The sequence below is a fragment of the Aythya ferina genome (genome assembly GCF_964211825.1).
Source record: "Aythya ferina genome assembly, chromosome: 1".
Classification (NCBI taxonomy): domain Eukaryota; kingdom Metazoa; phylum Chordata; class Aves; order Anseriformes; family Anatidae; genus Aythya; species Aythya ferina.
In genome coordinates this window covers 131,915,155-132,447,093 of record NC_140296.1, presented here as the reverse complement: position 1 = coordinate 132,447,093, position 531,939 = coordinate 131,915,155, and the positions used below count along the sequence as shown (strand labels likewise).

Here is a 531,939-nt window from a genome sequence, read left to right as displayed (position 1 = left end):
AAATAAAAAGAGGGTATTTTATTAGTGAATGTGTAGAGATAAGCAGCTCCATATGCATATTCCAAAGTAATATTAAAGTTCCTCTTAATTTGTTATTTCTGAAGCTTTTAAAGCTTGACACCAAAATTATGAGCTCTTTTGTTGTCAGGCTGCGTCTTAATTTCCTTGTGTTTTTATACTGTAGTTTACGAGATAAAAATCTGTATACATATGCAAGATTCTAAAAGCAGAGGTATACTCTGCGTAATCATGTTATTGCCCTTACTTTGTCAGTTGAACAAACCAATCCATTGCTATTATCTCTTGCTGAGATGTCTGTAGAGTTGGTCTGATGTACTAAAACTGTTTTTTGCCATGGCTGAGCTGATAATTTTGAAAAAAAAAATCATTTGAAAAGCTAAGAATTAAAGCAGGCTTCACAACTGGAGATAGGTAGAGATGCTGGGTCTTCTAATTGGAAACCACTGTAGATAGGTGAGATAGCTTTGACCTAATCTGTTGATCTGGGTTGTTTTAAAATAGCTGTAGATTATTGTAAAACAAAGGAGAAAAGGGAGAGAATGGTATACTGAAGGGTATATGCAGCAGTACCTCCTGTTCTCCTAGAATTGTCTCAAAAAGAAAAAAAAAAAAAAAAAAAAACCTCTAAGATTACATAATCAATTTTTAAACCTTTTTCCAGCTTTTTCCAACCTTTCTGGTTTGGCAGAAAGTTATTCACCTCAGAACATCAGGGAGCTTGCTAATTGTGGATGAAAGCATACCTAGTGGTCAGTTTAATATTTCAGCCTGCTTTACCTCTTTTCTCCTGTTAGAAATTCAGATTCCTGTGTGATATGACATTAATCCTCTAACAAAAAGTTTCAAAAGTACTTTACAGGGTTCTTGAACCTTCCATTCAGGAAATAGCACCTATGTACACTTGAAGTTTTACTGAGCACCTGTCTACGTTGCAGAAGGTGTAACCTCTTCTCTGTAGAGAAGACTGACTGTAGAATGTTAAATGAGGTCGGTGCCAGTGGCATGTAGTGGGTACCTTGGGAAGTATATAGAAACAGGACAATACATAGTGATGCTTCTTTCAGCTGTCAACAATCTGTATCTTTGATCTATGAGGTAAGAAACTAAATTTTCTTCCTAATTTTGAACACTCAATTTACTGCATTGGCAACAACTGAACAGCAAACTACTCTCAAGAAACCTTGCCTGTGTATGAACTGATTGTTTCTTGATGTTATCAGTACAAACAATGCATTTTAGTACTAAATAAAAGTGTATTATTGATATGGTGAACTGGTTTCGAGTGGTTTTTAATGTAGTTAACATTCCTAAGCTTCATTCCCACGTTGTGGAAGTAGGCATTTGGATGCTTGCTCTCTCTACTCCAGAGAGATTTGCTGGATGGATTGTGCATACTGGAAAGATAGGTGTCTGGGACTATGTTGTATGTTTAAGGATATTTGCAGGAGAGAAGGTAACCTAAAATTTCTAGAGGTGTAGTTGGCATGAAGCAGCATGTTACCATTATGCACTATGTATGTGAGCAGTGACAAATCTTGCTCGGTGTGACCAAATTTTTCAAAGGATGTGAAGCACAGGCAAGGGAGCATAGGGTATGGAGGGTATTTCCAAATTATTTTGAACAAATCAGCATTCTTTCTCAAGGACAAAGTGACAGTGCAACTTACTGTGTATAATGGGGTCAGAGAAGGAATATGTGCTTAGACTTATGGTCTTAAACATTTTTTGTTAATGTGTCTTTTTTTTTTTTTGGCAGGGATGGTGTTAATTTTCTTCATAGTAGCTCATATGGGGCTGTGTTTTGGATTTGTGATGAAAATAGTGTTGATAACACACTGTTTCGGTTGTTTCTGAGCAGTGCTTACATGGTGTTTACCAAGGTCTTTTCTGTTTCTCTCACTGCACTGCCAGTGAGGAGGCTAGGGGTGCACGAGAAGCTGGGAGGGGGGGCACAGGCAAACAGCTAACCCAAACTGACCAAAGGCACAACCTATACCATATGGCATCATGCTCAGCAATAAAAGCTGGGGGCTATTCACCAGGCCTGCTGTTGCATGGGGACTGGCTGGGTGTTGGCTTGTGGTGAACAATTGCTTTTTTTTTGGTATCATTTTTTTTTTTTTTTTTTTTGTTTAACTGTCTATCTCAACCCACTAGTTTTCTACGTTTAGCCCTTCCAATTATCTTCTCCCATCCTGCTGGGAATGGGGAGTGGTCAAGTGGCTGGGTGGTGCTTAGCTGTCTAGCAGTGTTAAACCACAACAGTGAAGATGAAAATCAGCTGAGGGTTGAGAATGTGAGCAATGTCTGATGGGGGGAGTCAGTCTTGCTCACAGTGCTGGTCTACTACTGGTTCTGGTTAAGGACCTGCATTGCATCTAACAGCTGCTCACCAAAGTAGAGGACACTCAGTGCCCAATCTACAGGCACCCTTGAACAGTAGGTGTTTTTTTTTTTTTTTTTTTTTTTTTAATTATTATTATTTTTAATTTACTCAACATGCAAGAGCAGCTAGTGAATTATGAGTACTACCTTTTCTCTGGCAGAGCTCAGCCATTCTTTTTACTGTTACCTCCATTCATTCATTGTATATCACCTTTCTTCCACAACCATGAGGCTGGTCTTAGGACTGCTTCCAGGATGTGCTTATCTCCCCCAGGTTCTTAAGTGTGTGCTACATGTTTTTCATGCATTTGGTCTAGAACTCATCTCCTAGCAATCAGCTGAGCTTGCAATTTGCAACAGGAGTCTGTCTAGCCTGCACACCCATGTAGCTGAATTGCAAGGTGTGGCCTTAGGATAGAGGCACAGTGAGAGATACAAACAGCGTAGAGCGTTTCTGAACACTGTCAAGAATCACAGAACTGTAGGGGTTGGAAGGGACCTCGAAAGATCATTGGGTCCAACCCCCCTGCCAAAGCAGGTTCCTCAGAGCAGGCTGCCCAGGTAGGCGTCCAGACAGGCCTTGAATATCTCCAGAGAAGGGGACTCCACAACCTCCCTGGGCAGCCTGTACCAATGCTCCATCACCCTCTGTCACTCTCACCGTGGAGAAGTTCTTCTGCGTGTCAGTGCAGAACTTCCCATGCTCCATTTTGTGGCCATTGCCCCTTGTCCTATCCCCACAAACCACTGAGAAGAGTTTGGCTACATCCTTCTGTCCCCCACCCCACAGATACTTATATACACTGAGGAGATCCCCTCTAAGTCTTCTGTTCTCCAGGCTGAACAGACCCAGGTCTCTCAGCCTTTCCTCATAAGGAAGATGCTCCAGGCCCCGTATCATTTTTGTGGCCCTCTGCTGGACTCTTTCCAGGAGATTCCTGTCCTTCTTGTACTGGGGAGCCCAGAACTGGACACAGTACTCCAGGTGAGGCCTGACCAGGGCAGAGTAGAGGGGGAGGATCACCTCCCTTGACCTGCTGGCCATGCTCCTTTTAATGCACACCAGGATCCCATTAGCCCTGTTGGCCACAAGGGCACAGTGCTGGCTCATGGTCAACCTGTCGTCCACCAGGACCCCCAGGTCCTTCTCAGAGCTCCTCTCCAGCAGGTCATCCCCCAGCCTGTACTGATACATGCGGTTGTTCCTTCCCAGATGCAGGACTCTACACTTGCTCTTGTTAAATCTCATTTGGTTTCTTCCTGCCCACCTCTCCAGCTGGTCCAGGTCTCGCTGAATGGCAGCACAGCCTTCTGGTGTGTCAGCCACTCCTCCCAGCTTTGTGTCATCGGTGTACTTGCTGAGGGCAAACACTATTCCCTCATCAAGGTCGTCAACTAAGATGTTGAACAAGACCAGAAGATGTTGAACAAGACCGGACAGGTACATTTTTACTTCATGGATGGAGATTTGTGTGTTCTCTGTTCAAAGTGGCTCTGAATAACTAGCAGAGTTAATTTTTACATCCTGACTCAAGGGCTGAGACATGCCATTTCCTGAAATAGGAGGCCAGTGAAAGAACCAGCATCCCACAGTGTTATTTGCACTTCACAAGTTGTATGCTGATTTACCAGGGCTGCTGTAGTGGCAGGAGCTATCTGCCTTTGTGTGTTGCTTGGGGGTGGGCAGTAGTGCAGCTAAGAGAGTACAGGACAATAAGTAAGATCATCCTTTTCTGGGATTGTGCCAGACAGATAAACCTTCAAGATTGCCTTGTTTTTCTGATGTTAATTGTTTTTGATAATGGCAAGATCATACCTCTCCTGCTTTTTTTTTTTTTTTTTTTTTTTTTTTTTTAATAGTACCTTAGCTTTATAAGTATAGTAACGATAAAGCTGAAGTAATGGACTCTTTCTCCTTTGTGGAAATTTCTTGGCAACTCTTTCTCCCTCTGAGGCCAGTGGCAGCCCTCATGCAGTCAGATGGGATTTGGTAAGCATCTCTGGACAGGAGTGTGCTGTAGGGCTCCTATGACTCACAGGCTGTCTTCCTGAAATGTGAACTTCACTCATAGAGTGAAGACATATCTCTTGTTAGGCATTCCTGATCCCAGGTGACTGCCATGGGGTCTGATTATGTTTGCTGGTATGGAGTTATGCGTATACAGGCTCAGTTATTTTAAGTCTAGTCCCAGTGTTATTTGGCTATATGCATACAGATGTTTTTTGGACTGCTATCCTATAATATAATCAATCCCACCATCTGTGACATAGTGTCAGCCTGAACAAAGTTGATCTGTAGTGGAGGCTGCTGGCCTGCTGCAGGAATTGTCAATACCTCAAAAACGAGTGAAATGTTCGTGTGTTCAGCTGCCTGTCAGGATAACAAACAACTGACTTGTACTGATCAGCAAAGGCACTATTGGTTCATGTGCCTCTGATTCGCAGTGCTGAGGGCCTGGTGCAGGGGACAGCAGGCAGCAGGTGTTCCAGCAGTGATTCCCAAACCTATGCCTCCCCCAAGACTGCTGGTGGCTTGCAGCAACATGCATTGTGTGGATGTTTTGTGCAACATTGCCACAACCCTGATTGTAATGGCTTTCATCACCCTGGACTATTTCCTCATTGACAGGTAAGAATGGGGGGCTGTTAGCTGCTGTGGAAGAGAGTGAAACGAGGTGCTGAAGTTAGACTGTCATGGAAGGACTTGAACATGGCTATTTTGGGCCCTAGATAATCTATGGTGCTGCTATTAGCAGAAGGCTAGAGCAGCCACTCTCCAGAACACCCTCCAAATTGAAAGAAAATGTATTATAGAAAATTTGTCCAAACTCTGGTTGTTCCTTACATGGCCAATTACACCTCAGAAGAGTAGGGGAGATGGGGGTGTAACACCTTGAGACCCCGGTGCTCTCTGATGAGTAGGAGTGCTGAGGGGCCAAGCTCTGCCACAAGCACCCTGTCCCTGGTCACATAGTTCAGTGCTAATGCTGAGCGGGAACGATGGTTTCACAAGAAATTTTTACAGAGCGCTTGAAACCTACTCATTGGATAAAGCATGTTATCTAAGTAGGCACGTTATCACCTGCCCCACGTCATTTTTTTCCCAAACCAGCCACCAGCACAGCTGTTGTCCTTCCATGTTTAATTTATTTTTCGCCCCGAGGCGCTGGGGCTCCTCAGGCGCAGGCCCCCTGCCCGCTATCTCAGGGAGCCCGGCCCCCCCCGCCTGTACCCACGGCAACCGCCGCCTCCTTTCGCCACGCCGGCGGCCGCAGGCGGGCGGCTCCCCGAGGTCCCGCCCTGCGCGGCGGGGCGGGGCGGCCGGCGGCGGAGCGGGCGGCAGCGGCGGCGGTTTCTCCGTGGCGGCCCTCCAGCCTCGCCCGCCGCCATGTGCGAGCCCAGCAAGCAGGACATCGCCGCCATCTTCAAGCGGCTCCGCTCCGTGCCCACCAACAAGGTGAGGGCGGCGGGAGGACGGGGCGCCGGAGAGCGGGGGGAGGCGGCGGCCGGGCTCCGCCGTGGCGGTGACACGTCGCACTGCCCGAGGGCGGGGCGGGGGGCGGGCGGGGAGCCCCGGGGCCCGGCGGGGCTCCGCTGTCCGCCAGCCGCTCCCGGAGGGGCGGCTGGGGCTTGCCGTGGCCGCGGAGGCCTGCTCCTCGTCCCACCGAGCCCCGACACATACACACCTGTATATATACATACATATATATACACATATACGCACCTCTGTGCTGCGCTAGGTGCATGGTGGTAGCTCCCAGGGCACGTGAGGCTAGGGAAAACGATTCTCATTTAAATAAGCGTGCAGTTTAACGTGTGGATTGTAGCGTGTTTGAGTAACTGTCTTGAAAATAGCGTACCTGTAATTCGTCCTCTGGTTTCCTTTGGTTAGCATGAGAAACAGCTTTTTGGAATTTTCATGTCTTTGTGTACAGGATCGCCTGACAAGGTTTAACAAATGCTTTACAGTTATTAAATGGGATGTATTTTGTACACATAAAAGACATTCATAGTCCTTAAGGTACCCAATATTGTTTAAACGTTTGTAAAGCTCACCAGTTGTGATAACTTGTACCCTGAGACTGTGGTATATAGACTCTTTTAGTTTGCACAAATCTGTTCCTCTGAAACAGGTAGTTTTTGGTTCCTGTTCTCTGGTTCATTCTCTTCTCTTGTTGAAGATAGCATTCGTGTCTCTGCTTGGAGACCTAAATCAAGGATCTGAACTGGCTGAAAACCAAGTAGGCGTGCTGTGGTGGTGGTTTATTAGTTCTGCAGTTTTGTTATTACAGTGCGAATTGTGGGGTTTGTGTGTCTGTTGGGAAGTGTTGTGGTCATGTTCCCTCCCTCCCCCCACCCCAGCAGAATATACTATAGTACATCTCACTCAAGTCATTTTAAGTTTACAATGCTTCTAGTCCAGCTTCCAGTCCAGTTTCCTTCTGTTGGCAAATGCTTCTTCTCCCTCCCTTACACTGGTATTGCTGATGATGTGGCCATGATGTGAGTTGGACCTACCTTTGCTCTGAGTCAAAGCGCTTTTGTAGTGTTGGTTTCCAGTAGGATCAACAAGACAGATTATTACTGCTGATGCAAGAAAAGAAAGCATATCAGGATACAGCGGTTGGAAAGGAACAGAGTGGCTGCTCGGATGAAGATTACCTTTGACCAGTCGCGAAACTGCCACCTGAGTAGCAGTGGGTCCAGCATTCAGGCAGCTGTGTGCTGGTCTTGCACAACAGGGATAGCGAGCATGGAGATATGAAACTATCTGTGGCAGCAGCAACACTGCATGGTTAAAAGTGCCTTTGTAACACTGACCTCAGTGACAGGTGATTGCTGAGCCCCACCAGCTCTTTGGAAGTGTCAAAGCTAGCATTTCCAGAGGCTGTATATTACCATGTTGCCATATCCAACAACAACGTGTACTATGAACTTATTTACCAACAGGCATAAAGGATCTGTTAACTTCAACCTCTCATACAAGATGAATCCTGTTTGTTTTAATGACTTGCTGTGGACCTGTCTTTTTGTTCATTCTGGTAAAAACATCTTGATTGCAACTTTTACTCCTTTTTTTTCTCCGAAGTGACTGTTCCCGAGTCTAGACTGTCCTGAAATGCTTGAACACTAAAAGAGCAAAAATAATACAGGTGTAGTTAAAAAGAAATAGATTATTTAGGTGTATCCTTCAAATTAGTTTTTTATGAAGACTTTCATATCTTAGTTGTACCTAACTCACTCCAATAAACACAGTTGCCATATTTAAAATGGAAATGATTTCATAGGTAGGCTCTGAAATCCCTTTTAATTTTGTTTTAATTTCTTGTTACAATTTATGTGGTGGAAAGCACTCTAAAATGAGGAAGCCAAGCAACATGAGTGTAAGTTAACTTATGCTTATTTGTTTCAGTAAGTTAACTTGATAAAATGTTTCTATTTCTGTCACATAACATGATGGAAATGATAGTTCTTACGTTACTTTCACAAGAAAACTAGTTGTCATTCTGAGTTGCATCACAATCCTTAAAGCTACAATTTTTGAATAATTTTCACAGGTGTCTGATAGATGGTTGATAAGGTCCTGGATATGTGAAGCCAGTGAGCTATGCTGCTTTGTGGCAGCTAGCTTCCAAGGTGATGCAATTAACTTTTAAGAAGCTGAAATTAAGAAGCACTTATATTTGTTCCAGGAAAGGGATGTTAATAACAGAACCTTTTTAACCGTGGGATTTTTTTAACCACCTGGTAATGCTTAAGATTCTCTTTTCCAATTTCTGCTCTGAGGAATTTCAATGAAACTTACAGCTCTAAGTCTGCTCTTCTCTCTTGTGTTAGAAGCAGGACCAAGGCTGTTGTCTTGGCTTTGATCTCCAACAATCTTGTCTTATTTTGTTGTCTTCATCCTACTTTTGGCCTAGTAAGAAACTGTTTGAATACAGCCAATTTAAAGTGAAGATGAGGTAATTTATTTATTTATATTGGAATTAGCTCAAAGAATGGAGGGAATTGAGGAAAAGCGGATGAATTCTGACTACTTCAGGCTGTATGTTCTCTTGTGATGTGGCATACATGAAGAGTTACTCATTCTTTTTCCCTAACTTCCTGCATATCATTCTCCTACCTGTGCTTACTTCAGGGCATCTCTCCAGTCCCTCCTTCTATCCTTCATTCTGTGTGGATTTTCTCTTATTTCTTCTTTCTGCTGTATGTCAGTGGATGACCCTGTTTGCACAAACAGTACTGGGACACATACATGCTTTCCAGACTCCTTTCCTTCCAGTAGTGCACTGTTAAGCCTCCATAGAGAGAGAAAGAGTGGACTTGCATATGCAGAAACTGTAACCTCCATGCTTTCCATTTGTGTTGCAGGTTATTGGTCTAACTGAAGCCCAGACTTAAAAATGTTTTTATTGAGGATGAGTCGGTGTTGAATCTGATGGTGAACTTGTGCCTGATAAATGCGCACTGCGTAAGATACAGAGACCCACAGTAAAGCTAGGAGTTTAGCCTCAAAGTGCTCTTGGGCATCTACTTGAAATTAATTTGGTTGGTGATAGGTTAGCTGACTTGAATGTAAACTCAGGGCTTGTTTGATTGGGTATGTAGACACAAATCTCTAGTTACATCAGTGTAGTTTCTAGCAAGGAGACTTGTTAGTGTTTCTGTTTGTTTGTTTGTTTGTTTGTTTTTTTCTTCCCAGCCTGTCAAGGAAGTGAAAACATTTCTTAAAAGCTTTTGTATATCAGTAGTGTTGGAAGTGTGTACTTAAGTTGGAAGTGTTAAATGTGTACTTGAACTAGATTGATGTGGGTTCTCTGCCCCACTGTTTTTCAACCTGTGATCTATGTATAAACTGATGATGGACAGAAACCAGGAGTTTGTGTTGTCCTGTCTAGTTTGGGTGAAGGCATATGAGTTTGGGCAGGTTGTGCAACTACTCTTTATAAAATTAGGGTTATGTGAAGTTGTCATGTAATCTGTGCTGGAAGGATGACATCCATGCTACAAGGATGAATTCATTAAATTCTGATCACTACAAGGATGTTAGAATGACCTATAATACAACTTTAACAAGTGGTTATGCATAAGTCACATTAATGATTTTTATTTTCTTAAAGGTATGTTTTGACTGCGGGTCAAAAAACCCTAGCTGGGCAAGCATAACATACGGAGTTTTTCTTTGTATCGATTGTTCAGGGACCCATCGATCCCTTGGTGTTCACTTAAGTTTCATTCGGTAAGTAGTTTGTATACTTTTTACATTAAAAATGGTATTTTTTCAACTTCTGATGTTTTTTATTTTGTTGAGATGGCTGTTCAGAGAGGAAAATGCATTCTTAATTTCTGATTGAAAGTTTTTAATGTTTGTAAAAGCTTTGATTTATCTGATAGCTACTTGGGAATGAGGTAAATAGGTAGGCTTCGGTAGAATTTGTACCTTGCATACATTCCCATTACCTGCTTCTAGTATTTGTTAGTAGCGCATATTTGTTGGCAGATTTGTTTGTACATTGAAGATTATGGCTTCTATAGGTAGGTCAGTGATAAAAGGAAGACTAATGGAATTGTGGGCCCTCTCCAGAAGGAAACAGGAGACCTGATCACCCAGGATATAGAGATGGCAGAGGTACTTCATGACTTTTTTGCCTCAGTCTTCTCTGACAAGAGCTCCAACCATATAGCCCAAGCCCCAGAAGAAAAGGCAGGGACTGGGATAATGAAAAACCACCCATTGTAGGAGAAGATCAGGTTCAAGACCAGCTAAGGAAGCTGAAGGTGCACAAGTCCATGGGACCTGCTGAGGTACGTCCACGGGTCCTGAGGGAATTGGCAGATGTAGTTGGTAAGCCACAGTCCACCATATTTGAGAAGTCGTGGCAGTCCAGTGAACTGGAAGAGGGGAAATAAAACCCACATTTTTAAAGAGGGGAAAAAAGGAAGAGCTAATGAACTACAGGCCAGTAAGTCTCACCTCTGTGCCTGGCAAGATCATGGAGCAGATTTTCCCGGAAACTATGCAAAGGCACCTGGAAAACAAGGAGGTGATTGGTGACAGCCAACACAGCTTCACTAAGGGCCAATTGTGCCTGACAAATGTGGTGGCCTTCTCTGATGGCGTTACAGCATTGGATAGGGGAAGAATAACTGAAAAATAACTGACAAATGCAACGCATTTTATGCTGTCCCCAATGATATCCTTGTCTCTAAATTGAAAAGACATGGATTTGATGAATGGGCCCACACGGTGGGTAAGGAATTGGATGGTTACGCTCAGAGTTGTAGTCAACAGCTCACTGTCCAAGCAGAGATCAGTGATGAGTGGCGTTCCTCAGGGGGTAAGTACTGGGACCAGTGCCATTTAACATTTTTGTCGGTGACATGGAGAGTGGGATTGAGGGTACCCTTGGCAAGTCTGCTGATGACACCAAGCTGCGTGGTGCAGTCAACAGGCTTGGAGGGAAGGGATGCCATCCAGAGGGACCTGGGCAGGCCTGAAAGGTAGGCCCGTGAGGATCTCGTGAAGTTCAACAAGGCCAAGCATGAGGTCCTGTACCTGTGTTGGGGCAATCCCCAGCACAGATACAGGCTGGGTGGAAAATGGATTGAGAGCAGCCCTGAGGAGAAGGACCTGGGGGGGTGATGGTTGATGAGAAGTTTAACGTGAGCCAGCAATGTATGCTTGCAGCCCAGAAAGCCACCCATATCCTGGGCTGCATCAAAAGGAGCATGGCCAGCAGGGTGAGGGATGTGATCGTTGCTCTCTGCTCTGCTCTCGTGAGACCCCACCTAGAGCACTGCATTCAGCTCTGGGGCCCCAGCACAAGAAGGACATGGACCTGTTGGAGCAAGCCTAGAGAAGGGCAATGAGAATGATTCAAGGGCTGGAGCACCTCTCCTGTGAAGATGGGTCAAGGAAGTTGGGGATGTTCAGCCTGGAGAAGAGAAGGGTCTGGGGAGACCTTATAGCAGCCTTCTAGTACCTAAAGGGGGCCTACAGGAAAGCTGGAGGGTTGTTAGGGCATGTAGTGATAGGACAAGGAGTAATGGATTTAAACTGAAAGAAGGTAGATTTAGCTTAGATATTAGGAAGAAATTCTTCACTCAGAGGGTGAGGCACTAGCACAGGCTGCCCAGAGAAGCTGTGGATGCCCCATCCCAGGAGGTGTTTGAGGCCAGGCTGGATGGGGCCTTGGGCAACTTGGTCTGGTGGGAGGTGTCCCTGCCCATGACAGAGGGGTTGGAACTGGATGATGTTGGAAGTCCCTTCCAACCCAAACCATTCTGTGAGTCTGTGATGAAAACAAAGAAGTGAGTAAGCACGTTGAAGCGTTCTATCATTTTTCCAGTCAAGACTGAGGCAAATACTACTTTATTATTTACTACTTATCTTCAGCAGTGCTACAGTATATTGATCATAATGATAATCTGACAGTCTAGCAAGCCAGTTTAGAGACCTAAATATTTTTTATTTTTTTGCCAACTGTGCTTCCTGAAGTAGTTCAGTACTAGCACTGTGGTGGCAACATAATGGGGTAGGAAGTGAGGGGTTTTGTGTAAAGGACTATACTCCCCTTTGGTGGCAGCACTTGGATAGGCTCAGTCAGTTGGTGCAGTTTTAATGAGCTTCTCGTATTTCAGGTGAGTAACCCAATTTATGTCCTATAGGTGTATTTGTCCTATTAAATAGAACCTTCCATTTCATATATGTAACTGCTGGAAGTGTGTGAGAGCAATGCATCTAAGAATGGACTGCAGATAAAAGCAGCTGTTTTTTATCAACTAAAATCTGTATTTTTCCTCTGTTGCTTTGTCACTGTATAAAAGAATGTTACAAAGGGGTCTTTCAAGAATGCATTCCTGATGATCACAGTATTATGACTGTTAGAATTCTCATATTCAGTGCTCCCTCTACCACCCCCAGATAATTTTGGAAATAAACTCTTTACACAAACAAGGTAGATTTTAAATGTCTGTGAAGATAACATTAAAAATATTTCCTTCTCTTCAGATCTACAGAACTGGATTCCAATTGGTCTTGGTTTCAACTGAGATGCATGCAAGTTGGAGGAAATGCAAATGCTGTATGTACTCTTGAGTGTTTGCCGTGCACATTGAAGCTTGTTAGGTTTGGAAGCTATTGTCTTTCCTTATTGGCTCACATCTTTTAGAATATTTTTATTTCTCCAATCCATTTCTCTACTTCTTCTTGTTTTTAAGAATTCTTTTGAGTGCTGATTTCACTTTCCATACTTCTTGCAACTTTTTCATGTAGGTATAGTCTGCAAAAGTTTTTTTTCTTAGAAGTCATTAATAAAAATCACTGAAAAGACTAGACCAGATTCCTTGAAAATGCATCTAATTTAACAGCAAAACATTGATAACTGATGAAAGATGGCCTTACATCTGCTTGTAAACCTAGTTAACAAGTGTTTTCCTGTGACCTTATTTCTGTATGTAGTTCATGAACATGTCTTGCCAAAGGTCATGTCACTGCTGAAGTCAAGATATGACTTAGGCTTTAGGTACAGTTAAAGTCAAGATAAGATGTGCTACACTGTCAGAGAGAGGAAATGGCAATGTTTTGGCTAATTGATATAATCTGTTACTTTTGATTTAATTCTTTTACATACTCAAAAATAAGTTTGTTTCATAATATTTTCTTTTAAACTAAGGTTTTGTGTTGACTGCTGTATTGTCCTCAATTTCCTTTTAAAAAGACAATACTTTCTTCAGTCAGCTCCTCTGGAATCTTACCTCTTTTCCCATATGTTTTTTTCAAAGATCAACCACTGGTAGTTAAGATTGCTTCCCTAAGCTGTATTACTCTGTGTCCAAACATGTAACTTTCATAAGAAACTTCTACTTTTCTTCCAGTGCCCTGGAAACTTACCCCTTATCTTTCTTCATGTGTTTTTAGTCCTTAAACGTTGTTTAAGAAACTGTAAGTCTTGAGCTTCTTTGTGTTCCATCTCAACCAAGCTTTAATTCCATTTACAATTTCTTAGTTTGCTTTCTTAATCTGCTTTCCTTGAGTCTTGTCATTGTAATATTCTCCTAAATCTTACCATCTCTGAATTTAATATTTAATGTTTTAAATATTTCAGTATTAGAATATTTTAAATATTTCCATACAAAGAACGATGAATTGAGCAAGGATCATTATTATTTATCTTCCCCTTCTGCATTTTCCAGTCAAACCATCTTCTTTGAATTAGGCATTCAGCATGTCACTGTCTCTGGTTTGCAGATCTGAGCGGTTGTGTAACTTCAGAACTAAAGTGGTGTTTTTACCCTATTTTTTCTGCCTATCCTTTCTAAGTTGTATCTTTCTGTATAATGCAGTGTCCTGGTTTCAGTTAGAACAGAATTAATTTTCTTCCTAGTAGCTGGTGGAATGCTGTGTTTTGGCTTAGGATGAGAAGAGTGCTGATAACACCCCGATGGTTTAATTGTTGCAGAGCAGTGCTTATACCAAGCCAAGGACATCTCAGCCTTTTGCTCTATCCTGCCAACAGGCAGGTTGGGGGTGCAGTAAGAGCTGGGAGGGGACAGACCCAGGACAGGTGACCCAAACTAGCCAAAGGGGTATTCCATACCATCTGACGTCATGCTAAACAATATATAGGGGTGGCTAGCCGGGGGGAGGGGGCCGGACTGCTCGGGGTTAGGCTGGGCATCGGTCAGCGGGTGGTGAGCAATTGCATTGTGCATCACTTGTTTGTACATATTATTATTACTTTCCTATTATCACCATTGTAACATTATTATTATTATTATTGTTATTATTATTTTGTTATTATTATTTTCCTGTCTTATTAAACTGTCTTTATCTCAACTCACGGGCTTCACTTTCCATTTCTCGCCCCTGTCCCAGAGAGGGAGGGGGGAGGGTGAGCGAACGGCTGCGTGGTATTTAGCTGCCAGCCGGGTTAAACCACGACATGCAGTTATATGAATTTGCTCATCAAGTTTCTCTTACGCCTCTTAATAGATAAAGATCATAGTTTTAACTAATCAGAAGAGGTAGATTCTGCATGAAAAATACTTTCCTTTTTTAGCCGTAGATTTAAAGGCAATTGGTAGGAAGGAAGTGCAAGTTTTGAAAAGTACATCAGATAATTTCAGAAAGCATATTCACAGAAGATTAACAGTAAACATTTATTATTTAATTTTATGGATTTTTGTCTTTCTGCTTGGATGTCACTGTTTCCTATCATGCATTGTACCAGTAGGTCTAATATACCCACATCTCTTACACCTGAAATTCATAATGACCTCTTTTGGATTACCTAGCAGGATAAACAGCTGAAACTTCAAAGACCATCTTAGTAAACTGCTTCAACATTTAAAAAGTAAAAGCAACATCTTCCTTCTAATTGCATTAAAAAACAATTTCCTTTTTGTTCCAATAAAATGCTGAATTCTATTTTTACCAACTAGTGCTTAGAAATACTCTCAGATTAATGTTTAGTATTTCTATTCTGTAATTTCCTGGTGATACTGAATCTTGAATCAGTTATGAGCTTTATAGCTGTGTATGAGATTGCTAGAAAATTTGGTGATGTGAGTTCCTTTTGCTTTCAGAATAAACACTTAAAATGATTAGAATTAGGGTTTACAAAGAAAAGCTCTGAATGTCAGCTCCATAGGGGTGTGTGTGTATATATATATACACACCTAAATGCAAATATACGCAGTTCTTTTGACACTTGTTATGTTTATAACTGTTTTTGTTGTAATTACAGAAATGTATGGTGGCTTAACTTTTATATGAAGTCTGGTACTTATGTATTAGATTTACATTTGAGGTTATAGGCTTCAATTGTCTGGATTTGCTGACCCTATCGGAAACTTGTTTACTATGTTTTACTGTAATAGTCTATTAAGTTCTTCTGTGCAAGAACATGTGACATCATTTGCTAGTTAATTCTAGGTACTAAAAAAATGCCCAGCTTTTCCATTTCTTAATCTTTCAAACAAAGTTTTTATTTGTATGTGAATACACACATATAAATAGTGTGTGTATGTGAATATATATATATTCACATATGTATATGTGAATACACACATATGTATATGTGAATACACACATGTACCTATATATAGGTACATACATATATATGTGGATATACACTTTAAGGAAGACCATTTTTATATAGCCATTTTGATCAAGCATACATTGTTCTTTCTAGCAAGCTCGAGATGAAAGCAAGTGATACCTTTTAGAATATCAGAAATGTCCTTTGAAGCACAGGTGTTGGCAGTTAGTTAACTCATCCTTTCCTTGTTACATTCAAAACTACAAATCTTTGTATATGATTGGAAGCTTGTATCTCTATGTGCTTTTGAAACATACCACTAATCTATTTTTTTTTAATTTAATGTTGTTGTTTTACATGTACATATGTTGCCATAATGGAGTTTTCTTCTTATTTTGGAAATTTACACAGACTTCATAATTTAAAATATTTAGATACAGGAGGAGAGTAGTTTGCTGCATTGCGATATATTTTTATGTTAAGTGGTATTGATTTTAAATTTGTTTCTCGTTGCATCTTGTTCTTCATAGTCTGCTTTTTTCCATCAACATGGATGCACAACAAGTGATACCAATGCAAAGTATAACAGTCGTGCTGCTCAACTTTACAAAGAGAAAATTAAATCTCTTGCAATGCAAGCAACAAGAAAGCATGGTACTGATGTGAGTAATGTGTGTCTTATGTAATTTAGATTTTTCAAAAACTTTCTGTTCTTTACCATCTAGAGCAATTTTAAGCTTCTAGTTAATGTGAAAGATTATCTGCCTATTGGAGGTACTGGTACACGTTGCAGTGAGGTTACAAGCTGTGGAGTAAACTATTTGCAACTTTGTTATTTTTTGAAAAAAATTATTGAGGGTAGAGCTGAACCTCATATTTTGGCTTACTCAAAACACCATTTGCAGGATTTACAATAACTTACAGGAATTCTAGGCAGAAACTTCAGGTATTCTTCAAAAAGGAAACTACTTTGTTTCTCAAACGTGCTGAAAAATTGTTTGTGCTACTGTATAACAAAAACACCAGCACTTCTCTGTGAATTATATATTGTATTTATTTTTGCTTCTCTGTAACTGAATTATTCCTGAGAAGTACAGCATATAAAAACATAAAAGTGCCAATAGCGTTAACTACAAACTAGTTGAGATTTAAGTGGGTTTTAATTTGAACAGATAAATGTTTTTTTCCTTTTTTCTACAAAAAATATATTTGAAAAACTAGCAAGTTTTATATATACATATATATATATATATATGTATATATAAAACTTGCTAGTTATATATATATATGTGTGTATATATATATATATATATATATATGTCCTGAACATGCTTTTCTGTTAAAAATGCAGGCATGCTGTCAAAGCTTTGAAGTTAGGTTGCTGACAGGAAGAAGTTGTTAGCGAAGTACACGTTATTTAGATCTGCTGAGGTGTTAAATAAGTTTGACATTGGCCCTCTTCTATATATGCAGAATGAATGTCTTGATAGTTTAATTCAATGTGTTTAAGTCCATGGCTAATTCATTTGAAGTTGATCAAATGAGTGAGAATTTTAAATAAATTAATTAAAATGTCTTGCTTTTCTTTCTTCTAATCTGTTCATCAAATACTATGAAATTTAATTATTATAATTTTGTATGGCAGATATAGTTAATGTGGTTCTCATCACTAACTTAAGAGAATATTTCTTTTTACTTACTAGACAGCTTTAGATGTAAAACAAGTTCAAGTAAAGCTCTAGTGATATTAAATTTTGACAATATTACTGCAGCAGAGCTTATACTGAGTATTTTGTTAGGAAGAAAATGGGTAATTTGAGGGAAGACATCATGAGACATTGAATCTAAAAAGGAATATTTTTAACTTGGGGGGAAAAAAAAAAGTTTTAAGGTAAGTGCATTTTTTAGGATGCATTCATGCAGTTATCTGGTAAAATTAATAATCTCCCTCTCTTCCTTCTTTCCTTTCTACCTCTCCCAAAATACTTCTAGCTGTGGACAGATGGATGTGGAATGCCACCTGTGTCACCGGAGCACAAAGAGGAAGACTTTTTTGCATCCCATGTTTCTCCTAAGGTATAGATTGCCTGTATTTAATTCTTGTTTGCTTTCTGACTTCTTAAGAGAGCTGTGTGCTCTGTGATTAATTTTAAACTCTGTAAGAAAATCTAACAGAGAAAGGATAAGTCAGTGAGTTAACGTTTACCTGCTTTTCCTTCTGTGGGTCTCAAAATTCTTCCTGGATGTGAACCACTTTCTAAGATGATAATTTAGAATGACCCAAATAGTAGCTAAATGTGAAATGAAGCTGTGTTTTTCTTAGGCGTGCAATTCTTGGCTCATGATTCCTGTCTTGGGAATGCCCTAATCTAAACTTAATATGTGATAACTGTTTTTTTGATGAATAAAGTTGAATGGAAAAAAATGCTATTTGTTAAGCAGGTGCTTTTTTTCTTCCTCCAGAATTTCTCCGTCCTCTTTGAAAAAGTTAAAATAACTTTCTGAAAGCTATTGCTATTTCTGGTTTTCATTTATTTGTTCTCACCTCTGCTCTGCTTTCTCAGTGCATTATAGTGACAGATGCTGTGTTTATTTCAGAGAACAGTGTTTCAGAGACTCTCTTGTGTCTTAGATTAAAAAATACCATTAAAAACAACTTCAGTAGTTGTGATCTTAAACTTGGAATAATTAAGTTACTGCTGTGCCTAGTATTCCTAAATATTTCAACAATATTAAGTGTTCTGACATGATTGCTTTCTAGTATAGTTGCAATCAGTGAATACCTACAACTAAGTATCATCATGAGGCATATTTTGGGATAGAGAAGAATGCAAAGAACTTGGCATATCATATTAGGCCTTGTGAATATTCTTCAACACTTTGTAAACATTCATTGCGTTCATTCCCCAGTCATGATGTTGTGGTGATCCATATATATCATCATCAGTAATAAAAAGTATAAAAAATATGCGAGCTCATATCTGCGACCTGGTAAGGAACACAGTAAAAATAGCAGGTTTTTAATTGACTTTCTAATATATCTAGGGTGCTTAAGAATGGGAAAAGCTGTAATTTAAAGGAAAAAACTCCCCTCTCCTTTAGTTATTCAATTGTGACATTTTAAAATAATAACTTTTTTGTTGTTTTTGTAATGTTTCAAAAACATATTTTAAAGGAAATTTCAGCCTTTTATCAGTTTGTTTTATTTTAGGAAATTCTACTATGGTCAATATTTGAATGTCTTATAAAAATGAATTTTGACATCTTTGAACCAGGGAAAGAATATTTATGTTTTACAGTTTGGGAAGAATGCTGTATTACTCAGAAATGCTTGTTGCAAAGAAAAAAATAAATTAGTTTTTGTGAGTTGTAGTCTAGTATTTTCATCAGATGATCATCTGTTCTGATAGTAGAAAAGTAAACAGTATTTGTTTACAAAAGGCAATATGGAAGAATACTTGAAAGTGAGTTGGAAAATCATAAACTGCAGTAAGCTAGAGAGAAAGAGTTAAGCAGAGAAGTGTTGTAAATATTTTTAGGCTGAAGTATGAGAAGTAGCAACTTGTTACAAAACCCCTTGAGAAAATTTATCAATATATAATATATATAATACATATTATATATATAATTTATATTATAAATAATAATATGTAATATCTATATATTATATATAAAATTTATAAATATATAATATATATTATATAATTTATATTATATATAATAATATGTAATATATATTCTATTATATATAAACAATATATATATAATATAATGTAAATTTTCAAAGCAGAATTTTTGGATAGCTGCGAAAGTAGGGGATCAGAGACAAGCAGTCTGTGTGCTTCAGGGCAAGAGATTCTTTAGTATGGTTATGAGAGAGAAATATCGGGAGTTTATGAGATCGAGGTTTTAAGGAAGAGAAGCATGGACTGGCAGTGGCACAGCATAGGTGGAAAAGCTAATACTAAGTGGGTATTATTGTGAGCAGGTCACAGACTTGCCTAGTGAGGAGGATGTGTTTGAGGGTTATTTCTGAGAGAGGAATACAGGTGCTCAGCAATGCTTTTTAGTATAGGTAGACATTTCCTGTAACAGGTTTTAAACATAGAAGCTGTAGTCATAGGAATCCAATTTTAGCTAATTAGTGGTCTTTGAGCACAGTGCTCATATTTATTAGATGTATTCTATGTTGTGTGCACTTTTGATCTTTGTGTTTTTTTTTTTTTCAATGCAAAGAATACTGAATGGGTACTATCAGAGCCACAGCCAGTTTCTCTACAGCAGAAAGCTTCAGAAAATGTTCCAGAATGCTATGAAGGTATGACTGATTCTTTGTTAACAATAAGCTACATTTTCTGATAGTCTCTTTGTTTAGACTCTCTTTACCTTACTTAATAATTAAAATAACCTTATGCTAATAACTTAAGTATTTGGGGGAGGAAGGAGTTTCTAGAAGATTTTAAGTCTAGAAGTTTCTAGACTGCGTGGGACTACATATTCCTTTAATAATGTTTAATATGAATCGAAATTGGAATCTGATTCAGAAGATTTCAGATGAATCTTTGGGTGCATGCTGCTCTGTTAGTAACGGGAAAAGCTGTGACAGAAATAGCACATTGTGGTATCTGTATCGAGCAGTATCCTGAGGACAGTGAGTTGTGTTTTGGTATTTTAATTTAGATATTTTAAGCATTCAAATGAGCCTTCTGGTATTCTTAACTTTGTTACTCGTCATCCTTTCAGGTGGACTGGAACATGGACCAAGTGTTGATTACCTTAGTACATCACCAAAAGCTGCTTTAGGTAATGAGTGTAAGCAGAAGATAGCAGCCAGTATAGTGTACTTCTATATTCATACTTACTAAGAATTTAGGGAAGACATGAAATTCTTAGTTTAATAGCAGTGTGCATGAGTTACTTTTATACATCTTAATTTGTATTACAACTTCTTTTCTTAAACAGTATCCATCAGTTTTAGTCAATTGCATTCTGGTTTTATCTATCTTGTCCTAGCTGACTTGATGAATTTAAATATTATGGGTATCAGACCTGAAATAGGTGACCAGTAATGCTTTACACCTTCCGTTACGCTGCTTCAGGTTGTGTATCTAATAGAGCGTTGTGCTGTGATTATTCTGGGGTGTCCTCATTGCAGCTTTTCAATGCTTAAAGAGGGCTTATAAAAAAAAGATGGAGAACAACTTTTTACTTGGTCAGATAATGGTAGAGCAACATGGAATGGTTTTAACCTAAAAAGGTGGAGATTTACATTAGATATTGGAAGAAATTCTTTATCATGAGGGTGGTGAGGCACTGAAACAGGTTGCTTAGAGAAGCTGGGCATGCCCCATCCATGGAGTTGTTTGAGGCCAGGCTGGATGGAGCCTTTGTCAACCTGATCTGGTGGGAGGTGTCCCTGCCCATGGCAGTGGGGTTGGAATTAGGTGATCTTTAAGGTGCCTTCCAACCTAAACCATTCTGTGATGAATGGCTTGCTATTTAAGCTAAGGAAGCACATTAGGTCCCTATTTAGATAGATTTTGCTTCCTTTTCAGAAAACTAAACATAAAAATTTAGTTTACAAATCTTGTATTTGTAATACAAAATCTCCAGTGTCCAGAATTTTAATTTACTTAACAGTGAGGAGTGTGTCATATTGCTTCATCACTGTTTTGTTTTTTTTTTATTCACTGTTTAGTTTGTTTTTTATGAGACGGAGGCAAGTGTATTGAAAAAGTGTCATTAAAAATACCAAGTTTAGGAGTTCTGTCAGATTTCATAATGAGCAGAATGTAGGTTCATTTACTGTGTTTCAGTATTTAATACAAAGCATTAAGGCTGGAACTTTCACACTTTGTGTGTTTATGATGATACAGGTATGTTTTATCTGTATCATTGCTTATTTTAAGTATAACCAATATCTTTCTATCCAGAAAATAATTTATCCTGGAAGTGGTATGGAAACAAGTGGACCTCTAGTGTGATTTATAATGGCAAGTTTGTGTACTAGTTGGTATCCACAACTGGAAACTGAGCCATAATTTTATTCCTATTAAGAATTGGCAATAGGTACCTTACCCTCAGAGTCTTTTTCCTACCTTTTCTTAGTGATATTCATCACTCTGTTCTATGTAACTCTGTTTAGTTTTTTAACCTCTTCATGTAGAAAATGTAATACTTAAGGCATTAGAAACAAAAAAAAAAATAGAAAAACTGTTTTGAGGCTGAAATTATGGAAATCCACTTTTGCAATTCTGAAATTAATGAAATTGTATGTCAAGTAATGTATGTTTAATCATTGTAGAGAATACCACCTTCATAAAAAAGAAGCCAAATCAAGTTAAGAAGGGGGTAAGTCTATATAGTTAATGCATATTTTTCTCTGTATTATAAATCACTGGAAATATGTAGATTGTAATTTGGAAATGTATTGTGTACATTAATACTAAATAGTACACATCAGTAACAATAGATGAAAATAAAAAGCAATAGAAAATCTGTTCTATATCAAACAGCCAATGATCTGTTTCAAAATGGATTATTGTTAAGATGAATTTGTCTAATAAATTGCTATTACTCTGTAGTAGAGTACTTAAGATTAATTGGTTGTTCTCTGACCTCATATAAATTCTAAGTGAGTTTACGTGTATACAGCACACTGAACTGTCTAGACTTCCACATGTATATCTGAGCATTTTTTTTGGTGCTGTCTGGACCTGAATAGCAGATTTGTTTAGATTGAACAGTATTATTCCTTGCTCTCACTAGAGGGCCCTAATATGCAAGAAGAATTTCATTTTTATTCTAAATGGCTTATGCAGATATGTTCCCTTACAGTATGAACATAACTGGGTTCACAAGTGCATGTACAGTTTGTGAACTCTAGTGTCAGAGACTAAAACTGTACAACTCTGTGTACATAGACCAGAGCTCTTACATGAAGCCACTAAAGTGCTAACAGATTAAGATAAAAATATTGTGAAAATTCATATTGCTGCAGTGTTGCAGATGACAAATTAAATGCATGGGAGACAGAGAACAGCAGGCTGAGGGCTTTGCCACATCTGAATCTCCATCATTGTGTTGATTCATATTTGTAGTATTCAGTTGTTTTGTTTTGTTTTGTTTTGTTTTTTAAGTAATCAATAATCAGAATGAAAGAATATGTTTTCCTGTATTGAAGTAATGAGCTAGAAGTAGAATTGTTTTAAAAGAACCAGCACAAAACTGTAACCTCTCAGATGACATATTTATCTAAAAATATTTACTGTGCTTTGTCACGTGCAAAAGCTAATCATTGTGTGTTGTGAGTTTTGCATACACGTATGTAATAAATTTGTATATTGCTGTACTACCTTAAATCATTAAATACTTGTGTAACATTTATTAAAAATATGAATAAATCCTTAATAGTAAGATAAGAGACTAGCACTGGCTGGTGAGAACTAATATAATAAATAAGAAAAAAAAATTGTTGCCACTTCTAAGTATAAATTGTGATTTAAGTGAATGAGAAACAAATGGTTCAGTTGCCACAAATTTGATTATGTTACTATACAACATAATCATTATTAAAGTTGTGCCGTATACTCCCTAACGGTATGTAGTGTTTGCTATTGCTTTCAAAGTTGACTCTTAAATCATTTGAGGTGATTATCTCAGTTATAATGTTGGGACTTCTATTTTTTGTTTTCTAATAAATCAAGCTTGGAGCCAAAAAAGGTGGTTTGGGGGCACAAAAAGTCAGCAGTCAAAGCTTTAATGAGATTGAAAAACAAGCACAAGCTGTAGATAAAATGAAGGAACAACAGGATCTTCATAGCAGTAAGCAAACTGGGAAGGAAGAGCCACTGTAAGTATGAATTGTATGTACAGCAGTAAACCATGATGCCTAATTTCACGTTAATGAAGTAATTGTCAACATTTTAAATGAAATGTTACCATAGACTAGTTAATGCAAATAAAACTTCAATTCTTGCTTAATAATCTTGCTTAATAAAAATCCCCAAACGTGGATGAGGTGGGCCAAAAAGTAATCGCTCTATTTCTGCCCTCCCCCCTCCCTGTTAGGTATATGTTTCTACAGTTGCTCTTTTACTGCAGAAATAACCTTAATGTTATTTCTATTTAAAGCAGAAAATAAGGAGACATTCCACTGATACATATGAATAATGTAAAATAAATGATAAAATATGCTAAGATTAATACCACAGAAGGTTTTTCTTCTTGAACTTTTCCAGTCTCTCTAAGAGCTCAGGAAACATGCAAGTACTCGGTTTTATTAATATACGTTGGGTAAGAGTTTCACTGCTGAAAGCAGATGGTAGTTTAAGTATGACTAGAAGTGTCTGCTCAAGTTTCTACTCTTTTATACTGGAGCCGCTTTCACCCTTTGAATGCTTTTGTTGGTGTCCTCAAATCTGTTAGTCCATTCTCAATAAATACTCAGGGTATGGTTCTTTGTTCTCGTCATTCTATTTCTCTGCTACATGTTTTTGGTTTCTAGTGTTATCATAGTTGTCATCAAAATTAGATCATTAAAGAGTTGGTTATGTACTCTTTTACTGTTGTAAATTTTATCATCCTCTCTTAAGTGCTAACGTATATTTTTTATAACCTATTAAAGACATTTCTGAATTTAAATGTAATTATAGAATTACAGGATCACTTGGAACTCATGGTACCAAGTTTTTAGGCCTGCTACTTTTGACCACGTTACGTGTCCTCTGCAGAAACGGATGTTTTCGGTGCATCAGAACTATTAAATGCAAAGAGATCGGTAATTTTTCGGAGTACTTTTACCACAGAAATTGCATTTCTCACCGATTGCCAAACCTGAACATGCTGCTAAATTAAAAAAAAAAAAAAAAAAAAAAAAGTATCGTTCATGAGTTATGATTTTTCATAAGTTTTCATCAGTTAAGAGATTTTTGATATTCATAAAATAGATTTCATAAAACAGGCTGCAAATCATTTTACTTAAAGTGCTGGGTAAATTTCCTTCAGTAGCAGCTTTAAGCTGAGCTTTAGAAAACATTTTCAACTTTCTCTGTAAGAGTTGGTCTTAAACTGTAATAATTGGTTAAAATCTTCTCTGGAAATATTCTGTGATTTGAAGATGTATTTTTCGTTTTTTTTTTGTTTGTTTGTTTGTTTTTTGTTTTTTTGTTTGTTTGTTTGTTTGTTTGTTTTTTAATTTATTTCAAAAAACTTTCAGTGGATGACTGACTTTTATTGTAAGCATCTGAATGTCAGACAATGAACTTTTGGTTCCCAAGTTCTAAGTTCTAGAACCCAAGTTCTAGGTCCCTCTAAACACACCAATTAGAGGATATCCAGTCATCACATGATTGAGATCACTCTCCTTTTTGAAACGCCTCTTCAGTGGAGGAGCGATGTCCCACTCCTTACAGGAGGATGGTACCTACATCCCTATCCGTTAAGGAAGATGACCAAATGCTGTGCCCTTCTTGTCCTAACTGGTTCAGAAACACACCCCTGCCTTGCAGGAGAGTGCACTAACCATCAGGGTGTGAACTTTGGTAGGGGCATCTTGTACTCTTGTTTAAAGTTAGGTATGGATGGGGCCAGAAGAAGAGCAAGCCAGGAGAAGCCTGTGTTGGTAATCAAATGGTTAGGACACACACTAGAAGAAAATACTCTTTGGTCCAAAACTTTATTTTCATTCCTGCTTCTGTACAAAATGGATGGAAAGTTACAAGGGAAATGTCTTGTTTTCAGTCTTATGTACTTCTCATCTACTGAAGAGCATGAGGTCTACAAGCAGCATCTAAATCTTGTTTACCATGATTCTAATAATGTTAATTGCACTTTTTACCAGCCACAGTCTGTGAATTAAATATTGCCGTATTCCTCGTTAAAATTACTATTTGTATCCCTTTTAACCTACCAAATTAAATTTTAAGCAGTGTTTCTACAATTCTGTAATCAGGATTAAAAATCTCTGTGTCTCCTACATTGGTACTGCTGGAAAATAATAATTAAGATATTGTCTGAGATATAGGAAGGCCTATGGCATCTCTGAGCATTTACTATATTTGAATTAGGAGGATGTTTCAGGTGACAGAATGTGTTGCTAGCTGTGCAGAAAATAGTAAGTTGTGAATGCTTCAAAGGTTTTATAATACAGATTGTCATATCAAATATTTGATTTTGTAGGTACAAAGATTCTCTTCCCCTCTTCTGAGACACTTTTTCTGGGACAGAGGGGAGCAGTATTGATTAAAAGAAAGCATAGTCTACTCCTAGTAAATATCACTCAAGTATATGTAACACATGACAAAACCATTAGGAGTAGGGGTGGAGATGTAGCGAGGCCAAGGAGTGAATTAGAGGAACACATTACTAATATTGTATTATGGATGACACAGTATTGTAGTATATCAGAACTGGGTAATTTTGATGATCGTTTGGTAGCACATAAAACTATGACAGTGGGGGGAAAAAACACAAAACTTTTAGGTTGACTTAATAGCGATGCAAAACCATGTCTTGAACTGTAATAGTACGTTTTATTTTGAAAAACGAAAACAAAGCAAGCAAAAACAAACAATGTGCTCCTATTAATAATGAATATTTTCAGTAAACATAGAAAACAAAATACAGTGCTACATTAGATACTAATTTTCTACTAATATGTTTTGTTCTAGTGTATCATCTTTACGATTGGCCTACAGAGATCTAGATATTAAAACAAAAGAAAAAAAGCTAAATCTATCTGGTAGGAAGAAAAATGAATTCGAGAGGCTTGGCATGGGATTTGGCAGCAACAGAAGGTATGTGAAGTTCTATAAACTATTTAAGATGCTCTTTAGTTTTATGCAGATATTCTTGATTTTGATTGGGAATTGAAAAAGTATACAGAAGTGTGAAGTGTTATGGAAACTTAATCATCAAAGATTCAAGTATTTGTTAGGGAAGAGGACAGGAGTGCTTCTGATAGATTTCAGTTTTAACCTGCCAGACAGGTACTAACTTAGATCACAGATGCATGTAGATTTTTTGCTTCTGTTAGCTGACTATGAAAAAGGTAGCTGGAATGTTTTTAATGAACAGTGCAGACATAAGTGTAGCTTATCTACTACTTATCTACTACAAGCCAAAACTCTGAAAAATCACATGATTGTTTAACTGTTGTTGGAAATAGTCTGTGTGTTCAGAAGTCTTGTCACTGCTTCAGAGAGCTATAGCTGAGCTTTCCAGGGTTTTTTCTTTTCTTTAAAATTCCACTCTTTCTTAGATGTTTGCATTTAAAAAAAAAAAAAAAAAAAGCTTTTAAAACACTGTAAGAGCTTTGGCATTGTCATCAGGCTTCAGAAACTAGGTTAGGCCTTTCATTTTTATTTTTTTAGGGTGTGGACTTTGTCATCTCTTTACATACTTATTTTCTTCCTGTCCCCAGTGGTATTTCTCACTCAGTCGTCTCAGATATGCAGACAATAGAACAGGAAACACCAACAATTGCAAAAACGAAGAAAAAGTACGCTGATGAGGTAGAAGACTCATATATCGCTTCATCTAGTTCAAGGTAATACATCAGCTTTTTGTTTTGGGTGAGACAGAAGTATATGCAAGTTATGTATTCAAATCTGTGCAATATATTTGAAACAGGATAAAACCAGAAGGCAATTCCACAGGTCTACATACATATTATATTTTCAGGTTACATCTGAATCAGGAAAGTTGTGAAATAGTTGATGTTATTCTATGATTATCTCAATGACATGAATGTATTTAGAATCACAGAATCATAAAATGGCTTGGGTTGGAAGGGACCTTAAAGACCAGCTGGTTCCAAGGCCCCTGCCATGGGCAGGGGCACCACCCACCACACAAGGTTGCTCAAAACCCCATCCAACCTGGCCTTGAACACCTCCAAGGATGGGGCATCCACAGCTTCTCTGGGCAACCTGCTCCAGTGCTTCACCACCTTCTGAGTGAAGAATTTCTTCCCAATATCTAATCTAAATCTACTCTCCTTTAGTTTAAAGTCATTACCTCTTGTCCTGTCAGAACACTGCCTGATAAAGAGTCCCTCCACATCTTTCCTGTTGGCCCCCTTTAAATACTGGAATGCTTCTATAAGGTCTCCAGGCTCAATAACCCCAACTTTCTCAGCCTGTCTTCGTAGGAGAGGTGCAGCAGTCCCTCAGATCATAGTTGTGGCCTTCCTCTGGACCCTCTCTAACAGGTCTGTGTCTTTCTTATGTTGGGGACCCCAGAGCTGATTACAGTATTTCTAGATGGGGTCTGAGAGAGTAGAGGAAAGTGAAAGAATCACCTCCCTAGATGTACTGGCTACACTTTTGATGCAGCCCAGAGTAGGGTTAGCTTTCAGCGCTGCAAGCTCACATTGCTGGCTCGTTCAGTTTTTCATCTACCAATACCCCCAAGTCCTTCTCTGTAGGGCTGCTCTCTATCTGCTCATCATCTGGTCTGTATTCATGTTTGGGATTGCCCTGACCCAGGTGCAGGTCCTTGCACTTGTCCTCATTGAACTTCATGAGGTTTGTATGGGTGTACCTCTCAAGCCTGTCAAGATCCCTCTGGATGGCATCTCTTCCATTCAATATGAGGAAAAGGAGACACTTGTTCTGAGAAACTGCACCTTGAGTACTATGTTCCGCACCTGGAGTACTGTGTTCAGTTTTGGGCCCCTCGCTACAAGAAGGACATGGAGGTGCTCGAGCGAGTCCAGAGAAGGGCGAGAAGCTGGTGAGGGGTCTGGAGAACAAGTCCTACAAGGAGCGGCTGAGGGAGCTGGGGTTGTTCAGTCTGGAGAAGAGGAGGCTCAGGGGCGACATTATTGCTCTTTATAAGTACATTAAAGGAGGCTGTAGTGAGGTGGGGGTTGGTCTATTCTCCCATGTGCCTGGTGACAGGATGAGGGGGAATGGGCTAAAGTTGTGCCAGGGGTATTTTAGGTTGGATATTAGGAAGAACTTCTTTACTGAGAGGGTTGTTAGGCACTGGAACAGGCTGCCCAGGGAAGTGGTGGAATCACCATCCCTGGAGATCTTTAAAAGATGCTTAGATGTTGAACTTAGCGATATGGTTTAGTGGAGGACTTCTTAGTGTTAGGTCAAAGGTTGGACTCGATGATCTTGAGGTCTCTTCCAACTTAGACAATTCTGTGATTCTGTGAAAATAGTCTGAATTATTTGCTATTTGTGTTTTGTCTAATTCACTGTCCAGGACTGTACTATGTAAAAAGCATTGGTATATCAGCCTTCATTGGCCATATCAGGGAATCTAGTGTATTTTTTGACATAATGACTTCTGTTTTTTTTTTTTTCATTTCTTTTCTGGCACTTTGATGTGTCTTCAGTGTTGAGTTTAAAATTAAACAAGTATCAGTCTGATGCTAGATTTACTGCTGTCTGCATCATTCTATTACCTAGACGCATGCCAAATACAAAAGCATAAATCTTAATATGTAAGATGAATTGTGTAGATGTCTGTAGTCTTATTTTGTAGACTTTGTCTTTAAATATAAAATTTATGCAAAAACGTAGGCAATTTTTTTTTTCTGTCAGAGCACAAATGCAATGCAAATTATGAAATACTGATGTTGGAAAGGAGACAGAAGAGTGCCTACAGGCATTAATTGGGATGAAACAGCTGTTTCTGGACTGATAGAAACAGGTGGTGCTTTTGTAAACTATGTTTTCTTGGATTGCTGCCAAAGAAACATGGAAAATTGTACCTAATTACTTTAGATAGGCAAATAGAAACATGGAGGCTTTTATGTCATTACTTGGTTGTGTAATCACTAGTGACAGAATTGCAAATATACCAAGTAAACTAGCAGCAGACTTCTAAAATAGAAATGTATCATCTCAGTGTTCCCCTGTTTATACCTTGAAAAGAACTGCTACTGCTCTCAAATGATTTGTAAGTCTACTAGCAGACGAATTATGGAAGAGGTTTTTTTAATTTGTTTCAGATCAATAATTAGAAGATAAATTCACCTAGCTGTTCCTGACTCTTGCTCTTCTAGTTGTAGCAGCACTATTATCTAACGGATTTGATGCACACTTCCATTATCTTTAAATAAAGTAATATTGTTGGACTTGGTAAGGTTTATAAGGTGGTTATTGTCTTTTCTTCCAAGCTGTAACTTTGAAATAGAGGCAAAGTAACTTTAGTATCATGTTAGTATATACCAAAAAGCAAATAATCATGCTGGATGCTAGAGTACTGATACATATCTGTAACTGTCTAAATGTTTAAATATATAGAATCAGAATTATTTAGGTTGGAAAAGACTTTCAAGATCATCAAGTGCAACCATCGGATTCAACTGACAAGTCCCATCACTGAACGATGTCTCTTACTGCCATGTCCACAGGGATGGTGATTTTGCCACTTCCCTGGGTAGCCCATTCCAATGCTTGATCACTCTTCCTGTGAAGAAATCCTTCCTATTGTCCAATCTAAACCTCCCTTGATGTAACTTGAGTGTGTTTCCTTTTTTTGTGTGTGTACTATGTTTTAAAAAAAGTTTATTAACATAACAATGTAACATTTTATGTTTTATTACATGCTGCCTTTTTTTTTTTTTCCCCTCCACGAATACTGAAGAAGTCTTCTGTAAATTTAGGAAAATCTGAAAAGGAAAGATGGAGAGCATAAGCCATTTTATTCAAATCAGGTCTTGTAGCCCTCTCTCCATCCTGTGGTTTTGATGGTAATTGTGAGATTAGATTGCTTCACATCCTACCCCACCTCACCACTTGCTTGTAATCCTGCATCCATACGGAACTCCTGAAAATTGCTGTTGCTTGTTGGTAGGCAAGAATAACAGCCTTGCTACGTAATGGCTTCCTCACAGGTTTTTATACTATGCTTCTACATTATGCTACCAAAGGAACATAGGACAAGCTGAGCAGTCAGGCAAAAGAAAATGACCCTGGTTGTAAGAAAGCATATAGCACCTTGCCATATTTCTAAGCTGTTATAAGAGAGATTGTCAGCTGAGATAAGCACTTTAGAAGACAGAACTACTTTTTGATGCTGTACCACTTTAGTCTGGGAGTTTCTCCCTTCCTTTTGTTTATTTTACACGTCGTGTTGCAGTGAAAACAACCTAAGCTCACAGGAGCAGGAGAAGATTTAATTGGTGTAATGACTTAGTATCAGCTTATATCTGTGACTCTTCCTTCAGATTTTCCACCTGTATCCAAAAGGTGGAGAGCGTAAAAAGCCTCTCTTAGCGGAAAAAAATCCCTTCAAGAACCTACTGCAGGTAACATCCACTCTGTGGGGTGGTAAGATTGTGAAATGAAGATTGCATTGCAGTGAGTCTCCTTTGCTCAAAGCACTAAATATACTCCCCTTTGTCTGTTGGGAAAGAAGAGGAGAGATTCTTTTTGCAGAAGTTCATTCCAGATCTCTGTCTTTACATGTACAGTGACAGGAGATGGCAAATGAAAATTGTGTTGGCTTTTTTCATAGCTGATACCTTGTTGTCACAATGTGAAAACCTTGTTCACAGGGTCTATCATGAAGTTTTCTCAGGGTTGCTCTTAAATCAAGCAGCTGTCCTGACAATGTTTTTCCCAGTGCTTTGCCTGACACTAAAGAAGTTGTAATATTTCAAAGTAATGAGAACTTTGCCGTGCTTTCTTTGATGGGATAAGACTTTTGGGCAGTCTGCTGCATATTCATAACCATATCCAGCCTGAAGAAAGGTTGAACTTTCCAGTTGGTTAAATATAGATAAGAGTTCCTGCTATTTCAATATTTTTTTTTCTTCTTTTATTTTAGGTACTGTGATTCTTCAGATTTGAAAAGCAGCACTTTCTCTAAATGGGATGACAATTCAGATTCTTTTTGGAAGAAAGAAAATAATAGTGGAGAAGTTGATGTAATGCTAACTTCAAAAAGTACAGGATTTTCAGACAGGTATGCCAAGATAGATGATTTCTGTATAGAAAGTCCAAGGACGTTAATAGAATTTGAATCCTGGTCAGAGTAGTGGGATTTTTTTTTCAGACTAGAGTGAGAATTTGGTCATAGCTTTGATCAGCAGGCAAGAAACTTACTTCCTAGCTGATTTTTTTTTTTGTAAGCTGACTTTCCTGTTCAGTTTCTTACATATAAACACTGTTTTGCTTATTGCTGTGCAGTGTATCTGCTGGAGGCAATTTCCAAAATTTTTTTCAGCAAAAGAAATAGTAGATAAAAGATATTTGAGGTTCTCTCCATATTTGTACTGCTTTGAGAATTTGCTTTCTTTACTTGCTTTGTTTGTTGTCTGATGAACTAAGTAGAATCCAGTTACCAAATGAATGAAACTGTAGGGTACTCGGCTCTCAGGATTAGGATATTGGGTATGCATGCAAACAGCAGGTCTACTTGTGATGATAAAAGACGAGTGTGTTTCTTCTAGTGACAACGGTGTTTTTATCTTTGTAATGAGCTGGAAGAATGTAAGAATATGGGGTTTTGCATACTTCCCTGTCTTATTTGCCTCTGTTCTTATTTAAAAGGGTATTCTTCATTTACCTGTATGCTTCAGTACAAATTTTTACTACAAACATCCTCTACTGTTTTCTAAAGATTTGACCAGTAATACATGCAGCACAAAATTGGTGTTGATGTCCATAGTGCTATTACTTCCTTATTTGAGCATGTTTGTTAAAAAATAAATAAATTATTGAACATGCATGTTTGTTTAGATAGAAGGAAATGATACTTCAGAGGATGCTGAACATTTGTACTGTTAGGTTTCAATACGAATTCTGCTTTGGGGTGTTTTTTTTGAAGCTTTGTAGGAATATTCTACTCTAGTTGATATAATTTTGGCTTGCTTTTTAAATGAACTCTAAAAATAAAGATACAGGATTAACAAATTTTAAGTACTGTATGTTTATTGTCTTGTAAAACTGTCACTGAAATTTTATTTCCTCCATATAGGATAAATTATCTGAATTTCTTTGTCTTATCTTCATACTGATCTAATTTCAACTTCAAAAAAAAAAATCCCAAAGGCTTCACAAAACGAAGATGATAGTAGAAAAAATTCTTGATTTTTTTGCATTGTTGTGATATAAATGTTACACTGGTAATGTGGGTTATTTTGTTCTTAGGCCTGCATCTTGTCGTAAGCCTGAATATGAGCCATCTTTAAGCACAGATGAGGCACAAAAAAAATTTGGCAATGTAAAAGCAATTTCATCAGACATGTATTTCGGAAGACAAGATCATGCTGATGTAAGTAGAAAGCAATTATAAATATTTGTGAATGGGAAAATATTCTTTGGCTTTAGAGCATGGTATTGTGTAAAGTAGTAGCCAATAAATGCTACAAACTTACTATTTTTACAGATTTTAAGAATTTTATCTGCATATTTGTTTGATGGAAATGTACCAGTCTGCAATAACTGATAGTTCAGTATGTCCTTTCAAGGAGTTAGGGCTGCTGGTAGAACCTTACCTCCAACATCATTCTTCTCTGATAGAGATGGTAGGTTATGATTGAGTAATCTTTTTTTTTTTTTTTTTTTTTTTTTTAAAAAGAAACAGTCTGATTTTGGACAAAGGGTTACTTCTTCCATTCTAAATAACTAAACTGATGCAAACAAACTATTGATAGAAGTAGCTGTCCCCTATGTATTTAAGTGGAAACATTATTACTACTGTAAGACAAATTAAGCAAATCGTTCAGCAAATGGCATGTAATTGGATCAGCCTGGAAATAAAAAAAAAAGCATAAATATTATTTAGAATTTTGAAGGCAAGGGATCGCTTAAAAAAATCTATTTTCAATGAAAAAACTCACAATATAAACAGTGATGTAAAAAAAAATATAATTACTAAGAACTTGCAAAAAGTTTATGTAAAGGCATCATGTGATTAGAAAAGTTAACATGATGCTAAAATGGTGTGGTTTTCCCTAACCCTACCTAGCCACTATTTCACATTTTTTGTTGTTGTTTTTAATGGTTGAATTGTGCATTATTCTCTGCATAGTCATCAACAGCTGGTTTTAGGGGAGCTAATAGTGAATGGGCCTCTTGGTGTTGCAATGGTAAATGCCACATCATTTGATGCATTCAAAAATGAGTTGAGAGGACAAGCTCATGCTGCATAAGTTATGTGAAAACTAATCGTAACAGCTTTCAGAATGGTCAACTTCAGATGGATTTGTGTATTTTAAAACTGAATCTGTAATCTCATTGTTAATTATCTGACATAAACTCAAAAGATTGAAACATATCGTTACAATACTTTTTTCTTCTCAATTCTTTTCTAGTATGAAGCTAGGGCACGCCTAGAAAGACTTTCTGGAAGTTCCTCTATAAGTTCAGCTGACTTGTTTGAAGATCAGAAAAAACAACCAGCTGGTACGTATTTAACAGAGAGACTCTGGCGTGCTGTGGGATACACTCCAGTACTCTGCCTCTAGTCACAGTATCAAAAGTTATCTGTTTCTGTAACATTACATTTATGTAAGATAATACCTAAATTCACTATCAGGTAGTCTTAATAAGTTACCATAAGGAACATAAGTGTATGTACATTTGTGTGAAAATAGCTGCAATAATTTTATTGAATCTAAGAGGATCTTTATTGAAATGTTAGATAAAAATATTGGCTAGTAGAGAAATAACTCCTGTTACTAGTTATTTAAGCTGGATTTTAGTCAATTTATTTAAAAAAACAAAACACCGTTCAAAAAAAAAAAAAGGCAAGGAGAAGAGGAAACAAAGCAGAAATTGCAGCAATTTTCTTAATCTAGTTGAAAGCATATTTGCAGCATGGTGTCATACCTGTGCTTTAAGAAAAGGTGTAGGGGAAAAAAGAAACGTTTCATTCTGAATTTGTAAACTATAATATTTTCAGTACTATATGTCTAAATATTAGATAGTAGTACTTCCTTTTTATTTTTTACATATACATTATTTTATATGGAATTATATTTTTGTTACAATTTGTGTAGTCTGTGTGGGGTTTTTACACAGTAGTTAATAATAGACTGGGAAAAGGTAAATACAACTTAAATATGGGGCAAATTGTGTTAGTGTTTTAGATATATATTTTTTTATCAGGTTAAGCTCAAGTAGAATTTCAACTATACTGTGTCATTTCAAAACAGGCTGTAAATATCCTTACTCAGAATGTGGAATTTGAGGCTTCTGTAGCATATATGTGTATATATGCTGTACATACATATGTATATATAGGAATGAGCCTTTCTATGTGCACATGATAAAATTCTGACCATATTCTGAATAAGGGTACTTATATAAAGCTTAATATGTGCACACATTTTTTCACTACTGACCAACTGGAAAGTCTCTTAGGGCTTGGGGAATACGAAGATATATAAAGGAATTAAAAATATTTTCCTATGTTTGAAGGTAAGTTACTGTGACTGGCAACCATGTTACATAGTCCAACAGTAAATTTGAAGTAATATTACAAAGACCAAACTCTGAGTAAATTTCCTGGGCTGTTACTTGTCTGAAATGATAGCCAGTAAATAATACACCAGGAATTACTAGTTCTTGTGTTTTAAGTTCACATTCTATTCAGGCTATAGAATTTGCCTTTCCTGCGTGTTTTTCCTGTTACAACCCCTGTATTTTTTTATGATGACCATTCTTTGAGAAATTTTACTGCACTGATAGCTTGTCTGGTGTCGAATTAATGCCAAGGCCATCATCAGTTCCGTAAAATGAATGTAATCAGGAGACCAGTGGTTGGCAACAAATACGCTGCTGTAATTCTGGAGTCCTTGTCAGTGTAAAATGTCCTTTGAAACTGAAGTTGTTTTCATGAGATTTTACATTGGAACAGTTTCAGGGTGTCTGCCCTTATTTGGAATGCTATAGGATCTATTTACCAAAATGAGAAAACTGCAAGAAAAAGCCTTTATTTTTTTTTTAATGTATTGCTTATGAAAGATGGCATGTCAGATAGCTAACTTCTAGATGCTGATTTTGAAGGAAATCACAAGAAAAGTTGTTTTCCTATATAATTTACAAGAAGTTTTTCAGATAACTGTACAAAACCAGAAACAGGAGAAAATTCATTTGTTTGAGAAAAGAGTAGAGCTTTACCCAGCTTACTTATATCTGTCGTTTTTTTTTTTTTTTTTTTAATTATTATTTCTATTATTTGTACTTTAATTGCAAAAATGCTGAAGCATTTATTAAATGGAATGGATCATAAGAAAGTCAAAATTACAATTCAGAAATAGGGATACCTCCTTAATAATGAGGCTTTGAATAATAATTTTGAAAAGAATCTATGGACAAGTGTGCCCATCCTACTAGCTGCTTTAGAGAATGGGGTGGGAAGCTCACTGACAACAGTGCGTCTTTCACTATGAACCATCCATTTAGTTTACTCAAATCACTCTAGCCACAGTAATGTCTGTTTCAGCCTGATGTTAACTTAAATTGCAATGAGAAGTGGAGCTGCAGGTCTCCCTTGGAGGGAAAAAGAAAAGGAAAAAAATGAAAAAAGGCAGTCAGTGTATAGTAATGCTGTCAAAAGGAGTTACAATTCAGAAGAGTGCAGTGTCTGTGGTTGGATGAGCTTGTGTGCAGTTTGATAACTGTGTCACTTACAAGAAGTGTTCTGGCTGATCATGACTACCAGTTGACTGCATGCCTAAATTAGGGCTACAGATTGCAGTCTCTGTTTTGAACATGTTCTGCTTTGGTATGCTTCCTATCAGGAACTTCATTTATTTCCAAGATGATAGTTCTGCAGTACTCTTTCACTGACATTTGTGTTCTTTACAATATCAGGCATTTAGCGTATTTCCAAATAGTTGGCAGTATTCAGGCATGCCAGTAATTCTTTTCACTATTGAGTGGTTGATTGTAATTGTTAGTATGTTAATACTTACAATGCAGTTAGTTTTGAAACACCTTTGCCATCTGTCATTTTTGGGCCTGTACTTCTTATAATAGCAGTAGAAGTAGTACCTCACTGGCCAAAAACCTACATTGTTTTAAGGAAGGGTGGATTGCCAGATTTGTTTTGGAGTCTTAATCGTGCTATGTAAATGACCTTGACTATAATTCTATGAAATTTTCCAAGCCTTTGATGTAGTAATGCAAAATATGTGTGTATGTACAGCAAGCAAATGACCATATGCACACAAATAGGGTTCATTACTTTAGCTACCAGTAAAATGCGTTCATGTTTAAATTGCAACATAAGAACAGCTATTGAAGATACAAGACAAATGTCATTGCAGCAGGTTGAAAATGCAGAGTAAATCATCTATTATCCGAACATAATTTGCTCAGCTGGGAATACGAAGTGTAGAAAATGACAGGGTGGGTAGAAATATGAGGAAAAAAAAAAAAGCAAAATGGATTTAAGAAATGTGAGATTTAGGCCTACTGTTTTTATAGTGATTATCTTCATGGGGGTAAAAAAAGAGACTGCTTTTTACAGAAAGTTTTCTTTTTGTCTTCATGTGTATTCTTCCTTTAGGAAGCTACAATATTACGAATGTCTTGCCTTCAGCTCCTGATATAGCGCAATTTAAACAAGGAGTGAAATCAGTGGCTGGAAAACTTTCTGTACTTGCTAATGGAGTCATGACATCTATACAGGTTAGTGAAAAATAATATGATTTATTATACATCAATTAAATTATTTTTATAGGGATTTAGTGTCATAGATCTTCCTAATGATTCACTGGCAGGAAAAGAATTAATTTGGTTTTGAGTTTTATAGACCTGTTATGATAGACAGTAGATCTTTATCTTTTTAAAAGTAAATCTGGAGCTGATAGCGCACCTTTCTTAGAATATCTTTTTGTTTTTTCCTTACCAAGTTTTTTTTCTTAGAATCCAAACAGAAAATCTAGCATGGGAAGTTACTTGCTCTCATCTTCTTGTTATAGTTCCTAGCTCTTGTATTGGTTCTTGAACTGATTTGACAGTAATACCTTAAATCCATATTTGTGCACACAATTAATACATCCTGTTCTAAATAGTGTAAAGCTTGCCTCCAGTTTACATTTCCCATATGAGGGAAGTGGGAGCTCTTGTATATTTGAAAGCGAGGCTGATTATCCCTATTAAAAGTTGAGCTTTAAGCTCCAGTTTTTTGAAGCAATGGTCTGTTTTTGTAAAGACTTCAATAATTAAGCTACTATTTATTGTACAAATATAAACTGATTTCTTTCAATGGAAACAATATTCATGCCTGTTTTTTGTTTGTTTTTGCTTTTCTAGGATCGATATGGCTCATAACATCTTGTATATCAATTAAGTACACTAAAGAAGAATTTCATTTTGGATACACAAGTAATCACACTGCTGATTTGAATGAAGGTTGCCTTAAGACTGTTGATATTTTCAATTGTTCCAGCATATTTGTTGTGGAGCTTTCTGTCTCGGCCTCTTTTTACTGTTATTTCATCTTTACAGAGCAGAAATCTTGTAGAAACTTGTTACATTGAATATGCTTTTTTTTTTTCTCCCTGTTACAGTCTTGTATTTCTCTTAGTGACCTTAATGATGTTGGGATCTGTCTTTTATTACTGTTTTTGGCTGTGAGGCAGGGAAGAGAAAGAAGGATGAACGTGTGCTTTGAAAATGAGACTTTGTAATAGAAACCTCTGTGCAGTTGCATCCTTAGTTGCCAGACATAACTTGTCTTCTGACTGTCTTATGAAATGCGGAGAAAATTTAGATTAAGCATATGCTGAGATGGTGTTTAGTGGACTGTAGCAAAACATAGAATTAAATTAAACCTATGCTTTTCAGGAGGAAAAAGCTCTTGCAGTCGTAAATTGATGTGCATTAAAATGATGGGGACTTAGTGTTTTAAAACAATATTACTACTAAAAAATGTTATGTTTAATGTGAAGTATAAAGGAGAAAAGATATCTGATATATTGAATAATAGATTTCATCTTGTCATGGGAACAATCTATTTATTCCTAGTTGTGAAAGTTTTTAAAAAATTGCAATATAGAATCCTTAAGTGCTTTAAAAAATAATCTGTATTGTGTACGAATTGAAAAAAAAAATAAAAAATATAAAGGGCCTAATATAAAGTAGTTAGTAAAATACTTGTTAAAATGTTTAGAACAATCTTAGTTTTTTGATAAATTATGAAGTATTGAATGAGAAAATCTAGTGGGGCTGTGTTTTAGACAGTCTAGAATTTTTGTTGATGACATCTTGTATAAAATAATTAGACCTTAAAGAAAAATCCTCACAACCAAGAATGAGGTCAAGCTAATTCTGTTCTGTAACTTTATTTCTTAATTCAAATTTGTAAACTGATGATATCTAATAAAAACAATTGATATAAACCGATTTTTTAATTAAATTTATATGTGCAGATGCCAGTCTCCAGCTTTCTAAATACTGCCATCTGTATTCTGTCTGTACAATGATCTGGTAAAATTAGCCTTTAATTTCAATTAGTGAAACTAGCTTTCTTATTAAATTGCTATCGTGGTTTAGAAATCAAAGCACTAAGAGTGGGATAGAAAAGCAAGCTACTGTATTGAAATACTATGTGGAAATACAGTTCACATAGTATAGCTGTATTTCTTTTTTTGCGCTTCTTATAACTAACTCTCACTTCTGGTAACTTTCTCTTGTGTCTTTTCATAGAATCATAATATATCCTGAGTTGGAAGAGACCAGCAAGGGTCATGGAGTCAATCTCCTGGCTCCACACAGGACCACCCAAAACCAGACCCTGTGTCTGAGAGTGTTGTCCAAATGCTTCTTGAACTCCGGCAGGCTCGGTGCTGTGACTGCTGCCCTGGAGAGCCTGTCCCAGTGCCTCTGGGTGCAGAACCTTTTCCTAACACCCAGCCTGACCCTCCCCTGTCGTGAGGGAGCTGCAGGCCACCATGAGGCTTCCCCCTCAGTTTTCTCTGGGTTGAACAAACAAAGCGTCCTCAGATGCTTCTCACATGTCTTCCCCTCTAGACCCTTCTCTATCTTTGTAGCCCTCCTTCAGACACTCTAACAGTTTGTGTCCTTCTTACATTGTGGTGTCCCAGACTGCACATAGTACTCAAGGTAAGGCCTCTCCAGCGGAGAACAGAGCAGGACAGTCACTTCCCTTGACTGACTAGCAATGCCATGCCTGTTGCACCCTAGGACACAGCTGGCCCTCCTGGCTGCCAGGGCACAAGTTACTATTGACCAGAACCCCCAGACTCCTTTCTGCGGGACTGCAGCCCCAGACTCCAACCTCTTGTCAGCCTGTGATTGGAGGTAGGGGATGATGCCGCTACAAGTGTCACAGATTTTAGAACAGATGATGAAACTATATATCGGGTCTGGTTTTCCCGCAAGTGGAAGTTGGCATTGGTACTCAGCTGCATTTTGTTTCAGTTGCTCTTCCCTTAATCCTCTCTTAACACCATTGCACTTCTTGCTTTTCAAAGCTGGAACTGAATGATGGCAGCAGCGAGTCTGAATCATTAAACTTCCCTCTTCTTCTGAAAGAATATATCTCTCTGCATATAAGGGGAGGGGAAAGAGGATTATTTAATACTTGACATTTCAGAGAGTTTATTTCTGTATATTAAACTGCACGGCTTAGAACAATGTTTAAAGGTAGTTAGAACACCAGAGCCAGCAATAACTCAGTGCAAAGAAAGACCTGTACTGTTTGATGCAGACATGTACAGAGATGCTTCCATGAGTAAACAGTGAAGGGGAATCTTGTTACCATCTGTTTTTCTTGCTTCTCTTTGCAAAACGAGAAGTACTCAATTTTGTCATTCTGGTCTGCTTAGCATCAATTTGCTCCTTTGGGAGTGGCAATACCAGAGCCACTTGCATGCTGATTTCAGCTTTTTGTTTTAGAAAGATTTTGTAGTATAAGAGTTGCCTGAATGACTCCATAGCATAGGAGTTTGTAAATATTACTTTAGATGCATACACTTTCACATTGCTCTTGTCCTGCTCTTGAGTCAGTCTACCTGTCATTGTGAATCAAGGCTGAAGCTGTAGACCATATAAAAAAAGGTTATGTGCCTGATTCCATTTTTGAGGACTTCTACACAAAATAGCTTGTTTTGCATATGTAACTCATGCATGTGAGACTGGACTCTCTTTGATCAGTTATGGCCAAACCAGTGTCCTACAGACCTGATCACGGCTTCAAAGACAAACAGCATCACTGCCTTTACCTTCTTACAAGGTCAGCTACAATGGTCAGAGTACATTACTTCCAACTTTGATGCTTCCATTTTTAATTCACTCATAAAGTCTCTTTTTTAAAAACCTTCAAAAGGAACCTAGCAATGTAAGCAATTCCCACACGAAGCCATATGATCTCATGGTTCATTTTAGACTTTGATTTCTGAGAGATATTCCCTTTACATAGTAAGCACTGTTGTTGTACCAAGATGTGAAAAAAGAGAAGTATAGCCCTGAGGAAGCCTTGTGTTGTTTGTGTCCTGTTTTCAAACCATGCAAGAATAGTTCTGCATCCACTCTGTGAAACTTTTAAGAGTCTTCAGTAGCCCCATGGTTTTTAGAGAGAAAAGAAGGAAAGGAACAGTACTTGGAAATTCTCTCCACCTTCAATTTTGCTTGCTGCTCCATACTCAAGCTCCACAGCACTTCTTTAGATTTGTAGCTTTGAATTTTGTGTGGCTAGTCTTACCTTCCAGTTCTCTTTGGTTGTCTCTAAGAGCTCTTATGAGATCTTGAAAGTAGCTGTTTCTGTACCTTAGCTAACAAGTTCAAATCAGTTACCGACTTGTATCTGTGGCTGTTTGAGAAGTCTTACCTTGCCTATTTGCAATCTGCAACACCAAAAGGTGCAGGTCTTTGTAGTGCTGTATCATTAATCACGTACACAAGGACATCTAAAGTATCTGCAAGTGGGCTACTCTTATTTTTAGCAGTACAGGTATCTACTCCCCAGCATTTGTACTGAAACTCCGTATGTTTACAGCAAGGATGTTTTCTCTTAGCTGGGAGATTGGTATGGTATTCCTTGATGAAGGGTGGAGAAAATTGTTGTTGACAGGCTGGTTTAAGAAGGCATACAACAGGAGTGTCCATAATGTGCAGACAGTGTGGAGTGCGTAAGCAGGAGGGAGATACGGTGATGGGAATGTGGAGATCCTACACTGCAGGATCCTATAGTATGAGAATAAAGGATTCTGCTGTCTGAAGTTTGTAAGTCATGTTCTTAACTGGTTCATCAACTTAGGGGTCAGTCAATACAACAGCATTTATATCTGTATTTATGTTGATAGGGTATTCTCTTGGTTTCTATAGCTGAAATGATCTCCTTAGGGAGAATAACATGGTATACAGTGCTTTGAGGCCTGCTCATGGAACAGCTTGATCAGAAATGCTATATATACCAGAATGAAATTATATTGATAAACATGTAGTTGTTCTGTTACTTCACCTCCACTCAAAGATTTGCACATAGAAAGGGAAGATGCAGACACAGTAATGTTGCTAGAAGCTCCTTTTTCACTATCTGTAAAGACCAGCTGCATGATAAAACATGTGACCACAGCAGGAAAAGAAATAGGAACTATTACTGAATATTAAGAAAGGGGAAGGAAATTGAAGTTGCTTGTGTTTTTTTAAAGAAAGATTTGATTTGTTATCCAGATGCTCTGACTGAGCAATGGGTTCTGTCAATAGGCAGCCCATGAAGCTCACAGTTCTTGGGCTCAAGATTACACTTTCAATTCTGCGTAGTAATTCATTTGAGAAACTGATTTAGAGCTGAATTTTTAATGTAGAGTGGCCAGCCATTGAAAAGGCACCTGCTCTCCTTTTCCATTTTCTTGTTATATGGGTATGAATTTCTACATTGCTTTCTGGTAATACAAAATGTGCTCATCATGTATCCTGTTTCCTGTTTATCTCAAAATTACTTGGTGCTGTAATAACTCATGACTGATACAATTACAAATGTGAGTAATGCTGGGAGATCCAGAATCATTAATAGGGTGTGTTTGAGATGCACAATTCATTGTAGGTTTGACAGTGCAGAAGTGAATTGGGCTGTATTTTATTGATAACTGTCTGGATTGCATATATTTTCCACTCCACATTTGCAGGTACTTGTTTTCAATACCTGAAGGTGGCTGCTGTGTAAAAATAAACACCACCCTTTTCTCTCTCCAGTGCATACTAACATCAGAAAACACAGGAAATGCAAAGCTGTAGGTGAATTTTCTAGATGAAGTCTTAATTCAGACCAAACATCCACTGAGGAGGAGTGAGTTTTTAATACCTGATAGCAACAGGGAAAAACTGATATCAAACTGAAAGCTGGTATGGTGCCATGGTTTGGATTTAGGAGGAAAATGGTAACGGGGATGTTTCAGCTGCTGCAGAGCAGGGCTCACACAGAGCCAAGGCCTTTTCAGCTCCTCACGCTGCCCTGCCAGCGGGAAGGCTGGGGGTGCACCAGGAGCTTGCAAGGGGAACAGCCACCACAGGTGACCCAATTGGCCATCACATCCCAGCAGGCATCGTGCTCAGCAATAAAACGGGGGAGTTGGCTGGGGCAGCTGCTCTTTCTTAGGGAGTGGCTGGGCATTGTTCAGTGGGTGGGGAGCAATTGTGTTGTGCATGGATTACTTTGTGTATTTTTATTTTTATGCTCTTTTCTTTTTTTGCCCTGTTCCACTGTCTTTATTTCAACCCATGGGTTTTGCTTTTTTGTTATTATTACTATTTCATTTTTCTGATTCTCTCTCCAGTCCTACTGGAGGAGAGTGAGTGAGCAGCTGTGTGGTGCTTAGTTGCCCGCTGGGTTAAAGCACAACAGTCCTTTCTGGTGTCCAATGTAGGGCACAGAGGCTTGGGATAAGAATAGATCTGACCAGAGAGTGTCAGAGAGAACACATTGGTTTATTGTATTTGTTTAATAGCTGCTGGCTGTGATGTTGATTTATTGACTCTCAAAGTTACGTATTGTAACCCCTTACTTGCTATATATGCTATATGCTCCCAGTTGTGCTTTTTATCATCTCTGGGGCCTGGTTTAAGGTTGCTTTTAATTTTATCACTTTGCTGTACAGTGTAACACTGGCTCATGATATGGTAAAATTTCCAGTCATGAGCCTAATCTGGCATTTGTATTCAGCATTGCCGTCATCTTCATCCTTTGAGAACAATCTCTTGGAAACTATTAACAATTACACTCTTTACCTTTTCTCCTTGGAGGGCCAATCTATGGAGGGAGACAAAGGAGGACACTTTGCTCTGCTCTTTCACCTTCCCTTACTCCATCTCTCTACTCCAGGTTAGTTGAAAATTTTGAATATCCTTCAAAGCAGCATGATTATATTGCTATGTCTCCAGAATATGTTTTTGTTTTTGTCTAAGGTTAAATAACTATTTAAGAATACCACCTAGAGATCTGCCCCAAGGCTGGATGGTTATGGCAAGGTATATGTGAGAGTATACATGTAGGCAGATACATATCACAGTTGTCACCTCTGATGGTTTGGGAATTTACCCCTGAACAATTGTGGAATTATAAAAAGCTGGTAGAATGTTTAAAAAAGGTGTGCCCCAACCCCAGCAACGACAGGGATTCACAGCTCTCTGCATTGTGCTGAGATTTGACCTGTGCCTATCAAACAATAGTCACCACTATTACTTCTTCTGATCTTGATAAAGGGACCTCTGATTTGCATTTACAAGAACTGAGTAACAAATACTGTGAGCAGGACTAGAGGGGCCCTGCCTCCAGCCAGGCAGAGGAAAGGGATGACCGGATTTACTGGACGGTGTGTGTTCGTTGACCTGTCACATCAGACCCACAGGGAGTACAAGGCTCTAGTGGACACTGGTGCACAGTGTACCCTGACACCACCAGGACACTGAGGGGCAGGACCCATCCTGTTTAACGGTATTGGAGGCCGAAGTGAGCCTAACTGGGAATGAGTGGCAAAAGCACCCCATTGTGACTGGCCTGGAGGCCAGTCATCCATGCATCCTTGGCATAGACTACCTCAGGAGAGGGTACTTCAAGGACCCGAAGGTACTGGTGGGCTTTTGGCATAAAGCCTTGGAGACAGATCAAACAGCTGTCTGCCTTGCCTGGTCTCTCGGAGGCTCCTTCTGTTGTGGGGTTGCTGAAGTTCGAAGAAGAACAGGTGCTGATGACTACCACAGCAGTGCACTGGTGTCAATATCACACGGAGACTCTCTGATTCCCAACCTTAAACTGATTTGTGAAGGCTGGTGTGCCTCTTCTGCTGGCATGAAGAGCAGTTCATGTCTGTGCTGCTGGGGCCTCCTCTAGCCAGCAAAGGAGGTTTGATGCTGGTGCCTTTGTTGGCACACAAGTGGGAATGTCTTCTCCTGGAAGTGAAGTTCCCTCCCTGTGTCCTGGTGGTGTGAACTTCTGCACCAACAGCCATGCTTTGTGTTTGGTGCCCAGTGCCATGGCTCTGCCTGGCAGGAGTCCCCACTGCTATGTCTCCAGCAGGGCTTTTGCAGCCTCGTTGTGGGGGAAGAAAGGCTTTACTGGGAGGACTTAGGGTTTTTTAAGTGCTTTTCTGGGCTGAACCCAATAGTTATCCACAAGAGTGTCATTTTCAGCACTTTGTTGTGCTCAATTAGCTGCATCTTCAGAGAGGCCTCACCATAAAACCTCAGGAAGCTCTCAGAGAGCTGAGTGTCTTCCTGTACAGCCATTAGCTTGTGTGGCTTTGAATAACAAATGTTTGCACAAGGTAGCAGGCATAAAATCATGTGGGGTGCCTGGTGCTCACCCATTTTTAGCCATGGTGAGACTGAGCATGGGCCTGTGCACAGCCAGGGCATCCCACAGCTTCCAAACCTGCAGCTCACTGCATCATACATTATTTTGGGGAAACATCAGAATTGCAATGTAAGTGCTGATAATGAGTGAATGCAGGCTCACATGGAGACTCTCTCCCACTCCCTCCCCCCCACTTTTTATCCATCAGAAGCATGGCCTGATAGAGTGTGGTTTTTCATCTTTGTATCCTGAGCCTCCAGGTCAGAGGATGAGTAGCTCTGGCCCCGGCTAATTACAGGGACATGGCCACCATATCTGGGCTGAGACACTCACACTTTCTCTCACTCTCTTTTCTCCCCAGGAAGAAGCCAGAGAGTTAAGCACAATGACTTTTTGGCCAAACCTACTTGTCTCCTCCAGGTGAGGTGTAGGGAGCTTTAGCCACCTACCTGCAGCAAGGTGGGTCCCACCTCACCACGGGTGGGACATGATTTTGAGCAGCTCCTGGCAAAAGGTGGTGGCATGGACAGAGCTGTGTGAGACAGGAAAGTTTTGCTGGAGCTCCAAAAACAGGGGTTGGTGACAGGCAGGCCCAGGTGGGTTTTCTGTGTGCTTAATTTTCTGGAGAGTATTTGGGAAGGTTCATGCACATGGTTGATTGCAAGTCTGCCAGGAACATATACATTAACACTGTAGTGCCTTGTATAAGATGGCTTGCTCTTTTACTTTTTTTTGTTGAGGTTTTGAAATATTTCTGCAAAGCCTGTTGATGCAGCTGCAGCTTCCTATTTCCTTCTCTTGATAAACCATTGGAACTTTGCACAGAAAGCATCTGTGTAGTATAGCCACAGAGACGACCAAAACTCAGGGGGATTAATCAGGTAAAGCATGTGACTTCCCTTGAATGAAGATGAGAGAACTTATTGTCTGCTGAGTAGATGCAACTTCATCTGTAGTTTCTTAAAACACAAGCCCCTGACAGCCTGCTTTCACCTGTGTTAACTCAAGACTTTCCTTAATCTGTCATAGCCCCTCCTACATCCAATGATGTTCACCTCTGTTTCTGTGCAACGTGTGAAGCATCGTGTCCCAGTGACTACATTTTATTCATCAAGCACTCAAATGTTATGTCAGTGTTTTTGGGTAAAACCAGGTATTCTTGGTTTGTGTGTCTGAGAAATAAGACTTTCAGGTGATTGTGGAAGCTGTGTGCATTTCATCTTGGTCTGGTGGACTTTCCAGTGTGGAAAAGTGTTTTCTATTCATCTCTTACTCCCATTTTCCATCCTGGTCCCCTCTGTGGTGCATCTGACATTGGTACCAGATGTGATTCACAATAGCTTATTTCTGCGGTGTAGGTGACCTGGCTTGAGGTAACCTTCCCCACCCATTGCCCATAGAAGTGGCCAAGCTTTTCATGAGGTGGGAGGTTGGCTAGGTTATGGTATTGTTTTGCCTCTGCTCTGTAGTGCTGAAGTTTCCACTCTTGCTGAAGTTTAATCATTAACCTGCCCAGTACCATGCTTGCCGGCTGTTTGCTTTACTCTCTCCATACTGAAATGCAAGGCTTCATTGCATGCCATTAGCACTCACCTGGGCTGGGGGCTAGGCTTGACAGGCTCTGCTCTTGCTTACAGCTGTAGCTGTGGAGAAGACCATGGAGAAGAGACTGACATCTTCAGCTGCTTGCTCCTGTCCTCCTAGGCTCTGCCAGCCTGAATCCCACATATCCATGTCCCTGCTGAGCTGGGACAACCAGGCCTGGGACAACCAGGCCTGGGACAACAGGAGTGGCTGGGCTGATGGGTGGAACAACTGGGGGCTGCAGCAGGGCTTGTGCCTTGGGTGGGAGCCCTCAGTGCCACTGGGGCAGTGATGGTGGTGTGTCAGAAGTTACCTGTGGTGGCACTGGGGTTAGCCAGCCACACCCCACCACAGCAAGCTCTGGGTGGTTGTTCCTTGTTGTGATCATCCAGTGCACCTCTTTTTCCAGGGGACCCTCCCTTTCCACCTGCTTTCCTCCCATTTTGTTGGGTTTCCCATCTAGGACTGCAGTGGACACATCTTGTTGTTACCCATTGGCCTTACTGCTTCCATCTCTCACTCACTGTGGCCTCCTCAAGCAAAGATGGCCCCATTCTGAAAAACGGGGTCTTGGGGAACAGTGGGTGCTAGTGGCACCCAGCTTATATGGCCATCAGTATCTGCCCATCTTCCAAAAAAGTTGTATGGCCTTTCTATTCCTCTTTGCCTCCCATATGGGTTTGCACTGAAGTTTTCTACCCTATGGCTATCTTGCAGCACAATGTCCTATGCTTATGGAAATGAGATAAAGCCTCAACAGAAAGGAAATACAGGTTAAATAGCTGCCTGGTGGTCCTCAGGTAACCACAGATGCCAAGAGCCATGGGTGTTTGGGGAGACCTGGCCTGGTTGTTGTGGATTAGTGGTGTGTTCTTCAGATTGTTTCCATGGCCATAACGTCACATTATGGAGCTGCTCTGGGCAGCACTGCCCAGTGAGTGGTATTGATAAGATTCACAGCAGGCCTGATACCATTTTGGCAATTTAGATCTGCAAACATCTGTCTATCTAAAGCACATGTTTGTTTTTCCATGAATAAATTTAGGCAGCCTGTAACAAGAGCTGGCCTGAACTCAAAGAATTGTGCTTTCCAGAAGATGAAGGTGGTGTTTCGTTAGATTTGTTATGTTAAATGTTTAATAACTTCAGACTGCTCAGATAAGGGGAAATGATCTTGTTTTTGTGAGAAACTTCTTAGAAATTAAGTTAATGTCCAAAATACACAGCCTTCTGGGTGGTACAGGGTTGGCTAGCCCAGCTGGTGCAAATATATGTGAAATATAGCGAATTTGGGCAATGAAGTAAGGTGAGGTCTGGATGAGGTGGGGACGCCCAGCCCCTGGATGGGCCGGGCAGGTGGCACCACGCTGTCAGCAGGATCCCCACATGGCGCAGATTCTGCAGAGCCAGAGAGATGCTCTGCTCCCGTGGGTCCTCTCTGATGTGTCTTGATCATGACAACAGGATTTATGGTCTCTATAAATATCCCTCTGGCAGAGGAAATAATGCACTGGATGACATTTTCCAGGCGGCCTTAGGCTTGCTGGTAAGATGCTCCCCTGGCATTATAGGGAAAGGAAAGAAAACACAGTCTGCAGACCCATATGGGGTTTTACAAGTGACTTCAAAGTCACTTTGTGCTGATCCCTGTTCCCAGGACATAGCAGAAAGAGGTGGATCCCCCTCCTGCTTCCCGTGCATGTTGCAATCCCCTGGCTGAAACCCAACACCCCTTGAAGCCCACATACCGGAGAACCACAGCCATGCTGCATAAACAGAGGGGAAAAAAAAAAAAAAAAAAGTAAGGATGTGAAGTCCTTACTTTTCTTCAGAAAACTTCTTCTTAAAGATGTGGGGAGTGGGACTTGGGGGTGGAGGGGAGGTATGAGAAACTGAAAACTTTGCTGGTGTTCCTGAGTATGGTATTTTTTTATTTGCTTTGATTTGCAGAAATCAGACTCTATAACCTCAGAATAGTTATAAAGCAGGTATGTTTATTCAGTGCTGTGCAACATGCCGGGCGCAAGGGGGATAGCTCCACCTAATTTGCATCCCAACAGTTACTGGCAGTGTGCTTATATTTGTAGTATATATATACATATTCCTTTCATTTCCTGTAAGTCTCTTGCATCAGGTCTCTGAAGAATCAGTAACGTAGGTTCTGTCTCTGTTTGTATGCATACTGGTGTCCTTGAGTGGTCATCCAGTGTAGTCTGGTGGTCTTTTGTTGAAGATCAGAAGTCTTCCTCCCTGCTAATATTCTGACTTTTCCTGCCTTTGACAGGCTTCAGCAGTCAAGCCAGTTCTTGCTGGTTCCATTACCTATGCATACAGTCTTTTACTCCCTTGTCTTTGGGGTTATTAACATACAATTGTGCTAGCTAAGACCTAGGAGTCAACATCCTTTATCTTGTTCCCTATCTCAGCTTCTTACACTTGCTGCAAGATTCAGGACTAAGGAAGGAAGGCATTTAAAAGATATCACAGGCAGAAATGCCTTGTGTTTCCCCGAAGCCCTTGACAGGAGTGTTCTGGCCAGATTGGCATGACGGCCCCTCTGCAGTGCACTGCTACAAAGCTGCTGAGCGGAGCCACCTGCCTGCTGCAGTGCAAAGCAAGAGGGTGCATGGTGGGTGAGCCCTGGGCTGCAGTGTGTTGGAGGGACAGGCAGGCAAGAGATTCCTTCCTTGTCCTCCTGTGCCCAGCAAGCAATGGTGTTTTTACCCCCTCATCCCAGTGCAGTGCCAAGGGTCAAAGCCAGACCTGCACAGTGCTTTTCAAAAACAAACAAAACCAAACCAACCAACCAACCAAACGAACAAAAAAAACCCACACAATCCAGACTGAAGCCCAACACAATGCATGGAGAAGGCACTGTGGTTATTGGAAGACCACCAAACTTCAAGGAGAGGATGAGATGCAGAAAATGCTGCCAAATCCCAAGCAGGTCATCTGCTGGAGACCAGGAAAACCTCGACTAAGGCAAGCAGTTTTGCGTAGGAACAAAAGGGCTCTGTTTTGCTAATTAAATACTTACCTTAAACTTGATAAGTGCTCTCTGTTAGCATTGTTTGCCTCAGGGGGAGAAAATGTCTTCCATAATGATGTTTTCCCTGGCATTTCGGCAGGTCTTTCTGCAATGCTGACATGCCTCATCCCATGTCTGGGTCTGTTTCACCAGGGGCAGGTCCGTCCTGGTTGTTTTTGGTGATGTGGGGGTTCTGGCTTGCATGGCACTGCCAGCACGTGGCTAGGGCAATGCTTAAACACCTGCTGGTCTTTAAGACCAAGGTCCTGAACTTGTGCTCAAGAGGCCTGGGCATCATCCCAGCTGCTGCAGGGGGGGCTGAGCAGGGATGCTGTGAGCAGGAAAAGTGGGCGGCTCATCTGGAAGTGGCAAACACCAGAAAGCCTGTATGGCTCCTAGGAATTCAGCTTGGCAAAAGCTCTTTTCATACCAAAATGGTGCATCTGCTTCAACCTGAAAGCAGCAGTTGATCAGTGAAGAGCCAGGCTGATCTTTGAAAATGGATCTTCTGCATCCACCTAGTTACATAGTCCTAAATATATTTTACTTCTCAATAGCCTGAGTAAAGAGTAATTTGCATTCTAAGCGTAACAAAAATCCTTAAATTATATATCCAACAAAAGGCTTCATCATTCATCACTGGCCTTTCTGCCTGGGGGGGGGGGGTGGGAAGCAGGAACAAAAGCATCATTTGTCCTCATTGTATTATGTGTTAACCCTATCTACATCCCAAAGAAGTTTAAGCTGTACAGTTCAACAGGAGTGCTTTATTGCTTGCAGTACTGGGTATGGAAGATGCTTCTGCTCCTTTTTGCAAATTCAGAAAAGCCCCATGTTCTGCCCCTGGGACAAGGTGTCCAGCGAGCGGTGGGTGGCAAATACTGACCCTGGCAGCTCTGTGACAACCATACAGCTTCACAGCTTTGGACACTTGTTATCAGCTGCAACATTGGTGGAGTCAGTTTGGGATTTTCTGTCAATTTTGGCTTTTATGACTTTTTTTTTTTCAAAGTGGGCTGCTAGTGTGATAAATTAGTAGGGGTTTGTTCATTGTCCTTGAGAATTTAAAGAATCTACTGAGGAGATAAGGTTTCACAACTCACGGCATTGTAACATGGGGACAAATGGGGAAGGGGAGTTGGGTGAACATCCTTGTTAAAACAAAGATTTTGTAAGATACCACCCACCCACCGCAAGACATCCTGTTTTGCCCCCACCTGAACACAAGCACAACGCATGATCACCGGAGGAAGAATAACGACCCCCAACAACAGACTGCGCAGTCTCAGGACAGGTGTCGACAGGTCTCGACAGGTCTCGACAAGTCTCGACAAGCCAGAACTTCAATGCTATAAAACAGCGACACTGGAAAGGGGAAGTTGCATGCCATGGTGGAGCGGAGACTCCCCAGCTGCCCAGCGCTGTTTTGCTCGTGTCTGCTTACTTGATTAATAAAATAATTTCAATAGACCAGTAAATAGTGTGGTCCAACTTATAACAATTTGGTGCCGTGACTCGGATGAAGGCAATCTGATTGAAAGACCTTCGGAGGGGGCGCCCCACTGATTTCAGCGGCCTTCTCTAGGACTACTTTCATTCAAATCCTTCACCGACGAACCCAAAATTAGACACAAGCAAATAAAACCGGTAAACCCCAGGCAACCTTTGTGCACGAAGCCCGAACGAAGACCCGCGGGGTGGGTAAGTATAGGCCGGTGATCCGTTCGGTTGGGGTTGGGTATCCCGGAACATAACAAACGAGACGTCCAATTGCGGACGAAGCGAGTGTGGACCCCTCGGTAGTGCGGTTCCCACATCCCGCGAGGGACTGGGCCACGAAAAGGGGGAAGCGATCCATGCATGTGTGTGTGAAGGTGTTCCGGAAGATGGGACAGAAGAAGAGTAAGCCTTCTGGTCTCATGGGTGGGGTAACGTCTGATGTTAGGTTACCCCGGGATTAATGATTAAAAATTGGCAGGATTCCCTTTTTAGGCGGGGAAGGAATAAAGTAAAAATGATACATTATTGTGTTGAAGTTTGGGGTGGTAAGCAGATTCGAGGAGACCACCTTTGTTGGCCTGTATTTGGGTCTTTTGAAGATTGGGTTTGTCAGGCCTAAATATTTATGTAACTCAAAGGAACTCTTTAGTCTGGAAGAAAGTGAGTATGCGCACCTCTGGATAAATTCAGATACGAGGATGCATCTATATCCTCTAAAAGAAAAAGGAAGGTAGGATAAAAAGAGAAAGGACTTGGAAGTCCCGACACCGCCCCCGCCCTATATTCCACCGCCCGCATCAACGGCTCCCGTCCTTAATGGACTCCCCGAATTAGCTAATCCAGGAGAATTGGAATCGGATCATGAAACACAGGGGCCGGTAACCAGAAGCAGGGCAAGAAATCAGAAATCTGCTTTAAGGGAGGGATTACATCCCCTACGAGAAATAGCGATGGGGGGACCCCAGCCAGGAATGGAATATGTGGCCATCCCCATTAACTCCGGGGATGTCTGAGATTTTAAGAAAAGGACAGGAGGAGGGTAAGTGAGCTTTAATGGCAACTGGCATAATGTTTGCAGCTGCTGAGGAATAATTCTAACTGGAATAATAACTGTACATTGTATATTGTATATATAAAAGCCTGGGCATTTTTGTTAAAGTATTCTTTTATACATATGTTAATATGTAAATATAAGAACTGCCATTGAGGTGTATGTCTAAGGGAACAAAATTTGCCCATGCATATTATCGGCTCATCAGGTTTAAATGTCCTCAGTATAATTGTCAACAGGCAGTTAATTTACAGTGGTCTGATTTTACTTGTGTATCTATATATTGTGGATTTTGGAGGGATTGGGATTGACTAGTAAAGAGCTTCTAGGAAAACAGTGGAATATTAACCACTGTAGATTACAATAGGAAAATTCAAAGCAAAGAAATCCCGAGGAAAAGCCCTCTAGGATGTATACTAACACATTGGAGGGATATAGTGGGGTGAGAGGGTACAGAAAGTAAAGAACTCTTATCAAATATTGTAATCAATGGTGGCCACTTTATAAACTAGAGGATGGAGTGGAGTGGCCCCTAAATGGAACTATTAATTATAACACCATATTACAGTCAATGTTGTTTTTGTGGAAAGAAGGAAAATGGGATGAAATATAGTATATTGATTGATATGTTGTTTCAGTATCTTGGAGGGAAAAGGTATGGAATTAAGTTGGACTCTGACTGAGCCTTTGGTGTTGGTATTAGAAAAGTACGGGCTGGAGAAAGATAAAGGAAGTGTTAAAAGGGTTGCTGAAGGTGTTAAAGGTGTGGCATGTAGTATTTAACAGAGCTGTTTGAAGTTGAATGAGCAGGGAAAGAGGATGTAGGCATTATCTAAGTAACAGTCTAGAAGTTTTGGTATATTTGCATATTTGCTGTGGTGTTTGGTCAGTTTCCCAAGCATCGGGGAGGGGGACAGGAGGGGGGAACAGCCCGCTCCACCAGGGGCCTCTCCAGCGGCCGCAGGGGGGCTTCGGCTCCAGCGCCTGGAGCGCCTCCTCCCCCTCCTTCTGCACTGACTTTGGTGTCTGCGGGGAGGTTTCTTGCTCTCCCAACTGCTGTTGAGCAGCAGGTTTTTGTTTGTTTCTTTGTTTGTTTGTTTTCGTGGATGTGCTCTCACAGAGGCACGGACTGTATTGCTCATGGCTTGGCTCTGGGCAGCAGTGGGCCCCTTTGGGGCCAAATGAAATTGTCCCTTATCTGCCACGGGGAGGTTTCTGGGTTTTTCTCACGGGGGCTGCCACTGCAGTTTCCCACCCCCACACCCCTCACACCCCCCCTGAACCCTGCCATCAAACCCAATACACTGGGGCAGTTAAGTCATTACTGACCTGTAAAGTATCAGGGATTAAATTAACTAATGAAACCCTAAATGTGATGGGGGTAGAAGGTACTGGGATAACAGTGCCATTTTTGGGGAATACTAAGCTGAGACCAGGGGATAAAATGATCACTGGGCAATTATTGTATGTATCCAAGGTGGATACTAACTTGTTGGGAAGGGATTTGATGATTAAATTGGGCATTCAAATAGTAAATTGTTAGACTGGAATAACAGTGTTATGAATGGAGTGCTCTCTGGCCTGAGAGCAAACATACGTGTATATTCACCTCTGACTGGAAAGACCCTGAAATGGGGGCGGAAGCAACAATATAGGTGGACAATTTTACCTCAGGGGTTTACAGGGCCACCTATCTATTTGGGTAAATTCTAAAAAAGGTTTTGGAGCAATTACAACCTCCCAAGGAGGTATTAATGTTACAAATATGTGGATCATTTTAAGGAAAATCGATACTCCCTGATGGGAGAGAAATGCTGAATAAAGTGATAATGAGGCAAATATTAACTGTTTTACATCAGAAGAGTCATTGGGAGGTGCAAGCAACGTGTGATGTTGTTCTAAGAAAGCATGTCTGTGTAGAAATATATACTTTAGGGAAGCACACATGCAGAGGATGTACTATATGTCAAAGGGTAAATAAAAAGGTCTTCTGTAACCTATCTAGAGGGGGACGGGAGCCAGGGCTTTGACCTTTCCAAAGTATACAGGTAGACTTCACTGAGTTACTTGTTTGTCCTAATTGACCACGTGACTGAATGGGATTTTCACAGCCCCTGGCACCCCTCCTCTTCTGGAAAGGTAGAGCGAATGAATGGTGAAATTAAGAAACAACTAACAAACCTTATGCTGGAAACTAAGGCTTCTTGGCTAAAATGCTTACCCCTTGCACTGTTAAACATATGGACGCAGCCCAGAACTGATGTAGGAATTTCTCCTTTTGAAATGCTATATGGTATGCCCTATGACTTGGAATTGCCACTTGATCACCCTCAATTCTAATTAAGACTTGGAAAGAGACTTTTTTTTAACACCACGATGGGGAAGGCCCCTATGTTGTTTTGCTTACTACAGAAACAGTCATCTGGACTATGGAGAAAGGATGGACACATGCCAGCCGTGTTAAAGGACCCATCTGTGATGAGAAGTGGGAGATCGCTCCAGGAAACAAAGACCTGAAGCTCACATTGCGACGAACTCGATAGGTACCGTGGGTTAAGGTAGAGGCTCTCCCCTGAAGAACACTACTGCTGCCGAGAAGAACTAAAACCTCGTAGTTGGCTGCAACCCAACTGACGAGTGAGGCAGAGGAGTGAATAAGTGGGGAAAGAAATGGGCCTCAGCCATTCCTATCGGTATTTGGGGGTTCTCGCAGTGATTTCATCCTGCATAGCGACTCAACACCACCCCCACCAACCTTTTAAATGGACTTTAAGTCGATTCGAAGATCAACAGGTTATTGCAACCCGGATAACATCGGGGGGGGCAAGCTTTACTTCTACACTATGTCGGCTGATCTTGAGGCCCTGATGCTGGGAATATATGGGATTTTATTTCTGCCCAAGTTCTAACCCGGGAAAGGGGTACTGTAAATGCCTGAACGTGTATTATTGTGCATACCGGGGGTGTGAAACCATTGCTACAGACTGGACACTCGGGGCTGGTCGGGATAAATTCTTACGAGTAGGATATGGGCTGCAAGGTTGTAACCGACAATTGGATCCCCGTTACAGGTGGCGAGGGCATGGTATAGGATATACAGGAACCTTCCACGGAAATAAAGAAATATGCAAGGTTCTATATATAAATATAACAAACCTGGATGATACTAGCTGGGTACTAGGAAACATGTCAGATTTTACGAACACGGAACAGATAGGGGAGGACTCATACTAATAAAGAAGGAAAAACCCGAGACTTCCAAGGTAGTCGGGCCCTAATAAAGAGTTAATAGGGGAAGGTTTGGTTGTCCAGACTGTAAAGATACCTGGGACTGCCCAACCTACTACAGTGTTTTCTAATAAGTTGACAGTTATCCTTTCCCACACTGCTTCCAAGCATTGTGAAAAAAGAAAGGGGTTGTACCCGAGGAGATAACTGAAGGGTACTGGCTATGTGTAAGTGTTAAGCCCCCATATTCAAATTCTTCCAAGTGCAGTTGGGGTCAGGAAATCGGGATAACTTTGACCCAAGTTACGGGAAAAGGTAGATGTATCGGCACAGTTCCAAGAGATAAAAATGATCTGTGCCATGCCACTGAAAAAAAAATGTGTACCAAACACACAAATGGTTAATTCCTGCAAATAACACTAGGTGGGTATGTTCATTGTTGGGAGTCACTCCTTGCTTATCTTTAAAATTGTTTAACACATCTCATGATTTTTGTGTACAGGTGGTCATTATACCAAGGATTCTATACCACACTGAAGAGTATACGTATACCCATCACACAGTGGCTGAATACCATCTGGTAAAGATCATACTGGGGTGGTAAGAGATACAATGACTAAATTGCGGGAAGGATTAGAAAAACGCAAAAGGGAAAATGAGGCTCGTCAGAATTGGTATGAATCCTGGTTTAATTACTCACCTTGGCTTACTACCCTGCTATCAACCATAGCAGGGCCCCCTTGTTGTTACTTATATTAACACTGACTTTTGGACCATGTATATTCAATCAAGTAATCACAATTGTGAAAAGTCGATTAGAAGCTGCTCATCTTATGCTTGTGCGTGCTAAGTATGAATCTCTTGAGCAGGAGGAGGACAACGCAGAAACTTTGATGCTCAGCAAGCAGATATTGCAAAAATTCATTGAACAAAATATGTTAGAAAAAGAAAAAGGAGGGATTGTGATAAATTAGTAGGGGTTTGTTCATTGTCCTTGAGAATTTAAAGAATCTACTGAGGAGATAAGGTTTCACAACTCACGGCATTGTAACATGGGGACAAATGGGGAAGGGGAGTTGGGTGAACATCCTTGTTAAAACAAAGATTTTGTAAGATACCACCCACCCACCGCAAGACATCCTGTTTTGCCCCCACCTGAACACAAGCACAACGCATGATCACCGGAGGAAGAATAACGACCCCCAACAACAGACTGCGCAGTCTCAGGACAGGTCTTGACAAGTCGACAGGTCTCGACAGGTCTCGACAAGCCGGAACTTCAATGCTATAAAACAGCGACACTGGAAAGGGGAAGTTGCATGCCATGGTGGAGCAGAGACTCCCCAGCTGCCCAGCACTGTTTTGCTCGTGTCTGCTTACTTGATTAATAAAATAATTTCAATAGACCAGTAAATTGTGTGGTCCAACTTATAACACTAGTAAGAAAGAGTAAATTTTAGTGAATATCCAAATTAAAAGAAAGCATGATGTAGGCAAGTAAAGGTTGGCCAACAAAAATATAATAGTATATATATCCAAATTTGACTCCTCCTAGCCAAAAATTTTCCCTGCAACTGAAAACAATTATTCCTTTTGAAACATTTCTTCATTTTTGTCATTTAAATGTTACACAATTTGAAGTTTTTTGATGCAATTGGCAGAAAACATTCTAGTATGATTCAATGCAATTTGGTGCAGATTATTAATTCAACTCTTTGGTTTCAGGCCAGGGAAACCTTTTGCAATCTCAAACTCTCACAGCCGGAAAGCATCTGTGATTTCCACACATCCCATCTATTTCAGCTCTTCCTGCAGCTCCTCACAGCCAAACATAGATGCATTGGTGTTGCTCATATTTATTCCTGTCCTGAGTGAGCGTACCAGGGTAAAAGCTGAAACAGATATGCACTTGGGCCATTTTTGTGGAAGCTAGAAGGCTTCTGGCTGTTAGTCCAACTGGAGGCTCTTATGCTTGCAGTACCAGAGCTCCCTTTGGGTTTAAATTATGCAGCAGACATCCTGCCATCTTTCTGGAGGTAACATGTTGTTCCAGTTCCCCTCTTATCATGTTTTCATTTCTAAGCTGCTTGCTGGACACATTGCTTCTAATTGCAGTTGACTCAACTAGCAAAATTTATCTGGCAAGCACCGATCAATAAATCTGATACCACCCTAAGGGCACTGAGTTAATGCTTCTAAAAGGTTTTCTTCTTATCTGCCAACTCTGCTTCTCTCTGCAACTTCATTTCGAGGGGGTGAGCACCTGCTAGCTGAGACATTCAACTCATTTCTTCATTCCTTTCCACAGAAATCTGATCGTGAAAGCCTGGCAGTGGGGTTGCACTCCAGTTCCTGTCCCGTTGTGGCCAAGCAGGATGGTGGAAATGGGTGGCATGGTTTGGGCCTGCTGCCTGGAGAGGCGCTTGTGGCTGGTCCCTCAGCTACAGTCCATCCCTTGAGGTGAGGTACCTATAGCAGCAGTGATGTCCATGACCAACACTGCAAGGGCTTAATGACCCCACTGGCCACCTTCCATGCCCTCCATGCATTTTTCCCCACCTTTGGCAAGTTGATGACTTTTGGTGCATGCTGAGAGGCCAGGGCCGTGACTACTTCCACAAGGACAGACTTGGCGCAAGCCCTCCATGAGGTTGGACCTCTCTGCCAGCAGGGCTAGCACTGGATCAGTGTGCTGGTTCTGAATGAGGCATGAGGGTGAAGCCAACTGTTTTGCTGTGCCTGTCCCCTCCCTTCAAACCCAAGCCACCAAACTGGCTGGCAGAGGAGGCAGGAAACTGAAGTCAAGTCAAAACCAGGCTGAAAACCCTCAAAAACTGTTGTGTTCATGCAGGTGAGTTACGGTTCTGAAATGAGCTCACAGGAAGCTATCTGCTCCTGTCCTGCGATGTGCTTTGGGAGGGTTATTTGCATAGTCTCACACTGTTTGCAGTGGATGTGGGGGTGGTAATTTGCCTTCTGCAGACTCTATTGTCTCTCTGAGACATGGCCAGGCTCTCAGTTGCATCCAGGCCTGGGCTGGATCATGACCCCCTCCGAGCATATGGGCAGCTCTGTCCCTTGTGTGTTGGCACAGGGAGGCGATCACAGGAGAGTGAACATCCATTGTGACTCTGTCTCCTTAAGCCTAAATTCTGCCCAGTGAAGATGGTGAAAAATATCTTGAAATCCATTTTAACATCAATTTAATTTCAGGCCTGCTGTTATGAAAGAAAGGGTTTAATGTTACCTCTGGGGGGAAAAAAAAAAAAAAAAAAAAGAAGCAGTTTCAGTTTACTTGACTGTGGGTAAATTTTATTTTATTTTATTTTATTTAAGGACAGCATCATAATTTATTTTGTTGAAATGTTTCTAATGGGTAAGCTTTTGTAATGCATAACTAGTGTGCTGTATCATGGGAGTCATGAAAAACAGGGCTAGGAGGCATCTCTAAAGGATTTGTGTCCAAACCCTGTTCCAGGTAGGATCACCTCTATGTAAACCATTCATGCTTATTGTCTAACACATTTCCTAAAATCTCTGGTGATCTTCCCACACAGGCTGTTCCATAACCTTGCAGTCAAGCTATGAAACTCCCTTGCAACTTGCAAGCAGCTCATCCACAGGCTACATTTTTTATTTATTTATTTATTTATTTAACTGATTGTTGCAATTTCATCATTTTTTGTTGATTTGCGTTGCTTTGCAATCATTTCCCATGGCAGTGGGTGGCACGGGAAACTCCCATCCGCCTGGGTTGCAGCCCCCGCCCGACAGGCACGGCGATGCGTTGCGGCTGCTTTACCCAAAATCGAGGCGAACACGGGGATAGGATTACGGGTGAGAGGAAATAAAATAAATAATAAAAGAAAAAATAATAAAAGAAAAAGATGATAAAATAAAATAGTAAAATAAGATATTAAAATATATTTTTTTTAAATCCAGAGGTGGGGCTGAAAAAAAAAAAAAAAAAAAGAAAAGAAAACGCGAATTCAGCGGCTCTGCCCGCCGCTTTCTGGTGGGACCCGAAGGGTCGGCCCCGCTCCGCCCGGAGGCGGCCCCGGGGCGGGGCAGCGGCGGGGGTCCCGTCCCCAGTCCTGTCCCCGGTCCCACCCCGGTGCCGGCCCCGTCCCGGCCGCGCTGCCCAGCGGCAGAGAGGTGAGCGGGGTAAAGGGGGGACCGGGCCTGGGAGGGCTGCCCGAGGGTCTCGTCCGGAGGAGGGGAATTGAGGGAAAAGGGTTTTTTTTTTTTTTTTTTTTTTTTTTCCGCGGAAGACTTTTCCATGAGCAGCTTCCCGTGGGCTGGAGCCGAGCTGCTTTTGGAAATTCGTCTCCGTGGGGCTCGGAGCAGGGAAGAGCTGGCCTTGGACCGTAGGGGAGAGCCGCGGAGGGTCCGGCGGGAATGGATGGCTCCCTTCCCGCTGCGGCACGTCCTTCTGGCTGGGCTTTCTGCAGGGGAGCACCCCTTGGTTCCCTGCGTGGCCTCCTGCGCAGGCATCGGCTTCTGAAGGGAGCTAGGGGGGGTGCCGGGGGCCGCACGTAGGGTGCCCGCCTGTACCACAGCCTGAAAAGGCTCTGTGCAACGTGAGAAGGGAGAGGTGAGCGCTGAAGCCCTGGGTCCAGGTGAACGACAGTAGTGTAACAGGAGGATGCGGAGAAAAGGGTGAGCTGGAGCGCAGGGATGCACCGATCCTGCTGCCAGCAGCGATGGGCTGGCTTGGAGGCGAGTGGAAAGGCGGAAGAGCCAGTGTCAGGAGGGAGCATGGCTGGCCGTCATGTTTCTCGCAGACATGCCTTGAAAAAGGTCAGAGTTTGAGCCGGGGTAAGGGTTGAGGTCTGAGGGAGAAGGATGGACACTCACAGTGGAGCTGTGGAAATGCTCGCTGTGGTAGCAGGGGGAAGAAAGACCCAGTGAAATAGTTGAAAGGAACCACATACATGTAACTCCTGTAACTGTAGCAATCTAAACCCAGTGAACTTGCTGAAAGGTGGTGAGTCCCACAGCCTTGGCTAAAAATGACTTAAATCAGCACGTGTTTCCTAATGCATGAGAAGCTGCTTACCACAGGCTCGTTGCTTCTGCACCCTGATGCATCCCCCACCAGCTTCTGCTGAGATCCTCTGCCTTTGCACTGCTGCTGCTATTTTTGTTACTGTGGAAGCCTGAGGAGCTAATCTTATGGGGCTCAAATTCCCCTTTTTATGGTTCTTGTAGAAATTCCAGCTGTCTCAAGGCAGCAGCTCTGTGGGAAGAAGTGATGGCCCTTTTTTCATTCTTGTGCCCCTCCTTTAGCAGCACAAAAGTGATAGTCATCCTTGAGGAACAGCAGGTCTGATGCTGGGTGAAAGGCAATCTGCCTGGTTTTAGGTGTGCAGCTCACTGCTGTGAGCCAGATTTGTCTTCTCACAGGATTCCCACCGCTTCTCAAGGCATTGATCAGTGACACTGATGAAGCCTTTCATGCTCAGGGTTCTTGCAGGGCCAAGGGATCTCACAGCTGGGGACCGTGAAGTTGTAGACTGTGCAATTTGATGTTGCTACTGAGATGAGTTACGTGCTACCACTACAATGATGCAGCCTCCTGGTCACCTCTTCCTGCATCTCTCTTTGTGCCACTACCTGTGCCTGTCTCACCCTGCAGTGGAGCAAAACTGGCTGTGGGAGCTAAACGAGTAAGAAGGTGAAATCCTTCAGCAGAATTAGCTTTTTGGTGCTTGAGCTTTCAGGGCTGTTTACAGCAGGGGCAGAGGAGCATTAAGGAAGAGTCTGAGGAGGACGGGAGTGGGCTTAGCAAAAATTAGCTGTCAGTTTGGTTTTGTTGTGCCATTGACCAGTACTGTGTGTGTCAAGAAGTACTTATGAGTAATCTTACATCCATCTTACATTTTTTTTTTTTAATTTGATAATTGCTATAGAGACAAGTTGCTGCCTGCCTACTGTAACTGCCATATAAAACCATACTGATATGGCTATTCCATACAGAGGTGAGACCACATTCATAGTGTTTAGCATTGAGTAAGTCTTGCCATAAGTACCATTGTGGTTTGGATCAGGTATGTGCTGGCAGGAGAGATTGGGTTCACCCTTCTCATCTTTTCTGGTACCCCCAGTAAATCAGCATAGCTGTACTATCACTTAGCTCCTGAGGGGTTGCTCTTCCCAAGCTCATGAAAGTCTTGTAGTGTGTCTTTTGGCTTTGAGACTATGACACCTTTCTCTGTGCTCATCTAGACTTGCCTTTTTTCCCCACAGGCACTCCTGCCCAAACAAATGCTTTAATTCCTTTACCTTTTTGGTTGTTCAAATCTATAAATCTTATTTTGTGTGGTGCTTTTGCTTGGCGGCAGTCATTTTGTTAGCAACTGTCATGATCCAAAAGGGGAACAAAGTAGTGAACAGAGCCTTGCTTCAGAGCCAGTATGCATCACGGGGTGTGGTGTGCTGCAGAGTTCAGGAGTCATCATCATGTCACCAGTCAACCCGATGTTCCAGCGCAGCTTCAGCCTGTTTAAGGAGGGAAGAGGAACAACACAAACAAGAGAGCATGTGAAGCTCTGTCTTGGGCAACAAACCGTCATCCCCCTTTATATCCTTGAGACATGAGAGGGTGTAGGGCACCACCACTTAGGCAACCGATGGATGCTGTTGATTGTGGTCTTTCTGAGACAGCTGATAGATGATGTTTCTTGTTTTCCATTATTTTCCTTTAAACAAGTTTTATTTCTCACATCAATCTGTAATTTCTCAGGAGATGTCATTCCTCCTTTTCCTGTTCTGCTCTCATCAATGACACAATGTCTTCAGGATGTCTCTGTATGAAATGTTCAGCCCCACTGCAAGGATGTCCTTGGTTCCTAGGCCTGTTCTCAGGCTGGCAGACTTTTCCTTCTGTCTGTGTTCAGCAGTCAGAACTTTTCTGACTGCAGTCAAGCTGCCTCTGTAGATGCTCCCACGACTCCACCCTTTGGCCTATGACCAGTTAAAGCTCAGTAGGAGTGAGACTACACCATACGTGATGTGTCTCTCTTGCCACCTAATGTCTGAAGTGGAAGAGACATCCATTTGGGACCAATGTTGCTGGAGCTTCTGGGATGGTTTGACAGATAAAGCACACACAAATTGTACCAGTTTAGATAGAAGTGATACACGTGGTGGTTTGATACAAGATGCAATACTGAAAAGCATAGATTCCACAATTAAAATGGAAGCTAATAGCAGTCAGGCACGCCATCCCCATATTCTGAAGCCTGGCAGCCAAGACCGTGGACAGGCCTTCAAGCAAGAATTGTCTTTGCACTATTTGGTGAAAAGTATGGATGTGCTGCTGAATAATGTTAACATCATATTCAGTCTTTTTGGCTTTATTTGGCTTTTATGCTTTGTTAGCATAAAAGCAACAGGTTGTATGAATACACAAACTCCTCCAAGTGAAGCTAAAAGATGATCTAAGGCCCAGCAATTTTAGATTGCCAATTGTAAAGCAAACTAATCTTTGCAGATCTGTTAAAGCATACACAGTAGTATTTTGGGTAGTATTGGGTACAGTGGAGATGTTATCAATAGCTCGTTCCAGTTTGGCAACACCCAAGTTTAGAAGCAATGAATATATAGCTTTATGAAATGCAGTTGATCTTGTTGCTAAGGGATTGTGCATTCTGTGCTTATGAAGTACGAGGTAATGGTTGTTTGGAAAACTAAGGGTTAGATTTTAAAATCAAAATGCAAAGTGCAACTACCACCATGGTGGTAGACTCTTATAGGTATCAATGCCACAAAGCCAAAACCATCCAGGTGTTAAAACAGTAGGCCACCAGCCTTGCCTGGAATTATTGTGATGTTTTCAGAACAAGCACTGTGGATCAGGAGAGTAATTAAATTTCATTAAGCATGTTTGGCTCAACCAGATTATCCAAAAGAGATTTCTATTTGTACAGCCAGATGTGTTGTCTGGGCCATATGTATTCCAGCTATTGTTAGTGCTCAGCCAACCATTTTTCTACAGACCATAGTGTGTAGAACTAGGACCAGTGAGATTATAGCATCTTTGATGATTTGTGTTATTAGCATTCCATGTAAGATTTTATAATTTCAAGACATCAAAAGCAAATTTGTTTGTAACTGCTGATTGATTTTCACAGGCCTGTGTAGCTCTCAGGGCAGCATCAAGAGAAGCTTGTGTGCTGTTATGTTTAAAACATGGTGTGCTTGGGTGTGGTTGTAATAAAAGGAGCAATTACAGCTGTTTGTTCCCACCCATCCTGAATTTGTGTACTGTGGCATTATAAAGCACCAAGGGGGTGCTTTACTCCTATTTGTAACAGGAGTGTACTTTAAGAGGTTGCTGTTGGTAATTCAGAGTATTGGGAAGTAAGTTTAGTAAATTAGGCTGGTACCAAAATATTTCATAGATTTTTTCTGCCAACCACCAGAATTCAACATCTGGTGTTTGAGGGTGGTACCAAATTAGGCTGGTACCAAAATATTTCATAGATTTTTTCTGCCAACCACCAGAATTCAACATCTGGCATTTGAGGGTGGTGTAGTCAACACCAGCAACAATTATAAGAGGGAAGGAAAGTCTCTCACATTGTTGTTCATTTCATGTCAAATTGACAGTCCATCATTAAGGGAAGCGGGGTAGAACTTTGTTCCAGGTGAGTCTTTCTAGCTGCTGGTGTTATCTGGCTGCTTATGTTAAAGTTCAGACAACTTGAAGGGAAAACAAAATCTCTTAATCCCTTTGGATATCAGGTAGTTTAGAAATCTGTTGCTCAGAAATGTGATGATGGCAGTGATCAAACATCTTTCTTGATGTAAGCCCCATCAGGGCTCTACCAGGAGCTGGCCTCTCTGTCTCTCATGTGTTGGATGTCCTGATGAAGGTGAATGAGGGCAGCTTTACCCTTCCCTGTCTTTTTAACCTTTCGAGTTGATTCAGCTATAAAACAAACATTAGACAGAACCCAAAACAGAACCTAAAAATAGAGTCTGGGTATTTTGGTATGAATCAGATGGAGGTGGTACATCACAAATGGGTGAGGGCAACATATCAAGGAGTGGCTTGTTACCCCCTTGCCACTGAACATTGTATACTGCTCATTTCCCTGGCCCCACAGCTCCGTTCTCAACACACCTCAAATTAAGTGACGTAGCAGGAATGACCCATGGACTAGGTTCATCACATGGGACACTGGTTCAATGCAATAAGGTTATCATAGCCACTAGTAATAATGCTTCCTGCAGTTCATCTGGAGCTCACCAGGTGATCAGAGATTCCTTTGCCCAATCTTGGTAATGGACCCCTTCTGCCCACTGAATCACAAAGGTCTGTAAGGTTCGGGGACATTCCCTCTGAGGGTGAGGAAAATTTATATATAAATCTTCTGCTGATCCTGCAAACAAAGATACTCCTGCTGCTTTATCATGCCAGAGACAGCACAACCATTTAACTATTGACTCCACAGGTCGTGTTTGATATGCTGCCTGAATTTTTCTCAAATAATCAACATCGAAACCTCAAACTTAAGTAGTATTTCATCTCAGTTGATTGTTCCCCCATGATTCATCAGCAGTGATTTCTTGTTTGACGAGGGGTCCAATTGTTATGGAATCAGTAATTTTCCTATCAGATTCATCTGAGCTGTCCCAAATATTTCCATCCCAGTCACTATAACACACAGATACACAGACTTTTAGAATTAAGTATAACCAAATTAAATCTTTCACATATAATTCACCTTTCAGCCTATTTTCCTCTTTTAAACTTTCAGCTTGTTCATTCTCAATTTTCCATACTGCATTTGGATTAAGGTGACCCTAACTTTTCCTTCCCAGTGGCAAATAGTTGAGTTGGAGGTATTATTCATGAAGATTTTGCAGACCTCAAGATGTTGCATCTCCAAGTATGGGCCACACTGCAGCATTAAGGCTAAACTCTGATTCTCCACATGCTGGATTTTCCAGAAGTATTGCTTTCCCTGTATCTGCTGCTGTCATGTCCTGAGGTAGAACACCTTGTGCATTAAGGACATCCCAGGTGTCCCAACTCCAAGTCCATTCAGAGAAACGTTCAGGAGTATCTCAGGGAAGAGGGAGGATTATATCTCTATTTCCCATGCTTTTGCCTTATATTGTGTAATATTCAGTTTAAAAAGGAGAAGTTGTCTCCAGCAGTGCTTGCATCAGAGTTTTGAAGAACTGTTCTGTTTTCCAGGAAGCTCTGTCTAGCTTCATCCTGATAAAGTATGACAGCCCCAGCTCCCAGTTTGAAGCATCATGACACCTATCTTAACTGGTCTTCCTCTGAATATTTGGGATGCCTTTATGAAGCATCACTAAGAAGTGCTCAAGATCATCTGATATCCTTGGAAAGATGTGCAGAGCTTTATATCTCCATAAGTAGTCTAAAGACTAATAACATTTCCTTAAACTTATTTTTCTTTATTAAAAAAAAAAATAAACTTTCATGGTCTTTTTGGGTAACCCTGGCCTCAGGTGTGCCTGAGCAGCTGGAGCATTTGGGGGTGAGGAGCACGTATCCACCCAATGGTCCTACCTTCCCACACTCCCCCACTTGGCAGACCCGTCATGCAAGATCTGCTCACTGCTGCAGAGGACAGGTCTCAGAAAGGAAAAGTGCAAGTCAGAAATGGCTGCTTCTCCTTCATCCCTGGATTCATTTCACCAGGCAGATTTCAATATTAGAAATCTCTGCTCTTGATCCGGTAGTTAAATCCTCAATGAGAAAGCATTTCTGAAGACCGGTCTTGACCATAACTCTCCACAGCACATTGTAACAGTTCACAACATATCACTTCCTATGTAATGGGCTTGGTAAATGTGCTAAACTTGAAAGAGTAAAGGGATCAAAACTGAGGGGACGGAGCAGTGTTGTATATAGTCTTTACAAGGTGTGGCACACTTTGCTTTGACAACGTGTGTAGTCTGTAGGTCTGTTTTTTTTTTTTTTTTTTTTTCCCAACTTGTTTCTGATAAAAGCTTTGCTAGCTTTGATTTTCTATTGTGCTTGAAAGGAAGGAAATGCATTTCCCTAGCTGGTCTGAAATGCAGCAACTGAAAGCTGATTTGTGTAAACTTTCAGCAGGTGCTTTTGGTTATACTTACCAAATGCCTTACCACCAAATGCATTTGATGCTGATTCTAAATTCTCATAACTCTAGTTTCAAGATTAATATACTTAATTTTGGTGTTCCAAAAGTTGCTTAAGAGTTTACCTTGATGGCTTTCCTCTGATTGAGGTTTTGAGGTTTTATGCATTTTCTTGTGACATGTTTCCAGTGTCTTTTAGAGGAAAAGATACAAGTGCAGCCCCCAAAAAACTTGTCATGGCTTTCTGAGGAAGACTCTATAAGCAGAGAGGAATTAATTTTGGATAAGATATCCTCCATTAAGCAGCAGCAAAAAGATCTTACATCTCTTGTAACATTCATCTGGGAAAATATCCTGTACTCAGTATTAGAATCACAGAATCGTCTAGGTTGGAAGAGACCTTCAAGATCACCTAGTCCAACCTCAATACGCTTAGGCAGCATATCAAAACATTTTAAAGCAGCACTTTGTGCTGCTAGAGAAATGCTCTATACTTCTCTTGTACCACCCTCAGGTAAGTGCAGCCCTGTCTGCCTCATTGCTGGGTGGCATTCTCTTGTGCCTTGTTCAGCAAACAACATGCTGCTTCAGCTGTGCTTAGCTAGCCATCAGGTCTGAAGCACAAGCAGGTATCCCATAGCACAGGAAGGCTACTTTGTAGGATGGGTGCTGTGATCGACACCAGGCTGCAGCACACTGTCCTGCACGGAAAGTCTGATACTGAAAGTGTTTCACAATAATCAATGAGTTTATTCCTTGGCATGTGCAGTGCAGTAAATGAACTCAACAGCTCTGTCCCCAGCCCCATGGGAAAGTGCAGCGTGGTTTCTGTGAAGGAGGACCTGGCTCTTGATTCAGGCTGCTGTGGGAATTGCTTGCTGGAAAGCCATCTGTGCACTGTCACAGCAAAGCCTTAAAGCTTCTCTTTCTGACAAATCAGGAAACTCCCTTGCTCAGAGTTTATCAATGTTCTCTTTGCTTTTTGTTATAAAGCGCCTTCTACAGTCAAAGCTTGAGTGTATTCTAAGCAAACACAGCTGCATGTTTGCATTGGTGTGGCAGTCACTTCTGTGCTTGCGGTCACTTGCTTTGTTCCATCAGTCAAAATTAATTACTTGATGGAACTTGAGTGTTGTTTCACCATCAACCACCTCATAGGTTCAGATGTGCCAGACTTCAGCAGACATGATAGGAAGAAACGGAGCTTTTGCTCTAGCCCTGGAGGTGTTTGCACTGCCCTGGAGGAGGAACCCAAGGTTTCTGTGGTGTTTCACTGTTGTTGCTGGAACAGCTGTTGTCATCTGCTGCTACTATTTACTGCCTGAGATTTACTGCCTTCTCTCCTCTTCAGCTGCTGAGTGTCTTTCAAAGAAGACAAACTGGGACAGTGCTATTTCACCAACGCTCCCTGGGGAGAGGCGCTGGGGGAGCAATAACGTGCTTTTTACCCTCCCACACTTTTTCCAAGATCTATGCTTCAACTCTCTGGAAGCTAAACCATCAGAAAAGCTTCATTTGGTAAGCTGATTTTTCTGCCCTAGATACCTGAACAAATACACTCCTTTGGTAGAAATTTGTCCTTAGATCCGTGTAGCTGGCAAGTCCTTTGTGTTGAAAGTAGATAAGAGACAATGTGTCACTTATGGCCTCTCACTTTCTTTGTTTAAAGGATTTCCATTGTAGAGGAAACATTTGCGCAGAATTGCTCAGCAGTTCATAATCCAAAATGCAAATTTTTACTCTTGTAGGGAAAAAAGAAAATAAAATGCTAGGAACTTCTCTTTATTTAATTGTTACAAGGAACACTGTATTGGGCATAAGTGTCAGGGTTTGGGGCACTGGGACTGTAGGTGTGGTCTGTGTAGGAGAAGAAAGTCATGAGCATGAAAACAGCTTATTGCACACCGAAACTGCAACCTGTCAGATCAGCTAATGGCACCTCTGCTCAAATGCCTTTAAGAAAGGGTTGTAGCCTCTCTCTAGGGAGAGGAGACATGGAGAGGAGACACGACAGGAGTCACAAAAGAGCACCGTAGGAGGACAAACATGGGAAGACATGTGAGGAGTCACAAAACAGGAGCTGACATGGGGCAGGAGGCCCAAAAAGGCCTGCACAAGGACAAGCGAAAGGACACAGGAGCAAAGGTGTGAGGAGGTGGAGGGGATGGGAGAGGAAACACAAGGCGGTGAAGAGCTGTCTCTAGAGCGAAGGGAGGATGTGGAGGAGGCTGTGGAAGAGGATGCTGTTGGATACATGGCTTGAGATGCTGTCTTGGAAGGACGTGTTCAGTGCTGGAGCAGGTACCCTTGAGGGACTGTGGCCTGTGGGCAGTCCATGCCAGCATAGGGACATCCCTGAGGAACTGTGACTCGTGGGTAAGCCATAGCAGGACGGGGACATCCTTGAGGGACTGTGGCCCAATGAGAGCCTGTGCCAGGCCAGGTACACCCCAAGAGACTGTAGGCTGTGGAAGACCCATGGTACCGCAGAGGAGCAGTAAGAAGCAAGGAATAGTGAAGCAAAAGAGTAAGATGTAGGGAGCAGAGGAAGGAAACTGCTATGTATTGCCTGAAGGAACTGGGACAGATTGGGTGTAACATGCAGGGAAAAGAGGGAAGTTGATACTGGAAGAGGAGTGTGGAAGAGGTGCTGGACTGAAGAGAAGCCTGGGGAAAGGGGAGGAAAGGTGTTTTCCTGAAGTGTTTGTTTAATTGCTTGGCTTTTTTTTTTTTTTTTTTTTTAATTGATAACTGAATCAGTAATTAGAAGTTTCTGTTAATGGGTAATAAATAAAATTCCCCAAGTCAAGACTGTTTTGTCTGTGACAGTATATTTATTATGTTGGGATGCAAATTGGTTTAGCAATGACACAGTCTAACAGCGCAAACCTCAGGTGGATGTAACCTGGGAGGCATTTCCCCTCTCTGTACATGAAACTGATATATCCTCGCAGTGCTGGGTTGGCACGTTGGCATTTTCCCAATTACAGCTTTTTAGAGAAGGACCAGCCCCAGCTAGTTGCAGGTGTTCACGAGTGGTGAAGGTATAAGCCACAGAACAAATAAATCTCCCATGCTGACAATGCTCTTCTTCCTTCCAAACCAGACTGGAGCTGCAAAGAGAAATGGGAAAGAACAGGGTGGGGGCAGATGGCAGGGTTGTGCCATTTCTTGTAACTATGTGGAAAGAAAATGTGTGTTGTCCTCTTGAAATCTTAAGGAAAGTCAAGGGCATGGAGAAGAAAGGCAGCACACTGTGACGTGGCTGGTCCCAAGCCTGCCAGGGCCTGGTGCTGCCAGCACTGAGTGACTTGGTACGTGTTGAAAAATTGCTAGATTTTTTTTGTTGTTGTTCAATTAGACAAAAAAATGAGAGATGAACCTCAGTGGAGATTTTTTTTTTTTTTTCCAACTGAAGTATGATTAATTTAAAATGGCAAATCCTGTACTGTTATTAAGCTGACCTGTAGCTGTCTGCAGCAGGCATAATGGAGTTCTCTATTACATTCTGCACTTTTTCAGTTTGTGTCATAAAACTTCTGCTTTTACTGATGGATTGTATTGATTGTATTTCTTTTAAGTCATGCAAAATCTTACCACAAAGGAAGAAACAGATTAAAACAGAGAAGACGCAAAAATGTTTTGCATCTTGCAGACAACTTCACTTTTTTCTTCTTCTTTTAAAGAGAATATTCTTTGTGAAACCTTACTGGTTTTTTATACTAAAAGCATAGCACTGCTTGGAGTATGGAGGCTTTGAGGAAAGCATTGGTACATTGTTCACAGTTCTCTTTAACTAGACTGTGCATTGCAGGAGTCCAATGCACCTTATTTCAGGCTGCTAAAAACTGTTGGACTTTCTGGGAGATAAATTCAGCTCTGCTCTTGCATCTGCTGCAGCGTATCTCTTTACGGTTAAATCCATGCTTTGGACTTCAGAGAACTAAACTTGGTGTCTGGCCAGGACAGTAAATGAGCCTTGTAAAAGGCACAGGTTGCCCAGAGAGGTTGTGGAGTCCTCTCCTTGGAGATCTTCAACATCCAACCAGACGCAGCCATGGGCAACTTGCTCTAAGTGGCCATGCTTAAGCTGGGGTTTAGACCAGACGACCTCAAGAGGTCGCTTCCAGCCCCAGACATTCTGTGGTTCTGTGCTCCTGCACTCCTCAGAGCTTATGTAGATGGGCCACTGATGGCCCCCATGGAGGGCCTGGGAGTGGTGGACCCAGCATGATATTACTTGGGCTCCCCCTCCTGCCATCATCCCTCTGAGCTCCTTTGTGGGTGTGCAGGTGAGTTTTATTCACCCTCTAACAACCTGAAAAAGGGCTATGGTTTCTGATGGGGGCCTATGGGCATTGCTATGGTATGGAGAAGCCAGGACACTTTTTAAGAAATGTTCCAAAGGTATAATTTAAGCATGCTGGCATGCTTAAATTCAACATGTAATTTAAATTCAGTGTTCAGTGTGTAGTTCTGCCATAGTACTGTACTATGTCTTGTGGTCTGCTGACCTGCCTGTTAATGTATTTTCTGTTTTCCTCACCATCAGATCACGATGTGTCTTGTGGTAGAACAAGCTCTGATGGGAACAAGAATGCTCAGGATGCCCAACTGCCTGCTAAAACTGACCCGGTTGGTGTTGAGCCACAAGCTGAGGGCCCTCTTCATCCTCACCTTTAAGTTCATGTCCTTTGTCTCCATCCTGTTGTACTGGAGAATCACGGAGGACGCTAAGGTCAGGGACCAAGTCTACAGCTTGCCTACTGAAATCCGCTGTGCTCACTCTGTGCCGTCTCCTGCCCATCCCATTGCTGATGGGCCTCCTCCTCCACCTGGGGATGTGTTTTTTGTGGAAACCTCTGAGCGAATCAACCCAAATGACTTGTTCACATGCTCTGTGGAGTCCGCTGCACGGACACACCCTGGGACAAGGGTTGTGGTGCTCATGAAAGGCTTGGCCAAAAGAAATGCCTCGTTACCCAACCACTGGGGCTTCTCATTGCTGAGCTGCTTCCCCAATGTGGAAATCCGGCCCTTGGATTTGCCAGAGCTTTTCTCTGGGACACCTCTGGCAAAGTGGTACTCACAGGCTCAGCAGCGCTGGGAGCCTTATTTCTTCCCCATCCTGTCTGATGCCTGCAGAATTGCCATCATGTGGAAATTTGGTGGCATCTACCTGGACACAGACTTCATTGTGCTTAAGAACTTAAAGAACCTCACCAATGTGCTTGGTACCCAGTCCAAGTATGTACTGAATGGGGCCTTTCTGTCCTTTAAACCCAGACACAAGTTCATAGAGCTTTGCATGCAGGACTTTGTGGAGAACTACAACAGCTGGATCTGGGGGCATCAAGGCCCACAGCTCCTAACGCGTGTCTTCAAGAAGTGGTGCTCCATTAGGAGTCTTCAGAGCAGTAAGAGCTGCAAAGGGGTAAGTGCTCTTCCCCGGGAGGCTTTTTATCCCATTCGGTGGCAGGACTGGAAGAAATACTTTGAAGTGGTGAGCTCCTCAGAGCTTCAGGAACTCCTAAAGAACACCTATGCAGTGCATGTATGGAACAAGAAGAGCCAAGGGACAAGGCTAAAGATCACATCACAGGCGTTGCTGGCTCAACTGCATTCTCACTTCTGCCCTGCCACGTATGATATCTTGAAGATGGATTCTGAACGGCAGTGACTCCAAGGATCAGCTAAGAGAAGTTGCCTGGGAGCCCCTATCCCTTGAGCTGTTCTATCACAGATGAACCCTCTTTTGAAACGAGGTGGTGGGAGTTCAGGAGAAAAGATATTTGTGGGGTGTAGGTGGAGCTCATGGTTTCAGACCATCTGTGCAGCCTTTTGCCTTGGTTTTAACAACATTTTGGTCCTCTGCAGGACCCTTCTTCTGCTCTGCTTGGTCTGGTGGAGAAATGTCAGAAGGGAAGTGAGTGTTGGTCCACTTGTGGCAGCCCCTTCCTTACTCGGAAGACTAAGATCCCTTGCTATGACTTTAAATTTGGAAGGGGCCTTTGTAGAAATGTTTATCTCATCTTCTGACACTGACTCTCAAAGCACCAAAAGGATGGGAAAACAAAGAACAAGAACTGAAGGAGTTAAGGGTGTGCTACAGGAAGTGTCCTGAAAAAAATGTAGAAGAAAACAAAGGAAACAAAGAAAGGGGAAATGGCTAAAGCAATGCCTCGCCTCGCCTCGCCTCGCCTCGCCTCGCCTCGCCTCGCCTCGCCTCGCCTCGCCTCCCCTCCCCTCCCCTCCCCTTCCCTCCCCTCCCCTCCCCTCCCCTCCCCTTCCCTCCCCTCCCCTCCCCTCCCCTCCCCTCCCCTCCCCAGACTTTGGTGGAAGGGACTTTTTCATCTGTGATTTGAGCACGGAGCAGAACAGTGGAGCCTCTGTTCAGTGTCAGATCCCAGGACTTGCTTGAAACTTTGGTGTGAATCAGAACAAGAGGATCTGAGGCCAGTTAATCATTTATAAAGAGCTCTTGCACAGCAATGTTTTATTTTATATTAATGGCAAATTAACACCCTGTGATGAGTAGGAGAGCTCTTCCAAACACACCTTAAATTTCATGTGACACAGGAAGAACTGAACTATCTTATCCACTGGTTTTGTAAGTGTGAGCAAACATCAATAACTGCATCTAGTATCTTTCAGCACTTGGACTGATCCTACTGGAAAGAGGTGATGTTTCTAAATATTCCCAAGACTAAAGAGAGTTTGATAGGAAACCTATACTGTCTAAATGCAAGTCAAGGAACCAAGCCATTTATGGTGGACCTCTTCAAGTAGTTTGGAGCACTCCTGTAATTCACTGTGCAGGAACAGAAGTCTCTCCTGCGAGGTCTTGAGAAGTACAGTCAAAAGATTTGATCTTTTCCTGTGAGTGTTTCACTTAACTGCAATGGAAAAAGTTAATGTATTTCTTTTAAGGTGCTGTTGTGCCTTTGAGGGTTCCCAACGTAGAGGATTTTTTTTTTTTTTTTCACAAATGGTGGCAGAAAACTCAAAAGGATATATTGATTCTCTTACAGCTCTTGATTTTCTTACAGTTCTTTGTCTGAAAATATTAGAGAAAGAGCTGCAAGAAGCAAGAGTAAGGTAGAGTCTACCAGTCTCATTACATCTGTTCACCACCACAATCTCAGTAGGTTTGCCAAGGCACATGAGCGTAACACTAGAATGGGGTTGACAGAGGTGAACAGAGTATTGGCCACCCTGTCTCCTACACTATTAAGAAGGTGTTCCAATTACCTTCTGATGATCACAAGTCAGTCAGATCTCCCATGTCACCTAGCCTCCTAGCAAGAGCTTTTTCAAGTGGTGCTAGCTGCAGGATTGTGACTCAGATGACTGCTAGGTCTGCATTTGTCTGAGGCCTCTTCTGTTTCCCACATCATATATAAGAAAGGTGAGGTTTGCTCAGCTTAGCTCAGGCAATGGACAAAGAAGTAAAAGACTGTGCATGTGAGGACAACATTTCTCTGTTTGTCTTAGGTTTATTTGTCTTTGCTCTGATGATAAAAATGAGAAAGCCAAATTGCCCATCACTTTTTCACAACAGCTCCCTGGGGAACACAGCTGTGGAAGCTTAGGAGGGTGTGCACCTTTTGTTTGTTTGTCTGCTGAGCTATCTGACTGGAAGCTAGTGCTGCTCTGCAATGAAAGCTACCTGCCTTCAAGTTGGGCAGAGTGGCAGCTCCATGCACAAGCAGCTGCTCTGGAGTGAAGAAGGTTCTGGAAACACCCCTCCACTGGCTGGCACCCCATGCGCGTACATATGTAGGTAATGCCATGTGCTGGGGCTGGCTAGGATGGAGTTAACTTCCCCCACAGCATCCCATACAGCAGTGCAGTGCTCTACACATGTAGCTAGAACAGCATTGGTATTACACCAGTGCTTTGCCTATCGCTCAGCTGTGCCCCACAGCACCAAGACTCTCTCCAAACCCCAGAGACAGCAGACTGTGGGTGGGCAAGGGGTGGGGAGGGGACATCACCAGGGCAGCTGACCAAAACTGACCAAAGGGATATCCCATACTGTGTGGTGTCACACTCAGCAATAAAAGGTGGGGAAGAGGGAGGAGACGGGGGGGGGGGCTCGTTATGAAGATACCCTGTCCTCCCAACCAATGGCTGCACATATTGAGGCCCTGCTGCCCAAGACGTGGCCAGACATTACTCACTGATGGGATGTAGAGAATAATGGTTTTCTCTATTTGTTTCTGTGTGGCATTTGCTTGTTCTTTTTTTTTTTTTTTTTTCCCTCCCCTTTTCCCTTTAATTAAACTGTCCTTATCTCAACCCGTGAGTTTTTTTGTTTGTTTGTTTGTTTGTTTATTTGTTTGTTTTCACATCCTATTTTTTCCCCTGTACCTTTGAGGAGGGAGACTGAGAGAGAGTGGTGGAGGGAGAGTGGTTCAGCAAGCCATCAGTGTGAAACCACCATGTACTCTCTTTTGTTCTGCTCAGCTTTATGGTATATCCTGCAGACATTCAGGGTTTTGAATGTCTGCAGCTCTTCTGGCACTGAAGAAATTGGACTCAATGATCCTTATGGGTCCTTTCCAATGCGGGATATTCTGTGATTCTATGAACATTTTTAAGAACTTTTAAGAATGTCTTCTGCTTGTGGGGAGCAGTAGTTTTTCCTGACTGCACTGAGTGGTATAAGTGGATGCTATTTTCACTTCCTACTCTCTCTGTCACTATTTTTTTTTTTTTATTCTTCCTCCCACTGCCCCACTGTTTTATTTAGATGCAGACAGAGGATTGTCAGCCATGGCCTAGTCTGTGGTCACTGGGGCAAGTTTTGCATAGTTTCTCCTTCTACTGGTTGTTTCTGTTTTGGGCTCTTTGGGCTAAACAATGAAAAACTTAGTGAACTAGAAACCCTTACCAGAGATGGTAAAATGGTGGTTTGTGATCATAAAGGCATAACAGGGTGTCTACTGTGGCAATTCTATGAACAGAATACAGACGTGTTTGGGACCTACTGCAATGGATATCAGGCTTGGTGTACCATTGCTTATTCTAAGAAAGTGCCTTTTTGCATACATGTAGTAGTTTTTTCTTGTTTTTCTTTGTTTTCCCTGCTGAGTCAATGTTCCAAGGTTTGATAATCAGAGAATCAAAGCGAGGTAGACTTTGGCCTCTTTCCCTTTGTCTTGTAAAAGAAAAATAAATAATTTTTTTTACTATTTCTTCTCTTTGTCAAGATGTTCTGTTTTGTTATGAGAGGTGTTGGTGGCAGGTCTGAGCTATCTGTTAGTTATTATGCTGTGAAGTATTTTAAATTTGTGTCCTGAACTGACTCAATAAAAGGAGGAGTGTGAAATGAATATGAGTCAAGATAAGCATGATCACATGTGGAAGGAAGGCTCTGGGAATCATGACTGTGATGCTGTCTATGGGGCTTGAGGGGAGGGTACAGAGGAAAGCACAGGGCATGGTACTGATTCCTACTTGAAACAGGCTGGAATGTCTGGTTAGTTTGAGTAATCTGCTTGTTTTTGTCCCCTTCCAACCCCTTGCACACCCACAGTCCTTTTACTGGAGGAGCAGAGTGAGAAATAGAGAACGCCATGGTACTCTGCAAGAGCTGCTCAGCAATAGCTAAAATATCAGTGTGTTATTAGCATTGTTTTGGTCACAAATCTAAAACACAATACCACAGAAGATGTTATTAAGAAAATTAGTTCTATCCCAGCCAGACCCAGTACCGGTAAGTAAGAGACTGACATATGAGGGGAAGCTGGGAGAACTCAGATCATTTTGATGATCCACTGAACATCACCCATGAACATCATCCATTTGATAGGATGAGAGGCAATGGGCATAAACTGAAATATAGGTAGTCCAACCGAAACAAAACAGTGGTGAAACATTGGAACAGGTTGTCCAGGTAGGTTGTGAGGTCTCAGTCTTTGTACATAGTCAAACCTCAAGAGGACGCAGACCCAAGCAACCTGCTGTAGGTGACTCTGCTTTGAGTGGGGTGACTAGGCTAGATGATCTCCAAAGGTGCCTTCCAACCCCAGCCCTTCTGTGATTCTGTGGCTAGATGGAGCCTGACCTGAGGCTTGAAGAGCTCCAGTGATGGGAATAGCTACAGGTGCTTTCCTAACAGCTTCCCCAGCTTCCCCAGTGTTGGTACCTTATGAGTGGGTCTGTGGTGATGCAGTGCTTGAAAGATCTGGGGAGGGGAGAATGAGTATGGGAAGCTACAGACCTGATATTTGTAGTAGGCAACTGAATAGAAACTGCAATAAATCCTAAACTTAGTGGCTCTATGGGTAAAAGGTGGACATTTTATGAACACATCGATGTGTCTTCTGTAAGGGAAGGTCAGCAGCCAACGAGTACAAGAGACAACGGGGAATTCTGTTAGAAAACGAGGGCTACCTGAGTTGAGAAAAGCTATTCAGTGAAGTGCCTGACATAAGGATGAGGCTTCCCAAATGGATGAGTAGATTAATCGGTGTAAAGTAGTGTGTGTTCAAAGAGCACTCAGGACCTCAGGTGTTTGGGTGAGAGGAGACAGCTCTGTGAAACTGCTCAGTTCTTATGGCTGTCACCCAAACAGTGTGAGCACTGGGAATTATTAGCAAAGGAGTAAAAAGCAAAAGGGGGGAAATGGCTAAAGCAACTTTTTTTTTTTTTTTTTTTTTTTTTTTTTTTTTATTGGAAATTTGGTGTGAATCAGAACAAGAGGATGTGAGGCCAGTAATATCCAGAACAGTATGAGCTGCAAAGGGGTGAGTGCTTTTTCCCCAGAAGCTGTGAATTATATTCCCTGGTGGCAGTGGAATAATTTATTTGCAGCAATCAGCTCCTTGAAGTTTCAAGAACTCCTAAAGAACATCTATGTAGTGCATGTAGGGAACAAGAAGAGACAAGAGACAAGACTAGAGATCACATCACAAGTTTTGTTGTCATATCTGCATTCTCACTTCTATCTTGCCAGATATGAGAACATGAAGAAGGTCTCTGAAGAGTAATGAAATCCTGTAATGGGATCTAATGGCCCTTGGCTTCTGGGACGTTCCCAAACCTGAAAGAAACTGGATGCTTTTAACATCCCACAGAACTGGTTTTCAGCCCATGGAGCAGGTATTCCGGGTGACATCTCCATGATTTTGTACCATTTCTAATATCTGCATTAGAGCCTATGTATTTGAAATATAAACCAGATCTCAGTTCTGACTCTTGTCTTGTCCTTCAGTAGCCCTTGCTGCTGCAGAGAGGGGTAAACATGTTCATTAGGGCCTACCGGTTGCTCCTCTTTTGCTGTTCTAGCAATTGTTCTTCCCATACAAGGTCTGAAAAGCCTCTTATTTAGTTTCAACAGATGTAGGAACCCTTGGCTTGCTCTGTGTAACATTTTAAAGTATGTAAATAACTACCAACCAGTGCTATAGAACTCTCCTTGGCTGTTTTAGAGGAGCTTAAGAACAAATTTCCGGACTGTAAAAATTATTATGACTGATCAAGTTTGGGGATAGACTGGTAGGATATTAAAAATTCCTTAAGAAAATAAGAATATTTTTAATCTCTGCTTGGCTCGATGTTAAATTTTTCTCACTTGCCATAGGCACTTTATTTCAAATGATCTTTTCTATTGTTTTACATTCTACAACGATAGGCTTACTTTTCTGGTCCTATTGAGAAAAATAAGTAGGCAAAAGCAGTTCTTTTACCAGAGCGGAAAAGTGTAAGAGATATTGAGAACAATACTCTCCACCTGAGTCACTGCTTGGAAGTAAATGTGTCCTTATAACATATTTAACCTTGTAACATATTTAAAATAGCAATGGTGGTATAGTCAGTGATTAGAAAGTATTTTCTTGTGGTCTATTTGCCTCTTATTGTGAGAGAGTAAAGTAAAAGAAATAATTAGCAACCTGTATTAATGCAGCTCATACCTAATTTATACTCACCTTTTCCATTGTGTGTAGAAACATGTATTTTATGACTTAATCTCTTACTCCTGTAGGTACCTGTTCTTGAATTCAGAGAAATTGTCATGTCATAGTGAGTGTACAACTTTCCTCAATGCTATGCATTTGTTTGATTTAGAAGAGTTTTTCCATCAAAGTATTTCTATCAATTGTGAGGATTAGTCTGTGAAAAACCAGGCTGAGCAAAGATACAGGATGCTCAAAAGTACAGCTTGTCATGCATGTCTTGTAACTCTCATTTTTGGGCTAGATAGTGAAAAATCAATGTCTTTCTACAGTAATTTGCCATGGTTCAGATATGCGAAAATGATTAGTCACTAATAGGACAGTCTCCTTGGCTGTATGTCTGAGTTTCTTTTTCTCTGTCATTACTTTGTACTTGCTGTTTTTTCACTACATAGAAATCCCACTGCACTCACTGACTGCATGTGGGTAACTCTGCTCCCAAAGGGAGCCTCCAGACTGGCAACCCTGTAGGATTAAAATCAGCACATGCAGGTTCCTGTATGGTAAACATAAGCAGAATGAGCCTGTGGCTTTCTAGACTGAACTATTTATTCTTTTAATAACCACTCTTTCCCCCCCCACACACAAAAACGACAACAACAAATTTACAAAAATCTGTTTACACCTAACAGTTTACATAACAGGCAAAGTGCAGTGCTGGACACAGGACTTTTGGGTTAGTTATGGTGTCATTTTGGGGCTGAGGCTGCTGTGACTTCAGTTGGGCCATCAACCAGATGGGGGCTCAGCATGGTTCCAAGATTTTGAAGCCCAGGTGAAAGCTAATGCTCCAAACTAGAGATGAGACTTGAAGTGGACAGCTGTTGCTTTGTTACCTTTCCAGTAACCCTAACCCCAAAGAAGGATAAGAGGATAGCATGGGACAGAAAGCTACAGGGAGGGTCTGAAACTGAGCTCTGATGTGCTTTCCTACATGGAGCTCTGACATGCTTTCATGCGAGACTGCTGCTGGCAGCTGACTGAGAGCAGCTGGTGCCAGAGAAGTCCCTTTGCATCCTGCTGCATGTGTGTGAGCAGAGCTGGTCCCTGCTGCAGGCACTGGTGAGTGTCTTGCTGTGCCTGGCTTGCCCCTTGCTCCCTTCCGGGTGCTCCCTGCCTCAGAGCACATCACTTTCAGTCTTGACCCACCTCATTAAGATAAAGGCACAATCGCTATTAAGTCTACCGTCTTTATAATTAGACCTGGTAGGATGCTAATTTCCTGGGGGAAGGGAGAGGCAATCCCAGTGTGATGTTGTAGTTGAAATAGGATCTTTACAATTACATTTAAAAGAGTACAAAGTTGACGTTTCCTCTGTGACCACTTTTAGTGGGACCATCACTATTTTGTTATCATTTCTGCAACTGATATTGCCTGTACTATATTATTTTGATTCCAAATTCAAGAAAGAGCAGCATAGGTGACAGAAACCAAAGGAACTTAGCTATGCTGTGCTCCTTACATGCTTGTGCTTGGCTGAGATGTTTAAAGGCGGAAGGCAGCAAGGGTCAAATCAAGTTCCAAATAAGACTACATCAGCTGATTTACAGTAATTATATCCTGAGTTTCTCATAGCTTTAAAGAACACAGAGAGCAATCAACAAAAATTCAGTTACAAAGCAGTCACTGGAGACTGACCTCTTACTATGCAAGAAGGAGGGTATTTTAGGAGGTTTTGTTTGTTTGTTTGTTTGTTCCTCCCCACATACCCTGGCCATTCACAGTCCTTTGTAGAGTGGGAAATGATCTGGCTATAGCTTCTGTAGGCAGCCACCTGTTTCTGGCTTAAGGCCTGGCTTAAAAGACAAGTGGCCTAGATCTTAGGAGGTCCTTGGGCACCCTGCAGAAAAGTTTGAAGCAAACACTACATCACCTTGTCATTTCCTCCTTTATTATTTCATGCTGTTACAAAATGTTCTCAAATATGTTTTGATACTTAGTTCACTTTTTTTTTTTTTTTCTTTTCCCTTGATTTACAGTAAAGTTGTCCTTTCTAATGACCTTCCTTAGTAAATGAAGGAAACTTGTATCATTTCACAGAGTGTTTAAAATTCACGCTCTTCTTGTACTGCTTTTTAGAACCCCACATACATTGATGAAATGAAAAGAAGGTGCCTATGTATCAAAATATAATGAGATAGCCCATGTTCTCCCTTATTTCTGGAGTTTGCTTGCATTGCTGTTGTTATGCATTATCAGAAACAAGGCAGCAGAACTACAACTGTATCTAAAGGCATATATGCAGACTCTTGCAAGATTTGCTTGAAAGCAATGTTTTTTTTCCTCTGGAGGGCCCACCAGGAAGAAGCACCCACCGCACAGCTGAGGCAGGCATGTGAGAAAAATGCTTTTAAAAGACCTCTGCTTAATGGGGGATTTGAACCTACTCTGTAACTTCAGCAGCTCAATGCAAAATGTGACATAACTCTCCCTTGGTCCTGAAGACTTTGCTGTGGCTGAACATCAGTCATTGCCTTTAGATTTTACCTGCTCCACTCGAGATGGCTGCAGAGCATGGTGATTTCCAGGGAAGAAAAAAAAAAAACCTCTCTCCGTGCATTCCCCTTAAGTCAATTCTTCATAACAATGACCTCAGCATTTGTTTAAATATTCAAGAGGCTTAACTGTCTGAGAGTGATTAAACTATGAAAACTTGTAAACTGTCCTGAGCAAACAGCTTTGCAGGCCTGAGAAACCGAAACTGCTTTTAGAGCAGGTCAAGGTGGAGCCTACACACAAAAAGCAAAAGCTCCTGTAGAATTAATTTAGCTCTCTAGTGCTCAGCTCTTTGCTTCCTGAGGCCTTTTTTTTTTTTCTTTTTTTCTTTCTTTTTTTTTTTTTTTTTACAGAATAATTCAAGGAACCAGGGTTTGTTTCAAAGGAAATGGCATGTCCTGGGCAGTGCCCTCAGGTGGATGACAAAAGGCCCTTTGATTTTGCTGCCCTCCTGATGGAGCACTTGTTGTTTGTGAGGGGCGTCCTGGCTCCCACTACACATCTCTGTTGAGGTGCCTTGGCCAGGCTGTGAAATGCTGGGATTTGCCAGGCTTGTAGCAAGGAAGCTTTTGAGGAGATGAAGCCAGGCTCTTCACAATGGTGCATGGTAGGAGGATGAGAAAACAGATATAAGAGGCTCAGACTGGATATAAGGAAAACCTTTTTCACCATGAGGACAGTCAAGCCGTACAACAGGACATTTTCGGACTCTGTCACTTGCTTGTTGGCACCCACCACTTGTTAGCTGTTCAGTTCTGGTTTAGGTATTTTTCTAATGCTCTGTTGACTCTGTCACCCGGGTTCAACAATTTCACTTTTGTTTCTACTTTCATTAGCTTGCTGACAGTAGTGTACATATTCGCTCACCAACAATTTTTCTTACTGAAGCCAAGACAAGACTACACATCCATGCATCACAGAACCAAGCTTTGGTCACAGGACTCTGGGTTACAGTCTCATCCCTGGTGGCTGGATATCTTTAATACTGAGCCATTGCTACACTCCGTATCAGTGTCTGGCAGCCATCAGCAGGGTTCAGTGTCTTCTTTGTGGTAATACTTACCTATAAACTTGGTCTTGTCCTGCTGCTACAACTTGCTTATCAGGTGATACTTGTATGGACTGTTCTGGTGCATGATTGTGCTCTTCCTTATCTTATTCAACTCAGCAAGCAATTTGTATTGTGGCTGTAGTTAACAGCACTTGTAACATGAGAAGAACTGCTTCTCTGCTTTAAATTCTTGTGCCACCATTCTTAACCAGTATTGTCACTGGGTGCAAGTTAATTCTATCAAAGCATTCGTGTATGAGAAAATAACAGCAGCTGCTAGCATTATTATTATTTAAAAAAAAAAAAAAAAAAAAAAAACACATTTGAAGATGCTATTGCGCAAGCTCACTTAAATGAAGTTGTGCATGCCTGTTTTTCTGGAAGCCAGTACCACTCAATCTTAATTCATTCTACAAATTTCCTACTCTTATCTAAGTGTAATAGCATTACTGAACACTTTCCACAGATCTTAGTCTACTGCATATTTTATTTAGGGAGACTGAAACTGAGAGATGTTGCCATGAGTGGCTAAGCAATTTTCTGTTTGTGATCATTATTCAACTATCTTATTGCTTTCCTTTCTTCCATACAGCAGACAGACTTTGTATTTCATTCTATATAACTTCAGTGAGAGTTCATCAGATCTATGGCCACATTCTCAGAGCCAACTGCTATAAAGCTGTCATATTGTTTCTCCCCACAATCCCCACATGTATTATTATATTATTTTCAGAAACTTGCTAATATTCTCTGACTCTTTACTGTTAATTGGTTTAAAATTCTTCTTACACCATGGAGTGTCTATCCACATATTCTAATGACACTAGTGGGTATTTTTATTATTCTTTCTTTTATTCCAGTTTCCAATAGAAAACTTGGTTCAGAAAAAAAAAAAAAAAAAAAAAAAAGTGAATTTGGATATTACAGATTAATTCAGGAAATGTAAAGTTGTGATAAAAGGTACAGAAGATTCAGTTAAGATGCCATAAGTGTCCTCTGTATATAGCTGTGATATCTTGTGTCATAGTCAAATATACCCCATTACAATTATAATATTTTCTTATTCTTATCTCACCTCAAATATTCCCACAAGCTTGGACTGTCACACTTCTCTACCATCAGAAGGAGGAACTCTAAAGATGTTGCTCTGACCTGTAATTCCCAGAGGATTTAGCTGAAAGGTTCATCCATGTTTGATACTCTTCCATAGCTAACAGACTGACTAACCACCTGATAGCTTTTGGTATTATCAAACCTTAACTGTTACCTGCGCTGCGCAGGGGGAGGAGGTAGAAGAGGATAGATGGGGGGAAGTGTTTGTAGGATGTAGGCATGTCAAGTCAATGAAGACCCTCCACAGAAAGGCTGGCAACTCTTCCAAATCTGTTTGATGTGGCCTTAACTTAGTATTAGCCAGTTTAGTCTTCTGTCAATTAATTTCCACCTACAAAAGTTCTCTATTTCCACATATAGGATGTCATTGGGATACTACATTCTCCTGATGGATTCACCTGTATGGAAAAATCATCTTTTCTTTCTGTCTGGCAAACTGCCACTTCCATACCTGGGCTACAAAACTCAGTAAAGAGCAAGCCAGCACAGAGTCTCTCAGACTGTAGCCGTTCATACGCATACAGCTACTGGCACTGCCTTAAACCTCTGTAAGCCTCTATTCTCTGCCTAAGTGACTCTGCATCAGGGACACAGAGAGCTGACTGTCACAAACCCGTGCCCCAGGTAACAACGTGATGGCGTTGCTTGCAGGGATACGGTGTAGAAGGCCATTCTTAATGCAGAGAACTGCAGGAATTATAGTTGAATTGGCCAGCAGAGGGCATGGCTCTTGCTTGAAAATGCTGACTATGAAAGGGACCTTCTGAAGCATGTTGCTCAGTTTAAGATGGCAAATCATCTTTAAGTCAGCCTGCTGTGTAAATATGCGTTTGAGCATGTTCTGAGGAGTCTCGAAGAATTACATTCTCTATCCATTTTAGCTAATAATAGAGGTCAGATAGAGGTGATGTTTCTTTTACAAGCTCCCTTCACCAGGGTGGAGCATGAGAGCCCCCTTGTGCTGTTGCCACTGCTGGGTGAAGCTGAGCGGGCGTTGGGTGCCAAGAGGCCAACACCACGAACATGCACACGGGAGGATGCTGGCAAGACTTTGAGGACAGAAGCCACTTCATCACCTCTGGACACAGTGCCCCTGTGTGTGGGCCTTGGTCCCAGCACCCACAGGTTCGCTGGGAAGGATCAGGAAGGATTGCAGGACAGGTGCTGGTTACTTTCCTTTTAGGACTGGTTGGGAGTGCTCACAATATTGGAAGAAGTTGTTACTCCTTCCACCTGGGGGATATGTCAGATGCAGTACTCTTAGTGCCTGTAGTTCCTTTCCTACACAGTGGGAGCAAGCAATCACATTGCCAGTTTTCCCAGGGGTCCTCCTGTTTGGGATTATTGTGAACTGATATAATATTTAAATTCTACACCAGCTCTTTTTCCTGTTTTCTAGAGACGTAGCATCTGCCTGTTCAGCAGTGCAGATTCTCTCCTCCTCACAGCCCTGGGGGCTGGCTTGTCACACCTCTGCCCTCAGGAGTGAGTAGCCTGCTTGTCCAGGCAAAGCGCAGCCAAAGTCCTAGACACTCAGGTGATCAACCTCTTCTGGTTACTGTGGGCAGGTGACCAGTGAGTTCCTGGGTGTTTGGCATTCATCACTGTGTTTCTCTTTTGCGGTTTTCTTTTTTCAATACATTAGACAATACTGAATCCATACTCTGTGCCTCCATTTTTATTGCTCGCTGTTCTTCTTCTTCTTCCCTTGCACTTAGCAGGTGTATTTGCTAATTTTTAGATCATTCACTTCCACCATCTCTCCTATATTTTCTGCTTATTTCCAGATCTAGATAGGTTTATATGTTAAGCCTGCTAATTGCCTAGGCATAGGCTGTATCAACTACTAGGCTGTATTAACTACCTCAGAAGGAAAACTAAAGTTCTTGTTCACATCCTTAGTTTGCATTCTACCTTGCAAACACCAGTTGCAGTTCTGTGGAATACACAGTTACAATTTTCCTGTAAGCATCTGATCCCCTCTGGCTAAGAGAGCTGTCTGTACTAGTTATGTTAAGATTTAGGCCTGGAGGTTTAAGACCTTCCATAGAAGTCATAATTTGAGAATTTTAGAGTTCTAATGTCATTATGCAAAAACAATTCTAAATACTTTCAGCATAAACTGAGAATATAACTTTAATTCTCTGACATCACTAAATGTATACCTTTAGAGAATTTATACAGTTGATTTCTTGCCTTTTATTTCTACTACTTGAACTATCACTGAAATCTGTTGTTCTGCAATAGTATCAGTGTGCAACAGTGTACATTTTTTTCCTATTAGGATGGATTTGCCAAGTTTCAGGGATTTCTGAGTACCTGCAGTTACACTTCAAAACAGAGGATAGAGGATTGCAGAAACTGGTGATGCTTGTTTGGCTTCATATAAGTTGGCTTCGTGTATAATTAGTGTTGTAACATCATCCAATTACATAATCTTTTTTTTTTTTTTTTTTTTTTTTTTTTTTTTTTTAAATCTTGTTATGGTTTTGCTACCAAATAAAATATCAGTGAAGTACATTTATTGTCACATAGGTCACTTTACTGGTTGCGGGGCACTCCAGTGTCCCTTAGGGGCACCAAGAGCAGAAATAAGCATGTGGTGGTCCTACAGCATCAGGCTGATGGAAGTCCCTGAACAGGGGAGTTCGAAGATATTCCGTGGTAGCAGTCCTATGTCTATTCCCTTTGTGCTGTGTTTAATCCCTTTTGTGCTTGGAACAGTAACTTGCTATCCTTCATATGTCAGCCTCTCTCTACCTTATGTAATGATGTATCTCTGTAGGCTTTTTTTTTTCTTTCTTTCTTTTTTTTTTCCCTTTTCTTTTCTTTGCATATTTCCAGCACTGGGTTGGTTAGTTAGCATTTTAACTTTAACACTCAAATTCATGAAAGTTATATGCACTTTCCAAATAATGTGTTGTCAGAAAATACACATCAGGAGTAATTGTAGGATTTGAATATCTAAGCAATCCTTGTCACATTCTCAGAACATCTGCCTGTTTCTGCATTAGCATGAGAAGGAAAAACATCACATTCCTTTCACTGGAGTATTGAATACATTTTGGAAGAAAAATGGCAGATGTTCTCATCAGCAAAAGGAACAGTGACCAGGTCTTGGAAGAGAACCAGTGTCTCCAGTGGCATCTGATTATTGTTACCCAGAATTTATTCAGTGTATTATACAGGGTCATTCATCTAACCCTAACAGAGATTACACAAGCAGAAAAATGACTGCAGACTTCAGTGACTGTAATGGGAACATAGGTGCCTATACCATGGACTTGTAAACTTAGGTCAGATAAAGCCTACTGTGGTATGCAGGCAAAAATCTGGGCAGATCCACAGCAGTGACAGACTTACTGTTGATCTGGTTATCATTCTCACAGCTGAACATGCTTCCTGAGCATAGGAAAAATGCATTTGAAATTAACCTCTAATGAAATGAGGAGAAGAGAAAAAAAAAATGTACTGTGGTTCAGCTTGCACCAAATCCAAGTTCCTGTCTGGAAGGAAAAGTATAAAAAACGTATTGCTTTTGTTCTTCCAAATATGCAGCAGGTAACAAATAAGAGAAATGTGTGTATCGATTTTAATATGGCTTTTTTCTGAAATCTGTTATCTGGTGAAAAGTATAGTGTTGTAATGTGTTAAGGAAGGCTAATACAAGTTTAATACAGACTTTAATATGAGGAGAAACGTATTTCAAGGTGGGTCAGACACTCCAGCATGTCACACTATTGATTAAACACTTTATTGCAGACTAAAAGTGAACAACTCAAAAACTTGTACTAGAAATTAATTGTATGAGACATCTCATCAATTTACTCCCTCCCCTCCATCAAATAAACAAAACAAAACAAAGGTAAATGTTGCCTGATCACTGTAACTACTGGTCTTCACTACTGGTGCTGCAGAGCACTGGATATGCTGTTCCAATGTGGTGCCCATGGCGACAAACAACAATCTGTAGCTCATATTCTTCTATCTTCACTGTTTCACGTGTGACTCTTTCTTCAGACAGAAGAAAAATGACGGTGTAAAGGGCAAATTCAAACTCAGGGCTGACACCGATAAAGGTGCTTCCAATTGGCTTTACTGAGCCCTTCCAGCTGAATTGGATGCTCAAAACTTGGTCATCTTTGTCAGGCTGAAAGCATTAAACAAACAAACAAACAAACAACAATGGGATAATCTCCAGCACAGCTATGACCACATACCTACAATTTCAGATTCTGGATTTTTAGGTACAAATTATCCTGTTTATGGTTCTACAGTTTGTGAATTGTGTTTTCTTCTTCATCTAAACTAATCTTGCACCACTGAAGACAATAGATGGACAGCAGTTTAAGCCAGTGAACTTTTTTTTTCTCCAAAAAGAGGCTAGAGCAGACTAGTCAGCAGAAAAGTAGAGCAGACTCAGTTAAATTGATATATCAGTTCAAATAAATTATAATGAGTTTTTTTATAGGAGACCAAGAGTAAAGTGACTCACCCAGTTTACAGTGAAAGTCAGTGGGAAATAGATGTTACAAATTGAATGCCAGCCCTTCTGAGCTCCTTTTGCAGTCCTAATGTGGATCTCAGTAGCTCAGTGCCACAGTGAAGTTGCCTCAACCACAGCTGAGCTACAACTAGGAAGCCCTAAGCAACATGTGATACACCATATCCTTGCCATGCCAGGATCACAGACCTGGAGCGCAGCTTTTTCCCTGTCCTATAGAGCATACATGATCAATTTTATCAATTAAGCATTGGTAGTGTTGCCGTTCCCCAAAAATTAGCATTACTGTTTGAAATAGTTTCAGTACAAAAGGATCTGGGCATGAGGGAGCACTAGGATTTCTTCTGCTTATGTATACCTGGGCAAATTAGGTTCAGAGCAGTTGACCCCCATAGCAGTAGCATCCTCTTCGTAAATTAGTGAAGAAATATGTGTGCATCATTTGGTGCCATACCTACACCCATGCTCCATTTGGCACTGCTCATGTTCCTCACAAGCTGGTCACCATTCACACCAACACATCCAGGAATGGTGTAGGGTCACCAGCACCCACAGTACTCTGCGTTCGTGGATGGCTGGCTCCACAGGCAAGACCCCCCTGGGACTACTGCATCCTGAGCATGCACAGAAGGAGTTTCTAACTAGTAAGAAAACATAACTGAAAAGATTACTGGTCATGCTTTGACAGTCTTTTTCTGGGTATTAGAAAGATCCCTAAGATCCCGGTAAGAGTTTCCTTTAGAAACAGTGAAATAGCACTTTGCTGCCAGGAAAAATAAAATAAACAACCATGCCCGCCTGCTTGTAAAGTCCAAGTTTGTCCAGTGCCCTAGCAGCCAAGCTATGTTCTAGCAGTCACTGAGAAAGCATGGCTAGCAGCTCTGGAGGTATCCCAGCCAACCAATCCATCACCCACCAAACACTGCTGTTAAGGAAACATGGCATTTTGGGCTGATGTTTCAGTCTGTGTTTTCTTTACCTGTCCCAGAGTAGGTATAGGCAAAGCTTTCTATCTTTCACACTAGTTCAAGTGCAACAACCCAAAATGGCTTTTAAGCTTCACTTTTTGGTAATCTGGTTCCAAGTTGCCAATGCTCTTTGGATTATGCCCCATAATTTTCAGCTCTAAGATTTACAGACTTCCAGTTGCAAGAAGAGGACAGCAGCAAGGAATAAATAACCTGATTCAAAAGCCACCAAAGTCAAAGAAGTCTTTCCAATAAATTCAGCTGCCAAGGGGTGAGCTTTCAGATCTGCCAGCAATAAAAACCCAAATCTACAGACTGTACAAGCCCAAGAATAACCTTGCCTTTCCAGCAAAACACTTTTTGTAGCCTGGGCTCAGTAATTCCTGTCATGGCACCTTTTGGAATTTACTGCACTGGACCTTAGAAGACATACAGATTAACAGGTTTCTGTCCAGTTTCACTTAAAGTCAGGGGAATTGCCATAGGATTTTGTTTGAATAAAAACATCTGCTCCCAGCCTTTGTCTTAAAGGGGTCTGGAATTACAGACACATGCTGTGTGTGCAATAACCACAAATGATAGTAGGAAGAGGATGAAAGGGAACATGTCAGTGACTATGGATGTGACTCAGTAGATACAGGGAAAAATGCAACCTTGCCTCTGCATCATGGTGTTCTGATTCATTAGCACAGCTTTTCTCTGTGTACCTATTGATCTTATTTGCTAGGCTGCCCTGCTCATTCTTACCCTGGTTTTGTTCTTCCGAGTGATATATCCCTTGTAGTCAATTTGGTTATGCTTCTCCTGAAGGTAAAATTGCACCCAGTTGTGCAAACCTAAAATCTGTTTACCACGCCTTGTTTCTCCAACAAAAACATGTTCAAAAATGCAAGAATCGGGTCTGTAATAAACCAAAGAATAATATATAGGTCTTTTGTTTGAATAGTTCAAATTGGCTGGGACAAAAGGCAAGAAGATGTACAAGCTTGCCTACGCTAATTTGTGAACAGTTTCTTTATTTGTTAGGATAACTTTAGGGTTTGTTGGGTTTTCTTCTTACTTTGCACAAAACTTGCAGTGGAATCTAGCCACAAAGTTTATTTGATGATGAAGTGGTTAGTAAAAGTCACAGATGTATCTCATCTGCTTATTCTGATTTTAGCAAGACTTTTGACATCGTCTCCTGTAACAGCAATGCAGACAAATTGATGAAGTACAGATTACAAAAGTAAATGATGTAATTGGCTGAAAAGTGGATGAACTTCTGCAGTTGAATGCCTGTGACTAGGGACACATGGTCCAGCTGGAGACCAGTGTACCCCAAGGGTCAACGTTGTCTGTATCTGATCAGTAAGCCTTTAAACATGATCTGTGTGGGACCATTGAACACCTGACTTGGGCTGTATCCTGAGGCCATCTTCCAGTTCTGCGTGTAACAGATGGAATTCAGGCTTACCGTTGCATAAATCAAAATAGCGTAAGATGATCAGGGGCCATATTCATCAGACATACCTGTCTCCTTCTTTCCTGGCATAGAGCTGGAACCAGATGTCATAGAGCTGATACTTGAAATCAGCAAGGTTTGGTTTTGCCAGTTTTTTTTTTAAGCAGATATTCATGAGCTAGCTGAAAGAAAAAACAAAGATACATATGAAGTTTATAATTTGTAATTCAGTGTTTTCAGTGACTAAAAAAGATTTCTGTTACTCACTTTCATTACTCCAGTCATTAAAATAGCATCAAGAAAACAATTGTTTTCAGCTATTTCTTCTGGAGTCACTACTTCTTCTACTCCAGTTGATGTCTCATAGTTGTCCAATAAGGAAATAAAGGCTGCAGAAAAAGAGAAACTTCCAGCATGTTCATTCTGATGAACAGGCCATAATCATACCTGTGATCCAGTCACTAAAGCCATCATAAAAAAGTTGCCATATATTATGTCAGTGCCTTGAGAACATTTAAAGAAAGATGCTCCTTTATGTGTCAGATTTCATTCCTGAGTACAGAGCTGGGTGTAGACTAGAGGTGGCTCAAAGCCAGACCAGTGCTGCACTTCTTTTTAAGATAAACTGCTCACTACTGAGCTCTTTTATGGAACAAAGTGGCTGATGCAATAATGACCTTCTAACAACAACAACAACAAAAAAAAATCTGAGCACCTAAATTACAGACCTATGTTTATGAACTTGAGCTATGCTGGCAGAAGGTTTTGTGGGAATTACTTCAGCAAAGGAATATCACAGCATGAGGTGACCCGCGATTGAGCTCATGGCCTCTGAGTAGATGAGTTCATTTTCTTTGTATCCCCCTTTGCCAGCTGCTGCCTCCTATCACTTCAGCTGCTCCTGCTCTACCCTCAGTAGATTCTGAGGGATGATGAATCATACTAAACTGATAGAAAAATGCCTGAGGTCAAAACTAAGTCATTCCCTGCCAGATCAAGTGACTCAAGGTTGGATTCAGTGAGTACCAGAGCTGTACCACAGGGTAGGATTGTGTGGCTCAGAGAAGCGTGGGGAAACAGAGAAGAATGGTGCTTCCCATTAGACCAGCAGTTTGATCAGCTTAGCAACATAGTGCAGCTTCACCCAGGGAAAAGAAAAATCAGGGGAGGAAACATCTATTGATAGATAAACCTGAAGTATAACCCCAACAGAAGTGCAAGGCGTAGCTGAGGACCTAGTGCTGTCTGAGAGGGCCAGGAGCTGTGGCCAAAGGAGAAAAGATGACTGGCATTTTTTCAATACATGGGATAATGAAGAGAGTCTCATCCGTTTCACTTTGTAGTTGAAGAACTTCAGAAGAATTCAGATCTTGCTATGACACAAAAGGCGTTCTTCCTGACGCTGAGGATACAGGTAACCTCTGTGTAAACATCAGGTAAACTACTTGCAAATGACATGTAGCCCAATGTACCTCGCTTCCTTCTCATCTGACCATCCAAATTATATACACTGTTGTATTTCTTGTAAACACATAAAAACAACAAGGATTATTCCTGTCACTTCCACCATTAACAAAAGAACAGGTCTCACTTGAGAACGTTTTTATGCTCTTCAGGCGATCTTCATTTACATTGTGAAACAGATGTCTGGCTGCACTGTCCTGGACAGCACTGTCTCCTTGCTGTACGGCACCTGTTTTTCCCTAGGAGAAACACCAGAGTAAAATAACAATAGAAGCAATATGTTCTTAGAGGTGACAGTGGCTGCCTTTAAAATAATCAGAACAAAAAGCATAATCCTATCAGGACACTTTGTTAGGAATGGTCATCCTAAAAGCAAGAGAAGATATTATTGAAGAAATATCAGTGTAAAGAGAAAAGACATGACTTCTGACACACTAGAAATCTGAAGTTTTTCTGTTGACACTTGTTCATGGATGATTGTAATGACCCACATGATAGCTCAGTTATGAACAGTAGCCAGCTCTGCTACTGAAATATATACACCACAAATGATAGAGGAGTAATGTAGAGCCAAGGCTGATTCCCAACACAAACAAAGAAAAATGAGATTTGGACACATTCTGTCTCTTCTCAGTACCCACTGCATACAGTTTATGAGTCCATGCAGTGCAGCAGAGATGTAGTTTGTCTCCTAAGTACCAAACCTGCCCCTCAAGCAGTTCAGTGCAGCTCTGGCAGCTTTGGACTGGTGCATGGTTGTGCTCTGGAGTTTTCAAAGACTTCTATCCAGCCATGTTTAAGGGCATTTTAATCAATGTGCCAGTAAGTGCATCCAAAACAGAAAGGTGGCTTTTGTGATGATTTTCAGGTCTCTGATTCACAAAGGGCATTCTCAAGGAAAGAGGAGAAAAGACAGGCAGCTGTTAATTAACATGGGCAAGGGAGACCTAGAGCCTTGTTCTGAGAAATGAGGAAGATATGTGGGAGAAGCTTTCCCCTCACACATTAGGGCTGGAGGTACATTTCTTTCAAGTTTATTATCAATAGAAAACTATATCTGTATCTATATAACATCTGTATCTATATAACATTGAAGATATAGATATATATCTATATAACATTGCAGTAAAGAGTGTAAGCACTTTGAATACAAAATTGGTTACCAAATACTCAGTGACCTGCTGCACTTTGTGGCCAAAACACATGGTCATGCTTGTACCACACTGAGCTGGCAAAGAATGAAATGGCTGCTCATCAAATATGATACTCACACCTCCCTCACAGTTCTGTAGGAGTGTCAGCAACAACCTTGAAACCCTCCTCACCCACACTGCTCTGCTATTCCATATTCTTCAGGTGAGACTGATTCCTCAGTTTACTCCTTTACTCCAACAGGAATGACTTTGGACCTGCCTCCACTTCTCCCTTATGGGAAGTCGCCCAGACTGTACATGCAAGCAGTCATACACACACATACATGTATGCACAACTGTACACTCACAGAAACATCCAGACCTCAGAACATCTCTAGTCCTGCTCAATGTATGATCAACACTGAATTCAGACCACGTTGTTCTGGCTGTCATCCTGTTGGGTCTTGAAAACCTGCAGAGATGGAAATTTCACCAATTCTCTGGGCATCCTGTTCCATTTGTATTTTTTCTTGTCAAATTTCATGACGCTCCTTCAGCCTGTTCTTCCAGCCTGCCTAGGCCCAGCTGAAGGGCAGCCCTGACCTTGAGCATACCACCTGTATCACCACTGTTTTCTTTCATCTGAAAAAACAGAAAGGTTGTACTCCATCTCCTCCTCCAGGTCACAGATGAAGATATTAAATGTTACAGGCCCCAGGACAGACACTTGAGATGCCACTTGTAACCATTTTCCAGGTAGCATGGCCCATTAACATATTCTCTGTATTATTCCCTCTCCTAAGTGCTTCTTCATCAGTCTTGCCTATGCCATTAAAGGAAATGATGAAGCATAGGCAACTCTTTAGCAGAAGGCAGTTTCACAGACACTTTTTCCTACAATACCATCCTGCCTTTAATTCTCATGTTACTTAGCAATTAGTTACCGGCACTTCAATTGTATAGTCTTTCCCAGGCATAAAGCGGTTAACGTCCATATCCCACATCTCACTGAAAAGTTTAGAAAGTTCATGATTTAAGGCCTTCCTGCCAAGAAATCCAGAGAAATGCATGTTAAAAAAGACACATACTATTCTTTTTGAAAGTCACTTTTAGAGTCTTCTGTCACTCTAACCATGTTCTGAACATGGTTAGCGTGTCAGCAGGGAAGTTTTCTCCTCTCCCCACATCTTGTTATCAGTCTGCTATAAAAACCATGGTGCTTACTGTCAATGTTAATATCTAAAGGATGCAGGTAATCTGTAAAAAAAGGCCAGTCTTCTCTGATGTTATTTTAGAATATATTTTAATGAAGTTTTTGTTAACAAACCATTTTTTCCACGCAGTGAAATAAAAATGAAGGTGATGTTGTTTCGTTCAGAAAGATTCCATGTACAAACCAGAGGCAAGCAGGAGACTGTTACCAGCACACAGCAGCACTACTCAACAAAACAGAAGGCAAAACTGTTGCATTAAGAGGTATAGCCAATCAACCATTATGGGTCAGGTCAGATTCAAGATATGGAGCTATCATGGTCATGGATTCACCAGTAATGTAGCATGCCCTCACTCTAGTCATGTTCAATGAGAACTATCATGGCTAGGAACAATGTAATTAAGTGCAATTTATTACAGCAACTTGTACACAGGTTCTTTGGATTTCTGTCAATAAATTCACTGTCTGCAAAAGCAAGCTAGCATGCATAAAATACACAAGTACACAGTCTGGCTATTAACACATTTAAAAGGTACAAAGACTCTACAGAGATTTCTAAGTTTCCTGGGGAGGCACTCGGTACAATCAAGTGTTCAAATTTTACCTAAAGGCATCCTGGTGGGGGTGAGGTGGGGGGAGAGACTCAACCCATCAGCTGATCCCAGAAGTCCCAATGGTGTCTTCCCTCACATCCCCTCTCTCTTAAGCCAATTTATATTATGTTCTTTTAGGTGGAGCTTGAGTGACTCTAGTCAAGCATATCTTGGTTATGACTGGTAAAAAGTTTTGTCACTTTTATTTAAAGCCATAGGCTCTGAGAAATTTAGAGCACATGCTCAGTGAGGGGTGGTTGCACCTTGGAGGTGGGTAGCTTTTTGGTATTATAATGACATTATAATGACATTATAATGAGAAAAAGTTCACCAGAATACAGCATTTTGTCAAAAACATGACAAGTCCTTGGCTCAGGGTGGCAAATATGCAGACTCGGTGTGTACAAGATCAAGGTCTCGGTGTGTACAAGATCAAGTCCCCATCTTGCCACAAAGCCTAGCAGTAGCTGTGGGATGGAGCTCATACAGCCTAAGATTAAAATCCTGAAGAGGATAAGTAGTCTGTGCTTAACTCCTTGAGAGCTAGTTGCCCAAAGGAATTCATATCCCAAGGTTAAGAGCCCAAAGCAGTCAGTTCACATTAATGCACCAGAGGATAAGCTGCAGCAGCTGAGGAGCATAAAGTACAGGTGTTATATTCATGTTATATTCAGTATTGTTTAGTGTGGGGAAAACAACCTCCCACAGCAGGGCAGTCAACCACAAATACTGCAGTGGCCACACCTGAGTTTGCCTGCAATCAGGATCTGAGCCACCATGTACCTCCGCTGCACTGGAGGCACTGACCATCTGCTGTCATTTGGGCTCTGCATTGCTTTGAGATCACGGGTGGAAAATGTACAAGATTGCTTTAATTGCTTGAATTGGGGTTGAATAGGTGTCAATAACTGAAAGAAGGAAAAGGATTAAAAATTCTGGTATATGGGAGCCAAAGGATATGTTTGTTGCTAGGACTAAATGTGTTTATGAAGGAGGATTTTTGCGTAGATCTTACAGTGCAGCAGAAGGAGGCTGACACAAAGCAGATAAATTTAGCCCTTGCCCAAGCCTCATGCTCTGCCCTTACAGCAGAAGTGTGTCTTGTGGCGTCACATTATCAATACTGGCTGTGCAGCCTGTACAAGGCAACTGCTCAGCTTCACGGGAAGTCAGCTACACGGCATATCACAGAAGCAACCACCAGCAGCATTTTTATTCAGTTTCAGTAGAATATCCGTCTTCTTTCCAGAGTCATAAGAAGAGCAATCAATTCCTTCTCAAAAGAGCTTACAAACCAACTTTAAGCAGAGAAGCGCTCATCTCACCAGCTCAGCTGATATCCCAAGAACAGGATCAACAAGTTCATGGAACAGTACCAGAGATATTTTCCAAACTCCAAACACCATCTGCATTCCCTTGGACTGACCTAATTTTACTGGATCACTATTCTCCTAGGATCTAGACCCTCCTGCTGGCTATTCCTTTCCATCAGCTTATCCAGTTTGCTTGAGTACTGCTATATCATGTTTGATATTGTTTTTACCTTGGAAGAAACTACCAGTGGTGGATAAGAACCTGCTGCCTGTTGAACTTCCAAGGTATGTGAAATATTGGGGGGGGGAGGGGGGAAGGGGAGTAATGGGGGGATATCAATATTTTTTTGTTTAGAATTTTGTACTATATGTGTAGTATTTTATACACATATATTTTAGTATGTATGCATCTCTTTTCTATACAGGAAATCTGTCATCCCTTCAATACCTTCTGCTTATTCTTGGTCTGTTCTCAGCAGATTTGCACTGTGTTTGTAAAGGACTGTAGGGCTGTGTTCATCTGTCCTCCTCTAGAAAGCTTACAGAATACCACGTTTAATTTAATAAAATAAAATGTCTTTTCTCTTGTGTTTCTCTTCTGGGTGCTACTCCAATATCAGCATGGACTCTTCCTCTCTGTTTTCTTGTCCCTTTAATTTCCAAATAGAGCAGAACACTTTGACACATTGAATAAAGAAAGCAAAGAACTGCCAAAGCAAAGAACTTGTTTAGCAACTTACATAGTCATCTTGTAAAAGTTCTTTCTGGAGCATATTTCTTTTAAAAAGGTCCAGAAACTTAGCTTATATGTATGAAGTCAGACAACTTCAAAGAGAAGCCCAACACCTTTATGCAAATCCATGACACAAAGCATTTAAGTAAAGCTTTTCTGAAAAAGAATACTGCATATTTGCCCTGTGATTTTCAATATGTTGCATGCATGACTCAAAACCAGATTATTTATTTATTTATTTATGTCACTAATTCAGTGCCCTCTCTATGGTGAAACCTCTCAGCTGTTGGATTTGTACATTCACATAAAACATATCTATGCAAAATATCTGGCCAATTGGGGTTTGTCCATTTGGGAGTCTAGCCCAGAGGCACCTATGTGTGAAAAACACCATTCTAATAACAAGAACACTTAGCCTGTAGTTGTAAGAGCTGGAAAAGCTCTTGGGGGAGATTTTTCTGCAATAGTAACTCCAATGTAACAGCAGTATAGCTAGCGCAAAAGAAGATGGTATCAACATTTCATTGTAGCTTTCATGTGAAACATTCAGGTGATGTGCCAGTTTTTCCAAGTCATTTTCTTTTATGACACTGTCATTCTGTACAAATCATTTCCCAGGAAGCAATCTTTTATTAGAGGTTTTATTAGAAATGGAGAGAATTAAAGGGTCAGTGAAGAGTCGTGTGAGCAAGTCAACGATGTCAAAGCAAGAAAAGCATGTATTGCAAATGGGTCACATAGAGCCCTGCAGAGGTTTTGTTGATCATCTTCTTTAAAGAAAATTTATCTTCAGAGAACCTTTGAACAGAATCCAATTTTAAAAAATCCTTTAAACTTAGCATAGAGAAATAAAGCATTTGGAAAGCTTGATGAGCAACCATTTACATTTCTCAATCCCTCAAAAAAATTGGTTTAAATGTTGTGAAATACATTCATCATCTCATAGGTTTAACTGAAGATGTAAGCAATTCTTTCAATTTTCTTCTTATGCCAGTGTGCATGTCTTTTGCTTAAGCCCAGTGACATTTTTTCTTGTTGAAACTTGACATTTGAAATACAAAAGGATAAATAGACAGGTTTTGTAGTTGGAAAAGAAAATGCCTTGCCAATAGCAGTCAGTGAGCATTTGCTTGGCAAATGCTGTCAAGGTCCTCAGCAGATTTGGAGAACTGATTCTACATTATCCTCTCTATTCAAGCAAAATGTCACTTTACTTTAGCTTAAAGAGTTTATGATTCACTTGTTGTTTTAGTTCTCACCAACTTTTCAGAAAGGTACAGGAACAGAACAGAAATAGGAAGCAGGATTGCTGAGTGTTGCATTTCATGCAGCTTTCTTTTACACATCTCCCAGACATATATGTCCTGTCCCCACAGCCCTTCATATTAGAGAAGATTGGTATGATTTTTTCTTACCTATCAGCCATGCTGGAAAGAAGTTTTTCTCCTAGCAAGTGCACAGAGCAGAGAAAATGCAAACTGAAGCTCTTAAGTCCTTCTAGCAGTCCAGGGAGTGGAGTTGTCTGTCTTACCCTCCAATCACTCAGACTGATGGACAGCTCTGAAAGGCAATAGCAAGGCAGGAGTTGCTAAGTCCCGCAATGAAACGTGGAGTGCAGCCACGACACCACATCTCTTGTACCTTTGTTGGCACCGCCACAAACAGACCAAGAAGTTGCAGCAAATTCTGCCAGCCTCGCTCTTTATCTTATCACCAACATCAGGAGGACAAATAAGACCAAAAAGGACAGCAGATATGCTGCTACCCAGGTTTTCAGGTATGAATCTGAAATCCTTGTACAAACTTCAGACATGACTCAAATTATTACTTCTGGATTGACCCTGGGTTATTTATTAGTAGATTTTAGATGTCCGCAAGGATTTTGGGCCCAGAAACAGGCACCTCCAGTCTGAAAGCCTTGGCCGAGATGGACAGGCCACTCTAGTGCTACTGGTCTATATACACTTATTATAAAACAACAGAGGGGAAGCTGATAATGAATCAGGCATCTAAAAAGTTACAGGTAGGGAAGAAAAATTTTAAAAAGTGCACTTTTCTATGTACAGCTGAAATTGCTGTGGTTGCGACCTTGTAAATACTAGGAGGCATTATAACCAGGAAATGTTTTACAAAGGCAGCCCTTCACATGCATCACTGCAAGCAAGTGGGGGCAGGTGCCATAAGCACAGGTACCCTCTCCAGTGCCTTCCCTAAGAAGCATGTATTCATTATGTGGCTAAACTAACGCATTGGATGGTTTAAGGCTTATTTTGGTTTGATTTTTTATTTTTATTTTAATTTTATATTTTTGTCTTCATAGTAATTCATTCCTGAAAACATAGCTTTAGGTTTCAAATGATATATATTTATACAGAAGCCAAATGAATTTGATCCTAGACTCCCATTTATGCAAGTAGTTCTATATTTGGAGGGGTACTGGTCCATGTACCCCTCCAAATAATAATGTTAAAGATAAACATAGCTGCAGGTAATGAAGATGCCTGCCATGTAGAACAGTATGTGGAAACATATTTGGTCAGCTCACTTAAAATACTTTAAAGTGAAGATTCTTTCTGACACTAGTAGGAGAAATTTATATATCTCAAAATACACCAACTTGGTGTATTTTGGTGTATTCCTTCTGTAAGAAAGTTGCAACTCCTTTATTCATGTTAGCAGAAAAAGGTCCATTTGTGAGCCCTAGAAATTTCCATTTACAAGCAACACCTTTACTGGAGTCAGTGGATTTAAATTAATTCTTGATATAATTACACATCACGTTAGTAGCATCAGGGTTGATTTCAAAACTAAGCAAACACTTAAATCTCTTGTAAAACTTCTGTCCTATGATTTAGCTGCTGAGTTAAGAGCGTGTTAAGGATTCCAGAGAGGTGTGTTGGACTGAAGAAACAAAGTGCTGATCAACGCCTAGCAAGAGCAGTGCAGAGTTTGTGTCACTCCTGGGTCTAACACTGGCAGGGCATGCCTGTGTGTCCAGATAGTGATCTTGCCAATGCTGTGTGCTGGCTTTCTCTACTGAAGAGAGCAGACACTGTTTTGTTAATCTCATTCCACAGGGCAACATACATTTGTTGTGCAGAAACTGATGTCAGGCTCCCCCTGCTCTTTGTTCTTCTCTTCTGGCATATGGGAATGTGGAGAATATCTGCCATCACGTCTCTCACATTAGAATGGCATTTCCAGGGAGTGGGGAATAACACTTGTGGAAGATGCTCTATCTAACAAAATACCCACCTCAAACATCAGATTCTGACTCTCACCAAGGTCAAGGAGGACAGAAATCCTGTGATTAAGGCCTGTTTCTAAAGGACATCAGGACATTGGCAAGCATGTGCTGCTCCAGGAGCGTGTTTCTAGCTGAAGTGCTTTGCTTTTCTTACCAAGGTGGCCAACGGATTGTTTTAGAGAAACTCTTCTCTCCTTGCTGTTTGCTGAACTACCCTGAAGGAAAGCTGAATCTCAGTGGAGCCAACCTGGGCTGGTCAGTGGGAACCTCGCCAGGTCAGAGAGCAGATGGAGCTCATGACCCCGCTGAGAACAGCTCATGTCCCCACTGAGAGCAGGGAGCGGGAACTTTGAGGTCTCCAGCCTTCCCAAAGCATTAATTCTCAAGCTGGAGCCTCACCTGACAGATGGTCTCTCAACACGATTCATGGTCCCAGGGCCTAGCCTGTCTCTTGGTTTCCTGCCCAGATTTCTAAGCCTTGTGTTTTTAATCCTGAAGCCCTTCTTCTCTCCAGCCAATAGTGTTACAGTCACTTAACTTGCCTTGGGAGTTTCTGGTGCAGCAGCAGTCCTCAAAGGGAAAAGCAAGAGAGAATTACACAGCCAAGCATGCCCTGTCCTGGAAACAACAAAAATCAATAACTCCAACCTTGCAGCTAAACCTCCAACCCTTCCCATTTCCTTGCAATGATATGGCCTGCTTGACTTCAGTTGGGCCTGTTCACCTGCCTTTATTTACCAGTGCTACTTCCCAGGTGTAATAGGAAACTTAGAGTTGATTTATGAATATTCTTATGGACAGATTAGGGAGACAGCAAACCTAGAGGTTGGTAGAAAGCAACTGCTTGGGGGTGCAGGTGACTCAGGACCCCCATGCAAGCTGATATATTTAATCTTAATATTAGGACTGAAGCTTTTGCTTTCCTTAATTTTGTTAGGAGATAATGTATCTAGGAATCATCAAGGCCTGTTTAGAGTAAGTTAGGACATATTAGTTAAAGAGTTTTGGGGTGCTGTGCACAGGCACAAAGATGCATTTGTTTATTAGTCATTAATTTGTACATGTTGATATAAACCAGAATTTTAAGAGGTCTGGCTGAAACATCCATGTTCAACAGCTCCATTTGTGTGCTTTTCAGATGCCTGCCATGTAGATAGATAACAACATTTTCAGATAAATGTTGTTATTGATAATCCAGGCTGTTAGCCATCTAGCCTAGGTAGTATGGACTAGATTCACACAAGGACTTGGAAGTCCCTGGGCTGGGCATCCTGGCACCTGGGCTCACCAGGCTGGGTCCGAGGTTCTCTGTTCACTGCACAAGAGGTTCCTCCAAGCACCATTTACAAAATCAGCCACCAGGGGGCTGCATAAACTTGGAAATAATGAGAAAACAGGGATATTTCCTCATTATAACGAGAAGCAAGTTGAAAAATCCATCCATCTCTACTGGTTTACCTGAGTGAGTTGCTGACTCTGTAGAGGTTGTATTGGGTTTGTGTGGAAAGGTTTTGGTAGCAGGGGGCTACAGTGGTGGCCTCTGGGAGCAGAGCCCAGCAGCTGCGCTATGGCAGATAAGGGCCAGTTCCATACAGCTTCAAAGGGACCTGTTGCTGCCCAGAGCTGAGCCAATAAGTCATACTGTTTGCACCTCTGGGAGAGCAGATTTAAGAAAGGGAAAATAATATCTGCTGTGCAACAGCAGCTGGGAGGGTGAGGAATGAGAACCAGCCTTGCAGTCCCCAAGGTTAGTGGAGAAGGAGGTCAGGAGGTGCTCCAGGCACGGAGCATAAGTTTCCCTGCGGCCTGTAGAGAGGCCCCTTGTGGAGCAGGCTGTCCCCCTGCAGCCCATGGGTCCCACATGGAGCAGATCTCCACGCTGCAGCCCATGGAGGACCCCTGGTGGAGCATGTGGATGTGGCCTGGAGGAGGCTGCGGCCCATGGAGAGCCCCCACAGAGCAGGCCTCAGGCCAGAGCTGCAGCCTGTGGAGAGGAGCCCACACAGGAGCAGGGGATCTGGGGTGTGCTGCCACCTGTGGGGGACCTATGTTGGCTCCAGACAGATGTGCCCCATAGTACAGACCAGTGTAGGAGCAGTTATTGAAGAGCTGTTGCCTTGGGGGCAGCCCATGCAGGACCAGTTTGGGAAGGACAGCATCCCGTGGGAGGGACCCCATGTGGAGCAGGGGCAGAAAGTGACCCTGAAGGAGCAGCAGAGACAAAGCATCAGGGAGTGACTGCAGCCCCCATTCCCCATTCCCCTACACTGCTCGAGGGGAGAAGGTAGAAGAGGGCGGATGGGGGGAAGGTGTTTGTAGCTTGCTTTTAGTTTCTCACTGCTCTAGTCTGCTAATGATAGGCAATAAATTATATTAACCTCCCTATTCTGAGTCTGTTTTGCCTGTGACAGTAATTGCTGTGTGATCTCTGTGTCCTTATCTCAACCCTTGAGCCGTTTTCATTGCATTTTCTCCCCCTTTCCCTTTGAGTGAGAGAGTGGCTTTGGTGGAGCTTGGCTGCCCAGCAAGGTAAAACCACCACAAAGGTATGAGCAGTTGACATTCAGGCTTGGGTGGTTTACTTGGTATAGTGGATGGTGATGTTGATATACAGAAGTTATGCTTTCCTTATCTTGAAAAGGTGTTGGGACTTTGGCTACTGCTGAAGAAACAAGAGCACTGGAGGTTTATTCAGTAGACTCCTTGCTCCTTCCCTCCCCACCCGTTGTTACTTATCTTCCTTCCAGTACCTAAAAGGGGCCTACAGGAGAGCTGGGGAGGGACTTTGTTACAGAGTGTAGTGGTAGGACAAGGGGGAATGACTGTAAACTAGAAGAGGGGAGATTTAGATAAGATATGAGGAAATTCTTCACTGTGTTATAAATGAAGTCTCAACTCAATCTGAATTTAGTAATATTTATAAAAGGTATAAAAGGCAAGTAAACAGCACTGGATTTGTGGGGAGTCTATGCTCCACCAACACACACACACGAACATCAATCTTTCTAAATATACAGAACATTGCTTTTACATACTAAACCCAAACTTGTACATATGTACAATCAGAAAAGGTAACAATATGTCTTGCTTTAAGATGTTAAGCAACTCGGCTGTCGGGCCTTATGTATCCCGTTCTTCCCGGATCGAAGAAAAGCATATCCATCTCCTTTTCAAGGCCAATAGGGCCTGGGTCAAAAGGCACTTCCAGGTCACCAGGGGGCAGAACAGCAAAAGCCTTCGATGGCTGTAGCAGCAGAGGGGCTGATGGTGTAGCAGTCGGATCAGTAAGCGAGCCCGAGCCCGCAGCTCCCTCACTATCTGGCAAACCACACGTGTCTGACTGTGGTCCCACATGGCTCTTTAAGGCTCAGAGACTGCTCGCCAGGTGCAGAGCAATCCTGCCACTACCTTGTTTTCAGTTGCACAGTCCCACACCTTGACCTCAATTTGGTCCCATATTTCAGGATCATAAACTGTCTGATTGTTAATAAGGAGAATAAGCTGTAAGGTTACCAGGACAGTCTTTGTTTCTAAGGATGTGTGATTCCCCATAATGCGCAGCTGCTTACCAGTGAGGGGCAGTTGTGTGCGTGGGTCCGCTTCTCTCAGCTTGAGCTTCTTCCCAGCTCTGGTGCGCCTATTTCCAGCGACTATCTCTATGAGCTTCTTTGAGCGGTTTGCTGAGTTTGGCCGAACCTGTTTTCATGAGGCAATCAAAGTGCCTGTTCCCGTCCTGGTCTCCGTTCTGCTAGCCTGTACCTTTTCATCCCTTCTTTCTACTTCTTTATTGATGACATAACTTCATTATATCATGTTGACTTTTTTATCTTGAGGACAGGCTCCCCTCTTATACCCTTCTCCCCACAGCAGTCCTTTTCAAAACAACTTTTCATTGGTCAAACAACTTTGCCCATTAACAGCAAACACCCAGAAACTTCCATGCCTTAACGGCTGGAGAACAAGCAACCCGAGGCTGCATGGAGTCTCCTGATTCACCCTTCTTTGTTCCCTCTAAACTCCTTTACATTCCTGATGGCCTCATCGTTGAGAGTCTGATGTTCTCATCAACCATGGGGCTTGCTGACCCCCACAGCCACACTCCCACATCTCCCCCTTCTTTATTATCAACCATCTTCTCGACATGAATTACCACTCCATATATAACAACTCAGAGGGTGGTGAGGCACTGGAGCAGGTTGCCCAGAGAAGCTGTGCCGCATCCCAGGAGGTGTTCAAGGCCAGGCTGGATGGGGCTTTGGGTAGCCTGGTCTGGTGGGAGGTGTCCCTGCCCATGGCAGGGGGTTGGAACCAGATGGTCTTTAAGATCCCTTCCAACCCAAACCATTCTGTGGTTCTGCGATTCTGTAATCTTGCTGATAATGTGCAAAAGAGCAGTACATACGCATCATAACGTGATAAAGACAAGCTCACGGAAGGGCGGAACTAACCAAACCAGACTTGCACACATTCTTTGCTGAAGAGAGGCACTGAAAACAACACGGCGTTTACAGCATTTGGTGGCTTTTATTTTACTTATTTTTTTATTATCCCCACCCGGCCCGCTGCCCCTGCAGACCCCAGCGGCAGCGCCCCGAGATCCCCAGCCTCCAGCCTGCCCCCCTTCCCCGGTGGCTCTCTCCCCGCCGCCGCGTCCGGCCCCTCCCAGCCTCCGCGGTGCGGTGCGGGCGCCCCCTGGCGGGAGAGGGGCGATGCTCAGCGCTGATTGGCGGGGCGCGGCGCGGCGCTGCGTGGCGGGCGGGGCGGGGCGGCAGGGAGGCGCGGCGCTGATTGGCGAGGCGGCGTGGCTGTCGGCTGGGGTGGAGGGCAGCGATGGGCGCCGGTCTCAGCACGGTGAGCGGGGCGGCTGGATCCGGCGTTTTGGGGCGAGGGGTTTGGGGGCGAGGGAAAGGGCGGCGGCTGCGGCTGCGGCTGCGGCTGCGGCTGCCCCTGCCCGCGGCGCTGGGGATGGGCCGGGTGGCCAGGCGGTGGTGCCCGGCCCTGGCCCCGCCTATGTGGGGCCCGCAGAGCCTCCGGATACCCCCCCAGCCGTTAGTTCCCGTTTCTGCCCATCGGCTCCGTTAGAGCCCGGCTCGCAGCGCACCTGGGCTGTTCCTCCCCGGGCTCCTCCCAGGAGGTTTCTTCAGGACCTGACCGCGAGTCGCGAATTGCCTTCCCCGAGGCTAACGTGGTGCTAAAGCCGTTCCTCAAAATTAAACTTCGTTCTGCTGCAGCAGGCTCTGATCTGGTCAATGGCTTCAGAAGGGGAAGGATTTGCTAGCCCACAGCTGCTGCTTTGCACATTTCAGATAGCCATATATTTAAATCGAATTAGCTTATTCTGACATGTTCGTATTGCATCTGAGACATCATCTCTTGCCGATTCAGCTTGCTGTCTCCGCTAGACTTGGTCACTGGTTGCAGTGCTTATTAGGGGTTTATTTGCTACAGCGTCATTGTCCTAAGCAACGTCCCCATCCTTTTTTTCTTTTTTTTTTTCATGGCTCAATAGCAAAAATTCCTAGAGCTGAAGTAATGTGATGGGTCTGCAGAAATTAAAGAGTAAGTTTTTTGTAAACTTCAGCTAATTTAGAAACATCTTCTGTCTGGCTATTTCAGTATTTTCAAATAAAAGTGAAAAATGCAGTGTGTGTGTGGTATGGTGTGCTTTCAGGTCAAACCAGCTGCTGCTATCTTATACATCTGTACAGCAGCATTTTAAGAAGAGGGATTTTATGCTGTCTTTCCTTTTAATTTTGCACTTGCCGTATTTTCATTAATTACATTGGACATCTTATATCCTCCCAACAGCTGTGTCAGATTCAGAGAGATGTGATTCCAAAATGCTGGCCAGGTCCCTCTAAAACAAAAATTAAAGTAGAAGCTGGTTGTACAGGGCTTCCAGCTCTCCCAAGAATCATCAAGAGCACCTCATGTAGTCAAAGTATTTTGCAAAATTTTTATTTTCAGTTCTGTCTCCATTGCCCTCCTTTTTTTTTTTTTTTTTTTAAATGTATATAGGTATCGTGGAAAAATGCAGCTGCAGTCACGCTGTTTCACTGCCCTGAGTTAAAACCTGGAACAGCAAATGAGGGTCAGAGAGGATTTTTACCCTGAGCATTACCTGGATGCGATCACTCCCATACCCGTCCAGGAGAGAGGAGGGCTCGTGAAGGCTTATATCTATGTGTGCACTGGCAGGCAGGGAGCCATGATACCCTGGCCTGAGGAAGGAGCTGCTGTCATGGGGGATCCCTCTGCCCCAGGGGCTAGGGATGACCTCCCTTGGCATCACCTTGCAAGCCCGGTGGCATGGGATGCAGCAGAGGAGCATTTGGGGATGTCATGGGCAGAAGCCACCTGTGAGCATGTCTGTGCCTTTGGGAGATGGGCAGCTAGCTGCTGGGTGCTGTTTGTGCATATGCTCATCTGTTGGTCTTGTTAGCGATTGGACTTGGGGACATGGGGACGGGTCTGACAAGCCTCTGCTGGCATGCCCAGTGTCACAGTGTGGGAGCAGCTCTGGCTGCTCACAAGGCAAACTTGTATTACACTGACTTTTTTTTTTTTCTTTTGATACTTCCTCATTCCACTCATGTTAGCACAGAAAAAGAGAGTATTATTTTGGGTGGTTAGATTGTTACATCACACTAATATTTTCCTCCTCACCAAAATAACTTTCTATTGTGCACATGTATCTAAGGATCTCTCTGTTTTGCTGCAGTTGCGTTGGGTTGTGACATACCCTATATGGCTAATCTACAGCACTATCCGGAGGCTTTTTGGGAATCCCTATCCTGCAATCACTCTGAAGGATCCTGAAGTGAAGTATGCATTGAGGCTGATAGATAAAGAGGTAAGTATGTGTACAGTGCTGAGCATCCTCTCCCTTAATTCTGTGAAATGCTTATAGTTTCCTAAATCTTGGGCAATGTTGCAGCAGGGATTGCTTGGGAACAGTAGATGTTTTGAAGGCTGCTGAGCCTTTCTAGTAAAATTGATTAAACATATGTATTTTAAGTAAAGAACTGATTTATACCTGCTCCTTGCGTAATATAAGTGAGTTCTGCAGCATGCATTTCTGCAAGCCAGCTGAGTGGTGAATGCTGCTTTAGAAATGACCATACTCATAGTTTCTGTCATATGAGCCTCATGTCATAGAGTATATCAGCAGGAATTACTAAAATCCCCACTTGTAGATGGGCTGTGAGACAGATGTCATGCAGTCAGGTGGAACAGGCAGTTCTCATTGTCAGTAGCATTTGGTACGGTAGCTATCACAAATATATTGATACTGATTGCTGTTATTGGATTTATGTACACTTACATGTATGTGTTACAGGAAGAAATATCTTTAAATGGTGTAGTTCTGACAGTAGCTGAGGTCTCTCAGCTTCTCCTTCTCTCTGTTCAAAGTGGAAGGTGTCTTCTACCTCCTGGGGTGCTCAAGTGGGCTTTCAGAGGAAAGTAGTCACCTTTTTAGTGCTGGATCTTGCTACCAGAATTTGGTACCTCTGCTTGGGGAAAGATGAAAAGATGAAAAATCAAAAGATGAAAAGTCCAAATTTCCCTTGGATAAACTGGCCATTAGAAAAAAGTATGAGACAGAAATCTTGCCTTTCAGGTATGCATGAAGTCATACCTGAAGATATTTGTAGTGTTGACTTTTTAAGTCAACGGGTTAGTCAAAATGTTATGAGAAGAGTTCTGTTGGAAGGAGCTTGGGACTGGAACAGAGCTTTCTTCAAGGTATGCAGAGTGTGCTGATAGCTTGGCTTTCATTTGTTCAATCAAAGAAAACAATTACTGTGTTTCTGAGCCTTGGTTTCTTGGGAAGTGAAAGCTTCCCCATGGCTTGGGTTGGGCTGCCATATTGGATTTGTTTCCCATGCATGCTACAGCAACACAGTTATTACGTACTCCCCATTTTCTCGTGGGATCTGTAGCATGTGGTGGCAGGTATGGTCTGCTTGACAGATCGTAACAGAAAATAATTCACTGTTCACATTACATTTTTTTGCTAAATACTGATTTTTCTCAGTCCATCGTTGTATGTTGTGTAGTCTTTTAATCTTGGTATGAAGGAACAGCTCTGCTATAACCTGCTCAAAAGTTGCTGCATGGGGTAGCTTGGGCAGTGAGAATATTTTAGTGATGTACGTATAGAAATTTTTGCCTGAATGGAAAATGTATTCTGGAAACAGAAGTTGGTTTTGAAAAATAATAACCTGGTACTGAAGTAAAGTTTTTTGAGAGCTGTAATTCTGTGTTTTCACTAGCAGTTTCTAATGTCCTGCCAAAAATCAGGTACAAACATTCTGAACATTGTACTGCTAAACTTCTCAACCATACCTGACTAGCTGGGGAGGAGGAAATTAGTCTTTCTGACAAGCTACAGTTTGTATTTTACAAGCTATTAAAATTAAAATAGGTGAGAACTTCAATTGAAACATACCTGTCATTACACAAAAACATTTTAATGTCACTTGAGAAGGTAATTGTGGCTCTCAGCATGGATGTGGAGCAAACTCAAGACATGCATGGTATAAGTCAGTAGGCAGGTTTTTCCTTGGAGTGTTGCATCTTGTTGCTTGTGAAGCACAACCAAAGACCCTCATATTTTAAGAGTTTCCATTATTCCCATTACCAAGTCGATATTCACTATTCCTTCTTTGTAACAGTGAAGCTTTTGGTAGCTTCACTATCAAAGCACCAAAATGATTTATTTTTAAAACAAAAATATGAACTCTCTTTTTTGGCGAGTAGTTGGGGATTGTCATTTTTAGCCAGAAGTGTTTTGATGGTACAGTTGAGAATATGGCTGATATTTTGTTGTGCTGTTGCAAGGAGAACTGTTTCATCCTCCACCCTGTCTGCCTTTGGACATGGTGGCGGAGGTGCTATGAGTTTCTTGAGCCTTTTAGTGTTTCTCACAGTTGTCTCTTGTGATGCACAAAAGGCTTATGATCAGATATCTTTGGCTGAGCTATCTTGAATTTAATTGATGAGATGGTTAACTGAGAATTCAGGAGTTCACAACATTTTTGCTTTCTGCATGCTATTAAGGACAGTATCTTAAAATAAAGGATTACTAGCAAAATCCAACTTTGAAGCAGTGAAACTGGTGCTTAAATTTTCATGCAGAAACAGCAGTGGACAATGCCAGAGAAGCACTGTTACAATCTACGTGTCAGTTGTCATTCTAGCGAAGTTCCAAATAGTCACAGGTAGAGAGAAGCACTTTTTAGACTGCTCCTCAATTAAATCACTTTTTTTCTTCAGAATTTGTCTTAAAGTGATTAATAAATCACTTTAGAAAAATGTTGTCAGCGTGAGCAGAACTCATAATTGAAGACTAGGTGAACTCTGATGAGATGGAAATCTGTCGTTTCTTAAAAACAAACAAAAAACCACAGTATTTAATAGGATGTTTATGTAAGTTTCTGTAGAGGGGATATAATGTCTCGTAGGGCTTTAAAAAAGAAAGTCATTAAATGAGCTGTTTGGCAGTATGCTGTTTCTTTTTCACTATTCTAACTCCGTTACTGTGAACTGATTTTTAAGAGGTAAAACTTGTGTACTATGAGAAACACTAATCTTTTTGACATCCACTAGTGACTTCTGAAGTCATCTTCTGCATAGAAAGGGTAAATTTATCAGATTTTGAGATGTTGACTTTTTTTTTTTTTTTGCATTGAACTCCTGTGTTTTTAACCTTTAAATGAGAACTGGAATACTGGTTAGTTTTTTTAGCTTGCAACCTCCTCAAAGAAGGCAATGTAAATATTCATACCATTTAAAAAGTTGTTTAGTCTTAATCTACGAGTACCTCACTGTTTTGCAATTAACATATAAATATATATCAAAACAAGATTTGTGTATGTCTCTTTAACTTTTTTTTTTTTTTAATTATTTTTATGCCGTTTCTAAAACATTTTGAGGAAAAGTTAAATTTTCAGGGAATTTGAGTGAAAAGTTTACCTCTGCAAGATTGCCCTGTTCAGATGAGTTCTTACATTATGCACAATCTTCAGTTAGGGTGCTGCTGTCCCCCAGATACTTAATCCTGAACAGGTCAGACTTGGGTGTTGATTATACAGGTAAAATTACAGTCATAATATCCCAACAACATAGCTGATGATTATTTTTATTTTCCTCTTTCAGGAAGTTAGTCATGACACAAGAAGATTTCGATTTGCTCTTCCTTCAGTAGATCATGTTCTGGGTCTACCAATAGGTACGTTCTGTCTTTCCTTGCTGTGGATCAAATCCTTGTTCATTTAGAGATTTTGTGGGAGGGTTTTTTGTTTGTTTGTTTGTTTGTTTTTTTACTTTTTGAACTGTTGAACTTCAAATACTGTCCATGTGGTTTCAGCTGGTATTTAGGGCTCTGCAGAACAGTCCTAATGCTGTGAGTCATCTTCACCATCTGAATTCTTGTGTTATTACAGAGTGCATACATCCAGCTTGTTTCCAGGATGCTAGTTGAAACTAACATCAGCCTTTGCTTGTATTTCTCTAATCTTAACTTTCCAATGTGCAGTATTCCCATGGCTCTTTGTCTCTGTGGTTCCTTTTCACCCCTTGAGGCAATGTCGCCTCTACCTCTCTGCTAAGGCGTGCATTCCCCAGTAGGCTGCTAATCTCTGAGTTTGCAGCCAGTCTCATGGAACTTCTTCATCACCATGAAGCAGATGTTTCCCGAGGCCTTGCCATGTGGCATATTGCTCTCTGTAATAGCTTAGTACTGTTGTTTCTTACTGCTTACGTAAGGAGCATTTGACTGTGATGTGTGTTTGATGGGGACTTTGGCTTTAACCACCTTTTGCAATGGTCTGTCGGTTAGAGGTGCTGGCTGGTGGTCCTTAGACACCTTTTCAGCATTACAATCTGACCTGATTTGTTTCTCTTTGGTTGATATATTATTCTCTTGATCCTAGTTTACCTCACTTTTCCATAATTAACACGCAGGACTGAGCTGTCTCACCTCTGTAATTGTCCTTGTCCTAACAGAAAGGAAGCTGTCTGGGGTGAATTTGGCCTGCTGGATGCCACATCTTCCAGTATTTCATTCAGTAAGATAAGGGCAAATCAGCAGATGGTTTCAGTATAGCCCAAGAAGGGATGTGCCTCACCTTGCATGGTCCCAGCAGTAGCATTGTAGTTGTACTCACAAAGATGCTCTGCTTGGGATATATATATATATATATTTTATAACTGGGGAGTGGTTTATTGGGTGAGAGTTGGGGAGCAAAGCAGCTGAAAGTTGGTGAGGGAGGTAAAAGCAGCTGGGAGCAGGAGGCATGGTAGCCGTGGGACAAATACTGGAATGCACTCTGAATGTTCAGTGCAACACCAGCATTTTGCTTTTACCAGCCAACTTGGGTGTTACAGGAAAGAACACAATTCACTCAGAGTTGGATTGTGCAGGGCTTCATACGGAGGCCTCCCAGCAGCTGCTGTCCCATGAGTGAGGAGCTAAAGCTCTAATGGGTACGAGCAGGATTAGTTACGGGTCTGCTCCTGTAGACAGGGATGACAAGGCAGTTGCTTGCCTGGAAAGATGAACAGGAAGCTGGTGCTGCTGCTGCCTCAGTAATTCCCCAACAGGAAACACATGTGCTACCAAATGTACATTGACTCACCCTCATATCTACATGCTGCTTCAAGTCAGTTGTGGTTGCTCAATTCCCAAGTTACCAGCTTGCACATCTTTATCCATCTGCTGGTTTGCCTCACTGGCCCTCCAGCTTGACAGACCAGCTTCCAGTATAGTAGCAGCTTTGTGTATCCCATTACAAGCAGAGGAGCCGTACCATCTTTGGAGAGTTATGTTCATCTTAAGAGACAGTGGTGATAAAATAATGGAAAACAAATCTTCACATGTGCCTCTTAAGAGTATTGGAATTTTGTTGGAAAACCTTTTCAAGGAGTTAAATTCTAGTTGGTTGTTGTTGTTGTTTTGTTGTTGTTAATGTTTTTCATTAAAATATAGACATTGAGAAAAGGAATTATTGCAGAGAGTTCAGCTGATGTGTGAGAGATTGAAACATGATTGCTATTTTATTGTTAAACTGGAGGAATAGCGGGGTTAAAAATGTGCTTTACATCTAGGCAGCCTTAGTAATGGCAGCTGGAAGACCTCCTGGTAGACTGGAGTGATCTGTGGTCAAAGAATTTTCTATGTTGTGACTAAACTATAACAGTTTGTAACAAACACCTTAATGAAGTGGTTTGAATAGCACTTGGCAGTTTCCCCCTCCCATGTTCTTTTTACGTGTTTGTAATGGAGAGAGATCACACTGTTTGCAAGATCTCACATGCAGTTAGGGCTTTGATGAAATATAAATGAGTGAAGATATCAAAACAGACACGATAGACACACAAAGTTAGCAGCAAGGTTAGCTGCCCTTCCAGGTAGAATCTGTGTCTGGTTAAGAATAACTGTGGCAAGATATTACAATGTCAGGAAAATGAGAAAGGAAAGAGTGGTACCTCCAAAACAAGGTAAACTGAGCTTTGAGACTGCTTTCACAATTCATGTCAACCTGATAGATCCACAGAAAGAGAAGTCCTTTGAAAGCAAACTGTTGTTTTTTTCATACCTGCACACAGGACAGCATATCTACCTGTCTGCACGGATCGATGGGGCCCTGGTTGTTAGACCGTACACTCCGGTCTCCAGTGATGATGACAAGGGCTTTGTGGATCTTGTTGTCAAGGTGAGAATGTATTGCTGCTTTTCCAGGCTGGGCAACTGCTAAGCCCATCCGTGCTCTTGCAGTGCTATGTGGAGTCTGATGCACCATGTTCTGTTCAGCTGTGTGCCACTGTGAGCTTTCATTACTCTAACAAGGAATGTGCAATTACTTACAATCCATGCAGCATTCCACAATCCCTTTGGTATTGAGAGTTCTCATGAGATGCTGCATAATTTTCTGTATATGCAGACTGCCATTTTCCAGAATCTGTGTACATTTGCAGATGTTCACATACTTTTTTAATCTTTCTGAAATAAGGAATTAGCCTTGCCTGAACTGTCAGCTTCTTTTATAGCTAATGTCTTTGTGGTCGTTATTAAAAGTGATGATTTTTGTTGTTACAGACATGGTGGACTGATGTCATTGATGAAAATGTGATTTAATCTTGTGATAATGTACTTTTGTTTTCTCTTGGTACTTATACTAAACATATATTTGAAGATGACAGTAATTTAAATGGCGAATGGTTGAATCTTCAGTTAGTTGCTCTCCACTCTTTTTGTTACTCTGGCTTTGAGATGCAAACAGTTGGCGTACTGAGAAGTTGTTTTGGGAACATCGCTTTGCAACTGGCCTGTCAGGGAACATTCACAGAAGTTTTTCCATTTTCAGTTGCAGTAGTTACTATATTTTTAACTTGGGTTTAGATCATGTTGTTTATTAGGGATACTTTATGTACAGAACTAAAATGGAGAAATTGCCAGTCTATGTCCAGTCTGATCAAAATCAGGGCAAGAGCATCATTTTAATCTTTATCAAGAAATTTTAATGCTTGCCTTTCATTTTCAGTCAAATCTGTCTTGATGTTATTTCTTTATGTAATAATTGTTTCCTTTGAAAAAGGAGTATGAGTCTATAAATATTGGAATGGCAGAGAGAAGGGCAAATACTCATCTTTGAGCTGTCAGATTAATAGCTTCATTGTTATTTTTTAACAGATTTACTTTAAAGGTGTCCATCCAAAGTTTCCAGATGGAGGGAAGATGTCTCAATACTTAGACAGCCTGCAAATAGGGGATAATATTGACTTCAGAGGACCAAGTGGCCTGCTTGTCTACAAAGGAAAAGGCAAGGCTGACTCATAAATATAATTTGTCCAAAGTAAACAATACAGAAAAAAAAAAACAAACAAACCACAAAACACATTATAAAATAGCAGTAATCCTGATCACATTTTTTTTCCAGCTGAGTTCAGGTCTTTCTCTGCACAAAATTAAGTGTTAGTATTATAATAAAGTCAACAGCCATCTTGAGGAGAATTGTTATATGATTGTAGAAGTGCCTGTGTTTTTACTGTTCTTAAAGAAGGGAATTCTCTCACTGCTTATACAGGCATAGTTGCTACACTGATAAAAACACTTGGTATTTGTGCTGTCCACTGCTAATTTCCCAAGTGAAATTGAACTTTATCAGTAGGAACTACTTTTATGCCAGTATAAAAGATCTTACTTTGGTATAGTGCAGCCACAAATTTGTCATAAAAATCTTCTGGCAATTCTGTGTGCAGAACTTAAATATGTGGTTTTCCTGATCTTTGTGTTCATGTTACCCTATATATAGAGACATATGAATGGAGGAAATACAACATTTGGGGGAATTTCAAGAGCTTTGTCAGATTTGGCTGTCAAATCAGCTCAAAAGAGCAGATAAATATTAAAAAAAAAATGCCTTGCATATTTCAGGTTTTCCTTTAAAATAATCAGCATGGGGGAAAAAAAGTTCTAAGGAGATAGATTCTGGAAACACTTCTACGTAAAGGAATCAAGGCTTCTGAACATTGTTGGGGCTAAGGGACTCAAGCAAATAGAAATACAACTAGTAATGGCTTGATGCTGTAGTCACAGAATCAGAACTGGTACCCCATGTCAGTGTCTGATCTTATTGCCGTGTGCCTTAAAATCTCTAATAATGCTTCAGGATTTGTTTTTCTTTGTGATATCTTTGGTTCACCTTTGTTTTCTGCCGCTATTTTACAAACAGGGAAGGGTGACAGGGCTGAAACAAAGTCAATTAATTAAAAATACTGTGAAGGGACCATAGGCCATTTTTCCTGCTTTCTTCAGTGTTTTCCATCTCTCTCTCTTTCAGGCGTGTTTGCTATTCGGCCTGAAAAGAAAGCTGAACCAGTTACTAAAAAAGTCAAATACGTGGGGATGATTGCTGGTGGGACTGGTATGTGCATATAAAGATTCATCCTTGGTTTCTGACAGCTGCTAGATGTGTTTGTTCATATTTTCTCTCACGCGTTTGCTTGTGCTTCCTCTTGCTTCTTTACTTTCTCACATCATTAACCAGCATTTCTCTTTCAGGGATAACACCTATGCTGCAGATCATTCGAGCAATCATGAAAGACAAAGATGACCACACTGTTTGTCAGCTGCTGTTTGCTAATCAGGTAATTCTGTGCTTATTTCTGCTTATAAAGTTTTACTTAACAAACACAACTCCACTCAGCAAATGAAATTCTAGCTGAGAAAGCATGGTACAAAAATACAAACACCGGAGGGAGAAATGAACAAAAGTGTTGAAAACTTCCTGTATGAAAACACTGTAATGAATTCCTTTGTTAGCATTACTGATGAAGTGATACTGTCTTATCAGCTAACAGTTTCTGTCCTGTCTCACTGCTTTGCTTCTAATCCAGTTTATAAATGTTTTAAAATTCTGGATTCATCTGTGCAAATTGTTAATGTTTTGGGCAGACTTTTAGAGCTGTCTTTCTTAGTGGAAACATAAAAGATGTGGACATCTGCTTTCTTCAGCAATTGCAGCTCCCCAGTTTCAGAGTAGGGTTTGTATGCTCTTCGAGAATACCTTAGTTAAGAAAAAAATAAAATTGGTCTCCAGCAGCTTCCTTGACTACAAAGCTGTGATTCTTCACAGCTGTCTCATTTCTATTCCCTCCATCAGCTCCTCCATTGGTGTTTCTTTTGCTCTTTGAGGTGTATCATACTGCAGTGCTGGAAAAAGGGAAGATTCTCATCCATAGGGTATTTGTGATACAGAGATATTTCTTGGATGATCAGTGCAAATCAAGTGGCAGTGCACTGCTGAACTAACTATACGCCCCTTTCTTTGACTGATATTTTTCTGGTGTTTATCTTCTTTCTATATTCTATCTCATGATGAATATCCGTTTCTGGATTACAAGACTCCTCTTCATGCCTGTATTTTTTAGCTTCTCTAGGCTCCCCTTCATCACTCCTCTCTACTGTGATATTCAGTATTCCCATTTCCTCTGGACCATGTCTGAATCATAGAAGTTTTTTTGTACCCAGAAACAATGATCCAAGTGCCTACAAACACCTTGTTCTGATGCTTTATTAAAGACCTTCTTAAGAGCATTAGTATTGCCCTCTGGTGCTGGTTGGGGCAGCTGCAGAAGTTGATCTCTGCTGCGTGCTTGGAGTTGGCACAAACTGTAGTAGCTAGCAGGGCAGGAGGGCCAACATTTGCTGAGTAATTCTGAATGACTAATATAGGACTAGAGCTCCTTTAGCAACCTAAAAAAATTAACTGCTACTTCTGAGGAGGATTCAAGGAACACTTGCCTATGTATTAGCAACAGCCTATGTAAACATCAGTCCTTGCCTTTAAGAAGTCCATATACCCAGTAACTGCACAACTATATAGCAGCTTACTGATGGATGGACAGACAAGAAAGCATGCAGACTAGAGTTTTTTTGACATTCAATATTGTAAAGTACTTTTTATATGTGTTTTGCTGATGTTTTATTTTGACTCTCCTGAAAGGGCTGTGTTAGATTACAGACCACACAGCTTGTGAGCTCATGTGGTGCTTCAAACCAGCCTTCCTTGAGCTGGTCAGTCCCAGTTATAGCCTTTCTGGAACACAGGCAGTTGCAGGTCCAGAAATAGGCACCTTCTTGGCTATAGTTGCTGGCACATTCCTCATCACCCCCACAGTTACAGACATAGTGGTGTCCTCAGAGCCAAATTATTAGGGCTGTAGAGGATGATGCCAGTTTTATTCTCTACCCTTTCCTTCCTTCCTGAACTGCAACTTCTTTTATGGGAATAAGGCTTTCTTATGGCCTTTAACAGTGTTGCATCAGGGAGGAGCAGAACTTGCCTAACATTTTTTGTTACATTCAGAATGGGATACCTTCTTGGTTATTTGTTCCACATCTGTTTTAAAAACTAAACGATCTCTGTATGGTAATGCAATGATTTGAAGTGGCAAAGGTGAAAAACTTGCCTTTTTCCTGATGGAATGGCAAAGTGTGGAGGGTAGGGAGATACTTGTGCAGTCATGGTTATTTTTTTGATGAAAATTGCTTATGTAATGGTGGTGCTAAAAGCAGGCTTTACTCTTATGATGTTACCACTAATTCCCTAATGAGTGAAGGTTCTATGTTTTGATACAGGTGTTGCTTTGTTTTGTTGTTTAGAGAGAAGGCATTGTGTGGTAAAGATTTGGGGAAGTTCTGAACTTCTTGTTCATTCTGCTATGGGATAGTCAAGGAAATAATTTGTATTTACAGGCTCTGTTCAGCTCCTAAAACATAATTGAATAATCTGCTCCATTTCACAAAACGGTAGGGGTCATCTGAGGACTGCATTCAAATGCAGAGCATAATCATTGTTTTCCATGTCCTGCAGACTGAGAAGGATATCCTGCTACGTTCAGAGCTAGAAGAGATCCAAGTTCAGAATCCCAGTCGTTTTAAGTGTTGGTATACACTGGACAGAGCACCTGAAAGTAAGATCTAACATGCTTCCTCCACCAATGCTTAAGTTATGAGAATTAATGCACATTTGACGGGAAAAATGCTGTTGTATGTGTATTTCTGGGCTCCTTTGTTGTTTAACGACTTGCAGGTTTATGCAACTCAGAATGCATTCAGCAGCATCATTCCTCACGTAGTGATGCACACAAGCTTGAGATATTGTCAGTGTTTCCAAAGCTATGAAGTTCACCTCAAGTGAATGGTAGTGTAATGTTCCTCCCATGACTAGACTTGAATATTAGCCATTATTTACTCTGATCCAAGGTGACCTTCCTTTCTCCTTCCCCTTAGCCATAAATATAAGATGGCACCATATTGTCTCACGTTCAGAGCATTCATTAAGGCAGCTGTGAGAGGACTGGTAGAGGCACTGCATCTCACTGAGGTGTGGCTGAATACAGACTCCTACCTAGCTGTCACATGATGACTTGCGCTAGCTGCTCTTTCTAGGCAGTGGATTTGCCTTTGTATTAACAGTGATTCTCAAAGACAATGTGGTTTCATCTTGGTGCAGTCCAGTTTTAAAGGTAATGTGGTCTAGTTGGGTGCCGTAGGTGAGAGATGAGCTACCTAAATGTATCTCCCTCAGCTGTGCAAGTTGAAGGAAGAAAAGCCTGAAAAGGTTTTCTTCTGAAACCTTATTGCCTAAGGTTTTCATGTCACATCAGGGTAGATTCATGCCCCTAGTCAGTGGTAGTTTGGAGCAGAGAGGGAAAAGCCACAGGCTTTCTTACCTTGTGACCAAGAATATACCTCCCATAGAATTGTGGGGAGGGTTTTACTGTCCCCCGAGTCTGTTGCTGTCATGCAATCTTCTTCAATTAGTGTTCTCCCTGAATTTCTAAGGCAACTTAGATTCAAATAAAATTGTTGTTCCTTCTCTTCGGTATTTGTGAATTGTGAACTGATCTTAGCAGTTGTGATGAAAGATCCTTCTTAGACCTCAACACTGTTCTACAGAATTCCACTACCATGCCTGTAAACAGACCTGAACTGGATATTTTTGGATGGGCTGTGGGAGAAAAATGTCTCAATTCTATTGTGCCTAAAGGTTTGGGTCAGAAGCGTTTTGCACCCAGAGCTGGGGATATGATGGGTAAATGTGAATCCTAGTATTAACTGATTAGCACAATGAGTGTTCCTGCTGGGAATAACATCAGCTAGAGTTCTTCTAATGAAGATACAAATTGGTGGCATAAGGAGAATAGATGTTATTTTTTCACAGCTCTGCTTGGTATTTCCTGGGGGCTTTTAGGAAGTTTTACTAAAAGTTAGCCTGTTTTCTCCATGCATCAGTTTTCCATCTTAAAAGCAGGAGTGGCAGATTTTCCATATAGAATAGGTCCAATTAAAAAAAAAAAAAAAAAAAAAAAGCACACACTTTTATTATAAAGTGATTTGTTCATCCCCCCCCCCTTCGTTTTTTTTTAACAGGTTGGGAGTACAGCCAAGGATTTGTGAGCCAAGATATGATCAGAGACCACCTGCCCCCACCTCAAAACGATGTTCTGATCCTCATGTGTGGACCTCCACCAATGATCCAGTATGCCTGCATTCCCAACTTGGACAAACTGGGCTACACCAAGGACATGAGGTTCTCTTTCTAAAGAAGACTGATACCTCAGTGATCTTGTAAGGAAGGGAAGAAAATACATTTTATGTATTTTCTTCCAAGACAAGGGAGGTGGGTGATGAACAGTGCTGGGAAGCTACATTTACATTAAAAATAATTAACATTTATCTGAATCTCTGGCAAGTTAGACACTTAAGCTTAACTGTATCATAACCACACTGTATGTTCCACAGAAACAAATGTATTGCAGAGACATAGCGATGTATTGTACTTGCCATGTCTGTCCTGTAGAAATATTATACTCCATCTCAACGCAGGAAAGTATAACTTCTTAGGATGGCAAATACTTGTTTACACTTCTCTTAGCACTGTAATCAAATGCCAGTAATATCCTATTTCCTAACACTGTGCATACCCAGTATTTTATTTGGTATGAAGTATGAAATATAAAGAATGAGCTGGATTATTGACCTTGCTTATGCCAAACTTTAATCCTTACAGAGCTTTTACTATATGAGGGCCAGGAGCATTTGCCTTGTACGTATAATCTTTGCAACACCAGAAGCTTAAAGATTCTTGTTCATTTGAAGGGTGACAGTTAACCATTTATGACAGACTGAAGTTGTTCAAGTTGCCTTGTTAACCAAAACAGGAGTAGACACAAATATGAAATTTGTTCCAGGGTATTTTGGAATAGCCTTTCTTCAATGCAAACACTTTTCCAGCTCGTCACATCCTTGGGCAATGAAGGAAACTATGGAAAGCAGGAGGCTTTACACACAGTTCTACAAGTAGCTGGAAATCTTTGCTTATACGTGTGTTGAATACTGGAAAAAATACTAACTAACTTTTGTATTTACTTTTGAATAGCAGACAGTGGCATAAGAGTAGAAAAACAGTTGTTCTGCAGGTTCTGTGCAGTGAAAAAATGCTGGGTGAAAATTAGATCCAGTTTCAGTTTCTTGTTTCCTGGAGTCTGATTAGGAATGAAGGGAGCTCAGGTTTCACCACTCAGGTGGGTTCTAGCAGGTAGCCCAGCTTCACATGCAGTATGCCTACAGTCAGGAGACTCACCTGCATATCTTGCTCTGGCAAAACCACAAAGGGTTGCTAAGGATTGCATGGAACAGCCTTAAGTCACCAAACTGACAGCATATAGAAATGTCTCACTGAATCTAAACTGTTCTTGGATGCTACAGTTTATTTTTTTAAATGAAATTTTTTTACAGCAACTTTTTACCTAACCTTTAGTAAACTTGATGCATCTTGAATACCGAACCTTATGCTTCCAAACAGATGCTACTGACATTAGAGATAGAGCAGTCCCTGCAAGGAATCTGTGTAACTAAACATTGATTTCTGGTGATAAAATCAGAGTGATTGAAAAGATGTCTAGGGGTATGTGAAGTAATGTGGATGCTAGTTAGCTACAAGTATCAGTGTATAATAAATATATCTCTTTTTTAAAAGATTTGGCTAGGTAGTTGAAGCTATAACTTGCCGTACTTTCTTTTGTGCCTGTACAACAGATGTGTACCATACATTTAAAAGCTTTCTCAGCACGAATTAGAAGGAAAAAAAGATATTGCACAGTTAATTTAAGGAACCTGAGGCAGATAATACTATTATTAAATTTATTTTATTGAATAGACACTTGCCTCTGAAATCTTGAATTTTTGATGTGTGCTTCTAAAACTTATTCTTTAATACTATGCTGTGGAGTTCATATAATGCTCAAGTATGTTTCAGTCCATTTTATTGTGAGGCAAAAAGCAGATATTTGAGAGAAATTATCTTGGTTGCTGGGTTGTATCACTAGGGGATAAAGAAAGATTTTTTTTTTCATGACTGTATTTAATGAAGTTTTCATATCCAAAATAGTTAGCTGGTAATGCATCAATTTTTTTGTATTACTTTGTTTATCTAAGTACTGGCTTTTTCACATCTATGTATGAAATAATTTTGCAAGTGACTCGTGTTACACAGCACATCATCTTCAGCCTCGTAAGAGAAAAACATGTAGAACACTCCAGGGAGTGAATGTTCAAAAAAAAAAAAAAGGGAGGGGGGTGAGAGGGGGCCTGTGAAAACTGCTGTATTCAGATGCCGAATCAAGGAGCAAATTATTGCTGTTTTTCACCCCGATCTCTTAGTTTTAGCTTTACTTTATGCATCTGTGTGAACATGGGTCTCTTTTAATAGAAAAAATGAGGGATTTTTTATATGATCCGCTGAAACAAAACGGTGTCCCAATCCCTTTTGCTTGATGGTCCTGTACTGTAACATTTAAACAAGTAATAAATGTTGGGTTTGCATCTTTTTTGATTCTTTGAGCCAATTCATCTGTCTGTCTTACAGAAAATAGTGTGGCGGATGTTATTAGACAGCTTGCTGTGGCCAGGTGTGAGAGCAGGCTGGTCCTGGAGGGTTTCACCCAGTTCCCAAGTGGACCAGGGCAGCTCCGTGCATCTTCCAGGTATGCCCTTGCTGGAGGGGAAAGAGGCAAGAGCTACCAGAACCACGTCCTCTTAGGGGAGGCAGAAGCAGCTGAAAAAGGGCTTGGGGTACTGAAACTGAGGGGCAGCTGCAGCCAGGCCCTGTGGAGAGGAGATGCCTCATCTGGCTCCCTGCCTACAGTCTGAGAGGCTCCTGCTGACTGCAGAAACTAGTCCTCACAGCAGCAGAGGCAAAACATCACTACAGCAGGGAGTCAGAGGCTTGTGATGGGAGGTAAAAATAATGTTTTCACATTTCCTGAACAACTGTGTGAAACAGCTGGAAACTTGCAAGTAGGGTCCTGTTCCCTATCCAGCAACTGGCATGGTGTTACACGTACTGCAGTTGTGCACAGTGGCGGTACAGTTACAGACGCCAATGCAATGCTGCTGTGTATGTGTGGGCACACATGATATGGCTTCATAACAAAAGCGGACTATCCCAACACAACAGTGTTAGTAATTGATTCAGCTGGAAAAAGACAAGCATTTCTCTGCATAATTTGATAGAGAAACGCTAGTCAGCTTTCTTAATTTAAAGTTTCTTAAATTAAGAAGGGGTAGGGTAAGGTTTTCTGATGCTTTTTTTCTGAAGAACTACCTGGTGAAACTAACTGGCCAACAGCAGCAGGTGCTGCATGTTTCCTCTCTACGCTTTTGTGAGCTCTTGAGCTCATCCTCACGAGTTTCATGCATTAACCAAGCTATACAATGAAAATGATGGCAAAGTGAAGAACAAACAAACAAACCAACCCCCTAAACTTTGCTTCTACTCACCATTAAAAAACAAACAAACAAACAAAAAAAACACAACACAAATTACCTAATTACCTTTGGATTAGACTGAGGTCAGCAACTTACCCAGTAAAAATGTACACTGTTAGAAAAGCCTGCGGTACTGTACTGGGTCTGGCTGGAATGTTAACTTTCCCGGCAGCAGCCCATACAGTGCCGTACTCTGTACTTGTAGCTGGAACAGCAGTGTTATCACACCAGTGTTGTGTCTACTGCTGAGCAGCAGTGGCACAGCATCGGGCCTTTCTCTAACCCTCCTAGGGGGTGGGCAAAAAGTGAGGAGAGAAACATCACTAGGGCAGCTGACCTAAACCAATCAAAGGGATATTCCATACCATGTGATGTCAAACTCAGCAATAAAAGGTGGAAACAGGAAGAAGAGGGGAGGGGTGGGCTCTCGTTGAGAAGATGTCGGTCCTCCTCTCAAACACCGGCTGCGTGCGTTGAGGCCTTGCTTCAAGGACATGGTCAATCATCGCTCATTTGTGGGAAGTAGAGAGTAATTTCTTTCCTCTGCACTTCCATATAGCTTTCATTTATTTTGTTTGTTTGTTTTCCTCCCTTCTTTTTATTTTTCCCTTTTTCCCCTCCCTTTTTCCCCTTTCCCTTTTATTTCCCCTTAGTTAAATTGTTTAGTTCATGGTAGTCTTTATTTAATTATTATAATTATTTCCCTTTAATTAAATTATCCTTATCTCAACCCGTGAGTTGTTCTTTGCTTTACTTCTCCCCCTCCTCATCTAAAGGAGGGGGAGTGAGAGAGCGGTTGTGGGGTTTAGCTGCTCAGCACAGTAAAACCACCACATATGACTGAGTCACCAATTCAGCCTGGCTAAATAAATGAACAAAGTCAAATTTACATCATTAAATACTCTGTTGTTTGTCCTCACCTTTATTATCCGCAGCACAGATTCTTGGCAAATTCCCACCATTGCTGAGGGGCCAGGCTCCTGAGCTGCAACCCATGAGGCAACCAGGTGAAAGCTGTGGCACACCCTGGAAAATGTAATCTGGATCCCAGAATAAGTACCAAGGCAGCTTAAGCAGCTCTGGTACCTCAAGTAAGCAAGACTTACCTGAGTCTTGCTTACTTGAGGTACCAGAGCACCTCTGGAAGAGTCAAATTAAAAGGTCAACTGCCTCAGTGTCTAATTTTCATAGTTCAAAATCTATACATGCAAATCATTTGGATTTATTTTCCTTTTCCAACTCCAAAAAGGTATGCAAAACATCCAAAGGAAGAAAACACAATGTTTGCAGAGACAGCATTCCTATGGAACTGATTTTATTACAAGACAATGCCCTAAAAACCACAAGCTGCAAGATAATTTAAAGCAAAAATAAAGCTTTTCTGCTGGTCTTTTATAAAACAATCAATCCAGCTACAGTACTGCTCATGCTGTTAATTTAAACACACAAAAACAAAAACCATCCTGAATGGTCCTAGACCTTGCTCTCACTGCACAGCCCTGTAACTATGCACATTTTCTTTGTAAAAAAATAATAAAATACCAGAATTATCCTCTCTGTCTTACCAAACCCTTGTTATGCACAAAAATTACAATGCAGCCAGCTCTATAAAAAGCAACTGTATTTAAATGAGCTAGTTTAAAAAGCCTCCCTTCCCCGGCCCAGCTACCTTTGTGACACGGCAAAAATTTCACTGATGTCTGTGTGTTTGGTTTTGTTTCCGTTCACTTTTCAGTATCAGTTCAGACTTACCTTGTGGAAAGCTTCTGGCACTATTGCCAAAGCTTCTTTATGCTCTTTTTATATGACTGTGTAAATAAGAGCCTTTATTTCTTAGAGGTCGCAGCTTCCCCATCTTAAAACTCAAACATCACATAGCAAAAAATAAGATTGTTGAAATTATTTTTATTCTGTTAAATTATAAGGAAAGCCACATGAAGAGGAGGGTGATGCTTACAAAACTACTCCCATATACAAAAGTTGGTCACTACAGTGCCACAGTGGCCTACAAACACAGTGGGTTTGGGAGTTTGAAACTGGATTAATTCTTCCTTTCACTGGTTAACAGTGGCTGAAAGAAAGTAACTACAACTGTGCAACACAAAGTGCTGTCTAGTAAAACCTGAGGAAAATTGAATAAATCAGTACATAAATACTATTAGCTGCTAAGATACTGAAAACAAAGACAAAGCAAAGCACTTCTGCCCCTTCCAGACTGCTGCTCGCTGCCATGAGTGGTCCGGAGCTCACCTCTGCAGCTTTGAAAGACGAAGACTCCCATCAGCATCCCCACTGCTGGATCTTTGTCCCCATTTGTTAATTTTCCCACATTTTCTTTAACAATTGCCACTGCCTTTTGCCACACCTTGACCTGACACAGCTGCTTAGCAAGAACAGGATTTGCAGCTGGGACCAACCCTGCCCATGCATTTCACAGTGGCCCACAGCACTGAGGCTCTCCTGTCCCTGAATCCATAGCAAGGCACTGATTTACTTCCAGCAGGCAGGTGATTAATAGCTTCTTCATATAGCCCATTTCTATCCCAGGGAAGGGCTTTTCCTCCTCCTTCTAACTGAGAACCAGCTCCACTCCTCCAAAAGAGTGTTTTGAAGTCCTCTTGTTGTCCTCCAAACTCACTGCAACTTTTATGACTAGTAACAACACATTTTCTTTATTACAGACTCATCCTCCTGTTTAAAAAACAAACAGTCTGCCTTTTCTATAGACATAGCACACAGAGGCTGAGTCAAGTCTAATAAGACCTCCCAAGGCTCCAGGCAATAAAGCTTTCATCAGCCTTAGCCAATACTTGACAGTTGGCGAACAAAATGTTCTGGCAAAATTATGAGCCTTCTATAAACACATTTTCTGGCAGGTACGTCCTGTTGTTTTAAAACCTGGAGAGACTGAATCAGCTTTGGCTACTGCAGGATCTACAGGAATGTGCTGGGCGGAGGGGGAAAGTGGGAAATAAGGGGGTGGAGGAATGGCGTGCAAGATGGGAAATGAGGCAAGCTCAGCCCACACAGCCTTTGCTTCAGGCATTCAGAGCTGCTGCTGCTAACACAAGGTTTACAGAAAGTTCACGTACACATTGCCCACCTCCTTCAGTCCATTTCTTGCGCTGAGGCAGTTTTCCAACATCTCTTTTGTGGACAGGAAGCTCTCAGTACTCATGACAAATTGCCTTAGAGCATTCCCGCCCAACAGGCAGCATTTTTGCTTCTCCTTGGCAATGCTGTCTAGCATGACTCCGTGGATGTCCTTGGGCTTCCCTGGCACACCAAACACGATGAACAAGCCCAGGCAGTCCTGTCCCACCAGGCGGCAGAACTCTGCCAGCTTCTCAAACCTGCTCCTGTTTTGGAAATGCTCATCTGCCAGCGTGGCTTCCCAGCAGCAGTCATCCAGTGCCTTGGTGGGGCTGCTTTCACTATGGAAAAGTTTGGCCAGCTGCAGAGCCTGCACAGCAATCTGAAGTTTGATTTGCTTGTCAACTCCCAACAGAGTCCAGATCCAGTCCACACCAAACAACAAGGATTGCTGCTTGGTCGTTTTGCTGGTTGTGATACGTTCCTCCACTCCCTTTTCCACACAGAAGCTGATGAAGTTGACCAGAAAGATCTCATTCAGAGTGTCTGTGGCTGTCTGGAATTTGCTCTGAGGATCTATGAACCCAAGGTAGTCCTTCAGTCTTTGCGATGCATAGACCACACCTTGGCTGAAGACTTCACAGATAACAAGAGTTTTGGCCTTGCTCTCCTGGTTGTCTTCATGTGATATTTTCTGGCCCATTTTATGTGCAGAAGAAGGTCATTTCCACATGCAGACAGCCTCTGGGAAGTCCCTTCCTTCTTCAGCAAAGGCTCTGTAGTCACTGGGCACTGTCAGACCTACTAAGTACACATAATGGGTAGCTGTCGCCTTCTAGATTAAAGTCATGCCTGGCAGGCTGCAGTCCTGGAGGGCATGAAAGGTTTCTTCTGGGCGCGTTCCTCCACAGCTCACTGAGCAGGGACCAGCCCAGCAGGCCCTGTAACTTCCACACCTACTGAATTCACCTGTTTGTTTTCCTTATTGTTCATTCTGACACCATTTCCTTCACCAAACCTATGTCGTTCCAGTCTGATCTTATCTCATTCAATCTCATTTCTAGGACTATTACAAAGAAGCCTCTTTATTGGCACTGGGTGTTTCCTAGAGATGAATCAAGCTGTTTCTTTAATCACCCAGAGAGAAATATGTATCCAAACCTGAAGACTTCTACAGGATGCGTGAGATGATGTCATGGTCTATTTTGATGGAATGTTTGCCTGTATCCCAATATTAACTGCTGTTACTGTCAGTGGCATTAACTGTGCTATGACAATGCACATGGACTCATTTGAACATTTGGCTCAACTAAGAAGCTTGTGCTGTTGCTGCTGGATTATCTTAGGGAGGCTTGGACAGTCAATGCACAGCTACAACTACAAATAAACAAGCTTCCTAACTTTACAAAATCCAGTCTCCCTAATTGTAAAAGCTGGAATGTATGTTACTGCTGCAGCAGGCACCAGCCCTGTTCAGCTCCAGAAGCTACTGCTGCCACCAAATGCACTGTCACAGTCTCCTCATGGGCCCAGAAGCTCACCAACCTTCTCACAAAACATTGTCCTACTGAGTCTTATTCCTCTTCATTCTCAATGAATGAAAAAAGCAATGAGGTTCTCTCTCTGCCTTCTTTTCTCTAATTGCTTAAAACTTCCTTCATTTGATCTCTCCCCTCCTGCCTACAGGTGTTCTTGTGCTCCTGCCACACCCACAAGGGAAACGCCATCTCAGGAGCAGGCTGGTCAGTCACACTGCCCTCAGGTCCCTCTTTCCAAGAAACAGATCATGTCCTAGGTATTACCTTTCTTCTCTTACAGGGTCTTCATATTTGTCATGGGCCTGTCTCCACTCCTTCATAACTTACAGCCATCAGTAGGTGTTCACTACTGCTTCTCTTGTTATCTCTGACCCTAAATCTTGAGTTCCCTTCCTTTCTACAGAGGGATTCCCCAGCACCTAACACACTCTCCTTGCTGACCTCTGCTCCAAATCTACTGGCAACTCAGGTTTTGCTTTAATTTTCACAGCTGCCTCACAGAGTGCTATCCTCAGCTGGGAGGAAAAAGATAAAAGGACTCACCAGGTAAAGCTCTTGCTGCAAAGTAAAACATCAGAACGCTCAAGGAAAGCATAAAGCTCTCAAGTAGTATGCATCTTCTATTTTGCACATCACTGTAACAACAAATGCATATTGTGCTCTAGATTTCAAAGTGTTTATCCTCATTGTTAACACAGAAATGTTGATCTGTCATACAAAACCACAGAAATGACAGTCAAAAGACAGGGAGGGGTTCTGCATTTTCTGCTCTGTTATCTGGCCACACCAGGCAAAACATTTATCGACATTTCTACCTGCATCCCAGCAGCACACTGTGGTCTGGGGAAAACAGCTGGAGCTCCTATGCCTGCTGAAGGCTGCAAATACATGCGTAGGGGACAACACCTGGGGCTAGAGAGATGCTTGTTCTCTGCAGTGGGAATGGCAAAAGCTGGTGCTTTTGCACCAGATGACAATCAACAGAGACACCTTCTCATCACACTGTGCCAAATAACCCAAGTGATTCAAATCTGGATCTCAGAAATCAGTATAAAAAGACGTAGGACAGTGCATTTCTTTCCTGTTATCTGACTCTTTCTGCAGGCACTATCAACAGATGAACTAATGAGTCCACAAAGACTCTAATTTTGTTTGCCCCCTCTCCCTCATCTTTTAAATAGAACAAAATAGCTTCCTAGGAAATTAAAAAAAATACGGATACATATTTAAAACAAACACAAACACTTGGCATTTTCCACAGATTTTATTGGATCTTACATGGCAATACACAGCAGTAATGTTGCCCTCTTCAAAAATGCACAAAATACCACAATGTTATCAATTTTGTGCACATGCGCCCATAAACTTCCTGAGGTCATCCCTTGCTTTCATATTAGACCCCCATAAAATAATCACGGTTCAGATGATAGGCTGCTTTGAAGGGACAACCAATTTTCCAACCAGTAGATGCTGAAATGGGTTGTTCGGAGCAGAATTTTACTTACACTGGACTTAAAAACAAGTGATCACCTGCTGCTGCCAATATGTTTGTTAATAGCACTGAACTGAAAAGAAATTTGAGAGTATTTGCTTATACCTGTTTCAGCACATAATATTGTGTCACTAGCCCTTTTTTTTCCCTGTGAATATCCAGCCATTATGTCCACTAGTCAGAGCCTGCTAAAGGAGTGAAACTAGAGGAATACTGTTGCTCAGAAGCCTGTGCCATGTCGTCCCAGCGCATCTCTACTGGTAAGAGCAGGGTCTTGAGCTCAACTTACATTTAAATAATTACCATATTGCAAATTATTCACAGAAAGCAAGCCCTGAATCCACATCTGAGTATTTGCACCTGAAAGCTGGAAGCAGGCATTACATAATGTGGTATTTCTGCCTAATTAAAATAGCTCAAACACCCCCAAGACAGCAGAGGAAGAAACAACAGATAGCAAATTATTTGTGGATATTACTTAGTCAGGAATTTTGGATAAAGCACCAGTATTGTAGTCTGTCTGTAGAGAAATGTAAAGTGGCACAAACTGAATATGAACAATTACAGATTGTTTGCCTGGCTCCAGTTACTAAAGAGAGAATGGCAGCACTTGATATCATATACAACACAACTGGTCCACATCAAATTTTTCATTTTCTTTGCACATAAATAGCCTTCACTGCACATCCTTAAAAAAAAAAAAAAAAAGAAAGAAAAAAGAAAAAAAAAAGACTTGTAATAGATTATAAGCTATAAGCAGGAGCTCTGTGAAGAACCTTCCTTCCCTTCCTAACTTTTGTAATGGTGTTTCAGAAACACCCACAAAATCAGCCAAAATCTAAACTCCATTATACCACACAAGCAGCATGTCAGAAATGGTTTCATTACTACCCTTGCCGGAAGTGACAACTCTTATAAAAGCCAAATACCACTGCAAGGAGCAATTCTAACTGGATTTTTTTCCTTTACAAAGCAAAGAAGTTTCATGCCATTGTGCTAAAATACATGCAACATTCAACACCGTATAAACAACCACTGTAATAAACAGTTACTTTTTTGGCTTTTGGCTAGGACATCTTGCAATACAGAAAAATTCTGACAAAAAAAAAATTCTACTGGCTAGTTAGACTTACTAAAATCTGATCATCTTCAAGGCAAGAGAGTTATGTTTTTAGAAGGTAAAATGATATGCAACATGTTTGATATCTGTATTTTTGAGGGAAATTCCCACCTTGGCTTTAATATTATGAAATAATATATTTCCTATACATTTCTCTCTATATATATTTTATTTTTGATTTTTTGCAACTCCACCATCTTTATGTTAGTTACAGCACAGAAATATCCCTTCCATATGCAGGGAGTACTCTCAGCTTGAAGGAAAACTCTCCAGAATATTTTTAAGTCACAGAAACATTAATAACTTTCTTGAATGCTATAACTACTGCTGCAAGGAACACGGAAGAAGACGTTTTTAAATTTGCAGTTTCTGTAAGAGTCACTGCCAATAGAAACATGCTTTATAACTGTTTCATCCCAAATGGAAGATCATTATACTGTGCACTTAGTAAAAAGCAAAAAAAGCAAACAGTTCCAAAGGCCAGCCTGCCTTTTCCAGTAACCAGCTGGTATGCAAACTGCGATAATCTTTTACAAACCCCTCCCCTTCCCCCACACCTCAAGCTTTCCATCACTCTATTTCACAAAATTTAAATTTCTGCTTTTACATGTACTTAATATATTCTTTTTTCTTTTCTTTTTTTTTTTTATTTTTATAAAACAGTATAAAAATAAAAGCAACAATTAAGAGCTACAGGGGAGGGCATGGATGACTAAATTCGATATCATGGGAAGGGCAGAACTAGTATTTGTGCCGATAGCAATAACATCTTGTTTCAACTGAAAATCTAGAGAAAGCTGATCAGAATCTACAGACACAATACATCTATTCTGAAACAATATAAAGGATTATCTCAGGACAAGAATAAGCAAAAGGAGCACTATGATACCATGTAAATTTAAATGCAACACTCTGAAAGATACCACCAGTTTGTACATTAAATATAGTAAAAAAACAATTACCATTCACTAGTGTCTGGGTATTTCTTATGGCAACTTTAGAGTAGGCACCTTTTTTTTTTTTTTTTTTTTTTTTTTTTTTTTTTTTTTTAAATTCGCCACCTCCCAGTATTACTTCTAACAAACAGAAGCAAGAGCAATGTAATGTACATGATTTGCTGCCCATCATGTGTAATGCTGTTTCTTGTACATAGGAAAGTGAGCTGAGCCTTCATCAGTGCCTAGTGGTTACTGTCACACGTTAGAGTCCTCATCTGTTATACTGGTGCTAGGAGAGCGAGTCGCAAAGTCTTTAAACATTTCATCTTCTTTTAACATGTGCTAGAAAGGAAATGAGAAAAGAGTCAAGGTTCAGGCCCTCCCAATTAATATCAAGTACTGAGGACAGTCCAGTCTCATGGCTGGCAGCAAACAACACTAACAGGCAAGGCATCCTATCACTCTTCCCCTCCAGACCCACCCCCATTGATTTCTGGGGAACCCCTGGCTCAGGGGATGGAGCCAGCTGAAAAATAACTCATCTACAAAACAAACTGTGAGGAACAGATTTATTTTTTTTACCCCATGGCCCAGCTCCATTTCTGCTGGCACAAATGGCTTGGGAAATGCCGGCTGGGGCTGGGCTGATTCCATTTCTGATGAGGCTTCACTGTATCTGTTGTTTGCACAGTATTTTACATACTTCAGTTCTCAGACTGAGGCGTTTCACCCCATCCAAACACTATCTCTCACTAAAAGCACCGATACCTAGCAAAGCAATTGCTCCCCAAAACACAAAACTAAGCTGCTTGACAGAGCTGCTAACAGTGATGAAAATTTGCACTTAAGTATGTTTGTAGATAACTCAGCACTGCTATTTAATGCTAGAGACTGGCAAAGGTCTTAGGTCCATTGTACAGAAAAGGAACCTTATTCTACAGACACCAGTTTTACGCCTTACTGTTAAGTTGTTGATGCCTTCAGAAAATGCTCCTATTTGCCTCACTGTCCCTTCTGAATCTTCCATCTGCAAAAAACAGATAATGAATAATGAATGAATAATAAATCCACTGTATGCCACAACAGAATGGCAATTAAGTACAGCAGACAATGTAAATGCTTGATTGCACCCAACCTGGTCAGAGCAAGAAAAGAGTGTGGCCCATGAGGGCCACACACTATGCAAGAGAGGGTCTTACAGGTATTGCATTCACAGCTTGTATCTTCCTGTGCCGAGAGGCATGTTTGTTATGTTTGCTAGTGGTGCTGTGTGACTCTAAGAAGTGAGGACCTTCTCAGGCCAAAGTAAAGGAAAGGTTTCACCATGAAAAGGAGGTTTTCCACCAAACCCGACAGCAGAGCCAAGGATTTTAAACTGTTTTACCTGCTCCAGTCTGTCCAAATCGTCATCATCATACACTCGGATATCCAGGCCAGGCTTAAAACCCTTCTTTGACCCACTTCCAGAAGCCCTCCCCAGTTCCATAGGACACACATACTCTTCCACATCATCTTGCTTCTTCTTCCTCAGGCTTCCAAAATTGCTGAAGGCAAGTTTCTTTGGCTTACAAGTGAAGAGAAAGTTGACAAGTTAGAGTAAACAAAGAATTAACAGATCTCTCTGCATTTGGTGTTTCAATCAATGTAAGCAGATGATGAAGGGTTAAGACCCCCTGCTCTCCTAACAACGACTTTCTGAATAGCTGCATTTCCTGATAACTGCATCCAAAAGAACAAGATGTGTTCCCTCATGTGTTTAATGTGTGTTTTTTTCATTAGCAGCCAGCCCCTTTTCTCAGACCTTACTGAACTGTGCTCCAAGAACAGGTAAAACTGGATATCTAAATGTCTGCCTGGAAGCTCATACATGACCCAGAACAAGTGGCCTACCTTTACTTTGGCAGTTGCTGTTAAGAGGACATAGTCTGGGGACTCCATGGCTTCACGTTTCTTCTGCTGGGCATCCTGCCCAATGAGGAGGTTGAAATGAGTCGCCAAGTGCCGTCGCAACAGTGTCTTGTTTGGTGGGATGTTTAGCAATTGCGCCATGGTTTCTACATTGAAACGTGGCTCCAAAACCTTTTAACCAAACCACAGAGAATACAGCTGAAGCCAGTACTGTCTGATGAGGTCTCAAGGACATCAAGAAGCACACCTGTCTTCATCACCTCCTAAGGTTGCTTTGAGATGTTTTTATTTTAGAGAAAATATACAACAAAGGGGAAGCAAAGAGAGATAACTAGTTAAAGGATTCATAAAATGCTACCTCCAGACTTGCTTTCTTGAGCTATATTGAAACAAACTGGCAGGTAAGAACACGTAAATCCGCCCTTAGCTCATGTGGAGCTATTGCAAAATGTTTATTCACCATCCTCTTTAATGCTGGAAAATGCAGTCAAAGGAATGATGGAGAATAAACAGACATAAAATGTCTGGAGAAAGGATATACCTATCGATCAGAACAAGCTTCTACAAGTATAAGTCTTTAGCCTAGAGCATCTCATGCTAGAGCAACTAAAAGCAATGCTGGTTTGACACTGAAATTACAGATTGTATGAAAGAATTAAACCCCCCTCACAAAAGAAAAACATACTCAGGTCTAGGAAGGAAGATGGTGGAAAGTGGAGAACACCATCAAATTGTGAGGGGGATACAGGTAAACAAACTCATCGCTTTCCAAACTAATTTTGCCCAAGACATTCATGTTTTTTAAAACTATAAGGTAATGAATTTTGACAGCAACTTATTATTAACCATAAACAGAAGAAAAAATAAGAGTGGCTGCAGCAAAGATATCAGAACTTTGCTCTAGCAATTCTCAGTGGTAGTGTTTTTTTTGTTGTTGTTTTTGTTTTTTTTTAATATAAACAGATTCAGCCTGCCTGCCTAAAACCTTACCATCAGTCCCCCATGCACACCACTCCCCCGCAGATTAGGTGCATACTCTGCCAGATCAACAGAGCGTAACCACTCCATCACACGATGATTGGTCCACTGGGTGACTTCAGAAGGTGTGACGCTACTCTATGAACAGCAGAAAAAGGCAGTTAAGGAGACTTCCCAACACAGCTGTCGCAGCCTAACCTTTACTGAAATAAACCTCTCCTGTCTTTAATGCACACAAGCCCACCTTGCACTTGAGAAAAAGCTTCCACTCTTTTTGGATTACTATCTTGCAGCAATGTCAAAGCAGAGATGGGTCTGGACCAAACCCCACACATTCCCCAAGTACTGCAAGATTTCAGAGCAGATATAAACTGAAATTTCATCAGAAATATTTTACCTCTGTATTGCAAAGGGTTCACAATATGCTGAGCTCTCCTGAGTTTCTTAAGCTGCTTCTTCAACTCAGAGTTAAGATACTGACAAGTCTAGGTGATGGGGACACTGATATGAAGCTACCTTTCTGATGCTTTTCTAGCCATAACAAGAAGAGTCTAAAGCCTTCCAGCAATGCAGTATGGTTTGAAATCAGCCAGTTTCAACTGTGGTTCATTCACAACATGAAATGTTTTATCTTTCTAATAATCTAAGCCTAGAACTGATTACAGCAGTGATTAGCTTGTGTTTATCCTACTGGGAAGTGATCATCTTTCTTGCTCTGTTTGTAGGAAGTTGTGCCAAATAACATGAGCTGTGCCTGTGAGTTGAGTGGGCAGGTCTGTATCATACTTCATGCAGTTTGAATATCTTCCTGTGTACTAAGAATAGTTGCAATTTCTACCAGTGCAGCTGAAAACTAGCTATCTCCACATGGTGCAGATAGGCATCACATATCTAAACCCAAGACTCTGAGTTGGTTCATCATCCATTGCCCTAGTCAGTGTACACTGCTTCCAGAACGAACTGATACCAGTTTCCCATCTGATAAGAGTACCAAATTTCTTTTACAGAGGAAATTCTGACACTGCCATAGACTTCACAATTACATAAGCCTCACAGTAACTGTGCACTAAGTTTAAGATGACTTCTGTTACTGAAACATATTCAAGGCAAAAGAGCCAGTTGTCACCTAGGAAGAGGAATGGGAAATTTGGCAGAGATTTGACTCTAGGGCCTGCAGAAGAAAGAAGTGGTGTTCCAGGTAATTACAGCAGGGCATGAAACTTGGGAACAAAATAAGAAAGAGGAAGCAAAAAATGAAACAAAATGAAATAGAAGACAACCAATAAAAGGAGGAGAGGGCAAAGAAGGAATAATCACAAACACTCAGAAAAAAACTAGAGGATTCTTCTTCACAGTTCCGTCTTCAAGCAGTACCTCATCTGATGGCCTCCTGCGCAGACAGTTAGGCTCAAAGTTATTTATTCTCAGAACTTGGATGGCCCTTTTGATGCTGAGGTGGTGGAGGACACTGACAACTTTCAAGGACAGCAAGTCATCCTGTCGAAGAGGAAGGGGGTGTTAGTAAACACAAATACACTTATTAGAGGAACTAATGTCCAACTGTAGGAGACTGCTTTGGACTCTGGCTTAAAATGTCACATCTGATACATTCTGGGATAAAATTTTAATAAATGAGACACAGGATGTCAAGCCATCTGTCCCAGAAGAAAATCTTCCTATGTTGCTCCTATACTAGCTCCTGCATGATGTTCTTCACATGCTGTATGGAGCTTAGTACAAGAAATCTGGAGTGATGATGATGGGAGAGAGTGAGATGATGCCTCCTCCGCAATCCTACTAGAGACAGGACAGCTTTCTAACCACACTGCATCAGAATCAGATGGCATTTTCATTTAGTCCTGACCAAAGTTTTAATATCACAAACATCCAGCTCGAAGTTTAATTTAAAACAATAAATTACCCTGAAGCTGATCGAGGCATTCTGTATAGTTAAAATGAAAAAAAAAAAAAAAAAAAAAAAAGGAGATAAAAATATGAGGTTATGTCAGGTGAATTTACACCACATCATTTTCAGCATGAGATGAGCCACTTCTCACACATCACAGGGTAAGAGCACGCAAAGACACAGGCACACTCCTCTCTACAACACATTATGATACTAACAAAAGCAGATGGTTCTTTCTCCAAAAGCTTGATCCTCCCAATGTTTTTTTACTTACACATTAATCTTGTAGAGAAATTGATTTTAGAGCTCACACAGACCAGCTATTTAGGTTCCCGCTACTCTTTCATAGAAAGAGTCACACATCTCCTGACACATGTGAGAATTTCTACCATGCCAAAGGAGACACTGCCTCACAGCGTCCCTCTCCCTGCACTGGCCACCAGGTGCAGCCTTTGGCTGAATAAGTAGCTTTTAGATGTCAAGAGCTGGGAGAAGCAAGTTTCCTTCCCTCTTTGTGACAAGAGCAGCAAGCAGCAGTTTTGCTCTGGTTCCATTACACCCCTTGTTCTCCTTCTTATATTCAGGGCTACTTCAAATCACTGAGAAGGGGAAGAGAGAGTCATTTGGCAACCGAGAGGGCTTAACTCACAGGACACAAATGGTGAAAACAGCTAAGGAGACACAAAGTTTAGATGAGGCTTGCCGGCTAGAAAAGGCTGTTGGTGTGTCCTGCTGATGGGTTTCCAATCTATGTAATGCAGAAGATGCCATGCTTTGCCTACCTCTATTTTCACTTCAATGTCTAGCCCCAGAAATTTATCATATCAAAACCAAAATAATCAGATTCTGTCTCACGAGAGAGACATGAAAAACTTTCATGCAGGAGCGAGTTACATGACCAGCCTGGAGAGACTTCCCAGCCCACTCTCAGCTAGCTACTGCAGCACCAGAGAAGGGCTACAAAGAACCTCTGCACTGCAACAGGGGTCACATGCTGCGAGACTTGCATTCTTGCTATATTAGGCTCTTTGATTATAATTTAATCCTCATTGTGCCATTAAGTGTCTCAAAGTCTGATTCTTTTCTGGTACAAGTTGGCTGACAAATTAATTTATGCACCTTTATGTCAGGGTTAACCTGGCTTAATATTAAAACATTAAGCCAGGTTAACCCTGACATAAAGGTGCATAATGTTTTAATATTACATGTGTGTTATAAATACTGGACTATTTTACAATTTTGTGAGAATAATCTATGACTAGATTCTTCACTTGTCCACATATTTCATTGTTTTCGGCTAACCTTATGATGAATTTAAGATTAGAGTTTCTATTTCATAGTTTGCTATTTTAGTTTGAGTTGGGGTAAATCTTCACGTGATTTTTAAAAGTATTTTTCATACTTTGCATACAGCTATATTTAGTTGATTATTTACACAATCTGCTAAAAATTTGATGGTTCTACTCTAAAACATTCCTAGCAATTTAAAATTAAAGGGAATTGACAGGAAGAATACCTATTTAAAAGGCAATGCCCTTGCTGCATTTCCCTCCTCTGTCCACTTCTCTACTTTAAGAGAAAAAAAAGACTTGAATAACAGAAGTTCCTTTACCACCTACACTGTAGCCTATCAGCATTCAATGCTCATCTAGTCAATAGTGATAAAGTCTCCCAACACAAGATCAACTTCAGCAGAACCTGCTGGCAGCAGATCTCCATGATTTAACAAGCAGAAGAAAGAAACTTCCTCCTCCTTTAATATTAATGTCCAAACTCAAAAACAAAAGGAAGCAAACACCAAAACACCTTATGCAAGCAGCAAGTACTCGAGTATCTGACTGAAAAGCACTTGACAGCAAAATCATGTCAGGTAGCTGAGCTAATGTGAGAGCTGTACAAAATACATGCAAACACGGCATAAAATGATAACTTTTACTCTGTTCATAGCACAACTCATGAGGGAGTACCACTGCGACTGACTTCTTTGTTACAAAGAAGGGAATAATACTGGCAATGCTCAGTTTCCATTTACTTCTTCAGAGAAGAACAAATGCCTTATAAGTCATCTTACCTGATGTTTTAGACAAATGAAACGTGCTAGGTTGGCTTCACCTGACAGGCACTAAAGTGGGTAGCTGACACTGGTTGTGTACATTTTGAAATACATTATACAAATGCTATTAAATGTGTCCTGTTTTCAAACAAGCTGTCTCTTAAAACTGCAATTCTCTTCAAAGAAAATTGCTTGGGTTTTCTTACCCTAAGCATCCACATCAATATGTAAGTAGATTTAATATTTGCTCACTGAAGAGAAGAGAAGAAAAAAATTCTACCTACTTCTATTAATTAATAGCATCACTAACAGCAAAAGCCCAGCTGCATGAAATGCGACCACAGAATCTGCACGCTTTTGTGTACTTACACATGCTGCCTGAGCACATCAGACAACATCACAGACAATTACGTGCAAGATTGCTCATTACTCACGTATGATTCTGGGCTCTTGCTTACTTTGTTTGCTCTTTCACTTTAAGATATTGTCTTTAAAGCTGGAAAGACTATAGGAAATACTTGCAGGTGAGCTGTACTATCTGGGCTTCTGTTTTCTACAGGTTGCAGCTATTAGCATTAACACAGGATACCTACTACAATTTCAAGCATTCTGTTAAATTCTGCGATACAGCATGTGCAAATATGGCATCCCAGAATATCTTTTTAGCATTAGCAGTGCTTCTGACACTCTCACTTTCTCTCTGCAATCATGCAGAAAATTTGCAGGCCCAATTTCTGAACTGTTCAACAGCTTTGAAAATACTGACATCTCACGAGACATATGAGATGTGTAGGTGTTGGAATGAACTCTGCTTTTGGTACATAACATGAGTATATGTGTAGCCTCTGCAATGTTGCAAGAGCAAGTGTAAGCTCCACCTTTAGCTTCCTTTCAATAGATCTTGTCATCTGGGGCAAAACTCAAATATGCAGATGGTGACCTCACAGTACTTCTAAGTTTCTCTTTAAAACTTTGAACAAAGACCCAGAGTAATGTGCAGATGGTCTGCTGGCCTCCAGACCTGTCAACTTTCCACTCTAGGAAGCTACAAACCAGACTGCTATGACCTGACTCCTCATCCTCTGTAAGATGTCTATCTGGTCCTGCTCTCCCCAGCAGGATCTGAGAACAGATGTCTGTGTTGCCAGAGCTGCCCAAGCAGCCACAGATGCCCTCCAGTGCCCCATAAATGGGATGCTTATGGGGACAGCAAGGATTTGGCTGGTGCACACTCCTGTGGGAGGGCTGAGGGAAAGAGGTTCAAGTGTTAAGTGAATTTAGTATCTATGCAGTCACAATGATGGCAGGTTGAAAGCAGGTCTCTCTAGCCTCACCTGGTCTTTAAGTGAGCTGTCTGGAGGTATGCCAGTGTGCTTTGAAGTGAGGAAAAACTAAGAACATGGCAAAGATGTCAGGAAAAGAAGAAACATTTACTCACCACACTCATGTAATGAAGCATTCGGCCATCCACCTTTCCTTCATCGAACTGGGTCTTATACTGGGGGAGGCCAATGTCATCCAGCCACCCTAAGACCGAGACAACCACATTAGTGCAGCAAAGCTCTTCTCGATTAATAGCAACCATGTCTGTTGGTGCTATTACCACTCTTTGAGCCTTAAATTTGCCATGATTAGGAACCCCTACAAAAAGTTGCTGCTTCAGCATGCAATAAAATCTTACTTGTAACCCAGTGGTAATCCAGTTTTCCATGATTGTTTTCCTCTTCAGACCCAAGCGCCTGCAGAGCAAGCTGAAGCTTCTTCCGATGCAATGGGTGCTTTATCCCAAGCTCCTGTGAAAGTAAGGAAAGCAGCAAAGCTTACGACAATACTGTACTTTATTTCTCCCTCTGCTAAGAATTAAATATGGTTTCAGAAAGTCACAGTGTAAACAGCACTTGATGGTGACTTGGCAGGTATATTTCCCATTGCTGAATCCCAAAACTATCTCAGCACATGCTTGGAATTATGGAAATGCCAGCTCACTGGAGTGGATTAAGAGACGTAGGTTCTAAAGAACTATATGAAAATATCAGCCATAGTATTGCCATACCAGCTTAAATCAAACAATTTAAAACATGTTAATATTCAGAAAAATACTTGATGTGATTACAACCTTCCCTCCCACTTAGGCAGGTAAGGTTAAATGTGTTAATTATTTAAAAGCATATAAAGGTCCCAGGAATTACTGAAATTTATTTATGCTTCCAAATGCACAAGAACTTCCCCAGTCTAGAGGTGCAAGTGCCGCCATCGAAGATTTATTTAATCCCATGTACACTTTTACTAGCACTCACTGGTTAATGTTATCTCTGAATACCACAAACCACTATGTCCACATCACACTTCTTGTATTCCAGTTGTAGTATAGTATAACTAAAGTTGTAGTATAGTATAACTTTGAATTAGCTTACTAATTGAAACAACTCCCCCCTTCCCTAGGGTTACTATTTCCTGAGGGTAGTAATTATTAAAAGTTGGAAATTCAAACATTAGCAAACATTGTGGATTCAAAGTGTAAACTAAACCAACTTTTCTTTTTTTTTTTTTTTTTTCTTCTAGTTTTAGGAAACAAGACAAACGATTCCATAATTTAAGACAAAGAAAATGGTCACCCTGTGTGTAACAGGGTGTATGCCTCTTTGTAAAATGGGCAGAAAATACATCCAGACCAAAGCAGCAGCTTTTTACAACTTTTTCACACAGGCATAAAATAACTGTGCCATAAATAAATGATAATGAACCTGTTTCAAAGCTGTTTGATAATGAAGCACTCTTGAGTGCATGCTTTTAAAAAGCAGCACAGCCAATTCAGGTGTCCATGTCTAGTGAAGTTAATTCACAAACTTCTAATTAAGAGTTTCATTACAGAACATTACATTTCTACTAAATGTCACCTACAAAGAACCAGATTTTGCATTGTTGCAGATGATAAATAAAAAGAAAACTAAAAAAATTTTTTACATTTTTATTTTGACTAGATGCACTTCACAGTGCAGACATGATTTACATTAATAGAAATACTTTTTTTTTTTTTTTTTTTTTTTTTTTTTTAAGTTTAATTAAAAGTAGTGTTTCTAGTACTTCTCACCTTTTCCAAATCCTGCTGAGAAGCCTGAAGAAGTGTTTGCCCCGACAGTATCCATTGTCTGCCATTACTTATATAAGAGCCTAGTCCTTGGTCCTGGAGCCAGTTGCAAACCTGCTCTTTTGTCCACTTGGCAAATGGCATGTCCAGCTCACTTCAGAAGATTTTACAAAAAAAGAGATTGATAAATCCCATGCCTCAATCTTCTGCTTTCATACTTAAAATAATAAGAACAACTGAGCCATTCATTCATAGGTATTTGGTGGGAGCTGGGGCAATCTCCAGGGAAGAACGTGCATCATGATCAGCTGCTAGGTAAGCCTTGGAATAGTGTATCTCTACGTCAGAATTGTTAGCACCACAAAGTGCTAATTGCTACTGATCTCGCATCACCATTACAATAAACATAATCTATTAATGCTACTGGCACAATCACCTTTGCTGCCTAGGGTGGCTAAAACTAAATAAAAAATATAATATTTCACTTTTGCCTTTAATCCCTAGAAATGCAGCAGGAAATATACTGGAGGAATATCTCTCATGGCCACACGAGGGCTCATGATCCATTTTGTGCAGCCTTACAGATGCACTCCTGCAAAGTCACAGGCATGAAAAGCTTCACTCAGCAGCAAGATCCCACCCCTGGGCACCCACCACCCAACCAGCCTCAACCTTGCCAAGACCACTTCTCAAAGGAAGAAATAGCATGGATCTGCCTGTTTCTGCTCGCCAGGGGAGGGAATGTATCCTTTTGACATTGTGATTCTCCTTTTGACCCTGTGCTCTACTGGAGCTGCCAGGAAGACAAGCATTGGCACACTTTTCACCACTCATCTTACTTGTGAGATTGCCCCAGGTCTCGAGACCAGCCTAGTCGCGGCCCTGCAGTTGCTCTTGTCCCTCCTCTTTTGAACTCAGTCTCGGACATGTCATCTAGGTTGAAGGTGGTAGACTGACTTCTTTTAAGTCTAGATTAATGGAAGGAAGTATATTCATATTTGACCAAGGAAAAGGAATGCTTCTACTAGTACAACCAACACACACAAGATTTCCCATGGGGTTTGTAGCCCTTCCTGCACCCACCACCAACCCACCAGTAGCCAAAAAAAAAACAAACAAAAAAACCTTAAATACCATGCTCCTGCTCTTGTGACGGTCACACCAGCCATGCCCATAGCCTGCCTTGAACAGACCACAGGGCCACTGGTTGGAGAGGGGAAAATGGAAGATGAGAAGCTGAGGCAGATTTGACAGAAAATGCATACAAGAAGACGGAAGACAGAGCAGTGCTCCTGCTAAGCCCACCAGCTTCTTCCTCCCAAAAGCATCAGCTTGGGCAGCCCCAGTGCTCGGCTAGAACCCTTGCAAAACCCTTTGCAAAATCCAGCTCTGCATAATGGTCATTTCGCATCTTTCACTTACTTTCCAAAAAACTTCTTGATTCCTCTGGCCTTTTTCTTGGAATCTGGAGAAGGCGGAGTCATCTGTAAACTATCTGTTTCTTTTGGTCGAGGGGGCAAGCCAGCCAGATCCAAGTGATCTGCAGATCCTTTTTCTGTTTCAGCTATTAGAAAACAAAGTTCCATCAAGACTTGCTTTCACAGCACTGTACAGACACACTCCTGAACTCTGGAACAACTCTATCTAAAATTATTGAGCTTGTCTTCCTCATTCATGGGCCTTACTGAAACACTCCAAGGCAATGTCCTTGCTGGTTGAGTAGGCAACAAACATTTGGTGAATTAATCAATGATTTAAATCCCACATACACTCTTTCTCAGGGAGTGTCCTTTCACAGAAGCCCAGGAACAAATCAGTGCCATAGCAGAAGTCCCCAGAGCCCCAAAAAAAAAAAAAAAAAAAAATTATTATCCTGTGGGCATCTTTCCTAAAGATCTGCAGTATCTCCTAAATTCCCCACTCAGAAAATTCCAGCAACAAACAGTTCCTCCTACATCCCAGGAGTAAGAGGGCCCTTTCACCTCATTGGTGGAAAGAGGGCTTCCCCCATGCAAGTTCTGAAGTGTTTCGTTCCTCTGTAGAGAAATACCATGAAGTCTAGGCTCTGTCTGAACTGAATCTTCTCTTTGGAGAGAACTATAGAGCACTCTGATTAACGTGAAAAGTTTGATCTATAGCTGTTTTCTTTGACAACAAAACTCACAAGTGAAGTTGTTACAAGACTGTTTCATAAAAGCTAAGCTAACAAAGAACAAAACTACTTAAAGACCATTTAAAAAGAAATTACACAAAATTGCAGTATCTATTAGGCTACATAAGCAGAGATGTGGCAGCAAAGTGCTAGATAGCTGAATAAAGTCACCATAAGTCACCATAAAGTGGCTTATGCCACTTGCTTGCTGAAGAACAGTGACAGCACGAGCCTGCTCAGATGAAGCAGCTGTGGCAAGGCAGCCTACAGCAGGCTGACAGTCAGGCCTGCAGCCACTTTTACCCTGTTTTCATGTGGGTGTGTAATTAGATGACCATCGTTTGTTTTTGACATGGACTCTCAGACTTCCAGGAGAAAACACGTTGCATGAATCAAGCTAGAGCACACACTGCTGGGACACGTGGTCTCAGCATACCTTTCTGCTGAGCAAAATTTTAGATGTTTCAGATAGATAGACTACATTTGAACATGCCCCATTTTCCTTCAGTGATTTACAAGTGAAACCTCATAGTGAAGCAACAAGGTCACATAAAAGATTATTTCTTCGTACTTTGGTTTGACCACTACTGAATATGGGAATCCTGCCATTGAGAGACAGCGGTAGTGTCAAACCAGGCTTTTGCATTAGTGATCTTTGCTTTAATTGGATAAGAAAAAGTGCCAGCTTAGAAAAAAAAAAAACAAAACAACAAAAAAAAAACCAAAACAACAACAACAACAAAAAAACACATTTAAACATAATTCTGAAGAGAGAGATCAAGGACAAGGCTAGATGCATTAGAAGCAGAGATTTGCGGGTATTGCAATACTTGCTCCTTGTACCTTGCTCCACTGACACAACCTCTAAGAGGAGATGACATTTATAGGGCTGTATGGGAAACCAAGAGGGCCAAGAGCACTTGTGTTTCTTTGTCAGCAAGGGTGACACGCAATGGCTGTGCTGCCACACCAGCTGACACAGCTCCATTTGCTAATGTCAGACTCTGTAGGTCCTCCCTGCCCTTGCCAGAATCACTCAGGGAATGCTCACATTGTGAGATCAGGTTTTACTACATAAATAGCTCCATCTCAATCTGCCCCGATTATTTCTCATTCATTTACTACATAATAAATATAACTACTTCTCAGAAGAGAACTTACATACCCTTCCCCTCAGAGCTCCCCTAAATGAATGCCTGAGAAGTAAATACACTCCAACGCTGCTTTGCCACCCTTCAAGTTTATACAGGGGTGTCCAAGAGGGGCACCAGCACAAAGGTGCCCCATGTGTTTATATGTTGCTGATTCTCAGTTGCTACCTTGGTCTGTAGGTAACTCTGTGCTCAAAGCTTTGGCAAAGGTCTCTGCAAATTAACCCGCAATCTCTCATTAGTAGCAGCTATCAAAAAATTGCACAGCTGACTTATAGCAGAGGGCAGATGTTACATGGAAACTCCTTTTAACAATGCACAGTTTTGATGCAGAGCTCTCGTGTAGCTTTTGCTTTAAAAGTGTGTGGCCATAACCAGCTGTTAGCAGCAGTCACAGCGCAGTGCTGGTACAGGCAGACATGCAGTATTACTATACCTAAGGTAGGTGCACTTGCACTTCGACTGCGATCTTCAGATATCCAAACAACGCACATAACCACACGCAGCACAAGGGGAGAGAACACGCAGAGGGACAAGGTAAAACACATTTCAAAACTTACATCAGCAAAATACAGGACAAAAGGAGGGAGGTACAATAAGGCACATGCACCACATACAACATTGAATTTACAGAGAGATTAGGATTTCCAATTCGCTGCTAATCCCTCTCTCACAGAAAAAGAAATGCAGTAAAGATCCTTGGTGGAGAGGTTAAAACAGCACCCTCCATCACTTCAGTGCAGGGAGGTCACCTGCTATGTGACTCACGCAGGCTCCTGTGGGGTGGCAAGTATCTGGACAACAGTTTTACAGATGGAAGCACTGAAACCTGGATAACATGGGTAACTCACTCAAATCCACAGAACCATGCTCTAGATGGCCCATCTTCCAGCCTTTTATGACAGCCACAAGAACTCCATCTTGTTAAACAAATTTCAGGATGAAACAGATGATTACACAAAAGAATGCACAAAATAAACCAAAGCAAAGTCTAATCCTCAGAACAGACTGTGTATCTACTTCAAGTAAGCTAGTAAATTTCCATGCCACACGACACAGGTAAATTATGTGCAATGCATAATAAATGTGTGAGCATGTTATTTCTTTTAAAAAATGACCCAGAATTGTCATTGGTAAGTAAAAGCAGGAGACTCTTCTGCTCAAGACAGAAGAAGCTGTCCCCTTTTATGCTTCTGAAAGATAGAGCTAAAGTCCTAAATTTTGTGCAATAGAAATAAATTTTAGATAAATGGCAGTAGATCTGATGCACAGACTCACTTGATGCTTGAACAGGAACAGTGTAAATACTACTGTGGCAGAGCAGCTAATGCAAGTAGGATTTCAGCTACTGGTAACAGCAACTTCTGCATTAAGCAAAATATTTTATTTCTTCATCCAAATGTCATCGAATGACAAAACCAAAAAAAAAACCAACACTTTCCATCACAGGTCTAGAACTCAAAATGAGCTTGAATAACTTGTCAATGCTGTTCTTGTTGTCACAATCTCTTTTGCAAGGCTACTTAAATACGCATAAAATAAAGAGGAAGACTGAATGTAGCTGCCTCATTTCCATACATCTGAAAAATCTTATGAAAGATAAACTGAGGATGGGACCGTGGGAGAAAAAATACCCACAAGTCTCATGTGCGAACTACCACCAGGCAGCCAGCATTTCAGAACTGCAGCATTCTATTACAAAGTCTCAGGGGAGATATCACAGCAGAGGTTAAGACAGATCAACTAATTTCATTACATCAGAGAGGTTTTCTCTGTCGCTTCATTTTTTCCAATCATTCTACTGAGAACAGTACCACCAAGTCACAGTGAGACCAAGGCTGGCTTTCCTGCTTCTTAGGACTGTTACAGCACCCAGAAAAAAAATAAACCTCTAGTTCTCTGTTATTAAGACATTTGTCAAAATGCACAGAATCTGAGTGCAGGTGCACAATACCTACCCAGATTTGGGGCACTTGCAGTCCTCTTGTTATTTTTTATCTTGAAAAAGCCTCGTCCAAATGAAGATCTGGCTTTACGGGTACCAAAACTATCCTCATCTCCTGTGACACCGTAAGAAGGAGATTTTGGAGGGACGGTTGCAAAATTATTACCTTCCATTGGAGGTTTAACCTGCTTAAGGTAGGGAAACAGTCAGTATCAGGGAACTGCAAAGGACCTTTTAGAAAGATACAAAGTGACTGTTGACAGATAACCTGAAGAGTCATTCCTTCACTTTTGTTACTACAAGAAAACAAGGTAAAAAGCATAAAGGAGAACACAGACAAGATCTTCATTTGAATATATTCAGGATCCAGGATTACTACCACTAGCTTCTAAGAATAACGTGTTGTCTTGAGGATGTTTCTCAGTTTCTGCAAGTAAGGCTTACAGGTATGAAAACGATAAAAATACAGTCCTGGAAGGCTTTGAACTCTTCCAAATTTCCAGGGTTTCTGTCTCCCCCACTGGTAGCTGAAGGGGCAATGGGAAGCAACGAGGGAGACAAAACCCCCACACTAAATCAGTTCTCTGCCAAGTGCCACATAGCCCCTTTCATCTTGTTACTGCTATGCAATTTCAGAAGAAATTAATTAAATGATTATGTCCACTGACCAAGCTGAGAGTAAGCACATAGCGAAGCGTAAAAATGACAGGACAGAAAATCAGAAACATCAGTTCACCAATTTCAAGTAGTAGTTTTAACCTTTTTTGCTGTTTCAGTGTTTCTTTAAAGGCAGAAAAAAAACTCATTCACAATCTAAACACATTCCTTTAGCTTTTGCTGAATGGATACCACATTTGGGCTAAAAGCAGTATCTGATATAGGTGTTTGATGTAGGTGTTCTCTCTACTCAGATCTTCCTACAGGCAGCAACTGTTGCATGCAAACTACTGACATAGTAGGGTAGACCGTGGTGTAACTGTTCTGCAATGACAGTCTCTTTAAGAACACAGCTGTTACAGAAAACAATCTGGAAACCCAACGGTTTTTAGAGACACTAATTATAGTCAGTGTAATAGTTAATGGTTAGCTTTGCTAATTATTGAGTGGTAGAATTATGTGGGGGAAACATTGGCTTAGATGGCAACCTTATGCTCTACCAGACTGAAAGATAATTCACGTGTGAGAGGACAAGAATGTGTGAGATACAAAGTGGTTGTGGCAATTCATCATATCCTCCTTGCTATCTTGTTGCATTCTCCCTTTGGAACTGCATGCTGCAATTTCACAAGTTTGAGCCTTTCACCACCTACTTGCTGTCCACATTTCTCTGCATTCACACAGGAGCATACACACACATTACCTCTGTTGGCTTCTGTGCAGGGTCTCTGTCCTGTTTCGGAAAGATTAAGAAACACATTTTAGAAGTCACAGTTTATAGTCAGTATCCAATTCATTACAGTCACCCTGAGTTGAACTGACCGATATACCCATTCTCTGTACTTTTTTTATTCCCTAAAGATATCTCTTTGGAGCTGTATTTCGCACAGACTAATTCTTGCTTTTTTTGAGGTCAGTGAGCTGACATGAAAGTACAGTTGCTTCAGTTTACTTTGTAAGGGATTAGCTGTGTACATAATCAGTGACAAGCAGCCTGTAAGGCACTATTGAGCACAGTTGGGTGACAGGACCCATAGCAGAAATCAGACAGGGTAGAAGCCAAGTAGATGAAACATCCACAGCCTCTACTCCTTGCCTGTCCAAACCAACCAACCCCACAGCCTGGAATTTCTAGCTTTCATAATCAAGTTCTGGTCATATTTTCAGTACTGTCAACATCCTTCTTAAGCTGTAAAGCACAGCTCTTGGTCAGCTTGGCTATCAGACAATTTAAGAGCTTTTAACAGTTTAGGCTGTCAAAAAAAACGCACAGGAATAACCCTGATTTGATGACAGAGTCTATCTGTTTTGTCTCTTCTAAAGTGGCCTAAACAGAAGCTATCACCAGAAACACAATGGCTCAATATTTTGTTCCCAACCACCTGAAACGCAGAGCCATCGCAGACTGTATTTCAGAATGCACTAATTACACAGCCTTCCAAAATTATTAGCCTTAAACACGGGAAGGAAGTGGTAGCACATTTTCTGTGTGTCTTAAATCAGAAAAGCATATCAACTTAAGTTTAAAAAAAAACAAACACCACCACTCATTATTTGAAGAAAAACACAGCATGAGATTTTCTGGTAAACACCTCAAGCAGAAAAACAAACAAACAAACAAAAACTACATTTGCAAGGACAGATTTTCTCCTTTAATAAAGTCTGGAAGATGTCACACATCTGAGACCACTGGTAACACATGATATGAGGAGCCTTGCTGTGACCCAGCGTTTCTCACAGTAAGAAAACAAGGCATCTGCAGGGTCAGTGCCATAACAGAGATGTCATCCCCATTTCAAAGGGAAAGATGGAAGTAAGAGCTCAAACCAACCGCTTCATATGTCTCCTTCTTCAAACTGCTTAGACTGCTGGACTTCTGCAGTGGAGAAGTTCTGAAACAACATGAAGAACAAGCGGAGTAACTGGCATTAAATTTTCTAAGATAAGTACACTCTCAGGAGTTCGCTTTCGAAAAGCATTACAATACGTGATGAGATATACTCAAAAACAAAGACATTTCTAATTAAGGCAATCAACACACTAATCAGAGCCCACACAGTTTGAGGAGATATTCTAAGAACCTCCAGATCATAATTACTGATGCTAATGCTGCAGTGACCTGATGCCTACCTTGGATATTTTTGGCTTCTTATTTAAAGTTTTATTTTCAGAGGTACAAGCAGAAGTTACACAGGCAAAAGTGATATAAACAGAAGCTATGAGAAACAGTATTATTAGCAAGAGGCTTCTGACTAATTTAATCCTTACAGAAGCCAAGCACAGTAAGCCAATCATGCTTTAGTATTTTATTTACAGTTTATTTTCCATTTGAGACCAGGTATCTCCCTGTTCTGGTGAGACTTATGCTGGAGTGCTCAAGTCTGAAAAGAAATTTACCATTTAAGTCTTCCCTACATACAGTTAAAAGAGTAACTTCACTGCATTTTACAATGTTACCTATCTTTATACCAGCATAAGGGCAGTAGAATTTGGCTTTGGGAATAGTCTCATGGCACTAAATCACTCAAAATATAAACAGACATTGAGCGTTATGCAATGGACCAAACAAACCCTGTTGACTTGGGCACATCGTTAACAAATTGCTTTGACTCAACCTTGAGCTCATAAATAGTCCCACTGGTTTTCCTGAGCAATACGGTTATGTGACAGGTTAAAATTATGTTTTCATTGTAGTCTGCTGAGTACCTTTTCCCCACTATCAAAAGAACAAAAGCAAAACAGAGGCACTTGTACTACAGAAAACTGTAAATTTCAGTGTCTATTGACGGTCAATTAGAGATGCTTCATAATATAAAAGAAATTGTTAGCACGTGTGCACAGATAAAGCATTGGAAAATAACGGCCATGAACAGAAAACCACCACCGCTACATCTTGGCTGGAATTACTTGGCATATTTGCATGTGTCTGTAAAATATGGAGGGATTGATAGGGTTTTTGAGTCAACAGCCACATATGTTTCCCCAATATTTTTGATACTTACGCTGGACCGTCACACAGCTGAGTTCCTGGGGAGGAACCAGTTGATCTTCCTTCACTGTAAAAATTAAAGATATGAAAAAAATAACGTATTTAAGTTCTCCATGCAAACACCTTGCTAATATACAAATCCTAAAATCTCAGCCTGCTTTTATTTATTTTCACTTCAGCTGTTACCACATTAGCACATGCCAAATATTCTCCTCTACAGTTGTCAAGTCTTCTAAAAGACGAAGTTGAGCTCAAGTGCCCCAGGAAAGAAAACTCATACTGTAAGTTAACTACAATACTACAGTACTGCAGCAGAGGTTACAGCACGCATAGTGTAGCATTGCAACACCAAGTAGCAGAGATGAGTGGCTCCCTGTGACTTACCCACAGTGCTGGGAGTTTTGTTGTTGGTTGGTGCTTTGCTGTTTTGTTGTTGTTGTTTGTTTATTTTGTTTTTAAGAGGCAGGATATAAATATCTGCAGCAATGGCTAGAGCTGCATGAGCTTCTCACCCAGCAGGCTGCAGTCTGGGGCACAGGAGCCACATTTCAGCCACAGCCCCAGGGTGCAGCCATGCACCCCCTGCTCTGGCTTCTCTGAATTTCTGGATCTACATGCTTAGTCTGGTATTGGAAAATCTCAGGCACAGTTCTCATAAGAACAACTGAAGAAATATCTGCATTTCATCACATCAAAGGATGGCACACCAAGGATATCTCCTTCTCTGATCTCTTGAAACACTTCTTGTGGTTTCCTTTTGAGGCACTGTTAACAGCTCAAGGTCAGCGTTGGACAGCCCTTTTGTGGCAGTTTGTGTGGTGCCTTACACCAATCTTTAGCAACTGTGGAAAATGCCTGAATGCAAATCATCAGGAACACATTTGTTAGCACACAGCCAACATTATCTCAGCCAGACCTAGGTGATGTAAAACTATATAAAAATAAAAATTCGGTGTCCTTAATTACATTAGGTCAGTTTTTCTCTCCTGTTCATTTCTTGCGATGCAACTGATACAGAGTATGAGTGCTGCTACAAGCAACAACCACCAAATCAATGCTTACTTACTGAAAAATATTTAATCAACACAGTTTGCAAATACATGATTAGTTTGTGATAGCTAGTCAAGTGAACGTTAGTCTCATTTAATGAACTTAATAACTTGACGTCATTGGCAGATTATTACTTTCATTAAACATCACAGAATACTGGATTTACAATTGAAAAATACATGAAAACAATAATACCTCAAATCACTTGCGGGATCTGACCTAGGCTGTGTTTTCACTTTCTCTGCAACAATTTCTGAACTCTTGGACGTTGATGAAAAAGATGGGATTGAAATCTGTAAAACACTTGTGTGGATCTGTAAGGTATTCTAAAATGAAAGAAGAATATCTCAAACTGAAATGAGCTCAAATTAAGCAGTCATAAATGGTAAATGTGATAGATAAACTATAAAAAGGCTCCAAATTAAAATTATAAAAAAAGGAAATAAATTATATATATATGTTTTAAAGACAGTGGTGATTTACTACTTGAAAAATGTCACTGGAAGATAAAGCATGAATTGCTGCACTGATAAGCTATGGTGTAGACAAAAACCTTAAAAGCCACCACAGGTTGCCAGCTAAATCTCTCTCTACCACAGACTCCAAGAAGAGTAGTTAATTTTTCAGGTTCATGCCTGTCCTCAGGCCACTCAGAGAATACCAGAAAGCTGCCGAACATCTTTTCTTCAGTGTGTGTTCATGCTGTTTAGTTATGTCTATCATGCTGTTTAGTTATGTCTATCAAATCCCTTCTTTGATTCAGAGTTTTAAGAGAAGAGATCTGTAGATTTATTACTGAAAAATGTGATTATAAAAAAAACAGAGATTTGACAATAACCTAGTTATTTCACTGAATGCAATCATGTAATGATGTTTACAATCATTACATGATTACCATCCATACATTGATGATTGCATCCTTTTAAATATGACAGGGTATATTAAATGAGTCCCAGCATGTTAACTTCCAGTTCCTGAAAAATGAAATGCAGCTCCAAAAACAGACATGTTTGATATGAAAAATAGTTAAGACCCATTACCATGACAAATACAGCTATTTGCTATTTCCTGATCCCATCTGATTAAGGAAAATAAATTCAGCTGGATTCCAATGAAACTCCTCAGCAGGTTTCACAAGAAATCCACCTTGTCCAAAAGGTTAGGAAAGATTACTAAAACTGAGACCCAGAAAAAAATCTTTTCGGAATCATGAGTTTTGATGTGTCTAACATGAGTCCAGCACAGGCAATATTTTCAAGGAGTAAAGGAATTAAAAAATGAAAAAAGAGATACCTCTTCATGAATATTCATGTTAAACTCATCATGGATTGGAGATGCTGTTACAGGAGTTGGGGATGGACTTTTCTCTGGGTCAGTCAGAGTTGGTGTGTCCAATAAAACTGTAGAAACTGATCCTGAATGCAAGAAATCTTCACTGTCACTTTCCTTGCCTGCAGGGAGAGAAGATGGGAAATTTCTTGGTTTGACTTCTGGATACATGATAACTCTCATTCCTATGCAAGGTGCAGCCAGTATCCTCATTTATGGGCTATTGGAAGAGGCTTGAATTATGTATTTTTAGGAGAAAGTCCAATAGGAGAAGGTACCACATGCTGCTTCCTAATTCAACTGCCACAGCGTGGCAGGGTTGAAGCAGAAGGGAAACATGCATCTGACAGCAAAAGCCCAGCCCCCTGTAAAGGCATTTAGTGGGATCAGTTTCAAAAAGCTCAATAAACTGAAGTAGTTATTTCCTGTCTCATGTCCTGGGATTTCATACTAAATACTACTTTTTGCATATTAACTAGGGAAAGACTAGGGGGATGGGTCAAAGTTTGCCTGAGACAAAAACAACCCATCTCTGTGGTGTCTTTAAGTTACCCATAGGAAAAATGCAGTCCACAGCACAAGAACTTAACACCAGCTTTTAAGTGACTGCTTTATGTTTGCAGGCTGCCACAAACTGAGTGTGTTTCATTTAGTTAACTTGGTAGCCTGCATCAGCATCTGACATCCTCTGCGTCCACAGAGTGGCTTGCTCCTGAACTGCCTCATTACAGACCTGGATTTCCATACTTGTCACTAACACCGGAGTACTGACCCCAGTAGGGGAATGTTCAAGGAAACTGATACTTTCTAAAAAGCAAGCAGAAACCTAGCACTTGTTGCAAAAGACCTGATACAAATATAAGCCAAAGTCTGTTTACATGAAAGATCTTTCACAGAATCACAGAATTTCTAGGTTGGAAGAGACCTCAAGATCATCGAGTCCAACCTCTGACCTAACACTAACAAGTCCTCCACTAAACCATATCACTATTTCTTGCTCGTTTTTCACTGCCTGTCCATTGCTCTATGAATCAACCATACACCACAGTTCCCAGAGACTCGATGTCTGTTTTACCCTCTTCCTCTCTTTGAAGGAATGGCACTCCATGAAAAAGCAATCCCTATTTTAAAAATGTTCCTCCTCTTTCACGACATTAAGCTTGTTGCTTTGCACTCATGACCCTCTGTCCTCTTCCCTCACAGATTCTGTGTGATCCTAGCTTTGGCAGAATGAAGACATTCAAGTTGTGTTCTTAGTGTTCCTGAGTGCTGGTTTTGAGGCAGGAAAGGTTCTTACATACCAAAATTGATGCCCACAGACAGGGTGAACTGTCTGATCTCTGTTCCCTTACAACAAGGGGAGGAGGAGTCACTTACTAACAAGGAGGTAGCAAAAAGGCTTCCCTATGCAACCTGAGCCCAAAATGCTTCAAAGCATGCCATTTCCAGTTTCAGTTTATGTTCCTGACACTAAGCTGAGAGAAGCTGGGGAAAAACAAACAAAAAAACAAAAACCACATGCCCATCTGCCATCTGCCCTAAAGAAGGCAACACACTCGGGGCAGTTCAGGGCCTGTGAAAGGCTGTGTTGGCCTTCAAAGAACTCGCACACAAAGGAGGTTTTAAAAATGTAGCAATGCAACATCACAGCACACAGACTTTTAAAGTTGTGCATATATTATGTATACATACATTGGTAGAATGCTAATGTCCAAGATTTGTTGAAGACAGGTCTTTCAGAGGGTGATGACCTACAACATGTGACTTGAGTACTGGAAGAGAAGTATGATGTGGGGAAAAAAAATCATCCTATAGGAGCTATAATGCAAATAGGCCTGGATTGTAACTGTAAAGAGAGTGTTTGTTTTCTAACATCTGAGTGTTTTCATCTGAAAACCCAGAACCATTTCAGGGTAATGCTCTCCATGTGCTTGTTTTGCTTATCTTTTAAGGGAGAAAGGGGAAAGAGAGGGTACTCAGTGTAGTTACATTAAACTGATGACCACCACCCTCAACGTTTATCACCTTTGGGAATCAGAAGGTCCTGGATCTGGAATGCTCCACCAGCCTTTCAGTGTATGAAACATAACATCACATGCTACAATATGTAAGTATATAACAACCATTTCAGCCACATGGTTATGCTCATTATCTGAGGGGTGTGGGAAGGTGGACAGGGAGACAAAGAGAGAAGAGGTTAGTAGTAGAGATGAAGAAAAGCCAGCTTTCCCCCCACTCCAGAAAGGAAGAACTATTCCATAGCTGCTGAATATGGTGGTTTGTGGGGCTTCCATTACATGCCAAAGACATTGTGTGCCATTACAACACAGTCTTGGCAGCATGTCCACTTTGCTACAGGTATTTCTGCAGCTCTTGGGCATTGCTGTGTGTGCAACTGCTGTGGCAGTGCTTGTTTGGTTGGAAGGAACATGCATGCTTAGGGTCTGCTCTTCTCAGCTTCCAACCCCTCCCAAGGAACACTTGCAAGTGAAGGGAATTGCGATATTTAGCAGTTAATGTAGTACCTAATCAAGAAAGGCATTTCAAGAGGCAATGGAAAGAATGTGAGAACTCATCACATTCAAGCTAACTTTACACTGGGGAAATAAGCAACTGACAACAGTAGTCACTACTACCGGATGCACCCAAATGTGCAGCAGCACAGACAGAAAAGGAAATTTAACAGTTTGCTCTGGTATACTGTTTTACTGTACCTAAGAGATACCTTCAAAGATAGTAAGTCTAAGAGTCAAAATGTAACACTATAACAATGCACCTACAGTTTAAATGGGAACAGAGTTTAAAACTTCTTAAACTGTACAATACCTTTTTTACCTTGAGCCAGTATCACCATGTCTTGAACTTTCTTGTACCTATTCAGAGACTGTCGAAGCTCTTCTATCTTCTGATCCTTAAATTAAGGAAAATTGTGATTGATCTTTTTCCTTTCGTAAATAAAAAATAATAAATATGAATACTTGATATTATTCAATTTAATTGGCTGTGAGACTAGAAGTATGGATGGGACAGGACCCAGAATTCTGTGAGGCTTTGAAATATCAAATACTTGCATTTAGCAAAAGCTGTTATCTGGTTAATCAACAGAATTGTCCCAGCCTTGAAACTGGATTTCAGCTCCCTCTTTAAGTCAAAGATCAAGTATAATGCATGTGTCATTTACAAAGGAAGCAGTAATCAAAAGATTTAGGGCTCTGGTGATCAAAAGAAAACATCCTATTAAATGTACATGCATGTAAATATGCAAAACCATACATGAAAACAAACCATACTTTACAGAATGTCCTTTGGAAATGTGGCCTGTATTTATCTCCTGGGACTTGCATTGGAGCTCTTTACATTTCAAAACATGGTGTAGAATGCAGTCCCACTGAATTTAATGACACTGATTTGTGAGGACATGGGACAGAGCTCATAAATGCCCAGCATCTTTCCATTTAAAAGGTACAGCAGTGCTTCTGACTATAGTGAATACTTGATTCTTACAAATTTGATTTTGTATTGAATTGCGACATGTATACAGATTTTCCTAAGAGATTTAACTCACTTTGATGAATGATTATAGAGGGAAAAAATGACTTTGCTACCTTCTCTTCATTTGCTGCCATAAGGGATTCTACCGCCTTCTTCATTTTCTGTACCTCTATATCTAAAAACACAATACAGTTACCTAAGTCAAATTAAGTAAGATAGTGTAAGGAAATAAGGAAAATAAAAATACCCTAGAATTGACTCAGTAGTATCTGAAGGTAAATTCACAAATTAAAAGACAAAACACAAGCCACTTAAATTCTATGTTAGATGGAAATATACAGAGCCATTTTCTACAAAATCTTTTTTCTAATATTTTTTTAAATCAAGGAAATGAACAAATTCATAAAATTATCCACCCCCTCAACTTCAGGAAAACTGAGTCATGAGTAAAACTACTGCTTGACTATCACTCTCTCTCTCTCATATAATCAAATAATTGCAAAACAAAAGGTCCAAAATACAAAATATTACTACTGGAATGCAATAAAAATACATCCTCATTACTACAGTCAATAAACACCCCAAATGGCATCTCAAAAACCCACTATACAAAGCAATAGGATTAATGGACATCATGAAGAAAGCATTGTGCAGTGGTGTTTAGTTATAATTCAGTATGGATGTAAAAATGAGGCCAACACAATGGAATGATGCAAGTATTTGTTGTGACAAGCAGTCATGCTAGAATACATACTGTAGTTCAGACTTGGAAAAGGTCCCTGATACAGAGATCGTGGTTCCGCACTTCATCTATAATCCTTATTTACAAAGTAATAGAAATACATGGAAACATGTTCTATCAGTCTATGAGGTTTGATTTTGGAGGCGTTCTGGACTACATAAATGTAAGATAAATGGAAATAATCTCAAATTTTGCTAAAAATCTACTTTGCATAAATGAAGGAAACTTTAAATTTCTTTACAATCATAGGAAGGTAGCCAAATTTACAGGCAAGAAAACATTTTACTTGAACTTCCTAAAATCCTTCTGAAAAAAAAAAACAAAAAAACAAAAATGCAGTGGGAAGATCGTTTTCCTCCTTAATGAAATGCAAGAACAAAACAAGCTGCCTGACTGACTTTCTAGATAAGAGACATTTAGACATATTGAGTAAAACTGTAACTGATACAGCTCCAGAAATTTTCACTGAGTTATGCTAATAGAAAATCTGGCCTACTGGATTGTAACTTCATTTCACTGACAGGCAACTATTTTATTTGTGAGTACATTTTATGGAGAAAAATCTATGCAATCTGCTTTCAAGTGAAATGTTGTGTCTCAATGAGACTAAATCTTCATTTATTAGCTTTTTTTCAGAGAATGTATTTCAAGTTTGATATATCCATCCTTATTCTCAAAATTTACCTTAAGTGTAACTAAGGGTTATAGATGACACAACCTAACAATGTGTGTTAAAGCAGTTTTATATATACATGCAGAAAGCTCTTCTGGTAAGCACTTCTGAAATACAAATGCATGTGGAAAGACACCAGAAACCTTACTTTTATCTTTCAGCTTCTTTTTACAATTTTCATCTGTGCAGGAAAGTCCATTGGATGTAAAATTAGCATGAAGGTTATGACATTAAATAACTTTTAACAAAATATTGCTACATAAAGGAGCAAACTTTATCACACACTATTGCAGAAGCAAGCAGTTCAAAATTTTACCCTGCACTCCCCCATTGCTGATGTTCCTAATGACTCAAACAGTCTCGCTGCTCTCACCCGTATTTACCTATCTCAAGGATTTATTTATTTCACAGAATCTCTAGGTTGGAAGAGACCTCTGACCTAACACTAACAGTCCCCACTAAACCATATCACTAAGCTCTACATCTAAACGTCTTTTAAAGACTTCCAGGGATGGTGACTCCCCTACTTCCCTGGGCAGCCTGTTCCAATGTCTAACAACCCTTTCAGTGAAGAAGTTCTTCCTAAGATCCAACCTAAACCTCCCCTGGCACAACTTCAGCCCATTCCCCCTCATCCTGTCACCAGGCACGTGGGAGAACAGACCAACCTCCACCTCGCTACAGCCTCCTTTAAGTTATCTATAGAGTGCAATAAGGTTGCCCCTGAGCCTCCTCTTCTCCAGGCTGAACAAGCCCAGCTCCCTCAGCCGCTCCTCATAGGACTTGTTCTCCAGGCCCCTCACCAGCTTCGTCGCCCTTCTCTGGACTCGCTCGAGCACCTCCATATCCTTCTTGTAGCGAGGGGCCCAAAACTGAACACAGTACTCGAGGTGAGGCCTCACCAGAGCCGAGTAGAGGGGGACGATCACCTCCCTAGCCCTGCTGGCCACACTGTTTCTTATGCAAGCCAGGATGCTGTTGGCCTTCTTGGCCACCTGAGCACACTGCTGGCTCATATTCAGCTGACTATCAACCAGCACTCCCAGGTCCTTCTCTGCCTGGCAGCTCTCCAACCACTCATCTCTCAGCCTGTAGCTCTGCTTGTGGTTATTGTGCCCCAGGTGGAGGACCCGGCACTTGGCCTTGTTGAACTTCATGCAGTTGACCTCAGCCCATCGGTGCAGCCTATCCAGATCCTCCTGCAGAGCCTTCCTACCCTCAAGCAGATCGACACACGCACCTAACTTGGTGTCATCTGCAAACTTACTGAGGGTGCACTCAACGCCCTCGTCCAGATCATTGATGAAGATATTAAAGAGGACCGGCCCCAGCACCGAGCCCTGGGGAACGCCACTAATGACTGGCCTCCAACTGGACTTGACTCCATTTACCACGACTCTTTGGGCCCGGCTATCCAGCCAATTTATTTATTTTACTACAGGTTTTCACTTGTAAGGTCTCAGAAAAGGCTTATGCCAGTAGCTTACACTTAAACTAATGCTATGCAAAACCCAGCTAGGTGATAATGCATGAATGTGTTCAAAAAGCACAATTCATGTAATGGGGCTGATAACTGGTGTTATCTGCATTATTTTATAGTATTGTTCTGAGGCAGAAAAAACATAGTTTACTGGGGAAGAAGGTCCCCTGATGAGCTATACAGAGAACTAAACTAAAGGTAAGAACCAAAGGGTAACAGCAATTCAATGTATAAAGCAGCCCCCAAGGAAGAAAAGCGCCATTTAGGTAGTAATAAATGCAATAAAGCCAGACCTTTTTCTACATTTAAATGTTCTGAAAGAAATCACATTTTGATGTGGTCACTTTCAGTGCTTTTATACAGTAGCTTTAAAATCAGATAATTTTATTAAATAAAATTTGACAATCTACACACAGCTGTTTCTGCCTCAGGTTAGGGGAAGAGACTAATTAACCTCTTGTGGCTTTCTAAAAAGCATACTTTAAAAGTACAATTCTAAAATCTGTGATAACTACCAATGAGATACATTCAGAAGTGAAATTTCAGTAAGTCCATGGAAAAAGTTTTGAGGCTTTAAAGTAAATTTTCTATTTTTAAATGAAGTTCCCAAATTTAAATTTCCCCCAAATAAATACTAATTATTTTTTTTTGAAAGCAACTAGAAGTATCTGACACATAACGTTTCTTTGTGAATTCAGGTTTAATTAGGATTTAGAATTAACCAGTGCATAAAACCAAAACCAATCCTTAATTTCATCTGTTTAGGGCTGGGGACACACTGAAGATTTGCACATCCTACCTCGGTTTGCATTATGGCTTTTTCCCCTCCTTAATAGTAAGAGGTATATAAGCAAAGCCCAGCACAGATACCCACGCTTTGACAAATACATTGAGAAGGGAACTTCTCAATATAACCTTTTTGGGGACCTAGTTGAAATTAGTTTAGGGATTTCTTTGCCAATATAAACTTTATCTTTCAGACACCATACAAGCCATACGAAGAACTAACTAGGGATTACCTAAGGCAGTTTAATGTTGATCCAGAACTATTCTGATGGTAGGTTCAGCAGTTGCATTGTGAATAGTCACTAAATATGGTAAATAGTACTAAACCCAAAGGCAGAAAGAGCATGAAAATTGTTTTTATCTGTTATTTCAGTTCAACCACTCACAGAAGTACTACCTCAGATAAAGTGACTGAGGAGGATGGGTGCCTCTACACCATCCTAAGAAAGCCTCCCTTGGTCTTACCTTTGTCCAGTATTTCAATTCCTTCTCCTTTCAGCTTGCAAACCAATTTTTCTTGCAATCTTTTTACCTCAGCTTCCTTCTGCTCCAGTTTCTCTTTCAAAGCTGCTAGTTCATCCTGTAACAGACACAGAATCACTCAGTGACAGTTACCATACACATCTGAGGTGCTTTCAAAATTTACTTCTATGAAGCACAGTGGACAGGTCCTCAGCCAGTGAAAGTGACCAAGCACTCCCTGACATTTACACTGGGTAAAGGGACACCCATCAAACTCTGCCACTGAGCATTGCAACAGATTATTGAGTCCTGAAGGAGGCAAAAGCAGGAGACTTACAGACAAAAGCATCAGTCTTATGTATAATTTGAAAAGAGATTTTACATCTAAATTAAAAAAAGAAAAAATAAAACAAAAAAAAATCTTTTTTATTTAGCCTTGCACTGATAGAAAAATTGCAGGTGATAAGGCTGAGTGGTAAAATTTATGCTGCAAACATTAGCTACAAAATGCTACAAACATTTATTTTTATATTTATAGAACATTTTGCACGTTCAAAGCAGGATAGTTACAGAACTGTGCTTACAACAGGCTGAGGACAGTTTCAGAAATAATCACTGCTTCTATGAACAAAAAATTGGTCACAACACCATTAAGCACAAAAACAGATACTGAAAAGCAGTTCAGACAAAAACATGGTACCTCTGCCATACTTTTGGTTTGCTGACCAAGTATTAAGAAAGGAAACTTAAGAGTTGAGATTCATGGCAACAAGACAGATGGTATTTGAGGGAGTTGGGGTGTATTAGATAAATGCTGTCAAACTGTAACTTAGATCTAACCATCTGCACCAGCAACTGACTGGCACAGGTCCATGCATTTAAGTTTTAAAATTTGAGTCAAATCCTATGCAGTTTAATAAGATATTCCTTTGAAGTCCAAGAATATCTTGTGTAACATCATCATCAAGACAGGACCCAACACTAAAAATTTAATTTGTTCAGTTTGTAAACAAAACAAGTCAAGACCCCTAATTTTGGCATTTATAGCGTCTAACTGAAGTGTTAAATACTTAAAGGAATACACCAAACCAGAATACTATGGCTTAAATGTTTTCCTGAGCTTCCCTCAAAAGATCTATGGCAAATATGCATAGAAATGATACCTGTGCCCCCATACTATGGCCCAGACATGTGGCCCAGTGTGAAAGAATCAATGCTTTCTAGCTAGTTTTCATGAATAAACATTCTTTAAAAAGGTGAGAAAAATTCCATTTGAGTAATGGGTGTAAACTACAAAAGAGGCAGTCTTCCCTTGGAACAAAAATGAACTCAAGCCTAATTCAATTATGAATACCTTATGCAAAGTTTATACGCTAAAATCCTCTCCCATCCAATATAAAAGGTATTTGTAATGTCTATCTACATAAAGAGCTTTCTGATCTAATGAGAAAGGAAGCACTGCATATCAACACACAAGAATTAATGAAGAACAAACCACAACAACACAATGCAAGACAAAGTGTAAAACGGTGAAACAAAGAATTCAAAACAGGCCAAATGTTACCCAGAAACTACTACACCTTTAGCATCTGGCATTTTTGCTCCATCCGCTGCTTTTCATACTGCATCTGACCCACTTTGATTTTCATGCTAGAAAGTTTGGCCATTAAAGACTGGTAACAGAGATAGAGGAGTAAGAGAAAACTAAAGATAGAAAAGAGACAAGCTAAATGGCAAAGAGAAGTCAGACACTTACAGAAACGGACTGCTAGAATTATTTAGGGGAATACTTTCTCTTTAGAAGTAGCTGATTTTCAGCACATTTAGGAGAAAATAAATGCTCAGCTTTGGTCTCACCCATGGCATGTCTTATGTGCTGCAACTGGTATTTCTTGACCCATGAATGAAAGAAGGGTCTAAACAGGTAATATATTATCTGATTTTTTTTTTGGTGGTCCCTTGGGAAACCAGGAGTTGGACTTGATAAACCTCGTGGGTCCCTTCCAACTTGGATGTTCTATGATTCACTGTTAACAACCAGCTGCATGGTGAGTTATCCTTCATAAAACGCAATGTCTGGATCTGAAAACCACAACACAAAATTCAGAAATAACCCCTTTCTAGGCTTTGTTCTAGTTGTTAAGTGAGCATCGTTGAACTCCTGAGCATGCTCAGAATTTTTCAGGGTGCAGGCAAGGACTGGGGAGAAGAGAAAGAAGTTCTAAAACCTGTGAATTGTGCCTATTACTGTTTCTTTTCCTCATTTTCACTTACTTTGGTTGTTTTAAGCTTCTTCTCATACTGGAGTCTTTCATTGTCCATCTCTCCCACTCTTAATCGCAATTCATTAATTTCCTGAATCAAATCCTGAGAGAAAAACAGAAACAAAAGCAAAAAAATAAATCAGTAAACAGAGTCATAGTTGACCAGGCACACCTTGGTGGGACCATAAGAACTCAGCAGCAATAAAAGGAACTCTATACACACAAACACATCACCCAAATTCACAGTTAAGTCAAGAAATTCAGAACTTTCTGGATATTCAGGGACCTTATTTCTCAGTTCTCCATTACTGCACTGGATAAAATCAGGCAGAGGAAAAAGAAAGAAAGAAATTGAAGTTGTGTTACCTGAGCTTGGGATAAAGAAAGGCCTCCTGCCCATGCAGCGACTCAACTGCCTTTTAAAAATATGAAGAGATTACAGTGGGAATCCACATCTCTGTCACTCATGAGACCTTCCACACACTGAATAAAAGCACCATCGCTTGTTTCTCTAAGCACCAAAGCACATTTGTTTAAGCATCAATGGCGCCACTATTGAAGTTTGCAAGTTCAACCTGGTTTAGAAGAAACTCAGAGACACCACAGACTTGCACCTGAGCTCTTCAGGAGAACAGTTCAACCTCCTGTGCATCCTCCTGGAGAGACCTTCCAGGTCTGGATGTTCAATCCAAGTGCCAGCAGCACCACAGCTCCCTTCCTGCAGTAGTTAAACAAACACTGAGTTTGTGTCCTGGCAAGGTGCAAGGCACTCTTTCTCCAAACTACCCCATCCTCCAGATCAAGAAATGGGATGTTAAGCAGCCAGCTCCAGACCTGTCAGAAGCCTGTGTGACGGCCAGGACATTGTCCCCCCCCCATATGAAATGAGGAACCACAGCTTATTGGGAAAATCATCTCCCTGTTCAAAAGGGGAGCACATTACCAGAAACCTGTGGCTTTCACAGAGCTTAAAGATGTCCAGCGTGCTTCTACTTCACATATAACTCACTGATCTTTAGTTTATGAACATACACCAGAAAACTGTTACATTTGCATGTTTTACATAATAAAAAAATAGCCTTTCCTGACTACTGTAATGCCCTATCACTAGGGAATGCATAGAAAGAGAGGATAAGCTCTTTGGGCACCCTAGGAAACAGAAGAAGACTCAAACTGCAGCTTAATGGCTTTTACACTACCAAGAGGGTAGTGTGGTACTTAGGTTTGCTGATCTTCCTACATAGAAAGGCAAATCCTATCCATGTGAAGTGGTGCTGTACATTGAGCTAACATCTGCGAGCACCAGAACAAGCCAGAGGCTGACATTTGGAGAATATTCATGGGTCCCTCGTAACACCTGCCTTCCAGCTCCATTCCACATTTTTTCAGCTTGCAAAACCCTGGTTATCATTTTATGTGCTTGATGAATCTGATGGCAACAGAGCAGCATCTGTATTTCTTTAGCAAGATCCCAGCTCAATTACCAGAACTACAAGGAAAACATAGAACATTTTGATGATAGTAATAACTATTATTACTGCTAATGTACAACTCTGATTTGGATACACCTGCAATTCCTCACTGATTTTGCAGTGTGTGACCTTTACAAAGCACATCACTCTTAAGTATAACTACACATGGATGTCACTATTAATTGAACTTCTCTTCACCAACACCAAGTGTTAAAGACCTCTAACAAATTTACATCCACAAGTCCAAGAGTTAGCTTTGAAGCTATGACAATGGATTTGTTTTGGACTTTTGTCTCCTGCAGCCAATCCTTCTATCTTTCTGCTGAAGTTGTTGCCTACATATTTATCACTTAAACTACATGTATTTTAAAACACTGGAGGAGGAGAAGGAAACCAGTTATCAATATTCAAAAGGCTGCTATGAGGCAAAAATCAATGAAAAAAAATATTATCCTTTTGTGAAAAAAAGTTAGTGCAACCCATATTGATGGAAGTGTCAAGATGTACACAAAATATAACAGGAAACAGTAATATTACAAAACCAAGAATGTAAGATACTGGAATTGAAACCAAATTCCTCTTTTTAACCTGTTAAGGGCCTCATGTGTAATGGGTCCTTTACTGCTGGTAACTGCTCATCAAAATGACAGTACAATTTGCTCAAGGGCTAGATAGAAATAAAGAGGAGACCTAACAGCATGCTTTGCACTACAAATATTTTCAATTACTCTCCTGCAAGTGCAACAAGAGATGTCTCTCATGTCTTAAGTTATCTACAACAGTAGATAACTTAATTACAACAGTAATTGTAAATACCATTATTTCTCTGCTTTGTGAGGCAGAGAAGCATATTAAAAACCAACCAGGTTCCACAGAGAGATTCTCGTCAATACAGAAGAGATGGGTCAGACCTCGTATAAATAAGCAGAGGAAAAAGAGAAGACCCTAAGAGCTCTGCCTCCGCTTCTACTGCATTACTTAAAAACATGGAAAATGGTAAAGAGCAATTAAATGGTCCTCTTCTGATACAGAGTCAGGTCCCTCCATGCAAACACCCAACAGCTCTTCCTTACAGAGATCCACTAACAGAGCTGATGAGGCAGGGACATGCAAACTCCTATTTCCTAAAACATTTTCCTTCCCTGCTCATGTTACTTGTGCTCTTGATTGTGTGGCCAAAGAGGCACAAAAAAACAATGACAACTTTAAGCTTTGAGGGTCAGAAGCTTCCTTATTGGTACTGGAAATGTAAACTACATTCATGGTTTTTCTCCACTGAGAAATTCATCTGCCCAAAGGAGCCTGGTGGTGTTTAAGTTACAAAGAATTCCCCACAAGTGAGCCAGTTTAACCTCTGGCTGCTTCTTCAAAGACCACGTCTGGTTATGGACTCCTCCCTAAATAAACTCCCTAGTATGATATTTTCTTACATAAACCCAGCCCAGCTCAGACCACCCGTGCTCCTTAAGGAAAATAATCCTGGTGTCTGCTGAGAAAGTGGAAAGACTGGAATGGATTAAAGAACAGATTAATTATACAATTAGCTTTGAAAAAACTCAGTATTTGTAAGCATCTAGACAGGAAACTCCTAGAGCACAAAGGAAAAAGAGCTTACAGATCTACTTAAGCATTGTTTTAGAGAAAGAATGGTGAATATGAGAAACCAACCAAGCTAGAAGGGGAAGTTGCAATAACAGACATAATTAAAAACTGGATAATAGGAAGGATTTAGTATGAATGATAATTCTGTGGAAGAGAGCAGCTGCACAAAAGTTGGTTTCATATGTCAACAACGTTAACATTTTTTTCCTTTCCATGTTCTTTTCTCCAAATAAAAACAGAAGCAACATTAGCAATTTTTCTTTCCCAGTTTGGGTATGATTTTTTTGTTTTGAAAACAGCATGGAAATTCCGTAACGTATTTTAGGGTAGAATATTTAAAATATCAATAAATATATCAATAAAATATCAATAATCAACTAAATCAATATTATAATATATAATATATAATATAAATAATACAACATATAATATAAATTGTCAAATCAATTAAAATATCAATAATCAACCCTGCTGAAATAAACTAATTATTCTCTATAACTTTTTAGGAATATAATTAGATCAATACTGAGTATAATATCAAGTATATCTGAATAAATACTACCTCCAAAATACTGATCAGAGATTTTACATGAAATCTCATGAGTCTGAGACTCTTACATCTAATTACAGCTGAGATCTAACAGCCAAGTATTTTCCCACTGAACAAAATGGCAATTAGGCATATTATCCCTTTCAATATTTAGGCCTTTTATAGCTATAATTTCTGTTACACTGAACTACACTGTTCAGGTTTTCAAAGGTATAGAAGAATGTTTTAGTAATAGTTCACTAGGCCTGGCATAAACTTCCAGCAAATAAATATATATGGCCCTCAAATATAGTAATTACCTTTTAAACATAATTTAGGTTATCATATTTTTTATCAAAGACAAAGCATATTTCAAACAGCAATTGTTGATAGCTACCACGCAGGTAAGCCTCTTGCACGGAGCCTGCAAATTTGTAGTACATGTTGTGATCCCCACACCTACAGAATCAGAACACCTTCACCGATTGACTCCACCTTTCACTCTGCCAATCCATCCAGAAATGCAAGGCATCTGTGACATTGCATGTCACTTGCCTGGACTGCAAAATCAGCCACTTCTAAGGCAGTGCTGTGATCATCCTTCACATAAGATCTAGTATCACACTAAGAGGAAAAGGTAATGGGATGTAATAGCTCAACACAAATTTAAGCCGTGGCTTGGCAGCAGCCTGATGTGCTACACTGCAGAAATGGACACCACCATCACTACATAAATGATCACCACCTTTCAAATCCAAACATAATTTGAGTCACTGGTGGGTGTTCATCTTCAGGTTTGTGGATTACTTTTGACAGTAAGTATGTAAAAGCAAGCCTAACTTTTACTCTTTTGCTTGCAATACAAGTGAAGGAATTAAACTTCATTGCCTAACATATAGGAATCTGAATAGGAGTTGAAAGACCACTGGTTAAAGTGGAAGTGTCAAGTGTTGTCTCCTGTGACGACATTATGGCTTCTTCCCTTCTAGAAATGAATGACATTTGGAGCATCCACAATATGAACATCAGATGTCTCAGATCATTAATGAACTCAGAATAGGAAATTTTCTTCTGCTTCCCAGGCAGACTCCAAGATATTTCTGACACAGGGTATGTCACCCTCGTGGTGAAGCACAGCCTAATTCTTGGAGGTTTGGGAAACAAATGGGTTTGCCTACCTGTAGCCCCCTTCTGTGGAGCTGAGGTCTGAAGTGAGACTTCAAAAAGCCAAGCCATCACAGAGCCACCACATTCTCTCTTACTGAAACCTAAATGCCACCTGCCTTAAACCTGATGGAAAGAATCAGAAACTGTTTTTGGAAATCTTTCTTTGTCAAACTAGAATTTAACAAGGCAAAGAGGACACTGTTTTTATTTTAAGAGATAAATGTTTTAAACTTGAAGATGAATTCCTTCCTTGTCTGGCAAAAAATAAAAAAATAAAAAAAAAAGGGAAGAAAGAAAGGTAAGAGAAGGAACATTCCCAGATGTTTCCCAAATTTTCAGATAAAGTGAAACCACACACATGACTTTCACAATTTATTCTGTTGGTTTTTACTCACCTCTGTGTCTCTGAATCTATCCTCATAATCCAATCTATCCTTCTCTACAGATGTAAGTTTCAACTTCAGATTGGATATCTCTGCCATAAGATCCAGCTTCTGAGTTTCAAGGGATGTTCTGCTCAAAAGCTCCTGATTCAAGATAAAGAGGAACAGATCAGAATTATTCATCTGAAGAGGAAGAAATTGGTATTTTATTTCTACAGCTAAAGGCCTCTTTCAGAGAACAAACCATCATACTCCTTGCACTCTCTGAAGCACTGGACACAGCAATTAACCATCCGACAGACCCAGGCAGCTAGGATGCAGCTGAGATCATTGGGGCATTATCACAGGTTGGCTGCCAGGCTGAGAAAAAAAGATTGTCTGTCATCACAGTTGCCCTGGGCAGCAAGGAGCTTTGAGGGGAATCCACCCATCCTGCCAGAGGCTTTTATTCAAGTCTCTTTGAAGTTCAGTGGGGAAACGCTCAAAGGAGAGCAGGACTGGATTCCTACAGTGTAAAGCAGCACTGACATTACCAAGTACAAAGACTTTAAAGCAAATATGGTAGAAAATTATCACTTACCTAAGTGACATCAAGGGATACAATACCTTGAACTAAATTTTGCTCTCATGGAAGCAAAATGCAGTTTATTAAGAAGGAACAAAGACAGCGAGACAGAAAAGTGACTGTGAAATACCTGCTGCAGCATGTCTTCTGTGGCATTTAGTTTCTGTCTGTGTTCCTCCAAAGAGAACTCCAGATCCCGAATCTTTTCTCCCTGGGCCTCCACCTGATCCGTAAGCACACTTACCTGTACAGAGGAGATAAAGGGATGCATATAAGTATCTCACACCCATACAGTATGTGTCACCTGAAAAACCGTATGTGAGTAACAGCACCAGCTGGGCTACAGATGAAATGGGACCATGGGAGGAGATGGTGCAGAAGAGTTCTACAGTGAGCACAGTGCACAACAAACCTGATGGGAGGGCTTTCCTCTCACACTTAAGGGAATTCCAGCCAATTTTCCAGCAGACACTTTGCAATTCTGTATCTCCTCTCCTGACTTGTCCTACAAAGGATGGCTGCTGCATTTTATGACATACAATTATGTCTTTGCCTGTTACTCCTGACTTAACAACCAAACAGCCAGTTATTCTGCTTTTCAAGTGATTGCACAGTATACCACAGTGTATGGCTTCTTCTTTTCACGCCTCTTCTGAATAAAGGTTTTGTTTTAAACAGACTCTTCTGAGGAAATCTGCAGCACCACTGGGTAGCAAGACAAGCTGACTGGAGCAGAGCTTGATGCTACCACAGGCAGCCCTCAAGTCAGGTCCATGTCAGGGGACTGCAGCACGCCAGTGCAGGCAGAGGTGCCAGATAGTCCCAACACTGATGGCAGGAGTAACCCAGCTGGTCAGGGTGCCCAGAGCTGAGCTCGGAGGAGATCTATGGTCCCAGGACAGTGCAGCCTGGCAGCAGCAGATCAGAACCTCCAAGGAACTGCTCACCTCCTCCTGCCCATCGGCCCGTCCTGCAGCTTTTGTCACCTTGCATGAGAACAACGCATGACAAGACATGTCACCTGACACAAACAGCATGTGAACAGTTAAAAATAAAAGGTGATTTTACACATATATATGAATGTAAGATAGTGGCTTTGAAGATTTGCTCAGCTAACAAGATCCAAAAAGAGATCAGATACAAATAAAGTAAGGCATTTAGATTTTTACTGCAATCTAAAGTCACACCCAAATCTGGGTTAACTCTCACATATCAGCAAGCCCTCTATCTACTGTTCAAGACAATATAACTGGAAAAAAAATCCTCGGAGCTTTAATTGCATAAAACCAAAAAGTGTTACAAGTGCAAGGGCAGAAAAAAATAATTTAGGTGATGACTCACTTGCAGAACAAGAGATTCCTTATCATTTTCCAGACGAGCCAGCCTTTCTTGATATACATCTCCATTCCCAGATATGTGTCCATTAGTCTGAAAAAGACAGCAAATTTATATTGTCAGCTATCTTATGATAAGTATCATTCTTCAGTACTGCTTTCAAATCATTCCATGCCAGAAACTAATCTAATACTGTAACACTTAGCTTTTCAGTAAGGACATTTAAAATACAGTATTATGAGCCAGACATATCCCACTGGCAGGGTAAATTTAAGTCAAAAGGGTTATGCTGATTACCATCATCCCAGGTTCCAACAACCATAGTTTTCCATGTAGTAAAATTCATCAGCTTCAAGTGACAGCCACAGATAATTTCCAATGCCAAACACTTAACAGTAACACTAACCCAGACAAGAATGATAAGCAACTGTGTTGTAATAACGACCCTTAACCTTTTCTCATCTGTGGACCCTTATGATTTTCAAGTGGAACAATGATATATGGATAAAATAAGTCTACTGTCAACATCCTTGTTTTTTGTAGTCTGTGGACTATCAAAGGTCTGTAAAGCCACAGGCTTAAAATCACTGAGCCACATAAAAATGCCTCAGAAGCCTTACTGTTAATACTTTAAAGGAATTTATCAAGACAAAACTATCCTTTTTTAACTCAAAACAAAATCAGTTTTCTTCACTGAACTAGTAGGCAGAAAGCAAATCAGACTCTTTTCTTTTAAGATGGCAAATAACCAGCTAAAAACTTATTGCAATATTAACACAACCAAAATGCACACAGATCTGAGTTTCAGCTCATGATTCTGCCTTTAAGAAGGACAACTATTACATGTCATTCAGTGTTATCAATACACTTACAGAGTACTATTTGTCTGTTCTGTTAAAGAACAGATTTGAAATATTTCCCAGTTCCCAAACGGTTACAAATCAAATAAACCATCAACGGAGGATACATGACCACAGTTCAGAACAAGAGTTGTTCGGGGGCTTAAAGATGAGAAGGGAAGAACTTTCTGGTGACCCAGTTCTGGGGAATTCATCTATTGCACATTCAGCATTTGTTAACAAAATTCGTGTTCAGTGGTATGCCACACGAAACTACACTTGCAGAGAGACAAATACCCTGAGACACACAGAAAGTGAAAAGAAGAATCAACTTACAATCCACCAAATGTGCATTATGCTTCTTGCAAGTAAAATGATTATTTTTTTTTAAAACACGCAGTAAGAGACATCCTTTTATATCAGGTACATTTTACTTGGTATGGGTGAATGTCTGCACTCTAAACACATCTCTTTATAAAGCTACCTGAGGCAAAGGAGAAACAAAAATACATGCTAATGCTATCAGAGTCCACAGGAATCAGCAACTTTCTTCACAATAACTGCAATGCTCTTGAGCAGGGAGAAGGATTCTCCTTTATCCATATTCAAAGCAGTCTCAAAGTACTTTGTGCTGAATGCTATATTCAGATCTCAGCTCAGGAAAGAAATTATGGTTCCCATCATTGCATGAATCCCTTGGAGTAGTCTGAGAAGCTGTCCTGAAATCCAGCGTGCTCAGTGCTGAGACTCCCACCAACTTCAAGGAGCCTTGTTTTCCCTCTCAACGTGTGATGAAAAGAAAAAAGGCCAGGGACTGTGGTGCCCCAGTGAGGCTGTGGCACCAGCCTGCCAAGAGAGCCCACCCCAGTGTATGAGCAGCAAGCCTCACGCTTCTGCTCCAAGTGTCCCTTCCAAGCAGTTTGTCTCCCCACATTGCAGAGCATGCCTCAGGAGACCTCCTGGATAAACCACCTTGTCTATGTTTTGTGTTTCAGTCTGGGTGGTGGGAAAATCTCCTTTGTTTGAAACTGGAAGAACAAAATGCTCATCAGCACCAGTTAAAGATTGGGTGCAAACAGTAGGAGGTACAAAGTGTCTGAGCTCACCTTAGCAATGTCCTCAGGAAGCAAGGCTGTGTCAGGCAGCTTTTATATCTCTGTGCAGCAGCAAACATGTATCTCAAGCATCCATGTGTAACTTTCACAAGATGACCACAACATCTCCCCTGAAATTACGAGAGCTACAGCATACTAAGAAAGGATGTTCCATAGTAATTTGTACCAATAACTCATAATATAATGATACTCCATATCTGAATTATTTACCAATAAGTCTTTCTGACCATCCAGAAACCAAACCACAGCAGAAGTACTCTATGCTTCTGAGTTTTCCCTGTTTTTATCCTGACCTCTAACAGAATTTAGCTCATGCCATAGGATTTCCAGTTGAGAACTTCAGTTTCGTAACAGTTCAAATTAAGATGAAACAAGTCAAAGAGCTTCCAAAATGAACTCACTAGCTGCTCAGCTAGGACATTATGCTTTAAATCCTGTGATTTCACTTGTATGCACAAAAACAAACAAACAAACAACAAACACACTCATAGTTTTGTTGTTCTGTAGCTCTATTCTCAGGTAAAGTCCTCCAGTATCTCTCAGGCTCTTACCAAGCCTCCACAAGTACAGTATCTACATTTTGTAATACAAAAGACATTTATCAACACAGCATGTGTCTCTGATGTCAGAAAGGGATATTCATTCCCCTTTACAAAAAGGCAGCTGATGTGCAAAGGTGCCCTCCGTCCCTGCTGGGGCTCACACAAATGTCCTCATCAGAGTGCAAGACTCAAGACACAATTCCTTGCCTCCCAAAGAACACACCAGTGCCCCAGCCACTGAACCTCTTGCTGTTTCTAGACAATGCAACCAGACACAAATTAACTAAAACAAAACACTGCGTGAAGAGGTAAGCAAGCACTGGTTTCATGCTACAATGAAAATATCTTTACCATGCTGTGAAAACTGATGAGGTGTTAAAGCAGAGTGTTAGTCATTAGGCACAACATCTTGCTAAGACACCTTTGTTGTTAAACTCTGTTCATATTTCTCAAAAAAAAAAAAAAAAAAAAACACCACGAACAACCTTTCTTGTTTAGCATGTTGTTCTTGGTTTTAAAATAGAAGCCCTTGGAGTATTTAGGCCATAGCTGCACGTTGCCAATAGAAATGGAGAAGAAATGATCAGAACTTTGAAGAGAACTGGAGGCTGTTCTCCCACAAAACCAAACACAAAGGTGTCTTTACTGGCAGTCACCATAAGTATTTTGTAGAATTTGCTTAAAAACAGACCTCCTGTAGTATAATGAAAACAGAAAACATGGTGTACAACCCAACATCAGGTTGCTGTTTGAAATGTCGTAACTTCTCTGTAACACCTGCAATATCAGAACACATTTTAGCTATGAAGAGACGAAGTCACTGTCCTCAGTCACAGTAGAGGGAAAGGTGAGAGTTGGAGAAATGACAACGCAGAGCGGCCACGGTATCTCTTTCTCTGAGCAGCAGCCCTGGCATCTCCTGCGGCGGTGTAAAGATCAGGGACTGCTGGGCAATGGCCACGCAATGCATTCTTTCATCTCTCCTCTGCTCTGTCCTCTTTCCCAAAGGTACAAAGTTGATGCTTGGCATGATTTTACTCTCAGAGAAGGACGAGAAGGAAGAGAGGAGATGAAATGGATCAAAAAAAGAATGGAGTAATGATGACAGAAGGCAGGGCTGGAGATAAATGGAGAGGGAAGATGCCCAAACACTGGATATGGGAAAGCAGCACATTATAAGATGAGATGGAGCTGGTGGGAGGTCTGAGAGATGGAGAAACACCAGGAGGGCTGGAGAGTGCAAGACCTGGTAGTTTCTCCCCATGAGACGAGCAGCCTCCCCTGGGATAGAACCCAGCAACTATTTCACCAGGCACAGCAATGTCTCTGCTTAAAAAAATGAAAAGAAAAGCAATTATCTGATTCAACAGCAACTGCAAGAGTATTTGGAGCATCTGGTAGTTCTGGACTAAATTTGTATCATCAAAGTCAATACTGGATTAACACAGCTTACAAGCTTTTCCATTTTCCAAAGAAGGCTCTTTTTCATCAGGAAAATTTATCCTCAATTAAACAGTTAGATTTTGCATGTGTTTTCAGTTTAGGGATTAATTGCAAAACACTGGATGGGAAGACAATGCAGGTTTACCAGTACCAATTTTAATCCTAGAAACAAAAGAACAGTTTCACTATGCCACCAAGGCTTCTGAGAAGTTTGAGGTTAAGCATTTGCTTAAAATGCCTTATAAAACCAGACCCAGTGCACTTAAAACTCTAAAGATCAATCCATTACTAATCTGCTAAACCCATGTGCAAGCTTTGTCTGCAGTCATGTAAGTGTAAAAATCCACACTCCTCTAGAGGGAATTATTCCTGTAATAAGTAGATGCATCACAAGACTTTCACAGCTTCCCTGCCCTCACTCTTTAATCCATTTTCCCTAGAAACAAGTTCACAATCCAAACCATAGGAAAGTTTCTAACAGCTACTATTTTAAACTTCTAAAAGAAAAAGAAAAAAAGATTCACTTTCCTTTCAATTGCTGAATTCTCCTTTCAAAAATAAAACTCATTTTTAGCCTGCTAAAGTTGATACCATTATTATCCTTCATTTTCTTTTCTGCTTTTGAGACAAATAAGCAGAACAAGTCACGCTGTTCTTGCTGAAGATGTGAGATGATTTGTATAAAAGGCACAGCCACTCCACAGTATTATTTTCTTGTACAGCAGATTGCGCTGTTCTGACCACCACAGCCCAGTCAACAGTTGGCCAAGTGGGCTTTCCCTGACATCTCTTTCCTGACCATCTGGAGTTAAATTAGAGCTCATCCACATGCTGAAGTTGTTCAGATTGTTATAATACACGTTATCTACACAGCTACCATTGCTTTGTCTGTTTTCTCAGTTTTAGGGAGTCCCTTGGAAGGGGGCTCCTTTGGTTTCAGCTCCAGAATCTCCCAGTTTTCCAAGTAAAGCATTCTTCAGTCCCTCCCCGTCATACAGAGCCTTGACAGCTTTACTCTTCCTAAGCATCAATTCCATCCCAAATTCACACTGGTAAAATCCATCTGAACATGATCCATGTTGGTGTTTAAACAGTTTGCGTGGAAGCCCACCACTCCCCTCCCAAACCTGCATCTCATGCCTCCTCACTGATTTTTCAGCCTGTTCCAAATGCTGCAGCAGCAGGCATGCAGACCAGCTGCTAAGCCTTTTCTAAAGTTTACAGATTAGCTCCTCCCTACAGAAAGGGCAGAGAGAAAAAAAAAAAAAAAAAAAAAAAAAACAACAAAAAAACCACACACACAAAAAAAACACACTCAAAACCTCCACATTATCTTTTAGAAGCTCCCCTAAAATAAAAGTGGAACCCGAAAGAAAGTCAGCTTAAGACAGACCTTCACTCTGAGGGATTTACCTGAAACATTTTCTAAATATAGAGTACAGCTGTTGAACAGGGAAGATGCAACCATTTCAAGATAATCAGTTTCTTCAACAGCAGCTCATCTGGTATCTTGTACAAGAGAAAGACAAAGTGCTTTCGTCCAATTCCCTCACAGCGCTGCCCAGCTACAGCTTGTCACTCAGAGCAAAGCAAGAGCCAGAACAGAGATACCCTACCTTATTTAGCCAGATGCAGTGCCCGTGAATGTCCCAGCTATACTCCATGCTGCTTGCAGCTATCTTCATGCACGTAAGGGTAAGACTGAGCGTGGCAGGCAGCTGAGGCAGGAAGCAGCAGCCCCGGCGCTGCCGAAGCCCGCTGCACCAAGTGGTGCTGTCAGGGCTCCTCCGAACTGTGATGGAGAGTTTAAATGAGGGCAGGTCTCCTCTTCTCACCAAGGATAGAGGAGAAGGTGGCACCAGCGTGGGAGATGTGGGAAGCAGAGCGCGGCACAGCAGCAGCGCTCCTCAGGCGGAGCAAGCGGCTCCTCTGGGAATTAACACATCAAAGCCCGGGAAGCTCAACCCTTCGTCTTCCAACTGGAGCCTGCCCAGCTCCACCACACTGGCAGGGACCACAGAGCACAAACCGGTACCTTCACCTACCTGTGGGATAAACAGGAGGGAGTTTGCTTTTTTTAATAGGTTGTTAATTGGAGAAGCTGGAAGAACACATGTAATTCACACATAAGTGCCAAGGAAAAGAGGAAGGAAGAAATTGACTAAATGGTCCCTGATCTCACCAGTGCCTTGTCTCAATTTATGTTGTACTTCAAAACACACAAAATGCCACAGTAACAACTAACATTCGTCCCAGTGTTTCAGTTCCATTTTAACCAGTATCATCATCAGCATAACAAATCCTTACTATTTTTGACCACAGAGCCTAGCTCGCTGAGTCCCATGATTATCTAAAAAAGCACAGCTTTTATAACGAAGAAGAAATATTTACAACTAACGTTGACAGATTAAAAAAAAAATCTCAAAAACATGATGCTGAATAATCCAGAAGAAAAAAGAACAGAAAAGGCACAGAAACCACACTTTTTAAGCCAGAGGGATGCATTTTGGATTCCGAATTGTGATTTTTGAATTCTCTGCCATCAGGGCTGCCCTGTGCTCTTTTGCAGGACCACCCAGGTTGTTCTCACTGTTGATAAACTCAACTGCGATGCATGAATATGCCAAGTCAAGATGTGCTGTTAATGAACCCGTATCACCTTCCACTATTAAAAACACAGCAGCCTGGATGATCACTTTTAGCAAGAAGCAGGGTCCTGCATTTCAACTAGCTCTCTCATGAACAAAAAGTATTACTGGGAGGCTGTTTGTAATGGCAGACTGAGAGAACATCACAGGACTCCTTTCATATTGTAACTAGAGAAGAGATCTCAAACAGGTGTTTGGTTGTAAAACTTGCATGCCACACATTACCATAAGGACCTTTCAGTAGCTGAACTCAACATAAGCACAAGCTGAGCCAAATGAATGTACTATACACCCACACTAAGACAATCAAACAACAAACTCTGGTTCGAAGACATTTTTTTCATGAATAAAAAATATGAGACAACTTCTGGCTAACCAAACCGCTTCCACAACTTGGGAATTGCTTTGTCTTCCAAATACGTTAATGTGTCTTTGGAAGATTACAAGCTATGCTTATCCAGACAGGAAAACTCCTCTCAGAAACGTAATACTCACTTGTATTAGCTCTCATTACTCCTTGCCACTCTTGGGAAGAATCAACTCATTGAAAAAGTGTTAAAATTTGAGGCTGGTCTGTCAGAGGACACTCTGGATTACACAAGACACTAGGGGACCACAGCTCACCCTATCATCTTCAGATGAGCTGAAAACGTTCTTTGAGAAATCTTTAAAGGCTGTTAACTGTCTTTTATTTTAATGCTCTCATATTCAACTTACAATGCTACAGAAAGTCACTTCTGAAGCTAAAACCACAATTGCACTTGTTGCTATGGATCATGGTGAATTTTAAAGAAAAAGTATTATCCCAGCTCTGCAGTTCAAGGAGCACTTAATTTAAAGAGGAGATGGCACACCACATGAACTTTAACAGGACATATATAAATGTTCAGATGAGGAGCTTGAAGAAACTGGCTGTTAGGTTTGGGAAGGGACTGTCCACCCACATGTAACCCTTTACTCTCCTTTTTAACAAGATCCAGTTGGTTTCTTCTTTCTGAGAAGGTTGTTTAATAAGTACATGTAGTATTAAAAAAAAAAAAAAAAAAAAAAAAAAGGTCAAGAAAAACAACAACCAGAAATAAAAATGTCTCCTGTTTATTTAATCCGAAGAGAAAGTGAAGCAACATTCATGACTAGGAGCAAGATGTTTGAGAATTTTCCTTCAAGAGATAGATCTGTCAGCTTCTAGTTGCTGGAACTTTCAGCATCCCCAAAGCAATGGGGTTGCCTTGGTCTTGCAAAAGGCAGAATTTCAATTAAGATAGTATTGTTACTGGTAATGACATTACAGATCACTCACACATCTACATTCAGACCAGAAGCTCCACATCCAGAGTACAGCACATGTTTTATTAAACCACACATCATAATGTATTATGCACTTCTGTTGATCAGAAGAAATCTGAAAAGCCCCAAGACTTTGCAATAGTTGTGAGATCTGGCTATGGATTTCACAACTGGTCCCCAGAGAAAGCACGTAGTCCCAACACTTCAGACCTTAGAAAAGGCTTAAGTCCTTTTCCAGACTTTGAACAAATGGCCTAATTTCTAGTTTTAATCACAGCATTCACTTGCCACCCATTTGCACATAGAGATATGCATGATTTCAGCAAAGACATTTTTTTAGCTGTTGATGGACAACTGGAAATGTTGCAGTTACACCAGCTTATCTGTGCAAGACAAAGCTGCATTTGCAACTTCTCCGGAACTCCATAGTGGAAACCATCTGATCTCTCCTCACGGAAATGCTCTGCCAGATGTCCAGGCACTGTACGTGTGCTCTGGTGTCACGTGGCCATCTGGCATTCGCCATTTAAAAAAAGCAGGATAAGGCACTGTAACTCTTTAGTGCGTTTTGAGTGCTTGCACAGACTTCTCTAATGCCTGTCATGCACACTGTGAGGAGCAGAAATAGGTCACTGAGTGGCACAGGGACACAAGGCAGCCCATTCAGACGTGGTGAAATTGAATCCTCTGCCTTATTTTACAGAAGTGATCAACTCTGGGAGACTGCTGTCAGACACTTTTCCCAACTAGGGCATTGGCGGTTTCCCTTTGGAGGCCAGGAGAGGATTTTTCTCTTGTGACACACTGTTTGGCAGCAGCAAACACTTTTTGTTTTCCTCTGAGACAGAGGAGACTTGGTTACGGCTTAGCTGGGACATCATACACCAGTTCTAGTGGATTTGAATAGTCTGGTAGATGCAACTTCTTCACGCGTGGAGGATTAAACCAATTCACACAAGGGAGGTGTTTTCCTTTCCTCTGTAAGGATGGGTGTTGTTGCAAACAGCCTTTCTGTAAATCATCAGGGCACTTCACCTAAAACCTGCCCTACTTAGATAGGGACTGATGACACTGGTGGCACCTGTAAATCCTACACTCTTCACCTACAGCACAGTACAAAGCCTAACTTTCAGTCTTCCTACTAGGGGTTTTAAGAGAGAGTATGTGGGAATAATTTGAGGCAGTCTGAGGAGAAACATGTATGGAATAGCTATTTCTGCTGTCTTTTGCAGAATCATTTTCAGTGCTCAGGTGGCACTAAAGTGAACAGCAGAACAGAGCCCTTCCGCTTCCAGATTCAGCTCACTGCTACCATGAAAACCATTGCTGCCTAACTGCTACATGGTGATCCATGTCAAAGGGGTCTGAAGGATACTATTGCAGCTCCTAACAGCCAGGCGTTCCTAAATCACACATTTGCTGCCCCACAGGGCGACTGACCTTCACCTCACTAATCTCAGCAGACACTGCAGCCTCAAGCCAGGCTGTTGGGCTCCTTTACTCCAGAATAACACATGGTAGATCAGCATTGCTCAGTGTAGACTACCAATAACTATGCACCCCATGGGAAGAAGTTAATTTTCCAAGGCTGTTTATGTGGCATACGAGCACTTATTTATTTTTCAAGGCCATACTTGCATGAAAGCTGGTAAGTCCCTCTTTTTTCTGCTCCACACAGAGCAGAGACTAGTTACAGCGATGTTCACTGCTGTATGTTACAGGGTAAGGAAATGCTGATGCCAGCAAGATCTCTGCATTTTTTAAAGATCTGATTTGAATGTCATTCCTGCCTCCTCCTGATCTTAACGTTTACTGCCACACCAACAGCAGGGCTGTGATCTAAGTCGCATGGGAGTCAGTGGAAAAGCTCCCATGTGTTTCACAAAGTTTAAGGCATTTTCAGATGAGTAGTTCAGAGCAAAATAAAAATTATTTAAAAAAAGAAAAAAACACCAACAGAGCACTCTCCCCTCAAACCCTGCCATAAGAGTTGCACAAGCGAGCCAAGCCATGTTAACCCAGGTCCCTACCTCTTCCCAGGGTGCTGTGCCTAGCTTGTGTGCCGCTAGATGGCACGTCAGGTCATGCCAAGCCAACTGCAGCCTGACACCTGGTTGTGCTCCCAGGGCACAGGTTCTGCCGCAGCAGTGCTGGTAGGGCACTGGGGCCCCTCACAGAAAGCAGTGTGCCGGGCAACGTTGCATGCTGTAGCTGATCACCAAGATGAAACTGTTTATCAAGAGAAAAATGCATTGTGTAGTAGCTGTAGCTCCACGGTGAACAAACCCTTTCTGAGGGGAGGCGTGATGTCCACACGACAGGATCAGGTGACAGGTGGTTTCTCATCCTGATAGCTACTGGCTGTAGTGACGCATTGGGTGCAACACGGAGTCACCACAGTATGCCTGTCCAGTGTCAGACCTGTGTTCAACAGACCTGGCAACCCTCATTTCAGCAGTATGGCATCACCTTGGCCAACATCTTGGTGTGTCAGAGGAGGGGACGGACCAGGATGCTGCCACAGACAGATTTGGCAAAATCTGCAGAAGCACACAACTTCATCTGTTTTAACAGCCACAGACTGACTTAAACCCTGAAACACAGCCTCCAGAAATAAGCCTTGATTTCCTATTAGAGCTTCATTGAAATTTGTGCATACACAGGCCTCCACAGCAAGGCAAACTGCCACAAACCACAAGCTTTTCGTTTTTCGAGGTCTTTTCGTTGGCCCTGTAAAGAAGACACCAATCATAGGGCACCCAAAGGCCACACCAGTGGTTCCTTAAAAGTGCTGCCATATAACTCACCTCCTGATAAATACAACATTTTATTTCCCAGTTTAGTCTTCAGGTAGCCTCCACTTTTGAATAATATTTGATTTTTGGAAAAAAAAAAAAAAAAAAAAAAGGCTTGGGGAAAAGAACACCCTTATCAGGTATCTTTAAAACAGGGATAACAGAAACTAATAGATCCACAAACAGCAAATTGAAATATAGTTTGGTTTCAAGGTTAAAGGGATGCTGAGCATATACACCACTCAATTCTGTTATAAACCAGGTAAGGAAGTCCAATAGCAACCATAAAAAATATGCTGCCAAATACGCTTTTTAGTGAGAAGTTCATATTGAGAACTTTCTTTTTCCATTTAGGTGTCTGACTCCTATAAAGATAACTTTCCCCAACCCTCTGAGTTGAAAACTCCAGTTATTGAAAAACTTCTGCTCACTAAAATGAGGCACAGTATACATCTAAGAAAGTGAACGCCAACCTGTTGCACAAAGTATTTAGGCAACAGCTCTTCTGCGACACCACTGTAGCATCTCCCAAATAAAACCCTGTACCTTTGGTTCTTTGAAACCAACCCTAAAGCTTTCAAAGGCCCTGCATAAAACACAGGTGAAACGAGGCAAGACCATACCATTTGACTTTGGAGCCATTCAATCAGAGCCTCTGCCGTCGAGTCTGGGACCTGGCAGCGCAGCCCCTCTCTCTCGTCTGCTTCCATCATCTCCAGCAAGCCCCGCAAGTCCTCCACCAGGTGCAGTGCCCGCAGGCCCCCCATGAAGGGGGAAGTGGGGGACTGGCAGTCAAAAATGCCATTGGAGTATTCCAGTGCCTTTGAACCTGCATTGAACAAAACCACAGGGAGTGAGGCACAGGGCAAGCAGGTAGGACAGGCAGCCACAGGAGATGGACAGCAAGGATTAGAAGTGTCATGTGGCATTTGCTACTGGTAGGAATTGATCTCAACCAATCTTGGCACTGGTGCTGCATCCTGCCCCCTCCCTCCCCACACAGCACCCTACAATATGGAGGGGGCAAGCCCTTGCTGATGTATATTTGGAATTCCACCATCACTGGCAGTTTTAGTGGACAGGAGGAGGTGGGCTGATCTGACAGAAGATGCATGTGCCATAACAGCACCCAAGAGGTTGTGGCATGGGCTGGGCTTCCACTCCCAAGGATACATTGGAGGGTGAAACTATGCGGAGGGAACAGGCTCACGTGGTAATGCTTTGAGTCACCTTTTGGGGACTACATGACCCAAGTCAGACCCCAATGATTTCCAGAGGAAATAGTGCTGAGCACTTCTCGTGCAGAAATATGTTACTCTGCTCCAATGCACTGGATTTTTTTTTTTTATTTATTTTTTAAGAATATAGAGATATATGGAGACAAACAAAAAACCTAAATCACTTCTACAATGCAAAAATTTAATTAAATTAAAGCCCAACAGTTTAACATGGTAGCACTGACACCTGCATGTTAATAAAGAAAAAAAAAAAAAAAAACTCTTATTTGCATAAACTCACAGTATTTGTGTTTGACCTATATTAGAAGTTGCTATATGTTAAGTAAGGAAGGGAACTACAAATTCAGGATTAAGGCTGATTTCAATCAACCCAGCTAATTCCAACTAGAATTTCACCATACTGATTTGTGACCTTAATACTGTAATGCCTCAGCACAGTCTTTCTGACAGAGCATCAGCTTTTGTACTGTCAACTTTGGGAAACTACAGAGCTATGCCATACATGCCCTGCCATGAACCTTCATTCGTCTTATCTGGGAAGCCAAAAATAAAAAGCAGGCATAATTCCCTTGGAAAAAAAAAAAATGGAGTGAAAAATCCCCACAAAAGCATAAGGCATGTTCAGACACATGGTTAAAGTCTGTGGTGACTTAAACATCCCAATATCACATTTTATTTTTGTTTTAAACCTCATCCTGCTATAACCAACTTCGGCTCTTGGAAACACAGATGCATGATCTGATCCAAGCAACAGTATCTACTTATAAGCTGTGACTTTAGAAATTTCCATATGTATTTTTATTCACTATGATCCATCTGAATCCACTTTACATGCATGCCTGATAAGTGTTCTTAATATCTTTGGAAAAATTGCATAGAAAAATTGTTGTTCAAGCAAAGCACAGACTGTATGTCTTTTTTTTCCCTCCCCTAAAGGAAATAATTTTAAATGTAACTATTAAAGACTTTATGACTGTGTTGCTACCCTTGCAGAATATTTTTCAGTTTGGGTAGCTGTTTGCATAGTGCTGCTGGAATAGGATTAAACTATTAACTTCTCGCTGCTTTGCTCCTCTGTGTTGTGCACTTACATTATTTTCTAACTCACTAGACTCAACTTAAAAAGCAGAAGTTGTATAATCTGCATTCCCTCTCCTTTGTCCACTTAAAATTTACAGGTACTTATAAAAAGCACTAATATTAAAGGCAGGTCTAAATGACATGCTTATACCCAGAGTATTCCAATTTTGAAAAAAGGAAAAATCAATTCATGTTTTAACTCTTCCAAGTTGAAGGAAATCCAGAATAGTTGATATTAGCCAACCTGTCTCTTCCTGCCATGCAGCAGCTCTTTAAACATACTCATGCTGGTTTGAAACGTGCCTTATCATTGGCTTTCATGGTGCTGCATGCACCAGCTGAACTGCATCACTCAGCCATTTTGAGCAGCATTTTGATTGAGGTTGGGAGGAAAACTACAATCCATTTAGCTGTGTCTGTGTGTGAAAGTCTGTGCAACCCTCCACTCTATTTATTTGTAATCTCTAAGCCATAAGGCAAGATGCCAAACACAATAACCAGCATATGACCTCCTCAGCCTGAAACTCTGCCTTCTGGGTACGAAAAAGGAGGACTGAACCAGTTAAATGAATAAGCAGCCCCAAGCATTTACCTGCTATAATGCCATCCATCTGCTCCAAAGCCGCAGCAAGCATGTCACTTGCATCACTCATCATCTTCTCTCTTCTTAGGGATGATCACCAGCTCCACCATAAGGAACCATAAAACACCAGTCGTGTGAGTTGGATCCAGAGCCTGAAGTCTACAATTCAATCTGCAAAAGAAAATTTAATTTTATTGCATGTTGTCTGAATTCAGACACCACCGTCGCTGGACCAGTAACAAAACTGAGGCCATTTGCTGATCACAAGACTGGGAGATGTTCATTACCAGTCATGAAATGGCATTTTGAAGAAACAAAGCACCAGCTTAATGACCCAGGGCCTACTTTTGGTCAGCTTGTAGCCTACAGGTCCATGCCACTGATGAGGCATCCTGCAGAGCATTTCAGAAACCCTAGATGGCACTTCAGAGAGCCACACACAGAAGACACAGGCCTTCTAATGCTAACAGGAAGCAGCAACTCAGCAATAAACCAAGTGTCTCTCTGTTGTATTTTTGTTCCCCGTGAATTTTATGGTATGGAAGGAAAGTCTGACTGTTCGCCCAAGTTCTGGATATCTGACAATCCAGAAGTCCTGGCTGCGCAGCCATTTGCCTATAGGCAGGGTATCTCAAATGCCCAAGACTCGAAGGAAATTGCATGTGTGCACGGTACATCCCCCTGAAGACATCATTCCCACCTTAGCAGAGACTCACACCAAAACGCTGCATCTGATCTCACTCCAAAGCTCCTGAAGGCCAGATCTGGTCCCTGGAGAAGTATTTCCAGTAGAGACTGGAAAAGCCAGCCTGCCCAAGGCACTGCCTGCGTGGGTGAATTAGCAGAGCCAACATCCCAGTGGGACCCATGAAGAGAGCGCTATTATGAGTTAAGCACGTGCTTCAGTACTCGTCCGAGCTGTGGCTGCAGAGGGCAGAGGTGCAGCAGATCCTTCCCACACAGCACAATGGACACATGAGCCCCTGAAAACACCCAGATTGCTATGGATTTCATCTGGGACAGGCAAGACTACATCTGCTCTAAATACAGTTACAGAACAAAGATAAACAAACACCGGGAAGGAAAACTTGCTTTAACCTTTTGCATACCCTGCCATTTGGTTTTTGCACTAGGCCACATTGCTGCTGACATTTGCCCCAACATAAGCAATTGATAAAGTTGTTCACAGTATCTCTGGCATAAGTCCTGGAATAGAGTCTACTAAAGCATCAGAAATACATGTTATAAATTACTATGCATCAGAAATACATGTTATAAACTGAATTTTCCCTCCTACGAGTCACCTAATTGGTCTGACCCAGCTGGAAGATATCTCTTACTGGAGGCTGCCTGCTAGCTTTGCTGAAATGCTAGCCCTGAAACATCAGCAAACATTTCATCTTCTAGATCAAAACTTTTTTTTTTTTTTGCATAAAGCAGGTCCAAACACTAAGACAATTTTTGAATGACAGCACAGGCTAATGCAGTTTTGGCAAATGCCTTGCTCTATTTATTTAGTTGCCAGAGTTATAAAAGCCAAAAGAACTTCAAAAAGTGAAAGCACCTGGAAGTGAAGGTGTTGCAAAACTACAAATGTGGTAGCACCACAATTGGCAACTTGAACCTTCAAAGAGGCAGACCTTGATTTTTAAAAACTTAAAGCAGGAGAATGCCTGCATAATATGCAGCTCCTGCAAGATATTTCATCTAGTGTCTCTATGTCTGATTAAAAAAAAAAAAAAAAAAAAAGAGTAGCAAACTCAGTTTTTGAAAAGGCATTCACCAGGACAATTCTGAACACAGTCTTGTCCCTTTTCTTTTAGGATTTCCTAGTTCTGATAACCAGGTCCTGCTAAAACATAGCAAATATAGTTATTTATGAACGAAGAATATGAACAAACTATGCTGGATTTCTCTCTGAAGGCAAAGAGCACAAAGAGAAGCCCAGGACTGCTGCTGCCCTAGACAAAATGCTGATTCCTTGCAGCTCTAAGTGGAAAAGGGCCAACATCACAGGGCACCCACAAACTCACAACAGCCTATTAATAAATGGGAATTGGAAGTGCCCACGATCCCCCCGATGTGCATAAATACCTGATGGGAGGTAGTGAAGAAGACAGAGCCAGGCTCTCCTCTGTGGTGTCCAGTGACAGGACAAGAAGTGATGAGCACAAATAAAAACACAAGAAATTCCTCTGAAATATTTTAGCTGCAGGCTCAAAACGTGTTAAGGAACAGAGTGCTCCCTTATTGTATCACATCTGCTCACAGCACACCCCTTGTTTCTCACCTTGTATTTAGGAAAAAAATTAACTGTGGGCAAGGAACTGCTAATTTCACAGAATCATCTAGGTTGGAAGAGACCTCAGGATCATCAAGTCCAACCTCTGACCTAACGCTAACCAGTCCTCCACTAAACCATATCACTAAGCTCTACATCTAAATGTCTTTTGAAACCTCCAGGGATGGTGACTCAACCACTTCCCTGGGCAGCCCATTCCAATGCTTAACAACCCTCTCAGTAAAGAAGTTCTTACTAAGATCCAACCTAAACCTCCCCTGGCACAACTTTAGCCCATTCCCCGTCGTCCTATTACTGGGCACATGGGAGAATAGACCAACCCCCACCTTGCTACAGCCTCCTTTAAGTTATCTACAGAGTGCAATAAGGTTGCCCCTGAGCCTCCTCTTCTCCAGGCTGAACAACCCCAGCTCCCTCAGCCACTCCTCATAAGACTCGTTCTCCAGACCAGCTTCCTTGCCCTTCTCTGGACTCTCTAGAGCACCTCCATGTCCTTCTTGTAGTGAGGAGCCCAAAACTGAACACAGTACTCGAGGTGAGGCCTCACCAGAGCCGAGTACAAGAGGACAATCACTTCCCTAGCCCTGCTGGCCACACTGCTTCTTACACAAGCCAGGATGCTGTTGGCCTTCTTGGCCACCTGAGCACACTGCTGGCTCATATTCAGCTGACTATCAACCAACTCTCCCATGTCCTTCTCCACCAGGCAGCTTTCCAACCACTCATCTCCCAGCCTGTAGCTCTACTTGGGGTTGTTGTGCCCCAGGTGCAGGACCCGGCACTTGGCCTTGTTGAACTTCATACAGTTGGCCTCAGCCCATCGGTGCAGCCTATCCAGATCCTCCTGCAGAGCCTTCCTACCCTCGAGCAGATCGACACACGCACCTAACTTGGTGTCATCTGCAAACTTACTGAGGGTGCACTCAATCCCCTCATCCAGATCATCGATAAAGATATTAAAGAGGACTGACCCTAGCATCAAGCCCTGGGGGATGCCACTAGTGACTGGCCTCCAGCTGGATTTGACTCCGTTCACCACAACTCTTTGGGCCCAGCTACCCAGCCAGTTTTTAACGCAACAAAGCGTACACCAGTCCAAGCTGTGAGCAGCCAGTTTCTTGAGTAGAATGCTGTGGGAAATTGTGTCAAAAGCCTTACTGAAGTCAAGGTAGACCACATTCACAGCCTTTCACTCAACCACCCAGCGTGTCACTTTATCAATAGAAGGAGATCAGGTTCGTCAAGCAGGACATGCCTTTCATAGACCCATGCTGACTGGGCCTGATCGCCTGCTTGCCCTGCAAGTGCTGCGTGATGACACTCAAGATAATCTGCTCCATGAGCTTCCCTGGCACTGAGGTCAAACTGACAGGCCTATAGTTCCCTGGGTCTACCTTCCGGCCCTTCTTGTAGATGGGTATCACATTTGCTAGCCGCCAGTCAACTGGGACCTCCCCTGACAGCCAGGACTGCCAATAAGTGATGGTAAGCGGCTTGGCCAGCTCCTCTGCCAGTTCTCTCAGTACCCTCGGGTGGATCCCATCCAGCCCCATTGACTTGCGTACATCCAAGTGCTGTAGTAGGTCGCCAACCATTTCCTGGTGAATTATGAGGGCCACATTCTGCTCCCCATCCCCTTCCACCAGCTCAGGGTGCTGGGTAAATTTACACTTCCACAATAAAGGCACAGTTCAGAGAAACAAAAAAAAACACCCTCTACCCTTCATCCAGGCACAGTCACCCGTCCTGTTTCTACATCCTTGCTTTTCCTAAACAAAGGTTGTCTGTGGTTATCAAAAATCCTTAAGACAGCTGTACTGAGGAGAGCCACAGTGGCAAACAGTGGCACGTACAGCATCCAGGAGTCCTTAAACATTCACCCCACTGTCACCTTGCCCTACCTCCAAGGCAGGGGAGATGTCTGCCTGGGCAGGGCTTCCTCCCCTGCCACAACAAAAGCAGCTGCACCCCCAGGAGCAACAGTGAGAAATTTTAAGATAAAATTTAGTGAAGCAAGACCACGAAATCACACTGCTCTCCAAAGTCTTCCACCATTTGTGGAGGGTCTGTTAGCAGCCAGAACGATGCCACAGCTGAGAAACTTGGAGGCAAAAGAAAAAAAAAAGAAAAACAATCAAACAAACAAACAAACAAAAAACCCCTAACCCAAACAGCTGGAGATGACGCAACAAGATCCCATTTCCCCAGCTATTTGGTCCTAAAAGTGGTCATTGAAATCTAGTCTAGAATGGCACATCCTGCTCTGGCCACCTTCCCAGCACAGTACATCACATCTAGTAGTCAGGAAGTAAAAACACTGCGATAGAAAAATATATTGAAGGCATACTTCCCCGGTAAGGGCAGAGAATTGCTTTTATCCTTTGCACACCATCACCAGCATGCAGGGAGCGGATGGGCAGGGAGGAAATCAAAAGACCTCATACACCAGCAGACTAAAGAACCAAACTGCACAGAACAAGAAAAGACAACAAACTGCAGGAGGAAGAGCATAGAAAGGGGAAGTGTGGAGAGAGTCAAAGAAATGCAATTATTAGACAGAAGTCTTTTGTGGAGTATAGGAAAGGACAATACTGAAACACCAGTGGATTAATCACTGCACCTACAGAAGGGAACCAACTTCACAAAGCTTCAGAGTAGCTCATGCTGAACATTAACAGAACTAACCTTTCCTGTTAAATATTTTCCTTTATTTGCTTTGCTTTTTATGACTCTGGTCTAATAGAAATAAAACCTAGCAGAAAACTCAAAGATTTCTTTTTCCTTTTACTTGCAGTGACTAAAGAAAACCAGAGTCAGAAATGAGTGAAAAGCCATCTTGAAGAAGTACACTGAAGTTCCTTAAGAAAATAAGGAATAGCTAATATTTCAGATGATTAGCAGTTTCAATTCCTTTCATTCACAAAAGCAAGAAGAAACAAAAAGGTAAATCCTTTTAACAAAGGTAGATCTATGACACGGCAGATGAACAAGAAACCACAGTACACAAAGAGACAGCGAGGCAGACATGAAATCCACCCCTGGCAGAATACCACTGAGAGCACACCTGGAAGGAAAGCACTGACAGTGCCCTGACAGACCATTTAAAATAAGTTTCCCCTTGCTTTTCAAGAAAATGAAGACTTACCTTCCTTATTCCTTCAGTGCATACACAACCAGTGCTAGCTGGGGCAGGGGGCTGTTCAGTTGTTTTTCTAAAGAAGCAGATCCCTCTTCTAGGGCTCACAGCTGAATACCTTGGTCATGCTGACAAAGATGAGCACTGCTTCAATGAGGCTATATTTACAATCCACCATTAAAAAACAAAAACAACAACAACAACAAAACCACAACAACATACAAATGCAGTTATCTCCACTATCAGTTGCAATCAATCTTGTCGCTGACACCTCTATTGCATCCCTGGCTGTTAGAGAGATGATGTTATTTGGTCTTACTTGTTTAATGTTCTCTCCTCTGGTCCTGACACACCGGCCTGGTTGCTAGGGCTATGCTGTTCACTTTTCAGTAGGTGGAGATTTTTTATTTTTATTTTTGAATAAACCCTCTGGCTACAGTGCTAGCAAAGATATATTCCAAATGATTTACAGAGGAAACAAAACACTGCCCTGCAAATAAATCCAAGGAAAGCTATAAAAACAAAGGGCTTTCGAGCCCTGTGAATAGGAACTGCAGTCTGCTGGATCCAAACAGAAAGCTGCCTGAATATGGATTTCAGAATCTGATATGTAATGAAGATGGCAGACCTTAAAAAAAAAAAAAAGTACTTTAACATTTTACATATGTAGGAAATTGTTTCCCCACCCAGGGGCTCCCTCTTTCTTAGATCAAACAACACACCCTGAGTCTTGTTTGACATCAAGACTCTGGGTCTTCAGGGACATCATATCCCTGATGTGATATGAGGCATCAGGGACAGCATATCCAAGCCCAGGATCCTCTAAAATTATTTTTTAAGGTTCGCTGAGCTGAGGAGAATCAGCTACATCCCAGGAGGTCCAAAAGCTGCAAGGACACAAATGCACTAATTGCAGCCCCTCCAGGGAAGGGTAAGGTCTGGCCTTTTCATCCCACTCACCCTCATCTGTGCACACACGCTCTGTAAACATTCAGCAGTTGGAAAGAAGGCATCAGCTACAGATTATTCTTATGAAATGATACAATAAAATGGATGACCAGAGTTTCACAGCTCTCCCAGTGCTACATAACAGTCTTTAAAGTCGGAAATTTTAATACGCTGAAATGGAGTATTTTGATTAGGATTTGTCTCTGACAGCTATAGAGAATAAAAAAGAACCCTGAGGAGGTGGCTATTCTCCTAGGAGTCTGCCACAAGAATGCAATAAAAAAGTCCACAAATTACAGCCATCTTTTACGGGGAGGGTGGGGGGAGGGGGAAGAAACAGTACCACAGCAGAACCAAGATCTCTAATTTCACTTTGCTGTAAAAATTAATGTCAATTAGTCTCACTCCTGCATCTAAGAGATGACTGTGCGAGAGGTCTGAAGCATCTTCTGGATTTGCCTCTCCTACTTTGCAACACAAAACCAATACAACCTTAGCAACTAATTTCTACAAGGTGAGGCTCTATTCCATGAAAAAAACTGTCATTTCACGCACATAATCACACTATTTGTGCTCTTACTTGCTGGGCAGAAAAGAAACACGAACACAGAGCAACTTATTTGCAAAAAACATTTCAATAATTAGTAAAAATTGCCTTAAATGAATTTGATCTAAATCTCTGGCATAATTACTCATGGGATGTTTTGAATATATTCAACTACAGTGCAATCTGTCAGCAAATTAACACTTAATAATGAATATAATCAGCTAATTTACAATAGGGGTATTAACATTTCTGTTAAAAAGCAGACTTCGTTTTATATGTTCCAGGACCGAAAAAAAATTAAAAAGAAAATGGATCCTGTCAAATATGCTGCTCTGACATTTTACAAGATAAGAAGAGATGAAGTTTAAAAAGTAAAATAAGAAAACGCTGTACATATCTTATCAGGAACACTGTGGAGAAGAATCTTAACATGAGGCAGGCACAAGAAAGTAGTTATGTCCTAGATTCAGTCCAAAACATGTTCCAAGCTGTGTTACAACCTGTGCCCGGAGCAGGAATAACAGAAGACAACCACATCCCCTATGCTGTGTCAAACACACAAAATGACGAGAAGCTCTTGGAGACTGCAGATCATCTGCCAGGAGGCTGCTGGCATGGCTGCTGGCAGCAAACCCCATGGTCTCACCTGGGCACATGGCGTGAGAACACCTCCCCGGCAGCTCTTCCTGTGCCACCCAACTTCCCATCACATTCCCATCTCTTCACCCTGATTGCCCACAGCCTCCATTATGAATCACAAAAATCCATCCACACGCCACAGCTAGGTATGGCAGAGCAACTCTCAAATCGTCCCTCTCTGTGATAACCAAGCAGTCACTTTGCACTGTCCGAAGCAAGAAGGCCTGGTGAGAATGGACACGTGCCCCATGTTCCCATGGACATACAAGGAAACTGCTCCATTTCAGCAGGGCTACGAGAAGCCTCATCCCATCCCCAGAGCACTTCTGTGCTGTGCAGGTGACAGAGCAATGGTACAAGTTGCCCAGAGAGGTTATGTAGTCTCCTGTCTGGAAATCTTCCAAAGTCACCTGGACGTGGTCCTGGGCAACCTGCTCCGGATGACCCTGTTTGAGCAGGAGGTTGGGCCAGATGGCTTCTGGAGGGCCCTTCCAGCCTCAGCCCTTCTGTGATGTTGTGAAAGCAGAAATCTGGTGGGACTGTGCTCAGGACTCCACCAACCTGCAGGCTCAGCACCAGCCCAGAGCTCAACACTTGACAGGTAGTGGTGGCATCCCTTATGAAGCACAGGCACGTAGGAACTGACACAACGGATGGGACACAAGGTCTGTTGGCACCCAGCATCCCACCTATACTAGCACAAAGCACCAGCAGCCTCCAGATGAGAGGTAGGAACTCTGAAGCAGATGAGTGCCCACCATATCAGACCTTCTTCTGCTAAAGATTGGAAGCCAGAATACAGACTTGGGTGCAAGTCAAATGTCTGGCTTCAAGCACGTCTACAAGATCTTTCTGAAATGGATAAAAGTAGCCTTTTTTTTTTTTTTTTTTCCATTACTGGCACAAAAAGGATATATTACAAATGTTATTATGAATTATAAATAACCCCAAAGTTGTCAGACTTATTTAAACAGGTAATATCTGTTTATTTTTATAAATTTCTTCTTGAATTTGCTAAACTCAATGACATCAAAGTGATGCTGTTCTCTAATTAAGCAGGAGTACCAAAAGGCAACAAATGACCCTGTTTCCTAACTCCAGATCTTCCCTTATTCCCTGAATTTCATTATTTCTTTATTATCCAACAGTCATTATTTATTTCCTTTAACTGATAAAAATTATTGGAAGCACACTAAGGCAGAAAGCCTATCCCACCGAATGTAAGATATGTCCTAAGATATAAGGTATCAAGCCATAGAAAAGGCTTTAAACTATTTTAATAGCATAAAGTACAAGAGTCCTTCCAAGATATAATTGTTTACACTTGGGAAAAACTTACCTGAAACCATGCAAGAACTTTAGTACCAACCAGTTTAGCCAAATATATTCTTCTGCACTTCGCCTTAAAATCCATAAAATACATTGGAAGTGGTGCAAAAGCTAAGCCTTGACAAGATAAGTATTCTTCAAATACTCTGTCAGAGACATATACACAGCAAACAGCTTATGTAAACACCCGAAGTCTAAGAGTCAAGGTTTATAGCTTATTCATATCCAATTACAAACCAAACTATTTAATTTGGTCTGCAGCACAGAAATCATTCTGGGTGCTTATCTCTGCCACCCTGTACTCTTTTAGCTCTTTTTTTTTTTTTGTTGCAATGGAAAGGAATATAGAAAGCACAGCATATGATGGGTTACTTCATTTCATGATGCACAAGTTAGCTCTGCGCTCTGCATGCCACAGCCCCAGTCCAGGCAGCAGCACCTTACCTGCAAAGATGCGTCATGCAAAGACCTGCCTGTAAACACTGCTTAGACTTGCTTTAACTATTTACACACAAGTAATCCAGGGTCAAATGGAGGCTTACAAAAAAAAAAAAAAAAAAAGGAAAGAAAAAGTAGAGAGAGATTCATTTTAGGCTGTTCATGTTTTACTAGTTAGCTGTTTAGTAAATCCTTTCCACTATTCATGGTAGAGAGTTTGACAAATCAGTATGTATTTTTCTCACATTTTGCTTGGGTCCACTGATTAGAAAATCAATTGAGATATTCATTCATCTCTCTGAGACTACTACTGTAAGCAAGTAAATGCCTCACATTCCCCATCAACACATTACTGACATGGCCACACAGGCTACGAAACAAAAGAGGCACTGTTGATCAAAAGTCCAAAAGGTAGTTCTTCAAAATACCTTAAGAACCTCCAAATCCACAGCACAAACCCATGTTTAGATCCAATTTCACAGCTCACACACCTCCTTCTTTTAATGGGCTGATTCCAAGGACCAAATTCACAAACTTCCAGATTTGACAGTGTTTGGCTCTACATTTTGGACCTTCAGGTTTAGGATTTGATTTCAGACCTTTCTATCTGCAGTTTCAGCATTGTCACTGCATAAAGAGAAAATACAGTGCACCAATCATTGAAAGCTCAGAAAATAAATATGTTTATCTATACTAGTATTTTCATATTCAACAGTTATCTGAGAAAAAAAAAAAAAAAACAGTAAAAAAGAAAAAAATAAAACAAGCATCTTTTAATTCTACAGCATCAACGGTTACATGGGGAAAATTTTCACATAAATCCCAGCATTACATCTTCCTCCTCTGATTTTATTTTTTTTTAGTCTTCAGATTTATTTTTCAGGACAAATGTGTAATAGAAGAGAGAGATAACTGAAATATATGCTTTGTGTGTAAGGATAGGTTTTTTTTGTTTGTTTGTTTGTTTTTAAAGACTCGTGGTATCTAAGAACTTAGGTTAGCAGTGCAACCACACTGATTCATAAACAATCCCCTGATAGTGGGTGATTTGCCATCTCTCTCCTCTCGGCAATTTCAAAATAAGCAGTGTAAAGTTTGAGATGGTTGAAGACTATTTTTTTTTCTCTTGTAATAAGATGGAACAAAATTTTAGAGTGAACAGTATAGGGGGAAAAAAGTTAAAAATATGAAACGGAAGGCCAGTTTTCAGTCTGATTTTCTTTCATGCCTCAAAAACATGTGGACCTTGAATTTTCTTTTCTCCTACACTAAAGCCCTTTGCCAAGACCTCACAATGGAGCTTTGCCAATAGCTTTTCAGGTAGCACACTGAGGAATATGAGAGAGTCTGTGTCCAGACAACCTGCTTTAGGCAGCACATGACCTTAATCACTATTTAAAAAGAACCTTCTACTTTGGAGATCTCCTGAAGTATCAGACGAAGGAACTGTGTGTTTCAAAACAGATCTTGAATTTTGAATTAACTCTCAGCTTGCAAAAGGCATGCGCAGTTCACATGCTACATGCATATCCTAAAACTTGCATGTTTATTCACATCATTCAGAAAGCAAAGGCTCTCCTTTCTTCTGAGTGCCATGGTGATGAGTAGCAAACAAACAATGCCCCCCGTTCCCCAAACCCCCCACTCTAAAAACTATTATCACAGTGCAATTTTAAGGAGCCATATGCTGTCCTTAACCCTGCCTAATGCTTGTGTGGGGATAACGTGGACATGGGGTATGGGTGATACTGAAGGGTAGGACGGCTTTCACCAGCAAGGTGGAGGGAGGCAACAGGTTGTAACGAAGCCAGAGGTTTGACTTTTGCAGAAAGAGGGAACAAAAAAAAAAAAAAAAAAAACTGGTCCCAGCCCTACTGTCTTCCCTTTCTTCTGCAGCAGGAAGAGGAGGGAAACTGAGAAAAGGAGGTGGCAGAAGAAAGAGTGACTTGCTTCTGCTTCCTTCAGCAAGAGAAAAAGCCTTGGAGCTTTCTTCTTGATTCCATAGACAAACCTCTCTGCATATGCAGGAGGGAGAAATATCCCATCTGTCGCTGATGGCCCCACCAGCGAGATGAGCAGAACTTGCTGGCTTAACAGAGTAAAATTCAACTTACAAGATGGAGAAAAATCTTAGCAGTGAGAAACTTAGGACGTGATTGTATTGATGCATTTTTGATGCCCAACCAGGACAAATCTGTAGCTGATACAAACCCATCTAGACTTCTATAGGATGACAAGATTACTGATGGAGTAAACCTGCTATCTGCAAGAGCCAAGAACAAGGTACCTACGAAATTTGAGGGGGGGTTGCCCACAAGAGAATGTCGTTTGTCTGAATGTCAAGACAAGATGACAAGAGAATATCATTTGGCTGAATGTAATTTGTCAGCCTGATCATAGAAAATGGAGTTTAGGGGGACAAGTGACCTGTTCCAGGTGGGATCATTAAAACTCGAAAAGCATGGTTGCAAAAGCAAGGGAAACAGGAAACAACCATAACGTACGTACAAAAGGAAATGCAACAGTGATGGAAAAGCATCATTAACTCTGTGGGAAAATAATCCCCATGACATAACATGGTGGGGAAGCAACATACCAAACACCAATAAGGAAATGAGCAGATAGAGAACGTGAAGATGCTGTAATGGTAGAGCTGACATAGGCAGCTGTGTGCACTCTGTGATGATAAGTCAACAGGATGACGGCAGTACTATCAGCTTCCAGAGAAGCATGCCAGCTCTGTCCTACCTGGCTACCTTTCCTTTACTGCTCCATACTGTGTACAAGTGGAGAAGGGAGGCCATGCAGTACCCCCCAGCCCAGCAGCAAGCAACCTTCTTTCTGGTACAACAGCTCAGTTCAGAGTGTATTACCTTGAACCAGCTATTCTCACCTGCAAAAGTGTAATTTAAGAGAAAAATCCGCTACAAATGTGTTCTGAAAGGTCTTGCAAGCTTTACTGCTCAAATGCCAAGAGCCACCAGCACTTCCTGTTGTCTGGTTCAGCCATCGGTCTCTTGGAGGCAATGCAAGGAGTTGAAGGGGAGAGGGTGCAGACCAGAGGGAAAAACATCACACACGTCCAGCAAAGGAGCACAGCATGGAGTAAACAAGGTTGTGGGCTGTTCATATCGCCTCCTGAAGAATCTCAGATCATGAAATTCAAGGCTGTTTGCAGAGCTGACAAAACTAGAAAATTCAAGTGCAGAACCAGCAGCAGTAAGAGCCAATGCTGTCCTTTAGGCTGTCACTACTCTATTGAAGTAGGCAAAGTTATCAAAAATAAGTGGATGCACACATCACAAACTGTCATTGCTTATTTAACGCTGGTTTCAATAATCATTTGTTTTAGCAAAGGAGTTCGGCACGAGTTCTCTGACTGCCCTGAGGTGAGGAGACAGGCACACTGTCCTGACTGGTCTTACCAGGAAGTGCTTTGCTGCGAGGTGGACAATACACAGCAGCACAAGTCTTCGAGGATTCTCATCTGAAGGTTTTAAGAATTAATGTCTTCCTTGTGTGATTAAAAAAAAAGTGTATGAGACCAAGTTCACTTGCTACAGATCACCTGCTAAGTATGAAACAACTCTTTTTTGACTGTATAGAACAATGAAAAATGCCTGTTTTATTAGACAGAGCAATACACTGCTTTATTACTGACCTTACTAAGGTAGGCTTAGTAGTCTGCCTTTAGTAGACACAGCTATAAAATGCTTAAACATAGAACAAGATAACTTTTAAGAGCAGTACAGGCCAGTTCACAATCCAATCACAGAAGCCCAGTGATGATATACCCATAAACCACCTGGTTCAGATCCCCAGAGCAGTCCAAGTTGTCTCAGCAAACCACATAAGCAGCACACAGGTTAGCACATGCATCACCCCGTGCTGCCCCAGCCAGCAGTGCCATGATCCATGTCAGCGAGTCTGAAGCAAACCTAGGTGTGGTTAAATTATACAATAACAGCGCAGGAATAGTCACGTGCCACTCTCCATCATCACATACCTGCAGTGTGTTTGTGCCAGTCTACAACTGTGATATGCCAGTCAGGTTCACAGACTGTTGGAAAGCCTGTTCTACCACAAATCTTGCAATATCTAATTTCTCCCTAAACTCAAGATCTTACAGAGAAGTAATTCCACGAGGACCGTAGTTCTGATTAAGAAAAGGGAAAAAACAAACAAAACACATTTGAACCTCATGGTTGCTGAAGGAAGTTTGATGTGATCCGAGAATCTGAGAACACCCAGAGTCTGAACACACAAAGCCCCACATTTGAAATGCAATATCATAAAGCATGGAAGGATATCATAAGGCATGGAAGGGATGTGGACAGGGGAAACCTGGATCACCTGTTTTCTTAAAATCTGCAATACTAAAAAAATAGCTTAGGCAGCTTAACTGTTTCCTTTCTCCCATCCTTCCCTCAACCTACAGATACAATTAAAATAAAACTTGAAAAATAATACAAGTAATTTAAAGCTACTTTAAATAAAATCTGTTTTTATAACATAAGACCACCAAAAGGAACTACACAATTGTTTCACAGCTGTATTGGTAAAAAGTGGTTCTTAGGAAACTTCATGTTTTTCTAACTTTCTGAAGCCTCATTGTAACAGAAGATAACAAGGACAGAACAATGCATCCAGTATTTAAAGTTCTGCTTAGCCATGATTTATACACATCTAGTTACCTCCTCACACACCCTTGAGCTCTGGGAACTGCTAGTATAATTCCTGCAATTAAAATGCTGATGCCAGAATCTGTTTGCCAAAAGGAAAAACCACCACCCTCTGCTCCAGCACAACTGGGCATGTTTTTACAGGAGTGAAGTAAAAATCACAGCTCAAGATGTGAACTCTCCCAGAGTTCAAGACACTTATTAGAAATGTGTAATCCACCATCAAACAGGAGTGGCACAAGCACACCCCATCATCTTCCACAGACCACCATGCCCATACCCTAGCAGAGCAACCCATGCAAATCAGAAATTTGGGAAGCTTTATTTGGCTGTATCCAGTTATCTCTTCTGGACATTGGGGTAACAATATTGAACAAGTCTCACACCATAGCAACATCATGCTTTGGTTTCCCTGTCAGACTCTGTATTAACTTCTGAGTGATGGTTATCAGCAACATAGATGAACGTAGGACTGCTAGTCTGCCATGATGTAAAGTCAAAAGTAGTACATAATAATTCAATGGATGCTGACTGGCAACACTCAAAATATTTTGGACAAATTTATCAGTCCTGATATTTCCATACAAATGTTCCCCTGAAAGCCTATTCTCAGGATAAAACTTCAAAATCCTTGAGGGATCAGATATGTTTTTAATGTTACATTTCTTTGAAGTATTTTCCCTTTGTATTTCAATGACACTTCAAAGTTTTCCTACTTACATACAAATCAAATTGAACATCTCCTCCTAAAAGAAGGAGACAATAAAAGTGTTTCGCATTTTCCCAACCTTTGGGTGGGGGGTATGACTCAGTCTAACAGAAAAGCATATACTAACCATATGAAGATTCTCCCTATACCAGCTGCCCAACAAGGGTTTCTTCAGGTATCAAAGGTCAAATAGAACCACAGTACAGCCCCAGTCCATCCTGTCGCCGAAGATCCTGGTCCAAGGGAGCAGGTTTAACCTGCAGAATGCAAATAGTCTTGCTGACATCAATAGAGTGTTCGTAATCAATGGTAGTGCCCAGACCACAAAGGCCAGTGGAGGGAAGAAGCCGTTTATGGGAAAAACAGAGGTCCATTATGAAGTTTAACAGATGTGAGCTGATCATCTCAACAATTTTCTTTATAGACATGGGGAAGAACTCAACAGGACTCCCAAAACACTGCCGAATTTCTCAGTGAATGGGGAAGAGGGTGGCTGGGAAGACAACAAAATATAACCAGATTTTCGTGCCTCAGCCAAGAACCTCACTGGACCAGCTGAAAAAAAGAAGGTTCTAGAAGTTGTCCTCATTATCTATTACCAGGTCAAAACAAAACAACATCAGAAGCAAACAAATAACATCACTTTCTCAATATTGCCATGACCCAGGGCAGCTCCGCATCGGGAGTGTCCTGAGCTGCTCACAAAAAAAAAAAAAAAAAAAAAAAAAAAAGCTCTGCTGCTATCCTCACCCCTCCAGCAGCACTACAAAAGTGTTGTTTTACAAAAGTACTACTTCCTGCAGCAATTGCCCTCCTCACAGCATGAAACTCTGCCACTTCAGTAGGTGGATTCATTCATGTCAAGGTTTTGCTTAACTATAATTACCATGATATTTTACTTAATACACGTTCAGGCTTTGTTGGTAAATTCTGTTACTTTGGCAAATGAATTTCAATGCATGTGCTCACAATTGCTATACTACAGTTCTGAAGGACTAAAATACCCTAGAAATATAGTGTTACTGAAAAAAATATGCTATTATTACCAAGTTTTGAACATGAAGTCTAAAAAGGAAGACCACAGAAAGCTCTAACTTGAATGTTACAACAAAGACTATTCTGGTACAAATGCCTAAGGTCAGCCACTGCAGCTGTGCACTCAAGTTTGCAAAAGTTGTTTGCTCCTCCAATTCACTGTACAATTTACCTGCTTTATCCAAGGAAACAGTCTCACTCAATCAATTGAAGATATATACCATGTACAAATAAGCTGCAAGTTCAACAGTAAGCCCTGCTGAAATTGGTGGAAATCCACGTAAGTACAAGGAACGCTTGAAAATTATGTATCTAAGTGCAAGATCACTGCTGTTAAAGCTTTTACAAATATAGTTTCATTATATTATTTTCCATTGAGAAATCATTCTCCCTATTGGAACATGCCTTGCCTTAAAAAATAGTGAAGATAGGAAACTAAAAAAAAAAAAAAGGGTTTTCTTCTGATCTTCTGAGCATAAGACATATTGCAATACAATCAGAGTAGAAAATACAGCAACAACATGAAATGTGTTGCCTTCAACACAAGTTTATAGAAATGCCAAAGTAGTGCCCTCCAAAGCGGGACAATAATACGTTCTGCACAACTATTCCTGCTGTTATTTGCCTTACCCACCAAACTATCTTTGGATCTCCCAGCTTTTCCAATGCCATTTTCACACTAAATTTAAAAGTCTTTGACAGAAGCCCGAACTCCCTGATGTTGGGAAGTGAGAGAGGGAAAACATCCAGAAGAACTCCCAATTCAGTGAAAATAGATTAAAACAAATGCATTGCTCACATTGCAGAAAGCTGTGGTCTCATTTTTAATCAACTGTTGATAAATTTTTGGAAGAGAGTTCAGCTGGCCATATGTTTAACAATGAAAAATGGCAATCAGCACTCCAGTTTATTTAAATTCTAGTTCAACATACAATGTCAAACTGAACAGTGTCATAGGTATATTCATCAAAAGAAAAAAACCTGGCCTGAATCAGGTGTCTCAACAAGGTAATTACCAGAACTTTGGAAGTGGAGGTATCTGAACCATGCAGCTGGCCTCTCAGATTTTCTTTTTGCCCTTTGTTAAAATTTTTGACAGTTCTGAATAGCAAGCTTTTGTTTCCTGTAAACATCTCACAGATCATAAATGCATTCAGGCCTTTAATAATATTTTAATAAAATATCAGTTCTTGCTCTTCTACTTGACTTGCAGGCAAAGGAATCTGCCTTTTTAAGGAGATAATCCTAAGTAGCTTCTGAGAAATGCCACAAATACTGATTTGCCATTTCTGTGTTCTGTTTGTTGTTGTTGTTGTTTTTGTTTGTTTTTCCCACAATATTCTATTTAAATTGTGTTTGAAAATAAAGTCCAGTGCTACACAACATGAAGTTTTATCAAGGGATACACTGTTTTACAGATCGTAAGATCTGAAGTAGTAATGCCAGCTAATTGAAAACCTTTAAATAAATAGGGTTTTAATTACCTACATTGCACTACTGTGCCTAAAGAAAGACTTAGGGAAATAACGTGAACAAGACATCTGCTTAAATGCCATTCCATTTTCCTCAGCTAAGGATTAGCTATCAATGAAGTAAATGCCAATATTCAGCCACATTTCTGACACATTTGTGCCCATTTTGAAGCTTCTGCAAACCTATTTAAACATTACTCAAGAAAGAGTTTCTTATGGTTTATAAAAAAACCAAAACAACTCTGTTTAAGGAGAAGGAGCCTGTGGACTGTGATGCCAGCTTTGCATATCAAGGCTTTCCCAGTGCTACAGTCCAAGCACAAAATTTCCAGTTTAGGGGGAGATGACAATTGAACGTCTACACAACAATCTGGCAACAACATCAAAAAAATACAGTATTTTCCTAATTCCAGCTGCCTAGCTCAGGAGAGATAACTTTGCTGAAGACAGGCATAAAGATTAAGTAAATTGGGTATTAAATCACAAAAAACACCTTAGCTAGACCACATTTACCCTGAAGGGCTTAGACTAAAAGTTGCCCACCTGAGCTGGGAGTCCTGTCACTTTGCCTTTACTGCTATTTCAATGGGTTGGCCCATCCAAGGAAAGCATTTGATCATCTGCCTGTGCAATCAACCCTTAGCAAGTCATTATGGTGGAGATGACTCCAGGGGATCTTCTCAGCAGCAGGGAGAAAGACGGTGCTGCACGTAGAAATAGCATCTGGGAATCTCCACACTGCTACCAAGGCCACGCTTAGCGTAGATGTGTACTCGACCTGTGGCTGAGCAATGGGTATCTTATGCGTAATCAATACTCTACCTGTCTGCAGATCTCAAGCAACTCATCTTCCAATCATTTAGCACAGTGGAGGGAGAGGAGAATCAAGTGTTATTTTCTACTAACACTAAAAACTAACATATGGCTTTCATGAAGCATGACAACACCAAGTCACAATTTAAAAAAAGAGAAACACACCCAGCATGCATATGTGCCAGAACACATACGGCACCACAAGGACATCTCTGGTGTCTGTGTACCTTGCAGGTTTCTTGTCCAAGGACTGTGGCCCAGCCTGGTGCTTCTCTGCTTGTAAGACCTGATGAGATCCCAAGAAGTTGGTGTGGCTACCAACCAGCCACCCGGCACCATTCAGCACTCCAAAGAGCTGTATGCAATATTTAGCGACAGCAACAGGACTGCACGGTGTTCCTCTCCTACTGTAACACAAGCAAGGCTCCGAACTTGTTCTAGGTAAGAGACAAGATAGTAATTCAGCCATGTCTCATGGTGTGGATCATGGCATTCACTTCAGCTGTCATAATACACCGTAAATTACACACAACTGAACACTTAATAATGCAAACCTCAGAACTGTCTACTTATTTTGCAGTAGCAGAAATTAACAGACGTTGACAACTTATCACATACTAGGAACATTAAAAGAGACAGCCATGTCCATTACTACTGCTTGTCATGTATGTACATGGTTTCTTGCCATCATTACTGTCTACATTAATGGTTTCTCCTGATGCAGCAGTGTTGGTAGGCTTATCTTTCCCATCCTCCCAACAGGCAGTTATTCCAGTTACTCAGAGCAGTGCTACCCCTACCTTTAATGACAGAGGATTATTACTATCTGACAAACACCCCACTCAACAGGGAAGCATAATCTTAACACCAGACCCTGGCAGCCCAAAAACTCTGTGGCACCAGACATCTGACCCAGATGAGCACTCACAGGGACCATCCAGAGCACACGATACCATGTTCTCACTGCTCTGTGCACATTGCTGCTTCTACTGCTCTGCCCAGAGTGCTGCGGCACAGCTTGGAGCCTGGCAGAGCTCTTACAAATACCAACACAGCTGCACACAGTCCCTACATGAAGAGCCCATTATTTACACCATGTGGGCCACGCAGATGAAACAGGCTAAGATGAGCCCAAGATACAGAAAACGCAAATGAGGGCAAGGCTAGATCATCTACTCATAGGATGCAAACATACTAACTTCTGAATATGACTAAATCTGCAAGAAAAGCAGTAAACAGTACTAAACTGTTGTACTTAGAGGGATCAGAAGCAGAAGGAGAAAAGGAAAGACAGCGATAACAGAAATCCATGCCAAGGTTTTGCACAGAAAAGCACAAAACCCACAAAGAGGCTCCTATGAAAACTTGGAAGCTGGCAAGTACAGACCACCTTTGCACCATTGCAAGACTTGGGTCTAAAACGCTGACAGTCAACAAGGCCAACCCCCACATAGCCAGAGATGTGGCAGAGGGTGACATCCTCCACCTGAAACATTTTCATCCCCTACTGTGAGCCTGGAACAGATACAAATGGCACCAGAGCAGCCATTAGTTAGTTTTTCATTTTTCCCACAATGCTGCAGCACCTGATGGGATGCATAAGGCTATTTTCTATCTTCATGTGGACAGGAGGTGATTGATAACTGCCCAGATGGATGACCACCAAGGCTGCTTCATCACTGTCATTGCCTGGTGGACCTCAGGCAGCACAACACCCAGGGTGTTGCATCAAGTCTCAACATCAAGTCTTGCTTAGCAGCAAGCCTGGCACGCAAAACAGCCAAAACACCCCTGGCACCAAGCATCGTGAGCACAGCCAGGAGTGGCTGCCCAGTCCCAGAGCAGAATTCAACTTACAAAATATTTTGAGCAGCTCCTTATCAGCTAAGTGGCTCTATAACAGCTTGGCATTTCACAATGTTTACAGTATGGTCCCCCTGTATTGACAACCTAGCTGAACCACAGCTTGGAACAGAGACAAATCTCTCTGGCAGCACAGGATCCTTTCAGCAAGACCCACAAAGGCTGAGACCAGCAAGTTGCATAAACCCACATTTGACAGTAAGCATGCTCCTAATAAGAAGTCAGTGGTACTGGGTACATGCTTAACACTGGGTGCCTGTTTGACCAACTGGCCAAAACAGGACCTCTAAGTAAAGATCTTGCTAGCTCTGTACAACCTGTGGGTGCTTCAGTAACATCTGCAATCTGTTAATAAGGTCCATGGTGAAATACCAGCTCTTCTCACCTTGACTCACTTTAGTCCACGAGCCACCAGCTATGACCTCTGCCACAAAGTGAACAGGACCAAGCCCCCATAAGCATCCAGGTCACTGTGGCTACAACCCTTCTTCCTTCTCCATTTAAAAGGACTATCAGAACACAGCCACCAAGGCATGTGTGTTGGTACTCAAGGGAAACAAGTTAAAAACTCAAATCTGCCACAAAGACGCACTCACTTTCATCAAAACCAATCTTGCTTCAGATTACTCTGGTTAAGTGTGACACCATGACTATACTGAAAAGCAACTACTTTATCAGGATATTTCTAGGTAAGATTTACTTAAGGTTACACAGAACTGCTGTTATCACTTACCTTGAGTCCATATAGAAAATTCAACAAAAATTAATCAGTGATTCAGAGCTGCCAAATGCATGAGAAAAGAAAACATTATTTGGTAAAAGTCCCAGCATCTTGATAACCCCCTCCAGGTATAGGACTGGTGGCTTGGTTAAGTGATGAAGATGTTTCACGTGTTTGAGCCTCTTGGATGATGCTCACCTGCAGAGTAAGGATAATTCTCCTCACAAAATGCATGTTGTGTCCTCACCAGTGCTGCACTTGTAGGGCTCCGAGGAACAATTCCTTCTCCCTGAAACCAGGGGCTTTGTGGTGGGGGATAAGCCTGAGTTTCTATTGCTTTATATACCTCAAATCAGCATGCACTGACCTACTGGGGGAAGGGGATGTAGGGTGAAGGGAAGAAAAAAGCATGTTTCCCAACCTAACCCTTCTTTATACTCCCCAGTACAGGTATACCAGAGGTGAGACAGAGGAGAATCAGGCCTTCAGAGAAGAGAAAAATACGACAATTGTTGTGCTACCCTAATGAAACAGACTGAATTCTCTGTCTCTTACCATTCATTACATGGAATGCTAGATGATTCGATTGAATTTGAACTCCCCTCATGAGGCACAGTTATTTGCTCTCCTGCTTGCAGTAATTTAGATCTGTTTATGTCCTATTTTTGGTATCTAAATTAAGAGTATTGCTCATAACCAGATTATATGGCATTTATTCTGAAGAGTAAGAGATACTGTTACAGCTAAAAATTCAATACAAACACCCTGTGGATGTAAGCCATGACATTTATATGCTAGATTAATACGTACTAAGAGGAATTTCTGATGTAGGGCACATGACCCTCCCTGCATTTCAAAGGTAATTATTTTAATACCATGATTTCAAAGTGTGATGAGTCCTGGAAAATGCTTGCAGACAGACAGCTTTACCCAAAAAGCTCTCATGTCCTGAAAAAAACAATTTCAGGTGAATCTCTGGTTTTCAGATAAGAGAACATCTGGCATTTTGTTTGGTTCAAATAAGCATGCATGTGCTGGCAGGAAGATAAGCAGACCTGAGACAAACATCAATTTTATGCCATATGGATCTGAACCTCCCTTAAACAAGTTGAGAGGGCTCAGGGATATTCAACACATTAGCTCATGCTTAGGCCCATCTCTCCTTTTAACCAGTGTGACCCACATTGTCACTACTGCCATTGTCACTGGTGAGACATGCCATCAGTGGAGCGAGGTCCTTCCTGAGGTCCTGTCTTAACTTATGTCTATTCTTCACTTGTCACAAAACCTCTTGCCAAACAAACCCAAGTCCCAGAGTCACATTAGTGTAGAAATCCCACTCCAAATAAAACTGTAAGAATGAAGAGTCAAAAAGTTGAGCTATAAGGCAAGGCTTGCCTGTGAGGGTGTGGGGATATGGGCAGCTGGAGAGGCAAGTTTAACACAGAAGTTGCAATTTTAAGCTCTTAACAGTTAAGAAATATCCTGTGTTCACTTACGTTATTTCACAACCTAATTTCTTGGCTATGCAAGTAGCGCAAGGACTGACAGTAATCAAGTTCACCGTGGGGAACCACGGCTCAGGTACCCACTGCCTTCCATTTCCCAATGACCACAATTTTAACCCTCCTTCAAGTCACCTTCTGGCTGCCATCTTCCACTGCTTCTTTCCTTCTGCTCAACCTGACGACCCCTCACTCACTTCCTTTTTCCATGCTTTGTTCCTATTCCATTGCATGCCAATGATATTTGTGATTTGTAATCACAACCCATGATATCTGACAGTTTCTCCTTTCTCTTTACTGCTTGGGAACCGCTGGGAGGAAACACGAACGGAAAAAAAAAAACAAACACACAGAAACAAACCACTCCTCAGTTCTAATGCTTGGCACAACTGCAAACTGCAGCCTCAAGCAGGAGACTGGCAGGAAAAGTCCTCTTCATCTCTTGCATTGGATCTTGGAGTGATAGTGCCCCAAAGAGCAGCCGACGCAAAGGGTCATGTGAGCATCGAGCTCCCATGGCTCTGCTGAGCTGAAGGAAACACAATTCTCTTCTCACAGCTGAGAAGTTACCTGGGTTTTGGTGAATTTTCACTGCAGAGGGAAAAAGAGAAGGAGGGAGCATCTGGATAGTCAAGTAGCTCCCTCCCTCTTTTAATTTCAAATACCTAATCAGAGATACTAAGGTATTGCCAAAAAATTCTTTGGTAAGGATTATCAGCAAGACCCAAGCAAAAAAAAAAAAAAAAAAAAGGAAAAAAGCCATCTCACAAACAAAACGGCTCAAGGAAAACATGCAACTCCCCACACACTAAGCTGCTGATGGTTCTTCTGAGCAACTGAAATCCAAGTCTAGCGAGAGAAGTTGTCAGATAACAAAGAGAAGACGTGAAGACAACAACGCAAGCACACACACTGCAAGTAAAGAGTGAGTGAAAGCCTGCATACCAGCTGCTCTGCTACAAAGTTCAGGTCCCAGCTCAACCCTGAGGGCTCTCCAAGCCCACCGAGGGAGAAATATCCAGATTCAGGATAAGCCACATTCAGTTCCTGAAAAAGGTCAGATGACAAGTTATCAGGAATTTGGGCATCATGTGAAACACTGGATGAAATCAGAGCCCTGTGAGCATGCTGTGGCACAGGACAGCTCTGCTCAGTGCTGGAAGAGAGCATGTACAAGTGAGGTGCCAGCAAGAAGTAAGTACAGGCTAGATCCAAAGCTGTCACATTCCCAGATGACCAGCCCCATGATGTCTTTAGGAGAAGTGCTACAAGCACACTCCGACACAGATTTGATTGTAGAAGATCAAAACAAGACTACATCCTCTCTCCCAGCAAAGGCAAAGAAAAAAAAAAATACTGTCTATGATACCTGGGTGCTGCTGTCTGTCGTTGCAGATCTCATCTAAGGCATCGGGATACCTGTTCCACTCATCCAAAACAGAAAACTAAATATATGCTTGCAGTTGAATCTTGAGTCCCTAAAAAGGCTTGGCAGTTTTGCATTCCCAGACAGAGCGCATGGCTGAAGACAGCTGCATTCCCCACCGTCTTTACTAGCAGGGCATACCCAGAATAAAGTTGCTTGAAGTCAGTCATGCAAGACTTTCATCAGAAAGTTTATCAAACAAGACATCTGAAACCAGTCTGAAGGCAGACAGGGAACATCTGAAACCTGTGAAGGAGCAGCCAAGAAATTTTCCAAAGAAAGATAAAATTCTTCACATGGTTTCCATTCCTCTGCATCAAGCTGCTTTTCAACAAGCAGATTATCTGTCCTCCCCAAAGGGGCTAAACTGTTCCACTGCTGACCAGAACTTCAAAACATCTTTTCTAGATTTCATTAAAAAAAATCAAAATTCAGAGGGGGAGGAGTTTTAACTGAATTCATCAATATTGTGACAATGACATGCAGGACTGCTCCATAACATCCCGGATACCACCCTGAGCCAACAATTTTCACTTGAGCCCACAAGGGGAAAACAAAAATCCCAGCATGGCACGTGGCGGGTGAGGCAAGGATTATTTTCTGTACTTGCTGTGCAATAACACAATCCCCTTCTAGGATGCTTCACTTTTCCCATCCCAGCCTCAGCTGGCAAACAAGAGGAAAAAATACTTTCAAATACTACAGAAAAGGTTTCCACTTCTCCTGGGTTGAGGGGGCACAGGAGGGCAGGAACAGAGAGAGATTGCCCATCCAGCAGCAAACAACCTCTTCCCTCTACAGCAGCCATGGCAGTTCACACGCCACTTCAGCTTCATAAACTTCAGACATCTCCAACCACACACTGCAATGCAACAGCCACATTGGTCAAACAACGTATTAAAAAAAAAAAAAAAAAAAAAAAAAAAAAAATGCACCACCACCAACTGCTGCACTTAACTCAGTAGTTAACAAGGTTAGGCAAGATGATTACAGATAAACATCTCTCCCTTTCCCTTTGTTGTTATTTCTCTCTCTCTCTCTCTTTTTTTTTTTTTTTTTTTTTTTTAATTTCAACAAGAAAGGTGTGGTGCTACTCTAGTATAAGTCAGGGAGCTGGTACTCTCTCTGATTTTGTTTCTCCTCTCACAGCCTAAGGGCACTTGAATTCTTGCTCATATTCCCCATCTGTAAAATGAGGCAAATAATGATTATATACTGCTACACAATGTTAAAGAAATTATTTAATTCATAAATGTATAGTTCTTTGAAGGCAGAAACAAAGTACCAAGTATTATTACCATGATGAAATGAGATATTTTCTCCCCCAAGGTACTGATGGAAAGAAAAAAAGCCATGCAAACAGCCAGCCATATTCCTAATGAGATGCAATACTCAGAAAGTGGGACATCTTAAAACAGATTGGACAATCTTCTTTCAGCTCAGAAGGATTGTTCTCAATACACAAACCACACAGGATTATAAATTTACATAAAGAAACATCATTTGACCAAGTTTCTACAGACAAAATAAGCATGCCTAAATAAACAGGGAAAATATACATACTCAGTCTTGAAGAGAGCAGAAAGAATTTCTCAGAGAAGTAAAGAAATGAAATTACATTTGAAAGCTTTGTGGGGGATGAATTTATATTTTCTGAATATAAAGCAACCGTCAGGACTGGGAAAGTCAAATACATAAAAAGGAGCAGGTTGGGTGAGGCAGGGATAGGCCCTGTGCAACAGAGAGGTCATGTGCAAGATAAACAGGGCAGTATGCTAGTTATTTATGAATAAATACAACTCCCTTTCTTGCTGTAGAGATATTTATGTATATTAAATAGCTGCCAGCAGTACTGTGAGTAAACATAATGTTAAGTTACTTTAACATTACCCAAACCACATCACGTAAAATGACAGAGTAAAGGCACGAAAACACGAACTGCCTTCTGTAAGCAGCAGTATTTCCTCCTGGAAGAAATGGACAGGGAAAAAAAATAAAAAATACTGCCTCCTTTACACATCACACTCCTTCCCCATTCCCTCCGGCCTGAGGTTCATTTTTCATATGAAAGGCTTATGAGGGCAGGGGCATCATTCTCTCAAGCAAAATGTTAACTCAAAAATAAATGAAGAGATTCATGGGCTTAACCCATACTGAACCTAGCAGCAAAAAGATGGCCTTCCTTCATCAGCATATCCACGTCCTTTCATGCCCTGGTACTGCTTGGATAACACAGTGGATTTGGGAAAGGGGACACTTTTCCTACAAACAGGGACTTTATCTTGCACTGCGCCCTTTGTTATGCAGCGGTCTTGGGTAATGTGAAGGCAGCATCCCTGCCCTCCATGCCCTGTGGCTGCAGCAGTCCCAGTTGTGCCATGTCCGATGCCTAACCCATTCCCTGGCCCCGATGGACCTCTGCACACTACATCTCACTTTTGGACATGTAGACAATATGCTGCCACCCCAGGCAGACTGACTCAGAGCAGCTCCAGGAACTGGCAGAGCAAGGAGGTACCCAAAAACCTGCAGAGAATGCGCAAGGAAAGAGCAGCAGCCGCATGGGAATAGTATCTTCATGGCACCACACCAAAGCAGCTCTGCCTGCTAAGACTTAGTGAAAAGCATTTATCTTTTCCAGATTATTTATACATTCTGCCATACTAAGGGCTACATAAAGGCCATCAGTACCATGTTTAACATGAATGTGTGCTTGGGAATAACAGGATGGGAATGCGTGACACTGAAACCTCACCCAAAACACATTGGTGCATGGATGAGCAGAGACATCAGGGGCTGAATGTGGGGCAGTGCAGTGGGAAACCCCTTGTTCATCTGCCCCGTTTGGAGCAGCAGGCAGCAGCCTGTAGCACAGCCTGTCATTCCTGCCAGGGCCAAGTCAGAAGGATTTTGGAATGTCGTATTAGGAGAGGCTTTTTTTTTTTATTTATTTGGTGGTGAAAGCAAATAACAGCAGGAGAAATCTGTTCCAGCTTTTCAGACAGACTGCTGAGAGAAATGGGTCTAGCTCAAGCAGGAAGCCTCCAAGCAGAAGAAACACACCAGTACTCGAGCTGCAGGAATGGAGAAAGGAGGATCAAGAGCACTTTAGATGGATACAGACACATACCTCTTCCCAGAGCAACAGCACAAGTGACAGGGAGGATAAAAGATTTAGGTCCCAATAGTTCTGGCTACTCCTAGGGAAAGGAAACCAGCACAGCATCTGAGAAGTAAGGATGCAGCAATGTCCAGCAAAGGCAAGACATTCACATGGTGATGCCAGCAGACTGAAAATCTCCAAACACACATCCAGCAGAATGAGGCAGCCAGCCAATGTCAGGCTTTTAATGATGTTTTTACAGCCATGACCCATTCAAATCCAGCTGGAGCACCAGGACAGCTGGAGTACAATGCTAGTAAGTCTGATAAGCAGCAATAAAATTAAAGAAATGTGACCAAGATAGGAGGACAATAGGCGATAACTGCTCCTGGAGCCATCACATCATTGATTAAACGCCTGGGAAATAAAAGCTTTTGGTGCTGGATTTTAGGGTTCCTGGAAACAGGGTGCAATATCCACTTCTTTCCAGGTCTCATGCAAGACTCCAGGCAGCTTGTGGATCCAAGAGAGCTCACATGCAGTGATCTAGTGTGGGAAAGGTCAGAGACCCAGGAAGAGGGAAAATACCTCAAATGAGATGACAGTCCCCACACGCTGCAGGCAACTGAAGGGTAGCAAGCCAAGGTGAAGGATGCTGTATGCTAGTGGACATTGGTCTTCGCAAGCAGACGTACAGGGTGTGATTTACAGCAATGGCACCAGTCAAAAGGAGAGGCCCAGCCACCAGCTGGGACCTCAGAGGCAGTGGTACAGGGTGAGCGCAGCCCAGCCATGGAGTGCATAGCTGAAGTGTGGATGCAGCAACTCAACCTAGTTCTCTCAGAGCTGGAATTTAGGAGCCTCAAACCCTTTATGTTGCTAGATCGCACTGGAATATCCAAAGCAAAGTAGATAGGGGATAACTATCCCCAAAACAAGACTGCCAGCTCTGACATGCACTAGGCTACTTGGATCAAATCAGTCTAGACTGAATGCAAAATGCCACACCTTCAAGTCTACTAAACTAGGCCATTTCCAAGAGCTAATGCAACAGATAGTCTATTCTGTCAAATGTGTTTTCACATAAACTTGCCACAGTAATCTGAAAGCCCTGGGCAGTTTCTCTGCACATTGCCATAGACCTGCCGAGTCAGATTAACTGCACATGCACAGCACAGCCACGTCACACAGGCATGACAAGCACAGCAGGCCCCCTACTGAAGCCCTGGCACTGCTTGTTGAGCCCATGGTATACAGCAAGAATGACTCCAGCGGTCATTTCAGTTTTATTTCTTGGATAACCAAAATATACTTTACTACCTTGCCATGGTCCATGTTAAAACTTGAAAGCCACTATCTTTAAATTGTGGAAAGCCTCCCTGGACCTAAACAGCAGTTCAGACTGTGTAAGTCATGACTACCCTTTAAAAGATACCAAATAAATGAATATTTACACAAGCAGAAGTAGCATGACATTTATCTACAACTCCTGCTGGAAGCTGTAATGCAGCATCATTTTAATATCATTTGAAATAAAAGCCTATAGGAGCTGTTGTGTAAGTTCTCAAAAAACAAACAAACAAACAAACGAACAGCAGATACATAGATGTTAGAGATATCTATAGTGAGGAGTGAGCCATTAGGTTAGTCACCCAGGCAAGGTTACGTATCCAGGTGAGCAGACTTAATGTTGATCTCCCCTGTCATTCTAGAGCCAGTAACACTGATCCATATAAACTTCTGACACTGAAAAGAGAAAAATAAAGAATTTAATTAATTGCTACAGAGTCTGAGGAGACTTAACAGTGATATCTTACAAAAATTGATGATAAAGTGACATAGGACACAGGAAGCACAGTGGATGACATACATAGCAGCATTTAAAAAAAACAGTACCAAGAAATTAAAGGATGACAACTGATGTAAAAATGGGAAATGAGCTTGTTTATTCCTAGTAATACCCAGCAACATCCTCTCTTGGTTTTTGTACATTAAATAGTTGGTCTCTGCCTGCCCCCCCCCCACTTCCCCCGCTGATCACACCTGTATAACACAAAGCAAAGGTGAATGACAACTTGCAAAGACTTCCTTCTCACTACTGCAACCTCTAAAAATCCCAAGAGTTGGATGTCCAGAGATCTGAGTGCACAGAAAAGCCAGAGGAAGTCAGTGCAGCACAGAGTACCAAACGAACCCCGCAGCTTCTTCCCACCATCGCAAAGGATGCACACACCTAAAGCTATTTTGTATGGGAAGCTTGACAAAATTGTTCTGGGAGAAGGTTCTGCATAAATTTCTAATGTGAAATGCAAAGGGAACTTTGGGAAATAAAACTCTAGACCAATAACAAAACAGTTATAGACCAATAACAAAACTAGTTCCAAACCTAGGCAATTACACAAGCTCCCATTAAAAGAGACATAAAAATCTAACTTAAATATGAGAGCTCAGATAAATACCGATGGTAGAAGGACCAAAACAGCCAGGAGCACTGCTGTAAATGTACCATGCATCATTCAGTAGCAAAGTCAGTAACTCTTCTAGTTATAACTGGTGCATCCCACCTGGGATACTGCCCCGGCATGCTGAGATACTGCTCTCGGCACAGAAATCATGCCAAGAGCAAGAACGGGTATTGCCAAGTTGGCAGAAGTTCAGGACAAGCGAGCAACGTGATCAGAATGCAAACACTAAGCTCAAAAAAAAAAAAAAAAAAAAAAAAAAAGGCTAAAAAGTCAAACTAACTAGCTGACTTGGGGCAACAAAGACCAACTGCAAATATCCAGAAGGTGTGAACAAAACAGGGAGAATTCAGCCCAAATATGTATGGGACACGGGCACAAAAAAAGATACAATTTCAGGTCTAAATGCCAAACGGTAGAATAAGCAGTCTCAGGGCACACAAATGACTGGGTGTTCATTGCTTCTTGGAGCAGTTTTTTTAAACTAGATTAGACAAAAGCACCAGGAACAAAATTTACACAGGACATAAAGGACAGGGACATCTAAGTCTGTGCAAGCGGACCATCACAGGACCGGGGCTTCAGGCTATTGTAACAAAATAATTATGTCCTGTGCAACACAGGAAAAAAAAAACACAAAAACCAACCAAACAAACAAAAAAACATCTGTCAGAGGGAAAAAGAGACAAAAAGAGGTAAGCAGGGAAATAAAAATATTTGAGGTTTCTATAAAGGGTACTGCAGTATGTCACGTATAAAACTACAAAGCCAGGGAAAAAAGTTAGTTAACAGTGTTATTGTAGGTCTGCCTAAAGTAATACCATGGGTTGAAATGGAAAACCTATCATTAGACGGAGCTTCTCCTCTCCATTCCAAATATTCAGCTCCAGCTAAGCCACGCAAGGCTCACAAATGGATGGGATCTTTGAGATTCCTCGGCTGTGAGGACCCCAAAAGCAGCATTCAGGCAGAGGGGAAAGATCCTGTCTTCTGCAGCGCAAAGGGCTTTCCAACACAGAGCAGTCCTGGCTGCTTCTTGGCACGAAGCTCCCATGCAGTCCTGCTAGAGCTGCCTGTGGCAGGGATTAACAAGCCCCACTTTGAGGCAGGGCAAGTCATGCTGCCCTGAGTGCAGACCCTGGGTTGCTTTGCTCTTTCCCACCTGGAGCACTGGCAGTGCTTGCTTCAAGACTCAAGCAGCTAATCCCAAGTCTCCTTACCATGACTATTTTGGTAAATCAAAGATGTTCTTTGTTACTGTGGTTGGACAGAAAGTTTTAGTCATTTCCTTCTCAACAGAGTCAAGAGTTGCACAAACCCAGCCCACACCCCTAGCAAGCAGCACGGTCACTCACTAATGGGAACAGGAAAACCTTGCATGGAAAATGGTCTATACAATCTATTTTTCCTTTCTTCCTTCCCTCCTCAAGTTTCATTCACCCCTTGCTCTTCCTGGCTGCAGAGGGCGCAGAGATCCAGGGGGCTTTACCTTGCAACCTGCATCACCATCATCCCGGGAAGGCTGTAGTCCAGGGACACTGAGTGAAAAACGGGACTTCTGGGAAAAGGGAGGAGTTTCTCTGGCTTAAATTATCACCCAAGAAACCCCAAGAGAGAATAGCTACTCTGATACCACGTGTAATAAACGCATGCCCTACAGCCCAACCAGAGGACATGTGGGCAGACTTGTCTGTGTGACAAGCTCTTCAGCCTTAACAGCAAGATCTCAGCTCTCCACAGACACTGAGTTCAATGTAAGTTCAGTTTCAGTACCAAAGAACAACCTCCCAGAAAACTACTTTCATAATCAAGAGGCAATTTTTAGGAACGATCATTTAATACCTGCAGGACCATGCAAAACAGGTGAAATAGAAGGTTTTCTTGCTTTATTGCAGAGACCAATGTAAAAGACAATTGCCCTGGAGGAACCTTTCTAATATTGCCAGGAAGCAACGGTATTGCAAGACAAATGTAAATAAAGGTAAAACATGAGAGGTGCAAGATGCTTATTTTTTTTGTTGTTGTTATTTTCAGACTGTAATCTCTTAATCAGGAAGAAAACATAAATCCTAAACCTACAATCTCTAATGTTCAACAGTAATATTTTACCTTGCTTATCAAAGGTTTCCTGCATTAGCCGTCCATTTCTTTTTCAAATTAAGGAAGCAGAACTGCATGCAATTACATACTGGGTGGATTTAAAAGGGACACGATCCCATGTCTACTATCTGAAATACTCATATGTTGCGCTGTATTTAGGGCCTTGGCTTAACAGAAAAGCAGCAGCACTGTCTCTTTTCTTTGTACCTATTAGAAGCTTCAGGAATATTTTTGGAGGAATGCAGTCAAGCGTACTGCAAGCAAATAATCTGATTTACATATGTTCTTTACCAGATAAAAATAAAGATCAGCTTTGCCTAATCAGTTCTGATCAAGGAAAGAAGGGTTTTGAGTTACAAGATCTGAAAGATCCCCTCCTATCTACTAAAAATGCCTCTGTAATATAGGACCCAAGTAATCATAGCACAATTCAAATCACTCTTCCTTCCCACACACTCACTTCACATCTGCGTGTTTGTGTTTAAATTAAAAAGCTACTATGACATTCTTCCTATCTTCCTACATTTTAAAGAAAACCGGGTGACATCTTCTTCAGGTAACTGAACTCAAAGCAGCTTGCATTTAAACATCTCCCACCGCCCTCTCAGGTTCCAAAGCTCTTGATGAGCTAAGCTTCCTACACACACGTGCCTGAATTGAATACAAGGGCCAGCCTTGCTCAAGCCAACAAGGCTTTGTGATTGCTGACCACTTGGACCACTTACACCTTGAGGATGCAGTGAGGCTGATGAAGCAGGTCATTATCCAGGCTATGGACAGGGATCTTTCAGCATCAACAAATCAGACAGAAGCCAGGGACCTGGGCATAATAGGCGTGACTGCTCAGGATAGCATCAGCCAGGCAGCAAAACTCAGCCTGCAGCAGGGGACAGCGTAAGACATGGTGGCCAAAGTTTCACAGACAAGAAACGTTTCCTGAAGTCCGTTTGGAATATTCAAACAAGCCTTTCTGCCCTGTGATGGGAGAAGACACTGCCTGTAATATACTGTGCTCACAGTTTGAAGCAGCATGGTTGCTTCTCCAGGAAACATCTGACAACAGCCAACGCTTCCCCAGCTGTAAACAGCTCTGCGCACATCCTGACCTCTTATCCCTCCAGAAGGGGTTGAGAAAGTTTCTGGTGTCTCAAAGTCATATTGCTTGGACCTCTTCGGAGAGCCAGCCGTTTCTGCACAAGCCTGCCAGGAGAAGAGGTGGCAAGCAGAAGGCTCCTCTGCTAAGAAGCAGCCTCCTTGGTCCATCCTTTGTCTCCCCCACACATACACACCTTCGAGCAACAAAACTCGATCAAGTGTTTCTTCAAGTCTCCCAGGAGAGCCTGACCATCCAGCTGTGGCTGGGACATCTTTCCGAAAGCCTGGGGGCAGCTGCAGCAGCTTGGCCAAGCTGCAGCTTCACATGGGCTTACGAAGTGGCCAGCTGGATGCTCCTGCACAGACATGGCTCCTGCTTGTCCAGGCCTGCACGGGCAGTTCTGCAAGCTGATTCTTCAGCTTCCAACAGATCTAAATATGTTACGAGTTACTTTTGCAGAACTTTCAGCCTTTCCTATGGCAAATACCTAGTTTACAATGGTTGTTACATAGAGAGGTTGTAGAATAGCAACTTTTTTTTAAAGGCTTACTCTGAGAAGATTCTTTCCTGAGAAGCATATTTGATTCTTTTGAACTCTGCCTTTTCTCTGTGTCAACAGAGCATTTGTCCTTTTTTTTTTTCCTCCCTTTTCTCTTTAAGTAATGGATCAAAGCTACTACACAGAACTCAAAAATTTATGAAGGAATATGAATAACATACATTTCTAAGGAAGTCACCAATACAAGCTGATCACATCCAGTCATTTTGCCTTGGAAAGGTGGGAGAGGGATTTGAAGTCAAGCAGGAAAGCAATGAAGAAACAGTAACAGTCTGAATGCTTTGGGAACCTACTGACTTTCCATGGGAAAAAGTCCTTGATGCCTGTCTTTTACTTTGGTATGGTAATGGTACAATTTTTTGGGTAAGGCCTTTTGGCAAAGTCTAGTTTGAACCTGAATTAAATTAATTGGGGCTAAAGCTTGGATAATTTCCCCCCATTCATATACATCACCTATCCACACCAATTACCACCCACCAACACCCAATATCTGTCACATATAAATCACCCCGTCCCTGGATACATTTCCCAGGCGCTGCAGACCATGTAACAGATCTCTTACTAACGGGGGGACAGGTGAGCCACACTTACACAGAAAATGTAAAAATGCAGATGTTCCAGCTTTTATCTTTATTTTTCATTTCTGGGAGGCTGCACATCTTTTGACACACACAAAAACACACAGCATCCACATCAACAAAACAATCTGATTTTGGTTATTACTGTACCCACAACTGAAACCCAAAATAGTGCTTGTTCAGCCTGCAGGAACCAGCCTTGAGTTTAAAAAAAATGTTTTGATCCAAAACTGGAGGTTTTAGCACATGCAGAAACATGAAGTAAAAGCTAAGGGACCCAAGCAAACTAACCACATCATTAACCCCAGCAACACAAGCAGCTGCAATATAATACAGCAACATTTTCTTCCACCCAATGGTAAATCTGAACAATGCACAAACACAAATGTCACTGAATCAACACACCAGCACTGGAGGATACGGATAACATAGCCAACTGCCACAGCAAATAAACAATTTTTGGGATCATTATAAATAACATTTATAACCTCATGAGTCAGAGAAGAATAGCAGATAGGCTGTTTAACAAAGCACTTGTAGGGAACAGTAGGAATAATGAAATTACAACTGCAGAAGGTGTAAACAGCATCTTTCAAATCGCTAATTTATCTGAGTTTAAGTGGAACTAGACATGATCTATGCATGGAAAAATTTTAAGACTATGAATAATTTCATATTAATCAGCAACTGAGTCAATGTCCAACCAGAGCCCCACTCTGTGCAGTGTGCCAGCTAGCTCATGACTTGATTTCTGCAAGCCAAAGCAACGGGCTGTGGTCTGTGAAAATAGACATCAACTGGTGGGAGATGTAGAAGTAACTGGAAGAAATGGAAGATTATTATATGAACTTAATTGAAGATCTTATGCCCATAGCACCCACTTTATGGAAGCGGTGTGATAATAAGCCTGTGTGACTAGATATGATAGAATTCAATCTCCTGAAAGACATTTTCCATAGCACAAACTCGATACCAACAAAAACTGCTCTTGTCAGTATTCTGCCTCTTTTGTAGTTCTGTCAAGCTTGCTGACAAGAAGGTGACCAAATCTTGCTAAGCCCATGGAATACTGGAGCACACTGGGCGGACAGTGATCTCCAGATTTCTACCGTCACAGCAACGCCAGCCACCAGCTGGCATCTCAAGCAGCCCTGGCACTGAAGGGCAAGAGCTCACAGCAGCTTTCTTAGAGAGGATTGCCTTTTTTATGGTAAGATGATCACAACAGGATGTCACACTATCATCAATAAGCTAACACAAAGAGATTATCGAAGGATTTTCTCTCTCACAGGCACCAGTTTAGGTTTATTCTTCTCCATATGCAAAAAAGCCAAGAAAAGCCTCTGTGAGCCTCCTGGTTAGAGGTTTATGAGACAGCTTCAACCTTGGTACACTCCATCATGCAGAAAAGGCCCTGATGTAACAGTGTTGGTCATCTGAACCTGACTGGTGTTGCCACATACTGGTTTCCCTCTCAGCTCTATGAGAAATAAGCACAGAATATTCCTTTAGCGGAAAGGATTGGGCTTACACTGAGGCCTTGTAACATGTTCCAGGACAATGCCTGCCATTCAATTATCCTCAGCTGTTACAAGCACCCTTCACTTTGAAGTCTGGTCACAGCAGTACTTTGCCATTCCTAGAAGGAACTTAAATAGCTCCAACAACACTCTGTTATATGCCCCTGTTAATGAGGCACATGCATCCAAATTCCACATTTCCAGAGCCAAGAAGTGAGGCAGAAGCTAGGCAAACAGCACAAAACAAAAGCACTTACCATGTAAAAGAGCAAAATACATTTTTTTTTTAATATATATATTAAGAAGAGGCAGCCAAAAGTTTGAGGAAAAAAATAATCTAGAAATTAAGATCAGCTTAACCAGATGCTTTGCCAGCTTCACAAGCAAAAGGTTTATACGTTTATTTTGCTATTTTTCCATACAGACACGTCACTTGTTTCAGCCCTTTTAAGCTAATACACATGCACACAACAGGATTCAGATGATGTGTTTTTATATGCGCTGCAAATAATCCTGAAAATAACATTTCTACTAATCACGTTGTTCCACACAGTTTTAAAGCACATGACTGCAGCATAAACCCCTCACCACGTATTTCTGGCCTGGATTCTAAAGGATATTAAATTTATGGGGTAGTGTAGTCTATCAGTCCTCACCCTATTAAATTTTTGACTCGCTAGTCAATTTTGACCACATCTGGCAGAAGGGAGAGAGATTTGACTGGGTGCCACATTCTTACATCTTCGGGAGACACTACTGTATGTAGGTAGAGGAGACGCATGTATGTAGGTAGAGGAGACGCATGCAGATCAGCCTCACGCGAGGCTGAAATCTGCTGCAGGAGCTGATCAATGCCTGGCTTTATTTGGCCCAGTCTGTCAGCACAAGCACACGGGCTGGCCCCACACCCAGCACACGGGTTGACTCCTGTTTGGCCACTATCAGAAACACTGGAGAGAAACCACGGACCAATGCAAAAGGGAGGGAAGAGATACACTGGAGGTAAGGGGCGGGAAGGACAGTGAGAACAAACGGGTCTGAGGAGAAAGACCCCAGTCATGGCAGTACAAAAGGCCACAGAGAGGAAACAAAATTGTAAAGAACATCAACTCTGCTACCTGATGAATAGTGGTGGCAGCTGTTTGTCATCTCCACACCTACAAGAGCAAGGGTGCCCTTTCCCTGTCCTCCTTCCAACCCTCTCTGAGCTGTATTTCATCTTCAGATACCTCCAGATAACACTGGATGCTCTTGGGTCCGCATGGCTGCAGGCGGTGGACAGGACAGGAGCAGAACAGCAGCAACTGAGCTCACACCTGGAAAAGTACCATGGCAAACCAGAAACTCCCCAATCCACATGCCTCACAGCTGCAACAGAAAGCAAGACCCCTCTCCAGAGCCACTTCCTACTTTATCCCAAGGAAAGGAGAAACGCACACCACGCTTCATGAAGCATTTTCTTCTTTGGGAACAGAAGCAACTCAGAAGCACTTCTGAAAGAGGACCAGGATCGTTTGCAACCTATGTGGGTTTGATTTTTCCCAAGGTGTGCTCAGTATCATACAGTTATTTCAGGGGCAGAAATATGATTAAATGATCCTTGGTGCAGAAGAAGGGAAGGCTCAGGATCAGAAGCAAGCAGGGACTACCCTCAGAGGTGCCAAGCAGCTGGGATGGCCAAGGGGAACATCCTGCAGAGCCAGGAGGGACATTCATCCCCAGGCAGGGCCGAGCAGCCCCGCAGTATGTACCACCACCACCCTGGCAAACCAGCTTGGCCCCAATCTTCCTCTGTGCCTGGCAGCTAGTGGATAGGTCGCTGGAAGTTTTATCTGTGTTATTTCCTAACAAATGAACATTTCTGTGCCTTGAAAGAGGAAGAACATTAGTATCTCTTCCCCACTCTCTCACAAGCCTTTCTGGTCTAGTTTGATTTTATTCAAGAATCTTCTTCATAACCACCCTATTAGAGCACTTAAAGGAGTAAGCGAGGATGCTGCCACCAGCATTAAATACCCTTCCACTGGCATTATCCTCAGAGGAAAAACTTCATTAGCTATCAGTCTCTCTCCTTCAAGAGGTCAGTGTCCTGCAACAAGGGAACAACAGTTTTTCTCTCAGGGAAAATAGCAAGGAAGCAGTGACTGTACCAACCAGGGACAAAAATACCAAGGAAGCAGTGTCTATACTGAACAGGGGGAGGGAAAAAAAGTTTCACCATTTAATTTTCATGTCTGGAGGGAAGTAGCCTATGATTAGATCAGGAATCACAAGAACATACTTTCAGGGGAAGATTTCTAAAACCCAAGCAATCATACTTAAGAAACAGATGGCTATATATTCCTTTTTGAACAAGCACACATTTTCAAGATAAAAGATGCAAGCAGAGCAAAAGATTTGGGGGATAAGCAACAAGATGCAAAATCATTTTTCCCTTCCAGACTATCATGACAAGTCCAGACTGATAAGACAGCTTAAAAAGTCACCAGCAGTGTCTCCCTCCACCCTCCTATGATATTAATATACAAACCATGCTTGCAAATTGCAGCCTGCTCATCCAGGGGCATTTTATCCTGCACAGGCACCAGAGGAGCCCTGCATGGCCACAAGCGCCTGAACAGCTCAGCGGCTGCAGCTAACACCCCAGGTGAAGAGCAACACATGTCCTTCAGATAGCAGCATGGAGGGGACACCAGTCTGCGATCTGCGCTGTAATGCATCAGTCTCTTCAGTCTGGCTCCTGTTATTAATAGCTGGACACTGGTATCAAAAGCTCATGGTGCCATGCCACACTGTGTCAGAGACCACAAGGTTTACAGCAAAAAGCTAAGAAGTACTGTGGGGAGAACAAGATAGAGCTCAAGTAAAGGTATCCAGCAAGCACAATGAGCCCTACATTGCAATTAACCCCAGGGGACAAATGCATTGCAGTATAGCCTGAAGCAGAGCCGTGTGGGGACATCCAATCCCAGAAAGCAGCTGCCTTTATCCACAAGCCTTCAACTGAGCTTGGTCCTATAAGCTTTCCCACTCCACCCACACTGTTTTCACACCTATGAAAGAATAAGCAGCCCTGACCAATGCAGCAGCTAAGCATAAACAAGTTCAGTTAAAGCTAGGTTTGTATTTCATCTGAAGTACATGTAAATAAAGATTTCATATTTAGCTGTTTGGTTGGTTTTGTGGAAGGGAGGTTGTTTGTTTTTTAAAGGAAAGAGGCAAACTCCACTTAGGAGCCAAAACAAAAGCTTCATGTGAAAGAACCACTCATGAGATGCTAGTGGCAAACAACTGCACTACTTAGTATGCATTGTAATATATCTTCATTTAGAAATCACCTAATAACCATCATTCCCAATTATGGGGGGACAGTTAATATGAGAAGCCATAGACATCCCACACAAGGATATCTCTATAAAACATCCTATTATAAGAACGTTCCTAGAATATAGCAATTTAGCAAAATATGATTTTTAACTTCTGTGTAAAACTTTGGACATACCAAAAGGGCTTCAGTATCACTACACCTGATTATTTTCCAATGTGCAAAGTGGGGAAAGGACCATCTTCAGGAGGGTATTCAGGAAGGTAGTGGAGCACAGACAGCACCCCCCCCTTCCCTACACAGAAGGGCTGGGTGAATCCCAAGCTCTCTTTAGAGCACCTTCCACAGATATGAAAGATTGCTTCAGTGGTAGTGTCAGTTGTTATCTTTCAAAGTAGAGAAAAGGCTTTTAGGTTTCCTGAAATATCCTCTAGGGATCCTGTGAATTCGTAGGGGGGAAAAATAGCCTCCTATACCTGACCAAATAATAAAGTACAACTGCTTTACCTACCGGACAAGTCATCATTTGCAAAAATGTTAGTTTCAGGGGTGCAGTAGAAAGGAAGACCCAAGAATAAACATACCTTGTCCTGAACTTATACCCCAGTACTTCCCAGTGGCTGCCTTAATTAATTGCTTTAGTGATGGTAAGCTGTCAGTCATTAAGATCTTCATTATGAACTGCCCCAGAAGAGGACTGGACCATTTTATGATGATCTTGCACAAAAACTTAGCTACTGAGCTCTGACACAAATTTCGTTTCCCATTCATTCACTGTTTACTGTCTTGTGCACAGTAAAGAGTCTGTAAGTCTGTCACCAAACCATCATCATCCCAAGGAAAACATTCTACTGTAGCAACCAGCAGCACCAGGGAGTCACCTTATTGCAAAGCCTGGCAGATGACAAGCCATACCTTCACTTCTCTGCAGCTTGTTGAGGCAACCCCACAGGCACAGCACATCCTTCACCCCAGTGAAAATGAGGTCTAGCAGATGTCAAACTTGCAGAGCACTCATTTTAAAAGGGGGAGCAAGTCAAGTCAAGAATCAGACAGGACTTTATATGATACAGAGGCCCACGGAGGAGAATCTAGATGAACCAAAAGAGCACGAGAAGCAAAGCAGAGAAGGGACGGGCAGACTGCTGAAGAGTTTACAGGAGCTGTGTGAGCAGCGCTGAGCAGCCCGCTGCAGCTAGCTCTCTTCTGCAGAGAAATGCAACTCAAGGACGGATCTCCCAACATGCAAAGCCACCTTTTGTTAATTGATTTTTCCCCTTTATATATATATAAGATGGGGACCCACAGGCTGAGAGATCACCTGTTGCAAGATGAAATCAGCCAGACAGCTTACCACAGCTCCTACCAGGCTCATTACACCACCATAATCGTCACGTATGCAACAGCAATGCAGTCCGGTAAATGCATCTCCCCTCCTTGCCTGCAGCACTGACTCTTACAGCATCGCCTCTTACTCTTGAGGGCACTTACTACAATCTTTCATAAAGGTCTCCTTTGTGTAGCCTGATTTGCCAAGAAGTAATCACTCTCCTCTTCCCCTTGTAATACAAACAAGACAGAGCTGTAAAGTTATTTAATTTGCTGTTTATTCCATGGTCCTCCTTTCCAAAAAAATTCTTTCAGATGTTTTTGATGAAGCCAGATACATCAGATCATTAGAAAAGATTGCCTCATAGAAACACAGTGTTTAAAGAAATTTTGTGTGGAAAAGATGAGCAATTTAGGATGCTTTATATCCCTGAATTTGTCTGCTGTTTCTTGCCAAAAGAAATCCATGAACTTCCTTTGTTTAAATAACACAAAGTACTGAAGGATGCCTGGCAGTGGTACTGCATGGAGATGAGGCAAGCCACCAGCTTCTGGCTTCAGGTTCAGGGCTCAGCAGCTAGCTCATTCAGGAGGCCTGAGAGCATCTCTTCCCCATGTTGTTTTAGACTTCCCCTCTGTAAAAGCAAGAAAATACAACCAGCACCCAGGAACCATTCTTCTGTACTGATACTGTGGTCCCGTGTGTGCAACCCACACTTTAACGGCCAGTCTTGCTGTAGCTTTTTCAACTTTTTATGTGACACCAAACATTCCCAAAAAGGTCACTACTGAAATAATCACTGACCTACAGCAGCTACCACTCCCTCAAAGGGAGTCTAAAATAGGGGATCCAGCCTTGCCTGCAGCTCAGAAGCGTTTGCAACAGATTATTTGGCTTCTGGCTGAGTCCTTGTTCTTGCTGAGCCCTCAGAAGTTTTATCAACTCTCACCAAGGAAGGGTGAGAGTTGGCTTTCAGCACCTTACCACACACACGCCTCTTTGCTTTACCTGTTTAAAACCATCCATCCCAAGCAAAGGGGTAGTTATGAACTCCATGCAGAAAAAAAAAATAGTGCTAGTCAAGACAAAAGGGAGAAGAAAATTGTTTTTTAAAGAGTAGAATGATTCAAACAGTCAGCATTTGCGAAGAAGTCCTTCAACATATCTCTGTGTTTCTGAGTTCCCAAACAGCTTTTCCATACTGCCGTGAGTTTTGTGTTATTACTAGCTAGGCACAGAGAAACTTAATTGTGTCATATTACCTATTCAGGATTTGACTTCCTATCCAAGGGCTCTATTAGTTTTATTTCAAATTGCATGTTATAATGTTGTTAAGCCTATGCAAATCCCACACTGTGAAGTTAGCGCTAATAAATGCGCAGGTAATCTTAGAGCCTCCACACAAGAATACTGATACAGAGCTTAAAAATAAGCTTTGTTAGTATAGAAAAATAAAGTGAGCACACAGGAAATATTTTTGAAGGCTAGACTTTGCAAAATCCATCCTCAGTGTCTTTTCAAAGGGCCAGTGAACTACTACACATCCCCTCAGCTCCCTGCTTAAGCAGAGCACTTCACCGTGTACTCTGTCGGATTTGCCGCCGGTTGAGGATTGCAGCTGGGATTTGCCATACAACAACCATGCAATTTGAAGACCCAGTGATACTGTGCAGTCAGAAAAGCGAGCGTCAAACAAAATCAACAGGAGTGTCTGCTAACTCAGCCAGAGAAAATTCTCCATGTCAGCCTGAACATAAAGGGCACTTGACTCGAAGGGCACTTTTACAGGGTTGTGCATTAACTTCATGAAGCACCACCTCAACATTTGTTTGCTCCAGCAAGCAATGAGTTAGACCCTGAGTTTTGATGCTAATACTCGCACATTGGAGCACACAGAGAAGGTACCAGGGTAGGGCTAAACCAATTTTGGATTTATTAAAGAAATATATTTTTAGTCCTTGCATGTCAGTCATTGCCTCTTTACAGTAAGAGCTGCGAAGATGTGGTCTAGTCACAAACCCCAAGGGAGCATGATCCAGACACATGAACACCCGCTGGCTCAAAAGCTGGAGCTATATGCTCCCCACTCAGCTACTATTAGCCCCAAAACAGTCCAAAGGGGTAGGAGGGGTTGGGAAAGGGCCACCACACTGGTCATACGACCAAAGGAATAGAGATGCTGTGTGACCACCCTACAGCCTCCCTGAGGTCACCTCCAACCCAGGCCTCCTCTTTGCTCCCGCTTGCCCAGGAGAAGAAGTTGCGGGCGAGAGCAGGCTGTGCTCCAGCTGTGCACAGCTGGCAGGGTTACCAGCTCAAACAAGGTGAGATTGCTCAGGGCTGGACACGGGGTAGCAGGGAACGGGGCTGCAGGCCCTCGTCAGCCAGCCCTCCTGCTTCGCTCAGCATAGCCGCGATAGGGATGATCGCTGTGGTGAGTGCGCACGTAAAGGTAAGCTGCAAGTTACTGCTGCAGCAGCTGGGGACTGACTTTGGCCAAGTGTGGGGCTGGCTGGAAGGCAGAGTCAGGAAAGCAATGAAGAAAAGTCCTCAAGCCCATACAATTTATCTCTCTGGTCCTCCTGGTAGCCCTTTCATTACATCACTCTGTGCCTAACCAAGAAAGAAAGGCCAAACTATAGTTTTCTTTATTTTAGATTTATAGTTTCCCTCCAACTAGAGGTATTTTTAAGCCAGGAAAAAGCAAAAGATTTATTTGTCCTACAGACGCTGTAGCAAACTCAGTTCAAAAAAAAAAAAAAAAAAGAGACCATTGTTTTCCTAGTCTTTAAAAAGAGGGGAAAAAGTGAACAAGAAGCCAAGATTATTAGCAGACTGAAGAGAAAGCAAAGAAAAAGAGCAATAACAGCCTTTATTCCCAAGAGCTCCTTTTAAACAATTTAGGAAGCACCAAGCCATGTAGCTGTACTTCTTATGACCAGCAACGTTAAGCTTGAAGAAATGAGGAAGGTCAGCAGGATGGAACAGCTTCTTACACCCACACTGTGCAAGCAGAGTACTGAACACAAGCGTATCATGCTGAGGCACACAGATCGACTGGAAGACACAGACAGCAGGCCCTTGACAAGGGACAGGAAAGCTCTTTCATACCACAGAGTTGAGTGCACCAACCAGGTAACTTGCACATGTCCTTGCTCCCAGCTTGAGTCCTGCTGGATATTTTTAACAGCAGTATTACTCTGTTAATTCAATTCACAATTAAACACACTGTATTATCATGCTCTTGCTATACAAAGCATTTGGAAATTATATATACACATATACACAGCTATACACACACATGTTTTATAATACACACAGCCTGAGGAGCATCATTTGATGTATTGTTGATAGGCAGACACTTCTGAAATGAGACAGACTTTGAACAGCGGTGCAGCAGGAGGGCAGCATGCAGGGAAGGAAAGTGGCAGAACAAAAAGCACTAAACTGCTGCAGGACTTGATATACACACTGATTAGCAGAGAGCTTGTCTACATTGAAAAATTAATTCAAGCAGTGCCCGTAGCTTGACCTCTCATCTGCATCTTTAATTGAAGCGTGGCACTTTTAATTCGAGTCAGAGGGAGACAGAGGCAACAGTTTGACAATGCGTGTTTCAGCAACACCTAGCAGCAGCACAAGCAGGCAGCGCTCAGGTAAATCCTAAATCCTGTGAGTTCACCCTGCTGTTTTCCCCTGCCATGCACACAGATATGCAGGAACAACACCCTTGTACCCTATGGACAAATTCAGAGAGCAGCTGAACTTTTTATAATATAGACCCCTTTATATATATTTACTTTAATATTTCAGTGCTGTATCTATATATACACATATATAAGAAGCATAGTGCTCTGTATAAATACACACCCCACAGAGAGCATTTGGACCCTGTGGTGTCCTGGCAAGCACAGGCACTGCTATCCAGAGCACTGCCCTCTTTTCACAGGAGGCCCAAGTTCACTTGAGCTCGATTAACGTGTGAGGGGTCTGCTCCGCCTCACAGGACCACCTCTTCCCACAAATACTTCTCTTCAGCCACTTGACACAGGAAGCGTGGCAAGAGTGTTATTTTGAGCACTCATGACTTTGCAGGAGCCAGTATTGAGCTCAACGCACGTGGGCAAGGCTCAATTACAAAGGACATTGGAGGGTGGAAAAGTGATTGAGTTGCTGGTCCCATGGAATAGGAGGAGGTGGTAATCACAGAATAGCTTGGGTTTGAAAGGACCCTAAAGACCACCTGGTTCCATCCCACTGCCCCCAGCAGGGACACCTCCCACCAGACCAGGCTGCCCAAAGCCCCATCCAGCCTGGCCTTGAACACCTGCAGGGATGCGGCATCCACAGCTTCTCTGGGCAGCCTGTGCCAGGGCCTCACCACCCTCTGAGTGAAGAGTTTCTTCCTAATGTCTAATCTAAACCTACCCTTTTTTAGTTTAAAGCCATTCCCCTTGGCCTACCACTATACTCTGTGACAGAGTCCCTCCCCAGCTCTCCTGTAGGCCCCCTTTAAGTACTGGAAGCCTGTCTATAGCAAGGAGGCATTTGACCCTGAATCAGGATTCCTGAAGTTGGAATCCAGCCAGGAAGCCAAAATAATAGCCCTTATGCTCACACCACTGAATCTTGACTGTTCACAAGCTGTCTGGAATACATTTTTACATTCATTTAAGAGACAATGCACCCCACTCCCACCACTAGAGAAGATACTAATTTGATGCTTTCTCCATTCTTGCTTTGACTGTTTTCCATTATGCAGATCCCTACCAACTAAATGCTTTCTTCAAAATAGACAAGTTTTATAGGATTGATTTTTTGTGTGTATTTTTATACTTCCTCCCTGATGTCACCAGAAACCTTTAAGTATTGCACATGCATACATATGGAAATTCTGCTTCTACCTGGATTACATGTCTACAGTGTTTCTTTGAATCATCTAGCTCCGTGTCTTATGCAGGAAATTAAATTAACACAAAGATCGTAAGAGCTTCAATTTGCAAAACTAGACTGGCACTCTGCATTACAGTAGGTGGTTGACCGAGCATCTTGAGACAAGATCTTGTTCAAAAGCCTTGTCCAAAAATTCAACACCGCTATCTACTACCCCAGCAATGCAGTCGGTGAACAGAAAACAATCACAAGAACACAGCCAAACAACCACTCCTCCTGCTCACAGGCTCAGTTGATTCGCAGTCCTAAAATCTGTAGGTCTCTGGTACCAGCTAACTTAATCCAATGCAGCGAGGGCTCTGCACGCCACTCTGCTCCCCATCTTGGAGGAGTTCAGGATCCAAAAGAGGAGAGATGGATGAAAGAAGGAAAGAAAAAGAGTGTAACAACATACCTGAGCCCTGGAGCCCCAAGCAGAGCTCAGCCTGGCCTTATCCACCCCAGCAGCTGCTCAGTCCCCCAGCACAAGCAACTTTTGTGCTAAAGCTGTGGCACAGTGCGTATTCCAAACAAATATTTCTTAAGGGGAGGAAGAATAAAAAGAAAGATGCAACAAGCAAGACTCTGGGTACAGCTACTTCTGCTGCTAAGTTTGTGGCTTTAGCCTATTTTTAGGCAAGTTGTCTTTGCAGATGCCAAAATAACATCTCTCCCCCCATACACACATACACAGCTGGACGGGAATCATAACACAGCCTGCATCCATCACAGATGTGAGTTACGAGAGGAAGTCTCAAGAAGCAGCCTCCTCTCTGGAAATCCAGCCACAAGCAGTTAATATGCTCATCTGCTGAGCAGGCAGCAAAGGGGAGGAGGGACCCACAAGTACAGGGGATACAGCAAGTTCCTTCCTCGCCATCAGCAGCGTTTCCTCTGTACTTTACTCCTAAGCAACATGCTTGGAAAATCAATGCCTGATTCCCGCTGTGTAATACAGAATTGGTCCTCTCCTCAAACACAGGTGCAATGGGCACAGAGGATCAGAGCTCACAGTCAGAAACTGCCTCTCCAGAGCCCCAAAGAGGGGTCGCATGCCTGTTGGCACCCACCAGACCTAGACGATCTCCTCGCAGGCAGAGGCGGCAGCCAGATGGTGATAGTGCCACATTCACTGCCACATTCACACCCGCAGACAAGCCATGCTGAGCTCCCGTGCTGACCTGCAGTTTGAAACCCTTCCACAGCACCCCTACCTCCCCATTCCCAGCCTCCAGGGCCACTCCCACAAGGTGGTGCTGGGAACCCTCTGAGCACCACGCTGCTCTCTTTAAGCCCAGAAGCACACCAGTCCATCACTCGCCTCCATCAGTGTTTGAGACCAGCACCAGGCCCAGAGTGTATGCATTTTTGTAGGCTTGTCACTTTCTGCAAGGCGTAAACGCTCACTGGGAGAAATATGCCTAATCCAAAGACACAAGCCAGCAAAGCTTCACGTCCCCGTGGGTGACCTGGACTCCATCCAGTGAAAATACTCCTGGCCTCCAGGGCTGTCCTCCCTGCTGGAAAGTCCACCACACCTTCATGCCAGTGCTGGGAAAAGGGGTCAGGGACAGAGCCAGCTCCCCCAGCAGCAAGCTTTCCTGCTTCTGTGGCCAGTGCCAGGCTCCCTGTTGTCAGCCTGGACACCAACCAACCCTCAGCATGCCCCAAGCACTGCAAGAAGCTCTGCAGCAACAACGAGGCAGCCTCCTCATGCCCACTCGAAGACTGACCCAACCAGATTGTCTCCCCCTGGTCTCCATACCCCTAGGACACATTCTTATTGCTGTCAAGCACGTGGAGTGAGCACACGTACCTGTATGATAAACAAAATGCCATCAGGCAGGCTAACCAGCTCCAGGTCAACCCATGGCATTCAACCTGCCCTCTTCCATTCTTGCAGGGAGAAGCACATGAGCCCACAACCACAAATTCACGCAGAGCCGGCCCATGCTTTGTTCAGCTCCCTTACTTCATCTTCAGCACTGCTGCGCCCACAATCCTCTCCCATAAATCCATCCAAGGAGCCTTCGCTTCTCACAAACACCCACACAGTGAGCTTGGAGCACTGGTTTGTCTCAAAATTTCTTTGAGCCTAATACAGGCATGGCCAACTTCTGGAGGAGGATTCACTTTTTGTTCTTCGTAGTCTTAAAGCTATGCAACATGCTGAATCTGTGCTACTATCTCCTGTTTATTGTGGAAGGCGTAACAGTTTAATTTGGATTAATCTCATGTATGGCATCTATCAGGCTCCAGAGAACCTCTGGCTGCCCTCGCATGTCTGTGTAAACATTGATGAGATCCAGGCAGGAGGCTGTGGAGATGGGAGACAAAGTTCCTGCCTCGAGGCTTTGTAGTGCAAGCTAGACAAGCAGGATTAAAGACAGGACTCTGCACTTACCAGGGGATTCCACTGTGAGTGACAGGTCATGCAGCAGGGCACAGCTGCAGTTAGGGAGCCCGTCCTCCAGCAGGGATGTGATTAGGGGTCACATACACGTCGGCTGTCAAGGACCCCCCTCCTCTCATTGTTGCTAGGAGTGGCAAACAGGACAGGAGGCACTGAGTCTGGCCAGATCACACAGCACTGAAAGCTTACAAGACAGAGAGCTGCCACACCTGGGATGGCGAGGGGCAGCTGGCGAGATGAGCACACCCGATACAAAACCCCAGAGCCTGGAGGGACCTCTTCTGTTGTTTTTAAGTCAATCATTAATTCAGCCAAATGCCTCCGTCTTCTTACAATAGCAAGTGTTATCAGGGGATAGGACTTCACCCCACTTTTTAAGGTAAGGCATGACAGGATTTTTCATCGCATGTGACAACGAAGCCAGGCCTAAATCCCCACAGCCATAAAAAGATGGTATAGCATATTTTGTAAGAGAAAGCATTACCTGCAGTGCCACAGCCAAATTCCAACTTAGTACCGCCAGTCCAGCTGGATGCGCTGTCCTAAATGACCAGGACGCCAATCCTAAACTATTGCCACATGTTTGTAACTTCCCTACCCGCTCAGTCTCTCCCTTCCAGAAGTGCTGCAATAAATCATTGTATCAAGGCAAGTCCCTACAGAAACATTATCTTGTCCCAACTACATGTACTTCTGCATTTACAGATGCCTGACAGTAAGATTAGCCTTGCCTAACTACAGCAGACCTCACTCTGCACCCTGTTATTTTTGTGCCATGCCCTGAAGTGACCAGAGCAGCATAGGGCACAACTACATGCACAGGACGACCTCACATATGCTTTGACAACTGCATTTTCGTGCCAGCGCTATATTTCACTAGGAGCAAAGTGACTTTTCAGGACAGTGCAGGACAGCACGTCAAACATCTTCTCTTCACAAAACAAAACAGGCCCAGGCATTTATTGTGAGACACTCAAAGACAGACTCGCCACAATTTTTGCTCATTGTGTCTCCATGGTGTTTTTACTGATGAATGAATAAATTATCATTTACATCAAAGGCAAGGTTTCCAGTTGGAAATTATTTACTTTCCTCTCAATCGAAGAAGCTCTGGCAAACTCATCCAAGATACAGATTATGTACAAACCAGCCAGCAAGTACTTGCACGCTGTGAGCTGTTGAAACAGGAATAATTCAATCTTTTTGTAGTCTTACCCTAGCTAATTTGCCACAAGCTGTCTCTTTTCAGATGCTACATGAAACACGAGGGAAAAGAAAGCTGGATTTAGCTGGTGCACTTACTGTCAGTTCATCTACCAAGAGCTCAGGTCAGGTAGTTTTCTACTTAAAACAACTCATTTTTTCAGCCTCACAAGGTTAAAAGAACAAAAATTTATTCCAGTAACCAAATACTGAACAAGCGTGCAACAATTACTTAACTAATGCAAACGATTTTCAGTCTGCATGCAAGGAAATATGGGATAATTGTAGGGCACTCTCTTCCATTAGCATTTTGCAAGTACTTTTTAGGTAGCCATGGAGACATTACAGCCTTTTACTTCTCGCTGTCATAACTAGACAGCTATTGATTTATTTGTAAAAATTCCCTGAAAGAGAGCAGAGAAAGAAGGAGTTTCATACACCACAAGATCTGAGTGCAAGAAGCTGAAGACTCAGAAGGATTTTAGATAGAGACAGCAGCATGGAGGCTTCTTGCAGAAAGTAGCCCTGAACTCCAGGTACTGCTTTAGCACTTTTTCCAAGTCAGAAGGAAAAAACATCCACTACTACATAACATGCAGACAACAGAGGGACAGCCTCCCAGCCTGGTCCAAAAGGAGTAACATCTCTAGCTCTACCTGCCACCATCCTGTACAAAAGGAGGCAATCTCCAAGGGCCTGCTGTGGTTTTGCTCTGACAAAAAGCTCTCTGGAGATGTGATAGGACTCCATCCTTGCAATGTTGTCACCATTAGCAGGGCAAACATGGTTCCAGCTTCCAACCTCACTTTCAATGCTCTTTGTAATGCCTGATAACACACACCAAAGGGAATGAAGAAGGAAGGGGATGTTAAGTTTGGGAATGTGCAGAACTGCTTTTACTATGGAAAGTTTCCGTTTACTGAATCAACACAGGCAATCACCACACAGGGCTAGAAGACATTCCCTCTCCTCCCAGTCAGCATATGTGGATGCCTCACCCCTGGCAGGCATTGCAGGTGATCAGTCCCTCCTCTCTATGGGAAAGCCTTTTGACAAATGTCTCGCCCAACTTCTCTGCACATCACCCTCCTTTCCCTCTGCAGCTCCAGAGTTTCTGTAAGCAAAATAAATGCTGGTCATTAGCAGCCATTTCTACCATGATGCCCAAAACAATTCCAAAAGAAATGCCATTTGCCATATAGACATCTTTATGATCAAGTACTTCTGCATATGTGGATTTAACAGTGCATGTCGTGATGAGTGATTCTGAAAGCCAAACAAGCAACCTGGAAAAGACTGCATCACACAGATAAGGACGTGCAAGTAATTACAGATTCAGGTCCCACTCAGATACTCTTAGTAATAAGAACAATGTATCAGGCCCATAACAGATTTTTCCTTTTGGATAAAACAGAGAGGAAAGCCTATTCGACCAAAATATTTTTCTTATATTCACCTTAGACACAGTCACAACAATGGAGCCCAAACCTGCAAGATTATCTTCCCCACCAAGCTGCAGGAAGTTTACCAGCACCACCCTGAAAATAAATCACAATGCTCTTATCTCCACATTACATTTTAAGCCTCACGGCTGTTCACGGAAAGGATGCTCTCTAGCAGTGCTGCAAACAGAGGGACAGCCAGCCAGATGCTGCTGCAGAAGCATGTCCATGGATGACGGACCTGTTACTACTCCTGGCATGTAACGCTCAATTGCGTCATCGATACTGCTTCATTAATTCCTGTGAAGGCCTGGAAGGGGGAAAGGATTCATCATCCATGGGAAGCTTGCTGAGAAACATCATCACAGCCTTTGGGGCATATGGGTGCTGCCGCCGTAGGTGGAAGCACAGGGTCTTGTGAGCATCACGGCACTTTCACCGTTCTCGGCAGTGGTCGGACCAGCCCACGCTAAAAACACACAGCCACAGCTATGCTGTGTACACCTGCAAGGCCAGGGAGTGTAAGGGGGGCACATCTGCGCCCCCAGCAAGGGTGGTGAGAACAGATGCACTCACATGGTGTCCAAAGTCCTGCTTGTGCTGTGGGTCCTGCAGACGCCCCTGAAAACAAGTTTCTATACCAGCACTGTCAGAGGTTGCAGTGATCCTACCCAGCACTGCATGGAAGGTACATGTAGAACACCAACAGGACATGTCAGGAAACCTCTGAGAGGACACTTTTGGTTGGAACCTGTTAATAACAGGTTTCATACCCAAAGTAAGGGGTAGACAAATGTAAGCCACTATACGCTCTTTTGTGGTTTTTGTCCTCTCCAATAAACAGAAAAGAATCCCAGCCTAAGACAATAAATTCTCTTTCATTGAAATAAGAAAAACAAGTTCTTAGACCCAAGCTTAGCCAAGATACATAAATATGCATTTCTGAACTTTCCCCTGATGTTTCCTTTAAAAACGTAAATTAAAAGTGCTGTCACGCATTAAATGAACTTTGGTTACTTAAAAAAAAAAAAAAAGCTGAATGGTTCTAAGATCCAACTGACAAGCCTTTTCAGATCCCTGCTCTAAACCAAAACCAACTTCCCACAGATTTAAATTAAGAGTTAAAAAAAAAAAAAAAAAAACAAAAAACGCCTCCTTTGTTTTATGCTGTTATGGAAGCAGGATAGAAGGCACTACAAAGCTAGCACCCAAACCATCGGGAGGCACCTAGCTCCCATGTGCCTTTCCCAGAGATTAGCTGGTCAACACACCCACCTTGTCCTGAGGCAGACCTTGCCCCACTGTGTGCACAGCAGTGGACAGGAACTGGGGAGAAAACATGAAGGGCCCCCTTGCAGCACAGAGAGATTCTCAGGAGGTATGCTATCCAAAGCGACTGGCAGCTTTGGGTAGCATGCAACAGAGACCTTGCATACGTCATCTTGGGAGGATTAAGTTTTTGTCTCATTCTTATAAGAGGACCCCAATGTACCACCCCTTCCACCCAATGAGCAAAAGCCTATCAGAGGTGCTTTCACTATAGGAAGGAGAGCAAAAAGGCTCCAGCTGAGCAGCAGAGGGAGCAGAGCCATTCATTACGCCACCACCTCCCACCACAGCAGCCTGCCTTTCAGCATGTACATTCGGATGGGGAATCCAGCTGCTCCCAGCACCGTGATTGCTCCTGGCCCCCCCACAGCCACCACGTCCCCAGCATGGCCCCATCCATGCCCTTGCCTCCATCTGCACCCTATTCTCTTCAGCTCTCAGAGGCAACACACTCTGCCCACTTCTCTGGGATGGATACAAATAAACCAGTGCTACATTTAAGCTAGGTGGTAGAGAAGACCCTTTGAATCTACCAGAAAGCCTTACACAGCAAGGTACAACAGCAGTCACATGCCTAGTATCTATTAATATCCTTCTACACTCTAATTGCAGAGATAATATCCTTCTACACTCTAACTACACTCTAACTGCAGAGATCCCAATTAGCTACATGCTCCCTCTCCTTGCCAACGCTTCACCTCTGCAGGACCTTTTCATTACTTGAGTACCTGACCCAAGGCTAAGGGAAAACAGATTCTAGCAGTGTCCATACAGCAAGGGTGATTTTCACAAACCCACACTGTCTGCACCCCTGTTGAGCTGGACAGAACCCATGACCACTGCTACAGCCATGCGGGACAATAACTATGTTCAGAAACACAGCAACAGCTCAACACATTTGTACAATGAAGATACTTTTTGTCACCTGCCGGTTGAGACAGACGTTGATAATTTGCATCATGCTCTGCACAACCTTAATTTGGTCCTACACACACCTTCACATGCCCATCTCATGACTTCTGAAAACACAGAGACCAGCCTCCAAGGGCCCGCACATTGTTCTCCCCATACTTACACTCCCTGTGATTTAGGCCACTTAAAATAGCTCACCTGCTTCAACAACGCTTATACCTTTGAGGCTGGATTTCTCCCTGAACCTATAGCTACAGCTAATGTGTACGTATACTTGAGAGAGAAAATATCAAGTCAAGACTTCAGGAGAATACCTACCTAGACGTTCTGGACAACTCTAGATCCTTTGAATGGCATTGAAGTTCACTGAACATTGGGGATTCTGCTCAGTTCAACAGCTGCCTTGCCAAAAGCCTTTCAGTGTCACATAGCACACCAAGTAAACCCAGCACATCCTCAAAGTCAGTGACTGACTGCAGGAACCTCAGATCAACTGCTGGGTGTGCAGCAAGCTCTTTCCCTTAGGGGTCACCAGGAAAGCAGGAGTCAGCAATAAACCACAAGCCACAGAAACTACTGCGATGAACTGAACGCAGCCAGCCCAAGCCATGGCTCTCCCTTGAAGCATGAACATGATCAAACCTTAACCGTACCTCTCTGCTGTAGAGAGAGAAACCGGTTACAGAGTTCTGCTTCGAGGGACAAAAGCCAATAGAACAGCTTCTGATTCACTCCCTGAATTCCTCTCCTTGGACAAAAGAAAAAATACATCGTTATTTTTAAGGACCTTCTATTTAAATTCAGAACTTGCCGTGAGATGTCCTATTCCTCACACTGCTAGCTTAGGGATATAGTTTAGTGGGGACTGCTAGCGTTAGGTCAGAGGTTGGACTCGATGATCTTGAGGTCTCTTCCAACCTAGAAATTCTGTGATTCTGTGATTCTAAGCCAGTCATTCAGCCCATGGATGTCCAACCACATAACCACAAGCGAATCAGGTTCACAGGGCCATGCCCACCATGTAGCACACGGATAGCAATGTGTAAAGCTGTCACAGGATCACAAGTCACCACCCTTCCTCAGGAAGTGATCCTGCTGCTAATTTGATAAGTGTGTGTGTGTTCCTGATTCTGCCAGTCATAAAAGATCACTACAAGGGGAATATTTGAAAATGAGGAGATGGAGGCTGGCCTATTCAGCAGCTTGCTTGTTTTTACTACAAAAGCTATGTTCTGTTACCAGCTAAAGTTTGGGAATGTTGTATCTCCCTTCAGAACCACTGCAGTCTTATGAATTATTTGGGGTCATCTCCTACTTTCATATTTTAAATACACACTACACTTTTCCCCTAGATTTTTGTTTCAGAATTGATCAACTCGAAAACAGGCATGTAAGACCATATTATCATCATAATTTCCACTTATTTTTTTCTTGCTGCATTAGAGATGTGGCAAAAGTTGTTCTCCCACATCTGCCACATTTGGACTTACGAGAAAACTTTAAAAATCAGATAACCACTAGCATAAATCTGCACACTTTAAATCAAAGACATAATTATAGGGCTGTCTTTAACAGCGCAAAGATTCACCAGTTCAGATGCTGTAATAGCTGGCTCAAGTCTCTGCCTTAAGTTCTCCACTAACATTTAAGAAAAAAAGCTTTCAAAGAAAGATGCAAGTACAAATCAAATTTTGGACCACTGCACTCTATCTTGGAGTCCCTATGCTCACAGATGGCATTCAATGGGATTTTATTCATTCAAGAGTGTAGCACTGAGCCTACCAGAAGTGTGACTGCCATCAAGATGCACGTACATGGCTGCTTAAAGTCGGACTTTTTGTTATTTCTGTCTTTCTTCTGGCACGTTGAACCAGAGACTCTTTAAATGGCCTCTGGCCCTGGTTCTTTGGCACAACCAGTATGGCTTAATGAGGCAGAGCAACAGCGAGCAGCCTTACCTTAACAGACAGTGGGACACCAGCCTGATGCCGGACAGGTTATCCAATCTCCCTTGCCTAAGTAATCTCACATGTTTTGGCTTTTGCATCTCCCAGCAGTTTTAGCAAGATTCACACTTGTTCTTCTCTTTCATCAAAAGCATGGTACTACTCTAGTCTACACCAGGGGCTGTTCCTCGTGGCCCTAAGACAACATGCAGGAAAAGATGCAGCATGCAAGCAATGAGGGCAAGATTTAGCAGCACTCCCCCCACAGAGTGAGCACCTCTCGTGGAGACAGTGCTGGTGAAACTTTAGCTCTCATGGCCTGAAGGGACAAAGCAGTCGAAAACAAGACAGCGCAGGACTCCCACCCAGGGGAAAAACTGCTGGGGTTTGCCAGGCTGGACTGCACAGCCCAAGCCCTTCCACATTCTCCACCTGCCTTCTCTGTTACAGATGAAGGTGGCTAAGGAGAACACAGGGAGAAGGAAGAATACAGCTGTGGCTGGTTTCAAGACCTGTGTCTAAATATATTTCCACTGAGGAAAGAAATCAGCTCTTTACATAATTGGTTTATCTTGGCCTTGTGACAGAAACAGAAGCAGAGCAGTTATAAAAAGCATAAAGCTTTAAAACACCACATTTTCCTCATGTACAACATAAGTCACAGAGGGACAAAATGCTCTGGAAGTTAAAGGTATCAGGAAATCGCATATGCCCGTAGCAAGGGCAATGCATACAATGGGAAAGCAACTGAAAATCCAGTGTGATGACTTAATTATTGATGGAAAATTCAATTCTTTACACAGAATGAAAGTTATGATCTTGGGAGCAAAGCCTGTTAGAAAAATAACAGACAGCCAGTCTTCTCTCCCTGAGCTGGACCAAAACACAAGCCAACTGGGGAGACATGGGTAGAAAAAGAGAGGGGGGAAACTGATGTATCGCTGCCTGCATCTTGCTGTGTGTTCATGGCTGAACACCCTTGCTAGGGCACTCAGAGCAAGGAGAGAGCCAAGGCAAAGACCCCACCAGAAAGGCACCAAGATAGGTGTTACAGCTCAGTGTACCCATCTGTTGAGCTCTCAGTCGCCTGAAGTTAGAGATGCAACAGCTGCTGATAACAACCCTGTGGCAAGAGAAAAAATCATCCTCCAAAAAGACCAAGCTTTAATCCTGGATTGGATGCTGACTTCTCAAGAACCAGGAGATGTAATCTCTCGGAAGTAACACGCTGCCTTTCCTATGACAGGCTACAAAGATTAGTGTACATAAAACCACTGTCTTCAAAGTGCTGTCTGAACAGTGAACATCATTGATTTCTGAGATCCTCCACTCATAGATAACCTGTTCAGCAGTGATCCCTCCAGCAATATCACTCACTGTCCTACCAAGGCACACGGCAGGCTGATGCCCTCGTTCCGCTGCAGCCAGAACAGTCAGCACACATGCAAAGACTGGCACAGAAGGAGAACAAGACATGGTATTTCTGTTAAAGAGACACCAAAACATGCAACCTGGGCTCTGGGCACACAAACGGATATACAGCAGGGCAAGGCAGGGTGTGAATTCATAGTACATGATGAATAAATGTTAAGTGAGTGCCTGGGTATAGACACCAGCAGTAAACACGAGACAAGGCAGCGTAGTTTACCTCTCTTGGACTGCATCCAAGAGCAGAGTCGCTAATGAGATGACTAATGGGATCTCACAATGACAAATGGGGGGAACACCACTCAGCCTAAGTATAGGACGGTACTAAGTGTTTTTATTTATTAAGGTATTGTTTTTATTTATTCTTAATACACAGCTGTATACAGAAGCTGCACACAAGAAGAGCAAACACAACAACGCCTGCCTGCCAAAGCGAGGCCGTACAGAAATAGGCCAGAACATAATCGCAGATCTTTAAAGAAGCAACAAAACTTGAGCTTTGCTTTGCAGCCAGAAAATAACAAAGGTACAGATGGATGAGAAGCAGCCACCTCAGGCATAGCAACCTAACCTGCACATTGCCATTTAGGAGCTGAGGCACAAGTCACCAGCACCTTAACAAAAGGCATGGAGATTGTCAGCAGTGGGACAGGGGCTTCACCAAACTCTAACACCACAGAAATTTCCAGGATGCTCCACTGTCTCCCTGAATCCTGTCAGATATTTGGGCTATTTCATTCTCTACCAAAAACTACACCAAACCAACAGACTCGCCAGGAATGAGCATTTACTTTCTTGCACTCCTTTTACCCCTTCCTTGGGGCCAAGGACACGTTTTGGACAGTCATATCAGACATGTGACACAGGCACCTCTCTGTGCTCCCTCACCATCACAGACAACACACAATTTGAAGCACCACAAAGGAAATTAGTAACTCTAACGGGTCTGCAGCAGCACTATTTTGTCCTCAGTAAGCCAGAGGTACATTTTGATACCATCAGATCACTGTTAAGAAAGTAAGCAAGCCGCCTTTGTTCCAGACCTCTTACTTCAGAGAAGTAAGTCTCTCCTCATTGAAACTGTCTTGATTCCTTGATACAGTGTAAGACATAAAAACCACAGACACCCTACTCTGGCAGATTTAAGACAAAACCTCCTGCAGCACATGGGACCATGCACATCAGCACATAGCGTTTCCTCTCCTCAGACCAGCCTGACACAACTGGTGATCAGAGAGCAGATGTTGTCCTCCTCATCACCGGCAAGCGATGGGACCAGGCTGGCAGCACCAGATGAGAACGAGCCTCAGCGTCCTGGGAATGGCTGTAATTTCAGGAACGCCAACAGTTATCCTCACAGGCACAGCTTGCAAGCGAAGTCTCCCAGTACACCTCCAGAGATCTTTTAATCAGAACCCCATTACCTCCCACAACATGTTTTATACTGCAACAGACAGCACAGCCCAAAGCAGGAACATGACTTGCATCTATGTAGGAACAGAAGATGGCATTCAGCAGCGCCTTCTGCCCCATGTGACATCCCTGACCTCAAGGCACTCTACCCTGCATGGAAGCAGAAACGTTACTCACAGATTTCTCCACAGCACCGATCTACTGTGGACACATGTGCAGAGGACAGAACAGCTCAAACGTTCTTCAGCTGATCTGCTAAACCTAGAACTGAGCCAGCACACAGGATGAAAACCCAGGGCAAAACTCACCGAAGCTGCAGAGGTGCCTGAATCTGGCATGATATATTTTGACTTGGGCTCTTGACAGAGTTACAGCAGCTATTGAATATCTAACAGCACCTTGCTCAAAAGCAGCAGTGCCTCCGAATAGGAGCAACGCTGCTGGAGAGAGAGACAGCTCTCACAGGCCCAGCTCTGCAGCCAGGTAAACACATGCAGCTGACACTGCCTTCAGGGAGAGAAACAGTGGCTTCATACTCCAGGCATGGCAACACTGATCTTTAAGAGCCACGCAGCACGCACTGAGTCAGTCTCTCACTTGCACACCAAACAATTCCCCCTGCTTCAAGGAGCTGATCTACAGCTTTTCAAGAAATTACACTAAATCCTATTGTCAAAACTCTCCCAGGATGGCTTCCACCCAAACTGTGGAGCGCTGCAGCTCCTCACTTCCTACCAACACAAAAAAAGTCTCTCTAGACCAAAACGCTTGCCATGTTTGGAACCAAAACTTAAAACAGATTTCAGTTTTCCTGGTTTCTGGAATGACCCTACAACCTGTCTGCAGCACTGCCTTGTGAATCTCATCAGTTTTACTGAAATCCGTATTCACGTTTTTATTGTAACGGCAAGCCACTTTTGTCCTTGACAAACATAAATCCTCAAGCAATGGCTGCTACCTTTAATAGAAGCAATAAATCTGGATTTGGCACACTGAAACATCTTGCTGTCAGATACTCGATAATGTAAGCACAAAGAATATTCTCACTCCAAGTGACCCATTTTTGCTGCTTAGTTTTTGGAACTCTCATTGCTCAATCGTGCTGCCATTTCAATACATGCCAGAGCTCACACATTTTGCTGCTGGTAGTATCTGAGCTTGGGCTGAAATAAACAGAACCAGCAGAGTCTGAATGCTCCAGACACAGCCAAGCGCACGTCCCAAAAAGTGTTCATCTGCGTTTGTCCCAAATCATCTGCACTGCACTTCCACAGGAGAGCACAAGCGTGACGTTATACCGCAGAAAAGTGCTTAACAGCGTGGCTTATTTCTTCCCGTGAAAACAGCTATATAGGTACAAAGCACCTTTTCACTGCTACAGCTGCACCTCAGCCAGGGCGTGAGCTAGCACAGCTATTTCAGCTCACCCAAGTCCCAGAACTAAAAGAAACAGACCTAGAAAAAATAATTATATGATGTAAGAACCCCAGGCCTTAAATCAAAACACATTTGCTCGTGCAGGATATGACTCCCAGCCAAATTTTCACAGCACTCCTAACTACAGCGTCCCACCACAGCCCGCACCGATGAAAGCGGAGACTTCCGCTCCCCCAAACCTCCCTAAACTCTACTCCGGGAACGAAAGCCAGCTCCAGGGCGCTCACCAGGGCCGACTCCAGCTCACCTCTAGCCGGGCTGCGGCGGGGTCACGCTCCCTCGCCCGGCCCGGGGGCGGCAGCCCGGAGGGAGGGCAGCCGGGCTCCTCCGCCCAAGCCAGGCCAGGGCCGCGGGCCAGCGGCTCCAGGGGGCCCCGTTGGGCCGGACTTGGGCGGCAGAGACCCCCTGCGGGGACGGCAGCAGGCGGTGGGGACCCCCTGCGGGGACGGGAGCCGTCTAGCCCTGGGGACACCCGGCCAGGCGACGGCCCCGGGCTCGGCGCCCGCACGGCGGCGGGACGGGACGGGGCAGCCGCGCTCGGCTACGCCGGCTTCGTGCCGAGCCTCGGGAGCCCCCCGCAGGGGCCCAGCTCCCCCTTACCTGCGCCCGAAGCCGCGCCGGGCACTCCCAGGTCGGCCGCACCTCTGCCTGCCGCCTGCTCCGGGCTGCCCCGCCTGGCACAGGGCGGCCAGGACCCAGCGGGGCCGCGCCGCGCCGGGCCCTCGCCTCGCTCCCCGCCCCGGGGCTGGGCCTCCCCGACGGGGCGGGCGGCAGCGCCGGGCCGGGCTGGGGCCCTGATTGGGCCCCACCGCAGTCACTCGGCCGGCGGAGGCCGGCGGGGAAGGTGGGAGCGGCGCTGGCCGCCCCCACCACCGCCCCTCAGCCACAGCCCCTAGGTGCTGGGAGGCTCTCTCCGGCTTCCTCCCGCCGCCTTCGCGCTTCGGCTGCCGGCTCTTGCTCTCTGCCGCTGGGCTAACATATTCTCCCGCATCCCTCGGATGGCTCCCGGGGAGCCCCAAGGGTCGGTCGCGACACCCAGCTCCATTGGCCAGAGAGAAGACACCGGCCCTGCGCGCCTGGCGGCCAGGTCAACCCGCAGAGCCCGGGTTCGGGATTCACTCGACGCCAAATTTCTTTATTCCCGGAGCTCTTCCTCCCGTCCCCTCCTCCACCGGACGGGTTAGACAAAGCGCTTAACTTAATCGTTTTGGATGTGGAAAAGTGGTTTGGTGGTGCATCATTTCTGACTGTAGCTGCTAAAAAAAATGTGAAATTTTCTATTCAGAACTGCATGGAAAGTAAACATTTTGAGTTCTCGACCCAATTTGGAGCATGACATTCACTGTTCAAGCACAGTTTACAGAGAGGAAAAACTGATGCAAAACACCTTTTTTTTTCTGGCAGGTTACCAGTCTGTGGAGTTGGCCACAAAGCTGGAGTACATCACAGATTCAAGAGGGGTCAAGTCTTAGGCTGCAAGAAAAGAAGGAAAAGCAGCCACACAGTTACTAATCCCTGGTCTTCCTTTGTATCTGTTAGTTCTTCCATCTCAAAACTTCAGTGGCTAACTACAGTTTTTGACATTTCTGTATCACATTCTACAGTTGGTCTTTTTGCCCATTTTCTCAAACCTTCATTGAAGCCATCAGTGTTACTGTTTTGCTCAGCACCTTGCTGTTGGCTACATACTAGTGCCAGACTCCTGGGTCCAGCTCTCCATGTTTTGTCCCTCTGAAGATGACTGGTGTTCACTTGCATCATAGCAAGCTGTTGAAACAACTGTTGATCTCCATGCTTGTCAGTCAGTCTTCTGGGTCAACTATTCATTTCTGGTAACTCCTTTTTTTTTTTTTTTTTTTTTTTTTTTTTTTTTAACACTTTAATTCAGAAAGTGAGGGTTCTTACTAAAGTAATTCAGAAGAGCTTCATTAGGACGGCATACAAGTGAGATTCATCTGAAAGCAAATCTGAGCTGACAGAACGTTTCAAACAACTGTTTGCATCAAAGAAAGTATCTTTGCAGGTTAAGACACATCTCTGATAAGACTTTCTAGCATGCTTATCTCTCATCTCCCAAAATAGTTTAGCTTTTTTTGCTTGAGGCTAGTTTGCAAGGAAAGGTTGATTTTCTCTACCTTTGTGAAAATGTGGTATCTGAGAATGCAAGCATCTCAGAAGTCCCTCCTGTGAAGGCTGTGGGAGGTCATGATAAATCAGAGTGTTTTCTAACATTTTTCATTGCTTGAGCAGGTGAAGGGAAAGATCTTTTCCCTCACTTACTGTGGTTGCAAATCAATAAATAGTGTTAAGCCCAGTATTTCAAAAGCTGCAGAGGCATTTTGAAGGTACAACAGACACTGCCTTATGAATGCGGTGCTAGGAGTCTTATGCATTGACAGCATTGTACAGCGAGGGACGTGGGTTCACATGTAAGCTGCTCCAGCACTGCCTGACCATCCAACTGGGCATCACCCTGTCCCCTCATCAGGTTGCCAGTCTCACAGGAACCACCCAGTTGGGTTGGGTTGCTCTGAATGAGTGAAAAAATTACTTTTTCAGTTGGATCAGGCCCCCAGGATCCCTGCTGCAAAGCAGGCATTTGGAGCGTAGGGGCAGGGGCACAAGCAGGACCGTGCCATCCACCAGCAGCAACTGCAAAAGCAGATTAAACCCATTGCAAAACAGCCATTAATGGCACTCTTATTAAATCTGTGGCGTATCTACTCTGTGTTTCTGCTTCAACTTTCCTCCTGAATGATAAACATTTTTGTTGTTTTTTAAACAGTTTTTAATGTGGTTATCCTTGCAACACTCACAGGCATCACTATCTCATTTTACAGTTTAAGTGACTCATGATGGTTAATTGGGAGTGTTGATGACTTCTAGTGATCCACATTTCAGTTTTGCTCTCACCTGGAAGTCTTCAGCTGCACAATAGTCATTAGCCCCATATCTCCATATCAGTGCTTCCTCATGGGCAGAGCTCCTAAATACAACAGTCCATGTACACTGTAGCCAATTCTATTTCATTTTATTTAAAAATTCAGCAGCTTCCCAGGGCCCAGAAGTCTTACGTTTAGACCTAAACCACTTCCTAAAACACAACAGCTAGAAGAGCTGAGGGATCTTCTTCCACATGGGTGATGATTTCACACCTAGGCTGTGCAGGTGCTTTCATTTCAGGAGAGCTTAAAAAGCAGATTTGGTGAGTCGCTCCTTCTGTTCACAGATGGGTGTTAACCCTGAAGCTGAGCCAGGGTGGGCTCGGGTCAGGTCTCTGCTTCTACATCCTCTGGCATGGCCATGTCAGCCAGAGCTGTGATGGGATCAGGCCCATCAGTGGCAGAGCGGTGCCAGCAACAGCACCTTGTGCAGACGTGAGGATAAGCAGGGAGAACCGTCAGGGTAGCTTATTTCACTCAAGAAAGCTGGAAATTGCCCACTCAGCAAAAACTGTTTTACTGTTAGAATCTGCATCTATGTTGGGAATGTTTGCTTTCTGACCAGCTATCATAGCTCTGCTGTCAGAGTTGTCCTGGCTTTCAGTTACCTTTAGTATCCTGGCTATTAAACACTTAACTATCACAGAGCTAATTGTCTGAGCCAAAACCTCAAGCTTATGTATGACATTATGTTCAGTCCTGGGACAAAGCAGTGTACAAACAGTTTCTAGCTGTCAAATCAATAATTTAACTTTCCTCCTTATGTTTAAATTCCTGTATAAACCCTTCCTAAGAAGGAGAGGAGGAGAGAAGGTTCAGTGGCAATAGCATTGACTTACTCCATAGCAGCCCTGGTACAAAATGCCCCCAGAACTGTACCCCCCAAAAACTATCAGATTTCTGACATTGGTTGTCCCATTGCTGCCTCTGCCTGCAGCTAGGCTTTTGAAAATGCTGTAAGAAAAGCCTCGCACACTGAACAGACTGCTAAACTCACAGAAGGGATGCTGCCTTGGCTCTGCTGGGCTGGCCAGAAAGACATGAAGACACGAAGAAAGACATTTTTGTAGTTTAAATTTCCCAGAAGGAAGACCACTTAAGAAATGACCGATCTGCTCCTGTGCATGGGATTGTTTCAGTCATGGAATTGTGGCCATCACCAGACTATTGAGATAACTAGCTTTGCATATTTTACCTGGGAAGCTTGTACAGTTAGCCCCTGAAGTATTAGCAGGAAAAATCAAAGTCAATTTTTTTTTTTTTCAACTGGGCATGAAAGCTTTCCATAAAACTTTACACATCTATGTGGGTGCAAAAGTAATTGGCTGCAGGAAAACTTCTTCAGCCTGAACACTGAGGAGAACATAAGAGAAGTGTCAGGCCATGTCTGAGAATTACAAAAAATAATAAAGGGGAGAAGATGGTCGTTCTATGTAGAATGTGAGCAAGAGACAACCTCAGATGGTGGTTCAGATGGGCTTTGTCTTTCTGTTATTTTGGATGATAGCAATCATTAAAAACAGAAAAGGAAAAACCACAGTTCTAAAGTATGTTTTATGTTCTTAAATTTCTGCAGGCCTACAAAACATTTTTCTTTCCACAGAGGTCTCCTGCTGGCTCATGTAGCTATAGATGTAGCTTTACTGGGCTCAAGTACTCTTTGGGTTGATGCCCATGTGTACTGGGTCTGGCTGGAATGTTAACTTTCCCGGCAGCAGCCCATTCAGTGCCGTACTCTATACTTGTAGCTGGAACAGCAGTGTTATCACACCAGTGTTGTGTCTACTGCTGAGCAGCAGTGGCACAGCATTGGGCCTTTCTCTAACCCTCCTAGGGGGTGGGCAAAAAAGTGAGGAGAGAAACATCACTAGGGCAGCTGACCTAAACCAATCAAAGGGATATTCCATACCATGTGGTGCCACACTCAGCAATAAAAGGTGGAAACAGGAAGAAGAGGGGAGGGGTGGGCTCTCGTTGAGAAGACGTCGGTCCTCCTCTCGAACACCGGCTGCGTGCGTTGAGGCCTTGCTTCAAGGACGTGGTCAATCATCGCTCATTTGTGGGAAGTAGAGAGTAATTTCTTTCCTCTGCACTTCCATATAGCTTTCATTTATTTTGTTTGTTTGTTTTCCTCCCTTTTTCCCCTTTCCCTTTTATTTCCCCTTAGTTAAATTGTTTAGTTCATGGTAGTCTTTATTTAATTATTATAATTATTTCCCTTTAATTAAATTATCCTTATCTCAACCCGTGAGTTGTTCTTTGCTTTACTTCTCCCCCTCCTTATCTAAAGGAGGGGGAGTGAGAGAGCGGTTGTGGGGTTTAGCTGCCCAGCACGGTAAAACCACCACACCATGCAATTCTTGTAGCAATTCTCTCTGTATCAGAAGATAATTACTTACATTCAGTGGCTGATTTCCGATATAACCAGTAAACATACTCACTCAATCAAGAAAAGTCAGAAGCCCTTTGGGTATTTGGAGTGTTTATCTTCAGACACAGGAAAAAACATTCCATAACAAAGTGGTGTGACAGTAGTCAAGAAAAACATAGAGGTAGCAGTGCTAACTTTTACTGGTAGACCTATTGGTGGAATGTGCCAAATAAACACCCCTCCACTTAAATACTTTAATACTCCACACACACACACAGCTTGCACGATGCAACAACACCAGCAAGGCAAACACCTGAGTCTTAAATTCTTTAATACTCCACACACACACACAGCTTGCACGATGCAACAACACCAGCAAGGCAAACACCTGAGTCCCTAAGCACTGCACAATGTTATCAGAGAAAAGCAGGCATGGTGGACACAGAAGGACACAACAAACAGCATTCTTTTCTCCCAGTGCCTACTGAAAGCCCTTCAAGAGATTCAACTTGTAACATCTGCCTAATCTGAGGAAAGCTTTTCTTCTAGGCAAGGGCAAGTCCATTCCTTGTACACTGTTGTTCACATCTGACCGCACCACTGCCCTTCAGCTATGCCTGGCTGGGGGTGACATCCTACACTTAAGCTTCTGTGCCCTGACCTTTAGGATAATTTTCACTATTCATTTCCTACTAATTCTGAACTCGTGATTATCCATTTTGCCTAGCACTGTTTGCATACATATATTATCACCCATTAGTTCCTTTCATAATGACCTCCTCATTCCCATTCCCCAGGGAAATGCATGAATACAGCCACCTTATTTTTTTTTCTAAGTTTCCCAGGTACTCATCAAACACATCCTTTGGTCCAGTTTGTTCTCAGCATAAGCTTCTATATCGCACCACTGGTGCTCCTGCATGGAGTCTTTTCATAGTTCTGCTAAAATCAGGCTTATAGCTATACCCCAAATCCTTTTAGCTGGGCTCTTCAGCAGATAAAGCACTAGTACAGCAAAAAAGAGTGTTTTTTAAGAGAATCTAAAAATATTCATCTTACCACACAGAAGTTATTCTCTCTGTACCACCAAGGAAGAAAACGAGGGATAAAGGGGTGCAGGATATATCCAGGTTTGCAGTATAACACCATACAGAGACCTTTGAGCACGGTGGTATGTAGGCACAACATGGAGGAGCCGAGTTGTGCTCACAACTGTCCGGTCCCTGGGCTTACTCACCCTGTTAACAGCTGGCAAAGGCAGCCAGTGTACAGGGCCTGACCCAGCTCTGGAGTCACAGATAGAGTCACAGATATCTCTGCCTGGCACACTGTAGACATAACTGTAGTGACTTGCTCAAGATCTCACAGTGACTCAGTGTCAAAGCCAGCCCAATCAGCTGGCCTCTAGGCTCCTGCTTTAACCACAGGGCTGACCTTCAAAAGAGGAAAACAAGGCAGGTTCAGATATTCCTTACATACTAGGGCCACAAGGGCCTCGGGGGAAGGCAACAGTATCCTGCCTCGGTGAGAACAGGAACTGCGTTTGCTTCCCATTTCTAAGAGTCTGAGGTACACGAACCGTGCTTGTTCCTGGACTGACTTCTCCGGCCAAACGTATTTTGTTGGTGACTCACAAGCGTGGGAAACTGCAACAGGCTGTGAGGCTGATTCACCATCAACACACAGGGTGGGAAGGGATGCTTGCAGGTATCAAGCAGCACACAAGTTAATCACACAAAGTTACTAAAACCTTCTGGTCTAGAGAAATGGGAGGTGGTAAGGAAAGTCTTATGAGCTGACTAGGATTGTAACCAAGATGTCTTACTGCATCAGTCAAAGTGACGCTTGCCTTGCTCTGAGCAAAGTGACAGAAAACCATAACAGGGATTATTTTATTCTGAAAGAAACAAAAGAGAAACATGGAAAACACAGCTCAGGAGGAGCACAAGAAGGCGGTGATAATCAGTTTAGCTACTCTCTTTTTTAGTCTCTCTCTTTCCAAAGAATTTGCACCTTAGGAAGGGGGAGAATAAAGCTTTCGTTTGTGAAGGATTCCTATTATTTTAGGTTAGAAAAAAAAACATCAGAATGATCTTTATTCTCCACATCACTTGTGAGTCCTGTCTTTTTGTATTAAGGGTAAGGAACAGAAGAGACAAAGGGATTTTGTTTAAGTGGGAAGTAAGTCATATCTGAGTTAGTATGGTTGATATGAAGAGCTTATAACTAGGACTTCACCTAGCCCAATACATTATTTACCTAAAATAAACCACGTGAGTACCATTCACAAGACAATGGGGGGAATTAAAACCAGACTTCTTCTTTCTCAACAAAGGGTGTGCAAGATGAACACAACTTCAATTATCTGCTGGTTAACAGGAGAAGTAGTTTCTTTTTCTGATTACAAAAGTATCTGGATATCTCACTGAAGTTGCTGTACAGACAATTTAAATCTAGATGTCAAAATGCTTTTTCAGACTGCATTTATTCAACAATGTCTCCATTAAAGCTGGTTAGATGTTTTAGCTTCCATCGCAGACAAAGCATTGGTTTTGACATTTAGAGAAACAGAGCAACGTAGTTCAGATAATGAGATGAATATTGAGGATTTTCATTAAATTAAATATTCCAAGATGAATATTGAGGATTTTCATTAAATTAAATATTCCAAGATCAGGAGCCAAACAAATTAATATTAAAATTAGAATATAAACATGGAGTTATTTCATGGGAATATGCAAATGTTTGTTCACCTTTCAGTCCGGTGAAAGCAGTGCTGAATGACGGGAAGAAAAGTCTGTGCTAGTATGAGGGCATATTGGCAAGCAAAACAGCTCAGAAGCACTATCAGGCCATGGGGTCACTCCTTCTTCTTGAGGTGGATCTTCATGCTTTTTCAGTCTGCTGCTGCCATTGCAGATCCTTCACCACAACAGATGGACAGAGAATGGGAGTTGCAGAAGTGAGCCAGTTGGTGAATGATGAAAGGCTAAATATGTGGAAAAGAAAATGTAAGGAAAAGAAAATGGGTGAGCACAGCAAAACAAAATAAGGCTGGATAAGCCAATGTGTGTCTCAGACAAGATTAATATACTCTCAGTCTAATCTTGCTGAAGGTGAAAGGCATACCTCCTCTGTCAGCTTGGCTTCACGAAAATACCTGTGGCTGTTGCTTCTGGTTGGTTAAACACCATCCTACAAAATGATCTTACTACTCTATCAGCTCATTAATGTACAATTTGCTAATGCACAGGCGTCAGGGCTCAGATTCAGCATCAGCAGCCCTGCTGTGGGGCTCATGTCTCTGTGCCAAAAACTTATATGAACATCTTTAAAGAGGCATTTCTTTTTTAATTCAGGTAACTGTATGCAAAAAAATCTGTTTCAATGAGAATACCTATGTCCATTTTCTATAACAATGTCTTTAGTTCCTAAAATAACTAATTTATCTTAAAACTGTTCTCAAAGAAAGTTTCAAATTTAAGTGATCAAAGCTATTCTTGTTTCTTCTTAACATCTGCAGATGATTTCTGCTAATCCTGGGTTCAGCAGAGAATCCCTTAAGTATTTCCAAATAACTTACTCTCCAGTTCCCCCTCCTGAGATGGCTTCTTGTAAAACTGTGTACAGCAGTGCTATATCTATACATACACCACCTTAAAATTCAATCAAAAATGTCAAAAAGTTCAGATTTGAGGTCTTTAACTTATATACAAAACACATACAAGGAACATTCAAAAGAAGCTTCAATCCATCTCAGGCATCTGAGGAATTATGTTTTCACATTTAAGATAAAGCACAAGTCAGAAGTATCCGTTATCTTTTGGTAGGTGTTTTGCAAACATAAATGTCCCCCTTAATCTCTGGAAACCAGGACTTCAGGCTAAATGGTAATGAAAAATCTTGTTTTCTTTTAAAGTACATGCATATGCTTTTACATATGCATATGTAAACGCTTAAACTGGACTCATTAATAATTCAATATCCTACTTCAAATATAAGCTTATTTAAATTCAAGTGTAAAATTCTTACATTGGCTATTGAAACATAATATATTTTTAAAGATGAATTAAATAAGATCTAAGGTGAAAACCATAAGCATTTGCTGTTAAAGTTTTAAAAGAACATAAAATCTCTGAAGTGATGGAATTACCATCTGAACATCTGGAACAAGAGTTGGCTGAACTGAACCAGATTTTGATAACAACGGTTTTTCTGTATGTGCAGAAAGAATATTGGAGCTGAACAAATTGAATAATCTGAAATAAAAATAGAAAAATGTTCAAAGCCAAGAAACTAACAGGGAACTAAAACCCAAAAAGTTGTGAATGAAGATGAGGAACAAAAGCATCACCTCTCTCAGTCCCCATGTTTTGACAGACAATATGCTAAGAAGTAATCACTTTAAATTCACTAACTGCAAATGATCCATCTGAATGAGTCAGGTTTTATGAATAACACACTACAATGAGCTTCCCATTGTTAATTGTTTCTCTTGTGAATGGCACGTTTTAACTGCATGGTTAGTTGTAAATACTAAAGGAGAAAGCAGTTTTGAACACAGGTGTGCACCGAGAACTGAGTTGTGAGCTGCAGCAGCAGTATGCAGGCACCCAGCAGGCTGCTTGGCAGCACTTCTTTTACATCCCTGTATGCAAATGCTGCAGATGTGAGATAATGACCCACCAAGTAAATAGTATTCTCATTCTTGCATGAGATGGGTAAATGTCTTTCTTTGCCAAAGTGGGCCTCTTCTGACACAAGGCTGAGCTTGATTTACCTTGCACTGGTCTTGGCACGCTGGCTTCAAGCCGGTTCTCTTCCCTTACCTCCTGCAGCCCATGCTTATTTTTAGTCTAAAAATAAGATTTATATAAGATCTATTATTTATAATAAGATCTATTATTTACCCATACACGGGTAAATAATAGTACCTTTGTTAGGAGAGAATGATATACATGAAATAAATACAGGCATATATAAGCTCTTAACGTTTCTGCATGATGTGCTGAATTCACAGCAATGCACTTTCCACAGCAGCCCAAACACTTCAGATAGACAGGGCAAAGAGGCATGGCACAGTGCTCCACATGCCCTGGAGCAGGTGTAGTGTAAGTAAATTAACAAGATACAACGTCAGCATGTCTGGCAGTGCCTGAGGGCCCAGGAGCACCCAGGGCCTGCGTACCACCCACACAGCTTCCTCAGAGCACTTGCTGACCACCAGGCCCCACCAAACAACAACAAAAAGAAACAAAACTTTCCACTCAGGTGAGCCTGAAAATTAATTTAAGGAGCGGCTTAAAGCTCCTGAGACCCCCCCCCAGCCCTGGAGTGGAGCATGAACTGGGACAAGGCTGGGAAGGGGCACAACCACACCATGGCACCACCAGGCCAGGGCCTGAGGACAGTGCCAAAATGGCACCCAAAGATGTGGGGCCTGGGAAGTGAAACCTGCTGGTGCCCCCAGGCAGGAGGCTAAGCCAAGCATGGCTGGGCCAAGGCTTGCCAGCCCACTGGAGTCACAGCTTGTTGCCAAAGCCTTGCCTGGAGGCCACCATAGATGTTGCACCAACACTGCTGAAAAGGTGGCCCCAGGGCAGGAATGGCTAGCATGGGGCAAAGCCCCCTTGATGCTACCTGGTGCTTGTGATTGCCACTGTAGGTACCTGGGAAGACACTAGGGAAGGTTTCAGGAGTGCCACCTCCCCTGCAAAGCCCCAGGCCCCATTCCTGCCATGGTGGCTGTCATCTCGCTTTCTTTCTTCACTCACCGACCAGTGCTTCCACTTTCCCTCCCAGCAGGGATCTCTTGCCAGCTGGGGACACGCTACACGTTGCTGGTGAGGTGACACCAGCAGACTGACCCGAACCTCTGAATGGGGCTGAGCAGGGTTTCAGTCAGTAGCTGTTTTGGGGTCCATTTTCTACCTAAGGTGTGCTGCAAGAACTTCCCTAGGGGAAAGCATCACCAGGGCCACAGAGGCTTTCCCCTGGCCAACCTTTCTGCCACATTAACTGTGAAGCCAAGCAAAAGCAAGCAATTTAAGCAACTTCAGCCAGGTTTTTGCCAAGGCTGGAAATCATCAGGAGAAGCCATCAGCTCTGCTTATAATTCTCCTCAGCAAGAAGAGATGTTTTGGGACACGAAGTGGCAGAGGCAGGACACTTAACTAGCAGCACCTGGAGCAGTAATCTCTTCCAGTAGATTAAGACTCATAGCAGAAACCTGCCAATTGCTCACCAGGTAACCTGATGCAGAGACCACCAGGGAACGAGGTGGGGCATTACACGAGGAAACAAAGTTTCACTGATGACACGGAGACCATCAAACCTTCCAGCTGTCTAAATCACTGACCTATAAGAGGAGTATGTCAAGGGACTGTGGGTTTTGGAGTCCCAGATGGCCAGATTACAGAGCTGATTCTCCAGGCATGACGTACCTACCACTGCCTGATAGCCTTCCACAGCTGCAAGGTCTGTGGGGAGAAGCCCAGCTGAGCACTCAATTATTTTGTAGGAAAGAGACAGCAGATGTTAGCTACAGACACGTTCTAAACCCTTTGCCTTCACCACTCTGACCTATTTGGAAAATGCCATGTTAAGCATGGTAATCTCCAGTTATTTTACCCTTGTCTTTCTCTTCCATCTCTTGCTTTAACCTGTTGCAGACACTTGCTTTCTGTTTGAAACGTAAGCATCTTGTGGAGGCAAGAACAGGACACAACAGAGCTATGTCACGGTCTTGTGGAGGTATATCTCCTGATGGAGCAGCAGGAGCAAGTAAATCTCTTTGACTGCTGAAACTTGCATCTGCTTTATGTTTAGTGAGGGCTGGTATCATTTATTTGTTGGTGCCCTGCAGCTTCTCTGTCTATCTGCTTAAATACTCCCACTTCCCAAAAATGCCCATTCAGCTCCATAGACAAGCTCTGTCTATTAAGGGGTGGGGGAAATGCCAAAACAGCGCAGAATGGTATTTAAAGCAAGCATTAGCAGCCAAATAAGGCAGATCTGGAGGGAGCATTTTTGAGCCTAAGCTAGCACAAACTTCATGTAAAATTACTTGTTCTGCTGCTTGTGCATCAGTGCATTCACTGGCTCTGTATCTTTGTCTGTTAGATCACATATCCACATGCTGACATATTAGGCCAGATGCTGAGGAAGACTGTCATTGCAGTGATTTTATGTGGCTATGCCAGCGTATACATGCTGGGGGTCAGGCTTGGCATATGGATGGCTTTTAGATCCCAGAGAGGATCACGCAGCAAGAAAACAACGAGTAAGAAATACAGTGCTTTTTTTTTGCTATTTGTTTGTTTGTTTTTTCCCAACCCTGATTCATTGAATTCATGCTCAAATAAAGTTCATGTGATGGAGGAAACTATTTGCTTTCCTTAGATCATTGCAGTAATAATTCAAAGGAAAGGTACAACTTCTAAGCTCAGAAAAACAGACAAGGAGTCCAGGAGGCAGGAAATTCAGCATTCACTTCTGACACATCATTTCTGGGATGACTCAAAAAGAGGCAATTTTGTTTTGTTTCAAACTCATGTCAGAAAGAACACTATAGAACAAATGAAACTAGCTGTAACAAGAGAATGAAGCCTGTGGTAAGCAAGCTCCCACACACACGCTTATGGTGTAAATCATCTGGATTGTGTCTGACAGCAAACTAGTGTATTTTCTTACCTACAGCAATACACAATGCCAGAACATAGCATGTCCAGCATGCCTTTGCTTTGCTGCCTGCTGTGCCACAGTCCCCACTGAACAATACTGCGAGGCACCACCCCAGCGAGCAAGCCAGGCTGGCAATGCCCATGTGTAGTGGCAGGACTTCCCTTGGTCATTAGATGGGGGCAATCAGGCAGAAGCTTCCTGACACGTTTCTTTGATCTAGAAGAGAAAATATTTATTGTAAGTCCAAGCTGAAGTTTGAAAACTATCCACTGAAGTAGTAAATGGAATAACCTGATTCTCAAGAGGCATTTATTCTGGGACACTCACCCCTTACTGTGAGATGCTGCTACACAGGAGGGAGATCCTCTGAAGAGGTGGGCAGTGGCAACTCCTCCACTTCATAGCACATTGATTTTTGTCCAAAAGAGAGGACTGTATTAAGCATTGCTCTGTGTGATGACCAACCTTTGTGAAAGACAGAAAGAACAAATTAACTTAAAAAGGTAGGAAACGGGAAGAAGCTGTGAGAAGAACCACATGCTTGGTTTCAGGTTTCATCCCGCTGCACCTCCTCTTCTGAGGCTGGAGCTGTCCTTGAAGCAGTGGGGCTGGGCTCTTTTTGCATTCCCTATCTGTGCTCCTCGCACAAGCCAGTGATTCAAATCCAAATCAGTAGCTTTTACTTTAGCTGTTCCCATGTTCTTTCTGGTAATTGGGATGAAATTTCATTTTGCAGAATTTCAGAGAAATCTAAATGCCCTTTTTTTTTTTTTCTTTTTTTTTTTTCCTTGGCCTGATATGAGTACTCTTTGTTTTCTGAATACTCTGGGTAGCTTTCAGTGACAGCACTGCTTGGCCCAGTAACAGGTTCATGGGCATCTCTGATGGATCTGAGAGGAGCCTCTGTAGTCTTCATTAATGTGTGGGGCTAGTAAAATGACAGCTGCCGTTGGCACTGTGCTGCATTGCAGAATTATGTCTTCTGTGCATCATTACTTGGGATTGAGCACTCAGCTATACAGAAGGCAGCTGGGTGGACTATTGTGAGACAGGAAATACTATAGATAGCAGCACTGCACTGAGCTCACTTTTAGCACTTTAGCTCATCTTAACACACCGTTTTCTCCAAAACCTTAAAAACGTCAAAGTCCCAGTTAGATTTACTGTCAATCTGGCAAAATTTAAATATAAACAGCAATTGCTATGATGGAACTGTATAGCTAATGTGCACACAAGTTCTTCTTTTCTTCAGACAATCACAGATCAAATCCATATGCTGGCTTCCTAGTAAACAGCTGTGTCACAGCTATTGATTACACTTTAATTAATCAAGCTGGAAAATGTCATTTCTGCTTGCAAGTGCAGTTTTTCATATACAACTCAGGTTTGGTTCATCAGGCTTATTCTACTTTTCAAGAAGAGTTACCAGGAAAATCTTTACTTTAAGGTTGTAATGTTCCTCACCAGACAACAAGAGCCAGCAGCTTCAACTTGTTGAAGTCCAGCCACTGTAGTGTTATCTGATGTTTTTTCTCTTGATTTTAACCCAACAGTGTACTAATTCATTAATAAATTGGCAAGAACTTTTCATCCCATCCCTGGCTATGACACCAATTTCTTTACATTAGTATGGCATTAGTTATCCACTCTATACACTGTTCATTAATGTAGTCTCTAGCCTGACAATAATTACATTTGGCAATTATTAACTCCCCATATGTGCTGCTTTCCCAGGAAAACTAGCAGAGTATCACTAACACCTAGTGTCCCTTTGCCTTTGCACTTTGTGGTCCTTTTTACTGTAACAGTCAATCAATTATGCTCAAAAAAAAAAAAAAAAAAAAAAAAAAAAAAAAAAAAAAGCCTTTGAAGTGAGGAGTACTTTGAGCTTTGTTTTCACAGGTGGAAGAGGAGACAATGGTATCATGTGAATTCCAAAGGTCACACAGGCTGTGTGCGGCAAAGTAGCAACACTCTACACAGCTATCCCAAGCAGCAAGCTAGGTGTTTACAATGGATTGTTGAACTCAGTATCCTTCCATGTATGATACAAGGTAGGATAAGAATAGTGATAAGGAAGTGTTCCCTGTTATTTTCCTTCACTTTTGAGGGTTTTCAAAAGTTTCTACATCAACAGACATTTTTGAATGCAATCTTTAGTGTACCTAAAGAGGCCTGCTCTAGCTCCCTGTGAGGCTGAGGAAAAAGTAGCAATGCCAAATGAAATTCTAGAAACTGTTGGTAAAGTACTGTAGTCCATCCATGTGCCCAGCCATTGCCAAAAAGCAAAGCTACTGCAAGCAGCATGTGCTTCACTCATGCCCTTTACCCAACAGCACAGGATTTTATAAGAAGTATAGAATCTTCTTCTGATGCCCTCAGCCTTATGCTATTGAAAATGCATAGAGTTTTTGGACTTCAGTTCTAGACCCTGATTGGCTCTAAAATAAGGATAAATATGGTCCCAACAGTTTTCCTAGCGTGTTGTCTCATTTTGTTTCCTGCTTGCCCTTATCAACCCCAATTGTGGGGATCCCCCTTAACCTGGAGTCTCTCAGAACTGGGCATTGCAAACATCTGCTCTCATTTACACACTACCCTTTTATGACAAACTGCAAGCCTACTAAATTTGTGAGGATCATAACTAGTGAGTAGGGCCACCCCAGTTTCTGAGGCCTAAGAATTCACATACTACAAAACAAGTATGATCACAACTGGTGCTACATTATAACCTGGGTCTGCAAGCTTGGCATAGCAGTCAAGGAAACTAAAGGTGAATTTAATGCATCTTCTCCAGCAGAGGAAGTATCTCTGCTTCCAGGTTGAGATGGGTGGAGAAACTGCACAACTGCAAACTATCTATGGACTAAAAGCTTTTAGCACAGCCTTGGGACAATGTCATTTGATGTCCATAACCAAGTTCCTACTTCTGTAAAAAAGGCAGTTTTAGAAGGTAATTTTTTAAGATGCATTGTCTAAAGGCACATAAACCTATACATACAAATGCCTCTAGTATTTTTATCCTATGTTGTAGCAGTCCTCGAACCGTGCAATTTCATTGTTAACATTATTATGCTAACAAAATCCAGATTATTTTAGCATAAATAGAGGATTAATGAAAAAGACACCACCCAGCTTCCAAAACTACAAGTAAAAACCACACAGCAATAGTAAGCTTCAACCAGCAGTAACATCTATGTTATCCTAACAGGATTCCCAATTTGATTATTTAATTAAGCTTCTCAGAATTAAATTCATTTAAATGATGCAGTTCTGCCAGAGTACTGATGAACCAAATCAAAACCCAGATAATGAGATTTTCTTGCTTAAGTCAGTCCCACTCCAGGTTTCTCATTATGAAGACTAGGTAAAAACCTACTTGAACCCTCCTTATCAAAAGGAAGAAGAGGTGAGCCACAGCTCTGAATTACCTCTCCTATGATATAACATGAGATTGAGGGTAATGTAAAAAACTCAAACATGAAGTGTCAGTATTGTTGTATGTCTCTGTTTTAATTTGCACTTCTCATTACGTCAAGACTTGTTATATATAGGAAAACATGGTTATGTGCAAGGGACTGAAGAGCGTCTATTTCTGAAGAAGCACAAGAAGGTTACATGTTCACTTCTCACGCTAAGGCTTCCAGAGGTGGCACCTCACTCCATTACACACTTCCAAAATACAAGACAACTGAGGGCTCTAAACTTGCTCCACTTCCACAGAAAGGTTTAAGGAAAGAAGCACACATAGTGAAGACAGCTGGGAGACTCAAATCCCAACCTATTATTCTTCATTTTTGTTATAATTTAGGTGTATATATAGATCTCACCTACTTGAAAAAACAAAGCAACTTCAGCATTAAACCATCAATTTTCACCTTGAGCTAGATTACAAATCGTGTGGTCATTGCAGGAAACTTGTATTTGTTCCAGTAAGATAGAGAATTGTGCTCCCTTCTTTGATCTCCTTCTGTCCTCATGGGCCCTTCCTATTCTTTTTCCAGCGGCACAAGTTGCAACAAGCAGGACTGGAAAATGTTTTTGTTTCAGTTTATAGGCTTTGGGAAAGTAAATTAATTGCTAAAAATACACAGCAATAACAACTAGAACATTGAGAACTGATATACAAAGTTAAAAACCTGGAAGTGGGATTGATCCTGAGTTTACAAAAGGGAAGTCACATCTGCTTATGTATGGTTTTGCTTAAGCTAAATGATGTCTGAATTCACATGTTTACCTAGGCTTTGCTCTTCAGCCAAGTTTCCTATTACCATACTAGAACCTCTGCTCAGCCTGTCCTTAATGTTTGCATTTATTATGAAGTTTCAGCAAATGCCTTTTGAACTCATTTTTTCTCTCATGCAAAAAAATCTTGGCGATTCATTAGTGTTTGCAGAGGTATATTCACAAGTAAATGCTATTAATACCTTTTCTAATGCTAATGATCTTATCTATTTCTTTAAGAAATGTGTAACTAAAATTGTTGCACTAAAAAAAATCTGATGATGCTTAAAATTGAGATGCAGATTGCTTCTACCATTTTTAAACTACACCTTTACAAATATCTCAATGCTATTTTGATGCTATCAGCATTTGCTAAAAACTTTTTTTTTCTGACTGTGGCTCCACCTGTTTTTTTTTTATTATTTTATTTTATTTTATTTTTTCTTTTCTTTTTTTTTTTTTTTCTTTTTCCTAGTGCAGAACTATTGCGCTGGCACAAGCTGATAAAACTTTTGCTTAACCACCAACCAAAGAAGCAATGTAATCTCTGGAGTTTAATTCTACCTTGCACACTCCAAGCTCAACTACTTATTTAAACATGTAGCTAGTTCTGAACAGAGCTAGTCTTATGAATAAAGCTATTTATATTAAAATGCCTATGAGATTAAGCTTTTAGACAACGTTTACACCATACCGAGCAGTGGTGTGTCGAGATGTCCAAGCTGGACCTGGAGCTAGATGGTGGAAGACAAGCCAATTAGGTTAGACCTACAAGCTTTGCTGTCATAATTAGGTGATTTCTTTCTAGGATTCACTTTGCATGGTGCCATATACAAAGCAGCGTGTTCAGAACTAGCCCTGGAATCTTTCAAGATAGCACTGCAAAATGCTATCACATAATTAGCAGTACTGGTAAAGCAGGGATCCTTCTGCAGGAAATTGCTAAATCTTCTTTGAAAACAACAATGACAAAAAAAAAAAGTCATACGCTGCAAATATTTTCAAAGAACTTGTGCACAGTTGGTGTTTTCAAGCTGAAAATGAAACACCTATAATCAATTCTAGGCCACTATTTCAAACTTAAAGCTTGTAAAATGAACTTGTTATTTACAGCTCCTGAAGAGCTACCAAGAATTGCATTTTTTTAACTGATGGGTATGTTCAACCAATGTCAGGGAATAACAACAATAAACATGATTAAAATTCTACAACAATTTATACTTGAGATTTCTAAAACCTTCTATATAATTTGAAAATGTACAGCAGACATCTATATATTTTAGCTAGATTATTACTTGAATTTCCATCAAGACGATGAAATACAACTTAAAAAACTATTCAGTCAAAAAAAAGATATACACCCCTGAGATGGCAGAAACACACGGCATCCTCAGCAGAAACACTGAAGAACCTTTTTGCTATAAACTAAGTGATGTGAAATGTGAGGTTTGTGAGGTTTGTGAAATATTGTGATGTGAAATATTGTTTTGACACAAATATTTTGCCAAAACCCTGCCTTTACATATGACTTGTTCTCCATGTGATTATCAGTGGGAATAACCTTGAGAGCAAGACATGAGCAAAGCTGCTTTTTCTCCTTCTTAGCTGTGAACTAAGACTTCAATTTAACAATTCCTGAAAAGCAGAAACATTTAGAAAGTGTGGTCTTGTTAAAAGATAGACTACTATATCTACAACTGATTAAGTAGATCTGATATGATGATCTCATCTACAGCCTACATGAATTAAACATATCTATTTGTACATAAGAAGCCCTTTTATCTATCCAATGTTAATTGCAGAGAAAGAACACACACAAAAATACATGACAGTGGAGAGGATTTATACCCAGCCAATTCTTCTACTTTGAACTTCCATTTTAATGGTCACATTGCAATTGTTCTTAATAGTGATCTTGGCTACACTGAAGCCAGAGGCAAAGAATCTTATTGATTGTTGTGGAGTCACATTTAGTATGAATCAGTTAAAATGTTAAACTCCAACAGGGTCATACTAAAAATCCTAGAAGTTGTGTTATCCACTCCCTGTGAAATTCAACTTTCAGAGGAAACAAGATTGCAAAGAACTCATAGTTCATTCCCCATTACAACTATTTTAAGGGTTGGAAGAAGTTTCCCACGTTGTTTCATAGGAAGGAACAGCTTAACCATCCAGTGGCATACAGAAAATTACACTGGGCATTTCAGTGGATTACAAATAGAAGTACCCACAAATTTCCTTGTACATCAATGACCAAATTAAAAATACCTATTAAAGTCTGGTCATTTAGGAGGAAAATATAATCCAGTCATCTCATATCATATGCCTAATTCCCACATCAGGGACTGCAGTTCTTGACATACAAACCGATTGGTTTAAAACCCCTGGAACAGGTTAGAAGTTCTGTCTGATGAAAAACTTCCTGCCACAAAAATGTCAGTCACAAGGCTCTTCCAAGTGACTGGAAGATCCATCTTCCAAATTCCTTGATCCGAACAACTTTGACTCTGCTTTTGAGTAGGATGGTCATCACGGTTAGAAAATGTCTCTCCAAATCCTGGAAGCCTTATTCCCTATTACCCAGTCTTAAAGGCCATAGCTCAATTAAAGCAAGACACTGAAATGAGGCTGAAGGCAGCAACCAGAGAAGTAACTTTCCAGTCCTTCTAAAAAGGGCCATACTTACTAACATAAACAAACTGTTCCAGTAGTACAAGCTACACTCAGCACAGTGTCCAACTCCTTTCAGATTGATAAGGTGGTATTTCAATTTCTGTTATTAGATAATCCACAGAAACCCAACATCAATAATGAGAAAAATGCAGCTGTGGGTGGATTAGCACAAGGGGGTTGATTATTCAGTGAAATTGATTGCATGCTAATACAGCAGTTATACCAGCCTAAGTGAGAAATGATCCAGCCTAAGTACTTCAAAGTCCCCTCAGACTATCAATAACCCTCTTCACCATTTTTAAAGTTAATACCTCTAATGCTTATTACCAAAAATTGAAATACCATTAAAGCACCTGTGATAAGAAAGCTTACCAGAATGAGTGAATGCTCACAAGGTTAAATATGACAAAGATGGAGACAGAGAGGAACCAACAGTCCAACCCCCTTTTCTTTATCACAGACCAATTGAGAGACACCATTCCACAGCCCCAGTCATACAAGCACTTCACCTGCAGCATGGCAATAAGGCAGTGAATTGCATTTCAGGTTTTTTATACAAGTAGTTGTCCTTTTTTTTTTTTTCTTTTTTAATAAAATTATTTTTCCTGCAACTGTATTGGAGCTTCACTTCATTTGATCTTTCTGTTTATCTGCAAACTCCCACAACATTGGACTCTTTCCCATAGCTTTCCACCAAAGTAACTGTAAGAACACTGAAATAATGACCTTTGATTTCTGAGATACACAACACGTTTTTATACTCGAAACTTTACATTCCTTCTAGAATTCAGATACAAAATGCCCCAAATGTTAAAAAAAAAAATAAATAAATAAACATGTTTACCTTTTTGACTTTTTTCCCCCAAAGATAATCTAGGAGCATGCTGTAAATTACTATAATAAACCACAAGCAGGACAGCTCTGAAGAACTATGATTTAATAAGTTTTAAAGCTGTGGGTTCATAAAGGAGGACTGTCATAAAAAACTAAGTCATCATGAGAGAGACAAACCACAGAGACAGAAGATGAGAAACAACTGTTTGCTGTCTCTTCCAGTACAAGCAGCAGTGACCCACAAATGAACTAGCAATCCGTAAATGAACTGGTGGGAGCCAAAACAGGTAAGAGCTCTTCCTGCAGTACGAAGGTAGTTTCCATGGGGTCAATGCAGGGAGTTCAAACACACACACTCGGAATAGACATCTCTCAGGCTTTACGAAACAGACACACCAAATGAAGCTGAGCAACTCCCCTGAGCTGAAAGCAGTTAAAGCTGTTGCTGCATTTACCCTATTCTTTTCTTTAGGAGTTGACTCGTGCCCATTGCTGCCCACAGAAGAGCAGGCAGTCTTACATGCTGTAGGTGCTCCTGCCTTCCACACAGAACGAAGCACAACCAGCCTGGTGCCCTTCTGAGCTCGCTTCTGCAGAACAAGTGTTTAGCAAGTGATTATACATTGCAGAAGCAAGGCTAAATTCACAAGGCTAAATGCATGGTTTGTTATTGTTTTTCAAAAATAAAAGATTTGCTATCTCTTAAATGATAACAAAAGCATTATCTGATACTGCAACTGTATTTGTCCTGAAAAAAGAGGTATTCTTGAAGGCCTTGCAAGTCAGAAGTGCACAAAGATGAGGAATTAAGAAACCAATTTACTTATTATCCTATTTAGACAAAACAATGTCTAAGGATGGAACCACTCCCGTTGAAGAATTTTTAATCAACTCAAATTATGTTTGCCTAAATACTAAAGCCCAGTAGTATAGTATTCTATATGGTTTAGCCTCATCTGTAAGATTTATGCAAGAAGCAGTCTTTAAAGTGAGATTTAAAACCATTGCAAATTAACTCAAATATTGTATTATTCAGAGTTCTGCTGATCTCTTTATAGTATTTCCTAGAAACACGTTGATATACATCATTTTTACAAAAGAGTCTATTAATTATGTAATTTTCTCTCAGTCGTGCCAAAGTTCCCTAAATTTTGTAGGACAGATCACAGATGTCAGGTTACATATGCTTGAGATCTGGCAAATGTTGTGGAAGTAAACATTTACCTCCCAGATAGGGAGCAACAATCAACCAGGAAGATTTTCCCCACAAACTTATTATTTCCAAAGATTGTGTAGTTCTGGAGATTTTGACAAGAAAACAACCAAAGGATAAAAAGTTGTATGTAGTAACTGCCCATACATATGAACTTATCCTTCAATTAATCAGACATTCTGATTCATTCCCCTTTCACTCCCATTTCTCTCCCATTTAACAAAGTAAAAACACTTGACAGAAGCTGACACATAACATACACAGCTCACAAGGCCCTTAAATTAAAAATAAAATAAAATAAATTAATTAAATTAAAAATAAAAACAAAAATATGTAGCAGGCTGGTATAGTTTGGCAGCAGCTCCCCAGGACCTCATGTAAGAAGAGCTGTAGAGACAGGAGCAACATCAGTAAAACTGCTCTTTGCTACTTCCAAGAGACATGAACATTTTTGACATGCCTCTGTTCCTCACAAGGAAGATATGAACTTTCTGAAAACAATTAAGCTATAAAGAACACAGAAAATTCAATGATGACAGCCATCTGCCACAGTACAGGGAGCTATTCAGACCAATCTTTTAGAAATGAGGTACACACAGAACATGTTACAGCAGCACAAGCTGTCTTTCAGCAGCTCATTCACCACTCCGCTTACCTTTTTCTAGATCCTTTGATTGTGCTGCTCTGAAACAGCTTCTAACCTGCAAGAACCCATACCCCAACTACATCTGTGACCTCCATATTTGTGCAGAATAAAAATATTCTCATATTGTGTGGGAAATGGTTAATGTGCGGGGAAAAATGGTTATCTTCAGAGAAATCCCAAGTGGCACATCACTTTCCAGCTGATAATTACTTCCTGGAATTCCAGGACATTTTGTGAACTTACATGGTGTATGTCAGCCTAACAAAAAGAAGCAAAAGACTAAGTGAAAGAGGCCAGAAGTCGGGCTTTGAGGAAAAGCAACATCATTTCCACATTAGTATATTCTTCATTTCAGCTTGGATCACAAATAGGAACACACTACAGTCACCAACCAGTGGAATGACCAACTTCAGCCTATTGTGCTTGCAAGTAAATGAAAATAGTGAGCCTCACTAGGGACTTGAGCTACCAGAACCCACATTAGGTCAAACTCCCCATTTAAGTATTTAGAGAATGAGCCTGGGATCTTAAAGCATAAGTACTCATAAATTCAATGAGCAGATAGAATTGTGTGCAGACTAACAGCTGTGCATAAAAATAACATTTTATTAACCTGATTTCATCACATCCTCCAATAACCTGTTCCAAGTCAAAAAAAATCTGTCGTTATCTTACTAGAATTATATTGTTGTACAAAGAGAAATAAGCACAACTACCTCAACTGTATTCAAAAGTACATAAAAATTTCACCTCTTTATTCGTCATAAATATTTACAAATGACACTTTTTGTTCTAGGACTTCTTTAAACCAGAAAATTTTACAAACATTAAAGGGAAAATCTAAAAATTAATTGAGACATACAATATTGATCACTGACTGCAAATGACTGTTACATTTTTTAATTATTATTATTATTAATATTTTTAGGAAAATGCAGTAAGAATGCAAACCAGTGGTTTAATTCTAGAAGGTTATATAGATCTTGTTAAATAATTATTATGCTCCTTCAATAACAACATCTACACCATTTTCAAACTAATCCAGAATAAAAAACAAACCATGTTGTAAAGAGTCTGTGAAATATTAAGTCATGTATTTACTTATTTCTCTGTGCTAGCCACAGTACTTCTTATTTTATTTATAATTGATTTTTACCTTAATGGTCAAAAACACAGAAAATGAAAAATACATTTCATAATGGCAAAAACTGCAATTCTTATTTTACAGTTGTACAATTCAATCGATTTTTAGAAAATGTTTGTTTATTCTTCTCACTTTGCTTTATGATATAGTCCCAAACTCATTTTCTGTTAAGAAACAGAACAGTTTATTCCAATAAAGCTAAACAACAGGTAATTTTGGCCCCATGTCTTTAAAAAAACGTGAATGCAGGAAATGACATGCAAGTTCAGTTCAAAATATCTAAAGACAGAAAAAAAATCCAACAAGCCATTCTAGAAAACTTGTACAAGATGTCACCAAAAATTCATCATTTCTGAAACAATCCGTATCTATAAGATATAAAGCTGCTCCATCAAAGCATAGCAAGTCAATGTACAACAAAATTTTGTATTCATTCATGAAAGGGTAGTCATCCAACAGTAGAAGCATGACATCTGGCGGCTATTTAGAGAAGTTATCTTTTGTTCACACTTCAGCCTTTGCAAAATCTGAAACGGGCTGCCTATTGCTCATCTTTACAGTTCAAACAAATGTAAGAGTGCTTATGGCAGTACCTGCGGTCAAGTTTTAATGTTTGTATCAAACAAAGATGCACATATATCAAACATCTTTGAAGGCTTTCCTTTCATTACGTGAATTAATTAAAAAAAAAAAAAGTATGCTTTTATGATATATAACTGACACACACATTTATCTATACCTTTAATATCAGAAAGAAAAAGATACACTTTATATATTAATGCTATATGGCTTTAAAGCAACCTATTTAATGCCATGTTCTTGAGTAATCTGCTGTAACTGGTATACAGGTCTTGGAAAAGCTGTTCCTCAGAAGATCATTCTATATAGCATTTACTTATAGACAGCACTGTATTACACAAGTATTTTAAAAAGTCATAGACTCAAGAAATATGAAATCACCTAATCTCTCCCAAACATAGATACTATAAAAGATTCTACAGAATTTTAACATTTTCCACTAATAGACAATGCTATCTATCCTCATTCTGGAACTAAGACAATCTGGTCAAAATTCTCTAGTTAGCAATAATTAGTGATGAGACTAAAGTGCTTTATTACAGTTACAGCATTACTTTTCTTAGGTTCCATGCATTGCCCCTCTAGTAATACTTTATGAATAATACAATGTAGCAAAGATTTTGTTTCTCTTTTCTCATACTCTTATCATGTTTGTGTACTGGCAGATGATTGAAATTATTTTTCTCACAACTTTTTCTTCCAATTGGTATGACGGTCTAATCCTTGCTCGCAGAATTGTATGCTGCATTTTCACTTTTGACTACAAAAACTGCACTTCTGAAAGAGCAAGGAATCACAAACTGCATCACTTAAGAATTACAAAACCTTATTTTACAACTGTAGTGTGTGCATATTATCATTTTAATGAAATTTAATAGTTATAAATATTTTTAGATTCTGTAAGTAGACTAGATTCTAGAGAAAGTAACACAGATAACCAATATTCTCTCATTTGAAACAAAAAATAAATAAAAGTGTTAAATTTAAGAAAAAATATTCTGTACATTGTACAGTACCTTTTGGTTAAAGCTTCTTAGAAAAAATATAGCTGTGTTTTAAGCATTCCAGTTACAGATACTTCGGTATTAAAACGTCAAGGTTCCCCATCATAAAAAAAATACTGCATTTTTCCATAGTTGCAGCAGAAACTGTCTGTGAACAAGGCTTCAGTCTTTAAAAATACATTGATAGTATGTATGAATTCAAATGCAACAATAAAAAAGTCATAGTACAGTACTGAGGATGTATGGTTGTTGTGCATTAAGGACTTAAAATTCCTCCTTATTTCAAAAAAAGCAAAACTAGAGAGCCCATTGTATATCACTGAGTTCAGCTGGATCTCCAAGTCCTCCATCAGCCTCCAAGTAATTCATAAGAGCAGTCATAGCAGTGTCATCATTTTCACATATTGTGAAGTCCAGCTGAGAATTACCACCTATAAAATTATTAAAATATTTACGTATGCAGTACAAAGCATGAATAATATGGTAACTTTCAAAACAGATTTGTTTTTAAATGACACTTTTTTTCAAAGATGAGGCAAACATTTACATGCAAATGTTAAAAACTAAAAAAGTAGAGACGATAGAAATAAGGCCTATCTGCAGACAGTCAACTGCTAGCTAAGAAACCTTGTATCCATGCAGTGAAGTTCATGCCTCCAAAGTAGAAAGCTGCTTCCTAGTTATTGTCACCTTAGTGGGAAACACAATGATATGCCCAAATTTTCATCTGATGTACTATGCTGGATGGACTCCTGAAACCTCATGAGTTACTATGTGTTAGCTCCAGAAATCAACTCTGTACCTTCGCCTTTAACAACAGTAAAAAAGTTTTAGCTCAAGTATCAGTGAAAAATGTTTCCTTGCATATCTTGAAAAAAAAAGTTTTTACAAATTCTTTTCTGAGGATCATAGCTCAACTGGAAGACAGCTGTAGGTTATAAATTAAGCTCTAATAACTGATCATAAAAGAGGTAGGTGGAAAAATTTCTAAGAGCTGAGGTACAGGATAAGCATAAACATGACTTTAACAGCACTTTGCCTTTAATGTTAAAATTAATACCACGGCATTCTCCTCTTCCAGAGCCAAGGAATCCTATATCCAAACTTCTGGCTTACTGCATTCTTGAAGGAGGGAAAGAAAAAGTTCTAAAACATTTTTGTCAGCTGTTTTTATGTAGCTCTTCACAGTTTGTAGTTAAGAAAGACATGAAGTACAATAAGTACAGTAGTTCACAAGTTACAACCAAATCCTTTACATTGCGCTACCATACTTATTCTTACCTATCTCTTTCTTCTGCAGAAAAAAACTTTAAGTACCTAATTAAAATGGTGGAATGCAAGAAAATAATGGTAAACTTGTATTGCTGGATGTTATTTCTGTCATGAGAACGAACAACTGATTTTGCTGTTCATCTTCCAGTGACAACACATCTCTTTTAAGAGTTCACTCATCTTAAGACAAACACTGACTCTTGAAACTTTGTAATTTATACATGGTTGTATACTGGTGCACTCAAAAAATACAAATTTTATTATAAATGTCTTTCCCTGTAGTCCCCAAATACCCAAAGAGAAATAAATCTTACTGAGGAGAGGTTCATTACTCGGAAATGGAATAGCACCCTGATTTTGTTCTGAAGTCTGTAGAACTTCTACTTCTGAAGGACATAACTGAATCAACTCCTTATCTGGCACCTAAAAGAACAGAAATAGTAGAAGGACAGAATTAAATTCTAAATTTAGTCACAATTATTACATTACTGGAATGTTATAAATTTCCATAAAAGCATTAAGAACTAGATAAGAGTTAATGAAAAATGTGTATCAAAGAAGACCTATTGTGTTTTATTATTATTTTTTTAAAGTTCACATCGCACTGGACTTTGCTTAAATAAAAGGTGATACTTACACATCTGTCAAGACTATTTCACTGTGATGACATCTGCACTATTAAGTGTCTACTTCAATATTCAGCAAATAAATCCAGCACAACAAAATGTACTGGTACATGCTCTCCACATATAGTACCATAAAGTACAAATTCCCATTCACATCATCTATAATAGTTAATATCAACACATTCTTGCTAAATGATAAAAATCCTCATACCTCCTATGTTAGAGATGCATTAAACTATAGGAATTAGGAAATTGCATCTCTTCTATTATTATTTTGCATCTTGCTACAATCACGACAAAGATCTAAGTAGTTTTAAATTACCTTTTGCACTTGTGAAAACTAGGCTAGCAACAATAGAGATAGAAGTCATCCTACTGCAAACATACCAGCAAAATATATAAAGTAGAGGAAAAAATGTTTGAGAGAAAGCAAGAACTGGTATTTTATTTATTTATTTATTTTTACAGGCAGTGATATACTCACATTGCTGCAGTTTACAGTTAAAGCTGGCGAAGGTGACTTTCTCAAGAGATGTGATGGACTTAACTCCCCAGATGGTGAAGAATCCAACCTAAAATTTTATATGTATAATTGATTTACCAAGTCACATTGATCATGAAAAACAGCCTGTTGCAGAACCCAGCAGATCTCCCCAGTGATGAAGTTTGAGCCAGCTAATCTGAGATAAAGTTGGCTTAAATTCTCCTGAAGATTCTAAGTGTTCTTGCTCTTCTATCGATAATGCAAAGAACAGAAGAGATCAGTAAAGTCCATAGGTCATTAGTACTTGAGCACACTCATTTTTCTCTTTAATCAGCAGCAGTGACAAAGCAGAGAGTCAAATGTTTCAGAATTAGGCACACTGGTACAAATAGGTGCATTTAAAATACATACGTAATATGTACAACATGAGGAAGTTCTGCTAAACTAACAATACACTTAATACTCCCTCTACTATTATTGTAGATACCTGTCTTTCCCTGTTTTCGTTAAACTCCAACCAAAAATAAAGTACATTTAGTTTGTTACCAAAATTCTTTGAGATCCTGCTCATCCTCCCTCACCAAACACGCTGGATATGAAACTAACAATGAAAATGTCATACCAGGGCCCTTTGGATAGCTTGCTCACATTTCCCCCCCACACTCTTCCTGACTCTCAAAGGACAAGGCTATAGAAGTGGAGCACTCTGGATACTTCAGTTTCCACCACTTCCTCAGATCCAAAATGTGGTACAGCAGGAAAGACAGGATATGGATTAATCAACAACCTATCTTAAGTAAGTCTAGTTACTTGCACAGAACATTTATTAGCTCCTTACATTTCGATGTACAGTTTGGTAAGCAGTGCTGTCATCTCTAAAAGCTGGGACAAATTCCAGACCGAATAGATTTTAGTACTGCTGTAACTGAAATGATCATTCCTCACTTGTTAAACTGATTCAGAAATGCTCATTAGTAGAAGTGTGGACATAGCCCTGAATTTTTTGTTAAAGTTTAGTGATGCCTGATACACAGCTTGAAAGCCATCTGTCTTACCGATATTAAAAAATGAGAGGAAATTCAGGTATTAAACACAGTCATTCTATTGGATTGTGCCTGTAACCACAGAAGTATTTGATGAAAAAGTGCTGGTGTCAACTTTTGTTGGCCACTCTTTTGTCTAATTTTGACTGCCTCAGCATGTGGGAGATAGTAACCTGAATTCATATAAAAGAAAATGAAGAAATAGCATCAAGTTCTACTCTCCAACTGGAAAATAAATACAGCACTATTTTTCTGCAACTATTTTGGAAAACTGAACTACATCTGGCTGCAAGCAATGATGCTCAGACATCTACAGAAACACTCAGTACTTACTGATGACCCTTCAACAACCATTTGTACATGTGAATGCCTTTTCCTCTTACAGACTTTAAAAACTAGTTCCTCCCAGTCCCACTCCAAGATACAGGACTGCAAAATAAACGCAGTGCCAAAGATCCCAGTCACACAGTGCAACTGCTCCTTTCCACAGCTGGCTTCTTTTCATAACTGTTCAGCGTAGGTTGATTTGCAATTTCCAGTGTCCGTGGACAACTAAGATCACTGAAATAGACATGCCTGCTTGAGATTACAAGGGTTCCAAGCACTGTGGTTCATTGAGCTGGCAAGCAAAACATTTTTGCTCTCAGAATATTCTTACATTCTGTCTATTACAGAATCATAGAATATCCCGAGTTGGGAGGGACCCACAAGGATCATCAAGTCCAACTCCTGGCACCACACAGGTCTACCCAAAAATTCAGATCATGTGATTAAGTGCACAGTCCAATTGCTTCTTAAACTCTGACAGGCTTGGTGCTGTGACTGCTTCCCTGAGGAGCCTGTTCCAGTGCACGACAACCCTCTCAGTGAAGAACCTCTTCCTGATATCCAGCCTGAGCCTCCCCATCACAGCTTGACACCATTCCCGCAGGTCCTATCGCTGGTCACTAAAGAGAATAGATCGGTGCCTGCCCCTCCACTGCCCCTTGTGAGGAAGCTGTAGACTGTGATGAGGTCTCCCCTCAGCCTCCTCTTTTCCAGGCTGAACAGGCCAAGTGACCTCAGCCGCTCCTCATACATCTTCCCCTCTAGGCCCTTCACCATCTTCATAGCCCTCCTCTGGACACTCTCCAACAGTTTTACATCATTTTTGTACAATGGTGCCCAGAACTGCACACAGTACTTGAGGCGAGGCCGCACCAGCGCAGAGTAGAGCAGGACAATCCCTTCCCTTGACCGACTAGCAATGCTGTGCTTGATGCACTCCAGGATACAGCTGGCCCCCCTGGCTGCCAGGGCACACTGCTGGCTCATATTCAACTTGCTGTCAACCACAACCCCCAGATCCCCCTCTGCGGGGTTGCTCTCCAGCGTCTTGTCACTGAGTCTGTACGTACAGCCAGGGTTGCCCCGTCCAGGTGCAGGACCCAGCACTTGCTCTTAAACTTCACGCAGCTGGTGATCACCCAGCTCTCCAGTCTGTCCAGATCTCTCTGCAAGGCCTTTCCACTCTCAACAGAGCCAACAACTCCTCCAAGTTTAGTGTCATCAGCAAATTTGCTCAAAACACCTTCTAGTCCTACATTCAAATCATTTATAAAAACATTGAAGAGGACTGGCCCTAAAATGGAGCCTCGAGGGACCCCACTAGTGACCATCTGCCAGCCTGATGTAGTAGCCCCACATACCACAACCCTTTGAACCCTGCCTGTCAGCCATTTGCTCACCCATCATATGATGTTTTTGTTAAGTTGTATGCTGGACATTTTGTCCAGTAGGATCCTATGGGAAACCGTGTCAAAAGCTTTACTGAAATCCAGAAAAATCACATCAACTGTTTTCCCTTCATCGACTACATGGGTGATCTTATCATAAAAGGAAATCGAGTTAGTAAAACAGGACCTATAGCTTGTGAACCCATGTTGTCTGGGACCAACAACTGCATTGTCCCCTAGGTGCACTTCAATAACTTCAAGGATAATCTTCTCCATAATTTTACCAGGCGATGATGTGAGACTGACAGGCCTGTAATTGTCAGGGTTCTCTTCCTTGCCCTTCCTGAAAATTGGCACAACATTTGCCAGCTTCCAGTCTATTGGGACCTCTCCAGATTCCCAAGACTGTTGAAAAACAATTGAGAGAGGTCCCACAATGATGTCAACCAGCTCTCTAAGCACCCTGGGATGAATCCCATTGACCCATGGACATGCACGGATCCAGGTGGAGCAGCAAATCCTGCATACCTTCAGGTTTGGTTGGGAGTTTATCATTCCCACCATCACGGTCCTCCAGCTCAGGGCACCTGGGGTCCCGAAATCCATCATCAGCATTGAAGACGGAGGCAAAGAAGGCATTAAACGACTCTGCTTTGCCTATGTCCTTGTCTGTGAGGTGACCTTTCCCATCAAGTAGCTGACCTATGTTTTCTTTGGTTCTCCTTTTTCTGTTCACATATCTAAAAAAACCCCTTTTTATCGTCTCCCACAGACCTGGCCAGCTTCAACTCTAATTGGGCTTTGTCCATATGAATTTTCTCCTTACAAACACAAACAGCGTCCCTGTATTCCTTCCATGTTGCCTGACACTGCTTCCAGCAGTCATACACTTTCTTTTTATGCCTAAGCTCCAGAAGAAGATTTCTGATCAGCCAGGACAGCCTTCTGTCCCACCTGCTTGACTTCCATAGTTTGGAATTGCCTGATCTTGTGCTTTTAGGAGGCAGTGCTTAAAGACTGAGCAGCACTAATGGACGTCAACACCTTCAAAAGCAGTTTCCCAGGGGACCTTGCTGACTAGTTCCCTGAGCAGCCTGAAGTCTGCTCTCCCCATATCTAGGGCTGGAGTTTTGGTGGCAGTTTTCCTTCTGTCACCAAAAATTTCAAACTCAACCACTTCATGGTCACTATGACCAAGATGGCCGCCAATTACCACATCCCCCACAAGACCCTCTCTGTTCTCCAGCAACAGATCTAGGAAGGCACCTTTCCTAGTGGGCTCCCTTAGCACCTGCACCAAGAAGTTATCATCGAGGTGCTTTAGGAACCTCCTGAACCTATTTGTGTTGGCAGTGTGGTAATCCCAGTTGACGTCTGGCAAGTTGAAGTTCCCCATAAGGATGATGACAGCTGATCTTGAGGTATCTCTTAGTTCCTCAAAGAATAATTAATCGGCAGCGTCATTCTGGCCAGGTGGTCTGTAATAGACTCCCACAATGACATCCCCTTTATTTGTTCATCCCTTAATCCTTACCCAGAGGCTCTCAACTTTGCCATCGCCAACTTCAAGTTCCACATAGTCCAGCCCCTCCTTCACATACATTGCCACCCCACCACCTTGTCTGCCCTGCCTATCCCTCCTGAGGAGCCTGTGACCACCTATTGCAGCACACCTGTCACAGGACTCATCCCACCAGGTTTCGCTTATGCCGATGATGTCGTAGCTGTGAGAACAGGCCAAGACTTCTATCTCCTCCATTTTATTCCTCATACTGTGTGTGTTTGTGTAGTAGCACTTCAAATACTCCTCACTGCACGCAGCACCTTGTGTAGCAGACCGAAGGACCTCACTAGCACACAGTCCCTCTGATTCTAGTGTGCCATGCTTTAGCTTATCAATGGCAGGCCTAGTTTTATCCCTTTCCCCCTTCAACTCCAGTTTAAAGACCTATCTATCAGCTCCGCTAACTCCTGGGCAAAAATCCTTTTCCCACCTCTGAGAGAGGCACATCCTACATGGTGCCAGCAGCCCCAGTGTCATGTAGACCTTCCCATGATCAACAAACCCAAAGTTCTGCCGATTGCACCAGTCTTAAAGTCATGTGTTAATAAGACAAGTCTGCTTGTCAACACTGATCCCAATGAGATTTAATAGTTTATTAGTTTATTAGATTATAAATGAGATTAATTGGATTATTAATCAGAGGTTAATTAGATTAATTAGAGGTTAATTAGATTATTGATAATGAGATTATTAGTTGAGAAGTAGTATGATTGTTCCCAAGGAAAGCAATATAACACTATTTCCTGTTCTAAAAAGTGTTCAAGATGTGCATGTAAATGGGAAAAACAAAGGTCAATCAATGAATTGAAAAATAAGACTATCTGATACAGCTTCGTAAGGCATGTGGTCGTTGCTGCCAGTACCTTCAAAAATATTTTCCTGAAAAGTTGGTATTTGAACCTAGAACTCACACAGTTTGTTTTAATTTCTCATAGCAGTTGCACTTTTCAAATGAGAAGCAAGTCTGGCCTATCACTGTGACTAGATCTTGATTAAAAGATGTTTTGATAAATCAGACAAAGAGGGGTAAATGTCCTGTTGCATTAAACTGCTGTTCCATTAAGGAGTCAAGCCATACTTTTCTTACATGATGAAACAAGACATCTACAAAATGAATCTTTGATAGATAGGGAGATGTGCATCATCAAGAGCTTCAAGCTTATGATAGGCAAACAGAATGACAGAAAATTATGGCAGTGTTAATATTTAACTTTTTGATAAATAAACTCAATTTCTGTAAGGTCTGTAGGAGACTAGGAACATTTGTTCTTCTTAGGAAGGAAGTGCAGTAATAAATACTCCCCTGAAACATCTCTAAAGAGACCTTGTTCGTATGTGCCTCAACTCCACAGCAAAATTCCATTTAAATATCCATTAAAAAAAAACAAAACAAAACAACAAACAACTCTTATTAAAGTAACCTCCTCCAAACTGGGGAGATTAATTTAATATCACACTCTTCAAATTCCACAATTCTTTCTGTTATGATGGATTCCTCCATTTTCTAAGATGAAAATTTTGCTCTCTTACGACCTGCTGAACTCTAAGAACTGTCACAGAAGAGTAGTGAGTTGGCTTGATCTTCATAAAAAGCTCACAAAATTTTCCTCTGCTGCTTAGCAAGATACTGCACCTGAAATTGTGTTTCTGTAGTATTATGAAGAGTATTGCTTGTGGTTCTTAAAAAACACAGATATCAAAACTTTCAAGGGGTAGCTTCAAAGAAAACTCACAGGAATGCATTCTTTCATTCCTCATCCAGCAATTTATTTTTCATCCACCTAATAAACTGCTTTTCTTAGGCTGATGACATGTACGATCTACATACCTTTCAGCAAAGGTCAAGTGATCTCAATCAAGAACATAACATTGACCTGGCTGAAGCTCCAAGAAGAGGTATCAAGTTAAGCTCTTGTCTCATGCCTGGGTGTTGATCATCAGAGATGAGAACTACCAGCTTTGGTCTTTCAGAAGAGTTGATAAAAATAACACTTTCCATTTATAGGTGGTATTAATGAGAGAACATTAAAAATGGTATTACCAAAGTTTAACATCCCAATTTTATTGCTTTTGTTGACAGTGCTTTTCCTCTTCTTTACAGATAATCCCAGCAACCTGTCAACATGCTGGAGGTGGATTTTTTATTTTTATTTTTAAAATAGCAGTCCTTTCCTCCTATCACTATGGAATTATTTATTCCTTTCTTCCTTCCATTCAAAAGGAATGAGTCCCTGTTCAAATTGACTATTCTAATAAAGGGATATGACTTAATTGTTGGAAAGTGACTCTGAAATACGTGAAACAGAGTAAGAAACATCTACCACCATGACTCATCATTCTTAGGCTCTGGCCATGGTTTTTACTGTGTTCCGATGAAGAGACAGCTGAGAAGACAGCCATGTTATGAGGAGACAATCTGTAATTCTGGAATTCAGCATGGATTTATGAAGAGGAAATCATGCTTAACCAATCTGATAACCTTTCACAATAAGGTGACTAGCTTGGTGGACCAAGGCATTTAGTAGTGGATGCTACATTGATATAGGTAATTTTTTTGACATTGCCTCTCATAATATCCTCACAGATGAGCTGAGGAGTCAGACATCTGCTAATGAAATAGCAGAAGCTGACTATGTTATGGCATATTAAACTATTCCTTACACATCTACCATTGTTTCCAAAATTGGTGTATCTCTTACTGGACGATTTAGTATTACACTATGGTCCTTTAGGTACTGTTGCAAAAGTGTCACTGGAAAGAATTACAAGGATCCTTGGAATACACTGCTCCGTAGACATAAACAATTTGTTTGTATTTCTTTACTTGAAACTGGAAGTTAAAGATTTAAAGTCTAAGAGATCGCTTCATTAGCCAAAACTAACAGTCAGATGACTTGTCCTGTCCTAATGAGATGATAGTACCCTATGCTATGTTTGATCTTAACAAAAGTGCTTGGAGCTTCTGGGGAAACCTTGACTCCCAAAAGAGTTGTAACCAAAACTGGACTTTTTCTGTGCTTGTGAATCCCCAAATCCTGGAATTAGCCTCAGAGGCTTTTTAAAAATGTTCTTAAACAACAAATCTGATATGGTGCAAACTGAAATAGAGTAATAACCTCTCTATAAGCAAGTCAGGCACCACTGTGGATGCCCAATACAAAAAACACAGAAGTACATTTTCACATTAAAATTATATTTCTTCCTTTGTAATTCACTGGCTATGCTACAAATCTACTAAAACTAGTTAATTTTAAAAGGGTCAGTCTTTAACAGCATAAATCTAGGATGGATTCCCATTTGGAATGATGCAGTTACGTTTTTTTTAAATCTACAGCTGGGTACTGGGGAGCTACTGAACTATTATTTTAGCCTACCTGCAGGACAATTAGGAAAGGGACAAGACAGGCTATGAAAGCACTCCACTGGTTACTGTTTCAAAGAAGTCTCTGCTGGCAGAGTTACACTATTAGAAAAATATAAATGCTACTCACAGGCAACTGATTTTCCATTCCCTAATGAAGTATCTACCCATTTCAATCTCAAGTGAAGAAGCATCACAGTAATACTTTTGAAATCATAGTTATATAATTCTTCCATTAACAAAGGAAATTGCATGCCCAGAACAAAACTATTTATCAAGGCTTGTGATGTGTACTGCCATGCATGAGACCTATATTAGGTTATAATTGGTACCTCATAACACCATTGTTGAACAAAAAAATAATTTAATACATATATTAAAAATGAAACTTGAACAGTCCCCACATAATCACATATGCCTCTTCTCCATCTTTAATTAAAATCCTAACATACGATGTTAAGTGCTTATTACCTTTGCAATTCTAATATTTCATTTGCAATTTCGGTTCCTATACTGCCAGCACCAAGAACCGTTCCAGAGGACATTCCAGGTACACTCACTAAAGATTGTTTAACAGCATCTACAGTTAAAAAATAAAATAAATTAGAATAAAATCTAAAATTTGTAGACATTTTATTACATAGCATGGAACAATCACCTCGAGGATTCACTTTAAAGCAGTTTTTGTTCCCTTTTTTCAGAAATTAAATTCCTTAAAATACTAACCTCCTGGTGGATAAGTCTTACTTGAAATATAAAGATAACTGAATAATATAAATGTCAACACTGCTGAACTTCAGTAATGAAGTTACTAGCTTTAATTATTACCATTTCTCATCTCAGTCAAAGCAAAAAGCATAAGGAGAACAAGTTGGACTTTCAGAAACATGCTGTTAAAGAAAAATATCTAGTAAGGTAAAAGAAAACCTCAGAGACTAGAGTATGTGCATACCACAGAACTGTTAACAAAATATTCATCACCCTTTATTATGTAGGTAAAGTCATTGCAATTGTATTTCTGCAGAAAACTGGAGAAAAGAAAAAAACAAAACAAAACAAGAAAAGGTTGTAGCAGAAACATGATATTCTATCAGCAAAAACCTAGCTATAGTAGAAATTTCTAGAGGGAAAAGAGATGCTGCAAGCCCTTCTCATCACATTAATCTAAATTACATGAATTAGGATGCTGCAAGTAGCTAGAAATTGTCACTAGAAATATTTTAAAAAACTTCTCCCTTGCAAAACAGCTTAGCCTTAAATCCTGGATTCAATAAACCTAAAACATTAATGATCCATCAGAAGATACACCTATGATAACTGTAAGAAGAGACACTTGCCTTCTGTAGGCTGGGAAGCATAGGGTATATGTTCTTCAGCAGACTCATTGTGACCTCTGAAATTTAAATAAAAAAGAAAACACAAAAATCAGCAACATTTTCAATGGCAAGATCCAGTGTATTTGTGTTTGATTTCAATCAATACTTTACACAGGAAAACTAATATCCTCAAGCTGGTGATAAAATGCAATATTCCTTACATGTTTCATTGTTCAACCTTTGTACTGTTTGATAGTTATGAGGCACTAAGAGAAATACTCATTTCCACTTATTCCCCAAATAAAAAAGAACAGTCAATTTATTTGTGTTCCATGCCAAGAGAACAAGGCTGCCCTTTTTATTCCTAGGTCGGAGAGCAGTTAAGAAGAAACAACTGCTACTAGGACAGGCCAGTGGCTACTGTCTGCCTGCAGCTGCTGCCTACTTTCTCCTCCTCCAGACAGCTGTGGATGCCTGGATCTCCAGGGCAGGTAGAAGTGGCCTTTGTCTGTTGGGCAGCACATGCTGCTTTAACTTCTCTTCACTGTTTTTTTGAGGAAAAAAGACATGGGCAAAATAGGTGGACAATGTTGACTTAAGACATGAACTAATTACAAAATGGGTTAAAGGCTCCCTTGACAACTTGATCTAACAGAAATAGAATCCCTGTCCTCTCCCTCCCAAAAACCCCGTCATTGGTAAAGAACCTCAGTATCTATTGAACAATCCGAATACAACACCATTGCACGATTCAGTGAACAAAAAAGTAACAAAAGAAGAACTAATCACACACTCCAACAATTCATTTACTGTCTCATAGGCTCTTCCTTTGCAATCAGTTTGGAGAGTATCTTCTTGTCCTGCCTTGCATTTCTACTATCTATCAATTATGCTTCTCCATATTCTGACACATGGCAGGTAGGGTAGCACTTAAAATTAGGCCCACCATGCAGTCTTACAAAGCTCAGGAAGAAAAGCAGAAGTAACTTCACATTTCCATTTTTTCATATCTATTATCTTTAAAGATCTTTCCTCTCTTCCTTTAATAAACTCTTTCCCATTTTTCTACTAGTGAACCACACATTTTTCATAGTTAAATCCACAACCTAAGCCTGAAATCAAAATCAACTGGTAAATGCAGAATGTTTTCCCAGGTTACTCAACCTCTTTGTGCACTGCTGATATTTTCTAGTCTTGTTCTGCTTCTTAAACAGGTTGCTTTCTATCAGTGCTAGCTGTAAATAAGACAAAAATTAACATAGGGAATTCATATAACAAATTACTTACAATACTACAGTGTTGTTTGATACAATGTACTCCAGTTCTTTGGTCCACGGATTCATGAAACTAAACCACTGACTCTTTAAAGTAACAAATGTCCCATCTTTTGCTCTAAATTTGTAGGAATTTGTAAATACTTTTTCTTTATTCTGCAACACTAAATAAGAAAGGAGAATTATGATCACTAATACTCTGGAGGACAGAGTTAAGCTAAAGAAAATAGTTTCTGATATCATAAAGCCAAAATGTTTTTGACAATCAGAAATACAAATCAAATGCCATAAAATTGGCAAGACAGAAACCCTACTGAAATCAAACTACATTTATAACAATGCTATTCATCTTAAACATGAGCCCATGTACTAAGTTTCTGCAAACCACTAGCAGGGAGACTTGGTGAACTTTAATAACTGGTGTCTTTATTTAAGTGATTAGTCATATTTGCTCTCCAGGACTTATTCCTCTTTCTAACAAAGAAGAATTGAAGCGGAAGGTTGAAAGAAGCATTAACGTTATTCCCTTGCAATTAAAGCACTGCACCAAGATCCAAGACAACAGAAGTTTCTCCCTGTTTTTCTTACACGCTTTATGTGGGCATGTCTTCATGTAGGTGTAGAAAGGGACAATGCTAAGATTGTTTAACTTTATTAATTTCCAGTTTCTGATTTTTTGATTTGTACTGTTTTCACATAGCAATTACATGTAGTTGTATACAGCCTGGGAGGACCAATTGTTTTGTACCTTCTTTATGTTTTTCAGCTAGATGATTGTGATCATCTTGATGGCAGTACTCGTAACAAGAAGTTCCTAGAAGCTCTTGTGGCAGATACCCTAAAATTGCTGTTGCACTGTTAGAAATAAAAACATGAACTGCAGTGGATTCAAACAATTGCAAAGCTTGGTTTCTTCAATATCAGATAAAGCAGAAAATGAATATTTAAAGAAATAGATGCTTGTGTTCATGTTTGGGAAAAGATACAGCACTAGTATAGCTCTAAACCAACAGGAAATATTAACTGCAGTTTACCTTGGATCTGTTTGCAATGAATAATACAGGATACCAAGATTTTGCAACGAATGACAATAGAAAGACAAAATAACAGTGTTTAAACATGCAAACCATGTGTATGCACAATTTAAATGCACACAAAATACAAATCATTACTAGCTCTTCTAATTAGCCAGAGTACTGAACCCACATAATGAGTCATTAAAAAATAGCTAAATTTTGCTCCGCCATGTTAAGGAATAGGTTTGAACTGATACTTTTAGATGAAAGATGAATGAAAGCAATAAAAATCCTCCAGTGTCATTAATGAAATTCAGTCTATATTACTGACAAAAGTCCTTTTAAAGAAGTTCAGAAAATAGGAACTTGGCTTTCACTTCAAATGAAATAATTTGGTAACTCATTTAAATATTATGTATTTGTTCCAAATATGAAGATTTTAACATGCAGTAATTTTGTTGAAGTGCTTATTACTTTTTTCTCTGTCAGTGCAACTTATAAACAAATAAAAGTCATATAGAGAGATATGAAGCTCTAACTTGAGATTTTTCTTTACAAATAAATACATGAGTGTATTTTATTATGTATTTTCATCTTTATAGCCTACCTTTTCCTACAGAGTGGTACACTTTTTTGCTACATTATGTTTAACAAAAAGAAAGTCCAAAAAGAAAGTCATTGATTCAGGAGAAAGCTCTTCCTGTGTACAGAATCTAGAAATTCTATCCTGATTGAAACATCATGTTTCTTTCTCACAGAAAAGATCAGAAAACCTATCTAGCTGTGTCATTTTGATTTTCTCTTCACTACAGAAAAAAATGCTTACCGCTGATCTACGTAAACAAATTTTCCATCCATGGCAAATCGTGTAACAAATTCTGTTGCTTTGACTTTTATCTCTCCACTCTTTTGTGGAACAATGTAAGGGTGTAACCTCCCAATTGCAACAAGACAGTTAAAGTTACTACTGTCCTTTTCCACATCATTTTCCTCTTCTACTCCCACCTCGCTAGGAGGCCAGTTCTTCATGTACCCAGTACAGTGAATGGTACAGTATTTCCTGTGATCTAATAAAAAGACATAAAATCAGCAGTTACGGTTCAAAATATTTTTTGTTGTTGTTGTTTATTCCTTTCACCATAATAGCAGCAGTCATATTTTATGCTTACCTACAACAACTGTAGAAGGCTATAATTAATTTTACATAATACTTTTAAATTAATTTTATACTACTTAATTTTGGCTTACCTGGATAGAGCACTTCTAGCCCTATATAAGATTTAGTAAGATATGTTATAGGTGTTGACAGTGCAAACAGTCTCAAAGGAAAAAAAAAAAAAAAAACACAAAAACACAGTCTAGTAACTCACAGATCACTTTTTCTTTATATTTTTTCTTATATATTGTAAATTAAAATTATCCATGGCAGCATTCTGTAGCTTCTATATCAATTTATCTTATATGAACACTATGATCTTAATATACTTTTACTGCAGCTACTAAAATAATCAACCAAGATTGCAACCCAAAACAATCCAGCTTACTTTCTATTTATATAAGGCTTCTGAATTCCTTAATTTTTCTTGGAACACAAATATCAAAAGAGACTTAAGTTACAGCATACACTGCTTATATGATATGTAAATAGCCTAATTTGCATCAATGCATAGATATAACATACCATGTGCTGCAGTAACTATCTTTAGAACAAGTTGCCAAAATACTCTTAATAACAGTATTCTTACCAAATTATGATTTACATAGATTTGACTGCATTAACTCTATCAACTATGGAAACCATCAATTACCACTGTAAAATGAAAAACGGAGGTATTTATTCTGCTGTGATTGTCAGTTTAGCAGATTTACAGTGTGATCTCCCTGAATAGTGCTTTCCTGAAGAAGCATTTATATGTTAAATAGTCTTATCAAATTAGTTGGCACATTCAAGGGAGATGGAATTCCATATACTTAAAATGACAGACCTATTTTTAAATTTATTCTTGTACATTCAAGAGTAACATATATATCTCAACAGTAACAGGTTCTTGAAATAAAAAAGGAGGAAGATTTATTCAGGATCAAGTAATTTCTGCACACTTTTGCAAAGATCAATGCCAAGGTATTAAACAAAAGCTGGAAATTACGTTTTTTTAAAAAAAAGATTAATTCACTGAAAACTTGACAAGAATATACTTGCTGCACAGGCATACCAAAACTAAATTGAAACTATAAACTAGATTAAAATTATTGGAAGAAAATAAATGGAATTACATTGATAAATTAACTTCACCATTAAAAAACAAAAACAGAAAACTCATACTTTGTAAGTACACACAACACAAAATGTAAATCAGACAAAAAAAGTTTTTACTTGCTTTTTTTTTTTTTCCTCCGAAACAGTAGATTTTGCAGGCCTGATTCATACATTTATCTTCAAGACATGTTATTTAGTTTCATTCTTCTGATCTGCTCCAGTGCTTTCAAAAATTTCCCTGAGACTTTAAAATTTGACTAGAACAGACCGTATGCTCCTAAACAGGCACTGAAACTCAGGTTCCTTCCTCCCTCCCTCTTTTCAGGAGTGAACAGGGAGGAGAAAGAGTACAATTAGACTGTTTTTCAAGATGTTTCTTCAGTAAATATTTACACTTCACTACAGCTACTTTGTGAAGTCAGTGATAACTACAAGGGTCATACTACTGACTTGGAACTTAAATATACCAAATTTCAAGACAGAAAGCCCCCACTTCAGCTACACTGTTTGAATACCTTTCTTCTTTGGGTTGGGCAAGCACTCCTTCTCTTCTTTGACTGTGGTCCTACTACATTTTATCCGACAGAAGAAGGAACGTCGAGCGCCAGAATTCAGTCGAGCTGGTCCAGCTTGAAAATCTGTGTGTACTTGCAAGCCAGCTTATAAAAATTTAGTAAAGTAGTTAAAAAAAAAAAAAATCCAGCAATAAAACTGTTGAGTCCAAGGCCTAATCTTCATTTCTGTTTCTAGTACATTCTCCTTACTGTTCAGTTGCCTAATTTTTGTCCTGGCAATTAAAAATTAAAAAGGTCTAATAACTTAAACAGGGCAGAGAAAACGTGGCTGTCACACATATTCCAAAATTAAAAAGAAATACCAAATTAAACTTAAGCCATACATGACATTTTGAATTATATTTTAATAAATATGCTTTATAAACTTTCAACTTCTGTTTGGTACATAGAAGTGTGAAAATGCTTATAAAAGTCAGCTATAAAATAGTTATTAGCTGCAGAGTACATAATGCTTTCCATATTAGAAATAACTGCAAACAAAATAAGATTTGGTTAAATTACGATTGACACTTAGCATTTTCAGAGAAGACAGGGATTCTTGATACTGAAGTATTTTATCCCATGTTCGACTACATCAGGTCTTTTGTATTGACAAGATCTATCAAATACAAGAAAAAAAGGTAGTATGCCTGGTAGGAAGAATGTCAGATGACAACTTGGTAAATGTTTAACAACGCAAATTTAAATCACTCTTATTATCTAAAGTAAGTTGTTTTCTGGGCTAGTTTTTAAACTCTTAAGTGCATTCTAGGCAGCAGATAAGCATTCAAATGTCTGGCTCATAGAAATCATATTTCAAGTTTGTACATCCATGCATATATAAGCATGTGGATATGTCCTCCATAAGAACAGAGCTTATTGCACATATGAACACATGAATATGTCCTGCATAAAAACTGGATTTTATTAACACCTCTTAAAAAAAGAAATCTGAGTACATTCACACATGACTTACTTTTGCCATCTACAAGCTTTTCTCTGGGAGAGACATCTGAAGATGAAAGTTGCTCCTTCACTTTGGCAACATCTTTTGGATGCAAGTAATCAAACAAACTTTGTCCAATTAAACTGGCCTATTAAAAAAAAAAAAAAAAAAAAAAAAAAAGAAAAGAAAAAAGAGCCCCACTGTTTTAGGACATTGAACACATTTAACACCCTGGAAAAACAACATGCTATATTACTTAAAAAAAAAAAAAAAAAAAACACTTTAAAATATCACATTTTTTCTAAAGTTCTGTATTTCAATCTGCATTATCTTTCCATTTAATATTATTTTTTATATAAATGGGGTAGCAAAAAAAATATTTCTAACTTCCCTCTGAAAAATACTAGTTGCATATTAATAAAGAGCAAGTGCTATAAATATATATATATTTATATATTTACTTAACACGACTCCTGATCTTGAAGCCGAAGAAGGGTATGTGAAAAACAACTCCCCTCACAGATTATTTTGGTTATGGAAGGGAAAAGAAAGAAATTTACAATACCTAATGACTGAGCTCTCATTTAGATGGACAGAACAGCTAAGCCAGGCGCTGTCTGGAAGCTGCAAATGGCTCAGCTCACTTCAGCACTCCTTACTAGGGGACATTTACAGTGATTGCTCTAGCTGGGATCCTTTCAACCCACTCAATCTGCTCATCCAAAGCTTGTCTGCTGCACTAGTGCAGGTACTGCTACCTTCTCTTGGAACAGGAAGGAATTCTCACAGAAGTGGGCAAGCTTTGGTTTTTAATGGCCTACCTTCACCACAGCAGGTCAAATCAAAGGGTAGAAAGGAGCTATGTTGATAATCATATTCCAGACTCAAACTGCAACTCATTTTGGACCCTGGCCACTTGCTACATGATCACTGCATAAAACAGGAGTACCTCTCTGACAAACAACAACCAGAAACACATTTAATGAAAATCTTCAAAGAAAGCAGGATAAATATTCAGCCTCTTTCACTTACTCAGTCCCCATCTAACCCTAACGAAAAGGGAAAATGATGAGTGCCCCTGAGAAAGGCTAATGGCAGCCCTGTCAAAATACATAGGTTTATCAAACAGACTATGCTGCAGAATGGGATTCATAACCCAGAGAGGTTCCTAGATAAGCATATAAATCCAGGGCTTAAGACAGTTAAATTCTCTAAACCACTTTGGCTGGAACAGTGAAAATCTTATGGGTTTGGAAGCAGGTATGATTAACATGAGAGACTCCAAATTGTACTTTTGAGCAGGTTCAGTATAGAGGTTTTCAAAAAAAATCTGCTTTATGTTTGTTACAAAGTAAAATGATTCATTTAACTTTAATTTAAGTAAGACATAGTTCTGTTTAAAGAAAATCTATAAAACAGAATCCAGATTAGTTGACCTTCCTCCTTTAATCAAAGTGAATGAAGCACAAACTGTTTCTAAATTATAGAAGTAGACAGATGGAAGCACTAATTGTTTTAGCCTGTTTTTGGAATGGGAGTCACGGAAACATGAACAAGTTATCGTGCTTTTATTATCTGTACTAATTCCTTATGATGTTAAATGTCACCTCATACAAAGTTATTATATGTAGCCTATTCTATGGGTTAAGCTAACTCACACTGTTTCCTACAAGTTAAGATTATATAACATGGATGGTTACTGTGGGTGAGGTGATATATGGTGCATCTGAGCCTGAAGGCGCTGCACCAAGGAGAGCTTTAATTAACTCATGCTGCTGAACAACCGATTTTCCTCAGGTTAGAACAATAAAAAATCACTTAATCGTTCAACAAAAAAATGGGGATAAAATTTGGACGTCTTCAAAATATCCTTTTCCTTTAGCCTAGCAGTTCTCTTAAGTATGATCAATTGAAATACAGTGCTATTACTCAGGTCACAAACACTGACCACACTTATAAATACTTATTCCAGGAAATTCAGTTTTACTTTGTTGTTACCAACAACATTCCAAGAAATTCCAAGAAACAAAAGGACTCTTTTAAAAATAAAATACAGTAAAATGTAAAAGCTTAAATATTTCTAATTGAAAGAAAATGCAAGGTAAAAACAAACCAAGAAACTCAAATATAACCACCTGATCATAATTAAGTATTTTGCAAACTGATTCTGAGACAAACAGAATTTTTCCTCTGTTACATCCAACCACAAACAGGAATCCATCTGCTGCCTGAAAATACAAAGATACTGTCTTAAAAACATACAATTAAAATATACAATGTATATTGATGACTACAAGGAGGTACACTTTTAAACGTGAATGTTTCTATTAAATAAAAATCACACCAAAAAGCAATTAAAAAGATTGCAGGGACCAAATCAGACCTTCGACTACAGACAGCTAGAGTTTCCTAAACACAGCTTTGGGAAAGAGAACGCCAGCTGCAAAACAGCTTAACTTGGAGTCATCTTACAGATCTTGCCAAACTGTGTTATTGCAGCAAAGGAAAAGAGAAAATAGCTGCAAATTAGAAAGGGTAAGAGGGTGTGGGTGTATGACTACATGCAAAAACAGGAAGATTTTCTTTCAGGTATTATTTCTGCATCTTGAAGCACAGCAAGTAACTGCAAGTATATTTATGAAAAATTAAAAGCATTCCATATACTTGCATGCAAGTTTCAGTATCAGCATTAAAAACAGTTTATGTATGAAATGTGCTGAGTATATCTTAGTGGAAAGTCCTGTTTAGTGTACAGAGGTTACAAACCAAAACTCATCAACTACATCAAAGCACTTGCTTGAAGAAAAAGATCGGGGGGCAGCTCTCTCAAAATATAAAGTTAATGGCAAGCTTTAATAAGGACAACATTTAACTGAGAGTTGCCTTCTACTTACCCTAAGGATTAATTGTCTGAGCTCGTCATCCTTTAAAAATGAAGGTTTATATCGAACTTCGGTATAAGAGCTAGTGGAACCTGGAAAATAGCTTATTTGTAAACATGCATACAGTATCAAAATATATATTTTAAATTTACTTTCAACACAGTTTTATTTAATTCTTAATCTGTAAATTCCCTTTTCAATCACAACAGCTGAACAAAAATTTATAAAAGATTTTTTTTTAAAAAAGAACCAAACAAACCAGTGTAAGAAAACGTACACTGATACTGAATATGGGCATATCACCAGTTACTTCCTTGCCTTTTATTTAGCAGAAAATAAGGAAGCTTCTGATCAGATATCTTCAGTATACTGCTACAGAAAAGGTAGTATGAGCTCTGCATTACCTAGAAATATTTTGTAGACTTATTTCAAAACCCTTAATATCTGCTGAATCTGAGTAATTCCTATGTTATCCTTTTGGCTTGAATAAAGGTTCATTAGTACACTATATCCAGCCATCCAAAAAATCACTCTGTGTAGTTACACTGAATAGGTATTGTATGTTTGACGCACAACATATTACTATTCTATCATCCATGGCAAACACACTAAAATCCTCCTTAGCCATTACAAGTATTTTCATATTTTTTTCTAGGTATTGTTTTGAGAGCAGTTGAACTTGCTAATGAATTTCAGCATTTGCTGTAATTCCATATAGTATCTCTCATTGTCTTAAAGCATTTGTTTTGAAGATACATATAACAACAATGGCGGATAAAGTCCAGTTTTCCTAAACAATTGTTAAAATAACACTGTTTGAGCTTAAGATTTCTCATTCCACTGTCAAGATGTAGATGCTTGCTTAAACTCTAAGTGCAATTACTACCCTGCTAATATGTGACATTATTTCCTTATGCACAATTCTCAGCCTACTTAGACTGGAGTACCTCCAGAAATTCCTTCCAACCTAAATTATTCTGAGTCCATAACTGTCAAGATAGTCACATAATTAATTTCATACATTGCTTTGACTTACAACTAAAGAGGTTCTTATGAGATGCGTTTATCCATAATCAAATTTTTGGCAAGGCACAGAGTCTTTGATCTTTGCTTACAGCTGAACAAATTACTATTCTGAAAGTGTTGCCAAAAAATAAAAATAAAAAAATTTTGCATGCTGCTGATAGACGAAGCAATAAGCAACTTGTATTTGGATGTTAATTTTTCTTAGGGGAGAAAGAAAACACTTGAACAAAGCAAGAATGGCAAAAAGAGATTAAAGAATATATCCTGGTTTGACTCTGGCTCACACACAAAACCACTCAGTGAAATCTATATTTACTTTGTTATGTGGCTGGGGACATAAGCTTTTAATAACACTTTTCCGTAGCACTCTATAAAATTTTGTGGTGTTTCAGACTTAAATGTAATCAGCCATCAACCATTTTATTAAAATATGTCTTGCTATGTTTCTTTGTCTACTTTGACTACTGTCCTTGCAAGCGAAAGAAACAAAGAGAAGACGATCACATTCAAATTTAATTTCTTCTTTAGTTTTATGCAAATAGTCATTGTTTTATAAACTACACTGTAAAAGATGAAACTGATCACTGAAGTAAGTTCTCTGTGTTCTCTATCAGTGTAACTATAACTACTTAGATCAGTTTCTTTAGGTAAGGATTAGCATAGTTTCCCATTGTTGAGAAGACTTTTTTTTTGATGTCATGCTAGACAAACACCTCACTGGAAGTATTCAATATTTCATAAGTGACTTGGTTTTCAACTTTAAGTCTTCCCAGAATTTAGTTATTTTTTTAAAATGGTCTTTTTCAATGACATTATACATTACAAAGTCAATAATTAAATAGGAAATTCCAATACAAAGGGCTGATGCAATCACAAACTCTGCAATCAGAAACATTTTTAGTTTGAAGTACTGTTTGAAACATTTTTAGTTTGAAAATAGTTTGAAGACTATTTTCTTCTCACTAGCAGTACAGCTACTGATGTTAGTACAGCACCACAGGTATTACTGTTAAAGAAAGTATGATGGGAAGTTGAGAGACAGCAGAACTTTTGAGGGTTAGAAAATAACAGAAGATAAAATTGCTTGATTTTTCTGTAATTTTGAAAAGGTATAGCCTTAGTTAACAAGGTATCAGACACTGAAGTATTGCTTATTATAGCAGAAAAAAATATAAATAAATGAAATTCTGGAAACTACAAATGTAAAATTAAACGAAGAACAGACTCAAATGAATTCAGCAAGGAAACAAAACAGGAGACCTTAGATGTATTTAATATCAAAGAAAATATGTAGTATAACTCCTGATAGAACAAGGACTGTCAGGATTAGTTTCCTAAAACCTACCTTTTAAAGATTTTAAGTGTTGCACAGCCATCCGTAAAACTGTAAGTTTATCTAGTTTTCGTGCCATGGGGTTGCACTGGGGTATCATAGCAGACAATTCCTCTATCAAATTATTCATTTTGTCTCTTCTTCGTTTCTCTGTTTGACTGTGAGCCTCTCTAATAAAAAAAAAAAATATTTTAAGGTGTAGAACATTCAATTTTCCTCATAATATTCATCAATATAATTTTGGGAATGGAATATATCATGAAAAGTATCACTGCACTGAAATGTTTTTTTATACACATGTATTTGACAATTGGATTCATGTGAACAAAGTAGCAACGGTTACAATAATGAAGTGAAATATTGCAACAACTTGATCATATATGGCAGAAACAAGAGTTGATGAAGACTTACAAAACTGAAATTCTTCTTGTGACCCTTGAGGCTCAAGTGAATACCTTGACATCTTACTGCATACCAGACATTTGATGTCATTAGTAGACATTTGAAGACATTGCTGTTCTCTAGCCTGTGTAATGTGATGGTGAATTAATTCTACTACTATTTCTTTTTAAACAAATAATGCTCTAAGCACTTGCTGAAGTATCTCTGAGCTCTGTCTATGCAAACTCACAATAATCCAGAATGAACAATGTCTTCTTGTTATTTAATTAGCTTGAAAATAACTCATATTGAAAAAAGACAAATACAAGCATTTATTCACAGCACAAATGACAGTTACATGTGGTTATAAGAGATGCTATGGAAACTGGAAGAAAAAGCTATGCTTCATCTATTTCTCACTAGTGGTATTTCAGAAAGCTTTCCCCCTTCATTCACTTAGTAAGGTGAATTAAGGAAGGGTTTCAGCCTCTGTGAAGGCATCACAAATACATTTTTATCTCAGGTCACCTTTTCTCAAATTCTTTCTAGTCTAGCATGTTGACTTTCTAGCTGATCATCGTCCCTCTACTGTTTAGCTGGTCAAGAAAAGTTGAATTAATTCTATTCCCTTCTCACTCAGAAGACAAGCTAGCCACTCATTTAAAATAAGGATTATTTCCCTTTCTGATTGAGACCAGACACAATGGCAGTTAACCAAATCAAGCAACGTGTTTTGTTTAACTGAGCCCCAAATTCTTCCTTTTCAGTGTATTGTAACAAAGCATTAATGATAATAAAGTTCAATAACTCTGGCCTGTTAGAAAGAGTGAAGTACAATTTTAAAGATTTAGTCTTCTTTGTTTTTAATTATTTTCCTTTGGAAGCACAAAAAAGAAATTCCCCCTCCATATGGGTAACTTTGGATCACTCATACAAATTCCCCCCCCACCCCCACCCCCCCCAAAGCCTTTTTTAGTTTACTTTCACCAGTTATTCTTGGCTCACTCCACTTTTCCTTTGTATCAGGGTAGGGCCAGTCAAGTAATATATTATGTATGCTCTTTGTACTTTGAACCTCGGGAAAATGGTTACAAACATATGGGAAAACAGAACAATCTTCCACACCTCTAACATTTAAGAATAATTTATTGATACAGAAATTTTAGTGAAACTTGATGATTCAGAAAGCCTGCTGTTACATTCCCCAGTTAAAAGCAGGAAGAGAGAAGAGCAAGTTTCCTAATAAGCTCGTGAAAAGGAACACTGGACAGAGATTAACTGTTGATCAAACCTTCAAGAATGTCTTCCAACATATACTTTTTTTTATATAAAATAAAAATCCAACATCTAAGGAAAAAAATGAACAGTACAACACGAGTATCAAAGCAATGTACAAAATACAGTCTTACATAGTGATCTGGGGTACTCATTAAAGAAAAACAAATTTTGGAGTTTAAAAAACTATAAATTTGGTTGGGAACACTGTTTAATTTCTTCTATTCAATTTAATGTAGACCAGATGATCTTGGAAGTCTTTTCCAACCTTCTTGTTTCTACAATAATTACTAGTTAGCATATTGCATAAATAATGCTTTAGACAAGTACTTTTTGTGAATTTTAATTTGCATTAAGGTAAGATGTGAATTCACAGTGCAGTGGCAATCATTAAGTAATTCCATATATGAGCACTTGTTCCAGAACAAGAATTATTTGTCATGCTTTCACTGAATCCATTTTTGTGTGGGATGATTCTTAAATACCTCCATGTGTAAACAAATCCAGAAGAAACAATTCCTCAATTCATGCAGACTGAGGATCAGCTAGCTTCCTTTATACACAACTTGAGAGTATAGCATTTAATGCTATAAAGTTAGTACCTGAAATCTTTTATCTTAAGATGTTCTTCATCTTCACTCCTAGAGAAAACAAGATATAAAGTCTTACATTGTATATTTAGTACTAGGCACTTCTTCCATGAATTCAAGAAAATACAGAAAATGCTATAAATTTACTGTCACTCCAACAAAACCAAAACCACAAAAATTCCTAACACAAACATTATCTAGAAAGTGATGCGTAACACAAATTAAAAAAAAGCATAATTTCCAATATTCACAGTTATGTGAACATATTACAGGGATATTTCATTATTATAGAGCTATTTCTAACCTAAAGAAAACAAAATTTATGGTACATTCAAACAGCTTAAGTCCAGTCTTGATTTAGTGTATTTTTGTTTTTTAAATTTTTCAAGGGTCCTCTATTAATGTTCTTATTTCCAAAATCTGATTGCCAAAAGATTAAAAAAAAAAAAAACAACCCTAGCCTAGGCTGGGCCTAAAATATAACATAATTGCTCAAGGACCAAAAAAGAAGTAAAAATTAAAATTTTCCCATACCCCACAGCAATGACTGGAAAGAGTCTATATAAGAAAACCATAAATGAAAGACAGTCATAGCACCAATATCATGATAAATACTTAGCAGCAGGAAAACTTAAACAATAATTCAAACAAAAGCAATGATCTTTTCACTTCTCCAAGATCACAGTATTTCCCACCACAATCTTTAAGAAATTCAGAAAGTGGCCTAATAGATGTCTTGCCAATTCAGTATGAGCAATTTGGTACTTGCAGAGAGGCAGTTTCACACTAATATTGGCAACTATTTTCTTTAAAAGAAACTGATACAAGCATTTTTTAAATCTATACAACAGTACTTCAGCTCCTTTTTTTTTTTTTTTAATTCAGCAGTGGAGACACCTCACGTAGTACTCTAAGCTTCATTCCAGAGGAGAGACCTGCTAGCTTCAAGATCATTTTAGAAGATGTGTATGTTGTGGCTGGACTGTAAGGAGACAAGCCAATCAGGCAGTGGCTGTTTCCTATAAGAAAACAGAAGTAAGAGGTGGAAGGAAAGTTGGAGATTAGAGCTTTAGAAAAGACTTCAAAAGCTGCTTCCACCTACAACCCAGCACTGACCCCAATAAGGAAGGATACAGCAGCCAGAGTCAAATTAATACAAAACCAATCCAGAGATCCAGCTGCTCAACCTAGATTTTACTAGAACCCAGGCAGTCTGATAAACCCAAATTCAGGATTAGGTTGGGCTCACATGACCCTATAATTTATCTTTAGTGAAACTGTTTCAGATCTGGAGGAGTTATCAATACCTAATATTTCTTCTTTCATTTTGAAATAAACTTTTACCAGAAACGTGCATATACTACAAACTCCAGTACTTAATCCCTTTTTTGTCTCAGCCTTTATTAGCAAGGCCAATTGTTCCCAGCCCCAAGCTAGAAAACAGTGACAGGGATCGAGATGAAGCACCTATAATTCACTAGGAAACTGCAGGTGACCTGCTACATCATTTGATCATTCACAAGTCTACGGGGAATCCCAGGAATCACAGGCCTATCAGTCTGACCCCGGTACCAGGGAAGGTCATGGAGCAGATCATCTTGAATGTCATCTCACAGCACACAGAAAAAATCAAGCAAGCAGATGCAACCATCATGTGTTCATGGAGTACAGATCCTGCCTTACTGACCTGATCTCCTTCTGCAGTAAGGATGACAGAGAGGCTATACACGCTGTTTACCTGGATTTCAGTAAAGAACTTGACACATTCCCACACATTCCTCCTGGAAAAACCTGACTGCTCAAGGCTTGGACAGGCTTACACTGCTGTGTGAAGAACTGCCTGTACAGCCAGGCTCAGAGAGTCCTAGTGACTGGTGACTAGGACTAGTCTGACCCAGATAGCAGCCAGTCACCAGTAGCATTCCCCATGGCACAGTATTGGGGCAAGCCTTGTTTAACATTGATAAAAATGATCTGGACAAGGGGATTAAGAACACCTTCTGTAAGCTTGCAGACAATATCAAGTTTGACAGTTCTGTCTATCTGTTTGAGGGTAAAAAAGTTTTGCATAGGAATCTGGATAGACTAGATCAATGGGCTGAGTCCAATCACACAACATTCAACAAGACTAAGAAGTGCCAGGTTCTGCGTTTGGGCTATAAAAATCTCATGCAGCAACATAGTCTTGGGGATGAGTGGCTAGAAAGCCACCCAGCAGAAAGGGCCCTTGGGGGTGCTAGCTTGACAGCCATCTGAACACAAGCCAGCAGTGTACTCCAGTGGCCAAGAGGGCCAACGGTATCGGCTTTGCATCTGAAATAGTGTGGTTAGCAGGCCTACAAAAGTGATCATCCCTCTGTGCTTAGAACTGGTGAGACCAAACCTCAAATACTGTGTTCAGTTTTGGGCCTTTCATTGCAAGAAGGATATTGAGTTGCTTGAGCGTTGTGCAGAGAAGGGACTAGAACACAGAACTCATAACAAACAGCTGAGGGAACAAGTTGTTTAGTCTGAAGAAAAGGAGGCTGAGGGGAAACCTCACTGTTTTCTACAACTATCTGAAAGGAGGCTGGCAGTCTCTCCTCTCAGATGACAAGCAATAGGACACAAGGGAATAGTTTCAAGTTGCAGCAGGGGAGATTTAGATTGTATATTAGGAGAAATTTCTTCAGAGAAAGGGTGGTGAAGCATTGGAATGGGCTGCCCAGGAAGTGGTGGAGTCACCATCCCTGAAGAGACATAGATGTGGCAATAAGGGACACAGGTCAGGGATGGTACTCAACAGGTCAGGTTGATGGTTGGCCTTGGTAATCTTGAAGGTCTTTTGCAACCTAGATGATTCCTTGATACTGTAGAAGTTACCTTACCTGACCATAAGAGGTGAAGAGAAAGTACAGCCAGATCACCTGCAATGCAGCATGCAGAGTCTTGACTGTATCTCTTCCCTCAGAAGCTTCACTTAGGGAAGAAACTTGAACAAGTTTGCTGTTCAAGCAACCAGTCACAGCCTTCGATGGATTTATATAGCCTCTGTCCTAACAGATGTGCTGTTATTAATATAAATAGCTAGGTTAAGACTATCTTGAACACAGAGTGAAAGTCTACCTCATGGCTCTAATGTAGGTGTCCTTAATTTGTACCAGCAAGAACAGGATTGTTATTATTCAAATTAATTGCCACCACCTTTTCATCTATTATTTGATTTATTAATCATAATTCCTTATTTCTTCTAAAAATGAAGTGAGGGTCTTAAATATAAAAGAGAATTATCTTTATTCAAATATTTCCATCACGAGCACAATGGAAAAATCCACAAAAAAAAATAATTTATGCTCAGAAGGTTTTAATACTACCAAATAAATCATGCACCAAATATTGACTATAAGGATAAAATAGAATACTGGACAGCTACATATAAACATATACATTCTAAGTAAGGTATTGAGGTGCAGAGAAAGAAATCACAAAGTAATAATGTAACTAATAACTACTCCATAATACACACATAGGCTTTATTTATACCGCACAGCCAATACTAATGTTGGCTTGTCATCTCATAATAACATTATTTTAACATGTATGTGGTAGTTATATTTTAAAAAGCACACTGTGAAGGATGAAAAAAATTGAAAAACATTTTTAGATGTGCCAATCCTAGAGGAGCATGAGATATTCCCTTCACCTCCTTGGCCTTATTTAACAGTTACTCTTTTCTTTCCTATTTGTATCTTAATTTCAACATGAATAAGTCTGGTAAATATATGAGCTCGTTAGTGTCATTTTTGAAAGAAACAGTAGAAAACTTTACCACTGAATGGATCTATCCACCCCACTAATTAGCTACACCTTTCGCAACACAAATACATATCCTTAGACAAGCATTCCTTAAGGCAAACAACACAGCTTAGCTAGACAAATGGGAAAGTGTGACAGAACACTGAAAACAGAAATGGATTCATTTACAAAGAGTACCTTTTCTGAGGATCACCATCAACTTCAACCGTATCCCTACAAAACAGGTAATGAAGTGAGCTGAATGTACTTTGAAACGCAAGATGACTTGATATACTTAATGCTGCAGAAAAAAAAAGTGTGGAAATCCCACTTGATTATTCACTCATTCTCAGCAAGAATATTAGTTTTTACAAACGGATTGTTAGTACTTATAAAATGATACTTTTTCAACTTGCACATGGTTTTTCTGACAGAAGTTTTATGAAATCAGAAACAGATCCAAACTTCAGGGAAACACTATTGAATAACCAGCATTTTCATTAAACATGTAAAATCAACTAATAGTACAGAAAAACAAACAAACAAACAAACAATGGAGACTTCTTTCAGAAGCTATTGTCTTTCTGGAGTTTTCAGAGATCTTCTCAATAGACACGAAGCTGCGAGTTGATAATTACATCAACATCCACAGTATGGCTACATTCTGTAGATCACTGGCCTATATATGGAAAAAGCACGGTTTAAAGAGAATTGCTTTAATAATCACAAATATATGTAAATTTCCTACAATCCCCACCCTTTTAAAGTGGATTTTCCACACTTGTAACAGAGAGATGCTTATAATGCAGTAGATCTGCATGCTGACTTACTTCTAGCTGATAAATGTAACTTTGAACAAAGGACTTGAAATTGCAGTTTTTGTTTTGTGTAAACAATTGTTTGGTTAACTGGTAACTGTTTGGCTGTTATAAAACTGGAGAAAACAGCTAATAGTATTGGTGCACTTAAAGAGACTGAGTACTACTTCAGGAAGGTACTCATTTTTAGGTCACAGTTCTCTCTGGATATTTATATAAATGGCTGCCCTGTTCACTGAAGAAGCAATTCTGATTCTGCAATTCTATATCAAAGAGATTAAAAATGATATTCAAAAGGTGCACTTCTGAGACTTCAAGCTATTTAATAATTTGCTGCAAGCAGAAAAAGAAAAAAGTGTCAGGATTGAAGTTTCATTATTAAAGACACATTACCAGACACTTCAGGACAGAAAGACACATTACAGAAACCCACATACGCGTATATCACCTGGATTCAAGGATTCTATTTTTTGAGTTTTAAGTGATCAGAACTGTCAACACATTTAGAAGAACTGAAATAAATAGTTGTAATAAATTTGAGATGCTCATTTGTTATTTCTATGACACAGTAACTTTCTAATCCTCTTTCCTTTATTTATGTGGAGACACAAACAATCAATTTACTTACTGGTTATCAGAATCACTTCCTTTGCGCTTCCTTGGAATCTCAGCCACAGAAGCATTGAAAGAAGCAGTAACAGACTTAGTTATTGGATTCATGAGGCTTGAGACTCCAGAAGTAATGCACGGGCTTCCATCTATTGAGAAATTATCTATAAATGAAGAAAAAAAGCTCAGCATTCATTGCAAGCTACATCATCATGCATTCATTCTGACTTTCATTTGTAGAAAAGAAAAAAAAAACAAAACCCACATTTGTAGGTGATTTACACCTGAGACAAAAACCAAGTTACACTGCTACAACCTATGTACAGAAAACTGCACATCATTTTTCCACAGTCCTATAAAGACCTCCACAACTTACTCAATAGACTAATGCAATGTAAAATATACCTTTTTCCTCAGTTTCCACAGACTACAGTTAAATCTCCCAGCACCTCAAGCATCTTGCTCCACAAGATGCAGCATTAGCTAGCAGATCCAAATATTAACTCTACATTCAATTTAAACAAAATAAAATAAGCTATGTTTTTTAAACAAGCTGAGCATCCCAAAAAAAGATTTGCTATGTTTCTGACATAAAATCTATAGTTATTCATAACATCAATCGCATAGGCCAAGAGAGTCTTGAAAGCATGTCACATATCTCAGAGATCCCTTGAAAATTCTCCTATCAAGGAAAACAGCTTTCTTCCTCAGACAGAAAAAAAAAAAAGTCACAAGCCAAAATAATCCTAGCAACCTACTGGTAAAGGAACGTACTCTCAAGGAACTTAAGCACTAATGCACTTTTTATTCCCTATCTCAGTGCAAAGTTATTACAAAGAATTACCCAGCTGATGCTTAAAGAAATAGAGCTAACTTTGTTTCAGCAATGCAGGCAATCCTTTAGGCTTCCCATGTTAGTGAGGAAACTATCCAGCATCATACAACTAGAAACAAGAAAGGATTAATTCTACAAAGCAAGTATCTCCTACTTTTGCAGGAGGCAAAAAACAAATAGGTACTTCCAAAATCCAGCATGAAGAAAATCTGGATACTTTATTAAGAGTATTTTTTTTCTTTTTTTTAAAGCATCTGTGCTGTCTGTAAAATGAATGAAGCACAGCTTATGCTTTTTTCCCCTCTTGGGTATAAATACATCTTTCACCAGAAAAATTACCTCCTAGGTCCTCATTTTCTGTTGGAATATTACTCTAGAGAGTTAAATGAAAATAGACTAATACTTGAAGAACATTGCCTGGTCTTCCACTAATCCTCTCTCTACCAAGTCAGACTATATAGAGTCAGCCCGTTTTATTTTAGAAATCTCTTTAACTCATTAAGCCACATAGGAAGTTCCAAAGAAAAGTAAGTGGTGGGAACACAGAAAATCAATCAACACTTCTGAAAAAAGTAACAGTCTTTGGGCATCTACAACAGAAAGAAGAGGTAGTTACTTCAAGCACACAATACATTCAAACTAGGAATACTAAAATTATTTTAAAATAAGTTATAAATACATATTTTTTGATTAATCATCACTTTATAGTTTCACTTGTTATTTCTGCTACAAATTCCTGCAATTATAAAACCAAACAAAAACAATTCCAAAGGAACTTCTTATTCATAGCGCGTAGTTTTACTTCTTTAACAGCAGTCTGCAATCATTAAATGAGGTTTTTGAAGTAACAATCACTCTTCATGCATATTCATACGAGTATTTACTAAACAGAAACCTAAATGTACCAAAGACAAGAATGCTTTCAGCACAACAAATCCTTTCATCCTTTAACAAGGCAGGACAGAACAGACCCACTGACCTAAATGCTCCTTTGCACACAGATGGCCAGCCTGCTTCCTAAACCGCTTCCTTTTAAAGAAACAAAAAGGAATCTGTGTGTTATTTACAGCTTTTCCAATTTATCCTTCATATTATCAAAATAACTACAATTTTTCCTGACACTCTGGCCCTAAGTTCTGAACACTGAACCCATCTCCTAACTTTTTTTCTTAAAAAAGATAAAACAGAATGTTTAGTTTATGAGTAACAATTTATTAGAACTTCTACATCGAAATATTCAGGTGATAGGCTGAATCCTTACTATCACAGTGACATCTTAAATGAAATGCCATATTAAATACCATCTAGCTATATCTTCAGGAGATAGATAATATTAAGAATTTGTATTAATTCTTGCCATGTACAGCATGCAGCACATACTCTTACGTATTTAAAATTATCAAAAAAAAAAAAAACAGAAAACAAATAGGGAAATCAATTAAAACTTCAGAACTACCAAATGCAGTAGAAAGCTAAATACTTAAAATTTCACAGACAAGAACAAGTATTTTTAATACCTACTACTCACTGAACAAGAAGCAGACAGAAACAGTTCATAAACCTAGGTCAGCTTTAAGAAATCAGTAAAAGCGCTTTAAAATAATCCCTTCGGGCTTTCTGTAATAGCTCTCACTATGAGACTAGGTGATTCCAAGGTCTCCCCCTGAAGAATGCCTTTATCTTCTGCACTCTGCGATAAGAGACTTCTTCACTCTGCCTGTACCACGTTGGGAGAGATGGATAAAGGATCCAATAAATAAGGTGTGTTTCTACAATAGGAGGTTCCTAGCTGGATTCCTACCTTTTGTTTGTGCAGCTGAGGGACATCCTTATATTTTCCTTTTCTGTGAACGGTTTCATACCATTAAAACCAAGCATTTCTAGGAACACATGAAGCGAAACTAAATGGCTCCCACTCTTGCTTCATGAACCCACAAAGACCATCTTTATTACAAATCTATTTTCCTGGATGACTAAAATCATTAGTTACTTTTGAAAAGAGTGCGTGAAACAGTTTAGTTCAACTAGATACATTTTGTTTTGCTCCTCCAAAGGCTATAATTTACAGTAGCTTGGATTGCAAAACTAACAAAATTCAAATTGACTTTTTTTTTTTTTTTTTAACTAATGCTATTAATAATTTCACACTTTTACTAAGGCCCTGGCATACTGTTGACTGAGCAAATAGACATATGTTTTCAAGGCACTATTTATGATCTGCTTGGTTCTCAGTATTAAGCACATATACTTATCTTAAAAATATTAAAGAAGCATATGAGGTATGTACATCAGGACAGTCAAATGTAATATTAGAAACAAAAAACAGCGTTATAAGCATTGTCTCTATGAAAAAAAAAAAAAAAGCCTGTACAAACATATCACATGAAAAATTGTACCTTCTCACTAAACATATTAGAATTAATCAGGCAAAACCTAACATTTAAAGAATGGTTATAAATTTATACAGTTGTGCAAAAAATACATTCAGTAATTGTTCTGTGTGAATCCCATGCAATGTATTAAAAAACAAGACTCGTTTCTACATGTTTCTAATTACTGACAATAGTATTTTCTAAACAGATGCCACATTTCTGAGCCGTCTGTACCACTAGCAGTTTTAAGGTTTCCAATTCCTAAACAAACACAGGCTATTAGGAAAGGCTTATGGCCAAACTCCACCAGCCATAAAAGGTGCGATGCCTCCAAGCAAACAGTTATGTCCACATCTGAACTAACCATTCTAGGGCCTCTTGGAGAGTAGCAGACATTTCTAGGGTGATTCATATCAACCTAAAATAGGCTCATACAGTTGGTTAGATGAAATTTAACATTTCTAGGGTGATTCATCTCAATCTAAAATAGATTCCCATAGTTGGTTGGATGAAATGCAGCCTGTGAGTGCCTACCTCCTTCCCTTTGGTAATTATACAAAGAAGAAAGTAGCTAGCTCTGATGCTGCTATCTGCTCCACTGACATCTGCAGATAAGCAAGGTGAATCCCACCCAAGATGGCTACAGACCTCTCATGCAGCTGCTGCAATACAACAACCACAGAGAGCACCTGGTAGAGTCACATGCAACAAATCCCAGACAATTTTTCAGAATTATGGCCTTAATTATGCCTTACTGCCATTTCATGATCCACTCACCTCCCTGTCAAAGTTCAGCTTTTGGCTAGCGATAGATTTACTCCCCATAAGCTCTCCTGAAATATTCATTTAATATTAGAACACATTTGTCACTTCTTAGAATCATCAAAATATACAAGATAAATATAGACACTCCAAACATAAGCAGAAAAATACAAGTAATGTAGATATTAATAAATAATAAAAAAACCTCTTAATCTGCCCCCTCATTTAGAGGTGTTGTTTTGTGTTTTTTTTTTAAGCAACTAAAAAACAACATCTAAATCCATCTACTGGGATATTGCAGTAAAACATATTTGAAGTAAGATATCAATGAGCAAGTACCTTTCAAAAAACAAAAACAAAGCAACCTTTTGGGTGGCATTCTGTATGCATTTGTCCTCAGAAGATACAACGCTGAACTATTATTCTCCATGTCACAGCTCAGCAGCTGCTTAAGGAATTCCAAGCTTTGACAGCTTTCAAGAACTCAAAATCGTGTTAGAAGTGCATGTAGTTAAGGTGGCACATAAGTGGTCCTTACTTGCTAGATTACTTACTGAAATTGGGATCTACTCACATGAGCTACTAGGCTGTCTATTAGTAAGTACAGTACTACAGCAGAGCAGCAACAGGCCAGCAGAGCTAAGCAGGTGGTTACAGAAGTCCCCACTTCTAGTTTTTTAGTAGTCCAGGGAGCTTATGTTAAATCCCATTCAATCTGGTTCATTGGAACAAGAATCCTTAAAATGCATGTTTTAAAGATGTCTGAGAACCAACCCTTGGTTCAGTTCTTTACATCCGGAGTTGGAGTACATTTGGTATGCTCCTGGAGTGGCATTAATCTTCCTACAATACCATTCTAGCTTAGGTTCTTCTGAAAGAGGTCTACTTCATTTATATCAAAGCTGCAGAGCAGTAAGTGAGGATGACTAAGAATTCACTTCAGAATAATGCTGTTGCTCTGAACCTAAACACCAACACACACATATAGCCTCCAAGTACATACTTGATATAAGGGTCTCAGCCTGAAGCTCTTATGAGTGTAGTCATAAAGATAAGCAGAGGCATGAACACACAAAGGTACCTAAGCAACCTAGATTTTCTAAACTGAGGTACTACCCAAGATGCCAGCTGGATTCTTAAGTTTCACAATGCTTAAGACATGCTCAAAATTTTTGTTTGAAGATTTAAGAAGTCTCTGGTTTCCCAAGCAATTACAAATGTAACTAGCTGTACATGCACTGGTGCATACTCACACAAGATAGCTATTGATTCAATTAGTTTCGAATAGCTTTACTTTACTACAAAACTGTTCCTTCTGAAACCATTCTAATGAATTCTTACTCCATGTTTTTACTACAGAATGAGAAAAACTGTACACGTATTCTATATATCTATAGTACTTTATGCTGTATGAGGAAGAAAGTTACAGGCACCATGATATGCATCATTTTACAGGTCCTGCACGTCTGAACACATATGAAGCAGGCAACCATATTTTCTAAATAGGGGTGAGAGTTGTATTAAATATTCTGGGGTTTACAGCTTTAAAACAGGCCGTGAAAACCATCTTCAAACTACTTACAGTACAACAGCCCACAGTATACCTTCCTTTAAAGCTGGGGCAACCGTTTTCATCAGGGGTAAGTTATGAAAATACCAGGGGTAAGTTATGAAAATTTTTTTTTTTTTAGTGTCACACTTCATAAGCATGCATAAACAGGAAAAAGATGCATACTTCAGTAAACAGAAAAACTCTTACAGGTTGGCTTAAGAACACTGGATTTGTTTTTATTATCACAAAATGCTGAAAATAAAAATTTTAATATCCCAAAGTATATAAATTTAAACCAAATATTAATATAGGTCACTGATTACTTTCTGTGTCTACACTCATTTATTTTCACCATTCAGAAAAAAATACTCAAGAATCACAACTAATTAAATACAATATTCACTTAATGGATCTCAGACACCAATGTGCCCAAACCTATTAGTTTATTAAAAAGTATGACTGTAACTACCTAATGAAAAGATACCAGACAAGCCCTTGAAAGATTACCCTGCTTTCCTTGTCACTTCCAGGCTCAAATCAGGTCACTGATAGAAACTGATAGTCTCATATATCTCAGTTCATTACCAGGTGGGGAACAAAACAAACCAAAAACACTCTCCGATCATATACTGCTAAGGGAATTGAGTATACCTGTTTTTTCTTGAATCAAAAACTTGCAAGAAAAGGCTGACCCCATCAAGCCTGGAGCCCGATAGGGAATTTTCAACAGTGTATGCATATTGATTCATTTTCCAGTCACACACAAAGTGGTTTTATTTTTACAGTGAAGATGATTCTGAACTGATGTTAACTGTCCAGTTTAGAGTTTGTCTTTAATAATGTGCAAGTATACTAACATTAATGTGTACATTTGAGTGAAAAAAAAAAAAAAACAACTAAGAAGCTGACCAGTATGAATCTACTCCCCACAAATGAAGATACTTTTATCTTTTAAAAAGTTGATAGAAAAAGACTCCATTTCTTCCAAATCCGTTAAAAGAACAAGTATAAACATTGAATAACAACAAAGCCAGGGAGGAGGGTTTCTTCCACAGTAAAACATAAAAGCCTGTGCTTCATTACCTTCCCATTTGTAAATGGAAATGACCACAACGGGCTTTCTTTATTTTTATTATTTTGTTCCCATCCATCACATAGAAACAATAACAGCTTGTTTTAAACACGACTTTACATGCTGCAAAAACCGTGTGAAATAAGAAACACTTTGTTTTCAAACACTAATTACTTTCTACAAAATTATACTTGTATTTGAACAGCCCAACAACAGAGAGACAGAAAAATGCCTGTTTCTTCTAGACAACCAGGATCCCCATCTATCTTAAAACACATACAACCCAATACGTGTTAAAACAACTAAACCTAGAAGAATCAGTGCTAACTAAACAGAACTGCAATGATGATTTAGGAGAGATTTCTTCACTTCTGTTTCTCAAATCCCCAGAAGAGGAAGCAACACACCCGTTTTCAAGGCGGGGGGAGCACAAGCAGCTGCAGCTGGTTTACAACTTGCCTTTTTTTAGTGCCAGAAACTTAAGATTATGAATAGGAACATCAATCCTTGTTCACTATACAGGCATAGGCATGTGAATGCAGGAGCCAAAAATCACTACACTTAGAATACTAAATTACATTTGCCTGCCAAAAAGTCATCCTAGCATATGAGGTGCATAGCTAATTGCGTATCAGAAACAGCGTACTAAGTCAAACATAGAGAAACCTTTGCTGCCCACGTCACATCAGCATGATGCCACATCTGTAGCTTGAACAAAGTGAAGTGCAGTGTGGACGCTGTGCTCGGGGCTCCTATGGACACACACAGCCCGCCGCCGCTGCATCCACCCCTGCACACCTCAGCTACACGCCAAGCAGAGAACGGCTCGGGCTGGAAGGGACCTTAAAAGATCACCCAAATCCAACCCCAAGACAGAACTAGAGACACGGGAAGAAGTGAGATGGCACAGCCCGGAGCATACTCGGGGCCAGCGCACGCAGGACAGAGCCCCCTCCCTGCCCCACTCACGGGGTCCCACCGACAGGCGGGCAGACGGACAGCCACGACAGGTCGCACCCCGCGGGCGGCACCCCCCCCCCCCCTCGCCCCACACCTGCCCGCGCCCACAGCAGCCGCCCCCCGCCACCTTCGCCAGCCCGCCGCTCCTCATCGGCCCCCTCGGCGCTCCCCGCTCCTGCCTCTGCCATGACGGGCGGCCCCGTGCCCGGCTCCACAGCGCCCCCGGCCCTGGCGGCATGCGAGAGGTGAGCTAAGGTGAGGCGTAACAGAACACAACGGAACGGAACGGCCCCGCCCGGCCCGGCCCTGCCCCGCCGGCCCGAGGGCGGGCTCTCTAGCGCCCCGCCAAGCTCCCCCTCCGCCCTTCACTGGCACCGCCTCAGCAGAGCCAGCCCCGCCGCCATTTTACCCCCCCCTTCCCCGCCCCGCCGCCATCTCACGCCCCCCCCCCGCCCGGCGGGGCGGTTCTCACGAGATGGCGGCGGGGCGGATGGGGAGCGGTCAGGGGCCAACGGCTGCTGGGTGAAGGGAGGGCAGGTGCGGCAGAAAGCGCTCAGTGGGAAACTTGGCATGATTTTGGTTGGGTGACACCTTTTTGGGGGTCATCTGCTCCGCCGTGTGGGCAGGGCGATGAACAGGCACACATGCAAGTAAAAAGTGGCACAAAAATAGTTAACTCTTACCACTATGGTGAATTGTGTAAGCAGACCTCCATTCTGCTAGGCACTGAGGGTGTAACCTTGGTTTTGACTAATGCCAGGTGTGCGGTTTCAAAATGAAGATACCCAGTACCCTTGCTGCATCTTGGTTCGCATCCTGGAGTGGTCAGGCTGTGTGAGAACTTCACTCATGTTGTGTGGAAACCTCAAGTTGCATGTGAAATTGCATAATGTACTGCACCTGGTAATGGGCATCTGTTCCACACGACTCCACCAGAGCTAACCTGAAATGAAATCTCTCCAGTGTGTGATGCGGGCACCAGGACCTCAGCAATACCTGTTCCTCTTAACAGAACCACTTTTACTGTGTTGCTCCAGCTCACTCAGGTAGCCTTTGCTTGCTCAGCTCCAGCTGTTAAGTGCAGCAGAACAGGCTGTTGCCTAAGTCTCTCGCATCCTTGACTTGCAGAAAACAGACTCCACAATCAGTAAGATTGTAAAGTAGGTACGTTTCTTCAGCACTGGGCAGCACGGGGGGTAGTCCCACCAAAGTCTTGCACATATACATATTCATAACTTGTCTCCATTTTATATTAAAATTAGTTCTAAGGAGTTATTTCCATAAGCTTGTGAGGAATGTTTTAACAATTCGTGTCAATAAAGAGCAGTCCTGTCTGCCTCTGGGTCCTGCACTGGCAATTTAATTCTTGAACCACAGATGTAGTTTCTCCTAGTGTGTCCCAGTCTCCCCCTTATTCTAGTCAATTTATCGAGTCTTCAGAAAATATTCCTCAAATCTATGAACCTGTTTGCTTTTGTTATTCTGAACTCCTATTTCTAACAGTTACAGCCTTTTTTTTTGTCTTCTTCGTGATTGATTTAACACTGCTATAGGTGTGACTGTCCCTGTGAATGGCCGGTGAGGAATGTTTTAACTACTCGTAAAGTGTCAATAAGAGAGCTATTTGTGTTTGTGTGTTTTTTCTTTGAAGTCTTTGATGTCTGGGGGTTTCAGAACAACTGCTAACAACTAGTGACTGTTACGGCTTCTGATTGGGACACTATGCAAGCCCCTGATACCTGGCCAGGTGGCCAGGAGATGAGATGGAGGAGAAGAAAAAAAAGCTGAAGGACGGCTAGGAGACAAAACTTGCAGGAGATGCTATGTAAGCTTGACATGCTGCCAAGGAGTACAAAGGGGAAGGACAAGAAAAAAACTTGGAGAGGAAGACTACGAGCCTTCAGCATGAAAGACCCCTAGAGACCCTCTGAGGGACCAGGACCACCGGAGACTGATGCGCATGCTCCAGTAGGAGGGACTGGATCCCGGAAGCTAATTATAATAACCTATTTTTTTTAGAAGTAGTAATGAATATGTATTAGTCTAGGAGCATAAAAATCAGCTACTTGATGTAACTGGTGTGTGTCCTGGTGGAGCGGAGACTCCCGGTGCACCCAGCGCTGTTTGCTTACCTCTATTCTTTTAATAAATCCTATTTTTTATTTAATCCTACTTTGGGACTGAGCGAATTTATAACAAGCTCCTCCCATCTGCGCTTGCGCAGTGTCACCTGGTGGTGGTTGCCGGGGGTTGTGGGGATGAAGGTTGGTGACTCTTCTTCATCATCGCTAGTTGACCTCTTGTCCTTGTGCAGAATCAATTGCTCCTTGGCTCTTGCCCATCCACAGGACTAGTTTCTACCAGTTTCTTAGGCTCACATGAGAGGCTCACACTCTTATCATGAGACTAACCTTGGTAAGGGGCCCAAGGCTTCTTGCTATAGTTAATTTGCACAGTTCACAATAGTTAGAAAAGACAGTAAGTAGCATCCACTGGTTTAATACTGTCAGCGCTCTATCTCTATTTGCTAAAATTCTCCTAACTCTCTCTCTCATCCTTACCTGAGCCATCTTCATAGGCTGCATGTGTCCCTGCACCTACGTGTTGAACTCATGTTCAAGGGGCCAAGTGTGTACAGGGCAGCTGGATCCAGGTGATCTGAGACCTGTGTGAAGAAAGCTACCTCTACAAGTGTACTGTTCCATTGACTTCCAGAGCTTCTGGCAGTTACTAGTAAAGGTGACTCCTTTGGAACTAGCAAAAGTGGATGCACTATTCTCAAAGTGTATCACATTGTCGGCATCTGTTCTAGAGGTTAATGTTTAAGTTGTTAAAATTTCTATCTTTGTGCAACAGACAACAATCACAAAAGTGATAGCTTTTTTGGTCTGGAGGCATAACAAAATTATTCTCTAAGATAAAAAGAAAAGCATCCTTTGCTAAAAGTGAAAAAGAAAATTAAATACACAAAAATATGTTGGCTTTAATAAAAGCAAGAATATTATTTACCTATGTAATTTCATAATTCATTACATTATGCAAAGAGGAAAGAAATGTGTGAAAGAAATGTTTAGACCTCTCCAGGTCTAAAGACATTGCAAGCAAGCAAAGCATTAAGACAACCCATGAGTAGTAAAATTGCTCTTGCAGAAATAAGTTGCTTGAAAGATAGTTTTCTGAAAGGCTCTTTTCTTCAAAATGATAGTCACATGCAGCAGAGCAATAGGTCTAGTGCTGTAGTAACAGTCCAGACTCTTGTAGTAATAGACATCTCACCACTGGTGGTAAGTCTACAGCTAGTTAGGGCTTTTTAGAAAATGACAGGACTGTTTATTGCTGCCTTGCATAAAAAAAATAAAATAAATTTAAAAAAAATCCCCCAAATAAGGAAATGCTAAAGTCCTACTAAATATTCTTACTAAAGCTTGGTATACCTTTTGGTATACTTGGGCCCTTTTGCCCTTTTTTGGGCCCCTCATTCCAGGAAGGACATCAAGGTGCTTGAGTGAATTCAGAGAAGGGCAACATTGCTGGTGAGGGCTCTGGAGAACAAGTCTTATGACGAGCGGCTGAGGGAGCTGGGGTTGTTCTTTGGAGAAAAGGGGGCTCAGGGGTGGCCTTACTGCTCTCTACAGGTACCTTAAAGGAGGCTGTAGCAATATGGGGGTTGGTCTATTCTCCCATGTGCCCAGTAATAGGACGATGGGGAATGGGTTAAGTCCGCCAGGGGAGGTTTAGATTGGATATTAGGAAGAACTTCTTTACTGAAAGGGTTGTTAGGCACTGGAATGGGCTGCCCAGGGAAGTGGTTGAGTCACCATCCCTGGAGTTCTTTAAAAGACGTTTAGATGTAGGGCTCAGTGATATGGTTTAGTGGAGGACTGGTTAGTGTAAGGTCAGAGGTTGGACTAGGTGATCTTGGAGGTGTCTTCCAACCTAGACGATTCTGTGATACCTGTCTGGACAAAAAAAAAAGTGTAAAATAGGTGTTTCTATGTCTGTTTTCTCTGTGAAGGCAGGTCAATATTTTATCTTGAGAAGGCCAGTATCTTGAAACAGAAGTCTCAAAAAATCTTTCATTCACTGTTTCCATCATCTCATTTAAGACAGCAGGTCAGCGTTATACTTATTTTCTTTGCATATAAACATGTACGTTTACCAAAATACTTTTAAAAACCTGAGAAAGTAAATCCTCACAAAATGATGTGGGAAAAATCCACCTGACCACCTATCAATTTAACACAATGTGATGGAAGATTATTAACTTTCCTAGTCAGTGATAGAGCTGCTAAAAACCAGAAAACAAAGGTATCTTTCCTTCATAGCTATCTGAGATTTATGCAAAATTTAGTTGCCTAAACTCCAAACTGCGATCTTGAGTACAACTACTTGGTTGCAGTCCTAAACTCCATTTGTGCCATCTTTTATCTTCTTTTCTAGATTTGCTGTCATTTGGCTTTAATATTGTGGAGGCCTGCAAACTGTGCTTGCTAGACTAGATGTGTGAAAGAGGCAGAGTGGCAGAACAATACATGCTCACCTGGCCAGGGAGCGGTGCCTACCAGCTGGGGATGTCAATGAGCAAATGCAATTACACCACTAGGACATTCTCAGCATACTATTTTTCATAAGGTACTTTTTTCCCCCTTGCAAATCCACTTGTCACCTCAGAATTTGAGGTAATAAATAATCCCACTGTCACTACCCTGTAGTGCTGTATGTATTCTGTCATGCTGGTTCAGTTGTTCTTACAGAATTTGTATTGGAGAAAAGCAATTACAAACCACTCTTGCCTTAAATGAAAGAAAAGGCAGTAGGAAGAGCTAAAAGATGGGAGTTATATTGTTTTTTCATCTTTGTGAAAATCAGTATCATTGGTATACACTTATTTATATCCTAGAACTGATACTGAAAAAAACCCACAAACTCAGAACTCCAAGAATTAGTTCACAGTAAGCTTAAATTTCATGTGGGGCTCTGCCAAAATACTTTTGCTCCGATTTTGAAGCTAGGAGCTTCATCTTTCAGGTTTGAATAATTGGTGGACAACCAAATGTTAAAATTTCAGTCAATCACATTGTCTGAAAATGTTTTGGAGTATCAATAACCATAGAAAGTGGAAAATGGCCATTGTTGTAAGGCAAAATGAGTTGAAGATTTAAATCATTCCAGAAAGTGTCTTTAAGCTATTAAATACAAATGCTCTCCCTATGGGAATCTTCAGCATGCAATATACTCTTTTTTTTTTTTTTTTTTTTTTTAGGGACTCACTAGAAACAGAGCTAATGTCTTATTTGCATTTTATTTCATATTTTTAGTGTAACAATAGCAGTACTTGTAATTGAATGAATGCAAATTTTTTTGTACTTAATGATATGTCTAGGCCAGAAAATAGATCAATCCGTTAGCGATATTTCTGCCTGTCATGCTTTCTTAGTACCTTCATAACCTGTGTATTTTTCTTCCTTGCTCAATGTCACATTTTCTGGCACTTACAAAGTTCTTATAAATGTAATGCACCACCAATTCACTAACACAGATTTTAAACATCATTTATTATATTTGTTTCTTATTCAAAGGTGGTGATTGATCTCATTATTGAACATTCCATACGTTTCATATATGACAGTAACTGGTGTTCATAGTAGATAGTTAGCCTTGAGTGTTGGCAGAGTAGGATCCCAATTTATGTAAGGCAGTGATTTTGAATAGGCCACACTTGATATATTTGCCCTTTTTAGGAAAGCACTTTCTCTTGAGCAGCTTTTAGCTATAAAATAAAGAAGAGAATGCTTTATGTAAGCAACAGATAACCTCTTTTTTTTTTTTTTTTTTTTTTCCAAACAACTTATACAACAACTTGCTAAAGGGGGTAAAAACAACAATCAAACCTCAGAGCAGTTAAATAACAGCCTGTGACAGAGCAGTTAAAGAAAGGTGTCTGCATTATTACTCCTTTTTCTTTTCTGTGAATGGTTAATAACAGCTGAAGCATAGTGTGTCTTAGCTGCTACACAGAACACAGAGAGCACTCAAACAGCATTTCTCTGAGATATACTCCTGAAGGGAATCCTAATTTCTGGTGTGTTTGCTGGGGCTGATGTAGCTCCATGCCCTTAAGTGACCTATTTCAGAAGTGGGTACAGACTGGAAAAAAAGCACTCTCCTCTGAGGGACCACGGAGAGGTCAACCATGTAGTACTAGGGTGACTTTTATTGCTTCACACAAAAAGGACTTAGGTGGCTACTTGGGACTACCTAGCTAATGCTTTTCTTCTGGAACTTAATAACAGTAAATTGAAGTTAGTCAGCACAAACCATACTTCAAGCAATTTGTTGACTTGGCTATAAATTCCGTGCATTAATAAAATGTACCATCATTTTCAAGCAAAAGATATTCCCCAAATCAGGAGAGACTTTTGCTTCAAAAATTATGTAAATGGCCCAAATACAGTGTAATCAGCCTATAAAAACAAACTAACAACAACAAAAAGCAGCCATTTAAAATTATGTCCACTCAGTAACTGGTACAGAAGCCCTTCAAAGAAGCAAAAACCCAGCACAATACAGTGAGTGAAGTTATATGGGTTATGGTATGCAGTATGTCAGCTTGGGTTTTGATAGTGAAATATTCATGCGTTAAAGATCAGTGAATCACTGACAAATTCCTTACAGGATGAAACAAGTTTCACTTGGGAAGAGCTTCAACTCCTACTTGCTCTCTCTCTAATCTGAGCATTGGAAAAAGTAGGATGATCAATTTACTTTGAGGTTTTCTAACAAATTTAAAAGAAGTCAAAAAGATGAGCATTTTTAGAAGTGTTTTTATTTAGGAGTCCTGCCTGGCAACGGTTTGTGTCCACAATATTATCCACTTGCTCGTATATCTCTTACCTAAAAGTCTCTCAATTTGATGGTGCCACTTTCAATTTAAAGACAAAATAAACTTCACATCTTAAATGGTCTTTTCATTCCTAGCAGAAACTGGTACTTTTGGAATGTCTGGCAAGAGCCTAGTGTCTAATGGCTCTGAAAAACATCATTGCAGTTACTCTACAAAAGGATAAGTAAAGCTACATTTTGGGGCCTATTGAAAATGAAATGCAATTGAGATGTGCCCATGGTGGACAAGTGGCAGCCCACAAGCTGAGTCCTAGCTCTCTAGAATCTCTGAACTGCAACCCAGTGCGGTTTATGCTGTGGATAGAAGAGACCAAAGCCAGCTGTGAGGGCAGTGCAGCTCCAAGGACAAAACACCTTTTTGTGGACTTGCACACAACCAGTCTTTCAAATGCTGAGCTGCAATCATCTCATTCATCTTTGCCTGCAAATAAGGTCCAATGTATCACATCGCTGCATGAGAGTCGTCTTCTTGGTTAAAGCAAATTTATCATCCATTGCACAGACTCCTGCTCTCTCCTGATGTTACCAGCCTCAGATTAAACAGCTGGTATTGGAACAATGCAAAGACACAAGAATGTAAACCACCTTAAATCTGTGCAGCTAAGTCAAGAGCAAATCAACTGAGGATAGAAGTCCCCCAAGTGGTGTACGCAGTTGGTTGTGTATGTTTTATGTTACTCAGCAGAACACCACCAGCTGAGTGCAAGGTATCCGTTGGTCACTGGCTGAACTTCACAAAGCCAGGCACCACACCGCACTGCTTGCTTCCCAGGACATGCAAGATCCAAACTTGGGCCCAGCCTGGGTCATGTCCCACAGTAATGCACTATGCTATCTCAGAAAAACGCACCTGAAGGAATTGTGCGTTTTGTGAAGCTTCCTTGAGGCATTAGTTTAATTCTGCTTGTCAGACAAATGAGGTGCAATATTTTCTTCTTTAACAGCAACACCATGCAAGTTTCTCACCTTTGTATTTGAAGCCAAACGTTATCCTCTTGACGTACTGCTTTTCAACCAATTTAACACTACAGATAGAAAATCTGTTTGTCTCATTCCTAAAGAACATAAAAGCATGGCATCAGCAAGCAGCTTGCTTTTGAAACCATACTTATTCACTGGCTTCTCTGCTTTTGATAGGGATCTTTTGCTGACATCAGTGGAAACTGGCTGAGACCTCAAAGGCAGCCTGCTGGACTGAAAATCTTGAGGTGCGTGTCTGGTTTACCAGTGATTCACTCTGTCGTGACCAGAAAGGCTCTTATCTGATCATTTGTTGTTATTAGACAGAGATAATGAAGCCTGAAGTAGGGAAATAAGTGCCCACAACCAGCAGAGCCACTGCGGCCTTCAGGTGAGATCTAACACTGGAGAGGTGTACACTCACATCAGTGCTCACCTCCAGCCCCCCGTTATGCAGGTGGGCACGGGGGTGCAGACGTGCCCTTGGGGAGCAGCTGGCAGCTGCCTGCACATCAGGCATATTCCCACACATCCACATTGAGGGGCAGATTCTGCCTAAATCCCTGAAAGTAAACAATGTATAGGATGCACTTGGTGCGTGTGTGTGTAACACCTGCTGCCTATAGCTGCTGTCTTTTGTTCCAAAACATGGACGCAGGGGCAGTGGTTACACCCTGCTTTTACACAACAGCTCCAAGCTTGCGACACTCTCTGCTGTTGAACTCCCCTTTCAACATCATCTAGTTTCAGGGAAGGCACAGAAGCAAGGGCAAAGATTTGGCATTTGGAAGGGTGAGGGCAGGCAAGGACACCTGGAGGGGAAGGGACGGGGACTGCCACCAGCGGAAGGCAGCTGCCTGGGGCCAGCAGACGTTGAGCATTGCGTGTTCCTGTGGGAGAAAGAAGCCGCAGCAGACGGTGGCTCACTATAAACAGTTTAAAGCAACTGGTATGGAAACAGGACATGGCATCAAGGTTGGTTCAACTCAGAAACAAGCTGTCCCTAGCTGAGCTCTGGCTTTATTGAGAAATGAGAAACCTGGGATAATTTCCCAGACTGTGAGAGGGTTCAAACCTACACACCCCATTTCCCCAGGGAACAGCAACCTCCATGCTATCAAATAACCTGGAGAGAAGGGATGGGAGGAGGAGGTGGTGAGATGAACTCCCTGCAAATGCACAGATCCAATTCCCCTTATGGCTACTGCAGCAGTGCTTCCGTGCAGCCAAGTACACAAACTGAGGCTGCTGAGAACAGCAGTAAGCAGGAAGGAGTGGGGCTGTTCTGCTTCATGGTTGAGGTACTCAGATTCAGCCTGGGGTCCTGGGTGCCCTCCTTTGGCAGATGTCCTTCATTTTAGATGATCACTAAAACAGTGGTGACTAAAGTTAATAATTATAATTAAAACAAATAAAGTAAAGGGAAAAAGAAAATACCAGACTGAAAGCACATAGCAGGAGAAAATTTGGTAACTTAGAATACAATGAATTCTAATAATCCTCTTAGGAGACTTCAGGACCATTACAACTGACAAATAATATTCTTGTTCCATTGTATATATGTGAACCTGCCCTTCTCCAGCATTGAGCTGTCCCGATAGCTGCTGGAGCTGGTATCTTAGATGGCAAGCTCCTTTAGCCAGACTCTCATCTGGTGCGTCAGAGCCCAGCAGGGCTGACAGGTGACACTAGTTCAGCATGCACATATCAAACCTACGTTCATTTTTGAAATTCAGCTATTGGATAAGGCATTTTAGAACCTCTGTGATAATTAAAGTTTACATACCCAGTAAATAAAATTAACCTAAAGAACTACATTAAGCACTGCCTGAACTGCAAATCCACCCTTGTCTAGTCCAGAGCTGGGAACCACTACTGTCATCACACCCCTTAGTAAGACAGAATGTTTTGAATATTCCATCCTTCTCTTTGCATAGGAAGATTGTCAGAAAGACATTTTATTGTCCAAAGCATAATCATTTTGGTTACAAGGCACACTCTGTACAAAAAAAAAATAAATGCATAGCAGATATTTGCAGTATGTTTTAACACTAAATTACATACTATTTTCTTGAGTGATTGACTTAAAAAAATACATATTTGCATGTGCCGAAGGCATAGCCTTTATATTTAAGGTGCTGTATTTTTGAGAAATACTGAATTTGGAAATGCAAGGAGAAAAAGAACCAAGCCTGCAGTTCCTTTTGAGATGTAGCTCAGTACAAGATAACATCTGGTTACTGCAAGAAAAGTGTAAGTGCATTAAATAGAATTTGTAAGATCCTGCTCAAATTGCATCAGCTTACTGAGAGCAGTGATTCTTGAGCAGAGGAGGGCTGTTACTCAATGGAGGGCTACTCAGCGGGTGCCAGCTCCTCTTCGCTTTCAGCTGCTCACCTCAAAATAATGTTACAATGCCTAACAACTGCATCTGCTTCCACTGCTCTAAACATGGTAAGGAATTGGGAACAGCAGGACAAAAATGTTCCTGTGATGAATTGAAGAACAACTGTCCATGGAAGCCTTTCTTGACTAAATTATCATCTCCAGGGAAGGAGATGGAAGCCTTCTGTGAAGAGCGGTAGCCCTTTTAGAAACAGCTTCATGTGACTGCAGTTTGTACCAGTCAGGTAATTCTTGCTCTCTGTACATCTGATTGAGAATAGTGATGTGCATTCTCATCTTCAATTCCACTGACAATGAACCCTCACCACACACACCCAAAACAGTGTTTCAGTTCCCTAGGATGTCTCCCATTCTGGAAAAGAAACAAACCCAACACATTACTGTAAAAATAAAGAAATAGAAAACTGCAACTTTACAAAAAGAATGCTACTTTTATTTTCAAATGCTGTAAAAAGCCTCATATAAATTTTATAATGCTTCTATGTAACCTTCCCAACCACAACTAATGAAACAGTCTAGGAAAAATATAGCAGTTGCCATTTTGACTCCAAGAACAAGCTGCTGTAATATATCAACATTAAAAGGACAAGGTACAGTATGTCACAATGCTTGTAATTGCTCATATTATTGAAAAAGTGAGAGCATTTCCTAAGCATTAGAGTATAACTGGGCTAAATTGCAGTATTCCCTACTTGCTGTTGCAGAGGAGGAAAGTCACCTTGTTACAAGGAGCCAACACAACACCCTTTGTACTGCTTATGCCCGTTTCTCTTAGTAGTGTGGAGAGCTCTCAGCAAGCCCCTTTGCACTTTGGTGAATTCACCCATATCAGATGCTATTATTCCATACTGTATCCAACCACTCAGCTGTTTAACAATTGACCTATAAAAATAATACATAACGCTCCAGCAAGGCAAATTTAACAGTGCAAATGCAGTATCAACAATATTTGATTTGTGAATGCTGGCTTTTTTTTTTTTTTTTTTTTGTTATTTTAACTCCTTTTGCACATGAATGAACCTCTGTGTATGTCCTATACCTAAGGCCACGCATTCATGCTGATTAGAGATGGAACAAAGTGCAAAAGCTCAGATGTGTTCTCCAATTCAAACTTCCTCCCCAGTTTCAGCATATTCAGATCCAGAATTTAGATTCAGGCTCACTACTTCCATTGATGCACTCAGGTTTTCCCTGCTGGAATAGGTTAACTTCCCAGTAAACCTCTAAGAATTTGCATACAAAATTTCACATTTTAACAAAAGTTAACAAATCATACTTCCACAAAATAAATTTTCACATGGTTGCAATCATCAAGCCATTTCAGGATCTTTGGTACTCCAAGAATAAGAAAAATAAATGGCACAGTGACAAACAACACCAAAGGAGAAAAAAAAATAAACAAAAAGACAAATGACCATCCAAAGGAATAAGACAAAAATAAAGCAAAAAGATATGTTGCACTTCCATTTTTTGAAAGCCAGTGTAGATTAACCTTCTGTTCTTTTTAATCTATTATAGTGTCACAGTTTAAACTTTGAAAAAAAAAATCTATAATCCTAAAAGCAGTAGTTAATATTTTGTTGGACTTATTGATTAAAATAATTCTGTTTTCAAAGAAATAAATTCAACTACCACAATACAGGAGCTTATGCTAAATAGGCTGCAGGCTGTTTCCTGAAGGATATAACTCTTACGTGAGCACTGATATGTTTAATTATCTGCAATTTTAAATGCATATTATCTTTAGTGTTATGAATATAAGGTTTCAGCTGTTTCCCAAGTTTGTAAACCGGTGAGTATGTACAGACATAGTTTAATAGATAGCTTTAAATTAAGAATGTATTTATCTCCCCTCCTGCAAATCCTGCAGGAAAAAACAAACAAACAAACAAACACCAGTATTACTGAGCATTTGCAGTTTCCATGGAATTGATCTTGTCTTAGCAAATTCAAGCAAAGACTTCTTTTTACATTACACAAAAGGGTAACTGTGGTCTTTTGAAATGTGTTGTTCACAGGAATTCCACTTCTGGTGCATATAGTGACCCCGTGAATGAGATTGGAAATTAAAACTAAGAAAAAATCTATTTTGAATAGCAGTACCCTTTGGGGCAAAATCTGCATCTTGTATATATTCTGCCCAATCTCCTCCATCTTGGTAGAAGGGACTGAATGTCAGGAAAAGGAATTTCCTTTTCTCAGAAGCCTCAGAAGCTGCTATGCTTCTATGCTGCTATGTCAGAAAGAAATTAAAAAGTATAAAAAGGTGGATTTAAGTTACTGGCTTTGGACAGTCTCTGTATGGATACAGTTGACCTTCACTACGTTGGATTGACATGGCTAAAGACAACACCAGAGAATTACTGAAGGATCTTGTCCCAGTAGCAGTAAAGAGGTGTTAATTAGTGTAAGATTTGTGAAGAAAAACTAGGAGATTGCATAGTTGTTCCCACTTAAATTGAACATTTAGGCAAGTTTAGCTCAGCCATAATCTGACTATAAATTGGGTGGGCCCTGAGGCACTGGACACTCTTCTTTGATGAACTGAACGCTTTTTTTTTTTTTTTTGAGAAAAGCAGCATAAGTAGCAGATGTTAGATGCTTGAAGGAAGATAAAGTATTGGAGGAAAGGCATCACTGAAGGCCTTGAAAAAATTAGCAACTGTTGAATCAAGGCAGACTACACACATTGCCAGTAAGCTGCTGATGCACACAAATTTTTCTGATAAATGGACTTTTATGCAACAGATGAACACTTTAAACTATGTTTTTGAAGCATACAAATAATTCAGAACAGCTGATACCATGGTGCCTAACAGCAATAAATATTTCTGTAAAAGCTTTATAAATAGTCACTTCCATTTTGCTGTAAAAGTCAGTCTAATGGAGTCTTCCCTACCACATGCCAAAACATCCTGTGCTTCACTCCGACGGGTGTTGTGGGGGCTTTAGAGTGCCTTTCACTTGTGTTTAAAGGAGGAAGACAGCGACAGTGACTCTGCTTGTTCAATTACTGGTGAATTGTTGATTGCTGTAAGTCTCTTTTGTAATCAGAAAACGACACCAAAGTTCTCCACTGTATTGTGATAGATTCAAAGTACTGCAGATAATATGCTAGTATAGGCAGGGATGTAGCTGAGAAACAAAAACATAGCCAGTACACAGTTTTCTGCTTCAGTTTCCTTGAGCCAGGGGAAGGAGACCCCTCTCTACTGTCAGTTTGTCCCCATCTTGCAGAGTGGGGAGAACAGGTGTAGGTGCTCTGCCTGATTCAGTTGTGGTTGTTTGTGGTTCCTGGTAACTGGGCTTCAGACTCAGCTGATCCTTTATAATCCCATGGTCCACATTAGGAAGAGATGCTAGAAAAAACTGGAGCCCACAGAAGAGTAAGTCTAGTTGGGCACTCCATTTCCTCTGGTTCGGCAGAGGTTGCTACTGGTATTCTGGAAAGAAAAGGGTGCAACAGCATCCCTTCTTGGAACTTCTTAGGGAGATGGAAAAGAAAAAGCAGCCATTTGATCACTTCCCTAGGGTAAGTTTTTCTCAGACAGAAAAGGATATTTTAAATTCTCAATAGCAAGATTATCTGCCTTCCAACAGAGACAGAAATGCAATCTTGAAAACTGCCATATTTTCAGAACTTGGTAATGGAAAAAATAAATCTGTTTAGAGTCTTTGTCATTGTTACTCAGATTCCTTTTTTTCTTCTGAAGTTGTCAACAGGTACATCATCATCATGAACAGTATCATGATCTTCAATGATAGGACCCATTAATTATCAATTAAAGCAGAAATGCCACTATACAGATCGCAGGGACCATCTTCCTGCCCCACATCCCCCACAAAAAGGGACAATCTGCTCACAAAACCCTCCAGTGGGGAGCAACGAGGCTAGGCAGGGTACAAGTAGGCCCCACAGGACACTGCTATTTAGAATAATCCAATATTGCCACACTCATGGGGTATATCTGCACACCACAACTGAAACACCCTTGAGCAACTGCTCAGAGAATTTTGAAAATGTGGGCAATGATTTATTATTTTTTTTAATACTGCATATTTAAAACCCACCAGGTAAGCAGTATGATAACAATGCTGCATAAAATGATGTGTTTTACTCCTGGGTGGATTAGACAGTTTACTGTACAAACAAAGCCACAGGACAGAGAGGCATAATTAACCATTATACACACATAGGCAGTGCAGTTACAAAGGGATGTATGTTCCTTTTATTCCAGTACCTTTGTATAATAAAGTTAACAAAAATATTCAAATATTAAAAAAAAAAAGCCAGCTGGCACTGCCAACTAATTCCTGTAGTAGTCTTAGAAATCCTAATCCTGTAGAATTTCCTTGTGAAATTGATGCGCACCAGAGTCAATGTATTGATAACTAATGCCAAGCGGGTCTGGTGATGCAGCTACCTGAGGTTTCTGTTTTTATTTCTTCTGTGGGTCTGGGTTTTGTTTCACAATTTCCCAGCTTTCATGTAGGTAGGGATCGAACCACGCTGCGTGAGCCCTTCAAACCTCTTGTAGGTATAGTTGAGGAAAACCCAGTCTTTGGATTTGTAGTCAGGCTCCGTTGTGTTTGGCACTAGAATTCAGATACAAAAGTAAAAATAAAACAAAAACAAAACAAAACAAAACACAAAAACAGTGTTGCTTCTGAAAGGACTTTTCACACATCAACAGTCCTGAACTTGTATTTCCCTACTCATCATAAATTCCTTGAAAAATTCCTGTTTCTAATCAGGTCAGCCTTTTGTCATTAATATAAGCATTATTTATACTAGTTTAATGTAGTTTAAAAAGTAACTAATAAATGACTTAATAGTCACTTAATTTCAGCATGCATCTCTGAAGTGAAAAAAATTTGGTTTTGTTTGTTAATGGTTATTATCTTCTGTATATGTATATACTATAACTGGCTCCCATACATTGAGAGGAACCTCTTAAACTACTATAGCATATATAATTAAAAGAAACAAAACATTGAGAATGCTATATGCACAACAAATGAAGGAGTACACAATAGCGTTATCCTCACCACAAACTGAAGAAAAAGTTTTATCCAAGTTCTCCCACACATGAAAGCACATGTTCCTTTTCTAGGCCTTCTGCCTGGTTATAGCTTCTGCGAGGCTTGTATAGCCAGCGGGAGATCTAGTCACGTTTTATTTTGTGAGCAGCCCGCACGGCTAGTGTGCTGAACACTGACGTTCACTGCAGTGGGCTCCTATATTCAGCACTCAGGTTGCTGCTTTTAGAGTTCTACAACAGCATTTTCAACTCTAGGCGCTAAAAATGCTGATGTCCAAGTTTGTTTTTGGGTATCTAGATGTACATTTTCAGTAATACAGTGGGTCTGAGATGCCAAAACCAATACAAATGCACTTGGTGTTACCTAAATACAGGAATAGCTAACAGACACTGGAGAGGCACTGTTTAGCATAAAACTAAAAAATAAAAATTAAAGATCAAAAGTAAATCAGTGCAGACTGTTTTTATCAGAATTTGTTTAGACAGACTATATGGTAGAAAACTGTACTGCTTTTGGCGCTCACTACATATGCAAACCATTTTAATTAATGTACTTAACTATTACAATCTTTTTTCTCCCTAAAGTTTTAAGGAAGTAGAAGCTATGAGAAGTCATACGTTTACATTTGTTTTTGAAAGAGAATCTCTAGATCAAGCCTATATATTACCTTGACTAGGACATCAGAAAAGTTAATAAACAAGAATGAACAAACCCATGGAGCATTTTGGCACATGGCACATTATAGATTGAAATTTGGAATTTACAGTGGCAGTCTCACCAGGCTGTAAAATATCAGATTCAGGAAACTCATCAAAGTTGGATGTATCATCAATACTTTTGATTTCTATAGGGATTGCAGCTGGTCTTTCCCTGTAGATAGACATAAAAGAATAGTAAGAAAGAAAAAAAAGATACATTAAGTTCCATTTCTTTTAACTTAGTTTTTTACAGTTACAACATCCCTGTAATTTAAAGTACAAAGTTTCCATAAGAGATGCATCTGGCCTGCCTACTTCCTGACATCATGGCAAGGTTCAATAATTTCCTATCTAGCACTAACATCTTGGCAAGCTTGTGGAAAAACATGCTTTTCCATTAGCTGAAACAGCATTCCAAACTCATCTGCCATATAGCTATTATGATCTTTGATGTCACCAAGAACCACAGTGGTTACCTTCATTTCTTAAATCCTGCCTACCCAGCCAAGCAGGATTTTACTTGTATTTGAAGCCATTAGACATCTTGCTTTACAAATCCAGTACCCATCAGCCTGGAACTCATCCAAACACCTGCTGACTGTAGCTCCCATTTCTGATGCTCAGTTGTCAGTATCTCTCATCCAAAATGAGTTGAGTCACACGTTTCTGATTTATTAGCTTAACAATCAGACAGTCCTCTAAAAAGTTTTAAGGTAGCTTTTGAAGTTACTTCAGTGATCTGTCCCACAAAAGCATTCAAACTGGAACATGGCACTGTGGGGGACATTAATTTACAGCTGTAAAATTATTACAGCTATGATTATTACAACTACAACTAAATACACTTCTGGGTGGAATGGGGAAACCCTTTTGCCACATTGCCAAATGTGGCGTGAACAGGTAAGTCACTGCTGTTGGTGCTCATTAATGTTTCCCACATTGAAAAGATAAGTTACATGAAGCTTTCTACAACAGAAGAAACAAGAAGTACATGAGCTGGACAATCACATGCCCACTGTGTGGATTTTCACATGCAAAAGTGCAGTATTCCTGAAAGAGCAGACTACCTCAAGCCTTAAGAAGGGCTGAAGAGTAGCTATTACTGCAGCTGAAAACATCTGTGGTCCCAAAGTCTTGTTTGAAGGTGCTACCACTGCACGTACATGTAGATGTAGCTCAGCATCTGTACACACAAGCTCAGGCTAGACCTGGTATGGCTGCCTCAGCAGGGCCTCTACCCAGGCTTGGCCAGCAGAATTTAGGCCAATGAGGCTGCCGCTCTGAGGTGAGTCAGTGCCTCTGCCCAGCGCCCTCTAGACATACCGGTTCACTCAGGTGCAAAGACATACCCGACATTTTCCTACTACTTGCTGCCTTTTGTTTTCATTCATCTGTTTCCCCTGCATTTTTGGGGCAGAGTTTGCTTTTCTCTTGCTCCTATCACAAAAATAGTGAATTATAGCAACAGCTGCATTTCCCATTACTGATGGAAGAGGAGCTCTCTGACAATATCAAGAGCATAAATCAGGAATAACTTGACCAGTCTGCCACTTTTTTTTTCCATCCTGGTCAATCTGGGCCAACCTGAGAAATCTCAAGACAGTAAACTCTGATCAGATCTATGAATTACAGCACAGCCTGAAAACCTTGGCTGTCACTCGTTATTGCCAGTAGTGCATTTCAAAATAAGAGGTAAATTGAAGAGAATTATTCTTGCCATCATAATGCATGAAATTCTTGCTTTCATGGCTGCTATGTTCTCTATAAAATATGTGATACGTATACACATCTGTACCTGATATGTCCCCAGTCCACGCCTTCAAAAAATGGATGACTTTTTATTTCCTCTACTCCATTACTACCAATTCTGTTTTCTGAGTCAGTACAAAACCTGAAAAGGTGGAAAAATAAAGAGAATGTTACAATAAACGCAGACAGAAGCAACAGCGAAAAACTGTGCCATGGTATCCTGTATCGGGAATTTGAGCATGTTCTTTTAAATTGCTGTATTTTCCAAGTAATGTAAAAGTAGCCCATTGTATCTAGGAGATGAGGGAAAATAGCAGAAGTAGAATATTGTTAACATTCCCAAAAATGAAGGTCATGATGACAGTAACTTGTACATTTTCTAATGATATTCCCATCTTCAAGTTTAGTCAAAAATTACTGCATGTCTTGCAAGATTAGTTTGGAATTGAAACTCTTATGTCCCTACTACTGAAAACTCCTTTGCACATTCTCAACTATTTAAAATTCATGTTTTAAAGTCAAACTAATAGGAACATAGACATCATGTGATAGAAGACTACTCTCACATGTGACATTTTGGAAATAAGGTGAGCCAACGCAAATTCAGAACATGCCATGTCCAAAACATACCCTGCTCTCCCTGTCACTCTCAATTCCCTCCCCCCAGAGATCTAGGGGCTGATGGCATGAAGACCCAAGGCCTCTCTCTGATATGGTCCAGTTGCACAGTCTTGGCACAGACTCCTGAATAAACTCTCAATCTGAGAGAAGAAGCTGTGAGAGTCTGTAGAGACATGATAAGAAAGGTGAAAATGAAGACAGAGATAAGACTCTTGAGATGGGGACAGTTACCAGCTCAGGTAGGCAGAAGGATAAACACCAACAAGGAAAAGGATAAAGCCCTGAAGAAAAAAAAGAGGGAGGAGGAGGTTCTCAAATAGCACCTTGGTGACATCAGGGATTTGTACCAGGGAGCAGCAAAGGCTGACTCTCTTCTCCTCTTGACTGATGCCTACCTGACTGGAAAAGACTCTTAAGCATTTCATCAAGGAGATAGTAAGCATGCCAATGAAAGCTCATTGGAGTTCATTAAGCCCTAGCTACATTTTGCAAAGATGTAATTGCTTTATATTTTTACACTGTCTTTGCAGAGTCTCTTTGAGGGTGGCAAAAGGTGTCAGAAGTGACACAGAGGGAGGTTTACAATAACAGAGGAAAACATATCCATGTCAAACAAAGCTTGATTTTGCAGTGTGGAGTCCCCATCAACCTACTGGAAGTGGATGTGGGCCTCTTGGCGCTCTGTAAGTCAGCTGACCTTCATTACATCAAGTATTTTTTGCTTAAATGTGCAGAGCCTCTAATAGGTGATTTAGTCATCCTGCTGTTATATCTCTCTCCATACAATCTCATCATCCAGATTCACAAGGCACTTCTCCTATCATGTACACCTCAATACAAAAAAGGTCATCTTCTCACTGCTTAGTGAAATCTTCTGCAAGGATTTTAGTAAAATTTTTAGTAAAATCCTTGCAAGTTTATAGCAAGTTAGGCTATAAAACTGTCTCCAATTATAGACTGTAATGTTCTTTTATTTGTGGTAGCGACACCTGGGAAATAACTGCTCATATTTCTGCTATAGTCCAGCCAGGTGGTGGATGCCAAGTACTAATAATAGACCTCAAACTTTATAATAACAGTTAGCCAGACCAGGTCTCAGGCTTTGTCTGAACTTGACCTTATTTTAGTTCGGTTTTATCTGTATCCACAAAAATAAAACTTTAGCTTTGTCTGCAATAAATTCTAGCTCTTAGCCCTGCCTATACAAGTGCAGTCCCCTTTTTGCCTGTAACAAAATAGTGCAAGCTTGTAATACAATATTTAAACAAAAGCACAAAACAAACAAACAAAAAAAACAAAACAAAACACATGAAGGCCATAAAGCATTTGCCCCTCCAAATCTATCAGGAAAACAGAGCATTTCTGCCTGACCTTGACATCAAAACCCATCAATAAAATTTCAATACAAGATGAAAGGATTAAAAACTAGCGTCTTGGAAAACATGAGTAAATCCAAAACATCCAAAGATTTTCTTTACTGTTAAAAATGTTGGTGAGTAGTTGTTTTCTGAGCCCCTTTGAGGGGAAAAAAAAGTGTCAATCACTTTTTTTTTCCCCCAGCGTGCTCTTTCTCCTAATGCAGCAGTACAAATCAAGATCACTACAGCTTATTCCTTCATGCTAAACAAATGGCAAAAGGAAAAAGACTGAAAAATCCATCAAGGAAGGTGACGCAGAAGAAACCAATTTTTCCCCCAGTCTAGAGCTTCCTTCATGCAGAACAGAAAGTTAACCTAATGGAAGATAACTATGTCTGGATGAGTAGCCAGGAGTGGGCTTTTATTACTGACCTTAGAATTAAATCCTTTGCTTTCTCTGATATGGGCACCTCTGGAGGAAATACCAAAGTTTCTTTCCAATTCATAACTTTCCTGTAAGTTTCTTGTGGTGTTTCTGAACAGAAAGGTGGATACCCTGCACAAACATTAAAAAAAAAAAAAGAACAAGCTTTTCCCAGAGTAGTAGACTGTCAAGAGTGGAGGCACTGCCTGAAGTAGCAATAAATGCTAGCTGCTGGCCCTCCCTTGGCTCTGCTTTTGCCACTGTGGCTCTCAGATCTAAAATATTGTCGGAGACAAAAGCTCTCTTTTATAGTACTATATTTAAAGTTGATTTTGGTACTACCAGGTAAGAAGACAAAACCTCAAAAGCATTTAATAGTGAACAGTTAGTTATTCGCTGAAACGACTAACTGAGGCATTACCTGTTGCTGTCTTCTTGGAAAGATGGGAGTACTTTAAAGTTTTCTGCAAGCTATGCTTGGGGCTCACTTCAGGAAGTAGTGAATAAAATCCTACTACCTGCACTATGCAGGTCATATTAGGTGAACTAACAGACCCTGTCACCTTTGAATCCTCTGATTCTTAGGCCTGCAGTCTTTAACGTACCTATTAGCATTTCATACATGATGACTCCCAAAGACCACCAGTCACAGAGTTTATTGTACCCGGTCTGCATAAATACTTCTGGTGCAATATAATCTGGGGTCCCAACAGTAGAATAAGCCTGGAAAAAACGAATAAGTTCTTTTAAAAATTAATGCTACCTTTTTTCCACTTTGCAAAACTTTTTTTTCTAGGGGATTCATATATAGTATCTTGGTTTTTGGATGGACAAGAATGCTGAATTTGACAATTCACAATATCTAAAATCCCAAGAAGATTGTTCTTTTACATGAGAAAACACGGATGTAGTGAGAACCTTGAACCTTGAAAGTAAACGGAAATCATCCTCCTAAATGTGGAGGAAAAATAAAAAGTTCCACAATTTGCAATTGATGTTTTTTACAAACTACTGTTCAGTGAAACAAGCAGAGCTGAAACTCTGAAATGCTATGGTTGACAGATGCTTCAGTTTGCTTTAGTTAATGCCAGAATGCCCTTTATTACTTGGCCACTCTGCACTATAAACCCCTGCTGCACCACTTCAGTGCTTTTCCATACTATTCCCATTCAGCGGGAGACCAAACAAGTTTTTCCTCTGCAATTCTCTGAAAAAGAATCATGTAGCTACTCATCTTGCAATACTGAACTGCAGGAATTAAACTCAAGTTCAAACACATAGCCTCAGTCTAGGAGACATATTCAAGATACAGCTTTGCTAAGTGGCTGCTGACACCTGAGATTAGTTAGTCGAGATGCTTGTGAGGGAAACAAAACATAAAGAAGAGCAGTGCCTTGCTAGTCACAGCTCTGAAAACAAACAAATGAAATTATTTGATTTGATTAGAATTTGTGGACTTCGAAAAGAGCTACAACTGTAGCAGACAAGGCCTTTACAGATTTAAAAAACAAAACAACAAAACCGGTAGCATTAATGCCACGTTTTTATTTAATGCTTTCTGTAAATAGTTAAAAACACATATATATATGATGTTATTGACTTACCAGCTGTCGCCTGTTCTTCTTCCACGTTTCTGCTTTTCTCTTTGAGTTCATATTCTGAAATGCTAATTTAGAGAATAGTTATTAGGTAACGAATGCATTTGTGAAGTAAAGGCTGATAACATTTTGTCTTCAAAGGAAAACGATTTTATATCTTAAGAATGCTTTTTTTCCTAGAAATAAATACTTGATTTTCACTGGAGACAGAAAAAGGACAATGAATAACTACTGTCCAATTTGTGGCTGCAAATCACATCAGTAGGATATGTGACTGGCAATTCTAAATTAGCATTTATTTATTTATTTATTTATTTCAGATTGATCTGCAATCAGCAAACGTTGTTGTGGCTGGTAGTGTGTATGTGTGTATTCAGGTATGAAACAGAAGATGACAATGTTTTTTAAACAACAAGGGAAGAATCTGAGAAGAACTGTGGAATAATTTTATGTTTATGCAATAAAATCCTAATGTCTAAGTGTCGCCATGGCATAGAGATGAACAGCTCTACTCTCTTAAGGTTTGTTGTGATTGTCACTGACCTCGGTAAGTCAGCACATGAAACCCATATTTGATCTGGAAGAGCATTCATTTCTGTAACTTCAGTAACATTGTTATGAAAAATGCATTAAAATATAATCACACTACATGTACTTGTGTCTGTATACAAGTGTACAAAAACACATTAGCACTACACAAAACAATTTCTTTCCTGTGAAATGCTCCCATGTCATGGGGAACACATGCATTTCCAGTTATCCAAATAAATGCACTCAGCCTGACCAATTGTGTTTAACCCAGCAGAAATAAAGTATGATGTGGAGCTCAAAACTATTTAAATGTTTACCTAGGACACCTTATACTTACAGAAGTCACTTGGTGGATTGTGTGTAAGGTTCCTGTAGAACTCAGTTCTGTGAGCTTTCTTTAAACCTGTGCATAGCCCAAAATCAGACAGTTTTACATGACCCTAAAAAACACCAAATAAGATAGGAAATAAGATAAGAACAATTTAGAAAGGTAGTGTTCAAAAAAAAAAAAAAAAGTTGTTTTCATAACTGCACTTGCTTTCTTAGTCCATGTGTGAATGATGGACTTGCACAGGACTACCTAATCCAGGGAAAGTGGGCAAATAGTGCCTGATTCTTGATGTATGGAGAGAATGTGTTTTCTCTAAAAAGGGTGTAATTCCTGGGAATAGCTATATCTGCAACAGCTGAGTACAGATAGTTTACTTGGTTTTGTTTTGCACTGAGACTGAAAAAGCCACCAGCACAAAATTATTCTGTTTTGATGTTAACCTAGTTTTAATTGGGTTTCTAGAGATCAGTGCTAGACATTCTACAGGCTTGTGTATGATACTTAGCGGGTCCATTTCATAGCTCATAGGCAGTCAAATGGACAGACTGCTCCCACTCATGAGTGGACAATAAAACAAATGAGATAACTGCAGGAAGTGAACTGATTATTTAGTGTTGTCTGACTGTTTCATGCTTTCCTTCTTCTTGAACTAACAAACTATACCAGTCTTTCATGTGTATGAATTTGAGCATCTGGATGCCCTGAGTGGGTCTTTCCACACTTACAAGGCTTTCCAACTACAAAAAGAGGAAAAAAGAAATAGAAACAAAGCAAAACAAAACAAACAAACAAAAAAAATAACCACAAGGGTAGTTTTGCTTTAAGTGTAGTGAAGTTCTACCATAAAAAGATAGCAACCATTTTTTGTCTTTATTCCAGCTAGTGGTATGGCACTACAGTTTCCCAGTGATAAGCACCACTGTGAATGGCGTTATCTGCAGATTGTAATGTTTAAAGCATAGATAGTTTACGTGCACACCACATGCCTTAGCATCCAGCAGGAGGTTATCTGGTTTAATATCCCTGTGGATGAATCCCAGCTGATGAATAGCATCGATGGCCAACACGGTTTCAGAAATGTAGAACTGTGTCTCTTCTTCTGATAAGGTGTCTTTCTTCATTAGCAAGGTCATCATGTCACCTAATCAAAAAAAAACAAAATACAGCTTATAAATCAGAACATTTTAATGGTGAAACCCCATTAGATTCCAAATTTAAACTTGTTACTATCATTATAGCTACTAATTATAAAATTATTACTGCAAGGACCTACAAACCCAACATACTTTTTCTGCAAACTGGTGTAAAATTGTTGCAATCCTAAATAGGAATTCTAATTGGATAGCCTTGAATAATGCAGCAATTTTTTAATGCATAATAAATGTATTGCACAAAAATTGATCAAGAGTGACTTTTTTAAAACTGTTTCTAGCTTTGTCAGTAAAAAGCAGAACATGGGACTAGAATTATTATTTAATCCAAGTCTATTTTAACATCTTCCAATAATCCTTCCCCTTCACCTACAAATCAGGAAAGGTTAAGTTACCGGGACTTCACTTAAAACATCATTAAAATTTATGCTATCACAAATTACACAGCATGCTTGTTTCTTCACTTCTAGAAAGCTGAAAACAAAGCTAAGGAAGAAGTACTTATACAACTTAGTAACAACACAACATATAGCTTACCTCCAGGTAAGAACTCCATGATCAGGTAAAGATTTCTTTTATCCTGAAAACTGTAAAACATTTTCACTACCCACGCTCCATCTGCTTCAACCAAAATATCTCTTTCTGCTCGGATATGGGCCACCTAAAATTTTTTTAATACTGTTATTAAAGAAGTATTTAATTACTTCAATACCAAATGCCATGCTATATTCCTAATCCTAAAATATATTTTCATGATCTTTATACAAATAAGATATTCTTCATATTTTTTTGCACTCCTATTTTACATAGTTTTTACTAGACCCTACAAAGTCCTCAGAAAACACACAGCAAAAAATCACAGAAATTAACTCAATATTGAAAATAACTATTTACATAACTTCACAAAAGTGGTATCTAGAAAGAAAACACATGGCTTGTTGAGCTTCCTGTTTGTCAGGCAGAACTGAAGAAGTTGGTGGAAAACTGCAGTTCCATTTTTACTGTATCCTAAAATGAACTAAGAACATTAAAAAAAAATAAAATAAAAAGCTCTGTTATGATGGTCAGCTCTGCAAGGTAGCATCCCTACTGCAAACTCAAATAAAAATTTAATGTGCAATTCAGTATGCAGATATTGACATAATTATTGGAAAAAAATAGAGTTTGTTGTAAATAACACAAGAACTAATAGGTAAAATGGTAGATGCTTAATGTTTAATGTCAGAATTTATCATTTTTTTTCATATACGTTTACAAATAAAGAGTTAATAACTGCTTCCTCACAGTAATACTTCACAGTTTAAACTTGGCAAGATAAGCCTGTGGAATCCTCTTTTGCAAGAGTGATAGAATGACTAAATTACTTCCTGCAAAACCTTATCTCTTCAGCATTGTGAAATGTCTGACATACAGCAAACAACCATCTAGCTCCCAAACCCACACTGTACATACTACTAATGGTGCATGAAGCCCTTTCAAATGACACACGGAGACTGCTCCTACCTGTGTACATGGTGAAGCTTACTTGAACTGCATAGCAAATACCTTGACCAAAGGGAAAAAGGGCTGGAATGAATCTCAGTTTGCAGAGATGACCTTAAGTAGCAGTGAGCTGAATGGCCAGTATTCAAGGAGGGCAAAAAATGGCCATGGGCTATTTTAGCAGGGGGAAAGAAAAGGGAAGGGAAGATGGAGCATTTCCGTCAAATGATGTGCACAAAGCTGGCCCAGAACTGATACATTCACCACTGCTGCTGACGTTGGTCCTAGGCAAGTGAGCTTGGGAATGTCTGACCATGCTTAAGATACATGTATTCCAGTCCCAGTTGAGTCTTTGAAAAGCATACTGAGAGCTGCTACCTCATGAATTCACTGGAAACTAAGAGTAATAGAGACAGGAGGAAGGGTGTGTGTTTTACTAGAATGTACCCTAGTTGTGGAAGAAAATGAAAAATATCTGCATGGAAAAACATTTCTTGACAGCTGTAAGATTTTCACATTTCAGATACCAGAAAGTGACTTCTGTAAAGAAAATATGTACCATTATTCCAGATTCAAGCAATATTTACAATAAGCCAAGTCTTCTGCATCTGTTCCTCAGTTCTAACATCTTTCTAATGTGTGTCTTTTTTGTAGGGCAATGCGTTCCCTCTCTGTAGTAGAGGCTCCAACTTTATCTAGCTCTATCTATTCCATACATTCACATTAGAAAAGATTTCTTTCCACCCTCCACTCCTCTGCTTCTAAATGTAGCTATAAAGTATAACATTGAAACCTTGCTTAAAAAGCAGCCAGAAAAACTTCACAGTGCCACCCTGCTTGAAAGTTCTATCTCTCTCGTATTTGTCTTCTGTGATGCTTTCCCATCGAACAAACCAGGCAATGAAAGTTAGAGCAAATAAATACTCTCCAGGGAACATTACAGACACAAGCTAAATGTGGACTGTGATCTAAGCCTCCTTGCCACATCAGGTTATGAAATGAGGGCAGGGCTTCAGCCAGCAGACCACACACATCCTGGCTGTGAGGCAGAACATAATACTCCTCTGTTTCCCTTCATTCAAGGAAACAGCAATGAGTAGACAAAATGTCTGTCCTGGGATGACTTAAAAAAAAAAATGTAGTAGTACTACCAGTACCACTGCTGAGAAAGATAATATAAGAAATAATGATGGGTTTGGACAGGTAAGGAAGATAGAACAGCTTGGGTTGGAAGGGACCCTAAAGACCATCTGGTTCCAACCCCCCTGCCATGGGCAGGGACAGCTCCCACTATACCAGGCTGCCTGAAACCCCATCCAGCCTGCCCTTGAACACTTCCAGGGATGGGGCATCCACAGCTTCTCTGCGCAATCCGTGTCAGGGCCTCGCCACCCTCTGGGTGAAGAATTTCTTCCTAATATCTAGCCTAAACCTACCCTCTTTAGTTTAAAGCAGTTACTCCTTATTCTATCACTACACTCTGTGACTAAGAATCTCTCCCCACCTTTTATTTAGGCTCCTTTTAGGTACTGGAAGGCTGCTAAAAGGTCTCCCCAGAGCCTTCTCTTCTCCAGGCTAAGTAACCCCAACTTTATCTAGCTGCACTTTTGCTTGAGACATCCACACTTGATTTCTATTCTTCATATTGCTAAAAAAGAACTATTGCTAGTTCTTCATATTGCTTTGTCCTATTAGGAATTTGTGGTGAATTCTGGATTACAAAGCAAAAGCAAAAAAACACACACACACACACAAAAAAAAAAAAACCAAAAAAAAAAACACCACAAAGCAAAACAAACAAAACCACTCCAAGAAGCATTTTCTTCGAAATGTATTCTTACAAAGAAGTGCTATAAGGTGCACATTGATAAAGGAAGAGACTAACAGAAAAAAACACCATCCTTATCACTGTTACAAATTGGTTGTAACTAAAACATTTTCAAGAATGCTAACTTCTACTTACTCTGTTGTACTGACCTAGCAACTCCATGGATGTGTTGGACAGCAGTACAATTATTGGGACTACAGAAGTGAAAATAACGACTAAATAATACCTGTCAAAGAGAGATTTGGCAATTTTCTAAGCAAAGTAACTTTGAAATCTAAGGGACCTATACAACACAAACCTGTTCTTTCTCCAGCATATCTGCTTTTCGTAGTATCTTCATTGCATAAATATGACCTGTATCCTTCTTCTGAACGAGACGTACCTTTAATGAGAAAAATAACCCAATCAATCCCATCTACCTCAAACTAAACCCCAGTGTGGAACATAAGAACGGCTCTAAACTGGTGGGCATGGAAAGGTTCTTTTGTTAAACATTGAAAAGCACATGTACAAAGCTAACACTAGTGATGAACAGATGTTTGAAGCAGTCATTGTTTTAAAAAACTAGCAGGCACACTAAATTCCACATAGCTGAGAGACTGAATTTGGTAAAATTCAGGAGTAAGCACAACCATGATATGACACAGGGCAGAGAAGACTTTTATGGAGAGGAGCTGTGCAACTGCAAATCTATCATTTCTGGGTGGATGCATGGGCAACATCAGTTGGGGCTAATAGGAAGGGAAGCTGCAGGAAACAGACCTTTTCCAGTGGCCTTGATAAATCCATGTACGTACTGGTCTTATTACATGTGCAAAATTACTCGAATAGCTATTCTCCTAAAATAAAACTGCTCAACTGAAACTTTTTATTCTTTAATTAAAATGTTTCTTTTTGATGTTCAATCCAATTTTAATATCCCATTCAAGCAAGAAAGCCACAAACCTCCCCAAATGCTCCTCTTCCTATAACTTTCAAAGATTCAAAGTCATCCAAGCCAAGTCTCGTCCTCTTCAGTCGCAGAAACTCTGTTTCTTTGCGAGCATGCTGTGACCTGCGCAGTTTTTTCTAGGAAGACACATGAGAATTTAAGTCATTTGACAGTAGCAAGTCAAGATATATAATCTCTCTTCCTGTAAAGCATTCTCCCTTCCTCTATGAGTACAAAGAAAATGTAAAAGGAGAAATCTTCCTGAATTTCTTGAAGTGTGATCCACAGTCTTTTATGAAGAGGCCTCAAGCACAGCTTTTTGTTTGTTTGTTTGTTTGTTTGCTTATTAGCTTATTACTTACGTATAAAGAGGCAGTAATAGAAACTATGAAAAGAACATATAGGTTCAAACAAGGTGCATCAGACCAAAGGCCAAAGTCACCAGCTAAGACAAGGACTCTGTTTTTCAGCAGCATAAAGGATCAATAAAAGCTCAAACTTGCACCCTGCCAAAAACACAAATGACGGGCAACAAGGAGTCTAACAGGCAGCAGAAATCCAGCTTACCCTATCCTATAACAAAATCTATTTGTTTTAGGGCAGGAAAATACTTGTATTTGAAAGAAAGATCTGTCCCAATCCTGCCATATATTTTGTCCTATAAAAATATCAATGGAATTCATCCTGAAAAAATACAAATGCCAGCTTATGCTCCCAAAGATGCCAAAAATATCTCAGAGGCTGATAATGAAACCCATCAATCAGGCCTGCTAGATTTTGGAGAACAACGACTGTATCATTTAAAACCACAAGATGGCATTACACACCAACATTACTTTTCCCTCTTTCCAGAAGTTATGTCAACCCAAAAAACGAGAAATAAATAGAACTGACTGAGGCTGCTGTTACTATTTATTCCAGTGTCTATTCTGTAAGAAGTACAGACAGCAATGATGTGATAAACCTCAGAAAAGTTCTGAGACATGCCATCTGGAAAGAGTTCCCTTCACATCTGTATCGTAATAGATCATGGGAACACCTGCTTTATTGTTTAAATCAGGAAAAAAAAAAAAAGTGGTTCAGCATTTTGCTTTCTACCCAAGTGCATCTCACCCTTTTCTTGCCTGTAGCCAAATCACATGCCAAACAATTTTAAATTTTGAAAAACATGTTACATACTTGCTGTGGTCATATGCTTCATAATGACTAAAAGGGGTATGAAAAGCCCTCAGCTACTCAAAGCATCACATTCAAGCATATGCACAGCTTGCCTCATTATTTACAAAAGCAACATTCACTTACAAACTAAAACTTACTGTCCTGACAGCTAATGTGCCTGTAAACTCCTCAAATTCCAACTTTAAGAAGTGCTAACAAAAACAAAGCAATCTCTTCAAAGGTTATTCAAGTTGTATTACCTCCTCATCTGCAAGCCCTTCTTCTTCCATAGCCACTTCTAGTTTCTTCTGCCTGCAAAGGAGTAAAACAAGAAGTTTATTTTTTTAATTAAAAAACAAACAAAAAAACCACCATAACACTACAGTAAGACAACCCCTTTTCCTGACATAGTCCAGATACCAAAGCATTTGACTCAAACAGAAATTTGAGAACTTATTGCCCACTCCATACATTTCCTCACTTGTAACCAAACCTGTTGAAAACGTGTAAGTAAATTTAATCATGTACTTATATGATTCCAGAATTAGGCACTAAAGGCCCAACCATATAATCAGCCTAATGGACTTTTATTTCTTTATATAATTGTCAAGTAAGGCTGGTTATTCTGACTCATACTCCTAATTGATAAAAACATTTGAAATGGTGGAAAAACCATCTCAGCTTTACCTCCAGCACCTCAACCCAGCCCCAGCTTCCACCATTGCTCCCAGTCTTGCTGTCTGTTCCATGACCACACAACTGGTCCTGCTCCCCTTAGCCTCATGCTAATTCATTGCACCCTCCTGGATTTGCCACCACCTCCTCTCACGTCTTGCTTGGGCCAGGGCTTGCCCCTCCTGGACTCCTGCTGCTGGTGCCGGCCAGGCGGGGAGGCTCTATGCGGGGTGTGAAGCCTGGAGTATTCCACAGATGGCAGGGAGGCTGCACACAGCAAGGGGCCAGTGTGGATACTGGAACTCTCTCTGTGCACCCCCAGGGTGCTTCTGTACGACTGTCAGGGTGCAGCTTCAGGAAGCTGGTCACCTGCTGGCAACAGCTCAGTTTGAGTGCTGGGTGCCAGGCTGCTCCTGCCTTCCTGCACTTGAGAAAGTGCAGCAGGGTCCCCTAAAAAAAAAGCCCTCAGTAGACAGACTACTCGCCTAAATAGAAGCAACTCAGTTACATGGGATAATGACTAAATATGATGAAGAGGGAAACCCTGCTGTTTGACTGAAAATCCCTCAATTAAAAACACATTAGCAGGAGAATGATAATTTCACATACTGCTGACAATCTGAAACACAACATTCATTACAATCAAGTGCTTGGAGCTTTGACACTTAATTCAAGCAGCACTTCAGCACAGTGGAGCTGTGCACTGATGAGGAGTTAAAGCAGAGATGACCAACGCATACTCCCTCGCACAGAGTACCAGTCAGCATCACACAGAAGAAACTTAGAGGGTGGGTACAATGTTACCCCCAAAACTCTTCCTTCCCAGTCAAGAGCCTTCCAACACTTTGTTACCAGCCCTACACTCTTTCCCGCCATCTATTTCCATTCTAACAGCTCTCTGCCTCCTTTCCTCACTACATCATCCCATCAAACACCTCTAAACCATCAACCCTGTTCCCCATGACTCTCACACTCTCTTCTGCAGAGTTTATGAGTCTTGGCATGAGCTCAGCACTGCAGAGCATGAATAAACACCACAAGCCACTGCCTTGTACAAAAACAAGTTACCAAACATCAGCAGCTCTGCAGCATTTGCCTCTGTAGGGTTTATTCCCTGTGGCACATGTGAAGGAACCGGAGGTCACCAAAACCACGCACACAAGTAAAAACCTCACATGTGCAGCAAAGTAAGACCACACACAGAGTGGTTTCCATAAAGTAATAATAATTTGAGAAGGTGATAAGTTGCACGAGAACTTCAGCAGCAGAGGCGCTCAGTCACTCAGTGACTGCTTGGTGCAGGAGGGCATGTTCACAGGTCTGCCAGCACAGACAGCAGCTGCACCTTTAGGTGATGAGCTCCTTGTTATCAAGTAATGAAAACCTGCTGAGACCCACTCTGTGCACAGGGCTGAAACTCCTCCTGAACAAATGCTGCCAAAAGCCAACCAAGAAAAGCTGGAGAAAGGTGAGAGAAAGCAGAGCTGGTACCTTGTTTCTCTCTCTTCGTGCTGGGTAATTAGGTTGCTGTAGAAGTTCTCCAGCGTAAGCTTGGCCACTGTCACTCTCTCCCGGGTGTGGTTGCTCATGGGAAAGGATGTTGTAGTCCCTGCAGTCATCGCCATGGTAACATGCACTGAAACAGAGCACATCAAATAATTACTCACTTGGAAAAAAAGTGGTTATGTATACTTCTTTCCTACTCTCCGTCTCCAAAATCTTAGACACTATAGAAATCACAGGAAAAGCACTGTTCTTAATATATAAGAAACTCCATTTAAAAAAACAAAAAACAAAAAACAACAAAACACTGTATTATAAAACTATCCCAAGTTACCAGGACTTACTACCCACTCTCTAACACAAAACAAAAAAAAACAAACACCTCATGTTGGGAAAATGTACCTCTGGTGGGCTTGAGCCCAGCCTGGGGGAGGGAAGAGATGGCAGAGCATGGAAAGTAAAAGAAAAAAGCAAGAGGATGGGGCAGCTCCCACAGCTGGATGTGCAGGATGGCTTTGTGGCATCTTCAGACTCCGGAAATGCTAAGGACTACCAGAAGGACAGGAAAAATGAACAAAAATCCTAACACTATCCAGAGGTGACTTCAAGGATAAGGAATACCTACCTGATATCTTAGAATTCAAAAGGAGCTCAACAAAATTGCACATGGACAGTTGGGGAATTTTAGAAAGTATCACGTCAAAGTGAAATACTGGCATCACCATATCTTAAATGGAAAACTTCCGTATTTTTCCTTTTTTTTTTTTTTTTAAAGCAACAGCCAACCAGCAAGAATAGAAAACTCTTCCCCACCACAAGAGCATTAGGCTACCAGCATTTCGGTTTCATTCATTTACCACTACCCCTGTGCCACACCGACAACCAGATGAGGGCTTTCTGGAGCACCCACTCTTTACAGAATTCCCTGTGCCAGAAGAACCCTTTTAATGAAGGACAAAGGCATCTCAGGGCAGTCCCAAGCTCCTTGCAGCTGACGGGTTAAAAGAAAAAGTCAACAAGAGGAACAAAACACAGTGTGTCCTAGGAGGACTCATGCCCTACCTGAACATGGGCTGAGGCACACCAGCAGAGCTGCTGCTCCACCACAGAGGGGAGCCACAAATAACAGCATCTTTGTTTGCTCAAGGTGTTTATTTATTTATTTATTATTTTGAAAAGCTAACCAGAAGTAAATACACTTTTTTCTTTTCTTTCTTTCTTTCTTTCTTTCTTTCTTTCTTTCTTTCTTTCTTTCTTTCTTTCTTTCCTTCTTTCCTTCTTTCCTTCTTTCCTTCTTTCCTTCTTTCCTTCTTTCCTTCTTTCCTTCTTTCCTTCTTTCCTTCTTTCCTTCTTGTAACCCCTCTAATTTCACCAGGGGATTTTGAGGAAGACAAACCTTAAATTAGGTTTATGATCTTCAGGCAGCCCTTAATACCTTTTAAGGTAAAATAATTAAAGGTTTCATACAGAAATAGACTTGCATTTCTACATCATATAGGAAGATTGTTTAATTCTGTCTTGTGTTTTTTTGTTTGTTTGTTTTTCTTTGTTTTGGATGCGCTGGCTACTCTCTGTGAGGACAGCACTTTATCTTGTGAATTTTTAATTGAATTTGGGGTGACAATAAGATATTTGTTGCCAGAAATGCAGCTGCTGTATCACAAATAAAGGCTTTTTATAACATTATATGGCTATTACTTTAGCCATGTATTTTAGAGTGTGCAAGATGCTGGAGCTCTGAGAATACAAATGGATCTCCCCACACATGTGCAAGGAGGTTTTAATAGCACTACAGCTGTTTTATGATGATGCAGATCTTTATTTTTTTTAATCATTATTCTGTCCCCTTCAATTTTCTACTAGAGAAAGATGAGAGCTGTCAACTCCCAGTAACTGTCACTGAAAATTCAGGGGCTACTTTCTCCATACAAAAACATCCCTTATGCTGGACACTTTTCCAAAAGTTAGGGAACTTTGCTGCACTCTACCTGCTAAGTCTGCTCTCCTACATTACACTACCTTTCTTCCTTGATAGGTGGGAAAAGGTAAATATAAAACAGGTATCTGAGAGCAAAACCGGCAGGCAGTGTGTTGACACACCCAAATTAAACAAATGCTGAACACACACCAGCATCCACGATTAAATTATTTCAAGAAATTATCTAGCAAAGTAAAAACTTGCCTTCTGATGGTTTTGCAGTGTCAGGGGAGTGTAGCATTAGCCCAGGCTCGGAGTGGATTAACCTTTCTTTAAGGTAAAGCACGCCCTAGCATCAGCAGGCAACGGGCTGTTTACCATTTGTACGCCTCCTATTCCTGGTAGGATAAAACCACACTGCAGTTTTGTTTCCCATTGATTTGTTTTCCCCATGCTCCTATAGTTGCAAATGCCGATGCTACCGAAGAGTGAATCTAAGTCATTTGATTTTATTAAGCCTGTGAAAATGAGATAACTGCTCTGGCATCAGCACACCCCACTATTTATAGCAGGGCTGAACTTCACTGTGGTGCTACAGTAAGAAAACAAGAAGAGAACCCAACCAGTAACCTAGTGAGCTCAGAGAAAGCTCTTGATCCACAGGTCATGCCGACCTCCCCACCATACCACAGCACAAGCCCACTAGGACAGGAGGGAGATGGCCACAGGAGCATGGGCTGCCTGTACCCCACATGGCCTCACGTGCCCCAGTGGCCCTGAAGCTCTGCCGGGTGAGGAGGGATGAAGGCAGCTGACATTCGCTCTCCTTGTGGTTGGTGCCTGGCCCTAGATGGCTACCAGTCGGCTCTGTCACTATGGGGTAAAAGCGTTGTGAATCTGAGAAGCACTGTGAGCTCTCCAGGTTCCCCAACATAAGTGGAAAAGGGCTTGAGGTGGCAGGACACCCAATGTGCTCAGCAAACCCTACTCAATTCACAACAGAGAAAACCTCTTTGTCCTTTTTCCTCCTATCTCTCTGCTTGCACTATCCAACCCCAAAACAACGCACAAATCTGCATCTCAAACAAAATATGCAGTTGGGAGCCATCAAGTAAAATATTTAAGTATGACTTTTGTAAACAGCTGATGCTGGAGGAGGGGGTGGAAGGAAGAGGCTTCAAAGCTTCATTGCCTGAACCCTGCTTTTACTGACCTCACCACGTTCATGGGAATGTTTTGAAGAGGTGCCACCCACAGCTCTTGGAAATGCCCTCAGAAGCTGATTAACCCACCCCAACTCGCATAACTTGGCAGAGCATCACTGTTCTCCTCCTGCTGCAGCACTGGCACTGCACTGGGCTCCCTGGAGCACAGGAAGCTCACATGAGCTGACCAGGCACACTTCGCTGCAGCTCCTCTGGCTGGCAAAGACCGAAGGCCTTTCTGAAGGGCCCGTTGCTTTGGAAAAAATGATACACCACAGGCTCTGAATGAGAGAGACATCAAAACAATCTAATCAACAGGAGGCGCTGAGCTGTGTGTGGCCTGCGGGACAAGGCCTTGGAGCTGCCAAGAGCAGAAGAACCATATGTGCTCTTTGGCCCAGGAATCAGGTTTGTGCCGCCTGAACAGGTGGCTAAATTCCCAGTGTGAGACTTTCTCCCAGTGCCTGGTCTGCTCATCAGTTAGCCCCTATGGCAGGGACACAGAGGAGAGAGGAGTGAGGAGCTCTAGGTGTGCAAAGCATCCCCTTGTCGCCCTATATGAGAGGTAGGTGGGATAGTGGCATGGAGGGCACCACCAAAGGAAGAGCAGCAGAAAGGGGACAGCAGGCCCCATGCTAACTAACTGGAGATTAAGAGTCCCCTCTGAGTAAGTTTCTCTCCTCACCTGCTATCTCCTTCCTGGTGAAAAATGCTGCCTGGCCCAAGCATATATATTTTTTTGCTTTACTCTGAGATACATGTATTTTCTAACTGGAAAGTAAAGACAGGCCAAACAGTAGCTACTACAACTTCAGCCTCTGCTCCTATCTAGCATGGCAACTCTATTACAGCATTGATTTTCCTGACAGTGTCTCTACCATTGGAAATCTAGCTTCTGCTGCACAACTGGTAACTCAAAACTCACATCCTCTCCAGGAGGCTTCTTGGCAGCTCCCACAGTCCATCAGCAGTGTTTTCATATTAGATTCTCAGATTAAGGCTCTGGTTAATTAAAGCAAAACATCAGAAGTATCCAATCCCGTGTATTAGTAAAAACTCAGAAGGGGAAAGATGAAAGAAGTCAAGGCCCCTGGAGATCCATTCTCCCCTAAAGAAAATGCTTGGCACTCAGCTGGGTTTATTTTCTAATCAGGAGAGGATGAAGACACAAAATCCAAGCCTCGTGCACATGGTCTCTCGCTTTCACAGCTCCCGCTTGGGACACTTGGAGCTGAGGGAGGGCGCAGAGCCAGGGAAGCATGAAGCTCCACACTTGATAATCTTAGAGCCTATTTTTACTTACCCAGATGTGCTACAAGGTGTCAAGAAATTTACTTTATTACCCTATGCCTTACTTTCCAGCCTGCAAACATGGAGCAAAAGGACAGGGATGTGGAGTAGACAGCATAACCCTAACACTTTTTATCACCAAACATTTGAACTGTACCTCACAGTTCACCATCACTAACTATCTCAGTAAAAGACAGCTACCTCCCTCCAGAAAAGACAGGGAAGTCAATCATTTCAGATCCTTCTGACATTCTTCTGATCTTTCACATTTACCTTTTTAAGTGACCTTTTTATTTCAATGAGAAGGTGAATATGCGACCACTTGCTACAGGCAGTGAGAACTGAAGCCAATCGTTCCATGAAGAATGCTGCTTGCCTTATTAGGGGGTTCACGTCTCAAGATACTACAGCAACCACTATGATCAGCTCTTGCTCTCTTACACAGACAGCCGGGAGAAAAGCAAACTTGTGCAAGCCGGACAGGGACAGTGTCACGACTGGGCTTTGCTTCCATAAGACTGGCTCTGAAGATGCCAACCTCCTTCCAGGCAGGTTTCCTGCACTTACACCTTGTATCATGTAATTTGGTTTTACTATCAAATTAATCTGGATCCATACTATCAAATCAATCTGGATCCAAGTCCCACAAAGGAAATATTCTTATTCTTGAAACCATGCATACAACATAACCATACATCAGCCCAACAGTAAGTTTACTCCAGACTTGTTACTAAATGTGTACTTAAGCTACTGAGCAAAGAACACAATTCTTTCAGAGACAAAAATATGTATTTCTCCACGTGACAGCACTATGATGCCTTCTTCATGCCGCTGGGTCTCTGACACTGATTTGAAACATAAAGCTACATACATGTTGAATGGCATACTGAATGCCAGCCCCTCCTCTCAAAACAGCCATGCCACTTCACAGTAAGGCTGATAACAATTGTCATTTAGATACCCAAGCACGCTCCTAACCCCAGGAATTAGGAAGCCAGTTCCCTACTGCAGTAAAAATGTTAAAGCTGCAAAGTTTATAAACTCTAGTTTATAGAACTAGAAACTAAAAGAGACACAGTTTTGGTGTCAGACTTGTTCCAAAGTAAATTCACACAGCTCAATACAGTGGTTACCTTCAGAAGTGCCAGTTATCACCACCATGTGTAGCACTGGAGTTCTTCTGGGTGAGAAGCCAGGGAACACTCGGAGTAACACTGCTCAGCTCTGTACAGGCAACACGGCAAAGCAGCTAGCAAAACTGGGCACTAAACCCACTGGTGACTGGAATTATATCTAAAAAATAAAGTGCTATCTGGGAAGACAGAATGGATACAGCACAGATGGATGTCTGAGCACCAGCCCTGCCAACTCCAAATTGCTCAGATTCCGTTAAAGAGAGACAGGATATTTATACACATGTATACAAAAAAAACAACCCACCATACACAAATAACTGCATGATTCACATCAAAAGGCAGTGGGCAGGGACAGATAAATGCAACAAGCAGCCAAAGGCTCAGCAGGATGAGGTGGTGTGACACAGCAGCCGGCGAGGGGAGGAGCAGCAGCTGGAGCAGCAGCCGCCCAGGCTCTGTGGGCAACTTGTGGAGCACGCAACTGTGCATACTGGGAGCTGATATGCACACAGGTAGCACGGATAAAAGTGTTGTGGGACAGCTGGTAGCTCCAGTGATTGGACAGAAGGAGAAAGTGGTCATGCTGTGTTAACAGCCCTGAAGGAAAAGGACTTTCTGTGCTACGGGTTCTTCCAGCACAAATTTGGCAATTGTGTCATGCCTGTTTTCACTGTCCCATTGTTTACACCAAACCTCCTCTCAGAGAAGTTCTCTGCCTTCTTCTCCTACAACCCTTTTGGAATCCACTTCCAAAACTTTTGAGAAACCTCCAGAAACACACAAAACACTACAGAGTCCTGAAGCCTTGGGACAGCAAGCAAACAGGAAAAACCCTGCTACTGCCATCTCTGCCAGCCTTGGGCCAGTATTTTTCAAGTCTTGGAGCTAGATCTTAGTGCTTATGTTATCCCAAAACAAAGACTGCCACCGTCAAAATACAGTCTTGCCCAAAGATTTTTAATTAGCATATGTGAACTTAAATTCAGTGAGTTTTGACATTAGTATTCTTTTTTTTTTTTTTTTTTTTTTTTTTTCTGGCATCTGGGTGACACTAGCTGCGCTACTGCTGTTACTGAAGTTCATTGTTGTTAGACCAGTGCGTTTGCCGAGCACTGCTCTGGGATATGTTTTGGAAAGGAAAATATTTTCTTCCTACATAATTTATGTTTTCGGTAGTATTACAACTCACAAGCCTCTATTTTATTAAATATATCTGAAGGAGGCAACATTCCCTGCCAAATACAACAAATCAGATACTTCACACGCAGATTTTTCTTCTTCGGTGTTATTGCCAAAAGCAGATCTTTTTGACATCCCCTGGCTTTTAGTGCAGTCCCCATCTGAGAAGTGAAAATGAAATGCAAAACTGCAACAAGCCTCACTAACACGTTAGCCTTTCATTTACCTTACTATATACTTCATTTCCTTTAGTTTGTTATTCGTTCTCAAGGCACGTTATGTTCACTAAGTTTTGCTTCTTTAAAGTTACAGCATGAATTACATTTGCTCTATTTAAAGCAGCACTAAGAAGCAGAGTAAAATTAGCCCCATCAGAACAGGCTCTGCTATTTAAAAGCAAGAGATGCTCAAATGTTTTAGCCATTTTAAGCCATTCTCGCTTTCCCCACAGAGCACCCACACAAGCCACCCCTCGTAGCTGCGTCTGAACCCCGCGACTGCCCTGGTCCCAGCTGACAGAGAGAGAAGAGTGGTGCTCCCAGTGCCTGACTGCCATGAAAAAAACATACAGAGATGTCAGGACATGTGCAGAACCCCAGTAGATGGGGCTGGGGACATGTGAGGGACCTGTGGCTGCTGCAGGCTCCTAACACCACAAACCCCACCTGCAGCCAAGTACAAAGAAAGGGCTCGAAGCAGGTGAAAATCCCTCCAAAATGACAGCAGCAAAAGCTCCAGTTATAAATTCACCCCAAGCTGGCATTAGCCAGTGCAGTTTCTGAAAGAAGCCGTCCCACTTTCCATCCAGCCTCGCTTTCAGCCATCTTTTTGCTTCTCTCCCATTGCCACTCAGTGCTCCATGCCAGCATGAGAGGTGGAGTAACCTGGACGGAGTGCTGGGGCTCCCAGTGCCTCTCTTTAAACATCTCGGTGAGGAAGGTTTTGCCAGCATTGGTTGTAAAAGCCCATCGGTCCCTGGGCTGGGGTCTTCGGTCCCTCCAGCCCAGCATGCCCAAAAGCGAGAATGAAGCAACAGGGCCTTGCTTTTACAACGTGCCTCACCGAAATTAATCTCACGAATGGTTACAACACATCCGTGGTAATGATAAGGAAGTATTTCCTAATATGGAATAAAAACTGAATATTGGAGTTCCACTGCACTCCAGGATTTCCTGCTTTTCAACCAAGGAAAGCAGCACGAGTCTCCCATGAACACCTGCCTGTGATTCAGTCCTGCTTCCAGCGAGTGGCAAGCATGACTGACAAATGGAAATTCCTTTCCCTGACAGGAAAAGATACCGGGTGGTAACACTGCGTGTGTATATACAAAAATATATACATTTATGGCATGCATCTATGGGTATATATATAAACTAGGCATAAATAGAAATGTATATGCACATTAGCAAAAATACTTTTGATGTGAAAATTATAGCTTCAGCTTTCATTAGTAGTGGGAGATCGGCAGCTCCATCCCACAGTACAATCTTCAGACATCCTGGTCTAGGAGCATTGGACCTTGGCATTGAATGACTGCAGTAAATATTTTCACGAGCTCAGTCCTTCCAAAAAAATCACTTTAATTTCTTTACAGGAGGGCTTTTTCAGACAACAATCCAAACTTTTGGGCTTTAATACCATTAAAACCACTGTGCACATGGCCACAAGACAGACAAACACGTGCACCCCATTAACCTTGGGTAGAGGGGGAAAAACAGAAGAGGTTATACATCTGCTCGGTCAAGAAGGATGGAGAGCCAGGGCACAGGGGGGCTGGTGTACCCTCGCTGCTCTGTCTTCCAAAGAGTGCTCCAAAGATGAGGCCAGCTCTGTGCAGTGCCCCAGGGGCTCAACATGGCAGGTCTCAGCACAGCACATGATGGGGGAACCAGATCGGCAGTGCCATGCAGGCCTCCCTCTCTGAGGGGGCCAACAAGGGAAATCAGCAGTCTGCTGAAAAGGTAATGGTGTAATTACAAAAGGTAATGGCATGGTATTTCAGGGTTGGCTTTAGCTTGCTGCCATCTTTCCTCTCTCTTGCGTCTCCCCAGGTTCCAATGTGGTGTAGATCTTTGTCCTCAAAGAAGAGCTGCATGGTTGTAGACACTTCTACCTACTGAAGTAAGTGCATTCATCTGCACCTAAGCATTTTGTCAGCTTTTAGCAAATACTTGTATCCACACATATTCAAGAAAATCTTGTTTTAAGACCTGCTAAATTAATTTCCTTGCACAACATTTTACTGCAATGTTTTGGATCATGAAATAATTTTTATTACAGAGCAAGAGCAATCCTTTTAGAGGTCACTGACCAGAACTCTGCTTCCTCCTTGGTTACTTACTGGTTTTCTGGATAAAAGTATACTCGGGTCCAATGAAAGATATGTTCCACTTCAAAACACATACAGCTGTCTGAAAGTATATTTCAGTCACAGTATATTTCTCCAGGTCTGGCTCTTTCATGGCCAAGAGGTACAACTCAAGAAAGTAGTAAAAAATAAAAGATGGTTCTAATATGACATCTGCATAAAGCTTCCTTGAAATTGTAATATATTTTCAGCCTTGAGACAAAAAATTCAACTCTTTAATTTTAGGGATGCTAAGAAGCCTTTCTCTTTTCTAAGGAGCTTAAGGAGGCAGGAACAGAGAGAGGCTTCGCCTTTGGGAACTAGGAGGGATTTTTGTATTGGATTTTATGGCAGGAGAAGATGGCACTGAATTGTTTTTTCTTTTTTGGTGATATATGTTCAAATTCCTGACTCCTGCTAGGCTCTTTTGAAAATCACATCAGTCACAATTTAATATAGACATTACACATAATAAGTTTGTGACAGCAAAGGAGTTGGCAGCTAAACAAGATGCAGGACATCAATGACCGACCAGCTACAGCCTGTGCTATGCCTGCAGTCAGGGTTAATGAGCACAACAGATCCCTCTGGCCTTAAAAGCTACAAACGCAGGTGGTGCATCTTGTTAGTACGTGCAGTGCCGGAGATCAGATGCTTGCCCATTCAAATCCCACTACAACAGTTAATTTCTTTAACTATGGTTTTTGGAGAAGGAGACACCTGTTGGCACATAAGCAGATGACCATGATGAGACCCAGGATACAGATAGGAAAAGATGCGTACAGTCTCTTGACCCAGAGAAGAGGAATACGTGGTACCACCTTCCTAGAGGCTGAAGCTGGGAAGCAGATTTGGGAGGTAGAGATGGGCCCTGCCCTTACCACCAAACCACCAGGAGCTCCAGCCCTCTGTACTGATGAAGGTCAACAAGGCCAAGTGCTGGGTCCTCCACCTGGGGCACAACAACCCCAAGCAGAGCTACAGGCTGGGAGATGAGTGGTTGGAAAGCTGCCTGGCAGAGAAGGACCTGGGAGTATTGGTGGATAGTTGGCTGAATATGAGCCAGCAGTGTGCTCAGGTGGCCAAGAAGGCCAACAGCACCCTGGCTTGTATAAGAAGCAGTGTGGCCAGCAGGGCTAGGGTATTGTTCCCCTGTACTTGGCTCTGGTGAGGCCGCACCTTGAGTACTGTGTTCAGTTTAGGGCCCCTCACTACAAGAAGGACATGGAGGTGCTTGAGCGGGTGCAGAGAAGGGCGACGAAGCTGGTGAGGGACCTGGAGAACAAGTCCTACGAGGAGCAGCTGAGGGAGCTGGGCTTGTTCAGCCTGAAGAAAAGGAGGCTCAGGGGCAACCTTATTGCACTCTACAGGTACCTTAAAGGAGGCTGTAGCAAGGTGGGGGTTGGTCTATTCTCCCACGTGCCTGGCAACAGGATGAGGGGGAATGGGCTAAAGTTGCTCCAGGGGAGGTTTAGGTTGGATATTAGGAAGAACTTCTTTACTGAAAGGGCTGTTAGGCACTGGAATGGGCTGCCCAGGGAAGTGGTGGAGTCACCATCCCTGGAGGTCTTTAAAAGACGTTTAGATGTAGAGCTCAGTGGTATGGTTTAGTGGAGGACTGGTTAAGTGTAAGGTCAGAGGTTGGACTAGGTGATCTTGGAGGTGTCTTCCAACTTAGACGATTCTGTGATACCCAAGGTGGATAGAAACACTGCTTCCTGAAAGAGCCCTAACAGCAACAATATAATCCCTCCAGGGCTAACAAGGGCAACTGAACAGAGAAAGCACTGTCATTCTGTCTTACCATCAGACTGGTTTAGGGAAGAAGAGGCAGGGTCAATACAACTGTGCTTTTGCATTTCAACAGCAGCTGTGTATCACTTTGAGAACAAAAATACACTGCGAGGGGGTAGCTGGGATTTGAGGTAGAGGTTTAGGTAAAAAGAAAAGCAAGTCTTCAGGGTTTCTTTTATTTTTTTTCCCTTCTTCAGATCTCTGAGGCTTCGTGCAGCCCACTGCCTAACACCACAACTGCTCATCTCTAGGGCTAAGTGTGACCAGGAGTGCTTTGTTACGGGTATGTGTACATATACACATTCCCTCCTACACACACACATATATCCACCATTCTAGAAAGGAGGGGGGGGGAGAGTAAAGAAAGGCAAAGAGAAGATTTGCACCTAGGTGAAAGATGATGAGGTTTGTGAAGGGCATTAGTTTCCTGTGGAAGGTCATTCTCCAGTTGTGGCCTGGGAAAGCTCATCCAAAACAGGTGGAGTTTTCCATTAACTTAATCTCAGAGATTCAATTCAATTATCTGGTTTCCTAGCTAAGGGACAAGAGAAGCACAAGCAGGGTGTGGGTGGGCAAAAACTCTTGCCATATCCAGCTGTAATAGAAAGTGAGTGGGAAAAGGAACAGAGGATATGCTTATTTGCTCAGGTTTCTAAAACATATTGAGGCTGTAGTGTATCTGCTACACCACAGTTAAACATACAAAAATGGGCAAATTTCCAGATTAAATAAAGAAAACAGGAAAGAACCTAATTTCATATGCTTTCAAGATCAAATTGATTATGACAAGAATAAGAGAACAAGATGACAGCCTCTCTAGGAAAGAGCCTTTCCTACCAGTAAAGCTTTCAGAAGTGTCTAGCAGCATGTCCCGGGGGTAAAGCGGCTGAGAAAAGGACTGAGGCTCATCAGTAAGAAGCACTCTTCATGCAACATAGGTTACTTAATATGAAGGTATGGGCTTCATAGGAAGGCAGAAGGAAAAGCAACTCCCAAGTTCCTGCAGAACAGCTCACTGCTACTTTTCAACATGCAAGCCTCTACTGCCCTATAAGGTGACTAAGGTGACTCCATTTCTTTATCCAACAAGTGGAGAGGAAGACAATTGGAGTTACCTGCAGGAAGCCTGAAGGGAAATGCCAACTCAGTGTCAACAAAGTGTAAAGATGGAGACCAATGGAGTGGCAAATAAAGAGGACTTCCAGGCAGTGATCTGCACTGCTTGACGAGTTGGATTCAACCAGCTATTTCCCATAAATAGTAACCAAGACAGAAAACCCAAATAAGCTCTAGGAAGAATGAGATCATTTCCACGTTTGAAACAATATTTAATGTTGACGTTTCTTATGGGAATTGGGCCCTGGGCACAAGGCACTTACACAGAAAGGACAGAAGTTGCTGTTTCCAGGAGTGTCAATGCAGGTCTCTGAATTGGTTCTTGGAAAGAGACAGAGGTCCTCCTCTCTCCCCCTCCAGCATTCTTTATTGATCCTTCCCATCCCGGCCACACACTCCCACTGTATTCCTGATACTGCAGCAGTTCTAAGGTACTGTCCATCTCCACACCCCTGGAAAGGGGAGATATTTCTTCCACAACATCCGTGAGCTAGTTTGTCCCACCCTCCAACTACACAACTGCCAAATCCAGTGAAAGGGGAGTAATGAAGCACATGGATTAGGCATAGGGAAGAAAGGGATGGAAAGGCTCTGTCCATTCTGCAGGCACCTAAGTTTGGACATCCAAGCAGGGTTTGGATACACCTGTGGCAGCAGAAGTACAGGACTGTCTGTTCTCCCTGTGTCCAGTCACATCAACAAGCTACAGGTTTCACAGAATCACAGAATCACAGAATTTCTAGGTTGGAAGAGACCTCAAGATCATCGAGTCCAACCTCTGACCTAACGCTAGCAGTCCCCACTAAACCATATCCCTAAGCTCTACATCTAAACGTCTTTTGAAGACTTCCAGGGATGGTGACTCCACCACTTCCCTGGGCAGCCTGTTCCAATGCCTCACAACCCTTTCAGTAAAGAAGTTCTTCCTAACATGCCATACCCTAACTACAACAACTGTTAAACAGAGGTTAACTCTCTCCAGTGAGCCACGTTCTTCTTGCACCAGATTTTGCTGGCTCCATTTAGAAACAGGCTGGTGGAGTGGACAGCTTTGCAAAGATTTCAAAAGAGGCTGTGGCAAACCCCCTCCCCCCCCCCCTTTACTTCAAGCTGCATCAATACAGAACACAACTTGTTTGATTTTGATGAAAATGATCACAGTGAGGTTAATGAACAGCTGAACACCTATCCTCTATATGGTGTATCAAAGACTGCACCCTTCATGAATAACCGTGGCTAAATTTACAAAGACCAGGAAGGATTTGTAGTATGTGATGCTTCTGCTTGCATCAGCAGTTGCTGAGTGCTTCTCCTGGAAAGCCGCTTGGCTCTGGTATGCTGAAAAAAGCCCACTGTGGACAAGCATGTTCAAGCAGCAATGCTAATGTGGACCACACGTCTACACTACGCAGAAGAGAGACATACTTTGTGCTTGAATCTGAATTATTTTATGAGCACCCAAGAATGCTGAGAGCAAAGTCCAGTACCTCATTTACAGTAAAACACAGGAATATCCACCTTAAGGCCCTCTCTAGTTTCTCACTCATTCCTTAATGCATTTCCTCTTGTTCTACTCCACAACTCTACCAAAAGAGTTATCAACCAAGGCATCCCTAACACATCCCCAAAGGTGACTTGAGGTAGACAAATCTTTCAGCAGAATAAACGCACATTAAATTCCTGGCATTTAGCAACGATGCAAGTGTTTAAATTGTGAATATTTTGACATTTCTGTTTCTAGTTGTAGATGATGTATGTACAGAGGAAGGATGCTCTTGTGGTTACAGCATGGGAAACTGCATCAAGTAAAATAGAATCCAAATCATCTGTTCTTCCCATGCACTAAAACAAAACCTACAAAAACAAACAAACAAACAAAACAAAAAAAACAAACACCACGATATAGGGTGTGCCTCAGTTACCCTACATGAGAACTGACACATCATTCCTGTCTTTAGCAGGTCACATTAGGAGGCTTAATGAGTTCATACACACAAAGAGCCTGAGCGCTTAGGAGAAAACATGCTGGAGGAGGATTAGTGTTTTTACTTATGCATTCTGAAAATGCATTATTTCAGCTGGCCGCAGAACTTACGAGGCATACAGACCCTTCCTTGTCACTGCATTTCTCTGAGCTTTCCATTTGATCAGACTGGAGAAACAGATAACTACTACCGTTGACTGCAGAAGAGGCATTAATCCTTATAATTCTCACCCTTGGTGATGTGTTGCTGTTGTGAATCCTACTGAAAGCGCTCATTCAAATGAGTCCCCAGTCAATGTTTACACATTCTGTTGCTCATATGCAAATCACATTAATCAGCCGTCTTTTAAAGTACTGATAAATGGACACTTGGAAAGTTCTACCAGTTTCCCGGTAAAGCCCCAGGAATATATATAATATCAAGAATATAGTTTGTTACATTGATACAACACAGGGTAAGACAGTATGTCTTAACTTCACAAATCATTGGGATGCAGCTGCTCTGCAATGTTCTCTTCACTTCTGAAAATATAAAGGGCACTAAAAAAAGGAGTTTAATAATGTAGCATTAGTATAGAATCAGAAATACTTACATTTGTGATCCTTTGGGTGATTAATAAAAATAGCAATAGCTTCAATTGAGTCTTAAAACATATTTCACCTGCACCTGTATACAGAAAAGAAAACCATGTACAATCCCTTACTTTAGAAATAATCCTAGCAGTCAGAAAAAGTCTGTGCAAAAAGCAGAACTTTTTATTCCACACATCATGCCCCAGTTGATACTGAGCCCTACCTTCCTAGCCTAGTTGCATAATAAAAATATCTTTACTCTCCCCAGGTCTAAGATGGTAACACTAGGACAGAAGCAGGATCTAGAAGCTAGGGTTTTCTTTTTTCCCATCCCCTTGAGTAAAATCTTATGAAATAAATCATTAACAATATATAGAAACTTCAGCAAATCCTGAAAGCACAGGTCACCTGCAGTGCTGGATTGCCAAAGCTGCAAAGGTCTCTTCAAGTTGTTACCAAGCTTCAAGCTGCTTTCCTCTCCTTTGGGATATTTCTCTTGTTAATAATGCCAGAAAACATCTTCCAATGAATTAGAGCTGCAGGCCTTATTCTGCTTCCCCATGTGATGTACCTGCCTTCCAGCTTTCAAGAAAATTATATTTTGCCCCTTTAAAGTATTTTCTATCCAAATCTTGAGGTACTTTGAAAAACAACAACAACAAACAACAACAACAACATTTTGTAAAGCAAGTTATCAGTAGAATCACCACTAATTATGAAGAAAAGTAAATGAACATGGGCTCAGTCTTGGAAGGGCTTCAAAGATGTATGAGCAAGGGAAGAATTTGACCAGAGAATCCTGAGCAGTGTCTACAGCAGATTAGGGAACAGACCCCTTCCAACTCCAATTATTCAGCAGTAATAATAATAGTAATACCTCCAAGATAACCTACAGGCTTACACAGCACTCTCCACATGTAGTTTTATGAAATCAGATTGTTCTGATATGTTGAGATGAGGAAACCGAGGCACAATAAAATTAATCCAACTAGCCCAAAAACCCAGTAGCTAAGTCCAATGCTCCTCGATACTCATCACAATCATTCCTGTGTCAGAGATCCCAGTATCACCTCTTGTAATTCCTCTGCTTTTCTCATCTACAGCATCATCAATTTATACAAATACCACGTATTTTTAAATGCTATGAGAAGAACAGAAAATGTCTCTAGCTGATTATCTTAAGACTTTGAACAAGCAAACAAACAGACCAATTAGCAGCAACATATCAGCATCTGAAGCACAAAGCATAGTTCATAAAACCCAAAGGAAGATCTGAGGAATGGAATTGTTGCTTTAGTCCTGCCTCTCACCTTCAGTTTAGTATTATTTTATTTTAGTATTTTAGTATTTTAATTTAGTATTATTGGGCAGTACCCCAGAGGCAGTAGAAGAGCTGATGTTATTCTTGACCATGATGAAGGGACCTCTACCTCTCATTTGCAAGAATTAAGTGGCAGACGCTCTAGCCAGGACTAGAGGGGCCCTGCCTCTGGCCAGGTAGAGGAGAGGGATAACCGGATTTATTGGACTGTGTGGATCCGATGGCCTAGAACATCAGAACCACAAGAATACAAAGCTTTAGTGGACACAGATCACGTCAGCACTGAGGAAAAGCAAGCTGTTCCTCCGGCAAGCCTTCACAGGCATACGTTTGAAAAGCAAAGTTTAGACACTTCAGGAAAACAAAATGGTTTATGGAATCCTATTTTTAGGGCTATGAAGATGGTAAAGGGTCTAGAGGGCAAGATGCACAAGGAGCAGCTGAGGTGCCTTGGTTTGTTCATCCCTGAGCAGAGCAGGCTGAGGGGAGGCCTCATGGCGGCCTGCAGCTCCCTCACAAGGGGAGCAAAGGGGCAGGTGCTGAGCTCCGCTCTCTGGGGACAATGACAGGACCCGAGGGAACAGCATGGAGCTGGGACTGGGGAGGGTCAGGCTGGGGGTTAGGGAAAGGTTCTGCACCCAGAGGGTGGTCAGGCACTGGGACAGGCTCCCCAGGGCAGTAGTCACAGCACCGAGCCCGCTGGAGTTCAAGAAGCATTTGGACAACGCTCTCAATTTTTTGGGTGGTCCTGAGCAGAGCCAGAAGTTGAACTTGATGATCCTTGTGGGTCCCTTCCACAGCCTATCACAGAATCACACAGAATTTCTAGGTTGGAAGAGACCTCAAGATATGATTCTATTTGATGAATACTAATTGCTACAATGAACTATGGGAAAAAAGTAGAACTACACAATGAAACAGGAAAAAAAGTCTGAGAACAAAGCTCATTTGACCTAAGCCCCAGGTTTTTCAGAGGTGCAACTGCAGAGGTGCTGTGCCTGCTTACGCATGTGTTTGCACTGGGCCCTGGGGCTTTTGCAGCTGCTGTGGAGGAAGTACATTCTGGAGAAATACAAACATATTCTGACTACGCTGTTGGCAAAACAAAAGGAATCTGTGAATTCACAAGTTTTCACATGTACCTACAGGGATGTTTTACCAAGGTGAGACCAGGAGATTCTATAACTGTTGAAATTTCAGCTGCCATAGGATACTACTCAGCAGTCACATTCACGAAGCAGTCAGGAACATATACGTGCATCCAGGGCTGCACAACTGCAGGGCCTCTTGGGCCTTGCTTGTAGTCATCTTCTCCTGAAAAACATGATAGCCTTTGTTCTAACAGCTCTAATGGCAGGGTGTGAAAACAGTCACTTCCACAGGCAAACATCTCCTAAGGCAGCTCATAGGAATCCCCTTCTGAAAGGTCTGCTTTCATCTCCACTGCCTACAGAGGTAGGCTAGGATGACTAACTGGCTTGGATATGCAACTTTTAAGCACTCAACAGGCAGATGAATCCTGCCTGGCAGCTGATACAATGCCAGCCCTCTGTGTGGTAATGGTACCTGGAATTAATCTTTAAATTCATCAATTTGCTTCTCCTGATCCTCTCAAAATGCTGTAACTGTCGGCTGGATCCATAACTGGTTTATCAAACACTTTCAGAAACCCAGCAACCAAACAGCAGCAAATGGGCATGACTTACAGTTAAAATATGTTCTAAGGGCCAAAATGAAGCAAACAAATTAGATTGCCTCCCTGCCCCATCCCCACCCTCTACCGCAGAGCAGCAGAGGAAGACTGAGCACAAGTGTCTCTACTGCAGATACGCCCAGCTCCCAACAAGCCTAAGAGACCTAGAATCCAACTGTGGTTTGGGCATCTTGTCATTTTTATATCCTTTAATTCTGGGCACCTCACAGAAAGCAAAAATATTCTCTACAAAGAAAAATGACAAAATACTGAAGCTGTCTATATAGAGTTTGATAAAAATATCTCTTTGGAGACATATGCCAAATAAGTGCCAAAACTTCAAAGGCTGAATTATAACATTGAAATATTTGTAATGCATGTTTGTTATGTTTCTCGTGAAGCATGGCTGGCAGTCAGAGATGGCATCTTTCAGCTCGATGACCTGGTCCAGGCAATAACTGGAAGTAGCTCTTTGGTAGCTTACGTGAAATGAGTCAACGGATTTGCATCCAGCTCTCAATAAATTATGAACCATATCACAAAAGCATCTGTAAGAGACACTTCCTTTGTTGATACCATTTTAAAGGCCAAGGACTGAATAAGGTAGGAAAAAAGTTATCCTCTCTCAAAATAGTATGTTCCCTCAAAACAAAAATTGCTTTTACCAAGCATCTTTTGTGAAACTATCTCAGGGTCTTTTATCTACTAAGCTAATAATTTCTTTAAGAAATATAAATAAACCCACACTTTCACAGTCGGAAAAAAACAAGACCTGCTGACTTTCATCATGCTACAGCCATGAAAAAGGAAGGCCAGACAGCAATATTCTCATCCCACATGCTAATTGCATTTCTCGTTTCCAGAGCCAATACAAGTTTAACAGCTCCCACGTATTTTTCTTTAAGAAAATTTAACATACAAATATAGTCTCTCCTTGAGTAAACAGCTCAATTCCAAGGGTACACGCAATTATGAATTTTGGCCTAGTCTCCTGTCAGAAAGGGGGCACGAAGCAAACAATCCAAACTTAGAGCACTCAGAAAAACATACAGTACTGTAAACTCCTATAAGAGTAATTTTAAAAGAACACAAACAGTACAGGATCAAATGCTTTGATCATGAACATCTATCTTAATTTCCTGTAATAAAGCCCCATGCCCCTGGAAAGCATTATATAAATCCCAATGAATTAACTTTGCTAGAATTCAGAGCAATAGTTTTGAAAAAAAAATTAAAAAAATCAGCCAGTAACTGATTTGTAACTGATTTGAACTCTGTTGCATTCAGATGACAAAGTAATTGAATGTAAACACAGTTAATATTAGGGTACTGGGGCTGCTTTGTAAATTTAGAGATGCCAGTTCAGAGAAAATAATGCATTTCATTCAAAGAAGATGAAAGCTTTCTGAATTTTGGTGCTCTGTAATCAGCTGCTGAACTGATTGAATTATGCCTATTAAGTATGCAGGGTCAAATGTGGTCAGTACCTCAAAGAGCACCGGATCTTTCAGCATTGAAAAAGCACTTATAAGGAGATCCTGGTATGTTCCTGTATTATCCCTCTATCCATCACTTCAAAACGTCCCTGGTATCCAGAACAGAGGCTGGATTATCCTTTGTCAGTCCTCTCTCCCTCAAAGTTGATGAGAATCATGCCACCAAATCCAGTATGGGAAATGGATTTAGCTTCACATCAACCATGGAAGGTTCTTGCTTAGAAGTAGCATTGACTAAGAAAGCAAAAAATCCTGAAGTTACAAAGAAACTTGTGTTTATTGATGCATTTGTCATTAGCAAATATTAATTTTGATACCCTTGATCTGGAAAGCCATTAGAATGCATTCAGTGTGGCATCTGTAAAAAGTAGGGTTAGCTAAAACTTCACCTAGTCCTGCACTCTTGATCAAACACAAACTACATTCCTGATGTAGTCACATAAAAGATGGGGAACAAGCATAAGCAGGTGTAGCACTTGTTATACCACAAGCAAGAAATCCCCTGTTTCCCTTGCTGGATGTACATATATGATAGGAGCCTACTTCTGTGACTTCACTTTGTAAATCAGATGCTTTGTTGACAAGATGATCACCACCCTTGAACAGAAGGAAGCTGCATCCTAAGCACAGATTCAAACGTTCCAGACAGAAGTCTGGCCTTCCATCCAAGACAAATACGGGATTTATTCTGCACTGCTCTTACTGTGGTTTATTAGTTTGCAATATGTGGAGACGATTTACTTTACTATTCAAAGAGAAGTGAGGAGGGCTGATCTTACTTAACCACTGTCTTTGCAGTAAAATGCAGCCTTGCTTTGACAGCCAGGAGGGAAAGCACTTAGTTTCCACATGGACAGAAGAAAATTTCATCATGCAGCTACAGTCTTCAGCTGCATGCAGACAGATTTGCTACCAACAGACAGTAGCGCATTCACTACTGCTCTGTTATGCCCTAAATAAGAACATAGAAGTTTACCCTCTTACTCCATATGGCACCGTTCTTTAAAGATGACGTGATTGCTTGAAAGCACTTAGGCAAAAGAACCAAGAAAATACATTTAGCATGTGTTTCTCAGGCTGAGGAAATTACAGTCAAACAGAAATAAGAAAGATACTATCAAATATGACTAGACTCAGAAGTGGGCTTCTACATGAAAAAAATGCAGAGAACAATAAAAAGACAGAAATAATCTAATGGAAACTGTTGTATTAATTCTTCTCTTGCAGCCTTCACTCCTCCACACAAGCTCATCCTACACCTGGGGACCAAAATTGGAAACTGAGACTGGACACTAACAACTGAAACTGTCTTCCTCAATTTTACTGCTGGTTTGATAAGAAGAGAGGGAACATGAGCTAAAATTACTTATCTTTATTAAAGTATAACCATTTCCCTCCCATTTACCTTATAATTACTTCCTTTTTCAATTTTTGAATTTCCACTACTCTTTAAATCCTTTCAAACGAAATGATCTATACTATGCATGAAAAAATGGATGCATATCTTTGGTGTTTTTTCACCCTAAAAGCTGTTTTTGACTGTAAAGATTTATTTTACAGAGCAGGCTGTTTTTTTTTCTTTTTTTCTTTTTTTTTTTTTTTTTAAACTGGATAATATGCAAGCGTATTTATTCACTATAGCCAGGCATCAAAGCAGAAGCATTTCTGGCAGCCTCCGAAGAACCACTTCACTAGTTCCATCAAAGTATTCAGCAAAGTTGTGCTGCAACTCTGCTACTGGCAGAATAAACTGTGAGCAGCAGCTGAGATCAGTGGCATAGGTCAGGGCATGTTCAGAAAGGGTGTCTTCTCTTGTAGTGGGTTTACGTGGCAAGGTTTTGGTAGCAGGAGGCTATAGGGGTGGCTTCTGTGAGAAGAATCTAGAAGCTGCCCCATGTTAGATAAGGGCCCCACTGCTGGCCAGAGCCGAGCCACTAAGTGATGTTGTTTGTGCCTCTGTGAGAGCATATTTAAGAAAAGGAAAAAACAAAAACAAACTGCTGCTACACAGCAACTAGGAGAGAGAGAGGAGTGAGGAACAGCCTTGCAGGCATGAAGGTCAGTGAAGGAGGGTGAGAGGTGCTCTAGGCACCAGAGCAGAAGTTACCTGTGGCAAGGACCATGGTGAAGCAGGCTGTCCCCCTGCAGCCCACAGAGTACCACAAGGGTGCAGGGTTCCACACTGCAGCCCATGAAGAAAACCACCATGGAGCAGGTGGACCTGCACTGACAGAGGCCTGTGGAGGACCCCCACCAGTGCAGATTCCAGGCTGGACCTGTAGCCCATGGAGAAGAGACCACGCAGGCGCAGGTGACCTGGCAGGAGCTGCTGCCTGTGGGGGACCAAGGTTGGAGCAGTGTGCTCCTGATGGATGGACCCCATGGTAGAGACCCATATCTGGAGCAGTTCTTGACGAACTGCTGCCTGTGGGAAGCCCACACAGGATCAGTTTGGAAAGGAGCTGGTTAGAGCTGCACCACAGCAAGTCAAATTGAATGTCCACCCTAAGACTAACAGCACCATCAGACAGGTTGAACATATCAGTACAGTGCTCATTTTGCACTCCTTGTCATGACAAAGCTCTGAGCAGTAAGTCTTCAAAAACAAGAGCACACATTGTTGTTCCTGTCACAGCAAACTTTGATGCAAGTGAACTTGCATCTAAATTGCATCCCAGGTGTTACAATCAACCCTCTGGGAACACATACATACTCAAACTGATTAGCTGGTAGACACAGTACAGTCCTCACCTGCACAGCTCCATCCTTTTAAATTACTACACCAGCAAACTTGAAAGCCAAATTTTAATCCTGCACACTTGTTCTCCTATAACACTCTCATAACTACATGGCCTCAAATTTGGAGACAACTTTCTATTTCTTTGTGCACCTGGGGCTCAGGGGGACTTCAGTGTGTTTCTTCCTGTGGAAGGGATGGACAAACACAGCCTGTAAACAGCACTAACAACTGAGTAACAGAGCTCGTTACGTGGTGCATGCTATAACATAGGAAAGAAGCTGAAAAGATTTCAATTTTCTTTGAAGGCTTGCCAGCAGGGCTTGAAAATATAAAGCATAAAATAAAGAACTTTTTTCTTCTCCCTCCAACTTTATCATCGGCTCTTCATCTTCCAACCCACAACAACTGTTGTTGTTTTCCTAGATCTTTCTCTCCCTTCAAACAAAAAGTTACCCTTCTCAGTTTTTTTTCTTAAATCAGCTATTTCTAACCATAATGCCACCATTTCCCATTGAGTACTTATATTAAAGCACAGGCTTTGGCTGTACAAATAGGAGCGTAAGGACAAAAAAGAATGTAGAACCCCTTAAGCTCAATCAATCTGGCAGCAGAGACAAGACTGCTTACCATGACCTTTTAGAGAAGGTAGGATAGATCACCTGTAATTCATTTTCTTACCTGAAACTATTTCTGAAGATAAGTATACTTAACACCACCGTTCGTCATAACTTAGGGATTTCCAAACCATGGTCCACAGGCATCATCAGCAGTGTGTGAATGGTCAGTGGGACAGGAAGTTTGGGGATTTTGGTTGTTCTTTAAATCAAAGGCATATGACAGTCTCCGAGTGTATTGTGGGTTGACAACAGACCACAGTTTGCTGAACTTGAGAACCACAGCCTCAGCTTCTGTAGCTGTCTAACTGCTCCATGGCTTGCATAACTCAACTTCGGCAATAGCGATAGCAGTCAGATTCAGATGAGTGATACGAGGAAGACCTTTCTTTGACTTCAGTTTCATACATGTCTCTTCTAAGCAGATATTAAAGGTCAATTATACTCATGCTTTGCACTACATACACATAGTTATTCCCCCCATGAAGATTCCCCTACCCTCTCATCACTAAATGTGTTGTAATGTCCATGTTCTGCACTTTGTGCTTTTCAAACACTTTAGAGAAAGTCTCTGCTCTATAGATTTTCTACTCCACTTAGCATCATTTTCTCTGACTTCTGGCTCACTCAGTTTCTATTAGGAATAATTCAAAGCATAAACAATTTACAGGAGATTATTCCAGGTGTTTTAAAAATATTTCAATCTTTTATAAAGAAAAAAAAAAGGTTTACAAAGTTTTTAATTTTAAGGGAATAGCAATTGGCGTCATCTACCTGGACTTATGCAAAGCATTTGACACTGTCCCCCATGATAACCTTGTCTCTAAGTTGGAAAGATGTGGACCACTCGATGGGTAAGGAATTGGATGGTTACGCTCAGAGTTGTAGTCAATGGCTCACTGTCCAAGTGGAGACCAGTGACAAGTGGCATTTCTCAGGGGTCAGTACTGGGACCAGCGCTGTTTAACATCTTTGTCGGTGCCATGGTCAGTGAAATCGAATGCACTCTCTGCAGGTCTGCTGATGACACCAAGGTGTGAGGTGCAGTTGACACTCTGAAGGGAAGGGATGCTATCCAGAGGGACCTGGACAGGCCTGTGAGGTGGGCCTGTGTGAACCTCATGAGGTTCAACAGGGCCAAGTGCAAGGTCCTGCACCTGGGCTGGGGCAGTCCCAAGCACAAATACAGCATGGCCAGCAGGGCGAGGGAGGTGATTCTCCCCCTCTGCTCTGCTCTCATGAGACCCCACCTGGAGCGCTGCGTTCAGCTCTGGGGCCCCCAGCACAAGAAGGATGTGGACCTGTTGAAGTGAGTCCAGAGGAGGGCCACAAGGATGATCAAAGGGCTGCAGCACCTCTCCTGTGAAGAAAGGCTGAGGGAGTGGGGGGTGTTCAGCCTGGTTAAGAGAAGGCTCTGATCTTTTAGGGATCTTCCAGTACCTAAAGGGGGCCTACAGGAAAGATGGAGAAGCACTCTTGTGTGCATAGTGATAGGACAAGGAGTAACTGCTTTAAACTAGAAGAGGGTAGGTTTAGACATTAGGTTTAGATATTAGCAAGAAATTATTCACTCAGAGGGTGGCAAGGCACTGACTGGCACAGGCTGCCCAGAGAAGCTGTGGACACCCCATCCCTGCAGGTGTTCAAGGCCAGGATGGATGGGGCTTTGGGCAACCTGGTCTGGTGGGAGCTGTCCGTGCCCATGGCAGGGGGGTTGGAAAGAGATGGTCTTTAGGGTCGCTTCCAACCCAAACCATAATGTGGTTCTAACTGCTACTTATGCAACTGAGCAGCAAAGTCACCAAATCTGGCACATAAGTGAGTCAAGATGCTCACATCATACATATTTTATGTGAACTCTCCTTTTCTGTTAAATGAGAAGATAAACAGGACAAGATAGAAAAGAGTCCCCATCAAAAATCAAGCACAGAAGAACCCATCTAAAACATTTCAATAGAAAATGATCATCTACACTATTTGCTCACAAGATATTTGAGATCTGAATTCATGAAGAACTTCTGTTTAAATAAACCTTGCTTCTCTGCCCATGGTATCTTTTGATGTAATGATTAACTGTGCCTATTAAGATTGGGGCAGAACTATGCAATAAGACTTTACCAAAAGCTCAGTTTGCAATATGTTCATGTTTTATTTTCTTCCATAAACTTAATTGTCATTATTTCCTCCCCTGTATTTTGAAATCAGACTTCATGCCTTTCCTATAGCATTTGCAGAAGCAAAGATTCATGCTGTAACTAATTTCAAAAAATAAAGGAAATAAATTATTTTCAACTGTAAGCAGACAGCGTGATTTAGCAGAAGTTTTCTTTAGGCACAGCAAAACTTTTAATTTACAGAAGCAAAACATGGCAAATCAGTCATGGAGAATATCAACTCAGCTGTTAACCAGAGTACTTTACCACTTCAGTAGACTAACTGAGCACAAACAAATCCAACAAAATCAAGTGAGAAAGACATATATTAATGCTACCAGCAGCAATAAAATTCCTTCACCTAATCTTGAAAATCAGAATTCAGTGGGAGGCACTCAGTGCTTTCCAAGAGATGGCACAGTACAAAGTCCACTGTAAGAACGCCTTACTTTGTAGATAAGTCTCACCGAGTGCATTTGCTACACAAGTACCTGCTAACCAAACGCCATTACTCCACTGAACAGGAATGCACTTCAACAGTTGGCTGTTACATGTTGGTAACAGCCAGGTCTTTCATTGCTGTACGACTGCCTAGCATCCTGCAGAGAAGCTCTTATGCGGAACAAAATTTCCTTATAGTTCCCATATGTGCTTGTAAAACTGTATTTTTAACTATTGTTAAACACAGACTTTGTTCTCTGTATTGTTTCTGTAGTTTGTAAAAGCAGGTACTCCTATTAAATGCATAGCTTGTGATTGAATTTGTCCTCCTTTGCTGGTCTGCCAAATGCTAAATACCACAAAACAGAAGAATCTAGTTATCTTTAACTTCAAGAAATAACAGCTGCCTCAGTAAAATACAGTGCAACACTTATCTGTGAAGCTACTAATGTAAGCTGTCCCCTTCATACAGGACTCATCATGCTAAAAATTAGTGCTGCTCCTGCCTCTCCCCACATTCTGGTTCACATGTAGCTAGTTAGCCAGAGATTGTTCTTCATGTGGAAATAGAGTAGCCACATCTGCATCCTCTCCTGGGTGCTCAGTTGTGATAGATGGAAACCTAAATGGCTAGTCATGAATTTAGCTTGAAAACAGCAAGGCAGTTCTGTGACTAGGTAACCTGCACACTGGTGAGCTGGTAGAAAGCAGCTCTCCTGCAGACAGTTAAATTCCAAAAGATACTTTCCTATCTGTTCAGCTAGAAGCAAGTTCATTTCTTTACTAGTGTGCTCATAATAACACCAAGGACTTCTAGCAGAAGGAGCTATAGCTGTTCTTGTGTTACACAGCAGTTGTGTCAGGCCTTTCTCAGCATTAGCTTCAGCTCTACTCATCCTGGGGAAAAAACAAAAAAGAAAAAAAAAGTAGAGAAGAGTGATGTGTGAGAAAGGTCCTTTTTATCCAGTAACCCCTTCCCAGTGCCTGGACTCAGACTATTAGCAGTGCCAGCACAGTCAAGGTTTGCATGCATGGCAGAAGCAAAGCTACCACAGCAATGAGCCCCCCTCCCACAGGGTAGACCTGGGCACGCTCAGCTCCCCCAGTGAGGCAAGCCACACCTGGCCAGCAGCTTTCTTTTGTCTGTTCCCTTTCTTCCATTGCAGTAAGTTTCAGGGCACTCGCTCATACCTTCAGATGAACTTGATCTGTTTGTACCGAACTATTACTTCATAGTGCCTGTTCTTTATTGAAAGGTGACTAGCAGTATCTGGTTTTATAGCTTCATGAGATTCCTGCTATTGTAAATTCCTGTAAACCCAGCCTACCGTTTGAAGTCCATCACTGTTTCCTTTTCCTAGTAAATATACGGAAAGCAACTCTCCCCTTGAAAATCAAGATCTCACACAAGTCTTCTGAAGCATGTTTATTACATTAAAATTCTAGGTGTCTGCTTTCTTCATCATATTCTACTGTTACAATTCAAATAAAACTATTTCAGCTAACAAACTGCAAGTTTATTTGTAGGTATACTAAGAATATACATCACAAACTGAGTACTAAAGTCACAGTTCAAACCAGAACACAAAATCCAGTGTCAAAATTACTGAGAGATCAGAAAGCCAGACGATTGAATAGATTGCATAGATTAACATTATTTCTCAATTTGTTTTTTCTTCAGTGTCTATGAAGTATTTGGTGAAATATAAATGCAAGCCTCACAAAATGGCCTGATTCCAAATGTAAAAGACAGTATTAATGATTGTCCATTTTAATGCTCTCCATGCTGATCAAATTATTTACGACAAGGAAAATAAATTCTTCCCAATAAATTCCTTCATTCTACTAGCTCCTGTTTTAGTTTTATTGTTGTCAAAGAAAAAATGTTCTACTGCTTCCTCATGCAGATGCAGTGGACTGACAGAAGTTACTCTGTAGCATTAGACTACAGAGCTGCAGCAGTTTTTTGTTGAATTGTACCAATTCAACAAACAAGTTTACTCTTCTGCATCTGTCAAGGACCACCATCTGATCCTTCCAAAAAGGACCCTTCGCCTTGCATCCAGTTCACCATACAAATTCAGACCAGACACAAGATAACTCCTCTCCGAGTTCACACCCCCTAGTGTTAGATTTGGTTACCCTCACTGTTTATACAACAATTAAGTGTTCTCAGTAGTTATTAAGGCTCCAGACTTTGAAAAAGCCTGCATCAATGTACCTGAAGAATTAAACTTCGGTTATTTACCAAACCCACGTTTTTCTGCTAAGGTAATGTAATTACTACTGCTGACAAGTTAGCCCTAAATGCAACTATATGTTGAAATGAGCTGGGAACACTATAAAATGATCTTGTGGACAATACTGTGTTTGATTTACGTCCACTCTCATTACCTAAGACACATAAAGACTCTTTCCAGTGGACTCAAAGCAGACCATTTGCCACATAATATCAGCTTAGTCTTTGTGCTGATGAATACTGTATTCAGAGAACTAATTCTTGTCTTTGTAATTTTCATGCCTACCCTGCAACTCTTCTTAGAATACAAATATCAAAGCTTATCAATTGGCTTTACATTTTAATTAATCCCCTGCTCCAACCTGTTGGTGCAAGAATTTTTATTAGATGGGAGCTGAGTGAAAATTGAGTTTATGGGAGAAGATAAGGTTTAAAAACACAAAACCACTGCCTACTCAGGCAGTGGACAAAACCCACACCACTAACCTCCTTGTGGTCACTCAGAGATTCAAGAGAGATCCTAAATCACAGCAGGTAGTTCAAACAACAACAAAAAAAATAAAGTTACTGATCAATCAAGCTCAATGTTTTCTAATTGTGCACGGAGAGTATGGGGTCTTGGTCCAAGTCCACTACAGCTTAATGAGTGGGTGTGTTTTTTTTTTTTTTTTTTTTTTTTGCTTTTAAAGATGACTAACTTTCTGCAAATTAGGCAGAAATGCAGCACAATACCTGTCCACTAGGCTATAAATATTTGGTTATTTTGTATTCTGTTTAGCTAGTGGTTTGGTGGTTTCTTTTGCCTTGAAATATTAGAGGCAAAATGCCTAATTTTAGATGCTTTTTTTCTGTTAATCAACAATATTAAAAATTGAACATACATCACGCCATGTTCAAGGTGAAAAACTAAGCTCTAATTTCACAGAACTATGCAAAGCTGCCTTTTGGGAATTCAAGACACCTTTTTATAAGAGGAGAACTCAACTACATACAGCCCAGAAGATAAAAATACATCAGTTTTACTGGATACAATAACATTTCTCAGCTACAATGAGCCTGCTTAGCACCTACAGGAGCACCTTGGATTGTTTGCAAGTATTGCAGTTAACTGCTCCTGGTAACACTACAACTGATACTGTTGCACCATTGAGTTCCTAAAGAAGAAGGAAGACAGAGGTCTTGAAGATGGTTTATGTTTTGGCATATTTGATATAATGTGCCCAACGAATTAGGGACATTTATTAGTGTTGTATCCACTTGCAAACAAGAGCCTTCTACTTCAAGGGACTTGGGAAAACTGTAATCAAAACACTGAATCAGCGTATGTGACAAAACCCAACATTTCTGGTCTTAAAAGTACATTTCATCACTCTACAGCAACGGACAAGTAAAAGTTGAACAACACAAATATACTCAACAATTATCTGAGAAGAAACTTTAAGTCAAATTTCAGCATTGCTTTTCATTCCGGGGCTACACCAAGGGTCTGGATTTCACAGCACGGAATCAGGTGTGTGACATCGGCAGGGGCACCCTTTCAGCGTGAGCCCTGTCATTCTAAACCAAAACGTTAACAAAGAAAAAGGCAAGAACGAGAGACACCTCATGTTTCTTAGCATTTAAGTTTTATCTGAAGCCATTGCAAACACAGAGCACAAGCTGTCAAATTATGGGCCCGATCCCAAACTCCTTCAACTACAAAAGCAGGTTTTGGATTTTGGATTTGTCCAGCAGAGCAAACAGAAACTATTGAGGATTTTTTTTTCCTTTTTTTTTTTTTAAAAAAAAAAAAGAGCTAATTACAGAGCTAAACCCATTAGTATGTATTTATTTCCACAGAAGGCAGGGCACCCTCACGCCCGAAGCCGCCGGTGCATCCCTCAGCGCCCACCGGCTGCCCCCCCCCAACGGCCCCTCAGCGCCCAACCGCCGCCCGCGTGCCCCCGGTGGTGGCGGTTGGTGGTTGGGGGGGGGGGGGGGGGGGGCCAAGAGGTGGGGAGTGGAACTCGGCGGCGGTCCCCGAGGGAGCCGCGAGCTGAGGGGCAGCTGCCGTCCTCCCTTCCTCCCTTCGTCCCTCCCTCCGTCTCGGCGGCGATGGCTGCTCCTGCTGCCTCACGCCGGGGGGGGCGGCGAACCGCGATGGGGAGGCTGAGGAGGATTTCGCGGCGCTGTTGTCAGGGTCTCACCTCCCCACCACCACCCAGTGCACGGGGGTGAGGAGTGGGCTGAGCTGAGGGGCTGCCCGCGGCACTCACCTCTCTGCGCCGCCGCCGCCGCCGCCGCCCTCCTCCGCCTCCTCCGCGCTCGCCGCCCGCAGCGGGTGCGACCACGGCCCCGTCCTCCGCGCTAATGACAGGAGGAGCAGGGCGGCGGGAGGGCCCCGGCGGAGGGCTGGCTACCGGCGGCTCTCGCGAGAGCGCGGCGCCGCCGAACGGGGCCGCCATTGGCTGCTGCCGGTACCCGCGCGGAGCCACCCGGCCCCGCTGCCCTCTCACGGCCCCGGCGGGCCCGGCCACGGCCCCTTAAGGGGAGCGGGGACCCGGGGAACGGCCCCCTCGGTGCCCCGGCAGGGTGTATTTACAGCCCCAGCGCACAAGTACGAGGGGAAGGGTGATGGCGCACATGGCATGCAAGCGAAACCCTGCTTTGGCTGTGCGAGGAGCAGCAGCGCCTGTGAGGAAAACTGTCATCCCGCGATGCGGGTTGCTGGTAAAGCCAGCGCCGCAGGGGGCAAGCCTGAGCTGGGATCGGAAGGATGACATTCACTGGCACTGTGTGCTGCCCCTCACAGCGCCCAGCACGTGGGAGCTGGTGGATGTTCGCACTAGTGTTGTGACTTGTGGGTGGTTGCTGTGACCCAGACTTACTTGGCAACCACATTTTGTTTATTTTACCACATTAAATTTATTTTACCTAAGTATACAGTGACAACAGGGTAATGAGAGTTGAGTGCACTAAAACAGATTTACTTCCCAGGCACCTTACGAACTCAGGACCTTGGTCCTGCAAGTGGATCTATGTGTTCCCTTTGCCTTCATCCTGAGCCAGGAAATTCACCATGGACCTACCTGCTGAGATTGGTTTTTAGAAGCATTAGTTTTGGTAGGTGTGAAATAACAGAAGCCTAAAATTAGCACATTTTAACTCATATGCAATGCAAGAGTGCTTTATGGAGGGGCAGCTCTCTGTGATAGCCAAACCATTTCCACATTTGTAGCCTGTAGTAATGAAGTTGTGCACTCCCGTTTACCATGTTGCAGTGTTGAAAGCATAGATATATGACCCAGCAAAAGAATTAGCACAAGGGAAAAAAACACTATATATTATGATAAGTAAATTCAAAATAAAATGATTATAGATCTAGAAAAGCAGTATTTCACTAAAGCACTCTTCCCAGAGCAGAAGTCTTTACAAATCTGTATAGATACCAGCAGTAAAGGGGAGTGGCGGAGCTACCACCATCCCTAACATCCTAAGGGGAGTGGTGACTGATTTCAACTGTTTTTTTTTTTTGATGTTTGGGAGCTTTGATTTCAGTATCTTGCTTCTGCCTGCTCCCCTCCTGTAAAGCTGTCAAAGGGAAGCTGGGGGAAGCAAGGTTGGTCCCAGAGACAATGAGGACCATCTGTGACAATGAGAAGTGAATGAATATTCACAACATGATGTTACAGTTCCTGACTTGCTGCTGCTACTCCTCTTGTGGGTCCTGCCAGCACAGCAGATGGCAGATGCTGAAAGACCGTTGTGCCAGTGGAAAATTACTGAGTTTTGCTGGTATGTGTGTGTGAGAGGGGGAAGTGGAGTAAACTTCTATTTTCAGGGGAGGAAAGGAAAACAAATGGTTCCTGAAACTACAAAAATTACCAGCATGTAAAAACTGGTCAGTTATTTTGGACAATGATAAATGTCTATTTACATAATGAGTTTTCCTCATAATTCCTTATAACTTTCCTCATAAGTCAGCATTGTGAGCTTTCCAAAATAGTAGTGCAATTAACAAGAGAAACAACAGTGTAACAATAGCACTGCCTGTTACTTAAGAGACTGATGGAAAAACTGAGTATTTCATGTTTCTATTTTTACCTGCCTGTGGAAATATTTTTGTTAGTGGATTTTCCATTGCAAAATAGACATGGTTTATTTTAATTTTCTAATTTTTCTTTCTTTTTTTTTTTTTTTTCTTTTTTTTTTTCTTTTTTTCTTTTTTTTTTTTTTCCCCCTAATATATCTATATACACAGAAGGATTTTCTTTACTTGATCTTGCAATGGGGTAACCTCTATTGTAGTTGAGGTCAATGGGATACCTAACATGAATACAGTTAGTCACATCCATAACCTTTGAAGGTCTGCACGCTTAAAGAAAGCAACAATCAAAATCAAAATCAAACAAGCAAAAAAAGAAAGCTCACCCTGAAGTGAACCTTGGCAAAACCAGCCTGCAAATAATTTCTGTGCAGGCAAATGAAGTGGGGAGAGCTGACAGGAATACACAAGGTTTTAAACAAAACTGTGATGCAAGTTAAGAGTTATTAATCAGCAGGATTTGCTCAATAACTTATGTTTATGTAATTTGCAGTTAGCCCTTAGTTTAGAGGTCTAAGAACCTATTGACTACATAGAAGAACATCTTTTTAAGCTGCCAGGTTTCGGTCATAGTAAGCATTTTGAAACAAAATCTTTGCTCTAAACATGTGTACTTGTGCACACGGCACAATGTTCCACTCCTGTACGCTGCAACAAGCAGTGAAAGGTTCTGTGCCCTCTGCTCAGACCGTTCTGGCTGCGGGATGAGGGTACACCCTGGTGCGCAGCAATTAACGGCAACCACAAAAGCCTAAATACCAGCTGTCAAATTCCACTGAGCCTCTGAAGCCTTCAAAAAACTTAGGGGAAGGACTGTAGCAAACCAAAACAATATAATGCTCCCATTTTTGTAATTCAAAAGGGGGATATCTTGTCTGTGAAAGGACATTTATGTGAGGTTTTGGCATGAATTGCTGTCTTCTGTGGTCAGTTGGTATAACAAATACAGATCATGATATTGGAGTCATGCTAGAGATGTCCCTTGGAAGTACTCTATTTTTTTTAACCATAAAAAGACCTTCTCAGCATCAGAAATAACATATAAATGCTTAATTTACAGGAAACATTACAATTAGTTTGCAACTAACTACTTAACTAATGTAACATTTAGGAATCAATTCTGGTTTTCCTTTCTTGCTTTTTCTCTGTTTTTCTATCATCCAGCTCTATTTCATAAAAATAAGCCCAAAATACTAAAACTTTTAAGATTAGTCATGAAATAAGGCAGAACGAGGTGAGAATGGTGCAGATTATGCAGAAACACATTTTCCAGTGTCTTTATGACTTTTTCAGATGGTTTTGATGGTTTTTAAACCAAATTTTGCTTGTAATTCCCTGATCCACCTAAATTATAAAAGTGCATGATTTTGTTCAGGGTTTTGCACCTGCTGAATGTACTGTTTGGTTGCCTGATTCCTGTGGGGCATAGCAGTGTATCAAGTGCTTATAAAATGCTGAGGCATAGAATAAAATGCAATTTCTTAATAGGCAAAATGCAAACTTAGAAGGTATGTGTGGTTGTGCTTCGTAAGGAATGTTCCACAGTTGAATCAAACAACTAAGAAGATCTTGATCTGGAAACTCTCGAAGAATTAGGTAACACTGAAATCGGTTGTTTTGGTACTTCTGTGGGAATATTCATGTGAGTAACATTACTCACCATGTTGTTTGCTAGGTCAGACTGTACTCAGGAAACTGTCATCAGTATTTAAAACTATGTGACAACACAGGAATGCCTGTACCAGTTCAGACCCAGGCTCTGTCTAGGCCACAGTTCTGTCTTCCTGATGGTTGTGGGCAAACACCTAGGAAAAAGGAAGAACAGAACAAACTTCCAACAGATCCCTTTAAAACCCTCAGATGTCCTGAGCCCAATGTGATCAGCCTATATTCTAACCCCAATGGGTTGCTACTCCAAGTGCTTGTGTGGTCTCCTCTTAAAACCCTCTGAGTATCTCTCATTCCCAGCACACTTCAGCAGGGAGTTCAATGGGCTGTTGTGTGAAAACCTCTGTCTTTTCCTTATCCTGAGCCTGTTTTCTGAGAGTCTTGGTATCACTAGGTTTGGTGTCAGCACAGCACACTGTTGATCTGTCTGTCAGTGCTATACTTCTTTTTACATCCTGTACCTCCTCAATTGTCTTTTTTTACAGACTAAAGAGTCTTCACCTGAAAACTGTTCTATACTTCTCATCATCCTTTTTGACCATCTCTGAACCTTTTCCAACTCTTATTATATTTTGGGAAGTAAAGAGACCAGCATTTCACTATTTATGGAGTGGATGAACCATGGATTTATGCAGGGCCATAAACTACTTGCCTCACTTCTTAGTTTGAAAGCAGAATACATCATTTGCTATGCCTCTTAAAGTTAGTAACAAAGATGTTAAGTTCTTAATGAAGTGCCTTTCATAGGCATTTGTGACAATCCAGCTCTGTTCAGTACAACCAACTACAGACTGTTGCTATCTCCATTCTGTTTCTTAGAAAGTTCTAGTTTATACTTTCCTGAAAGTCCACATAATTTTCTTTATATTAATAACATCTCTGTCACTGGGAAACCATTTGTGTTTCCATATGTGTATTCTAAGGAACAAAGCAATTCATTCAGCTAAACAAAACCAAGGAAATCACCACGGTCCCCTTATAGGCTCTCAGCTCATATCCTGAGTGTCTTAGCAATTTACAACTATCATTCCAAACCCAATATTTTGCAGATTTTCAATGCCATTTGAATGATTTCTTTGCTATGAAAGTATTGCTGATTTTTAGCATAGACTTCTTTCTTGGCTTCAACTTTTGCAGGCAATTTGGAACCCTGGCACAGAGGTACCAAATTCCTCAGGCAGGAGTTAAAGATGTGACAAAATTGATTGACTTTGTAAGCAATTAAAATATTTATAGCTGAGTTCACTTAGACAATGTCATCTCTTAAAATATTATTTCTGGATTCTCTCTGGAGAAAATCCTCACGGACTTGCTACAGATATATTTAATACATGACCTTTTTCCATAAACAAAGAAACATTGAAAATCTGGAACAACAACAACAACAAAAAAGTTAGCAAAAACACTAATTAATAACAATTTTAATTATTAAAGAAGCTCAGTGTTCTTCCTCAGTTAGCACAGTCAGCTTTGAATTTTCTTTAAATATTAGAGAATGATGAAGTTGGCAGTCTTTTCCCATGAGACCCCTTAACATGAAATAATATATGTAACAAAGCACTCCTGCAGATACTTTATTCTTAATTAATGTATTTGATCTGGTCTTACACTGTTTCAGGAATGAGCATATGCTTTTTCCCCATAGAGAAGATTTTGTGTAGATTCTTTCCAAATTATCCTGATACATGGCAGATCACCTTTATATTGCAAGCTTACTGCACGGTCTGTCTTCTTACTTAATATTTACTTTCTGCTCGTCTTTGCTATATAGCTGTCTAGATCAGCTTTTGTTTCTGACATAAAGCTCTTAAAATAAATTAAGAAAAAAAGAAACTGGAACAAGATGTAAATGAAATGATGCAACTTGCTGTTCCATTCTGTTCCCTGCTTTTCAGCCCTGGTGCATCTATTTTAGGGTCTGATGCTGAAGTCTCCAGACTTGCGGGAGCTATCCCATTGAATCTGTTGAACATGGAATTCTGGAGCAGCCTATGTAGGGGACATTCATGCTTGTAATGGACAGCTGGCACCATAGCATCATGTAGCTACTTGTAGCATACATAGGACAATCAAGAAACACAAAGCAGGCACAGAAAGCATGGAGACTAACCTGACTGGAATTGAACCTGCTGGATTTCTTCTGTAACTTGAACCCAGCGCTTCGGGTTGCAGGATAGGTTCATGTGTCTGGTCTTGCAGAATGGGAATGAAGTTTGCCTGCAAAAGGTGACAAGGTTCCTGCCTGAAGGCCATAGTCTTCTGATCCCTCTCCCTCTTGACATCTTCATGTTCGGATGGTCAGTGGTGGGGAGTCAAAGCCTGCAGTTAGTTTTAGAGTCTGTAGCTCAGTATGGAGTTGGTAGAGAAGGTAAGAGGATGGGTGACAAGGAAGCAGAAATAAGAGATTGTTGGAGTTGTGAGGAAACGTTTCTAAGACCATGAAAAATTTGTTCCAAAGTGGCTGATATAAGCTTACTTGTGTTCATGTTTAGGCACGCTGTTGCTAAGGTGGGTGCTCCAGCTGTGTAGGTACCTCAGAGGAGCTGCACTGAATGGAGGCTTTTGGGAGGGAAGAGGCAAGGGGCATGGCTAACCAGAGAAAACCACAGTCTCAGGGATAAAGGAATCTCCAGATCACACCCTCCGTTTGTTTCCGTGATGAAGTAAGTAATGGGTCAATGTAAAGAGACCACCAGGGAGAAACTGAAGATATTTCTTCCCCAAAGCTATCCTAAAATGCAGCCTGAAAACTTTTAAGAGTTCAGAAATCTGAAGTCATCTTTCCCCTCCCAAACAGTCACAAAACCATGAGTCAGAAATAGAAGGAAAGGATGGTGTTGAAACCCTGAGGTTTGACCAAGTGCTTTGATTATTTAACTTCCTCTGCCTTATTCCTCCACTACCCTACATTTCAGGGTCCATCCTAAATACTCACACAAAGATGCAGCCCCTGCTTTGCTGCCTTCTTGATTTACATCTCCAGTCAATCCTCTCACTGTTGTTCAGTCCCATTACCTGAAGCCCTCCCAGTTCTGTAAGTCCCCTTAGCAGTACCTGACCTGACCTGTTCCTACTAGATTTCCCTGGTATTGCTTCCTATTTGATATCATGAGAAGTCTTCAAGTTTTTGACAGTAATCTGGTTCTCTCTTGAGAGGTGTTGCCTCTCAGCCAGCTCTGGAGCTAAGTGCTTGAGCCCTTCCTGTTTCCATCATAACTGTGCTTCTCCTACACCTCTGCTCCTCCCTCAAAGCCACAGGCTGCTAGTGAGGAAGACACTGCTGCCAAAGTTGCAGCAAGGGCACTTCAGCAGTAAACAGTAAACTGTCTCTGCTTTGCAGAGCAAAGAGAACTCTGAGAGATGTCTTTGCAGGAGCAGAGCTGTCAGTTCTTCAGGTCTGCAGATTGTCATACAGATCAATTAAATGCAATAAAAATCTGCAGGGATACAAAAATAATCATTCTCAACTTGTCAAAGGTCAGCTCTTAAATGAGCTGGCTTCTTAACAAATCTGCATAACTACATGTAGTGTAACTCTAATTTGAAATAGGGAAGTGAGAGTCAGTTTCCCCATGTCCCTCCTATAGTCCCTATGAATACCTAGAAAATGTACTTTTTCTAGTGAACAGTGAATTATGCTGCTGCTGAAGTCTTGATAAACCATCAAGAGTCAGTTCTTGGTTGACATCAATTTGATGGGGTCTCTGACTCTGTCCATTTGTCTGTCACAGGCACACACATGTACACAAACAGTCAATGTAGTTAAACCTGGCCCATGAAGATGCCATGTGTGCTGGCCTCTGCCAGCAAGATCCTAAGTTTTCTTGTTGATAAAGATCTGAAGTTTTTGTGTCAGCAAAGGGCAAGTAACACTACGTGCTGTCACCCTACACAGTAGGGTATCTGCCTGACCAGGCAGCATGCGACGTGAACACAAAAAGGAGTGTGCACTTCTCCCATTTATCTCAAAAGCGACCCTCTGAAGTGGTCAAATTCATTCCAAGTGAAGTGCTAATTACTGTGAGCATTGCAGTAATAGTTTTAACACTTCAGCAATATTTTTCAAAGTTTGCTAAGGAGAGGAATTGGTCAACATTGCATTTGTAGGTCAAGCCCATACAAGCCCATAAGAAATAGATACAATCACCCTGTGAAGAAATACATAATAAATAAGATGATGTTTTGGTATCCCACTTGTGTCAGAGGTAGAGCTTGCAAAGAAGCTACCATCTTCCCAGTTTAGCCTCGGCACAGAGATTCGATTAGGTCGTTTTTTAAGCTGCTTCTGTAATACAAAATATGTAAGCATGCTGTAATTGCCTTCCTTCTTTTGCTGCTTTCTTTCTGAGATTTACCTTCATTGTCCTTTTTCTCTGTCAAGGCAATTGATAACATAAATTATATAACTAGCCATTTCACTTCTTGTATACCACAACCCCAGGCTGGGATATAATGATAATAATAATGATGTAAGGACAATCTCCATCTGCAGGAAATAAGAAAAAAAGTGATTGCAAGCAAACAAAATAGTACCAAACTTAACGTAGCCTCACACTTGCTTAGGCTACTAATGAGGGAGGTCAGAGAAAAGAAAACAGTTCAGTTCCATTCCAGTTACCTTATGAGCTTGGATTTTTAACTGAAAACAATCCAATTAAGTGCCACAGTGTGAAGAAAACAATCGGGTCTGATAAAGACAAGGCAGAACACTAAAGAAAAATATATGCTTAAGTTCTTACTATAAGCCAACAAAAGATTTCATGGTTTCCCTGCACTTATTACAGAGCCTTCATCACATTGTCTCTGAGTGACTACAGCATCGTGGAGGGGTAGAGCCACCAGCCAAGAACATTTAGCAGGACCAGAGCAAGCAGTGCCAGATCTCTGCGGCTGTCATTATGTCCAGTGAAATTCTGGGGTCCTCAGGAGTGTGGATCCCTGGACGGAGACTGCTGGAATGACAACACAGTGAGGAATTAAGCCTGCAATGCTCAAGCCTGCTAAGGAGAAAGGCCACAGGGGGTCCAATGAAGAAAAGCTTTTTAAAGCAACATCAAGCATTGAATTCCAAGAGCTCTGTTCTCACCCTCCCAGTCAACAGTCAAGGATCAGCCACATTTTTCAAAAATGATTGCAGTTCAGATAACACAGGCAATAAGCTGCCAGCAGGGTGTCAGTAAATCTGGAGCTGCCAAAGGCATTTCCTTGCCTCTCCAAAGGGAGCAGAATGTTAATCAGTGTACTTATTTTTCTCCTTCCGCTGTAACTAGCCATGCATGGCCTCAACTTGACCACCTGAGTTCACTCAAAACTCTTGAAAAAAGCAGAACACTCAAAGGATTACTGACAAAAGAGAGTAGGTTTGGAAGGACAACAAAAGGTCAAATAACTAGCCTAGATTTGTGAGGGTCTATTAAAGCAAACAACCTGGTGATGGGGACTGCATACAGGAAGAGTAAGCATGGATAAGAACTCTCTTAGATATCTCATCATTTAACTAGTATCTCCTGTCTCACTGGGACAGTAGCATTTCTTAGTAAAAACAATAGTTTGAGGTCTATTTCCAGAAAGATTGTGTACAGTAGCGTTGTTTCACTAGCTGGAGGTTTTTCATCAGCTGAAATATGTAGGAATCCCAATTCTTTAATGAAGAATTTTTTCTTTTTAGAAATTTGCACATAGAGGCTGTGGTGTGACCCACAGAGCAACTCAAAGCTCAAAATCAGGACTGGTTCCTCACCCTAAGTATTATGTGCTAGGAACATATCTCAGAAGTGAATGCAGAAGGGAAAGGTGTGAGAAAAACAAACACAAACCAAGTTCTTCAGAGAACCCAGAGAAGTTTCTTATTGGAAGAAAATATTTCAGATGTGAACACTCAAATATGCTGTAGGGAAGAAGAGCTTGTAAACTCACTGTTCATAAAGGTCTGTTGCAATAAAATCTGGAAGGTAGTTCAGAGACTCACTTCAGTTATGTGGAGACAGAGATGTGAAATGATGGTGATACCTCCCAGGTAGAATCATAGAATCATCGTGGTTGGAAGAGACCTCCAAGATCATCTGGTCCAACCATTCCCCTACCACCAATGTCACCCACTAAACCATGTCCCTAAGAACCACATCCAACCTCCACTTGAACACCCCCAGTGATGGTGATGCCACCACTTCCCTGGGCAACACATTCCAGTGCCTGACTGCTCTTTCTGAGAAGAAATGTCTCCTCATTTCCAACCTGAACCTCCTTTGTTGATATTGGGGAGAGTCAGGGAGCAGCAAGAGCAGGGCTTCTCCACCAGGGAGGACAAGCTGGGGCCAAGGGTGATCACAGCACAGGTAAGGCCCTTGCTGGCCAGGGCACCATCCTCCAGCATGTGAACTGTGCGTGCAGCAGCCACCAACAGTCTGAGCCACAGCAAGTGATGCTGAGGTCTGGAGTCTGCCCAGGTGTCCAGTCAGGAGCAGCACAAGACACAACTGGAGACAAGACCACGAAGTAGATCTGAGGTCTGTCCAGGAGACAGGACTGGAGACAAGCTATGTTCAATGTGGATCGGACATCCAAAGAGGAAACAGGGACAGAGACAGGGTGGGCACAGGTACATCCACAACATAACCGGGGCAAGGACTGAAGTCCCTCATAAGGAAAACTTCTAAGGAAAAAGGCACACCAGGTCCATCCTGAGCATGAAAACAAGTCAGACATGAGTAAGGTAGTAACAGCAGGTTTATTGTTCTCCAAGCTGCAGAGATCAAGTGCAAGGCTGTTGCAGGTACTTCCAATCCCAGTTACATTGTCTGCTTTACCTTATGTTCCCCTTTTCACCCTCCCCTGTTCTTCCGCTTCCCATCCCTCATCCTCTCTTGTATAAGCAACCCCCACAGGCTGTTCCATTGGCCCTCCTGTTGTTATGATGCTCTTTTTGGTGCTTATGATATGGCTGCTTTGATCATTTCTACCCCTGTCAGCAGTTCTATTTTGTCAGAGCCCTTCTTTTGTCACTTACATATATTTCTCATTTCAGACATTTTTCATGTTATTATCTTGTTAGTGTAGCCACAGGTCAGGGACTGACAGCTGCATATATGTTGCTCCCCTTTTGCTATCTCTAATGCCTGGTACTTCTTCATGTTGATATCTTGCTCAGGAATGACCTTCTGTATATTTCAGCAATTTATATCAGCTAATAAATAGAGAGCATTTAACTTGCAAAAGCATCAGTCAAAAATCTGATTTCTTTAGTTGTAGGGACTAGACAGTTCACTGGAATTTTATTTCCAAATCAAGGACAAACACATGAGAAGTTTTTGTTAGTGGCCTTCTTCCTTTTTCCCCTTCTCAGTCTTATTGTCTGCTGCAGAGAACTGAAGAGAAATGAAGATAGATACATATTCAAAGGTGCTCATTTGTTTGTTTGGTTGTTTTTTTTTCAAGGGTCCTTTCTCTGAATGTGACTTATTTGATCTTCTGTCTCTCCAGGCCTGACTCAAAGCCCACTGACACCACTGTTGGAGAGCAGTAAGAGCAGAGGTGGAGATGGTTCCATACCATGACCTGTTCTCTGTCTCAGCTCCTGATGGTGCTTAGTTGAATGTACGGTGTTTACTCTTTAAAAATTGAAAAGAGACTCCCCAGCTTTACACACTCATTGAGGTATATCCAAGTTTACCTGCTAGTGAAAAACACACAAAATTGCTAAGATTTAGAAAGACACGTTTTATATCTTGTGGAAATACTTTTGACTGGCTAATCACTTTTTCATTATGCCATGTCCTGTTCGTATGTTCATTGTTTCCACTATTTAGGGAAATCATGTTTGTCAGTTGACCCAATGTGTATCATTTAATTTACATTACATAGTAAGTCTGTACTGCTGTCCTTTGTACATTTCTGTGACTGGATTTTAACATAGATAAGGCTGAGCAAGGAGGGGCTGGAGCTGGCTGGGTGCTTCCCTCCCTACCAGGAATGGGATCAGCAAGGGAAGGGGCAGGTGTGGAGCACGAGACCCTGTGGAAGGGGGCTTGCTGTTCCTCTGCCACTCATATCCTTTGGTGAAGCACCAGCCTGACTATCACAGGTTAACTGCACCAGGTGACTTTGGCAATGGGAAGCAGCCTGGGCAAAGTAGCTCACAGATGAGTTGAGATTATCACTGCTACAGTTGCCCTCCTTATCAGGATGGTTTGGCAGCCTGCTCTGAGCTCCAGGCTGCTGCCAGTAGAGTGTTGGCAGTGCCAAGGTCTCCAGTTTAAAATTAGGTCAGATAAACATAGTGAACTTAGAGTCAGATCCCTGTCTCCAGCATCAACATGCACACACCCATGCTATACCAGGCGTTTACAGCTTATGGTCCATGTTGTGCTTGGAAGTCACAACACAAAGCTTTCACCTCTGCAGACCAAAGTACTGTGGGCTCACAGAGACAGGACATGTAGGAAAAAGTCTCAAAAGATTTTTTTGAAAGAGGAATTCTTGAAAGAATTTCAGAAGAGGCATGTCTTTGAAAGGAAAAGCTCCATATATCTTCTGTTAACCTTGTGTTCTGTAGATCTGACAGGTCTCTAGTCTTAAGCCTTTTTCACACATTTATAGGCATATTATGGATACAATATCTTGTTTTCTTAATGTGAAGAGTGGTGGAAAATCAAATGCTACTAAGGTAGAACTATAAATCACTAGAGGAAGAGGGAAGCTAGTCACTTGAGAACAACTCTGAAAGGTTTAGGATCAGGCCTGCTATAGTTTGGCTCACCTCTCCAAGAAATGCAACAATGTCAGACATTCTTACAAGCTATATTTTTCCCTCTTTTGGAGCTAGCAAGTCATGTGCAACTCAATGAGCTGCCCAGGCAGGGTTCCATACTGGTCAAACATTTGAAATACTAATGATAAAAATATTTTTGGGAAATCTGAATAAGCTTGAATGACAGAGGTTTTGTGATCATGAAGAATGAAACCAAATGCCTGACCTCTTTCTTTAAGCTGTCATTCCAAATTCAAACTGTTGGCAGTATGAAGTTAAGGGGAAGGTTGGTTTGGCTGGTGCATTGACTGTGGTAAATGGGTAAATGGACTAATTTGTTTACAGGAAAGAATGGGTTTTGGGGAGTAAAAGAACCTTGGAAAGGCAGGGCAGGGTGGAATAAAAGTGATCTTTGACCTCATGGCTGAACTGTCAGCATTTCTCCAGCATAGAAGCAGGACTGGAAGAGTGTGTTATTTTTCATTTGGACATGAGTAGAACACTTGTATTTTCCATGTTTTTTGTCTTTTTGTTGTAGCTAGACACCTGGAAAAGGATCAGAGCTGACTTCATCATAATGCAAATCATTACTGCACTCTTTTCCTCTTGATGTACTGTGTCCCTAAGGGTGTATGCATATTCATTCCCACATGAACTCCAGAGAGGCAGAAGCCTCTTCTCCTATAGGGAAATCAGCATAGGCCTTTTTCAATATAATGTGATGTACCCTACTTCCTGTTGACCTGAAAAACAAACCGTTCAGGATCTGTGGTGCTGGAAATGAACACACCGTTAGCTTCCCATTACATTACACAATGTAGCAGAGGGCATGCTCTCATGAAAAAACTCTGGAACCTACTAAGATATGGAGCAGAATTTAGAGACAGGCAAGCAACTCCAAGTGGAGCCAGCCTGTGCTCAGTGCAAAAGTAAGTGAAACCAAGCTGCATGAGGAGCAAAGTGTCTGCATCAAGATGCCCAGTCCTTCCCATTCCAGGAGCACAACGCAGCCAGATCATGCAGAATTTGATGACTTGAACTCTGTGATCCACCGATCCCAGCTTCTGGAAACTTTCTGGAGAGCTCTAGGACTCCTGCAATATATTTCTGTTAAGGCAATTGGCTAAGAGTTCTTTTTGATTTTTTTTTCCTAGTAGATATACTGGGGTCTGAGTTTAGAGCTCCTTTCAGGAGCTGCATTGATTTAGTTAGGTCTGTTATTGACCATTAGAGTGTTCTGTCAACTGTGTGCAGGTATTGAGCTATGGTCAATATGTTTCTTAGGCTGCCCCTGAGGTTGTTTTTGATCTTATCTGGTATTGTCTGACTTTGCGTTTTTCATATGCTTCTTGTTAGACATTTGTTGATGCCAAAAAGGACACAGAGCATACTTTCTGTATTTATGTATGTAGATAAAACATATGGTGAAATTGTGTATGTACTTCACTGAAGGTTTCAGTTCACAGAGGTGCACAATGGTTTGGGGTGCTAAGGCCTAAATCCAAAGCTGTGACTCCCCAAATTCACAGGAGCGAGAGTTTCATCCCAAGAGATGCTAATCAACATGCTCTGCTTGTTCCTCCCCTCTCTGGGAGGCCCTGCCTATTTTACAACAACAACAACAACAACAACAACAACAACAACAACAACAACAACAACAAAAGATGTTAGAAGGAGTCCTTACAGTCCTCTAGAAAATATTGGGGAAAATGAAACAACCCTTACTTCCCTTCCACTCAAGAAAAAGACTATTTCAAGCAGGGTTTTCATCCTACTGCTGTTCTGTCTTGTCAGACCAAGCCACACCATTAATTTTAGCCAAAGTAATCACTATATTTGTACTTTTTTGAACTTGCTTTTTTATATCCATTCTTCATCTGATTTCGAGGTCACATGCTGTATTTTAAGCATGAAATTCATATTCTACCACCTACATGAACAAAGCTAATCTTGACAAAGAACAAACTCTTACTACCTTACAAGTAATTGTCTGTAGCCTAGTGCAGGACTTCTGTATTATTCCTGATTATGTGAAAAGAAGATGAACAGCTATTGCCAGTAAAAATCACATTTCACTAGCTGGACTTTGAAAAATATAATGATGCAGGATAACTAAATCCAAGAAGGCAGAATTTATGCCTTTGTGCTATTACACTGCCAAAAAACTATTCTGAACTGAACAGCATTGCAAATGACCACATGAGAGACCTCAAAATGAGGACATTCACCAAGGAATAATTCATGAATTTAGCCATTGGTTAAGCTGCTTCTTCCTTCAAACATTACCCCATCTGGTCTAGCAATTTTGCCCTATCTACTGGCAGAATTTTGTGATTTTGTTTTAAATTGCCATAATTTCCTCCCCTCATGTCTAGAGCACTGTGTAATGCCTTATTTAAGTCAGAGCAAGTAACCAAATGGGTCAGTTCCTTACAGAATGGTGATGTCACCTATCATACAGCAACTCCATAGCTGCCACATCTACTCTGGGCATGGATTTACCTTGTGAAGCAGATACATATGAGCACTGATAGGAAAGGCCAAATGATATGAGATCTGCAAGATTAACATGCTGTTTGTCTAATCCATCTGCTATGACCAGGCTGGATTCCCAGGAACTGGGTAGCTGGGTACAGTGGTATGAAGCAGCTGACAAATTTCTCCTGCTCTTGCCTGTAATAATATTCCTAGGCATGCAGTGAGGCAATCAGAAATAAAAGCAACAAAAGCATCTCGGTTAGGTATATTATAAGTCACATAAGACTACACCCCTGTGTTTGTGAAATTTTCATCACGCCCTTCTTAAAGGGACACCTCTGAACTAGTTTTGCGGTCTGCCAGGAAAGGATGTCATTAAAGAAACAGTTCCTGAAATGTGAATTTCTTGGCTGTCATAGTATCTAAAACTGGCACTCAAAGTCTCAAGGCAATTTCTTAAGATTTCTTAAAAAGCATTCAGAAACACTTCTCTTTATCGTGAAAAAGAGTTTTTTTTTTCTTTTTTCTTTTTTCTTTTTTCTTTTTTCTTTTTTCTTTTTTCTTTTTTCTTTTTTCTTTTTTCTTTTTTCTTTTTTCTTTTTTCTTTTTTTCTTTTTTCTTTTTTCTTTTCCCCCAGTGTATTAAGAGAAGTAGGTGCCATCCAGGTCATCGCTAATGAAAGAACAGGGCAACTCTTACCCACCTACAATTTAGAGCTGGAGTTCAGTTCTACACTGTCAAGGTTACTCTTTAATGCTACTCCTACAACCAGCTATCACCTCTGTCTTCCTATTGATGCTTCCTGTTGATGGTGGTTCCCTTCTGACACAACATGAAGAGCCCATGACTTCTGTGCACATTGAGCTTATGGCTTTAGCAAGGGGGCTGAGGGCAGCCTCCGCATCACTTACACGTTGGCTCTTCTTTCTCATTAATGTAGATATCACCATGATATCTGTCCTTCGAAGTTATTTTGTAGAGGGGAAAGGACACTTTCTACACCTTTCATGTCTCTTGGCCTGTGGGCATTCTAATTCTGAGATTTTAATTTAAAATACAGAGAATGACTATGTTGTAAAGAAAGTGACTAGCAGAACTTCCATAAAAAGAGGATAGAAAGAGCAAGCCAAATTGCAGGTCTAGTTGAGCTAAGACATTTGAAATTAAAGGTAATTAGGAATGCAATAAGTTGTCAGTGATTTTTACTTTCAAAAAAGTTGTGTAATGAGAACTTAAAGCAAAGCTGGTTATGCAAGCCTGTGCTGGTCAACAGGGCAACATTTAGTCAAAGTTAAGAGAATTTCTTTTCAGTGTTGTGTCCTAAATGTTGGGCAAAACATGCGCTGAGTCATCTGAAAAACCTTGTCTCTATATGTAAAGTGTTAAGGGGACCAATTAGGTGGAAAAATTATTCACTCAATTTTCCCTAATTAACCTGTTTTTGGAACATCTTCCCTAATCCTCTTGCTTTCAACTGTGTGTACTGATGGGGATGAGCAGCACCTTACTGCAGAACCCTACTGCTTACAGAGGGAACAAGTTGTTAGTTACTGCCAAATGCCACCAGCACATGGTGCACATCATGAAAGGAACAGGTCCCACGTTCGTCAGCTGAGAAAGAAATGCGTGTAGGATCTCTCTATCATTCTGGATGTCCAACAGCTAGCATCAAACATGTAGGTAGAAATCAAACCATAGTATACTGTGGCTGTGCATAAGAATTCTTGTTTTTGTTGTGGGGCAGGAGGGGAACAGTTGACCTGGACACTCTGTGTGTTGTTGCTGTGGTCTGAAAGGAAAAGTTTGCCATGGAAGGATGCCTCTCTCTTATGAATGAATTTTCTTCACACTTCCCTAAGTGCAAACTGGGAAAAAGCAGAACATTGGCCTCAATGCAGCTTATTTTCAAAGGAAAGTAGAGGAAGCAGTGCATGGAGCAGTGGGCCTCCTGCAGCAGTAGCTGACAGAGTGAGGAAGGCAACTCAATAAGTATTACTGACCACATTTTCATTAGTCATTCTCTCCCTCATCTGCCTCTGCTTAAAGACAGCACAGCATAAGCACTAGCTTGAATTAGTTGTTATTTATAGCTCTGCCTATGAACAGAGCCTTCTTCCAGATACTGAAGATAAATTTTCCCTTTCCAGAAGGAAACTTTTTCCTCCTTGTTGCAGAGCGATAAAGTAAGCTGCTTTCTTCTGAGCGTTTGGGTTTTCCTGCTGCAGCATATCATCTATTTCCGGGCTTGCTCAGGCAGCATCAGACTTCTGGTGTATGCCAGTGCACAGCTGTGCTTGGTACCATGAGGGACTCCCAGCTGGGTGAAGGTGTGGATGGGGCACAGTACTGCATTTCCAATTTGGATGGTATAAGCTCCAATGTCCTGGCCGTTCATCTGCACGCAGTCATCGATGCTCACTCACTCTCTGCCATATCCATGACCCCTTACTGAATTAATCATAGGATAAAAAATTGTTATCTCTGTTGAAGTTTCCAGAAGTGCTCTCCAGTTTATCCAAAAGAAGAAAGAAGTTTGCTTGAAAAATTGTGTATAGATCCTTCTGATTTCTTTTGCAGGAAGCATCCTCAAAGGACCATATAATATTTTCAGTGCTTTTTAAAAGGACATAGAGATGTAAATATTTGATCTTGCTGAGGGGGCTTTTTGCCAATAATTTAGGAACTTCCAGTGTTGTTCTGTCAAGCAAAAGATGATCCAGTCCCTGGAGGGAAGCGTCTTACACTTATTACAGGGGAGGTGAAGGGCTGACACTGCTTTTTAGCTAATCCCATCACTATCACTTCATATAATTTTATAGAAAACAGCAAGCAAGAAATACAAGGTTCCAGTAAATACAGTTTACATGGGGAACTAGGGATCTTATTGAACTATGAACTTACAGTAATTCATCACAGAGTATTTTATTGATACCTTACTATTAGCAATGTGTCTGTGCAATTTTCTCAGCTGGACCAGCTACAGGTAGGCAGGAGAAGAGGGCGAGAGTGATTAAATGTAGTATGTATTCTTCTCCCTACACCCATTTCTTCATAATGGTAAAGTGCATTGCCCTGCCAAACAGGTATTTTTCCCAAATGATCTGCATAGTTTTGCTTTCTTTCTTGCAGCAAGTCATTTACATGAAGACAGAATAACTTAGCTAGCTTGGCTGTTGTCTTGACAATGTGAGACAGAGGTAATCTACTGAGTTTACTTCTCAAAACTACAAAGAGGTGCCAGTCATAAAACACAGGGTCAGCATCCAGATATTTCTGTCACTACAGTTCAAGGAGTTTGGCTTCGTTGTTTCTGTTCAAGCTTCTCTCTCTTTGAGATGACAAAGTGATAAGCACTGAAAAAAAGGAAGCTATCATACATGTTTATTAGTCCACTCTTAATAAAGAAGAGGGAAATCTAAAAAGTGAAAGGCAGTTGCTAGTTTTTGGAAAGACAGAGCTGCAAAGGAGTTAGTGCAGAAAACCAGGCATAAAGACTTCAGGATTCTATTCCTGGGTAGCCTTAGGAAAGATGCTTCACCCTGTCTTTTGTTAAAACACATTCTACATTTCAGGATTACTGCATTTAAATTAAAGCTCTGTATCAACCAAATATCAACCAGGTATGCCCCAGACAACTTTCATGAATTACAGGGATTGATCAGAGATTCAGAGTACTAATGGAATGAAATTTGCCTCAAACTCCTTCAAAGGGGCAGAGCATGTGGATTCAGATCTGGCCCTTGGATTTGTATCTTTCTCCACTTGGATGTTTTGTATGAGTCACAAAGGTATCTAAAAATTTGCAGATGGAAAACATTAAGAAATTATACCTCTTTTTTTATGACTGACTGGACCAAGTAAGCAAAGCATTTACCATCCCAGCCAGGACAAAGGCAATTACAAAAGCTTCTAATCTTTTTCCAAAACTGTTGCATGGGAAGTAAAAATAGTCCTTGCATTTTCCCATTCACTTAGAAAATACAAACTGTTCTAGGAATCACAAAGGAATGTTAGGTTATTTGTAGAAAACTCGGATTATTACATCATCTGTCTGGCCAGAGATTTATTACTGCCAAAATTCTGTGCTGCAGAAACACAGCACCAATAAATCATCATTTCACCTTGTCAATAGCTTTAATAGGAGAGGGAATGGGCTGGTGATTTTTCTAGCCACAGTGGTACTCCAAAAGAAGTTCTGAGGCAGGACTGCTCTTTCCAAAAGGAGGAACAACATTTCCTTGTCACCCAGAGGAACAGGAGGCCAGGAACGTATCTGCATTACAAAAGAGCGCTAGAAGATACTGCTGCACTTGGAAATACTGCTTCATTTCATCCCTGGTGGGTGCTGCCACCCCTCTAAAGGAGGTTGCTTCCCCTTCAACATCTACCAAATAGACAGTGAGAGGTGAGTGTTCCTCATACATTTCAGTGGAGTGGCTGGGATCACCACTGACATTGCACAGGAGCTGGCAAGGAGCACTGGCAGAGTTCATTGTGTGGCCAAGAACCTCCAGCCTGTGACAAAAAGCAATGGGGCTGGGAACATGCCCTATGTTTAATATTTTCAAAGCATTTGCAAGGGAAAGAACAGTATAAATGCTAAATGCTGTTGTTTAACTGGCTTGAGCTCTTTTCAAGACAGATCAACTGTATTTTACTAGGAGGGATTTTAAGTGATTTCTCATTCTCCACCTTTTGTAAACATTTTGTGTTTAAGGCAGTTACTGTGTAATTCTGCAAAACAAGAGGGCTGTAATTCCAAGGTCACTGGAATAGAGATCATAGTACTGAGGCAGTAGTCATTTATCTGTGGTCTCCTACATACTTCCCATTTCTCACTTTTACCCTATCTCTTGACTTTTTGTTGTTGTTGTTGGCAATCCTTTTGAGTATTCCCTTACTGACTGAGGATTTTAATCCACAGATGTATTGCTTTCTGTATTTTTACAGACTGGATAGCCAATAATGCTGATTGTTTTTCCTTAATATTAATTAATATTAATATTTCTGCTTTTCATTATACTTCTTAAAAAGCATACTGCTTTCTTCCTGCATTTACCCTTGCTTATTTTTTTTCCTAGAACTCTTTGTTTTGCACTTTTCCTTTGCCATAGGTTACATTTCTCACATTCTTTATCCTTTGAGTGTTTAGCAATAACAGTCAAATTTTCCCTAGCTTCATCACCAAAAGGCTTAAAAACCCCTGCAAAAAGCAGCAGAATTCATTCCAAAAGAAATCTTCTGTAAGGAAATGAAAGCAAGACTTCATCTTTCTAATGTAAAGTCAAGCTATTTCACATCTGCTTTTATGTCAAGAGAGAAAACACCCAGCATCTTTCTCCTTCTCATGTTGCCTTTAGATAGGAGCTCGAAGCTGGAACAAATGGAGTGGTCTTGTGTTTATTAATCTCATTTCACTTGCCACCTATCACCTACCAAAGCTCTTAATATATTGGGGTGAAGTGCTTTAGAAGCAACACAGTGAAATTTTGCAGCAGGGAGATGGCTTCAGCTGAACTATAGGAATTACATCATGAAGCATCAGCATCAATGCAGAGGTCATATTAATAAGCTACTGGTTCCCCATGCTTTCTGCCCTATCAGTGCTGAGGGGTGGAAGCTGGGTGACTAAGGATTTACAGCATGGACAGCAATCTGCAGTATGACAGGTGACTGCAGTATGTAAGCTGAAGAAAGAATTTATGCTGCCTGTTCATACTCCCAGACTCTGAAGTACCTGGTACAGGTGTCCTTATAGAGTATGGATGTTGGAAAACTAGATTCAGAGCAAACAGCAAGTGGAACAAGAAACTCCTTAAACCAGCCAGAAGGAAATGCTGAGGATGATGCCTATGGTTAATCCCCAGAATCTGTGGAGAGCTTGAAGCAGGTGATTTTCCATGTGCTTCTCTTTCCACATGAACTCACTCTTTGAGCTGGTTCCTAATCCAAGCAAGCCACTGCCTTGCTAAGGAAAAGCAAAAAGCCCAGAAACAAAAGGAAAATGCATCACATTTCAGCTGAAAAATGAGACAGTTGTGTAAGATACTTACTTTGAAAATGGAAGTTTACCAGTTTGCAGCGGGGCTGTTAAGGAAGTCCCCAAAGTGCCCCCAGCTTGCAGATGTTTTAGTCTGAGCCTCCTCTGGTTTCCCTGGCTGAGGCTGTGCCCTGCATGAGAGCACCGCGGAGCAAGGAGCTCTCGGGTACAGGGAGAACAGCAGAGCAAGGAGGGCTGCAGCCCAGTCTGCCTTTCCACGTGGTAGATTTCTGATGATCAAATAGTTATGAAAGGCAGATAGAAAACATCTTTCATCATCTTCTGGGTGATTCAGAGTCTCATTGAATTGTTTTTCTGGAATCAGAACCAAGCAAGCTGGAGCCAGTTTTGTCTTGCAGATACCTTGGGGCTAATGTGCAACTTGACCACTCCTATATTTCTGTAGTGTAACAGGTAAATGCAGGAATTCACCAGTGCAGAAGCAAGTAGCCATGGCCCCTGTAAGAAGTCTTGAGGAAGTGTTGTGGTTTAACCCGGCTGGCATGTAAACACCACACAGCCATTTGCTCACCCTCCCCTCTCCCTCTCTGGGATGGGGGAGAGAAACGGGAAAGTGAAGCCTGTGAGTTGAGATAAAGTCAGTTTATTAAGACAGAAAAATAATAATAATGATGATGATGATGATGATGATAGTACTACTACTAATAACGTGTACAAAAAAAGTGATGCACAATGCAGTTGCTCACCACCCGCTGACCAGCCACCCAGCCTATCCCTGAGCAGCCAGCCCCCCTCACCCCAGCTAGCCACCCCTATATATTGCTCAGCATGATGCCAGATGGTATGGAATACCCCGTTGGCCAGTTTGGGTCAGCTGTCCTGAGTCTGTCCCCTCCCAACTCTTGCTGCACCCCCAGTCTGCCCGCTGGCAGGACAGAGCGAGAAGCTGAAATGTCCTTGGCTTGGTGTAAGCACTGCTCTGCAACAATTAAAACATCAGCATGTTATCAGCACTCTTCTCATCCTAATCCAAAACATAGCACCCTACCAGCTACTAGGAGGAAAATTAACTCTATCCTAACTGAAACCAGGACCTATATCCACCCCTTATTCCATACCATTTATGTCATGATCAGGTTACACTCTTTCCCATACATTCTAATTAATCACCATTTTCATCTAGGGTATATAGTAATCATGGTAGTGATGACATACAATATTATATAATAATTAACATGATACAATTCAACTCATGGGCTATTCTCGCCCAGTATTACATCCCCTTGAGGTACACACCGGACTTCCCCATTCTTTTGCATTACCCACCAAGTGCATCCAGGTTCCTGAGCAAGAGCAATCCCATGAATGGGTTTGCCTTTTCCTGAGGCAGGAGTGGCCCAGACTGTTTTACCCAGCATGTCTCTTATGTGCACTACAGGAACTTTATCCCCTTCTACAGTACGTAACAGGTTTGATTGGGCAGGTCCAGCTTGCTTGGCAGATCCCCTTGTATTGACTAACCAGGTGGCCTTTGCCAAATGCGCATCTCAATTTTTGAATGTCCTAGCGCCCATTGCTTTCAGTGTAGTCTTTAACAGTCCATTGTATCGTTCAACTTTCCCAGAGGCTGGTGCATGACAGGGAATGTGATACACCCACTCGATACCATGCTCTTTGGCCCAAGTGTCTATAAGGTTGTTTTGGAAATGAGTCCCACTGCCTGACTCAATTCTTTCTGGGATGCCATTTCACCATAGGACTTGCTTTTCAAGGCCCAGGATAGTGTTCCAGGCAGTGGCATGAGGCACAGGATATATTTCCAGCCATCCGGTGGTTGCTTCCACCATTGTAAGTAAGTGGCGCTTGCCGTTGCAGGTTTGAGGGAGTGTGATGTAGTCAATCTGCCAGACCTCTTCATATTTATATTTCAGCCATCATCCTCCATACCACAGAGGCTTTGACCATTTGGCTTGCTTGACTGCAGCACATGTTTCACAGTCATGAATAACCTGTGCTATAGTGTCCATGGTCGGGTCCACCCCTCGATCACGAGCCCATCTGTATGTTGCATCTCTACCTTGATGGCCCAAGGTGTCATGGGCCCATTGGGCTATAAATAATTCACCTTTGTGTTGCCAGTCCAGGTCCACCTGAGCCACTTCAGTCTTAGCAGCCTGATCCACCTGCTGGTTGTTTTGATGTTCTTCAGTAGCCCGAGTCTTGGGAACATGAGCATCTACGTGGCGTACCTTTACAACCAGGTTCTCTATCTGGGCAGCAATATCTTGCCACAATGCAGCAGCCCAGATGGGTTTGTCCCTGTGCTGCCAGTTGTTTTGCTTCCATTGCTGTAACCACCCCCACAGGGCATTTGCTACCATCCATGAATCAGTGTAGAGATAGAGAACTGGCCACTTTTCTCATTCAGCAATATCTAAAGCCAGCTGAACGGCCTTCACTTCTGCAAACTGACTCAATTCACCTTCTCCCTCATCAGCTTCTGCAACTCGTTGTGTAGGACTCCATACAGCAGCCTTCCATCTCTGATGCTTTCCCACAATACGACAGGACCCATCAGTGAACAGGGCATATTTCTTCTCATTTTCTGTTAGCTTGTTGTACAGTGGGGCTTCTTCAGCATGGACCACCACTTCCTCTGATGATATTCCAAAGTACTTGCCTTCTGGCCAGTCCATAATCACTTCCAAGATTCCTGGGTGACTGGGGTTTCCTATTCAAGCCCGCTGAGTAATCAGTGCAACCCACTTGCTCCATGCAGCATCAGTTGCATGATGTGTAGAGGGGACTCTTCCTTTGAACATCCAGCCTAGTACCAGCAGTCAGGGTGCCAGGAGGAGTTGCGCTTCAGTACTGACCACCTCCAAAGCAGATCAAACTCCTTCATATGCTGCCAATATCTCCTTTTTGGTTGTAGTGTAGCGGGCCTCAGATCCTCTGTATCCCTGAAACAGTCACCCGTTTCCACCCCTAGGGCAGCCGATTCCAAGTATATTGGACTCCCCTCCAAGTGAAAGCAAATTGTGGCCTGCACTCTGCTGCTAGAGGAATGGAGAAAAATGCATTAGCGATATCAATTGTGGTGTACCATTTGGCTGCCTTCGACTTCAGTTCATGCTGGAGTTCTAGCATGTCTGGCACTGCAGCACTCAGTGGTGGCGTGACTTCGTTCAGGCCACGATAGTCCACTGTTAGTCTCCACTCACCATTAGACTTTCACACTGGCCATATGGAACTATTGAAAGGTGAATGAGTCTTGCTGATCACTCCTTGGCTCTCTAATTGATGAATTAGCTTATGGATGGAAATCAGGGAGTCTCGGTTGGTGCGATATTGCCATTGGTGCACAGTTGTGGTAGTGATTGGCACTTGCTGTTCTTCGACCCTCAGCAACCCCACAACAGAAGGGTCCTCTAAGAGACCGGGCAAGGTAGACAATTGTTTAATTCTCTCTCTAAGGCAGCTATGCCCAAAGCCCACCGGAACCCTTTTGGGTCCTTGAAATATCCTCTTCTGAGATAGTCTATGCCAAAGACGCACAGAGCATCTGGGCCAGTCACAGTATGGTGCTTTTGCCATTCATTCCCAGTTAGACTCACTTCAGCCTCCAATACAGTTAACTGCTGGGTTCCCCCCATCACCCCAACAATACAGATGGGTTGTGGCCCTTTATAGCTTGATGGCATCACAGTACACTGTGCAGTGGTGTCTACTAAAGCCTTATACTACTGTGTGTCTGACATGTCAGGCCATGGAATCCACACAGTCCAATAAACTCGATTGTCCCTTTCCTCCCCCTGGCTGGAGGCAGGGCCCCTCTAATCCTGGTCAGAATCTTCTTCATTTCTGTGTCTGAAGGACTGCCTGCTGGAAGTTGGAGCAGCAAACTTTTCAGAGAACCCATTTTTCCAGATTGTTTTATTTTGCAACTCACATACCCATGCCTCTAGGGTTGCAGTAGATTTTCCATCCCATTTTCTCATGTCCTCTTCATGGTCTCGTAGGTAAAACCACAGGGTGGCACGGGGTGTGTACCCACCATATCGTCTTCCTTGTGCAGATGAATGCTTACCCCTGATAGCTGAGACAGTGGTTTGTACAGGTGGGGAGGAAAATAATCTCTCTTCAAGTTGGTGGAACTTTTCAGACAATTTCTCCAAAGTATTCTCTTTTAGTTGGTGGACACTGGTTTGTTCAGGTGGGGAAGAAGATAAATTCTCTTTAAGTTGGTGGAAGTCTTCAGAAAGTTTCTCCACAGCTGAGACACAGGCCTGTAAGGAAGAGGAGAGACTTTCTTCGTACTGCCAGAGTTGTTTAGCCACTTCATCCACTGTGGGTTCCTCATCCTTTTTCCAGGCCGTTATTGCCAATGAGCTGTCACATGATGCTGGTGCACTCCGTACAAACTTCTGCCACATGAGTCATGTACTCTTGACTTCATCTGGATCTGTGGATGTTTTTCTGCTGTCTGGGTCCTCATAAATCACCTCCCATATGGCTAATTTCCTCAGGTACTGGATTCCCTTCTCCACAATGGTCCACTTGCCTGGTAGACATATGAGTTCTTCCTTGAAGGGATACCTTTCCCTCACAGCTGAGAGGAGACACCTCCAGAGGCTGTGAGATCATCCATCTCCAATTGCTTTGTCAATGCCTGCATCTCTAGCAAGGGATCCCAGCCACCTGGCTTCCCTGCCCTCTAATTCCACACAACTGGCTCCCATGTCTCAGCACCGGAGCAGCCAGATGACAAGCTGCTCACCTATGCAGCGACCAAAATCTTTTCACACATCTTGTAGCTCACACTGGTACAGGTTTCGGGTAGTTACTGTTGATTTTTCGGCATCCTCATCTTCCTCCTCCTGAATCCCTGATGGCCCAGCATCGTCTTCTCTATACCTAGACCTAGCAGAAGACTCTCTGCATTCTAAATACCATTTTTTCACCTTGTCTACAGGGGCAACTTGCACTGCTACAGCTCATTTCTCTGACCCAGCCACAGGAGCTGGAGTGGCTGCAGGAGCTGGAGCAGCTGTAGGAGCTGGAACAGCTTTGCACTTGTTGGGTAACTCTATTCAAGGTTCATTCTCAGTTCAAAAGGCACTTCATGAAGGTGTTTCATGGATGGGCCCTAGTTCCTGTTCTGATTCCTGCAGCCCACCAATGTAGACCTATTGCATGTGATCTTTCCCTGGGGCTTCACAGTGAGATGTATCCAGAAAGAAACTAGCTGTATTTGTAGCCTGTGCTTTAGGGCTTGGAGGTTGATGAGCATTTCCTTCAAACACAAAATTCAAGCAGACAGAGGAGACCCTTCAGAGAAAAGTGAAGCATCAACATTTTTTTAGTAGGTAACAAAATTTGAAAGAGCTGGTCATTCACCCAAAATATAGTGCTTCTGCTATTTGAAAGCTATTTTTAGTAAAAGACTTGTACTGAGGGAAAAAAAAAAAAAAAAAAAAAAAAAAGACTAAGTGGATCTTATGGACCCTTATAATCATTATAATAATGTATATTTTCTGGAGGATCTCTGTATCATGGTTTGTGATGCAAAGTTTAATGGAAGGATACATGCTCACTAAGCTGCAGTGGCCCTGGCAAACTGATATGATTTCTGCAAGGTTGAATTCCCTGCAAAGGTTTGTCTTTGCTTTACTCTGGTTTATGGAGTGCTATGGATTACCAGCACAGGTCCTCCATGCACTCAGTTCTTCTTGGCAGAAGTTTCAGGGTGACTGAGTACTTTGTCCAGATGGAGGTACCCAGATGATCTCATCATACAAGTGCTGATCAACTGTAAATCTGGCTGTGAGCATGATGAAAAGAACTGATGGGCAATGGACATCTGAAATCTGGGTCCCACCATGAGAGGCTGAGCTCTTGACAGTCCCTGTGCATCAGGGACCAGAAGAAGCAACCCAGCCTAAGATGGAAACTCGGTGTGTGCAGTGCATGCTTAAAAGATGCCAGTATCTCTCCCCCTGTCCTACATGGTTGGGTTTTCTTCACACTCTTCCCCTGACCTTCACAGCCTTCTGCTTCCACATCAGTTACTGCTGTGATTTGTCCCACCAGCATGGTGTTCTGCCCCAGTCCATGAGTCAGTTTGTTTGTGTGGCTCATTTCAGCTGTGTGCAGCCCATGGAAAGAACTGAGCACAGGTAAGAAATCTTCAGCCTCAAGAGGAAGGGAGGACACCAAAACAAAAAGGAGGCAGCTGAGGACAACACCTTGCTGTTTCTTGAAGACGTCTTGAATTCTGCTGGCTGCAATGAAAGACCGCTCTCCTGGAGAACACAATATGCCTAATATTTCATGACTCTCCAAATGCTAAAGAGGTGAAAATTGTCACCTGAAATACAAGGAATGGCAGACATTCAGAATGCCACTGAGAGCCAAGGAAAACATCTGCTGACATGCATTTAGTAGAAAGCAAAACAACTGTGGTCTTGGGTCTCCATTATCAAAGGTAAACTGCTGAGGAGCAGGGAACTGGGGAAAACTGTCACCTCAGCTGCCCGCTGTGACAGTCGCACAGGCACCAGGAGGGCACAGGAGCAGGTAAATTGGCCCAGCAGGCAGGTTTTCCCCAAAAAGCAGCCTGAGCTCCCTTGGGAATTCACCGAGACCAGCACATTCCTGCAGAGCACATGGAGCCACCAGGCAGGATCTTCTGCCTTTGCACTGTCTGAAAATGGGAATGGCTGCTACAGCAGTGGGATGACGGCAGCCAGGGCACCTCTGGGCTCTTTGGACCTCACAATCTGAGGAGCAGCAGAAGAAAATCAGACAAGAAAAGGCAAGGGTTTGCTGTGGTGGAAAGGGCAGCTATTCAGCTTTGTGAATGCTGATGTAGGTCTATTTTGCTTACACACTTGATGATTAATGGCGTTTGCCTAATTGTCTCACCAGACTGATTATTAGTTTTACCCTGTCTGTAAATAAGACAATCTGTGGTTATAGTAGAGTAGAATCCCTCACTGTGAGTTTGTCAAATAAATGCAGATTGTGAAATACAAACATCTACTCTGCCCTGTGAGCAAAAGCCTGCATTGTAACACTGCAAAGGGTAGTCTGGCTGAGTAATAAATCTCCTGTGAAATGCACAGGCTCCAGAAAGAGCAGATAGGGAATTGGAAATGCGTAAGTAATTTTTTGGACTTCACTACACCCAGCTGGTGTTACCAAAATCATCATTGCTTTCACATCACAGGAAGAATGGGTGATTTTCAACAGTTATGTGTGATCACCAAACAAATTTCAGGTGAGGTTTAGGATGAAAGGGCAGCAGCTAGTGGATGCTGCAGAGCGGTAGATTTCATACTGTAGGTACAGTATGGAGAAAATTTGGCTTTGCAGTGAGAATAAGGGTGGTAGTAGTGGAATAAAGATGCTACAATAAAACTATACCAGCCTAGATGATGACACACTGCCTCTGCTGACAACTTAATCCTTAGGAGAACTCCACACCTGCAAGGCTCTGTGGCCCTTGCAAGTGGATGTGAGTGTATGTGAGCTGAGCTTCTGGCCCTCGTACTTCAAACAGGTCTGCAAATGCCAAATATTTTCCAGCACCTGTGAAAAGTCTCTCCAGAGATGTGTTGTTTCTCCCTCCTTCAGATGCATGTGCAGTTCTTGCCAGCCTGCATGACTACAAAGGCATGGGAAGGATTTGCTCGCTCTTCTTCAATCCTCTTTGACCATTCCTACAGGAGGTGTATGGTCAGGAGATACCTCACTTCCCTCATCAGCCTGAACAGCAGCCTTCAGAAGCAGCCCAGACACCCATGTTTCAGGCAACACAGTGAGGTGAGATAAATCTCATCCTAGTGGGAAAACAACCAAGGCTGCAATCCGAAGAAACGTGCAAAAGGGCCAATGGCTTCTAGTCAAAGCATGTTCAAAGCGCACCTCAGAAAGCACATGAGCAGGTTCATGTTTCACTCGAGTTTTTCCTGGTCTGCTCCTCTGTGCCGGATATGTTGTGCAGTGTGGAGCACAGCTAATATCTAGTTGCTACCTGCTGTCTTGCTCCATGACACACAACATCCTTAACTAGCAAAAACACAAGAATGAGACAACACAGTAAATTGCTAATGCAAACGAGTATCTCACAGACATTTCTCTTTTAATCAGTGAGTAAACAAAGCTGAAGATGTGTCAGCATACTCACAGCAGCAACACTCGGCATGACCATGTACATAATTAAATAAACCCCTTTGAAGGAAGTGAGTCATTGTTTTGGGTTTGATTTTTATTTTTATTGCATTATACATAACAAGCTTAGAAATGTGTTTTTATTTATAGATGGCTCTGGGATAAAAATATACATTGTGCACATCATTGGTTAGGTAATCCATGTCTTCCTTTATTCTTGGGTACAGACATCAGAAATGCACAACTGGGAGATGACCATCATGCAATAATTATGTTCCAGTGCCCCCTCATAGTGAGACAGCTCATTTTGATGGAGGATAGCTTTGGTGAAATTGTCTCTCTCTGAGAATCTCTTAGAAGTTGTAAGACTCAGGATGTCTTACTTAGCCATGTCTGTTCTGAAGCACTCAGACCTACCTTATCCCATTGCTCGGGCTAATTTGTTAATAGGTAATTGTTTTACTGGAAGAAGAAAGCTTCCTGCTCATAGTCAACTTCACAATACTGCCTGCCTAGATATGTAGTATGCCAAGATGCTGGCTCCCAGGATCATGTGTCTGATCTTCCACCCACTCCCATTCCATATCTGATGTCCTGGCTTACCATGTGTCCTGGCCAACAACTAGACCTAAGCAAATTAACATGGAGCTGATGTCCCAGGGTGCAGCTTTTCAGGTGCAGATTATCATCTCAGCTGTACTGAGTTCTGGGACATGCAAGCTTTTAAGATACAGAGTTAAAGCCAATGTCTGTGTATGAGGAGGAAGTTGTTTTAGTGACTTTTGTTTGTTTTTCCCCACTAACTGGGAACTAGGAGATATGAATTTAATGCAGTTTTTAATGAAGCACACTTTCTGTGTGGTCTTGGACAAATCCTTAGTGGAGTGTCCTGTTATTTGTAAAGAAGTTATGCCTCACTGCTGTTTGTGCCTTGAAGATCTGCCTTCAGTTCATTTAGCTTCCACAGTCATTTGCAAATTGTTTCAGTTTACGAATGTAGGACAAGTGTTAGAAATCCTCTCTGCTTAAGAACAGGAAGTGTTTCAGTACTTGTGAAAGGTAGTGAATACTGGACAAAGGTAATTTGAAAATTATTGCTGTGATTATCAAACTGCAGTGCCAGTAAATAATGTGGTATCATAAATGTACTAAATAATTTGCATCCAATTTCCATGTTTTATTACAGCGTCCAGAATTTGAAGTGCTGCATCCTTGCCTGGTACTGTAGCTTAGTCCTGGAGAAGACCGAGGTTTAAAATTTGTGTTTAACTCCAGAAAGCAAAGTTAAAGAGGGCAACTGCACCAACTGCCTACCACCTGGGACAGAAAGATCTCCCTTTTCAATGGCTTTGGCATCAAATTCCCACTGAATCTCAGTGCCAAATCCAGTTTGGATTTCAGCCCTATTGTTATTACTGACAGCCCTCCTAAAGCTTCAGAGAGGATACTTTGGAAGGTAAGATCCCTGGGCTGCATGCTGCTCAGGTCAGGCCACTTGGACAAGTGTGGCTAGCAGGACCTCGCTGTCAGGCAGGCAGGCAGGCAGGCCAATGGCACCATGAGCTATTTCCCTGCTTCCCTGAACAACAAGCATACACAGCGCGTGCAGGCAGGATTTTCCTTTCATCCAGAGGAGCGAAGCAAAACCCGCTGTTATAAGTTAGACCACACAATTTACTGGTCTATTGAAATTATTTTATTAATCAAGTAAGCAGACACAAGCAAAACAGCGCTGGGCGGCTGGGGAGTCTCCGCTCCACCACGGCACGCAACTTCCCCTTTCCAGTGTCGCTGTTTTATAGCATTGAAGTTCCAGCTTGTCGAGACTTGTCGAGACCTGTCGAGACCTGTCCACTTGTCGAGACCTGTCCACTTGTTGAGACCTGTCCACTTGTCGACTTGTCGAGACCTGTCCTGAGACTGCGCAGTCTGTTGTTGGGGGTCGTTATTCTTCCTCCGGTGATCATGCGTTGTGCTTGTGTTCAGGTGGGGGCAAAACAGGATGTCTTGCTTTGTCCCCATGTTACAATGCCGTGAGTTATGAAACCTTATCTCCTCAGTAGATTCTTTAAATTCTCAAGGACAAACCCCTACTAATTTATCACACCCACCACACTCTCCCTGGCTTTAATGTAAAGCTTGCATTATCTGCAGAGGTTCAATGTGGGGATGTGGAGTGATGCCCTGCTGCCTCACTGGCCATGTGGCTGGCAGCTTGGCAGAGCCTCAGCCCCAGCTGCTGCGCATGAAGGTGCAGCTGATGGCAGTCTGCAGCCCCCGGCTCCCTTGCCCACAGACAAGCTGTTCTGAGGCCAACTGAAGCCGTGTCTCTCCATGCTATCAATTTACCACTTGGTTTGCCTAACATGCCGTCACAACTGCTTGTGGCTGACATCTTCCAGTTACTGATGTGAAATAGCTGTTGAGGACCCACTGCCAAGTTGTGTGTCTGCCTATGGGCAGTTTTGTGGGAACGAACAGATAAGATTGCTTTTTTCCCCATCCTGTGTGTGATTATTCTTCAAAGGCTGGGACTGCTGGCTGGGGTTAGTGGGAATGTTGAGTGTAACAGGGTGCCCCCAGCCCTCTACAAGTGTTTGCTCAGCCAGCGTGGTGATATTGCATTAGGATCAGTGTGCAGCTGGGCTGTTTAGCATTTTTTCCATATCACTACAGTGGCCTTTTGCTTTAATACCTGATCCTGTCTCTGTCCCAAAAGGCTGCAGGATTACCCCTCCTCCTCCTCGCTGTCAGCATATCCAGTGTAGTGTCACTTGTTTTCCCTCTGTATTTCCTGCAGCTACAGAGAATGCTACAGAGTATTGCAGCTGCAGGACAAGACTCAAATTCATCCTCCCAGCTTCTTTCTCCTGGCTATGGCCAAACCAAATTCACTGGCAGCAGCTGATACGTTACACACGTTTTCAAAACCATCACTGTAGGTCAAATCTTCAGCATCCCTTAGTCTGGGCACAATAATGATCATTCCCCATTGAAGGCACACTGATAGATGCTTCTGTGAGTCAGTCACTGGCCTGCTAATCTGAAAGATGATGAACTCTTTTCAAGGCCATTGGGTTTGGCTTTTCCAGCACTTTGTTTATGCTTTCCTTCATGTAAATAATCCCTCTTATCTGAAAATTCATATTTTGCTTTCTGTACATGTTTCTTTTTTTCTTTCTTTTTTTTTTTTTTTTTTTTTTTTTGGGGGGGTGGGTGGGAGTGGGGGGCATGCATGCTACTACCAGCCTCACTTCACCTGCTAGCAGCACCCAAGCAGTCCTAGCATTCCAGGAAGCAAGTGCCTCACGTGGTCTCTTTCCACATTTGTTTTAGGATCCGGCCCCACCTTCTGTAATGTTCTGTGGCAACAGAAAGGCTTTCTCCATCATGGGCAAGGATTTTATGCCTTGAGAGCTGATGTCTGTGAGCTCTTTGTTCCAGCTGTAAAGACAACCTCTTCTCAGCATCAGACATAGGTGCGGCTCATGCTCCCTGTTTCCAGTTCCTACCCTTCCCTTGCTGTAAACAGAGGATCAAGACAAAAGGCTTTCTGTTCTTAGATGGTTAAAAATAAGGTGAACTACTATCTTTCTTGCAGACACATCACTTAAAGTGATTTTGCCCTTGAGGACAGCGATACCTCAGACACATAAAGAGAATGTCTGTGCGCTTAAATGTCAGGCCTCATGAGATGACAGTTGCTCCTCTGTAATTGCTTGTGCAGCTTTCCACAGATTTCTCTTCTTTGATGTTTTATTGGTTCTGGTGTAGAGTGACGGATCACACTTGCATAGATTTCCATAACACAGTGGACAGCTTTTATTTAACACAAGGCAGGGATCTGTCACAGTGAGTGGGAAGACGAAGACAGCCAGGTAAAAGTGCTTAAAAGCCAGCACTCTCCTGCAAAGCAGCATGTTTGAAGAGCCCTGTCTCCCATTGGCACATTCTCATTTAACAAATATCTTAATCTCTGTGGCTGTGCTTCACCTCCACCTCATTTGTCTGATTTCCCTGGAGCAAGTTCTGAAGGGCAGGCACAGCCTTCCAGTTTGCACGGCGTGCCTCTGTCTCAGCCAGTGGCTCCTGCATGGCACCAGCATCTCTTCCTTCAGGCCACTGCTGGAGAATGGAGACACAGCTGGCATCTGATTCTCCACCTAATCCATCAGCCCTGTGCTAATTACCTTTACACAGTAGGCTGCACAGCTTAAGTGGAGAAAAACAGCTTGTATAAATCCAGGGAACAGCTAATGAGAATAACCAGCCATTAACATAACAAATAAGATAATAAATGCTGGAGAGCACATCTGATGGCTCAGAGACTTGTAATTCTGTGGGGGTTTTATTCAACTTCCTGGTGTAACAGCAGCCGCTTCTGCACAGTTTAGCTTCATAGAAAGTGGCTTTTATTAGGGTTATAGATCAAAACAAAACATATTGTGAGTTGTAGCAACTGGGATAAAAATTCTAGCATTACCCATTAAAACTGATTTCTGCCAAGGCAGTGTTTCACGCTGCTGGTTGAGGACGTTCGGGCCAGCTCTGGGGAGAACAGAGCTCCACACCCAAGTAGTTTTACCAGCAGAGTCCAGTGCAGGGACTGGAAGAGAAGGAAACAGGCCTGTGAAGTGTGCCAGAGAGGCCCCTGCACGTGGTTTTTTAGCCAGACCTAACTCGAATCAGCGCTAGGGTTACTGTGTGTAAAGATTGTTTGGGATTAGCTCTCACTACAGCAAGCACAAAAACTAAATAAATACATTTGAATTACACTACCCAGGATGAGAAGTTCAGGACTAGCAATCAGAGGAGTTTTTTGAGCTTCTGATAGATATGCTGCCTGAGGGTCTGAAATCTCTTCCCAGTCAATTAGTGTATCTACGTGACACCTCTCCACAGGAGAAATTGGCAGCCAGTGAAAAGCAGTTCTCTTTGATGTGGGACATAGCAGGAAATTAGCAGCCTGTGCCAGTGCTTCCCAGGTGAGTGTGAACGCAGAGCCAGGGGGCTGCTGGCCGCCTTCAAAACCGGGCTGAGTGGTGAGAAGGGACTCTGAGCAGGCACTGCCACCGTCAGCTGGAATTTGTCCTTCCTCTCCCAGCTGAAGTTACTGGGGGATCTTCCATGGACAGTGACCATCACCAGGTGAGTCAGGACCTTTCATTATCCAACTCCTTTCTGGAAGCAATGCAGGGCTTCAGGGCACTCTGCTGGGGTGCTTATCTTGGCTCACATTTGGAAGGGAGGAGAGCCAGTTGCTGAGCTGTCTTCCTTGCACATCTCCCTGCAAACAGCTGATCCCCTCCTGCACCATGTTTTCCTCAGGTCAGACACGGGGACCTTGGCCATTCTGCTTCCAGGCTTTTTTAGGATGAAGCATGTCTGTAGATGAACCTACAGCTGGACCATTTTCCATACAAAGCCATCTTCTAAAGAATTAGTCTCCTTTGCAGCATACTCACGCAGCAATATTTCTTTAATAATTACCTTGGAAACCAGGATGCTGATGGTGGCACACTACGACACATTGTCAAGCAAGACTTGGTCAAGTGTGCAGCTTGCCAATTTGCTGTGAAGCCTGTTTAATTGCATCCTTGCTCATGTGCTTGTGCCAGGATGCTCTTCCCTGCTGATTTCTGATGCCTCTCAAAAGATGCACATACCTGCAGCATAATCTCCTCACCTACTTCATAGCATTATTAGCTTGGCATAGTCAAGAAGTTGACAGCAGCTGCCTCTTGAGTTTCCCTGGATGGGGTGGCAGAGGCTTTAAGTCCTGATGCTCATTTGGTGACATCTTTGATGAGCTTGATGCAGAGCTGAATTGTTTGGGAGACACTGTGGTACCCTCAGAGCACTTGGATCTAGGCCCACAGGAACCTGTGGTCTTTTTTGCCAACAGGAGATACTTCAGGCTTTGTTCCCCTCATGTCCTGGTTTCAGTTAGGATAGAGTTAATTTTCCTCCTAGTAGCTGGTAGGGTGCTATGTTTTGGATTAGGATGAGAAGAGTGCTGATAACATGCTGATGTTTTAATTGTCGCAGAGCAGTGCTTACACCAAGCCAAGGACATTTCAGCTTCTCGCTCTGTCCTGCCAGCGGGCAGGCTGGGGGTGCAGCAAGAGTTGGGAGGGGACAGACTCAGGACAGCTGACCCAAACTGGCCAACGTTTGGGTCATACCATCTGACATCATGCTGAGCAATATATAGGGGTGGCTAGCTGGGGTGGGAGGATTGGCTGCTTGGGAATAGGCTGGGCATCAGTCAGCGGGTGGTGAGCTTGCACTGTGCATCACTTGTTTTGTACATCATTATTATTATTATTATTATTATTATTATTATTATTATTATTATTATTATTATTATTTCTGTCTTAATAAACTGTCTTTATTTTAACTCACAGGCTTCACTTTCCCGTTTCTCTCCCCCACCCCGGAGAGGGATGGGGGAGGGTGAGCAAATGGCTGTGTGGTGTTTAGGTGCCGGCCAGGTTAAACCACAACACGTCAATAGAGAGAAAAGCTGAAACGGAAGAGAGTGGTGGCTGGAAGGGAGAGAAGGAGAATATTTTCTCTCCCACCATTGGACACAGTCTGAAATACTGGTTCATTTATAAACTGGCTTCCTTGCATGGAAAGGGAGTGAGGAGCCTTTCTGGGGAGTAACCCTTGAGATCTCTATGGATGAAACCCTGCTGACAAGAGTTTCAGTTATCACTGAAGTGAAAATATACCATGTATCATGTAAGAGTTGTTTCTGGTTTTGCCAAGATATGATCCCCAAATGAAAAATACCAGAGCAAAACAAAGTGCTTATAAAAATTACAGGAAGTGTTCCCTTAAATGCAAGACCTTCAGGACAAGGAGAACTTATTTTTTTTTTTAGGGGTCTCTCTTTTAAATTATGTTTTAAAATCACTTAGTTTCCAGCCAGCCTAAATTCCACCTAAATATCTGTGCCTGTAGTGGGTTTAGTGCCTCTGGAGAGCAAATGAGAGAGCCTGAGGGAAATGCAGACTGAGAGCATCCTGAGTCAGCCAGCATGGAACACTAGACACCAGATGCCTGGTGGTATGTAAACCAGCTGAATGTGCTCATTTTCTTCTGTTTTTGGTAATGTTGATATCAGCTGGCATGTTTAAGCATTTACTCCTATCCCTTCTTTTCTAGGGGATGGGCTGTATAGGTTGAGAATATATAATCCTTTTGCTATAAGGAACATAAGGTACAAAACCACCCGCTATTCCGTGGGTGCTGTAAACTCCTTCCAGAAGGAAGATCTCGTGCCTGTTGTCCATGAACCTTTTTTCTTCACACCATATCTCACAAGGAAGTGGGATTTCTTGTAAGTTACTACAATAATAGCAATTCAGAAATAATCACCCATTTGAGCGGGACGTTTAAAGTGTTAATCAGTAATTGTGCAGTAATCAGAGTCTGAAACAAAATGAGTGCAGATGTCCAAAGTTCAAGTTCCCAGTCATGAGAAAAGTGGGCAGTGGTATATTCCGGTGAGCCAGTTTGGGGCTGGCTGGCTGCATTCTCCTTTGCATAGTGCTGGGGTCTGTTGGTGTGCTGCCACCCTGTGTGGTGTCCTGGCTTTTCAGACAGGTGATCCTTGGGCCAGTGCAGATAGGTTGTTCTGCCCAGTCTCCTGCCAGACCCCCCAGGAGCAAAAAAAAATGGGAAGGGCAGATGTAGAACACATAGTTTGTAAGGTCAGTGCAAAATGAAAATGTCTCCTTTTAGACCATAAGTAAATTCTGGCAGAGTTACTGTGGTCCTTCAGGCCAGAGGACCTTAACATTTTAGTAAAGTCCTTTGTTAGTCTTCAGGCAGTAACAGATGCTTTCAGTTATCCAAGGAATTAGGAACAAGGCACTTGGGGATGTCAGGCTCTGAAAGAGCCCTTCCCTGGGGTCTGCATCCTTCCACTGGTGGGAGTAGGGAAAGAAAGGCAGAGAAAAGTAAATTGTTTCACTTTTTGCAGAATTTTATCTTGCTCACAGAACAGATACAGCCATCTTCTTCTTCATAAAAAAAGACTCTGACTTTGCTGTTGTCTTTCAAAGCTGCCCTCCAGGAGTGTGTACTGTGAGGTCTGACCTCTCTCTTCCCTCCTACCTCTTTCCTCCTCAATTCCAGCTCCTGCATTCACTCTGCACCTCCAGTCACCCGTCCTGGAATGTGTTAGGAATCGCGGCTCAGTTCTTTCCATCTTTGCTACTTGCATGATTCTTTTCATTGCAGCATCTGAAAGACTTTGATGTGTTTATCTTCCAAATACAACACTAAAATAGGGAAGTTCTGTTGCCTTGAATGTACTGATGACTAATTGAGGCATGGAAAGACTTAGGTCCTAGATCAGCAATGGCATTTAATGCACACATCTGTTTGTGGAGCTTGTCCTACATGACCTTTACTAGGTCACAATCTGAGCCTGTGAGAGGAATATGAGCTTAGCCAGCATCTTCCAGGAATTAAACCAACATCTAGGCTGGTGCTTTCCCTCACCCCTGATTCTGTCTCAACAGGACAGATTACCAACCCATGCCCTCCTGGCCCTACAGCTTTGGGTCCTACTGTTGTCTCCAGCCATTGTTTATTGAAGTACTTCCAGGAAGCATCAGTCAAGATTAGGTCCCATCTCTACCCCCAAAATTTACAAATTGCATTGTTGCATCAAAAGAAACAGCATTGCATGTGATCGCCATATTTTGCCAAATTCAACAGCTCACCATGTAGCAATGTTCTGGACCTAGGACAACTTGTGCCCAAACACCTGAGTAAATTAACCTTGAAAAGTCAAACTTTTGGGGATGTAGGAAATCACTTCTCCCATTTTCATTCTGGGAGAAGGGATCTGAGCTTTCTAACCTTTACGGGCTATCACATTAATTTTTCAAGTGTGTAGCTACAACAACTGGCAGAAGTTAATATCCTGTGCAAAGAGCAGGTTTTGCCCAGTTTTGTGATTATAAACACACTGCGACCTTTAGAGGGAAAGAATGTTACAACATCCAAATCTATGGAAACCATTAAAATAAAAAATAGCTTTGCCACTTCAGATAGACACTTTGCTGTTGCTTATTTGTTCCCCAGCCTCGTAAATAACCTTTGTGAGTTGTTTTCTTGACTAATGCTCCTGCAGTAGCCCTCCCTTGAGTTTCTCGTCTGCCAGCCAGAGCACTCCAGATAAGGTTTATTCCATGCACCTGACTTCTCGAGCATCTGCTTGCTGCTGTGCCTGCAAACCTGTGAATGAAGGAGTGGCAATTACAACACATTTCAGATGTAACCATGTAAATACCTTATTTTTTTCTATCTTGTGCATCCTCAGTAGCATATGGGGATAACAGTACTTTCAGTGCATTTTTTCAAATGAATATTTATCTACACAACAGCCTTTGGCAGTCCTAGGGAGTCCAAAAATTGGAATGCACCCGCACAGATCCTTGCCATAAAAATACCCCCTCTCTTTTGAATGAGGTAAGAAAATAGATGCATTCACTGATCAAACTACAACTGGTATGTAGGCAGATAAATGCATTTACTTGTTTGCTGTTCAGACACCTTTCAGAGCATGTCTCTAAGTTCTCCTCCAGTCCCCACAGTCCAGTATATCACGAGCTTTTTGCTTACTTTCTTCCAGAGCATCCAGTTGTAGTGGTTTAAAGTGAGGACACCAGCCTGCCCGAGGGCCTAATGACTGCTTGGAGCAACAGGTTCTTGTCTGAGCTCAGATTCCAGAGCAATGGACATTCTCCGAAAGTCTCAACAAGGCAGTGTCACCATCAGCCATGCCTTACTGCAGGTCTGTAGTGAGGCATGGCTGATAAAAATAAAGCAGGGGGAGACAGGGGACTTTTAGAGATACTTTTTAGTAAGATTTTTATAAGATTTTTTATATATATATTTTTTTTTATAAGATTACACAGGTGAACGCTATGTGAAATGGGGGAGAGGGGAGGAACATTGTCTTAGTTATTAAATAAAACATGAGACTGGCTTGGTTTCAGCCTGAGCAGTCTGCTGACTCACTTTGACCTTGAACAAGGCCTATTTATGTTTTCCTGGTGGTTAGAAGGGGGTAATAATGTTTTCTGCTTCCTGGAAAATTATGTAAATGTAGCTCAATATTTCTAGTGCACTCGTGGGGGCATGATGTTGTTTTCCCATGTAGGATAAACGGAAAAACAACTGCACAGTCCCTGGCACGACAAGCCTCCATTCAGGATGTGATACTTCATCCAGGATGCTGCCTTTTCTCCCCTGCCAGTACTTGGGTGTTTTTTTGTCTGATTTGTGACGGGGTCTAGTCATTTGGTGTAAAATTCATTTTAGCATAAATTGCATTCATACACAAACCCTTGAGGATTACAGCTGGCAAACGCTCTGGGTGCTTAATGATGAAAAACCCTGGAAATGTCGCTTGTGTCAAGCTTGAGTCTCTGCCGAGGTTACCGATTTGATGGTGCAAGCTGAAGCTCTGTACAAAGAGTAGCAATGTTTCACACACAAAATGAGATCTGGGTTCTGACATGGAGATTTTGGAAGCTCTGTGGACAAGAGCTCTATCTGTGTTTTTACACTGGGGGATGTGGTCCCTTAGGAAGTTTTGGACAAACCTAGTCAGCAGTAGCAATTCTCCCACTCTGACACAATGATGAAATCCCACCTGGAGTCTTTCTTCTCAGCTGGAAGCAGGCGCAGTAGAAGGAAAGGCACAGGAAAGCAATAAGCATGATAAAAGGCTTGGAAAATGTGATCCATTGAAAGGAAGGTGAAGGCACTGGGTTGAAAAGAGAAGGCTCAGAACTAGCATGGCAGCTAGGAAGGGACTGGTGCAGGTGAGCAGCAACAGTACAATAATTTGCATGTCCATTTAGGGAAGGGCAGGAAAGACTCAGTTCCACCTGAAGCTTAAAAGATTTAGGTAGCATATTAGGAAAGCCTTTCCATCTGAAAGTGTAAGGACATTCTAGCCAGTGGTATCGATTTCTTAAAGTGAGGAGGATAAAAGTGTCAGGGATGGTGTCCAGATAGTTTTAGTCTGCCTGAGTTGGATGAGATGATCTCCTGAGCCTCATCCTAGTCTGCCAGATCTGTGAATTTATCTTTGCCAAGTATTTATTTTGGCATCTAAGTAGTGCATGGGGAAATGGAGCCAAATTAATGTATCTGGAAAAATCACTGACTTTGATAATGACAGAAAGGCACCTTTCTGAAACAAAAACAAACCCAAAAACAAACAGCTAAGTTGCAACATGCCACTGTCAAGTAGATTTATAGACACCATTACTTGCACGTTGTTTTGGCAACCCTTGCAAACCTTGCTGACTCCTGTTGGCTTACAAGGACCAGGACACCACATAACTTGCTGTGACTGTGTCCAGCTCTTGTTTATGCTTTGAAAAGTCTTTAAAATTTTGGAGGACATCTCTTATGAAGCACTATGTGGTTCAGAAATATGCCATGCTTTCAGAAACAGAACATGAATCACACAAGATTGTTTTTGGTCTGCCAGTATGATAAAAAGTCTATTGAATACTGATTCCTTTAACATAGTTAAATACATTTCTGGAAATTCTCATCCTGCAGATTTATTTCCAATTTGGAAAATCAACAGGTAAGGACTAGGACTGCTGCCAGAACACGCTTTAACATCGAAAGTCTTCTCTTCTTCCATCAGCATCTGCTTAATTGGGGCTGTCGAATAAGTGTCTGCTGCTTCCCCTCTATTCAGTGTTGAAAGGAAACTACCTTTGCATTTGATATACTGGAAGAAGTTTTCCAGTATGTGTTTGACTGTTAGGTGGAAGATCATCCAGTGAACGTGAATTCAGTAACGATGCTGTGTTTCATGTATTTCCACACAGAAAAACAAGTGGAGCAGATATATTCTGTGCTGCTCACAAGCCAGAGAAGTTGCCTCCTTTTCTAGTTAGCTGTATTACTGTTCAGTTTGAGAGACAAACATGCTAGTAACCTTCTGTCTTACCAAAATACCTGCAATGGTCATTTTTCTGAAGGAAAACTGATTTCATGCTGCATGACTGGACCTGCTGGCAGGCAGAGACAGCAATCCTCACCTTCCCTTTTCTTATCAGAGAACTTGTTGAGAAAGCAGCAATTAATGCTGTGCAGTTGCACTGATGTTAGAAGACAAGTAATGACTCAGGGATACGTATTATGCATGCTGTTAACTGTGAAGTTAAAGGACAAAAAGATGAAAAACATATTAACAAATGTTTCAGCTAGAATATCTACTTTTTTTTTTTTTTTTTTTTTTTTCTTTTTTTTTTTGAGGTAAATTGGTCATCTTAGACCTAGAAATTCTTCTATTAGTTGTCCTTACAACCACTCATTTCAAAGCAGACATTCAACAGCCGCTGTTTCTGTACACGTTCATTCTTCACCTCGAAAGACATGAAGCTGAAGCCAGAGGGGAGAAGGACAGCAGCACCATGGCTGGGTGCAAGAGAAATGTTGGGGAACTTCTGCCCTTTGGGAACCAAAGAGTAGGACCCCTGGTCCCATCCTGGACTTTCCCTGCATAAAGAACCATGGTAGGGAGTATTTGCAGTGTTACTTGGTGCATGGTATTTTCTGAGAGCCTGGGGCCACAATGCTATGTTTGCCTTTTAGTCAGACTCAAATGCATAGGAAATTAGGGCTTTAATTCTGAAAAAAAATTTCAACCAGAAGCAGTGTCTTAAGCAGAGTAACACTTGAAGGACTATGGTGAGTCAGTAATAAAACCTTTTCTTTGATTCTGTGAAGTCTCTGTCTAGAAAGACAGATTTCTAAATGTATAACTGCACTAGCTCATGCAGTTAGAATAGTGGAATAAGAAAAAATACTATTAGAAGGGAAATTAAAACTATATAGCACTTAACAGAAACATTTTAAATGTATATAAATATGGAAAGCTGCATCATAATCCTTAAACAGCCACAGCAAATCTGAAATACCCATCAGACTTTGAAGGACATTTTGTCTTAGTGAAGGGTGATAGCTCTGCCCTTCTAATGCCATGCTCTGACAGTGCTCCGTCACCCTCACCGTGAAAAAGTTCTTTCGCATGTTGGTGTGGAACTTCCTGTGCCCCATTTTGTGGCCATTGCCCCTTGTCCTATCCCCACAAACCACTGAAAAGAGGTTGGTCAAATCCCTCTGTCTCCCACGCTTAAGATATTTGTAAACATTGCTAAGATCCCCTATCAGTCTTCTCTTCTCCAGGATGAACAGACACAGGTCTCTCAGCCTTTCCTCATAGGGGAGATGCTCCAGGCCCCATATCATCTTTGTGGCCCTCCGCTGGACTCTTTCCAGGAGATCCCCATCTTTCTTGTACTGGGGAGCCCAGAACTGGACACAGTACTCCAGGTGAGGCCTGACCAGGGCAGAGTAGAGGGGGAGGATCACCTCCCTTGACCTGCTGGCAACGCTCCTTTTAATGCATGCCAGGATCCCATTGGCCTTTTTCGCCATCAGGGCACACTGCTGGCTCATGGTCAACCTGTCATCCACCAGGACCCCCAGGTCCTTCTCCTCAGAGCTCCTCTCCAGCAGGTCATCCCCCAGCCTGTACTGATACATGCAGTTGTTCCTTCCCAGGTGCAGGACTCTACACTTGCTCTTGTTAAACCTCATTCGGTTTCTTCCTACCCAGCTCTCCAGCCTGTCCAGGTCTTTCTGAATGGCAGCACAGCCTTCTGGCGTGTCAGCCACTCCTCCCAGATTTGTGTCATTGGCATACTTGCTGAGGGTGAACACTATTCCCTTGTCAAGGTCATCGAAGAAGATGTTGAATAAGACCGGACCCAGCAGCAACCCCTGGAGAACACCGCTAGTCACAGATCTCCAGCCGGACTCTGCGCTGCCGATCACCATCCTCTGAGCTCAGCCAGTCAGCCGAGTTCTCAACCCACCTTCCTGTCCACTCCTCTATCCCACACCTTCTCAGCTTTGCTAGCAGGATTTTGTGGGAGACAGTATCAAAAGCCTTGATAAAGTCAAGGTAGATTACATCCACTGCTCTCCCCTCATCTACCCAGCTGGTGATGCCATCGTAAAAGGCAATGAGGTTGGTTGAGCACAATTTCCCCTTGGTGAATCCATGCTGACTTCTCCTCATAACCTTCTCTTCCAGTTGCTTGGAGATGGCATCCAGAACAAGCTGTTCCAACACCTTTCCAGGGACAGAGGTGAGACTGACTGGCCTGTAGTTTCCTGGATCCTCCTTCTTACCCTTCTTGAAGACCAGAGTGACATTGGCTATCCTCCAGTCTTCAGGCACCTCTCCTGTTCTCCAGGACCTTTCAAAGATGATAGAGAGCGGTTCGGCGATCACCTCTGCTAACCCCCTCAGCACATGCGGATGCATCCCATCGGGGACCATGGATTTGTGCACACTGAGACCACTCAGATGCTCCTGAACCACTCCCTCGTCAACCAGGAGGGAGATCTCCACTTCCTAGACTCTTTCTCCTCCCTCCAGGGTCCAAGAGTTCCGGGAGGGGTAGTCATGGAAGCAAAGACCAAAGCAAAGAAGGCATTCAGTATCTCTGTCTTCTCAGTGTCCCCCGTTACCAGGACACCCCCCTCATTCAGCAGAGGACCCACATTACCTCCAGTCTTTCATTTGCTGTTTACATACTTTAAAAAAAAACTTATTATCCTTTATCTCTTTTGCAAGCTTCACCTCCAGGTGGGCTTTAGCCTTCCTCGTCATGTCCCTGCAGGCCCTGACAACACTCCTATACTACTTCCAAGCGGACTGGCCCTTTTTCCACATTTCCACATAGACCTTCCTCTTCCTTTTTATCTTGTTGATGAGCTCCTTGTTCATCCACGCAGGTCTCCTGCCCCCCTTCCCTGATTTCCTACTCTTAGGGATGCACCGATCCTGAGCTTGGAAGAAGTACTGTTTAAAGGTTGCCCAGCTCTCACAAGCCTTCTAGCAACCTAGCCCATGAGATACCCCCAAGTAGGTCCCATAAGAGGTTGAAGTTGGCTCTCCAGAAGTCCAGGGTAGCAATCCTACTTTTTGCCTTACTTCTTCCACCATTTTCCATCCTGAACTCCACCATCCCATGGTGCCCCCAACCTTCACATCCCTAACAAGCCCATCCCTGTTGGTAAGAACAAGGTCCAGAAGAACCCCCTGGCTTGTTGGCTCCTCCACCACATGCATTGGAAAATTATCTTCAACACATTGAAGGAACCGTTTGGACTGTGTGTGCCTGGCATATAAATAAATATATATGGCATATAAATAAATTTATAAATATATATATTTATCTTATTTTGGATATGTATTTTAAAAATTTCTTCTAAGTCCTTCTTTTTGACCATTCTTATTGCATTTTTGCTTTTAATCTGACAGAGTTTATGATTGTTTCTATTTTCTCCACTCGGACAAGCCTTCAGCTTTTTGAACTTCTTCCTAACGCCTTTCCCTGTTCTGTTGCTTAACAAAGATGGCTGCCCTTAGCCCTTTTTTCGAGCTTTTCTGAAAAGGTGGTGTGTACCATCACTGTACTACCAACATGGCATCCCTCAGTAACCTTTGTGCTGCTTGTAGGACTTACTTCTCCTAGCTGCCCCTTTTAATTCCTTTAAAAATGCTTCCTCATTTTAATACAGTTCCCTTTCCAAAGCTGAGCGTATCTGCATATACTTTGGCCTCTGGAAATGCTGTGCACTGCTTAGGTACAAGTCAAGGGCTGCGTCAGCTCTTAGGAGCTCCCTAACCCGCTCATCCATGAAATGTCTAAAGAGGTTGGCCCCAGAGTGACATCATGATATGACCTTAGCCCAAGGTAGGCAGGATAACCAAAAGCTCTACCAAATTGTTGGTGCCATCAGAGCCAAGCAGAGGGGCTGTGCTCACACAGAGATGTGGAGGCCAACAAAGGGTCATCATCCCTCAGGAATACGTGGCAGCTTGCACGTCTCCCAGGGTCACCACTTACATGCACTGAAACTCCAGCCTGGACAAAAAGAGAATTGGAATCGCTCTCCTATGTAAGCAGCATTTTCTACATTACTTGTTAAAAAAAGGGGAATTCAGGTTAAAGACCAGAGCTGAGGCTTTTATTCTGATACAGGGACCTAGCCAGCCTACATTTAGTAGATGTTATTGAGCCAATGTCTCAGAAAACATCAGCAAGATGACTAAGAGAGCCGTTTTTCCTGGTGAATCTGAGGTCACCTCTTGTGCAGTGCAAACAGGGAAACAGGAGAGAAACAGGAGAACATCTTGTCATTGTCATTGCACTGATTGATTTTTTTTTTTTGGATTAGAAAAGCCTCCCTGAGGGGACAAATTTGTTAAGTGGCCAATATTTTCCAGAAAATCAGGGATGGGCCCTTCTTGCAGGTACAGGCTCAGCTCTGAGGGCAGCAGGGGTAACACAGGTGTGAGAGAGCCAGCTCAGGGTGTTATCTCCCAGCAAAAGCAGAGTGAAATGCATGACCTTTGTCATATTTGTACAGTTTCCCAGAAGCACAGGAGCAGATTGCAGAGTGAAGGGAAGGGTGTCATTCCTATCAGAAAGGGTGACTGTATTTATCTGAATTACAAACTTCTGGCCAACTAATGGCACAGCCAAACCTACTTTATTTCTGCTTCCTTTACCTAATGACACAAGGCAGCCTTAAGAAGTAGTTTTACCTGCAGTCCCATATTCAGATCACAGAAAGCTATCATGTCACTTCTCAGTCTTCTTCCTAAAATTTCAGATCCTGAAGTATCAAGATCGAAAGCCCCAAACCCAGATCTGAGAGTGCCCATCATGTGTGTGAAAACGTTGTTTGGAAATGTAACAGGAGACGTGTGGCAGGCAAGTCAGCTGTGGTGCGGTGAAGGGACCTTACCCCAGATTCTTGACTAATCCAGAAGAGCTTTTGGGTAGCAATGACTTTGGATGTATTTAGACAAATACAAGAAAGAGAGCAAAACATAACAGCAAAGACTGATGCAGAGTTTACTAGGACAGGTTGGTTCTGAGGGCAGCTTGACATGCGGTAAGATGGCACAAAAAAATGTAAACTGAAAGTCCAGATGCTACTTTCTCGAGTATCTGCTTTAGCAGGAATATAGCCACGTTTTCAGGTGGTTTCCAATCCATGTGAGGGATTGGCAGCATCAGTATTCTTACCCTATGGAGCTGCAATTGCAGGAGGAGCTGTCAGGCAGCCTCTCCAAAAGGGAGATGCACATGGACTCCTTCGCTCAGTAAATCTGAAATCTGAGTCTCAGTGCCATAGCTGCAAACTGAATGAAATACCACTCAGGTCAAGTCGAACTCTTCCCTTGACCGCTGGGGCTTCGTACGGCTTTTAGGCATTCCTCAAAGCCTTGCAGGTTTCCACATGCAGCTGGGAAGGATTCCCTGTGACACTGCTGTGATGTGATGACCAGGGCTGCTTGGGTCCATCTTCGGATAAGCAGAATTAACAAACAAGGGTACATCAAAAGAGAAATGACCTGAACTGTAGCAAGCCAGCGTTTGTTGTAGACAGGCCAACACCTGGCTGTTGTAGTTGCTGCCATTTCACTAGCAGTTATGCACTATCTTCTTCCTCACTTCAAGGAAGAAGCTGTGTGGATGTGATGACCCAGACAGCTTCAGAGCTCATTAGCGGCAGAAGCAAGCAAGCACAGCTGTGCAGGGTACAGCCTTCTGACAAGCACTCACCTGTCATCCTCCACCACCAGTAAAACAGTATTAATTTGCCTTTCTGGCAGTGCACTCTTGACTCCAATGAAGTTTCTCATTGAGCATGCTTCTTCAGTAGTAGCCATGTCATTAACTGATTCTGTCCAATGCTGCAACGTGCAGAGCACTGGCTGAACCAGCACGGGAAGGGGTTGGGTGGAGACAATCAGATTATGGATGCTTCAGCAAATATCAATAACTCTTGTGGCAGCTTGATAATAACTTTGAAAAAGGAGAATGAAAACAAATTGATAAGCAGAAAGACAGTTTAAAAGCTGGATAAGGTTTTGCTCACATTGCAGGTCTGAGACAAGAATTGCAAGAAGAAAAAGCGTAAGGTCAAGTAGCAGCTTGACCCACTTCATCTCCCAGAGTGACAAATGGTGGGCTAGAAGGAAAATCATTTCAGACACATGCAGACATTTCCACTGCTAATCTGGAATTTTGAATTTAACTGGTTTTGAAGATGGTGTGGAGAATAATAATGTATGCTTCAGTGACTTTCCCATAGGACAGCAATAACAAATCGGTAATAAAAGTGTCACAGACACTGAAAAAATACAGACTATCCTGTTCCTTTGTTGTGTTTTTTTACCTAAGTATAACTTAATATTGTGGCCATGATCTTTGCTTAAGAGTGACCTTCAAGCTTAAAAAGAAATTAGGCTTGTAGCTGTATACACACACACACACACACACACACACAAGTATATAAAGGCACTCTTCTTTCTCACAGAGAAAACCTAGCAGAGGTTTGTCCCACAGGTCTTCTTCTTCAGAAATAATAAGAATATAAAATCAAACATTTTGGCTTTACTGATACATTTCTGTGAAGTGTCAGAAATACCATTTTCCTGGTTTCTTCCCAAAGGAGCTAGATAATCACGTCTTCAGCACAGCCATCTTTACTCTCCAGTGCTTCCCCAACTCTTTGCCTTGTATTTGTTCTCTGTTATTGTTTTTCTCAATGTAAACAACTGCATATAGCCTGAGTTCAGTGGTCCTTTCTTTTCCCCTGTAACCTAGCTAGCTAACTTGTGGCAGAGACAGGATTATTGAAATTCAGAAGTTCTTGGATCCTCAGAATACACCATCTCCCTTAGATCCTTTTAATTCTCTTTCCTGCCACATCCTTTGTCCCTTCCAGCCTCCTTCTCTGCTGTGCTTTATACTCGTCAGAGATGCGGCCAACAAACAGCACTGTGGAGTAGAGAAAAATCTTTAGTGTTTGATGATAAATAATACTGAGGGGGTCTTTATTTCAAGGGTTTGAAACATAGCAAAAACTAAGGCAAAGAAATAATGTTTTTAGGAGGGAAAAAATCAATCCGTGCTTGCCAACTGTGTGGCTCTCCTTCCTCCCGCAGGAAAAAAAAAAATAAAAAAGTCCTGCGATGACTTTTCCAAGACTTTTGTTTTTAATGTGGTTTTGTACCAGGAAAAGGACTAGTCTGATTAACTTCTAAAAAGGGAGATTGCAAAATTTCTTGAAGAGCCTTTTTTTTGAGGCCAACAGTGGCCATCAGTGTAGGCACTGGCACGATAAGGTGGTGGAGGGCTGGTAGTACTTCAGCCTCTGGCTTCATTGAGGCTGGGATTTAACCCTGGAGGGAAGGAAGAGGTGTGATAACCTCTGTGCTGTGCTGCAGGCACTTCTCAGCTCTGACCGGGCAGCACTGGGCAGGATGAGGAAAGGCTGGAGCCAGCTCCTTCCCCTTTCAATCTTTTGCTTCCACTGGCAGTGCTTACAGCAGAGGTTTTGGTGGCCTGTCAGTGTTCCCTAGAACCTGAAACAAAGCTTCTGACCATTAACCACACGAGGTGCTGATCTGAAAGGTGAAGCACCCCAGGCTGCACAAGTGAGTGAGCTATCCTCTCCCTGACAGAGGTACAATGAACCCCAGCTAGATTTGCAGGAATCCCAAGGTGTTTCACTAGGGGAGCAACCTATTAGAGCATAAAAACTCTTATGAACACCTGTGGTTTCTGACACAGTTGTTTCATTATTGCACTTATCTCACTTTTTTTTTTCCTTTTTTTTTTTTTTCTTTTTCTTTTTGTGAAACAAGGAATAAAAGAGAAGTGTTTCAGTGGTATATGTTTCTTCCAGACACCATGTTTTTAAGTCTTTCTTACACTGAAACTGCTGTTTCATTTCTGTGCTCTGTGCAGTTACTGGGGTGTGCCTTTGGCTTCAGCAGGTGAGATATAAGCCTCATCCAAACAGCAAATGACACATAACTTTTGTACTGCTTCTTTTTCCCCCTGAACCCACAGATGACTGTATTGCTTTTCTTACAGCGCCGTGGAGGGACAGGGAGAGGGACAGCATCCTTCTTTGTGCCTGAGCCACAAAGATCTTGATCTTGCTCACAGTGGTGGTAAAATTCAGGTTTCTGTTCATAGACCTCTCAACAATCACTTGCATTCAAGGCAGCAAACGCTGCAGAAACACAGAAATGAAATAAAATCTTAAGAAGATGGAAAAGGATACAGGTATCTGGGAGTGAAGCTTGCTGGGCTGGGGGCAGAAAGCTGAGCTGCAGGAGTGCAGAACTGAAGACTGCAGCCTGGCAGAGAAATCTCTGGGTTTCTGTAGGACCGAAAATCACCTGCTTTTTCCTTGCAGTTCAGTGTGTGACCCAGTGACGCTAAGAGAGGATGTTTTTTTATAATTGTGGTGCCTGTGTTTTTTCATGGGGTGTATTTCAGCTTTAAAAACATAACCACAACTGCTTCTACAAGCTGAAGAGCTTTATCACCTGCTGGGTCAGGCCAAAGGGGAGTTTCCCATGTAAGGAACCATCTTGAGAGGTTGTCTTTCTCAACTCTAGTTTTCACACAAGGCCCAGAGTTAAAGATTTATCTGAAGTCCTGCCACAAGCACATGCAATATCAGGCAGCACTATCTTCAGGCGGCCCCTACTGTGATCATCAGCCAGATTTTCAGGCTTCTGCCTGGAGACACAGCACAATATGAAGCAAGCAGTAGCTGTGGCTTTATATCAGCCCCTCTGTATGCTCAGAGGGGGCTGTAAGTCCACAGTTCAGAGAGGTTCATAAGTCAAGAGGAAGCTGTGAGTAAATATATAAAGATGCAGTCAGCTGGGCTGAAGTACAAAGGTCACTCTACAGGGCTTTACAGTCTGTCCTGTGCAGCCACCACAGAGATTTGAGTTCAGATGAGTACTTGAGGATGTTCCTATGAAGCTCTGAAGACCAGAGATGCGTGGGACTATTCAGATCCAACAGGGAGATTTTATCATGCTTCTAACTCTGGCAATACATTTTTTTTTTTTTTTTTTGTAAATACAAAACTTTGTGCCCACTGAAATTGGTGTAATTCTTTATCTTTAGAAAGCAGCCAAACCATTTCTTGGACAAAGAAGTGTAGGTAGAACAAAAACTGATAAGAAGCCTCAAAGTAAATAGATACAAGATCATACTCCTTTTTCTGTGAAACCACATAATGTATTTAATATTGTCAATTTTTAAAGACTTCTGTATAAATGTTAATTCTCCAGAAACAAAAATACTTAAAGAAGCAGTTTTTTGTTGTTGTTGTTTTTTTTTTTTTTTTTTTTTTTTTTTTTTTTTCCCCACCTGATTCACTCATGAAATGCAAGAAACCTCACAAGGCTGTTCTCTCAGAGCTCATTCCCACTCCAGGGCAGACATGCAAATATTTATGTGATTCTGCAGACAGTGTGCTTTAGGAATCTGAGTTCCCTTATGGAGGAAGTGAGTAACTCAGTTTGACTTCAGTGGCAGTTACTCATATCCTGTGAGGAGACAAGTGGGAAAAAGAAACAAAACAAAACAAAACAAAACAAAACAAACAAACAAACAAAAAAACAAGAAGAGAAGAATCCAAGAAAAGAAAGGCAAGGGGGTGGGAGGCAGATGAGCAGGCAGTGAATGAACCATCCATGATCAGTGATCCTCACTTGCTCTGTCCTTTGCCGGCACAACCCAGAGAAATTTGTAATAAATGTGAGAGCCCAAGTGATGGAGCTTCAGCTCCCTCACTGTACCATTTCCTTGTACATCCTTTATCATCTTTCAGTAACACTTAGAATAGCATGAAGATGTTAAATACTACTTCAAATGTCTGTTCCCAGACAAACATTGTACATAGCTATGTGTGCCTCTGCATACATATTTATACGCACAGAGCTATATCAGGGATTTGGATATTTAGGGATAATGCTGCAAAACATGTTGAGATGTTAACTCATTACTTGAAGTTTAAACCCTGACGTGCCTGTTGCTTTCTGGATCAAAGCCAGTAAAACCTGTGTGTAACACTTGTCTCACCACTTCTGGCCCTAAGCATTCTGCTGCATGGAATATCAGGGCCAACAAACCCAGCTGGCTACAACAGCTCCAGTTGACACTAACATTCCCTGAAGAAGTCTACAGCTTGGGTTCAGTTGATTTAGTCCCTTGCTCAGCTCATTAGTTTCTCAGGGAAGTCCGGAGGCAGACAGGGAGCACGATGAGGAGGCTGATCCATTGCTCCCCAGCAGAAGCATGTGTAACTCGGAGCAAATGGCCTTGTACTAACACATCAAGTCGTGCCTGTATTAAGTGTTACATCAGGGCCATAGGGAAGGTGAAGCCTAATGCACTGCACTTAAAACACTTCCTGAATGGTTTTGGAATCCGCCAGCATCAACTAAGACAGTGTTCTTAAGAAATGAGTTCAAAACAGGTCAAGGCTGGCAGATTTTTGTACCAGGAAAACACTGTGCCTGAAGCCACTGGGGGGCTAGAATTTCACAAGTGCATTTTGGGGCAGTTTTACATCACTGCCATGCCATACCCCACTGCACACACAACACCCATCTCAGTGGGGAGGCAGCTATATGCTCATGGAGGCTTGGGCCTTCACAAGCAAAAATAAGTCTTTCTGAAGAAGGGGAAACAAGAGGAAGGGTGTAGGGGAAGACATGAAGGTCAATATTCAGAACGATTTTGTTACTGATTTCTTTCCTTCTCAAAGTCCCTCTGATAAAGAATCCCCTTCCCCAAGCTCTGACAAGAGGTGTGATAAAGCCCATGGCTGACATGTTCTTGATCTCCTCTGGAAGGTTCTTGTCACAAATGGTCCCCCCTTGGGCAGAGGCTCAATGTTTCTGGAGAAACCACTGCTTACATAGCACCATGACGGGGTTTTGAGCAGTGGAGTCAGGCTTTTGGAAAGATGACCATGCCAGGTCCATGAGGTCAACTGAAGCCAGGCAAAAATAAGAAGCAAAAAAGCTTTGCAGAATGGATGTGGGAAAGACAGGGTAGAGGAGTACTGTTCCTGCACTTCCTGGTCTTTCTGCCTAGGGATCAGGGTTGTGAATCCAGCTGCTTGGTTTAAAGGTAGAAGGGATGATGTTTCGAGGAGACAACATGTAGAAAGAGTAAGCTAGGAAGCAATTGAGTAGTATCTGCAGTTATTTTATTTCATAAATCATCATCTATCAGCAAGTTCCTCTTCTCTCTCTTTTTGGCTCGCCCATCTTCTGACACTCAGAATAATTTTAGTCTAATTACACACCACAGTTTAGAATAATCATTTTCTTTTATTTATTTATTTTTTTTCCCAGTGGTTGGAGATCATTTAGAAACATTTGAGCCTGCATTTCCAATGAGCCAGCAAATGGCCTTAACCCACCATGGGGTGACCCTGGTAGGTGGGGAGGAAGTGCAGAGTCCACCATCTGGAAACAGAGGTGGCCTAAGCCTCCTCTGATGGCCTCCTTCGATTCCTCGGCTGTACCCAGCAGCAGCAGCCTTAGGTTGGGAGAAGATTTTTGGCGATGATATGGTGACTGCACAGAGCCGGGAAGGGTTTGCCTTTTGTCTTCCATTAACTCTCCTTTATTTATTTATTTTAATTAGCTACCTAATCTAGCTCACTATTTCTAAGGGCTTTGTGGTCAAACTCTGTTACACAAGCATTTAGGTCAAGCCGCCCAAACCTTAGAAAAGAAGAATTGTATCTATCTAAATGTCCATGGAGTGAATCTGAGAACTCCGTGAAGTGTTTCAGCTGTGATTATCCGTTTCCCTGTGTAGCACCTGAAGCTATTTTTAGCACTGATATGTTAAAGTGGATATCTACAAATCTATGCGGTAGGTAAACATAGCAGAGTTGGGAATGACGTAAGTCCCCAAAACCCCTGTCCCATTGCCAGTCCAAGAAGACATTAAGGAAAACATTGTGATTACTGAGAAATGTCTGGTCAGCTTAACCATTAAAGCAGACTGAACTGTTCAACCTACTTAATAAAGGCAAACTTCTGGGCAGCTCTGGTGAGATGACATTTTCCCTGGGTGACATCATTCTACAATAATGTCTTGAAAATACTGTGATGAAACATGCAATGAGACAAGTATTCTGGCCTTTCCAGACACCTGTGAGTCAGCCTAGACTGTTTTTTTTTTTTTTTTTTCCTCTCTAAATAAAGAACAGTTTCAGAGCTAGTTTTCTGAAAGCTCTAGGAGTGACAGAGGAACTAATACACAGAGTAATTAAAAGATGTTGTTGACATATTCTGGCTCTCTCAACCCTTCAGTCACTCAGGCTCATTTTTTAAACCTATTCCCATTTCACAAGGTGCATTTGTTGTGAGCCTCAATCATTTGAAATATCAAGGCTTGCAGATTTTAAAAAACTGATTGTTTCAGTGCTTGAGGAGTATGATTGTGCTGTCTGTGAGCTGGCAGCACCTCACTGAGTGGGGGAAAACCATCATCAGACAGGAATCTTGCAAACTGCACATTTCACCCCCCTGCTCCAGAGCAGCTTTGTTGCCTTTGTCCATCCATCAGCGGTGGCAAAAGGACCTGCTTCATTAGACCCCCAACTAATTACAGTATGCCCCAGTGCCTCCCTGGTCCTTTTTTTTTCTGTGACAGCTGGTGCGTGGTGGAGATGCAGGCCCCATCTATCTGCACTGGGGAGCTCGACTGATTTGTCTCTTGATGGGCTTGTGTTGTCCTTGGCCATGCCACACGCATTTGCTAATGCCCCCGGTAACAAAAGCTGTTTTTGCCCAAAGCTGGCGTTGTTTCATGTGTGTGTGATGGCCAGCATGAAACGAAATAGTATCATGGTTCATTGGGTAGATCTGCCTAAAGCTCCTGTAATAAAGGACACAAGGGAAAACTCTTCTTACTGCTCTGAGGAAAAACTCTGTGTTTGAATGGACAAAGAAGAGCACCTGTCCCTCCAGATGGAATGTCAGTGCCAGAATAATGCTGATACTCTCCCCTCCTTGCAGATAATGAGAGCAGATTGTTTTCAGCTCAGTCTTTCCTCCATCCACTTCAAAAACAAAATCAACTAATAAATTACCAAAATAAGATTATTCCAAAGTATACCTTTATCATCAGGTAAACAGTATGCATCTGTTAAACAGTCAAATCTCACCCCGAGATCTGTACAGGGTCTGTGGTATTTACTCCATCACTGCTTGCCCAATTCCTTAATATTTAATTACATTTATTTGGATTTGCCAGACAACCATGAGATGAAGTTGACAGAGCAATCTTTTCTATGAAAAGAACATAGAAAAAAGATGAAATTGACATCTCTTCTTCAGAGAAAAAGCAGGTGAAAATATGGCAAGGGAAATAGCAGAGGCAGTCACAGCCGTACTTAGCTGTTTCATCATAGTCACAGAAAATAATAATAATAAAATTATAGTAAAGTCACAGAAAATAATTCTCTGTCCCTTTATTCTGGTTCAGAATGAATGTCTCTCCTGTCACAAGAAGCTATGCAGACATTTCACTTTGTCACTGAGGCACACAGTTCAATCGAATGGGTTATTCATGGATTTGATTATCAATGAGGGACTACTACATCCCCATTTACTTGCTGGAATACTCTTTTTCTGGCTTTTCCTTCATCTTTTCCCTGCACATCAAAGTCCCTGTCTGGCCCCAAAGTTTAGTATATGTTATATTTCACATAAGGGGGGATATGAGAGATTTGACTGTAGGCTACTCACCTCCCAGTACAGAGCCCTGACTTCAGGGTTTGAGGTTGCTCTGGAGTGGTGAATTGTTATATATATATCTATCTATATAATATATATATATATATATATATATATATGAACTCATACTGGAGCACAAACCACATTTGCATGGTCTCAGTCCGTCTTTATGTATTAATGACAATTTCAGTGCTTCTATGGAAGGTGGAACATTTTTGAAAAAAAAGCCTGGCAAGCCCCTCAATGATGTCTTACAGAGCAGTGTTTAAAATATCCCCTGAAAATTGTCAGCAGAGGTGACCACAAGCAGTTTAAACACACTCTCTACTACACAGTCTGTAGTGTTTCAAATTGCTGCTCTTCTAGACTAAGAGGCTGACCTGAAGACGTATTCTCAAAGCACTGACCTGAAGATTTTGAAAGAAAGGAATGCGCCTCTAGGGACAGGCCAGGGTGGTCACAACTAGTAGGGATGCCTCCTTGCAACCGATCTCAACAGGCTCATGTCCTCAGTGCATGTTTCTGGAGGGTTAAAATAACAGAACAATACATTTCTGCAAGTGCAACAGCTGGCTCTATTGTGTCTGGTATAGGAGTCCCCGAGTACGCCAGCACTATGAATCACAACAAAGAGACAATTAAAAGTTCTGCAGTGCAGTGTCTCCTTGCAAGCACTCCATGCAGCCTGCAAGCCCATTTCCAGGAATGACTGTTCCCTGCAACAGACCTACCACCGAAGAGGTCTGGTTTTAAGGCACAGGCTAGAACACAAGTACCATAACGAGGTCTAAACATGGGATGAAAATGGAAGGGGATGCCAGGGTGAGCAAGATCAATTGTGCCCCACCACATAATATTTGGTTCAAAAGCATCCCGTCACACTGAAACCACAGGATAGCATCTCACACCACAAGGCTGCAGTACCAAGAGCCACAAATTCTGGAGTATCCACAGGAAGCAAGCACAGGGGATCCAGGGCACTGTCTAGGTACTCATTCCCTTACGTCCCTTATGGTAGTAAGAAACTTGTTAGACTAAATGCCTGAATAATCCCAAGTAACAATCTACTTCCATGCCACAAAGAGGGCAGAAATAATTTTAGCAATCCCTCTCACTAACGCTGGGGCTGATGTCTTCCTGAACTCAGATTTTCTGATCAGTCTAACTCGGGCCGTGCGGTTCTGACGCAGTACTGCAGCACCAGGGAGAGTTTTCAAAGCAAGCCACAGCTGTCAGGTATCCCACCCAGCTTTAGATGTGTTCACGGCTAGGTTGAATAAACCATCACTCTTCTAAAAGCCATGAATCATAACACAATTTGCTGCTGAAGAAAGACAAGTCTGGAGAATGTACAGTTAACAGCTGAAGTTCGCTTGCCACACCTCAGTGTGAGATGTTATCAACAGAAACCAACCACAAGTTCCCTTTACAAAGCAAGGACTACAACCTGTTTACAGTTTAAATTCATTATTTGCTCTTACAAAAAGAGAAGTTATGTTATTGTAGCTTTATTCTGGTACCAATCAAGCATAAAGAGCCAGGCAGAGTGTAAGTACAATTTTTCTTATTGGGGTAAATATTTAACTTAACTACCCTGAACAATCAGACTCATTTCTGATGCTGCTCCATAGGATTCTTCTTGTTACAATGTCCCTGGAATAAATGCATCTCTTGCATTTTGGACTACTGATTTATGGTCTATTCCGAAGCTCATCAAAGTCAGGACTCCAGAAGAGGTTGGTACCCGCCGTTGCACAAAAGACAATTAAATATGACCTAGCTCAGAATAACAAGTAACACAAGGAATGCTGGCATCTACAGATGCCTAGCCATTTTCTTAACTCATAAAACAGACCTTTTGTGAAAACGGATCCCTTTCTCCCCAGCTGTACCTACCTGCTGAGGTCAAAACAGTGCCTTTTAGCGTGCCTAACAACCTGAACATCTCCTGTGAGAGTGGCTACCAGGGATTAACCTGCTGTTAGTTGTAACAAGTCAGTAGAGGGCCAGATGAAAGGATATGTGTACTTGTGTGGCCATATACTCATTCACCTGCTGCTGTTGCTGCAGCAAAATACCTGCTGAGGAAGCAAGAGAGGGAAGCAGTTAAACAAAATTGTTCTCAGATGAGAAACACTAATGCGCTGAGTGGAATTACACTTTGTACACTTAAGCATACAACAGAACAAGTCAGAGCTTCCCATTCTGCCTCATTGGAGATTTCACTCTGTCTGAGCACACCAGAGGCCTCTTCCACAGCTTGCTTGAGTCACAGGAAGGATTCCCGTTGTTGTTGCACTCCCGTGGCCCAGGGAAGTTGTGGTTGTACACCCATCCAACCCACTGAGAATTGGAGTACTTCAGTGGTGCCTGGGAGCTTCGTCTCTCCTTTGCCAGCAGTGATTTCTAAAGCAGGGTTGTTTGTGCCCTTGGATGCCTAAAGCAGGTTGGAACACCTCACCAAGATCAACAGTGGGCACCTTTTCATAGCTGGCTTTCAAAGTACAAATTAAAACCATGCTAATTTTAACCAGTTGTGTAATTTTACTTCAAACTCACTGACTTTTGGGGAAGGGGGGTGATGTTGTACAGTCTCTTGGAGATTATTTTAGGGATTCAGTTTAGGTGTGACCCAACTTCTTCCTCCCCAACTCTGAAGGCATGTCCAGGCTGCAGCCCCAACCCTGACTGTGATGCCATAGAGAGAGCCACATGGTGGGAGCTGTGCAAGAGAGGGAGGTACCTCACCAGGTGGTGGAGAACTGGCTGGGCATTTCTATGCCCCTCACTGCCCTCCAAGTGGTCTAAAATGGTTCTGCAGCGTTTGATGGAAGCAACATATGATGCTTTGATCATTCAAGGAAGCATGTTTGATGGAAGCTTCACTTTAGGCTGTGCCTTTCTCTTTGTAAATGTACAGAGAACAATACCCCCCTCTGAGGGGCCTGGGACAGCGAGGTAACTTCCTTAGCATCATACACACATACACAGTGCCACTGAAATAAAGGGTCTGCTTCCTCTCCATCATACACCCTTTGACAATAGCTGTGTGATTCTGCTGACTCTTTTACAGTGGAGGTTGGACAAATTATTGTGCTGTCATTGCATCACTGTACCAGAGAATCCCTTCTAACAGTGGATTATTGCAATTTTTGGAATGCCAAGTGAAATGGGCACACCGAAAAACATCCTTGGTCATGGCTTCACTTTCATCCTCAGGCTCATCAAACATTTATACTGCTCCCTGTCACAGGGAGGGATTTATCTAACTGGTGAATCTGCAAACTGTCCAGTTACCAAAACCAATTATTATTTTGAGTGCTTGTTGATAGGAGCATTCAAAATGAAATGGCAGGTGGGCTGTAAGCAGAACCCACCCTATTTCTGATACCTTCTGAAAAGGAAGCAGGGGAACTGTATTTTATTTATTTATTTATTTATTTATTTATTTTCAGAAAGATGCACTTTATCATAGAATCACAGAATCATTCAGGTTGGAAAAGACCTCTAAGATCATCTAGTCTAACCTTTAACCTAGTACTGAAGTCCACCACTAAACCATGTTTCTAAGTTCTAAGTCCACATGTTTCCTGAAGACCTCCAGGGATGGTGACTCAACCATTTCCCTGGGCAGCCTGTTCAACAACTTTGATATGTTGTGTACAATTGCGTATCAGAGCTGTCCTAGTATTTTTCTATGAACACCCCTCCTGTTCAGCACTGAAATAAAATTTAACCTTCCTGTTTTTCCTGACTGGAGGCAGTTCCCTAGGCACCACACAAGCAGATTGTTACTTCTTCCTATTCTTGTTCCATTGGACACCTTGAGAAGACACTGGAGAGATGCCTGCAGAAGCCCCTTTTCCACAGGCTTCATAGGGTCTTGGTGCAAGAGCCCTCTTCTTTTGAGCTCTTAGCTTTGAGGGTGTTCTTTTTATGAATAAGTCTTCTCTGAGAAAGCTTGAGAAAACAATTACGATTTTTCTTTATCACTTGTGGAAAGTTAATGTGTAGTCAGCTGCTCTCCCACACAGCCATAGAGTGAATTACATTGTTTCCTGAAAGAGGGCTTCTATTTCAATCTTCTCTTTTCAAGTGGGCAGGGTGGAGAAAGGATGTTTTGGAGTCAGATTGCACAGTCCCTATTCAGCTACAAATTTCCACTTCACAGGATTAATTCATTTAGGACTTCATTGAAGTATGTAAGCTAAAGAGGCTAAATCCAGGAACTTCTGAAGTAGTCTGGTAATATTTATGGTAAGTAAATATCATATTAAAAGAGTTGGTGGAAGGTCTGTTTGTACTACTCTGCTATGCTTCATGAATGTTAGCTACAGACAGAAATTCAGAAGAAATGTGGTGACAGTCTAAGCAGTTACAAAATAGATAGCTCTTTTGTGGTCAGAGCAGGAGCTGAATTTCCTTAGCTGTTGGGCTATACCGGGTGGCTACAGCAGCAGCAAAAATATAAAAAGTCTGTTCTGCTTGCTTAGCCTACCATGGACAAGTAAGATTTCCTACAAATCTTTCCTAGAAACATAAATCAACATAAAACCTGTGTGTAAGTGTATACAATCAGTATATAATAGTTGTGAAGCTATACTCCTACGAAGCATGTTACACTAACCACATTAAAACGGACAAACACTTCCTGAGGGTCATTGCCACTGTGAAGTGTACTCATTGCAAGCACATACAACATAGTGGCTGACATATTTGGAGCATGAAAACACACCTTATTTGCAAACTTTTTCTGTGCCCTTTGTTGCTAGAATATAGTCCTAGCAGTTAGAGGTAAAAAGGACAAATTTGCTCCTCAGAAAATAAAATCTACTCAAACTTTCTTCCATAGATTTGAAAGAAAAGTCTAGAAAAAAACTTTGTTCTTGTCTGGTGCCTGAAAATAGGACTTTCGTTATTTCTTATGTAAGGCAAAACAAGCTATATAAAAGACAAATACAATTTCTTTCTTTAGAGAAGACTGCCTTTGTCTAATAATGAGTCAGCATCATCTGACAGATTAATTTTCTTTCAGTGTAGGATGGGGATTTTGCATATCACACTCTCCAAGGGCACCTGTTGGAAACTTGGGCTGCCTCAGCATGGAATTTCACACCACACCTGAGAGCAACTCGATAGCCTTCCAGTGCAGAGACCACAAAGTCTCAGCAATAGGAATGAGGCTGATACCAGACACTTCATGTTTTCTGTCCTCCAGATCTGCCTTTTTAGAAAGAGGACAAGGAAACAACATTCCCTTACAGTTTCCTGGTTCTTTCTCAAACAATTAACATGCCTAGCATCCATAGGATCATTGGGTCAGACAAGACCTCAGGAGGTCTCTAGTCCAACCTCCTGATTGAGGGTTGGTCGTTGTGAGGCCAGGCCACGTTGCTCAGAGCTTCATCCAGTCAGGTCTTGAAAATCTCCAAGGACTTCCAGCTTCTCTGGGGACCATCTTCCAAAACATGTTTGTCCTAATGGTGGAAAAGCTTTTGTTTGTAACTGCTCTAAACCTCACCTCTGCTGTTGCAATTTTTGCCCTCTGTCTATCACTCTCCTGCCACGCAGCGCTTTGACAAGCCCAGCCCCATCGTCTCATAACCTTCCCGCACTGGCTGTGTGGTTAGGTGGGCTGTGGTTACATTCCCCCAGCGTTATCCCTTCCCCAAGCCAAACAGGACCAGCTCCATCAGCCTCTCCTCACCAGGGAGGTGCTGCAGCCCATGCCACCAGCAGTCTTCTGCTGAACTTGCTGTAGTCCATCAACACTTTTTTTTGTTTTCATGTCAGGGACCCAGTGTACTGCGTTCCAGACGCAGTCCCACAAGTGCTGAGCAGAGGCAAGTGATCACTTTCTTGATGTACTGGCTGTGCTTCCAGATAACAGCCCAAGATGCCACTGGCCCTTGCCACTGGCCAACGCCAACCGCTGGCTCACGCTCAGCTTGTTGTCTGTCAGGACTCCTAGGTCCTTTCAAGCAAAACTGCCTCTGGCCTTTTTTGTTGCAGACTCCCAAAATCTCTTGGTATCAACTTTGCCAGGGTGGCCAGGGCAGCCTCTCCTTCCCCATGCCACACATGCAGAAGCTCCCCGAGCTTCAAACATCAACTAATAACGTCAGGATTAACTCCGTGAAGACATGAAATTAAAATACTGTTAATGCACTTCTTACAGTCCCTTTAAAAAGAAATGTGTGAACTCCTCCTTAATCTTGTATATAAAATTGAGAACAGCCACTGTGAGGTGCTCCTCTCCTCCAGGCATGGTTGTTTATGGTAAAAAACACTAGGCTTTGATCATCTGCTTTTATTTACCACATTGATTCCAACATCTTTGCCAGTGGGCTATATAGATTCTCAGCATGAAACACTCCTGCTCATTTGAAGTGGTTGAGATTGTTTTCCAATGGAATTTTCCATTATGCTCTGCACTATCTTTCTTCAAAGCACAATTTGTTCATCGGGCAGCACTCCTTGTCCAACATAATATGCAGAACTCTTTTATACCTGCTCAGTATTTTTGCTTTCTTCCTGTGGTGCTTCAACTCCTCCATTTATTCTCATCTCCACCCAAGTTCTCTTTTACAGCTCTCTGGTGGGTAACCTGATATGTTTGTTAGCAGCTGTTCTGCAGCCTTTTCCCCATCCTCCCCCCTAACATTGAAACAGGAGGCAGACATTACTTCTCAGGGAGGACACAATGCCTTTTGCTATGGGTCACTGGGTTCCTCCCTTTTCATTTCCCCCCCCGAAAGTTAGAGTGCTAGAAGATACTGACACAGTAATCCTGCATACTCCACAATTCTTGCATGAGTGTAGCACGCTAAGCTATTTCAAAACAGCCCCATAATTAGATTGTACACTTTTTTTTTTTTTTTTTTTTTTAAATAAAAAATATTTAAGCCCCAAGAGCAGGGACCAGACAAATCAACCCATCTCACACAGAGGGGAAAAGAATCCACATCTCCAAGCCCCAGACCTAATGCATTCTCCACTAGACAGCTGTAGCAAATACGTGTTATTCCCCTTCTGCCACAACACACCAAAAGCCATGGAGCCTTACAGAATGAGCTGCAGCCTGGGAAACAGCAGGTAAGGACTTACAGTAGCTAGTCCAGCAACACAGCGTATGAGGACTAGCGGGGTCACATCTTACATTGCTACTCACTCACCCAATCATTACATTCTCAAAGGAAAGAGGAATGATGTTGGCCTTCCTGCTTTTTAACCTGGATCAGACTGCATCCCTATTAATTAAATCGGCAGCATTTGCTAAACTACACACAGGCAGAGTCAGAGAAACCACATATACATACTGGGAGCTTATACCTCTTAAAATTTTCTTTCAAGTGTGATTAACCTAGATACCAACACACACTTTAACATAGAGTGGTCTACTATATTCAAATAAAGGAAAATTTCTACAGCTAAGCAATATTAATAAGTTGCATTAATACAGCAGTTTTCAAGTACAAAAATAAAAATATATGGAACAAAAACTGTATTGTTAGTGAAGACGTACACCATCTCTGAAAAAGGAAGTCTCAAAGTGAACAAATTTGAGGTGATGCCCATATTAAACTGTACTAGGGAATCTACTATAAAGAACTAATCCCTTTTCCAGGACTGTACAAATATGAAATTAAGATGTCTCAATACCTATAAAATATGTAAGCAAAGCCAAGCACTTCACTTAAAGTTTTCCAAGTCTATTAGCTTTTTTAAAAAAATCATCATCTTCAGATGCACTGGATGCAGTTTTCCCAGAAAAGAGTAGGCCTGACGAGCTTACTTCAAATTAAAATTTTGCCCCTCAGCCTCCATTGGCCACAGGCATATTTACAAGGCTTAATAAGTTGCCACAGCTCAGTTATTTTACATAGCTATACCATTACAGAACTGGAGTTGTGCTTTGTGTAGCCTCTTTACCTCCCCAGTTGTTTCTTTTGAGGAATCTGTATGGTGTAAGCCTGACAATAACAGACTAAATTTATGACTACAGAAATGCAAGTTTGACTAAATATTAAATTAAATACAAGCCTGATTAAATATGTCAATTTTATTACTTTACAGGTTGGAACAGCTTTGTAGTTTTTAATCCGCAAAACATGCTGCTACAACACCTACCATTCTGTGCCACATTACACTCTTCATTCCATTGGTGCAGCCTACTAAGCAGAAGGATCTAATTCCCTACAGATCAGATTGCTAAAGACCTACTTGAATTGCTCTTATCTGTCCATCCACATTAGCAATACACATTACCTAAGCTGATGCACGTCCAATACATAGAAGGTAGTCTTGAACAGGAAATGAGTAGACATGTAGAAATAAACACAATAACACAAGTCGGGTAACTCAAAGACATAGAGGGTGACCAACAGTTTGACTCCAAGTTCATGTGCTGAAGCCCAAATCATCTGGTGGGTTTGTTTTCGGTAGTTTTATTTTGCATTTTATTTTTTCCAAATGGAAGAAAAGATGTTGGCATTTCTATAGTCCTAGGATGAGGAGCACAAGTTTTTTCAGTGTGTGAAGATAGAAAGAAAAACCTCTCTACAGCATGGTGGGGATCACAGGACTTTTACTGCTTATGATTTTAGCATTCACATGGCAGCAGCTGCTTATGCTGAAAAGCAATATCACATAAGTTACTTTCAGTTCTCACTGCTAGTTTCTCAGAGCCATCCAATGCTTCCTCATTGCTGTCTGCTTTAGAGGAATTCACCAGTTGCCTTGAGAATGCAGAACAGCAGCAGAAGCAGAGCAATGAGCAAGTAACAGCACATCAGTGGCTGCAATGGAGTTAAAAACCCGTTTGTGAATTACAAATGATAAGAGATGCCATACCACGTATCTGCAGATTTATTTATTTTTAAATGAGATGCCAATGGCATGAACACTTGCTCTGCAAACTTTAGAGTTTACCTACCCCTTTATTTGCTCTGTAAAAGATAAGCTAAGTAGTAATACAAATGTTTAATTACCATTTTTGTTAATTAAAACAGATGGCCACCACTGTATTTGTGCCATTGTCTAGCATTATCTGTATGAACTCTGGCAAATTAAACAGCTTATTTGAGCTTTACAGAAAATACACCAAGAACATACAAGTTTGCAGACAGATGAGTAAATTACACAAATACCATTATGGTAACTTTGTTTCTTTTAGACAGTAAGGCCAATATAAAAAGTAACAGATTGAAGTCAGACATATCTATGAACAGAAAAAAAAATAAGATATTAACATTTTAAGTCAAAGAAATATACACTAAGATGTGAAATTTGAGAACAGAACCACCATATGTTTCTCATATGTCACATGCCACTTAACCTCTGAGGAAAGACATCGTTACTGATAATCAGAGCACTTGGTAGTCCCCCAGGAGCAGGGCTGGGTGATGCAGTTCCCTGTAGACACAGAGCTGTGTTTTCACCTGGCTTTCACAGTTGCATTTTGCAGGGGTGCACTGCCCCCTGGTGCTACGAGTCCGGAAGGGGCTGGCTATGCGTGCCGCTTCTCGTCTTCAGCTGTGACTGGGCAATATCTGCCAGGGCACTCTGTATCTTTTCCAGTAACATATCTCCACGATAAACCACCTCTTCTAGACGGGCAGCTGCTTCGTGATTTTCTTCTTCTAATCGATACAGACTAGCAGCCTTTAAAATGGAAGGGAGACAAGTAAGGATCTTCAAATACACAAAACTGACTTTCTTACTGAGGGGAGGCAGTATGTAACGGTTAACGCCCCCTAGAAAACAAAGATTCTCCCTTTATCCCCAAATTCTATACTAGTAAATTCAGAGTAACTCATTAGAGCGTGCAGCCTGAAACACAGTGCATATCCACATGGAGTAAATTAAAAACACCAAATAGAGATGTTAGCTGCTTTCATACTGCAACACTTAGCTCTCCTGATAAGAAGTGAATATTTATCCCCTTCCCCACACAGGTACTGAAAACTATCCTTAAATCTTATGGGGACCTTATTTAGACCGTCCTATTAAATAGCATATTTCACATGAAACTAACAAAATCACATATTTTATTTCTGAACAAAAATGCTTCACTTAGACAAAGTTAGTGAAATAAAACACCTGAGCTTCAGCATTCAGGTAAAATATTTACCAAATTTAAAGCTACTCAGACTTGTTCCAACTCAATTACAGAACAGATGAAACAAAATTGGCTTCAGACACTTTTTTTAAACTACTACCCAAACCCTTAAAACCTGGTTAATGGGTCTCCTTATAATCATGCTTAAACTGGTAAGTTTTTGAACATATTCATCTCCTGCTCTGCAAGGCTCATGTACAATGAAGGTTAATATATCACCTAAGACTTGACAGACCTTGGAAGAAAGGTCAGAGAAAGAATAGAAAAACATACAAACTCAAAATATAGAATCCAGCTCAGTTAGTTCAGTCTCAGATGTTAGAAGATTGACTGCAGGTAAACTGCCATTTTTGAGCAAAATATGCATCAGCCTTGGCACAAAAGACCTCAAGAGGGACCAGTAAATTGTGTTGGGTATTAAGGTGGCAGCCCCTTTTATCACTTAAGCCTACCTATCAGGTGTCTATCTACCTTTTTCAACTAAACCTTCATTGCATACCTTAGAGTATTCCAATCACCATCAGACAAGACAAAATAGTATTTTTAAATGTCAGAATATTTATCTTTAATAGTGCCCTAATTCAAACAACAGAAAATAAAAGTCAAAACTAGAATCAGTAAAAGATGGAATCCAGGCTAACTTCTCAAAACCAAGCAAAAAAGATCAGAAGTTCTTTTGAAACCAAGTTCTGCATGAACTAAGTGAGAAACTGTTAGAATATCAATTCTGAGGAAAGCATGCCCCTACTGGATAACTAATTCCTTTCTGGAGCACCCTGGTTTGCTTGCATTAGCTGTCACTACAATCAAACCCAACTCATTCATGAAATAAGTCTAATTTAGCTGCAGAAGAAAGAAGTCTTCAACTATTAGATACAGTCACATGAAATGAGGCTGGTGTTTACATTCCCAATTAGTATGTTCAATTGTTATTAGCAAGGTTTCCAATTTGCTTTTGGATAGTCACAGATTATCAACCCTGGTGTAAAACCTTCAGGAGATCTTAAATAGATTTCTCAAAGAAACAGAATTTTCTGTATCCTTGCTGCATTCTAAAAAGAAAATACTTGATGTAAATTTAGAAACTAGAGTCCAAAAAACCTGACATTTAATATGCAAGGTCTGCACACAGAACATCAAAAACAAACAAACAAACAACAAAAAAAAAAAAACAACAAAACAAAACACAGCAGCATTCTTTGAATTGTAGGTCTGAGACATTTTTTGGAAGTGAGAAACAGCTGAATGTTGCAAAAGGGCTCAGAAACTGTTTGCAGCAGTTCCATTCCTGTAAGGCAGGGAATGGAGATTATGATACTGGCTACGCTTGCTAATAGCTGCCTTGGTTAGTAGCTCCTTTCTGTTCCCAAGCTCTTCCTAGAGCTTCTGCGGTCTAAAGAAAGGAAGAACAAGAAATAAAAACATCAAAATTGCCTGGCTGGTCCAAAAGAGTACATCCTATTACTGAAAAGTGAAGGAACTGCTTTGTGACAGAGATTGAGAACTTCAAACGTACCCTGCCAATCCTTTAACAACCAGTAACATTGTAGCAGAACGAAAGACTACAGAAATGTAGCTACAAAATGAAACGGCCCTAATGAGCAAATAGACAATGAAAGATCCAAGGAAAAAAAGCAGCCAACAATGCCAATGCACATCAGTATTGTCATATCTGTTGCATTAATATTAGAATATCTACACAACACAGGTAGCTGTACTATGCTTTAGGACTGTGATGTTATGATAAGTTAATTTTGGAAAACTTTGTAGCCAAAAAGTTTAAAATATTCTGTGCATAGCCGTATTAAGAACCAAATGTAAAGAGCAGTTTTTCCAGTGAGCCCATAAAATACTGACAGGCTACCTTCCTGAAAAATTCAGGCCAACACGAGAGTCACTTTTTATGATTGCATGTCTGAAAGTTAAAAAAGTGTTTAAAAAAGAAGGAAAGTTGCCATCAGTAATGGCCGATATTTTTAATTACAAGTACTCTTACCTGTAAAGCTGCTGTTGATTCTTCACTAGGCAGGGAATCTATTAGAACATCAATATCTTTTGCAGTTCGTGCAATCAATGCTGCAAACAGCTGGGCATATTCTTTAAAAGAATTAAATAAAGTCAGCCTACTCAACACATTATTGAAATAAGCACAACCCTGCTTTTACAACAGAAAATTCTAAAGAGTTGAAGTATACAGATGCTAAAATTTCCCCTAGAGGAAGGATGTAACAGTATCATAAGCGATAAGAACACAACCATATTAGTGACTGCATCAGTTGACAAGGGAAAAGTGACTGATGTCATCTACCTGGACTCCTGTTAGGCCTTTGACACAGTCCCACATGACATCCTCATCTCCAGATTGCAGAGAGATGGATGTGAAGGGAGGACCATTCAGTAGGAAAGGAATTGGCTTGAAGTCTGCACCCAGAGAGTGATGGTCAATGGCTCTATGTCCACATGGAGGCTGGTGATGAGTGGTGTCCCTCAGGGGTCTGTCTTGGGACCGGTACTGTTGAATATCTTTATCAATGACACAGACAGTGGGATTGGGTGCACCCTCAGCAAGTTTGCAGGCAACACCAAGCTGAGTGGTGCAGTCAATACAAGAGAAGGAAGGGAAGCCGTCCAAAGGGACCTGGAAAAGCTTGAAAAGTGGGCCCATGTGAACCTCAGGAGGTTCAGCAAGGCCAAGTGCAAGGTGCTGCACCTGGGCTGGGGCAATCCCAGACATGAGGACAGAACTCATTGAGAGCAGCCCTGCGGAGAGGTTCTGGTGGACCAAAAGCTTGGCATAGGCCAGCAGTGAGTGCTTGCATAGCCCAGAAGGCCAACTGCATCCTGGGCTGCATCAACACAGGCATGGTCAGCAGCAGGTCGAGGGAGGGGATTGTCCCCCTCTGCTCTGCCTTGTGAGGCCCCACTTGGAGTGCTGCAGCCAGCTGTGGGGCCCCCAGCACCATAAGCATGTAGACCTCTTAGAGCGGGTCCAAAGGAGGGCCACAAGGATGCACAGAGGGTTGGAGCACCTCATCACAGGACAGTCTGAGAGAGATAGAGCTGTTCAGCCTGAAGAGAAGGCTCCAAGGTGACCTCACTGCAGCTTTTCAGTACATAAAGGGGGCTTATAAGAAAGATGGAGAACAACTTTCAGTTTCAAACCATTCTCCCTTGTCTTGTCATTATCTGACAGAGCAAAAGGAGGGGAAGACTTAGATTAGAGGTTAGGAAGAAATTCTTCACTCAGAGGGTGGTGAGGCACTGGCACAGGTTGCCCAGAGAAACTTTGGAGGCCTGGAGGTGATCAGGGCCAGGCTGGATGAAGCCCTGAGTGACCTGGTCTGGTGGGTGGCATCCCTGCTGATGGCAGGGGGGGTGGAACTGGATGATCTTTAAGGCCCCTTCCAACCTGAGCCGTTCTACAAAGATGATGGCAGTTTGACTACAATCCCAGATAGAACAAGGTAACTGGTTATACAAAGGGCTGGGCTTTATATAAGTGAGAAAATAGCTAGAACTCCATCATGGTTAGCCAGTTAAGAAATTACTAAGAACAGTACTAGTCTAGTCACTACATTAAGCACTGAAAGTAGCTAAGAACTCATTTAACCTTTCAACCCTTGCCTTGAAGTCTGTCACTAGACGTAAAGAGAACACTAGAAACTGTAAAGGTTCTAAAAATTCAAATACACAGACTACATGGTCTATTCTGGAAGTAGTAGGACTGGCTTTTTCCTGGGCGAACGGGCAGACGAGAGGCGGTCTGCACGCGCACGATCAGTGGAGGGGGATATTGGGAACGCTGGGAAAAATTGGCAGTCGGCTGTCAGCTGTTGAAGAGAGCAGGTCGCTTGTACTGTGAAAACCTGTCAAAACGCCTCGTCACGGAGAATCATGGAGCGTTTACTGGAGCAGCGATACGCGATCAAATTTTGTGTAAAGCTTGGTAAAATGGGCAAAGAGACTCACGACATGATTAAGAAGGCCTACAGTGATGCTGCCATGGGTAGATTGGGTGTTTTTGAGTGGCACAAGCTGTTCCAAGAAGGTAGGGAAAGAGTGGAAGACGATGACCGCTCTGGATGCCCTTCGACCAGCAAGACCAATGAAAATGTGTCGCGAGTGAAAAATTTACTGAACCGTGATCGCAGGATGAGTATCAGAATGATTGCTGATGACTTAAGCATTCCTTAAACCCAAGTTTTTGAGATGGTGAAAGAAAACTTAGCCATGAGGAAAGTGTGCGCGAAGTTTGTGCCACAAGTGTTGTCAGAGGAGCAAAAGGCCAACTGGAAAGCAATCTGCCAGGATCTTCTTCATCATGTGAATGAGAAGCCCGACTTTTTGGACAATGTTGTGACCAGTGACGAGACGTGGGTGTTTGAATACGACCCGGAGAGTAAGCGGCAGAGCACAGAATGGCACACCCCTGCTTCCCCACGCCCCAAGAAAGCACAAATGAGCAAATCCAAGCAAAAGTCCACGCTCATTTGCTTTTTTTGATCGATATGGAGTCATCCACAAAGAGTTTGTACCACCCGGACAAACAGTTAATGCAGTTTTTTACGTGGAAGTCCTCACAAGACTGCGAAAATGCATTGCTCGTGTCCGCCCAGCCATCGTCAACAATTGGCAGCTGCACCATGACAACGCGCCGAGCCACACAGCGTTCCGCGTAGTGGAGTATCTTGCCCAGCACAAGGTGGCAACGCTGCCTCAGCCCCCCTACAGCCCCGACTTGGCCCCACCAGACTTTTTTCTATTCCCGAGAATAAAATCAACGCTCAAACGGAAGCATCACGCATTGACAGAGGTGCTTCAAGAGGCCATGATGAGGGAGCTAAACAGCATTCCGGTCCAGGTGTTCCTGGAGGTGTACAAAAACTGGAAAACTCATTGGCAGTGTGTAGATGCAGAAGGGTGCTACTTTGAAAAATTCTAATCGTTTGTTCTATTCTCATGAATATTTTTTTTTTTTAAAAATGAGTCCTACTACTTTCAGAACAGACAGTAAATTATGTTAAGAATCTTGAAAGAATGCAAGGTTTCTTAGTTGTTTTTTTTTTTTTTTTAAAAAAGTTAACTATTCAGCCACAGGAAAAGTTAAATTGCCACTGAGAAACAGAAGAACATAAGTTAATAATGGATCTTAATTTAGCTACCGGATCTTTGAAAGACCTACGTGGATTTTTAATAAGAGACTCTATAAGTCAGAAACAAAGCTTTCCCATATGGAGTTGTATCCATTCAATTTGAATCAATTTGTTACTGCAGCTAGAATACTGAAACAACCTTCAATTTATAATTTAAGATCTTACACATTTTTTCCTGTTGATTGCTTCCACAAATCTTTCATGAACTGAGAAAATATTCTCCAAAAGAGAAAAAACTAGAAAAGATTGACATTCTCAAAGGTACGCTTGACTTGAATAAAACAACCCAGGCAACCAAAAGCACCCTAACAAACCCACTTAAAGCTTGTCCTTTGTGTTATCACATATATACTCTTACCTGTACATCACTGCTCTCCAGACTAAGCTTTAAGGCCTGTTTGTTAAGAATTTAAATACCCAAGGACGTGTAACTGGTAGTTTTGTTTCATCAGCATCATTAACTCAGTTATATGATTTTACTGAACTCACTACATTCAGGGAAATGAATAAGAAAGACAAAGCAGAGGACTGACCCTTTTAGGATCTTAACAAAGCCTCTAACTCTTAAGTCATCACATAGATGTCAGTACCTGGAAGAGCCTCAAGTACCATAAAGAAGCAAACAAATCTTTTACTTGATTTTTTTTCCAACTAATTTGTGTCAGAGAGCAAGCCACCGTACCCAATGAAGGACTAGTCAACAACTGTCCTAGAAAGAGAATCACCATTCCCCTGGTATCCTACTAATAAAACTTTATCTAATGCATGAAACCTGCAAAATTTTCTCAGGGAAAAACAATAGGGGGTATTGATTTAGGATGACGATAACATAATTATTTAAATACTAACTTGAAATTCTAAGATTACATAGAACTTTTAGTTTGCTTTTCAATTTTAGTATCTTACATTAGTTTTATTTCTCTCAGGAAAAAAATAAATCAATACCCAAGCAACCTACCAACAGCAACTGAAAAAAAAAAAAACACAATTGTCAGCTGGGAGAGTCAACAAGACATTATTCCTTAATTTCATAAGCAAACAACACATACAGAAACATAAATAACTACAAGTCTATGAAATGGCGAATTTTAAACTCATGCTCCACTTCATGAAACTAACCCCTATTCTTGTAAATATATATATATATATTTTTTTTTTTGGAAGTAAAGGGCTGCTCACTAACAACCTCCCCCAACAGTCCTATTACAATAACTTATATAGAAAAGGCTACTGCATGTGTGCAAACAAACCACCACAAGAAACATGTTTTAATGCTTAGTTAAAACTTAAAGTGATCTTTCCTCTACCACAACCTTATCCAGCAAGTGCAGCTGATGTTGTTTCTGACTTAAATTCAGCCACCCCTCGCGTTACTACCGGCGGAACTGCCTGCCGAGCACAAGATGGTGCACAGCCAGAGGCACGGGGCACTCCGCACCGGGACCCGCTCGCGGCGCGCTAGCAGAGGCAGGAGGACTCGCCTTCCGTCGGATTAGCCGGCTGGTCCTTGTTGATTGCCGTCTGGATGTTGCTGAAGGAGGCCGGCGGGCCGCACTGCTGCAGCACCCCGATGGCATTGCAGAACTGGTCTGCGAGCTGCGGGCGGTAACGAGACCGTTAGTTTGCCTCAGCACCGCGGCCACGTCCATCCCGGTTCGCCCTCCGACCCCGCGGCACGGACGGGAGCAGTGCCCGCGGCCAGCAGCGGCGATGCCCCCCTGGGCTGCCAGCGCAGCGCGCCCAACGCCGGGCCCCTCTCCCCTGCAGAAAGAAAAATGCAGAAGAGACAGGAGAGGACAGCAGCACTGCCTCACCGAGTTCACAGCGTCCTGCAGCTGCGTTAACCTGTCCGCCATGGCGCTGCTCTGCCGCCCCGCCCGGACACCGGGCCGAGCCTGCCCCCTGCAGGCCGGGAGGAGCCGCGGCCCGGGGTAGCTCGGGGCTTGGTTAAAAAGCCGAGCCGCGACACTGGCCACCGAAGCCGGGCCACAGAGCTGTTGGCACAGTGTTAGCGCAAAGCTACCGCTCGTTTCTAAGGTATTAGTGAAGCTGGAAGGTTTGTCCTGGGGCTTCTGCAAGCTGGCTGAGTGCGGTGCTGAGCCTGGAGTAAGTGGGGTTTATGGAGCCTCTCGCAGGCGCTGGAGCCACAGTGTGTCCTCTGAATGCTGAGCTGAGGACAGTGACAGAAGTCTCATTTCCAGAGGTCAGCTAGGACAGCAGCTCCAAGCAAAAAGCTAATTTTGATGGTCTTCTAGTATCACACAGACTTTGAACTGTGGGAACCCTGTCTGGCTGAACTAGATATATAACCAGCAAGGACCAGGGAGGTGATCATCCCCTTATGCTCTGCAGCTCTGGTGAGGTTGCATCTCCAGTGCTGTATTCAGCTTTGGGCCCCTCAGTACAAGAAGGACATTGAAGCCCTGAAGTATGTCCAGAGAACGGATATAAAGCTGGTGAAGGGCCTGGAACATAAGTCCTGTGAGGAGCGGCTGAGGGAACTAGGGCAGTTGGGGTTGTCTGCAGAAGAGGAGGCTCCGCTGAGACCTTATTGCTCTCTACAGCTACCTGAAAGGAAGGTGTGGAGAGCTGGGGGTCAGCCTCTTCTCACAGATAACTAGTCATAGGACTAGAGGGAATAGCCTCAAGTTGTGCCAGGGGAGGTTCAGGTTGGAAATGGGGAGACATTTCTTCTCAGAAGGAGCAGTCAGGCATTGGAACGGGTTGCCCAGGGAGGTGGTGGAGTCACCGTCCCTGGGAGTGTTTAAGGAAAGGTTTGACCTAGTGCTTAGGGACATGTTTTAGTGAGTGGAATTGGTAGTAGGGTGATGATTGAACCAGATGATACCGGAGGTCTTTTCCAACCTTAATGATTCTATGATTCAATGATATCCTGTCAGAGAAAGGATATCCCAATCACAGCAGGCAAAGATGTAGAGAAGAAAGAAAAGCCACTTGTCTAAAATGATTGCAGCCTTAAACGCAGACCAGCGCTCATCGCTGCGTTCTTATGCCAGGCTTGCAGCCTCCTTTTGTATCTGAACTGGAAACTGGATCAAAGCAAGCTGGGAAAAACACACTCAACAAAACAGGGAAAAATAATTAAAAGCTGCAAAGCTTTTCAGAGCCTACGTTAGAATATAAGTTTATAAACAAGGCAGAAACAGCAGCAGGATCATCTTGAAACTCATGGAAAGTGGAAAAAGAGACTTTTAATTTGCCTTCTATCATCTCGTCACGAGCCCATGAATCACCTGCACAGCCAGAAGCACCTTAAGCACACCAGCAACCTCAGGGTCTGTACTGTGCTTTATCAGACTATGTGAAAACAAAACACCAGTGCATTAAATAAATAAATAATAATAATAATTTGACACCCCCTCTACATAACACCTCAGCGCGGATATCTTCCCAAGCTCACCACCACCACTACCAATCTTAGCCGTGGAAATCACCACACAGCCGGGGAAGGTGGCTGGGGCCGATAAAAGCAGTTTTGGGGGCATTTATGCCCCGTTACCTCAGGCAGGTGGGTGAGGGGAGGCGAGAACGGCCTGGGCCGGGCAGAGCCTACGAGGCGGCGCAGCGCTCCCTCGCAGGCTCCGCCCGCCCCAGCTCTATCGTCAGCGTCCTGCCTCTTTTTTCATCTTCCTCTCCTCTTCTCTCCTCAGCGCCATGCGGCTCCCCCACTGCGTCTTGCTGCTCCTGGGGCTCGCCGAGGCGCTACGAGAGGCCGGCGCCTCAGGTGAGCCTGGAGACGGGGCTGGGGAGGGAGGCTGAGGGCTGCGGCCGCCATTACGTGGCGGGAGGGAGCGAGCTGGTCGAGTGCGGTTCGTTGCGGGAAAAGGGTGCTTTACGCCCCCCACTTTTTATTTTTAATTTAAATTATTGTTTAACAGTCTTGCACCGTATTAGCTACGCATCTTACTGCAATAACAGCCCTGCACCTTATTAGCTATGGACGCCATCGTTTGAACAATCTGATGGATCTGCTGCCTACAGTCCTGCTGCTACAGGGTATGGTGTAGGCTGAGGGGTGTGGAGTTGTATGGTGTAGAGCTCTGTGCCTTTTGAGGAAACAGGGTGGCATTCACTAGACTAGGAGTTCATATCAGAAAGGGAAGAGGGTTAACTGCTTCTTTTTGTGACAGCTCTCAAGAGGTTGTGGGTTCCCAGCACCTTGCCAATTGCAGGCTGAAAACCACTAGCTTCTTAAAATCAAGGAAATGAGCGAAACCACCAAATATTTGGAACTCTGATCCTAAAATGACTTGTTGGCCTGCTGATGGAATCTCAGTTTATTAAGCATTGGCTTTTTTTGTAATTCCTCTGTGTGCATGCATGGGACTATAATAGATCTCTGAAAGTAAGTGGACTGTAATGATTATATCTTGTGAAGATTTAACAGGCGCTTACTTCCTTATCATTAATCTCTTATCCTTTTTTTGTTGTTCAAATAAAGGAAAAAATAAGCAGTTTCCTCAGAGATAAGCAAGCAGTCTTGTATGTTAGGGCTGATATAAGCCTCCTCTTAGTTTTTCTTCTAAGCTAGCATGGAACAAAGTTTAATTCTCCAGAAGGAGAAATCTACTCTCGAGATGCTTTGCAAGGCTGCAAGACAGCCTTTGGAATCAGTCCCAAGTGCGCAAGTATTCTTTCTGCTCTAGTCCTAGTGTTCTTGCAGGTTCTGAGAACTTCAGCTTGGTACTTGGTGGTGGTGGGTAGGTTTGAGAATAAAGGTTCAGTATTCTTAGGTCTCAATCTCTTTATTAAAAGATGCTGATAAGCAACTTCTCACACAGACTTGATTGAAGATGGATCTTAAATTTAGTTTATTTTCTTAACAGTATTTACAAAGGCAGAATGAAAGTGAGACAGCAGCTGCTTTGCCTTGAAGTAACTTTTTGATACACCTTGCAGAATTGAGGGTAAAGGGGAGGAAGAATATCTCCTTCATGAGAAGTTAATAAGCTGTGTAATTTGTGTACCAAACCCAAACTTGTTATTAGGCCCATTAAACAAGGACACCTACTTATTGGTTCACTGATTTGAAATTGTCTTGTGGCTGTTCAGTCTGGGATATCCAGGTTTGTGGAGATGGCTTCTGCTATCTCCTAATACTAGAAGATCCCACTTCACTTCTAAAGTGTTGACAAGTAAAATCTGCCTTTGATGGCTGGTATTACTTTTCCGGGGCTCTGATGGGCTGCAGCTATCTAAACTGAGTATTTATGCAGAAGTATATTAAACAGAACGCATGTTTCCTCCTGGGATCCCCACGTTTATGAAATAGAACTTATGAAATATGAAATAAGTTACAGTACTACTAATAGTCATGCAAAAACAAGAAGCAATGGAATGATTGCTTTCCGTCTGCTCCTTCACCCCTGGCATATCTGGATCTACTTAGTTTGTGCTAGCTGTTTAGTCTATACGGAGACAGCCTTTTAAAACAAGAGTTTCCCATAAAGCTATTCTGCAGTTTGAGTGTGGCAGCTGGTCACTTGTACCTTGTGGCATTTTCTGACCAGGGAACTTTTGTCTGAGACATGTATACTGACTGAGCATGGCTCTGCAGGTAAAGGGCTGTTTCTGCATGGACAACAAAGGTGTTTCTTCAGTACCTTAATGGAAATTGAATTGAGCCGTAGGGTGTCACCAAGAACCTCATGTGGTTAACTCTTTATTGGCAATGGGGAATGACACTTTCCTATTGGAGCTGGGAGGGTGGGTGGCTCAATTAAAGTACCAAATGAGCTGAGGGCTTGGCACTGAATCAGCAGCATGGAAATGGTTCAACAGAATGGAATTGATTTGATCTGGCTGTTGATCTGCAGTTTCTCCAGCAAGCATAGAGAAAGAATAAAAAATGCCAAGCCTCTGCAGAGCTGGCTGCCTTGTTTCTTAGAGTAATAACTTGTGATCTCTACAGAGCTCTGAGAGGTTAAATTCCTCTGCTGTCTTTACTAGCTTTGCTCATTTAGTTAGTGGGAGAAATGATGCAACATGGGGTGACAGAGCAGATTGTTGTCCACCTTTGCTTCTCAGTTCTGTGTGTGCTCCTGTCTTAGTATTGGTGGTACTGGTACACTGAATAACACATGCTAAGTACTCCAACTTTGTTCTTGCTCAGTTTGAATAATACTGACTTGAAGTATCTGTTTTCAGTTGATAGTTTTTGTAATATTAATAATTCCTCTCTTGTGTCTTATCTAAAACCACATGCATCGACCTTCAGACTTCCTCCTCTTGTAGAGAGGAGGAGTTTAGCCTGGCATCTTACCAGCAGTTTCCAGATCTCCACTGTTTTAAAAGAAGTGGAGCAAAAACAAAAACAAACAAAAAGAAATAAAGCTGGGATGCCTGGATCTTGTTTCTGGCTCATTTCTGTGATAGTGTTTTCTTAGTAGCCCTGTCTGGCATGCTGTGTTCACAGAGCCGAAGCGTGTGTGCTGTGGCCAGCACTATGTTCATGGAGGCTTCTGGTTTCTGCCCTTCAAAGCTGTTCTGCCACCACTGAGCCCCATGTAGCTCAGGCAGCCCAGTGATGGATGGCCCTGGGGAATTGTGAGTAGGTTGTTTTGTCTAGGTCCCACGGAGTCTGCCTAGGAGCACCACCAATGACTTCTTCGAATTGAGAAGGCAGGAAGGCTTTTAGGTGGTATTGTCTGTGGCCATGTAGCAACTGTTCTTCCAGCAAATTGCTTAAAAGATTCTGCTGCTTCACAGTGTTTGTGAACTCTCCTTAGTGATCTTTCAAGCCTAGGTGGAAGTGTGGTTCAAGGAGCCTGTAGTAAGCAAGCTGAAAAATACTAGCTTGGCTGTCTGTAGTCATTCTTGTTCTTTATCCTGAGTCTATACTATTCTGTCAGACTTTGGTTTAAAATGAAATGTGCTGTTCTAGGAGAAGTTATGCAAGCACTAAAGAAATGTAGAATGCCGTGCCTTAATTTGCCACGCTAATTAAACTTCAGAGAGTGCCTCTGACATTCAGAGTCCCATGATCATGTTGAAGTAGTGTCTGCATGTCTTGCTGACAAATCCGCTCTTATATATGTGGAGGCCTCTGGGTGTAAGTACAGAGGGGAGGTGAGAAACTAAGCAGACCAGAGCTATTTTTCCCCCTTGCTTTAGAGCATAGAGAGGATGTATATGGTTTCAGTTTTTCCTTAAAAGACCATTTTGGTGAACTTCCTGCAGTTCAGGAAACTGCCCTTGAAGTTCAAAGTTGTTTTCCCGTATTCTAAATTTCACATCAAATTTGAGTGCATAGAAAGTTGGTGCTTTTTAAGTGCCCTTCTCTAGCTTTTGCAGTTAGTTGCATTTCTGGTAAAATGTAAGAGCTAAGGGGGAAAGAAGTATTGTGGAGAGGGGGATGTCTGAATACTGCTCAAAGGACTTCATGAGAAACTGAAAAATACTCAAAGCTTTTCTTTTGGTAGTTCTAATTTTACATTAGTATTTAATGCTTGAGAACTTGCAGTAGAAACTTCTCTACCCTAGCATAAACTGCAGGCGATAGGATAGAAAAAAAAAATCTTTAGTCTGATTCATATTTCAGCAAGGGTTTTATTGGTAATCATCGAAGTTTTGGGGTGAGCATAGGAGCAAGGTAAGCACTGAAGTTAGCAAGATGAAAGTATTTTCTTTCTCTCTCACTGCTGTGATAAGAGTAGATGATGTATAAATGTAGGAGCTCACCTCTGTTTACATGCCTTCAGAAGGCAAAGAAGCTGGCCAGAGATGCAGTTCTTGTCCGGGGAGAAGGAGTAGTAACAGGAAAGGGATATGGAATACTGAGTGTAGAGTTCTGAATGAGAAGACTTCCCTTTTTTTGAAAGGGAGACCACCTGAGACACCCATGACAGCGATCGTGGGACAGTGCTGTTTGTACTTGAATAGAAGAAGCACAGAGTAACTTGATGGTATAAACCCATGTGCTGGAAGAGGCAACTCTGCTGTGGAAGTAATATGCATCTGTTTGATAAGCTTTAGGTCAGTTGGGTTTCTGTGTCTGCATGCCTGAAGGGGAATTATTATGAAGCATCAGAATGCAAAGCTGAAGGGCATCGTGCTTGCCACATGCATCTAGTCTGTCCACTCTTCAACAAAAGAAAATCTTGTGGCTTCTTTACAGCTGCTTCTCTTCCCTTCTCTGAAATCCCCAGTCCCCCAAGAGCACAGCACAGGGAGAAGCCAGGCTTTCTTGTGGGACTTGAACAACAAGCCAAAGCTGATTCTCAAAGGATCTTATATCCTGGGTCATGTGTCTCTTTTTAAATTAAAAAGGCAGCAGGTGACAGAGCTATGTGCATCCTAAGAAGAAATGGTCTTGGTTGCATCTTCTAAAGTCATTAGACTTTAGATGCATAAATAAGGGTACAACAGCCCTAATAATTAGGAATAGCATGGGAGCAAATGACATGTGAACTGGAAGTGGGTGAGTATACTTCTTTAAACTGCAGGCTTGATTCTATTGTAGGATTTGACCCAATTCCCATCATTGGGAAATTTGCCCAGGAAGTCCAACTGGGCAAGTTGGCTGGCTAATACAAGCATATTGTCCTGGGTTTGCAAAAGAGCAAGTAGAGCTCAGGATATTATTTACTTTAGTGATTATTGCTTGCCCCTGATTAGCTGCAGGTGAGAAGCCAGTGCAGTGTCTTGTTGGAGCTGGACAGAGCTCCTGGCAGGAAGTCAAGTCCTGTGTGCTTAGGTGAATGCCAGGCTGTCTGGAGGCTTCTGCCTGCACATGTCCCTGTAGGTATACCTCCGTGTGCAGGAGCTTCTGCAGCCATAACTTACTGAGTACAAGCAGTATAAAACGTCTTGCTTTGTTCCCAGCTAGTATGTTATTGGGTTACTGGAAGCTTCCAGGCTGTTCTTGAGAACTGCTTCTCATGTGGGCAAAAAAAGTAGATCCTCTTTTTTCTTTTTTTTGGAATGCAGGTCTTCTTGAGCTCTCCCTGGGAAAATTCAGAAATGTGCTACTTAACCAGACCAATCCAGTAGAAGCTGTAATCAGGAACATTGCAAGCAATGTGACAGTTGTTATTTTTCAAGTACATGCACAGCAAAACAGCGTGGTGATATCCTTTGACAAGGTATGGTAAGAGTGTCATTTCTGTTATCAAATACTATGCTCTTTCCCTAAATGAGAACTAAGAGCTCTCCTACACATAGGAATACAGAATTCAAACTATGTGAGTACTACATAGCCATGCAAGTAACATGCATTTCTGAAACTTAAATATTACTTGCTCATGTGTCATGATTGCTATTTTAGAAGCCTTGATGGCAAAGTTTTCAGAGCTTCAAGGCTTCGTTCTTGGTGGGAGTGGTGCTTCTGACATATGACTGCTGACCATGTCCATTGGTGTTTGATTAAAAATGGGTTCATGATAAGCATATATCCCAGAAGCCTTGTTATGCTAAGATCTACCACTTTGGGATGTTCATCTGTCTGTCCATGTGGCTTGTAGATAGGTACTGCAGTTAGTGTATTGTTATCCCAGCTGCTGCTCCTGAATTTAATTCTTGTTTGGTAGCATATGGAGAAATTCTTCTATGGTACTCAAGTGAAGGCTGTCACTTCTAGCCAGCAGCACAAGCATTCCTACTGCTATACACTAGCCACTATTTGTCCTATCGTTACTCAGGTGCAATCTAAAATACTTCTGTGATGCTGTAAACCAGCAACTTGTGTTTGACTACATTCTGCTCAATGTTGAAAGTACTAGGTATCGACCTGACAGCTGCCATCCTGTTTCCCATCACTGTATTCCAAATAAGAATATGTTGGGTGCCAAGAACTATGCTGGGAAACTTTAAAAGATGAATAACCTGGTACACAAGTTGCCCAGCTCAGTCTCCTTTATACTGTTGAAATACCCAGGATTACGGGGCAAAGGCACCACTGCTACACCTACTCAGTCTTTGATTACCAGTCATAGGGTTTTCTGCTGCCATTTCAATCCCTGCTTGCATGCATGGGGCTTGCCAGGCCAAGAGCTATGTAAATATGGCTGTACTGCTTCTAGGGCTGGCTTGCTTCTGGAGCAACTGAGCCAGACCTTAATGCCTGCCAGGTCCAAAGTGCTTCCTTGCAATGTTGCCTCTGATAACTGTGGTGGTCCTGGACAAAAGCACATTTTCCATGCTGAAATAGATTTGACTGCAGGCCAGCTGGTTGCTCCAGCCATGAGAGTGGTGCTGCTATTGCTGACAGATCTTTCCTCCAGGCTCTTGGTTCTGAAAGGGATGGTGTTGGGGGAGCTGTGTGGCATGGCTAGTGTTAAAAGCCAGCTGTTACACAATCATCTCCCTCCCGGTGGAGATAGCAAGGTGTTTGTGCACTTCAGCTCCCAGGATGCTCTTTCGTGCCCTCACAGCTTTTTGTAAGGGTTATTCTAATCCATCTATATCTTTACTAGTCAATGCATGTTTGTATAGCATTAGGCTTAACTAGCTAGAAACCTCTGCTGTTTGCTTGTGGTATTAACTCTTTGGTAGGCTCAAAAGTCCAACCAATAAAGTTTGAGACTGAGTTGGGCAATATATGGTGTCAGAGGTTGCTCTTTTTTTCAGCTCTAACCTTCTAGCTATCTGTGGCAGCTGGCACTGAGGTGCATGCTCTACAGGTTTGTGTCAGGGATGGGGCTACTGTGCAATATGTTTAGTTATAGTGACATACAGTCCTGAAGAACTGCTTGCTTATATAATCCATTTCTGTCCAGAATCCATCTGCAAACAGCTCAGGAACTGGAGTAGACAAAGGACTGATTTCTATCCTTCGGCCTCAGCAGAGTGTGTGTACATGGTACCTTCGGTCACTGGATGCTAACCAGGTGCTAAGCACAGCTATCTCCATTCCATATATGGAGAAAGGTATGGTCTTATTTCTTGTGACAGAATACCAGCTCTGCCTACTACAAGCTAATTAAGTGTTAGTGTTGGCTTTTCAGAGGTAGTATTCTTACGTGGTGCAAGTGTATGATGGAGATACTGTGAGCTACCAGAGCTTGGGATCATTAGAGACTTGTGTATAGGATGTACTGTTTGTTCTTGTTGTGACTTCAGCCTTAGATTAGAAAAACACTGTGCTTGTGTATCAGGGCTTATGTTAGTGATTGCAGTGAAACCACTTCTATCATCTGCAAGAGTAGAATCTGACAGTTTTGTATTCTCAGCAAGCAGAATATGCCTGCCTGCAAATGCATGTGTTGCTGAGGTCTTAACACTTTTTTTCAAGCTGTGTAAGGATGAAGTAAATACTACTACAGCTAACTATTTCTTCTTTTCTAGATCCTATACCTGGAGGCTGCAATCTAGAATTTGACTTGGAAGTGGATCCCAACATTTACTTAGACTATACCTTGGTTGATATACACATTAAGTTTGCTCCTGCAAACTTGGGATATGCTAGGTATGTGTGTTTTTCAATAAATAAAACAAAAAATATGGACTACAGTGTACTCAGCAGACCTCCCTTATCCTATATTTGACTAGAATCATAGTATAAGATTCTGCTGGAAAGGTTGAACATCAACTACTGGTGGAAATCTTGTTTGCTGCAACCAGCAATCTAAAAAGTAAATGAAGAAAAAAAGGATGGGGGGAGGAGGTTACATAGGAACTGAAAGTTGCATCTTGTGGGAGAGATTATCTGTCTGGAGGCTTGTGCTGGGCTTGTAGTTGACTTTTTTTTTTTTTTTAATTGTAGAGGAGCAAATCCACCAGCCTGTGATTCAGGGACTGGTCAGAACTCCAGATGGCGGCTGCGCTATGATGTCTACCAGTACTTCTTACCAGAGAACAACCTTTCTGAGATGGTACTCATGAGCCACATACGGAAAATGTCTGAGGTGCGAAGTATCAAAGCTAATGGTGTTAAAGTAAGTATGAAGCATCAGCATACCAGGTGCTTAGCAGTAACATTGTATTAAACTTTCTCCTCCCCTGTGCCTCTCATTTTTGAGTGGTGATATAGGCAAGCTGCTGATGCTTGAGGCTTCCTGCTTGTATCTGGGATTTCTGGCTAGGAAGTATACAGCACCTGCACACAAAATGGCAGCCACTGGCTATTCTGGGAGAGGAAGCTAGTGAGTACAGCTTGAAATGTCATGGGACTGAGACCTCTTGCAATGGTCTTTGATATTAGGTTGAGATTAATGATGGGTGTGTGAAGTGTTTGTCGTGTAGCCTGTTCTTAATCGAGTAAGTTGTTATTGCAGCGTCTTCTTACTTGCTGAATACTGCTTTAGTCACAGTAATCATTCGGTGATGTTGAGGCTAGTTTACCTATAGCAATATTGCCATTGAGTACCTCTTAATCCAGAAGTAGAGCTGCTTCTGACATCACTGTGGTCTCCTACAATGCCTGGCAGATGCTGAGGACTGAGCAGGGAATGCAAGAAACAGTGTAGTGGAACTGGACTAGGTGCTGACCCCAGTTTGGAGTGACATGAAGAGTTAACATGACAGCAAACACTTGCATCATGTTTACCTACTCCAGGCAAAGAGACTGGAATGGATGGAGGGGGAAAATGTCAGTGACCATGACCTGTCTGGTCTTGCTAGGGAGTGGGATGGCAGCCTTACCTACCTGCTTCTGAGGACAGACCTGGATTAAGAAGACTGATAGAGAAAATTGGACTCTCTTCAAATAAGGAGAAACAAAACATTGGTGGGAGAATCTTACGTGCTGTCAGAAATTGTTGCTGTTTTTTGGAGGAAGTGGAGTCCATCCTATGAGCCTTTAATGCCTCAATTAATAATGCTAAGATGTTTGTTCAGAATAGGAGAGCTGCTGGCTTCTTGCTGGTCATCTTTCTTGAGCTGCTGAGTATTGTCTGGCTGTATGGACACAATGTGCCATCAGACACAGTGACAGGCAGTTATTTGTGACTAAAAATACTCTTTGTTCCAGATGCTTACATTGACAACTGATGATAAGACCAATGTCTACTTCTCCTCACTCCCTGGGCAAGGTGTGATCTACAATGTCATAGTATGGGATCCTCTTTGGAATACTTCTGCTGCATACATACCTGTGCACACGTATGCCTGCAGTTTTGTTGACCTAGTGGATAACTGCTCTTCTCTCAGTAAGTTGGGACTTGTAGGTCCCTGCCAACTCATCTCAATCTCATTGTGCTCCAGCACACTGAATGGTGCTTTTTATGTGGTATATAGCCTGGATATGTTTTTGTTGCTTTATAACTGAGTCTGCTTCTTGATTGAGGAGAAATTCTAGAATGATAAAATAAATCTAAGGAAAGCTATTAGCAAGTGAAAGCTTAACTTAATGGAGGTTTAATGTTTGGCTTATAACTTGATGCCTTTTTCTGTTTGAACTAGATACATAATTTTAAATCACTTTGTAGTGCTTTAGGTGCTGCATGTGGAAACCTAGCTGGTAAAAACACAAGCTGGATTAGGGCCCAGCTTTATCTTCTGAACTGCATTGGTGCTAACAGGAGTCAGTAACATAAAAATATTTCGAAAGGAGACAGTCACCTGAAAATAATGCCAGCAGTAGAAATGTGATTACAAAGTCATGCTACTTTCTACAAAGTCATATGACAATAGAATTTGAGCAAAGCTTCTGCTGATGTTATGATCGTGGGAAGGACAAGAATAATGGATAGAATATGCTTACAAAGTAAGACTTGTCCTCCTAATTGTCTTATAACACAAGTAGCTCATCGAGTTTAGTGTCATAAGACACCATAAGAGATTATCAGGGCTAAAAACCTTTTCCCTAGTTTTCTGAATTAGAGAAATGTAGTCTACTTGTTCTAAATTGTGTAAATGACAGTAAGAATTCTTCTTAGGAGACAGAGGTGAGCTGTACTGGGGTACTAACAGTCCTTTCTGTTGCACAGAAAACTGTATTAAAGGGAGGTAAATGTGAAGGCTGAAAAGATAAAGATCATAGCTGCTGTCTGGGTCACCAGCCCTGCAGTGCTGACTTCTATAGATGATTGGATGTCCTTATTTTAAAGCTGAGTAGAGCTTTTTCAAATCTGTAATGGTGGTACTACAAATAGTTAAGCAGCTGTAATTTGCTAATAGTTACAGAAACTTCATTCCCTTGAATAAGGAGGAAGCTTTTGACTTAGTACTCAGACTAGAGCTAGTTAAATATTCTTTTGGAGGTTTTATTAAGGTATCTTTTAGGTCAGATGCTCTAGATCTGTTCGCGTAGTGAGTCTGAAGGAGTAGCAGTTACCATTACTGAGTCTACCAACAGTGGTAACTTGACTTTGTTAGTCTCATTGTTGGGACTACTAGATAGGAATGCTGATAACCTTTTCTTCTTGTAGGCAAACTCTCTACCAAAATATTCTTCACTGTTCTTGCTGTTCTTGGCCTCTTCACTTGCTTTTTTGGACACAGATTCTGGAAAACAGGTACTGAGTTTTTTCTCATTATAAATCTGGTTGGAATTTCATAGATGTACCTTAGACCTGTAGCGCTATTGCTGAAGAATCACCTGGTAGCGATTACATGTCAGTTAGGTCCACTGCTGTGCTCTAACAGGATCAGAGATTGTAAGTGCAGAACAAGAAGCTTCTGGAATTTGAAGAACAGGTATCTAGAACTAGGATGCATGATGGAGAACATGCAAAAATCATGTTTATTTGCTGTGCTTGAGGAGAGCCCTTTCCAGAACCAACTGTTGCCTGTCCCTTCTCCTGTACTTAACAGCTAGTGAGCTGAGATTTCCCTTCCCTGTTGTAAAACAAAGGTGTCTGAAGATGTACAGAAATAGGCTTGCTATGGGGTGATATGACAGCATACTGAATCTCTTTCCCTTTTCTCTAGACTTATTCTTCATGGGCTTCATAATCACAGGATTCTTCTCCTTTGTATTCATCACTAGGGTAACTGGCCTTGGTTATGATGGTGAGTAGATATCAGGATACCCCCCCCATCCTCTTCCTGAAACATTATTGCTGTGGATCCTTTAAGTAAAATTTTAGTTGTGCTTGCAGCTGGCTAGCTGTGGGAAGGATAGGAAAGCATGGTACATGGGTACTTGAACTGAGCTTGAATAGGTTAACATTGAGTATGCAACAGAGTAACTGTTGTCTTTGACCTCAGACAATGAAATGGAGCTCATAGCTGCAACACTGACAGACAAATTTGCCTGTCTATCCAATGGAGATGCCGGTCCTCAGGAAGGAGGCATGTTAGAAATTCCCAGAACATTTGTTTCTTTCAGAACGGGTGGACCTCAGTTTCAGATCAAATGCAGGTTGCATGTGTAAAATCGATCAAGCGGTCTGCATCCTGTCTATTAGACTAGCAAGAACTGGTTCTTGTGTCTCTATTACATTCTGCCTCATAACTGCTTTTCTGGTGCACTACCTATTGCAACCATAACTGCTCTAGGAACTCAAAGTACTACTGTGCATAGCAGCAACACCGTCAGTACGGTCCTATGGCACTCTCCCAGTAGCATACCCTCAGCTCCTGATTGGAACCCGAGTGAGATGCATGAAGCACAAATGTGAGCTAGTTTCAGAAAGCTTTCATTAGGTAACAAAAATCAAGTATGCAAGTAAATCTATTTGAATAGGCTATTACAGTAACTGAAGTTTTCAGGGTGTTGCTACAGTTCTTAATTTAGAATTCCCCCTCTTTTTTCCAGTGCGTCTTATTTTGACAGCAGTAGCTGGGATTATTGGAGGGCTTTTGCTGGTTGCAAGCTGGTGGAGATTTGGCTCTGTCCTACTCTGTATGTTGCTTATCGGACTGGTGCTGGGATTTCTCTTCTCATCAGTGGTCTTCTTTACTCCACTAGGTATGTACTGAAATATTCTGCTGCAAAGTGACTGAGTGATACTTCACTGCTGTATTACAGGGACACTGCAAGGCTTCAGAACAAATGCTGTTCTCTGGTTTATATTAGTGTGCTTTTTAATTTTTTTTTTTTGCCTTCCTGATGTTGGGAGGAATAGAGATGTCTCTGAAGCTTTCTTTCATGTGTGCTGCAATTGAAACTACTTAGGGTAATCTGTACTTGTGGGAAAAGGAAACTGCCTATTCTTCCCACACAAGCAGCCTGCATTTCAGCAGTCTGACACCAGCTGTGCTCCAGGCAAGCATTTTCTGTCTGTCTTGTTCTCTGATTCAGAGAACGTCACAGAAAATCTACAGTCTAACTCGGAGGCTTCAGGCATGGAGGCATCATAGATCAAGAGGAGCTCTTGCCTGTTACTCTTCACCACACCACAGTGCAAGGCTCTGGCAGCACTATACTGTAGGAGTCAAACTTGTATTTACAGTTGAATTGACATCATCAGGCTTCTCAGAATCTCTTTATTAAGAGGAACAGCAGACAAATCACATGAAAGCAAGCAAGGCTGCTGAGATGAACTCCCCCAGGGATGTGAGAGCACCAACTGTACTGCTTTCTTTGCTGTGACTTTAAATCTCAGAACTGCATTCCTTTCCAGCTTTCCTACTTAAGATCTGCTGGTGGGGCAGTTCTTCATTTCTACAGTTGTCTGTTTGAGCTGGCTTATGTTTCTGTGGTAATCTGTGCAGTCCCTGGTTGTTCTTCATTAAGTGAAACAGTGAATTGACTGCGGATCAGTTGGTCCCCTGTTTAACTGACAGGTCTTTTGAAAGCAGGGGGAAACAAAGTGGCGTTTAATCAAGTGACTTAATTACTTTCTAAAGCCAGAAGAGTTTGTTGCTGAGTGATGTGGCGGTTGCACTTGCACCCGACCCTAGATAAACCTACACATTTATAGATTATTTATGCACACTTACAGATTATAAACGTATGTGGCCAATAAAATGGCTTCTTACTAGGCAGAAGTACTCTGGTACTTCTCACTCACATCAAATGAGTAACATATACTGTAAGTCTTGTTTGGACAAGATCTGCTGTTCCAGCTTATAGTACAGGACCTGTACTGGAACTCTGTTTCTGCTCATGTTTTGGATGAGTGCTACAATGCATCTGAATTTACATTTGAGCTTAAATGTATCTTTAATGCTGTTCTCCAGATATTTCTAAATACATGGAAACTTTGGGGAAAAGCATACCCCACCCTCTTAGAAAAAAAGTGATTATGCTTTGCTAATGCTAGTAAGCTACTTGTGGAATATGGTGTCTTTGCAGGAGACTACAGGGTCTTCCGGGATGATGTTGTGTTCTGGGTGACCTTTTCTTCTATAGCCTTGATGATTCCAGTGCTTTTTGTTGGCTGTCCAAGAATTGTAAGTCATCTGTCCTTGGAAGGAGGAGGGAAGGGGTGTCAGACTACTATGCAAAGTGCACTACTGTGGGATGTGTGTAAAAGATCTAATATAGCAGGGGACAAGTTCTAGGGAGCTCCTGTTCAATGTTACTTGTGCTAACTGGTCCATAAGCAAAGGATTTCTTTTTTCTTTAGTGTTACACCTAATACCTGCTGACAGTTCTATTGCTCTACCTCTCCTGTCTTAATAGGATGGCTGGATAATGAGGTGTGGGCAGCCAGCTGCTTGTGGAAGAACTGATAGGAAGTATTGCATTAAGGTGGTGGCTATCAGTCCCCTAAAGCTGCATTTTTTCTCCCCCTCTAGCTGAACTTACTGGCCTGTGGAATAATAGGTTCTTATTCAGTGGTCCTAGCTATTGCCTGTTACATCTACACAAGTCTTGCTTACATCACCTTAGACCTACTCAGAAGGATCCTCAATGATTACTTCAGCAGAGCCTACACAAATGTGCCTTTTCAAACAAATGGTGAGTGCTCTTCTTAGACTTTTAGAACTAGTATAAAAAATGCTTGTTTGAGAACTGCACTTTTGGTTCCTTTTTTAACAGTGTGTGTTGAGGGTAGGAATGGATGAAAAGAACGTAAGTATGGTGTGAGATTTGATACACAATTTGATACACAAGTTTGAGTTGGCTGTGTACTCAGCCCTGGTGAGGCCACTCCTTGAGTACTGAGTTCAGCTCTGGGGCCCCCAAATAATAAGGAGGACATGAACCTATTAGAAGAGTCCTGAGGAGGATCATGAGGATGATCAAGGAGTGGGAGCACTTCTGTGAAGACAGGCTGAGTTGGGGTTCTTCAGTCTGGAGAAGAAAAGGCTTCAGGGAGACCTTATGGTCACTTTCCAATACCTAAAGAGGGCATAACAGGAAAGCTGGGGAGGGACTCTTCATCAAAGAATGTAGTGATAGGACTAGGGGTAATGGCTTTAAACTGAAAGGGGGAGATTTTAGATTACACTTCATAAAGAAGTTCTTTACTCAGTGTGGCAAGGCACTGGAACAGGTTGTCCAGAGAAGGTGTGGATGCTCCATCCCTGGAAGTGTTGAAGGTCATGTTTTATGTTACTTTAAGCAACATTGTCTAATGGAAGGTGTCCCTACCCATGGCAGGGGGGTGGAACTAGATTATCTGTAAGGTCTTTTCCAACACAAAATAATCTGTGATACTGTAATCTATGACTCCGATGTGAAGCTTCTAGCAGATATCATGTGACAAGGCACTTACTTTTCAGATGCTCTTTTTTTTTTTCCAGATGCTTTTCAGGCTCAGACTGATGTGTTTTCAAGTGGCAGTCAGAGACTGCCACGACTGAATAGCCTTGCTTCAACTCTGTTTTGTTCTTGCCTTTTCATGGATGCTCCCTGCATGTGAGGATGATAAGGGACAATACTTTCCCTTCTGTATTTAAACTTAAGTGTTTGTGCCCAAGTACAAATCACAGAATCATAGAATGGGTTGGGGTGGGAGGGACCTTGAAGTCCATCTAATTGGTAACATGAGCAGGGACACCTTCCACTAGATCGAGTTGCCCAAAGCTCCATCCAGTCTTGCCTTGAATACTTGACAGGAAGTAATGTTCCTGCTTTACCAGAATCAGTGTTTTTCTTTTCTTTTCTTTAGACTTTATTATTCTGGCAATGTGGATAATGCTGGCCCTCAGTGGAGTGACTGTGCAGCTTCGTCGAGAGAGAAGTGAAGTGCCCTTCCCACCACACCCTTATCTCATCTGGAAACGGGAAAAGGAGCGCAGAAGCACAAATATCTTAGACCCTAGCCATCACATCCGTCCCTTAAGAGAGAGGATACATAGCAAGCTGCTGCAGATTAAAGAGATATTTCAGAAAGAGCAGCCAGCTGGGGAAAGAACTCCATTGCTTCTGTAACCTGCCAAATAACTGGTGGGAACAGAGGAAGAACTTAGGCAAGATGACTGATCACCAGCAAACCAGCCAGTGCTGCAGGCTTTTAGCACTGCCAGCTTGTCCTGCTTAATTGGAGGATGATGCTTCTTCAAACTGGAAGGAAAGTTATCTGTCCTGTACACTACATGCTGTTTTGTGACTTTCCTCAACAGCCCACCTGGACTGCTGTAACAAGTGTGTATGTCTAGCTGCAGAGATCTTGTTTTAAAGGTCGTGTACAGGTATTTATCTTGTGGTGAGCTAGTACAATGTTTAAGCTCATGAAATATCAAACAGCCCTTCAAAAGTAGCCTGTATGGTATTGGTTCTTTCCTTGCAGCATGAAGGTGGCTGCCAAAATATTGCGTGACTTGCTCCCACAGGTGAGCAGTCTGCCATCTTGCAAGGGAAGAAAGACAAGGGCCATACACAGAATGGGTTCTTCTAGCAGGAGCTGAAGTATCATCTTCTAATAGGTACAGAATGTGTGGCTGCAGACAGTTGTTTCCAAGAAGTATTACTGAACCTTGCAAGCTATACTAAGTGACTTGAATTTAAACTGCACTGAATTAACTTTAAGTGAGCATACTTGGGCTCAGGAAGTGGATCTGATCTGAGATAAGACCTTCTCTTTCATTGGGTTCTGTAGCAAACTGATATCTGGTCTCTGTACAGAGATGACTGCTAAGAGAACGCAAGTGGCTTGCCTCCTTGTTTGCTTTCTGAAGAACCTGTGACTTGCTTCAGCTATGGTATCATTTTTTATTGATAGGGTGCTGTCATAAGAGAACAACTGGAATAAGCACTTTGTAGCCAATGTCAGTCTTTCCTGAGATTGGATGAAACACTATTGTTCTTTTTTAATCAATATATCTTCTGATTTTTGCCTTTAAGGGGGTGAAAACAGCGTACTGCAGGCAAAATACTGACCAGGATCCTTGCTGACTGATTGTGTTCCTTACCAGTTTTACCTGTGCCCAAACCAGAATGCAGTGTAAAAAGAGCTAAGGGACCACTCTTGTGTTCAGTGGAGAATTGTGTCTTATTTGGTGGCTTTATTCACTTCCTTAAATAAAAAAAAAAAAAGCCATTTTCAAAATGCAAACTGGTGCATTGTGGGTTTGGCTCACATCAATGCACAAGTTCTGAGCATGTTGGGTTTTCCCTGCCCACCCCTGCTCTTCACCTTTTAATGTTTACGTGGTGATCTGTCATGCGTTAAACAGTAATGGAAGTATTGTATCCCATGTCTTGATGCAGGTTATGGTGGCTCTTTCTGTGTGTGTTTTTTTTTTTTTTTTTTCCTCACTATCCTTATACTTCTAGTGTGGGTAGCAAAGTGGGTGGTCCTTCGTGTCTGGAGGTGAATGGCTGTTCTGCTACTTGCATGGAACTGCTGCTAGTGAATAGCTATGGTGAAACTTCAGTTCTCAGCCACCATGTTAAAGTCTTGGCAGCAAGTATATCTGAAACAACTCTTGTCAGAAAAGTAGCGAAAAACTTTATCTAAGGACTTATTTGAAAGCTTAAAACATTCTAGCATTAGAAAGGAACTGACTTTAAAGTGACTCAGTTTAGTAGGCCTTTCTTTAAGGAGTGAAACTTTGTAGCATGGCATAGCATCTGAGGTGACTAAGCTGATCTGATGTTTAGAGAAATCCCACAACTGCTTAGAGCTGGAATACTTACCTGAAACAGCTGAGCAAGGCTGAAATCCTGCAGTTAGGGTCTTGCTTCACTCTGCTGTTGTGTGGCAGATTGCGGAAAATGAGGAACTTCTTTGGCCTCTGGTGGACTGATGCTTACTGACTGCCTGTACTGCACTGATACTGAGCATGTTTGTTGTATTTGACTAAGTAGCAAACACTTATTTGATATACAAATACTCTTAAACATGTTTACCTTGTTTTTAATAACTGCTGTGACTAACATTCTGGAAGAAACAAGTTTAACTCTAATTTTCTTTATCCTTTTATAATAAAGATGTCTTTTGAAATAATATTGTAACTAAAGGGGTCTCTTCATGCTGAATTCAGTTTCACATCTGCAATCCCAAATGCTGAAGCTAACTTAAAAAGTAGTAGTTCTGAATTGTTAGACCCTCAAAGAATGAGGTGGGGAAGCCTAGCTGACCTGTTATAGAGACTTAGTACACTCACAGTGACACCCAGAGGTCCAGGCTGGGACTAGTTATGTTCTATATGAATGCATGACCTGAAGAGGTATGTTTTATTGCTTCACTAGACAAAGCTTTAGGAAAAAATAGCTGTCACGTTTTTGACTGTAAACTAGTCTGTGAAATGCCATAGGAAGGTTAGGGCAGAACTAGACTTTGAACTCTTCTGAGATCCTGACTTGAAGATGGTCTTTTGATAGAGATGGATTAGGGATTATTTCCCTATTCTGTAAGCCATAGTGATTAATAGTGACAGTTACCAGAACATACTGATCCACTGCAGTGCTGGGGGAGCTCTTTAAGGCCTTGTCTTCTGTCCCACTTGGTGGTTGTAGAAGGAAAACTGGATTCTAGCCTGCTCTGCATTACAGAAAACTGCTCACTGTAGATCTCTCACTGGAAGCATTTACTGCTGTGCTGTGTTGTGTTAGCTGCATTACCTTGCAGTTGTGCTAGCTTAAACTGATGATATCTGATGCTTCCTGGGAATCAAAACTATAGGTAGTGAGTTGCCTATGAAGTCAGGTGCTTTGATGTAAGCTGAAGCCTTCTGGATCACAGTGATCTGCCTCCTGCTGCTCCTACTTGCCTGTCATCACTGCTTTGGTGAATTTTTGGAGTTTTCTTCCTGCAGTTTTCAAGCAAGCAGTGGCACAACTAGACTGAAGAGCATTGATCTTTTCCAAGAAACATCTTCATTTGTATTATAGTCTCTTTCCTGTTCTGAAAACAGAAACACAGCCTGGCTCCGCTGTTCTGTAGAGCACAGTACAGATAAGGCAGCTTTCCTATCTGCTTCCCTAAATCTTCAGAAAGCATGACTCAAAATAGGAGCAAACTGTGCTGTGGTGTACTTTAGATGGGGGAAAGACAAACTTTCCTGTTCCCTAAGCTCTGTGCTTTGGCTTTGATTTGGGAACAGGTTATAGGAGACTATTAGAAGGGACCCAGAAAATAATCATTCCTTCATCATCTCTGCAGTTATAGCCTGCATAAGTGACTTTCCTCATCAGAAAGAACTGTGCTGAAATCTTCCAATGTAATTAGTGCATGCTGCTTGTGCTTAGGAAGAAGAAAATGTGCTGGTTACTGTTCTTAGATCCTTTCAGCAAGGTGATAAAAATATATTGTATATATCAAGTTACAAAGCACCTGAAGCTGTTTTGGGGGACAAGTTGATGGGTAATGCTAAACCCTGAGATAGAGACTTGTGAGGAAACTTTGGCCTTGCTTAATGTTTTGCCTTCTGGGATGAGAAACATGACTAGAATGTAAACTCTGTGTACTGCTGGTCTAAAACAAAATCTTGGTCTTGTGAATAGCATCACCTGGCTGGCATTGTCCTGGTACTGCTGAGAGAGTTCAGTATGTCCTTGCTTATCCTGAGAATGAGTCACTGGATGTGTATTTCCCTGATCTCTGAAGCACTCGGGCATTGCCGAAACTGTCCCAAACAACTGGAGACCAAAACAAAGGACAAAGCAATTCTTAAATTAAAACTCTAAAACCATTTGAGAACCAAACCATTGGCATTGAGTTTGGGTAGGAGAGGAGCAGTGCCTTGTGGTTTGCGTACTTAGGAGTATGTATGAGTGCTGTGCGCTGCTGAGGGAAGAACGGGACCCACAGTCTCTGCTGTGGTCTCCCGTGTCTAATGCAAGATCTGTGCTGTTGCTCTCAGGCTGAGCCTTCTTGTCCCTTTCCACACCTTTGATAAGTAGGCTTTGTTTCAGTTTGTGTTGGAAACAACAAGTCAAAGTAATGCATTTGTTCAAGGAGATGCTTGTTGCTGATAATAAATTTTAACTGATTCAGACCTTGTCTACAAACATATAGCTATGGGCGGATAAGAGGTGCCTCCTGCTTGAGTATGCAAGGAATTGTACTTCCATGCATACTAGAAGACAGCTTCAAAATAGAGCATTAAATTAGCTCACTTGAGGTGGGGGGGAGTTGTGTATGTGTACTTACCTATCTGCTTTGCAGAGCTCAGTCTTCCTGAGCTCCTTCAAGTCTGTGTTGTCAAATAAAAAAAAAAAAAAAGGCACCACACACTTTCCAGTTTTTCTAGCTTACCCTTAAAGTCTTCTGCAATAATGACTGTCTTTCCAGCTCTTTCTGAGCACGTTAGATCAATTTATCCTGAACGCTCTGAAATAACAACAAAAGTAATGTACAAGAAGCAACAAAGCACAGTGCATATCACAGAAGGCAGCTGCTGTTTGCCTAGCTGATAATTTGGGTGATTTGAGCAGTTGCATATAACTAATTTTAAAATTGTCTACTGTGTTCCACAGCATGTTACTGGAAAACCAGAGTCACTGATCACTTTGCATTCATTGGTGTTAGAAGTTCAAGCCTCCAGCTGAATTTTCAAAAACATAATGTGGGTTTTTTGTTGGTAAAATAGCCATCCTCAAACATTTAGGCATTTTTGGTGGTGGGAGCATTGTGAAGAACTTCTCTTGGTCGTTCTGCCAGTCTTCTTAAAAAACAGGAGAAAAAAAACAAACAAACAAAAAAAAAACAGTAAAACTAATCCTTAAGGCAATGGGAACATACCACAGTTGTAGTCCTGCTTATTTCCCTTGTGGCAGTGTTCCCTAGCTGAAGTCTGAGGAGTGTTGTTAGTGCATACTTCTCAAGACTGAAATTACGGAACATTTCTCTGTCATGCTGAGCAGTTGTTTAAAGTTTTCTTCTAAATGTCAGCTGAGTTTGCCCTGAATTAATGATGTTCCCTCCTACAAAGGTGACTCCATGCAGGCTCCTGAAAGGCATGCTGCTATATCTGTGTCTGCCAAAGGGAGGTCATCACAGGCAGCATGAACAGCAGTGCAATTTCTCACATCAGTGAAACAGGATGCTTCATTTTGTATTTTGCAGCACCTTTTCATATACAGAAACTAACCAATGCTGTTTAAACTAGTCTATGCTCCTGTTGCGTGAAATTCAGTTGCACAGAAGAAAGAAGTGAGATGGGCAAAAGGTGAGGTGAACATGACCTGGAATGTGACCCGCACACCTCTACCAGGTATGTATGTATGTTATAATACAGCAACATGATGCATGTAGGTCTCCCAGCACAGTATTATGTTCTGGAAGACTAAGTTTAGCAAGAGGTATAATGTCACCATCACGCAGAATCTACTTAATGAACAAAAAAGAAATGGTAACAGGCATATGTCTGTTGGTGCTGGTTTGGGGATTATGCACAGGAGAGAGTGCACAGATTTTCTAGGAGAATGGGATAGTAGTTTACACATGAAGTTAAAAGGAAGCCCTCTGAGAAGACACCTTCCCTGATGTACAGGCAATGATATCTTTTGGACAGCTGCAGATGATCCATTTCCAGTCTAGATTTCTTCTTTAATTTAGGGAAATCGCTTCTAAAGCGTAATATGCTTACTAATCAAAATTGAAGACTTCCAAAGCCAATTTAAATCTTGTTTTGGATATCTACAGTGGGATCCTAGTAAACATAATGATCCTAGTAAACATAATTCTGCATGAGAACAGTGATGTTAGCTCTGTAGTTTAACATAATCTTTTGAATTTCATGAAATTGTTTAAAAAAAAAAAAAAAGCTAGTTATTTAAAGCTTTATTCATTGTACAGATCAGCCCAACTTAGTTTGAAGCTGAAGTTACCTCAGCTGAAGAGCTGCTATGCTTATTCATGGCTTAGCTTGACATTTATTACCTGTCCCTAAACAAGCAATTTATGATACTGAAAGGAAGGTTCTCTTCTGAGAAATCATGAGGAAGTGGAGAAACATTACACTTCCAGCTTGTGAATGTAATCCACTGACATTCTCATTTACATATCAGAGAAAGAAACCCAGAGCTTGAGTAAAATCAAAGTGACTTTCTTAATCTTGAAGGAAAAAACTGCCCCATTCCACCTGTACCAAAACATTCTGATACAAAAACCAAAACTCTGTGGACTGTTTTTTTGCTTATTCTTACTGCTTTTCTGTATTAAACAGTTCCAGTAGTTCACTTAAAAAATGAGTAACTACCTGCATGGAGCTGATTGATAACCATCCATTTTCTCTTGTAAAATGGAACTCTTTTTTTCCTGCTATTTGGGAACATGAATAAAAGCACTAGAAATGGGCTTGCCTGCCTTAAAGCATAAATACATGAGAGAAAAGCAAAATGGTGTCTCTTTCTTAGATAATACTAACAAGGCTTATTTCAGATCCAGTATCTTGCTTTGTGAAAATAATCATGAAAACATCCATATTTATTGTATTTACTTTATTGATAAAATAAGTTTACTGTACAGTACACAATTCTAGCCATAAATTCTTTTCAAGCTATCAGCATTACAAAAATAACAGGTTTGCAATGAAAAATAGTCACTCCACACCATGTGAAGGCTCTTTAAAATCCTAAAGTGATCAGGTCAGGGGAATGGAAGAAGAGACATATCAGAGGTGAAAACTAGGAGTAGATAAATTAAGTCACTTCTTAAATTACAAAAATAAACACTAATCAAGCATTATTTCATAATAGAGCAACCTTAAAGAACTGCCACAGACTAACAACCCTTCTCTGCTATATACTCTGGAGATTGTATTTGAAAGACAAGCCAGATCAGCCATGAAATTGTGTTCAGTGTAAAATGGATGTAAGTGCCCTTGATACAAGTCAATGGCTGAAAAGACGTGTATAGAAAAAAAACTTAACTGAAACCGAATCTTCTTCCAAGTTTGCAACAACAAAACACACTCCATTGAAACAGATGTTGCTTCTACTAAGTCACCAGCTTGCAAGCTACAGCAGAAATGCAAAATCTAAATGATATAAGCATTGGCAAAGTTTTATAGATAGCAGCTGACAACTATATTTTGAGCTTGAGATAAAATGTTCTGAAAAACCCCCACTTCCCCCAGGATGTTTTCCAAGTTTGGAAAGAGCTAAAACTTTTTTCTTCATGCACATTAATGTCCCCCATATATTCTTAAACCTAGAAACATGCTAAGATGCTCTGGAAGGAGAAATAGCAGTTTCTCCAGTTACAAGAAATGCTGTACAATGTTGGAGAGCTTGATTTATCTGCCTGTTCTGAGCTCTTCTTATAACTGCATTTCCTGGCATATGCATTAGCTAATTGAAAACTGGCATTTATTCTCAGCTTGATGCTTTTTCCCACCTCTCCAGTTGTTTCTCTTAAGCAGTATGGGAAGGCATTTGACAATACCAGAAGAAAAACATTAGGCTCCCTATAAATTAGTTCACTGGGAACTGAAAGTTCAGTCTTAGACCTTTTGGTGCATTTATCTTGAGACAAGTTGTATTTAAAACTGACACGCTGTAAGTGTTTAATTCCTTCTGCACTGTTGCAACTAAAAATGGAATTTGATTAAATAAGGAGTTCAACTCATTTTGCTAGGTGAGATATTAAACAGACAAAATACTCAACTGTGCTTGCTGTTTGTAGCTCTTCAATTTCTGTGGTTGAAAGCTTTCACTATGCTTCGAGTCTGTGTTCCAATTAAAGAATACATTAGCATGTTAGACAAAAAGTCATGATACACATCAATATTAGAAATGTTCTTGGTGCTTCAAACAAGAATCCAACGTAAGCTGTGCCTTGATCTAGAAGTGCTAGTTCATTTTTACATCTAACGATATTTTAGGATTAAAAGTGAGAAGTCTATTCGTCAATGTGTAATACACTGAAAGTTCCCAGTGAAAACAGATCTTGAATATTTAGTCCTTAGGGAAAAAAAAAGAGGGGGGATGGGAGCAGTAATTATTGATTGTAGACTGTCAAGTCTGCCATAGAGCTCCTTCCTTCTTCCCCCAGCTACCTTTGTTCTGCTATGGCTTGGGTGCTGTCAGATTGCTATTTCCCAGTTTGGGCAGGCAATCCAAGAAGTAGACGGGACTACTGTAGGACTTGTCTAGTAGGTAGAACTTTTCTACAGATAGAGAACTGAGCTTGGTTTTCTCTCTCATAAAGTAAATAGTTAATCCAGAATTATACTGCTTGTATTCCAGAAAACAAAAAAGAACAGTTCTTTTCATATTTTGAAAATATAATTAAGGATGCATATCTTAAATTAAAAAGACTTAAGAAAACTGAACAAAGGCAAAAGCATTGCTTATGTTTAAACTGGTGGGATACCCTGTGGCAAAGTAACAGAAATGTTTAAGTTTTATGGTGCCTACTCACCCTTTCCATTAAACAGGCTTGTTGCAAAATCCCAAATTTCAAAAAATTTCAAAGGAAAAATGCAATATGGATTGTGCACAAAGCATACTCAGTTATGCTGTGATGAGACTTTAAGTTGTCTTTATTGTATAGTAGGTGCATTGAAGTTTTGTATATGCAGTAATTTATATAAACTATGTGAAATCATGTCTTATTTGCAAAATAACATCATATAAAAATAATTCCTAATTTGGTAAGTGCATTAATCCATTTCCTACTGAAGTTAGATCTATGGCAATTAATCTGTCATTAAGGGTTTTACAGAATACCCCTTTGAATGTATTTCACATGGTAAAAAAGCCACTAAACTGAAGTTCAAGACACATTATCTTGCTGGTGCCCTATTCAGTAACAAGTGCTTGACAAGTGACCCCTGATATTCCATTTGTAAAGTGTGCAATTAAAGCTTGTTGACTTCTATAGTCTTTAGCTTTTCCTCAGGCTCAAATCACTGCTTGTTACTAATCCTGAAAGAGATGTACTCTCTGACGCGTCTTCTTTCTTGAGGTTCAGGAATGATTCTCTAGTTATCTGAAGAATTTCTCTCAAGCCTTTGTTTTCTTGCTATAACCAGAGGAAAAAAAAGACATTATAGAACTCCAGAAAGAAACCCTGAACTCTTCCAAAAGCATGAGGTTTTAGATGTTATATAAAACAAATTAAAAATAAGACCTTAAAAATCTTGGGTGTGTGCTTATCTACTTGCAGCCTAATTTCTTACTAGTATGAAGTTGTATTTCACTCAGTTGTATTTACACTCAGTCTTAATTATTAAGTCAGTATGTAAAAGTCAGTATATAAATCACTACTTCCAGTGATGGAATGGTACTTAACAGTCCACCCAACAATGGTAGTGCAACAAAATAGCAGTGTGACTGAGTGATACAGTAACTCAATAACAGTGATAATGTTTACTCTGTTGCTCTAATGGATGAGTTTCAGTTATACTCAAAACAATAGGACCAAAAATATTTGATCCTAAAACTGTCTGACCAAAAATATTTTACAAAAAAAACAGACTATACTGAAAATGCAGCGTGCAAAGCAACCTGTTTCACGTGCAAGATTCCTACAGAGCTACAAACAGAAAGAAAAGAACCCTTTACAGAACAGTCTAGACTTTAAAAGTGATTTTTATATAATTGGTAGCAACACTGCAAATACTGCACCCAGTTCCCTGCTTATTAATGATGTATAACATAGTTCTACAATGGCTTTTCCTGGCTGCTTTCTTGTAAGACAAGGAGGAAATGATATGATTTTCTAATCTTCCTGAGTATTAATCAGATGACCAGAGTAAGAGAAACAAATCCCAGAAGTTACCGATTTAGACAATTTTAATGCAGCTACCGGAAGAATACAGAAAATTATTTGCTTAGTAGTTTTGGAAAGATGGTACCATAGTGAAGGCTAGCCTAATGTTAGGTATGGCTCCCCTAAAGCTTTGATACATGTATTGAACATATTCTTATGCCTAACCTAATTATCTGAATCAGTCAAGTATTTGTATAAAACTGTCTTTTTTCTGGCCTCTAATATTGGCATTAAGTACATGAGACAATACTCAAGCCCTAAAATACTGAAAGACTGTCTAAGACTTGTGTACAGATAGAACTGAAGGGTCAGAATGAAATGTGTGATTTAGAGATCTGGAATACATATTAAAGCTTGCATGAACATACGAGGTAGCAGTAGCCTGCTCCCCTAACTCTCCAAATAAGCAAGTTTCCCTGTATCGAGGTCTGTACCCTGAATTCTCTGAGGTGTTACAGTCACCTCTAAGTATTTAACGTGGGGGGAAGGAGAAATCATTATTGTGCCATTGCTGTTTGGATTTCATACTTACTTCAAGCTGAATGATACGTTCCTGCTCTTTACAGCCGTGCTTTTCATCAATTTCAATTGCTTTTCTCATTACTGCTGCCATTTCTGTAATTTGGTCCACATGCACTTGTAGTTCCTAAGCCATATAAATAATACGACAGTTTTAGTAATCTATTTACTGCATTATTAAAAATAAGCAAAGCATTAAATGTTCATTTTAACTGCTCTGACACTTAATAAAAATATGAACACAGACCTAGCTTTGTGAAAGAAGTTCTAATTCTGCAGCACGAAGGGCTACTGCAGTCCTGTTCATTTAAATAAATCTGTTCCCTCTTAAGAGTTTTATAAAAGAAAATATGCTTAAATGTCTATACCCTTAGCATCTTCCATGCCTTCAAGATGGCTACAAGTTAGCCATGCGCTTGCTCTGGCAAGAACCTCCGGTGTTGCAGGAGATGTGTATCATTGTGGATATGCAGAAAGACCAACTTCACTTAACAACAGCAGCATATGCGACATTCCTTCCACCTATGTGAAAGCCGGTCCCAAGCCTGGTTCAGCCAGTACCAGCCTGTGGGTAGGCATTTGTCTCTTAAAAAGAGCAGGCAAAGTAGTCATCCTTATTACTACATCATATACTAGGAAACTCAGATCTGTCCTTAGCTCTTACCTAAGGTACTTCTGCTCAAATCCAATTTCAGCTGATCTGCAATTTGGACTCCAGAGGTCCATGTCCTTGCTGAACTGTAAGAAATGGGCTTGTATCCTGATTGACCTCTTTGTGTCTGTGAATTAACACTGGCAGGGCACTTTCCCATTGTAAAGAACTACTGCATCTTACTCAGAGTCAAGTAGAGGAAAAAAAGTACAATAGTTCTGTTTGCTCATCTTCTTCCACTGTTGATGGTGATAGGAGCTATTAACACAGGCATAACAGCCTTTGCAAACAAACTTAAATTTTAGATAATTTTCCCTGTTTGCAGAGAACTGATATCTAACCTACTGACTTTGTTGACTTGGGTGATGTTTTACTTTCTCCCTAGCCAACATACCAACAGGAAATGCTTAAAGGGTCCCTACTTACTTCTCCTGTAGATCTAGAGAAAATACCTTTGGCATTCACTGCTGTTCAGTTAAGCTAAATGTTGTAATGCTGTTTCCAAAGACCTTATTTTCATTCCTTTCCTCTGCTTGTTTCTTATTCCAAATCTACTAACAGCCTTTTCGTGTCTGGTCTGACCTTTGGACAAAATTCACAACAGTTACTAACTATTACCAAGGAAGTAGGACTGAAAACTGCTGTGTATACCTAAAAACAGGATGGATTAAATCCCACCTTTACATTATAAATTTGACTGGAGATCCACACAGCTAGCAGATGATCAGCTTGCCTTTCAACAGAAACAACTATAAAAAAAAATTCTTGGAATTGTAGAGTGTCTGACCAAAGCAAGCATACTTCATTAAAAATGAACATCAGCCCCTTCCACCCTTCTCAGCTGTTCCAGCTGCCAGAGCTGTGGTTTAGCTGTTCATTCAGTGTTCACTTGCAGCATGGGTGTGAGGAGAAGGGGGGGGAGGAGAGAAGGACCTTGCTGTACATCTTTATTTTCTTAGAATCATAGAATATCCTGAGTTGGAAGGGACCCTTAAGGATCATCAAGTCCAACTCTCGACACCGCACAGGTCTACCCAAAAGTTCAGACCATGTGCCTAAGTGCACAGTCCAATCTCTTCTTAAATTCAGACAGGCTCGGTGCAGTGACCACTTCCCTGGGGAGCCTGTTCCAGTGTGCAACCACCCTCTCTGTGAAGAACCCCCTCCTGACGTCCAGCCTAAATTTCCCCTGCCTCAGCTTAACCCCGTTCCCGCGGGTCCTGTCACTAGTGTTAATGGAGAAAAGGTCTCCTGCCTCTCGACACCCCCTTACGAGGAAGTTGTAGACTGTGATGAGGTCTCCCCTCAGCCTCCTCTTCTCCAGGCTGAACAGGCCCAGTGACCTCAGCCGTTCTTCGTACGTCTTCCCCTCCAGGCCTTTCACCATCTTCGTAGCCCTCCTCTGGACACTCTCCAACGGTTTCATGTCCTTTTTATACTGTGGTGCCCAGAACTGCACACAGTACTCGAGGTGAGGCCGCACCAGCGCAGAGTAGAGCGGGACAATCACCTCCCTTGACCTACTAGCGATGCCGTGCTTGATGCACCCCAGGACACGGTTGGCCCTCCTGGCTGCCAGGGCACACTGCTGGCTCATATTCAACTTGCTGTCTACCACGACCCCCAGATCCCTCTCTTCTAGGCTGCTCTCCAGCGTCTCATCGCCCAGTCTGTACGTGCAGCCAGGGTTTCCCCGTCCCAGGTGCAGGACCCAGCACTTGCTCTTATTGAACTTCATGCGGTTGGTGATCGCCCAGCTCTCCAACCTGTCCAGATCCCTCTGTAAGGCCTTTACGCCCTCATTCGAGTCCACAACTCCTCCAAGTTTGGTGTCATCAGCAAACTTGCTCAAAATACCCTCTATTCCTACATCCAGATCGTTTATAAAAATATTGAAAAGTACCGGCCCTAAAATGGAGCCTTGAGGGACCCCACTGGTGACCGCCCGCCAGCCTGACACAGCCCCATTTACCATAACCCTTTGGGCCCTGCCCGTTAGCCAATTGCTCACCCATCGTATGATGTTTTTATTTAGCTGTATGGTGGACATTTTGTCCAGTAGGATCCTATGGGAAACCGTGTCAAAAGCCTTGCTGAAGTCCAAAAAAAATCACATCAGCTGGTTTCCCTTGGTCCACCATAAGGGTGATCTTATCATAAAAGGAAATCAGGTTAGTTAGGCAGGACCTACCCTTCACAAACCCATGCTGGCTGGGACCAATGACTGCTTTGTCCCCCAGGTGCGCCTCAATAAGTTTGAGAACCAACTTCTCCATGATTTTACCAGGCACTGACGTGAGACTGACAGGCCTGTAATTGCTAGGGTCTTCTTTCTGACCCTTCTTGAAAATCGGCACAACATTTGCCAGCTTCCAGTCTACCGGGACCTCTCCAAATTCCCAGGATCGTTGAAAAATAATTGAAAGAGGTTCCGCGATGACGTCCGCCAGCTCTTTCAGCACCCGGGGATGAATCCCATCCGGACCCATGGACTTGTAGGGATCCAGGTGGAGTAGCAAATCCCGCACACGTTCAGGGTCAGTTGGGAGTTTGTCATCCCCACCGTCCCGGTCCTCCAGCTCAGGGCACCCTGGGTCCCGAAGCCCATCATCGGCATTGAAGACAGAGGCAAAGAAGGCGTTAAGCGTCTCTGCTTTGCCTACGTCATCGTCTGTGAGGAGACCTTCCCTATCAAGGTGCGGCCCTATGTATTCTTTAGTTCTCCTTTTTCCATTCACATATCTAAAAAAACCCTTTTTATTTTCTCTCACAGACATAGCCAGCTTCAACTCTAGGTGTGCTTTGGCCACACGAACTTTCTCCCTACAAACACGAACAGCATCCCTGTATTCTTTCCATGACACCTGGCCCTCCTTCCAGTAGCGAAACACTCTCTGTTTCCGCCTAATCTCCATTAGAACATTCCTGGTCAGCCACGCCGGCCTCCTGCCCCGCCTGCCTGACTTGCGATATTTAGGAATTGCCTGATCTTGTGCTTCTAGGAGGCATCGCTTAAAGAATGACCAGCACTGGTGGACATCGAGGCCTTCAAGAGCAGTTTCCCAGGGGACCTTGCTGACTAGTTCCCTGAGCAGCCTGAAGTCCGCTTTCCCCATATCTAGGGATGAGGTTTTGGTGGCACTTTTCCTTCTGTCACCATAAATTTTGAACTCAACCACTTCATGGTCGCTATGACCGAGGCGGCCACCAATCACCACATCTCCCACCAGACCCTCTCTGTTTTCTAGCAACAGGTCTAGGAGGGCACCTTTCCTAGTTGGCTCCGTTAGCACCTGCACCAAGAAGTTATCATCTAGGTGCTTCATGAACCTCCTGGACTTGCTCATGTCAGCCGTGTGGCACTCCCAGTTAACGTCCGGCAAGTTGAAGTCCCCCATAAGGACAAGGGGAGTTAATCTCGAGGCCTCTCTTAGTTCTGTAAAGAATAATTTATCGGCGCTATCGTCCTGGCCAGGCGGTCTGTAATAGACTCCCACAATGACATCCCCTTTATTCGTTCGTCCCTTGATCCTTACCCAGAGGCTCTCAACTTTGCCATTGCCGACCTGAAGTTCCACACAGTCCAGCCCATGCTTCACATACATCGCCACCCCACCACCTCGCCTACCCTGCCTGTCCCTCCTGAAGAGCCTGTAACCATCTATCGCAACACCCCAGTCACAGGACTCATCCCACCAGGTTTCGCTTATGCCGATGATGTCGTAGTTGCGGGACTGGGCCAGGACTTCTAGCTCATCTATTTTATTCCTCATACTGCATGCGTTTGTGTAAAAGCATTTCAAGTGCGTCTCCTTACACTCAGCACCTTGTGGATCTGACCGAAGGACCTCACTGGCACACAGCCCCTCTGATTCTAGCGTACCATCCCTTAGGTCTTCACCGGTGTGCCTGGTTTTAGCCCCTTCCCCCTTCGACTCTAGTTTAAAGCCCTATCTATCAGCCCTGCCAACTCCTGACCAAAGATCCTTACCCCTCTCCGAGAGAGGCGCATCTCATCCGGTGCCATCAGGCCCGGTGTAGCATAGACCTTCCCGTGATCAAAGAAACCGAAATTCTGCCGGTCACACCAGTCTCGAAGCCACGAGTTTATGTGAACAGCACGCCTTTCAGCTTCAATCCCCCCTATCGGAAGGACAGAGGCAAACACCACCTGCACCCCTGATCCTCTAAGTAGTCGCCCCAAATCCCTAAAGTCTCTTTTGATCGCCTTCGGACTTCTCGTTGCTACTTCATCGCTACCAGCCTGAAAGACCAGTAGCGGGTAGTAGTCAGTGGGCCGTACCAGGCACTTGACTTTCTTGGCAAAGTCTCTCACCCGAGCCCCAGGGAGGCAACAGACTTCTCTGCGGGTTGGGTCCGGTCGGCATATCGGTCCCTCTGTCCCTTTCAGAAGGGAGCCCCCCATAACAATAGCCCTTCTTTCTTTTTTGAAGGATGATGTGGCAATGCGACATGTAGGTCGCCTTGTTTTAGGCGCCCCCTCCAACTGGGACGGGTTTTTGTCTACTTTGTCATTTAGATTGTCTTGCTCTAGTCCTTCATATCGATTATTTAAGGGTAGATGAGAAGGTGAGGTGGGCAGAGAGAGGGCTCGCCTACCACCCCGAATAGGCACCTGCCTCCATTCCCCCCCTTGATCTAGGTCTCCTCCCGCTGCCTGGCAGGAGGAGGGAACCTCCGTCTTCTGCGTAACAGGAGACGCCTGTGCTGTGGCAGGCTCGTGAGCCTGCCTCAGAGAGGGTAGAGCGCACCTCCACCAGTCAATTTCCCTCTCTGATTCCCTGATGCTCCTGAGCCTGTTCACCTCCTCCCGGAGCTCCGCTACCTGGCTGAGCAGTTCTTCTCAATTTCCAATGAGGGTGAACGTATAGAACATTCTTTTCAACAAAAGATGCTTTTCAGTATATGTTTTTTAAGAATAAGTTTTGGCTGGAAAGGAAGCTGCAGTCAGTAGTAAAAGAATGAGCTGGCAAATCCTTCCTGGAGAAGGATTAGGAAGGAGTTAGTGGCTTTTACATACACTGCTGTTCTCACTGCTTCCCCTTTGGCTAGTTGATGTGGCCTCTCAATCAGTATGAGCTAGAGCCTGTTTCAAAGTTACTAACTGGAGACCAGATGCTAACACAAAACTGTAAAGCTCTCCTCTGGAAGCCAAATGTGTACAAGTTAGATGCTGTAAGAGCAAACAATGCAACATAGGAGTTTCTTTATGAACATAGCTTCAAACATCTATAAACATTTATATTTCCTTTTTTATTTTGCATATGTTAGTCTCTCTCTTCACAGAAAACAAATACACAATTCCAGTCCTCATTTCAGTTGAGCAAATTCAAACAGCACAGCTAGTGCAGGGTCTTTACTAGTGACACAAACTTTTCTCATGCACATAAGACTGCTAAAAAATATTTTTCTATTTAAAGGAGGTGCTTGCTGATCTGCCGAAATTAGTGAGTTAAATAATATTTTGCAAGTAGGTACTGAAGTTAATAGCTGCCACTTGACAGAACAGTGTTTACTGGTAACATTGAAATTCATTCCTTAGGTATTATGGATATTTTAGGTAATATGAAAAGCAGCGTTTAAAGACTGTTTCAAGATTTTTCAATCTTACTGAATGAGAAGACCGATTAGAAGCATAAATAATGAAATTCCAGAAATCCTAAGTGTCAGGAAAGAGTAATAAATCCTCTGTATCAGGCATTGTTGTGGGGTCAGATTTAACCAAAATGTTGAAGCATAAATTTCTTGCTTAAATGTATATATATATTATATATATATTATATATATAAAATATATATTTATATATAAAAATATATATTATAATATTATATATTAATAATATATATAATAATAATAGTATAATATATACTTATATATATATATATAAATAAATAAATATATATAAACACATATACAAATTGTTTTTTACTTCCAAGCTTATAATCCATAAAAAATGTTTCTAAATTAATTTCTAAGTCCATTTCAGGACTGATATTTGACCTTCTTGTCTAAGTACCAAAGTCACTCCTGAGGCTATAAATTATATCTCTCTATATATACCAAGGTAACCTCTGAAAAGGATATATACTTTTTTTTTTTTTAAGGGGCTTATGTTAAAGATACAGTTCTCATCTGGTAAATTCACAATAATTTAAGTAGTCCTATTGATTTCAGTGGAGCTAACTACATGGGCATGCTTCTGTAAAGAGATAAGAAGATCAAAATCCTAAACTGTTCTCACAGTATGCTGACCCTAGCTCTGCCTTTCAGACTTAGTTTGCTGAGGTTAAAGGTAATCAAACATTTAGAACTATTGTTTGTCTATGCAGTTGTAGTGCTGATGATTATATTTAAAATGAAAACCTTTGCTAAAAAGCTTCAGTTTAGATTTGTTAGTGATCTAGAATCACAAATTTTCCTGACAAAATACACAGAAAGCCTAAACTATATATTAAAAATAATATAATTATTAAAAAATTAATAAAAGCTCTTTTGAGTCTTGGATTTTTAATTTGCTAGACATTTAGCAGAAAAAAGTGTGAAAATTAAGTTTTTAAAACTTACCCCCCCCCCCCATTCTCTCCAGTAAGCACAGGTTTACTAATTATTTGTTGGAGTCACAAGCCTAAGTTAAATACAGTCTAAAAATCTCAATATTACTGAGATCTATTGGTATCTGGAACTGTAACAGAGCAGTTGACTTAAAGACCTAAGCAAAACATAAGTACATTAAGTAGATACACTAATGAAGTGCTACCTGATAAAAGCTTACATAAATCAGCAGCTGGTAAGGCTAACCTACTAGACTGATCAAGTTTCCTGTTTGTATTGCCTGGCCTGTAAAAGTTAGAACTTGTTAGTACAATGATACAAAAACTGAGGCAACATAACCTTTGAATTGATCCATTACAAAAAAAAAAAAAAAAAAAAAAAAAAAAAAAAAAAAAGCCCAATGAAGTTATTACCTTGGAATGTTGCTCTTTTAACTTCACTATTATACTTGGATCATCTTTTTTGCTTGCCATAAGCAACCTAAACATTTGTTCTCTGTATTTGCTCATTATGAGTTCCAAAGCAGACTGATGTTCTTCAAGAGACGTGCGTAGTTCTACCAATGGAATTTTAAAATTCAATTAGTTTAACAGAGGAGTGAAACAAAATGCAAAAATACTTCAGCCTGAGAAAACAAACAGACTGTCCTGTCCTGACGCATCACCTCTCCTTCCACCACAAAACCTCCATAGTCTCTGCAAACTTCTTCAGTGGTGACTGCCCAGGAAAATTCTTTTTCAGTCAGAAACAGTCTTATTGGTTGATTTGACTTCAGACCCTTTAGCTGACGTAAACCATCCTAAGAGTAGCTGAGGAGTTTTACTATAGAGGCTAGATTCAGCCCTGTACATTAATTGGAAAGAAGTTTACAGATCTGTTTTAATTTGCAGCTTGGTAAAATACAAATTTTAAAAATGCCCATGTTCAAAATATACTAAGTCTGGCTTAGATTAAAAGTACTAAACGGTTCAGGGCTACCTCAGCTAAAATTTTCCAAAGCAGAACTTCTTATGAAGCAAGCTCAAAGACAACAAGAAAAACAGAAAATAGTGCTTTGAGGCCAATTTTGGTCCCCCCCTTTTTTTTTTGTGCTTCACAAAAGGACAAATAATTCCTGAGATAAGACAAGATCCATACAAGTTGAGATCATTGACTCAAGATCATTGCACAATATTTTAGAGTGCCCATGGAATTCCAGGAAGAATGGTATGCTCCTAGTGTATGGAATGCCAGAAGGAATTATACTAGTGTACTTATACCTTAAGTTTTCCTGACAGCTCCTGTTTTTTTTTTTTTTTTTTTTTTTTTTAATATTTTTTAAGCAATGGAAACACATTTCCATATAGATACTAACATTGTAGAAACTTAGAAACTGTAATTGTATCTCCTTATACTCAACATTAGATAACGACTGAAATGACTGCTTTCCGCAATTGTTTTTTTAAATCCTGGTCCCAGTGGTGGGACATCTGGACTCCATATTTGATTATATTATGATCAGTTAAACTGACAAGTTGAACTTAGAAGAAAATATTTCTTCTATAAAAAGAATTTGTGGACTTGATCAATGATGAAAGTCTCACTGATTAGACAGGTGCAGGCTCAAACTTGATTAGGATAGTATATTAGTCTTACCTTTATTCTCCTGTTGCAATTCCCTAATCTGTCTGTTTTCTTGTTGGATACCCATCACTAATGTAGACCGAGGACGATGTCTTGCTACTTCATTGAGCTCCTGAATTTCCTCTTGGTACTAGTTATTAAAAAAAAAAAAAAAAAAAGTCAGCAAGTCACCAAGAACCAATTATAAAATGTCAGTGAAAGTCTGTAACCAACAAAATACATGCTTGTTTTTAATTAATTATATAAAACAGACAAAACCACATCTGGCAGTACTGCCAATGTACTTACTGCCCTTTAGAAACACTTGCTTTAAAACTTGCTTTAATTTTTTTTTTTAATCAAAAAAATTGGTAACTCGGAGCTGTGTAGTGGGCATGACCTGCAGTTAGTGCAGGTCAAGTTCGCCATCAGGTCATTAGAACAGATAAACAGGTGGTAAAGAAAAGCCATGAGGTCCTGACCTCTGCAGCTTCCCAATTCCCTAAAGCATGTGTATGAGCACAAGTCACACGGACCTAAATGAACAAATCCTGACTCTCAGCAAGTGGGTAGATTTAATACTCACTCCTAAGTTATGAAGCCTCTGCATGACTATTTTTGCAGGGATAAAGCATACAGAATCACATTCTTGCAATGATTTTGGACAGAAGGGACCTTAGAGATCATCTAGTTCCAACCCCAATATGCAGGGTTTTATTATTTTACAGGCTCATTAACATGGATTGAAATTGAAATGACAGGCTGAACTTCCAAATGGAAAGACAGCAGACACCTTTATGTTTTTCGCAAAGCTCTCTAGTGAAAGTCACACTCAACCTAATTATATCCCTCGGACAGCTTAATATCGTAATGGAAATAATAGCAAATATGCCCAAAAGGCTGACTTAAAAGAAAAGGAGACAGTGCAAAGATGGAAGTATTCTGAACAGAAGGACCTATGACAGACCTCTGTATGATTAAATCTACATGTTTGAATCAATAAAACCGGTGGTATTTCACAGAAGAGCAAAACATGAGGTACCACACAATGGTTTGTAGGATACTAACCCCATTCCTACCAGTGCTCTTCACATAAACACTAGTTTTCAATATTTAAGCTAGAGTAGCAAGCAAAACTTCTTTGCAGGATCATACTAAATTTATAAGCCATCTATTTTTCGATCACAGTCGCACCCACAACAGGAATACTTAGTATGGTATTTAAAGAATAACAAATTACAATACTGATTCTGTATTGCACAGTAGCATACAAAAATGTCTTAAGCAATGTGTTTCTGAGCTGTGGCTTTTTAATGGAGTAAACAAAGAAGAAAAACAAACCTGTTTCATTGCTTCAACCCTCTTGTTAAGAGCTGTAGTCTGTTCGATAAGAGCTTCTGCAGCGTTGTCATGTTCCCTTAGCCGTTCCACCAGTGCTTTCGCATCTGCTAAGGCTTTCTCAATTGTGCAACTCATTTCTAGAGGTTAGAAATGGATTATTTTCACACTATTGCCTGTTTTAGAGAGAACCGCTGTGTAAGATATATTTTCTAAGTTTGAAGCAGCTGAATACAACCTTCCCCTCTTCCTCGAACAGCCATAATTGACATTTTAGACCTATGTTGTCTTCAAGGAGTAGGAAAAAATCATATACCTTAAAAATTCTGTCTGCTTTTCCTTCTTTTTAATTGCTGTTCAGACCATGGATTACAGCTAGGAAATGAAAGTAAATTGTGTGTCATGAAGAGAGTACTTGATATTCTCAAAGTATTTGATATTTGAGAAGTATAGATCCAACACAAAAGAGAATGCCAAAGGACTATACATGTAGTAGGCTTGAATACTTTGATGAATTAAGTCAGCAGAGAAAGGGAAGAGCTAAAACTGACAGCGTAGAGAAAATTACTTTGGGAAAATTCCAACACCCAAAGGCTTGTGTTTTCTTCATGTATAAAAATGAACACAAGCATCATTGCATGGAATGAAATTGTAAAATATGTCATTTTCAACAGGATAGAGCAAGAGAGCAACTTGGCCAAGAGGATGAACCGATGGCATAGTTAAAATACCAGCCTTCTAATTGCAGTAGCTGTTAGCAGAAATTACCTAAACTTGCAAAATGCTTACACACACTAGCATTTTCAATGCACTGGCCTTTACACTCATTTTCTTGGACTTATTCTTGATAGATTACGTATCAGGACTGGGACTCTTCATTCTTCAAGTTCTTGTTTTAAGAAATCTTGTGTGTTTTCTACTGAAAAGAAAATCTATTTCAACTCCTTGGTAAGTTCTTCAGCAATAAGACACTAATGATAGAGGCTTATTAGAGACACATGCCTTATTAATGCAAAGCTTGATATTTTTTTCAGGAAATTTTCTGTGAGAATCTATTTCTTAGCTGAAGGAGAGATTTTTGCAAGCATAAAATGTCAGTGAACCACTGAGATACAGGGCAAAAAAAAACTTGCTTCAGATTGGTTTTCTGACTTAGGCTCCTTTACAAATCATAGCCTAGGATCTTTAGCCAAATTGAAAGAAATCTTCATGTTTTCCCCAACTGACCTTTTCCCACTGCCCATGTAGGTAGCAGAAAAAAGGATATTTCCAATACAGGAAATTTCACCATTACCCTCAAAGATTTACAAGCATATCAAGGACATCCCATCTACATACACCGAGATATGGGGGGAAACTAATTTCCTCTCTGAAGAGCCTATGTGCACCCCTGACCTTTCTTCAAAGCCTAACCTCCCCAGATATTTTAATTTGGTAATTTTGTTAATTGTTCCCTCTACTCTGAGGAACATACGTAGCAGAAAAGCATTTTGTTTACTTTTGCTATGCAGAAGGGTCACAGAAAGGTTGAGTCTTGCTTCCTGACAGAGAAGCTTGAGTAAGCAAGCTTCATGTATGCACGGTGCACAACCATTTTAAACTTTTTTTCTACAAATTGTGTGTTACCAAAAGCATCACCATTTGGCACATACAGATTTCCTATAAATATTCACAATGTGAATTCCTTAATATTTATCAACTCAAGTTTTCATTTTAACTTCCATATTTATGTACTTGAGGTATCAAGTCAAGTCCTTCAGTAGACTAATGTGTTATCACAGGCAGTTAATATATTCACTTGGGTTTGGCAGTTTGAGCTCTTTTTCATATCATGTAGAAAGGAATCATACTGTTTTGCTTTTAAGGATCTGCTCTGCTTGCGCCTTATTTCTCCTTCAATTTTGGTCTCATGTTCTTGCTGGGCTACAAAGTCCTACACACAAAACCTGACCTTCCATGATAGCTGACTAAACTGTTACAGACATGGATTTAATCAGATCCATATTACAAGAGAATTTGAAGGGCAGTCTTTAGCACTATTCACAGGCCACAAATTCTCCAGCCATCACAACCAAAGCCTCTCAGACCTCTCTGTGAGCTGGGAACACATTTTGCATTGACTACAATGTAGCTAACACCTCCGATAATTTGCATCACTGCCATTTTTTAAGCAAGGTATGTGTTCATCCTTCTTTGCGCTTTGACACGAGACAAGAAGAAACCCCCTTCTTGCAAAGCTGCTGCCATTCCTTCTCTCAGCAGATGAACCGGGGCAGACACGTGTGGAACGAGGCCGCACAAACTGGGCAGCAGCCACCTGCCCTCCCAGCGCTGAAGGTGAAGCGGGCCTCAAGCTACATCCTGTTTTTGTGCAGGATGCATGCCTCAGGAAGGAGGCTCGTTATTTGCATCATTGTAATCACAGCCCCAAACGTTGGCTAGGCTTCCTCTGGGTGAGGCACCGGCCCCGACCTGTGGCATTTACAGTTCTCTCCTCTTGCCCACTGGCCGCCGATCACTAGGCAGAACGGTTGTCTTATCCTAAAAGATATCTCCGTACGTAAGTTAACCCGAGCGTTTAGAAATTAAATACCACTGAACCAAAGACGTTCGGCGCAGGGCAGTTCCCGGGCATCCCTTTGCTCGCGGGCAGGCTGCCTGTGGCGGTGACACCCCGGGCTGCCCCCGCAGGGCTGTGGGGCTGCAGGCGGGGCTGCAGGTGACCGACACGGTCCGGCCCGGCCGCCACCACGGGCTCGCTCCCCGTCACTTCCTGCCCTTCGCTAATTGCTCTCCCTACCTAATTGGGCAGCGCGATAACCAACCCAAAACAAAGACTCCCGCCCAGCCCAGCCTCCCCGGGCTTTGCGTCCAAACCCACCTCGAGGCGGCCTCACCGACCTGCTAGGTTTACAGCAGTCGGGACTATCGCGACACCCGCCGCCTGTCGCGAGACGGCAAGCACACGAAAGCTGACAGAAGCTCCCCCACCCTATCTCCCCGGACCCCTCTCCGTTTGCCTGCCTCCCCCCGCACCCTGCCGCCCCGCCCCGCTCCAGCTCCGCTCACTCATGGCCACCGGCTCCAGCAGCGCCCGGGAACAGGTGTCAGGGCCCCGCTGCCCGCCCCACTCTCAAATGGCGGCGGGCGGCTGCGGGGCGGCGCCGCGCCGTGACGCGGACGCGGACGCGGGCGGGGCCTCGCTCCCCCCCAATCTCTCGCGAGAACTCCGCCTCCCGTCTCCCCTCCTCGGCTCGCTATTGGCTGTGGGGCGGGAGCCCCTCCCCTTTCCCGTGCCCCCTTCCGGCCCCCCGCCCGCGCGGCGGGCAGTTGCGAGGCGGCGCGGGAGGCGGCCGCCGGCCGGGCCATGGGGGCTGCGTGACCCCGGCGGGGCGCCGGGGTCCGCGGGGCGGGAGGAGGAGAGGGGGAGGGAGGGGAGAGGCGCTCCCCCTGCCAGCGCTGGGGGAGCCGCTGCGCCAGCGGCGTAAGTGGCCGCGCGGGGGTCCCGCGGCCTCAGGGGTGGGCGGAGCGGGGGGGGCTGCGGCCGCTTCTCCCACCCCCGCGGGCGCCGGGCGCGGAGGCCGGAGCCGGGCCCCGAGCTTCCCGTCGAGCCAGCGGCGGCGGCGGAGGAAGCGAGCGGAGCCGGGGCATGGAGGCCGCCCGGCCGGAGGCGCCCGGCCCTCGGTAGGGCGCCCCGTGGGGCCCATCCCGCCTCCCCGGAGCGGGTCCGCGGCAGGGCCCGGGCGCGGCGAGGAGGAGGAAGAGGAGGAGGAGGAGGAAGAGGCGGCCCGGGACCCGCGCAGCAGAGGAGGAGCCGGCCCAAGTAAGGCGGGCCGCGGAGGCGCCCGAAGCACGGCGGGGCGGCCCCAGGGGGGCTCCTGGGCGCTGGGCAGGAACTGAGCAGCTGGGAGCCTCCCCCGGAGGCTGCGCTGAGGCTGAGGCCTCCCCACGGGTTCCCCCGGTGGTGGCAGGGGCTGGGGAAGCCTGGTGTGTGGGTGTGAGAGGGGCCGCCTTGGGGCGGTGTCAAGCTTCGGAGCTGGGAAGGACGCAGGGGGTTTTCCTGTGGGACGAGGAGTGCTTCTGTCACAGTTCTGTCAGTGAGAGGTTAAAGTGCGGGTGTTCGCTTAAAAACGGCAGGATGGATCTAGAAAAGTAAAGGGTGAAGGTTAACTCAGTCCCAACGCTTATGCTGCTTCGAGGCCTGTGAGGGTTTTACCCTGCTGGGCAGCTGAACTCAGCCATAACCATTCCCTCACTCACCCTCTGTAGAAGAAAAGGAGAAGAAAAAGTGTGCTGGAAAGAAAAGAAAAATAACCTCATAGGTTATGATAAGTATAATTAAAGGGAAAAGAAAGGGGGGGGGGGAAACAAGCAAAGGCATCATGGAAGCATATAGAAAGAGAAAAGCAATTACTCTCTACTTTCTGTCAACAGGCAATGTTCGACCACATCCCAGGCAGCAGGCCCTCAATACAACAGTTGTCTGGGAGGACAGATTTTTTCATAAGGAGAGCCCCCCTTCCCCCCCCCCCCCTTTTCCTCTTCCCCATCTTTTATTGCTGAGTGTGACACCACATGGTATGGAATATCCCTTTGGTTGGTTTAGGTTAGCTGCCCTGGTGATGTTCCTTCCTCACTTTTTGTCCACCCCCAGCCTGCTGGCTCTGGGGTTGTTAGAAGGAGTCCTGATGCTGTGCCAGCACTGTTCAACATCAGACACAACGTTGGTGTGATACCACTGCGGTTCTAGCTACACGTGCAGAGCACAGTATTGTGTGGGTTGCTCCAGGGAAAGTTAACTCCATCCCAGCCAGACCCAGTACAGTAGCCTAATCATAAATGATTTTGTTCCTGTTGTTTCTTCTAGCAGGAAAACTTTAAATAACTATGTCTGTATGTCTACATTTTGCGTAAATGTTTCTTTTAATTAGAGAAGGGAGGAGGGTAATACAGTGTATTATTATTGCCTCCTCAGCTATACACATTCATGTTCCCTATTTTTTTTTCCTCCTGAGGGGAAAAACAGTTTCTTCCAGTTAGAAAACTAGTCTACCAAATATATGGACTAATAAGACCGAAGGGGAGATTTTTGTCTCCATGTAAATCGAGCCTTAAAATAGGCATTTTCAGAGCGGCTTTTGAAGCTCAACAAATAGTGTGAGAGTAGCCAATGTATATAATGTATGATCTAAATACTTTGAGGGGTGACCTCTCTAAAACTGAGTGTTGTAGAAAGATGCTTCTATGTAAGCTATATATATTGTACAGTAATCTTGTGATTTTTTTCTAATCTTGTACATCTCATGTACATCTTCTAATCTTGTACATTTTTTTTTTCTAATTGTAATATCTGTTTGCTTTAGGAAGAAAATGAAAATCTTCTCTGAGTCTCATAAAACTGTTTTTGTTGTGGATCACTGCCCATATATGGCAGAATCCTGTAGACAGCATGTTGAATTTGATATGTTAGTAAAGAATCGGACCCAAGGAATTATACCTCTAGCACCCATATCAAAATCGCTATGGACCTGTTCAGTGGAATCATCCATGGAGTACTGTAGAATAATGTATGATATTTTTCCCTTCAAGAAGCTGGTAAGTCTTTGCAGAAATACCGCACTTGATACTTCATTGTTTAGAGTGTTTTCCCATTTTAATGAAGCCTTCTGATATCGTTAGCTGTTGCTAGAAATTCAAATATAATTCATTGCATAAAATATCTTTGTGTTGTTAATAGGGCTTATAGCTTTTAAAATTGATTTGAGTAATACACGAGTCCCATTACATGTTTATTTTGGTGACCTCGATTGTCTTAATGTTCTCTGCAAAACATGAGGAGGGGTGTGTTAAGGTAACACAGACTTACTGTGTTCTTGTAATCTGTAAGCTTACAAAAGCTTGAGTGATGTCTTGCTGCATATCACACCCTGCCTGTAAATGTACTTGGTATCACTTCTTAGAGTTTTTAGTACTAACTTCAAAGGAATGCTCTCCAGTAGAAGAGGTAGGATATCTCTTAAACTGCTAGCTTGAAAAAGTGTGAGAGCTTCCTGGTATGCATCTCTTCTTTGGAAGCATCAATCTCTGGTGGTTCTTTAACATTGTATCATAAGCTGAGGTAACTAACCCCTGGTTCCTGAAGTCAGTAGATGTTTGTGTTGAGTAAACTGTTGTGCAAACCGTTGTGTCCTTAGACTGGATGCTGTTTTTAAGAAAAACAGTTGAATTTGTGACTGATGCTGCTCTGGAGTAATGATAATGGAACATCTGTCTGTGTCAAAGCAAGGGGCACAGGCACAGACAGCACTAAGAAATACCACTGGTAGCTCCATGGTTTGGTGTGTCAGTGGCTCTGCCCTGAGGGGTTGCAGACAGTTCTCAGGCAACAGACATTTAACTTAAACTACAGTCAAGTCCTACAATGGGATTATGCCAAGTGTACACTTAATTGATTTTAATCACTTGGCTGAACCCCAGCCTCTACAGTCTGAGGAGTAGAAATTAAGATGAAATGTGTGCCTCCCCTTGTCTGACTTTGTCAACTTTAGAACATATTTTCCTGTCTGATGTTTTGTAAAACTTGATAGATGCTCTCCAAACACTGTCACAGTTGACAGGGGTAAACAATTTGCTCTATCATGGTATTAGAACTTACTTTGCTTTGTGGATGTTCTTCTACTGAAAATATGACGTGGTTGTTAAGACTTCATAACATCTTGAAATACTAACTTGCTGTTGAGATTGATTTGATGGCTTAAAAACAAATATTTAGAGTCAGAAGTTGTTAATCATAATGATCATAATGTTGCTTAAAGAGTAAATGAATATGGCAGCAGTGAATGCTTTTTGTATGTCTTATGTTTAGCTTGGCTTTTAGTTGCACACATTTCCAGGCTATTGGTTAATTAATGTGAAGAGGGAGGTGTGACTCATGTTAGCTAGGATTTGGGGAAGTAGCTGTAATCCATGGTTGTGATTGGCTGTTACCTTACATGCACTTCTTAAATCCTTTTAGGTGAATTTCATTGTGAGTGATTCTGGGGCTCATGTCTTGAATTCTTGGACCCAAGAAGATCAGAACTTGCAAGAAGTATGCTCTATAGCTGTTCTTTGGTTCAGAAAGTCTAGTTTAATTGCAGAATAAATAGCAATATCTTACTATATTCAATATTAAGTAATTTTAATGAAGTGTCAGTGTATCTGATCTGAAAAGATTACATAATAGAATTTTAAGAAGTAGACTAGGGTCAGACTATTCAATAGGCAACTTTACATCAGTTTAAAAAAAGTAGCTTTCAGGATCAAATTGTATTAAAACTAGTGTTATGAAGAAATTAGCTGTATGTGCATTTCTTCTGTAAACCAGTGATAACTTTTGAATTTTACACTTTTCTTTTAAGCTTGGCAAGCTAGGCAAATAAGCTTTTTTAAAGAAGAAAAGTGTAAACAGTGTTTGTATTCTCTTTGCTTTCATTTTGTTTCATATTGGACTCATTTTCTGAAAAACTCACTTTGGGAAGGAAATCAAATTTCCAGGTTTTCAGAAAATAGAAACAGAGTGCAACTGATAACATTTGAATTTTTAGGTGTGGGATATAATTTGCAATTATAGCCAGTTATTTTTCTACAATAATCTTATAATCTCAGTGGTTGGTAACGGATGTTGAATCAACTGCCATGGATAACTTGGGTCCAAAATGTTTTCTAGAGTGATGGGAACAAATAGAGATGTTTTATTGCTCCATTTGGTTTTCTCCTGACAATGTTAATTTGCATTTAAGATAAGTTATAATGATGACTTTTTCTCTTAATTGGCCAGTTTATCAAATGCCTGAAAAGTAACTTTCATTACTTTATTTAACTAGTTAATGGCAGCGTTAGCAGCTGTTGGTCCACCTAATCCTCGGGCAGATCCAGAATGCTGCAGCATACTTCATGGTCTGGTTGCAGCAGTTGAAGCACTTTGTAAAATAACAGAATACCAGCATGAGGCTCGAACCATGCTCATGGAGAACGCAGAACGTGTTGGAAATAGAGGAAGAATAATCTGTATTACCAATGCAAAAAGGTACTTATAACTTTGTTTCTACCATTTAAAGATAAGGAATTTCATACGTTTTTGCAGTATTCTGTTGATTGCTATGAATTAGTGCTTCAAGTAGCTATCTTCTTCGATGGTAGTGAGGCCTTGCAGAGAGATCTGGACAAATTAGAGAGCTGGGCAATTAACAACAACATGAAGATTAACAAGAGCAAGTGTTGGATTCTGCACCTGGGAAGGGGTAACCCTGGCTGTACTTACAGACTGGGGGAAGAGATGCTGGAGAGCAGCCCCACAGAAAGGGATCTGAGGTTTTTGACTGACAGCACACTGAAAATGAGACATTGGTATGCCTTGGTGGCTGGGAGGGCCAACTGTCCCCTGGGGTGCATCAAGAACGGCACTGCTCTAGTTGCTTGAGGGAAGTGGTTTTACCACTCTCCTCTGTGCCTGTTGTGTTCTTACCTCGAGTACTGTATGCAGTTTTGGGCCCTGCAGTAGAAGAGAGATAAAACTGTTGGAGAGCCTCCAAAGGAGGGCAACAAAGATGTTAAAGGGTCTAGAGGGCAAGATACATGAGGAGCAGCAGAGGTCCCATGGTTTGTTCAGCCCAGAGCAGAGCAGGCTGAGGGGAGCCCTCATGGCGGCCTGCAGCTCCCTCACGAGGGGAGCGGAGGGGCAGGCACTGAGCTCTGCTCTCTGGGGACAGCGACAGGACCCGAGGGAACAGCATGGAGCTGGGACAGGGGAGAGTCAGGCTGGGGGTTAGGGAAAGGGTCTGCACCCAGAGGGTGGTCAGGCACTGGGACAGGTTCCCCAGGGCAGTGGTCACGGCACCGAGCCTGCCAGAGTTCAAGAAGCATTTGTTCGGACAATGCTCTCAGACATAGGGTCTGATTATTTTTTTTTTTTTTTTTTTGGGGGGGGGGGGGGGTGTCCTTTGAGGACCCAGGAGGAGTTGGACTTCATGATCCTGGTGGGTCCCTTCCAACTCAGTTATTCTATGATTCTTTGTAGATCGTGTCTTGCTCTACTGAGGGTTTTGTTTATGGACGTGTGCTACAGTAACCAGCCAAAATGTTCCCACTTCAAGTAGGACATCATGTAGTGGCATGTTGCTTTGAGCAAGAGGTTTGATAATACTGCATAAAAATATTCATGTTCAACTTCTTTCTAGTGACAGTCATGTTCGAATGCTTGAGGATTGTGTTCAGGAAACGATTCATGAACATAACAAACTTGCAGCTAATTCAGATCAGTGAGTATACTGTTAATAAATCTTTATTTTGCATGTGCCTGTTATGTCCTCTAAGAAATACAAGTGTGTCTTTGTCACTTAAAACATTCTAAAACTTTTTCTGATGAATGGTTTGAACGCTGGTGTGAAACAAAGGGTTCCAAGGCTGTGTGTAATCGTTACCTGCTCAAATTTCAATTTCATATATGTGTGTGTTTGTGTGTGTATATATATATATACAATACATATATATATATATATATGTGTATATATACATATATGTGTATATATATGTATATATATACATATATATATGTATATATATACAATACATATATATATATGTGTGTATATATATACACACATATATATATGTATTGTATATATATATATAATATATATTATATATATATGTATATGTATATATATATATAATGTATATTTGACAGTACTGCCTGGGAATTGGGTTCTAAGTCCACTGTAAAGATGATTCACACGTAGTTTTTCATACATCACTGTAGTGAGAGATGCTAACCAGTATCTTGATCTCTCCAAATATCCAGTTGTGTTAGGAGACATGGGTAGTTAACTTTCATGTTCACTGGAATACCTTAATTACTAAACAAATACAATGATTAATATTAATGCACATACCTGGAGACACAAATCCTTTGTAGTGTCAATTTTCAGATGAATGAAGCTAAAGAGTATATCAGTTAAGGATCTAGCCCACTGATCTTTCCAAAAAGTAGCACAGTGCTATTGCAGCTGAAGAGCTAGAAATATTACACGCTTTTTATTCTGATAATTTTGAAATATGCTTCTGAAAATCATTAATGTAACCTAGTTTTTAGAAAATGCATTCAGAAACAGTATGTTGTAATATGTCTGATTTTGTGTTTTAGCAGTTAAATGAATCCTGGGAGAACCTGTGTAATTTCTGAGATACTTTCTGCCACTCTGTAGGTTAAATGGAATGTGTTTTTTTTTTTTTTTTTAAATTTTTAAGTCTAATGCAGATCCAGAAATGTGAATTGGTCTTAATCCACACATACCCAGTTGGTGAAGACAGCCTCGTTTCAGATCGTCCTAAAAAGGAGGTAAGAAGTTTAAAATGAGAAAATGTATCCTGGTATTAGTAACAGTGTCAGACTCAAAGTAAACAGCGCAAATTAAGTATGCCTCAATAAGGCTTTGAGCCTCTGCTAAGGCATAGGAAAAAACACAAGTGTTGATTATTTGAAAAGTTGGCAGCGTGCATATTGCTGTTTAACATGTATGCTTTGATTTCTTCTACATATGTCATTGTCTTTATTTTATTACTTAAATTGCTTGCAGTAATAATTCATGTTTCTTTTTTGTGAAGAAAAAATAATTGGATGATTATAACATTGGGTTTGGTTTCCCTTACTTTTGAGAGGGAAATACGTAGTTAGGGATCTAATGGAAAACCATCAGCTACTTGTGTTGGATGGGGTAGCTGAATAACACTGCTATTCAAGCAGGGTTTCTTCATGTTTTAACATGTATCTGTTAAACAACGTGGATATTGTGCAGTGCTGTGTTCCATGTTACAAGGCTAACACGTTAAGATTTTAACTATTAGTTGAATGATTTTCTCATGGTAACAAAATGGAGCTTTTGTTTATGCTGTCAAATGCTAGCAAACAGAATGCCTTTTCAATAAATAATAAGGGAGACCTTATTGCTCTCAACAAATACCTGAAAGGAAGGTGTGGGGAGCTGGGGGTTGGCCTCTTCTCATAGATAACCAGCAGTAGGAGTAGCGGGAACGGCCTCAAGAAAAGGTAAAAGGACACACATGAGAAATTACTATATATTAACATTTCAACTGTAATAAATGCATGTGTCCTCTATGGACTTGTATGCTTTGTGGTTTGTTTAAAATAAGTACGTTCCACAGATTTTGATCAATTCTGCTGATCTTCAGTCTGAAATGCTTAGTATTATAATGTGCTGACTGTAAGAAAAATACGCAAGGAAAAAAGCGCTATTCTTAACACAAAATGCATCTAGTCCTACATCTAACTTCACAAATAAAAAGGAATGTGTTTTTTTGTCCTACATTTTTTCTTTGCTAGAGAAATTTACTAGTCATGCTAAAAGAAACAAAGTCAACAGAAGAGAATAAATAAATTGACTGCTTTCCTTTGTAAGGTGGTCATTGCTCTTCAAGCTAAAACCAATATAATTATTCCTTGCAAAGAGAAAATCAAATGGAACTTAGTTTGTGTTTCTTTTGTGTGTAACACACAAATAGGTATACAGAAGTGACTTTGCTCCTGTTACTCAGTGGGTGAAAGAGGGAAAGTCTAGACCCAGAGCTGCTATTAAGAGGATTCTTTCCCTATGTACTATTTCTAATTCTTGCTATTAACTAATTGCTCAGGGTTTTGGGGCACAGTTCTGAATACGGGATACATTGTAGCAACTGTAACTGACATAACCGGCAAAGTTCTGAACGAGAAATAATTTTTCTCTTTTCCTTCTTAACTTTCCATGGTGGTTTCTTCCTGATTGAATTTAGTAGTATAAGTGTGCTTAGTTTAGAGTTTCAACTGGTTTATCTTGTTCCATGATACTAGAGCCTAATCCATTAATACCGTATATTCTATGTCAATTTGTTCTAGCTTTCACCCGTTTTAACCAGTGAAGTGCACAGTGTCCGTGCAGGACGGCATTTGGCTACAAAACTGAATGTTTTAGTACAACAACACTTTGATCTGGCTTCAACCACAATAACTAACATTCCTATGAAGGTAATATTGTGTCTATTGCTTTGTTAGCCATCTGCAACACTTCAAAATTTGTTTGAAAACTTTTAATGTCTATTTAAATGGAATTTTTTACATGGCTTTTCTCTCCATATCATATTTTCTGTTTTTTTTTTTTTTATTAGCCCACATTTAATGTTTGTGACCAGGTTAGTAATGGTAAAGGGGGTGGAAAAAGTTAAGAAGGATCACAGAACAAAAAGTATTGCTGAATCTTAATTTTGATGTAGCAATGCAGGCAATATTCCATTTCTGTTAGTAATATTTTATAGAAATACTATTTACCTCACATTAAGTTTTCTGTGATTCTCTTGTCTTTTTCTAGTTGTGTTGATTAGATATTCTTGACCCTTGTGCATTTTAGTGGCATAGCGAGTCTTTCCTCTGTCTTATTATCATGCCCACCCAACATAAAGGTGTTTGTAACTAACAACTGATTTTAGACTAAAAGTTTTTCAGTAGGTTTTCCATTTTGAAGATCTAAAGCCAGAAAGGGGTGGGACAGAAGGTATAATCTAGCCAAAGACTAAACTTACTATCTTCTGTTCAAATTTATGTCCCCATTTTTTTTTTTATCAATACCAGAAAGGAAATCACTGCAGTTAGGTATTTAAAGTATTCTTCAGTTTAGAATAACTTTATTTCAGCTGTCTCTTGCTACCTGATTCCAAGTGTCACTATTCAAACAAACAGAAGGGGTAGGGGCGGATAAACTTTTCTGATTTGAAAAACAAGGCAGTGTTTAATACTGTCAATCTTTACTAATTACATATTTTGAAAAACAGCAAACTTGTATGAGTGTCTTTCAAAAGTAGCCTTTTTGTATGGATTTAATAAGTCAAAACCTGGAATTAAAGTTGTCACAACACATTAATTGTTAATGGAACTTTGAAGAGGTTTATCATATAAATGCAACTCTTAGGCTTGCAAATACCTTTTCTGTAACTTTCTGACCTGTGTGCTGCTGGTATGCCTCTCCCTTCTGTCCTTGTCCTTATAGTAATAGACCATGCTGGGTTCCCTGTGTGTGTGTTTTTTTTAACTTGGAATAAATTACTGAAATTACTTTTCTGGTTTTGCTAACCTGTTGCTGCTTTTTAAAGATGCAGCATTTATTAATTTTCAGTTAAAAGTATGTTTTTCCATGCATCTTAAGTACAAGAAAAGGATGATACATTCCAAGTATGTTTCTTTGGTTTAGATTCTTGAGTTTTTAGTTACGAAAAGTAGGTACTGATATATTCTGCAGTGCTTGTTTGCTGCTGCTCAGTATGTTGTAACTATTGGTGATAAACATTACATCATAGGTTTCCTAAACTTAATTTAAGCAAAATCATATGAAACCAATTTTAAATCTATATCTTACATTATGGACACTGTCATGACACTTCTATTAAGAAGAAAGTATAGGGTTTCAAAAAAGGAATAAAAAGAATGAGATGGCTGCATCTTTAAATAGGTCAGAGCAGTTTCCCCAAACTGCAATCTCATGGTTGTATGATACACTTGAGACTTCTCATTTTTCTTCTGAAGTGACAGGTAAATGTAAAATCATTGGAACAGTTAATTTATAAAAAGCGGTGACATCTAGGTAAATAAACTGTATTCATTGTTCCTGCCTGTCTCTTTTGAAGGAAGAACAACATGCTAACACATCAGCCAACTACGATGTGGAGCTTCTTCATCACAAAGAAGCACATGTTGACTTTTTAAAAAGTGGTAAGTAGAAATAATCCTGTAAAGAAGGTTTCCTTTTTTTTGTTTGTTTTGTTTTAGTTACATGCTGGAAGTATTCACAAATGGGTTTATGAGCTTCAGATTGATGTAAGTTTCAGACATGACTCTTATAGTTAAGGAGAAACCTATTTCCAAACAGCACATTTTCAGTTCCTTGTAACCTAACAACTTGATTTGTAATGTTAGCTTTGGAGTTCTGTTACTGGCATATTTTAAAGTAGTAATAAGACAAACTCAAAACCAGGCCATTCATCACAACAACTTTCACATACCTTCAGGGTTTTTGTGTGTGATTTATGAGAGGGGCATTTCAACTTCTTACTGAGATACTTAAAAAAAAAAAAAAAAAAAAAAGTTGACTGAGAGTTTAGATGTGCAGTGGTTTTACAAGAGCACTACTTCAGTATTTGTGGAAAAATATTTATTGAGCAATTGAGCTTTTAATCTGTCAAGTAATAACAACTGACACCACTTAGATCCCGTAGACCTGGTTTACAACAGTAATTGTTTTGAAAAACACAAGAGTTATTTGATTTGAGCTTTCTCACTGCATTTGAAGTACCTAGTATGCTTTTAATAGTTTTGAATTATTACCTAATATTCCTCTCAGGTGAATTCTTAATAACTTCTCTGAGATTAGAGTAAGTCTTACGCAAAATTATCTTGTTCAGAAAGCAGTGTTTGATATAGAATTTTGTTAATAAATCAAGTGAGGCTAAAAACTCTGTATTGATGGTACTTAGAAGCTATAAACCAAGCAACTGAAAAAAATGTCCATCTGTAAGTCTTCTGTGGAATATTTAAAATGTATGCCTCTTCAGAAGCGTTGAATTCCCATTTGAAATTTTTATAGGCTGCTATAGGCTTTCTCTTACAGTGTGGTCTTTAACTTTTTAAAGGGCCCTGAATCATAGAAGTTGGTCTCACTTGCTGTATGTATAGCATATGTCCATTTAGTTACAGGCTACAGATATATATATATATATATATATATATATATATATATATATATTTTTTTTTTACTACTAAAAGCTACATTACACGGCTTTAAAGCATATTAAGAAGCTGATGTTTTAACTTCCTAGAAGTTAAGAATAATATTAACAGATGAGTTACCTATGTCAGTTATCTAACAACAAGTTAAACAACTTTTCCTCTGGAGGTTTGAAATAATTTGGACAATTTTAGAAGGGGTTGGGCTTCTATTTTTCCTCCTTTCTCTTAAGATGGGTCCCTGCTCCAGCATGAGTCCCCCTTGGGCAGCAACTCCCCCCAGATCATCTGTCTACTTTGGGCTCCTCTCCACAGGCTGCAGCTCTGGCCCAGAGTCTCCTCCTGCAGGGACTCAACCATTACATCAGGAAAAGAACATATCTCCTCATCTGTAATTAGTATAGTCCATTTTTTGGTGGAATAAAGTTTGAGGGAAAAAAAGTATATGTTAGAATAATGAGTTCAGACTGACCTGAACTTGTTACCCATGTTGTAAGTATAAAGCTTTATTGCAGGGGTTTGGTATTAGTTTTCTAATGCTTATTGGCTCAGGGGAATAAGTCTGCTAGTAAAACCCCAAACCAAACTCCTGCTGCATTGCCTCTTTGATTTTTTTTCTATCAAATCCTGTAAATTTTGGTTCCCTTTTATTTGTTTTTAGAAATACAGGTTTCAACTGTAATAACTCTGGTACTAGGAAAGGGGGGATTTGATTAGCAACATTTTACAGTAATAAGATACAGAAAGCTTATCTAAGGGCCAAATTTATTTAATCTATTCTTAGATTTTCCAGAAGGATTCCAGATATTTTAACTGTAATCTTTAAGTAATAAAAAATATTATTTCTGCAGGTTACCTATATGATTGATAAGTAAATCAAATAAATCTTATGAGTAAAAAGTAAAAGTCTTTATAATGTGGTATCAATGGAACTTCTTACATGAAATATTAAACTAAACCCTAACACATGGCATAGAATGTTGTGTTGATGTATGTATCTAATTCCTCTCAGATGTTGGTGGATTTAAGCATGGCATTTTCTGACTGTTACTGTAATTCTGAAACTTTGTATAAAACTCAGTCAATGCCTTTCTTAATGTCAAAGAGCACAAAGAATTACAGAACTCACTGGCACAGTGTAATGTCCCTTTATTGGTGAGGCACTGTATGAAAGTAATTTCAATGATAAAGTAATTTCAATGATAAAACATCTGTGGCCAGTGAAAGCTCTTGAGATTCAAATTTCAAATTCAAATTGAATTTGACATAGCAAAGATTCTGGGTAATGAGACCAGTACTATTTTCCCACCAAAGTCTAACTTGTCAAATATGCCTTTAGATCAGTTTCAGTGAAGACTATGAGATATGTATAGAAGCTGATCAGCCCTAAATAAGGGTTCTGACACTTGTTAAGGCTGTGGAAAATTAATAAATAAACAAATAATAAATTAATAATTATTAATAAATGAAATAATAATTATTAATACATAAACAATAAATAAAGCTGATTCGGCTGTGGAAAATTATATAGATGCTTTCAAAGTTCTGGGCATTTTTAAAGGAAAAAATAAAAGCCTATTGCAGATAAAAAAAAAAAAAATGTATTTTACTTTCTAACTGTCAAATATTTAGAGCATACTATGGAGCTACAGTATTTTGTTTGCTTTTTTTTTTTTTTAATACATGCAATGGCTGCTGATTTCAAAAGGTTATTTCAAGTACCACTACTAATATATGGATTTTTTCACTTGTTAGGTATCTGGCTTTTGAAAATTAGGTTATGTTTTGTATATGGTTGTTACAAAAGTTTTGTACCTTAAATTGTTGTTTTGAGTGTTGTTGTTTTTGCAGTAACACTTCATTCTTACATAACTATTTGCTGTGTTTTTGTGTAAGAAAATATTTGATTGCATTATGATGCATTTTTTTCTGGCTTAATATTGCAGGTGATAATCACATAGGTGGCAACAGTAGAGAAGGCACATTTAAAGAAACTGTAACATTAAAATGGTGTACTCCCCGAACAAATAGTGTAGGTAGGTAACGTGATATCTTACAAAACTAATACTCTAACTTGCATTACATATTTTGCTATACATATGCTGACAAGAACTTGAGCAAGGAGATAAGTCATCAGTTAATGCTATTTTTACCTTCTATTCTGTTGAACTCTGCTGAATGCATTCTGTTTTAATAATGGTGATATGATGCTCTTCTGATTTTGCATAATCAATGATCTGTGAAAGAGGTGGGGGAGATTGTAAATGTTTTCATGGTGTTTTATCATTCTCCTTTGAATTATCTCAAAGTTGTTTCCTAACTGCAAAGTTGAGAAATCTGTCCCTTGTGCAGTGGCAACTATACCTTGTCAGTTCCACAATGGTGGTTTTCAACACAGAAGCTTTCAGACTTCTTTAATTGATTGTTGTTTTAGGAAAAAATATGAATCAAAGCACTATCTTTAGTGTAAGTATTAGAGTACTAGGGAAACTTTTGTTTGGAAGGAAACTTGTGCAACAATTTAATCAGATTCTTTCATTCATCTATATTTACTTTCTAATCTGAGTGAAGGAAAGATTGCCCAGAGAAGCTGTGGATGTCCCTTCCCTGGAAGAGCTTGAGGCCAGGCTGGATGGGGCTTTGGGCAACATGGTGTAGTGGGAGGCATCTCTGCCTATGGTGGGGGAAGGAATTGGATGATCTGTAAGGTCCCTTCCAAACCAATCTGTTCTGTGATGTCTACTCCAACTCCTGCTGAGTGACAGGGAGGATTTAAGGTAACATAGGGAACCACCTGGCCATTCACCTTGTGCACCCTGCAGTCCATCAGCAAGATAATGCTGACTCCTTGTGAGCCAGCAGATTAAAAATACAGGTAAGAGAAATAAAAGGAGGTTGACCCTACTGTGAAATAGATTGAGAGAGAAAGTTCTGGAGACCCTCCTGGAAATGAGGCTTGGGAAATTTATTCAGTTCTCAGAGTTGAGGATACTGAAATGTTTGCCAGGAGATGGTAGGAAGAGTAATTTTTTTAGATCTAGGCTTTCTACAAAGCCTACAGTTCTTCCGATTGTGAAATAGCCTAATCCTCTTCCCTTCTTTCATTTTGTGGTATGTTTTTTTTTTCTGTGTGGAACTAGACTCTTATCTCTTCTACTCATTTATCTTTCAGAATTACACTATTGCACTGGAGCGTACAGAATTTCACCAGTAGATGTAAATAGCAGACCTTCGTCATGCCTTACTAACTTTCTCCTTAACGGTAAAGATGTGTCTTTGACTAATTACTTTCAAGTTGTAATTGTTAATATTGTAAGTAGAGCTCTGCAATGGCTTCACACTGGTAGGCAGTTCAGCTCCACCATGCTGTTCTCTCACTCCCCCTCAACAAAATGGGTGGAAAATGAGAAAAGGCTCATGAGTTGCGGAATGATCTTCCTTGTCCTTGTCTCAATTTCTATCATGGACAAAACAGACTCAATATAGGGAGATAGATGTAATTTATTGCCTATTGCTAATGCACTAGAGCAGTGAGAACTAAAAGCAAAATAAAAACACCTTGACCCCCACCCACCTTTACCTCCTCCCCCTGAGCAGTGCAGGGAGTGGGGGTTGCAGTCAGTCCATAACTCTTTGTCACTGATTTGTCACTGTCCTTTCCTTGCTCCAGTGCGGGGAGTTGATTGTATGTGAGCTTTCCACAGGCAGCAGCTCTTCAAGAACTGCTCCAACATGGCTCCATACCACAGGGACCATCCCCCAGGAGTAAACTGCTCCAGCACAGGCCCTCCACGAGTGGCAGCTGCCCCCAGACCCCCTGCTCCTGCATGGGCTCCTCTCCACGGGCTGCAGCTCCAGCCTGAGGCCTGCTTCTGTGGGGGCTCTCCATGGGCCGCAGCCTCCTCCAGGCCACATCCACCTGCTCCACCGGGGGCTCCTCCACGGGCTGCAGCGTGGAGATCTGCTCCATGTGGGACCCGTGGGCTGCAGGGGGACAGCCTGCTCCACCAGGGGCCTCTCCACAGGCCGCAGGGAACTTCTGCTCGGTGACTGGAGCACCTGTTCTCTTTCCTTCAGTAACTTCATATCTACAAAATTCTCTCCCGTTTTTTCCACTCCTGTCACCTAGTGTCACTGGCTCAGCTCTGGCCAGCAATGGGTCCCTTTTGGAGCCAGCTGGAGCTGGCTCTGATCTGATCTTCTGGGCTCTACTCACAAAGGCCAGACCTGCAGCCACCCACTACCAAAACCTTGCCATATAAGAAATAAGTGCTATACAAGCACTGACCATGTTTCAGTTTGCATAGGGGAGTGTATTGTAGAAATGCCAAGTCTATTACTGTGTCATAGAGAAATAAAAGTTGTTAAATGTACTTGAAGGAAAATTGAATGTGGTTTGAAGACTGGAATTGAGAAGAAAGAGGTAGAGAAAGAGCAAATAGTGAATTCTGGTAGTTCTTTACCGAATCTAAATGTAGAATACTTTTCATTTTATCCGATTTATTAGAAGCATCTATTTCAGTACGTGACGGTACACTTGATCAAAATGCTAGTGGTATGTAGTCGACATTCATTGCATGTGTTTTTTTATAGTTAGCAAAAGAGTTGCATTATAAACATACACTTAATGGGAGTTTTCTTTCATTTGAAGTTATTCTTTATGAATTTTTCTCCTAAAGATTCCGTATTGGAAGAGTATTCTGATTTCTAAAAATGTTTAGAACTAAAACTAGTAGCGTACTTCAAATAACCACTCCCTTCTGATCTTCTGTTTTTGTTTCCTCATAACAAGCAACTTGGAGATTGAACCTCTTTGGTATTTGTTTTATTGGAAATAAGTCAAAACTTGTTTTATTTGTGTGTGTCTGAAAAGTGGTATTGAAAAAAAACTTTATCTTTATAATGAAATGAGTTAAGTTTATTGTTTTTCAAAATTGCTTTTAATGAGTTTCTGCTGCAAGGTGAGATAATGGTTTAGTATACAGCATCATCTTTGATTAAAAATAATACACCACTCATACATGATACACCATTTTAATGCCGTAAGACATTCATAGAAAAAATATTTGGCCCAGAAAACAATAGGATATTCACAGTAGGGAGGTCTTTCAATTGTTCTGTGTAAAAATTTAAGAGCATTTGACACTATCTTCTGTCTAAGGATATAGAGTAAGTATTTGAAGCAGTTGCTCATTCATCTAGGTGAAAGCACAGCTTTAATGGTTCAGTCTTAGTGGCTAGGTAAAAACCTCTACTGTGCATATATAATTTTTAATGTAAAATTGCAGCATGTCGCAACTGATGAAACTGATCTCACTTCCAACAGGTCGTTCTGTTTTGTTGGAACAACCGCGCAAGTCTGGCTCTAAAGTAATTAGTCACATGCTTAGTAGCCATGGAGGAGAAATTTTTCTGCATGTATTAAGCAGCTCACGATCAATTCTAGAAGATCCCCCATCAATTAGTGAAGGTTGTGGAGGAAGAGTCACGGACTACCGAATTACAGTAAGATTCCTTTTCCCTTTAAGTTTTTCACTTAAACAACAAGTGATCTTGTGCAATAGATAACTGTATATGAAATGTTGGTGTGTTTTCTGGAAGGCCAGGCTGATATGTGTGATGTTGCGGTCAAACCAATCTCTGTTGTATACACTGATGCATATTTACTACGTAGTAGTAAGACTACTTACTGTTATGCCTGTTTTATAGAATCCTCTCTATGTTGAGGAAACACTTGTTGCCTTATGCACTATCATCATCTAAAGCTCGTTCTGGTTCTGGAACAATGTTTTCTTGGCAAGGCTTTTGTGTTGGCTGGCTGGGTGTTTGTAGGACTATATCCTGCTCATTGTTCAGAGGCTAGATTGCACATGGATGAGTTGTACAATAAATAGGAAAGATCGAGTTTTCAGCTTTGAACCCTGGGTATGGAACAGGCAGTTCCTGTATGGAACTCCAGTATGGAGCTGGCATTTTCTTTAACATTTCCTTTGCATCTGGTATGTAAGCAGAAATGACTTCCAGAAAAATGCAGTAAAACTTTTTACCATATGTGAAACGCCTTGCAAACCCAAAAGACCTCTTCATGAAAAACTCTGCATTAGTTTTAAACCCGTATTTTTATACAACTGTTCTTGTGTTCACTCCAAAGAACATCATGTGTGTTTGAGAGCTTTTTGTGTTAGGTTCAGATTTAATGGTGGTGGTGTATGCAATTAATGAAAGGCAAGACTATGCTTTCTCACCCGTTCAGTGAAAGCTACTTTGTTAGAGAAATTCCTAATTTTATCTTGTTTGGTTATCATTAGGATTTTGGTGAATTTATGAGGGAAAACCGATTAACTCCTTTTCTAGAGCCCAGATATAAGATCGATGGAAGTCTTGAAATTCCATTGGAACGTGCAAAAGATCAGTTAGAGAAACATACTCGTTACTGGCCTATGATTATTTCTCAGACTACCATCTTCAACATGCAAGCTGTAAGTAACCTTGGGTTTGTAAACTTCTATTCTAATCTAGACTGTTTCAGCTTGCTACTTGATGAAATACTGACTATCGTACGATGAATCATTTGCCAGAAAAGGGTTTATTTTAAGCTTTGTTTTCACTTAAGTATTCTGTATTTAGTGTCAATATGTTATTGCCATGTAATCTAAATAGGGTGGAATATTTTAAACTGGTTTAGCTATAGAGCTGCTGGGTTACAATGGGTAAAGACAGCATGCCTCTGCATATACCTTTGAGAGTTATTACTAAATTTGGGATAGGCGACTTTGTTGTATGTTGTTCCATCGTTACACACTTCAGTTTTTCTTTCTGTTTCTTTCCTGCAACATACAAGACTTTCCCATTCTTGACTTTTGTTTTGTATTCCAGGTAGTGCCATTAGCCAGTGTGATTGTAAAGGAAGCAATGACAGATGAGGATGTTCTGAATTGTCAAAAAACAATATATAATTTGGTAGATATGGAGAGGAAAAATGATCCACTGCCAATTTCAACAGTTGGTACCAGAGGAAAGGGTCCAAAAAGGTTAAATACATAGCTTTTCATTGTTGGATGTTTCTTAGAAGTATTCCATTTACATTGTTTTCATGCATGTTTTTAAATAGTGGCCAAAGATAATATGGAGTATACTAAATGATGTACATATGCAAAACAAATTCTGTGAACACTTTGCTTGCACCACTTAGGGGCTATCACAGTAAGCGTGCTGTATGTTAGGAAGCAGAAGTTATTAACAAAAAATTGTATGTTAAATGTGAAAACAAAAATGACTATTAAGAAAGGTGAGAGACTGACACAAGCTAGGAAAGAAAGCTAGGAGGGAGAAAGTGGAATAATGCCAAACGACTAAGAAGTGAAACTTAAGCTTATTATAAATGACCAATGGTATAAAATTGGGTTATTAAAATAGTCAAATAATTTTGAAACAGTTATTTAAAATATGGGATGTTTCTTTAAAATGAGCATAGAACATCCATATATCTGTTCTTCCAAAGAAGACATACGTGTACATTGTATTTCCAAAAAGGAAAATAATCTGCAAAAGATGTCCAAGTGTCTAGAAGTTATTTCTAGCCATCCAATGCAATTCCAATTATTTGCATTAAAAAAAAATAAAATTGCATGTCGGTACCTGAGTGGTCCTTTGTGTATCCTAACAGTGCATAATATGCCAGTTGTCAAACAATTGACAGGATTCAGAAATGCCTTTTGGCAGTGAGATCTCATGGATATTAAGAATTAGATGCATGTGGAAGTATATGTTTCAACTGAAACTTAACTCTTTGGATGTTAATTGAGAAAGGTCACAAGATGTGTTTTCATAAGTTTGAAGGACAGTAATCCAAGGTGCATAGATGTGCAATACAAGAGAAGGAGCAAAAGCTCAAGGACTAATTATATATATAAATTAAGTCTAAAACCAGAATCTTATCTATTTAATAGATTAATGATCTAGACCATTCTATGTGATACTTCTTTTTCCTGCCCTTGCTTAGAGATGAACAGTACCGGATTATGTGGAATGAATTGGAAACCCTTGTACGAGCACACATCAACAACTCTGATAAACACCAGCGTGTCTTAGAATGTTTGGTGGCTTGCAGAAGCAAACCCCCAGAAGAAGAAGAACGCAAGAAACGAGGCAGAAAGAGAGAAGAAAAAGAAGACAAGTCAGAGAAGTCAGGAAAAGACTATGAACAAGATAAGCCGTGGCAAGAATCAGAAAGGTAAATTTTCTTAAGTAATATGAAAACATAGCATAATATTTTTTTTGCCCTGTTCCTCATCAAAAAGGGAAAAGAATTGCTGTGAAACGGGGTTTCAATTTAACTTGTTCATGCTCTTAACCTTGATTTGCTACCAGTGATTGTGGATCCCAAGGTTTTTTTTGTTTGTTTTTTTTTTTTTTTTGATCAGTCACCATTAACAAGCTGGAAAAACATTTATCTTACAGTGTCTGTTTATCAGACTTGTTCAAGAACCATACTGCTTGTAGAATATTTTTATTTGAAAAAGTTGCTGACCACTGAGCAGGGCTTTGCAGTTAGGATAGTCACTGTAGGATTGTATTGTAACCATGATGCCCATTATACAACAGAAATAGAAAACAACTGAAAGATGTGGCGAGACAGTTGATTTCCTTTGAACTATACAAAGCTTGGTGCTCAGGTAGTTAAACAATCCAGATGGTTTGGCTGGTCTGTTTAGCTGAACATCAGGGTTTACTGCCCTTGCATTTACTGTCTGTAATTCGTGTTAATTATTCTAACTTGTATAACAAGCAAGCATCTGTTTTCCCTGTTTCAAAACACTGTTCTAAAGCAGTCCAAATAACCTCGTGTTAGTAAGCTTTTTGCATATATAGTTTTGTGCGTTCTAGGATCTTTTAGGAGGATAGACAATTTCCCCTATGTTATTGTCAGCGTACTGATGACCTTCATACCTTTCTGCATATGATCAAATCCATTTCTACAATTTCTTTTTGTTTGGCAGATGAAACAAAGCAGGGCCTGAGGTGAAAGCAATTTGATATAAAATATAAATTTGGATCACATTAAGAAAAAGTAATTGTGTGGTGTTTGGTATATTCACTATTAGTTGATGATTTTGACTGAAAAGACTATCTCAACAAGTACAGTATAAATACTTTTAACTAACTTAAGTGAAATTATATTAAGATCTTCCTTTTTTTTTTTTTTGTAAGGCTTTATCCAGAGGATTATTTTGCTCCATTTCCCTGTTTTTTTTTGTTTGTTTTTTTTTTTTTTTACCTTTCACAGGGGATCGAAAGAAACTTTCTCATGATGTGGGTTGTGGGTAACTTTGAAGAGTACAGGAAGGTGCCAGGAATAATATGTGCTGCTCTAGCATATCTTGCTTCACTGTTTTCCTTCCCTGTCAAAAAGGTTAAAAGGTCTTTTGGATCGTGAAAAAGAAGAACTAGCAGAAGCTGAAGTTATAAAAGATTCCCCTGATTCTCCTGAGCCACCCAACAAAAAGCCTCTAATAACAATGGATGAAATGCCTGCAGTAGAAAAGGCAAAAGGTAAAATGGAAGGATTACAATAGATTTCCTTGTTTGAAAATTTAAGTTCATATATCAGTCTATTTTTCTAAAGTAATGAGGTGAATCTTCTTGGAGTTAAATGAATGAGGAGAATTCTTAGTTAAATACTCAATGCTGAGAAACTCTTGATAAATACATATGTTAACCTTAACAGGCCTATGTTGAAAGGCACTTAGATATATTGCATGGGTCTAAAAAGAGACATTTGGGTTGACAAGGGGGTTGGACAAATTTCTGCTGGTGCTACTTTGAGATACTCTATCAGAAATAGTATTTAAGGACAGGTATCAAAAACAACTCTTTCTGACTAATGAATATAAACATGCCTAAGATGTCTAGTTGTTGAAAGGGGCAGTTCTCACTGGCTTTCTTGTTGAGCTGCCGTAACTTGCTATCTGTCGTAACAGCTGAGCTGATATTAAGATTCTACTTGTGATGCAAATTAAATCTATAAATCAGTACTTCAGCTGCTGTAACTCTGCATATATTGTATTTATTTAGTATGTATTATGAGGGTGTTTAATATTAATGTTTTTAATATGCTGCACTACCAAAGTCTGTAACTTCCTCTAAAAATTTATAATGATGTTTTAAGAATTCAGAAATAAAATCACTTAAGTGAAATCAGTAATTAAATAACTTTAACTGTTTTTACATGCAATTTTAGGGCCAATGTCCTTGCTGTCTTTATGGAGCAACAGGATTAATACTGCCAACTCTAGGAAGCACCAGGAGTTTATTGGTCGTTTGAACTCTGTCAACAACAAAGCTGAACTATATCAACATCTGAAAGAAGAAAATGGGTTTGTATCAGTAAATTCATCACTACAAATATTTTAGTAGTAGTCAAATGTCAGTATGGAGAAACAATTCAGCTACAGGGTTAAGAAGGCTGCTTATACTTTCGAGGATTAAAATGTGGAGATATATTCCTTTTGTCTCAGTATTGACAGGTGACTACAACAGTGTTTGCTTTTTAATTGAGTGGCCTGCTCTCATTGGCCTGTTTCTGTGCTGAGCAAGGTTGAATGCCTTACTGATCATCCTAGCAGTGAAATTCTTAAACTTTCAGGGGTTAAATAGTAGCTAAGGTCAAATTTATTTGATGTCAGTCTGATGCTTGCTTTAGCTTCTGAAGCAATATCAAATCTAAAAATATTGTAGGTAATAAAACGGCCGATGTCATGCTGTAACGAAATTGATAAGTTGTCCTTGTTATAACAAAAATACTCAAACCAAACTGTTAAGTAAATAAAATGGTGAGAGTCAATGACTACTTGAAAGAAGGGTGAAAATGAAGATCTTGAAACTATGAAAGCTAAAATTTTAGAAATAATTTATCTGCAGTCATGTGAATATGGGCTTTTGTCTTGTGGTGAGGTTGATAACAAATAAACAGTTGTGGTTGTTACTGGAAAGCTTCACAGAAACCTTTCCTATGTGTACTGACTGCTGCTTAAAGTATTAAAATAAACATTTGTATGTGTGGTGGTAGGGAAAGAAGGGATGGTTAGTGAAGTAAAAAATATATATATATATACACTCATTTTTAAAGAAGTTATGCCCTTGATTTTTTTCTTTATTTGTTTATTCTATTTCTAGTGATGATCCTTACCAACTATCTTGTTCATCTGTTTCAGGATGGAAACAACAGAAAATGGAAAAGCAGGCCGGCAGTGATGATTGTTTCTTTGAACAGAATTTAGCGAAATCGAGGAAAAAAATGAAGTTGGAATTGATATTGGTACCATTTCAGTACAACTTTTTAGTTGTTTTGATTCTTTCACATTTTTCTATTTTTTTCTATGAACTCTAAAATCAACATATCATACTTACTGAATGGTGTGCAAATAGCGTCTGTCTTAAACTATTGTACAGTCAGCTTTTTTAGTATGAAGAAAGCCTCTGTTGCCGTGGACTAAATGAAATCATCCTATATGTTGATCTGAATTTGAAGTCCTTTCCCATAAGTATTTTCATACTTCAAAATCAGTGGTGACTGACTGTTCAAAGAACTTCAGTTTCAATCAATTGATAGTTAACTGATAATATTGTTAATTTCAGATATTAATACTTTTATTTATAGGAAACTTCTCAGGCATCCAGAATTATGGAGAAGACCTCACACTGAATACCTAGTCACTGAGCTGAGAATGTGTCAGTCTTAGTTTTCATGTAAGGGGTTGGGGGGATGAGTGGTTTTAAAGACAGAGTGTTGGCTTAAGGACTTTTTAAAATTTGTTAGAAATGATCTTTAGAAAGCAAAGCATTTTGGATTGTTATGCTGGAATTGAGTCTTTGTTTTTAAAACAAAATAAAAATAAAACTTTTGCTAACATTAAATGATTTTTTTTGATGAAATATACACTCTAAACCAACTGTGGCTTTGGGTCTAAGCTTTGTGAACATAAAAGGGAGACTTATTCTGAATACCTGAATATGACTATGAAATGACAAAGTAGATGATCAGTCTTCAATTTATTTATTTTTTAGCAAAACCTCTTATTCCGTTAAAGGAGAGTAGAATTCTCAAACTGGAATACTGTTGCCATCTGTGGGTAATGTAATCCATTTTAAGGTTTTGGGTTGGCTTCTAAATCGGTCAACTTGAGGAAGCTGAGGAAAAATGCTCTCCAAGCAGCTGATCCCTAGAAGAGCAGTGAAGGAAGCTCTGGGATACAAAATAAAACCCAGTTCAGAAACTGGGTCTTAGTTTCGGTACATTTTCACTTGAGTTCAGTGGAGTTCTATCAGTCTTATGGTCTGTTTCTGTGGCCTTATTCTAGTCTGTATAAGCAACTGCAGTCCCACAGCTTTATATTAGCTTATATTGATAGAAGACACATCTGTGAACTTTTCTAAAACTAAATTGATATGTTCATATTTTTCATCTAAAATTTTAAATACTATAGTTCACAATGACAGAACAAATGTCATGCAAGTATTCTTGGTTTGCATTTGTAATAGGGTCCTTTCTTCATCTGTGTTTATACATATGCTGTGTACAGTTTCAAGGTGATTATTGAGCTAATGTGAAACAGACAGCAGATGTGATTTCTGAGACCTTTATTTTTACTTATTTGAAAATAAGATGCATCTCCGCATCTAGTGACATATCTGAAATGTTCTGATGGAAAACATTGCCATGGAATTTATTCTTATATCTTAAGATTCTGGGCTCAGGTAGTTGGTGGTCTTAGTTTTTTGTTTTATTTTTTTGAAGTGATGTTTTAGTGCATTTCAGTATGGATTTTACTGTTATTTACTAATGCAGTTTTAAAGTCTGGAACCTTGGGAGCATTGTAAATGTCAGCTTTCAGTAGTTCAATGCTAGTCTAGATAGAGAAGTGCAGCCCTGTGTCTTTGGAAACTGTCTATCTCCTGTCAGAGACTTTTCCTGATGTGCCATTAATATTCAGCTGTAACTCTGTAAAGGATTTAAATACTTTACAGGAAAAAAACAAACAAAAAATGCACCTGCTTTTAAAGGATGTATTTAGCTCATTTAAGAATTATATTTTCCACTTCTAGAACATCTTTCAGGGAAGAACCTTAATTGAATAAATGAATGGGGCACAGTTCTCCAGGGAGCTTTATTCTAAGTTCTTGAAGAGTCTTACTGAAACATGAGGTGCTACAAGTGCTGATGTTTCTTGCAATTCAAGCTGTACAGTAATTCTTTAGGTTAGGTAAACTTCTTAAACCTGTACTTGTGCAGATTTTCTTTTTAAAGTCCTGTGCTGCTTCTATGAAATGATTTTAAAAACAAAAGAATAATCCTGGTTTCTCCTTAATTGTTGAGTTGCATTAGAAATCAAAGACATTTCTCAGTTGTAGATTTGAAGTTAAACTTCTTAAAGGGGTTAATAAAATTGATGGCAGACCTGTTCTATGCGCTTTAAAGCTTCACAAACAAAAAACCAACACAAACAAAAGCATTTTCAGCATTGTACTAGTAAATTCCACACACCTTTTGTGCTACGCCTCACTGTGGTCATTACCTGAAAGCTTCTAGTTCATTAGATTACACTTTTCCTCAAAAATCAACAACAGGACAAAGGAAGGTAACACAAAGACATCAGAAGTTTGCCTAGGTCAGCTAAAACCAACTTCTACAATCAGTAGCAAAAACACTTTAGCATGTGTTTTAGTTCTGCACATATAGCATAGCTTCATGCAAATTGATCAGCAGTTCTAATTAAATAAGCTCCTTTGACATGTAATATAATTTACCAACATTATGACTAGCTTTCTGACTACGGGAAATTACTGTTGGTTTTGACTTCTGGAACAAATTTTAGAGCTGATTTACAGCTGTCTCTCTTCTGAAGACTATTGAAGTAGTAATCTGCAAGAATTTCTGTTTATCCAAAAAGTACTCAAAAGTAGTACAAAAATAAAGTACTCAACCAGACAAATGCTACTAGTTCATGTGTGAAGATGTAAACCCTGGCACTGTCATGTCTGAAAACTATCTGCTGTCCATCCAAAAAAGAAACACTTCTGTATGTGTGGCTAAATAATCACAGTTCATCTGCTCACGTGTATATATTGTAACTAGAGGTGGATTAGGTACTTCGATGTAGTTTAATTTCTTCAAATATGTTGGTCCTGTAGCTCTTCATGCATTTGTGGCTAGTGAGCTGTTCAAATTCTCTTTCTATGCCATGATTACTTGTCGAGCTATACTGTTGGGCTTGTTGGGTGGTGAATGGCTTAGTTTTAGAGAAGAGGCCAAAGTGAGCAGAGGGCTGTGTTGGTATGCCATGCTGGCATTGTGCTTGCAAACATTAATCTATGTGGTAACATGAAAGTGTAGACCAGGGAGGAGCTGTTCTCATCTCCCAGCTGTGGATCACAGAATCATCTGGGTTGGAAGAGACCTCCAAAATCACCTAGTCCAACCTCTGACCTAACACTAACAAGTCCTCCACTAAACCATACCACTAAGCTCTACATCTAAACATTTTTTAAAGACCTCCAGAGATGGTGACTCAACCACTTCCCTGGGCAGCCCATTCCAATGCCTAACAACCCTTTCAGTAAAGAAGTTCTTCCTAATATCCAACCTAAACCTCCCCTGGTGCAACTTTAGCCCATTCCCCCTCGCACTGTTGCTAGGCACGTGGGAGAATAGACCAACCTCCACCTCGCTACAGCCTCCTTTAAGTTATCTATAGAGTGCAATAAGGTTGCCCCTGAGCCTCCTCTTCTCCAGGCTGAACAACCCCAGCTCCCTCAGCCGCTCCTCATAGGACTTGTTCTCCAGGCCCCTCACCAGCTTCGTTGCCCTTCTCTGGACTCGCTCGAGCACCTCCACGTCCTTCTTGTAGCGAGGGGCCCAAAACTGAACACAGTACTCAGGATGCGGCCTCACCAGAGCCGAGTACAGGGGGACAATCACTTCCCTAGCCCTGCTGGCCACCCTGCTTCTTATGCAAGCCAGGATGCTGTTGGCCTTCTTGGCCACCTGAGCACACTGCTGGCTCATATTCAGCTGACTATCCACCATCACTCCCAGGTCCTTCTCTGCCTGGCAGCTCTCCAACCACTCATCTCCCAGCCTGTAGCTCTGCTTGGGGTTATTGCGCCCCAGGTGCAGGACCCGGCACTTGGCCTTGTTGAACTTCATACAGTTGGCCTCAGCCCATTGGTCTAGCCTATCCAGATCCTCCTGCAGAGCCTTCGTGCCCTCGAGCAGATCAACACACGCACCTAACTTGGTAACACCACGACTCTTTGGGCCTGGCTATCCAGCCAGTTTTTAACCCAACAAAGCGTATGTCAGTCCAAGCAGTGAGCAGCCAGTTTCTTGAGGAGAATGCTGTGGGAAACCGTGTCAAAAGCCTTACTGAAGTCAAGGTAGACCACATCCACAGCCTTTCCCTCAGAGGGACATTAGATTGGTCCCAGATCTAGCCTTGGGCTGGCTGTCATAGGCAGAGTAGTCAGCAGCCTGCTGCCAGACCAGGTCCAGTTCTGCTGTTTGCTTACAGCAGGAGTGTGCATTTGTGTCCATTCTCTTTAGCTTGTGCAAGCTATCCTTTGGCTAACTAGCTGCTCTTCAGTGTCTACTCACTTCTAGAGCAGTGCCTGTGGTTCTTGGGCTGCCCTGTACACCAAGCAGCTTCTATATGTGCTGTTCAGCCAGAGTTTAGCACAACAAAGGGTTGCTGCTGTATGATGTGTCAGCAAGTGCACACTGCGGTAGGATAGTTATTCTATGGCCTCCTGCTCCTAAGCAGCTTGGTTTCTTTGTGGGCAGCCTCTGTGAGCATGCAAGGCTATCTGTGGGCATGCACTTCAGAACCTGCAGCAGTTTTAGGGGAGCTAAATGTCTGTAATGTGCAAGACAAGCTTATTGTTTATGTTTCAGCTTCCCAGCTAAGGGAACTATGTGACTTGTGTCATAGGGTAGCCAGATGCAGTGTAAACTGAGGAATTTGGGAACCTAATGCAGAATAAAAATAAATCAAGGTGACAGCATAAATGTATCTTTTGAAACATTTACCCTCTTGTTGACTTTGCCTATGGGTATCAAAATGTGTTCTGAGAATGAAAGGGATAGGCACCTGTGTATGTGTCATTTCATGATTGCCTGAAAAAGCAAAGTTGAAATCATACCATCTTCAGAGTTGTAAGGTCAGTGATCTGGTGAGCTGTGGCCATCCACCCTCATCAGTAAAATCTTGTGGCAGATCTGGAAAGGGCATTCTGTATATAACTCCTTTCCTTTCTACACAGTGATACTTTGAAAGCACAGTGTGAAATAGGATCAAATTCAAGAAAGATTTTTGCAGTTCTAAAGCAGCTTATACATTAACATTGGAACTCAGAGATTAAACTTTGTACAAACTAATCTGTTAAACTGAAAGATTTCCAAAATCTCAGCAGTTTTTACAAATTCTTTTACATGTTTTTTTTTCACCATCATCCTTCAACTGTGTCACAGATGGAAGCAGTGTAGAGAGCCGCTCTTACTGAAGGATACAAGACTGCAACTTGAGAAATGTAATTTAAAAAGTACATTACAAAATTGCCTAATGGGAAGAAAAGAGTTTTGTGTTAGGCAGTTACTGTTCCCTTTATACATACTATATACAATGTATTGAATTAAACTCTTAACCAAAAAAAAAAAAAAAAAAAGGTTTGAAAAGATTAAGGACAGTCCCACCAGCTCTTGCTGTCACTTAGAAGATGTTATCTTAAATCTGTGGATATTGTGGGTAGTCATTGTGGATATCATGGGTAGTCATACTCTTTTGATAAGGGGGTGGGAGTTGGTATTTTGGTGGCTGGGAAGATGCTGTGATGAGGGACAGTCTCACTGATCTAGAATACTGCTCTTGAGAAGTGAGTGCTACCAAAGGCGGTTTCCATAATGGAGGTATGGGTGAACCCCGACACTCATGTACAGCTGCTTTGCGAGGCTGTAGGTCATCCATCGCCACATCAGCATGGCTTAGCTGGGAATTGCTCGGAAACATAGGCTTTGATCCAGGAATCTTCCTGTGATACTTGCAAGAACAGTAAACTAGTGTGGTCAGAACCAGTCCAACAGTAACACAAAGGCTGCTTAGTAAGGCAGATGGGGACTTTCCAGTCATGGAGTCATCCCAGTCTTGAAGTGAAGGCTGTACAGTGCTGTTGAAAGACCCATTGAATAGCTCTGTAGCAGGAAAGCAGACTTCACTATCTGAAACGTTGAAGATGACATCAATTTTGTATTCAGGTAACATTGCTTGGACAAAGTGCGGGTTGACATATCCATCTGGCACTCTTAGTTTCCTCAGTGCTTCCTGGATTTCCTCTGTTGCACACCAGCTGGAAGGTCTGTTGGCGCTTGTACACAATGAACTGTCATATCATGAGATTACTGTGGACCCAGGTTTGAGAGAGGTCACTGTGATGTCTTTGGGATTGCTGGAGTTCAAATACAGGGAGAGCTTCTCTAGAAATAAACTAATCCTTTTTTTTTTTTTCTCTCAGGAAGGAGTAGTAGCTGTTTTTTGATCTGATGGTGTAAAGGTGGCATGGTACCCTCTTGGGCTTCAGAAGCTCGATGGCCAGGCAATCAGTCCCCCTGAATCTGTGGCAGACAGCACAAACTCTTGAGGTGAATACTGGAAATCAATTTCAAGGGGATAGCCGTGCATAATCTGCTGAGATGCATTAAATTGCAGCCAGCTTTCTGATCCCAATGGAGAGCCATCAACTGGGATTAACTTTAGAGATAACTGAGTTGAATTGCCATCTTCCTCATTGTGAAATGTGTTGGCAGATATAGGAAAAGAGAAGAGGCATCCAATAGTTGCTGTTATGAATTGAATTGAATGAACAACCTTTGGGGAAGTGTTTGCTTGCCCTTTAGAGAGGGGTTGGGGAAAGGAAGGAAAGGGAGAGAGTTATGAGGAAAAATAGCTATCTGATACTGAATAATAGCAAAGAAATGTCAGCCTCAAAGGGTTATGGAGCATGTTGGTGAGAAGAGACCCCCTGGAGGTAATCCAGGCAACCTCCCACTCAAGGCAGAACTGTAGCCAACACTAAATGAGATCAACCATAGCTTTGCCTAGATGAATCTTTACGAATCTCTGGTATGAAGATCAAGTCTAGGTGACTTGCTTCATTACTGAATTACTCCCAAGTGCCGTCTGAGCCTCCTGAGGTGCAGTTTGTGGCCATTGCTTCTTATTATATCATCTATCATTTCTCAAAGGAGAAGTCTTATTTTGCCCTTTACACTCCTCTTTGACAGACAATACCTTTTACAGATTTCCTTTAAACAGTATTCTGCACTACTTTTCTTACATTCTTTCTTTTTATGATGAACATCGCAAATCATTTTTTCCTATGAAATGAGTAACTGATCACAACCACTTAGTTCTGACATCATCTTGGGAATTGATTTGAAGATTTTTAAATATTTCTCTCTGATCACATTGACAATTTGTCAGTAATCTTGACTTCCTCTACCATCCTTAAATGGAGATCATACACTATTCATTGGGACATTTAGACTGAAATACATGGGTGATAACTGTATCTAAAATCCACTTTGCTTTGTTTATTCTGTCTTCCATACCTGACACTAACAAGAGCAATTCATTATATAATTGGAGGACAATCTCAAAAGCAATTAAAAAGAGTTAAAAACTTGATAAAACTTGAGTTTAGGTTTTAGTTCTGGATATTTTAGAAAAAGATGAATTCAAATCTAAAACGTAGAAAACAAAAGCTAAATTGTCTTTTAAAAGAGTCTACATGATACAATAACTAATTATTAATGTCTTGTAAAAGAGAAGGAAGCTTTAGTTATTGTCCTTTCTTTAGTCTGCCTTCAACTGACTAATGGCAATTGTTATTTAAAAGGACAATGTGCTCATCACTTCACATAGCCATCGACCTGTGAAAGACAAAGGGGAATGCTGAGAACTGCCAGGGGAAGTACTAGACTCACCTCAATTCTACTGAAACTTAAGCTTATAAAGGTAGTGTAAAGCATTGTCCTTGGTCATGTCCTACTGACAATTTCATGTGCTTTTGGGTGTATTTTTGTGTGTGACTTTTTAATTCTCCAGTTATGTTGAAGCATATTTAGATGTATTTTAGTTGTAGTGGGTTTACGTGGCAAGGTTTTGGTAGCAGAGGGCCATAGGGGTGGTTTCTGTGAGAAGGATCTAGAAGCTGCCCCATGTTTGGTAACGGCCCCAATGCTGACCAGAACCGAGCCAATAAACGATGTTTTGCGCCTCTGTGAGAGCATATTTAAGACAGGGAAAAAAAAAACACTGCACCACACAGCAGCAGGGAGAGTGAGAGGAGTGAGCAGCAGCCTTGCAGGCACCAAGGTCAGTGAAAAAGGAGGGGGAGAGGTGCTCCAGGCGCCGGAGCAGAAGTCCCCTACGGCCTATGGTGAGGACCATGGTGAAGCAGGCTGTCCCCCTGCAGCCCATGGAGTACCACGGCGGAGCAGGGTTCCACGCTGCAGCCTGTGGAGGAGACCATGGTGGAGCAGGTGGACCTGCACCGACAGAGGCTGCCGCCTGTGGAAGACCCCTGCCGGAGCAGATTCCAGGCCGGACCTGTAGCCTGTGGAGAGGAGCCCACGCAGGAGCAGGTGACCTGGCAGGAGCTGCTGCCAATGGGGGACCCAGGCTGGAGCAGATTTCTCCTGGGGGATGGACCCCATGGTATGGACCCATATCTGGAGCAGCTCTGGAAGAGCTGCTGCCTGTGGGAAGCCCACAACGGATCAGTTCAGCAAGGACTGCATCCTGTGGGAGGGACCCCACAGCACAGGGGATGAGAGTGACTGAGAAGGAGCGGCAGAGAAGCGCTGTAGACTGACCATAACCCCCGTTCCTCTGTTCCCCTGTGCCACTCGGGGGGAGGAGGTGCTTTTGGTTTCTTTCGTTTCTCACTTCTCTAGCTTGTTAGTAATAAGCAATGAATCTTACTATCTCCCTATGCCGAGTCTGTTTTGCCCGTTACAATAATTACTGAGTGATCTGCTTGTCCTTATCTCAAACTTTGAGCCCTTTTCATCTTATTTGCTCCCTGTTCCTCTTTGAGGAGGGGAGTGAGAGAGTGGCTGTGGTGGAGCTCGGCTGCCTACTCGAGCGGAACCACGACAGGTATGTTTATTTAAACACAACTGAAGATGCACAGCACTGTTACTTCTAGCGTAATATGTTAGTAAGGTCCTGTATAATGCCTTTCCAAACAATTAAATCTTAGTCTAATACCTTTTACACAGAAATACCACAATATGCTTCTCAGATGGCGCACTTATTAGTTCATGGTGGCAGACAAGTATGTCTCAATCCCGAGGCTTTAAATATCAGTGAAGTGCAGTGTTCCTTCCTATTATTGTAAATGCTTACACTTTTTCTTTTTTCTTTTTAATTTTGAGTTACGGAAAGCTTCTGTAACCTTAAAGGCCTTTAATTGTACAATTGGATGGTGTAGTAAAATTAGAGGGTGGATTACAGTCTGGAGCTGCCCTGCAGAAGACTGCATAGTACTCTGATACTTTGCCTATCAAAGACTCTAACATAGGTATCTTATTAGCAGGGCTCTCATCAGATGGCACTTTGATTTACATTCATTACCAAATCTAGATTTACACAACCCCAGTATCGTGCTTTCACAAGCTGAGATCCTCAGAAAGTGCAGAAAAGTTCAAATACAGTGTCCTCCTCGGAAACAGAAACATTTCCTGAAGAATTAATACTTAGCTCTGTAAAGAATAGGTCCCAGCCCTCATGGCCAAGTGCTCTACCAACAGATTCAGAAATTGAGCTTACATATGAGGTAATTATTAAAACATGTTATTGTTTCATCATCCATTGACAACACTAAACATGGATTTCTTGTCTGGGAATTTTATGAGAAGGTTTGTGCTTTCTTTATAATATTGAACCATGTCTAGCATAAAGAATAATTTCACCTTGATCAGGCAAACACTGGGTGTCTCAGCATCATCACCCCACTTCTGGAGGTGGCAGATACTCTTCCTGGGGGAGCGTTGTTTTGACAGCTATGCAGCTGCCCAGTTTGAAGAGCTCTTGTGAATGAATATATAAGCAGACACCAAGTGAACTGCAGGATGACAAAATGTGGTGATGAATTTGAAAAGGAAATCTGACTTGGATCAAGCTTGCTGACAAGTTTGAGGAGTAAGGGAGACAATGAGGACTTGGGGAGTTCCTGCAACCTGTGACAGAAACATTCCTTTCTTCCTGCTCCTTCTCTCTCTCATTTACTTACATTTACAGCACTTTGGGATAGGGACCAGTTTGCAAGATCTGGTAAAGTGGCTCCCTAGGCTTATCCTCTAATTAGATACTGTCTAACATAAGTAATGAGGAGATATTAATTCAAAGGGCAAAAAGTTTAGGTCCTAATACTTTGATAACACTTTGAATACTTTTTTTTTTTTTTAACCTGGGGTTTTATTCTGAAGCTCTTGTGAAACAGAAAATGGAGGAAGAATCCATACACTGTCTGTGTAGTGCAGTATTTCATATGTAGGAGACAGCAAGGTGCTTGGACCCTGGTGCAATGGTGGTACTGTCTGAACCAGCTCTGTGAAAACAAGAGTGTTATTTATTATAGTGTTAGGTGAAAGATTGTTTGCATTTATGTAAAAGATCCTATTTTAGTAATTTGCTGTGTGGTTGGGAATACAGTTTAAAAGCTTTTATGGCATGTAATTAAAAATTCTTTGCCAGCATGGGAAGGCCCGTGGGAAGGAGGCTAGAGAAGAAAGGGATGTGGAACGGAGTTTCTAGTGTTGCAGTCTTATCTCATGTCTGGCTGTAAAGTGAGCTGGCTTCTAATCCCAGTTGTGCAACTGATTTGCTGTGTGGTCATTGAATAAATCAGTATGTCTCCTGAGTGGCAATACCGCAGTCTGATTGCTCTGTCTTTCAGTGGGCTTTGGCCACTGTGTTTTCTATCTTAATTTCCCAGCCATTACAATAGGGAGCACTGTAATGAAAAATAACACTGTTGTAGTGTAACACTGTTGTAGTAAATGTAACACTGTTGTAGTAAAATACATTGAATGTCTAAGTTACTGCATCTGTTAGGCATTTATTTTAATAACTTGTAAATCACTATTCAATATTTTAATCTGTTGAAAATGGTGTAGGATAAGTGTAGTGTTTGAGAGGAAGAAGATAACAAGGTTATATTTCCTGGATGGGTAACATTGAACCTCTTCTTTAGAAAATCTCTGAAGCCCTTATCAGAGTGGCTTCTCTCCCTGGCGCAGAAAGATAGTTTTGAAAATCTCTGTATGGCACGTGCTCACAAGAGTGTATCATGCGAGATACTGCAAGAGCAGTATCATGGTAGGGTTGTGTTGTCTATCTGAGCTTTGACAGATTGTCTTGGACACTTGATTACAAACCTAAATATTTCAGACTGCAGCCTTGCACTATATATAGATGTATATAGATGTAAAGTGTGTGTAGATGTAAGATGTGTATAGATGTAAGGTAGGTCTAGTACAGCTTTAGAAAGAAGATGGTTCTGAACAGCATTTATGAGGTCAATGCATTAAAAATGGGGGCAGTGACTTTGCTCTAGAATGAAGGAATGGTTTGGCTCTGAATGCCTGCACTTAGTAAGTATTTAAGATCTACCATGTGCACCTTTTTACAGATGTAATAGAAGCTGATTCAGACGCAACACTGCAAACTCACCCAGCTGGACCTACCAACCATCTCTTGAAGCCTAGAATGTACTTAAACTCAACTCAGATTCATGCAGTTGGAAGGGGAGAGCAGTAAAGGATGTCTAGTCTAATTCTGTACTCTGTAGCATATTCAGCTACATTTGTGTCATTTCTGATAAACATTTGGTGCTCATTCTTAAAAATGTCCACAGTGTTCCCTAAGCAATCTCATCAACTGTTGTCTTATTCTTGCTGTGAGAAAGTTTATCTAATGTCTAACATAAATCAACTTAACTGTAATTTAAGGTCATTAGTGCTGCTTCAGTTCCCACGGGATATGGAGAACGCTTCTTTCATCTTTTCAGCAAGCTGTTACATAAACCTGCATCTTTCATCAGTCTTCTGGATTAATTTGTGTCATTTTTTTTCTAGAATTCAGATGACCTATGTGTTGCTTAGGAGCTTTTTCAGTGGGTCCATATCTTTCCTTAGATAGGATAGCCAAAGCTGGGGTCTGATTGTCGTTAGGGGAAATGTACCATGTTGATAATATTACTTTCCCTTTCAATGAACATAACACTGTTGCTGATATCCCTAACACAGTGAGGTCATGCTGTTGCAGATTAAATTATGTTGATCTATTCTGTCAGGACTCGTACAGTAGGAAATAAGACGAATGGAAAGTCAAATCTTAAACATACCTGGTATGGTACTGAGTAGATGAGAAGTGGCATTAAATAAAGTCACGAGAGGTACTTCTGTGGCATCAGACGTGACATCTGAGATTTTGTGCAACTCCAGGGTAGTCTCAGTGACATTTGACAAAACCATTCTTGTTTCCAGATCTCTGCCTGAATGCAATTCCATTGTGGATAAAATACCTGCAAACTGCATCTGTGTTTTGAGCATGCTGTTACCATAATAAGAATGTATATTTGTTGGTGTGGATAATTTGGACACGTCAAAGCTAGAAAAGTCTACTGGCGGAGTAAGAACTGGAGTACTATTGAGACGGGACAGAATGCTCAGGTTTGGTTCGTAAGATGTTTCTGCTTTACCAGGGAAAGTGCTGTATAAAGTGCTAGAAAAGCAGGCTGAGGTTTCAGGATGGAAATTCAACTTGGGATATAAGATCTCTGCTTATGGCTGGATCACAGGGGAAGCTGTGCTTTTTTCTTCAGTGAATAGAAGCCCACTGGGCTGTGGGATACTCCTAGAAGACATAGATAAGTGTTCATAGCCATGAACTATTCTGTGGCTTGGCCTGCTACTTGCTGGTGAAGGTGGAAATGTGTCATTGACAGGAGATGTGAAATCAGATGGATTTGTGGCTGTTAGTGAAGTGTTTGGGGATAGAGACAGGAGTGTCCCTGGGGATGGGAATGCATTAGAAAGCATTTCAGATTTTGGAAAGTGGCTTTTTGCCTCATCATTGTAATATGCCGCTTCTGATGTTGATGTTGCTTCTGGCAAAAATACATGAAATGCTGTCTTAGAAGGAAATGCCTCTGACGTATGAGGCCATTCATGAAGAGTGTTTATCATCAAAGTGTACTTGGGTTTAGAAAATGGGTCTGTATTTGAAGTGATGTCCTGTAGGAGATGGATTCTGGATACTTCTGATTTACTAAAATGGAAATATGAGTGTGTCTGAGGCACGTGAGGCTGATGCTGCTGCAAGGACATGCCAGAAGCAACAGTAGGCAGTACTTCCAGCTCAGTAAAGAGAAATGTTTTAGTAACCAGTGAAGGTGAAAGAAAAAATGGGGAATTGGTATCACTAAATATTATAGATACTGTTGGGTTAGCTGGAATGTCCTGTATTGAGTCCATGTTTAAGGTGACTAAATTTTCTTGACTTACGAGGTGGATATCCTTGTAACTTGCTATTATTATTTGCTCTTCATATAAAGATGATAAACTCTGAGTAGTTGATACCACTTTTACGAGTAAGTGGCTTGGCACAGCAGAGAACAAAGGACTGGGATCATCTTCCATAGCTGTTCTCTGGCTAATTCTAATTGCTTTTAATGTAGGCGTTGGTGTGATCATTAACTGCCTGTGCTGCCACCTTGGAGACTTTCTTTGATAACCACCTCTCCTAAGTATTCTCCAGCCAGTGATTTCATATCCTAGCAGCTGTGAGAGGTGACGTGAATCAACATTATGTTGTAGCACTTGGATGAATTTGTGGATTGCAGCAAATTCACCACACTTGACAGGCCAGGAGAGTCCAACATAATGGTTCACCACAAAGTCTATGTGTGCAGTGTCTTCAGCCAGCACAGCCAGGCTCTGCAAGCTGCTGTGTGTCACATCTGTGTACTGCAACAGAGTTACAAGGGAGGAATCCAGGTGGAGGTATTTGGCAATTGTGCACACAATGTAGAGGCGTTCCTGAGCTTCCAAGGTTTCCACTCCAGTAGAGAGAATGATTTCAGCGGAAGTGATGGGAACTTCTTTCCCACACCTGTCAGGATTGGTACTGAAAGTTCAAAATTGCATTGGTTATGTTGTTTATCTACCCCCCGCTTTTATGAAGATACTTGTTTGAATTGAATCAGTCATGTTATGCACATGCATCACTCAAAATCTCACCTCTTCACCCGAAACTTCCTCCTACTTGGTTGTATTAATGGTCCATTTCATTAACTTCAGTGAGGGTTAAGTTTGATCCCCTTGCTTGTCTAGAGCACAGCAACATGGTTTGAATTCACCAAATATTATCATTGTTGTGCTGACTTGAAAGTAATATGGGTAAGAGATTTCCAGACTGATAGGCATCAAATATAAGTGTATGCAGAAAGAAGCACTGTACCATGAGTAGAAGTAGACAGTGTCTTTCAGAGGCAACTGCTGGCAATGATGGGAGCCTCCCACTGGGGAAGAGTTCCCCTTCCTAATAGGAATGGGGGCTGGGTGCTGCCCTGATAGTTGCCACCTGTAGCATCAGCACCCACTGCTACCAGGCCCCCAGTCTTCATGCCCATGCTGCTGCTCCTGAGCAGCAAAGCCTGATGCCTCCTGCCTTGCAATTCAGCATGCCCTTGTTCAACCTCCTTTCCTTTCCTTTCCTTTCCTTTCCTTTCCTTTCCTTTCCTTTCCTTTCCTTTCCTTTCCTTTCCTTTCCTTTCCTTTCCTTTCCTTTCCTTTCCTTTCCTTTCCTTTCCTTTCCTTTCCTTTCCTTTCCTTTCCTTTCCTTTCCTTTCCTTTCCTTTCCTTTCCTTTCCTTTCCTTTCCTTTCCTTTCCTTTCCTTTCCTTCCTTGCCTTGCCTTGCCTTGCCTTGCCTTGCCTTGCCTTGCCTTGCCTTGCCTTGCCTTGCCTTGCCTTGCCTTGCCTTGCCTTGCCTTGCCTTGCCTTGCCTTGCCTTGCCTTGCCTTGCCTTCGTTCTTTCCTTCTCTCTCTCTCTTTCTTTCTTTCTTTCTTTCTTTCTTTCTTTCTTTCTTTCTTTCTTTCTTTCTTTCTTTCTTTCTTTCTTTCTTTCTTTCTTTCCTTCCTTCCTTCCTTCCTTCCTTCCTTCCTTCCTTCCTTCCTTCCTTCCTTCCTTCCTTCCTTCCTTCCTTCTTTCTTTCTTTCTTTCTTTCTTTCTTTCTTTCTTTCTTTCTTTCTTTCTTTCTTTCTTTCTTTCTTTCTTTCTTTCTTTCTTTCTTTCTTTCTTTCTTTCTTTCTTTCTTTCTTTCTTTCTTTCTTTCTTTCTTTCTTTCTTTCTTTCTTTCTTTCTTTTTCTTTCCTTCTTTCTTTCCTTCTTTCTTTCTTTCCTTCTTTCTTTCTTTTTGCTATCCTTCCTTCCTTCCTTCCTTCCTTCCTTCCTTCCTTCCTTCCTTCCTTCCTTCCTTCCTTCCTTCCTTCCTTCCTTCCTTCCTTCCTTCCTTCCTTCCTTCCTTCCTTCTCTCTCTCTCTCTCTCCTCTCTCCTTCTCTCTCTTTCTCTCTCTCTTTCTCTTCTGTTCATTCTTTCATTCGTTCCTTATTTTTTTACCCAGCATCATACTTTCATAGCAGAAAAAGACCACCCTGTGTCACTTAGGGAGGTCTCACCTTCTGGGCAAAAACCTTTAAAAGCTGACAATACTCACTCATAGCTGTTTGGCATGTGGTTCAAGTGCTCCTCTGTGTCTGGGAGTAAGATGCTGTCCTGAACATAGATGGTGAACTTTAGAGCGGCTCTCTGGGTGCACGTCCTTCCAGAAGCAACTACGTTCAACAGGTATACTCCGCTCTCCCCTGTCATCAGCAGTCCCTGCAGTGTGCTTGTGTTGGGGTTGAAGTCCAACCATTTTGGCAAATTTGCACCACTGGCTAAAGTGACCTGTTCCATAAGAGGAAGGATGACAAATGGAATTAAAACCAGGAAGTAAGTGTTCCTACTCTAGTTTTACATATGAGAACTTCTAACTAGGAAAGAGAGAAGTTAAGGAACAGCTGTTTTCTAAAAACCAACAGCACCTTGCTCTCTCTGTAGTGCTTGTTCAGTATTCCTTTAAATGCAGTGGCAACACTACACTTCAAAGACCCCACATTCTTTAGGCTGCAGGTAGATAACGTACACATTGCACATGGGTTTTCTCTGTTCACTATGTAACTGTTACACTGGCAGTGAACTGTGGTTAGATTTTTGCCATTTTAGACTATTTAAAACACATCAGGGATGGAGACTCTTAAAGAGTTCATTCTAAACCTAAAGTGAATACCTGTTTGCTGCAGGATTGTACCAAGAAGTGCATTTAATAGTATTACCTTGTACTGAGCTGTTGTTCCCCAAAAGGCAAATACTGGCACTGGATAATAGAATATCTTTCCCATAAAGACAGTTGCATCTGGGATTCCTTGCAGGATCTTTATTTCTTCGCATGTGTTTTTTGATTCCTTAGCAACCACAGCAGCCGTGTTTACACAGACAGATGCCAGAATAAAGAAAAGAGGGAGTGTGGATAAAGCTCGCATCCCTGGGAGCAAACAGGACCTTGAGGCAGGAAACTCGCTGTTGGTGCCAGCAGGGCTTCTGCAGACATCCATCTTCATATAGCAGCTGTACAGGGCTGCATCTGTGTGCCCTGCTAGCAGATAGATGCAGCTACTTCATTGCACTTCGGAGCTGTAGGAGAAGGGAAAAAATGAGACAAAAAACCACACATACGCACGTGCACTTTAGATCAGCCTACTTCATCGTGTGGGGAAGCAGAAGGATGTCAAATGTGGCAAGGCTTTACACTGCATTCATTAGAAACCCGCTGGTCTGTTTGTTACAGGCCACTGCTGAATCTGGAATGGGTTATAGACTTGTAAAAAGCCTCTGTACTTACCATCACTACCCTATGTGGCTGAAGGCTTTTCATGGGAAAATACCTCATAGCACAAAGCCAGTTCATAATGCGTTTCAGCCCGGTTTCCTTCAGACCTGCTATTGCTCCCATTGATGTTTCTGCCCTCATAAAAGACCATTTGGTGTCCAGGAGATGAAATGCTACACTAGGGCCTCATCAGGGGGGCCTTCAAAATATGGCATTGAAGAGCCAGATAAACAGAGCAGTAACCTGACCTGGCAGGGTTTTGTGGTATAGTAGCAGCAAAGAGAAACAGAGTATGGCATACAGCAAATTGAAGGCAAAGACAGAGTCAGTATCCATCCTCTTGTAACATAAAGAGCTGGACTCCTGCTGCATTTGCCTTACTGCATTTGCTTTGCTTTGCTGCATCTGCTGCTTCTTTTTCAGAGGAGATAAAAGCACTAATAAGTGGTAAAGTGGTTCTTGCAGGTGTGGGGCTCTCATAGGCCTGTGAGTGTTTTCCAAATTCAACACCTTTTAGAAGAGAGAGGCATACCATATGCTTGGTCTGCCCTGCTTAGGATAGACTTATTTAAAAGCATGCCAAAAAAAAAACAATCAAAAATAAAAATGTAGGCAGAAGCACCAATATTTGCTAAACTGATGCAGCTGGGAAGACATGAAAAATCTTTTGAACCCAGAAGACTGAAGAAGCAGTGCAGTAAGTACTACTTTATTGGCATGGCTCTTACAGCAAGATGTCCTGAAAACCACTGTCCTCTTTGCACTGGCTTTACAAACTCAATGGCCATACCTCTAAGAATGAGGTCTTGCTCTGCTGACCTGTCAACAAGTAGTTTCTCCTGCTTGAGTGCATGATTTCAGACACTTTGTAGTATTTGCCAACCTTTCTGTCACACAGTGTTGCCCAAATCCCTTCCATTTTAGTGATAAGTGGAGTAACATTTGGATAGAGCGAGAAATAGTGATATTAATGAACATGCCTAAGTGTTCAAGTGTAAAGGCAAAAAAATGTGTGATATGTTCTGAACCTCAATGTGGTTTCCTTGCGCCTGCGGTGTGTCCTACTGAAAGTATGCAGTACTCCGACCAGAAAATGAACTATGCTGCTGATAGGTGTGCAGAGCTCAGTGAACGTGCTTGAGGTGGTTAGCTGGACTTGGACAGAGATTAATCTGTAGTGAGCTAAGTCTATTTTCCTTGTAACTGTGATTGGCTCCGAATGAATCAAAAGTTGTGCTTCTTTGTTAATGCTCAATTATAAAGAGAGAGAAGTTGCTACACTCAAATCTCCATTTATCATTTTCAGTGTCTTCCCTGTTACTTTGCAATTTCTGAAAACATGGCATGTCCTAACTCACTGATTATGAAATTATGAAAAGAGTGAGTAGGTGGTAGGGCGAAGTTCCTGTTGGAAGATGAGAATTTGTATTCCGAGAATATAATTCTTATGCAAAGGAATGGGTGCTTGACAGCTGACTAATCTCTCCTAATGGATTTGCCTCCTGAGAGCTTAGTAAATATTGCCATGTAACCATGTATGAATCATGCGTGTGCTCTAAGATGATGGGAATGCTCTGAGATCCCTTGTTGCTGTGATCTGAAGGTGGTCTTATCCTCCTCCCAGAGGTGCAAGATCTGTCCATGTCCAGGGATCTGAAGCCTCCAACCCCTCCTGCAGTTCAGGGGACTGGAGATACTGGTGGATGTTTCAGCTTTTAGGATCCTTCCTTAGTAACTTCTGACCTACTATCAAATACTATGTATTTGCTTTACAGTATCAGGTGCAGCAGAATATTCTTACATTGCATGCTATCTCGGTTCTCCAGATATAAACTAATTAAAACTTTGTGTGAATGTGCTAGGGAAGCTTAACATGATAAGCTTTTAAAAAATTCTCTGACTTCTCTCTCACTTATAGTAAATTACACTTCCTACAGTTCTCACTATAGTATAATTACTGAGCTCATAATTAATTTTTCTAGTTAAATTGTAATAGAAAACTTTTGATAAAAAAATAAATAAATAAATAAAAATTCTAAAGTGCCATTCTATGGCCAAATGCAGCAAAAATAAATAAATGTAAATAAATGTGACTCATCCAGACACAAGGATTCCTGGCTGAAAGTATTCCTGTCCCTGACAGAACCAGGAAATATCGCAAGTTTTATGGAATAATTTAATTCCCACATGATTTCCTGGCAAGATTCAGTTGAACTAGGTATCTAGATAAGGTGGGTAAGTACAATCCAAAGCTTTTCTGAATCAAACAGGATCTTTTTAGGGTACCAATAAGTAGTTGTAAAGACAAAAATAGTTTGCTTGCTTTGCTTCTCTTCTAGCTTTAGACACAATTGTTTTTCTATGAGTCAGTGCTGCATTTACATGTTTATGGTTCCAAAACTAGACAAAGACATCCCTAAAACTGTAACATCAAAGAACATAATTGAAAGATGCGATTTTTTTTTTTTTATTTTTTTTTTTTTGAGACTCAGAGATCAAACAAGGGAGGGGAAATACAAATTTATAAAATGGAAAGCATGATTGTCTTCATTCTTCTTGCTGCCCTTGTCTAAGGTGTTCTGTTGTCACTTTTGTTTAGAGGAAAAGGGGAGCAAGCGCATGGTACTTATTTGTGCAGTGCATAGCAAGCCTGCCTGGAGGTTCTCATGGTCTCCTGCAATACCCCAAATATGCTAAAACAGTTGAATTTTATGGATTCCAACACAAAGACAGTATTTTTTTGATTTTTTTTTCATACTTACTAAAGCCTTAAAACCTGGAATCAAGTAATTGCTTGGCAATTCTGACTTTCCTTTAGACACATTCATATTCCAAACTTCTTTCCTGATGCAGAGGAAATCTAGACATTTTTCCAGTGCCCCAGAAAACTCAGCAAGCAGAGGGTAACTTACTTAGAAAAAATATTTTGAGTTCTTTTGGGAGGTCTGGTTCAGTATTTTTTTGAATGTCTGAAGCTGGCAGTTTTGACAACGATGGAGTCCATACCTTGATAACACTAGGCCTGCAGTCTCAGAGTGGTTTGCACTGACATCACAGATGGGAAACCAGTTGGTGTTGAACAGTATAACACAGTTTTCCAACTTTTCCCTTTGACTTTCACCATGTTCCAAGAAAAGACTTTTGTGTTTGAGTTGCCTAGTAATGTGTGGAGAGATGCCTACACTATAGATGTCAGTGCATGAAGTCTTATGCAGAATATGGGAGATGTTTTGATTTGTGTTTGGACTGCTGCAATATACAAATTGTCTGTTTCTAGAAGAGAAAAACATGGTAACTGGGTGTAAGGAAGGACAAAAATGTATGTGATGGGGAATAAAAGAGCCTGTATAGACTTTCTTGTTTCTATGGTGTCAGGCCTTGTGTGACAGACTTGCCAGACCTAGTATGATGATGGTAACACACCATTTCTGTACAGGGATAAAAAATCTCAGGGCACAAGACACTAGTTCCCAATAAATGTTTATTTTACATGACTCTTTATTAAATAGGCTCACTTCAAAAAGTTCCTACCACACCCTAGTGTCCGGAGGTAGGACTGTGTCAAAGGGGATGTGTGCTTCATATTTGGTCTGGAGGAAATCTTCTATAGCCACTGAGGGGTTACTTCCCAACTTAGGTATTCAGTGGGATCAAATGGCAGATGTCTAGTGTGGTTTAATGCAAACTACAGAGAAATTCAAATTTTTGGTGTCTGTGATAGTGTCAGCATAAAAGGTTTCCTTTCATGATTTTTCTTCAAAATTAAAAAACAAAACAAACAAAGCCCATGATTTTATGCATTTTTGAACATGCTACTGTTTATTATTGAGTTGCTGCCTCAGGTTTTCATCCCTTTTTTCTTATTTTAAAATGAGTGGGGTAAAGAGTAGAAAGGATAAAGGAGAACACCATGACGTCAACATCTGAGGGAAAGCTTCTCAAGCCAAGTCTTGCTTCTAGTTTCCATTCTGCTTTGCAGTGGGAAATTATCTTCACTTCCCACCTCACTTTCCTCCCAGCCCCCCTGTGTTTCCTCTGAGAAATTGTCTATGTGGGAAAGTATAAACATGAAAGCCAAGGTATGAATTTATACTAGGGTTAAATTTGTTTTTACTACCCATGTGAACACTCTTGTTTTGCTACAAGCATTTTTTTTTTTCAAATTATGGTTTTCTTTTCTTCTTTAAAGCTTAGCTTATAACACTGAAGACTGTTTAAACTAAGCTGGAAGAGGTTGTAGTAAAAAGACTCAGGCACTTATCCAGTTACAGCTATATATCTAGCAGATAAAACTTGCCTGCTCAGACAAGCCTTCACTATTTCATCTTAGATTTTTTTCCTAGGGAGAGTTTAAAAACTGAGAAGAAAGAATTTACTTCAATGGTTTAATTTTCCAAAATGTTTTTTTGTTTGTTTGTTTGTTTTTTTTTTCCATTTCAGCTTCTTTGAAAAAAAAAAAAAATAAGTGCGACATTTCCATTTCTTGATGACCAGCTGTCTTCTGGTAAAACTTGAAAAGATACTAAAATTTTGGCTTTTTCAAAGTCATTGGCTATTTAATAAGGAAAAGCTCACTAGAATGGCTTGACTGAAGATGCTGTGTTGTAGCCAGCTTTTGTTTTTAATGTGCTTCTTGGGGAGGGAAACAGGAGAAGGTGCTAGAGCTGCCCATAAAGCAGAATTTTTGGCTTTACACTTATGTTAAATTCATTATGAGACCTCTCAGTCTTTAAAGGTCTCTGCATTTCTCTAGCCATTGATTGAAACAAACAAACAAACAAACAAACAAACAAACCATGGGGCATCACTTCAAAAGGGATTTTAGTAATCAGCTGATATTTTTCTAAATTGTCCTTTGTGGTAAACGAAGCTGCTGACTGAAATTTTTTGGCAAAGTACCACTCCCTTTTCTTTTTTCCCATCTGCCCTTTTTCTGTCAAATGCAGGAGTCTGAGCACAGCTTGGGTTTGTACAAACACTGGAGCAGGATGGAGGCTAGCGTGCCAAGTTCCAGCCTTGTGTGATTTTTTTAAATTTTTTTTTTAAATGGGGTGGGTTATGTACCAAACAGCAAACACAGGGTTTATAATGGACATGCTGACAAAACCTTATTTATGCTGCCTGCTGTTTCTCCTGGGCTCAGCTTTTGCATTCATCTGGCATTGCTGGCTTCCCACAGCACATTTTCAAACAAGTTGTTGTAATAACCTCATAATGTTTTTGTCACGCTCAATGGGCTCGATTTAGTCTTGCTCTTAGCTGATGTGACAGTTTGGGACAGAGCTCCCTTCCCCTGACATCAGCCCTGAATTTGACTCAAAACACTGTTAAATTCAGTGCTGTCCCTCCCTCCATTGCCATCCAGAAATGCAGATGCTGTTGCCTTTTTACTTATGATGCTACCAATATCTGCTTTGCTGGAAAGAAAGAAAATCACATTCCCCCATGATCAGAGGTGCATCTTTCTCATAAGGAGTGTTAATTGAGGCCTGCCTGGAAGTAATGAGAGAGACACAAAAGAAATAGCAGTGTTGCCAGGTGCTGGGTTTGTTGACCACACTGCACCCTTAGACTATTTCAAAGACATTGAAAAACAAGGTCTATTTGCCCTCCTTTGTCCCTGTTTGTTGTTTAAAAAGAGTCCTAAAGCTCTCCAAAACAAGTACAGCAACCCCCATCCCCATCCCCATGCCTTTCTTGTGCTGCAGAAACTGAGAGACTATTGACTGATGGGGAATAGGAAGCAAATTTACAGTCAGATCATTCCTACCAATTTTTCCTCCCAGATGTTTTTCTTTCTGTTTGTTTTACTTTGGCAGTTACCTAAACAAATTGCTCTCTGAGCAGAGGAACAAATGGAGTCTGGTTTCCCTCAGGTTTTTCTTCAGTGCCCTTTCTCCTCTCTATGATCTCAGCTTCATCTTCTGCCACGTCATCTGTAGGGTCAGGCAGTGAGGAGCCAGACAGAACTGAGTGTGGCTGCCTTGGCTTTCCTCCCTTAGCTGGGTGTGTTCCCTTGGATTTCTGTCCTTTACCCAACCTCCAGTTCATATATATATATATATATATATGTATTTTTAAGAACATAATTTTCATCCTGAAGATCCCTCCCCTTCCAAATGGATCTAAACTGGCTACTGAGGTGAAGAGGTTTTGCCTGGTAGGAGAGGATGGAACTCACAGAGGAGACAGACATACAGTCTGCAATTGCAAAAGCTTCATTTCTTCACAAGGTCAAGATGAAAGGTTAGTTTTTGGAAATCTTTTCTTCAGAAAATGCTACCTGTCCCTCATGGTTAGCTTGATGAACTGTTCCTGTTGTTTCTAAGAACACTTGAGCAGAATGTAAATCCGTATCCTAAATAAATAAATAAATAAATAAATAAAATTAGGCTGCCTCTACAAGCAGCAAAAGGAGGAGGAAAAGTGCAAAACTACCTAAAAACAAACAAACAAAACCCTCAAACCTTGTCTTTTTAAAGTAAGGTAGATTCTAAGATAGTTACAGTAGAAATATTATTTAGGTTAATTCTTAGTTTGACAGCAATGTTGACAGCTTCCTTTCAATTGGGTTGGCCCATAGCTATCTGTGGGATTTGGTTTCTGTCTCCACTTCTTGCTCCACCTCTCAGTTATGCCATTTATCCCCCTGTTGTAGACTAAATCAAGCATTACCCAGACAACCACAGCTCACTAGAAGTGTCATTTGATATAGGATTGCACCATTTGCTGGAGAGTTATTGAGACCTCTATAAAGCAAGCCAGCCAGGATTCTGCCTCAATATCTTTGAGGAATCATATGACTTATCAGAGATGAAGTGAGACAGGGAACATGATAAAGGATGTTGATTCCATAGTTTTTAGCTAACACAATTGTATGTTAACAACCCCAAAGATAAGGGAGTAAAAGACTGTATGGATAGATAACGGAACCAGAAAGAACTGGCTTGACTGCTGAAATCTGTCAAAGAAAGGAAAAGTCAGGAGTTTAGTAGTGAAGAAGACTTCTGACTTTCATCAAAAGACCACCAGAGTATGACGGACTCAAGGACCCCGATATGCATGTGAATAGGGGCAGAAACCTATGTTATTGATTCTTTGGAGACTTGATGAATATGCAAGAGACTTACAGGAACTGAAATTAATATATATTTATCCCACTAACATAAGCACACTGCCAGTAACCTTTAGTGTGTGTGTGTTAGGTGGAGCAATCCCCACACACCCGGCACCGTAATAAAGAACACCTGCTTAATAACTTCGGTTGTTGAGTTTTCACTGCATCAGAAGCCAGGACTTTTGATAGTGGGTTGAATATTATCACTAAATATTTAATATGCAGAAATCAAAGAAATACATTTTAGAGTGGTTTGAGACTTGCTCCAAGACCCTGTTAAATATGTGCATGACTCATGCTGAGGTGTTCAAAGGTCTTTATTGAGGCTTATCAGTGTAAAAGAAACAAATAGAATAAGGCTCTTGAGTTTTTAGGTGAACTTGATGTTAAGGAAAGTGAGGGAACTGAAGCCAAGTATACTGGCAGAAGGAAAGGGCTGTGCATACTCCTTGCTTACAGGTCTATCAATGCAATGCAGTATTGCACAATACGTCTGACATATTCTTAGCTCTTCTGTAAGAGATCTCCTCTGAAGAAAACCACAATTTGTGCTTATTTGTTGGTGGAGTTTTTTGTTTGTTTGTTTGTTTTATGTTCTTTGGGTGTAAGATGAGGCCAACAAGCATCCTCATGACCCATGTCTACCCTATGATCTTGCTGAAAGATTAAGGTGCAGCATAGAAAGACTCAGTACCAGACTAGAAATTGTGATGAAGTTGAGACAGTGAAGAGAAAAACAATTTAGTTAGTTGCCTCTTGCCTGAAATGAAATAACACATGAAATCATGCAAACAGTCTTTAGTTGTGCTTAGTAACTGCTCTTAGAAAAAGACAGCAGTAGTCTTTAGAAACCTGGGTTTTCAAAGACACATCTCAACAGCAGGTTTTGATACTCTGATGAAGCATCAGATAAACTAGCTACACATTCTAGGAAAAGTTGAAATTGTTTTCTTGTGGTGCTTCAGAGCTTCTATTTATTCAAAAACTGAACCATGAATCTAGGAGTCTTACTCCAGGCTCTTATTTTTGCAAATAATAGTCTGTCAATTTGCTTGGTGTTTTTTTTTGTTTTGTTTTGTTTTGTTTTTGTTTTTGTTTTTGTTTTGTTTTGTTTTGTTTTGTTTTTGTTTTTGTTTTTTTTTTTTTTCCCAAGCTGTTCTGCCTAGATGCTTTTATTTTGCATACATAATGCTTGTTCCTGCAACAGTTACCACTTTAAAAGTTACCATGGTAACTGAAATTTCATTGTTGTTTCCTGTTGAAAGCAGCACAAGAGTGAGCAAGAGAAGAACCACCATGTGGTTCTTCTGGCTGTGTGTTGGACAGGAAGCCACCAGAGCTGGGCCATAATCCTGTCTCCTCTGCAGGCCTTTGTCTTTTCCCGCGTTGTCCCTGGCAAGAACAAGCAAAGTATTTTGGTGATTTTTGGGTGTCTGTTGATGGGCAGCCACCCAGGCCCTGCCTAGCAGCCTCACCTGTTCTGGCAACCTTAAGGATCAGAGGGGTTTTCCAAAGGCCTCCTTCCACACCTATGGGCTTTCCTCACGTCTTGCTGTCTGCCTTGGCCCACTCTGCGTGGGCTCCCCTGCCCACATGCCATCCCATCCTCCAGATCCCTTTACTTCCCCGAATTCCTAAATTCCTTTGTAACTCCTGTCGTTTACCTCTTGGTGTCTCCATTTCCCTTCTACCCCTGGCCTGTGCTGTGGCTTTCATAGCTCTCCTCAGCCTCGTGGCTGTACTTCTGTTTACCTGAGAAAGAGCATTAGGCTGCTGGGTAGGCCTTGACATTTTTCAGGAGCAACTGTATGGCAAAAGGAGTCTGGCTGCTTATTTGCTGTTATTGAGGCTCATGGATGCTGTCTTTGTTATTTTGTTTTCAGCTTGCATTAAATAAATTAACTTCATACTTCTTGTTATCATCAATCTTCATCTCATCCACTGAAGGCAGCTAAAAAGAAGGGCACTATTTAAGTGTTTTTTGTTTGTTTGTTTGTTTGTTTGTTTTTTCAGAAGGAGCAATCCCTTGTTTAAGCTCACCCTGCAGAGCAGGAACATGGGTAGCTCTCCTCCTTGCCAGATCTGCTTCACTACTCTGGCACCAGCTCTGCGAGAGGCTGAATCTGTGGGACCGGGCTACCAAGAAAAGCACATGATAAAATAGCGTATCTCCAAACTCTGCTTCTGTCTGCCAAGTGATAATTTAGGGAGGGGGAAACCCAACCCCCAAGATACCCATTTGGTATATGACTGACGGATTTATGATAGGATGCAGTTTCCGCTGTTTGTCTTGCAGAGAGTGACTGGGCCACACGATTACACATCTGCCTTCTTGATGGTGAATGCTTCCAGCTGAATTTAGAGGACAGGAAATGATTTAGCTAAAGGCTTTTGGTGACAATTAACAGAATTCCTGCTGATAACTTTTTTGTCCTCTCTCTCAGAGTATTTTTACAGCAAACCCAAAGTCAATGCAAAGTGGCATTGGAGGTGGGTGGTTACGAATAACTGATGAGTGTGTCACAGAACGGCTTTTATTTCTACTGAAAGTAGGATTGTTTTTTTTTTTTTTTTTTTTTTTTTAACTTCATCCCTTTAATATTCTACTTGGTGATGAGAGCAACATAAACATCTGTTTTTGTTACCAGGTGGTCATACCCTAAAACCAGACCAATTTGGCCTCAAACAAGGGAGAGCTATTGTCAAAATAATCTACAGGAAAAGTATGATTGTCCAGGAGTCTCCTGGTATGGAGGACCAGGGAGGCAGTCTATGCTTGTGTTTGGAGTGGTCTATCTGCATGAACAGCTCATGGTGAACAGCTCATTTTTGCCAGAAGCAGCATGTGATCAGTTTAAGTCCCAGGACCACAATGGTAATGTCAGCTTTGGAGCATATATTTAAAAACAAACAAGTAATTTCTGTGGTGCATTCCTTGTATAAAGCATTCCACTTGCAAAGAGGGAAAACCAAATATTTATTTTGCTCTCATATTAGACTGAAAGCATTAGCATGAAAGAAAGCAAATTACTGGTGTTGGATGTGCTCCCTCAAGAAAAGCAAAACAAACAAACAAACAAAACACACAAACAAAAAACCAAACCAAAACAAAAAAACATAGGACTTGTCATAGATGCAACGGTGGAAATGAAGTATCTTTCCTTAGTATTTGGTGGTCTTCAGACCTATGGTTTTGTTTCTTACCTTAGATGAAAAAACAGAGTTACCAAGGGTGCATTGGTATTGATTCTCCTCTAAGGAAAGGAAGGATAAAAATGTTTGAAAGAATTGATACTGATGGAAATTAAACAGCTCTATTTGTAGTAGATAAATTATGGTTCAGGAGATTAAATAAGTAAGATGGATGTTTGTCCTTGGGTATCTGAAACCTGTATACAAACAAACAAAAAACAAGCAAACAAACAAACAAACAAACAAAAACAAACAAACAAAAAACACAACATTTTGAGAGCTTAGGGATCCACTGTGGGCTTTGTCCTGGTTTCATGCTTGAGGACCTTTCTCCAGCAATGTTTATTACACTGCAGTCTCCAAACTGTTTTTTACTGGAAAAGTAGTGAAGTTAGCTTTGTAAGATGGATCAGTCTGGCTTGTTCATGCTGTCAGTGACTGTTATGAAGTGTGATGTGAGGAAAATGGCCTTTTATTGTTTGTATAGTTAGCAGAGTAGAGAAAAACTGCTTATATCTGCTTTGGAGTCAGTTTGAATACTGATGGGTCAGATCTTTTGCTCTGCCTTATCCTCACTGGTGGTTTTGCAAGTGCAGCTTCAAGCTCAAGAACAGGAGGAGAGACTGAAGAGGAAAGCTCCAGTGGTCACACTGGATGGAAAATGAGTAAGTGATAAGATGGTGGAAAACCATCTTGAGAAAGTGATGGGGAAACAGGGACTGGAAGAGTCACACAATGGAGTGACACAACAGAAAGCATATACACAGAGGCTGCAGTTCCAGTCTGTACTGCTGTACATTTTATTCTGAGACAACTTGGACTCTAGATAGAAAAAAAATGGTTTTCTTTCTAAGTATACAGCAATTTAAATAATATCAGCTATTTGCACCCAGAGAACAGAATGTCTTGTACAATTAAGCTAGTGTTTTCAACCTCACAAAAGATCTTGTAAAAAAAAAATCCCCTTGTGCTTTTACAAAGTTCATTTACTTTCCCTTCCTTCCCCAACTAAATGCAGAGAAGATGAAGAAGGTTTGAAGTCTTGCTGTTTTGCTAACTACATTTTTGGTATTGAATGACACAGCTTGTTTGATTAAACCCAGCTATGCTTTTATAATTTACATTCAAAATAAAAAAAAAATAAATAATAACCTCAGCGCTGTTAGAGCACCTTCCATGAGAAAGGATGAGTGCAGCAGTTTTGCCTCTCCAATATAAGATTAAACATGGGCATGCAAGAGACCAAGAAGAGGCCTTCTCTTCTTGTGTCTCGGCATGGCAAATGTGAGGGCTGTCTAAGACTCGAGCAGCTACATCCAGAGGTGTGAGAGCTGATGGGACCAGGGGGCTGGAGTGGACCAGACATGTGCAGAGCAAGAAGCACCCCTTTCTCCTCACCCTTTAGCACAGCTGGAGAGCTCCCAAATTTCCCACAAGTAGTCTTTAGGCAGTTGTTATTAAAACAAAAGGTGGAGTTGCTTCTTTCAGGTGGCTGGGATGTAAATCCAGAGCACTTTGATAGGGCCAGACTGCTGCTGGGCAGGTACTGAGGACTGTGAACATGTGCTACCCCAAACCAAAACCAGGGGCTTGGTGATCACCTCATCACCTCAGGATAATTGGATGTAGAGCAGGTCTGCAGATGACTCTGTGCAGCTCAATTAATCCAAATGGTGCTGATAGATGAGAAAATGACTATGAAAATGATGCAGTAGCATGCAGCTTTGAAGAGAACCTGCTGCTGGGTGAGGTAGAGTATTCCTTCCCCAGACCAGAAACCTCAGCCCTGGTCCTGCAGCAACCAAATCTGTCAGTCCCTGGTTTACAGTGCTTACTCTTGAGAGCTGTGCTTGAGGAGCTGCTCTGCAGCAGGGTAACTGCACTGCACCCTTTTTTTTTTAAAGGAGGTTGATGTCTTGTCCTTCTGTTTGGCTTGATACAGCTGAAAGAAGACAAGCTGGCAATGCTGGCAGTTGCTTGATGTGCTCTGGACTTGTCTATGCATATCCTCGCTCTCAAATTCCTAGGGTTTTCAGTGCAGCCTGACCAGAATGCTGAAAAAAAACTTTTGTAATCTCTTTATCTTCTGTGTGTTTTTGCCAATACAGGTAAAAGAGAGGTGCACTCCATGCTCTGCATGCAAGGGTGGGATGTCACCTGTGTTTCCACCAAAGTAAACAAGAGATATTCCTAGGTAATTACAGAGAACGATCTAAACGAAACATCTTGTCTCTACAGCTGGTTCCTGTGACATAGCAGACAGGGCAGGGAAACTTGCCCTGCTAGGATATCATCAGTGTTTCTCTTTATTCAAACAATAAATTAGATTCTTTCGTCTTTGCTCCAGCTAAATTCCAACTCAAGCGTGAAGGAAAGCTTTGTATGACTGAGGTTTGCTGGGGGTAGTTGTGGTAAGATTGGTTCAATTGCTGTGCTTTCAGAGATCTATTTTAAATTCATGCCCTTGCCATGTCTGAGGTTTCAGGTTTGGTCCTGGATCTGTTGGACTGTGGCCTCTGGTGTCACTTCATTTCTCACTTGTGGTGTTACAGTCAATGAATAGACTACCCCAGTGTTCACACAGGTCCAACTCTTGGGATAGAACAGCACCTTCCATAAGCCCCAATGGAGGTTCCCCTGTGGGAAGCATGGCTTACTCAGGTAAAAATATGTAGGTTTTTTGTTTGCTTGTTTTAGTTGGAGACAACACAGCTGAAAATGAAACAAAACAAACAAACAAACACTCAGAATTTAGAATGCGGGTTGCAAAACAGTCTGGATCCCACTAGATGATGTTCAGCAGTAATGGAGAGATTGACAGCTTCCTCCTAGGCTTCAGCAGGGACTGAGGAGAAATCCTGAGAATTATATTTCCTTGTAGCAATGAGACACTATCTGTGTATATATAGATGCTTTAATTTGGCTGATTTGCCTTAAGTAAGTTGAGTTAAGAACATGATTGTTGGCTTTGCTTTGCAAGCTGCATACAAAACTTTTTATTGTAGCTTGCTTTATAAACTTAGCCTCTTTAAGAAAGTTAGGTGGAATTAAATCCAGACCTGTTAAAATCAGGAAAAGTTTAGCTGTTCACTTCAACAGTGGCAGGAATGCAAGAACAGCAACACTGGCTCAGATCAGTGATTTATCTAGCCCAGTACCCTCTTCCCTATCAATGGCCAGAGGTGGATGCCAGTGGAGAAGCGAGGACAAAGTATGTATTTTGCAATGCTACCCCCCAACACTTCTCCAGCCTGTTCAGGAAGTCCATGAGATGGATAAGCTGCCTTTGCTTACAGTAATTTTTTTTTTTGTTTGTTTGTTTCTGTGACCTTTCTTGTTTTCCCCATGAACCTATATAAATTTGTTGTACCCACCATATCCTATGAAGGAGACCTGCAGATGCACAGACTCTTGTGCAGTGGAGTACATGCCATTGCTTTGTTCTGTGTGTGGCTCCTTTCTGTGGCTTTGTTCTGCATTTCTCAGCTGTTGCCTTAGCAGAGACAGGAAAACACCCTGGAAGCTCTCCACATGCCACTCCTACTTTGGTAGACTATCATAGTCTATTTCAGTTGTCTTTAAATTTGGAGAATGTTTGTACACTTGGTATTTTTTCTTTTATGGCAACTGTTTTATCACTGTTGTATTTTTCTGAGACTTTTCCAATTCTAATATGTCATTTTTGAGTGGAGGGGACAGAATTGCTCCCCTAATCAAGGTCTAGACAAACCTTAGGTTTATACTGCTACTGTCTGGTTTCCTCCTTATTATTTTCCTGACAGGAGAAAGGCATCAACTCCTAACACTCCTTTTGACCATTTCTGAGCATTGGGACCATAGTGCTGGAGGGTGTGGAAAGATTTCCCCCTCCTCTACAAATTCAGCTGGCTACACTGCAGGGCAACTCTCTGACAGGAGCTCTTCAAGAAAAGATTGGAACAAACCTCATTTGTCTCCAATGGGGTTGAAGTGACATCACCAGTGCAGATGTTGTCTCCAACACAAGTACAAGTTGGAGGGGGTTCATGTTTCTAGACACCTCTAGAAATTGTAATTTTTTTTCCTTTCCTTATTTTTCTTCACACTTTTTTTTTTAAGGCCTGGTGTTTTGGGGTGGGTTGGGCAGCAAACTTGAGGCAGAGGCTGGAATCTGTTTCCCCAAATGCAGTGTTGACTGCACGCAGTGAAGTGGGAGACAGCTGGCCACAAAATGCTTTTAGAGGACATGCAGCAATAAGAAACAATGTTTTTGAATGGTCGTACATAAATGCTGGGGAAAAAAAAAAAAAAAAAAAAAAAAAGTGCCACAAGCTATACTATTTTCCACTCCAAGCTGTATTTGCTTCACTTTTTTCCTGTCTCTAATCCAAGCCATGACTAGTAATGCCTCCCTTCCCCAAAACACTGTCACCTAAATATTACTTTAAGCTTGTGGAAGAGCAGTCACAGCCTGCCTATCCTGCCTGTGATCTCCTCCATGCAGGTCTGGAGTTGTCCTCTGGCTCCCAGCACTCTTGGGAGGAAGCCCAGAGGTGAGTCCTTCATGGACGTTGAAATGGTATTGCTCTGCAGGTCTGGTAACGAGGATCTGTGCTGCAGAGATGGGATGCAAGCTCTGACGTCAGTGGTGTCCCCTGGTTTCTGCAGCAGTGGATTGAAGATGGTTGTGTGCACACAGTGTGTGAGGGGAAAAAAAAAGTCTTTTAGGTTAGTAAACACAAAATATTGTGGAAAAAGCGAGTGTTACATATACTCATGTTTTGGAGACTTAGGATCTTCAGGCATCACAACACCCCTCAGGGGGTGATACTAAAAAATAAATTAGTAACCTCGTTCTTCTGCAATTACAATCTCTGGCTTTTGTCTGGATGGGGAATTTTAGTTCAAGCCCTTCACAGCGGTGTTACAATGCATAATTATATGACTTGAGGTGCAGTTACACTGATGCAAATCATCTGGGTGTGCTATCTCTCCATTTAATCAGTGATTTGTTTGCCATTTGAGTACAGAAAAAACTTTGTTTAAAAATGAGCTGAATATACTTCCAGTAGGAACATCAGCAGGAAATAATGAAATGTAGCTGATTTGCTAGTAGTTAAGAGTACCCAAGAGCTCCCCAAGTGTAGTTCATTTACCCACAGAGCTTTATGCAACACACCATCAGCTAATTTCACACATAATACATACTATTCCTTATGTTCTTCTT

The 531,939-nt window shown here is 41.3% G+C and overlaps 12 protein-coding genes and 1 long non-coding RNA gene across 68 annotated transcripts; 6 read left to right on the top strand and 7 right to left on the bottom strand.

Moving 5' to 3' along the window:
- Window positions 1-5,707: 5,707 nt before the first annotated feature.
- ARFGAP3 (ARF GTPase activating protein 3) lies at window positions 5,708-38,798 on the top strand. Of its 2 annotated transcripts, none has more exons than XM_084505760.1 (16): window positions 5,708-5,863; window positions 9,528-9,646; window positions 12,419-12,491; window positions 15,980-16,111; window positions 17,442-17,525; window positions 19,686-19,767; window positions 20,193-20,252; window positions 21,754-21,800; window positions 23,156-23,301; window positions 26,120-26,245; window positions 26,872-26,997; window positions 31,239-31,376; window positions 32,564-32,687; window positions 33,730-33,820; window positions 36,933-37,054; window positions 37,682-38,798. In XM_084505760.1, exons 1-16 carry the CDS (start codon window positions 5,795-5,797, stop codon window positions 37,697-37,699), a joined length of 1,557 nt encoding a protein of 518 aa, XP_084361886.1. In that variant the 5' UTR covers window positions 5,708-5,794; the 3' UTR covers window positions 37,700-38,798. The 2 variants fall into 2 exon arrangements, with proteins under 2 accessions (XP_084361886.1, XP_084361887.1); XM_084505761.1 differs by lacking the exon at window positions 5,708-5,863 and adding an exon at window positions 9,943-10,212.
- A 6,787-nt stretch (window positions 38,799-45,585) lies between these two features.
- On the top strand, window positions 45,586-80,442 carry A4GALT (alpha 1,4-galactosyltransferase (P1PK blood group)). Of its 11 annotated transcripts, none has more exons than XM_084505798.1 (4): window positions 45,586-45,602; window positions 50,575-51,088; window positions 56,824-58,424; window positions 71,232-72,838. In XM_084505798.1, exons 3-4 carry the CDS (start codon window positions 58,419-58,421, stop codon window positions 72,357-72,359), a joined length of 1,134 nt encoding a protein of 377 aa, XP_084361924.1. In that variant the 5' UTR covers window positions 45,586-45,602; window positions 50,575-51,088; window positions 56,824-58,418; the 3' UTR covers window positions 72,360-72,838. The 11 variants fall into 11 exon arrangements, 10 of the variants coding, with proteins under 10 accessions (XP_084361924.1, XP_084361922.1, XP_084361923.1 ...); XM_084505796.1 differs by having other exon boundaries at window positions 50,575-51,491; window positions 54,758-58,424; XM_084505797.1 differs by having other exon boundaries at window positions 50,575-51,495; window positions 57,882-58,424.
- Window positions 80,443-85,715: 5,273 nt separating this feature from the next.
- On the bottom strand, window positions 85,716-94,286 carry LOC311429687 (poly(U)-specific endoribonuclease-A-like). Its single transcript, XM_084505834.1, is given in 7 exon segments — window positions 85,716-87,453; window positions 89,523-89,676; window positions 90,288-90,382; window positions 90,384-90,401; window positions 90,487-90,608; window positions 91,811-91,922; window positions 93,761-94,286. Coding segments are annotated over 7 exon segments (888 nt in total). The 5' UTR covers window positions 93,887-94,286; the 3' UTR covers window positions 85,716-87,192.
- A 10,391-nt stretch (window positions 94,287-104,677) lies between these two features.
- On the top strand, window positions 104,678-121,317 carry CYB5R3 (cytochrome b5 reductase 3). The gene is made up of 9 exons (XM_084505746.1): window positions 104,678-104,766; window positions 106,637-106,768; window positions 110,077-110,149; window positions 112,528-112,634; window positions 113,612-113,741; window positions 114,762-114,845; window positions 114,983-115,068; window positions 117,297-117,396; window positions 118,859-121,317. Exons 1-9 carry the CDS (start codon window positions 104,746-104,748, stop codon window positions 119,029-119,031), a joined length of 906 nt encoding a protein of 301 aa, XP_084361872.1. The 5' UTR covers window positions 104,678-104,745; the 3' UTR covers window positions 119,032-121,317.
- A 2,825-nt stretch (window positions 121,318-124,142) lies between these two features.
- REP15 (RAB15 effector protein) lies at window positions 124,143-127,987 on the bottom strand. Its single transcript, XM_084505745.1, has one exon. The coding sequence runs from the start codon at window positions 126,051-126,053 to the stop codon at window positions 125,331-125,333; it is 723 nt and encodes a 240-aa protein (XP_084361871.1). The 5' UTR covers window positions 126,054-127,987; the 3' UTR covers window positions 124,143-125,330.
- Window positions 127,988-128,133: 146 nt separating this feature from the next.
- On the bottom strand, window positions 128,134-241,001 carry PPFIBP1 (PPFIA binding protein 1). Of its 20 annotated transcripts, none has more exons than XM_084505742.1 (30): window positions 240,860-241,001; window positions 182,176-182,337; window positions 179,889-180,094; window positions 168,603-168,689; window positions 167,392-167,505; window positions 166,709-166,840; window positions 161,554-161,646; window positions 160,860-160,952; window positions 159,283-159,397; window positions 156,700-156,732; window positions 155,250-155,311; window positions 154,471-154,555; window positions 151,609-151,766; window positions 150,511-150,608; window positions 149,279-149,332; window positions 148,108-148,168; window positions 146,980-147,009; window positions 145,633-145,804; window positions 144,111-144,143; window positions 141,794-141,935; window positions 141,211-141,339; window positions 140,375-140,525; window positions 138,965-139,076; window positions 138,722-138,810; window positions 134,699-134,821; window positions 133,337-133,462; window positions 132,329-132,517; window positions 131,823-132,002; window positions 131,400-131,465; window positions 128,134-130,780 (listed from the first exon to the last, which is right to left on the bottom strand). In XM_084505742.1, the coding sequence occupies exons 2-30, from the start codon at window positions 182,237-182,239 to the stop codon at window positions 130,694-130,696; spliced, it is 3,084 nt and encodes a 1,027-aa protein (XP_084361868.1). In that variant the 5' UTR covers window positions 182,240-182,337; window positions 240,860-241,001; the 3' UTR covers window positions 128,134-130,693. The 20 variants fall into 20 exon arrangements, with proteins under 20 accessions (XP_084361868.1, XP_084361853.1, XP_084361865.1 ...); XM_084505727.1 differs by having other exon boundaries at window positions 150,511-150,575; XM_084505739.1 differs by having other exon boundaries at window positions 150,511-150,641; window positions 154,480-154,555.
- Window positions 241,002-241,129: 128 nt separating this feature from the next.
- LOC311429662 lies at window positions 241,130-241,943 on the top strand. The gene is made up of 2 exons (XR_014688332.1): window positions 241,130-241,438; window positions 241,664-241,943. It is a non-coding gene; the product is annotated as an uncharacterized lncRNA (long non-coding RNA).
- Window positions 241,944-248,038: 6,095 nt separating this feature from the next.
- BMAL2 (basic helix-loop-helix ARNT like 2) lies at window positions 248,039-303,578 on the bottom strand. 16 transcript variants are annotated; one of them, XR_014688598.1, is made up of 21 exons: window positions 298,325-298,833; window positions 297,503-297,552; window positions 295,708-295,852; window positions 294,460-294,495; window positions 290,500-290,538; window positions 288,254-288,411; window positions 285,895-285,974; window positions 285,136-285,228; window positions 283,031-283,148; window positions 282,016-282,159; window positions 280,070-280,310; window positions 278,976-279,082; window positions 278,241-278,391; window positions 276,975-277,030; window positions 276,109-276,217; window positions 267,955-268,042; window positions 267,159-267,267; window positions 253,583-253,720; window positions 253,265-253,471; window positions 250,353-250,428; window positions 248,039-248,561 (listed from the first exon to the last, which is right to left on the bottom strand). XR_014688598.1 is itself a non-coding variant. In XM_084506604.1 (18 exons), the coding sequence occupies exons 1-18, from the start codon at window positions 298,399-298,401 to the stop codon at window positions 265,870-265,872; spliced, it is 1,923 nt and encodes a 640-aa protein (XP_084362730.1). In that variant the 5' UTR covers window positions 298,402-298,828; the 3' UTR covers window positions 263,432-265,869. The 16 variants fall into 16 exon arrangements, 15 of the variants coding, with proteins under 15 accessions (XP_084362730.1, XP_084362731.1, XP_084362722.1 ...); XM_084506604.1 differs by lacking the exons at window positions 248,039-248,561; window positions 250,353-250,428; window positions 253,265-253,471; window positions 253,583-253,720 and adding an exon at window positions 263,432-266,003 and having other exon boundaries at window positions 282,016-282,147; window positions 298,325-298,828; XM_084506605.1 differs by lacking the exons at window positions 248,039-248,561; window positions 250,353-250,428; window positions 253,265-253,471; window positions 253,583-253,720 and adding an exon at window positions 263,432-266,003 and having other exon boundaries at window positions 298,052-298,825.
- Window positions 303,579-313,921: 10,343 nt separating this feature from the next.
- On the bottom strand, window positions 313,922-364,223 carry STK38L (serine/threonine kinase 38 like). Of its 3 annotated transcripts, XM_084506306.1 has the most exons (15): window positions 364,086-364,128; window positions 349,154-349,227; window positions 334,580-334,724; window positions 332,674-332,725; window positions 331,270-331,392; window positions 330,623-330,706; window positions 327,552-327,675; window positions 326,850-327,004; window positions 325,870-325,972; window positions 325,008-325,069; window positions 324,009-324,126; window positions 323,412-323,535; window positions 321,047-321,142; window positions 319,332-319,423; window positions 313,922-318,106 (listed from the first exon to the last, which is right to left on the bottom strand). In XM_084506306.1, the coding sequence occupies exons 3-15, from the start codon at window positions 334,711-334,713 to the stop codon at window positions 317,979-317,981; spliced, it is 1,395 nt and encodes a 464-aa protein (XP_084362432.1). In that variant the 5' UTR covers window positions 334,714-334,724; window positions 349,154-349,227; window positions 364,086-364,128; the 3' UTR covers window positions 313,922-317,978. The 3 variants fall into 3 exon arrangements, with proteins under 3 accessions (XP_084362432.1, XP_084362431.1, XP_084362430.1); XM_084506305.1 differs by lacking the exon at window positions 349,154-349,227 and having other exon boundaries at window positions 364,086-364,223; XM_084506304.1 differs by lacking the exons at window positions 349,154-349,227; window positions 364,086-364,128 and having other exon boundaries at window positions 319,318-319,423.
- A 63,341-nt stretch (window positions 364,224-427,564) lies between these two features.
- Window positions 427,565-435,940, bottom strand: MED21 (mediator complex subunit 21). The gene is made up of 4 exons (XM_084506595.1): window positions 435,802-435,940; window positions 435,469-435,583; window positions 430,831-430,931; window positions 427,565-428,377 (listed from the first exon to the last, which is right to left on the bottom strand). Exons 1-4 carry the CDS (start codon window positions 435,841-435,843, stop codon window positions 428,201-428,203), a joined length of 435 nt encoding a protein of 144 aa, XP_084362721.1. The 5' UTR covers window positions 435,844-435,940; the 3' UTR covers window positions 427,565-428,200.
- A 1,243-nt stretch (window positions 435,941-437,183) lies between these two features.
- TM7SF3 (transmembrane 7 superfamily member 3) lies at window positions 437,184-453,483 on the top strand. 2 transcript variants are annotated; one of them, XM_084506584.1, is made up of 13 exons: window positions 437,184-437,732; window positions 437,887-438,004; window positions 442,937-443,091; window positions 444,724-444,874; window positions 445,292-445,412; window positions 445,710-445,881; window positions 446,916-447,093; window positions 448,315-448,401; window positions 448,817-448,897; window positions 449,646-449,798; window positions 451,128-451,225; window positions 451,574-451,736; window positions 452,893-453,483. In XM_084506584.1, exons 1-13 carry the CDS (start codon window positions 437,496-437,498, stop codon window positions 453,153-453,155), a joined length of 1,977 nt encoding a protein of 658 aa, XP_084362710.1. In that variant the 5' UTR covers window positions 437,184-437,495; the 3' UTR covers window positions 453,156-453,483. The 2 variants fall into 2 exon arrangements, with proteins under 2 accessions (XP_084362710.1, XP_084362711.1); XM_084506585.1 differs by lacking the exon at window positions 437,887-438,004 and having other exon boundaries at window positions 437,553-437,732.
- Window positions 453,484-457,425: 3,942 nt separating this feature from the next.
- FGFR1OP2 (FGFR1 oncogene partner 2) lies at window positions 457,426-476,773 on the bottom strand. Of its 7 annotated transcripts, none has more exons than XM_084506594.1 (7): window positions 476,642-476,740; window positions 473,889-473,947; window positions 473,576-473,712; window positions 472,268-472,385; window positions 471,046-471,188; window positions 463,421-463,534; window positions 457,426-457,834 (listed from the first exon to the last, which is right to left on the bottom strand). In XM_084506594.1, exons 3-7 carry the CDS (start codon window positions 473,708-473,710, stop codon window positions 457,766-457,768), a joined length of 579 nt encoding a protein of 192 aa, XP_084362720.1. In that variant the 5' UTR covers window positions 473,711-473,712; window positions 473,889-473,947; window positions 476,642-476,740; the 3' UTR covers window positions 457,426-457,765. The 7 variants fall into 7 exon arrangements, with proteins under 7 accessions (XP_084362720.1, XP_084362719.1, XP_084362715.1 ...); XM_084506589.1 differs by lacking the exon at window positions 457,426-457,834 and adding an exon at window positions 461,631-462,138 and having other exon boundaries at window positions 476,642-476,773; XM_084506592.1 differs by lacking the exon at window positions 457,426-457,834 and adding an exon at window positions 461,631-462,138 and having other exon boundaries at window positions 473,576-473,748.
- A 299-nt stretch (window positions 476,774-477,072) lies between these two features.
- Window positions 477,073-500,291, top strand: INTS13 (integrator complex subunit 13). Of its 2 annotated transcripts, XM_084506583.1 has the most exons (17): window positions 477,073-477,395; window positions 478,936-479,167; window positions 480,588-480,662; window positions 481,438-481,640; window positions 482,791-482,871; window positions 483,860-483,950; window positions 485,502-485,630; window positions 487,280-487,364; window positions 490,322-490,411; window positions 491,548-491,637; window positions 493,702-493,880; window positions 494,684-494,854; window positions 495,252-495,406; window positions 496,378-496,608; window positions 497,788-497,927; window positions 498,616-498,751; window positions 499,589-500,291. In XM_084506583.1, the coding sequence occupies exons 2-17, from the start codon at window positions 478,943-478,945 to the stop codon at window positions 499,626-499,628; spliced, it is 2,121 nt and encodes a 706-aa protein (XP_084362709.1). In that variant the 5' UTR covers window positions 477,073-477,395; window positions 478,936-478,942; the 3' UTR covers window positions 499,629-500,291. The 2 variants fall into 2 exon arrangements, with proteins under 2 accessions (XP_084362709.1, XP_084362708.1); XM_084506582.1 differs by lacking the exons at window positions 477,073-477,395; window positions 498,616-498,751; window positions 499,589-500,291 and having other exon boundaries at window positions 497,662-497,821.
- The last annotated feature ends 31,648 nt before the right edge of the window (window positions 500,292-531,939 follow it).

What these genes read in the sequence shown, in the direction of transcription:
- MED21 (XM_084506595.1), bottom strand. Translation starts at nt 435,843, where the DNA reads ATGGCGGACAGGTTAACGCAGCTGCAGGACGCTGTGAACTCG. An exon ending in TGCAGGACGCTGTGAACTCG is followed by an intron (nt 435,584 to 435,801) that starts GTGAGGCAGTGC and finishes TACCGCCCGCAG; the next exon opens with CTCGCAGACCAGTTCTGCAA. An exon ending in AATCAACAGCAGCTTTACAG is followed by an intron (nt 428,378 to 430,830) that starts GTAAGAGTACTT and finishes TCCATTTTAAAG; the next exon opens with GCTGCTAGTCTGTATCGATT.
- STK38L (XM_084506305.1), bottom strand. Translation starts at nt 334,713, where the DNA reads ATGGCGATGACTGCAGGGACTACAACATCCTTTCCCATGAGCAACCAC. An exon ending in GAAGAGGAGCATTTGGGGAG is followed by an intron (nt 330,707 to 331,269) that starts GTTTGTGGCTTT and finishes TTCTCATTAAAG; the next exon opens with GTACGTCTCGTTCAGAAGAA. An exon ending in ATCTGATATTTTACAGCCTG is followed by an intron (nt 318,107 to 319,331) that starts GTGAGACTGCCA and finishes TCTGAATTCTAG; the next exon opens with TGCCAAACACAACGGAGCCT.
- CYB5R3 (XM_084505746.1), top strand. Translation starts at nt 104,746, where the DNA reads ATGGGCGCCGGTCTCAGCACG. An exon ending in TTGTGGATCTTGTTGTCAAG is followed by an intron (nt 112,635 to 113,611) that starts GTGAGAATGTAT and finishes ATTTTTTAACAG; the next exon opens with ATTTACTTTAAAGGTGTCCA. An exon ending in GATGATTGCTGGTGGGACTG is followed by an intron (nt 114,846 to 114,982) that starts GTATGTGCATAT and finishes TTTCTCTTTCAG; the next exon opens with GGATAACACCTATGCTGCAG.
- TM7SF3 (XM_084506584.1), top strand. Translation starts at nt 437,496, where the DNA reads ATGCCCCGTTACCTCAGGCAGGTGGGTGAGGGGAGGCGAGAACGGCCT. An exon ending in TACAGTCCTGCTGCTACAGG is followed by an intron (nt 438,005 to 442,936) that starts GTATGGTGTAGG and finishes TTTGGAATGCAG; the next exon opens with GTCTTCTTGAGCTCTCCCTG. An exon ending in GGTCTTCTTTACTCCACTAG is followed by an intron (nt 449,799 to 451,127) that starts GTATGTACTGAA and finishes GTGTCTTTGCAG; the next exon opens with GAGACTACAGGGTCTTCCGG.
- BMAL2 (XM_084506604.1), bottom strand. Translation starts at nt 298,401, where the DNA reads ATGCTTGGTTTTAATGGTATGAAACCGTTCACAGAAAAGGAAAATATA. An exon ending in GTGTGCAAAGGAGCATTTAG is followed by an intron (nt 295,853 to 297,502) that starts GTCAGTGGGTCT and finishes CTTCATTTATAG; the next exon opens with ATAATTTCTCAATAGATGGA. An exon ending in GAGTAATGAACCTCTCCTCA is followed by an intron (nt 266,004 to 267,158) that starts GTAAGATTTATT and finishes ATAATTTTATAG; the next exon opens with GTGGTAATTCTCAGCTGGAC.
- PPFIBP1 (XM_084505725.1), bottom strand. Translation starts at nt 182,239, where the DNA reads ATGATGAGTGATGCAAGTGACATGCTTGCTGCGGCTTTGGAGCAGATG. An exon ending in ATAGATTCAGAGACACAGAG is followed by an intron (nt 161,647 to 166,708) that starts GTGAGTAAAAAC and finishes TTTTTCTCTCAG; the next exon opens with GATTTGATTCAGGAAATTAA. An exon ending in AAAGAAGCTGAAAGATAAAA is followed by an intron (nt 155,312 to 156,699) that starts GTAAGGTTTCTG and finishes TTGTGTTTTTAG; the next exon opens with ATATAGAGGTACAGAAAATG.
- INTS13 (XM_084506583.1), top strand. Translation starts at nt 478,943, where the DNA reads ATGAAAATCTTCTCTGAGTCTCATAAAACTGTTTTTGTTGTGGATCAC. An exon ending in AAGATCAGAACTTGCAAGAA is followed by an intron (nt 480,663 to 481,437) that starts GTATGCTCTATA and finishes TTATTTAACTAG; the next exon opens with TTAATGGCAGCGTTAGCAGC. An exon ending in CTTGCAGCTAATTCAGATCA is followed by an intron (nt 482,872 to 483,859) that starts GTGAGTATACTG and finishes TAAATTTTTAAG; the next exon opens with TCTAATGCAGATCCAGAAAT.
- REP15 (XM_084505745.1), bottom strand. Translation starts at nt 126,053, where the DNA reads ATGGGCCAGAAAATATCACATGAAGACAACCAGGAGAGCAAGGCCAAA.
- ARFGAP3 (XM_084505760.1), top strand. Translation starts at nt 5,795, where the DNA reads ATGTGCGAGCCCAGCAAGCAGGACATCGCCGCCATCTTCAAGCGGCTC. An exon ending in ATCGCTTCATCTAGTTCAAG is followed by an intron (nt 26,998 to 31,238) that starts GTAATACATCAG and finishes CTTTTATTTTAG; the next exon opens with GTACTGTGATTCTTCAGATT. An exon ending in TCAGAAAAAACAACCAGCTG is followed by an intron (nt 33,821 to 36,932) that starts GTACGTATTTAA and finishes TTCTTCCTTTAG; the next exon opens with GAAGCTACAATATTACGAAT.
- FGFR1OP2 (XM_084506588.1), bottom strand. An exon ending in GGGTTGAAGCAATGAAACAG is followed by an intron (nt 472,386 to 473,575) that starts GTTTGTTTTTCT and finishes TTTAATAACTAG; the next exon opens with TACCAAGAGGAAATTCAGGA. An exon ending in ATTGCAACAGGAGAATAAAG is followed by an intron (nt 471,189 to 472,267) that starts GTAAGACTAATA and finishes TTCCATTGGTAG; the next exon opens with AACTACGCACGTCTCTTGAA.